The sequence below is a fragment of the Pezoporus wallicus genome, unplaced genomic scaffold (genome assembly GCF_028554395.1).
Source record: "Pezoporus wallicus isolate ANWC-B61680 ecotype Strahan unplaced genomic scaffold, APGP_CSIRO_Pwel_v1 contig_8542, whole genome shotgun sequence".
Classification (NCBI taxonomy): Eukaryota; Metazoa; Chordata; class Aves; order Psittaciformes; family Psittacidae; genus Pezoporus; species Pezoporus wallicus.
This window is the reverse complement of record NW_026640148.1, coordinates 1-505,553: the sequence shown is the minus strand read 5'-3', so window position 1 is coordinate 505,553 and position 505,553 is coordinate 1. Positions and strand designations below refer to the sequence as shown.

Below are 505,553 nucleotides of genomic sequence, written 5' to 3'. Positions count from 1 at the left end.
GTTCCAACCCCCCTGCCATGGGCAGGGATACCTCACACTAAACCATGTCACCCAAGGCTCTGTCCAACCTGGCCTTGAACACCACCAGGGATGGAGCATTCACAGCTTCCCTGGGCAGCCCATTCCAGTGCCTCACCACCCTCACTTCAGAAGTAAAGAACTTCTTCCTTATATCCAGTCTAAACTTCCCCTGTTTAAGTTTTAACCCATTACCCCTTGTCCTATCACTCCAGTCCCTAATGAAGAGTCCCTCCCCAGCATCCCTATAGGCCCCCTTCAGATACTGGAAGGCTGCTATGAGGTCTCCATGCAGCCTTCTCTTCTCCAGGCTGAACAGCCCCAACTTCCTCAGCCTCTCTTCATACGGGAGGTGCTCCAGTCCCCTGATCATCCTCGTGGCCTCCTCTGGACTTGTTCCAACAGTTCCATGTCCTTTTTATGTTGAGGACACCAGAACTGCACACAATACTCCAGGTGAGGTCTCACGAGAGCAGAGCAGAGGGGCAGGATCACCTTCGCCCTGCTGGTCACGCTCCTTTTGATGCAGCCCAGGGTACAGTTGGCTTTCTGGGCTGCGAGCGCACACAGAAGCCGGCTCATGTTCATTTTCTCATCAACAGCCCCAAGGGGGTCAGAGCCCCCTTAGTGCAGAGTGGAGGCTTCAGAGTCCCCTTTTCTTATATGTGCTGATATGAAGCAGGAATATATACAAGAGTTCAGAAGAACTGAACACGGTGGGAATTGCAGTCTCAGGAAGGAATTCCCAGAGGCTATATGGAAGCTCTCCCCACTCATCATGCTTAGCCCATTAAAGGTTTAGGGATTTTAAAAATCCAAACAAAAACCCCCTCAGCTAAACATGTGACACTTGAAAGACTCCTCAGTTGAAACTGGAGATGAATGCTCGGGAAGTTGTTTGGGTTTTTCTTCTTTCATCAGAAGACATTCACCCACGTCTTGAACAGCATCGAGATTCCTATACTGGGAGGTTGTAAACAGAGCATGGAAATATATGATGTAAGCAGCCAATTTGCCTTCAGCCTTTTCTTCTCTTCCACAGGGCCCAGTTGCATAACTGTTCCCTGCTGTCTGGCTCTGGCTTTTATGGGCTGGATGGTTATGTGAGAAACTCATCAGGACAGTTTCTACTTCTAAGGACTAAGAAGTTCTGGAGAAATCTGGAAGTTCTGCATATAGCATCCAGAGAAGCATGGGTTAATTGCCATAGGATTCCTTCCCAAGTGTTCTCCAAATAAATATCCTTTATAAGTTAGGAATGAACTTAATGTTTTGTGTTCTCTGAGCAGTGAGCTTGGGACAAGAGGCTTTGTGCTGTTGTAGGGAGTTGTGTGGGGTGGCTGCTAATCCTTGGTGTGTGTCGAAGAGCGGCACAAACAATCACTGCAGGTCATGCTGACCTCGGGCTGGGTGCCTTTTGTTTTTAGGTTGCTTATTAGTTACCCATCTAGCCCAACATCCTTTGTTTCAGACAGAAAGCCATTGCAGGAATGCAATAGCAAGGGCAGGAGGAATGCTTCATTCATAAATCTGAGAGCATTTACAAAGGAGGCTATAAATTATTATCTAATTTCTTTCATCTGCAGAAGAGCAAGCAGGGTATTGCAGTTAAACATTCTGCCCAAGACTGCATGCTGAGACCATGGAGAACTGCAAACAGGGGACGGTGCTGTCCTCTGTAAAGGGTCTCTTAAGTCCTAGAGCCCAGTAATGCAGGCTGGACCTTGAGAACGTGGATCATTGCTCCCACTGTTATACCAGTAGCATGGAGGAAGCTGGTATCTCCAATGCTGAAGGTATTGGGAGAGGAATTAAACTGAACCTACAGGATAAAATCTGATTTCCCTCCATACATAGTGCAAATGAAAGTGAGGAATGTTAGTGGGAAATGAGCTTCAGTTTTAAGATTTCTGTATGGATGTAATATTAAAAAGATGAAAATACATTTTTAAGTGTGAGTCTTACAAAGTAGCTATCCTGAATAACTCTGTCTCTTTCTCTTCAGAGGGCTGATAGTGGTTGATGATACTGCTGTAAAGTTCAGGTCCACAAAAGTTAACTTGAAAGATAGAATAGAATGCTAGGATTAGAAATGAGATGTGATCCCCAGATTTAGTCCATGATTTGGGAATGAGAAATTACAAATTTACTCTAGTCCTTTCTTATTCTCTTGCCACAGCTACATAACTTGGGTGCCATTAGCACAACTGATACCTATATAAGGGCTTTTGAGCTGGTAGCTCTGGACCTACACAAGGCAGTAAACTGACGCGATTGAAACTCTGGGCATGCAAACTCTTTGTCTCTGCATTTCACTCTGTTCCTAGCTATTTCACAGGTGTATTCAGGACTTGTCTGCAGTGTTGTTTATAGTAAGATACTATGTCTGTGTTAATTGTAATAACTTGCCACTGGCCAGCTGGGAAGGTAGCTTATGCTACCACATCTCATCATGAGAGAAGTCCTGTAGAGGAATTAGAGAGTTGCAACTGCATCTATTCAGACCTCATTTTTCTAGCACTCCTTGTTTGTTAACAGTGGGCCATATGATGTAAATTATCTCCTGTGAACATTCGTTTATGTGAAACTTTGTGTAACCTTATTCCTTGCTGTCTTGTTTTCAAACATCTTTATGACCATGTATTTCATTTCTGTGTGATTTTGGTTGTGTATCACTGGATTTTGGGAAGGTAGGAGGGAAATGCACTTGGTTTGTATTTTGTGAACTTGTAAATATGAGTATAGGAAATACACTACATGCAAATGCCGTTCACGAGGATGCCGCAAGCTGGTGGGTGAACGTGTGCACTGTTAACCACTAACTTCTGAGCAAGGAGCAGCCTTGTGGGGTGCTGCTTGCGTGCTTATGCTGGTTACATAAATTGCACCTAGGTCTCCTCCTCCTGAAATCCAAACTAAACCCCCCACCTCCCAAGTACATAAAGGTACAGCAAGCCAGGAGCCTCCCGGATTGTGGTGTGACAGTACAGCTCACAGAAGGTACAGGCCCTAGCATGTGATGTGTGTTAGGTCGGAGCAGGATGGAGCACTGCGTGTTGAGATCCTATAGTGTCTGTGGGCTGTACCTCGGGGTGCTGAAGATGAAAGCTTCAACAGTGTGAAGCTCTGCGTGGGCTGTGTTTGGCCCACAGGCTATGTTCACCATTCCTCATGTTCACTGGAATGTGGAACTTTCCAGCCTAATACAGATTGTGTTTGTTTTTTTAACTGGTTAACAAAATAGAACTTGTAATTATCCAACCCGAAGTGGGAGTCGCTTAAAATGCATTAGTCGAGGCCAAAGGAATTTCTGCTTCACCCGTGGCTCACACTAACTCTCATTCTCAGCAGTTCTATGGTGAGAAACAGCCAACTCGACTGCGGATAAACCATTTTTACTGGCATGGTGTTGCTGAGATTGATACCATGCATCTCGCTTTAGACTTGGGCTTTTACACAGTAACCCTGTATATCCCTTGGGTATGCTTTTACCCAAGTGTGAATTCCCCTCTTAGCTCTGTGCCCTCTTTGAGTCTTGAGGCTGAACTGATAAACCACAGCACCCCAGCTTGTCCTCTGTAGCTTTACCAAGGGGCACTTCAATATGTTCTGAATGAGTTTTAGAGAAAGGAGGCAAGCAGTTGGGAGGAGTCTTGCAGTTAGACAAGGTAACCCTGCTAAAATAAAGCAGAACTCACTGGTTCTATGGATTAGAGCACAGTGTCAAATGATTTTCAACAAGGGTTCAGACCATGAAGTTTGTCCCTGGTAGACTCCAGCTTATTCTGAATACAGTGGCTTCATCCTTCTCTCCTGCTCTTTGTAAAGAGTATATCTCTGTATTTGTTGAGTCCCTTTGAAGGTGGAGGGGAATTCAAAGTTGGTGTTTAATACTCAGTTTCTACTGTGTTTGGTAGAATACCTTGTCTCCGATGTAATGCTCCATTCACATCTACAGGCAACAGTGTACATCTTCAGTATACAGATGAAAGTAAGCATTTACCCATCCCCTTCTCTTGCAGACCAAGGGAAAGGAAGGAGGCTTTGTCAGAGGCCTTTGCAGAAAGCATCTACAAAGGTGATGAGGCATAAAGAGCAATCATAATGCAAAATATTCCACCTACAGGGTTATGTGACTGCCCAGCTGCAGCGGAGGAAGGAAAGGTGTGTGTGTGCAGCAGCTCTGCCTTGGCTGGCCTTGTGGCCTTAATGGCTTGATGATCTGGGGGAGAGGGGGGAGTATTTTTCCTGTTTTTCTCTTGGAACTTCTCCGATCAATAGACTTTCCAATAGTTACATGATGGAATGACAAAAAAGGTCCTGTTTCCTAAGAAATGTCCCTGGTGGCAAAGTTTTTAAAGGTCTGGGAGTTTCCCTATTGTATTTAATGGGGCCTTTGGCTCATAAACACGTTAAACAAAGAAACAATAGATCCCAAGGGGAATTTTAAAAGCTGAAGTGTAGGAACTTTAATAATATTATGAGGACCTAATATGTCTGATGTGGGAACTTCCATCGGAGGCAAGCATTCTGAAAGGAATGTTGGAAGTGAAGATTTAATTACATGATCTATTGTTAGTCGTTGATTATTATATTGACAGTGCCAGGGGCACTCCTGGTGCTTTACAGCTGATTGCAGAATAGCAATTCCCAGATCAAAGATCTTGATCACGCAGGGCTTTATTCGTGTAAGTATTCCCCGTGGTGCCTGATCTTATTCCATGGTAAAACTCAATAGTCCTCCCCAACGCAGCCCATCATAGGCAATTAAAAGGACTTCAGCAAGAGCGCACTGATTAATTATCCTCCCCAGAACACTGAATATTCTGGTGCCATATATTGTATGGATCAAAGATATCTATTGTGTTTTAGCAAACCTCACATTTTTCTGCAGCTTTAATTCTCAATTACAGTGTCAGCAAACATGATTTCCATGATAGAAGCAGCTTATTTCTGGAAGGAAAAAGTCCATTGACTTGCCCCCATATGTTTTAGACCCTGTTGATTTAATGCAGCCAATTTGCTTGTGTGTAATTGTTCCCTCAGTGACCACTATAGCAAGTTTCACCTTCAGACAGATGCTGAATGTGAAGTACTCCTGCGAGCTATGCAGATGCTGCAGTCTCTCTTTTGCAGAGGGTTTTGCCTTTCTTTGTCTCATCCTGTGGCACTTTGCTCTCCACTGGAAATGCCACCAATGAGCAATGCACTTTAGATGGTTTTCTCATTCATCAGCTGAGATGGCTGTTGTTTATCCTGTGGGTTGCTGTAGGCAGCCCCAGAGATGAACACAGCTTGTGCAGCCATCGTTTGGCTTCTGTCTTTGAGACAGAACAGCTCCGGTGGGAAGAGATTGAGGTGACCGTGCGCAGGAAGCTTTTTTTCTCCATCTGTTAGTGTTTTAACAGAGCTTTTTGCAGCATGTTTTGCCGTTGCTCTAAAAGCAGTGGCATGGGGCACAGAGGAAGGTGTTCTGGCTGGCACTGTGTGATGATCTCCATGCCTAAGATTCCAGTTATCAGATTTAGATCCCTATCTGAATATGAGGGTCTAGAGAGTGGATAGGGAGTATTGCTAAAGAAGGCAGTTTGGATGATACCCTGCTCTTGAAAACACTTTATTCCTTTCAAGGTTGTTGAGTCATTAGGATTTAAGTATTTTAAGGTGTCATAGAATTACTCAGGGTGTTAATGGAGCCTAGAACTTAGTGCAGGAGTGAGCCTTGCTCTGGCCAGTATGGATGGCACCGACCAAGTCTGTGTTTACAAGTGATAATAGGGAAGCACTTTTTCATGCAGCTCCTAATTACATTTAGAAACTTAATTCCACGAGATGATGTGGAGGTCACAAGTCTCTGTAGGTTCAAAATGGGACGAGGGTAATTTATGGAGGGTAGGTCCATTTGTGACTAAACACAATAGTTGTGGTGTGATCTCCCAGGCCTAACCTGTTGATTTCTGGAGAGCAGGAGGATGTCCCAGGGAAGAATTGTTTTATATATACACCCTGTTTCTTATATGCTTTATGCTACTGTTGATATCAATGCAGTGGGCTAAAGGGAGCTCTCAGCTACCTCAGCGTGGTTATTCTGCATTCTGAAGTGTTCCAGGTTCTTGGAACCTTCTGGTTTCAGACTTTAACAGTGTGGTTCATAGCGTTATTAATCCTCCTTCTATTGTATTCATAGCCACACAACCCTTCCTAAACTCCCTAACTCCTGTCTTGGCATGCCTAGGGCTGAATTCTCAAGAAGGGCTGGTCTGTAGTTGCTACTCATTCAACACATAAAATTCTGACTCCCTGAATCAATAACAAACCTTCAGAGGGTCATGGATCCCTTGGGATTGCTCAGATCCAGCAGCAAATGAGTGCTAAGTAACCTTCACAACTCCCTTCTAGCTTTCTCCTAGATGCTTTGGCAATAAGCAGTTTTGATGAGCAAAGTTGAAGTGTGGTTATGAAGTAATTTACTTAAGGTACAAGTGAAGGAACTGGGAACCAGAATTAGGATTATGTAGACACAGAATGTCAAGTTTCTGGCCAAATGATGTAATAGTGCTTTTGGAGGGCTTCTAAACTGTGTAATGCTATCTTAAGGATCAGCTTTACAGTCACAGGCAGGTTTGTCTGTCGTCAACAGAAGACATATCCTTGTGTTCCCCTCTGTCTTCCCCCTTTTGAGCTCTCACAGTTCCCAGTCTACCATATATTAGCAAAGACTGTGGGTCAGTTAATTTTAGTTTATGTGAATAAACCGAGCTATATTACATGGGAACTGAAGGCGACTACATATACCGTTCAGTTCTCCTCCTTGGGAGGCATACAAATGGTGTACACAGGTAGGAACAATAACTGCTTCAGCTCCCACAGCTGATCATAAACCAGAGTTTTTGGTGCACAATCATTTGGGAGTGGGACAGACTCACAGCATAGGTCAGATACAGTCTTTAGGCTGTCACTTTGATCTGGACACCCATGGTATTCAGGTCTATTCTTGTGCGTATTCTGGTAGTGCTTGAAAACCCAAACTGAGCTTGGGATGCTGTTGTTAGGTGCTGTGCTAACACACACATCGTGTTTCCGTTTTCTGTCTTGAGTTCAGCAAGGAGCATCAAAAAGAAAATGGGAATGGAAGGTATGGAACCGCTGATAGGAATTGTCATAGCTCCTCTGAAAACAGAGAACATTCTCGGGTTCAGCTTTTCCCAAAGATAGGTTTTCCTAGGGATTGAAACATTCTCTTTGCTTTTTGGAACAACTTCAGACATGTTCTCTGTGTAATACCTTATGTCAGTATAAAGCCTCACAATAGAGCCTAAAACTAGACAAGTGATCCTGACACAACCACAATAGTGAGTAGAAGGAGAACCGAGATTCACTTTATTCAGAGCTCTTTTCCGAGTTTATCGTAAATGGATGCTTAAGAAACAGGTGACCTCTGAAGACCTGAGGATTGAAAGAATAGCTCAGAAGTGTCCATACAGGTTAGTGTGACCCAGAAAATATCCATTACTCATTCCTCTTTAACTCTGAAACAGCGATGCCTTTGTTTCTCTCCTTTTCTTTAACTCGAAGGCAATAACAGGACCTGTGGCTTTGCTCTGTACATGTCACTGCCTGCCAAGAACAGCAGGCAAATGAGTAATACTATTCCTCCCTTGAAATTCTTTCCTTGAAGTGAAATTAATGAACATCTTCGCCATGAAAGAGAAGAATCCAGTTTAGTGGATTGAGAGGCAAAGGGGGGGATTTCGCCTTAGATTGGTTTACTCCATTTTCAATTGTTTTTGCAACACAAGGGTGGAAATTGCTAGGAAAACAATGAGAAAAGGAAAATAAGTATTCAAGTAGCAAAAAAAGAACCCTTATCTTGTGGCAGCTGGTTGATGAGAAGCCAGCAAAGCAAACTCAGACAGGACAGCATTGTGATCAAACTGGGAAATGCAGTCATCATAAAAACACCTCTCCAGTCTCTGATGCTGGAATAGTCATTGTTAACCTGTTTTTGCACCAAGAACCGGGAACTTCAGGACAGGACTTTGGAAAGGCCATCAGTTGAAAGAACAAAAACCAGCTCGCCACCAAGCAAGCTGCTGTGCTGATTCTTCAGGGGCAGGAGGTGAACATGAACAGTCTCTAGAGTAGCAGAGGAGATGAGTGGTAAAAGAGTTTGCTTTTTCCTTCCTTGTGTTTGAACAGTGTTCACTGGCTTTCGGTGGTGTTATCATCAGACAAGTATTCCCTTGTAAAACTGATACCTCCCAGTCCACTTCTTATTAGTAATGTAATAGGCGCGTTGAAGTCATGGTGGTCTAAGGATAGAATGGATGCTAGGCATTCAGAGAGAGATGAGATCTTTTATTAATATTTATATGTACATTCTGCCTTCCCTGTGAGACCTTAAAAGCATCTAGTAGGGCAATTTATAACAGGAATTGATGAATAAAAGGGATGCTTTCCCACCCTGAAACTTGTTCTCTCTGGGCATGGTGCAAGAAGGATAAGCAGAGTCATGTAAAGAAGCAGCTTTCTCAATATATGTGCTGTTTGCTTTGTGAATAAATAAAGGACTTCAATCTCCAGCACTGTTTTTGCTGTGATGAATGCACTGTAAATGCTGATGGATGGATGAGGGGAGGATAGAAAGATAAGTCTGACACATGTATGGCAGTTCATACATGGATTGAAAGTGATGTGTATTTACCACCCAGATCAAATTCTTTCAAGAGCCAGAGCTGTCTAGACCAAGAGCCGATATTTATTTTTAGGGTTGATCTTTGTGGGGTTTAGTAGCAATGCTCCTCCCCTGGGGTAAAAGCAGGGGAGGGGAGAACACAAAATCCTCTTGAGCTTCCATTGTTAAAACAGGCTTATGGGAGAAAGATTAATTCTGAGATCAAGCTGTATTGTTGTGATATTCCTCCTGAGACGTTCTCTGCTTTAAATTGGCTCAAGGAATCCGTGTAATGAAACTGGCTTTTGAAAACTAAATGATGTATTTAGAGAAAAAAATCACTTTGTAATTCAGATAAAGGGTATGATAGTGAACTTTCTGCTTCAGTTGATGCAATCCTGGGCAGTTAATTTTACCAGGAGTCAAAATGTGTAGATGGATGCTCCATCCCTGGCGGTGTTCAAGGCCAGGTTGGACAGAGCCTTGGGTGACATGGTTTAGTGTGAGGTGTTCCTGCTCATTGACAGGGAGGTTGGAACTGGATGATCCTAAGGTCCTTTCCAACCGTAACTATTCTATGAGGTTTGCAGGTTAGGGCAAATAGATATGGTTCTGTTCACTATAGCTACACTGAAGGAAGGAGTTTGACCTATTCTGCTAATAGTACCCCCTTTTTAGCAAATAGGTGAGCTATTGCTAGGCTCTGACATGCATTGCTTCTGTGGTTTGGTTTGCCCCCATGAAGCACCTGCACACAAATCAATCAATTCAAACATAGCAAGCACCAACTTCGATTAGAATCATAGAATCCTAGAATAGTTAGGGTTGGAAAGGACCTTAAGATTATCTAGTTCCAACGCCCCTGCCACTGACACTAAACCACGTCAAACTTATTCATTATGTTCCACTGGACTGGGGGAAATGAGCAATCTGAAGGTGGGTTATGAAGCTTTTCAAATGGGTTACTCAAATTGGAAGCCTGAAGAGATGGACCTTATAGAATCCCACACTGGTTTGGGTTGGAAGGTGTGGCAACGGAGGCACAGACACCGTTTCTGGTTACAAACTAAACCCTTTGTCCAGTGCGATTACAGGCTTTTATAGTGTTCTGAGTAGCGGTTAGTAGCGGATAGCTCCTGTGGCACTTTTCTATCACAACACGATGATGTGCTCTCTCAGCCAGTCACCTTACTGTCCACGCACCCTTGCTTAAGCAATTACTTCCAAACATAGTTCTGTTCTCACTGTCACTACTCGTTACATCCTATTTCACTTCCTCTTGACCCCACGGTCATTATCTTGTCTTGAGCATCCTTCTGTTCCCAATTTATAGTCCTCAGAGATTATCTTGTTCTTTCTTCAGTTCCACCTGATGTTCCATCTCCGGTTCCTCCCGACTTGTTCTGTTCACTTCTTCCAAGGTTTGTGGCTGATAAGAGTCCAGATGTCCGGGCTCTTGTCCAGGACCACTGGTGCAGCTTCTTGTGCAGCATTCCCCACAGGAAAGGACCTTAAAGCTCATCCAGTTCCAACCCCTGCCATGGGCAGGGACACCTTCCACTAGAGGAGCTTGCTCCAAGCCCCTGTGTCCAACCTGGCCTTGAACACTGCCAGGGATGGGGCAGCCACAGCTTCTCCACGCACCCTGTGCCAGTGCCTCAGCACCCTCACAGGGAAGAGCTTCTGCCTTAAGAGCTCATCTCAGTCTCCCCTCTGGCAGGTTAAAGCCATTCCCCCATGTTCTATTCCGTGTTAAAGGTTCCTCTCCAGATTCCTTGTTGGCTCTTTTAAGTGCTGGAAAGATTTGAACAACTTGGATGTATTGTTAAAACATGAGTCTTCTAGAGAACCTGCAGTGAGATCCTAGCAGCAGGATTTCACCACCAGCAAGTGGGTGCTCATATTCCTTTTTGCCATCCGGGGAGAAGACAGACCTGCTTAAGACTTTCAAGATGTTCTAAGGGCCTCCCATTGAACATCTCCATACAAAATGAGGTTTTGTTTCTGCAGCATTTTGTCTAAACAGGGCCTGGTAACTGCCTATTCACAATGTACTAACATCCAGGCACCAGAAAGCGTTTGTGTTTAAACACGTTCAATCCCAGACCTGTAGCAGTTGCTCTGAAGAGCCTCCCAGTTAAGGCAGAAGTAAACGTGTTTCTTTCTTTTTCCCTTTTCAAAACGGGTTTATGGGGAGGATGGGAATAAAAGCTGGTGAATAGGATGGAGTTCTTGTTTGATATTCATGACAGTTTGTAAGTGAGAAGCAGGACGATATTTAGTTAGAGGCCGGTGGCTGCCTTTCACCCCTCGCACCAGGTACTCGGCGCTAGCTCTGTGGCGCTGGAAGGGCACATCCCTGCTCTCCAGGCTGGCCTCCACTAGATGACGGTGTTGTACCAAGTCAAAAGGCCTGTGCCGGATCCCGCAGCAGCCCTGGGTGCTTTGCTCTTGACATTGAGGGCAAAAGCAGGAATTCTGCACTAAATAGGTGCTTTGTCTGATGGATTTGCTATATAACTGCATAGGGAGATGCTGAGAACAAAAAGACTCTCAGAAGTGTCAGCAAAAGTGTCAGCGGGTTCATCTGGGGTTACAGACGGGATTCAGCATTCCCACCTATCGATGGAAATGTCTGTGTGAAGAGGGCAGTTTCAGCTTTGCCATGATACCTGCGGTAGCAGCTCAGGGTGCAAGGCTGTGTAGCAGCCACGTTCTTTACATTCCTGGGCACGTATACAGTGCAATTATTACTTACAGGGGGCTCAAAGACCAGCATGAGCTGTCTGTAGCTGTGGAAACACAGTAAGTTTCCTCCTGAGAGCAGGAATTAGGTTTTAAGCAGATGTGGCATCTCGGGTATTAGAAAGCAGCATTGCCCCTGTTGCCCATGGGAAATGGCATTCAGTGGCCAGGATTAGAATACTGGCGTTTCTGGCTACCAGTTCAGTAAAGAAGAATATATATCAGAATTGATTTTGCTTTTTCCCCAGTTCTGTCAATACTCTTTTCTTCTGACTTGATGCTTCCATCATTTCAGATGGTGACAGATAGTGAGGTTTTTATGTGATAGTGAATAAAACAAGATGAGTGGATCAGGAGCTTCTCATCTGTATGCCAGGATTTAAGAACAGACATCCATATGATTTCCTGCCAGTTGACAAGTTCATATTGGATAGGAGCAAATGCTTTCAGTCATCATAAACCAAGATTCATTATTACACAGAGTAGAAGATGTTGCAGTTGATCTTTCTTTTCAAGACATTTGGGATAAATCACTGTATCAAAAAGACTTTTACGGATGCTTTCATAGAATCATGGAATGGTTTGGGTTGGGAGGGACCTTAAAGCTCATCTAGATCACCTACAATTTAATGGCAGGATTAGTGTCGCAACATATATGGAGGTCAAGATAATGAAATGGTCCATCAAAACACATTCCCAACTTAGGGAGAACGAATCACAGCAAAAACAGGGTGCCAGGACAGAGCCAAGTCTTGATTAGCCTTGAAATTTGAAGACATCTGGATCCAGATCAAAAGCTGTGGTCGACTTTCTTCTCTAATGCGAACTGAATGCAGACATCCTTGGACTTCGTGTTGAGCCAGTTCTGGAACCATCCCCCTTTCTAATCTTTATTGATCTGTGTCCTTTTTTGTGTGGAGCTAAATTAAGAGAATTTGGCTTTCTCACCAAGTGGCCGAGCCAAACACTTGGGAAATGCAAGAATTGAAGTTGTTGCTACAAATCCCCTTTGTGCCATATGCATTATGGTATTGCCTTTAATCACAGGCTCACATGCTATTAAATCTCCGCACTGTTTAAAGTGCGGGGTGGCTATTGCTCACTTACTGAGCAACTATTTCGTGTTTTACCTTCATTGTTCACTGTACACCCCATGGCTTGTTTACTGCACACTATTCAAAGCCTGCTCTGAATACAGAATTATTCATTTCCTTGGGAGCTTTCCTTCAGCAGTCATTGTATCTGTGAGCTCCACAGGCATGAAATGATCTCTCTCCTCAACGCCACAATGAAGCAAGGGGATGCTGCACCCTGACTCGGGCAGATGGCAAACAGATACGAAGATGAACTTAAAACATCACCAAAGGTTTTTGGTTGTCTGGGGCTTGATGGTTTTTGCCTTCCTAACTTCATGGCACTGCAAAATATGCCCTCTGTTCAAAGTGTAGTTCTTACCAATTCCAGGTCTAGCTGTGAATCCTCACCGGTTCTGCAGATCTGACTTGGGGCCTCCTGTTTGGTCCCAGATAGGATGACTGACAAGCCATGAAAATGAGGATTAACTGATTTGCTTAGCAACACATACAAACACTGTGGTGGAGGGTGGGATGGAGCAACATTTATCCATCTTTAGGAGAGACCTGGACTGATAAGCAGAAGAAAAGACTCAGTTTCCCTACTCCCAGATGAATCCCCAAACCCCTTCCTTCAGCTGAACCCTGGCAATGAAGCATTTCTTGCCTTTGCTTTTACAGAGTCTGATTTTTACCCTCTGGAAGCTTATTTCTCTGGTGAGAAAGTTTTCTCCAGGAGGCATTTCAGAGCAGGAGCTTAGTTTGGTCACCAGCAATCCAGGGGGGCAAGTGCTTTCCCCACTGATTATAGAAGGACCCAAAGGACCTCATCCTCACTAGTCTGAAGTTAGTGTAAATCTCTGCTAGCTGCTCTTAAACCCATTCAGTGCATCCCTAGTTCTTTCATAATAAACACCCTGCACTCAGTTTTTGCCCATCCTCTAGTCCTTGCCTCACCAAAGCGAGTTTCTTTCCCTTCCTGGTAATCTTGTACTTTTTGCCTTCCATGTCAATGCCCTTTTGCCATCAGTAGTACTGGTTTGGCAGCAAGGTGGTCATTTAAAGCACAGGAGTTTGAGTTTCACATGAACAGCAGGAGACACTTGGATGAGCAAAACTCTCTCTTCTCCATCAGGAATTTCTCTGAAGTAGAGAGAATTCCAGATTTTTAAAAAAACTTTGCCCCAAATGCTGTGTTTTTCTCCAGTTTCATTCTTGGAAAAGGCTGATTGTTTGGGCTAAAATTTCCCTTGAAATAAATCAGCTTAAGAGGGACACTCAGCATGGAAAATTTCAGCCAGGGTAGCTAAAGGTTGGCAATGTTTTCAGCAATTGAAAAGAGGGGATTTTCTAATGAATAGGAAGTGTCAAGCAACCTTTGTCACAATGCTACCAGCCCTTGCTTAGAAGAAGTCCAATTATCAAATGTTTCAGTGGAATCATCTCTGCCCCAGAAAGAAGTTCCATTTGAGTGCCAAATCCTTCGGGCTTAATACCTTTGTTACTAAAGGAAGCCTCCATTGCCAGCCTCGAAGTACTTAGAAAGGAATGTTCTACTTAATTCCCATTCATAGTTGTAATTCATGACTAGTCTGAACTTTGAGTGCACCTGTAAAGGCACTGTTTGTGTGTGTTGTGTTGCTGGCAACAGTGACTGTAGTAAAAGGCATCTCATAGATGCCTCGGTTAAAGCATTTTCCTTTGGATAATGGGAATATGAGTCAGTTACAGCAATCCAATGGAGATCAGAATCAGGGGAGAAGGTTGGGAGATGAGGTAAGTGGCACTGCTGTTATCTATGCAGTGTTTTCTGGAGGAACACAAAATATCCCTCTCCAGTCTTAAGCAACACTAATATGGAGGGGAGAATATTAGCAGTGACAACGAACGTGGTGTAGGGGTTATTGAAGGCTGAGCCCATCTTCACCCTGAGGGGGGGTGTATGTGTGTAGGCAGTGATGAGTTCTGAGATGGGCTTGCAGATATAATTCAGAGACCAGTGGCAGGGAAACCAAACTTAGAGCCAGGAGCTGCATTCACTTCAAGTGCAGCACTGACTTGTAGAGGGGGAACGTCAGCACGGGATCTTCCCACTCAACTCATTGCTGGGTTAGAGGCTTGGTAAAAGCAAACGCATTTATCTGCCTTGTGTCAAAGCTTTTAAAGAGGGAATTGGACAGAGTTTCTCCTTGAGGAGAGGTTCCACTGAGGTATCAATGGGGTTTATTTTGAAGGCATTGGAATTGTTTGACTGTCTCAAAACCTAGTTCGGCCTGTGGAATCTTTACAGGTACTAAGAACAAAAGGATCTAGGCAGAGTCCAAAAGCTGCACAGTTGATTTGCAGTGTGAATTAAAAGGTTGTTTGCCCAGCATTTGATGTTTTAATCTTGTTTTGGGAAAGAAGAAATTAAAACTGAAGGAACAACTTAGGAGACAATCTCTGCCTGCGGTACATCATTCAGAGGTGTGATGCAGACCACGTATCTTGACATTTCATCAGATCTTTAACTTAATTTCGTTTCTCTATCTTGTGGCAACATGCTGGAGTGCTTATGTACCATCAGCTTCCAGTACTGGGTATAGCAACCATTGAGGGAAAGACAGTTGGTAGGCTAAAGAAGGGCAAAACAGAGACACAACAGTAGAACAAAGTGGTAAATTAGGAGAAAAGGGTGGCAGCTATCTAAGACCTGGAAATCTGCCTTTTCTTCTACCAGTTTATTATGCTGACGTCCTCTTCAGTCAATTTGATTTGCCCAGGAATCAATTCTGCAGGCCACATAAGGCTTGTAGCATTAACAGCTCGGTTGGTACCCAGGAACTCTCTCTTTGAATTGGATTTGCTTAAGGAAATGACTGAAGGTTCTGATGAAGGAATGGCTGCATTTCCCTAAAGATGCTCTTCTCAGAACTAACAAATTACCAAGACCAACCTGAAGTAATATCCAACTACTTCCTAATGATTCCCAAATATGCCTCTTTTAGTGGATAACTTCATGACAGTCCCTGTAGGGATGGAACTTTTAGTTTATACAAGGCTATGATCAGCTTTGTTTTATGCCTTCATGTAGTACTTTCTTCTATCAATACTTTAACAAATGTACCTGTTGATTGAAGTTACCAGGACTCTTCTTTTCCTCAAAACAGATAATACAGATTTTACTTCAAGACTCTTATAAGTAACTGTAGATTCAAGTAAACCTTCAGATTTAAGGAAAATGAACACTCCTTTTGAAACTCAGATCTGAAACTTAGGACTCCCTAAAATTCCTCTTTGGAATCAATCAGACTTTAATCTGAGCAGCTCAGAATATGCAGAAATTTCAGGCATGGAAATGAATTTAGGAATTACCTTTCCGACTTAAATTGATGTTCAGATGGGAAAAATGCTCCTTCCCAGCTGCATGTGTGATTGATGTGAGATTTCATTGACAATGACTAACCAAAAGTAGAGCGGAATGCTCCTCGTTTTCCCTGTGAATAGCTGAGAGGTTTCTTCCCTCTTTTTTCCCCTGTTATTTAGATAGGAGCAGAGAACAACAGAGGCCTTGGGCAGGAGGATGATTTCAGGCACCAAGTGGAGAGTACTCCTAAATTACTGTCCTTTTCAATGCTGTTTGCCAGGAGTTGGCAGAGATATCGCATGTAAATACTGCTTTAAACTACATTAAGCTCGAGGAATGGTGCTTTGGATGCCTCTACCTACCAATTTCATGTGAGCTTAACAAAATACTGACTTCAAACGCAATCTTTGTCCCTGAGTTGTACTCCCCTGACATTCTGTCCATGACTCCTGCACTCGAAAGTGTAATTGGCTCAAAGCATTCGATACAGCTTCCTTTCATTGCGCAACAGTGATAAGGGTTTAATTCTAGGGCAGTACTAGTGAAAACCAAAATCACTGTAATTTTCAGTACTTCATAGGTTAAATAAGAGTCAAGAATGTCCCTCTGTAAAAGTATTTAAAACATGCCACTTGAGACAGGTATCATCATAGAGTGCTTTGGGTCAGAAGGGACCTTAAGGTTCATTCAGTTCCAACCCCCTGGCATGGGCAGGGACACCTTCCACTAGAGCAGCTTGCTCCAAGCTCCTGTGTCCAACCTGGCCTTGAACACTGCCAGGGATGGGGCAGCCACAGCTTCTCTGGGCACCCTGTGCCAGCGCCTCAGCACCCTCACAGTGAGGAATTTCTAGTCATGTCCCTGTTGAAAGGAAGATTTCTCTTATCTCACATAGATTTTACCTGGAATGACCACTTTTCACTCACTGATCTTCAGCCACTCCATAAAGGTGGGTAAGCTGGAGGACTTCCTGACCCTTCAGCTAATGCCTTTTCCATTTGACTGACACTTTGTCAATACAAAAGCCACATTTTGTGCTGGAGCAGATTACATTTCCTTTTCATTGGTGCAAAGCATTCAGTTCTGTTCTCCCAGAGCACAATGGTAGCACTCCCAATGAGGGGTAATCAGTCCTGGGAATCACTTGCTTCACCAAGTATCTGTTCAAATTGCTCTCTGATGTCTCCACATAGATCCCTCATTTTCATCAGTTTATATTGCCTCAGTACGCAGGCTTCTGAAGGGACAGTACCAGCTCCCTTCAGATGGACATAATCCTGTTGCAGCACTGTGTGAACTGTGCTAATGCTTTTCCCTCCTAGGTGGAGAAGATAGTATATGCTTTTGCTGGCTATATTTTGTAGCTACATCTGTAGGACCTCTCTGCCATCTTACCTATCTTCTTCCCTTGACTGTGTCCTGAAGCATCCAAGTGTTCTTAAATATATGTTCCATCTCCTGCATTGCTCTGTTTGACTGGCATAAGATACAGCATTGCAGCAGTGAGCTGCTGGTGGGTAGGATCCCATTTGCAATCCAATTTTGCTATCAGAAAATGCTAGCATTTAAACTGACCCATTTGTCCACAAGCAGGGGAAGGATCCACCTATTAATGAATCTCTTCACTCATTCATTTCTCTATTTTCCAGAAAGTTTATATGCTTGTTGTTAAAGATGGTCAGAAAACTCTTACTAAGGAAGAAGAGAAGCCTTTTCTCTGTGGTTGGTGGACTCAGCTCTTGAGTGGTGGGTGCTGCAGATGCTGCAGTTCAGTACATTTAGGGGCAATGCAAGGTGTGTATGCTCTTATTCTAAAGACAGACAAGCACCATCTTTTATCCTTCTAAGCTGATTCTCAATGCAACCTGTGTGACAGTTGTAATATTTCATTTTCTTCATGGCCATAAAGAACCTTGAAGCTGTGATTCATTTCCCACATATTACTTGTCATGCTGCTGCTTTCTGATACCCTCCCAAAGCCACCAAGTGCAGAATTTGGAGCTGAACACTGTGCGGTATTCATAGACTCATAGAATAGTTAGGGTTGGAAAGGACCTTAAGATCATCCAGTTCCAACCCCCCTGCCATGGCCAGGGACACCTCACACTAAACCATGGCACCCAAGGCTCTGTCCAGCCAGGCCTTGAACACTGCCAGGGATGGAGCATTCACAACCTCCCTGGGCAACCCATTCCAGTGCCTCACCACCCTTACAGTACAGAACTTCTTCCTTAGATCCAGTCTAAACTTCCCCTGTTTAAGTTTTAACCCATTACCCCTTGTCCTGTCACTACAGTCCCTAATGAAGAGTCCCTCCCCAGCATCCCTATAGGCCCCCTTCAGATACTGGAAGGCTGCTATGAGGTCTCCACACAGCCTTCTCTTCTCTAGGCTGAACAGCCCCTTGAACTGTGTGAGTGTGAGAGCTGACTCCTGTAGCTGCTAAGGGATGTGCATCACTCGCAGCTTACACTCGTGTACTTGGCCTGTCCACATTTAAGCTGCATCTCCACAGAAATGATCATTTTGATGACTCTCAGAGACTTATGGCAGAAACCCAGCCAGCCTCGAATGGTCTGAGACAGATGGAATAAAACAAAGACATCATCTACAGAACAGGGCTTTACAAAATCATTGTGAATAGCCCAGAGCGTTATCCCAGATTTATGGTCATTGTGCCCCCTGAAGCACTTACCAAGTTTATACACAGTTTGTGTGTGGTTTCTGAATGCTCGGCACAAAGTGACATTGAGAAGGGGTTTTTCACATGCTCTGCTTCTCCTGTTAATTCCAACTCCCTTGGGCTTCTCACAGAATCATTCCAAATTCTGTGAGCTAACATGTTCATCTGCATAATATCATCTCTAAGGTTTTCTCTCTGTTAGGAGTGCGATTGGTGTGAGGTTCTGGGGAGGTCATGATCTAAACTGGGATCCTAATGAGGAGGACTACACATATGTGCATCTGCTGCATTCAGCTCTGGGGCAACAACACAAGAGGGACATGGAGCTGTTGGAGCGAATCCAGAGAAGGGCCATAGAGATGCTGCGAGGGCTGGAGCACCTCTCCTATAAACACAGGCTGAAAGAGCTGGGCTGGGTCAGCCTGGAAGAGAAAGCTCCTGAAGGGGAGACCTTAGAGCAGCTCCAGTGCCTAAAGGGGCTCCAGGGAACCTGGAGAGGGGCTTTGGACCCGGACCTGCAGGGGCAGAACAAGGGGAATGGCTTTAACCTGACAGGGGAGACATCACCCTTAGACATTTACCCAGTAACAGGCTGATGGAGACCTTGTGTGAGATAGTTGTGCGGTTTCAGTGCTCACAGGACTTGTGCTTGATACAGGACAACCTGGAGTAGGAGCTGTACAGCTGCATTGTCAAGGGAGTTTTCTGTCTGAATGTACTCTAAGGGACATCATCATGCCCTAAGGGCATGGTAACTGGCAGCATCCTCTGACATGTGTTTTAATCAAGGTGTTTTGATCACCTAGACAGAAATGTGTTAATTCTAGAGAACAGGTTGTAGCTGACTTGTCACCCTCTGACACAGATTTCAGATTTCAACCTTAAACAAGCCCATTCTACTGCTTCTTGCTCTCCAGGAATCTGAGGCTGTTTTACTAGGACAGGATTAGTAAATCCAAGGTTTCATGGAACTGAAGACAAGAGACAGAGCCAGACCAATGCTTCCGTTGTCACTTCTCATCATGTCCTCAAGCTGCACTTTTCAAGGTATTTAATGCTGTTCTTCAAGCTGCAGCCCCTGAGGTTGTGATTTTAGACTTTCATAAAATAGACATTTCTGTACCCTAGTTTGCAGAGAAGAATCTAGGAATTAACTCTCGATGGTTCAGCCATTGAGAAGGCCATCAGCAAGTGTCTTTAGAATCACATTCCAGTAGAGAAATCAAAAACAGTGTAGAGAGAAAGGCTGAAAGTACCAGTTTCATACAGCACGGGAGAGAGAAGAATGAGGGCTCAAAGAATTCATAGTGAGGGAAAAGCTTTCAGGAAGCTGAAATATAGAATAGAGGCCCAATTTTAGCATCGTAGAAATGAGATCATTTGGAGTTAACAGCCTGACATTACTCTGCTATGGGCGAAGCTGCAGCTCCACTGTGTAAGCTACATCCCATATGAATGTTGTTTTGTAGTGATCAGTATTTTGTCCGTTTGGACTGGCCCTTCTAAATGGCACAAGCTTCTGAATGGCAATTTCTAATCATAGAGGTGTAAATTGCTTGCACCGTTCACGTAACACCAACAGCTCAAACGTCCTCTTTGCAATGTCACTGGAATGGGAAATGGATTGTAAATCCGGAGGGAATCAAAGTGATGCTGCTTGAATGTGAGAATTTAGGGGGGAACAACTTTGTGCTAGTCTAAGGTTATGGATTAGCATAGGAGGCACTTAAAATTAGCATTAGATTAGCATTAGAAGGCACCTAAAATGTGAAATTCTGTGGAAAGCTATTCCAAAGAGAATTGCTCTGTGGAGACCAACAGCGCTATAATATGTGAGATGTAACAGGAAAATGGTTTCAATGGAATTGTGCTGGGAGAAGCAACAATGTCACTTTACATGGAAAAATGATTTCAGTGCAAATCATAGAGAGCTGTGGCAATACTGTTTGGGTGTGAGATTCTATGGGCAGCGAATGTCAGGACCGCTCTGTTAGGCTGAATACGGTTGTTAGACTATGTTGAGAAAATGAGTTGATGGAAAGAAGGCTCAAACAATAGGATCAGAACAAATCACCATTAGTAAGCTTTCCTTTGAGGCAGCAATATACCCAACCTTTCCTGTTCCTTAAGCAGTGGAGGGAACTTGGGCTCCCAAAGGAATGTAGCAGGTTTTTAGGACTTGGTGATCCCATTGCGCCTCGGGGATGGCTAAGGAGCAGGTAGAGAACATTGCCTCCTCCTTCTCCTGCCCATTCCCCAGTCCTTGCCTCTATGATGGCAATGCATGGATCAGTTCAGAGCTCACACCTACTGCTCTGAATGGCAGCCACCCATCTGTTTTGCTCTGCAGAGCTCAGCACAAACCAGTCCAAACTGGGGGCACAGGGACAAGCATCATGGCAGGGAAATGGTTTTCTCTTACTCACTTCCTCTAGGTACAGTTGTAGCAGGCCCAGTGTGCTATGCTTGATCCAGATTTGTTTCAACAGCTCATGCTGTATTACACAAGTCTGTTACTCTCTCTGTGTCCAGATATAATCACAGTTTAGGGAAATCTGAGCTCAAGTCATCCTGGCTGTCTACAAACCTTGGGATTTCAACAGCTTATAATGTAATTGAAGTCTGCATTCAATTCTGAGTTTCACAGTTCCAGCCAAACTATCTCAGCATAAGAGTGCACCAAAACAAGATTCTCATTTGAAGAAGAACGATTTCCAGGCAAGTGATTCACCTTGAGTCCTGTAAGCACAAATTCTTGGAAGCTAGCATTAAGAAACATCTTTAGCTGATGAGGTTATGATGAGACAAACTGAACATCTCTTATGTGTTTCCTATGTATCATGTGTATAGAAATAGCTTTTAACTGCCAAGGCCATCAGCACCCAAGAAATACCATAGATAGGTGGGGACAGGAGGTGTGAATGAGTGGACTGATTCAGTTTTGTTTTGAGAACATGTTCTTAAAGCCACATTTTATATGATTTATAAGCAATGCTGCCCATAATACGACCATAAGAAGCTGTTAGTGGTGCTTGTTATATTGATATGAAGACAATAGGTACAATGGAACAATCACCTAAAGCATTAGTGACTTGCTAGTCAAACTACAACCTTTGCTGAAATGACAGCACTGGGTGGTCCTGCTGTATTCACTAAATCACGGTTGGTCTCTGACTGAAGCAATCTTCCTCATAGCAATCCATTTGTTCCCCAGTTCTCTCCCCAGACCTAAACTACCTCTCATTTGTCATGAATTTCTGCTTAAAATTAGCCATACTTTGAGCAAATGTAATGTCCTTTTTCGAAGTGCTCACAGTGAGAATAAAGAATTGCTGTGCAGAGAGGCCAGAAACAGCTACGTGTCTGAAAGGCAGAAATCAACATCTCTGAGGCAAATTGTCCCTCACTTTGTGTTTGTGTCACAACCTGTCTCTCACAATTCTCTTGTGGCTCTGGGAGCTGCACAGTATATTGGCAAGTCCAACTTTGGAAGGATGTAAGAATCAATCTGTGTCCATCTCTACTTCCCAATATATGTTGATGTGAAATGTGAGGAAGGCACTGCGCACTGTGTGGGCTTCTCTGTACCTAACTGCAGAAGCAGTAAATCATACCAAGAAGCATATAGTCATGGCAAATGACTCAGTTCTTTCTGCTAATAAAAGCAGAGGCTTCAGTTCCTGTCTTACCAGCTAACTGATTGATTTACAATATAACAGCTTCTCTTTCAGGCTTCCTCGTATTTGTGTGCAAATAGATTTGGAATGGGAGCTGATGAAACCTGCAGATAGGGACCAGATTGTGATCTTAATTGCCCCTGAGAAGGGATCTTTTCAGATTTTCCAGATTGCAAAAGGCGGAAAAGGCAATTTCTGAAATCTTGTAACAATTCAGTGGAAGTTTTTATCGTTGTTTGAATTAATCATCTGAGCGTCATTAATCCTGATCCCCTGGCACAAAGGGGCCTGTGTCCCATTAGCTGCCAGCAGAGCTCCCTGGGCTTGCAAACTTTCTCCTAAAAGGGCAAAGGAAATCTTATCTGGTGCATTTCATCACAGCCACGTTGGCAAAGGAGCTCTGGGACGTTCACAGCGTGGTTGGAAGCAACATGAAAGCAGAACCCCTTGTTATTATAGATGCCTTGGGTTTAGATGTATCCTCCCAAGGTCTTGGAGCAGCAGCAGCCTATTCTTGCTTTGATCGGCTTGAGCTGATTCTTGCTTCTTGTGCATGGGAAAGTGGCAGCAAATCTGATTTCCCTGGGGATGTGTTTGGTGGATGCTGCATGTGAGAACCCTTGGAGACTTTTCTCCCATGTTCTCTGAGCCATTGGGCCTCAGTTACACAAAGGGTCATTCTACACAGAGAAACTACACAGACTTCACAGAGTAATTCCCAGATCCCTACTGTAGATTGGTACCTCTCTGTTACATGGATGTGCTGACACTCATTTAGCTTAACTGAGTAACAGGCCAGCTGCAGTCGTTAGGTGCTCATTGAAGGAACAAAGCTTCATGAACAAATCCTCTCTGTGTTTTTGTGCATCAGTTGGGGCTGTAATTCAGATTCTCAGCCTGGCACATCTTCATCCCAAATGTCTCTGTAATGAATGGAGTCAATCCACATTTGCAGTCAAAGAAGGGCAGAAACAGAATTTAGGTCCTTAAGAGTTCCTGATTCTCTGCTGCTTGATTTTGCAGCCTTTGCGGTGCGTTTATTAATCTGTTATCTTAAACTGTTTATTGCTCTGTATTTTAATACCTAGTTAGCCTATCATGTTACATTATATTAGGAAAGAGCTTATGCAACCCTCTATTACTACTGAGAGAAGCAAATGAAGCATCAATTATATTTGCTAGCCAAGGAAGAGGGAACAGAAGTAAATCAGCTTAAGCTGCAGGAAGGTAATTTAAACATAAAGTAAAGCTTTATGTAGAGTACTTTAGCTGTGGATCAGGATGCTGAGGGGAGTTATGGAATCAGCATAACAGGAGATCAGAGTTTGACTGCACACCTGCATCTCAGCGGATATTGGGAGATAAAGAAATCAGTTGTGCTGTGCATGATGAAGTGCTCTGGACTAGAAGACAAGCTAGTATTTCATTTCAGCTTAAATGACTTTACATCCATCCCTCAGTGCTGGAAAGGTCCCATTTCTCTTTCCCCCAAAATGCACACATCAGAGCAGTGCGAGATCTACACTTTGATGTTAATTCACATCTATACAGTCTAGAGCACACACACAAATCCAGTAATCCTCTGTGCTTCTGAAGCACAGATTCCTCCTCATTTCCCAGCGGTAGAACAAAGAATCTTGATGGATGTCAGAGTCCCATCAGAACGGACCCTACAGACCAGAGCTCTGCTGTTCACTGGATACCACACGCAGGCCATCACACTGAGAGCACATGCAACCATTTCTTCCCTTTAAAAAGCCAGCATCATTTCATTATTTCAGAGTCTTACATAAGCGCGTGGTGAAAATGAGAGCACAGATCTCGGGCCACAAAACATTCCAGCAATTCTCATTGCAAAAGAAACATAAACTTCAGCATCCATCAAACAATTCTCCCTCCAAATGAATAGTGAACATACAAACCCACCAGCTCAGCTTGAGTTCCTTTGCAAAAGAAAGCCCTCTGGAGTTATTAAAAGTAATGATAAAGTAATGCAGGCTCCCAGCAGACAGCACTGGAACATCGTGTCGAGTTCCTATAACGTAGCGGAGCAACACCTCCTTTTCCTAATTTCCCTAAATCCCTGGCGGCTTCCCACTGCCACAAACGAAGCTTGAATTCCTTTCTGTCAACCTAGCGAGAATCCCAGGCCCAGTGTCCCCTGTGCACAGCTCTTTGAGGTCGGATGCTTTGGGTTGTCTGGTTGTTACCCACGCCTCCCGCTGCGAGGCCCAATATTTCCCTGCCCCATCATTTTCCTTCCACCCCCCCAGCCTGTTACAAATGACTGTTCCTCTGCAGGGTGTCCTGGAGAATGGCTGTGTGGGACAATGCGGGGTCAGTGACAGCACCAGGTGTGTGTTGAGTGATCTCATAGGGGGGGAACACTGTTCTGCTGAAGGCAGCAGTCTTCTGCCTTTCATTTTAATTGGATCTTCATTCTGATGGCTTGAGAAGCCCAGCCTGAGATGTGGGATGTGCCCAGTACAGATGTGGCCATCTGTGCTTGGTTTCTGTTTGCGCCCATAGTTCTCCCTCCTTTTAATCCCAGTGTTACCTTCCCTCTGTGCTCAGAGCTCCCTCTTTATTGTGGTGTTGCCATCTTCTCTGTTTATTCCTGATGAACTTCTTCCCATTCATTTCTTTTCATTGCAAAGCACCACGCTGCTTGGCATGGCTCAGCTCATAGAAACCCACCAACTGGTTCAATGTGCCCAAGGAAGTGGTGAATGCCCCATTCCTGGCAGTGTTCAAGGCCAGGTTGGACACAGGGGCTTGGAGCAAGCTGCTCTAGTGGAAGGGGTCCCTGCCTGTGGCAGGGATTGGATCTGGATGAGCTTTAAGGTCCCTTCAACCCAAACCAGTCTGGGATTCCATGAAAGCAGAGCAGCATGGCTAAAACATGGGGCTGTGTGTCATTTCTCACCTCCGAGAGCCACCAACTGCTCCTGAATGACCAGGAGCTCAGTCCTGAGAGCAGACAGGTTCTGAGGTGGCTTTTGGGGAGCACAAAGCAGCTTCTTAGTGGGAAGGTCTCTCCTCTGGGATGCTAGGGAGGACTAGAGGTCCGTCAGCCTCTCAGCTGTCCTAATTAAGGACCTCATGGTCTTTGATTAGGCCAACAGCCACAGTAGCGTTTGTACTCTTTATTTCAGTGACAGTAGAACCGTGGCAGTGTTGGGATTCTCTAAGGGAGCTTCACACTTTGGGGTCTGGGAGCATCCACCTTTGCAGCAGCTTGGGAGTAACACGCAGTGGTTAGAGCCAGAGACTGGCAGTGTTTGCCACGGGGTTCTGCTCCATTGTCTCTGCCAGTGTCTTCTGCAAGAGTTTTATCCCATTGAACTTCACTTTTTCCACATTTGTCTTCATAAAAATAGAGATAAATAGATTTGTCCCCGCTTGTGAAGCACTGTCATGGTATTGGGTGTCAGCATGAAGTGTTGTGGTCGTTACTGTTCATTCAGTGAGCACATTCAAGGGAAGGTTGTTTAAACTGTGCTGCTTTGCCTGATTAAACACCCAGCCATGAATGAAGCCACTCAGGCATGGATCTTCGGTCTGGTGCCACAGGTCACCAAAGCTCAGACCAAGGGGAAGTGGGCTTCCTCTTTCCCCATGCTAAGGTATGGCACGGCAGTAAATGCTCATCAGCATTAGCACTGCACTCATGGGCAAGTGGGAAATGTATGGAAGAAACCAGCTTCCAGAATAGTGGGGTTTGGTTTTTATCCCTGAGATCTTCTGAGATGTCTGGGAGAGCAATGGGCACTGCAGTCGTGGTGAGCCATTGGTGGAGTTGGGGCAGAGACAGAGCTGTGCACACAGGTAGGGCTGAGCCTTCCAGAAGGTGTTAGGAAAGCAGATGGATGCCTCCCCTGTGCTGAGAGGATTGGCCCAATGAGCACTTTATGTGCCAGCAATCCATGAGGGCAGTTTTGGAGAACGTGCCTGTGCCCAGGCTAGGTTAGAGGATGCATGGACGGTGCCAGTATCTGTGAGGACTTGGTGGGGTGAAGTAATCCCCGCAGCAGCTAGAACTTGCAGTGGGACCTGTCAACAAGAGAGGCTTCAAGATAAAGCCCTTTCTAGGTGTTGGGTGGCAGCCATCAGCCTTTGCCATCCCTCTGACCATCAGTGCTTAGAGCCTGCAGGCTCACTGTGGTCCCACCACACAAAGCTCTGCATTGTCAGCAGTAGCTCTCACTTCATCCTCCTGCTCCAAACCTCTGGGGTCTTAAACACAGCGATTCCACAGGTTCATTAGGAGCAAAGGGAGTCACTATGTCTCCTCCTCCCACCCCCTGCAGCCCTCTTGACACAGGGCAGGACATATATTCATCCTATAGCCCCAAAGCTGATTTGCCATGTGAAGCGGCTCCAGTTAGCTTGGTTTCTTGGACAGATTCCCTGGGCTGACTTAGGTGCCCGGGATGCGTGTCTTAGGCTCCACAGATCCCACCTAGGCAGTGATTTAACCTGACAGTTATTCACGGTGACATCCAGGCAGCCAGCAGCAGCACAGGTTGTTCAGGCAGGGCAGGGAGGAGGAGGAGGGATGAATGGTGACACCACCGTGCTCCAGGGCCCGGCTGAACTCCCTGTCCCTGCCTTTCCTTCTCTTTCCATTCAGCATCCAGGTCCTCCCAGGAGGAGTTGGAATACAGATACACACCCAATAGGCTTCTTCAAGCACAGTAAATCATGTGTTTGGAGCAAAAGGAGAGATAAAAAGAAGTGCAGAGCAGTGAGTGTGATGGCTGCTCTTCTGGGGATCACAAGTGTGCAATTAGCGTGGAGAACTAGGGCAGTTTTCTTGGCCATAAGACACCCAGTGCCACAAAAGTGGCTCCATGGCGAAGCGAATGGCTGCAGGGTGAGGGGATGGAGCTGTGGTTGGGATGTGCTGAGCTGGGAGACCTGGGAATCCTGCGCTCCTCCAAGTGCCAATGGAGCAGACAGCACACATGCCTGGAAATGGGGTTGTTGGTGCAGATGTCTGCAGCATCAACGTGCCTGTCTTTCTTTAGGTCTGTGTTTTCAACAAGAGTTTTGTGATACATAAAGGATATAGAGGATGTTCAGCCTGGAGAAGAGAAGGCTCCTTAAGGGGAGACCTTAGAGCAGCTCCAGTGCCTAAAGGGGCTACAGGAAACCTGGAGAGGGGCTTTGGCCAAGGGCCTGTAGGGACAGGCCAAGGGGAATGGCTTTAACCTGCCAGAGGGGAGACTGAGATGAGCTCTTAGGCAGAAGCTCTTCCCTGTGAGGGTGCTGAGGCGCTGGCACAGGGCTCTTCTATGTTATCTGTGGGTTTGTGCAAGGAGATTGGATGATCTTTGAGAGCTGGTGATCTTTGTGAGACATCTGAGGGCAGCTGGTTGTGATGTGGTATCAGAGCCGAGGCCACGTTCCTCTGAGGTTCTCTTTTCCAGGGAGATGGATATACCTTCCCAAGTGATCCCACCTTCAATCCCATTGCCTCCCCCCCATCTTTACCATGGTGTTTTAATGGCAGCCTCCTCCTTCTCAGTTCATCACATGAATTTAGAAGCTGGAGATCAGAAAAGCCATCAAATACATAGCTGAAAGCCTGATATTTGGCAAGGTCAGATTCTGCAGCTGTAACCTCCATCACTTTAAAAGGTGGGAAGGATCAAGATGCTTATAGAATCAGTCTCACAGGGGCACTTTCTTGAGTTTTGGGAGCTCTGGACCTGTTTTGAAGACTTGTGTAGAAATTTTCCCCACTCAGTCTGAATTCATGGAAACGGCATCGCTTTGCTAAGAACAATAAGAAGTTTGATAGAATACTTTTGGCTTAATAGCAGACTGATTTGGCAATGAAAGTAGGTCAGTTCCAGGCTTCTTGTTCTATCCTTTCTTTTCTGGGAGTTGGAAAGAAAATGTATTTTTGATATTGAAAACACAGAATTGTGCAATCTAGCTGTGCCGTAGGTCGGTTGCTCTTGGTCTTTAGTGAGCAGACAATCTGATTGCAGCTTCCAGAGTTCATTCTGAAACTGCCAGTTTAAACTTCACTCCCTTTATAAAGCGAGCAGCTAACAGTGTGGTTTATACTGGTGGAAATGACTTTTACCGGTCTTTAGGGAAGATGCCATCTCCATTACTAAGGTGCTATAAGGCCTGGTTAGATAGAGACCCCTGGAACTTTCCAGAAAGGACTCATTAGAAGGGAAAAAACAACCACCCACTAAAGCAGATGGTTCAGATGAGCTATTCTATTGAAGAAGACAAAGATTTCTCCTCTTTGTGTGTCAGCCAAGAGCAGGCGCTTGGAGACTGGGCTGTGTCGTGACTTGTTGATAGGTGGGAATTTCACTCTGCCTTCTCCTCAGTCAGTTTTCCATGCGAGAGGAGGCTGAATGCACAATAGGCAGTGCACACAGGATGTACATTTTAAACTGCTGCAGACGTGTATATAGATGTTCGGAACAAAGGCTCATCCCTCAGGAATCATTGGGGAAGGAGCCGATGAAGTGGTTCTGAGTTAACGTGTTTATGGTAGTCCTCTGAATGTCATCAGATGTGGCCATCATCCTCTTTTGGCACACTCCAGTTGAGTCCCATGCCCTGATTTGTGATGGCAGAAGGTGCTTTCCTCTCTTCTGCTTGGTATGGGATCAGGGAATATTTTCGGAGCCTATGTATTGGATGTCTGGTGCTAGTCCTCAAAGCAAGCTTGGCCCCATGAGATCATTGCTCTTTCCATCCTGACCCATAGCAGCTTTTAGTGGCTCTGTTTCAGCAGCGCAGCCCATGCTACCATTCTGCTTGTTCAGGAACCTGAGCTGCGTGCCCTTTAGAGCCAGACCTGCTCTTTGTTTCAGTTTGATTGTGTCTGAGCTGAGAGACACCAAGCTTTTCATCCTCCTGCTCCCACTTGGCCGCTTTACGTGGGTCACACTGGCTCCCCTCTCTCAGATTTGACTGCACAGGCTTGTACACACAGCAGAGACAGGCAGTGCAGAGCTCCTGAGTTGGCAGACTCTCCAGCTCATCACTACAGTGTGTGTAGGACTGGAAACAGGGGTTACCGAGCAAGTCCTGCACCATGGGAATGAGTCTGGGCTGCTACCAGTGCTGATCTGAGGCACGTCAGCTCATGGTGTTCCTCCATCATCCTGTTTTCCAAGCAGCAATGTCCTGTTGAGTAAAGTGCCTTTGTGGTGAAGACATGCTGCAAGAGAAGAGTTGTACCCAAACCCATCAGCCTGTATGATCATAGAATCATAGAATAGTTAAGGTTGGAAAGGACCTTAAGATCATCCAGTTCCAACCCCCTGCCATGGGCAGGGACGCCTCACACTAAACCATGTCACCCAAGGCTTCATCCAGCCTGGTCTTGAACACAGCCAGGATGGAGCATTCACAACTTCCCTGGGCAACCCATTCCAGTGCCTCACCACCCTTACAGTAAAGAACTTCTTCCTTATATCCAATCTAAACTTCCCCTGTTTAAGTTTTAACCCGTTACCCCTTGTCCTGTCACTACAGTCCCTAATGAAGAGTCCCTCCCCAGCATCCCTATGGCCCCTTCAGATACTGGAAGGCTGCTATAAGGTCTCCACACAGCCTTTGCTAGTTTGTGCTGAGCTTTTCCCAAGTGTGTTTTGGAGATGTCAGTCCACACGTGGTAGCAAACCACATCTGACACTGCGGATGGCTCACGTGTTGCTGCATGTGTTGCAGCCCAAATGCTTTGATATCCCGCGTGTCCACGTGAGCATTCCTGCTTGTCTGTGAGAAGAACCTGTGCCCATGGATTTGGCTGGAGATCTAGAGCAAAGGACATGTTGCCCTTTCAGCTCTGCTCCTGATTGCCACTTTGAAATAGGGAGGCATGTGGGTAGCCAGTAGCTGGCCAGGTAGTAAAATACATCCCTTTATTTGTTGTAAGAACAGACTTCCTGAGCAAGGCTAAAAACCTGTGGTGCTCTGTGTCCTGTCTGTAGCCCTAGCCAGTGGTGGAGAGTGAAGATGGGAAGTGCAGTCATCCTTTGCCTCGTATATCATCCAGCCTTCCAGCAGCCTGAGATTAGAGTCAGAAGTGGGTTTCCACCAGTAACCTGGGAATGCTGGCCCTTCCTAACTTAGGGGTTTCAGGAAGGCAGAATCCTTTTATTGGGGTGGATACTTTTGACAAGGCCCTGTAGGAACAGGCCAAGGGGAATGGCTTTAACCTGCCAGAGGGAAGACTGAGATGAGCTCTTAGGCAGAAGCTCTTCCCTGTGAGGGTGCTGAGGCGCTGGCACAGGGTGCCCAGAGAAGCTGTGGCTGCCCCATCCCTGGCAGTGTTCAAGGCCAGGTTGGACACAGGGGCTTGGAGCAAGCTGCTCTAGTGGAAGGGGTCCCTGGCCGTGGCAGGGGTTGGAGCTGGAGGAGCTTTAAGGTCCCTTCCAACATAAACCATTCCATGATTCTGTATGGCTCCAGACTCTACATCCAAAGGAGGACTTTGAGGGACAGCGCACTTGGGCAGCATGTGCTGCATCCCCTGGCAGCGATGACACCTACCCCTGTTTGCCGGTCAGCGATGTCTGAAGCCCGCTCTCAAGGAGCACCATCACTAGCAGCTGTACCAGTAGCTCTGTGCAGGGAGGGCTTGCCCAGAGCTCAGGATCCATCCCTCAGAACCCAGAGGTCCGGAGGTTAAAGCAGAGAGCACTGAAGCAGATGTCCAGATCCCGCGCCGTGCGTCACTCTCCCTTTGCCCTGCTGCTGCCCTGCACCAGCTGCTCAGGGCAGCTCAGGCAGTGCTGCTGCCCGCAACACACACATTTTGTGCCTTTAAGAGGTCTGGTTTATGCAGGCAGGGGCTCAGTGTGGCTGTGTGGGCTGACAAAGAGCGCTTGTGCCTTCCCCCATCTGTGCTCTGCCAGAGAATGAATCTGTGAGGCACCGGCTCCTGCCTCCAATCTGCTGCTGTGGGGGAGCCTGGAGCTCATGGGCACAGGCACACAGACACGTGTGAGCACACAGACAGGACCATCTGCAGGAGCTATGGCAATGTGCAGTCCCACGTGGACTGGGGCACTGCTGCCACAACAGGTCATAGAGCATCCCGACTGTGCTGAGTATGGGGTGGGATGCTCCAGGATGCTGCTTGTATCATGGGTTTGGGACTCATGGGTAGGTCCCATCCTGCAGAAACTCCTCAGGGACATCAGCTGGGAACACTGTGCTCACCCTGAGGGCAACTGGGGATCTTGGGTCACCTGGAGGCATAAGCAGCAGGGTTAAAGGTGGAGAGCCCAGCTAGGAAGGCAGGGTTGGGGAAGTGACCCTGGTATTCCTGAGCATGAGCCTCTGTCAGCGCAAGGACCACTGGAGTCCAGCACAGAGCTGCCTGCACTGTTACTACGCATGGGTGGTACTGGGAGGGCAACAGCGTGTTTCTGGTTTGTTCCCCTGGAACTGAATTAGTGCAAGTGAGCTGGAGCCAAATCTCAGAGTCTATCCTGTACACTTCCATAGTTGTTCCTGAGGTTGAAAGCTCATCAGCTTTCCCCTGGACCTTTGCTGATGCTATTGGTAAAGGCTATAGGACAGGGCCCACTGGTTAGTTTGACTCAGGGACAGGTACTCCCCCATCAACACAGTAAGCAATAGCACATACATTCAGGGCTTTTACTGAAGGTCTGTTTCAGGTCAGATGATTTAAGACTATATAAAATCAACTGCCACATAAGAGTTAATAACAGGAGACATGGAGGGGGGAGAGCTTGGGAAAGTCACCGGATCAGGTTTTCCTCTAAGGGGCTCTCAAATGCTTCTGGGCCCTGCCAGGAATCAAACATCTCCCCATGGACCTGAGGGTGTCTGTGTCTGACTCAGCTGCCAGAGTCACGCTGCAGAACCTGATCCTTCTCCTCTATTCTGCCCAGCCTCTGCCACCACTCTGCTGAGGGATCCTGAAGGACTTCAGCACCATGCAAGTGCAGCTCATCTCATGGGTCCCTGTGGTCCTGTGCTCACATCCGATCCAGTTTCAGGCTTCGTGCTATGCCCTGCTGTAACGCTAGATGTGCTGAACAGATGGGCAGGTCCGATGGCAGGGCTCAGCCTGACAGCTGCTTTGCAATTATAAGTCTGGAATGCGATTTGAGGGGTCTAAGAGACTTAGTGCTGAGGCCTTTAGTGCAGGAACATGGATCAAATAGGTCAGGCTCTGCCCCAGAGGAGTGCAGGGAGTAGCTGTTGTATGATGGGCAGCACTGGTGCTTCCCCAGTAGGTTTAGGTTTTGACATCGTTTGGATCACTGAGATTTTAACTCCTCACTTTTAGACCATTTATTGCTATGTTTTATTCATAGGTTTAATTTAGTATAAAGGCCAAATGCCTGTGGGATGGGACTGTGATTTCTTACTGATTTTACAGCTTTTGGCTATTGGTCTCTGCTGGGAGTGTAACAGGGTTTATCCATGTGCACTTTCTCTGCGGAAAGGGAGTGTTTATACCCAGGTTTCTTATGTGGGAAAACATATGTGGAGATGAACAGGTTTGTCCAAACTTTGGCCTCACCAGAGATTCACATAGAATTCAGCAAAGCATCCCTGTTCCACAGCATCCTCCTCCTCCCATGAACACCCAGGTTAGACTGACTTTAATTCATCTGAACCTGATTTTTCATTATGAGGGGCTCTCTTCTAAGGAGACTAATGGCATGTATGGGTAGCATCAAACTTAGCTCTACCCATGCTACCCCGTTGCAGGTACTTGGCCTGTCAGTTTTCAGCTTGCTGAGGAATCTCTGCACTATTCTCCATAGCATGGTGTAGATGAAGGACATGGCCATTGGCACGTTTGCATGTTGGGACCATGGGAACAGGACAGGATGGGTTTTGACTGGGGCGGGGGGAAAAACTTTGAGTTCTCAAAGCCAAAAAGCCATGCAAACCACGTAAATTTCCAACTCCAGCAAGTGAAAGCCATGAATTGGGAGGCCTGGATTGGCTTCCAGCTCCCACAGGCAGCCACGAGGGAGAGGGAATGATGTCCTGGAAGATCTTCTGATATAGGTTCATGGTTAAAGGTGCCTGAAAGGACAGCTTAGAAAACATTACCATCTGGATGTTACCTATCCACTCTCTGCCTTGGGCTGTGATAAACTTCCATTTCCAAAGTGTTGATAAAACAGAGATCCAAAGGATTTTTGTTGCCTTTCTTAAATGCAGAAGACTTGCAATGCCTGGAGCGGTTATGGCTGTAAAACCCAGTGTGGAGCAGAAGCTCATTCTGGAAACTACTGTGATTGTAATCCTCAAGTATTCCTTTTCCAAGATCTCTGAGAAAAGGGACATATTTGGATCATCTGGAAGTGGAAATGCTCATTCTTGGATGCTCGAATCACACCTAGGAATAATCCTATTTTCACTGGAGCAACGTCCTTTTGTCAAGCAGCTGTTTACCAAGTGTGGTTCCAATATTAATATCACTGCTCAATTTCTGCCTCTTTAACAAAGAGCAAAACCCCCAAATCTTGGGAATTTTTGCCTTTCCATGTAAATATTTTACCCCTTCAAATGATGGGAATCATGTAGAGCAGTGAGATTCCCTGAGTCAGTGAAGAGTCTCCATTCTCCCAGTATAAATCTTCAGGGGGATTGCGTGCTAGACCAGTGTGTTCTAACTTAAGGGGAGAAGCTGGCTCGTTGCCCTTCTCCTACATGAATAGATACTGCTGTCTCATAGTAATGGCATCTGGAGTATTACTAACCTCAAGTGTTTAAACCTTATATGTTGGGCCTTCACAAATGCAATGAACACAGAAATCACTGGTTTGTTTTTCAGAGCACACTTTGTTATTAGTCTTATGACAACTCAAGTTGAAGTTGCTTTTTCAGGCTTTCTTCCCAATCTTTTGAACTAGAAAATTGCTTAAAATGAAACAAAATAAAATTGAGATTCATAGATTCATATCTTTCGTATCTCACAGAACTGGAGCTAAGGAACTGGGAATGTTGGCAGCGCAGCAACTTGATTCCTGTGTTATCTCTGGCCACGCTTTGCTTGGCAGCAGTTCCAGCAGCAGGTGTGGAGGGTGCTCACCTTGGACCCTCAGCCCCATGTTCATGTGTAGGAGGGGATTCCTTCAGAAGCCTGAGGCTCAGGTCAACCTACTGATAAAACGATGGGATGAATCCCAGCTTTAGTGTGTCACGAGGTCCTGAATCAGAGCATTGAACTCTCATGTCGAGGTGGGCAGAAGAATTCTGTTTGTTTTGCAAGAGCCACCCAGGCTTTTGAAACCTGTATCCAAAACTTGTCGTGGCCAGAGGCAGCATGACCCAGCTCCAGCTCAGGGATGCTTAGCAGGGTCACCGTGCTATTAGCCCATGTGTTTAGTGTGATCAGCTCTGCTTTTCAAAGCGATTCTTTGCTTCATCTTCCACCTACATTGGTGTCTGCGCCCATGGCAGGGGGGTTGGAACTGGATGATCTTAAGGTCCTTTCCAACCCTAACTATTCTATGATTCTATACACAAGGGTCCATCTTATGATGTCGCTCTGTGATGGTGGCTGTGGTCCTCGAAGATGGGTGCTGAATCCTACCCAGTGCCCCTTGACACCAGGTCATGACAACCGCTTCTCAGTTCTGAAGCCAGCTCTGCAGGGTATTTTGCCATAAGGACAGCAGATGGTGCTAAACCTGCTCATAGGCTTCCAGTCTCTTGCTTGGGCGTGCAGGAGTCTCCACTCAGAAAAGCTGCATCGGTTTTGCCATGGGGATAACACCTTCTTTGAGTCCTGAACCTACCTGATCCAAAGAGGTTCCTTCCCTGGGTTGGTCAGCAGCAATCTAATCTGCACGGCTGGAAGCTTGGGAATTTGAGTGTTAATTCAGGAAGCGAAAAAACTGCAGATTAAAGTGTTTGAGGTCCAGCGGGATTAACAGAATATCCCCTGCCAGTGTGAAAGACTGAGCTGGCTAGGAGGATATTTCCAGCATCTTTGTGAACTGTATGAAACAGTAGCTGCTTACTCAGCTTTGCACACAGGATGGTTTGCTTTCCCTCTAGCATGCCATGCTCTTCCTCCCCAGTGCCAGCCTCCTCCTCTCACTGCACACAAAGCAGTGATGAGGAAGCTACAGGGTGATGGTTACCCTTCCTAGATAAGGTGCCTCTGTTTCACATCTTGCCTCCCACGTTTCTTCCATTTCCCTGGTCAGGAGCATTCCAGGTCCTTGTGGTGGTGTGGCAGACACTGGAGAAACCATTCACCTATTCAGTTCCTGTTCCATCAGGCATTCCCTTCAGGAAGATGCGACAGGGAGGCAACCTGGGGACCTGCTACCTGCTTCCTCACCTCTGTGAGACCCATCCCGCAAGGAGCAGCACAAACTGGTCCTGTCCACTTTCTGTTTGTAGATTCTTTGACTCCATTCTTCCCCATCCCTTGTTCTCACAGTGAAAGCATGAATCTGGTCTTGGCTCAGTACAAGGAGGAAGCACTGCTCTTGTTTGGGACCTCTAAGAACTTCTACTGATGTTGGTCAGAAGTAGATCTGAGAATGTCAGGTCACCATAGGTGAAGTCAAGTTCTCAGGTTTACTTTCTATACCTTTGTTGTAAGGCATTCTTCATCCTTTCTGCTCCCTTGTAATGGTCAAATGTGTTTTCAGTCACGCTTAAGAAATCATCACCTTCTTATGTCAAATCCAGAGGGACTGATTCTGCTCTGTATCCACTCTCCCCATGGAAACGTGGAGTAGCTCCACTGATTTCAATGAATTTGCTCATGATTTGCATTGATGTAAGTGAGGCAGATCTGGTCCAGCGGTCTGAAGTGCAGTTCCCATGGCAACAGGCAGCCTTTGGGAAGCAGAGAGCCCCAGGCAGGAGGTATGTTAAGCATGAAGAGTGGGGACTCCGGCATTCAGCTTTCAGCCATGGGATGAGAACATGGGCTATATTTGGAGCACGAATCCAGAGCTTGACTTTGGACTCTACCAATGAACCCTCGGGAAAATTGCCTCCCACTGCCTTAGTATTCCTTCCAGTAAAATGGGGATAGCATTACACAGGAGTGTTTTGAAAACCGATTCAGCCTCCTAAAATGCTTTGGGAAAGATCCTCGGATGAAAGGAGCACTAGATCACAAACTATTAATAATGTCAGTTTATGCCAGCATCAAAAAAGGGGGGATGCATTGGCAGTGACTAAGTTCTTACACAAGGGCAGGCATGCTGAGGGAGGGGAGATTGAGGTGAGCTCTTAGGCAGAAGCTCTTCCCTGGGAGGGTGCTGAGGTGCTGGCACAGGGTGCCCAGAGAAGCTGTGGCTGCCCCATCCCTGGCAGTGTTCAAGGCCAGGTTGGACACAGGGGCTTGGAGCAAGCTGCTCTAGTGGAAGGTGTCCCTGCCCGTGGCAGGGGTTGGAACTGGATGAGCTTTAAGGTCCCTTCAGCACAAACCAGTCTGGGGTTCTGTGATTTCCACAGGACACTGGGAATGTCGAGTGTTAAATGGGAGGCAGAGCAGGACTTTCATTCAGGTGAGCCAAAGCATCTTGGGTTATTTTGGTCTGTCCCAGTGGAAGGTTCTAGCACAGTTTAGTCCCATCTCAGGTTCAGCAACAGCCAATAAGCGATGTAATGAGCTCCAAATCCTCCTCTTAAATTGGATCGAGCTGTCAGTATTAACTGGGTCCTCTGAATCCTTGGCTAACACCAGGAAGGAAGCAGTAGGTTTGCAGAAGTATTAACAGCTGTTGACTTCAATTCATTCTGAGAACTAGTGCACTGAGGTGGGCTGGTCAAGTTCAGGTCATGCTCATGTGTGACCCTTGGTCTGAGTTGAAACAGAAAATAATTCAATCCAGGATCTTGATTTGTATATTCATGAGAAGCAAATAGCGTTTGTGAGACATAGGAAGAAAACCCAACAAATCCACCTTGCCTTGTGCTGGGTGTGTAGAACTGTGTCCATGGCCATAGGAAGGCACAGCTGGGACGTTTTCCGAGCTTGTGCTTTAGCTGTGTTTTAGTTACAGCAGAGATTTGTGGTAACAAAGGAGATCGAAGGCACTGCAAAAGGGGAAAAAGCAGCAGTCGTTTCCACTGAATGGAAGTAGCTTTTGGAGATCACGGAGTTCTGATATCAGAGGGGACCGTTCTGACCTCCTGCAGAGCTTTCACCAGAGAGCTCTGCTGCTGCTCTCCTTCCTCCAGTGCCAGAAACACGGCTTAAACCTTCCTTGAATGTGGTTAAGGTCTCTTTACCTGCAGTGCTCAAAGCTCCGTGGAAACCTGAAAGCTCACTCGTGCACTGCTGCTGCGATGGGCTGCATCACACTGACACTGCTCTGCGGCACAAAGAGAAGGGATGGACCCCAGGCTACAGGTGTTAAAGACATCAGAAGGTTTATGTTTTTTTCCATATTATTAGAAATTCTGAGTTTAAAAGAACTGCTTAATTTCATTCTGATGAGGAAAATCACACTCTCCTGCTCTTTTTATTTGTTCTCTTATCCAACATTAAGAGCAAGGCAGGTAATGGGGTACCTACTTTCCTTATTCACCACCATAGGGTTTCACAGGAGAAGCACCCTGCACCCCTCCCCCCCAATATCTTCCTGATTAAAATATAACTAAAAATTGGCTAATTTTCCTATTAAAGCCTCCGTTGGGAATGCTTACTGAAGCCAAGCACATTGAAAAATCACAAGTCCACTTTTCCAACATATTTCTGACCAGCCATCGCTAGATGACAAGTGCTGGTGCCAGACCATTTGCTCTAGGGTTCCCATTGTTAACACTGCTGGAGCTGTGCTGTAACAATGGAGCAAAATATGTAGTAAATTTTGCTAATGAGAAGGCGACATTCTCACACAGGCATTGCTGAACGTTTAAAAGCACATTCAAAAGCACAATATATAAAGCAAATTCCAATAAGATTTATCCTGGGAGAGAAGGCTGAAGCAGAGAAAAAGAAACCTCTTTCATTCCACCAATATTAATTCAGAGAGATGCATTTGGCACCAGGATTAAAGGTTCTGAATGTTGAAGGAGTGCAGCTTTTTTTCCCAAGAGAAGATACTGTCAGAGCAGCCCAGCTCATTGCTTTCCTGGCTTAGAGGGTGAAGATAGCGTGCTTAAAAGCAAAAAGGATTCTTTTGGATTGTCTCCCTGTATTTATATAGATACATATCTATATATAGTGCTCCAACCTGCAGTCCTGCATCCGGCTCTGGGGCTGACAGCACAAGAGGGATGTGGAGCTGTTGGAGTGAGCCCAGAGGAGGTCACAAAGATGCTGCAAGGGCTGGAGCAGCTCTGCTCTGGAACCAGGCTGAGAGCTGGGCTGGAGAAGAGAAGGCTCCTTAAGGGGAGACCTTAGAGCAGTGTTCAAGGCCAGGTTGGACACAGGGGCTTGGAGCAAGCTGCTCTAGTGGAAGGTGTCCCTGCCTGTGGCAGGGGTTGGAACTGGATGAGCTTTAAGGTCCCTTCCAACCCAAATCATTCCAGGATTTTGTAAGTTCCAAGCTGTAAAGCAGGGTGAAATGCTGTCCTCCGTCTCCCTGGGAGCACCCCATGCTGCAGAGGTGACTGGTCTCTGGGATTGAGGGTCATTGATGTTCAGACAGTGGGGAAGGTGAAGGGTTATGTGGTAGGAGCATCTTGTCCCACAGTGCAAGCTAAATAAAGTAAGCTTAATGAAGCTAAGTATACATGGCCTAGCTCCACAAGGTGATTAAAAGGTGACTTTAAAGCAATCTGCAAATGTTTGAAAGGAACCATCAGACCAGGAAGGGAAGGAGCTGTTGATACAAAGGAAAAGAGACCTCAGGGCTTGCTGCAGAGCAAAGGAAGGAATACACTGGGCAGTAATGCCTTGTTTTCCAGCCATAAATACAGTCTACCTAGCGAAAACCATAAATACTTATTATGAAACTTGGAACGCAAGAGTGAGGTCGGTCAGTTCTTCCTCTGGCACACACAGAGATCATGTAAATAAGAGCATGCAGCTGGGAAAAGCAGCACCATGGATGATCTTGAAGGCTTTTCCCCTCTGAAGTTCCAACAGTTCATTCAGACATAAAGGAATCCATCAGCCCAAAGATACATCTGTGAATACAGTGGCATTTGCAGTGTCTGGTGGACCATGAGTCTTTACCTTGGAGTTGCAGAGGCCATTGCACAATGTGGGAGACAGCCTGGGAATGGCTCAGATGCCGCATCTGGAATCTCCTGGCTGGGTACCAAGGAGATGAAGTGCATGCTGAGGTACCAGAGCATCAGTCAAACCCATCAGGCAGAGCAGTGCCTGTGCTGTATGGGCAAAGCTTCTGGGGATGTTCATACATCTCTGTACAGAACCAGCTCCGTTTTCTTCCCATTATTTGCTTAATATCAGAAGCACCCTTGATAGAATATGACTCCAAAAAGAAATAAGTCCTGAAGTGCTGCATTAGTGAGTTTCCTGCCCTTGCCTTGCATGTGTTATCCTATGAGGAAGATTAACCAGAGTCAGTGTAGCTCTCCCTGGCTGTCAAGTCCAATCATTTAATCCCACTTCCCTGTGGATTTGCAGAGGAAGAACTGCTCTGGTGAGTCCTGTAGTGCTTTCAGCTGGAATCTTTCTGCACATCAGCTTCACCCACAGACCCCAGGGTCTTGTTTTCCCTGGGAACAGCTCCCTGAAGCTTGTTTGGGAAGGTTCCCATAGTGGCACTTGCAGAATGCAGAGCAAGGGTACTGAGAGCAGCAACAGCAAGAAGCCCTTTCAGCATCAGGTGGTCTGTGGAAGCCTGGCTGCCCCAGCCACTCATTTTCTAATGACAAGTGCCATTTCTTTTTGGATGTTGAAAAAGCTGCAGTGCTTTCAAATCCTGAATCCATAGGTGCAAAAAGGCCTTCACATGTGATGGCACCAGCCTATGGAAGGGCAAGAAGCAAGGGCAAGGCAAGAGAGACCACCAGCACCCTGAGGTGTGCTCGCTGTGATTGGCATTGGAAAACCAGTCACAGCATCATCCAATGTGTCCATGCCTTGGATTGTGGTGGTATCCAGGAGCGGTACCCACCATCTGACAGCAGAAGGAGGCGCTCCTGGGGCTGGAGTTGTTTCCCCTGTGGAGTTCCCTTGGTCCCAGAATAATTAGTAGGGGCCAGTAGCATTTAAAAGCAAGCCCACATGACTGTGGCTCTGATAATGACACTGGAAAAGCAGCAGAATCTAATTATAATTAGAAACCAGCCCCGGCAGCGTCCCAGCACCACAACGACCATCCTGACTTTGCCACAACAAATGTAAAAATACATCAGCATATTTATAGCTTGGCATTTCTGTCCATCTGCAGCCCGGTGACGGGCCCCCTCTTGTCCTATGCTGTGTGCCTCACCAGCAGTAAATAGCAGTGACTGATGTGACTGATACTTACATGCTGTCTACCACCCAAAGGTCCTAATTTTATTACTCAGTCTACCTTTAGTCTGGCCTGCCTGAGCTGGGAGAACTGTGAACTGATGGATATTGTTAACACAGCAGCAAGCCAGTCTGAGAGTGACAGCAGAACTTGAAAGGTGCTTTGGGCTAAAACTTGCAGCTTTTTAAGATTCCTTTGTTACTCCTTACTTTGTGTTAGTAATTGTCCTGGGTTCAGCAGTAGCAGTCATTTTTCTCTTTAGTAGCTGGTGCAGTGCTGTGGTTTTGACTTTCAGCCTGAGAACAGCGCTGATAACATTGATGTTTTTAGTTACTGTTCAGATGTTTAGACTGGCCATGGGACTTTGTGAGCCTCATGCTCTGCCAGGGAGGAGGGGAAGCTGGGAGGAAGCAGAGACAGGACACCTGACCCGAACTAGCCAAAGAGGTATTCCATACCACAGCACGTCATGCGCGGGTTGTAAACTGAGAGTCACCCAGAAGGGCTAGTACACTGTGGGGTTGGACTATGTATCAGTCGGTACTCGGTTGGGTGGGGTGGGGTGAGTTATTGGTTAGCTGGTGGTAAGCGGCTGTATTCTCTTCCCTTGTTATTTCCCTTATCATTATTATTATTGGTGGTAGCAGCAGTGATTTGTGTTATACCTTAGTTACTGGACTGCTCTTATCTCAACCCATGGGAGTTGCATTCTTTCCATTCTCCTCCGCATCCCTCTGGGAGTGGGGAGAGACAGGGGGGAAGGAAAGAAAAAGAGGGGTAGTAGAAACTGTGTGGCTGACTGGGTTTAAACCATGACAGTAATATAATTAATTTCACAGATATATAGAATCCCAGACTGGTTTGGGTTGAAGGGACTGTAGTGATAGGACAAGTGGTAATGTGTTCAAACTTAAACAGGGGAAGTTTAGACTGGATATAAGGAAGAAGTTCTTTACTGTAAGGTTGATGAGGCACTGGAATGGGTTGCCCAGGGAAGCTGTGAATGCTCCATCCCTGGTGGTGTTCAAGGCCAGGTTGGTCAGAGCCTTGGGTGAGATGGTTTGGTGTGCAGTGTCCCTGGCCATGGCAGGGGGTTGGAACTGGGTGATCTTAAGGTCCTTTCCAACACTAATTATTCTATGATTCTGATTCTATGACCTTAAAGTTCCTCCAGCTCCAACCCCTGCCACGGGCAGGGACACCTTCCACTAGAGCAGCTTGCTCCAAGCCCCTGTCTCCTACCTGGCCTTGAACACTGCCAGGGATGGGGCAGCCACAGCTTCTCTGGGCACCCTGTGCCAGCGCCTCAGCACCCTCACAGGGAAGAGCTTCTGCCTAAGAGCTCATCTCAGTCTCCCCTCTGGCAGGTTAAAGCCATTCCCCTTGGCCTGTCCCTACAGGCCCTTGTCCAAAGCCCCTCTCCAGGTTTCCTGGAGCCTCTCCATGGCCTCCTCTGGACTCACTCCAGCAGGTCCATGTACCTCTTGTGCTGGCACATGATTTACCATCTTATGCAAGAAGAGGCAGAAATGGGTGGGTTTATGTAGTGCTTTACTTTGCTTGGTTCCGTCTCATTCAGACAATTCAGAATCATTCCTACTAGCCAGCTTGGAAGCAGCCTTCAGACGCAGCTCCCTGCACAGCCCTGGGGTGGGTTGCTGAAGAGGAGGAAGCAATATTGATGTGAGAGAATGCAAAAGCCAGGAATGTTTGCAATTTTAGTGCGTTCTGTATTTTCCATGCAAGACATTCCCCAGATTTTGAGGGTAGAGGTTATGGAAAGCTCAATAGTAAAAGCTCCTCATCTGAGCAATCAGGACCTGTGCCAAGCAGGAATGATTCTGGGAAACAACCCTTTTATCTTTGGTACCTAACTGTATTAAAGAAAAGCATAAAAGCCTTTTATTATGATGGATTTCTTGTGCTCAGGAAGTTTATGCAGCTGTCCTTGCTGTGGAGTGCTTGTCCCTTGGTCGTTCAGGTCCTCTGAAGTCCAGCAGCCAAAGACAAATGTTTTTCAAGCACAGCTCTTTTATTTCTCCTCTGGGTACCTTAACTCAGTGGCAGAATTAACTGAGGGAACTTACTGTGAGAAATACAGCATCCTGTAAAGGGATTTAGAGGGATTGGGGAGATTGAAAGATTTTTCATCATCATGATTTGGAATGATCGATTTATTTTTGTACATGTTTTCCCACGTTAAGCTCCTGAGGGATATGAAAATCCTATTAGGAGGGTGAAGCTGATATTTCTGTTCTTAGAGGGTGCAATGACCCACCTCCTGTAGGAGGGGGGTTTGAGGGCCCATTTCACTTCTCTTGCTTCACCCTTTCCACTGGAGTCACTGGGCTCCAGTTACATCCACCATCCCATCCCTTCCTGTGTCCCACTCAGGGCACAAAGCTTAGTCCAGCTTTGAACCCTGTGAGGAAGCTGTTGTAGCAGTGGTGAGTGTGGTGTGGGTTGTAAGTTGCCCTCAAGCCGTGCCTCTGTGCCCACACTGCAGGAGTCATTCCCTCTTTGTTTTAACCCCCTTCTCTTTACTGTGTGTGAAACAACCCATTTTATGTCTACTACTACTTTTTTGCTATCTCCTATTATATTTAGCACCTCTACCATTTGCTATTTACAATCTCTTTATTAATCTAAACGCCATTCAACTGGAAGGTGGAAGAACTCCTTCAGGTTGCAGGGCAGCACAACGTATCTCCAAGCAACCTGGATTTGAAATGGGAATTGCCAGCAGTGACTGCCTGTTTTCCCTGGACAGAATGCTGGAGCTCTAAGCTGAGTCTGCCTCAGTCTCCTTTCCTCATATGTGGAAGTTTCAAGAGAAACAGACTTAAATCCCAGGTGTAGATGTTGGAATTGTGTCCTGATGTTCTCCAGAGACAACCTCTGCTCTTTCTCACGGGGGAGAATATGGAAAACACACCATGAACCAAAACCTTGAAATAATAAAATCTGTCTAAACTTGGCATTGGTTTCTCCCATCAAGAGGCAGGTGGAGCTATGTGGAGCTATAGAGAACTCATGAGGAGGACTGGAGCAGAGTGCAGGAATGGGTAGGGAATCAAAGCCAGAGCCAAAAGTAGCTGGCAAAGTAAGCATGAAATGTAGAAGCTAGAAGGAAGGATCGAGTGACTTTGGTCAAGGCAAAAGGGCAAAGGAAGATATAACAGAGATGGAATTAAACCAGGTTAATCAGGTAATCTGTTATAGACTGTTTCTGTCCCAAAACGTCCCTGGGTTTGAGCCATTGAAAGATCCATGAGGCAAAACAGGGTTTATCTGTTCTCAAACCCTGCAGAGCTGGTGGTGATGAGCACAAGTGCCCAAGCAACATGCTTCTAGGAAGATCAGTCCCCACTCAGCAGCAAACAGTCCCCTTCACATTCCAGCTGTGTCCCTCTTCCAGCACTGAAAGGCTCCAGAGGATTTCTGGTTTTAGCATCCACAAATGCCACAGATTCTCTCTGTTACTTCAGGTCATGAAGAGACTGTGTTGGGATGAGGAGGTGAAAACACTTCCATGTGAGTGGCGCCCACAGGCTGAGCGTGGTGCTTTGGACTCCTTAAATGAAAGGTGTGCCACAAATAGTCCTTCAGGTCACCCCAACAGATGCTTTAGGAGAGGAATGTGTGTATCGGGGTGACAGAAAGGCAAAAACCATTTGAGGGAACCTGTTTATTTGAAGAACGTGCCTTGCTGCCCCAGTCGGAATTGTTTGTCTTCCTTGGAATGAAAGAATGTAGGACATGGAGGGGAGGCTTGCCAGAAAAGCCTTTTGGAATGGCAATGAAATGGCCGTGTTTGTGCTCCGAAGGGTCTCAGCCTTGTGCTCACATCTGCTTTAAGTTATCCCCGTGTTGGGTTTTTTATACTTTTGGATTTAATTGAGTGGAACACACTGAGAAACGCACAAAGCTCCCCGGGCGCGAGAGGAAAAACCTCCACAGCATCCCCTGACCCCGCCGCCATGTGCTTCCCAACAAACATTCCCAAACAAATGCTGGCGATGACAAACGGGCCTCGGAGCAACTTGGTGGCGGGCGCTTAATTGCACGCGCCGCAGTGCCCGGCGCCTCGGGAAGGCGAGGGAGGAGGCGGGTGATGAGGTTGGAGTCACTGGCTGTGGGCACCCAGCACCGTTGGCAGTTCTGGGCTGCACAGAGCAAGACAATTATCGCGTTTCACTGCATGATGGATGCTCAGCTGAGGCAGGCGGCTGCTGACCGGGACCAGAGGGAAGTTCTTCTTGAGGTCTTCGGTGCCGCTTCTTAGCAAAGGTGGCTCTGAGCAACTGCTGAAGAGCTCATCTCAGTGTCCCCCCTGGCAGGTTAAAGCCGTTCCCTCTGCTCCTGTCTCTACATCCCTTGTCCAGAGTCCTTGTCCAGGTTTCTTGCAGGCACTGATTGCTGCATGGAGACCTCAGAGCAGCTTCCAGTATCTGAAGGGTACAAGGATGCTGGAAAGGGGCTCTTCATCAGGGACTGCAGTGATAGGACAAAGGGTTCAAACCAAAACAGGGGACATTTAGGTTGGCGATAAGGCAGAAGCTCTTCCCTGTGAGGGTGCTGAGGCGCTGGCACAGGGTGCCCAGGGAAGCTGTGGCTGCCCCATCCCTGGCAGTGTTCAAGGCCAGGTAGGAGACAGGGGCTTGGAGCAAGCTGCTGTAGTGGAAGGCGTCCCCGCCCGTGGCAGGGGTTGAAGCTGGAGGAGCTTTAAGGTCCCTTCCAACCCAAACCATTCCATCATTCTATGATTCCGGAGCAGTGTGACTGTGCCTTTTCCTCCCTGCCTTGTGCATGCCCCGTTCCCAAGGGGCAAGCACTGAACCAGCCATGAACCGTTCAGGCAGCTCTGCTCTGGCCTAAAAATACCAGAGGTTTTCAGTGGGATGATTTCTACCCAGTTCAAAGAGGGAGATCACAAAAGGGTTTGGGTCCTGTGGGTGTTGGTTGGCCTGACAACAATTCAGCTGCCATGGGCTTGGTCTGCAGGCAGCAGCTTTCCCATGTAAGCCTAGAAGATGACAAGGGCAGTCATCATGCCCGGCTGTCCTGGGGGAATCTGAGCATCTCCACCCTTCCCTTTTGTACATGAATACCAATGAACTGAGGTTGAAGAGAGACCTGGCCTCTGGCCTGATGGACCAAGCGCTGGTGCTTATGGGTACACTCACCCTGGAAGAGCACGGGGAATGGGATGTGTTTTAATGTGCAAAGAGATGGTTGTTTGCATGCAAGAATGTACAGTGAGAGGGCAACTACATGACTGTATCCTGGACCCCAGGGGTCTGTAATCCTCACTGGAAGGCAAGTACAGTGCCGGCCCCTTCCAGCTGTGGGAAGCTGCTCCAAAGTTGCTGTGTTTTGAGGACAACTGGTTCCGAGTTCACTTGCCTTAAAGCAGTTTATCAGGTTGTAAACAGCAGAAGGGTTTCCCTAGGAGTTCAGCTATGGATGCCACAGGCACAGGGCAGAGAGCTGGAGGTGCCATGGGGTGTCCCTGCCAAGTCACCCATCCGGGTGTACAGGGGGATGTGGCTGCCCCCATGGCACCACAGTGTGTGTACGGCTCAAGGGCAGCTTTGCTGTGTGTGTGGCTGCTGTCGTGTGTGTGCTTGCAGGGAACATGGATAACTCTGAGTTATATCAGGCTGTGCAAAGAGCTCCTGGACAGGAACTGGCAGAGCTGTGCGTGCACCATGTGAGAGGACTTGCGTGAGCCTCCTCATGGGGTCCAACCTGCCCCTGAAGCTCCCTCCTGCCCCGTTATGTATGTTATTGGACTCACTGGGCTGTTCTCAGGTGCACTGAGTGTTTGCCAACGACAGAGCCTGTCCTGATGTGATGTCAAGCTGCCCAGCTTCAAATCTCCCTCAGCCCCGAGGGGGCAATCACAGCCCTTATCAATAAAACATTTTCCCTGCAGGAGGGTAAAGAAAACATGTGGTGGGTGATTGAGGGCTGTGGGAGAGAGGGGGAGCTCTGCCTTTCTGTCCTATGCACCCACATTCCGGGTGTCAACTGTTGCTTCCTGTACCTTGTTTGCTGGGTTATCTGTTGTTAATAGTTAGGTTTTAGGTAGCAAATCTCAGTCTGTGATGGTGTTTTGGTTTTGCTCCTGGGTGAGGTTGGCTTTCTCCTGGGGAGGGTTGCTCTTTACCACTGGCATCTGAAAGACAAGTTCAGCTTTAAAATAACCCAAAACAACCCCAAAAAAGCCCATTCAATCAGCAAATACAGCAGCATGTTATGTAAGAGGAATAACGTCAACGCAGGGCTCCCTCTCTGTAGGTGATTAAAGGTTTCAGCATTCCAGGGCCAGGGCTGGCATTGCATAAGCGCCTCTTTGCTTCGAAGCCTTTTCCCCTCTTTTAAACCTAAGGGACCATGTGGATTGATGCCCAGCCTGGCCTTTGGAAGCAGATGGCTGCGTTTGGTATCATTTTCTTTGAAGGATCATGATAACTCTGCAGCCTGAGAGGATTAATGCAAGGAGTGGAATAACCCCTGATTTCCAGCCGTGGTGTTTTCCCACACTCAAAGGGCAAAACAGGCAGCACCAAATCCTGCTATAGGATGTGTTAAAGGAAAACCAGGCTCCAGGCTCTTTTTCCTTTTATTCTTTATGGAGTGAAAAGAAGCCAGATTGGGGTTTTATTACTTTAAGGAATTTTTAACTACATACTAGCAGCTCATGTCCTGCCTTACCTTTTTCTTCATGAAAGACTGAGGACAGGTAGAGAACCTGTAGGTAGAGAAAACCACGAGCCCCAAAGGAGGAAGTGAGTTATATTCGGGTTGTGTTTTAAATGTGCATTAACATCACCCTTTGTTAAGCATCTGATGCACAGCTGAACAAAGCAATCTTTGCTTATCAAAGTATCCTGCAATCTGCCATTGTGAAAGGAAGGCGAGCTCTCACCGTCTCTATTGCTGTTTTACACATTGAGAATCTGCTGTCCTGAGCTCAGGATAATGAAATGGAAAACAAGTGCCTCCATAAGCACAAGAACTAACAGAGCCTGGGGAATTTGCACCGGTGGGTCAGTGTCAGTATGGATTCTCTCATGTCTAATACGGTTTGAATCCTGCCACAGCTTCCTCTCAGAGGGAGCTGTCTCTGTCCCTCACTGTCTGCATATTAGCACAAACTGGGTAAGGAATTCCATCTGCGAGACCTTCACAAGCCTGGCTTCTTTAGACTGGCAGGGTCAGGACCTGGAGTTCTCTCTTTTTGCTTTAGTCTTCATTTTGCCGTTATAATAGAATCACAGAATCCCAGACTGGTTTGAGTGGAAGGAACCTTAAAGCTCCTCCAGCTCCAACCCCTGCCATGGGCAGGGACCCCTTCCACTGGAGCAGCTTGCTCCAAGCCCCTGTGTCCAACCTGGCCTTGAACACTGCCAGGGATGGGGCAGCCACAGCTTCTCTGGGCACCCTGTGCCAGCACCTCAGCACCCTCACAGGGAAGAGCTTCTGCCTCAGAGCTCATCTCAGTCTCCCCTCTGGCAGGTTAAAGCCATTCCCCTTGTTCTGTCCCTACAGGCCCTTGTCCAAAGCCCCTCTCCAGGTTTCCTGCAGCCCCTTTAGGCACTGGAGCTGCTCTAAGGTCTCCCCTTCAGGAGCCTTCTCTTCTCCAGGCTGCCCCAGCCCAGCTCTCTCAGCCTGGCTCCAGAGCAGAGCTGCTCCAGCCCTCGCAGCATCTCCATGAAGCTCAGTCACGATGCGTTCAATTATTCCATCTTTTTTCTCCTACCATGTGGGAACAAAAGTAGAAGCAAGTGAAGATTTGTATTTATCACATCACTCTGATGGCAGGAGCTCTAGGAAAACCAGGACATTTTAGAGACTTGTGGCAAAATGGTGGCAGCTGCCAACACATTTCAACTTCTGGGGTCTCCAGCCAATTTTCTATCTGAGAAACGAGCAGATCAGCCATTGCCAGTGTTCTGGAGGGAGGCAGAAGAGCAAATGATGTTTTGGGGCTTTGTAATGAATGCTGGAGAAGCAAAAGTGAGGGAATGAGGTAAACCACAACCAGATTTCAAAGCATGGGTGCTGTGTTCTGCAGCACCATGGACTGCAGCCAGGTCAGCGTGCCCCAAGGGAGCCTTGGCAGAGGCAGAGGCTATTGAAGAGCTTTGTGGGCAGAGGTGGGAGAGGGCATCGGAGCTGAGTTTGAGCTTCATTGCTGAATGCTAGAGAGTGAATCATGGGTAGGATTTGCTGGGAATTCTCTGGGAAAATGTTTTCTTCATCCAAAGCAATGATTAACAGAAACCAACCAACCTCTCCTTTATCTCCATTAATAAATTCCCACTGAAATACAGGCTGAATTCCCCTGGATCAGTGCCTGGCTGCTGGTAGGGCCGGCAGAAAGCCTACAGGCACTGCAGCTCCTGAGGATCTGCCGTGCTGAACTGGGGGCTCCCAGAGCTGCCACGCTCCCAGCTGCACATCCAGGAGATCAAATGTGTCCCCCTGCTCACATCATGGGTTAGGGCTCCGACCTTCTTCCCTTCTGCAGTTCATAGATACCAAATACTGTGGTGCCCAGAAAGTCACTTGCAGTGTTTCCAAAGTGTTGGATCAGTGTGAAAGGCTTCCTGTATTATGGGTGTTGGATTGTTCCTTGTCCACACATTGGCCTTCAGCAGGGAGAGGTTGTCCGGTTGATTTGAGCCCTCCTTGCTGGGAAAAGCTTTTCCTTCACCAGGATATACGAGGCACAGGCACTGTACAAGGATGGACTTAACCCCTTGGATGGCTCCACTTCAGATGCAGAACATCTCCTTTAGAGAAGGAGCAGTCATGCTACTGGCAGCACGTAGGTAACCTGTTGTCACAGGCAGTACAAGTTCTTTGGAGGGCCATGAAGGTCCTGAGGCACTCCCATCACATTTTCTTTAGGATAATTCCAGAGAAGCCAAGCCTTCCCTGCTTAAGGATGTTCAACTCGGAGCCAGATCACTACAGGAGGAGGGCAGCACTGCTGATGCAATTGTTACCTGGAGAAAAGCCTCACAGTGAGCAAGAAGATGACCTCCTATTCTTGATCTTCTCTCTTGGACATACCTGAGGAGCAAACAGTAATCTAATGGTTTCCCTGTATGTTAACTAAAACCTAGCAGGAAAGCAGTGAAACTATAATGGAGTCCAAGGGGATGAGTTCCCTTGTTTTGGTGGAGACATGCTATTCAGTGGTTGCACAGAGCATGTTGATACAAACTGCTCTCCAGGAGCCAGCTTTGTTGGCTGAAGGGGATCTCAGCAGCATCACTTGGAAAGGGCTATTAAAGATGAGGTTTATCCTAAGATATTACGTAGGTTCTCATCCACTGGAAAGGCAAAGCTCTCCCATCGTATTTATACTCTTCCCAGTGTGGATTTTCATTTGCTGTTATAAGGTTGAAAGAAAATTTACAAGATTAGTTCTTCATTGCTGTTAAAATGCTCAGCATACTTAAACCCCTTTGAATTCCCATGCTGAAAGGTATTGTGAAAGCAGGGTTCCTATTTATTATTAGAATGAGGTTAACAAGCAGCTTGCCTGGAGAGACATCTGGCAACAAACCCATCTGAGCTGAGCACAGGCCACTTACTAAGCAGGCTTCTAAGTAGGGAAAGGGACAGGGTGTTCTCCAAGATCCTGTGGCTGGAATTAAAACAGGGAGATTGAGCCTTGTATGTCTCACTTTAGGACCTTTTCTGGATGTTATTACACATATAGATGGAATCAAATAGTCAATCACTTGTTTCAACCCATGGAACTGGGTTCATGACATATAGACAGGCCAGAGCTTTCTGGAAGGCTTTGCCAGCAGCCAGAATGTTTCTTTCCTTTCAGAATGGATGATCAGAATGAGTTTCTCTGGAGCTGCTCTATTCTCCTTGATATAAGCCGGTTTGGGTGAGCAGATTTGAGCCCACAGACAGCAAAGGAAGTTTGTTGGAGACACAAAGAGGTTTTTCACCCTTATTTTAAAGGCAGAGAGGAGGAAAATACAAGGGTGGCAGCTGAGGAGGAGAGGTGAATCCAAGATGTGCAGACGTTGTAATTACTTGGTGCAGAAAATGATGGATGTACCCCACCTATATTAAGTGGATGCCTGCCAAAATCTATGTGTGTATGAGGTGTGATGGGGTCACTAGAACTTAGAGTCAAGGCAGGACCCAACCTTGTAATAGATACGTAATGTAATAAAGCTACTGAACGTGGCAAAAATGCAGGGTGAACAATGGGAAGGAAAACGCAGGGTGCTTACCTGACCTGGGTGGGGAAACAAATAATCTTCACTCGAGTTTTAAGAGAGCTGGTATATGAAATTGTGAGTTTGATATATCTTAATTAATCCATAGAGTACTGTATGGTTAGAGACTAGAAACCGTAGTATCTGTACTTATGATGGAGGGAGGGTATGGTTAGAGACTAGAAACTGCAGTATCTGTACTTATGATGGAGGGAGGAAGCACTCTGGAACATTATAATCCTATCAGTCAAACCACAGTGTGGCTATCAGAACAATTTTAGAAGGAAACAATAACTGAAGACAAGGAAGTACTGGAAAAATGGGATCACAGACCAGTGTTTGCAAAGGATAAATCACGTCTGGTTAACCTCATGGTTTTCCTTGATAACTGATCTAGACAAAGGAGATGAGATAGATCACATCTGTCTGACTTCAATGAAACAATAAAGGTAGAAGGTCATCGTGGTAGATTGTCAGCAGAGCTGGAGAAGTTGGTAATTACCATAGGAATGAGAAAATGGAAAAGGAGCAGGCAGGAGGGGAGGAGATGGAGGGTAATGATACATAAGGATAGAGGAAGTTACCAGAACAATCCTTCAAAGCAAAGCTTGATGCCTATCTTAATAGCTTCATGAATAACATGTTTAAAAGCATCCCAATGAAATCTGGTGATAAAACAAAGCTGGAAATAATTGTCAATGCAGAGGAGAAACAGGAAATCAGATGGGAATGAAGTGGTCTCTTAGGCTATCATTTAAAATGTTAAAACTACCTTTTCTTATTATGCAGAAGAAGATGAGGCCGAGAGGGGATACGGTTGTTCTGCACATAGAACAAGGGTGTTAAAACCTATTTAAGCTGAAAATGAACATTGCCACAGAAATAAAAGGGTGACCAAGAACATTGTTATATTCTACTGAAAATACATGGTTAGCCCAGGAATTAAAGAAGTTCTGAGGCTTTCGGAAGAGAGCAGTTCTGGGGTAAATCACCTGTTTCTGAGATGCTCTTTGGTCACTTCATGAAAGGGTTTTCTCTGATGCATTTGCACTGCTGCTGTGCAGTTGTCCCTGGTGTCTGTCCTTGCCTCCTCTCCTAGGGAGACTAAGATTCTGAGGAACTTTAGGTCAAAGGGGTCTGCAAACATTCCTCCATTTACTGGGGTGTGTTGGTTCCCTTCTGACGTTGTGGATATGAGTCACACGCAGCGTGTCCAAGAGGAATGACAATCTGGTAAATAGAGCCCTGGGACACAGGGAATCTGGGTTTCATTCCCATCCTATTCCAGCTTGTTTGCACGCTCTAAGATAACCCACTAAGGAGCTAAATTGTACTGAATAGGAATAGGGATTGCAGTGAACTGAAAGCTCTCTTCTGAGCCCACTGCCCCCAGTGAGTGGTCACCTAACACAGGGCAGCACTTAACCCTTGCTCCCTCATTTGATTTGGAAGTACCTGAGATACCCAATGCTCTGCTGCCATCTGAGCATCTCGGTGCCCATTTTCCACCTCTGCCCAGCCACACATGGAGTGTTTGTGTTCCACTTGTTTGATGTTTTGGATTGGCACCAACTTCACCTGAGGTCCCCCAGGAGGTCCTGCTCCCTGCTATGAATAGAATCATAGAATAGTTAGGGTTGGAAAGGACCTTAAGATCATCCAGTTCCAAACCCCCTGCCATGGGCAGGGACACCTCACACTAAACCATGTCACCCAAGGCTCTGTCCAACCTGGCCTTCAACACCGCCAGGGATGGAGCATTCACAGCTTCCTTGGGCAACCCATTCCAGTGCCTCACCACCCTTACATAAAGAACTTCTTCCTTATATCCAATCTAAACTTCCCCTGTTTAAGTTTGAACCCGTTACCCCTTGTCCTGTCACTACAGTCCCTAATGAAGAGTCTCAGCATCCTTATAGGCCCCCTAAATAGCACATGTGAGGGCTGCCCCCCAACCCCGTGAGCAGAACAGGGGAAGCAGCTTGCTCTGGTCTGCGCTCAAGGGGCCGGGAGGCTGGAGGAAGCAGCTGCTGGAGCTGTGGTGTTTCATTTGCTCCCTGTGCTGAAACAGACCCTGATATCCTCTGAGTGCAGCCAAATGCTGGCTCAGAGCGACAAACCCTGCAGGGAGCAGCAAGTTCATGGCATGCTTTTGTAGCTGTCAGCTTTAACCCAGAGTAAATGAGCGAGGGAGTGCAACCTCTGCATCCTGGGGCTAAACAGAGCGCCCATAGTCCATAGAATCATGGAATCACAGGCTGGTTTGGGTTGGAAGGGACCTTCAAAGCTCATCTAGCCCAATCCCCCTGCAATGAGCAGGGGCATCTTCAATAAGATCAGGTTGCTCAGGACCACATCCAGTCTGGGAGACTTGTAATAAATAATTCATCTGCTTTGCAGAGCTCAGATCACACCATACATGCTTTTACCAGTTATCTGTAAGAGAAAAGGAGAAGTTGGAAGCAAACTTCTTTCCCCAGTTCACAAACAACCACGTGAATGTGCTTCCGAGATTATTTGCCTTTGTCTAAGAGTTTGATTTGCCAGGGTTACATGCAGGACATCACATCAGGATGATTCTGAAGCTGTATGTATAGAAATGTAGAGGAGAGAACAGAGGCAGCATTGCCTCTAGGTCCACACAGGGCACTTCTGGATCACTCTTTTGCTGAAACACCTTATGAAACCCCACTTTATTACTCTCTCTGCTTCTGTAACAAGGGAGTTCAATTACAGCTAAAGACTCCTACACTGCATCGATGGTTGTGAAGGCTCCTAAACGATGGTTTAGCAAAGAGGGCCCAACTGCTGGAGGCGTTGAGAGCATTGCCCATGTGGTATGTATTAAGAAAGGCAGAGAAAGAGATTCCTGTGTTGAACGTTCATTTGTGCAAGCCGAGCTGAAGACAGGCAAACCGACTGGGGCTGTGCACTGACCCACGAAAGCGCTGCGAGCCCTGGGCTGGTTCGTACCATGGAGGAGACAGGCTGGCTCTGCTCTCATACATGAAGGGATGTTCTGAGGGAGAGCACACATCACACACTCTCGTTAGTAAAATGACAGCAAATACTGTTATGGCTCGAGGCTGCAGCAGGGAACATTTAGTATAAATATGGGGGGGGGGAATCATGATTCCAAGAAGAGTTACAGCAATTGGAACAAACTACCAGGGGACACTGTGGAGTCTCTTCTAAGCTCCCAGCCGACGCTCTGGGAAGATTAAGTAAATCCCAGTCCGTGGCAGGAGTTGGGGTGGTCTGCATGATCCTCAGAGCTCCTTTCAGCCTCCAACAGCCCTCTGAATGGGAGGGATGGCTGGGCTGTGGAGCCCACAGCCTGGGTAATGCACTAAGGGCTCTTTCAATGACACACAGCTCTCCAGGGCAAGGGCCCATGTTTGTCTCTGCCTTTGGCAAGCACCCAGAACATATTAGGCAGTACCACAATATAAATAATAACAACCCACTGTCCCCATCTCAGCAGTGGAGCAGCTTTCCTCAGGTTCCCTCCTGCGCTGGGAGCAGACAGTAGCCTGCTCCAGCTGAGCCGTCAGTTCAGAGCCAGCTGAAGGGCAGAATCCCATGGCTGCTGCACGTGACTTGGTGTCAGTACAGCTCTGGTGACTCTCCATCCTCTTCCCATCTTCCAGAGCAGATAGCAGCTCCAAGGACTGACACTAGCCAGTGGACAATTCGTACCTGACCCTGGCCAGATGATGCGCAGGGTGGTCGCGGGTTATGACAGTCACTACCGTCGTAACACACCTGGTAGCGATGCTCAAGCTGGACCACAGTGGGTGGTGGAAGGGGCGCTGAGGGTGGCAGTGCTGGTTCGTGGAGCAGACAGGCGTAGGAGGAGCCACATGATAGTTCTTGGCATTATCCTAATTGTCACTGCGGAGCTATCACAGGTATTCCTGTCACTGCAATGGTGCCACCTGCTCCGCAAGAGCTGCCCTCCCCAGGGCAGCTCTTATTCAGTTGCACTGAATAAATTTGAGCTCCCCGTGCTAAAGCACCTCCCCTCCTGCCAGACTGCGGGGTTTTGGAAGGAGGCAGGAGAGCATCTGAAGCCAGAGATTCTCTCATTCACACCAAGAAGCAGCAGAGCAGCCAGCTGAAAACCTGGGAGGGGGCCAAGGGAGAGCATCCCCAGGGTCCCAGCTCTCTGCTGCGGTTGTGGCATAGAGGGGAAGGTGGCTCTTGCAGCACTGCAAAGTCCCCTTTGGCCACCTCAGCTTGGATTGATGTTCCTTGTTCTTTTATGCTCTGTAATGGGGCTGCTTTTCCTGCAGTCTTCCAGCATGCTGCTGCCCTCTTTGTACTACAAAGGAAAGTAAGACTGGTGGCTGCTTTGGCAGGGTAAGGAAGAAAGACTGAGAACACACAGACACCCCAGTGACTGCCAACTATATCTCTTCTGGATACAGATCCTAGGAATACTCATTTGCAGTATCTCCTCTTTATTGATCACTCCTTTGCTGTAACAGCTGAGCAGGAAAAATCATTTCACTTCACAGATGCTCCAGTTACTAAGTGGCTTTCTCAGGTGTTCAGGATGCCGTATCTGCCTAGCTGCATTGCTCCAGTGTGTATTGCCAAACTGGAAACAGCACAGAACTCTGCATTATTTTGGCACTAAGCTCCTGCTGCAGAGTGTCTGCAGATTTATAGAGCTATAGCAATAGTATTGGCCACTAAACAATATTGGCTACAGGACACACTTAGGATGATATCTAAATAAGAACAGCTTCAAGCCAGAGAGAACATTCCCAGGGATGTCAGTAGAATCTAATTTCCTAGTCGGAGGGTGTTGAATGTCTTATGGCTCCTGACTTTGGTGCCAGCATAAAATTCCTCAGAATGTGGGTTTATAAAGCACTGTGCACACATGGTTCCTCCTTCACCCTCTGCAGGGATGGGTAACTGAAGGCAGTGGCTTCATTTCCAGTATGGAGAAGATGAAGGTAATGGCTTCATTTCCAGTATGGAAAAGATGAAGGCAATAGCTTCATTTCCAGCATGGAGAAGATGATTCTCAAGAGGAGAAGGTGCAGAGACGTAAACTGATTTTCTCAGTGACAGTAAAATGATGCCTTAGCAGAACACGATGAAAAGCATAGGGATACTTCATCCCCAGCACTGTGCTTAGACCATAAGGTCTGAATTTCCTCCTGGATATTTCCCTAGGTCATAGACAGCAGGCTTCCCTTTAATAAAACTATGAAGGAGGAGCCACTTTTAATGCCAGACAACATCTGTGCCACATGCTAAAAACACACAGGTGCTAATACTAGGTAGAAAAAGACCAAGAACCATGGTTCAGCTGTGAATGAGGGATCACAGTTAAACCTGTGCCAGAGCATCACCACCCTCACAGAGAAGAACTTCTGCCTAAGAGCTCATCTCAGTCTCCCCTCTGGCAGGTTAAAGCCATTCCCCCTTGTCCTATCACTCCGTGCCCATGTCAGAAGTCTCTCCCTAGCTTTCTTGTCAGCCCTTTTAGGTCTTGGAAGACTGTTATAAGGCCTCCCCAGAGCCTTCTGCAGGCTGACTGGCCCCAGCCTGTCTCCATAGGGGAGCCCAGCTCATTAGCCCAGGAGACAAGCACCTGGGCAGCATCGTTAACTTGATGAGCTGCAGCTCTGAAAAGCTGTGCCCAAGGGAAGCTTCTGGTTCTCCTACCAAAGCAGTGAGTGTTTCATTGGTGGACTTGGCTTGGAAGCAGCTGCACCACTGAGCAATGGGAGCTGCTGTGCTGCGAAGGGTGAGTGATGTTGGGAATTTGCTATGGGGTTTTTAATCATCTTTCACTATAAAAGAGGCAATTACAAGCAGTGTGTTATAAGGAAAAGATGTCTCAGAGGGAGCAGAGCCTGGTCACTGACTCTATGTCACTAGTAATAATGGGCTAATTGCCTAGAAACTGGGGTCTTGTCGATGGTCATGGTGAGGCCTCTAAAAATTGATTCTTATTACTGCGCCCCACAGCAGCTTTTTTTATCCCTGAGATTCAAAGGTGTTGTGGTGGGATGGTTTGAATTCATTGCAGTGGTCTGATGGTCAGGGGTGAATTCACTGCAGTGATGGTCAGGTCTGATGTTTAGGTGTGAATTCACTGTAGTGATGGTCAGGTCTGATGGTCAGGGGTGAATTCACTGCAGTGATGGTCAGGTCTGATGGTCAGGTGTGAATTCACTGCAGTGATGGTCAGGTCTGATGGTCAGGTGTGAATTCACTGCAGTGATGGCCAGGTCTGATGTTTAGGTGTGAATTCATTGCAGGGATGGCCAGGTCTGATGGTCAGGTGTGAATTCACTGCAGTGATGGCCAGGTCTGATGTTCAGATGTAAATTCATTGCAGTGATGGTCAGGACTGCTGATCAGGTGTGAATTCATCGCTGTTTGTATTCTATTGCTTTTTATGGGATGTTAATGTGAGACCATAGTATTGCTGCATGTAATTGCTTTAGTGATAACTGAGACTTCAGATACTAAAAAGACCCCAAACTTCCAGTTGAAATCCCTGCAGGAAGAGAGGGAGCAAACTATATTTTGTGGTTATCAGGACAAGATTTGTGTTTCTGGGGGAAAGGTGTTGATGGGATTTCAAGGCCATGATATCCTTGGACAGACTGCTTGGAAGTGGGCAGAGCCTTCAGCATTCCAAGGCTTGAAGAGAACTGAAGAAGTGCTGATAAGGCAGGACAAAGGTAGAGCTCATCCTGTGGCATGGAAGTGATGAGCTGGGGCCTGGGCTTGGTTGGGTTCTTTGTGATTGCCTTTGGGCCTGGATTATTAAAGTAAGCGTTTCAAAAGTGCTTCTTGTTGATTTATACCTGTTTCCATTGATATCTGTCTATATCTCAGTCACTGGGAGCTGAGTTAAACTGATTTCGCAGATCTCAGCATTACTGGTCCCTTCATATGATGACTGTGATGCTGAAGCTTCTGGCCTGGGGTATCTTATTCCCTCTGGATCAAGGCAGTACTTCCCTGATCAGCCCATTAGTCCCCTTCCCGTCCCCTTCCCCTGTCAGTGCTTCTGAAGGATCCTTTGTGACAGATGTGAGTGTTCATCTTTTCCTTATTAACATTCCCATGCTATCCAGCCCCACGTTTCTACTGCTGCAGTGCTGCCTGACAGCTTACGCTCGCAGCATGTCGAGCCAAGATGTGTAGAAGTCCTGTCTGGCTTCATTCCTTCCTTACGGCCTGCTTCAGGGGGACGTTAGCTTGGCAGGGGGAAGAGAGAGGAATAATTATGCCAAGACACTGCATTTGGCAAGAGGTTTCTGTCTTCCTCCCATAACAGCCACATGAAGTGTTTGTAAGTTGTATTGTTTGTTCCCCTATTCAGGCATCTTCCTTTCTCTGGGTCATTTTCTGCAGCTGGGATCGCGCTGAGTGTGTTTTTCTGCCTCTCATCAGGAGCACCCGAGTTAAAGCTGGTGTTTCCAAAATTAGGTGGGTGTTTTGGAGGGGCAGGACGCTGGCTGGAGGAAACCTGACAGCACACAGCCAGCTGACTCAGAGAGTCACTCCATGCCAGGCAGGATAGAAATAGCTTCAAGGATCTGGATGTCTTTCAGAAGTGTCATCCTTCGGAGTGGCAGCTTGGAGCTGAGCTAGGTACAGGGAGCTGGAGGGGCAGGGAAGTCAGAGCACTGCTGGCTGTAGGAGGGGAGATGAACCAGAAAGAGAAGGCTCAGCTGGTGCAAGAGGTGAGCTGGGAAGGGGAGCAGAGGTGCAAATGAACCTTCCTCTTCACCCGCACGGGTGCTGAAGCTGTCCATCAGTGTAAAACTCGTCTCTGAGCCTCTCCCCCTGTGCTCAGGGCACCCAGCACTGGGAAGCTGGCGTGGGGCCATCAGAGCTAATTCTGGAGCAGTTCTCAGGTTTTCAGCCCTTGGCTTCCCAGGTCTGTCAGGAGAGGCACACAGGCACGGATTAACCCTGGGATAACCGCTGCTGGCTGGTCCCAGCTGTGCACCTCCAACTGCTGACCCTCTCCATTGAGGAGTGAATGGCCTGACAACATGAGCCCACCTCGGGTACCCAGAAAATCACTGCAGTTGGAGGCTATGCCTTGCACTGATTGGTTTGGCTTCCTGGACTCTCCTGGGCAGTGTTCTTTGTGGTAGGTGATGTTTCAGATGAGCCCCAAAGAGGAAGAAAGACCTTGAGGGCTGACTTCCTTCCAAGCTGACCTGTCTGTTCCAAGAAACAGAAACTTTCCATGTTGCATAAAGCAGCTGGCCCCCAACTTGTTTACAGGGGCTGTCATGTGTAACTCTGCATGTGGCATTTTACAGGACATAAATAAGACTCCACATAATAGGTTTTCATGTCCAAGCCCCAGCGCCGAGCTTTGTCCCAGCCACTGCTGTATCCACCTGCACAGGAAACACCTACTACATGTAGCAGAGGTGGTGAGAGGGAGAAGTAAAGGGAATAAATAGAGCAGAATTCATTGTGGTTTAAAGGGAAAGGTTATGAGGTGGTATTTTTTTTGGTGCAAATTTCAGTCTTAATGTGCTTTCAGAGCACTTCTTACTGAATCTGCATGTTGGATGGTGTCATCATCCTCCTTCATACATATCATATGTATGCATAGTGAAGAATGCGGATGGAAGGAGGAGGAGGAAGAAAAGATATGGAAATGGGAAGAGGAAAAGAGCTTGGAGATGAAAAGAGTTTGTTACTTAGGATGCTGTACCTTCAGTGCTTCAGTATCTACTTGAATTCTGCTTGGAGGCAAAATTGCTGCTGAACCCCATGATCTAAAAGGCATTTTATCACTGCCAAATGGCTGCAGATTGGTTTTGTTTCATTTATGAGTGTCATATTAAAATGCTGGTACCACCAGAAGGGATTTGCTGGGGCAGGCTGACACTCAAGAGGTGGAAAGCATTTAAACGCACAGTGGAGAGGGGGGATTTCTGCCAGACTCGAAGATGACTGATCTGTTTCGGAGGATCTCTGACATCTCTCTGAGGAACAACCAGTTCCTTCCTCACAGTATAAGGCAGGAGAGAAGACTGCCTGCCCTTGAGGCTTAGCTGGCTGGAAACTGGAGAGGTGTGTTTATCTTTGGCTGTAAAACCCTTTTGGCCATTGAACACTGGGGATTAGAGGGTTCCTCATTCTATCTGCCTGCGTGACTGCGGGTACCTAGAGCCTTTCACATTTTGTCACCAGCTCGGAATCCACATGGGCTGGGATGGGAGGAATTACAGGTCAAACCTCTTTGACAGCTGTTTAATGGCCTGTGGAAATAGAAGTGTTGGGCACAGGCCAGTTTCCGTGGGGTCATGTGTCAGCACATCACAACTGATGCTAATTGTCGCCTTTATTGGCAGCCTCAGCAGAATGGCTGGGGATGGGGGAAACCTTGGAGGCTAAAGTTCAGGTGTGCTGGCAGGATGGGGGCATAAGGTTAGAGCTGCTTCCTCTGCTGTGGTTATTTCTGTACAAAGAAGTGCTCAGGCTCCTGTGCTCCCTAAGGAGCATCTTGTTTGCTGGTCTATGAGATGTAGGTGGATGGCTTTGGTGGTGTCTTCTATATCAACTTCCTAGGGGGTGAAAAAGGCCAGGATGGATGGGGCTTGGAGCAACCTGCTCTAGTGGAAGGTGTCCCTGTCCGTGGCAGGGGGTTTGAACTGGATGAGCTTTAAGGTCCCTTCCAACCCAAACCCTTCTGTGATTCTATGATTCTGTGTAATAAGCATTACACTTATTTTGCCCCAGGTATTTTACTTCGGTACCCAGGTGTAGGTTGGGTCACCTTCTCTTATTCTGGGAAGTGGTGAGCTTTGTTATAGATATAAACCAGAGGTATGCTCAGATCAGTTTGTTAGAGATGGATGAATGGCGTTAAAGGTGGGAGAAGGACCCCCAGCAGGCTTCACAACTCATCATTGCCATCATGTTAGCTTTGTGAAACGCTCCTTTCTCTGCAGAGGATTTTAGTGCAGTTACATGTTACCAGGTCTTATGAGCAGGTGGGATAATGCAGTATGCACTCCTAATTGAATATAAAGTGTTCTGTAAGCTGGATGTAGCAGATGGTGGTCTGGTCTGTTTGATCCAGGGGGCTCTGCTAGAGAGATCTATGGTGTTTCTAACCATGAGGTTAGAAAGTTGTTGGTTTGGTCATTAATTGCAGTATTCCAAGAGAAAGGATGATGGATGGCCAAAACCTGGGGGTGTTTGCCTATGGAATGGCACCATTTTCAGTGTGAATAGATGCTTTCAAATAGTTGACATGTGAAAACTGTTTGGTTTCTGCTTTTATTTGCATGAAACTCCCGAGGAGAAGCCATCCTGCTTTGTCTTTCATCAGGAGGGGATTTATCTTTTTCAACAGGCATCTCAAATGACACCATGGCTGCAGTAATTATCTGGGAATCCTGTCCTGTGAGATGCTTGGTTGCCAATAATAATTAACCTGCAGACTGGATTCACATGTAGCTTGATTCTACAAGTCCTTCGGGTTCGGGTTTGTAAAGGTGTAACATGGACATATTCCGATGCTTCAGTGCTGAGCTTTTCAAGGGGGTTGTGGCAGTCTTCCAGGGAATAGGAAAGTCTCCGTTCGACTCTTCCATTCCCTGTGGCTGAAGTTCTCATGTTGTTGTTGTTGTTTGCGAATAGTTTCTGCTGGAAACGGCCATTATTTAAAGTCTGAATGTTCTGCTTCAGTGTTTTCAGAACAAAATATTCCAGAAATGCCAAAACATCTTGACACTTTTAGAATCCAGTGATGAGCTGAGGTTCAGAACAAAGAACAAACAGCTCCTCCTTCCTGCTCTTCCCCATCCCCCTAAAACATAACCCAAAAAGCTTTCCATGCGGTTAAAGAACCTGAAGAGACAGCTTCTGGAGGAGTCGGGGATATTACTGGCTTTAAGAAGTCATTAAACAATTGCTGTTGTTTCAAATGCAGCCTTTTGAGTCCATGTTTTTTTCCTGCATTTCTGTTTTCCACTGGACCGAAAACTTACCCGTTTGCCCAGTTGTGGTCATTTCTCAGGTGGAAGTGAAACACATCAGTAAAAAGCCTTTGCAAGATTGGCAACGTGACCCATGGAACTCTATTGAGTGACACCATGAAACCTGAGTGAGTTTTGTACTTTTAGGCAGGTGAGGGCAAGAGTTTATAGACTTGTTTGCAAAAGGCCTCAAATCTAATGTTTCATATCAATGTTTTGCTTGCATATAGAAACATGCAGGTTTAGATAGGAAACCAAGGTATTTGGAGCTTATCTGTTGGCTGGAATACAAGTGCCACACTGAAATAACTCTAGGCCTTAAAAGTGGATGGCTGGTGCTTGTATTCAAACCACTCTTAATGTGGCTTACTTCTGAACTTCCATGCTCTGCTAATGTTTTTACCTCCCTTCAAAACTATAACCCACCTCCTTTCTTAAAGCCAGGTACTTATGAGCAACCCTACAGTAATAAAGCCAAGTGCAGCAACTGCCAGTTAACAAACCCTGTGCGCCTTGGAATAGCTCCACAACGAAAAGCCAGCTCATCTGAGAAGTGGCAGTGCAGTGATGAAGTGCAAACGCTTAGGAAGGAGGCAAATATGCTGTTGGTTTTTGCCATAAAGAAACTATTAGAAGTAGTAATACCTTTTAAAGTGATTTTTAGTATGTCTTGGTGCTGCTTGAATGCCAAAAGAGCTTGAGGGGGTGCAGGGAAAACCCACTGAAATCCTCTTCTTCAGGGACTATTTTCCAGTCATCTCTGTCTTCCTTTGATGGTTGCCTAGCTCCTCAAATGCTCTGCGTGGTGCTTCATCACCTTTTCCTCTATGGTGCTGGCTTCAGTGACGCTCCTGAGCTTGCCATAGGACTGTAAGCCTGGTATATTTCATGTGGGTCTTCTCAGTCCCACCGCTGTGCACAGTGCAGTGGGTCTTGATGGACATACTGATGTGTGACAGCATCTACCGAAGCCCAAAATGCAATACGGAACAGTGTGGCCATGGCTCAAAATGATGGTCATGATTATTTTGTATTGGAAACTTCCCACACCACGCACTTCTCCTCCACAGCACAAAAAACATCTTGAAACTTAGCTCTAGGTTTTATTTTATGATGTCAACAGCTCTTAACCATAGAAGTGAGGGGATGCCAAAGTCTTGCACAGAAGATCCTGATGTTCCCATCCAATGTGGCACTTAAGCTCTAAATGCTGAACTTGTGGTGGTCTGCTTCAAGTAAAGAGCCGTGTTTCGTGCAATAGGGACCAGATGAGGAGGATGTGCTGTCTGTCACTGAAATGCTGTCAGATGCCTCCAGGCCCTCGGTGCAAGTTGATGTCAAAACACTAAATATTCCTGCCGGAGGGAGACATGGGCACAGGGAGAAGAATGGAGGGGGAGGGAAGAGCCTCCAGGTTTGGAGCAGGCTTGTTGGCTTCAACCTAGTTCAACAGGCAGTGCCTGCTTAGCAGAAGTCTTGACAGAAGCCTGTAGGAAGGTGTCCACAGCAACCTATGTGATATTGCCTGCAGTTGTGCTGGAGAACTAGATATAGCTTGTCACAGCTTTACCTCCTGCCTTGCCAGCACATGGAGCTGAGATTGCAACCACTGTTCCAGAGCGGGTTCAGCAGCAGCCAAGACCTTCAGCCTTGGGAAGCCCAGAATCCGATAGGGAATGAAGTCTCCTGTCAGGTCTTGCACTGGGTCATTAGGGCTGAGCTGTAGAGGAAGGTTGCAGGCTGTTGCTGGGAATGCTACGGTCATGTTCCTTGCAGGTAGCATGCTGTGTGTACTTTGTGCTCTCTGGGGTGCTGCTGATGCATAACAGTGGGCTTTGACAGAGTCATTTCAAGACTTGGAATTATGGAATGGTTTGTGTTGGAAAGGACCTTAAAGCTCATCCAGTTCCAACCCCTGCCACGGGCAGGGACCCCTTCCACTAGAGCAGCTTGCTCCGAGCCCCTGTGTCCAACCTGGCCTTGAACACTGCCAGGGATGGGGCAGCCACAGCTTCTCTGGGCACCCTGTGCCAGCGCCTCAGCACCCTCACAGGGAAGAGCTTCTGCCTAAGAGCTCATCTCAGTCTCCCCTATTTCAGCTTCCATCTTTAAGCAAAGTAATTTGAAAAGATCATTCTAACACCAATGAAAAGCAAAGAGAAATACCAGGGATGGGAGAAATGGCTGATCCCAGCTCAGGATGGCTGGTGTTCTGGGAAGGGTTTATAGATAGATGCAGTGGAGCCCCTTGTGCTAATACATGACTCGGGAAAGGTGCTTGTGGAGGAAAGGACAGAGCAGGGATGCTGCAGCACTGCCAGCTAGCTGGTGTTGTCAGCTCTTGCTGACAAAGCTGTGATCTGACAGGACCATGTGTGGGCCGCTCTCCTCCCTTCTTCCTGTGGTGCCACATAACAAGATATGCACTGCAGGAGTGTCCCAGGGATGGATAAACATGGCAGCAGCAGCCAGCTCCCTGGTCCTGCTGTGGGGCAGCCGCTTCCTGCGGGCTGGCCCTGGCTCCATGCAGGAGGTGGTGGCTGTGCTGCTGCCAAGGGGTTTATGATGAGGACTGACCCTGGCTCTCAGGGAAAGCCGCTGGTTTTCTTTCTGAGGTTTCTGTTTTAACCTGCTTACAGCAGGACTGGACCCAGGGCTGCAATTCCCACATCCACTGCTCTCCATTCAGTGTCGTGGTTAACTAAGGTCTGTCCAAATCAGTCTGTTCAGAGATGATGGGGAACGGCTGAGGGACCTGGGGGGTTTAGTCTGGAGAAGAGAAGGCTCAGGGGGGACCTGATCCCTCCCTACAACTGCCTGACAGGAGGATGGAGCCAGGAGGGACTGGGATCTGCTCCCAAGGAACAAGGGATGGGGCAAGAGGAAACGGCCTCAAGCTGCACCAGGGCAGGTTTAGATGGAGCTGAGGAACAATTCCTTCCCCAGAGGGTGCTCAGGCATTGGAACAGGCTTCCCAAGGAAGGGCTGGAGTCACCATCCCTGGAGGGGTTCAAAACCCACATAGATGAGGCCCTCAGTGCCATGGGATAGTGGTGGCCTTGGCAGCGCTGGGCAATGGTTGGACTTGATGCTCTTAAAGGTCTTTTCCAACCTAGCTGATCCTATGCTGGGTGGCTGGTCCAGCCTGCAGGCCCAGGCACACAAGCCCTGCACGGCAGAGCTGACTCCATGTATTTTCATGCTAAATTATAACCACGTTCCGTACCACACCGTTCTTGCTGAAATCAAGTCCAGTTTGAGTCTTGGAGCTGGAACGCAATGAATAGATCACATCTTTGGGCAGCGTGGGCCAGCCAATGGCTTCAGGAACAAAACCATAAAACCCCCACAACCCAAAACACAGCCAAAGGACTCTGAACCAACTCTGCTTCATGTCCAGAGACCGACACATAATTGGCAGTGACTGGCTCGAAATACCTTCCTGGTGTGGATAGCTAAAGCCATCGGGTATTTTGTTTACTTGTCTATAGAACATGTTTCTGTTGAGTTCTGGCACTGCTCGCTGCTGCTTGTTTAAACATGCCTGGGAGGGGAGCCAGTGTGAAAACACTCTTTAAATCAATAAAAATAGTTGTAAAAGGGAGTAAATACTCCAGATTGGAACAGTTCACGAGCTGCAGGACCAGGAGGGGGCATTTCTCTTGGTGAACTGCTGATCTCTGCACCCACTTTGGTGATCTGGATGATACACAGGGCTATGGAGGGAAAGCTGAGCTCTGGGAGAATCGAGGTCTAGGTGTGCGACTGGTGTCTTGGACCTGTTTTCATCCGATTTGGATGTTTGATGGAATAGTTAACTACAAAGTATTACTACTTTTGCTTGTTAAAAAGGGAAACTTAAGGCTCTTAAAGTGAATAATGTTAATTTTCAAAGCTTTTGAGGAAAGATGAAGTTTAAAGATTATTATTTTGGTAAAACCAGTTTGGAGGCTTAGAAAATAAACTGTTTTCTAAGGGATTAATTCTTAGAACATCTTGGAGTAAATGAATCTTGTGCCACTTTGACTGAAATGATCTTAATGAATACTTTGGATCTATTTATGTATATATAATCCCTACACATGGATAACAATTCTCATGTAAGCTGTGTAGGGTGATGCTTTGTTCAAAGGATTTCCCAGTGGTTTTTAAGGTGAACCTTCCAAACACCGAAGCATGGATAACCTCATGTGTTTTACCAGCTCTCAGTCAGGGAGGTCATGACAAGGATTCTGAAGCTCAGAAACATTCCAATGAAAAGGGTCACATTTTAGACACATTTGAAATAGTTTTTATTTTCTTTAGGAAATAAATAGTTCTGATTTTTGCACTCTCTGGGATGCTTTCAGTTAACTCTGAAACGCTGAGGTTTGCTTTGTGTTGTATTTGTGTTTTCCCCCATACTGAGCTTTGGATGTAAGAAAGAGGAATGCAAAGGAGAGGAAAACCAGAAGTGTGAAATCTCTGTAAACAAGACTTGGAAAGGGATTCCAAGGCTTTGGAGCTGCAGCATTGCTTCCAATTTGCTCCTACTGTGCTCTCAGGAAGGGGTTGAGTGCTGCAGGTTGTTGTGGGCAGAGGACAGGCCAGGTCTTTATGTGCAGCGTGAAGAATAACACCCTGTGAAATGAAACAAGAAGTAAATGAAGACAAGTCTTACTTATATCACTAGTAGTGAATGGGCATCAAAATGCAAAGTGAACCCAGGCAGCTTGATTTTCCCACAGCAATGCATTGGCTTTTGCTTAAATTAAGGAAAAACTATAAGTTCCCTGCCCATAAAGAGCACCTTATTCTACGAATGAGAACAGCTTGGTCATCTGACAGCTTGAGCTGGAAGGTGTCCAACCCAATTGGTGCATCTCCTGTCGAGTGTTGCACTGCTACAATACAGCGTGTTTGGGAAATAGCTCTTGATTAACAGTGTCCAGTGGAGTGGAAGCAAAAATAATTGGGAACTATGTTAAAGCTCCCTTTGAATGTAATCCACGGGCGGTGATTTTAAACAACCTGTCAGCTTCAGCACTCAGAGATGGCTTGTGCAAGGGTAAGTTCAAGGGTAGTGGTATCACTCCAGCACTTGGTACTGCTGTTAGCGGGAGGAGGCGATTGCCATGTGTTTAAACAAGCATGTGTGTTTTTCCTAGGAGCTGTAATTTGTCTCTTCAGTTTGTTGTAAATGAGCCTAAAGAGGCGCTTTAGATCCTTAGCGGTGGATAAAGAATCATATCTGTACTGATTCATCTCAGTTACAGACATGCTTAGCCCATGGCTTTGCAGAAGCGCTGACCTGATGCTAGTGGTGGTTCTGCATTGACTCAACAGGACCTGTCCTGTGGCAGTGCACAAGTGTGTGTGTGCACGCACATGTAGGTATTGATGTACAGATACACACGTGTGTATGTACACATCTCAAGTCTGAAGCCATGTTTTGGGAAAACCAAAGGCTTTGTCCCAGAGCCAGTCATCCAGGGTAGTCTACGCTGGTGTGTGTATACAGGGAGAAGGTGAGCAAGCCAAGAAAATACCCACGCAGTGATGGTTGTCAGCCATAAGATTTGGAGACGACAACCTCATCTTTCTGCATCCTAACTCTGCTTCTATGAGCAACTGATGACTCATTTATGGAGGTTAGATATAGAAGGCCCTCACTCGAAGTTGAAGTGCTGTGAAGCCTCATACTATGCATCAGAAGCAGGCTTTCCTCTCACACTTTTTACAGAGACTGGGTAGTTCTGGTTAATCCTCATTTGGTGAGTGCTGACTCAGTCCCCTTCCGAAAGAAACTGTGTGGGTGCAACTGTTAAAGTGGTGATGAGGGCCTGTGAGAGCTGGTGCTGCATGTTTGTGCTGCACAGATACATTTACACATGACCATGAATGTGCACAAGGAGAGATGCTCTTGTCCTGAAACAGCATCATGAGACAGGATGAGGGGGCACCTACTAATGATAATGGGATTGTATCACCAGTGTCCACTATGAGACCTGATCTTTGGAGATGCTGAGCTCTTGTGGGCAATCTCCATTTTCACTTAGTTTTATTTATACATCCTATTCCACATAATAAAGGTTTACTCTCCTGTGCTATTCCTGGGTGTTTGAAGTCATTCAATACTCATATTTTTACTTATCCCAGTAATTACTGCTTCTTAGACTGGTGTGGACTGGAGTATCCCTAAACCCACCAGGCTATACTTAATCCTGTGGGCATCCTGGTCTGTTGTGTTTGAGATCTCATATAGCTTGGTGTATGCATTGTATATTGTCAGGTGTATAGCAATATGTTATGGCAACTTTGGGGGCTATATGAGTTGGAGGAAGGGCTGAGAGAAATGGTTTACAGACATAGCCAAGAACTTGATGTTTGTAGCATCTAATTGCTACCTGGCCAGAGAGGGCTTTGAAACCAGAAATCCGGTCTTTAACCTAGTTTTTAGCAGCCTGGAGTGTGGGGATGCTTTCATGCATGCAGTTAAGCGTGATCAGTTACATGGTTATGTCTTTGCTGTGGGGACAGGTTGGGAAGGAACCACCAGCTGATGACTCTGTAAATGGTCCCAAACACACCTGAGATGCTCCTGTTATTAGTATCTGCCTCGCAATGAGGTGCCTGCATGCAGTGACCTATGACTTGTGCGTGCTACCATGGGTCTGCCTTTGGAGAGGTGTATTAGAGGCCACATCTAAAGGCTTCTGAGAGGACTTAAGTCACTGGAGTGCTCGAATGGATCCTCTTTGACATTTGTTCTGCTTCTTATCCAAGGCAGAAGGTAAGTTCCATTTACCCAAGCCTCTGACTTGTTCCCCTCTACCCGTTTCATTTCAGTGGAAAGTAATTAATAACTTCAGTAGCTCTGGCCAAGCAGCCTGAGGGGAAGTAGGTTACTGAGAACGCATCCTCAGGTTCCTCTCTGTGCCTGGCTCCTGCGTGTACAAATGCAAAGACTCTGTTAGAAGTGGCCTTTTACTAATAACTCTTCTGTAGTAATTGGCGGCTCTAAATGAGCTTCCATGCTCTTACCTCGCTCTTGAGATGGCTAGTCTCATTTCGCACCTTATCCAACAGGCTCTTTCTGTCCCGTCCCTGCTCTGCCTCTGTTGCCTAGGTAGGCTGGCAGCACTCATGGCACGGGTTGTCCACATGATGTGTTTGTGTAACACGCTGGCCTGTGGCTGCATGTCCACATCTGTGCCCTATCTGCTAAGGATATTGGTCTGTTATAGCTCCCAGCTGCCTGGCCTGGCTTCCAACTTCAAGCTGCAGAGCATCCTGCTCTTATTGCTCTGCTTGGTCCCTCGTTCAACCCTGGTAATTGCCAAGGTGGCATCTGCCACGTTTGTGCAGAGCAGGGCAAAACCTGCCCTGATGTCTGTAAGGAATGGCAATAACTGTAAGAGGAAAAACAGAAAGTGAAAAGCTGCCCTGTGGGGCTTGACTTTCCCTATAGGTCACTGATGAAGTGTGCATCACCTGCTCTGCCAAGTGGTATTTTTCCAGCATCCTTCACTACTTTTCTTTTCCCTTCCCCCCCTTATCAGCGTTACTGCATTTATAGGAATTCCCTCCCCTTCTCTCTAGTGCTTCCAGACATCGGCTCATCCCTGGCCCCTTCTGATAGGCAGCTCCTTTTATGTTTGCTCTGTCAGGCTCACCATTTCAGGCGAGAGGAATGCCGGTGTTGGTTTTCTCCCTGGGAGTGACTCAGAGAGGGGATTTATGCATGGCCAGGGGCCAGGGAAGAAAACACCCTGTCCGTGTACATCAGTGCTGTGCCAAGCCCTCCCTGGGCACAGTAACTTTCCTCTCAAGGCTGCTGCATGCCAGGAAGAGGAGACACACTGAATAGGGGAGGAGGAGGAGGCGAATGGGAGCAGCCTGTGCTGAAGGCTGACCTGGCAGGCTTAGCTCAGCTACGTGCCCTTCTGCTGGCACTTGGGAGGTACTTCTCCAGAAGACAAATAAAGGTCTCTAGTGTTGTCTTGGCAGTTGTTCATATCCCACCCGGTTAATGCTGTGCCTGCAGATTTCGTGGCAGATACCTTTATTCTCCTGCGCGTGTGCACTTGTAGGGTCCTGGAGGAGTACTTGAGGTAGAAGATAGGGTAAGTTCACCCAGATGAGAAGAAACGGCTATTGTATGCTGGAGTTAAGTCAGTTCAGTTCTGTGCTCCCATTGCACAGCCTTCAGGACTCCTGGATGGGTGGGAGCAGTATGAAGAGCAGGAAGGCTGGTGTTGCACAGAGGAGTGATCTGTGAGAAAAACAAGACATTTTGCCTTGTGTTAGTGGCAGGGTTTTATTCCTCCTGTCTTTAAGCACCATATTCAGAACACCCTGTTGGGATGTTAATTCTGGCCCTAGTGTTGTGCAGAGTGGTGACAATAAAGCTGGAGAGGGGCTTTGGACAAGGGCCTGTAGGGACAGGACACCAGGAATGGCTTTAACCTGCCAGAGGGGAGACTGAGATGAGCTCCTAGGCTGAAGCTCTTCCCTGTGAGGGTGCTGAGGCGCTGGCACAGGGTGCCCAGAGAAGCTGTGGCTGCCCCATCCCTGGCAGTGTTCAAGGCCAGGTTGGACACAGGGGCTTGGAGCAAGCTGCTCTAGTGGAAGGGGTCCCTGACCATGGCAGCGGTTGGAGCTGGATGAGCTTTAAGGTCGCTTCCAACCCAAACCATTCCACGATTCATTCGATGATTAGTGCTGTAGGCTCTGAGCTGCCAGTAGTGTCCATGTAGCTGAGATACCAGACTCGTCCTGCTCTCCTCAGCTGTAACTGTAAAGTCTTCAGGACCCTTCAGCAAGAGTGAATGGTAGGGATGTGGTTGCCTGCCAGCTTTGTATCTGGAGTAGGGGAAGTCCTATGAGTGAGACGTGGGCAGCCCTGCACAGAGTCAGCCATCTGGTGATGGGGACTGAGAGGACACAAGGAGCCATATGTAAGCACTCCAGATTCTTATAGACCAAGAAAAGCTTAATAACTGCAAATAGCAGCTTCTCAGTTGTTTGATGCAGCTGGGAACACTTGCCTCTGGAAGCAGCCATGCGATGAATGCGTGTGGGAGACGGTGGCTTTCCAAAGCCCTTCTCCAGCTCATGTGGAGGGGAAATACACAGTGTGGTTTAGAAGCTGGCTGAAGGAAATGTTCTCAACCTTTTCCTGCCTTTTCCCTTAGTGGCTTCTTTCCTTCACATCCCCGTCTTTAAGGAAAACTTGTGTTCTAATGTAACAAAAATATAGCTCCTCTCTATTTTTAGGAGCTACATAAGTAAATTGAATAACTGGAGAACGGTGGTGGTCAGAGAGCTCAAATTGGCTTTAGGTGTTGAGCAGAAATAGATGTGGATTAACCAACCAAAGATCCCATCAAGCACATTTCCTTCTTTCTCTTTTCCTGGAACTATTATGATTTCAGGATTTTGGGATCATGTATAAATAAATCTGGCCAGAAGACTTGGCCAGAGGCTTGGAAAGATCATTTCTTTCACTCTCTGTTTTTTTTTTTTTAAGGATGGCTAAAATTAAGCGTTAGGATACTGTAGTGATAACTGTGGAACATCACTGCGTGATTTTTCTGTTGAGTTTCCCAAATGCTAAGCTAAGGACCAGTAGCCATTGGGAAATGAAGTCCCAGTCTGAGGAGAAAAAAGAAAGCATTAAAAGATGTATATCCTTGATGAACAACTTGAACAAGAGCAGAAGGATGCTAAAAATGAAGCAAAAGCAGTATTTAAGATAGCTTTTGGCACAGTGTTTCCTAATTACCAACTTGTTGCTTTGTCTAAACTCCAGGAGCTTTAGTACTCGAGGCATTTAAAGCCAGACTGCACAGAGCATTGGAGAGCAGATGAACACTGTGCAGGGTTTAGAGGCAGGAAGCAATAGAGGTTCTTCCATTTCTAAGCTAGCATCACCCTTGAACCAACTCCTTGGTACAGCAGATCTCAATCTCAGCAGAATGCTGAGCTGAATGGGGTGGTCACCAACCAGGAGGTCTTTATCCTAGCTGATAAAATAAAGGTCATTTGAGTGCATTAGACTCCTGAATCCCTCTCAGATTGCAGGACTATAGATTCTACCTCAATAGGGATACTGATCTTTAGGAGCTGGTAAAGTGTGCACTAAATAAAGGGTCCTGTGTTGGCAGCCATAAGTAGACTAGACTAGGAAGCCAAGGAAGACACTTCGGTGTGGTCTGTGGGTTGGTACCAAAGGGCTGGGTTTATGGAACCCAGGCTGTGTTATGCCAAGTAGACACGCAGACATGGAAAGCTGGAATCGAGCCCTGGCCACAAACTGAGAAGCCCAGGGATGAATTCTGCTCTCCCACACCCTATAATATGCTTTTGGCCACAAAATTACTGGCTGAAATAGGAACCGCAGGCATGAGCTGTGCTCCCAGCTGGGGTTTTATGGCTGGCCCAACTCGGGATGTCTTCACGGGATCTGGTATGTGAGGATTTACAGGTGGAATATTCTAGCAAACACCTGCTTTTTGTGTTTAAAAGGAGTCTTGAAGGCTTTTTGATGAATCTGTGGTGTCAGGATATAAAGCATATGTGACAGCAGAAACTACCTAGAGCAGCTGAGAGGCAGAAGCAGAGACACTGGGTGTGGGTCTCTGTCTTGCACGTTTGTGTTGTCTCCATCAAACCACGTTGCTGGATCCTACATGGAGCCAAATGGAAGAGAGTGGAGAAGGCCTCTGTCCCCACTGAGGGTGTATATTGTGTACACCTGAGAATCCTGGAGGTAAGATTTAGTGGAAAGGAGGGATTGCAGCTGGGTGATTTCATGCTATTATTTCCCATGAGGAAGGCTGGGTGGGTGTGCACCTGCTAGCTACTTGTACATGAAGGAAGGAATATGCAATTATGTGATAGTTTGGGGCAGTTGAAGTGTATAATGATTGCTGATGAGAGCAATTGCATTTTCCTAGCAAATAAGTTAGTTCCAGATTGCTGGCTGAGTGTGCAAAGACAGTGCCTACTCTGAGTCTGAAGTCTCTGAATCTCTGTTGCTTCCTCTCCAAGCTTTCTTCTGTCTGCTTAAGGATGTGTTTTGAAGGAGCATTTGCAGTCCTGTCCATAGGAAAGGTAGCTCTGCAACCTGTTGGAGTGCTGCTGGAGCTAGCAAGGAGACTCCTTTCTCACTTCCAACCTCCCAACCCTTCCGCAGGGCCTGGCCAGCAAAGCATTTGGCCTCCATTCTCCTGCTAACAATGGCTGTGCTCTGTTAATTCTCTTTTGGGTGACAGCCATTCCCTAAAGAGAATGTTTTCGTGATTAAGGCCATCCTAATCTACTCAAAGTTTGCTGCTTTAAAACATGCAGGATGGATCCCTCGCATGGTATAAATTGACATGGTGGTATCCAAGTCACACTGCGGAGGTGGTCCATCTGTTCGAAGTGGTTGCCCCTTGGGTTTGTCTCCTTGATTTACAAGTCATCTCTGGATTTGCTCTTGACTTTCAGGATTTAGAGGGCTTTGATTTCACCATCATCCTACAATAGCAGCTGTTGTTTTTCCCAGAAAACTTGCTGCTCTATGAATCTATCAAGTTAACACCCTCCTAGGAGCATCTAACACTAACAGCTGTAAAAACCAGAGTCAGAAGGAGTCAGTCCCTCTGCCACAACCTCTAGATCACCTTTCCCACTCTTTCAGTTGTGGGATGCAAGGCTTTTCTGTGTCTTCAGGGTTTCATTTCTAGTTGGCCTTCTCTAGTGAGTATGGCCCGGAATAAATGAAGGTTATTTCATGGGGCCTTGGAGCAAGCCCTTGCTTGAGGACCAGATCCCATCTTCAAAAGCCAGGCTGTCTGTGGAAAGGGGTGTTGGACAATGGGGAGATGCTTGGCTCTAGAGTAGTACCTGGCACCGCTGCTGGGAAAGGCTTTTGAGTACTGAGGTGCCTGCCTGTGAGGAGACTGTAGAGTGGGTCTGGGTGATGCAGTGTGACTCCTGTGCCATAGGACAGGAATACTTGCCGAGTTCAGGTAAGTGGAAGAGCATCAGAACACACTGCTCTGTCCACAACAGAATCACACCGTTACTGGTGATGAACCTCCATTTCCTTTGGAGAAGCTTGCCTTTCCAAGCTATAACTTTGTGTGTCTGAGTTGTTTTTCTGTTTATATCCATCTTCTGTTGGGTGAAGGGGTAAAGGCAGAGTTAATCACCAAACTCCAACCCCCATCGAGCTGCTCTTTGCTTTTAAGGAAATGAAGTCATATTTCTGTGCAGAGGTAATCCAGAAATGTGAGCTCCTGCCAAGACATTTGTTGACGCAAAGCTTAAGGGAGGTGATGTTTGTGTGTGCCCAGAGCTTGAGCAACTACATCCTTACGTTAGAAGGAAGGTGGCAAACATTTCAGCTCCCATCCTATTGAGACAAAAGCTCATCACCCGCAAACCCAACGTTCCTGACTGTCCTGATGTGCCTGGGAGCACACAGGCTGGTCTGTGCTCACCCAGCCTTGGTGCTGCAAGTCATACTATGCATACAGCAGCCTTCTGTCCTGCTGTCCAGCTGATATGGAGAAGTGAGTTAAAAACACCTTTTGAACTGCTTCCCATCCCGTTCTGCCTCATTTGCTTGGTGTGACTGGTTGTGTTTGAAATCAAAACAAAGTGCTCTGTAGAAGTTGCATCAGAAGCATGAGCAGGGCTGTTGGCTTTCTGGCTCAGTCTGGTGTTTTATAAGCATGAGAGCGTTGTTACTTTTAACCACTGTTTCCCTTGATGTATGGCACCAATGAAATAGGAATTGATGCTTTGGGGCCTTTGGAAACGTATCTGTTAGAAGTGTTTTGCTTTATTTGGGTTATATTCTTAATTGGGGCAAAATGGGATCTGTACATGATTATGGGTTTTATTGCCTTTTTAGCATTTTATCATTGCCTTAATCAGGGCCCCAAAAACTGATGTGTTGTGACAGCATCTTTCTTGTATTGTTATTGCCTGTATCACTGTTTTCTTTCCCTGGTACTTCACAACTGGACTTAAGAAATCAGTGATGCTCTCCTTGTGTCTCCATTGGAACTAGACAGTTATAATGCAGCATCGAAGACCTAAGGGTTAATTTCTATGAGGTATCACTGACATGGACACCTGATTAACAATTTTATTTAACAAGTCCCATCAGTCTCAATGGAATCCACCCTATTCCTTAGTGAAGCTGCTAGAATTAAGGAATTCCTCAAAATGAGAAGGAATTTCTGGTTTGCTTTACCTGCTGCCTCTGTTCTTGGATAGCAGCCTATGGGCTTAAGCAGTGAATAACATCTAAGGTTGTGTGTGATTGGCTGTGATGCTGTGGTCATCACCTGCTCCAGAAGAAGCCAAGATTCAGCAGTGTGGTGAGGTAAAACACTGTCACTGTGGAGATGGTTTCCTCTGAACACCAGGGCTTGGAAGACAAATCACACAGCAGCTCTGAGGCCAAACCATAAACTTGGTTTCCTTGCTGACCTCAGCTTCTCAAAGCCAGCTCTCTGCATAAACAACTTCAGGAAAAGCCACTTGCCCAATGGGAGTCTGTGTTTAGTAAATCAGCATCTGCTCTTGCAGCCATTGCTTCCTTTTGGGTAGATTGAGGAACAAAGCACTCTGCAAAAGATACTTTGCTGGAAGCTGAGTTGCCTGGCAAAGGCAACGGGAGTTCATTCTGGATCTGGATACTTAATAAACATGACACATTAATTCCCAGCTCTTCCTCATGTCGGGATGGTTTTCCTACTTCATCCACACAACCTCAGCTCTGCAGATCCTGTAAAGGCAGAACCTGTCATTTAGGAAGTGGGTTTTGCTTCTGTAGAGGAAGTAAGGGGTGATTGTGTCACCCACTGTGGAGCGTGGTGGGCGCATGGGGAAGGCTGGAAAACATGAAGGCTGCTTTGCAAAACACAGCACAAGAGTGCTATTGCCAAAAGCTGTTGTTGCATCTTCAGAGCTTTTCCCTACTTCACCTTCTACCTTCACCCCGAAGGCTGAAAACAATACACATTTCCATATGAGCAGTATTTAATTGACTGCTATTCAGATGAAGAGATTTCAACTATGTATTGTAGACAGCTACATGAGAAAAGAATGGCATTGAGAGCAGGGGATGTTCAGCAAAGGGGTGTTGTAACCCATCAGAAGGCTTTAATAGTAGCGAAACCGGTTTCTGATCAGAAGAGGAAGTGAAAGTTGCCATTTTGAGCCATATAATAGAATATTATTCCGAGGAGCTTTTCAGATCAGAAGCCTCAACACCGTGTCAGCACAAGGAAGGTGCCCAATGTATCAACGGAACAGTTTTCATTTTGAATTGACATTTTGGAAATGAAAACCGCTTCCCATTGAGATGCTTCTTTTCCTCCAAAGCCCTCTCGATTGGGGAATTGAATCAAAATTGGTATTTTCCTTTGGAAGGATCTCAGTTCAGCCTCACCTTGCTCTCTGAGGGAATGTATCCCAAAACCTTCAACTAGTATTAGGTAGGATGTAGTAAACCACCTTTTCGGCTTGCTTTAGTGTGTGTGTAAATGCTTTTGACTTCCTACAGCATTCTGGTTCCCTTAGCGTTTGGGAATGATCTTGTTTCCAGAGTTACCCTGGTGCATTACAAAGGAGTTCTATTCAGGTGCTCTTCTGAAACATTCTTTTCCTTTCATTCTTCATAAACCAAATCAAACATTATCCTCAGCTAAACATCCCTGTGGTGCTGCTCTTAAAACGAGCTGTTATAAGGGGTTTTAAAAGGAAAAAGGGAACAGAATCTCCAGATGATAAATGCAAGTGGAAAAAGCCAAGGGGGGGGGGGGGAGAGAGGAAATGGCTGTGAAAACACTTTTTGAATAAATAGCTGCACTTTAACTTTGTATTGCGAGGTTGCCTGGATACACTAGAAGAAGAGGGATCCTTCTATATATATATTAGTTAGTTTAGTGTTTACTGCTGGAACTTGGAATGTAACTCCAGGCACTATTTACAAATGTTTGGGATGAAGTAGTTCCAGAAAACCAAACAAAGAGAGGAGGGAGCAAAATCATCCCCAAACTCCTCGTTTCTGTTTTCCCAATCATGTTGCTATGTATAACCTGAAATAGTAGGTAGGTAGTATCACTTATGTAAGCTGAGGTGGCGGAAAGAGGAAACCGATAGGAGCGATCATAGAGCTAGGCTAGATGTGCGTGGTGGGGTCCATGGTAGATGGACCTATATGCAGAGCAGAGGTGGAGCTGTGCAGCATCAGCTGGAATCAGGTAGGAAGGGCCCCAGTGTGGGTTTGTGATGGGTTCAAGGAAGCACATCCCACCCTGGACTAGGAGCTGGAAACCTCCTGTCTGGTGCTGCTTGGCCATTCCCTCTGCCCCAGGTACCACTGTAGCACTGGGCCTTGCAGTGATGTGACATGAGTGATGTTTGTCTCTCACATACCACCTGCTCTATCTTTGTGCTCCTTGCAGGGGTGGGTTGTCTGTGTCATGAAGCGTCCTGTCACTATAAGTGTTTCAATGTGTGTATTTCTATAATCCTCTGTTTATAGCTGGGAAAGTTATGGTTTGCATCAGCAAGCACAAGGTTTGTGACAGCCCTTAGGTTTGCCTTTGTTTGGCTGCCCCATCCCTGGCAGTGTTCAAGGCCAGGCTGGACACAGGGGTTGGAGCAAGCTGCTCTAGTGGAAGGTGTCCCTGACTGTGGCAGGGGTTGGAACTGGATGAGCTTTAAGGTTCCTTCCAATACAAACCAGTTTGGGATTCTGATTCCAGAGAGTGCGAGTGCTCTGCAGCTTTGGGAAAGGATATCCCAATTGATCAGGAATCTGGATTAAGAGTTGTTTTGAAGGCAGGAGGGAATAGGCCTTCCACAATTTAGATCTAAGGCGCTGTTGTCTTTTTTTGGATGAATGCTTTGAACGTTTCTCATTATGATCTGCTCTGTGATTGTATCTAACCATGGAGGGGTAGGGAGGTATTTCTGAGATGGGAAACTCTTTGATCTTGACCTCACTTCTCTTGAGCTCAGAAATCTTCCACTTAATGTTTTCTTTAATCTGATTTTATTGACTGATCCCCCTTGCTCTGAAGGGACCATGTTCTTCCATCTGGCTCTTAAATTCCCACTGGAATTGAGACTTTCTCAGTGCCGATACGCTCAAAATGGTTTAAAAAGTCAGGTCGTGTGTGAGCATCCCCATTGGAGTGTGCTGTGTGTCGCAGCCATGGGGGGTTTCACAGGGGACAGAGCTGTGTAGCAGATGAATTCCTCATGCTCTGAAGCCACAAATCCAAGCACCTCGGCCAGGATGAGTCACCGGGAGCCTTTTTCCTGCTGTGGTTGCTGACATGTGCTGAAAGGTTCTAATTCTGCCCAGTGTGGGCAACGCTGCAGCTTCACCAACTGCTGCAGTTCCTTGTAAGTCTCTGGGAAATGCTATTCCAGGAGCCCCAGAGAGCCAGAGCTTAAAGTTCCTTTGCAGGTCAACACATCTGATGGTCGTGTTTTAATCTTGACAGTCATTTCTACTATGCTGGGGCATATCTCATACCCTTCTGCCTTGAAGGGCTCACGAATGGTGTCACAAGCGTTCAGTGCAGACACAGCCCACTTCACCCATCACTGCTCAGATGTGTTATGCATTTAAGTCTGAATATTGTCCTCCTAATGAAGCCTACTTGATGCCAGCAGAAGGGGGGCAGAGTGAATCTGTGCATGGGGCACAAGTTTTAGCTGGTTTTTGGTCTTCTTGTGCTTGCTGAAAGAGGAGTTTGCTGTTTATATGGTTGTAATGACTGTGTATGGCTTAAGGGGTTTCTTCATGCCAGCCTGTTGGAATTAAACCCTTTAAAGTCCTGTCAAACCCCTGTGGCAGGGGGTTGGGACTACATGAGCTTTAAGGTCTCTTCCCACCCAAATCATTCCATGGTTGTATGTTTCACAGCTGGTATCTAGACTGAAGCTGCTCTGGTAATAGCATTTATTTTCATTCCCATGTGGATATTTGTCGTGTACCATCCCAGCACTAGAAAAGATGATCAAATTAAAGAGTAACGTCACAGAAAGCATTGCAGGGGGTTGATTCATAGGGGGACTGGAATGCTCTGGTTGGGTTTATTCCATAGCAACTCACTGTTTGGACAAAGGCATCTTGGGCACTGGCAACACAGGTTTGAAAGGCTACAGGCAGGTTAGGGAAATAAGCAAGGAAAAGATGAGCTGGTAGGAGATAGAGCAAATATCTCCTGTTTAATGCTTGGGGATTTAACTTTGGTTGTATTCTGCTCTTCAGATTGTTTGCGCTGATCAAACACCTCTTTACCCTTCACTGGTCCAACTGAAATGTCTGCCTGCCTCAAAGCTCCTATCACCTTGCAAGCAGCTTCACCTAAAGAAAACATCAGCCATGGCCAAGTCAGAAGGGAAAGAGAAAAGGGGAAGAAACAAAGAGAATAGAAGAGGAATGTGTTCGGGCAGCTCAGGAAAGTGTTCTGTGTGTTAGGCAGTGAATCTTAAACAACATTCACTTCTTAGCAACAATGATTCTGTTTTGTTTAACCAACAAAGGCTATTGTAAGCAGATACGTGCGCCTAGGGCAGATAAGGTTTGCACTGGACAGTTCTTTTATAGGCCTGGCATTTGATAATTTTCTCAGATTTAGCTATGGGATGAGAATTAAGCATGTTTGACTCTAACCCAGGCTGAGGTTAGACGTGAGGCTCCCAGTAATTTTCCAGTTTCTTGTTAAATTTAAATCTTAATAGAATGGGGCCCAGCCTGTCATCTTTATGTTTTCATGGCAATCCCAATGGAATGGGGAACCAAAGGGTAGAATTCAACTTGTCTCTTCTCTCAATAGAAGAGTAGCACTTTTGTGTTTGCATCTCTTTGCCATCCAAGATCTTAAAGCACGTGAATGTTCTCTTTATGTCCCTGGAAAACCAAAGCATGGGGCAATACAGTCACTATTCAGGCCGTGATGTCCAAGCAGCAAGCTGGTTCATTGCATTCCACATACTCAATTGCAGGAACGCATCCTCTGCATTTGAGTACTATAACACCCTATAAAGAAGAATAAACTGAGGGGGAAGGTGTTGAATGGTTGCTAGCCTGCAGGAGGCCAGTGGCAAGGCTGGGAGCAACCCTTGGGAATCCTGGATCCTATCCCCATATCAAATTGCTGGATGTGCCTCCCTTGCTTTGAGCAGTCACTGCCCTTGCTAAGGGAACTTAAAGTATTTGTCAGCTAAAAGTCAAGTATAGATCAGTTTTGGGGGGTTTATCTCAGTTGGCTGAGGACACCCTTGCTTCACTCCTAGCCAGGAGAGACTGGATTTCATAGGGTGGGAGGCTAAACTCCTTCTCTTGCCACTTTCCATCAGTCTCATATTCTTGCAGGAAAATAGGATAAATCTGGTCAGGTTCTTGTTGCCAATGAAAGCCTTTTCTATCAGAAAGGAACATACAAAAAGCCCCATTTCTCTGTGCTCACTGGCTTAAATAAGGAGTGGAATTTATTCCTTAGTAATCAGGGAAATTAAATAAAGCTGAGGAGATAGAACATGAGTGTGTAAATTTAGTTATGGAAGTGCTGTGTTAAATTCCTGCCTGGACACCAAGGAGGACATGCCTTTCATGGGAAAATGCCTTTTAGCTGGTCTTGGTGGTGAGAATCCACTAAATGGAGAACTCCTTTGGTGTCAGTGTCAGTGTGAATGCCATACACCCAGATGTGACTGAGTCACACCTGGAGCAGCCCTAGTATTTCTCAAGCTGAGCTGAAATGAGCCTTTTTCTTAGCTTCTCATCCCAATGCTTTAAAACTCTGTTCTTCCCATGGTCCCAACACAGATTTCCATGTAACTGTCGGTCCCAGCTTGTCTGACAGGGTTGGGCCATGCTTGAACCTTCAATATTGATATTGGCCATGTAACCTGCTGCCACCTAAGCTGGATGGACTGGAGGGCGTTAGGAGTATTTGAGGGAACTCCTTCAGTTCCTGAATGACAAAGCACACAGGCAGCCTCTGGACACCCACTGTTTGCTTCCATACATATAAATAGTTTATCTTAACCCATTTCACAAGGGGTTTATGAGGATTAGTTAATATTTGCAAGGCATTCATGGCCGTGCAGTGTATTAAGTACTGTGAGCGAGTTCCTTCCTGTTTAACTTGCATGACCTGATAAAGGGTGCTGGTTTTCCTCTCTAATCTGTATCTTATAACACAGCAACCTTCTCTTGTTTGGCTTCTCCTATCTTCAGCTGTTGGACAGGAACAGCAAAGCCTGAACTCTGTTATCCACAATGATTTAGCCTTTTAGAAGAAAGGGGAAGGGGAAGCCTGTGCAGAACAAAGTGTGTGGTGTTGTTTAGGGCTTGAAATGAGCAGAAAGTTGCTCTAGAAGAGAAAATGAATATAGGCCTTTCAGAAAGGTGGGTTTCTGAGCATAAGTGTACGCTCAGAGGAACTTCCATAGCCTCTGCTTAGTGTTAATGGCTTTTGCTTCAGAGTTGAAGGGCTCAGCTGAAAACCTGTTTGCTTTTCCAGATGGATCAATTGATCTGTTATCATTGCCTAGAAATCTGTTGGGTTTCTAGGGTCTTGTGGAATACCCATTTTGATAAGCTCATTGCAACTGGGTCAGTGAAGATACCTGGCAGGGAGAAATGGTTTTCAAGAGGCCTTTTTCTTTCCTCCTGTGTTGTAGGATGCAGATTCAAAGGGTGAATTTGCTCCCCAGTTTTAACTGCAGTCAGCTTCTGCCCTGTCAATCATGGCCATTCTGGGACCATGAATATTGTCTAGTTCAAAGCATCGGCTGTGAAAATGATCATGAAGAAGCCACATAATAACATCTTTAGTTCTCTAGCAAAATCCACCTTCCCTCCAACTTATCAGCTGTAATTAGAGGAGGCATTTATCCCTCTTTCACTATGGAGAGGTAAATGCCAGGGTAAGAAGAGAACCTTGTCGTGAAAGGAAGAGAGAGCATTTGAATTGGAAATATGTTAGATTTGGGGCATAAATTTAGGTTTGCTAACCCTCTGGTATGAGGTATGGAGGGGTCTTCTATGCAAGGAGAAGTGGGATCAAGCAACCAAGGTCACATCACAGTTTGCTTACATTAGCCATTAGATTTACTTCCCTGGGCAATATATTTCAGGCCAAGAAATACCTAGACTTTGCCATTTCCTGGTCAGTAACCCTGGACCCCCCTTTCTTTCTTTGCTTTCCAGCTGAGCCCCCTGAGCTTTGGCACATTCCTCTCTTCCATGGTAGCTTTCTCAGCAAGCTCTTGCCAGCCTTTCCTCCCGCATCCATCTGGCTGTGCCACTCACACTTGTTCCTCTGTGTCTGTCCTTATAAATCACTTCTGGTTTTCCTCTCACCCTTTGGATTTTATGGCTGCATCTTGGGAGTGAGTTGAAGAGAGAGATGTGTCCTGCCTCTGGTCAAGGAAACGTCCGGTTCCTTTAGCCATGTGTTGCTTTCATCAATTGCCATATTTTGCTCAAAGCTTTGATCTGATTTACTACCTACCGTCCATTTAACACTTGCATTTTGCAGTGATTCTGCTGTGAAGGTGTCTTTCATGTTATTTCCCTCCCCCCAAACATTTTGTAGAATCCCAGACTGGTTTGTGTTGGAAGGGACCTTAAAGTTCATCCAGCTCCAACCCCTGCCACGGGCAGGGACCCCTTCCACTAGAGCAGCTTGCTCCAAGCCCCTGTGTCCAACCTGGCCTTGAACGCTGCCAGGGATGGAGCAGCCACAGCTTCTCTGGGCACCCTGTGCCAGCACCTCAGCACCCTCACAGGGAAGAGCTTCTGCCTCAGAGCTCATCTCAGTCTCCCCTCTGGCAGGTTAAAGCCATTCCCCTTTATCCTGCCCCTACGTTTCTCTTTGCATTCTCACAGGTTTTTGTCCATTCAGTCCCAGGGTTTATAAACTCCTTTTGAACTGTGTTTTCCTGCCTTCCCTGGCGTTTGCAGCACCTCCTGATTTAGATTCAATATCTGAATTTAATTAGTATGCTCTCTCCTCTCATTCAGATCATTAAATCAGTCCACCAGGAGCAAAGTGGGAGGATGAGCCTGGAGCAATGTGTGCCTATGCGGAGGATCAGCCAAATGAATGGCAATAAGCATTAACAGAGAAATTGTTAATACCAATACACTCCTTTCCCAGGGAGAGAGTTGATGGGATCTAGAGCCAGGTGAAATGATACATAAACGTTAAGTCTCAGGTGGCATCTTCTGCAGTTAAATTTGGGTTAAGCTGCAATGAATTCATGGCTTTGCCTGTTTAAGCTGTCAGTAAAGAGTGTGAGGCGCCAAGATGTAACACAAGAGTGGATTAGCATCTCTCAGTCTCCCTGGGATAATGCAAACTCTAATCTAACTGCATTCCTAGGATAAAAGTAGCACATCCGAGTGATGGCATGCAGTTTGTCATCAGAGCATAAGCCTCAATTAAAGATAACCAGAGGTTCTGGAGCAGCGTAAGTGAATGTACTTAAAACTTCTCTGAATGAGAAGGACAGAAGAGATGGAACCTAAAAGGTTTTTAGCTGGGATTTAGTGTATATTTTGGTCATTTGGGTCCTGGCCTGGCTGCTGCCAGTGCTGAGAGATCAGTGTTTTGATCAATTCCATGACAATCAATAGATTGCAAGGGCATATTTTATATGTTTAGCAAATCAGCAGGTGCCGGTCAGAGATGGATTACTCTGGGCTTTCTCTCTACATGTGCTTGGCCTGCGTTCCATTATTTCTGTTCCCCCCAGATAGATCAATACATCTATTGAGCTACAGAACAGGCTCATTTTTTTTCTCCCTGTTGTCATAATAGGGAGGGAGCTGACTGATGAATCTTACTTTGTTTGCTGTGTTAAGCTTTTAACTTCATTAACTTCACCCAGGAGTTAAACCAGTGGCTAATCCAAGCTCATCTGGTTTTCATCTGGAAGTTTGGCCATGTGTTTTGTGAATGAAGACGCATACCCTGATAGATAACACTGCCTGCAGTCACTGGGAGGCACATGAGGTCATCTCACAAGCACTGCATAAAGGCTCAGATGGCAGTAGAATGTACAAATCCAGTGCACAATGCAATGATAAAATGGTTTGGGTTGGAAGGAACCTTAAACTCATCCAGTTCCAACCCCCGCCACGGGCAGGGACACCTTCCACTAGAGCAGCCTGCTTCAAGCCCTTTGAAAGACCATGAGGCTTGCTGAGGTAGCTGGTTAGGGACAGTACTCAAGGTAATATCAGATGTCTACAGTGTTGATACAAGGAAGTAACTGAAATCGGGCTGGTTTGTATGGTTGTCCAGTTGGAAAGACAGAGGACTTGCTTTCTGTGCTGCATCATAGAAGGCTGTAGTTAAGAAAGCCACTGTGGCTTGTTGGAGCCTCAAGTGAGGGAAGCAAAGGATTCTTTATTCTATGGTTGTTTGAAGGGAAGGATTTGGCAGCAGACAGGCATGCTAGAACATTGTAAAGTGATGGAGGCAAAGCTGTACTTGCAACATGGGTGAGCTGAAGGAAACTTCCTTTAGGCTCACTGAATAAAGAGATAAGCTTGACAGTTCTGACTCTGTTTGTTTCTTCTCTAGCATGAATTGCTTTTTCCTCCAGAGATTCTGCAAAGGATGCAGGCACGAGGAGCAGACACTTCAGTTGTCAACTTAGAGGTCGAGCTGTCTACTCTATGGTCCTTATTCTAGAATCGGCACCACAAAGTACCCATTTTCAGAGAAATGACAAGGTTTCAGCACATCTTGTTTCCAGACTTACCACTGCAGGAAACTCCCAGGCTGGGATTTCAGTTTGCAGCACATCTGAGGAGCAGAGTAAGAGCAGAAGGGGAAGGCACAATGTGTATAGGCAAGATAAAACAAGTCAAGGGCTCTCCACCTGCCTGCTGTTAGCTTATATGAGCAAAACCGAACCACCACCAGCATGGAGAGACTTGCATGCTGCAGCACTCCTTGTTTTGTCCTCCTTAGATTTTGGAGAGGCTGCACCTGACCTTTGTGTGCACTGGCTCTAGATGTGCACAGGAGCAAGCTAAGTGGGAATAATTCCTTTAATTAATGTAATTGGATTACACCAAAGTGTTTTGGGGGGCTTCTGTTCTGCTTGAGATACGTTGTTCAAACTGTCCTGGCTCTATGTCACTCCCAAGCCAACATGTTATGTAGGGGGTTAGGCAGGGAAAAGGGCTTTTCCCAGGAACATACTCCATTTACTTCAGGTTTGGTATTTAATAACATAAAGAACATAGTATAGAATCACAGAATGGCTTGGATTGGAATGGACCTTAAAATCATCTGGTTCCAACCCCCGAAGTATGGATTGCAGTAGGCTTTTACTAGGACAGCAAATTGGTTTTGTAAGCTGTCATCATGTGCACCTTGCCTTCATGGGAAGTCATGAGGTTATAGGTATTTTCTTAACCTTTCTTGCTTGTCATCAACAGCTGAAATCCTGCCTCCATCAGCTGCAGACAGAAAAAGCAAAGCTCCCACTGATGTGGGATCTTGCCTTTTAATGGGAACAGGTCATCAATCGGCTCTCCAAGCACTGAAGGCCCTCAGTCAGCATGAAGGATAGAGAGAAACAGGGCAGATAAGATTGAGGTGTGTCTGAAAACTTGGGTATCTTAGAAATAGTTGCATCTCAAAAGGTATTTGCCTACAACTGATTACATCTGCTTTCAATTAGCAGAGGAAATCACCAGCAAATCATCAGTGTTTATTTCCCTCCCCAGCAGTGTGGGAAGGCAGCCTTCCATAACCTTATGTACTTGACAGCATATTTTAGCACTAACACTTGGTACGGCTGTTTCTCCTCCTGTGAGGAGCTGTGATTCTCACTGAGGAAACTCGCAGAGTGCAATTAATCATTTACTGTAACATGGCCCATTACACTCCAACAGATCAGTGTTTGCTGCTTGTAGTTGGAGGCTGAGATCAGGCAGCATCAACTGTAAGCAAACCCAGTTGCACAATGTCAGTGTTGGTTTCATTCCTTGGCTTCTGTCCATGTGTTTTTCAAGTTGAGATTGAATTTGACTTTCATGTGCATTCGTTCCTGTAGATCCTGTAAATGAGGTTATCATGGATGATATAGCCAATACCTCCTGCCCTCAGTGAGATCATAGCAGGTTACTCAAACACTACCTCAGAGTTGGATTATGATGGCCATAGTAAATGGTTAGTGAAGATAAGTAACTGGATGATAAAACTAAATGCCCTTTGGTTATCCAGGGACAGTGAATAGGAAAAGCAGGCTGGGGGAAATCCTAGGAATAGTTTATTTGCACAGACATATGGTATCACATTAAACATGGTAAGTTTGGGGTATGCTAGAGCCTCTCTTTATTACATCCGTAACAGTGAAGCGAACATGATTTTAGAGGGGTGGAATGCTTCAAGCAAACATTGCTGACCTAGATTTTCAAAATGGGTGAGCTTGAGGACACCGTCTCCATTTTATGCCTTGTTCTCTTAGCCCATTCCTCAGAGTTTCCATGGAAACTGAATCCTCTTCCCTGGCAGACAAAAACTTCTGATGGCTCCGGTAAGAAGAAGGTAGCAGGAGGTACTAGAGCAGAGAATGTTACAGAGCACTAATGGAAGAAGGTCATGAATGAACTTTGAACGTAAACAAAGGAGTGAGAGTAGCTGAGCATAAATGTCAGTGCACTGTCAGCTAGGATGATTCAAAGTTACTAAGGGATGTCAAAGTACAAACTTAGCAGAGCATGGCCTTGTGCTGATAGTTAAGCTGCGCTCAGGATAGAATAACAGAGATCAGTCTGACTTGCTCATTAAGGATGAATAAGCAGGGCTCCAGCCCCAAATTGCCAATGTGATAGCGCTGAGAAAGTATTCAAAGACACCAAGCCTTACGCTGCTTGGGGCATAAGGCACCTATGGTGAGAACACACTTTTGCTGTGTGGCACCTGAAGTGTCTGTAGGCTGCACGATAAACAACACTGTCCCTGTCAGTCAAGGAGTAATGGTATGAAGCTCTCATTAATTAACATAACTACATGATTGTGTTACAGGTTGAACTATTCTTCTTGGCTGGTGTTTTAAATGAATTGCAGGCTGGTCTTTTTTAAGGACAGAAAATGCAGTCAGGGGTCATGGTGCACTGATGGTGCTCAGCTCGCAGCCCCTCTTTAAAAATCACAGCTATTGGAAGGCAGATTTTCCAGTAGTGCTTCCCAGAGGTTGCACATGGGATTTGCAGGCTTTGCCACTGATTTGTACAAGCCTGCTTGTCTCTGGCATTGGGTTCTTAGCTACAAATAGTGCCGTGTAAGCAAGAGGTGCAACACAGCATACTTCATCTGGTTCTTTATGGGTATGGGGTGAGGAGCAAAAGTCAGACTTGACTGATCCATTGTCAAGCTGAGTGTATCCTTACACTGAATACAGAGTGCATTTCTCTTTCTCATCCGTTCTTTACAGCCTCAGACTAAAGCATTTCCATTTTGCTTTGAGGAAACTTTGAATACGGATGGATTGCCTATAGTTTTACATCTTATTACTGTGATCTTACAGATTATAAATCAAAAGTGATACAAAGCATTTTAGATATTGAGAGCCAGATTGAAAAACAGTTGGGCATTAGTTAGAGAAGGGATTGTTGTAGGTGTGATTTTGGGCTCTGGATTAGGTCCAGTCCTATCACAGGATTATGGACAAGTTATCGGATACTTTCCTCCAGCCTGTGTTTTCCAATCTATAACGTAATATTTGGTATCTATATGTTTTATAAGTAGCTCTCTTAAGGCCTAAGTGTTGAAAGGTCTGTGTGTGTGCTGGGGGGGGATTTATAACTATTACTGGCCAAGCAATAGGACTAACTGCAAGTCAGAAGCCCTTGAGTGGTTGTTTAGAAGTAAATTTGCTCTATATCTCAAGTGCATTTTATTGCCTGTGTACAGAATTCATTGTAAACAGAGCTGAAATGGGCTCCTACAAGTGAGCCAGGGTGTCGGAGCTTGTCTTTCTCTGCCTTTTTACTTGCAGGTTTAACTTGTCGTGTAGCTGGTAAATGGGAGATACAGAATGGAGGTGTCTGACACAGCCGCCTGTTGAACACAGGCATCTATTCCAGGAGGCACAGTTGGTGTGAAGGCTCGGGGCTCATCAAGTTGAATGTAAAAAGCTGGAGTGTAAATCTGGAGAGCTTCAGACCAGCATCCTGGGGTTTAAAAATAGTGCCAGCCCTCTGCCTTGTCATTGCACTCTGCACAACCAGCAGAATGGGAGGGGAATTGTAGGGGGTTTTGATGGGATGCCGGTGAGGCTTTGGTGAAGCTCTCGGCTAGCATTGTGTGTGGATCATCCCCAGCTCCAGGGAGCCCACCATCCACCAGAACAGGAGACTAGAATGCAGCAGGTCAGCTTTGCTCCTTGGCCTTTACTTGGGAGATGGTGTTCACTGGGAGCATCCTTGTGCGCTCGATGCCCGCCTTTCCACAGAAAGTAAGAGAAGGTCATGGCAGAAGGTGGCCGGATCAATAACCCATTTACCCTGTTAATCTGACAGTGGCCAGACCTTGGTGCTTGTATTGGTGCATTCATTTATAAAGCTGTCTGGGGCTTAATGGAAGCATACAATAAGGGAACCAGGGCTAGTCTGCTGGAGCTGAAGTGTTGCATGAAGAGAGTAAGTAGGGATGAAGCTGCTTTGGGGAGAAATGGCCAGTTTGACTGACCTAACACTGCAGGGGTTTCTGCCTTGCCTGGTCTCTGATCTGGTGCAAACAGGTCATTTCAGGGGGCTCCTGTTTATCTTTGAGCATTTGTTTAACATTATGGAGCATGCAGTTACCTGGGCTGCACGGAGAGGCCTCTTTCAGTTCCTGTTTTCATGATGATGTGGGTACGGTTGTTTGTAAAAGCTCAGTTGCTGTTTGCAGACTTGAGGATCAAATGCTGCTCTCAACGCCATAAACTTAATTAAAATATAGTGACACTGATAGGTTAAAAATGTTCTTGAAGTGGATGGAGTACTGCAGCAGCGTGGTTAAATATACATACGAAGGCACGATAAAGGGGATTGCTAGGCCAGGAGGGTTACAAATGGCTTGACTGTAACAGTGCCCCTGTTGCCATGTGTTTTTCCTATGTTTTGAATCAATCTTTCCATAGGAATCACTGAGCTTGCCTCCTGCCTGAGCATCCTGCGTCTTATGGCACAAGACAGATGTTTCCAAGGAATATCCCATCTCCACAGGGATGGGAACTGCTGTTGCTGTGATTTCTCGGAAACTGGGCTTTTAGGTGCGCAAGGATTGTGAAAGAGAGGCTGGAACATGCTGTTTTACCAGCCCTCCTCCTGTGTCAGCTGTAACATCCATAGGCAGGAGGGCTCATGCAACCCATTCTCTCATAAGGTTGCTTGGGTGTGGGGAGCAGGGGGATCTTTCAAGAGCAGGAATTGGTTAGTCCCAGCTTCTCCACTTGGCCAGCGATGCAAATGTCTGTTACCCAAAGGCTATTTAGGAAGAAGCCCGTCATGATAATCAGTGAATATCAAAAACAACGTCTTATGACCAGATATTAGGAAATCAGCAGACCACAAAAAATAGCAGAAGTTGCTGGGGCAGATTCCTCCTTGGCTTTCATGTGACTGTTTGATCTACCCTGACCTGCCAAGTTATTTGAAAGGATGATATTGTCTGGGCTCAGGGCATAGATGCTGTGGAACCTCTCTGTATTTGCTGATGTGGGTACAGTGAGGAAAACATACAGCAGCAGGAGGCTGGTGCTGGTGATGCAGTTCTTTGTCAGGGCTCTTTAGAGTCAGAGCTCAGTGCAGTGGTTTTGTCTGAGTTTTGAGAAGATTAAATCTAGGAAACCTATAGAATGTGGATAGGGGTCTTTATTATTATTTGGTCTGAGAAACAAGTACCTGCTGTTCATGGGAGCTTCCTTCACATCTGAGACAGAAAGAAAGTACCTGACCTTGTCTGTAAGACACCTAAGGATAATCTGTGCCTTAATTATCCTCAATATTTGTCCTATAAAAGGTCCTGTGACAGTTACAGACATGCCCTGCCATGGGGAGCAGGGAGGAGTGCCTGGAGGCAATGTCCCTGGGGTGGCCCTGGGAGGCAGTGTGTGCCCAGGGCACAGACACACCATGGGGTCAGAATCCTTCCTCAGCTTCCCCCTTGTTTCTAGAGATTAGCAAACAGGTTGTTGAGCTTTACCACAAATAACCTGGAACCATCATTGCCTGACGCCTTGCTCCGGTCAAGAGCAGGGCAGAAGCCAAGTGTGCCCTTTGCTCTCGTGTGCCACAGGGGGAAGAGGGATGGCTCCTGGCCCAAGGTCCGAGGGGGGTGAATGGGGAGGGACTGCTCTATTTCCCCATGCTCCCCTGCCTGGGTGGAGAGTCCAGGTTACACCTGAGCAATCACAGCCAGCCCCAGACAGCTGACTCCATGAAGCTCTCTCAAAGTGCCATTAGTTACATGATAGGGATAGAAAATGGGTCAGAAGTGAGCAATAGCTTTGTGCAGGGGTTAACCATGTGTGTGTCCTGTGCATGGCCCAGTGCTGCTCCTGCAGACTTGCACCCTCCAAGACCCTATAGATACCAGGGTAAGACAGGGCCTCACCTAACTTGTGAGATCTCTAAACTTGATGTTTTATTTATCATAGAATAGTTAGGGTTGGAAAGGGCCTCCCTGGAAGTGCACTGTAACTTGCTTTTCTTTTGGAGGTTGTGGTGGGTTTAGACCAGAATTGGTTTCACCTTCCACCAGCAGCCATACTTGGTGCCTGACATGGCAGGTGGGGAGAGGCAACAAGAAGTGAATGTGTGACCATACTGCAATGAGCTGAAATCATCCGGGCGATGCCATTATATTGGTAGTTAACATTATGAAGATATGCAGGTTTGTTACCTTTCTCAGAAGGTATTTCCGTCATTAGAGTTTGGCTTGATGCATTTATTCCTATGAAGTAGTATTTCACTGATGGTAGAACTGCCCTGGCTAAGCATCTGCCTTCTCATACTGTTACAGATGTCTTGGGAGCGTCCTCTCCTGAGCCATCGTGAAAGCATCCTCCCTTTCATGTCTGGAATTCAGTCTTGTCCTGATTGAGCAGAAAGTCCCATTCTTCAGAGCCAAAGGGCAACAGTTTTATTATAAGTTTATGCAACTTGAAATACTTAAGGGCCCTAAAATTGGCAGTGTGGAAAACTTCACAACCTAATAAACCACCCAGGCTTCAGCACAGAGAACAATTCATCCTCGTCATGTAACTCCGCAGAGCCAGCAAACAATGCACAGCTCTGTCAGCCTTTCATGAGCTCCTTGGTCAATGTGATGAGTTTCTTAAGAAATAAAGAATCCCATCATCACTCAGGAAGAGGTATTTAGACCAGCTTGAAGACACAAACTTAGTTTACTGGGTTATCTCTTCAAGTAGAGTTGTATGGCAGGGAAATGGTTTCCTTACAGAGCACTTGCACCTCTCCAAGTTCAACTAAAGTCTGTACTGTCTTAAGATGTTGCAGTTGTCCTCTTCAGGCCTAGAAACCAAAATCCAGCTGTCAGCTTGCAGATGAAGTGTAAGTTTTCAAGGGCAGAGGGAATTCCTTTGTCTCTATAAAGCAATCACCATGTGCCCCGAAGCATGAGGTATTCTTACTGGGCTACTCCATCTTGATTAAGATCCAGTGAGTTAATTATAGCCATAATCCCCTTTTTTCTTTCAAAAGAGCTTATTGAACCATTTCCCCCCCCCCCCCCCCCAAATTTGCCTGTATCTCCTGAGCTCACTGGGTGATTTTAATCAAGTCCTCTCATTCTTACCAAGATGTGCCAAATTCAGTTTGCAGATCGACTCAGTGTGAAGGGTGTTGTGAAGTCCACCTCTGCCAGGCCAGCTGGAAATGGCCGTGGACTTCCATGTTTGGGACGAAAGTAGGAGGTATAGGGTGTCTTGAGGAAATGAGGAATGTGTTTATGCTTTCAGGTGCTCTGGGACAAACCGAGCTGAGGCTGGGATCAGGATCCCAGTCTTTTGGGTAGCCCCAACTTAAGTTCTGTAGGTGTCAATGTTATTTAGAGTAAATAAATTCTGTCTTATAAGTATATATGGGAGAGAGATGAAAGCAGAGGCTTCAGAAAGGTGTAAATTCTTCTCTTAAAAGTACATCTCCCACATCAGTGATCATTGCCTGTGAGAAGCCACCTCCTCAATGGCCCTTTGCACAGCTCCTCTTCCTCGGAAGCGAGGATCTACCTGTCCTTGTTCCTTCTGCTTCAAACTAAATTAATGCAAAGAAGAAAGTGAAGGTCCATGCGAGGAGTTACTTGGGAGCAGGGATGATGCTCTAAGTTCTTGTCTGCGTTAGCCAACTCTTGGGACAAACCCCCGAGCCCGTCCCTTCAGATCAGCTCGACGTGCGTGCGCTGGCAAAGCATCGTGGATGCTGAAGCAACTGTTATCAGATCTCTGTTTATAAATACACGATCTTGAGCTTGGCTTGAGTGCTTAAACTCACTAACAGGCAGGCTTCCCCCCAACAAAAGCACAATAACAACCACCACAAACAATCACTGCTTCACCTCTCCCACATTAGCTATTAATAATGTTAATTTACTTCCTTTGAGAGATGCCATATGTTCCCCTTCCTGATCCCTCTACAGGCATAAGAAAAAACTAAGGAAATTAGAGAGACTCCATAACACTGATGGCAGCATCCAATGTCTTATCAGGCTTCCTGTTGTTGGGAGTATTGTTTTCCTTTAAAGATTAATATTTACAATGGTTACTTAGTTATCTTAGTTCATTTGGTGACCATTAAAGATTCCAGCCCTGAATGCGATGAATGAACCTCCTTTTATTTGTCCTTGATGACTTATTTGTCTTGTGCCTCGTCTGGCTGAAAATCAAGGAAAATAATTATTGGGTTGGGCTTTTACTGCCATTTCAGATGAGGGCTCAAAGTGCATGTTTCTGTTTGTTTGGAATGGGAGCCCTCACCCGCTGTTTCCGCTGATGTATGCATATTTACGAATATATGTTTTGTGATTAGAAGCATAGTTAAAATAGGTATTTTCCTCTGTTTTTCTTAAGCTGCATGCCTGGTTTTAGTACTCCTTGGAGGGGAAAGCATTTCTCGTTTCATCCACAATTACAGCACCAGCCGTAGAAGCTGACCAAAGGGCTCTTTGTCGGGACAGAAGAGGCAGCGTGTGCCTGGAGGCTGTGCGTGACTAAAGAAGCCTGGTCCAAGGGCCCGTCCATAGCATTCCCCTGTGCATCAGTTCAAGTTCAGAGGGGTTTCTCAGCAAGGGCAGAAGACATAGTCATTTTTCTCTTGTATTTTCTATTAAAAACCTAAAGGCACAGCAGAAAGCAGTCACTCAGTGAGACACAGACGAGGGTCTCAATCCAGCCGCCTGCTGCTAGAGCTACCCAGGCATTCCTAGGCCTCTTCTAGGCATGAGGGATTTCAAAGTCACTTTGAATTCTCTCTGTCCCTTCTAAAGAGGAGCACAGAAGTGCCCTTGTACCCACAGGGGTATTAGACCCAGCGCTGGAGGACAACACCAGAGACTAACATGGCCCATATTACAAACCACTGTGTCCTAAATTTGTGCCAGGTTCAGTGTTGCAGCAGGGATGAGCATGGGGGTGTGGGCAGTTTTCAGCCTGTCCTGCTTTTGAGCATGGACTGAAGACATAGCTTGCCTTGTCTGGAAATGAAAGCTCCTGTCATCTCATAGTCAACTGCCCCTAAAATGGGTTCAGTTCCATCTCTGAGTGGAGCCCCTGCAAGTGCATTTCTGCTTGGGACCCCCACACTGACCACCTCCCCGCACATCCATCTCCACGCATCCTTTCCCCCTCAGCCCATTGACTCAAGTGAAGTCCTCCGAATCACAGTCGGGTCTGTCTGCAGCTCAGAGGACTTGGTGTGGAGTGATGTGATCATTTTGCAGCATGTCTGTCAGCATGTGAACCACCAGACCCTAGTGAGCAAGCCCATTCTCAGACACAGTTGGCTCCTAGAGAAGGGATAACTTATAATCATGGCATTTCCAAGGTTCCTCTCTCTCTTCCCCCCACCCCTTCCCAGTGCTTGTCCTTATCCCAACTAGTGAATATGGGACAGACCATCCCAGCTCTTATAAGTGTGTTCTGGTTTCTTTGCAGACTGCTGCCTCATCCTGAAACTGCACATTTGATGTGCTTTTATAATGAATTCATTCACACTGTGACAGATGTTTCTGCTATGATAAGAACCATGGCCCAGGGGCCAGCGGTGCTGGGGAGCCACTCGTGTCCCTCACCTGAATTGCAAATGAAATGCTGCTGTCTTATCTGTTAAACAACTTGAGCATCTGCTCATAGAAATAACACGTCACCAACTGCCAGCTGTTTGTGCCAGTGGTATCCTTATGAAAGGATAGTTCCCCCATCATCTGCTCTTTTCCCTCCTGCAGAAAATCTGGACCTCTTCTGCAAGTGCAGCACAGAGATTTTCCTCTCTTCAAGCTGCAGACAGAGCAGTTACTTTAAAATAACTATGTATGAGCAAAACCAGCCTCCATATTCATGGCACAGGTAGGACCTGATTTAGATTTAATTCCCTGTGCTCCTTCTTCATCTCTCTCTGGACATGAAAGTGTGAGCACTGCTTTCTGTTTCTGGAGGGGGACTTTAGAAGGGCCTGTAAGGACAGGCCAAGGGGAATGGCTTTAACCTGCCAGAGGGGAGACTGAGATGAGCTCTTAGGCAGAAGCTCTTCCCTGTGAGGGTGCTGAGGCGCTGGCACAGGGTGCCCAGAGAAGCTGTGGCTGCCCCATCCCTGGCAGTGTTCAAGACCAGGTTGGACACAGGGGCTTGGAGCAAGCTGCTCTAGTGGAAAGGGTCCCTGCCCGTGGCAGGGGTTGGAACTGGATGAGCTTTAAGGTCCCTTCCACTCAAACCAGTCTGGGATTCTATGATTCTAAATCACTTTTGTCCTAAGGTTTGTCAAAGGTTGGCTGTTTTAGATACCTTGTGTTTAGGTTGAAGGTAAAACCACCTCCAGAAGCCCAGACCCAGCAGCAAGCAGGCCTGCTCACTTGGTAAGCTTTCCTATTACATCTTAAAGTAAGCAGAACTTAACTGCCAGGTGGCCGATCTGCTCCATGGTTTGTTAAGGTAAAGCCAAGAAACCCTTCTCAGTGTTTTGCCAGCTCAGGCAGAGATGTGTTTCTGTCATAAATGACCTTCTGAGACAACTTGACTGCAGGGACATGATTCATTGGCAGCCCGCTGCTGACAGCCTTGTTTCTATTGTTCTAAAGCTCTGGTTTCACATTTCTCCTGTTAGATAAGCTGCGACCATTAACTACCCAGTGAGCTACAAATAAAGTGTGATGTAAGAATTAAGCTTATTATCTGATGGGCAGTGTGGGGCCACTCTTCCAGGTTAAGGGTTTGAGCAGATTTTATACTTTTTTAAAACAAAACTTTGCCTTTTATTACATTTCTGAAGGCATTGTCCACCCCAAAGAGAAAATATGCTTTTGGAAGCTGCAGTGTGTATATATAGTGTGAGCTATAAATAGCCCGGAGCTAGTTCTGCACAGTACCAATGCGCAGAGATACTGAAGCCCTGATCTTTGTGGCCACACTGGAGCTACTGAGAAACATTAGTTTAAAGCTTTTAAACTGAATTCAGTGTGTTCAGAGTCACACCGAGATCGGGATCTGGCTGGGGGACTTTAAATATGTGTTGAGGAATAAAGGAGTTTGGTGGCCTCGGCTTAATCTTGGTTTTAGTTGGAGGTGACATATCCGTTTCTGGACCTGTTATTTGGGACTAATACCAAAGCAAATGAATTCAGCCCTAAATGAGGGATGGTTTGATTATTGTGCTAGCTGAAAAATAGGTGTCTGTACTCCCACAGCTCAGCTGCTGTAAATGGATGTACATAAGGATTTAGAGCTGGTTGCTATTCAGCTCCTTCTGACGACGGTAAGACGACTTTCAGCGCTTGAATGATTTATGATGATGTTGATATTCACGCAGGCTATTCAGCTGCCAGCAGAAAGACCACAATGGCTGATCAGTGTCTTTTTCTTCAGGCATAAGCTGGTTATAGGCTGATGTGGGGAACAAGCTCTCATGCTGAAGCGTTATCTCCCCTGCTGCAGGGGGTGGGGGCCAGGGGGAGGTGTTATCAACCACCTCTTATCTCTTGTGCTGTAAAATCTTAACGGGACAAAGCATAGAGATATTAAGGGCATCTGAGGCAGGGTCAGTGCCAGGGTATTAACCTCCCTTAGCCAATTTGTGACAAATAGAATAGATCTCTTGCTCCTGCAAGGAATTTTACAGCAGTTGCTGGTCCTGCGTTAGAGCTCGCTGCCCCTCTGTTGCATCCTCTTGCGTTTAGGCAGCCAAGTGAAGGGCTGTTGGAACCATTTGCTTGTGCCCTTTAACTTCAGTTTTGAGGCCTAATTCTGGGTGTCTGAATCCTCTTTCAGGTCCATCAGGTCCATCTACCAAAGAGAATTAAGGCCTATTTACACTTGCCCTCTTCTGCTGTTCTGAGAGCTCTCGAAGGCTGTAGAAAGGGAACAGGAGAGGCAAGAACAACCCATTCTGTATACCCCTTCCAGCGTGGACACTGCAAATTTGCCCTGTTGACATGCACAGCAGTGCAGGGCCCACTGGGGAGCAGAGCACACCTTAGAGCAGTCTTCAAGGTACTCTAGTTCATACCAGGGAAAAGGAAGGGACCTGCAAGGATCCAGAAATCCCTTTGCCCCTCTAAATTGCTGTGGCCCCTTCTCTGTCCTTGCAACTAGGATAGCTGGGAATGGGGAACTGCTTTTCCATGGATGCACTGATGCTCTCAGACCAACAATGTGTATATCTGGAAGTGAAGAAAGTGTAAGATCTAAAAGCACACCAGTGCAGCTCACACCCCATTGCTGGTGCCACAGGGCACAGGCAGGCACCAGCCAGGGCTAAGGACAGTCCCTGGTGCTCTTCATAAGAGGCAACTGAGCCCAGCCAGTCTCTGCCACCCTCTTGGGCTTAGCTCTGTGTCTGCCCCTGTGTGCATGGTCAGTCTGCCTCCCCTGACCAGTCTCTGTTGCTTCTTCTGCAGGGATGCACTTCTTCAACTGGCCAAATACAATCCCAGCCTTCCTTTCCCATTCGGCACCCTCATGTGGTAAACATCTTGCATCAATCCATCAGCCATTTGTTTTGGCTCTTCTGCCTGTTGGCAACAGCCCTGGAGCTCAAACTTACAGGTGAGCACCTTTTGCTCCTCAGGCTTAGCTCTGGTGCTGTGGAAACATCTCCCCCTGTCTTCAATCTGTTCCAGGCAGTTTCTATTAGGCAGGGCTCCATTATTCATTTATCCAGGCAAATCTGGGTATTTTCCCACAGAATTTGTGGAATAGGCTCTGACTGATCAATGGCACAAACTTGTGACTCCAAGTCACTGGGCAGCAAGCTATTTAAAACATCCACTAAAAACAAGCCAGTCTGAAAGACTCTCTGGCATTAGAAAGCCCTTAATTTAGAGAAATGCCTGTCTCATGAGCGAGTGTCATGCCATAAGGCAATATTGCTGCGTTCCTCAAGGGCAGCACACAGAAATAGGTTCAGCTTCTGTGTGTGATATATAGATAATGCTACACTGAATATAAATGTTTAGATGCAGGTTCAAATACCCATGGCCTGGCGTCTCTTCTATTTTCATCTGTTTGGGGGCTTTTTTTCCCTGGCTGCTTGACCTCAGCATCACTGAGCTGCTCTGATTCACGCAGTCTTGTGTGCTGCTGGTTTCAGGTTCCCTGGGCTTCTTATGGCATTCGTGCCTTTCAACACCTCCAAAGAAAGTTGTCTTAATTTCATCGGCCTCCCAGTTTGAAGGATCATTGTCATTTCCCAGATATGGATTAAATGTTTCTATCTTTGGGGTTGAAGATTTTGCGTCTCAGACGTGATCTGTTATCGTAGAATAAAGTTAAGCTTCTTTGAGAGTTGGTGGAGTTGCACTCATGTTCCATGTCTCTTCCTTTTGGGAAATAACATGCCAATGAAGGGCAAGAATAAACGGTGGTGAATTATTCCTTTTGCATCCTTGTTATTTCAGAGTTCATCTCCTTTCGAGGACACATGGATTCTTCGGTTTCACAAGGAAGATCTTATTTTGCCCAGATCCTTTCCCTTTGACAGGATCAGGATCACATAGGAATTCTGACAGTTATTCTTACTCACAATTACAGACTTTTAGTATATCCCTTGCCATTCGGCAGGATTCTTCCACCAGCTGGTTTCCCCCTCTCTAGAGCTTACAGGGTTAATGGGCACCAATTCAGATGTATGAGTAAAATGGACAAACATGATTATCTTCCATGTAATAAATCGAGCATCCCTTAGCATCACCGTGTGTACAGCCCTTGGAATGGGAGCCAACTCTCATTCCTCAGAGAGGGCTGTCAGCGGCCAGCAGAGTTCACTTTAGACTTGCTCTTCATGCCTAGCTTTGCAGCTTGTATGCAAGGCTTCTCTTTCTTCAAAAGCACTTTCATCTTCTACCCACCTTCCCAACCTTCCTTGCTTCCCAAATTACTCTTGTTTAGGGAAGGCCTTTTGGTATCCTGATGTCTAAAACATATACATTGGGGATATCTGCTGAAGTCCTGTCTATGCAGTCGTAGGAGAGCCCTATGAACATGTAATGACATGAACCACTATGGTTATATATGTCTTTGAAAGCTGTGATGGAGATCTAGCTGAACTCCAGTCCCTTAGCCTTTGACATCCACTTCTTCTAAAACATATTTGCCAGTATCATATTCTACTGGATTAATAAAGCATCTGACCTTGCTACCAGAAAACCCCCTCAATGTCTTTGATAAGGTTGAATGTACCAACACTTCCACGTGCTGCTTGGTTTCTTTGCATCAGCCCAAACACACAAATGAAGGTTTGTAATCTGCAGGAGAAGAAGCTCTGTTCCAGCATGGGGGAGTCTCTTTTAAAAGGCCCCATTGTATTTTCTTGGATGTTTTACAAATGTTGCACCTGTACAGGAGAACTTTATCCAGATATGAAGCAGGCACTTCAAAGCGTGCTACATACACCATGGGAACAAGAGCCTGTGTGTTTGATAAATCAAAGGGGAGTCGAACCTGATAATGCAGACACTGTGTGGCTCTAATGGCTATGGTGCAATTAGTTTTTCAGCCATGAACCTTAGATAATGGGCATTTTCTTCAAAAAGAGGGTTTATCTTTGCTTGTTCACCTGCTTTTTCTTTTCTTACCAAGTTCCACCTAGTCTATGCAGAGGTGGGGACCACCAGTCCTGTAATGTGCATTACCAGGATGACACAATTATGTTGATTTTAGTGTCTCTTTTCCATTTAACAGTACAGTTTTTCCTTCCCATAGATCACTAGTCATGAAGGTGCATGTTCTGTAGCCATGAGGTTGGATTAGTGTCTGCAGATCTGGGATCTGTCCAGTGCTCCATCCTGTCTGGTAAAGCTTTTAATCCCATCTTAATTGAAACAAATCCAAATATATGTATTTAAGAAAAGAAGGCGAAAATCCACCAGGTAATGTCCCCCAAACCTGCAATCTCCCATCCATCTGATCCCCCTGCTTAAAACTGGAAAAGTCTCAGGCAGAGATTTCCCAGAGTGTGCTCTATTCTACACCAGCTTCTGGAGCTTGATGGCTTTGATGTCTCCACCAGTTTTCCATTTCATAACGGCCCAAGAGAAGGTGGAAAGCAAACCTGCCCTTGGTGCACTTTCAGAAGCACAGTGTGCTCAACAAAAGACAGGAAGAAAGAGAAACCCATCTATAATTCAGTGGGGATCAGCAGCCCTTCTCAGAGCTGTACAGTGGAAAACAAATGATGGTCTCATGCAAATCACTGCAGGCTCTAACAGGAGCTTCTCCTTGCTGATGACGTGCTCTGGCTCTCACCGTGCTCCATTCTAACAAAGCCTGACTTCGTTTTCCTCCTCTGCTGGCCTGCACTGCCAGGCCGTGGGGCTTTGCCCTCATATTTGAGGGCAAGAGAAGCCCTGATGTTGGCTTCAGTGGTTGCCTTTCATGCTGAAACCTTTTCAGCCTAATCTCTTTTATTGGCAACGACCAAAGTCAGGTGCTTAAACCTTGTGTGGAGCCTGAATAATTGCAAAAGGGCTTGTACCCCCCCTGCCTTGTGTGCTCGCATGTGCCCGAGTGATGCAAAGCCACAGACCCCAAAGGACTTTCTCCTCTCTGTCTCCTCTGTTAGCCTTCAGCACCTTGAACCCCCTCAGCTGCATGGATGGTGGTGGCTCCTATCATACCCTTAGACTCCACGTTTCTGTTCTGTTTTCCCAAGGCTGGCTGCTCCCAGGTGCTGCAGCTACTGCTAAGCTTCCACTTTGCATTCCCCAGATTCCAGCCTGGTGTGTCTAGGCAGATCTCTCTTGGCTGTTTAAATTGAAAACCAGTAACACTGAAATATACTGAGGTCAAAGGAAGTCAAACAACTGCTTTAGGCTTAGAGAGTACCAGGGGAGAGAGAGCCTGTGGGCAGCAAAGCTAATGGAACTGGTCTTCAATGCAGGAGCAGAATCATGACTACAGAGACACAAGAGCTGAGCAGGGATGTGCTGTGAAAACAGGAGAAGCAGGCAGCTAATGAAGTCCCAATTATTTTAATTCCAGGGAAATTCCAAAGCAGGACCAGCCGTAGCACATCCAAATTGCTGATGTTCTGGAAGTTTAGCACTTGTAGCAGTGGGTTTCCAAGATCTGTTCAAACCACTTTGCTGTTATTTTCCCTTTTATGACTGAGCAAAGATGGCAAAGCAGAGTTGAAATCTGAATGTTAGATTTCCACTAACCACGTGTTCTTAATGATCATAAGGAGAAAGACAAACTGATGTGCAGAACAGGGTTCATCCAATTGCACTTGTGTAGGAGGCAGCGAGGAGGGTATATGATGCTGTAGATAAAGCCGTGTTACTGTATAAGGATTGATTTGGGTTAATAACTTATATCTGAGTGATTGTGATGTGCAAGGAGAGATGGCAATGATGTTTCCAGACTCTGCAGAAAATCCCTGCTTCACCCAGGCACAGCTGAACTCTGCAGCCAAGTGCTTAATGCCATACCAGGTCAGTTGGGATATCAATGTCCTAACCAGAACAGTCAAAAGTGACGGAGTTCACTGTCTGCTGGCTGAGTGACACCCAGAAATTCTTTCCAGACTTACAAACAAGCAAAGAGACAAGTTTAAACCTGAACTTCAGGGTAATCACAGCATAAACAAACGTGGCACTGCCTGGAAAATCACTGTTGAGGCGTCACTTTTGACTGATCCAGATGAGAAGTTTCCAAAGTTGGGGTCACAACCCCTGAGGAGCACTGATGGAAGGGAGGTCATGAGCCTGGAAATGAGCTTGGGAACTGCTGATGTAGGCAGATGGATGGTCATGTCACAGGGGTCCCCTTGGAATACCCTTTTTCCCCTCTCCTGCCTCGGAAACAGTATCTCAAGTGGGGTTTAAAGCTGACAGGGCTGGCCTGTTTATAGCATGCTGCTGTGTTTTTAGAAGTAGCTCTCTGGAAAGGAGCCCAGGATGGTTAGGGAGATGGGAGCAAGGAAAGCTCCAGAGGGAAAGATATGGGGTGAGGAGAGGGAGGTCTGGCAAACAGGATCTGCCAAGCAAAACTAAGATTCAACACTGCCGGTGGGAAGAGATGGAGGCTTTTTAAGGTTGTAATGAAGTTTTAGAGCTGAAGTTGGAAGGTCAAAGTGCCTCTCCCAAGAGGTTAGGGGGACGTGCTTGGACTGCTCTATGAGAAGCCCCCGGTGCTGAGCTGGATACCATGATGTGGAAGCTAAGCTGGGTTTTGGTGGAATTAGTTTGTGGCCAAGGTAAGGTGTGTACAGCTCAAGTTTGTGGAAACCTATGGAACTCTCCTCTGGAAGTCACAGGAAAGAAAGAGAATCCTATTAAGTCAGGTGGGCTTTTACATTACCAAACTAGCATCAATCTAATAGGAGTGTCAGCACCATGAAATGGGTATCTTGAACAGTCCCAGGGCATGGAGGAGACAAGCAGTAGATTCTGGGCAATTAGAAGGGAGTACAGCAATAGCGCAGGTTCAATTTGGGGTGGGAAATGGGCCTGGAGGCTGGCAAGCCAACACAGCCCTTCATCAAAAAGCAAACATTAAGGTGCGTGTGGTGCAATACCTGGCTGTGGCTACGTGCTAGGTACAACGCAGAGGGAAAGTCAACACCATTGTGTGATATTTATTTAATAGCGTTATGTCGAGAGGTATTCACAGGCAGGGAGGATTTTTCAGCCAGTGGCTTTCCTAGGTGCTGTCTTTCAGGATCAAGGATGGAGGGACAGGTCCTGCTCCAGTGCTGAGCAAGGTGCCACAAGAGAGTAAGGCACAACCAAATTGTCTGTTTGCCCTAATTGCTGTTACAGAGGCTCTAATATTGACCCATAGATGGTAGAGAAGAGGGGAAGCCAGGGAATGGTGGTGTGAGTGAGAGCAAGAAGTAGGGTTTCGGGAGCCTTTAACCCACTGGTGAGGCAGACCTAGGGACTTGTGAGCAAGGAAACCCTCTGTTTCTGCTTGTTTCTAGCAAGACAAAGACTTTATGAACCTTTTTAAGACTAAATGAATCTATGCCAAGCCTTCACAGCTATTTGAAATAGCAGCTAATTGCTCAAGAAAGTGATGTCTAACCTTCAGGCTTCTGTATCAAGGGCCCTGAGAGCTTTGCTCTTGATGGCACCTAATTTTGCAGGATTAGACTGAATTTGTAGGTAAGACTCAGTTAAAGCTTTTAAGCGTGTATCTTAAGTACAAGCCATAGAGGTTGTTCACAGACGTGCTTCAGACATGACCAGATTGATGCAGAACCAGCCCGTATACCCAGTTCTAGCGATCCAGCGTGGACCAGTCTCCACAAGTTTCTTTTCAGGGTTTAAACCAAGGCTTTGGTTTGAGAAATTCATGGTTTTATTTTCATAATTACCTTTAGTTTTGGAGCTGCCCTTCAGGCTATTTGGAAGCCATTGGAACATGCTCAAGTCTAACTCGGAGGCTTCTGTATTCCGTGTCAAATGCACAGACATCAAGCCTGAGGTTTCTGCTCCGATCATGTGGAAGATGGTTTTGACTTCCAAAGCTATGTGTGTTTCCCTGTAAGAAACTGATAACTCTTGTTTAATGCTGAGCTCGGATATCTCATGTCAGACAGGCTGGTTTCTCCCATTAAAACATGTGACTTGACTTTCCCAAATGTTTTCCCCAAATACCCTTTTCCAGTGTGCAAAATAACCCATGGGAAAGAAAGTAGAGATCTCAGCATGATGCTTGAGATTATCACAGTTATCACATGTGCAAGGTAAAGAAAGGCTTTAGGGACATATTACAGGATATTCATGGCCAGCTTGGGTTATGACTCAAGTGACTGGTGGCTTTAGGACAGCACTAATGTAGCCCTGCGGCTGACCCAGTCTATCTCTTTAGGTACACTTAATCTCCAGTCTCTTTCTGTTATATTTGTTTGGGTTGTTATGTGATACTACCTGTAAACATCTCAAGGTGTACGGCATCCTCTTTGCAGGGCTCTTTTTCTAGAGGACTAGCAGGAATATTTGATGCCCTCATGGAGTCTAACTATTCCCATTCTCATTCTTCATTGTTCCTGTTACTGCTGATTATAGAGCTCATCTCTGTGATGGCACCCTTAAACTGTTACAGGTTTTTGCTATAGGTTATTACAGAGCAAAGCTGTAGAAACAGATCAATTCACTTAATGAAGTGCCTTTGGATCATGTTTTTGTTTGTAGAAAGACTTATTTTGTATTTCTATATTAACAGGGCATCTTCTAAGGAGCTGTGACCTCTAATCTCCTTTATGTATGGATTTGTGTATGTGGCTGTGACATGAGCTTGTTATCAAGACAGTATTTGAAGCAAACACCCCAGGGCCATAGCAGTGGCCAGGTGATGCTATTTTGGAGTCAGCACAAAACCTCATTTATATTTTTCCAACATTTTGGGCTGTAGAGGGAATGTCAGACACCTTTATCTGGCTGATGCCATCAGGTGCTTTTGATTAGTTTCCTAATGTATATCCTAGAGATAGCCGGACATGCACATGAGTCTGGATGTGAATGGCACTGGAATTAAGTGGGATTCATTTTAGTTTATCAGGAAGGACAGCAGGGTAAGGCCTTGACAAGGTCTTTCAAGCTTGATGTAATTTGCGTCATCTTACTTGTTGCTTTCCTCATCTCCCTTCTCCTCTTCCCTGTATATTGCCATCATTTCTTAGTTTATCCAAATACATACTGCTGCATAGAGATTGTTCTTCTGCAGCTGGATCAGTGCTGGAGCTGGGCAGTCCCATGGCAGATGCATGGGAGAAGCTGTTCCCTGTGAGGGTGCTGAGGCGCTGGCACAGGGTGCCCAGAGAAGCTGTGGCTGCCCCATCCCTGGCAGTGTTCAAGGGCAGGTTGGACACAGGGGCTTGGAGCACCCTGCTCTAGTGGAAGGGGTCCCTGCCCGTGGCAGGGTTGGGACTGGATGAGCTTTAAGGTCCCTTCCAACCCAAACCAGTCTGGATTCTATGGTAAACAATGACATGTATGAAATCTCATACCTTCATGCCAGCGAATCCAAGCTTCGTACAGGAAGGATACGGCCGCAGAGTGCAGTTGTAGAAGATTAGCAGGCGTTAAGGAAAACGATTTCATAACTGTAACTTGTTTGGAGGAGCAGAATTTACTGAGAAGTCCCCGACTTTCTGTTTCCAGCAACCAGAAAGTGGAATTGTGGCACGTGTTTACAAGCAGGGAAGCTGAACTGCAGGAAGCCACGTGATTGCCAGCCCATATATAGATCTCTAATGATGAAAGCAATGAAAACAACTTGCCATTACCAGCCTCCTGGAGCTGAGGTGTATTATCTCTGTGGAGCCATGCTCACGTATGTGTGGCCTAAGGCTCCTGCCCCCTTTATTCCAGGAATTTATATCACTAGATACTTCGGAGAAGTCACAGTCCCAAACTGAATGTGTGGGAGCTGATATGGGGGGGGGGGGGGGGGTGGACACTTTGCTTTGGAAGCTCATAGCAATTCCATCCAGTAGGAAGAAAAGCACAACCCCTTGTGTCGCTGAGTGCTAATAGCCAAGTAAATAAGCAAATCTCAGTTCAATAAGAGTGTAATGGATGGAACAAGTTTATCAGACAAGTAGAAAATAGGAAAGGAAGGGTCTGCTGCTATCTGGTGACTCTTAGGTGTGCATTTCCTCCCAGCTCTTCACCTCCTGCTATTCACAAATGACTACGAGCCTCGCTTCTTCAATCTTCCGTAAAGGATAGTATTGGTAAGAAGAAATACCCTGAAATAATGTGCTCTATGTTTATATATATAAATAATATAAAACAGGCGTTTGTTGTTGTGCTTAATCGTGCCCGCATTGGCTGAGGTGCTTGTTCAGCTCCAATGAAACAGGTTAATCCCTCAGGTCTGGGATGTTTCTGCTGCCTTGCCTGGCTTTTCTTAGGTATCTCCAAGTCAGATGCTGCATCCTGAGGTGTGTGTGCTCTTTCTCTCTGGATACCAGTGAATGCAGTGTGGAGAAGGTGTTTGTGCAGCTTAGTAGGGTGTCTGTCTCCGCTATGTGGGCTATAGTTAAAGGGGTGTTTGGAAACTGTGAATGGAATGGTTGTATCAGATATGGTCTGACTGAGCTGAGCTAAGTTGCACTAAAAGCAGTTGTGGGATTTTTGGAAGGGAATAGACAGCACAGGGAGAAGGCAATGTGCTGCAAGTGGGTAGATCCAGCCCATGGGTACCATATGTTTTGAAATCCTTGTGGTCTGGATAGTGACCAGCCAGTTCTTTTAGCCCGAGGCTCCCAGCTCCTCCCCACTGAGCGAGGAGTTCCTGCTGCTATAGAGCCCCCAGAGTGCCTCAGCACCCTGGAGCCCCGCTGTTGCTCATCAACAGACATACAAATAGAGCAAGGAGATGTTTGCAAAGAGAACTGGAGGTCACTGCTGCCCATACCCTGCTTTTCTGCAGGCTGCTGCTTTGATTTATGCATGATCAAACCTCACCAGAATCTGTTTGAAGTCCAGACAAACCCTGGGCTGATGAACTCTGTGCAGGAGGGAGCCTGGCCTGTGTAGACGTGTCAGCATTGCCAGCTGGATGCAGGATGAGATCTGAAACACAGGGGTCTGGAAGGCAGAAGCTTTGTGTTATGCAGCCTTTCTGTTCTTATAATGAAGGTATTAATAGGACCGAGCTCCTTTCATAATTCCACCCCTGTGGTACTACCAAAACTGCTCCTTCAGAGGTCTGCAGCCAGATACCCACATCATGAAGAAGGGCAGGGAGAGGGAGGGGGAGATTGCCCACAGCTAATACAAAACATGTGCCAGGGAGACAGCGACTATGCTCTGTGTTCATCTCTTAAAATGCAGTAAGAGCATCTCCTCAGAGCACAGGGATAACCTCAGGCACCAGGGAACTGTCAGCAGGTGTGACTCTGTCCTGGCTGTGACACAGCCAAAACTGTATGAGAAAACATGGGGTCAGTCCTCCATGGCCCAGATAATCCATTCACAGATAATGGAACACTATATCCAAGACATGATTTGACTGTTTTCTATGTTGAAGTATCTGTTGTCAGTCTGATGTAATGAAAACCCTGCCACTTACATTGATGTTCTTCCTTATTCTAATTAGTAATGGGATTTGTAGAGGATTTAAGATCAGCTGAGCTGATGTTATATATGTTTATATATAATGTTATATATAATTTAATATAATATATATTTTATATATATATGATGTAATATATAAGTATTTTACATAAAATACAAGGGTAATACTGGCCTTGAATAGGAAGTGGAGAGATTATACACAACTCTGCAGAGTGCACAGCAGTGCAGAAAACGGTCATCTTTTGAAGATGACTTGATTTCAGTGGAAAAGGTTCATCTTCCCATAAGCAGAGAGCTTCCTCTGCTGTGACATAATCTCACTTTGTACTTTCTGTCTCCTTTATTCTTTCTGGGGAAAATACAGTGAGAAAGATAAAATACCCTGTGGTGGCCCCTACATCTCGGGGTTCTCTCATGCTGTGTGTCTTTCATGCCAGGTAACTTTCTAACAGGTGTTGCTGGAGGAGTTTCATGGCTCTCATTAAAATGGGTTGTTTGCTTTAGGACTTTAAAGTGGAAGATGAAATCTCTCGCCATAGAGAAGATGCAGAACCTTCAAGAGGCACTTAGGGCCTTCAGGATCAGCCCCTTCCTGCCTGATCCAGCACTCTTGATGCCAGTGGCAGTTTTACCCTTGATTTCAAACCAAATCCAGCCTGAGGGCTGTGGTTCTTTCTTTCCATCATCCCTTTGGGCAGTTCAGATGCTCATCCTCACCTACAGCGTGCAGGGGCAGTGAGACGGGAGCTTCGCGCCATGCACAATGGGAGCTTTACCCCCAAGTGCTGACAATCCAAGTTTAGATTTGGCACCATGAGTGACAGTCATAAACAGGAGTTGGGAATAGGCCCGGTGGAGGTCAGGGCAGCGGGAGCAGGGGATGCTCTGGTCTGGGAGGTGGAAATCCTGAGGGCTGCACTGATTGCAGTGAATCACCGGCGGGAGGCTGAAGGGAAGAAGCAGGGCAGCAGAAGGATGTGGCTGTGGGGAGACCTGCTGAGCAGAGATTAGGAGGGACAGTTCATGCCCAGAGGACTAGAATAGCTTGTCCACTAGTTTCATTGTTTTAGGCATTTAAAACACACTGGGTAAATCACTAACAAAGATGCCCAAGGGAACAATGTTGTATCAGTTATCTTCCTGAGCATTTGACTGTTTTGGTTCTATTTATTCGAGACAAAAGAGCTTCTTTGTGATGTTTCATCTTTAGTCTGAATGTCTCTAATTTGGACATCCATTTAATTTGGAAGGTTTCCACAAGATGCCAGTAATTGTCTGATTAAAGTCATGACTTAGAACCAAATGTCTTTCTCACCCCATGTTGCTGACCGCAGCCTCGGTTATGAGTTGTGGAAGAATGCTACAATCCAGTGTGTGTGTTCTCTTTGCGGGCTCGGCTTAGTTTTATTTATAACATTGTGGCTGGACAATGATAAATGTCCATGATGCCGGTTGCGAGGCTTTAGGTACAAGTCTGCCTTTCAGCCATTGCATGGGAATGATTATTTGCTTCTAAAAACTGATGGCTGTGGAGTCTTAGTTCCTTTTTCTTAATAATCTCCGGGGAAAATAGGGCTTTACATAAAAGCCTTTTGTATGAAAGGTAAAACCAGGGCCCGCGTGGGATGATGGTATCTTTTCCATGTCTCTCTAACTTTTTCATGGAGAGACTGGAAGAAGCAGCATTGTTACTTCTGTTTCCCTTGAATTCCTTTCGTCAGTCCAGTGGCTCTGTGTGTCCCAATGACACATTTCTGGGTCACGTGTCCCAGAAAGAAGGGCTATATGGAGACACACGGCATGGAAAGTATTCTAGCTAGAGACTAGTTATGCTGTCAGGTTCCACACGTGCTGTAAATCTGTGTATTCCTCACATGCACTTTATTAATAGCACAAGACTGAGACAGGGAGACCAGACTCATTGCTCTTTATGTAAGTGAAATGACAGAAATATATTCTGTCTTGCTCCTTATCATGTTAAACCTGCCAATAGTTTATTATGGCCCATGAAATGCAGAGCAGCATGACTCAGAGCGCAGAGGCCTCCCCAAGCCAGACTGCATGCAAAGGCACAAGGACACAGCATGCAGCCTCCAGAACCAGTGGGGGCCTAGATGAGTGTTTCAAAAGCCAGTCTCAAGCATAACCAAACTGAGTGCTTGTTTAGGATTTGGTCCAGTGAAAGCCTTGCAATGGAAGGGTTAGTTTTCTTGCTTGGCTTTGCCATCAAAGGGATGCTGTTGCTCTTCCTGGTCATCTTTCTCCCATTCAATGGAATCTAGATTTCTCTGGTTAGGAGGTCAGAGGGAGAAAATGCTCTAACTGTAGGCTGTCTTTGTTCTGATTCTTCTCAGGTTCATCAGTCACTTCCACTGTAATTATTTCAGCTAGTAGTAGCAACAAACTGTTGTCTTGATCTGTGGATTAAGTGTAGCTGGAGGCACAAAGCAGAGCATTAGGAGATTACATGTCCAGTTCTCTGTGTTCCTACTAACAGGAAAAACCGAGAAATGTGACTCAATCCAAGTATTCATGGCCTCTTCCAGACACTGAATAAAAACAAGGAGTTGTATTAGCTGTGATCCTCCTGTATTAATTGCAGTCCATTAATTTACTCTTCAGCAACATGGAGAAGTACAGGAAGGCTTTCCCAGTTTGATGAGCATGAAGTGGACTCCAAATATTCAGAGCCTGAGTTGTGCTCTGAGCTCATCCTTATAGCTATAAAAAGGGGTGCTTCAGAATATGATGAATCTGGATGCAGACACAGATGCCAGGTAGCAAATAATAGTGTGAATTATATAGGAGAGCTGTATACGATACAGGAGGCTTGGATTTTGTCTACTAGTGTAATTACCCATAGCAGGTAATAACTTGTACATCTTCATTTGAAGAACAACTAGAAATTCTTATGGAAGGCTTCCACCTTAAGAAGCAAAGTTGTCTCCATTCAACACCTTTTGTTTGAATGAGGCATTCAGATAATCGGTTCCTAAATGTAGGCAAGGAAAGGAAGCAGTAGAGCAGAAGGCTGGGAATCTGAGTCAGGATTTCTCCCCGCAGCTCTGTACCTAACATGCATTTTGACCTTGGTGAGTCACTTTCTTTTTTCCAAGCCTCAGTTTAACCATGTTTTTAAGATGGATAAACCAATATGTTTCCTGTGAGGATACTGCAGAAGAGGGGTTTGGATGTGAAAGATGCTTGGTGTAGTGTTAAATGGGCTGCATTTCTTCTCAGAAAGAAACACATCGTATGTAAAACTCAAAGCATTCCTCTGCCCTTAGGTTCAAATGAAGGAAATAAATTAGGAAAATGGTATTTAGGTGCTAAGCAGGATATGGCAATAGAACTATTGCATTTACATTTGCACCGTGAGTGAAGAATTCATCATAAATGTGCCAGGCCGACTTGGTTTTCTATCACATTTGGGGATGATTTACCTCCTGTACGACCAAAATAAAGACACATTAGTGGCTAAGAATATTTACTAAGGCTTCCAAGCTGATATGGGTTAGCTGAAGGGAAGTAATTGATTTTTGAATTCTCCTGGTTCCTTTTCCTCTATGTCTCAATTTAACAATTGAACTCTGGAAATCTTTCTGATGCTACTTGTAAGGGGTGGGAGAAGTCAGGGTACCCTCGAAGTGGAGCACTCTTCTCTAAGGTATTTTGCATAGCTTAATTAGAGCAGTTATTTCTTTCCCTGTGCCTCCTCTAAGGGCTTTCTTTATGTCAGATGCTTGTAGTTATCAGGAATCAGAGCCAGAGGTCAACTGATGAGCCTCTGATTGCTTGAGCTAAATGTAACTTAAAGCAATAGTTTATATGAGCAGTTTGCAGATCTCTGGGGACTGTGTGTGCAGGGGTGCTCCAGAGTGCCTGTAAATGCAGGCTCTGCTCAATGCAGCATAGGACGTGCATTACAGGACCTGGTGTGGCTGAAAGTCATCACCATCGGGTGACTGCAGCCACCACTGACACTTTCATTCTACTGTAGCAAGTAAAGAAGCTTTTAAACTGTCAAAAATTAGCTTTTGGGGTTTTGTGGTGGTTTTTAACTCAACAGGGACCTTCCTTATGTCTTCAAATAACTCTGCTGTCTTGAATCCCCAACCCTTGGCTGTATAATTGCTGTAGATAGGCAAAGAACCAAATGGTCCTCCTTTCAAGGCCTGGAGGCAGTTCATTTCTCAGAACCACTGGTTGAATGATTTCCTATCCAAGGTAGCTGCCTAAGCAGAACTAGTTCTGACTCTGGCTAATGCTGTATCATTAATATGAGTCCTTCAAGATGAAAAATGAGACTTTGACCCCGAGATACTGAAATTCCAACTAGATTAAACTCAATGTCACATAGTCCAGGAGGTGATGCGATCTCTCACCAAACCCTTTCTGAGCGTAGCCATTATGTGAACGTCAGCTGTGGGAGTGCATTTCATACTGGGAATTTCCACTTGGCCTTTATTCTGTACCAATCTGATAATGGGATGGAAAGTGGACTCGGGGAATGCAGTTCAAAGGACTTGCTCTCTTGAACCCATGTTCCAAGCCTGGCTATGCAAGTCATAGTAATGACTTGACGATACCATAAAAATGAGGCAGCCCATGCAGGGCCATGAATCAGAAGATTTATAGCTCCTAGGTGGGACAGCTAAGGAGGAGGAGCAAGGGAAAAGGTGTTTATATAGTGGAAGGCAGCCAAAGGATGCTATAGGAAAGAACACTCATGGCAATACTGCTGTGGAAACAGCTTTCCTCCTCTGTCTCCCTGCAGTGGTCTTGCTAAGTTACAATTCTTGATGATCTCTGTTCCTGAAATGATTGTGGATGCTTTTTTAAAGTCCTGATGACCAAATTACCCCCAAATTCAGAAACATTGTAGGGGTAAGGAGTCACTCAAGCTTGCTGGATCTTGGTATATGAGAAAGGATGGGAATCTGTAGATGGTATGAGAGTTCTGATGCAGTGTAACATACACTGAAACTGGTCCCTCTGTACACGTTGCAGCTTCCCCAACATTACAGTGGGCTTAAATGCTCAGCTTGTGATGGAGAATGTTGGTGTAGGTGAAGGAACAGTGTGTGTAGAGTAGCAACCCACAAGGCTGGGATGTACTGTAGTATAGCAGGAGGGAAAAGCTGGATCTGGGATGCAGCGCAGCAGGTGGTGGAATCTCTTTGTTCCTATAGTGCTTCCTGAGATTGCAGATAGCGTGATCTGTAAAGATGTTCCTACTTTAGCTGTCCACATTTCACACTCTTGAGCTGCCTTCAGCAACGTTCAGTGCTTCTCTGCTGTCCTGAATTTGGGCATTTCAAAGGCCTTCCTAGCTCTAATGAAGGAGAGGGGTGTTGTGTGGCCTTTCCATATGGTTGAACTCTATGCAGAACAAGCAGAGGACAACTGGTCCCATTGCCTTCACTTTATATATTGACAAACTGAGGTTTAGACAAGGTAAGAGCTTTGACCTACTTTACTCAGAGATTGCTCTGGGTAACCTAGGAAGTAACCTAGAAACTACTCAGGGAGCTCTCCAAGTGCAATAAGACACTAAAGTTCAAATGCTGAGTCCTCATCCCATGTTACTGTCTGCAGGGCACCTCTGTTGGCTCTGCACAGAGCTGGATTTGTCACTTGGTGCTTCTCAGACAGAGCAGTGGTTTAAATAACCCCTCTTGGTGAGTCTGAGCAGGGGAAAGGCAGTTGTTGGTGGCCTGAGTGCATTGCTTTGGTTGGGCTCGGGGATGCTGGCGCGGTGCAGGACGTTACATGCTGCGAGCGGGTGAAGGGTGGGTGCGGCGGCTGCCAGCAGTGCCTGGGCTTGTTGGGAGGATTGTTGCCATTCCAACCTGCTCCTGTCTCTGTGGTCCTTCTGAAACAACACCAGCTATTCGCAATGCTGGCGTGATGTAATTTGTTCAGGAGGAAAACTCACTCATGAAGTGCATGGTCCTGTTCTGAGACAGTGCAAGAGAGGGGAGGTGAGCTGAGAACACCCTGGGACACCATCATCTGTCCTACACTTGGAGCTTCAACCAGATCCTATGCTGGAGGGTCCTGGGGATCATCTACTTGCAAAAGCCCAGACCCCATAGCAGGCGGCTGTGCCCTGAGCTGCCTGTGCATAGGCTGTGAAGGGCTGGCATGGTATGGGGTAGGAGCATCCCTGGATCCCAGCTCTACCTGCTGCCCCATTGCACCTCCTGAGGGCTGGAGGGGAGTGTGATAGGAGCTGGTGAAAGGCTTTTCCTCCCAAAAAACAAATAGCAAGAAAAGGGAATACTTATCTGCCAGGCCCTGCTATTGAAAAACGGATCTCAGTTCATATAAGCAGGAAAAAGACATTGAGGCTTATTTGTGTTTCTGCCCCTGAGCACAAAGGGGCTAGAAAGCAGGCGGATCCCACCGATTGTGTGTTCCTCCTGTTTGGAGATGTAATCGGCATCCACGTACTGTGCCACAGCCTTTCCTCATCTCTAGGGGCTGGGAATGATGTTTAGGGTAGAAGACCTCCAGGATGGGATGGTGAAGGTCTGGCCCCTGGCACAGCATCTCCCCCCCATCTTCTGCCACGTAGCACACGCCACTAACAGCAATATTTATGGGGGATGGAAGAAAATGCAGGGACACCCTGTTCACTCAATCCCGACTTGCCAACTGGAGAAACAGGCTCTGTATAAACAGTACAAACGAAACGGATGTTTCACTCCACTCCTGATAAGTTTATCAGCAAAGCCAATGTGCACAGAAATGTGTGAAAGAGAAGTGGAGGGTCCTCAGCTAACCCCCAGCTTACCACGCCCTGGGTATCAGTGTTTGTGCTGTAGCACATGTCAGTCATTGCTCCAGCCAGCGGGACTCCAAGGTTGGGATGTTGTCACATGTAACCACAAGCCCCAGTCTTACCCAGGCTCTAGCTGTCCTCAGTGCTATTGAATGGATGGGGAAGGACTGTTGTGAATGTGCTAGGGAAGATGAAAGCATGGCAAGGGCAGGCAAAGTGCGTGGTTGCTGATAGAGAGCGTTGTGGCAAGGCCAAGCTGGACCTTGGGTAAGAAGTGAGGCTGTGGCTGCTCCAACTGGTGTTCATAGAATCCCAGACTGGTTTCGGTTGGAAGGGATCTTAAAGCTCATCCAGCTCCAACCCCTGCCACGGGCAGGGACCCCTTCCACTAGAGCAGCTTGCTCCAAGCCCCTGTGTCCATCCTGGCCTTGAACACTGCCAGGGATGGGGCAGCCACAGCTTCTCTGGGCACCCTGTGCCAGCGCCTCAGCACCCTCATAGTATTATCTGTGAATAGACCATTGTCCTTGGTAAGGAAACAATGAGAAAACTCTCCTGCTTCCTTGCCTGGCACTGAACCAGCATTGCCTCATGAAGGGCTCGGCCTCCAGTCTGGAGGTCTCACAGCTCCAAAATGCTTCACTTACGTTGCCCCAAGTCCCTGCTCTGGCATCCTGTTACAGACGGACCATTTCAGCTGACTGGATTTTGTTCCCTGCAAGTGAGTGCCTGGGAAGGAGATGTGTTTCACTGAGCTTGGAATAGAAAACTTGCTTTGACCTCCATGACAGAGGGATTAACGCCATTCCAGAATGATATAGTGAGTGGGCTCTAAGGGTCCAAAGGCAATTCCTGTTTACAGAACAGGACTCGAAAAGCCTCGTAGCATTCAAGTGAGGGCAGCGGCTGTCAAGGATTCATTCCCCCTTGCTTTTTTTGGGGTGGGCTTTTGCCCTGCTGAGGGAGAACTTGAAACAACCCCCTTGGGTGAGCCAGGCTGTTGTGGTTGTCCAAAATCATGCTGCCTGTCTCTGAGGTGAGAGAATGAGGAAGTGCTTGCACCCATCCGTTCTCATCAGAGAAAACCACACCGGAGCTTCTTTAGGGTAATTCTGCCTGGTTTAGGATTTCCAAAGTTTCTTTCAGAAACTATTTGGCTCAGACACAATGAAAGCTTGCCAATCCTTATGAAAAACTTGTCATTGACAGTAAAGATCCATTTGCAATAACTTTGGACTTCCTTGAGTTATTCAGCCCTGCAGATGCAGTCTTAAATGCTTTGATGCATAGTGGTCTGGCCTGCTAATCCCAATCACATGCACATCCAGCACCTTTACATCTGCCACTACACGGGCACTGAGAGCTGGGCCTGTGGTTCTGCTCCAACCGTGGTCACTTTCCCAACATGGCAGGCTGCAAGCTCTCTGAACAAGGGAAGTACCCATCTGATAAGAGCATCAGCCCTTGTATTATCAGTCATCTTTCTGCCAAGCAGAACACACAAGATCTCCTTTCTGGTGAAGTATATTCTTGTGTATGTGAGGAGCTTGGTGCAGGTCAGCCTTGGTTGAGCCAGTCAGAAGTAGCACGAGACTCGGATTTCTTATGGCATTGTAGGCTGGCACTCAGTGACCCATATATCCCTCTTGGGATATATTTAGCTTGTTTTTATCCTTATAGAAGGATAGTCGTGTTCATACACTGGCAGGGAACAGCTAAGACTAGTCAGAGGCAGAGATTTTAGATGGTTTTGGAGACTTAAATTCAGATTTGTAGGTGCCAGCAGCACTGAAATGAGAAGATATGTGAACATGGAAATCAACCATCTGGCTATTAACAATACAGAGCTCTCCTTGAAGGAAAGCGCGAGGCACGCTTAGCACATGCAAATCTGCGTTATTGACTCCGGAAAGAGCATGCTGCAACGTGATGACACATCTTCCTTCCCCTCTCTACTTCTCATTTTGTCTGTAGTGAGGCTGTCTGATCTTGGAAACCATTTACATCTCCTCTGCAAACCACAACAGTTCTTTTTAATCCCTCGTGTTCTCTTTTGCACAATGCCTTTGGTGTATTTCATCCAATTGACTTCAGCCCTTTCCCACCAACGCACCCAATGGGTGAGGGTGCAAATCACTGCCGCCTCTGTTGGCACCAACCAGAGCCCCATCCAGCTGGTGTCTGCTGGCCTGGGATTTTCCAGGGGCTCCTGCGGCAGAGCAGGTTCCAGACCGATTGAGACATGTCTGGTGGTTCAGGCAGGTTTGCCACAAGGGGGGGTGAAGCACAGAAACCGGCTGTGGAAATTTACTGACTCTCTGAGCATCCCATGACTTCTTGCTACATCTGAGAAGTCCCAGTACAACAAGAACGATTGTTTCCATATCTCCTGTGCAGCCTTTCGTCAGTTGTATCAACGTGGTGCCTAATATGTTCCATCCCTGGCAGTGTTCAAGGCCAGGTTGGACACAGGGGCTTGGAGCAAGCTGCTCTAGTGGAAGGGGTCCCTGCCCATGGCAGGGGTTGGAGCTGGATGAGCTTTAAGGTCCCTTCCGACCCAAACCATCCTATGAACGTTGCATGGTCAGTGTAGTTTTTTTCCCAGCAATAGACAGCTGTCCATCATCTGCTGAAGGGTTGGAAGACAAGGAATTCATTGGTCAAGACACTGGTTTCTACTGCAAACAACTTCACTGCAGATGGTGAATTTAAGATCTATATGTATTCAACAAATTAGCACATATTGTGCCAACTCTTGGGAAATATGTGCACATTAAGAGTACGAGTGGGAGCAAACAAGGTTGTGAGGAATCTCTGCATCTTCTGTTTTCAAACAGTGATTTGCAACTAAGCCTTTTTCTTGTATATTTTTTAAGGTAACTGTGTATGAAGCTCTTTAAATCATCTGAAGTGCATGGTGGTTTATGACTAAGAGATAAGGAGGGATTTGTCTATCAAACCTCCTCTCTGTTTTTAGCAAAGGTTGGTATTTTCAGAAGTGGTGAAATGCCACCAAGTGCAATATGGAGGGCGTAGTGTGAACTGGAGTTCTGCCAGTGCACGGGCTGAGCAAAAACTGTTGAAATGCAAGATGCTTCCAGGCCCAGCTCCATGTCCCACACAAGGAAAACCTTCAGTGATGTCTCTAAATAAAGCTCTCAGCCTCAGATCAATGTAACACCTGCTATAAAGTCAATAGGAATTTTGCTGTTAGGGCAATTAATGTGCTTAGTCATCTTTAGACTGGACCGTATCATCTGCCCATCAGAATTAATGGTGTTTGGTTAAAAAACCGTGGAAGGGATTGAGGAAGAAGCCAGGAGAAACTAGGGAAAAATGCCCTGAGTTTGTGTTGTGCCTCTGGGCACAAAGTGAACCTGGAATAAGGTAATTTCAAAGCAAGCCATGGCTAGAAGTAGAAAGTTCACCAGTGGTAAGAGACCACTGGTGCAGTCAACTGCAGCACCATCCAAGGTGATGGCCGGCAGAGTTTATTCAATGCACAGTGCAAGTCCCTGGTAGTGCCAGCAAGGCTGTGCATGGTGGGTTTGCTCTCATGGTTTGATCTGGCTTTGTAAAGACAAGGAGCTGGCTCATGTACAGCTGTACTGAAGTCATGTAAAGGGAGATCTGCCCGCTTAGGGTTGCTTTTAGGACTCGGGTGAAGGAACAGGGGAAGAAGCTGTACATGTTCCATATGGTGTCCCCTATAGCAGGGTCCATTTCCTAAGCCATTGCTGGATCACTGCTGCGTTGAAATACTGATTCAAACACTAACAAAACTATGGCAGTTTCAGGCAGGAATGGGATATTTGCAGGTGGATAATTAGCTCACTAGATAATGATGATCCCCTGTTATACGCAGCCAAAACCTGGGTTCAGTACAACATTTAGGGCATGATACAACATATTGAGATTTGACTTACTGAAAATTACCCTTCCTGGAAAGATGCAGGGAAAGAAAATAATCCCAAAGACCCCAAGAAAGATCAGGAACTGAAACCCAGAGAGAAAAGCAGACATATTAAAGGCAGCAGGATTGCAGCCCCGTACGTCATATAAAATGAATGCAGTTCATCAGGCTGAATTGTTCATGCTCAGACCATATATGTTCAGTTCTTGACAAAGTAATCTCTTTACAAAGCTACATAATGCAGCAGAGTCAGCTAAGAAGGAGCTATAAACAAAGAAGCTATTCAGCTGTCAAAGCAATTTTCAGCTATATTAAAGCAGAAGAGGATGGAATGGATTCTGCTGAGCCTTCTGCTGCGTGCTGGCCCAGGGAGCTGTGGCATTGCATGTGTGTAACAGGCGTGGTGAGAGGAAGAGTGTGCACACACACGCTGACACGTGCACACACACACACTGACACATGTACACACGTGTGTGCGGTGGAAACACTCGTTGCCTTCCTCAGCTTATGTCAGAGATGGCAAAGTTAATATTTAAACTGTGTTTTCTGCCTGTGCTTGGGGATGTCACCAAGTTCTGTCCATCCCCGTGATGTGTGCTGTTTCCATAGAAACCGATGCACTTTGGAGAGGGGAAAAAGCAGGAAAATCAAGTGCAATAAGAGAAGTGTGCGGTGTGAATAGCTCATTTGGGCGGTGGGGCTTTTAACATAGTGAGTTACACCTTCAGGTGGTGAGATGCCTTATTTATTTGGGGTATGTCACTCCAGAATCATTCAAATCCATTCAAATATACCTCAGTTAAATGGAAGCAGCTTCCTATTTCTTCACGTACTCCATCCACCATCAGACAGGCTGTGTTTGCGCTGCAGAGGCTGCGTGCTTTCTGCTGACACATGGCTTCTGCTGTTTGCCCTGTCTCTGGTGTCATTAGCAGGTGTTTCCTCTCTTCATCCCAAACTGGGGAAGGAGGCAGGGCCTGGGAAGCTGCAGATTTCAACCCAGGTTCAATGAAATACCTGTCAAGCTTCCCATAAGAAAGCTGTGTATGACCCGTACCTCCCAAGGGGGAGGCAGGGCAGGGAGAGGCACACTGGAGCTGTTCTATGGGGTTTTTCCTTCTTAAACCAGCTGAGTTGCCATTGAATCATTTAATCACTAATTAAAAATCCTGAGTAAAACAAAGCCATCTACAGCTTTCTGGCAAACAGCCCACGGACTTCAGTGGGGCCAAGATTTCACCCTTTCCTTGACTGCAGAGCTTGTTTTTTGTCACTGCTTTTTCTTTAGCTGTTCTATGTGCTTTATGCCACATTTTTTTCTCTTGGATGCATGTTTTCTTTTCCTTTTCTCAAATATTATCTTACTTCAGCTCCAGAATATAAGTTTTTCATGTGATGGACCACAAGAGGTAGTTTGAGACCTGGTTAGTTGTGTTTCCTTTTCTGCTGTGACCTAGGAGACAATAAGAATGAGATGGGAAAGCAGCAGGAATTTCAGAAGCTAAATTCCACCTTCAGCACCTCTGTGAAGGCATCGACTCATCTTGCAAGTCCTTGTTGCCAACACTGTGTGGTGCTAGGGGGGGCCTTCAGCTCGTATCTGACCAGCTGGAAAAAGGATGGACCACTGTAACCCAGAGCATCCCGTTTCACCACCCAGGGCTGAATGCCAGGAGAAATAGGACCCTGCGTGTGTTCTATATATGTAAATGCTATTTGTAACAGAGCAATATTCCCATTCTGTCTGTGCATATTCTTTGGTGCGTTATTTCTCCTGCCTTTCCCTCTTTACCAGTCCTATCCTCTGTAATTTCACTTTCAGGTTCTGTGTTTGAAGAGACCTGTGCCAGTTTTGCCTGGAGGTAGCTCAGAGATGGACCCCCGCTGGCTGCTTGCTTGAAGGTAGGGATGTGCCAACAAACCCTGCTTCCCAGGGGCTTTTTGGCAGAGCACACTCAACTCTACTGCTGTGTTCCTCATGAGAAGCTACTCTTGGTCACACACAGCCCACGTGTGAGGGACATGAGCCAACAAAAATTACCAGGACTTACTGCATTCTTTAGGGCTTAGGGCACCAGAGTACGAATCGACAGCAAACACCCTAATCCCTTACCAACGCTTTGGGTGGCAAAACCCACAGCAGTTGCCTGTGGTGTTGACGTGATTCAAGCCCATACTGTTTAATTTATCTTTGTGCACCCAAAGCCATGATATCTATCAGTACTGACAGTTAAGAGTCTCATTTACTGGTTCATCGACAAGTTATAAGAATAAAAAGACACTGTGTGAATGGAGATAAGAGTTTTGTTGAGCAGCTCTGATCTTGGTTGTTTTCCTTGGCTTTCAACTTTGAATTTTACAAGTACTATGTGAAATGCTCTGCTTTACTTCTTTGTATCCAGGCAGAAAGAGATGGTTTGTAAATGATGTGCTGTGTGGGTAACGTAGAGGTTTTCGCCTCTGTGGCATCCATCAGTGAGGACGTTTACTATGTGTTTGAGATCCCTTGTAGATCTTTAAGCTGGGCTCTCAGAGTTTGTTCTGTTGGGATTTTTATTGCTAACATTTATTCTTCTTTTAATGGTTAGCTCTCAGAACACTGAATCTTTGAATTTATAGTGTATGGTTTTGAATATTGATGGATCTGTGTATACAAATGCAGATATATCAAGTGGTTGCTTTTTATGGAGGGTGATTTCTGTTACCAGGCAATAGAGTAGACCTGGCTACAGAAGTTGCATGTTTGTGATCAGTCCATCTGAGCGGCTGTACCAAGTGATCTGATAATAGAATTCATGCTGTGATGCACCACTTGAGGCTTGCCCTGTGTTCTGACTGGATGGTGGTGCCCCTATGTTATGCTGGTGAGATGTTTCCTTTCTCCTAAGAGGATGTGAGGTATAGTCACTGATTGGTTCTGTGAAATAGTTCTGGTTTTCCATGAGATCCGTAGTACTGGGTAGCTCCTTCAAAAACCTGGTGCCACCTCCCAAAGCATTCCCTCTGTAGTACCTGGCAGTTAGATTTAAAGCAGGTTACAGTAGAGCTTGTTTTGTAGGAACATTTATCCCATCCCTGGCAGTGTTCAAGGCCAGGTTGGATGGGGCTTGAAGGAACCTGCTCTATTGGAAGGTGTCCCTGCCCATGGCAGGGGTTGGGACTGGATGAGCTTTAAGCTCCCTTCCAACACAAACCAGTCTGGGATTTGTAAGTCTGCTGTTGAGAGAAGATTCCATGGACATACAAAGCCTGTGAGTTACACATTGTGCTTCATCAGGAGGTGGTTTTGGTGAAGAATTGCAGAGACAGTACAAAAATCATCTTGGTTGCAATGTAATCCTGATACAAAAATGCATCATTTCTTCTTGTGTGAAGTGAATGAAGTGTTGGTATCAGCAAGTGTTTACATTTACATTGGTTTTAAACTTCAGTATGCTGAAAGCCAGGCTGACATGTTTCCTAGATGGCCAAATGATTCTAAAGAAACGCTACATCACAGAGAGAAGTTCAGAAATGCTCTGTTTCAGAGGTTGCTACATGGTTAACACAATTACACTGGGGTTTTGTTGGGTGTCCAGAGCACATCTTTCATTGTCTTCACATAGGTTACACCTCAGTTTTATGTTTCATTTCAGTGTTCCAATTTTCTATTGTACCAGCAGCTGCATGAGCTCTACCTTTCCTTGTGCTCCTGCTTTGACATATTCCTATCCATCCATGTTCTTAAGAGAGCATCCACCCATGTTCTTGAGAGGGTTTTCTCTGTGCACAAGAACGAGTGACAGAAGTACCAGTTACTCTCTAACTCAGCTCAAATCACTAAGTAAATATCCACCATATTTATATGTCACACCTCTTCTTGACTGTATATATCTGCTGTACATCCACTTCTTCTGTGCTCCTGGTGCCTGAACGGGAAGAAATCCCAAAGCACCGAGGGAACGTTGGTGTATGTGGCAAACCTCGCACAGGCCTTGATTCCAGGAAGAGCACAGGCACATGCTGATAAACAGTTTCTTATCTAAGAAATACTTGAGAGAGCGTTTCTGCAATGAGAGTGCTGCTCTGAACCCCAGCAGTTGCTTGCTGCCTTGTTTGCGTCTTTCAGTGTTTCAACACCCCACTGATAGCGTTGTGAAATCCTCGCTGGGCCGCAGCCAGTGACCCCAATAAACTTTTACTTGCTTAATGATTTTATAACTCGTCAATGTGAGATAAACTTGCCATTTGCTCATTTAACTTCTCTCCTCTGTGTTGTGTGTGAATACTGTCTAATCTCATGGGGACTCTGAGGCTTTGAGGCTTAACTTCTTGCAGAGTTATCAAATAGAGCAATAGGAACATGTTGGGACACTTAGCAAAGTTCTCATAGTGTTCTTCACTGATATTTTTAGTATTAGAAAGGATAATTACTGTTGTATTATAAATACATTGAGCTCTTTCATATTCTGTGATGTAATTTTCCACTTTCATATTAACATTTATTAGTACACATTCCATGTCAAGTTGTCTTTCACTGCTCAAGGGTCATCCCATGAACTGTCTGCAGAATGGTCCTTCTTTTTAATTGTAGAATCATAGAATAGTTTTGGAAGGGACCTTCAAAGGTCATTTAGTCCAACCCCCCTGCAATGAGCAGGGACATCTTCAACCAGATCAGGTTGCCCAGAACCACATCCGGCTTGACCTTGAATGTCTCTAGGGACAGGGCGTCCACCTCCTCTTTGGCCAACCTGTGCCAGTGTTTTATCACCTTCATTGTAAAGAATTCTTCCCCCACCCAGCCTAAATCTCCCCTCTGGCAGGTTAAAGCCATTCCCCTTGTCCTGCCCCTACAGGCCCTTGTCCAAAGCCCCTCTCCAAGTTTCCTGCAGCCCCTTTAAGCACTGGAGCTGCTCTAAGGTCTCCCCTTCAGGAGCCTTCTCTTCTCCAGGCTGAACCAGCCCAGCTCTCTCAGCCTCTCCTCACAGCAGAGGTGCTCCATGCCTCTCGATGGTTCCCATCTCGTCTCACAAACACCCACAACCTCAAGGAATCAGCTCAGAATCACCAGGGCAGCCTCAGTGTTCAAACTGTTTCATGCAACCTGACCCAATGTATTTCTGCAGCAGAAGCTCTCGACCTGGATCTCTGATACCCTGAAACCCGCAGCTGAGGAAGGAGCACGAGCTGGGCTGTGCTGAGAGCTCTGCAGCTTCGTTACACAACCCACTGTGCTCAGATTGAGCCGAGCCCACTCAGCTGCCTTCACACCACCTATGCATGAAGCTGTTACTAATTCTCATTTATAGTCTTGATGCTGTCATTACCCATCACTCATATATGATCAGTGGGACATTATTCCAAATGGCCAACCAGCCCCTAAAATTCAAACAAAAGACTAAGACATGAAGTATAATCATGTCACTGAACACATCACATCACTGAGTGGGATTTCTTTAATTACCAAAGGATTGAAAAGGAACAAAAGACATTCCCTCCACGCTGCAGACTTTCTCCCTTTGTGCTTGTTGATATTATATTTCATGTTTCCAAGCATTCAAGTAATGGATCCGAAACTGGAAGCAGGAGAAGAGGTACAGAAATCATACCTGGAGGCGGTGAAAGAATCAGAGAGTTCTCATTCAGTACCAGTGAAATAAATTCCTGTCCAAAGGGCTTAGGCTTTGAGAGGAAAATAACTTATATGAAACCAAGGCTGTAGCAGCCTAATTTTGTTCTCTGGACCAAGGTAAATGTCCTCCTAACACAATAAATAAATACATAATATAAAGTGCAGTGCTATTTCCTGATTCATGATCTTGTTAGACTCCAAAGAAACGTAGATCATGCTGGAATTGTAGTAACACAGGCTTAGTACATAGAGGGGGAATTGCATCCAGCTACTCAATATGAAGAAAATGTATCAAGAGGGAATGATTTAGAGGAGAATGAAATTCTCCTTTAGACTCAGTTATAATTCAGCTGCGGTTTCCCCCGGAAGAGGATCTTTTTTATGTATGTATTTATATATGTATTTATATATTTCATATATCAAATGTATAAACAAATCTCAGGTATTTAGCTATAGACTATCCCTATGCTGTGAGCTCAAAAGCAACTTTAGAAAGCTCAGCAAAATAATTTAATATAAAATCCCTGCATGATAACATGTATCAATATTGGCTATCGATGTGTTTTAACCATATAAAGCTGTTTCCTCTTTGCAGTCTGTGTCACCTGAAACTGTTTCTTCAGGCTCAGAACCTGGAGGCTGTATTTGTCAAATATTGTAGGAATAGGAGAAGGAATAATAACAGCAATAACTGATTTAATTATTACTATAATTATCATTGCTGCTCTTATCATGCATCTCATTTGCTGTAACACCTGCGATGCGCTTGGCGATTTTCAGGCACTTCAGTGCTTTCACTTTGTTCTGCAAAGTTAATAATAATCCAAGGACAGAAGTGGGGGAAGAAAATACCAATAAGCAATTTATGGGGGACACATCCATAAATCAGGAAGCTCCCTTACAGCAACGGAAGTGTGCTCTTAGGGGGGCTTGTAGGGAAGGGACTGAGCGGATGAGCCCTGGGACAAGGCTTACGGCTTGGACTGTGGTGTGGTGCCATGAGGCAGGGGGCTGGAAGCCTCTCATGGTGAGCTGGTGATAGCAAAGAGAGGGCACCAGAGCTTTGAAGGCGAAAATTTGCTCCATGCAGGATGGGTGAGGAACTCGGAACGTCCATAGGGGAAGCTCTTCCTGAGCCTTTGTCAGCAGGGATATACTCCAGAATGACAGCAGTGGGGCTGCTGGTGTAAATCCATCTGGCCGTATAGATTTCAGTGCCTCATGGCTGAGGATTTTGCCAGCAGCTTACAAATCCTTGCTGTTCCACACGCTGGAGTACAAAACAACTGCTCTTGTGCAACAGTGAGTCATTGGCCTCTGCTTGAAGATGATCCAGCTACCTTGTCAAGGAGCTGGAACAGAGCTGTGCATCTCAGGTGACTTCGTTATACAGCATGGAAAACAAATTCCCTTTGCCAGCATTTCGCGGGCAGCCCCTTGCGCATCCCTAGGGAGGTGTTTGGTGTCATGGCCTGAGCTTCTCCCCTCAGAAAGGCCAGATCTATAAAACGGCTCCTTCCCCAGCCTGAAATCCTATTCCTATCATCAAAATAGCTTCAGGATTGTGCTGAAAGGGCAATTTTCACTCTTGATGGCTGAATCACTGCAACATCTGTGTTGGGTTATGGGGCAACCGAGGGAAGAGGATGAAGATATGACGTAAATGGTCAGTTCCTCTTTAAGAACACACAGAAACACATTAGTAACAAAGAAACACAGCAACTCAGGTAATCAAAACATTATTTTATGGATTTCATACAAACTTTACCATAGGGAGAGCACTGACACAGCTATTAGGGCTTTTTCCCTTTGCTACACAAAAAAAGTAGAGGAATCTGAACAGCTGTTTGGGTGATTTTATGCCTTTGGTAAGTAAAAATAAAGGCAACTGCCATGAATAAGCAATGTGAAACTGCCTGCAAAGATGCTGTAAAACCTCTCCAGAATAATTCCTGGACCTCATCCACAGCGAATAAAGATCTGTTTGCCATGGAAGGGCACATAGGGTATTACCACTCAGTCCCTGAGCAGGTGTAGCATCAGCTGTCCTGCATCTCTTCTTGTCATGAAGGAAAGACTCATTTAGATGGGGGCAAATTGGCAAACTGGGTTATACTGGAATCAGTTTTCCAGTGAAATCAGTGCATAGTAACCCTACTGACTTCACTGAAGTCACTTATAACAGCACCAGAGGGATGTGGAGCTGATGGAGAGAGCCCGGAGGTGGCCACGGAGATGCAGCAAGGGCTGGAGCAGCTCTGCTCTGGAGCCAGGCTGAGAGAGCTGGGCTGGGTCAGCCTGGAGAAGAGAAGGCTCCTGAAGGGGAGACCTTAGAGCAGCTCCAGTGCCTAAGGGAGCTACAGAAAACGTGGAGAGGGGCTTTGGACAAAGGCAGAAGGAGGTAGCTGAAGGGAATAAGGGAACAGAGCATGTAAGGATGCCTGGATCGGATCAGCATCATTTCCTAATGAAAAATGTCATTTTTTGCTCTTTCCAAAACCACATTACCAGGGTGGGGGTGTCTGTGCTGGCTCATGCTGCATCTCCCACCACGCAGCACACAGTGTCCCAGTAGGTTAGAAAAGCCCCCGGTTTCAGCGGGTGATGGAATGAAACAAACGGGAGGCGTTTGGCTCTCTGCTGCCCAGCGATTCCCACACCTCCAGCAGCAAACCCTCAAACCCTCTTCGTTGCCAAGACAACCCCGAAGAAAGACGAAAGCCCGAACAATACCCTGCGCCCGGGAAGCCTCGTATCCCGGCGTGCACGCCTTCCCTTCGAATGTCAGGAGAAACACTGCCCTCCGCGTCAACCCAGGTAAGCCCAGGCGAAGCCGTAGGTGATGTCTCTATAGAATGCCTTGCGTTTATAGACTGCCTTTTGTCCTGATGGCTGCCAAAGCTCGAGGGCTGGCACTGGGAGCCTGAGCGATGCTCTTCCTGCAGCACAGCGGTACCTATAGCTCAGGCAGCACCAGGAGGGGCTGTTGTGGAAGTACGTGAGGGATGGGGCTGTGAGTGCCCTCGCCAGCCTGTGCTGCATGGGAGGGTGTCTGCAGCGAGCAGGGAATGCCAGGCTGTGCTGATCTGCCTTTACAGTGGCTTCTAAAGCTTTTTCAGGCAGCTGAATGCAAGGTAGTGCAGCCATAAAGGTCCTCCCACTCAATAACTGGGATGGAGTGAGCCGTGCTCGGTCTTCAGGTCAAAGGAAATATAAATGTGAGTTAAGCCTCTTCAGTTCTTGGCTCCAAGCAGGACACTGGAATGTCTGGAGCTTTGCATTTGTTAATGCTTATTTATTTAACCTCAATGAATGTACACTAGACAAAGGTCCAGGAGGTCAGAATAAACCTCTTCAGAGACTTTTAGGGCATCCTCTTACAGGCATTAGCCTCAGGAGCTTCTGTTTCTCAGAGGTAAGGCTGTGCAGTTTGCAAATACAAGCTTTGCTTTTCCAAGGTCTCTCCAGATCATTCCCATTTTATTCCCAGTTGCAGGTAGTAAGGGGTATCTTTTTATGGAAAATGCTAGGAACGCTCTTTTTATCATGCTTCAAGTTGGCATTGACCCCTGTATTAGGAACGGCTGCACCCTGAGGAAGTAATCCAAGATTTCCATTTGGTTTAAGATGTCTGATAAATAAGGGAGCAGCACTTGGAACAGGGGACCCTGGATTCTGCACAGCCATGCATCCATTTTACTATGCACTCAGTGTAAGGACAAATCCATTTTAGCCTGCCTTGGATCATAGCAGCATCCTAAAAGTAAGCGGGAGAAATGCCATCATCTTCTGCATCCTTTCATTCTTTGGCTCTCTCCTCCCTCTGTTCTCTCCTCTTGTACCAGCTGCCTGTCAGGATGTTCCCAGCAGGAAACTTGGCAGCATTACGGGTGTATCCTGATGAACTTGCTCTTTCCATGGGCAGGGATCCGTGGGGGACCGTAGCCTTCTCTCTTCTTCTTCTTCATGGTACTCCTTTTGCAATTGCATGGTGGGATCCAACAACTCCAGGACTTTCAGCTCTAAAAGGCAAGTAACAAGCAGCAGTAGCAGATAGTGTGGTGCACAGGAGCACCAAACCAGCACAGCCAACCAGTTGGTGCTGAGGACTCTATGTCTATACTCTTGACACATGGAGTTTTTACCTCAGGCTAACTTAGTCCTGTAAACTGAGCTCTGAAACTGTGCCACAGTATGAACAGGGGTTCACTCCTGAAGCATGCACCTGATCCAGGCTAAGACAGAGATCATAGGATCCTAGAATGGTTTGGATTGGGAAGGACCTTAAAACTCATTTAGTTCTAACCCCCTCCCATGGGTAAGAACACCGTCCAGTAGACCAGGTTGCTCAAAAATGTAGATTTAGCATTTTAGGGGCAGAAGATCAAACAAACCAGTGCTGAAAGGTAAGTGTTGCGTATTTGAGCATCACAGCAAGGCACTCCAAAGCCAAGCTAGTTCTGCTTTGATGGCTCCATCAGCACATCCAGAATTGGCTTCTGTTTATGGGACAACCTGTCCCTGGCTCTGAGAGAAGGAGCCTTGTAAATGAGACATGGGGCTGTGCTTCAAGCAGCATCCCTAGAAGCAATAGTTCTGCATTGGGCCTCATTTGTGTCCCTAAAGAACAAATCCTACATCACACCTTCATCCTGTTACAAGTCACATCCTGTTAAGGGTTTCAGATGAAGCATCTCTGTGCTCAGGCCACTCTTTGCTCCTCTCTTAACACCTTAGAAACACATTGAAAACTGGCTGCTCAGGAACAAAGGAGATATGTGAAAGAACTGCAATTCCAGAAACGATGGAGAGTGGGAGTTGGAGCTATTATAGAACATCCCGTTCCAAAAGGAAACAAATGACAGGCTGATGCTGCCGGCGGGAGTGACGTACAGGGCTGCAGCGTGAGTCAGTCCGTGCGAGATTCAGATACGGATCAAGAGGGAAAACATTCGTGGCAGCGGGACCGATCACATGCTCCTGGATGGAATTACCTCAGCTCGTTTTCCAGGCGGGCGTGCAGGGGTTTGCTGCGCTTCTGAAGCGAAAGGCAAAGAGGAAAGGAGTCGCGTGTAGGAGCCGTTCTATCTGTGTCTTCTTGCAGGCTCCTGCTTCCCACCCACGCTCTGCACACCCAGTGATAATGTATCGCAAGCCTTGCGCTATCGCACCGTTTCGTTCAGGAAAATGGAATGTGCTGTTGTTGTTGTTATTTGGAATCCCAAAGCACATCCCATTCCAAAGGCATGGCTTCAGGAATGGGATAATTAAGTGGATTACTAAGAAAATATTTGGTTTATCACTGTAGTGGCGTCTTGCTTTAATAGTTTATAGCTTGGTTGGATGCTTGTATTCATTTAAAAATGAAAACTAAAGCCTGAGGATCCTTTTAAGGCCCTAAAGGAGTCAGTGGAGTTCATTCTCTGCTGGGGGGGGGGGGTGTGTGCAGTGATGTATAAATTGTGAACTGTTTATGGTGATGTTGTGGATAATGTCAATGTGAGATAAGAAGCCCTGCTCATGCTTGGAGAACAGGGATGCTTTAGTAGCAACAGTACCTTGAGCTGTTCCCATCCTACCCTTTTTTCTTCCTACCATTTTGCTTTATCGCAGCCCTGTCCAGGTTGTGCCCAAAGAGCATTCTGTGTGACTGCAGTGAGCCATATCAGGAGCTGATGGGGGCTAAAAGCCATGGACAAAACGCCCTGTGAAACAGGAAGGATTTTGTTGTCTTCATTCCCTTTCTGTTTTGACAATGTATTTCAACTCAATCAGGTCCCCATCAGCGTGGCCCCTGGGAACAACTGAAAGGCCCAAGTGTTGTGTGGCAGAGGGGGAAATGCTGGCAGCAGCTGATGGTGGGAACTCCGTGACAGCGTTGCCACCAGAATCTGCAGATCAGTAAAGCGTAGCCGGTGGTGAAACATTGCTTCATTCAGCAGCAAAGCACAACAGCTGCTGTGCCTCCAGATGGGAAAAGAAGGGGATGTTATTTGGCTACAGAGCTTGTAGTGAGGGATGGAGGATTTGGGTTCAGGGAACTGCAGTCTCCTGGTTGAGAAAGGCCTCAGAAAGTGATAGCAGCCATCAGGTGCTTCCCATCTCTTGTGCTGGAATCTCCTAAATGTAGGTGACCTTTCCATGGAGGTTCAGTCAAATCTAAAGCAGAACTGTGGGTTGGAGTCATAGTGTAACCCTCAGACAGGACCAAAATAGCGAGCTCGGAGCAATGACTCAGAGCAAAAGCAGAGCTCTCCATGCACTGGAATGGAGAAGTTTGGGTTGTGCCTCTCTATGTGCCTTATTGATGTTTAAAAGTGATGCTTGATTGAGGGAGCTCACCTAGCACCTTCCCCATTTGCTGGTGTAGCTTAATTCCATCAATGAGCAAACCCTCTGGGATGGCTTTGATGTCCAGCAACACTGGCAAACAGGGAGAAAAATGCTTCATTACACATCTTATTTATAGCAAAGCTCTGGCAAACCAACTGGCTGCTCCTGCCGTGGAGGGAAGGGGACCTGCTTGAAGCACATGGGGTGTCTATCTCTCCGAAACAACTAACCCAGACCTGGAGCAGTCTCCCCAAGCCATCATTATCTGCCACATCCCCTCCTCTGCCCTGGCATGGGCACCCTCCCCTCTTATCATGGAGGTGGCAGGGTTTTGTTTGCACAGCTGAGCACTCAAGAGCTGACTCCATGCATCCATGAAGGTCATGAAGTCATTCAATCCCTCCACCAGAATAGCCGGAGTAGCCTCTGGTCCGAGCTCCAGGAGCACACTGCTTGCAACCCCGGGGGGGATAACTTTCCCGTGGTGTTATAAAGCAGCTTTCCTGGAAAAGGGAAGGGTTTGCCAGGACTGCAGTGAGTTTAAGAGTGTGAAGAGCTTTTATTGCAGGCTTGCAGCAGGCTTGAGAACCGGCCGCACCCTCTCTGCCCTAGCCTTAGGTGAAGTGCCAACACCATCACACCAAGAGGTGTTACAGCCCATGCCTGTGTCCCGGTGTGACTGGTGCAGGTAGTGACATCCAACCAGACTTCAGCATGCCAGGAACGCCGGGAGAGGGTTTTCCCTGTGGACAACAGGGCAGCTGTATCTGCTCCTCGTCCTGCTCACCGCATGGCATTCCCCATGCCGCATCCCTTGCTGTCACTGTTGGCCTGTGCCGAGCCGCGTTCCCATCTCCTCACCCTTCCCAAGGAACGGTCCCAGCCGTTCCGCTGGGCACAAAGCCCCACACAAGGCATGCTCGGCTGATGTCACTGCCCTGAGAACAGAGAGCTCTTGATGGGATGCAGGAAAACACCAGCCGCGGGGGAGGGCATCGCTCCAGGAGGGAATGAGACAAAGGTGCTGGAATGACCCTGGGAGCTTTGGGGAGAGGAGAAGGGGGCCACACCTCGGCCCCCAGCACCGAGGGTTGGCAGGAGGTCACCTCCTATTTGGATTTCTTCCCTTGGGTTGTTTTGAACAATCTGCTCTTGTTTTAGGAAGGGATCGGGGCGGGGTGGGGGGGAAGAATAGTTTTATTTTAGAGGAATTCCTTGCAACTGGAGCTGCTTGAGTGAGTCAGGAGCAGGGGAGATGGAGCAGAGAAGGGTGGTGCATGTCCAGGGCATGGAGTTCTCCCACAGCATTAGTAATCCTATCCTTACGGTACCTTTGCAGGGGTGTCTCGCAGCCCCTTACCCAGTTGGCTGCTCCCTATCACAGTGCTGCTGATGGAGGTTTGCAGCATCAGGGCGGTAGTTTTAGCAAGGCTGAGGTGAAGCAAAATACAGGAGTAGCCCAAGGTGTGTGTGCAGAACTGATGCTGCTGCCTCCTGGGAAGGGGCTCACAGCACCGCTTCTCTCTCTGTCAAGCCATATTCCTAAGAGCGATGGCCCTTGTGATCGTGCTGACATGATTGGTGGTTTCTGAGCTCTTCCAAAAGCCTTTGAGATTGCCTAAAGAAAAGCATCAAGTAGTGATGATGATAGAGTGCATTATATCTAGTTATATGAACCCTGGAATCGGCTATTTCCCTTTTCTTCCGTCATTCTTGATATAATTGGAAGCAGGAAGACACTCACAAAAGCAATATTGTTTGTGAGCCACCCAATGCAACCCATGTTTGCAGCTTTTCCCTGCGGGTTCAGGACCAGCAGATTGAAATTATCCTCCAGACTTTATACACAGAGTCTAAACTGGCCACTGCATCTGATCTTTCTAAATGGTTCTTTTATGCCTGCAAGGAACCAAATGAAAGCTCCAGCATGAAACAGCATTGAGCTATATTGGGAATCCAGATTCAGCTGCACATCTGCTTCAGAGCCGGAAGTGAGGGTTTGTTATTGTGAGTGCACACGCTGGGAACCAGGATGAGTAAAAACCATGCAAATTCAGTATTTAATTACGAGGCACATGGAATCAGAAAAGCTCATTCCATCAATGGGGAGGCAGAGAGAAATCTATAGGTTTCCTATAGTTGTGAGGTGACGCGTGAATGAGTTGATATGGTGCAGGGGTTTATGGAAATGCTCACGAACTGCACTTTCAGGAATGTTCTCATGACCAGAGATTCACACCGTGTTTACTATTGGCTATTCACTGCCATCACCTTTCACTACTAGAGTCAGGAAAACAGCGTCAGGTGACGGGTACGATCCATCAGCATCCCTAATGAAGAGCTGGGATTGAATAGCTGGAGCAAAGGGATGAGGAATGCCTCAGAGTTTGAAAGTGATGGGCTATGGTGTTCTGTAGGTAACAGGGTTTGAAAGCCACCAGCTTGAGCTTTCCAGTGATTTGCTCTCTAAGATAGGGCCGTGGGCTAAATTTGCAATTAATATTATTTTAAAGAACAGATCAAACAGCTCAAGCAGATTTCCTCTAACTGACAAGTTCCATTAAACAAGAAAGCTCATTCTTAGTAGGAGATTTTAATATAACACTGAGAACAGGGAACAAAACAATGAATGGAAACATATCAGCAGTCAATTTCCTGAGTATTCAAGCCTGCATTATACTTTGTTCTTTGCTACAGCCACGGCTCTGTAATTATCAAGCGTATTCATGGGCCTTTTTCCTATTGACACTCAGCGTGAGCGTGGCTGGAGAGAGATTAAGCTTTTGTGGCAGGCATTTGAATTTGTCTATCTAAAAACAACCTGCAAGGCTGTGGGGAGCTCTGTATCTCGGGGGGGTTGTGATGGGCTGCAGAACCGATGGGTCACAGGTTCAGGTGTTGGTGGTGTGTAGGACTTGCAGCTCTGGAATGGTTATGAAGCGGTGACTGATGATGGGGCAGAGGCTTGAAGTTGTTCCTGTGGTGTGTGACTGAGAAACGGGTGTTGGACCACAAATAGGGATTGCTGAGTAAGCCATTGTCCGTGGGCTTTTCCATAGAAAAGGAGGTTTGTTATTCCAGGACTTTAACTGGTCTTTCCCACAGATGCTACAGCTTCTTCTCAACTGATACCTCAAGCTGACTCCTCGATCACACCAGGCCAGGTTATCTCCTACCCGTGCTACCAGTGGAGACTCATTTTGCTATTAACCATTGTCTTTGTGCTCCTTGGATTCTTAGATATTAGGACACAAGCTCTTCCCTGTGAGGGTGCTGAGGCGCTGGCACAGGGTGCCCAGAGGAGCTGTGGCTGCCCCATCCCTGGCAGTGTTCAAGGCCAGGTTGGACACAGGGGCTTGGAGCAAGCTGCTCTAGTGGAAGGGGTCCCTGCCCGTGGCAGGGGTTGGAGCTGGAGGAGCTTTAAGGTCCCTCCCAACCCAAACCAGTCCGCGATTATCACGCACCCCATGCATGTGGTTGGAAAGTCAGCTCCTGAGCTTGCAGCCCCGCTTCACTCCTCAGCCTTGAACACACACAGAGTCTTTTCACACAGCTCTGTTTCTGTGTAAACACCATTTTAGCCAGAGATGGAAACCCAAGTCCTGTTTAGGCTCCTTCACAGTGCCATGGAGCAGGAGCATTAGTGTTGGTGTCCTGGCTGTGCTCCAGAGCAGGCTGTGCATTCTGCCCTGCTCACACCCCCCATAGGTTCAATTAGAGCAATCGTTTTCCTTCTTCCCTGCCCTGTCAAGTATTAATACAGTTGCTGTTCAGCTGCTCGTGTGGTCCCTCGCTTAGGTGGTGCGTTTCCATGGCAAAGGCAGACATCCTCGTACGCATACCTGGGTCAGGATTTGGTCTGGATGCCAGGAAATGAGGCTTTCATTGGCAGAAACTGATGTAATTCCATAATGGAGCTGCAGTGGTTTGTGCCATGTGAAGATACGGCCTTCCTACGTGTTTCTCTCTAATCACAGTCTCTGGGTGAATGCCTACAAGCTGTTTAGGCAGCTAGGTTTGCAAATAACCTGAAGTTCAAGCAGTCATTTATACTTATGGTCACAGTGGTGGTATCCAGAGGATATAGGGTGTAATCTTTGAATGTGCTTTTTCCCAGCTATTCAGGAGTGGCTCTATTGAGATATCTGAGCTCTTTGGCTGTCGTCGGGCAGATGGAGTTCATAACGTGATGGTTGTGTTCTGAATTGCTGGAAAATGTGTTCTTTGGAAACAAATCTCTCCAAATTTGTAGGAAGAATTAAGAACATGGAAGGGTGCCTGAAAGCTACACAGCAACAGGAGATTACATGCTTGCAGCTTCAGCCACCTGGCATATTGAGCATTAATGTTCACAGCTGAGGGCCACAGCATTTACTGTGCTGTTTATGTGATCCGTAAGAGCCTTCCTTTCATCTGGTAGAGAACTTGGCTTGAAACAGCACGTGTCTGAGCTGGGGAGCTGTGTGCCACACAGCGGGGTGAGGTTTGCTGTCTGATCTCTAGTCCGTCATGTGGCCCAATCAGTTATCACTGTCACATGCATGTGCTTGAATGGATTGACATTTGGGTGCATGGACACTGGAGTAGATCACAGCTCAGGATGCTCAGCTGCTCAAGGCCATGGTCGCTCGACTCATGAAGACCTGTCTAGTGACCAGATGCAAACATCTGGTTGATTTGCATAGGAGGCAGTGGAGTTGCCTACCTATATTCACCTGGCTCTGTATAGACACTGTGATACACTGCAGCGCTTCCACGTGTCCTACATCAGCTCCATCTGTCCTTAAAATAGGATGTGGGTCTCCTGTAGGTCCTGGATTTTACCTGCCAGCCTCATGCTGGTGCCTTAAGTGATCGCAAGCTTTCACATATAGCTCTAGATGCCTCTATTCAGACACCTCGTGCTCACCCACTGAGAAGTGATTCAGCTCAACAAATACAGATAAAATTTGTCTTTAAAATGAGATGTTGGGAAATTAAAAGATCCTTTGTGCGATTAGTACCATTTTCAGTGCAGCTCAAAGCTAAGCCTGCGCCCTCAGCACCGGTGGGAGATGGGCTGGCACCTTCATGCAGCAGCTGAGTGGTCTGCTGGTTTGGGGAAATGTGGGAATGGGATGAATGGATACCTGTGACTGAAGGGTGTGTGTCAGCACTTCTCAGAATTGGCATCATTCTCAAAGCAGCTCTATTAATGTGCTGGCTTTAGACTTTTCTGCCCTGAAAGCTGTTCTCAGAGTGTTACAAGCTGCAGTAATCCTGAAGCCATTCCCACTTGCTCTCTTAAGGCAGCCAGACATCTGGTGCAGCATGACGTGGTGAGTGTATAAACGTGATGCAGCAGGTCACTATATACTTCCCAATCCCGTGACAAGTGCAGATCACCTCAAGGATCAGAGACCAACCTGTATCTCACTTATCTGAACTCTAAATTCCCATGGTTTCCAGTAAACCATCCTGACTGGGCCTGTTCTCTCACATTACTCTTTTGCCCCAGTAACATATTTGTATCCATATGGGGAAATGCTTCATGCCTCCAACAGCTTCCCCAAGCTTCTGAATTTCTAAAGTGAGGGTGACACTGTAGGGTTTAAAATGACAGCGTGACCCCACTGTCCCTTCCTTACGCAGGAGCTGTTTGCAGAGTCAGTGCAATTCTTTATATACAGGGGTTATTTTTACCCCAAAACAAAAGGTTTGGTTGTTTTCCCAAAGCAGCCTGTGTCAGCTGTCTCGTACTAACAAAAACCCCCAAACCACCAAACCAGCATGAGCTTTTATATCCATATCCATGAGTGGCAGGTCACAGATTCCCTGCAGGAGCAGTGGGGAAGGTAAACAGCTCGGAGCATGCCATGTTTGCCATGCCAGTCCACCCCACAGCAGAAGCTGCCCCAGCTTTTCTCCCTCTTGTGCAGCAGATCACATAGTGCTTTGGAAAGAGCACTTAATAAAAAGAAGCCAAATGGAACTCTAATTACAAGGCTCTTCCCTTGCATGAAGAGCCTGTAGGAATTTGGCCACCGTGAGCTAAATCAGGGAAGGTTTTAACTCCCAGGTTCACTGTAAAACTGGATCACGTATGAAGGAATACACCTTTCGTATGGTGCTCCTCAGAGAAAGAAAGTTCTAAGAAGACAAAAGCCCCAAACACCGGAAGGTTTTATTTGTGCTGGTCGTTATGAAGCCAGTTATTATCCTATCAATTGTTTGTGTAGCCACTGTTTACACAAGTGAGGGATGGCACATAAGAACACGTACCAGTTGTCTGCGTTTGCTGATGAGTTCTCAGCTTAAAGCTCCTCCAGTCCCAACCCCTGCCACGGGCAGGGACCCCTTCCACTAGAGCAGCTTGCTCCAAGCCCCTGTGTCCAACCTGCCCTTGAGCACTGCCAGGGATGGGGCAGCCACAGCTTCTCTGGGCACCCTGTGCCAGCGCTTCAGCACCCTCACAGGGAAGAGCTTCTGCCTAAGAGCTCAGCTCAGTCTCCCCTCTGGCAGGTTAAAGCCATTCCCCCCTGTGCTATTACTCCATGTCCTTGTAAAAAGCCTCCTCCAGATTTCTTGTTGGCTCCCTTAAGCTGTTGAAAGGCCACAATAAAGTCTCCCCGGAGCCTTCTCTTCCGTTTAGAAGAGGTTTAGGGATGTGCTGCAATTAGGTGCCGCCACTCTGGGGTCAGGCCGGCATCACCACTTCTCCCAAGCCCTGTCCAGAGGAGGACTGTGCCATATGCCTGCAGGCAGTTGATCGTGGAGGGGGGTCTTCAGGCTGCCTTTTGCTCCCAGTAAGAGCAGGAGAGCCCGTTGCTCCATTACACCTAACGTTTGGAAAGGGTGCAATTGCAGCATCCCACCTGGCTTTTGCACAGGCTTATGAGGAGACTGAGCAGGTGGAAGTGAGGTATAAACTACCCTCACCTCCTTGAAATCACTCCTCAGAGGATTAGTTACCAGGTAGCATGAGCCTGGGATGAGGTTGCTGATGGAGACCTGACCTCGGCTGTGCACAGAAGGACGGTTTTCAGATCAATGTGCTAACCAGTTGCCAAGGTAGAGGGTTTAACAGAATGGGTGGTGCTGTCCCTTCTTAACTCCAATCCTGCCAGCCACGTTCCACACCATCTGGAGTTCATGCCCAGCCTGCTTTGGGATGCCAGCCAATACAGAATTACCATGGTCTAATCTTGCCACGATGAAAGTGTGAATAACCACCTTGGAGTGTGACTGGAAAACTACCACAACCTCCCCGTGCACCTCAGATGGTGGCTGGGAGGGCATCTGACGACACAACAGGAAGCAGGGCTCTGGAGATCAACAGGAGTTGGCTCTTACCAGGCACTGAGCTGAAACCAGCCATATAACAAAGGGCAGAAGCAGAACATAAGTGCTGAGCCTGGGAGAGGGGACACCCCCCCATCCATGCTCATCCCTATGGACACAAAGGCACTCAGTGCTTTCTGGGAGGACCAGGGCTCTGTTTTTGCAGCAGAGCCACAGTCTTTTAAGCCTCTGCAGCAGTCTCTGCTGGAAACCTTTGGTTTCACACTTTGAATTGTTGCTCAGCTCGGATGAGAGCTGGGCTGGGCTTTGGTTTCCAGTGTTGTGGAGTTCCTAGTGGGGATTGTTTTCCTCCCACCCTGAAAAACGATTGCACATGGCTTTCCCTACATTGCTTCTGTGTGGCAAAATGGATGATTTCACTGTAATGGCCACTAAGAATGTTCAATGGCAGCTTTCACTGGTGCCTGGGACACAAGGCCTTTGCTTTAGTGATGGTCATGGCTTAGCATCACTCAGAAAGATTCCCAGGATTTGCCAACACGTGCATGTGCTTTGCCACCTCTTCATTCTCCGTGCACCACAATGTCTTTGCTTTGTCTTGTTCATCATAGATGCCTTCTGTTTCCATCATGTCTCCTCTTTCAGTCTGGCTGCTGTAGGGAGGGAGGGATAACTACAGCAACCTGTGTCAAACTGCCTGAATAAGAAACCTGCGCTTCACGCTGCTTACAGAAGAGATCTCCTCCTGTTTTCCAAAGGATGTTCTCAGAATAGAACCAATTTGAGGCAAAGCTCATGGACAAACAGGTGCCTTTATGCTGCACCACTGAAGAGCAGTGTTCTGCAGCCCTTTTGCACACACTCACAGGTAGAACAGCGGGAATAACTTACCCCCAGATTCCCTAAGCAAAAGCCTGGCTCCATCTCTAAACAAGTGGTTTCATTTTCCTTGTAATCCTCCTGCAGCCCATAGCAGGCACTGCTGCTGGACCTGTGTTGTGAAAGGTTCCAGAGCAGGCTTTGCTGTTCCCCTCTGTTGAGGTGAAGGGTTTTTCCCTGTTGTTACTGGCATTGAGCTTTGTGGTTGCTTCCAAGGCCGGCTGCTCCGTACACAAGGAGAAGGTACAAGGACGCTGATAGGATGAAATCCCTGACTTCAGTGATTTCAGCATTTATTTTGCACCTCTCCCATTTTTATTTCAAGCTCCCCAGCTCCTTATTTTCAGTTTCCTACAGCAGGGAGCTGACTTTTACCAACCTCATCATTTGTTTCAAGCCAGAACTAACTTCACTTTTCTAGTTCAGGTCAGTGGAGTTCCATCCCTAGATCATGGGGAATTAGGACTAGAACAGTGTCTGTAGCACATCCTTTCTGTAGTGCCTTGCACAAATATGAGAGTCATGAAGTAATTCAGGTAAAGTTCCCAGAGTGGTTATCATCAAATCATAGACTGATGGGCTAGTGGTTTAAATTCATTGTAAAGCATGGACTTCACGGGAGACAGCCCCAGCATCGCTGTCTGGGGCTCCTAAGGAACATCATTGCTTGATACCCAAAAGCCCACTGGCAAACTCCTTGTCTTCTTTATGCGAGTGTGCATAAAGAGCAAGCAGCCTCAGTTAAATCACCCGTCTTGAGTTGCTCAGTGCTTCAGAAAGGGGCGCTTTGCGTGCATCCCCCAGAGACAGAAGATGAGCCCTGATGTGCCATTCAAAACCGGTGCTCTGGCCTTTACGAATCCAGCTGTAGGCAAGGGCTGGGGTGAAACATGTCGTGGGAAGGCAGATAACACAAACATGAAAGCAGCACAAAACATGAGAGCCTATAAATAGCAGGAAATAAAGAACAATACTGTGATAAAATCCATAAGACAATAAAGACCAATGTGGCAGAGACTGTTTCCCCCCCACCCTTCTCCAGAGTTTCTCCTATTTCCCAAAGCTGCAGAGATCATCTGACTGCTGTGTGGTGAAGCCCAAGCAGTCAAGCACCAACTCAAGTGCTTGGAGCCTTACCCCAAGTATTTCAAAACCCTGTTCTTTTTTCTTTCTTGATGTCCTGCCATGGCTATTGTGGTATTTTAAACCATTCCCAACTCACCAGCTCATCAGAGCAAGGAGAAAAGATGGAAGAGGAAGGAGGGGGGGGGAAAGCCCTATGGAGATTTAGAGTCATTAACAGCCTTTATAGGGTTTCAGACATTTTTGTGGTAATTCTTTGGAAAGGACACATCCATGATGGGCTGGGGTTTATTTTGCCATTGGCATAAGAAATGAGACTGTTTCCAAGAAAATGTTTGCTGTTTACTAAGAGGAGGGCAAATGTAACTGGAACATGGCAATGGAGGTGAACGAGGAACCCTTTTAAACGTGGGGGAATTACCAGCTCCTTGAATTCTCTATGAGCTGGATCAAGAACCAAGCAAGTCTCTGGCAGCTCCTCCGTGGAGTTAATCTCTGGCTGGGCAGTGACAGTGAAAAGCTCCCTCCCTTCTCTAGTAGCAGTAGCTGAAGGTGGTTAATTATCCTGAGAGATACCCATCAAGTGATGGGTAAGCCTGGATCTCAGAGGAACATGTCCTGTCAGGAGGTAACCACTCTGTGGGCCTCAAATGTCATGAGAACAGCTCACAAGAACATGTTTTGCTGTCTGGGAGCGTGAACTTCTCCGGGGACCAGATTTTCCTGGGAATTTCTGCAGGACCTCGCTCCATGGTGCCCTAATTTCTGAACCAAATCTTCAGATGGGGTGACACTAACTTAGGTGAAAGGAGCTGATTTATGGCAGGGGAGGATTGAGGCCTTATTGTAGGGAACAAGAGGATGATATTGGCTCAGGGTTAATGTCAGAGCAGGGCCTGGAGCTCAGGAATTCCTGGGCAGGTCTCTCAGTTGCTTCTGTTAGTTTGTGCTGAGGGAAACCTCCAAGAATATCTGATTTAATGGCAAATGCACTGGTTTTTATTTTGCCATTACTGGTTCTAAGGTGCTTGCCTGTTAATGAACGGGGCTTTTTGTGCTCAAACAATGGACTTGATCCCTCCTGGCTTACCCAATCCTCTTACAGGATCCCAGCAGGGAGACACAAGGACAAGTTCAGAGGTGATGCCAAGAAGGGGGTGCATTATGCCAAAGGTGACTGTTGTGGTTCATGGGGACCAGAGGTGACACCAAGGTCTGAGAAGATCTAACTTAAAGGTTAACTGGCTACCACTAGTGCTACATCCTGAGGCATGGCTAATGAATGGGGGATTTATGTCCCTCCATAGCTGGAGGCTGGATTCTGCATGCATGGGAGCATAGGGATGCTGGGGATGGACTCTTCATTAGGGACTGTAGTGACAGGACAAGGGGTAATGGGTTCAAACTTAAACAGGGGAAGTTTAGATTGGATCTAAGGAAGAGGTTCTTTACTGTCAGGGTGGTGAGACGCTGGAGTGAGTTGCCGAGGGAAGCTGTGAATGCTCCATCCCTGGTGGTGTTCAAGGCCAGGTTGGACAGAGCCTTGGGTGTCATGGTTTAGTGTGAGGTGTCCCTGCCCATGGCAGGGGGGTTGGAACTGGATGATCTTAAGGTGCTTTCCAACCCTAACTGTTCTATGATTCTATGATTCTATGTCCCACCATATGCTCTTCAGCTGTGTCCCTTCATGCTGTGTTACAGAATCATAGACTCAGAATAGTTTGGGTTGGAAGGGACCTTCAAAGCTCATCTAGTCCAACCCCCCTGCAATGAGCAGGGACATCCTCAACTAGATCTGCTTGCTCTGAACCACATCCAGCCTGGCCTTGGATGTCTCCAGGGATACCACATCTACAGAGTTTTCAACTCTGTTTTGCGGAGGCAGAAAGCCTCAGAGGATCTCCCTTCGACTCCATGGGCTGCCGCTTCCATCTGAGGCGATATTTTGATCCTAACTAACGTTCACAGTTTCCTCCTGGAGGGCAGTGGGGCAGATATTCCTGTTCCACTTCTTCTTTCTGTGACAGATAAGAACATCTTGAGCAGGGAGGTGAAGCAAATCAGCCGGTTCCTATCTCCTGACTCCTACTCGGTGCTTTAACCCATGTCCACCATCTTTCCTGCTCTGCTGCAGTGCTTTGTAAGGGGTCCTGGTGGCTAGACATTTGACTTCATCTGGCTTATAAAGTTTGGCTTGTTCTGCCTTTCTTGAGCATTCGCCCACGAGGCAGCTTGTGTGCTTTTCTGTATCCAACGCTTCTTTCTGCCTGTTTCTTTTACATTTCCAGAAGGACTTGTTCCTTAGAACAGATGAAGCACGCACTGAGAAAATGAACAGGCCAGATTGCCTAGTGCTCAGCACCCACCGTTGAGGACAGATTTTCCGGAGAGCTCGGTTTCCAAGGAGGCGTCTATATAAGTGACAGATACTCAAAAGTGGAAATGTGCCCGCTTATTTTGGGGCTCGACTAGTGCTAGAGCTGCTTTGAGAAAGTTGCTCTGCTGCAGCTGTTCTCCACTTATGCTACAAGACTTCCAAATCTCTCTCTTTTGTATCCTATTTATCTCCCTCTGCCATGCTCCATCCCACAGGTCTCACCTGGCCTCCTCTTCCTTGTTGCCATCTCCTTCTGCATCTAAAAGGTCAGCATGTCCATACAATCATATTTCCTTCAAGGGGCCCATCAGGGCTAACGCCCCCAAATGCAGAACATATGTGCAACATAAATTAATTGTTAAGGCTAATGCTGATTGAAGTTTGGTAGCTCAGCCTGCAGGATATACCATATGTTTGAAGTGTATTGTCCAAGTTTAGATTCTAAACTCCCAAGGGCAGGGACCACTCCTTCCTCTGTGTTTACATAGCATCAATAAGACCAACAGTGCCTGGGTCTGAAATACATTAACCTTAGCCAATGCATTGTTATGTTTAATAATGACTAGTTAACATTAAAGCACAATGGGTAAAATATATAGACAAAGACATAATTTGGCAGAGATTTCTCTCATGTTTTTGATGCCAGATTCCTACTGTATGGTCACTGGTCATCTGAATCATTGGCATTGTTTTAGAAAACTCACCCTTCATGCTGCACCATCCTTGTTCAGCAATTGACACTGAGCCATGGAGCACGATTTAGGGTAACTTAGCCAGAGCTACCTAAGTCAAAAGTCTGAGATAGGAAGGCACCTAAATGAGATGCCAGACAATGAACTCTGGGACTCAGAGAGCCAGGGAGTAGAGGGGCAAAGGAAAATAATGCTTGTGAATGGAAGAACTTAACGTTGTTTCTTATTATTTAGCTCCTTACTTTGTAGTCGCCAGAAATGACTCTCAGAGGTTACTGTGCACAGGCCCTCCAGTGGGAGGATAAGAGAACTATAGGAATAAATCCAAGCCCTGTCTGAACTGACAGGCTGTTTTTCAGCAGGAGTTATGCAACATGTTAGTACCTCTAGGTATAGGACCAGTGGGATTTCAACTTGTACAGCAGATGGTCTGTGCATCATTGCTGGAATGCGCCTGCTGACCCTAGGGCAGAGCCTGAATGGACTTCAAAAGAGAGACTGAGCATGCTTCAAAGTGTTATTGTTTAAATGTTCCACTAAATGGGGACTCCGGAACAAAATATCTAGCTGAGGTCAGTCTGAAAAATGTCAACACACATAATGAGAAAACAGCATGTTGTGTGAGAAAGAATATTTCATAGGGGTATTCTGGCTAGTTTGAGTTGCAAAGAACACTTATCGTGTGTGTCAGCATGTTGTCATATTCTAAGTGTCTTTCCTCGTGAGCTGGAGCTTCATTTGCGTTTGTTGGAAAGATCAAGGTCTGTATGTGAAGGTCAAAAAAGCCTATGGAAAGCATGGTCTGTCCACAGGCAGGTACGCAAGGAGAACCGACACAAGGTATGGTAAAGATGCAATCCAGCATTGTCTTAGCCTTGACAGCCTCCTCCCACTTATTTCAGAGAAAAGCACGTAAGGACCCTGTGTTTGGTTTAAAAGCATGATCCTGTGATTTATAATCATGTATTCTGCTCTGTTCTGTTCCTCCCAAAGCCCATAATGCCTGCTCATAGCATATCCTTTCACCAGTGTAATCCACAAGTTTTTGGCTTCTCCTCACTCTGTTCAGGGGGAATTTCAGTAGGGAAAGGATTGAGTTAGTGCTCAAATCAATAGGATTAATACTGCTAAGGAAGATTTCTTAGGCAAGTCAAGCTTAACAAGATCAAGCCTTCAGTAAGAAATTCAAGGTTTGGCCTTTGATTTGCTTTGATGGCCGGGCTGCATCTTTGGTGTCGTGAATGCCAGTGGTCCAGCAGCTTTTGTTCAACAAAAGGTTTCTGTGTTGGCCACTGGCAGTTCAACATGGGTGGCTGAAAAACAGTTTCCTTTACTGGAAGCTGACAACAACAACCTGAACTCTCACAGCACCTTGTCCTGCTGGGGCATGCCTCTATCTTGATGGAGACACGTTCCAATAACACAACGGTTGAAAGCTAACCCTCCCTGCAGGCGTAATAAGGATTCAATGCCAGGAAGAGCAAATAAGACCCATGTTAAAGAAAGGGAAGGCTTGTCCCTTTCACATATCAATATTCAATGAGATCAGCCGACTTGGCACAATGGGGCGAAAAGAAAGCCACCCGGCAAGGTAAAAAGCTGAGGGGCTCTAGAGACCTATATGTGAGGTGTCATTAAACCAAGAAGATAACTCGGGCCTGCTTGTAGAGTTTCTGTGTCTGTGTAATGTGTTGTAACTGACACAAAACTTGAATAGCAATCAATTTAAGTGGGTCAAAAATAGCATCCACACCCTCCCCGGAGTCCTGGTTGTTACTCTCAGTATCACTCCTCAGCTGTTAGCTGCGGCCCACATTAAGCAAGAACTAAAATCCTACCTAAGAAGGGTATGAATTCAGCAAAGCTTTCAGGCTTATGCTTATCTTTGGTGTGTGCTTAACTTCAGCAAGCAGAGAAACTCTTTGTTAAATAAGACTTTTAGACCTGCAGAGAGCTGATACTCGGAGTGCCACCTCTTCTGTTCTGTTTGCCACGTGCTACAAATAGCTGATACTTGGTGTGTGGATTGTTGCTGAGTATTCAGTAGTCAAAATTCGGTGTGTCAGTACGTTAAAGGTGAGCGGTTATCTCAGTGTTCCCAAAGCAAAGGACTTACGACACGTTTCTTATTAACACAATGGGGTTTAGGAATCTTAGTTCCTTTGAAGTATCGTCACCGCAAGACCGTCGCACTCCGCAAACTCCAAACTTCAGCTTGCTGAACTGGTCAAGAGCCCAAGTCAAGACAAAGTGGATTTGTTTTAAAAGTCTGGGCAAAACTGTGCACAACAGGGAAATAAACTGCAGTAAACTGAAGGAAAAGATATTGCATCCATTACTCAGTTTGCATTTTTTACTCAAGTATAATGGGACTATAAACATTTTCTGTCAACAGCTTACAAAGAATCTTGTTCTCAAAGTGATGCATGGTGAGAACTTGCATCTAAATTGGGTACAACTAAATTAGACTCTGAATACAGAACATTCCCCAAGGTGGCTTTTGGCTACAGCTGGTAGAAAGGAGCACACAAATACTGAAAGGAAGAACAGCCCCAAACCTCCCATGAGTCCTCCCCCCTTACGTTCATTGTGCAGGAGTGTTTGGGGAACAGCATGTTCATTTGGGCTTGCACTTTGCGGGCAAGCGGTCCCCAGTTCTAGCAGAAAACATGTTCTTTGGTATTTTCCTCTTGGAGTGCAAAATGTGGCCAAGTGTTTTGCTGAGCAAGGAATGACTTACCAACGCTCCGGGTGAGGCCTTACAGCATTTCAGTTCTTGGCTTCAGTAGGTGGCAGAGATTCTTTACATTCTCTTGCTCATTTACATTAAGCAAACAAACAGAATTCCCGAACCACGAAGCCCACAAATTATGTATGTAGCGAGTCTGTGTAATCACAAGTTCCCTTTATGGTTACTTTTATCTTCTCTCTCTCTCAAGCTTTCCTCTGCCCGTATTGCTGCTGGTCTTTATTAAGCCCCACGTTCTACACACATTTATGTGCATGACTTACTTTATGCTTTTAAGCAGTTGCAGCAAGTTCAATAGGTGTTAAATAGATAATGAACTAGAGCACAATAGAACTGCGTAACTGCACAGGTCGGGCTGAACCAAGTTCCAGCTGCACAGAAAGTTCAGCCCATGGGTAAGAGTTTGCAGGGCCTTAGCCTGACGTTTGTGCCGCACCAAGGGACTCTGAATCTGACCAAGATCCCTAGATCCCAACATGCTGTAAGTAATGAACTGATTTAGTGAATAGGCACTAAAATTAGGCACCAAACAGCAAGTGCTCAAAGTTCATAACAACTCTAGCACAGGGCATTGCCAGTACATCTGCTGACGTTTGCATCTGCAGCTTGTTCATTCAAACGCTGCCTGTTTTGGGAATGCTACAAGATTCCCACCACCCATCAGCTGCTACCTGACCTCTTTAAAATAAACTCGCCTTAATGGGCATGTGCCTGGATCACCAAAGAGACTATCAAATTTGGCATAGCGCCGCAGTAGGAAAGCCAAGCCCGGGTGGCAGTGATTGCTCTACATTCTTCCTCTCCGATATCGTTAGGTCAAGGTTGTGGCACAGTGACATGGGACAACGAGCCCCCTGCCTGCACACTGCATGTCCGGTGGTTAAATCATCGTGATTCCAGACAGGAGTACTCTTAATATCAACTGAAGGAAAGGTGAATGACTTGTAAGCACCTTGTGCAGGTAGGGCAGGTTTTAGGGAGCTTTGTGAACACAGGCTGTGCAAACGTATTCAAAGGATGTTCTAGAGGCAAATTGGTTGGAGCTACATTTGCCCAGATGCTCTTGAAGCTGCTTATTAGAGCCCTTGGTTTGAAAATTAGCTGGAACTGATGAGTTGAATCGGTGCTGACTTCAGGGTCTTTGCATATTAAGAAAACCACAACCGGATTTAATGTGTGCGTATCTGCGTAGCATGGAAATTCAGCTCTCGGTGCTTCTCCTGCTGCTCCCAAGATGAGGGCTTCACAATGCTTTAGCTGTGGAGAGCTCCTGTAGGAGGCTGGGTAACTACTTTGCCTGGAGTTTTTCAGTTAACAAAAAGTGAATAGTTTTGTTTTCCATCACGGTGTTTGATTCTTGTGCCTGCATTCGTTTTGCCTGCGGAGGCACTCTCTGGCACTGAACTCACACCTTCCCTCTCCTGTTAAAAGTTCCATTACCAAAGGTGAATAATTAAGACAAATATGAAGCACGAGAGAAGTATGTAATTGCTTACTCAGATAATGAATGTGAAGGATGAAATCACCTCAATCCTGAATTAAAAACAACTACTTCAGGATCCCATTAGTGGTGGCAAAAGATACTGGGAGGAAGTGGGATGTGTTGTCTATAGCACTGGTACTTCTGCTTTCTTGGACTTGCTCCCCTTATAAAGGCAACTGATGAAAACTTTCTTTCACCTGAGTAGTATCATGGAATGGTTTGGGTTGGAAGGGACCTTAAAGCTCCTCAGCTCCAACCCCTGCCACGGGCAGGGACACCTTCCACTAGAGCAGCTTGCTCCGAGCCCTGGCCTTGAGCACTGCCAGGGATGGGGCAGCCACAGCTTCTCTGGGCACCCTGTGCCAGCGCCTCAGCACCCTCACAGGGAAGAATGTGGTCCCTTTAGGCACTGGAGCTGCTCTAAGGTCTCCCCTTCAGGAGCCTTCTCTTCTCCAGGCTGACCCAGCCCAGCTCTCTCAGCCTGGCTCCAGAGCAGAGCTGCTCCAGCCCTCGCAGCATCTCCTCATCCCTCTTGTGTTGTTGCCCCCAGAGCTGGACTCAAGACTGCAGGGGGGTCTCACCAGAGCAGAGGGGGATATACTTTATACTCTAAGAAGGAAAACTCTGTCTTGAGCAGTGGTTTATGCCACTATCTCCAAGCCAACTGGTGGAGTGTATCTGCTCGACCACAAGGCATTGTCACAGCTTGACTGTATCTCTATGGCCACATCTGCTATCAGTCACGAGCTCCATGGCAGTGGCTCTGCCATCTCCCTGCCTTGGCCACCCAATGCCAGACGTGAGCTTGCATCAGCCTTGCCAGTGTGGCAGCTACACTGTGGCTGACCCCTGCCTGGGTGTACAAAGGTGGGAAAAGGGTGGGCCGTTTCCTGCGCTTAAACAACTGAGCTCTGTTAGCTCAGGGACAATTGAGCCTCTGGTGTTTATACTGTCTTTGTCTGCATGAACTGTATGCATACAAGCCCAATGCAGTCACTAGGAGATTTTCATACTGATTTTCATGGTGCCAGCATTTCAGGCATTCCCATCCTGTATCAGTATCTCAAACCTCTTCAAACTGCATTGCGGTTATGCTTTGATTTATCTTTTAGCACTTGTCTTTTGCTGAGGAAACCAAAAGTGGGCACAGTTTTATAATGTATGGTCTTCTTGGTGCTCTATAGAAGGTAAAAGTCACCTCCCTGTGATTAAGTGATCTCTTTGCATAGTCTACTTAAGTAACCTCAAAGAATTCGACACCAAGGATGTCCCAAGGGATTGGCCTCCCAGTGCCACCTTGCAGGATTTGAGTGCTCAGCTCAATGTAAAGCTCAGAATATTGCTGAGGCAGGCAGAGATATTCAGTATCTTGCACTGCACAGAACTCGGATGAATTGTGCACACACCAGCTATAGTGTAAAGAATTCGGGTCAAATCAGAGAATTTCTCTTCTTTCAGCCTCCAGCTCTTCTAAGTGTGTTGCAGTGATTGGGCTCCAGCTGAGAGGAAATACAGAAAGCTTCTTATTTACTAAGTTTTCAGTAATCCTAAAGAAGCCAATTCCTCCCTCTTTGGAATGGCACAGCACGTGTTCCATCAGAAATGTCTTCCTAAATAACACCAGGCACTGAAAATACCTTTCAATCCCCATAGGGTGGGATAGGATTTATAGTATAGTTGCATTGACATCCATCAAGATGCTTACCATTTCCTTCTGGATCCTTCCTTGCCTTATTCTTGATGGTGTGTTAGATCTGCTAAGAGGGGAGAAGGTCCTGTACAGGTGAGCCCATCTTGTAACTCAAAAGTTGTTGGGAAATAAACCTCTTTGGGGTTATTTGCTTGCTTTGCATTCACTTTGGACATCGTCCTGGGTCTGCTTGCAATTTTTCAGCATGAAAAACATCTGGAAAAAATGCTTAGGGAAAACTACAGATTTCAAATCAGAACACCAATAAACCCTACCAAACAAACCAAGCCTTGTATTTGTCTCTAGAGCTTAGTGGCTAAAAGATGATGGCGTAGATGGTTCCTGTATTTATCCATCCTCAAACATCCTTTTCTTCCTCAATGGCAATTACACTCCTGAGAAACACTCGGAGCTGGTCAGATCCAGCCCTGGCATCTTTCAGTGGATTATTCCTAAAATAAAGAGGCTTTTCCAAGCCTGGTGGTTTCAGATGTTATGATCGATGTTTATTCATTTGTCCTGTCTTTCCATGGAACTGGCAATGGCTGCTATTCCTGTATCCAATACCACTGTTATGTCTGTTGCTCTAATCTGGCTACTTATATGGTCTCCACCAACATAATGTTTGAGCACATCCCAAGAATTGAATGAAAAAGAACCTTAGAACAATAACAAATTCCCTTTCTTCCTTCCCAGCCTGGTCTCAGTAAGAGTTTGGAGTTATTGTGCTTGTATATCTGTAAAGAACTTACCGAGGAAAAGCTGAATGGAGGAATAGGGTCCTGCATTCAGCTGTGAAAACAGAGTGCGAAGGGCTGGCATAGGAGAGGCCACAACAGTGAGCAGAGCTCCTCTAAGCCAGAAGTAGCTGTGCTTCCCTAGTTTTGCTGCTCCTTAGCCCCTGGCTCAGGAAGTAGTTTTCCATGATTCCTGGAATCTGACAAGTCCTAAAAGTTATGAGGGGCAGAGGGTAGATGTGGGTTTTCTTTTGACAAGGAAAACTCTTAATTTCTGCCTGGAGATGAGTTGCGCTGATAGCTCTCAGTGGAGTGTTGCTTATGTTTATTCTGACCATGTTTGGATGAAGATCAGCATTTCTGTGGGTCTTTCCCCTTGTCCTGTCCCTACAGGCCCTTGGCCAAAGCCTGTCTCCAGGTTACTTGTAGCCCCTTTAGGCACTGGAGCTGCTCTAAGGCTCTTTAAGGAGCCTTTTCTTCTCCAGGCTGACCCAGCCCAGCTCTCTCAGCCTGGCTCCATAGGAGAGGTAATAAGAACAAGCTGAAACTCTTGACATGTGCTTTGAATGCAAGAGCAGCAAATGGAAGAATTACCAATGTATAAAAATATAAGTAAACACATGCCAACATTAATTGGAGGAACATGTCCTTCTCAGTGACCTTAGCCCATGTGACTGTACCTCTGCTATAATGGACACAAGCCCTTGATTTCTCCTCTGTAACCAGTTGACAGAAACTTCATTTCCAGCTGAGATATTAAGCTGCACGTGAGGAAATGATTGAGTACATTCTTGACACACCTTTTTTGAGACCCGGATCAATGAAAAGAAGTCTCATTACATCTCATATTTGGGCTGGAAACTGAGCAATTTGCGTAGTTGCAGGAATGAGATGCAGTTGTCTCCAAAGTTTTTGTTGGCAATAGCACAGGCAGCTGTCAGCGCTTCAGTCTAGAAGTAGATGCAGCTCGTTAGGACAGTTGGATATCATCAGATTAGCTGGGCTTGGAGATAGGGTGAGACAGGAAAACATATGACAAGAACTGGCATCGCAAGCCCTCCCCCTTCAGAAATACTACCTCAAAACCAAGGAATGTTGTGGTCGATCGTAGCCAATATCAATAGAATATATCCTAATTTAAGGGCAGACTTGCCAAGTATTTCAGCATGGGTTCCAGTGCCCCTGGTACACATAAAAGTTATGGCATCAGTTCTGGATTAGTTGCTAGGACTCTGGTAATGATGTTCCTGGCATGGCGCTCCTTGCAAACACGTACTTTGGAGGAGTTCCCATCCATGTTTTTATTGTCCACTCGAGCTGTGGTGGCAAGCTGTGTGAAACCTCTCCAGAAAACTGGGAAAAATCAAATCCAAAGGGAAATGAAGCAGCCATACCCGACCAGAGATGGCAAAGCTGTTCTTGTGCAGACCTGAAACAAGGTCTGAAATCAAAAGGATACGGGTTGACTATGTAAGAGTCATGGAGGAGGGAGTTTTAGACTTTTTTTCGATGCCCTTAAAACACTGCCTGAAATACCCTGTTCTGGTACCAGAAAGATGCTTGAGGGCTGGAAACAATTCAGAGATGAACGGCAAACAAAAGCAACAGCAAAAACTACTGAGTGGCAGCAGGGACTAGTTCTGGAGAAAGCTTAAACAGCCTTGGATCAGTGACAGGCAAAGGTAGACAAGGTCCTTGACAATACTCCATGTGGATTTGGAAAACGTAAACAGCAGCAGGCAGATGAAGTGCTTGGCAGTGTGCATTGCCATGATTCGGGTTCTGTGTTCAAAACCTCTTTGTTCTAAGCACACTTCTGTTTTTCAGAGCTTAAACCTTAGCTTTGCAGCAGGGATACCTTGTGCTTCTTTAGGACTTTTCATCAGATGGTCCCTGACTCATCAAATCATAGAACAGTTTGGGTTGGAAGGGACCTTCAGAGGTCATCTCATAAGGGTGAGTTAAAGGACCTTCATGTTCAAAACCTTCTTTGAACGGTATTAGGCTTGATCATCATAACTGCTGCCTCCATTCTTAATAATTATAAGGGTGTACAGACAAGAGTCTGATGTTACTTCTCTGCTGAGCAGCACCTCTGCTTACTCGATACTGCTTTAAGGTTGTTAGAGCAGCACCAAAACCACTTCCTAGAGAGCATGGGTGTGCTCTGCAGACCTCCCAGGCCTACCCAGTTAGCAGAAGTTATGAAATTTCATGGAGGAAATACAGTGCAAAGAGGTGTGGAAACCTTAAATGGGGATGTAACCTCAACCGCTTCTTAGTCAATGCTAAGGGAAAACAGGAATGTGATGGGTTTATGTTTAAAACCTCTTTCTTTTGGGGCAACTTTCATTCTGTTCATAATCAAGAGGAGAATGCTTTATAAAGAAAAGAAACAGTTTGGTTTAAATTTGAACAAGTCCCTTAAAATGCTATTTCTGTGCACACTGAGCCTGTGTGACATTGCTTTAAGCCTTATACTTGTATTCACCATTCACTGGGCTTTCATTACTGACGAAATCCCAAATGCCGGCGGATGTGTAAAACCTGCTGGGTGATTTGCAGGATCTTCCAGTGTTGGAAATCTGTCTAATGATGAAATGCTTTATTAATTGCTTCTATTTTATCTGATTACTGGTTATTGCCACGTGAATCCTGAGGGCTTTGCAACAAGGAAGATCTCCTTAAATTATGATTTCTGGGATTACACTAAAATACTGTGTTAAAAACCAGTATTAATTATTATTCAGACACTTCTTAGTTTGAACCATATCTTCCGTAAGACTTTAGCTGAGATAAACCAAGGAATTACCATCTAAGCTGTTTACTATTGCTCGAGAATTCAATTTACTCTTTAATTGTATTGGTGTGATTCTGGGAAGGAAGGTTCAACCCTTTGGGTTGTAGAGGACCTTAAAGCTCCTCCAGCTCTTCCAACCCCTGCCACGGGCAGGGACCCCTTCCACTAGAGCAGCTTGCTCCAAGCCCCTGTGTCCAACCTGGCCTTGAACACTGCCAGGGATGGGGCAGCCACAGCTTCTCTGGGCACCCTGTGCCAGCGCCTCAGCACCCTCACAGGGAAGAGCTTCTGCCTAAGAGCTCATCTCAGTCTCCCCTCTGGCAGGTTAAAGCCATTCCCCTTGGCCTGTCCCTGCAGGCCCTTGTCCAAAGCCCCTCTCCAGGTTTCCTGTAGAATCCCTTTAGGTCTGCAGAGATCTCTGTGGGTCTTCATCTTCTTTTCCATCTCTGATTTCTGCCCTGCCACCATTTGAGTGCATTACTGTCCCATCATGTGGATTGTTTCATGGCCCAGAGGGGACAGCTGAATTCCTTCTACAAGCAACAATATTGTTTGTGATGCCAATGCCACGACCTTTATTCATGAAAAACAAAGTACAGATGGGGAAAGCAGGGTGGAGGCCTGTCAGAAATGTGATGTAAACAGCTACAATGACGTGGCTGTGCTCCTCCAAAGCCATTTCCCACCAGGTAAGAGTCAGCATCAGGCATTGCAAACACAGCAGAGATCCTATCTACTGTTTTGTTAAGCTAATTGCTTATACCTAAAAGCAAGGTCTATGGAAATTACCAAACTGAACTTTGGGTCCGATTAGACAGAAACATCAACATCAACAACAGCTTCCAAAGAATTTGTGGGAAGCAATTCCAGTTCCAGGTATCTGCTGACATTGAAAAGAGCCAGCCTCTTTTGTAGCGCTCGTGGAAGCAACATGAACCACTCAGCAGGAGGAAAGCTCCCGTTTTGTTGTGCAAACAGACTCACAGTACCCTTGAAAATTCATCCCAAGGCAAGTTTGACATAATTCATGCTTCTGCTCTTATAAGAATATCTGTCTGCCTGTTGGGAGCAAACAGCTGTGATGCTGATGGAGAACAGCAGAAACATGACCTGTATTCAAACCCGGCTCTTACTGGCACAACTGGGAGCTTAGGCTCTCAATGGGAAGGTGAAATTCAGACTGCAAAGCATGAATACAGCTTGAGGGGAAACTGTGTTTAAGCCCCGTGGAGTGGGCACGCGGCAATGTCTACTGGTCCAGCTGGAGATGGTGACTGCACTCTGAGGTCCAGCAAGACGGTGAATGTGCCTCCACATAAATGCCATGCCGCTTTCCACATGGCTACACAGGACCTACAGAGGAATTGGAGGTGCTGAGCCTGTTCTACCCCATCCCTTCTCTGCATCCTCCCATGTAGAAACAATGAAGTGGGATTGCTCTGGCTGCAACAGGCAGGTAGCAGCTGCTCTCTGCAAGGATGCAACCCCACAAACCTGAGCCCAAGGTAACTGGGAGGCCTGGGTAGCTTGAGGGAGACCTTAGAAGCTGATGTTGTGCATTGCTTTACATGAGTGCAGCTTTGTGATTACATGCTAGATGGGCATTTGAAAGAAACTGATAGCAAATGTTATTAATTGGATGCGAAGGGAAGATCAGAGATCTCTTATTTTTAAGGAACAGGTACTTCTAAAACCACTAAAGGCCAAACTTAAAGCGGTAGCTGCTCCTGAATCCTGGGTTGTATCCATCACTCCGGTCAACTCTCCTTTCTTCTGCCTGGGCTTACAGAAAGGAAAGACTTGATGAAGATATTCTGGGCCTTCAAAATGAAAGCTGGAAATGCCACATGTGTGTGCATTGGCCAGGCAATCCATGGAGTTTGGGGTATTTTGTCTCCTTAGCACTTGTGTTTGCTTGCTCCAGAGCCATGTAGGAGCTCTGTCCCTCACCCCAGCCCCTTCCACCACAGGCCCCACACCAAAGGCTTGACAGAGGTCAGGGAAGCAATCCCTCTTGATCCAGCTTCCATTCTCCCTAAATGGGACAGTCTTTGGGAGCGGGGAGGAAACACCTTGTAAAAATACCATCGTCAAGGCCACCTCTGAACAGTGCGGCACATCCCCATACCATCAGCATATAGGGACAGGCAAGAAAACACCCTAAAGTTCTGCCTTTCCTCCTAACACTGAGGAGCTCACTGCTCGGGAAGCACCCGGGTAACCTTTCCAAACCCTGCATCTGCCCAGGTTAGGAGGTAAGAGCCCAGTATCCTGAAGGAGAAGCGCAGGGATGCCGCAGGGAATATTGCTGGATTTATTTTAGGCAGTGGCGATTCTGGCTTAAAGATCACTTGAGAGCATGCCAAAGGCCCAGAAAAGGTAACTGCTGTGGGAGGCTCAAGGTCACCCAAGCCATGTGCTCAGTGACATTGCTGCCCTCCGGAGCGACGTGCTGCCGTGGAGGTGAAAACCGAGGCATCCTCCTCGGAGCACGCAGGCAATGCCTTAAGTGCTTGTGCCCAGGCTGTGCCAGGGGACAGCGGGCACGGACGTGCCTGGAGCCATCAGAACCATCCCAAGGGAGGGTACAGCAGATGCTGACACACTGCTTGGCTGGGTGAAAGCAAAGGTCCCAACGCCAGCTCTGCCTCCCCGGCCAGCAGATGCCAGGTGTTTGGTTTGCATTTGGATGGGTAGTCCGGAAAACCGAAGTGCTGTGGTTTCGAGTTTAGATTACATGTTTGCTTTCCAGTTTGGTTACTTAAAATCACCTAAAACTGGATGAGCAGTGTTTGGTTAGCTTGCAGGGTTTGTTTGGGATCTATTTCTTCCGGACACTCAAGCATTTGCAGCCCTTTCCCTCTCTGCTTGCAGTCCATTGATTCACCTAGGTAGAAATTCTCTCCGCCTGAACCAGTAAAAGCAGGCATTTGGGAATGGGTTTGTTTGTTACAGTATTTTGTCTTAGTGGTTGCCTACAGCTGCCAATGGAATTTGTCAGGATAAAGTAGGTACTTTAAAATCATCCTTATACACTAGTCATAAGAGTTTCATCATCACTTTGAGAGGGAAGGGTATAGAGGGACCCATAAGCAAATAAAAAGAAAGGTGAGTCTATATGAATTCACTGCTCTTCGATGAGTTTAACCCATTGGTTTGTCTGGATCACTCACATAAGCTGAGAGGTTCTCCATGGCATCAGTGAGCTCAGCACCATACGTTTCTGGACTGTTTTCCACTGTCATGCCTGGTATCACCTGGAGTAGTGCTAACAGAGGGCTTACTCCACAGAGGGATCGCCACTTAAACTGCTCAGATGTGAAGCTTTACTTTTCAGGACTGAAATGTCAGGTGTGAACATGTGCAAGCAGGGTTTACTCTGCTCTGCAGACAAAGCTCCAAGTAGCTCAGCCAAACACATACGTGCTGCTTTCATGCAGAAGTATCATAGAGTGGTTTGGGTTGGAAGGGACCTTAAAGCTCATCCAGCTCCAGCCCCTGCCACGGGCAGGGACCCCTTCCACTGGAGCAGCTTGCTCCAAGCCCCTGTGTCCAGCCTGGCCTTGAACACTGCCAGGGATGGGGCAGCCACAGCTTCTCTGGGCACCCTGTGCCAGTGCCTCAGCACCCTCACAGGGAAGAGCTTCTGCCTAAGAGCTCAGCTCAGTCTCCCCTGTGGCAGGTTAAAGCCATTCCCCTTGGCCTGTCCCTACAGACCCTTGTCCAAGGCCCCTCTCCAGCTTTCCTGCAGCCCCTTTAGGCACTGGAGCTGCTCTAAGGTCTCCCCTTCAGGAGCCTTCTCCAGGCTGACCCAGCCCAGCTCTCTCAGCCTGGCTCCAGAGCAGAGCTGCTCCAGCCCTTGCAGCATCTCCATGGCCTCCTCTGGACTTGCTCCAACAGCTTCACATCCCTCTGGTGCTGTTGCCCCAGAGCTGGACCAGGACTGCAGGGGGGGTCTCCGCAGAGCACAAGACAGGGGGAGAATCCCTTCCCTTGACCTGATGCTTATGCTCTGGGGGTGCAGCCCAGGACATGGTTGGTGATGATTACCTTAATTCAGCAGTGCTTCTCTATGCAAATCCCAAACTGTTCTGCACTGTGTCAAATAATGGCTCCAGATTTAGATCCAGCAAAATGACTTTATTTTCTTGCAGCAAGTACATTCAGGCTCCGCCTTTTCAGGGCTTTGTATCTTGGTTATTAATAGCCTTCGTTTACCTTCTTTTGGAAAACTGAATTCATGTGGTAAAGAGGAACTTTATGTATCAACTTCTGCTGCAGAAGTTGTGGTTTGAGTGCTTTTGTGAAATGCAGAAGTGGAAAATGCCGGTTATATGGTAGAAAATGAGGTTTTAGTTGAGTTCTTTTGCATACTATATATGATAATCTGATATATATATGAACCATATATATCAGATATATAGAGAGCATATATATCATATATATCCATATATATCATATATACATCATACGTATATATATCATATATACATATATATGTGTATGATATCTGATATATATATGAGCCAGCAAAGGACAATGCCAACATTAAAGAACCCCATTGCCTGTTGATTTTGTCCCATTCTGGGACAGGCATTGATAAGATTTGATAGGAGCTGTTATGTAATAGTTCAGGCTAAAAAATGGTTAAAAGAGAGAAGTTACCATACATCTAGTATGAGGTAAGCAGATTAAAACCAACTGGGAAGTGCAATAACTGGGTTTACTAATGCCACAGGAAAGAAAAAGATGAGCACCAGTTCGGATTGCTGCCCAGGGCAAGTGCTGCAGAATCTTCCTCAGGGCACAATCTATTGTGGCAAAGTGTGGTCAAAGCAAAGAAACAAATCTTTACTGTCTTTTAGTTGCTGTGATTCCGTTTCAAAGTTGGAAGCCATCAATCCCAGCATGTGGAATGCAGTTGTGAAAGAAGATGGGTTTCCTGAACTTGGGGTGATAGATGAAACTCCGCATGCATCCTGGTTCTTTTAATTTAAGGAAAAAAAAGGATTTTGTTTCTTTATCCCCTTACATAACAGTGGATCTATTCTCCCTTGAACACACAAGTGTGTTTATCATTAATCTTAAAGGGAAACAGTTGTCCTTCAAAATCTTCACTGAATTTTTATCTGTTTCGTGTAAGTTCAATCCCAAATGACTGGATATGGAAGGAAGATGAAAGCACGTTGCTTATTTTTTAATTAGATTACTTTAACCTCATTTATTCATGTTTTACTGTTCCTCCCAATAGCAACAGTGAAGAAAAAACCCATTGGTTTAGAAGTGACTTCACAAATGCAAACCATACAGTTCATACAGGAGACAGATACCTGTTGTTGGGCCTTAGCTCATTTTATGGCTTTCACTTTGGAGACATCCTTTAATAATACTTCTGGTTTTCATTCTGTAGTGCCTTCCTTTCAAGGACTTTAAATTGCTGAGGAGCTCCTGAAAATCCCACTGAAAACCTTTGGATATATGAGAGGGTTTTTATTTCCAGGTAGCTGATTGCCACTCAACTTGAGACACTTCTTCCAAAAGCCTGTGTGACCACTTTGCTTCCAGGCTCTTTGTGTCCTCTGGGTTTGCTCCTCACCTAAGGAACCAGTAAAGGAATAGGCATTTCTAAACTCACCTGGTGTTCAGAAAGGACCTGCTCCATCCTTTCAAATTGTGCCTCAAGTTAATACCTAATCAGCTTGATGTAAGGCAAAGACCGGTGGAGGCGATCTTGTCATGGATAGGCAGTCTCAAATATAAGCAAAATAGGCCACCCATAGCATTAAAATCAGAGAATTTAATGCCAATGGGCCTATTTTCAAGGAGACCTGTGGGTTTGGGTTGCCTTTGTGATTGACTTTTAAACTTGGTGTGGGGTTCTGTAAGTGGCAGCTTCACACGATAGGGAGGGTACCAAAACCACAGGTCATGTTTGGAGTTCTGGTTATATCTTATCTTTAACTCATATATCCTATATGAGTTAAATATATACTCCTATATGAGTTAAACTCATATCCTATATGAGTTAAATGGATAAACTAAGAAAAATTAACTGCCCGGGCCATAATTTCATGTAAAATAAACAGGGACTAAAGCCACAACAACTTAGTGGATTGCGTGGATTAGAGAGATATCCTGGTACGTAATAGCAAAAGCCAACAATTTTATTCCCCAATTTAGTAATGCTTAAAATCTGCAATCCAGGGTCACTGCATGACGTGCAAATCCCTTACAAAACCTGCCTCCATTTTTCAAGCCTGGGATCCTTTGCTCTATAGGGGAACCCTGAAGGTTGCTCCCATATAGCTTTGTATAGGAAGTCTGTGTTTGGAGCATCGTTCATGCGATGGACTCATTCAGACCATCTTTTTGCCATTCTTGCTTATACCCTTCTTCACAGGCAGTGCAGTCCACTTGTCCCCTCGATTTCTGCTGCACTTTGTGCCTGGATATGTTTTTCTTTTTTTATTTTAACATTTATGTGTAAAATCTTCCCAATTCCTGCAAAACCTCCTCCTTGGTCTTGAGTCCGTAAAACACCATAAACATGAGGTTTCAATCTTCAGCAGCATTGAAAAGAAACAAGTTTTTCTCCTGAAAATGATGAAGAAATATTAAATCCATTTCAATTTGAAAATGAATGAGGATTTGCTGGTGAACATAATTTAGATCCTGGTGTATATCCCTTCCTCCACCTCCTGTGACAGAAATCTGATCTAACTCTGCTATACCCTTTATGGGTACACATCCATCTGCGAAATGAGGCACTCGCATCCCTGCCCCTTGAGACCTCTTCTATAGGATGCACATCCAGTGAATCTCTGCTGACTTTTTGTGCCTTCCCAGTAGATTTCCACACCTTGTACCCAAGCTGGGGATTTGGCCCAGTGTCTTTTTTAAACCCTGTGACCCAGACGTGTGGATTAAGAAGAGGAGAGATGTTATTGGATTAAACGGAGACAAGAGGCACTCATTGTATCGGCACCCAGCACCTTACAGCTCCAGAAAGCAGCTCAGCATGGTAATGGCAAAAATAGTCTCTAAGAAAAAGGGAAAATGCTCAGGAAGGTGATTGCTACCCTGTGCCTTGGGCTGGGCAGCAAAAACCTGCTGCAAAGCAGCACAGGGAGACGATATTCTGCTTTTTATAGCATCTTGGAATCCCAGACTGGTTTTGGTTGGAAGGGACCTTAAAGCTCATCCAGTTCCAACCCCTGCCACGGGCAGGGACCCCTTCCACTAGAGCAGCTTGCTCTGAGCCCCTCTGTCCAGCCTGGCCTTGAACACTGCCAGGGATGGGGCAGCCACAGCTTCTCTGGGCACCCTGTGCCAGCGCCTCAGCACCCTCACAGGGAAGAATCTTAATGCTGGATACATGCAAGGTCTGGTATACCAGTCATTTGAACTATGCCTACCTGTAAGCAGAGTGATTTTGGCCTTAGTTCGGTTTGGGTTAATGCCTTCATGGTGGAGTTTTTAAGGGGTTAGGCTTGATTGCACTATGAATGGCACTAGTGCCCATTGAAATCAATACAATTGCAGAAGTAAAAATACTAATAGATCAAAGCCAGACCTACAGGAAAAGGATAGTCATTTTGGGCACCATTTATATGGTTACTATTACACACATGCTTGTGCTTTGTAATTTGGGCTCTAACTTGTGATTTGGGTTACATAAGGGAGCCAGAGGCACTAGTGCTGCCATACAGTGCTGCAGCTAAGGCGGCGTTCCTCCCAGTACTCATCAGGACACAAAAGGACTCATTATTATCATCATTATGATTATTCCACTTAGTTCCAGGTACTGTTTACATGCCTCTGACTTCAAACCAGCTTTGGCTGTTGGGTTTTTACCCCAAACATTTATTTTCTTTTCGACACAGACACAAACCATGTGCTTTGTGTGGCTGAATTTCCTTTTAATGAGTGAGGAGCAACAGAACAAGAGACAGCCAGAGACAGAAAATACAGGCTTTGATTCCTCTAGAGAACTTGAGCAAAATATTCCACTGCTGTCAGTGGTACAGCTGTGCTGGCAGCATCCTCAGCACAGATGAGGCTCCAGCCACTACTTACATTTCACCAATGTGACTGCTGGTTCTTCGTCTGCATCAAGGCATCCTCATGCTGAGCCAGTGAGAAATGCTTGGTTTCATTCCTTTGTGGGCCTACCAGAGCTTGTGGTCCTTCCTAAAAACCCCAACTGTTTATGGTCCCTTGTGGAGTCTCACAAGATGCCTTCAGCAAAGGATGCCCATAAATTGAAGGTGCAGTACAGAAACCTGAATCAGGAGACGTAGGTGGCAGCATGCACTACATCATGTTAGTTTACTAGAGATAAGTCATTGATTAGCTGCACATATCCTATACCTGGACCTATTTATCAGTGAAAAACCTATTCACTTGGCAAATCAGCTCAGATACTTGAAAAGCCCCGAGTGCACTGTTTGGCACCGGGCATTGCCAGTGAGGAGGGTGCTGAAGGGTGTAGCTTTGACCTCAACCAGCCAAAGAAACCAGGCTCTTCTAGAGCCCCCCCGGAGACTCCTGTGATGGAACTGAATCCATCAGCAGCCTATGCATAGATGCTGGGCTCCAAAGGTATGTTGCTCAGGGACTGCTGCCGTCGTTTGTGATGTATCTAGGAAAGCCTGCAAGAGCACGGCTGTGGGGGTCATTCACTCTTCTTCAGTCCATCTCCACTGTTCCCAGTGCAAGGGACTTCTGCCCAAAATCTCTTTTTCCCAGCTACGCTGCCCCCACGATCCAAGCGGTATTTTGCAGTACAGAGCATCTCACTAGATCTTCGTATATGAAAACGCCTAGAGAGTGTCCATGCTGCTGTATCCTTCCATTAACAGAGCTAGAGGAGATGCAGGTAGGAGAGCAAAGACGTATTTGAGGCAGATACACGTTCGTCTGCAGGAGAAAAGCACCGGCTTTCGGTGTGGTGAAACCCAAGGCAGGACAAAACGCTGCCCTGCTCGTTTCTCTCGCGGGCGGCCCCGGCCGTACTTGCTTCTCAGCCACGAGCAGGGCTGGAGGCAGGCAGAGCAGAGCAGGGAGATCCCGGTCTCCCAAGCACCTGCCAGGCCACGCTCCCAATGGGTTTCCTCCTCCAGCCGGGACGGCTGCCGAGGCCAACTGCCGGGGGAGCCCTGCGGAGCCACTCCGGGTCTGGAACCCGAGCTCCCACCGCCCCTCCGGAGGGGGAGAAGCGGCGGCGGAGGAGCAAAGCGCGGGGCCGGTGCCAGCCCGGGGGGATGCTTTGTGTGCGGGAAGGGCGCTCTTTGTGTGGAGATCAAAAATACCCCGGTTTTAAACGGGTAAAACCGAAAGAGCACGGCTGGCCGCGGCGGGCAGCCCGCTCCCCTTCCTTCCCTCCTTCCCTCCCTCCTTCCCTCGCTCCGGACCCCGGCCGGCAGCCGCGGGACGAGGCCGGGCTCCGCTCCCCGCAGGGGGACGTTGGTCGATTCTCCCCCCCCCACACACACACACCTCCCCGGCCGCTGCCCCTCCCCGCCGCCCCACGGCCGCCTGCCAGCCCGGGCTCCGCCGCCGTGTCTGCGGCATGGCCCCTCCTTCCCCACACCCCTTCCTTTAGGCTCCCCCCTCCCCAGCAAAGAAGAGGCCGTGCCGGTGTTTTTCCACTCAGCAGGATGGGTGATGCTCAAAGCTCCCTCATTAGACAACAGACACGAGAGGTCAGGAAGAAAGAGCTTATAAATTACCGTTTCCTCCTGCTCGACGCTGCTAGTCGCGCCGCACCGCTCCGCTCCGCAGGACGCGCCGCAGGGGCTTAGCGGCGCGCAGGAACCGCGGCCGGCGGACGCAGGTACCGGCGCCTCCCGGGCTGGGGCTGGGGCTGGGGCTGGGGCTGGGGCTGGTGCGGATCCGCATTTGGATCCGATCCGCGGCGAACAAAGAGCGGCGGCTCCGCGCCCGGATGAACCGAACCGAACCGGGCTCGGGCTGGAGGGTGGCAGCGGCGGCGGCGTGTCCTCCCCTTTGTCCGCGCCGGCTCGGGGTGCCCCTGCCGCGCTTTCCCTTCTGCCTCCGTGTATTTATTTATCCATTCTTCTCCCTTCACCCCCTCCCCGGCGGGCTCGTTGTCCCGAGGGGGTTTTCCACCCCGTTGCTTATTTCCACACCCCGCTTTGCGTTAACTTTGTCGGCCCCTCCAGCACATCTCCTCTCCCCGGCTCATTTTACCCTTCTCCTCTCGCCTTCCCACCCCTCCGCGCTTTATTTTCTCTGGCTGCCTTGCGCTAACCTCAAGGGAAGAGGCTGGTCCCGGCAATGTTCCATCTGATGCTCACGGGCCTACCTGGTGGGTAACACCGCTTCTTGTTCCTTTTTATTCCCTTCGTTTTCCTTTGATTTTGCTGGTTTTGGGGGCATGCTGAAATCAAAGTTGCGATTGGAGCTTGGAAATAAAACCCGCAGGGGCTGCACGGAGCAGGGGAACGAGCTCAGCACGGGGTGGTCATTCTGGGTTCGTCTTGGGGTAATTTGGATCCAAATTTCACCCACTGGCTTTTAGATAACGAGTGCCCATCTCTGCCTGATGCTGTAACAGGCGGCGGTTGTGGGAGGACTCGCAAGGCTTCCATATAAGAACATGGGAGAATTTATTTCACATAGGCTCAGCGTGTGTGTTATTTCAGAATCGGAAGGCAAGCTGGGCTCGCCCCAGAGTGGCAAAACTTTGTATTTAGGGGTTGTAAAAGCCGGTTTCTGCTGTTTAACAAGAGCCACGGTTAAAGGAAAGCCCCGGTGAGCAAAAAGTAGGAGGAGAGGATCCAGATAAACACAGCGAAATGCAACCTCGCAGCACGGCTGGTGCCGAGGTGTAAAGATGGAGTTTTTTGGTTAGTTCCCATTTTTGTAACCGTATTGGGAAAGGCATTAAGAAAATGTGCCCAGAGGAGCCGGTTACGTTCATGGGGCTATTTTGGTAACTGCTTTTTTTTTTTCTCTATTACTGCTTATATGTCGAAATGTTGTGAGGTTTGCACCAGCAAAACAGGGAGGGGAGCATGGCACCGGGGGCGTGATTCAGGGCTCGGTGACACTTGCTGCCAGTTCAGGTTTTATGGCTTTATGTTGGAGGGCAGCAGCCCGTTAAAACCTGCTCCTGCGAAATTCAGAGGGCAGAGTGTTTGCTGAGATCCCTGTTGGGTTTTGACAGCCGGGTGTTTGCCTCCAGGTCTGCATTGGGGCGAGCTGAGGAGGTGTTGCCTGTCTTTGAGTGTTACAGAGGGTCCCCTGAAGGTTGTTGGGGGGTTTAAAGGAAAACATGGGAGCAGTGGGGTAGCCAGTAGTGCGACGGTGGCCCTGGCCACGGGTAAGCCGAGCCTGAAGCATGAGTGTGGCAGGAGGATGTCTGTGCTGCCCTGGTTCAACTGACACTGGAAACTTTTATTTTTGGCACTTTCAGAGATAGCATCTTTGTGTTTCCTCTTCAACTGCTTCTTTTCTGCTTTGCATATTATGGTTTTCTCTCTTCTCTTCATTTGCCTGCATTTCACCTCTGTTCCATCCCACATTTCTCATGGTTTGGGTTGATTTGAGGAGGGCGATCAGCTCCTTGCCCTGCCTGGTGCTGTCCCATGGATGGGTTGGGACCCTGACCCCAGCCTGTGGACTGGCAGCAAAGCCAAGGCCACTTCTCCCTGTAATTTATTAACCTGCTGCTCCTCCCATACGGGGTTAGGGTTATTCCCTGCCACACTGTGCGGAAAGCAGGAGCTTGCAGATGGCACTGTGATACTGGGAGGTACTGAGAGGGTGGTGGCAGGTTGGGGGGTGCCAGGTCAAAATCTGAGGGGTGGGTGATGTGTGTGGTGGTGGGAAGGATTCTTTGTTTGTTCGTTTAAGTTTAAGGATCTTGTACTAGAATCCAGTAGGAATCTGGAATGCTTCAAATGCTGTCAATTGTTATTTTATTTCACTGAGCAAAACTTGTCACATTCCTCTCTGTTGGTAGATTTTGGGCTGCCGGGAGGTTTCTGAAGTGTCAGAGGGGAAATGCTGGGGCTGTGGCAGGAAGCTTCAGTCTGTGTGAAATGCTGTATCAAAAGAGTGGCAGCATCGCCCTGGGAGCATAGGAAGACCCTTTAGCTCGGCTCACTCTTGCTGCACAGTGCTTGGGAACCCTCCTCTGGTGCTTGAGCACAGTCCGGATTGTAAAGCCACAGTGTAGATCTCATCTTACAGCAGATCATTGGAAATACTTCAATGAGTTTTCCTTAAATCAATACTCTGCCTGACCAAAACTGAGCTACCTCTTAGTGGCTTCTAGCCAAGTGCTGTGGGCTGAGTGTTTTCCAAGGAGACTCTCAGCACAAGCCCTTCAGCAGGCTGATATTGTGTTTCCCAGGCAGTGATGCTCCCAGGATTTCCATCACTGCATCTCAGACTTAGCAGAACCCCTCTATTATTTTCCTTTTGCCCCTTCCAGGTTTTCCAATGCCCCATAGTTTTGCCTCAGCGGCAGTGTTGCCAGTTCCACCAGTAAGGGGAGTCCCTGCACTAGTGCCCTACCCAGGCTTTTAACCATGCTGGCAAATGACTCTGGAAAGATTATGCTGCTTTGTTTCTTTTAATGTTAACCGTATTACAACGCATAAAAATGGATGGGAAAGCCATGGTAGTTAAAGCCTTTTGCAAGTAATGCTTATGTGATTGGTCATACTAATAAATTGTAGATCATTTAAGAAGTGCAGCTTTGAATAGATTACCCAGCAGGATTAGTGCCTTCGAATTCTCGTCACTGACTCAATTTACGTGACCAGAATGGACCAGGGTTATGTTTTTTAAAGTAATTCTGAGTCCAGACCTCTTTAAGTGCTGCATACACGGAACTGAAGTTTATTCTCATGCCACTCTGGGGGTGCTGCTTGTGGGATTGGGTCCTTGGCCTTGGGAAGCAAAGCGTGAGGGTGAAAATGCAGTGATTTAATATCTGCTGAATTTCTTCCACACATGCATATTTACTTGAATCCTCAGCTGTTGTCATGCCATGGATTTAATTGATTTGTGCTAGCTGAATATCATCCCAAGGCATGTAAACTCTAGGCAATACCCTTTAAATTGCTTACAGAGTAGCTAATATTGGTATAAGATAATGTGGTAGAAATTAAGTGGAACTGCCACTCTTCATTGTCCTTTTGTTCTCCCAAACCTGCTATTGGAAGTGCTGCTGTGCTGCCAGTCTGACTCTGAAGCTGTGGCTGGTGTCCTGCAGCGTCTTCTGTATCTGTACCAGTCTCTGTCTTTTTTTATCAATGTATTCAAGGCCAGGTTGGATGGAGCTTGGAGCAAACGGCTCTAGTGAAAGGTGTCCCTGCCCATGGCAAGGGGTTGGAACTGGATGAGCTTTAAGGTCCCTTCTGACCCAAACCAGTCTGTTATTCTATGATAACACCAGCAAAAAGCCACTTGGTGCTGACCCTAAACCCTGCCCCAAGAGTATTCACCAAACCTACCAGCTTGGTTAGTGGAAGGGGAGCATGAATCTAATCCACGTCCTGCCAGGGAGCATTGGGTGGGAGGCAGCAGGACAAGCGGCTGTTAAAACCTACGGGCTGATAGGAAGACTCATGCACTTCAGGAGTTACTGGCTTTCCTGTTGTGGTTCTGTTGCCCAGAATGGTCACAGCCTCGAAGAGCACCTTCACATCCCTGACCTGGGTTTGAATTCGGTCAGTGCTTCAGCACTGCTGTGGAAATACAGTCACACTGTGCCAAAACACAGCTGGAGCACCCTGCCATAGGGTGTTGGTGTTGGTAGGCTGTCCACAGGTTGGAGAGCAACCCATGTATCAACCCATGAGGTTATCAGTGAACTGGAATGTAGTTAAAATTTCATCCTTTTTTTTTTCCTTCAGATCATAGAATCATCAAATGGTTTGGGTTGAAAGGGACCTTAAAGCTCATCCAGTTCCAACCCCCTGCCATGAGCAGGGATGCCTTCCATTAGACCAGGTTGCCCAAAGCAAAGAATGAATCACAGGGCATTTACATTTTCATTCACTGCTGGGGTATAATTTCCTTGCTCTTGAGATGGATGTAGTCAAATTTCCTGTGAAGTTTTGCATGGGATGGAGCAAGTGGGAAATGGTCTCTTGTTCTGACACTGGTGCTGCACTCTTGATGTTCTTCAAGTGAGAGTTCATACTGGTGAAATTCAGAAAACACTGTGCACGGTAACACTGGAACTTGTCTAATTTACCATGCTGGAACCATTATTTTTTTTCCTTTAAAATACATTTCTCCTTTTTCTCTCTTTCTTTTTCCCAAACAGGAAGAGAAAACCCATTCAGGAGAGACTCTTCTTCATGTAAGTGTTATTTATGCTTGCTTATGAAATTACAAAAGGGTCGTAAAGCTCATTAAAACATTCAAATACTGAATGTTTGCCATCTGTTGATAGAAACTAAGTATAGAGCGTATAAAAATAGGTTGTAGTTACACAGTAATAACGCTCAGCAACTGTTATCTTAAATCACTCTGTGCACTTCTTCTGTGCATATCACTGCAGGATTTAGAAACCATTTCAAAGCACTTTGCAGGCGTTTAAGCAGCATGCCCATAAAGTCGGTGTGTAAATCCTGGGGGGATAATGTTCAAGTGGCTTGCCCAAAGCAAAGGAGACCTGTAATTTAAAGCTGGTTTTAGCACCCCAGAGTCCTTGATTCCCAAACCCTGTGACAAGAGTCAGCTTCTCTGCCTTGGATCCTACAAAATCCAAGTCCTGCCTATAGAGCTATTTGCGTGCATGTGTAGTGTGTGCATGTGTGGGTAAGAGAGAGTGTGTATCTGCGTATTTGGCCTCAAATAGCCTATAGGTATTTCAGGCCTTTTCTACAACCTCTGGTGATGCCCCTTACAAGAAGAGTAGATGCCACCAGCCATTGGTGAATACTGTTGCAAGTGTTTTGTGGAAGCCTTTGGCTCCAGACTGACGGCCCGGTCTGGAGGAGCTGGTGCATTATTCTTCATGGGACCAAGAAAGCTCCATGTGAGAAAGATACAACAGGTTCATTTTTCCACAGCACCTAGTGACCTGGTTGGCTTGAGGTTCTCAGATCTGAAAACTCCTGAGGAGTTCAGGAAGCTCCGCTCTGGTATTTCTTCCTAGTAACTAAATCTGATTTAATGTTCTAAGGGGCTGCATAGATGAAGACTCTCATTGCCTTAATGCAAAATGAGCTTAGCAAGGAAAACGACTGCATTGTTCCCAATGCAGGCCCCGCTTTGCATAACTTCCAAGCATGTTCTACATCCAGTGGCATGGCCAGCCCACGAGCACTCACCTCAGGCTCATTGCCCATAAGTCAACATTTGATTTGATTCTGGTATAAATAACATCTCCCTCGGAATCGCAGCGCTCCATTCCGCTTGCGTAGCAACTGCTGGTTAATCTGTAGCAAAAACGCTGTGTGGTAACAAATGGTTTTTTGCTATTGTTGAGCTGGAATGTTAGTTCAGCTTCTAGATGAAAGTGGCTTGCGCAAGGCGTCCCCGGTAGACCATGATCTCTGTGGCTTCTATGGTAGTTCTGTAGGCAACCGTGTTCTGCTCTTCCTCTCCCCTGTGCTTCCCTTCATCTTCCACCTGAACGAGGGGTGGGCTTAGGGGAAGGCAGGGAACTTTGCATCCTCAAAAGAAAGCTTCAGTGTGGGGTTGATATTAAACCCGTTGCTAGTCAAGGATCTGTTGAAAACACTCTTTATTCTGGTTGTGTTGGTAGCAGAAATGTTGTAAGACACTTTATTTAAAATAGCTTTAAACCACTAAGTGTTCTTTGGCTGGTTTTATGGATATCACAACATAGTCTTTCCCTAAAGAAAGAAAAAGCCAGTAGTAGGTGAAGGATACCCCACAAAGGATTAAAGAATCCCCCTTCCCTGCAGCTGGAATTCTAGCTGAGACTAGGTTAAGAGTTTGTATCTTTGAGAAGGTACATCATCATTTTTAAAAGGTAATGGAGAAGGACAAAATCCAGAAGGTTTTTTTTGTTACGACCATTTAAAACAGTAGTAGCTCATTATTATTTCACTCTAGTGTAGGAAATTCAGACCTCTTGAAAAGCACATCCTTCCCAGAGATTTAAGTGGCAAAGAGTGCAACAAAACTACCTTTTAAGGGGAGAAGCTCCCAAATAGAGAAGAATCCAAAGAGGCGAACCCTACAGCACTGATTCTGTAGTGCCTGGAAACTGCAGACAAGAGTGCAGTGCAGATCTGAAGGGTTTTGTTTGGAGATTTCAGTACCACAAGTAATTGGGGGCTTCTTATGTCCAATACATACAGTTTGAAACGAATGAGCAATGAAAAGTTTGTGGTCCAGAGGCCATTTGTGGTGCAGCCTTCCATCACCTGCTGTGGCTTTTCAACAGCTAGTGGCAAGCTTTGAGCATCAGAGCCTCTCTCTTCTGGTTCTGTGCATGAAATATTATGACTTTGACTCAATAACTCTGTGCCTGTCTGTGCATTGGCTGCCCTTGGCTTCCTCAACTGTGTGAGCTTCCAAACGAGAGTGAAACCCAAGGGATGGGAATAGTAAGGATATAGTGAAGTGGTAGGATCGTGAAGCACCCAGGACAGGGAGTTCTCCAGGCCATGTTCAGAGGGGGTTGATTCACTCCTGTAGCGGTGAATGCTTGATGGGGATTAACCCCTCAGGGCTGTGATTTGGTCTGGTTACCACCACAGGAGCTGACCACATTGAGACAGGACTCCCTGTAACAGTAACCAGCCATATGTAGTTGTAATGATAAGAAAGGGACCGTCTTATTGTAGTCACTTTGCGACAAATACTACCACAATTCATTACTTTCCATCAGTGCCTCATCCTATGGAGGAATCACCACTGCCCATCCACATTGAGGAGGGGACTGAAGTCCCGACTGGTGAGTGCAGTTGGGATGGGATGTGTTTAAGGGGGGGTGTAACGGTACTTGGGTTTTATATTCCTCACGTTTGTCTATACCCATTTGTCATTGAAAACTGTAAGGCCTGTTGCAAATGTTCTGGGATTTTGGTTTTTATATTCTTAATGCAAGTGTATTTTAGAGCTCTTGAGGATGGTTAAATACTGCTAGTGTGGGTTTTCAGCGAATCATAAATCAAAGTACAGAAGTCATAAATCAAAGTACATAATTTATGTAGTGCCACTGAAAGCTTCCGCTCAGGATCTCTTAACACAAGGCTGGGGAAGACCATGAGTATCACAAGAGGTAGTTCCCACTTCAGCCTTTCACCTCCGTGTTGAGATGCTCGGCATAATCAGCCATCTGGGTCAGCAGTTTTTGTCTTGCTGACACTCTGCTGCCCAGCACCCAGCAGACTCACATTGCACACACCACTGGATACCCAGAAGAGAGTTAGAGAGCTTTGCCATTACCCTCGTTACACATTGGAGTGCTGCACACCCCTATTTCTGAGCTCTGGTGTGGAATGGGTTGTCACTACATGGATATGTAGTTTGGGGTGGTTTATTTTGTTTTAAATAGAGGAGCAATCTTCCAGATAACCCATAAAGAAAGAGACTCAAAGATCAGTAAGCTGGACTGTGGTGATCTCTTTGGACTGTAGAAAGTTGTGACTGCAGCATTTCCTAGATCCCCTTCCTTATCCAACCTGTTCTTGGTTGCATACAGTAAGTGCGCCTTGGCTATCACCTTGGGAGTCTGCCTTGTTGAGCAGATGTGTCTCTTCAAATAACTTTTTCTTATTCTATATCCTGAAATTTTCCATTCCAAAATTCAAGCGATTGCTTCTTGTCCTACTGTCTTTTGAGCTAGATGAATTACCTTCCTTACACACAGCACCTTGAGGGTATTTATAGCTGGATCTGAGCCCAGGAGTCTTCTCATTTATAGACCGTATTAATTTAGCTCTCTTATTCTTTCCTTAGATCATTTTTATTGTCCTTATTTGTATTTCCTTTAATTTTTCTATCTCCTTTCTAATCTGTGAAGACTTGAACAGCTCATAGTATATCCACTGTGGTTGTTTTGCCGTAGCATTATGCTTTAGATTTCCATATCATCCCTTCGTATGTATGCAACCAGAAATAGCTTAGCCTTTGACCCTTCTCCTGCATCACTCAGCAGCATCACATGGAGATAGTCTATTACATGGCTGGTCTTACCTGCCATCATCTTTAGGTCTTGGGTTCATGGCTGAGCATTTAGCTGCTCCTCAGGCAATGGCACTGCTCTCCTGAGATGTAGGGCTTTATGCTTCCTAGCACCAAATCCCACCCCATTGCATGCCACTTACTTATTTTCCCTACGGATGATTTAAGATAGTATTCCTTTGTATCTATTTTAATGCCCTGGGATTCTATCATTTACACAGAAGTTGTTACTGTTTTATCATGTATAGAGCAAAGTACTTACAATTTTATATTACAGCTGTCTTCTGCACGTTGCTCCAGTCTCCTTTCCCAGCTCCATCATTCCTGTTTGCATACCTTCCTGAGCTTTTCCTTCCTCTAGTTCTCAAAATTCATACTGTAAAAACTGGCAAGTTTAGCTTTCTCCTTGTCTTCAATTTGTACCTTTTCTCATTATACAATTAGAGTGTTGTTGCTGTGTCTCTTCTATGCATGGCCTGATGTGATCTTTCCCACAGCAGATCATCTTTTCTTCACCTCTCCTGGGGTTGTAGTCAGCTCAACATCTGCTCAACATCCATTCCCTCTTGTAGAACCATTCAGGCTGGGTTCTGCTATGGCCCCTGGTATTTCATCTTGCCTTTCCCATTGCACTGAGGAAACCCGGACTGCTGGGATGGTGGCATCAGTGCCAAGAAACATACTGTAATGCTGATGAATCACAAAACTGACCAAGCAAACAAACAAAACCAAACCCTATGTGTGAAAAGCTTTTTAGAGGATGTTTGCTCAGTGTTGTCGTGAAGCAGGTTTGTTGGAAATGCAGCAGGAGCTGTGAAATGGCCAAATCGGGTCAGGGAGGGCACCCTGTTTGCTTACTTTAAAGAAGTATCTGGACTGTCAATAGTGAGCTGTGATGGAGGAGAATGAGTGGAAAAAGTAGATGATGCAGAGATGAGAGCAAACCACAAGCTCCAAATTGGGTATTTGAATGCCTTACATAGGTCAGGGCTTTTTTAATAGTATAAATCCTCAAGTCAGCTGCAAAAAGCTGGTCTGGGTCTCAGTTTTGGACCTGTTTTCCATTGAGCTTACTAGCGTGATCCAGATCCAGGGTGCCCATTTGCACCTGGTGAGACCAGAATAGTTGAGATTGGAGCAAAGCAGCACACAGTGCAGTGGTTAAAACCACCCAGCACAACCACCATTTCTTTTTAAAGGGTTGTTTGGGGAACTTAGGTTATTTTCTCATCTGAAGCACATTTGGGACAGTATATGGAGCATGTGCTGTTCTGGCCCAAGGCTGGCTGGTGGTGGTAGGTCACTTTGTATAGCTTCTGTATTAAAAAAAAAAATAAAGAAATGAGTAGGGTTATTTCAGAGTCTAAATTTAGCAGTAATTATTTCAAGCAATTGAAAAAGGAACATAAATCTCACTTGTTTATTACAGCTGCTTCTTGAAAACAGCAGCTACAAATAATACCCTATAATGAAAATCTACTTAACACTGTCATGGGTTACCCAACAAGAGAACAAGTGTCTGGGAGCTGGACAAAGGCAGCGTTGCCTCCTCTGAGGGAGGGTCTGTGTTGAGGAGAAGGTGGTTATTACTTAACTTCTGGTTTTATCTCCTTGGGTGAAATGAATACTGTGACATTTCTGCATAGATGAGTACAGCTTTTGACTGGAAAAAGGTCTGAGCTCTACTTGCTTTTTATGTACTTCTGCACTCTCTCAGGTACGTTCCTAGAGGAGGATGGGTGAGATGCAGCAAGTAGGTTCATAAACCAGTGATGTTTCTGAGGAGATTTGTGTGTGCTAGCAAAGAATCCTACAGTAAGAATAAAATAGGGCAGGTCAGACCCTGGCAGTCTTGGTTCAGGCACAATTTCAGCATCTTCCACACCTGGCCTTGAACACTGCCAGGGATGGGGCAGCCACAGCTTCTCTGGGCACCCTGTGCCAGCGCCTCAGCACCCTCACAGGGAAGAGCTTCTGCCTAAGAGCTCATCTTAGTCTCCCTTTATTCACACTTCTATGTTACTGATCCACTTTTGCAATGAAAAGCACTGGCTTCATTGGACTTGTGTCAAATGTATACAGATGTTAGGGAAGCCTTGCCTGGAAAAGATTTTTTTCCCCCCATGAAATCACCTCTGTATGATGGATAGCTCCATTAGCACTCTGAAACCATATTCTCTAGGTGGTACTCACAAGTCATGGTGTATTCTATGCTCCTCTGAGTAATCTTGATGACTGGAGAAGAATTTTCTTATAATTGCACAGTTTCTTCCCTCCTTTTCAGTATCTCTCATGCCTTATTCAGGATGAAACCTGGATTTCCAGTCTGCTCATGCTCTTGGGCAGACTCAGTGAAAGGAAGGTGCTTTGTTGTCTCTTTGTCTTCTTCAATAAGAGTTAGAGCTGGTTTTTAAGGAGGATAACCATAAGAGGTGCACCTTTCCCAAGCAAGAAGAGTACTCAGCACCTTAGGGGGTGCTGGCTCTGTGTCTCTCTAGGAGGTTGTCTTCCCTCATAAGTGAAGAGAACCATTTCTGTCATATGCACTTCAGGGTTTGCTCTTTCATGGGGTCCTGGCACACGGAAAGCTTGATGTTTGCCAGCTACTGAGTGCCTTCTGCAAGGTACTGAGTGCCCTCCTATCCTTTGCAGCCAAAAAGGACTTGATTGCTCTTGGCATCAGGCAGATCTGGACCCAGAAGACCACAGGTAGTATTTACCAATTATTTCTGTGCTTTTGCATGCCAGAGGTTGTCTGAATGGATTTCCCCAGCATACAGGAGAGTTCAGGCATTAATGACACTTGCCTGCCACTAAACCCATCTCTTTTTTAAATAATAATAATAGAATAATAAGCATGACATTTATTTCATCGCCATGGGGAAATTACCACCGCACCCCCCCCCAGTTAACTACAGCCCAAGTAACTATTAGCTCTTTAGAGCTATTGCAAATGTGTGAGTTATATACCCTGAATGAGCACCATATGCCAATTTATTGTGTCACAGTGAGTCACAGGACATATTGTGGAAAGCAGTAATTGCTTGGCATGCGTTGTAACACTCAATAGGGCTTTTTGTTTGGTTTTCTGAAGGGAATATGTTTTTACTCTGACAATAAAATGAGTATTGTCTGATGTGCTGCCACCAGGGACTGTTGCTTATTTTATACTTAACCTGGAGCTTACCCATTTCCTACTCACTGCACCCACCCTCTCTATCTTTTTCTTTCCAACTGCTTGTATTGTATGAGTGCACTATCAGAATATGAACCTTGAGCCTTCCATTCGGTATTGTCTTGGTATTTTGTGTTAATCCTCCTCTCCCTTTTCCTCCTCATCTTCTTTCTTTGTCCAATAGGGAAATTGAGATTGGTTGCAAGGAAGAAATGTTCACCCTGAGTGAAGCAGTGGGATGGGTTGAGTGGAGGTTTCATGGTCCCCACTCTAGGAGGTTTTCAGAGTTTATCTACATAAGGACATCAGCAACCCAGTGTGATTTTGATGCTGGCCTTTCTTTGAGCAAGAGGTTGGGCTATGTTGACCTCCAAAAGTCCCTTCTAACCTATATTATTTTATGGTGCTATTTAATACCCCGTTCCCATTCTGATTCATCCCTGATGCTGTGCATGTCATTGAGTCCTCACTCCGCCTTGGAGTCACTCCCATTTGTACCAGCACAGAACCTGAGCGACCTCCTGAAGGTCAATGAAGTTACAGTGGGTTTGCTCACGTGGGATCGAAATCATGATGTAAATTGTAGCCTCAGATGAGATTAGGAGGTGAAATCTGGGTCTCTCTGAAACCAGTTGGAGTTTTTACCAGGATTTCACTCGAGATCTCCTCAAATCTTGATTAAGTGCTAGTTGACGTTACCAGGTAAAGAATGCGATGCGTAATTATACTGGGACAATAAGTATTTATAAAGTAAAGATTACCTTTTTCTGTTTCAGTTACAAATCCCATTCCCAAGCAGCCTGGAAGAGAGCTTTGGGGTATTTAGGATTTAGTGAGCCACCAACTGCCCTGGCTCAGCCGTTACGTGCGGGTTTCCTCATGTGGCTGTTACCACGTGAGGGAGTTAATGCTGCACAGAGCATCTGCTCCTCAGCTAAACACCCTCCCAGCCCTGCAGCTGCCTGCCAAAGAGCTTTGGACGTGCAGAGGGGCATCTGCGAGCTCTACAGGGTAGCAGATTCTCAGGGGTTAGCCAAAACCCACCCTTTGTCAGGACAATGCTATTTTAATTATGCTGAAAGAAAGCAAAACCACTCTCAGAATCTCCATCTCTGTCTGGGGAATTGTCAGCCATCATCTAGATATTATAGAAAATAAAATTAAGAAATATGGGAATAGTTCTATAGGGTTCCTCTTTCCATTCTGCGAAGATAAGATGAGTTTTCTCCATATCTCTCTTTTATCAGCAAGAAGTATATTGCTTATGCAAACACCTGATTTCCCATCAGGCCCTGTCAAAGGTAAACTTTACCAATGGGGTGACTGTAGTGGATTGAGGAATGACTAAATATGAGTAACTGAAAGCCTTTGTTGTCCCTTCTTATGCAAGGCAGGATTCTAAAATCAAGATATAACAAGACAGGCTTGCTTTCATATACTTTTTCTAGGGATTGCGGTCCTCCCTATTCTGTAACAACATCAATTGTCTCTCCTCGTATGGACCCTTCTTAAATGATGTAGAAGAGTGTTCCTCTTTCAAACATGAAAATGCTGTTGTGCCATGTAGAGGGAACATAGCAGTGGAAGACCCTGTTGCTTATAGGCTTGAAGGTCCCTTCTCCTCCACTCTTCCTGCAGTTCACAAGCTACAGATTCCAAGTCAAATTGAATAGCCAGATAATACGCACATGAGGAATTTCAAGCAATACATCTGACAGCTGAATCACCCAGGTTTCTCCTTCTGCAGAGCTATCTGCAGTTCATGTAGCTACTGCACACATGTGACTTCCTTACAATAACCCAGAAAAGTAAACCAAAGGAAACCTTTCTACCTTTAGTTTACATACGGAGTGTTTTTATGGCTCCCTCGGCTGTTTGCCATGTCCCCATCATTTATGGGAGAACTGCAAACAGTTTCCCACCTTTCTGTAATTAGCTTTTGCACACAAAGAAACTCCTGAAAAACAACTGCAGCTGTGGTGAAACCTGCTTTAGGTATTAAGAGTCAATGTGCACATTGGAATCTGGTGAAAGCCTGTTCACTTAGCTGAAGTTGCACCAAGATCCTCATCTCTTCTGCTCTACATCTCTGAATTGGGTCAACAGGAGTAGGTTAAGTTTACAGTGGTGAAGGTAGGACTATAAAAGCAGCCTGCAATGAAAACCATCAGCTGGTGTGTGTTTGACAAGCTAAGAGATGGAGAAAGAATGCTTAGGCTGTTCATATATTGTAGTGCTGTATTTGGGGATGCTCACCTACAAAAGCCAACAGAAAAGCCTGTGGGATTGACACTGGTATGAAGGTAGGGCTGCAGCTACTTGTTTCTTGTATTGGAGCCAGCCTTGCTCTTGCAAAATTCCCTTTGGAGGCAGCAGTTGCAGGGTGAATTCGATGGGGCTTTTGTCCAAGTAGTGTGTGGGATCAGGGTTTTGTTTGTGCTTGGTGTGTGCTCTGCACTTTGCAGGCCGTGGTATGCAAAAGTGGTTTACGCGTTAGTTTCCCTGGAGAAGTGAAGTATTTGTTCTGGTGCTGTTTGGTTTTCCTATCTCCTGACATAGAACCCAGCGCAGCTCTCCGTGCGTGAAAGCTCATGTCAGACGTCCCTGGTGAAAGTGAACTGAAAATACACCTCTGGTTGGGAATCAGCTTGAATTGTGTCATAATTTAAATCAGATTGGTTTAGTGGTCAATACCAAAGGTTTTACTTCCAACTCAGACCTCCAGAACAGATGCTGGGGAGCAGAAATCTGATTTTTGACCAACTCATGCCCATTGAGAGGCCTGTAAGTCATGGTGGTACTCCTCTGAAATGCCCTTCAGGAGCACATCGAGTGGCTCTGGCCAGCCGTGGGATCTCCAAGGACAGAGCTGGAACTGGAGATGGAGCCAGGGCTGTTCTGGGATTAAACAAAGCATACCAATGTCCAGCCGTGCCAGCCAGCACCTGGCACCAGCTGCATGAAAGCAAATAAACACCCCAGTGTCCACACAGCTTTGCTTTTCTTTGTCTGCGTGTGTGAAAGTCTGCAGTTCACCGACCTGCCCTGCAAAGTCGTGCTCTCTCTGAGCTTGGTTGTCAGCTTTGCCACTTCTTCTTTTAGCACATCCTTTGCAGACACCACACACACATGCACGCTGTGTTTTGCTCCGCTCGCATCAGTGGTTTCAGTATCATTTCCTGTGTGAAACTTCAGATGCTTGAAGCTCCTGTTCCATTTCTGAAGGAAAGAAAACAGCAGCAGTGAATTAAACCTCGGGGTGCTTAAGGAATCTCTGGTGGCTCAAGGTCTGTGAGCAGTGTGTGAGGTTTGGTGGCAAGGGTCATTGCTCCACCTTAGCTCCATATCTAAATAGTCTACAGCTCGCTTCTCTCAATGAATCATATTTTTGCCAATAATTACTGCCAGCATGGAGGAGAAGTCAAGACTAAAATCAAAAGCAGCTCATTTAATCATTAAGTATTGGAGCTCATGGCTCTGTCCTCAGGGCTCCGTGACCTTCTCAGGCTTTACAGCCCTGTAATGGGGCTAACGCTGCTGATCGCGTGCGTGTAATAGCTGTTTTCCTGGTACAAATGAGCTGGCTGGTTTCCACCCACGATGCCGTGTTGCACAACTCTGCCTTGCATTAATGTATGCTAGAACAGTCAGGCATTCTGCGCATGGGGCGCGGGGGCAAAGAAGAAGAAAGGATTGGTGTCCTCCACCAGTGGTGTTGTATGACATGTCAAGGGGGAATGGCTTTAACCTGCCAGAGGGGAGACTGAGATGAGCTCTTAGGCAGAAGCTCTTCCCTGTGAGGGTGCTGAGGCGCTGGCACAGGGTGCCCAGAGAAGCTGTGGCTGCCCCATCCCTGGCAGTGCTCAAGGCCAGGTTGGACACAGGGGCTTGGAGCAAGCTGCTCTAGTGGAAGGTGTCCCTGCCTGTGGCAGGGGTTGGAGCTGGAAGAGCTTTAAGGTCCCTTCCATCACAAACCAATCTGGGGTTCTATGATTCTGTGTTTAAACAGCTGCCACAGGTGGGATAGAAATCTGTCCTCATTTACTGTTTAAGTTAAGATGGATGGATAGACAATGAAACACAACTCTGTCTTTGTGTGCAGGTGGCGTAGGCAGGTATGGCACCAGCCTGGTTACAAAGCTCATGAAAGCCATTAATAGGCGTGGAAAACTCAGCTTGTTTTTCCAAAAGCATGTAATCTTGTGTCTGTCTTTTACTTAACTGGAAAACATACTAAAAAAGTACAGTAATCTTCAAGTATGGGAAACTTTGAACAACTTGGAATCAAATTTGCAACAACTCAGGATCTAATGCTGGGATTCAATTGCTGTAATCTTGTCTTTGTCATAGCTCATTGGATGGGGTTTTGGGCAACCTGGTCTAGTGGAAGGTGCCCCTGCCCATGGCAGGGGGTTGGAACTGAATGAGCTTTAAGGTCCCTTCCAACCCAAACATCCAAAGATTGTATGAAAGTCCTGAACACCTGCACTGGCAAACTCAGTAAATATAAAGCTAATTAGAATTAGTTAAAAAAGCAGAAAAGCCATGTGAGTGTGGAATAATTTATCCCCAAGAATAAATAGTTTGAAATATTGAAGCCATACATTATACTGCACATTTGCTTCATTAAATGGCTACTTCCTTGTTTCTCTTCTCTGCACTGGGGACAGCTTGGTTATTGTGGCATGGAGATTGCCGTCTGCCATTAACACGCCTCATAGAATCGATAGGTTATTAATCACATGCAGAAAAGTCAATAGGCACAGTGCATAACACTGACCAAGTTCATAAGCTTGGCAGGCCTTAAGGTTTTTGCCTTTATTATAGCAGGAGGAAGGCCATCCCTTACAGGTCTTGTTGGGGTTTATTTGTGGCAGTAGAACTAGTTTAATTGACAGCAAGATTTACTAGGGAATTGCAGTCCACTCCACAGCACACCTTCAGCATTGAATGCAAAATACAGGAATGCTTGTTTCTTTGGTCACAAGTTGTATAACTGCAGGACATGAGGTGGTTGAAGGGTTGAGGACGTGCACAGCTTGTTGAATCTTCTTCAACAATGTCCATCTCGCTTGGAAAGCTATCACCTTGCCAAACCACTTGGGTGTACTCCTGCGTTTTGTTATGGGCCCTGTCTTAAAGATGGGGGCCTGGAGAAGTGGAGCCACCCAGTGAATCAGTGTTTCTCACTTGTTTCTCACTTTCATGATCATAGAATCATAGAATCATAGAATAGTTAGGGTTGGGAAGGACCTTAAGATCATCCAGTTCCAACCCCCCTGCCATGGGCAGGGACACCTCACACTAAACCATGGCACCCAAGGCTCTGTCCAACCTGGTCTTGAACACTGCCAGGGATGGAGCATTCACAACCTCCCTGGGCAACCCATTCCAGTGCCTCACCACCCTTACAGTAAAGAACTTCTTCCTTATATCCAATCTAAACTTCCCCTGTTTAAGTTTGAACCCATTATCCCTTGTCCTGTCACTCCAGTCCCTAATGAAGAGTCCCTCTCCAGCATCCCTATAGGCCCCCTTCAGATACTGGAAGCTGCTATGAGGCCTCCACGCAGCTTCTCTTCTCCAGGCTGAACGGACCCAAGTTTCTCATCCTGTCTCCATACAGGAGGGGCTCCAGTCCCTGATCATCCTCGTGGCCTCCTCTGGACTTGTTCCAGCAGTTCCATGTCCTTTTTATGTTGAGGACACCAGAACTGCACACAATACTCCAGGTGAGGTCTCACAAGAGCAGAGTAAAGGGGCAGGATCACCTCCTTCGACCTGCTGGTCATGCTCCTTTTGATGCAGCCCAGGATACGGTTGGCTTTCTGGGGAGAGCTGGTACTGCACTGGTAGTACGCAGGGAGGGCAGCCGGGAGCTGGTGCTTCTTTCCAGCCTGTTCACAGGAGACTGTTAGCTGGCGCATCCAAGAGGCATTAAATTAGGTCAGCAGCTGGCTTCACATGAACAAAACCAAGTGTTAACTGGATGTTCTACTGCACCTAACTACCAGTATCAGTACAAGGGAAGAGCAGTTTCCCTGGTTCTGCCAACCCTTGCTTTCACACTCTCCTTCCCTATGGCCCTCTTTGTAAGAATCACATTTCTTTGCAGAGGGGACAGAGGAAGAAGTCCATGGCTTTCCAGTGCCAGATGCCTGGTTGCTCCCTAGGATGCAAAAGTCACTGCGTCCACAGAGGGTTTCAGTAGGATGGAGTCATAACCGGTGTGCCAGTCCTTTACTTCATTGAATTATAGAATGGTTTGTGCTGGAAGGGGACCTTAAAGCTCATCCAGTCCCAACCCCTGCCACGGGCAGGGACCCCTTCCACTAGAGCAGCTTGCTCCAAGCCCCTGTGTCCAACCTGCCCTTGAACACTGCCAGGGATGGGGCAGCCACAGCTTCTCTGGGCACCCTGTGCCAGCGCCTCAGCACCCTCACGGGGAAGAGCTTCTGCCTACATGCCATGCTCTTCCTCACTGACCACTGCAGGGGACAGGGCTGCCCTGGGCCATCTTGCTGGGGAATCAGGTTTGTCCCTCTGAAGCTGGGAAGCATCATCTTCACTTCAGCCCCTGTGTTTAGGATCAGGGTCATGTTCCCTCTGGAACCCATTAAAGTTTGTGAATATTGGTTCTTCTTTTTTCCACCCCACACAATGGGAAAGGAGTTTTTAATTTCCTTCTGTCCTGGGTTTAGTCGTAACTGCTCTGTTCTTTCACATAAATAAGTAGAACAAAATGAGCATCAGGAGTATTATATGGCTGCAGGATATCTGCTGCTGAAATCTGAGCAAAGATGCAGGGTTTTATGGCAGCTCTGTGCTGTGACACGGTACCTATTTGAAGCATTTGAAGAGCACTAACGGAATCACCAGCAAGAAAAAGCATGTGGGGGGAAAAAGATTCCTTTTGTCCAGACCACAGCTGATGATAAAGAAAGCGCATTAAGCCCTGGGCTTTCCTTTCGGAATAGACCAGCTTTATAAAGGGAGTGCACTTTGCTCCTAGGAAATTTTCAGTAGCAGATTTTCCAGTCAGTCTTAGGAGACTGGGAAAAGTCTCATAGTGAAAGAAAAGATGAAGAAGTGAGAAGGGAGATGGTGAAAGTTGGGGGGTAAACTGAGAAAGAAGAAAGGACAAATGAATAAGCTTTTAAATAACCCATAGCCGGGGAAATGTCATTGGAAAAAGAGGGGTCCATCGAAGACAAAGAAACAGTGAGATGTAGTGCATTTTTAGGAGGAGGAGAGGCAATGTGTGCAATAAAGGGGGTGGTATTATTTTCCACAAAATGTGGGTATCTTGTTCAATGAAGCAGAAAGAACTTGGATAAGAGCTCAGGCCGATAAATGAAGTCAGGTGCTCTTTGGATACTGGTGTGGCCTCGAGGGCTGCCAAACAGAAAGGCTTTTTCTTCTGCAGATCAGAAAGACTTGCACTAAAGCCATAAGTTTGATCAAGGGGCTGTTTATTTTAATCATGTATTGATTGGCTTAACCACACTGCTCCGGGAGGGAGGGAAAGCTGTCAACATCCAGAATTACAGCTTTCAAAGTTCCAAGTAATCCTAGGAAATGAGCCAAACATAATAAATGCAGTTTTATTCGGGACCTGATCCTACTACTGTTGAAATCAATAGCAGCTTTTCCATTGCTCTCAATGAGAGTGGAAGCTGTTTTATTTGAAGAGCAGCTCTGATGCAGCAATCAGGGCAACTAATTTTGAAAGATTCATGAATGTGAATACAAAATAATAATAATAATTAAAAAAAAAAAAAAAAAGAACGAACCAACCCGTAAATGGCAGATCTGGGAAAACTCAACTATTCCCAAGATGCCAAAGGGGAAAAAAAGGCAGAAAATAGGAGATACGATAATGTCTAAACCAGGGTTAGAAGAATTAACTATGTGATAAACAGATGTCCTTCAAAAGCCATTGAGACAGAAGAAGAGAGAGGACTGAGAAGCTCAACACATACAGTCTGCCCAGGCTAAACGTAGTAGAAAAGGGTCCTTGAAAAGCAAAAGTAGTGGTGGTACAAATCACACTGCAGACGTAGTCCATGACATCAATCGTAGTCATTCCCATGAAGGTCAAAGACACTTTGTGTATGTGCTTTGCTTTTAGTTTTCTGAGGCAAGAAGGAGCTAGAAAACAGCTGCCCGGTTAGGGTTCTAGTCACCAGTTCAGTCCGATGAATCCCTATTCAACGTTTATATGCGTTGACCAAAAGAGAAGCAGCTCCTTTGCTGTGGTTTCTGATCCTCAGACACAGGACAGGGCATGCATGAATATTTACAGGTACCTGTCTGTGTGTACAGGCAGACTTTGATTTTCGTGTTCCCATTCACATTTGGAAAGCCATTGTCTGGAAGACTTGATTTTTAGAGCTTATAAAGTGAAGTGGCATCCACAATGAATTTCTCCTCCTGGAAGGTGTTAACCTGTGTTAGTGGTCTGTCTCTGGCTGTAAGAAGCTTGGAGTGGATCATGACTGTAATCCCAAAGTAGACATTGGACAGTGTATTTTCAGATGTGTAACCCATGTCAAAGAAAGCCAGTGGCTCAGCAGTAATGTTGTGTCTGTGCTGACAACCAGCAGGTCCTCTCTGTGCTGGTGGCCTTCCCCTACCTGCATCTCATCGTCTGGTTCCTCTGCACAGTGCTTTCCCCTTCCCCTACCCCTCATTTTGTACACGTTATGAGGGATTGCATTTCAATGTCAGTATTTTGAAAGGGTATGGGTTATCTGAGGTGCAGCCTGGATGTGCAAAGATACGATGGCCATAGCACAGTAGATGGCCAGGCTGGGTTGGCTGTGAAAGCACTCTGCCGATGCCTGCTCTTTAGGTATTTTCAGCTATGCACCAAAGACTCTTCAGTCACGGAGGGCAGGAAGAGAACCTGGGTTATTGTAGGGGTATTTCACGTGGGAAGATTTATGCACCAGGGGCAAAGGACAGATGGGTGATTCTCCTGCAGAAGGAGAAGAGCCTTTGAGGTGCTTCTGGCTGCGCCAGGGAGTAGAAGCTCGAGAACAGCTAAGTGCCTGTGCTTCCTCTCTTGTTCTGTTTTTCAGTGTTTTACCAGCATCGATCTGACACTCAATAACTAAACTGAAAGAGAGGAGACTGAGATGAGCTCTTAGGCAGAAGCTCTTCCCTGTGAGGGTGCTGAGGCGCTGGCACAGGGTGCCCAGAGAAGCTGTGGCTGCCCCATCCCTGGCAGTGCTCAAGGGCAGGTTGGACACAGGGGCTTGGAGCAAGCTGCTCTAGTGGAAGGGGTCCCTGCCCGTGGCCGGGGTTGGAGCTGGAAGAGCTTTAAGGTCCCTTCCAACCCAAACCATTCCCTGATCTTTGGCTAACAGGGGTTTGTACCAGTGTACATGAGAGCACATCCTAGGCCTGACAGACTGGATCCTTTCTCTCCTTGCTTTTGGATCAGGCTCTTTGAGTTTGGCTGCACTCAGCCTGGTAGCAGGCTGTAAACAGCGGGCTTGACTGCTGCTTTTTATTTATCCTTATTAAGTTCATCAGATGAAGCCAGAGCATCCTGGGGCCATCCAAAGCTTCCTGGAGGGGGTACTCTCACAGGCAGATGTGGCTCCTGGAGAGGCAGATATGTGTCTCCGGGAGGCAGACTTGGATCACTCCTTTTGGACTATGTGGTTGTAAGAGCATTTTCTTACAATACATTTCCTTGGGGGAATCAGATGGACTTAGATCTCGGATACCATCCCCACTAAGTGATACAGTAAAAATAACCTATTATTCTCTGGTTCTGACCTGGGCGGTGACAACATATTGTTTCAGCATCTCTGTCAGACTATTTCCCTTAAGAGCCATTTTAACCTCACCCAGTGGGACATAACTAAAGGAAATGAAACTCCAACCCCATTAAGGAAAAAGACAATGCCTTTCACTAAACAAACTTTATTTTCTTGGCTTTTCTTCACCAAGGAGAATCGCCCGTACCCCCCACCCTTGCAGCCTTTGTAGACAGTTCCTGTAATTGGGAATGGCTGGGTGGACACCAATGGCTGGCAGCAAAGGGGGATAAATCCGACATCCCTTGAACGTGACATGGGCTGGGACCGCAGTCCCAGGTGGCCACTTAGCGACAATTCCTATGGTACTGGTGGACGGTACGTGCCTGCCAGCCACAGCGGCCGCTCCTTGGAGCACAGCTGGGACTTCAGCAAGACTAGATAAGGGACGCACAGGTGTCCTTGTGATGTTCTACAGGCCTTGGGTAGTTACTGTACTGTGCCCTGCCAGTGAGAGCTGCTGGCTTGCAGTGAAGTAGTGGTGGGCCATCTCCTGCCACCCGTGTGGTGAAACGGCCGCCCCAAAAGCAAGCACGACCTTGAGGGTTTGCAGTTTGTGGGCTAAAGGAAAGATCATGATTCAAGATAATAATTGACCTTGAACTTGTGGCTGCCCCATCCCTGGCAGTGCTCAAGGCCAGGTTGGACACAGGGGCTTGGAGCAAGCTGCTCTAGTGGAAGGTGTCCCTGCCCGTGGCAGGGGTTGGAGCTGGAGGAGCTTTAAGGTCCCTTCCAACCCAAACCAGTCTGGGATTGCGTGATCTTCACACTTCAGCTAAGGCAGAAAACAAATTTGCACTCGGTAATTAGGTTTTCAAGCATGGCCGTTAATTTGGGGGTGTCTTAAGGCAAATTAGAAATCCCTTTTTAACATGCAGCCCCACACAGTGATGGGGTAGGAGTCTGAAAAGGCACCGTTTCCCACTGTGCGTGCGGGTAATGAGGACAAACCCCAGGGTGATCACCCTGTCCCCTCGTTAGGGTTTACAGAACGCAATCCATCGGTCAGGCTTGCAGAGCCTGAGTAGAACTGAGTCACACTTGGGTCAGGGTAAATCCGCAGGCAAGAAGATTAGAGCTGGCAGGGAAAGAAAGAGCTCTGTGTCGCAGGATAAAAGCAGGTTGCACAAAGCTGCAATCCTGGAAGGGTTTTTAATCCTGGACGTGGCCAATGCCTTTAGGTCCCCTCGGGTTTCTGACACAAAGGTAGCCCGTGTGCCCCTTGCACTGGTTTGGGGTATTTCCAGTATCAGTCCCCATGGGGAGCAGTTAAGCCCCTATTTCCAACCCCAATCCTGCAGGGATCTATAAATCTATGTATTTCTGTGCCCTGTTAAGCAGGTTTATGGCTGTCCCAGCAGTTCACTGCAAAATCATCTGAAAACAAGAGCCCACCCTAAGCTGTAGGTGTGAGTTACTCTCTCCTTCGCACACTTTCTTCCTCTGTTGATAAGTGTTTCAATAACCCGTGTTGAGCAGCTTCCATGAGTGACAGTCTGAATGCCCTCCATACCTCAGCCCAGAATAGCCTGTTGCCTGATGGTTATGACATTCTCAGATATGGATTCGAGCAGCACAAATGGCAAAAGGAGGTGAAATTGGGCTTTCTCCATGCCTGGTTGTAGTGAGAGCAGAACATCAGCCACCTTGTAGGTACTCTTTGAAGAAAAGCAGTTGCACCTCCTTACTTTTTCTTCTCCCTCAAGAGATGACAGGGGATGATGCAGGGGCTTGGAGTGACATGTGGATGTCCCAGGGAGGTTTAATGCTACTGTGAATCCCTCTTGGATGCAACTCCATGCATCTCCATGCATGATGCTAGGAGCACAGGGTAGCTATTGTGAATTAATTCCCCAAAGCAACTGCGTGCTTGAAGGCTGCTACAGAGCTGGCCTGACCATATTTATTCAGTAATTATACTACTTCATCTCATACCATGACTAACAGCAACCAATAGGAAATACTTTAGGGGGTGGTGATGATCCATCACCCTTCGATTAACTTTCTCCTCCTATGAGCTCTCTCTGCTGTTGGCCAGGGGGTATTGCAGTTGCTCACATCCCCTCTGTGCAGCCAGCAGTGGCCTGTTTTATAGAGCAGAAAGTCATAATGATAAGCACAGTGAAGATTACGGTCCCGTTGTAGGTCATGGGCTGCTAGGTGACTGCGGTCTCAATACCTGCTTTGCAGGGGCCACCAGCATGTCAGTGGGATGAATCTGGAGGTGCTGTGGCTGGTAGAAATGTTCACTTTCTGGAGCTTTCTGCAGTGGATGGAAAGAGCTGTGGGTACAGTGATGCATATCTGTCCCAAAACCATGTTTGGGTTAAAAACTTCCTTCAGAGCTAATGTCCACTCTGGTTTCAGGTCACTGCCACAAGCTAAATCAGGTTAGAGAGCACACCCAGCAAGCAGGTACAAGAGGCTGGCAGCTATCAAAGGGGATAATCTGTAGCATGATGTTTTTATGGCTGTGCACCCATAGCAACACATACAAGTAGGAAATGATTGTGGTCTGGAATGAACTTGTTGGTTTGCTTGGTTCTGGTGAAAATTCCACTTGCTTTTCAGTAGCAAAACACTGTGCAAAAAATAACTGGTCAGATCCAGCTAAAGTCACTGGAGTTAAGTGGGGGAAGAACTGGCCTCATATGCCTGAGATCTGAGCTGATCTGAGCTAACATAAAAGCTACAAGTTGTTCCTGATTTGTTTTCATTAGGAAATCCTGGGTATAAAGGCACTTGTTAGAGCAGTTCTTGCAGTTCTTATTTTTCCACAGTCTGTGATTTTTGAACATCATAAACTATATATAAATTCTAAACCCAGCCTTGATTTACTATGCTTTGGGGTTTGCATCAGGTGACTCGTGCCAGCGACTTCTTAATTTAACTAAGGATCCATCATTCTTGGCAAACAGTTCAATCGCAGAGTGTGTAGAAGACAATAATTGAATATAAAGGTTTATTTTTGTCCCTTTATTGATGTCAAGGGAAAACAGTGCAGTTATGAAAATGGAATAAACTGAAAAGATTCCTTCAGTTCCTGCAGGTTGATTAGAACAAATGGCTTTCCATTCCAGTTTTTATGAATGTATAGTTTTCTGAAAGCTTTATAATACTTCAGGGAAAGGAAATTGCAGGCAATAAATGATACAGGATGGTTCAGGTTATTGGGAACTAGAGGAATGGGTTTTATCTGGAAAGGTGAGATTTACTGTTCTGCTGTATTTCACTTAAATGTTTGAGAAGGAATCAGATGCCATGATTTGTACCTTATGACGGGCATGGAAACAGCATGAGAGTGCTCAGTAGCACCAGTTGCCGATGCAGTGTGCAGCCTTTGTATACCTATTCTCTGCAGGCAGCAGGTAGGCAGTAGTGTCAAACCTTTGCTATCCCCTACACTGCACTGGCATCAAAGAGGTGACCACAGAGTCCAGGGGTGGTTTTTCTCTTCTTGGTCAGCAGAATGTCCTTTCATATCTCAGCTTGATAACCAGCACTGGTTGAACAGTTCTTGCAGTGCTAGAGCTTTACCAGTAAATGCTGTTTAACAAAACCAGGGTGTTTTTTATCTTCTTTTCTATGTAGAAAGCAGAAATATGGCAACAAAGGAAAAGCTTCAGTGCTTGAAAGACTTCCACAAGGATATCCTCAAACCCTCCCCTGGCAAGAGCCCGGGGACACGGCCTGAGGATGAGGCAGAAGGAAAGCCACCCCAGAGGGAGAAGTGGGCGAGCAAGATCGACTTCCTGCTGTCTGTGGCTGGGGGCTTCATTGGCTTAGGCAATGTCTGGCGGTTCCCGTATCTCTGCTACAAAAACGGCGGAGGTGAGTGTTCCTGGATTTCATTCTCATGAATCAATCCATCTGCCTTATCCTTAAACATTCCCACATCTGTTTCCTGCCTTTTTCGCCAGTCTTCAGGAGAGGCTGCACCAGGGCAGGTTTAGATGGAGCTGAGGAACAATTCCTTCCCAGAAGGGTGCTCAGGCATTGGACCAGGCTGCCCAGGGCAGGGCTGGAATCACTGTCCATGGAAGCATTCACAAACCCCATAGACGAGGCCCTCAGTGCCATGGGTTAGTGGTGGCCTTGGCAGTGCTGGGGAACGGTTGGACTGGATGATCTTAAAGGTCTTTTCCAACCCAGTTGATTCTGTGATTACTTACTAGTTTTTGTTAAAAACTAATTAGGGAAAACCAAAAGCAATCTCAAATGTTGTACTGCTGAGCCTTCTCCGCTCTGTTACTTCTGCTGCTACCGAGTCTGAGTTTTAACCTAAAGATAGGCTGTTGATACAGACCAGTAGGATTGCAGACCAGTGGCTATCAGAACAAGAGCATTCTGAGCCACATGAAACTGCCACGTGCCTAACCCCATCGTTACAGCAGATTTTCCCTTCACAAAGGTGAGAAAATGCCCTTTCCAGACATATACACCCATTCGTCTTGCAGAGAATGTGAACAAAATACCCCAGAATGAGATTCTTATATACTGATATTAAAGTATGAAATGTTCTTTTGTGTATATACCCCTGTTGCCAGTTTTTAGATGATCTTGTGTGCGTTCTCTTCCTTCATCTCAATTTTCTGTATTGTATTTTCTCAACAGGTGCATTTCTTATACCTTATTTCATTTTCCTGTTTGGGGGAGGTCTTCCCGTGTTTTTCCTGGAGGTGGTGCTAGGACAGTATACCTCTGAAGGTGGAATCACATGCTGGGAAAAGATCTGCCCTATTTTCACTGGTTAGTATATCCTGTTGTGCTTTCCTGCTTCAAGACACCTCTGTAAAACGTGTGCAGCAACGCTTTTCCCCTCACGTCCATTAGTTCAGCTATTTGCTGTAGTAACTGAGGGTATGATATTGGTTCCTGGAAAGGTAGAAGTCAGAGAGTCTGAAGGACAAAGTAAGGTATTGATTCTGATGTTATCATCTTGTTAACTGGCAGAACTGCTGATAAGCAAGAAAGAAATTGTATATTGTGCCTTAAAAAGGCAAATGCATGTTTTGTTCACACATATCAGAGAAAGTGTTGGTTTGGGAGGCTGGGTGGCATTCATGAAAGCATCTTCAAAGTATTATACTGGGCTAGAAATCAAAATCCCTCTGCCACGTGAAACCTTGCCATTGGCATCATCCTTCTGTTACTGATACAGCCAAAACCTGGGCAGCATTTTTTGATAGGATTGAGGAACAGGACTTTTGTCCTAACTGAGCATGGATAAAAAGGCATGTTGGTTGATGGTATTGAAGAACCTTTGCCAGTGAGTGAAGAACCACTGGCCACTCACAGGAATTATAGGAATGCTGCTCTGGAAGTTCACTAAGGTGAAAAAAAGAAGACAGGTTAGAAACATTACTGAAGATGCCTCTCTTGTGTATAGATTACCCTGCACAGCCGGACAGCACAGGCAGAGTCATTTGGAATAATTGCACTAAGCAGCGCTCCTCAAATCCCATTTGGAAAGAGTGGGCACTTCACACTGACGTGTCTCCTGCACTCCCACCACTGCTGTTCCAGGCATCTCTCCCCTCATGTCACCCCAAGCTGAAGTGAGGGCTTTCTCTGTGGCTCACACTCCCACCTAATGCTCAGAACGCTGCTGAAGTTGATGTAATGGTGCTGCTTTAGCTCCATTTTCTTCCTCCTCCTCCCACTTTATTTTTGAGGAGGAGGAAGGAATGTTCCTTGTTTAAATAGCAATCTCCTAGGCATCCGTGAAGAGAAGTTGCAGCTCTGATAACGTGACTAGCTATATATCCTGAATGAAATGAAGCTCTACAGAATAAATAGCACTTGCTCTGCTTACTTTTACCTGGCATAAAAATAATCTCCGGTGGTAAAATCCCTGCTGCAATAAGGTTTGAAACTGTAAAACATGAGGCAGGTGTCCCGGGTGCTGGGGTAGCCATCAGAGTGGTGGTAAAGGGAACTTCATGGGCTTTTCGTCCTCTTGTAAGAGACTGCTCTAAGATTTTTAAGGAAATCTGTTTTTTTCCCTGGTTATTCCTAAGTGGCAAACTTTGTAAGCAGAGTTAAACATTGATGTAATTAACCATAACAGCCACACATATCGTGCTTCCCTTGCACAAGTGAAATCGGGGCTGAAGCAGCAGCTTTCGCATTGATATCTTTGGAATTTTCCTTTTCAGCTCATTCAAGAACTGTCTTTTTTTGTTGTTTTCCTTTGCACATAGGCTGAGCTGAGCCAGTCCATAAGTGTGAGTGGTGCAGGGGCTGCCCAGCTGAGCTGCCTCCAAGGAAGCTGGCCTGGGAATCAGTGTGGTGAGAATGAGGTTGCCCACGTAGGTACCTAAGAAGTGAGATGATGTAGCTCCAAATAAGCAAAGTGTGATGCCTTGAATTTCTTCTACTAAGACTTGAAATAGTCTTAGTAGACTAATCCAGTCGTAGTGGGGTAGTGCTAAATTGGGTAGACACCCTGCAGACCTTCTCTCCAGTGTCAGCAAACCACAGCCAGAAACTCAGCCCTAGGTGCCAGTGCTCGTCAGAGATGGTGGCAGGTCTGTGCTTTTGTGTGATTGAGTTGAGTTGAGTTCAGTTTAGTTTAGGCGAGTTGTGTTGAGTTGAGCTGTGTTGAGTTTCCATCAGCAGTGTGGTAGAGCAGGATTCATCAAGTCGAAACAATGGGAATAGCACCAGCTCCACAAGATCACAAGGTGCCCTAGCAAGAAGTGGCTGTCACGTCTGCATGTATTTCTCTTCTCTCCTCCTCTCGCCAGGAATTGGTTATGCTTCCATAGTGATTGTGTCCCTTCTGAATGTGTACTACATCGTGATCCTGGCCTGGGGACTCTACTACCTGTTCCAGTCGTTCCAGAGCATCCTGCCATGGGCACACTGCCACCAGAAGTGGAACACACCAACCTGCGTGGAAGACACTCTCAGGAAGAACAAGACACTCTGGATATCACTGAATGCCACTAACTTCACCTCTCCTGTCACAGAGTTTTGGGAGTAAGTACCCTCTCTTCGTGGTGTCTTCTGAGTGCTTTGGTGGCATGCCAGAGGTCAGGCTTGAGATTGTATAGAAGCCCAGTGGGGAATGTTAGATAGGAAAAGAAAGTTGCTCTGGGTGTCAGTTTGACTGGTTCTCGCCCATCTTGAGATAGACTGGTAAGTCTGGGGGTTCTGGAGGAAGACATTAGATGTGTAACTGCATTCATCCTAGAGTGTAGAGGGAGCCCAAAAAGCCCGGTGCAACTCCTTGTTTGGAAGAAAATTTGTTTCCTTCTTAGTTGGGATTCTCTGAATGCAGCAGGAGAGCAGAAACAAGTCACTTCAGATGCCCTTAGAGCAGGGATTTACAGCAGAAACAGTGACAAATCACCCCTTTTGTGGTTGCCTCTCCCTTTTCCCCAGCTGTCAGCATTTGCAGTACACTTTGTGAATGTATAACACATCTCTTGTCAGTCTGACAATGGTGCAAGGCACTGACCTCGGCCATAAAAGTGACAGAGGTGGTGAGCGTTGTCCTGCCCTGTAGGTTTCTCAGGTCATCTTGGTTGCATCATTTCCCTCTGCAGTCTCTGAGGGAGCTGTTTTGCCAGATGCCTGGATTTCATCAGGCCTAAGCTTCTTATTCCCATTTCTCTCTAATTTTTCAAGTTTTAAATTATCTTGCATAACCTGATTTCTGAACGGGCATGACCTCAAATCTCTGCGTGTTAATATAAGAGACAAAATATAGCATCAGAGGAAGCTGATGACCTGTAGGGAAACTTAAATCCAAAGGATCTACAAATAGCTTAGGAAGAATTTTAGGGGGTTTTGGCTTGCTCAGATGGTCAGCTCAGAGTAGATTTAGTTGCTGCCCCAGCTTGGCTTTTTCAGCATGTTTAAAGTCCAGTTTGGGCCCTGTTCAACTTGCACCTACTTCTCTATTTATAAAGAGAGGCGTCAGCCACTAGCCCCAGCAGGAATGATGTTCATGCTGAAGGTATTTGGCACGCATTAGGCTTAGAAAAAAAAAAAGAATCTTATGAACTGTGGTAAAATTTGTTACACAAGAGCCAAAACACAAAGGGCAGATTGGATCTTGGGTGAGCAAAGGGCACTGGTGACCGGTGTGAGAGATGGGACGCAGGCTGTAAGAGCAGTTGTTTTTACCATGCCGTGAGCACTGTGTTTCCACGTCGAGCGACAGACGCTTTCCCAGGTCACTTCCTCCCTTGTAAATATGGAGGGAGCTGGAAGAAGCTTGTTAAATGGTTCCTTTGGATATTTTAGGGCAACTTAGAGACACGTTGCAGTAGAAGGAGAAGGAACTCTCACTCCTTTGTACTCTCCCGAAATAATTCTGGGACTGAGGGCCTTGAATCCAAATGAGTGGCTGGCATGGGAGCATGTTCAGAGGTCTCCTCAAGGCCTCCCTAAGAAGCAGAGTCCCACAGAGCTGCCCCTGAAATAGAGTTTCTGTCCCAGGACTTCAGAAGCACCATGTTCAATGTCAGTCCTGTGCAGTGATTTTGCTCACAGGTCCTCTTGCACCTGACAGCAGCCATGATCTTAGCAGCCTCCTGATATGGCCATGGGGTTGTTTTGCTGCCCCGGGAGCTTCTGCTCCTGTAATGCTCAGGTTTATGGGCCAGGTTGTCTCCTTGGGGCCCTAAGTGGCATGTCCACTTCAGGAGACTGAAGTAAATATGGTTGGGAGGTGGAAAAGAGGTTGCAAAAGAATGAGTGGGGCCTCCAGGACCTTGGAGGACACCAGAGCTTTCCATGGGTAATTACACAGTGAGGGGCTTTATGGCAGAGCAGCCATCATGGGTTGGGAGGACAATGTCCCCATAGGGACATGTTAGGGCTAGAGGACAAATCCTTTGTCCAGCACTAACCCTTCCCTTCATCCTGCCTCGATGTTCTGCAGCAGAGCCGGAGCAAAGGTTGCTCAGCCATGAGCGGTTGTGGAGGCTCTCCTGGCACTTTGAAGCCACTTTAACTTGTGTCCTCAAATAACAGCTTTAAACATCATGAACTGAACTCTTCCCTGGAGTCATGCTAGGGAGGGGTTTGGCTCCGTTATCCTACTCGTACAGATATACTGTCCATAGCTCTGTTTCATCATGAGCAAAACTGCCCTTAACAGAGCAAGTTGCCTTCGGGACTCGTGGCACTTACAGGAGTATTAAAAATAGCTGTTCTCTCTGCATAAACAACTACTGATGTCTTAAAATAAGGATAGAGCTCAAGCAGCACTGTTGTATTTGAAGTAGCATAGCTTTTACACAATGCAAGTGTTTGGTATCACCAGGTTTTCCCCAGACATATACTGTTTGTTATAGTTCTGAAATTAAAACTAATTTCAGGTACTTTGCTATCAAAGTACAACACCAGCTGCCAGCCAGCTACCTACATTGAGAGGCCAGGTCAATAGAGAGTCTTTACCTGAAGATACCCATCTGCTTCATGGCACAATTAATTGTGATTTAATTCAGAGGTTTGGGAGTATTTGGTTTCTGAAAGCCAATGCCATTTTTTATTGTGGGGCATTTATGCAGTGTCCTCATCAGGATTGCTTTGTAAAGCTAACGCTGCCCAGATATAATTGGCTGCATTGATGCATTAACCTCTTCGTGTTGGATAACACGTGTCCCCAGCCTGGCTGGACGTATGGTGCAGCCTGACATTTCGGTTCATTTGAATTAATGTTCTGTGCAAATCACATGCTTGCTTGAGCAGCAATAAAAGGGTGTTAAGCAAATCTGGCTTTGTATCAGGAGACCTACCTCTTGGTATCACATGCTGCAGGTCTTATTTCTGAAGATTTGATTTTAAAGTCCAAAACCCGAAGGGTTTATACCCATATTAATACATAAGGGATAAGTGTTATGGGGGAATTATGGTTGAACAAAACCTCTGATTGTCTGGTGCTGGACAAGTGTTTATAAATATTTAGTAATCAGCAGACTGCATTTGTCCAAATCCCAAGAAAGACCATCACATGCTGATGGCATGTAATCAGAGAGAGCAACCCGGAAAGTAAACAACATCTAGGGCGGCTGGCTCTGCTTTTGGGGGCAAACTTGAGGGTTTTACAAATCATATCATGTTGTCCTTGTGGTGGAATTGCTTCACTGTTAGTTATTCTTGCCCTTCCAACATGAAAGAGCGCTTTGGCTTTCCTGGTACTAAAGGTCCTGTCAGCATTCGCTTGATTAATGAGCTGGAATATCCTTCACGGATTGCATAACTCTCCTCATTTTATTTTTGTTTATCTAGAGCCAGTTACAGCTCTTATTACATCTCCATGTTGCACATCTCTGGAGCGTGCTAGTGTATGAACAAGGTTGAAGAACTCATGTTTACAACAAACTCGGCCCCAGCCTGTTGTCCCGTTGATCATATATGAGTGATGGGTAATGACAGCATCAAGACTATAAATGAGAATTAGTAACAGCTTCATGCATAGGTGGTGTGAAGGCAGCTGAGTGGGCTCGGCTCAATCTGAGCACAGTGGGTTGTGTAACGAAGCTGCAGAGCTCTCAGCACAGCCCAGCTCGTGCTCCTTCCTCAGCTGCGGGTTTCAGGGTATCAGAGATCCAGGTCGAGAGCTTCTGCTGCAGAAATACATTGGGTCAGGTTGCATGAAACAGTTTGAACACTGAGGCTGCCCTGGTGATTCTGAGCTGATTCCTTGAGGTTGTGGGTGTTTATGATATGAGATGGGAACCATCGAGAGGCATGGAGCACCTCTGCTGTGAGGAGAGGCTGAGAGAGCTGGGCTGGTTCAGCCTGGAGAAGAGAAGGCTCTGGTGAGACCTTCTTGTGGCCTTTCAGTTCTTAAAAGTGGCCTGTACGAAAGATGGGAGAGACTTTTAGCAGGGCCTGTTGTCATAGGACGAGGGGTGGTGGTTTTAAACTAAAAGAGAGATTCAGGCTGGACATGAGGAAGGAATTTTTTACAATGAGGTGGTAAAACAGTGGCACAGGCTGCCCAGAGAGGTGGTGGATGCCCCATCCCTGGGCACGTTCAAGGCCAGGCTGGATGTGGTTCTGGGCAACCTGATCTGGTGAAGGCGACCCTACTCATTGAAGGGGGGGTAAACTAGCTGAGCTTTGAAGGTCCCTTCCAACCCAACCCATTCTACAATAACCCAGGACAGAGAAAGCCAGCCCATCACTTTATGTGCTTGCTGCCTCATCGTAGTAGAGTAACATACCTGGCTCTAGAAACACACTGGGGTGCCCTCCAAAAAACCTTGAAGAGATTGTGGGCCACACTCTAGGTGAGATGACCACTTGCTTTTAGCTCCCTAATGAAAAACAAAGGCTTAGCTGAATGAATTAGTAGAGCTTCCTATTCCAAAACACATTCGCAGTTCATTATTCCTGGCTTCCTGAGAGCCAGCTCTATAGGCTGCCTTTTAATATGAACTGCCCCTTGGAAAACTGCCATTTAGTTTTTAAAAAAGCCACAGAAGGTTGGAGCTGAACTTTGTCAGCTTCTAAATGTATTTTCTTCTTTTGTATATGCTCAGCAGGTTTTTCCCTGCTTGCTTTAGGCTCAGGTGAACCAGGACTGCAGCTTTATGCCAAATATTCATTACTAAGGGGTTTCTTGTGGCTGTCAAATAGCTGTGCTATTAGGGCAGACTTAACCCTGGCTGGTGGCATTAGTCCTTTTCTATAACAAAATACACACATGCTCAGAGGGAATAAAGCATTCGGAGTGAGAACACATTCACGCAAGTAACCCAAGTGAATTTGGAAATGGGAGATGCAAAAACAGACGGGTGAGGGCTTGAGTCCCATTAAACTGGTCCATCCAGGGCTGGTTATTTTCCAAAACTAATTGCAGATATTCCAATGGTGACTTCATTTGCTGTGATCTCCACAGTAATAGCAAAAAAAAACCCTCAAAAAAGTTTAATTAATTCAGGGGGAAAACAAACCACAGTCATTTGTCTTGCATGGGATTCACATGCCACGTGTGAGCCTGACCCTGGTAGAGCAGCCCAGGATGCTGTGATCTCTGCTTTCCATGACTTAGGGGAAGAAAAGGAGCTGATTTTTTATAGCTGTCTGAAAACAAAGTTTAATGAACAATTTGTTAGGTAGCAACTTAAAATGAAAATGAAATTCTTTAAGAATAGTGAGGCCCTGGAGCAGGTTGCCCAAGGATGCTGTGGCTGCCCCATCCCTGGCAGTGTTCAAGGCCAGGTTGGACACAGGGGCTTGGAGCAGCCTACTCTAGTAGAAGGTGTCCCTGCCCGTGGCAGGGGTTGGAGCTGGAGGAGCTTTAAGGTCCCTTCTGAACCAAACCAGGCTGGGATTCTGTGATTTTATGAAATACTGTGCAATATATTGCACAAAAGAGTAGCACAGACCTAGGGAAGATGTAGGGCTGCAAAGCTCAGCTTTGCTCACGTAAGCCTTACTAACTGGTGACTTAGCAGGCAGCATTCAAAGGGCAGGGATCTCCCCCGCACCATCCTGCACTCTCAGCCATCACAACTAGATTCTGCATCAGCTGAGCTCCTCCATCTCTCTTGTTTTGTTTCCTTTCAATTATTCAGGCGCAATGTACTGAGCTTGTCCTCGGGAATTGAAGATATTGGTATTATCAAGTGGGATCTAGCCCTGTGTCTTCTCCTCGTCTGGGTGATATGTTTCTTCTGCATTTGGAAAGGAGTCAAATCCACTGGGAAAGTAAGTGCTCTCTTACCTTTTTGTAGTCATTGCAGTTAGATGTTAAGAATACCAAGTAATGCTGTTCTTAAAAATGTTCTCTGCTTCCTGGAAAACAAGATGTATTTTTGCACTGAATGAAAGGGATTCAGCTTCAGCTGACTTTCAAAAGTCCTTGCCAGTGCCCGACATGCCTGTGAGTCAAGTAGCCATTACTGGAGTGGCATCAAGAAGCAGGTACAAGCAGGGTTTGAGTACCACTTTGCCTCTCTTAGGCTGGTGATGTGTGGTGCACTGCACTCCCTGCCCGCGCTCCCACATGGCCAAGTTCATCCTCAGTGCAGCAGGGTGGATGTCAACACAGCTGTGGCGGGGATGTTTGAAGTCAGTGGAAAGTGGTGGATGCATAGCATTTTTGGAATGCCACTCACTCACAGAAGAGCTCTGTGTAGACACGGAAGACTAAACTTAGGTACTCATTTAGAAGCATTCTTCTTAACGGAGATCCTGCATAGTTTGTGGTTTTGGTCTCATCGTGTGCTCTTCAGAATGATGTTTTTCTCTGAAGGATGACAAATCATCCCTGAACCTCATCCTGCTCCAGTGCAGGAAGCAAATTACAGCAAATACTGGCCATCAACATGAAGCATGATATTACTGCCCCTTATACAGTAGTGATTTTAAACCCGTTTTAATGAGAAAAAGCATTAGAAGCCATTGCATATGCATGGCTCTTAGCTTTCAAACCTCTTGGTTGAGGCAGCATTTCAGATGAGTCTAACAGAGGTAGAGGGGTCTCAAGATACTAAATTCCCACGCGTTTCTTGTCAGCTGGGTGGAAGGGAGTGACCTCATTAGTGTCCTACCTGACAAAAGGGTCACAATGTAAACCCAGCTTTTATCAGCCCCCAGAGAAACCAGGAGGGTGAGCAATTGCCAAAGCCTCAACTGTGGAAAAAGCATAATTTAGCAGGTTTTACCTCGTTATACACTGCAGAATCAACCAGGAGACAAAACTCTGTAGGAAAGCAGGCCTCATTAGTCCCACTGTTGACTAAACTACTTGCTTTACTGTCGCTCCTGTCTTGCTTTCGGTGATTTTTATCACGGAGCCTCATTAAAATCATGCTGGTGCCTTACACTGGATTCCCACCAGCTTTGCCCCAAAGAACAGCTTCCACACCTAGAAATTGATAAAAGTATTTGCTTCTCTGCTCTCTCTGATTGATGGGACCCGATGAGGTGATGGTGGAAGTTTTATAGTAAAGGTGTACATAATAAATCTCATTTATGCAGTACCTTTGGCAAGCCTGGTGTCTGCTCGGTAATGGTAGCACTGAGAGATGTTTCCAAGCTCCCTATGGTACAGGGTTTCAAGGCATTGTGAAGGTTGAAAACAGGCCTGTTAAAATCTGTTATCTAAAACTTGGTGTCTTCTGGAAATCCAGCAAAATGGCCTCATGTCTAAGACAGGACAAGTAGGAACTCACCGCAGGGTCTGAGCTCGTGCAAGTGTGGAGCCAAAGCCCAACAAAGCCATTGGGAAGTCTCCGGCTGACTCCATTAACTTTGGGGTCAAACAAAAGTAAACTGCAAACTCTAATGGAAGACTTGAATTATTTGGGCAGTCTCGTTTACTTTAGTGGATGGTTGTTTATAGCTCTTCCCTGCTTCCCAGCGTATTAACGGCTCTTTGGAGAGCAGGGAGAAAAAGAAGATGACATAGTTTTAAATCCTGTAGTATCGTATTGGGCAAATAAACATGAAATCAGGAGTAATAAGTTGTGCTGTGCTTTGGATAATGTGCTTAAAAATTCCTCCAGTGTTCCAAGAGAATCCCAAAGGCTGCTTTCTGAGCATGGTTTACTCAGTTCTTGTAAGTATGTCAAGGCATATATGGTTTTTGTGAGAAAACTTGGATTTGAAAACAATGGGAAGCACAGAAATTCCCCTTTTGTCCTGATTTTGCTGAAACTGGGCAAATGTGTAATCTGTGTCATCTGTCAGTGGCAAATATACAGAAAATTGAAGGAATGAATGTATGAAAAGATTTCCTTTCTTTTCATGAAGCCAGTCCAGCTCTGTGAGTTATTCTGGCAATGCAGGCTTTGCGTTGTCTTCGTTATTCCCAGAGGACACACTTAAGAAGAAAAATGGAGCATCCCGGGAGCTCTGCTGTAGTTAAACAAATTCTGGGAAAGGAAAATACATTTTAACTCATGGCAGCCAACTGTAATTACCTGGGGGAATCATCTGACTCCATGAAAAATGCCCTTTCTTAGACAGCAGTGATTGCTGAGTGTAACACAGCAGTTAGGTAAGAAATGAGGGGAAGCACTGATGAGCAGAGAAAACAGAGGCTGGAAGGTGTGGGGCTCTAAAGATAGAACTATCCAAATGCAGGTTCAATTAAGCCTCCTCCTGGAGATTAAAGCAAAGGGGTCTTTCATCAAATGAATGAGAAGATAAGAAAAAGAGAAGAAGGAGGCTGTTATTCAAAAGAGTGGGAATAGAGGTTAAAGATAATGAAGACATATTCTCAAACTGGATGAATAGAGCCTTAGTTTCCAATAATGATGTTGCTGAATAGGCAGCAAAGGCAAGAATGAAGTTATGGGACTGGAAATTACCAATGTTGAGGCTAGTGCCAACCTGGAGGGCTTCATGTGTTCGAGGGGATGGGAAGGGAGACACAGGAGCACAGGCCAAGTTATCTTCGTCTCTGAATGAAGTGCCCTGTGAGGCTGCCTGTAGGAGCAGTAGGGAGGAGGCTGCACAGCCAGGTCAGAGGTAGCAGCAGAGCTTGCAAAACACTCCCAGTTTCTAAGTTCAAATAAAGAATGAGGTAATGGTCCATGCACCCTCAGTGAGGAAACCTCTGCAGCTTCCCTGGCAGAGGTGTGCTTGTCATGTGAGGAGGACAAAGAGGGCAAAGGCAGAATTTCTGATTAGAAGTCACGAGCTGGATGAAATCCTGCGTGTTCTGTGTGTGAGTGATGTGACCACTGCCTGGGGGCTCTGGAGGGTTTAATGAACCTGCATTGCCTCCAGGCCTAAAGCAATAAGGAGGTAAAGACCATTAAACTAGAAGCAGACACAGACTCGGGTCAGGTCCTTTTTAGCTATGAATTCCCATCCCTAAATCACTTTTGGTTCTGGAGGGGTAGTGTTAACTACACCATACTAAACATCCCTTTTACGGTTTTTATTTCTAGGTAGTGTACATCACTGCCACGTTCCCGTTCATCATGCTCCTTGTTCTACTCATCCGTGGTGTGACCTTGCCTGGAGCTGCAGAAGGCATCAAGTTTTATCTTTACCCTGATATCTCACGGTTAGCTGACCCACAGGTACAGAACTAGGACTGGGGAGTGGGACAGTTTCCTGTGCAAAGGGGGATGGTGGAGGGTGATGGTGGTGATGTGATGGCAATAGATCTTTTTGCCATGGTCTTTAGAGGTCCAAATGTAGCGTGAACATTAATGCTGGGTTATATTTTCCAGAGATCTGCTTGAGAAGGTCACTGTTACATGTGTTAATGCATCTTTCCATGTGTACGTATGTGTGTGTATGCGTGTGTATTCTTTTTTGTGTCGAAGGACTCTGAGGCTGTAGACTCTGTCCCGTTATACAATCTCAGCTTTCTTGTTGGTAAGGTAAGGGAGATGCATTTTTTAAATGAGGATAGTCTTTAGTTTCAAAGGAGACACACGTGAGCTTCACAGATGGAACAGCAAGCGAAACTGTGAGTACCAGTGGCCCTTATCTCCCACTGCTCAATAGGAGGAGTTTGGGAAAGAAGTGAATGAAATAATAACAGAATGAAAACCAGTCCAGAGGGGGAGAAAAACGCTTTTTGAGGTACAAGAACTGCCCTTCGCTTAGTCCTGCCTAGTGGGAGCTGGGCTTCCTCTTTCTGTATAGGCTGTGATTAGATCAATTCCTGTCTGTGCTCACAGGGTGCAAATATGACACTTGAGCAGACCAGCATCATTTCAACCAGTAGTCATCATGTGAGGAATGCAAAACCAAATATGCAGTACCCCCCTAAAACAAAGAAAACAAGGAATCCTTAAAGATAACTGTTGGTTGCAGTGAGAGGGAATAAAGTCTGCCTTTGCTGTTTCTTTCTAATGAGTGTTTGGTTAAAATAAAACTCCAGTGACAACTAAGTAACTGAGCTAGGAAAAGTGTAATTGAAAGAAACGTTGTGGAAGTGTGGTTCATTCTCTAGTCTTGCCCTCTTTACACCAAACACCCTCTTCACAGGAGGCATTATATTTGATGAATGAAGCTTCTTTTACGGGACTGTTATTTTTATGATCTACTATTAGACCTAAGCCCAGAGCACCAGTCAATATTGCATAAGGGATTCATGGGAGCTGTTCAGGCCTCCTCCTGTGGTCTAGCAAAAGCATCATCTCCAGTCAGCAAGGTGCTGGAAAGGGATGGTGGGAGGGAGGAGGTGATACTCTACAGCTTAATTCTCACTTCCTTGGACTCCTGGTGGTTCCTCCTGGTATTTGCAGACTTGCATTAGCAGGAAGAAGAGAACAGATGGGATTCGCTGCATGTATTCTGGTAGCTTGCTATGTATTTACTGAGAAGTTGATAGTGTCCTGTTATTTCACTCTGTAGATGTTTTCTTAATGTAATCAGGAGAAAGAGTCATGAGGCCAAGATGAGATACGTATCTTATAAAACACATTGTATTTTGCTTGTTTTCCCCCCACCCCTAAGGCTTTTTATCTTGCATTTGAACAGGTACAAAAACAACCAGAAAGCTAGAAAAATAAACCAACCCAATACACAAACCCATTTCTCAAGCTTTTCACATCCTCAGCTTAGTGACTGTGTCAGCTGGTTCTAACTGAAATGACTTACCATGGAAATGAGCAATGTTAGAAGTACTTTTGCATTTCCTATTGCACTGAAACACGTTCATTGTTGCGCCAACAGGAAGGATCAGCTGAATGACTTAAGAAACCCGAAATACTGAGCATCTCTGGGGAGGGGATAGAGGAACTGTTGTAGAGGTGATGTTCTTGTGGGCTCTGATGCTAACGATTTTCTTTTCCCTGTAAAAGCCAAACTTGTAAATGTGATGTTCTCTTTCCCTCTCTTCCTGATCCTTTAGCTATCACCCTCAATGGAAGCAATCATAGTGTTGATCTTTGCATAGTTTGAACTGTTTGTGTTGAGTGCTGCAATGCAACAATGCCGGTAATAACAGTCTTTCCATCTTTCCCTTTAGGTCTGGATAGATGCAGGGACACAAATCTTCTTCTCATATGCAATCTGCTTAGGAGCAATGACTTCCCTGGGGAGCTACAACAAATACAAATACAACTGCTATAGGCAAGTTTCCATCCAAGGGGGTTTAGTGTTTTAGCTAAATGATGTAAATAAAGTAGGGACAATGGGTTAATTTTTTTTTAATTAACTTGCTCCATGACATATGTGTGACTTAGGGACTGTTTGCTGCTGGGATGCCTGAACAGTGGTACCAGTTTTGTGTCTGGCTTCGCAATTTTTTCCGTCCTGGGCTTCATGGCACAAGAGCAAGGGGTGAACATTGCTGATGTGGCAGAGTCAGGTACGATGGTGTTGGTGGCAGTGGTGGTGGGCACTGCCGCCTAGCGTGTGAGCAAAGTCCTGCAGACTCAATCAGCTAACATCTAAGCAATAAAAAAACCACAACAGAAAAAGATTTCCCATAATCTCCAGAAGTAAAAGAAGCACATGGTTGATTTGGGCTTGGCTCTAGAGCAGTGAGGGTTAGCCGGGGTTGAATGCTTTACTCTGTCTTGATTTCCAGGGCAGAGACACATTCCCTAGAGTGTGCTCATCCATCTGAGTTGAGGTTAGAGTTAAGATAAGGACACCATTCTCTAGAGTGCAGAATGTCATTGATTCGACAATTTATTCCATCCTTCTTCTCAGACTACCTTTCTTTTCATTCAAATGCAAGTAGCAGGTATTTATGTGTTTTTTCACAGCTTAGTTTCGCTTGCTCACAGCACTGTGCTGCAGTGGGAATACTACCTTGGCCTTTTGAAGGGACATACATATATATATATACCCAGGTTTTACCGGAAAGCAGGAGAACTCCATCTCCTGGGTTCTGTAGACCCATTTAATCCACAGGAACTCTAGTTGTTACAATCCTGCCTTTGTCCTCTGTAGCTTCAGGGTGGGGTTGACAGAGAAGCCCATTTTGAAACTGGATGTACCCATAGGTTCCTCCCTTATCCAGAAGTGTTCATCCCATTAAAGTTCAGCTACATGCAGGCAGCTGAAGAAGGCTAAATCCTCTCAGACAAAACAGACAACACTTTTCCCTCTGTGCATGTCTTGTCCATGAGGGCAGGTGTAATCATGTGTTTTCATGTAGAACAGACAGATTAGATGGGAATTACCATTCAAAACTAATGAGTCAGGGCTCGAGAGCCAGGAGGCTTAAAGCTAATCAGGTTTAACAATATCACCTGAGTCCCCTTTTGGCATTTCTTTCTGACTGTTTTTAGAGCAATTTTCATTCACCTGCACAGTATTCAAAAGCTTTCCTCTGCAAACATGTCATTTAAAGGAAGAACTCAATCTGTCTTCTAATCTTATGGCTCTGGGAGTTAAGGCTTTAAGGAAAACATCTCACTTTACAAGGGCTAATGATAAACTGATGACACTGGTGGCACCGCAGGAGTCTTGGGGTGGCTGCAATTGGCATCCCTCTCACAAGTGCAATTAGTTAATGGCCTTGGCCATAATGCTTGTTTTGATCAGAGGTTGATTGCTGTGTTTGAAAGCAGGAAGCAAGGGCATAATCCTATTGAATGAATCATAAATAGCCCCCCTTTGTTTTTTTAATAGGTAGGTGGATCAGTTCCAGGAGCTGCATTTTTAGGTATCCCTACATTAGGTTTTTATCTGCTCAATATTTATTCTCATTTTTATTATTAAATCTCTGCTAAACAGGCAGCTGTATTCCTGTTGCTTGCCATTTTTAGAATTAAACAGTTCTGTAGTACCACTGGATTGTTAAGCAGTGCTTAAATACAAATTAACAGACTTAGTGTTCACATAGCACTTTTTAAACAGCTCAAAAAGCATTTTCTTAAAGCAGGGATTTTACAGTTTGTTATAGGGGCGAGGGCACTGATTAGCTTTCAAACTTGACTTTTGATATCTTGTATGTTTTGTTGTTGATTCCTTCAGGTTTTCTGCCTCATTTAAGTTCAGCCCTAGTCACTAATGGCCAGAGACTGCAACCGTCTCCCTGTTCGGTGGGTTGCCCATCGTCACAGGCTGGTCTTTGGCTGAGTCCCTAAGCATGTTTTTTACATGACAGTAAACATTACCAAAACTATCCAAATCTAAACCACTTCCCATGGGTTTCCTCACTGCCTTTCTCAGCAGAGGTCAAGCACAGAGCCCTTGGAGACCTCTTGGTCCCCCTGGGATGAGCATCCCAGGACCCGCTCAGGGCCGTGGTGAAAGCTCTCACTCCCACTACTTACTTCTCAGCACAGAAACATTCAGCAGGTGCTTGAGCCTCTTCTTTTGGCCTTGCCTTGTTTGGTTCCTTCCCATGCAAGGTCAGAATCACTGCCCCGGATCAGGAACAAGGTGAGCAGAGACACCGCCACTTGACCGTAGCACTTGCAGAGAGGGCATTGTCTAGGGAGCCAAGACCTCCTGCTCCCTCATCTGTGCCCAGCGAGTTAAATCCCTCCTGCCCTATGTGTGACACTGTTTGTTTCCTTGTTTACCCTCTTGCAAGCCAGGGCAACTTCCACAAATTTGCTGACAGCAGAATCCCATGGCCACAGTTTTACCTGGGCCAAATTCAGCCTCAGTGCCGTGTGCCCTGGACACAGTTGTCTTGCTTAAAGCCCTAGCAGCCGCTGGGCTTCCCTGGCTTTGATAGGTTTCATTTTGTTAAATTCGACCCCTCTGACTTCCCAATGAAAGCAGATTTTTTTAATAATTTTGTAATGATTTTTTAATAATTTTTCAAATTATTAATAGTTTTAAGTGGGTTTTTTTTCCAGAAATACTTTTAAAGGCAGAGGGGAAAGCAGGGGAGGCTCAGTAAAGCCATAGCGAGTCCTGTCTAATCTGTGCTGCGTCTCTTTGGCTGGAAGAAATCCTTTCCCACTCACACAATTTGTAGCAGTATTAAAACAGCACAAGATTTGCCTTTTTCCCTTTGTAAATTTTAAATCCCATTTGCAAACAAGCTCAGATGAAGCAGCTCTGACTGTTGGGTTTCCTAACGCCTGCCTGGTCCTGCCTCCAGCAGGAGCGGCTGGGCTGGGATATGGCAAATCCCAATGAGCTCTTAAGAGCAGCCACAAGGGCTTCACTTCTGCAAAACACAGCAGAGCTTCAAATTAAATGTGATTTTTGAGATTATTTATGTTCAGTCAAGGGGATGCCAGGAACATTTTCTTCCATGTGGACTTCTTATATTTCAGCACTTAGTTTCCAAGGAAAATCAAAGCCAGCACAGGGCTTAGGCCACTTGGTGTTAGATGGTGTCACAGTGCAAGGACAGTTTCAGTAGCCAGAGTATGCAGAATTGCAGCAAGGTTTGAGGAGGGCAGTTTTACATTGGTTTCATCACTCGCACAGATCAGCTGCACATGCCATCTGGTAGCAGTTCTCCATTGAATTAGGGGAAAAAAAAGGCAAAGCCCTCCCCAAATTTGAAACATTCACCAATTTTTTGGTATCTTCTGTCATATAAAATCTTAGTTGTGTTTCATTTGAAATAAAATTAGTTGCTCAATTGTTGGCTAATTTGTATTTATTTCTGTTCAAATCTTTTCAGTGACTTAAAGTTTTCTTTAGCTTGGAAAAAAAAGTCATCCTTTTTTTACCACTTGCTTCTTTTTCCATCTTTCTTGTTGGAAAGGAAAAGTGGGAGGTAGCAAGAGCAGCGTTAGAGATTTTTGTATACAGAGCAGAGATAAGATTTCCATCCCCACGCTACAGCAGTTCTGAAAGAATTCCTTTTCCCATTGAAAATTACTTGAATCCACTTAAAAACCTGGGAAAATGCCAGTTTTCAATGCTCCTTAACAGGCAGATGAGCCGGCATTCCTGGGTTTAATCTGAATTTAAATCTGCCCTTAGTTTTTTGTTGGCTTCACCAAATTTCCATGGCCATTCTGAGCACTTGCAGTAAATGCGGGATTGGCAGTGTTCCTGTCTCCCACTTGGAAAGGGCTCTTGCTCTCTTGACAAAAGCTCTCCTCACTGATAGGCGACTTCAGGTGGGAGCACTTTTGGAGGTCAGCACATGAGAGCACTGCACGTACACTGGGGCTGTGGGTATGAGTCAGGTGCTGTCTGGTCCACGGCGCAGATGAGACCCAAGCTAGTGATGAGCTCTCACACACAAGGCTTTGGTTTCCAGAGCACTTCGTCCCAGCCCCACTGGTCCTCCCTGACTGTTGCAATCCATCCTGCAGTTGGGGCTGATGTTGGTCATGCTCAGTGTCACCATGGCTGGCCAGACAGGGGCAGGGCAGATGATGGGGAAGTGATTTTACACAGAGTCATTTTACACACCAGCAATTCCTAACAGCAGGAAGCATTTTTTTCAGGGACCACAGCCAGTGTAACTAGGAGTAGCCTGGTCACTACAGTGCAGCAGTGGGGGTTTGCAGAAGTGAAGGAGCAGACTCCTGGAGCGCAAACCCATCTCTAGAACAGCTATGCTGGGTTTGGAGGTTGCATACAGAGGGAGGCAGTGGTTGCATTAGTGAAGATCCCAGAGTCCCCTTCCTTGCATGCAAAAGAGTTTCATCATCATCATCTTCATCGTGACCATGTGGGCTAGCAGTGGGATTCTGCCATTCCCCTGGGTCACCCCTTCTCCCCCTGGCCCCCAGTGCTGTCCTGTGTCTGGGGCAGATGTAGGACCACCTCCATTATTGGCATGTTTGAGGTAGATGTTAAAAGTGGTGATCGGTTAGCACTGGCCTTGGGGATTTGCCTGTGGTTTCTGCTGTAGTCATGCGTGCTTCGATTTCAGATAAAAGAGCCAAACTGTTTCACTTCTGGTATTTCCAGCCGCGTTTGGATTTATCTGAACGGAACCAGGCATTCCTGCATTTGAGTGTAGCTACCTTTGCCCAAGAGCTGGTACTTACTATTTCTCTTCCCTTCCCTTCCCCCTTTCCTATTTTCTCTTTCTCTAGGTCCAGGCCTGGCCTTCATTGCCTACCCAAAAGCTGTGTCCATGATGCCGCTGCCCACCTTTTGGGCAATCCTTTTTTTTATTATGCTTCTGTTGCTTGGACTGGATAGCCAGGTTAGTACCATGGGTAAGAGATGCTGGCTTATTGTATCATCGGCACTGCTGACTGAGAAGAGCTGGGTTTACAGGCATGAGTTAAGAAGGGAATACTCTGATGCTGCTTAAGGGGAACTCATCTGGGTTGTCTTTAGTGCAGATGAATCATAGGATCCCAGACTGGTTTGGATTGAAGGGACCTTAAAGCTCATCCAGTCCCAACCCCTGCCACGTGCCACGGGCAGGGACACTTTCCACTAGAGCAGCTTGCTCCAAGCCCCTGTGTCCAACCTGGCCTTGAACACTGCCAGGGATGGGGCAGCCACAGCTTCTCTGGGCACCCTGTGCCAGTGCCTCAGCACCCTCACAGGGAAGAGCTTCTGCCTAAGAAATCTCCTAATCTAAATCTCCCCTCAGCTATATATAAAGTGAATCCATGAACAGTCAGAGCACAAAGCCACAGCCTTTTTTGGTGGTGTTGGCTCAGAGGTGCTGAGCAATGTGGGATCCTGCTGACTTCCACATCAACAGCAGGCATTCCATACCTCCCAACAGGCCAGAAAGCATCTCAGGTTCCAGCTGTACTAATTATATAGCGCACGTTGCTCTTAATTAGTGAGTGTGAAGAAAGCAAAAAGTTCAGTTCAAGAAGTGAGATTATTCTTCCCAGTAGTTGCTTATAGGAACATTGGACTAAATCCTGCCAAAGAACCTGTAAATCATTTCTAGATGGTCCACTTACAAGGAAACATGGGTGAGCAGGGATTATGCAGTAACTACAGATTCAAAACTGCCCAAGTTTTCAGGGCAACAGGCAGCTTCCTGCACTCACATGGAGAGTCACTAAGATAAAAGGATGAAATGTTCATTTAGCCTAAATGCTGTCTTGGATGAGGTGAGATCTGTAAATGAACTTTTACCCAGTTGCTGTGTACTTCATCTCTTCCATTTTTTGTATTCCATTTGCCCTAAATTGCTCCTTAGGGCTTAATACTGGAACTCCAGCAAGCAACTTTCAATCACTCCACAGTAACTGTACAAGTGCCCGATGCCGTGGTTCACCCACCCTGTGCTCATGTAAATGGAAAGCTGGCTGCTAATTTTAAAGAGCTCCTCACTGCGTGGAATGATTAAAACTAATTGGAGCGCTTAATTTCCCTCCTCCACCCTGCTGGGGTTTTTGGAGTGCAGTCAAGCAGGTTTCTGAAATGCCGGAGCAGCTGAAGATTAAATCAGCTCAAAGGAAAGGGTTGCACTGAAAAAGAAAACCAGGTCTATAGCAGTCAAAGGAAGGAGACAGGAAGCAACAGAATGTGGTGGGGTTTTTTGCAGGACAGTCTGTCAAAGAGTGCTACAGGGCACTGTAAGAGCAGTCTAGATACTTGGTAGGAAAACAGCTTTCCTTGAAGTCATGCTATTTGATAGACTCCCCATGATAACCCCTTAGTTATAAGATGTATCCACTGAAAGGGAAGGTCATTCCTACAGAGGTATCCTCAGTTCTCCATGGTATCCTCATGTCTTTGGTGAACTTGGTACTTTTTGAAAGCACAGATCAGCTGCAGGATCCTTTCTTTGGATTTGTGTGGGGAGTTCAGGCGTCCCTTTTCTCCATGGGCGAAATGCATCTGGTTTTCAATTAACTTGAAACTCTCATTCAAATCCAGTTTGGGTTATTTGGTTAACTCAGGTTACACATCCGATGTGTAGCTTTCCAATGGCAAGTAAGTGCAAACACACTTTATATCGAAGCTAGGTAAAGCGAGATTTTTTTAGCTCATGTATTCAGAGGCTTCATTTTTGGTTCACATGTGCAAATAGGTCACTAGATTGATGTGTGAGGAGTGTATGAACAGCTCCATTATTGCTGCAGAAGTCCCCCAGAGCCTCAGTCAGAGGTACTCTGCTCACAGGTTCAGGAAAGACAAGTTCAGTCAAGAAGTGCTGCTATTTCACATCAAAGTTTGCTTTCCCTTAGCTGCATTTTCACTCACAAACCCAAGAGTAGAATTACATCCAATTGTGGAATTAACCTAAGTAGTACCTGTGAGGTTTTCTGGCACAGCAAAAGAAGCTGGGAGTTACTCTGCTAGCTTGGGCTTTTTGGAGTGTTTTCTCTCTGCCTGTTCTCTAGCATACATCTCGTGTTTATCTGGAACAGCTACAACATAAAAGCCACATAAATGCCTTCCTGTCATCAAATTAACTTCCTTTCTCCTTGTGGCTTGCATGTACAGAGCCCCTTTGGTAGTTCAGAAGGCTGCTAGGAAATGAAGAACAGTTCTGAAAGCTTGTTCCAACCTGAAAACTACCCCCACGCTTCAACCTCTGGGTTACAAAGGAATGGCTTCTGCTTTCTTTATTCAGAGCAGCTTTTTGCCCACCATGTGCAGTTAGGGTGTTGCTGTGGAGTCCTTGTTCAGGTATAAGCCCAGATAAACGCATGGTGGGTGATTTTGAAGTCACGTTTCTTTGTTGCTGTTTTCCCCCTTTAGTTTGTTGAAGTTGAAGGACAGATCACGTCATTAGTTGATCTGCACCCATCCTTCCTAAGGAAGGGTTACCGACGGGAAATCTTCATCGCTATAGTATGTTTCCTTAGCTATCTTCTGGGACTAACTATGGTGACTGAGGTAAGCAGCACTCCCTTCCTCTATAACCAGTTTTCTGACCAATTTTAGCTATAAATGAGACTGCACAGAATTAGCCCCTCAGAGGTGCTCTTTAGATGTACAGAGCACCTTTCATCCCTAGATCTGAAAGCCTTTTGAAAGGGAGCTATAGATACTCCCCTTTTCAGATAGAAGAGAGACATGAAATCTCATTCAATTCAATCTGATCTCAGGTCCTAATCAACACAAGTATGAATGTTAACATCTGGCTCTAAAGGATGAAACGCATTGAGAACCTTCCGCAGAGCAGAGTAAGAATCCATCCAGTGCATGCAGGGAAAGAGATTTTTATCTTAGGTACACAGCTTTGAATCAGTTAAATACCACTGGATTTATTCTAGTATAAACAAGATGGGAGCATGTTCCAATGGCTGCACTCTTGTGATGTTTATCTCCAAAATAAAACCCAAGCTAGCTTGGAAAAGCAACTGGAGAAGCACAGCTGTGGGATTTAAACCAGGACCTGTCGAGGTGCCTAACAGACAGGGTTTTTCCAAGTAAAAGTGTGTATATATATATGAATGATTCCCGTGAAGGAAGTCCTTCACTCAGTGAATAAATGCAGACCCTCCTGATGAATTGACTTCCAGTTTTAGTATTTTGGAGGCGTTAATGGTAGGAGGCGACCTATTAATTCCTGACATCATCTGCTTCTATAAATGCCCATCCAGAAATACTTTTAAGAAGGAAAGATTTAAGTGTCTCAGTAGATTAGTACTAAGTGGCTTAGTTCTGTTTAGTCGTCATCTTGTTTGGAATACTTCCTGTAGTAAACATGCCTATTCCCTGGGGAAGGTAATCCCAAATATTTACCTTACCTACTTGCTTGATATTTCTTCTTGTTAGACAGCAATCATTCAGACAGGTTGGTTGATGTTCCTGGGAGCTGGGCCTGGATTATTCATTTTTATTCCCTGTTGGATCCTAATTCACTGCGTCTCTCTTTTACAGGGTGGCATGTATGTTTTTCAACTCTTTGACTACTATGCAGCTAGTGGTGTATGCCTTTTGTGGGTTGCATTCTTTGAATGTATTGCTGTAGCCTGGGTTTATGGTAAGTGAGGATCCTTTCATCTGATACCTTTGGGTGAGTCAGGGACAGCTTTGCTAGCCAAACATTTAATCATCAGCCACCCCTGAATCTTCTTCCCAGCAACAGACACATGCCATTTATATAAACTTATGCTGACCTCTTGGAGGCAAATTTGCATCTGGGATGAAGCCAGCCTCCAGTGTTTTTCCACACAAAAATGGTGTATTTTTCCATTGCTAATTAATAAAGGCGCAATTAAGCATTTGCATGTGTTGAGAGATGAGAGTTGAAAGTGTGGCCAGCTGTGAAAATCTCTGTCTCTCAGAGAATTTCCTTTAGAGCTGCAAGGGGAAAGCCAACCACATAGAAAACACAGACAGAAAGGTGACAGAAACGTGTGTTCTGTCCCATTATTTTTAGGTGATGCTGAGAACCAGGGTACAGTAGCTTGTGTGTGACGGTAGCTGGGAAATGATCAGATGATATTTGCTGCTTAGGGCTGGTCATTTCCCTTATTCTTCATGTACTCATCTCCTTAGACCAGGAGAACAAACAAAGCCTTCCTTTTCAATCAGTCAGATCTCTGCAGAAGCAAGGTGTACTGTTTGCTGTCATCTCCTTCTCATGGTGATTCCTTTGGCAAGTTCAATGAGAGGCTGAGGAGAGGAATTCGGGGTGTGATGGGGGCAGGAGGGATTATCATTGCACTCCTGCATCAAATAATAGGGAGTGTAGGATGAGATAGCCCCCCAACCTTCTCAAGGAGAAAACCATCTTGAACTTCCCAGTCGTGGGAAGCATTTGAACAACAGATCTGACATCTGCATTCCCTTTAAACACACCTTGAGAGGAGTGTAGGAAAGCAGCTGTAATTCTGCAATCTTTACACGGATTTTCTGTGCTCAACTCTGATAAATGCGCTCACTACCCATTACAGGCGCTGATAATATTTATGATGCCATTGAGGACATGATTGGATACAGACCTGGTCCCTGGATGAAATGGAGCTGGATTGTGATCACACCAGTTCTTTGTGTGGTGAGTACTGACCGGTGCTCTTTCACACCTTCCTCGTGCCAGCTCTGAGCCACCTCCTACTGCTTCTCTTTCAAGTGAAGGCTGTTGCATTCAGAGACCAATTTGCAAAGAGAGGTGATGCTGGGTTCTCAGATGTTAGCTGTTAACGTGACAGCTCTCTCCTGTGCCTGCTCAAATTGCACTTGCCTACATTGAAGTGGGTTTTTCTTAGGATTGGCAAAGTATTACGTTCCTGACACAGAGAATTCACTCTCCAAAGAGCAGTCCCTACTTTAAGTGATAGGTCCTCAAGGCCGTTTTAACAAAAGGACTTGAGGAGTCTGAGGCAGACACTCAGCTTGAAGTATTTCATTGACTGGGAAGAACATCCTGGTAAGCTCCTTGCAATGTACAGCAAATATTTGAGCCCTGAAAATGAACAGGCAGTACTGCAGCTGTTCAGCACCATCGCTTCACACTCTGTTGTCAAGCAGCAGATGGTGTAAGCAGATGCAGATGCTCTTTCAATAATTCAAATGTAAGAGTAATTCCCCCACTGGTTTAAAACACATATGGTACCCGTCAGCTCTGCCTTTCACTGCCCCTCTTCTTTAGGGCCAGTGGTAGCACCAGAATCCTACTGCTTTCAGCATTTTTTGAGCCTCACTTCATTTTCCTTTCTCATCCACAGGGGTGCTTTATCTTTTCTTTGGCCAAGTACAAACCACTGACCTACAACAAGGTCTACACGTACCCAGACTGGGCAATTGGCCTGGGCTGGGTTCTTGCCCTTTCCTCCATGATCTGCATCCCTATGGTGATGGTCATCCGCATCATACAGTCAGACGGGTCGCTCATTGAGGTAAGAGGAGCCGGTTGTCTGTCCTGAGGAGAAAGGGAGCTTTAACTTGCTGTGTTGTATAGAAAATGAGCACAATGCTTGGAAAACTGCCACCTTGTCCAGGTAGGGCAAAGTTGGCTCTCTGCAGTGAGTGCAAATAAGACTGTTAAAGATCTCCTGTCCTTTGGGCACAGTAGAGACAGAACAAACATGAAGCCTTCTGTCCTCAGACAAACCCCCAGCGATGTTACTTGCGTCCTTCTGCCGTTTCCAGCTGGCAGATCATTGCCTCCACGTGCAGACAAGTGTTGGAGCACTGGGGTGTTTTCGAGTGCCAGCTCTCTTGTCTGCAGCCCTCAGGGACAAGGAAGCACCATCCTGAAAAACACTGAGAAAACAAGAGGCAGACCTGGGTCAAACCTGGCTGTGTAAGAGCTCATTGAATCCCAGGGAAATTCAGATCCCTCTGGTGACTGTGTGACTCTCAGGCATGGCCTTTGCTCTGGGGGGTCTGAATCAAAGTCAAACCCTCCTGCCAATGGGCTTCACTTTTGAGCCTTTTTAATTACTTATTTTGATTCCTGATGAATCAAATCAAACCACTGGATCCAGATTGCTCTGAGCTTTGGAAAACTTCATGTGGGATCCAGGCGTGACAGTGCAGATTCTCTGGGGTTTGGCTTTGCAGGCTATCATTTACCTGTGGCAGCAGAGCTCGGTATGGGTTCCCCCGGCTTGGTTTTCTGCCAGTGGAAAGTTTTTGTACGCTGCGCAAGCAGGAAGCGGAACAATTCTCTTTTAAGGTTTCAGATTAGTTTTGTTTTTGCCTAATGAGATGGTCTTAAATGCAGCCCAGGGTATTCTTGGAGGAGAAAGTGGGACACTTTGGGTTAGGGAAAAAGAACAGAATTGAAAACCCCCAACATTTCCCAGAGCACAAACACTTGCGTTTGTTTTCCTCCAAGTGTTAATAGTCTTTTTCAGCTCTGGCCAGAGCCTGAGTGTTTATTTTCCTGCCTACATTGTCACCATCTATTGAGAGACAAGTCTAAAAGTAGCCAAAACACTCCTCAAAGACTGTGTTAGGAAAAGAAAGTAAACACTGGTCAGATGCCATTTAGTTCTTCCTTTTTGAAGTGAGATGAAGGAGGGAAGTTGCCACTTGGCAACGAATGGCTGGGCTAAAAGGCAGAGCTGTTTCTAAATGAGGATGGAGAAAGCACCAGTGCATCTGAGCAGCAGCTGCAGCCCAGTGTGCAGGATGCTGAATAACGCTATGAATACCCTTTCTTGTCTCACTTGCCTGCCTCAAGTCAAGCTCTGCAGCTGACAAGTTGAATGCAGTGCTCCTTAGTGTGGGTCCCATGGTCCTTGTGGAGCCATGCAGTATATGGTCTGGACTAGATGAGCTCAAGCAGTCCCTTCCAACCCTAATGAACCATCCCCAGCCTTGGATTGCCACGTACTCCATCCTGCCCATGGAGACACAGGGGCCCCCTTCGGTCTTCTCACCTTGGCTTTTCTCCCTTTCTTGCAGAGGATAAAAGCGGTGGCAGCCCCCAAGGAGGTGAATCGGTGGTCCAAAGAAACAGAGAGTGCCACCCCATTCTGCCCCAATGGAACTTCGAATGGCGGATTGATCAAGCCAACTCATATCATTGTGGAAACCATGATGTGAGCTCTCTCTGTGAGAGGAGAAACCTGCTTTAACTGCCGTTTACTAACCATAGATTCTTATAGGACCAGGTTTACAGAGCTTTATATTTGCACTAGGATTTATTTTTATTTCTCACAGAGAAAGTTATTTTTTGTGTGTGGTTTTGTTTTTTTTTTTTTAAGGTTTTGTAAGGTAATCACAGCAGATGCCTCTCTGTAGAGGGAGAGCTTTCATATCAGACTAGACATATTACAGGAATTTACTAGTATTGGGTTTTTTTAAACATATATATCTTTATCTCAAAATACTATACACCTTACCACTTGAATCGATTGTCTTGCCAGCAATACATTCAAGTCTCAGAAAGCAATTTTAGGTGCTGGTATGGTTGGGAGCAGGGTAACCTACAGAACACGCAAAAGGAGCTCTGTTGAGAGATGTACTTAAACAAAACTAATGCTGTTTGTTTGAAGAGGATTTGTAAAGGTGTAGTATTGCCACCCTCTGGTTCAATTGTGGTAAACGACAGGCTTCAGGGGACACTAGGGAATGTTGCATTTAGCACAGTCCTTGAGTAAAGATAGAGCCGGGCAACTGGAGCAGAGAGTTTGCAAGGGAGGCAGAGAAGTTGGGGGTGAAAAGCCTTAGGGCTGTCCCTTCCCAAGCACGGCGTTGGGACCCTGTCACATAGATGAGAAGGGGACTTTAGGAAGGCGTTTGCAGGATTTAGCATGGTTCATTCTTTGATTTTTATCTTTATTTTGTTTAGGTTTGGGGGTTTTGATTTACTTAAGTGAAATGCCTGCAGTTTGTGCGAGAGCGGGGAGGTTGCTCCTGATGCTGTATGCTCCGAGGTATTTGCTCCTGAGTCTCTACCAAAGCATGTTTTTAGTGTGGTGGCACTGGTGTAAACCTGAATTCTGCAAACCAGGAGGGTTTGAAGCAGCTGCCCTCTGGGTGCTTCAGATGTTCCCTTGTGGACTTTGATTTTGGGCAGGAAAAGGAAAGAATCCCTTCTGGACTCTGACTGTCCAAAGGTGAACACAAACCAAGTCAAACCCAATAGGAGGAACAGAACCACTCACCTACACCGGGTGTAACCAGTGACAGAGTTGTTAATAATAATAGTAATGAAGATAATAATATCACTCAGCAAACAGGTGCTTTTCATCCATGTATCTCAAAAATGCTTTGCCAAGTGTGGGAACCAGGATTTGCTTTATTTATATGGGGTGGGTTGTTACTGTTGGGGGAACAGACAAAAGGACTAAAAGTCCCTTGTCCTATGTTACTAAATAGCAGCAGTGGACCTAGGGCCCCCCGAATCCTTGCCCATCATTGGGTTAAACCATGATTTGTATGATATTTTTGAGGGGTGGGGGTGGTAGACGTATTTATGAGGTTTATGAATCTTACCTGCTGAAGAAACAGGGCTTTCAGGGTTTTAAGTTTAAGCAAAGGGAACATGTAACACTGAAATATTTTGTCTTTGGTCAGAAGGAATTTTGTACTGTTCCAGGTTAGACTGTGGAGTGAAGAGAAACCACTACAAGGAGTGTAGGAATGGGGGTTCTACTTTGTGTGGGCCAGGTGGATGTTTCCATGGGGAATTACTCCATGAAGAATGGCCAAAGTGTGGGCGAAAGCCTTTTTGGGGTTAGTTTTTTTGGGGGATGGGGGTTTTTTCTCTTTAAACTTGATCAGGTTGTGCTGGGAACAGGTTCTCTGGCAAAACTCAGCCTTTTCTTGTGGGCATTCTCATAGAGGGAGAAGGGTTTTTTTCTTCTTATGATACCACAGTTAGGCTTTCCAAAGCTATTTAGTGGAACTGCTTGAGAAAAGCAGAGTTTGTGGCTGCTTATTCTGCTGCCAGCTTAGTCTGTGGGGGCAGAGTTTGTCATTTAAACTGAACATATCCAGTTCTTCACATTCCTACACAGCAGTTCATTCATTTCTTCTTGTCCCGTGGGCTAACCGGCCGCAGCAGCACAAACACTCCTCGGTGAGCTTGTTGGTTTTCTTTTCTCAGAAAAGGGGTGATTTAAAACTTAAGAGATGGACCAAAATAATGTAAAAACAAAAGTGGCTGCATCCGTACCTTTCAAAACCTTGCTAGTTTGAACTTGTACACGTTTTTCCGTCAGATAGCCGAGTTGCAGCAGCAAACCCAGCCGTGGCAGAATTGCTTTTGGTTTCTTTTTCTGGTTGTTGTATGGTGAGAGTTATAAATGAAACATTTCCATAGCTGGAGATGGCGAACATCTCATGGCACCTGATGGGCCAGTGGCAAGAGCCATCCAAAAGTCACTGGAGGAATTCTGTGAGGTAGTGGGTGTCACTTTGTGCCCAAAATAAAGCACACACTGTGCATAGAGGTAATTTGGGGTGTTTTCTAATAGCCTTAAACCATCAAAGCCAAGGAAATGTAATCAAACATAACTTTCTTAGTGGGCTTCAGCTTGGACCCTCATTTTTGAGTTACAGTTAGTGTCTGCAGTAAACAGGCACGCTTGCCTGGGTGAAAAGGGAGTACTGTGTTAAGGGGTTTTAACTTAATGGTTTCTGTGAGTGCAGATGAAACACTGATGCTTGATTTTTATTCTTACTTTATTTTATATATATGTTGTCATACAGCTGCGTTTGAGATACAGTTTGCACATCACTTTCATGCTATAGACCTAAGATGAGCTTTTAGTTTGGAAAAGAAAATGGTTTGGCTACATCCAAGAAATCTCCAGAGAGTGGAGGTGGTGTTTGGCCATCTCCACATTGTGGAGATGCTTGATGCATTGTGTCTTTGCTTGAGGAACCAGAGGGCTAATACTACACCTTTCAAAGTACAACTACCAGAACCCAGCCCCCTTTGGGTAGAAACTGTGCCATTCAAATCCGTCGCTTCCATGTACCAAGTGAAAACGTCTCGCACGGATGCAACAACCTCATTAAAGCATTCTCTGTGTCACCATCTCCAGCCCTGCTGTGCTCCTTAGGATGCAGAGGAGGGCTGGGACTCACAAAGAGCTAAGAAATGATGGTTTCTGGAAAACAGCTCCCCTCTCCCCTCTTCCCTCCGACAGTAATATAGTTAATTCTAATTGTTTTCTCTGGGGGTTGAGTTCCGATGAGCACACTCACATTTTTACAGTTTTGGTGGTTTTCCTAACACTTTGATCAGATTTCTGAGCTTTTCTTGGTGATAAATCTGCATTGCAACATGATCCACTGCCAAATTTATTAAAAAACACTTTTTTTACAAAGTCTGTGTTTTCTACCTATTTCTGACTGCAAACAACACTGATTTCCCCCTCCCCCCATTTTATTTGTTTAATCACTTGAGACCTATTTTACCTGTTTTCTGTAAATGAGGAACTCTATATTAAAACGTCATGACTAGTCACAGATGAACTGGTTTGGAGCCAGGGAGTTAATGCACCTTTAGCATGAGATCTTTAGAACCAGCTCCCTGAGTTTAAAACCAGACTGAACCAAGAGGAAAACCCCACACCTTTTCATAATGTACCTTTGTATTCATGGGTTCTTCTGGGCTTGAAAACAGCAGTTTCAGCAGTGTTTATTTCCAGCTGAACTAAAATCCAGAGACAGTAGAAATGTAAAGGGGAATGTCTATCCCACCGGATTCTCCAACCTGTTTCTTACTTTTCTCAATTCTCCAAATGTTTTCAGTTCACCTGTCACTAGTTATGATCTTACTGAATGAGCATCTATTGTAAGGGACTTTACCAGTAGTTTGTATTTCGGTATTTAAGCAGTATGGTTTCATAAGTAGAACTGGTTTTTATTGTTGCTACTGTTCTCATTTCCCTCCTCATCCATAGCTTTCCTTTTCATCTGGTCCAAACAGATCCACACACTTAGATAAGTCCTCTTTAAAGTGTGAGATAGTAGGTCCACAATGGATTTGTTCTTGTGCTCTAAATGAAAACACAAAAGCCTAGGAGCTGTATTGGCCATCTAGAACAATGCTGGCGGTCACCCTGCAGCAGCAGCGCAGCTCCTGGAGTGGAGGGATGTTGGGAATGGCCTGCTGAAGAGGCTCAGCAAAGCTGATTTTCGCTGCTGTTCTTGTGGAGAGGAGGTAAAGAGGAAAGGGGAAAATAAAAAGGACGCAGCCTTACAGTTGCTGTAACACAAAAAAAACCCCAACAACCACCAGCAGAGCCTTTAATGTCACCATCAGGATAGCATCTTCTGCAGTGATTTTCAGTCCTGCGTGCATCCTCCTTTCTCAACTGCAGATACTCCTGGTTCCTCTTCTCTGTCTCAGCATTCAGTAGATCTGAAGACACATGGACATTTCCATTCACTAGGCCTTTTACAAGTCTCCTCTTTCAGTCTGTTTTTATTTGCTCAGGAGACTTCATACAGTTTCGTTGAGGTCATGCTTGTTACACTTGGGTTCACAGCTCCCGCGTGTTGCATCAATGGCAAACCTCCATCCGTGGGAGAAGGATCGGAACGTTTTTGACTAACTGATGATTAGCTTCCACGTCTCGTGGTCCCTGCCGGATCACTCATGGAGGCTTAATGTATATAAAATGTTAAATAAGCTGTGCATTGAATGGAGTGGACAAGTTAGTTCAGCAGCTCGCGTACACTTGGAAGAAAGATGACCCTGGCATCGTTTCCAAGGAGATTCAATGGAAGTTGCTCACTTTCAGTAAAGAGAAAATAAATCTGTGGTTTAAGTAGATTAATAGATGAATTCTTCCACCCTCGTATGCATGCACACAAGTGGGGACACTGCTGCTATTTTTAGGCTATAGATTGTGTGTTTAAGTCTTGTGGAGCTGTTTAGGATGAGGATTGAGGTTTAGGCACCACTTGCCTGCAAAAAGCCAACCTGCCAGGGTGTCCAAACGGCCTTTCCTAAATTGGAGGTTGTGGAAGACGGAAAGTAGTGACTAAATCCTGGACTGTGCCCCTCCAAGGGAGCCTTAAGGTTGAATGTGAAAATGTTCCTGGCTCCTTGTAAGCGCCACATGGCTCCTGGTGTGGGAGGCTGGATGTGGTGTGGGATCAGGCAGCTGCCCTGGACTTGTTTTCTCCAAACTCAGCATCCAAAGCCTTGTGGTTAGGATTGACGTGTAGTTGTGTATTTGTGTATTTGCATGAGTAAAGGTCAGGACCTGTCAGACTCTCCAGTAGCTTGTTTTATTTCCTGTAGTCAAAGATAAGCTTAAGAAAGCAAGCATTCAGGTGATTTGGTAACACTTGACACCTTAAAAAACATCAACTAGTGCAAAAGAGGCCCCCTGAGCTCCATGCTTTGGTCACAAAGATTTGCTATTGGTATCAATGGTCAACTTGACTTTATAGGAAAGCTTGCTCAGGAAAGACTTGAGCATAACCAGCCCCAGTCCCAGCTGGAAAACTGTCCAATTCCAACCTTGCATCCCCACCGGATCATGGCTCTTTTCTGGCAGCCCAAAATAAACCTGTACATGGACAATGCTTCTCCACTTAAAAAAGAGAACTAATAATAATTAAAGATCTGAATTTCTGTTCAAAAACAGTAAAAAAATAACTTTTTGTGTTGCTTTTCCAGTTGGCAGTGTGAATTGGTGATTTCAGTTTACCCATGTCCTAAAACCAGAGCGGAAAAAGCTTAAGAGACCATTTGACCACAAAGAAAGAGGCAAGCTCAGCATTTTGCAGGTTGAAAACATTAATAAATCAGCCCGTTCCACCATCTCTATCCATCAGAGGTGGGAATCCTCAGTGATGGGGTCTGCAACTGGAAAAGAGCGTGACCCTGCAGGTATTGCTGGTATTGAAGGGCAGAGCCTTTTTGTACCACTGCTGTGGCTAATTGGAACCAATCAATTAGTGAAGTGTCAGAAATTAATCGCCAGGAGCTTCACAGCTTTAGGAGTAAAGTAAATTAGAGACAAGAGAGAAAGGGGCCATTTGTGGGAGGCTTCCTCCTCATGGGCTTCGAAGTGGGACTGTGGTGCTCACTTCCCCATTTACAGCACAGGGAAATCAGGGCTCAGCTTAAGAGTCACAAATAAGGGGGGGGGGGGGGGAACATAATTAAGTGAAATTTGATTGTGCTAAGAGTTTTGTGTGCGTGCATATGTGGGGAAGGCTTCGGTCTTGTAGCGTAGTACATGTTGGCACGATACGTATTGTTTCTGAATCTGCTTCTGCAGTTGAGATGTTTAAAGATTTCTTTTTTTTTCCAATATATAAGAGAAAAAAAAATAATAATAATAATTAAAAAAAAAAAGAGAACAGTGGCAAAATCCTGTTGAGAGACTGAAAATAAGACATAGAAACCTGAGGGGGCAAGTTGAGTGTGTCATCTGCTCCTGTCCTGGAAGCCAGTGATGGTCTCTCAGTGCCACAGCATCCCAGTACTGTTCTGAAGTGCTCGTTGTTCAATAGGCTGTTGTTTTTATCCCAGTGTAATGTTGTGATTGTTACCTGATGATATTGCCAGGGACTTCACATTGTAAGAGGTGGTCCATCATGTTTGATGTATTTGGCTACAATAAACCAGTGGCGTATTTCTTTCTTATTTCAATTCCTAGCAACTGTGACTACAGTAACGTGATGAGTAGCACATACAGCGAGAAGGCCACGGCAACAACGGCCTCCTCCAAAATGTAATTGAACTTTTTTTAATAAAAAAACCTTAAAAATATTTTTAAAACCTTTTAAAACCTTTTTTTTTTCCTTTTTTTCTGTGTGTGTTCCAAAATGGAATATTTGTATTTGAAAAAAAAACAAACCAAACCAATCCTGGAGTGTAATTTAATCCTAAACATCCCCCCCCCCAGCCTTTGTGTATATGGTAAATGTTTGTATTTTGCAGTTTCTGTTTTTGCTTTTTAGATAAATAAAATGTATATGGATATTTTTAAGTCATCTTTGCTTTTTTAGATGAGTTTGTAATCACCTTATAACTGAAAATAAAACTTTACTTTATAAACCTGCTACGCATTTGGATGCTTTTTTCCTGGTCTTTGAGTAGTTCATTTCTCCCATTAAACCTATTTTTTGCTGTGGGGTTGTTGGTTTGGGGTTTTCTTGTCCTTAAATATATATAGATATATATTTGGAGGGGGGGGGTGTATATATATATATACACAATATATACATATGTATACGTGTGTGTGTATGTGTGTGTATATATATATGTGTGTGTGTGTATATACATGTGTGTATATATATATGTGTGTGTGTGTGTATACACACACACATAAATATATATGTATGAGCTGCCTCATCTCAGCCCATCCCAAAGTCTGTAGCATCTTGGCTGCATGGCACAACTATGATGGGGCTTGAAACACATTAGTAAAACCCAATAGAAAGAAAGGCAAACCAAACCCCAGTTACTTTCCTGGTTGTTTCAGGCTCAGTGATGCCCTATCAGTCAAAGAGACGAAGGTTAAACCAGAGAGGCCTTTCCTTAAGCTCTGATTTAAGGTAGGCAAAGCCTGCAGCGCCTGGTCTGAGCAGCCTGATAGCAGCACAGACAACAACTGTTTAAACTGTTTTAACTCAGGTTAAAATACATTATTCAGAAAGTTAAGAATTCAGAATTAAATAATCAGAGTGAAAATAATTCAAGTTAAGAATTCAAAATTAAATAATTAGAGTGAAAATAATTCAAAAAGCCATAAATGCCACAAACTGCTGCCAAAGGGTTTCATCTACCTGCCTTGGGCGGCTGTCACCTACCCATGGCTGTACCCAGCTCCCTTGGTCCGTGGGCCCCAAGGTGACATGAGGAGGACAGGGCAGCGCATACCAGAGGAGCAGCACCGTGCTGACCTTGTACCTGGTGCACAGTCACGTTGCATGGGCGCCCGTTCAGCCTCGCTTGGCTCCGCACGCCTTTGGCAGGTGCCCGGTGCCAAGCGTGCGAAGGGCTTTGCTCTGAAGCCCGCGCCCCAGGAGGGCGGCCAGAGATGGGAGGATAAAGCTTGTTTACGTGGCAGTGATTCCACAGGTCTAACCAGGAGCGTTTCCATACCATGCTCAGGCATAACCCACTTGGCCATGAAGAGTGCACTCTTCCCTTGCCAGTGAGTGGATATTCCCTATGGCCTTATCCGGGCAGCATCCCAGCCTGCGCTGCCCGTGCTGGGACCATAGGGGTGTCCTAAAGCCCTTTGCAAGAGCAAAGGACATTCTCAGTGTAGGGACACAAGGAACTACGCTCACAGCAGTCAAACCTTTGGATGTCTGGTTTCAGAGGTGGGGTCATTTGAGCAACCTGGTCTAGTGGAAGGTGTCCCTGCTTGTTGCAGGGGGTTGGAAATGGATAAACTTCATGTCCCTGCCAGCCCTTCTGTGATTCTATGTTAATCTGGCTACAGCAAATCATCCTCCAGCTGAAAGAGAAAGCCCAAACCAAATGCATTTCATTTGCTTTTATTTAATTAAAAAAAAAGAAAAAGAAAAGAAAGTCAAAGTCATTGCAATCCCATTTAAATACAGAGATTTACAAAGAGGTCCAAAACAGGACTAAAATATTCTTTGAAATGCTGTACTTTTAAATATTGTGCTTTCATAGATACATAAGAAAAATCAGCATATAAAAATACTTTACAAGGAATACACTCTAATATATGGATAAAAATACACATTTAAGTAATGCAGTTCATCTTCATATCATTCAAAATGCATAGGAAGGGATACAAGGACCAAGTTTTTCTTCCTCTTTTTTTCTTTTCTTTTGTTTGTTTTTTTTTTTTTAAAGCCTTTAATAAAAGTCTTCATTAAAAACCTATGAGAGCTTCCACTGCTCAGAATATTGCATATAAAACCACTTTCGGCTGCACTGTCAATGCTCCACAGTATCAATTATGGCACATTATCTAGTAGTGGCAGCAATGGTATGGGATATTGCATACTCCAAGAGAAAATGGCTACAACGACAACTAGCTGGATGGGGCCGGGTACGTGTCTGGAAGAAACACCCTGATACGTTGCATCATAAAGTGCTAATATGTGAAAGGTGGCAGGCGGATGAGGACACCGATGCAGACATCGTGGCCCCTCTTCCCCATAGGGCTGGGGGCTCTTGGGAGGGAACAGGAGAGCGACCATGGGGCATCATGCTTGCAAAGCCACGGGAAGGCCAGCAACAGGCAAAGGGGGGTGGACCAGGGACGAGCAGTCAAATCCATGTGGGCACACAGACAGCCCAAGCCCACACAGGACACGCGATACAACCTCCATCTAGTGAAGGGCTTCTCATGCCACTGCCTGATAGGAGACAATGAGGTTATATTAACTCGAAACATCAGGGGCAGCCCTGGGAAGATCACTGTTCCTCAAGCTATTCACTTGTGGGCACAGGCCAGGTTTGCAAGCAAGAGAGAGCTCCATCAAGCCCAGAGAAATGAGGTGGATGGGGATTTGGGCAGGTAATTCAAGGCTTTTAGACTTGACTATGGCCTTCTGCTCTCTAGTAACTACTCCAAGCACAGGAAACCACATCACTCATGAGAACTGGTAGCAGTATGAGGTGCTTCATCCCACTGCAGGGTGAGCCAACCCTGGTGGGGAGCATGGACAAGGGGTGGCAAGAGGCAGCTGCAAATACTAAGTTTTGAACCAGAATTGCATCACCACTCTAAAGCACATTTTGAAATGTCTTTTCAACAGGGCTCTCCCTGGCCCTGCGCTGGGAGTGCAAGGGGATGCAGAAATCGATTTATCAATCAGGAGTGTTTAAAGGATGGAGCACAACAGAAAAGGCGTTTCAGTCTTGCTGTATGCGATTAACCAAGCAAACAAGAAAGAAAATAGCACCATGTGTGTTTATAGGATGGCCAAGGCCCTCCAAGCGAGGAGGATGTTGGAGGCAGGACCCCGCAGACCCTAGTGCCATGGGGCTGGCTGTGGATGCTCCTTCCTCCCACCAGCAGCTCTCCCTATCACTGCCTGTGGCCCGAGATACGCACCCAGTTCCGACCTTCCCAGCACTATTTGGTGGTCTGAAGACCCACCTCCCTACCTGCAGGTTATGGTACACACAGCATTTACAAATACCAGTGCAAAAAACAGGAAAAACACCCCAAATACCACACTGGCTCAGCGGAGGCCCTGGGCATCCTCTGCTCCTGCTGCTCAGAGGGTCTGGATGCTCGCCTTGACTTCGGTACCGTGGGCTACCTGTGTTGGCAGCTCTCTGGTCCCCTCCTGGGGAGTATTGGCAGCCAGTGCCAAGGGGTTCCGGCTAATCACCAGGTCCAGCTTATCTCCAGCCTCCGAAATCAGGGGAACAGCCAGACAGCAGTCAAAGTCTCTCGTTCGGATGCGGTTTACCTGCCGGGATGGGTTTAGGATGTGCCATGGGGAGGAACAACAGAAAGACCACGTTTGTTAGTCAGAAATGGCAAGGTTGGTGAAAACACACAGCCCTGATTCCAAGCTCAGAGCAAAGAGGGCCAGCCCTTCAGGCTGAGCACATCCTTCCTTAGCCGAGCAATGATGCAGTAACTGGTAGAAGGAAGGAGAAAATGAAGTCTGGATCAGGCATAAACCCTGACCCCAGTGTCTGGAGCAGTATGACCAGTATTAAACACTACAAGGCTCAAAACCAGTTCTCCAATACAAGCCTGTAGGAGAAAGGATGCCAATTTCCCTGTTTTGCCATCATGGCTTTTACTGCCCTTAACTCTGTGATGCAGGGTGCTCAGTGCCAAGAAAACTAACACAGCTCAGACCATGAGGCTTCTGCCAACCACTTCCCAGCTCAGCCAGCAGTAAATTGAGACTGTACTGAACAGGGCTCAGAAGGCGGCTGTAGACTCTCTCTGCAGGCTTCAGCAGTGAAAGCACTTCTACTACTGTCACTTGCAGACCTTCAGGCACATTTCTAGGCTGGGTCATCTGCAAGAGCCACCCCAGCTCTGTCACCTGCATCTGCCAGAGCACTTGGGCTTGGTGCCATGACAGCTCCTGGTTGGAGGGGGCTGGCAAACAACACAGGGAAGGGAAGCAGGGAAGGGAGAAAGGAATTTCCCACCCACCTTTGGAGTAAATGTAACCCCTGGGGCCACGCGTTGCTTCCTTCTCTGGGTAAGGGCTGAACGGGTCCATGCAACCCTTCAATCCAAAACCCTTTCCCAGCATTAGTGTATGCCAATGGAGCTGGGCTCTGTGATGGTAGCAGTGTCCCCCTGCCCTAACTGGTGTCCACACAGTTGACCTCAATAATGCTTCTTACAGCGTAGTAACTAAGGAGAAGTTCTAGACCACATACAGACAAGGACAGACAAGCCACCAGCGTGCTCTGCCTTTGGACTATGCCAGCCAAGCAGTTCCAGGGCAGAAATGCCATTAGTGCAATGCCGTGCTCCAGCTAATCCATCCATAGGGTTGTTAGAGCAGGGACGAGGCGTTTGACTGGCCTTCATGCACATCATCATGCCCATAATCAGCAGCCCCATGAAGCCTCCTCAGCAATGCCTCTCTGTACTTCTTGACGGCAGTCGCCTGAACCAGGTCTGCAAGCCCTCAATCACAACTCCACATGTCAACACGATGCCAATTGCCTTGTCTTCTTGTAGGTGTAAGCCGTGCAGCTCAGCATGTGGAAGGGGGGTGTTGAAAGTCTTCATGCTGCTCTGTTTAGGATTTCGGGCACACCTCCCAGAGCCCTTGGCACTCGTAAGAAAGCGACACATCCAACATTCAACAGAAAGGCAGCCCAGAGCCTAATTAGCTGCTTGTTCATTCTTGCACCATCTTTTATTTGAAGCCGAGAAGGAATAATTGTATAGCAGCCAACTGGCTAGAGACCATAACAAGCTTAAACAAGGTTCCCCGCAGCGCTGCGAGTCCTCCAGTTACCTGATGTACATAATTTATTGGCTCTAATCCTACTGCTGACAACCCCCACCTAGAAATCAGTAAAACTGAACATCTGAGTGTTCCCAAACATGGTCACAATATCTGCATTTCCCAATGGGGGAAGGTTTTCCACTTTCTCAGTTGCTGTTTGAGTTGCCCCAAAGCAAGAATAGTTGGTTTTCATCCATGTAAAGCTCCTCTCCAACCTCCAAAACTCACCATGCTCTTACTGTCCCTCCAGTAGTCTGATATGCTCCAGTCATATTTATTACAGACTGCTTGTGAGCAGAGCTTTTATTCTGGTTCTACATCAGCTGTTCCAGTTCAAGCATCTTTCAAAGGAAAATATCCACGAAAAACACTTTGCTTCCTAGAAAACTCTTTTAGCTGTCAAAGGCATGCACAGAACCTTATGAACACCACTTGGCTCCTCCACATGGGGCTTCACAGAAACACATTGGTCAATACAGCTTAGTTCATCCAAAAACCACCCTCTTACATGACAGTAAAAGGACCAAGGGTGAAGAGAGGAAGCATCACACCTTTTTGGCTGTTTTGAGCTCCTCAAGCTCAAAAAGGCCAGTGCCAGGACACGCAGTGTCCTGGAGGAGGTGTAACCTAGGGGTATCACCTAGTGATGTCTCATTATAAAACACAGGTCTCATTGAGTGCTTGGTGGCTAAGAGCTCACCTAGTTGGCTAACTGTTACCTTTCATTAAAGTTAGTGCTGCCATGGATGGGTCTCACTTCTCTCTTCCTCTCAGCCACTCATTCACTCCGTCCCAGCCTCCAGAACTGCATTTTGCATTTATTACCTGAAGCACTCTGTCATATGGCTTGAGGCCACACTGATCTGCTGGCCCATCCGGACGGACCATATTTACATAGACACCTTTTTCTAACAAGCCATCCGACACACTGAATCCAAAGTCTTCGCTCTCTGGGTCTTTGTGGAGTGTCATCTGGAGGGGCAGAAACAGAAAACACAAGTTTTAATGCACCAGAGGAAGGAGGAGGTAAAACAGATTGAGCCTTATTTACCAGACACCACCATCTTTGGTAGATCACATGGAGAAGTGCTTGGGTGACTGGCATAAAACCAGCCACACAGCAGTCCTTCTCCTTTGCATGTGGAAGGAAACACAGGCAGTGTAACACAGAGAGCTGCTGTATTTCATCCAAAGAGCAGCAAACCAAGTGTTATTAATAGAGCATCACCTTCCCTAGCCCAGGTTATGCTGTGCAACCTCCGTGTACGCCACAGGACATGAAAATCCAACATGTTAAGAGGGAATTTCAGTGTAGTGTGCCAAATGCAAAGACAGCTTGTTCTGAACACATCACTCAGCAGGAACATCTAAACTTCCCTGTTCTTTTCAGAAAATTCCTATCAATAAGTGCTGAAGTACTGAGGACAAGAAATGGGTAATCTCATCACCCTTCCCTTGAGCACGTCATGCTTTGGCCTTGTCTAGAGGAGCTGGAAGTGTATCTTGCTATAGCTAACACTGGCAGCCAAGAACAACTCATCCCCCAACACCACCAAAATCTCCCATTGCCTCCCATAAAGTAGAAGTGCAACTCTTCCATGGGGCTCTAACTCCATCACTGTGCTCTTGGCTGGATGAGCCTCATGGATGTGCAGTCCTTGGGAAGGACAGTGCCCAGGATGATGCACAGGAGCAGCCCTCCTGGCCTCAACCTCATCTGCAAAACCAGTCAACACAAGGTGCTCCAGCAGAAGGAAGAGTCACCCTATACCATGCCTAATTACACAGCTCCCTCCTTCAGGTACGAAGGAGTTTCATTTAAAGACACATTTGCCGTGCCCTGAAGGACAAGAGCAGATCAAACATCAAAAGCTGTTTTTTCCAGCTGCCATAACTGCAGGTTTCACTCTGAAGTCACACTAGGAAAGAAAAAGACAGGCAAATGTTTTGAAACCTCTCCAGCTTCCTCCCCTGCTTGCATTCTGCATCAGCAGCTTCTACACTTAATTCGTTTTCTGAATTACTGCTGCCTTGCACCATGCTTAAACTGGCTATGTTCAGCTGGGTACTGAATTCAAACAAGCATCCCGTTGCTGAAGAGCACGCCTTCAGGAAAGGCTGGAATGGAGCGGAAGGGAGGGGGGAAAAGTTATTTTTAAGTTATTTATTATATAAAACGTGCCCTACTGAACTGGAAAAAGGTTGATGGGTCTCCACAGGGCCATACTTTGAGCTTTCTTGCTTGTATCTGTAGTACCAATTAATGAACTCCAGAACACAAGGACCTGGAAATCTCATCTAATAAAGGGAAAGAGGAAAGCACAGATTTGAACCCTGCTGAAGCATGGCAGCTAAATCATAGAATCATAGAATAGTTAGGGTTGGAAAGGACCTTAAGATCATCTAGTTCCAACCCCCCTGCCGTTCTGAAGAGACCCCCTTCATCTTCAGACGACCCTCTGGAAACCTTTGCTGCAGACCTTGGTGGGGGCCAGCTTTAACAAGGAACATTTTCAGGGGGTTCTCCAAACAAAGGAAATCCTCTACAAGGTTCAAAGCTTCTACAGCCGTAACCGCCGAGGTACTGCAGTGCCACAGCAAGAGCAACCCTTGGCAACACAAACCTTGTGAAACTCGAGGGGGGTAGGGGACATGATTTCCTGCATCTCCTTCTCGATCTTCTTCACATCCAGGTTCCTCTCGTTCTTCTTGGCAGGGGAGCTGCTGCTCTCAGTCTGTCCATCCTCACAGCTGGCGTTTGCCTTCCTCAACGGGCTCAGTCCCGATGGGTTGACAGAGTCCAGGAGCAGCTTGCTGCTGTCCAAGCCCAGGTTGTGCACACTCCCTGTCATGATGGATGCCTGTAGGGTAAGGGCACAAAGTCACTCAGCTGAGCCAGCAGTGGGAAGAGATGGACCACGCGGCAACAAAAGCAGCAGAGACACCAACAGGGTGGCACCACTCCTCTCATGAATCAGAAATAAGTACCAACAAGCTCTTCCAGTTGGCTATAAAAGCCATTTCCAGACCTCAGGAGATGGCTGCCACGTCTATCACTGACCTACTGTTTGCTCGCCACAGAAACATGGAGCTTCATTTCAGAAGGAAGAATCTGTGAAGCGTCTCCTTATCTTCTGATGACCCCTTCTACACAAACAGGGCCAGATAGGCCTCATCTTGTACAGGAAACTTCTTGGTACTCAAGGATGAACGTCCCAGTCTCAGGGGTCTCCAGTGTTTGCTGGGCTCCTCTCCAGCCTACCCTGCAGGCTGCAGCTCACACAGGGCTGGCAATGGCCCAGAGGAAGCAATAGCTTGGACTCCACTGAGACCAATTCAGTAGAGAAATTAGGATTTTATCTGTCAGTAAATGGGAGCTGTCACTGAGGAAAACTGAGTTAAAAATATGAAATTAAGTAGTATTTAAGCCTGGTCATCCCTGATAACATCCATTAAAAGATGGCCCTAAGTAGATTCTACTCCATTTGGCAATGCTTTTCGCTAATGAGATTACATTGATCAAAGCTAACGCAGGAGTCAAGAATCCAGTCTGTGGAACCTCAACTGGCTCCAGGTCACAGAGTCCATTTAAACAGCGTAATGAAAACTGTCATTTTGGAGTTTAGGCTCCAAGGGTCTGCAGTCCCATTAAACCTCAAAAGGTAGAAGGGGAAAAAAAAGGAAAGGTAGGGAGCAGACAGCAGAATTCTGCAGTGTTAAACTTGACAAGTCAAAGAGCAACTGCTCCTGTGCATGGGGTAAACAGCATCCGACTAAATCTCTCATGAAGGCCCTCCAGCTCTTTGCTTCAAGCTGGAACAAAGGCAAACAAAGCAAACTGTGGTGGCAGGATGAAAATGCCACGACTCCCCACCCTATTCCCAAACACAACCTTTTAGCTTTGCACTTTTCAGGTCTTCACACAAAAATGACGTAACCAGTTTGAGTTTGGCCAAAACCCCAACACCTGCTACATGCTGGAAGGACGTGGACTTACCCCATATTGAGACACAGATTAACAAAACATCATCACGGCCAACCAGGGGCTGTTTGTTCAGTGACCTCAGGCAGCCTCAACACACCCCAGGGTGCTGTGCCATGCTGTACCAACACCAGCCCAGCAGAGCCAGTGAGGAGACAGAAAGGTCTTTGCACGTTGTGCTGCTGTCCTCCCTCACACCCTGTAGATGCCATAACCAGCCAGTACCCAGGAGCATTCACCTCCTTCCCTACCTTCAAGGTATTGAAATACTCCTTGCAGCATCATAAACAATTTGCTGGGTGCTTTGGCTTAAGGGCAAGCAGCAGAAAGGGCAATTGCAGGCTTCTCCAGCCTGTGCCTGCCCTGCATTGTTTTTCCCCATGTCTTGGTTGCCCTCAAAGCAAAGCAGGGACATGTGCTCCCCTAGACGTACTGGGAAAAGCCTGTTTCTACCCACACCCCACAGTCTCAAAGTGGATTGCTACTGTGTGTGAACCCATTTCCAGGCTATCTTGGGTCATCTTGAATGACTCTCATTGTTTTACTTTTTTAAAGCATTGCTGTAACTGTCACAGCTCCAAAGCCTTGAAACAGCATCTCTGCACTATGGATCCCTGGAAAATGAAAGGGATTGGGCACAAGGATATTTTCTCCAATCTGGCATTTCACAGTCCAACAAATCCCCTCTTTCACATTTAGGTGCCAGCCATTATGTAGAAGAGAAACAGCTATGCACCATTTCAGAGGGGTACCTTTTCCTTAAGCATTCAACAGCAGTTCAGCAAGGTTGAGAGCAGCTGAACTCATTTCTCCATACATTCAGGTCCAGGAAACAAGTGATTAGAGGAAGAAGTTACAGTTTGTGGGGTTTGTTGTGTTGGTTTGGTCTTTTTTCAAATCAGCACTTTCTTAAGCAGTTAAGATAATAAATACAGGGGTTTGTGTTTCAACACAATGAATTTACTTGAGATTTCCTCCCCCACTTACAGTTGCTAAGGATCAAGGAGGAAAGAACAATTAGCAAGTCCTTTGTCACCACGTAGACCAAAACAGGACTTCCCTTTTCCACCTCCACTTATTCAGAAATTGCCTTTTTCTCTCTGAAGCTTGAGAGATGCAACTGTGCATAACACAGCCCCACCGGGGGTGATGGAGGGCACGACCCAGCAAGCTCTCTCCGGTCCTTGGCACACAGAAGGCAAGGGGAGAGATAAGCTCATGGGGTCCTGCTCCTTCTTTTGGGCTGCAGGAGCTGAGTCAGGGAGGGGGCAGCACAGGTCCCATCCTGCTGGGCAGGTTTGCTTCCTGCTGCTCCACAGTCTTGAGGGAGGCCTTTATTTGCATCACACACCCTAGAAATCCAGGCTCCTTATCCTATAACCGGACACAATAACATGACCTCCGAAGCATTTTGGATAAAGAAAAGAGAAAGTGGCTTGTGAAGAGAGGAAACACCTTTATTTCTGCAGGAAGCAATTGCTTTCTCAGATTTTTCCATGGGGAAGCCCAGCTGAAAAGCTTCCAATTACCTATTTCACTGAAAGAGTTTCCGGCAGAGTGACAGCTGAATGCAAGATATATGTTGGGCCAGGCTACATTTGAAGTAAGCCAAGGCTTCAGTCCCAGCAGGGCTAAAGGGGGCTCCTTTTGCTTAGCCTTTAATTGCTTTGGACACACAACATCTTCCCAAGCAGAGGGTTTATTTACCGTCTGATAGGGAAGGTTTGCCAACAGTCATGTGAAGATTGTTGGCCGGCAATGGTTTGCAAAAGGAGCTTGGAGTTCCTGGTGGGTAAGTCATCGGCTCAGGGGGAAAGTGCGTGCAAGCAACTATCTAATGAGACATAGTTATCCATTAGCACAAACTGAGATTAACCTCAAACCCTTCTTCACACCACCGGCAGCACAGGGATGCCACGGGCAGTTAACAGATCTGGGGAAACAGTCTAACATTCAGGTGGAGAGCAAAGCAATGGGATCAGCAGCAAATTCAGAAAGGGATTTACCTCAATCTCCCTCAAAAGCTCAGACTGGCCGCATGTTTCCAAATCCTCCAAAGCTTCTCCAAAAACACGCCAAAAACTATCCTCGTGAGTGGTCTCAAGGCCATTTTGGCGGTTGGGGTATCTGTTGTAACGTAGGAACCAAACATTGTCAGCACTCTTCTGCAGTGGGGTGAAAGCCGCAAGGCTACAGCAAGTGTCTCACCAGTAAAAGCAGAGACTTGAGGAGTCTTCATATACAAAAGCAAACAATATGAACTTTTCAGACAAGAGTCCAAACACGAGACCTCCATGCATTTACTAACAAGAGTCCTTCAAAGGAAGAATTAAGTTGGTGTAGTAATGTCAAAGTTCAAAGGGTAAATTAAAAAGTGCCTGTAGGAAGATTTGTAGGTTTAGGAAGACGTTTTGGTGAAATAGAGAAGTGAAAGAAAAAAGGATGCGTTATGGGTAAACCAGGAGCCTCAGAGACTGTTAGTACAAAGGCTGATGGGATAGAGCTCAGATCTGAGACACAGAACACCTGAGAAGAGAGAGAAAAACACAGAGGGTAACAGACATGGTGAGAAAATGATAAATACATTAGGTCTCTATGAGAGTAAATAATGCAGAGATGTATATAAAAATGGTTGCCCTGGGCTGGACAAGCAAATGCACACATCAGCCAGCAATATCGACAGTGTCATGTATAACCCATACAAACCATGTTTCATTTGCTTTGGGTTGGCCAGGGAACTGAGCTGTTACCTTCAGAAAGTCTCTTTTTTTTTGGCTATATAACAGCCATGGCACATTTTGCCATGTAAAGTTTGCCACCATGTAAAGACTGCCACCAGTTCCATCTACAACTGAGGGTACGGATAAAGAGGACTCTCTCAATATATGTTAACGTGAACACCATGTGTACCTTGCTGGGGGTTCTGCAACTTCCCACCTTGGATGTTTCAGCACCTCTTATCTCTGACCACGAGCCAAGGTCAATTCTTGGACTGCTAAAGCAAATAGCAATTAAACATGCTGAAGCTCTCTGAAGAAGCCAGAAAAGTAGGCAACACTGCTTACTGAGCACCAGCTCTATGCAAAACTCTCAGTGCTCAGTTTAACAGGAGCCTCTTGAATCAAACTCTCTGCGGTGTTAAATCAAGGTCACAATAAAACCACTAATGTGTCATGGGGAGAGACCCAAAGGGACAGTGACATTAGAGCATCCCTAATGCATCTTCTACACATCTTATTAGGAGCTGCATGGGCAAGGCTCCACCTCTGCAACATCTGGCACCACTTGCATGGCTTAATGGTCATCATTAAGGAAGGGAGCTCATCCACCAGAGCCATTTAGCAGAGTCAGAACATTTAACTTGAGCACAAGTCAAACAGAGGATGGCCTCCATTAAATATATAATGACCCCTTGCACTATTAATAGAGCTTTTTCCAGATCTCTATTAACTGCAAAGTCTTTAGCACATGCTTTGCTTTTCATTTAAGGGTTTAAATGGAAGCCTGTAGGAGACATAAACTCACACACATGTGCTTTTCTCCTTCGGGGGTTACGGCCTGACTGGGGGGAGCAGTATCTGAAGTGGCTTATTGCACTTAAATACCCCCCCCTTCCTTTCATCAGCTTTTAAAGGCCAGTAGCCTTCACACCAGGCAGAAAGGTCAAAAACCCGCACAGCAAGACCTTAGAAAAACAAACCAAAATTTCCCCCCAAAAGGAATTTTCAATTCTTTCCCCTTACTCATTTCCTTCCGCTGCTCCCAGGTTCCCGAGGAGGCAAAAGTCCCTTCCAGTTACCAGTTTCTTGCCTCTCAGATCAGCAGCGTAACACACACACATCCAGGACACAGATGAATCAGAACGGGGGCTCTCACACCACTGGCTCAGCAGGTTTTTACAGGCTAAAGGCAGCCAGGGTTAGAGATAGTTTGTTTTCCTCCCTAATAAAAGCACTCAGCAGCATGAACCGTTTCACTTGCACTTTGACATCAGGGCTTGGAGCCCTCACTAGGGACGTGCAGAGCTTTCAGGGCTCAGATTTGCTAACTTCAGCTGGCTTCGCTGCAAGGGCCACCAGGGACAGTGACCTCTGCGAGCTGGCTCTCACTGAGATGCAAAACAAGAACAAAGTCTCCGCCACTGCCAGCCTTCCTGCCAGTGTGATCCTCTTTAAATAGGTGGAAATGGCCATGAGATGTTCTAAGGGTTTTGTTTGGACAAACAAAAGTTAAGGAACAAAATAAGGAGGAAACAAAAAGAACTGACATTAACAACACAACACACACAACTATGGGGACTCTGGAGGATGTCAAGGGGAGAGTTGTAAAGCAACGAGGCTTTTCCACCACGTGTGGCTCGGCAAGGGTCAAATCCAGCAGGATTTTGACCCAAAGCAAGGGGCAGCTGCAGCCTCCTCCATGGGCTCAGGAGGTGTTGCAGGATTTCTCCCACACCAGATAAACCCAGGGATTATCTTGAATATGCTCACTCAATGTGGCTTTATTTGTGGTGCTGGAAGGGCCCAAGTGTGATGGAGAGAGATGTTCCAGCCAGAGCTTTGGGAGATTGTAACTTGGACATGAAATCTCATACTGGTCCTCCAAAAGCTTTGGTTGGCCTGTTCTGTTTCATGGCTGGTTTGAGCGGTTGTGTCTGGCCAACACATGCGAGAAGAGCCCTGATCATATCTATTTATCACACCCAAACCATGAAAACACTGCAGCCTTTACATAGCAAGGCAGGAGAATGAGACGGGGTAAGAACCTGTGGTCCATGCAGTTGAGACTGCCCTAACTTCAGACACAAATGTCCCTTGGCCATGGTAGAGGTGCCACAGAGCTACACCCAGGGTACCCTGGCAATGTGGAGGGGGTTCACCACCCCAGCACCCCTCCCCATGGCTGCCTGATGCCAAGATGGGGACATTGCTGGCCAATCCATCACATTCCCATGCCCCATTGTCCCAGTATAGTGACTCCCACATCTGCAGACGTTCCTCCCTGCCTCCTCCCACCCCTCCGTACCTGCTGGGCTTGTCCCAGTCATCTTCACTGAAGCTTCCATCCATGTAGGGGTAGTTTTTCCTGGGGTCCCCCGGAGGGGTGCTGCTCTTTTGCCTGCTGTGTCTCCATTCATGTGGATGGAGGGCTATTGCTGCAGCCTGAGGTATGTACGTACCTAGGGAAGGCAAGAAGGGGTGGAGAGAGGGAGGGTAATACCTGCTCAGAAAGCCCAACTGGCATAAGTCATGCTGAGCCAGGAGAGCCTCCTTCCTAAAGTCTCAAACCTGAGGCCGTATAGATTGCATACTGCTTCCATCTCAGTCATCCAAAAGGGATTGTTCTTCCCATCTCTTCTTGCTTTAACCAAAGCAACTTCTCAGGATGTTGTTACAAGATGCTCCATTTCGCCTTTGCTCCCCCACTTCTGAATACTTGTGGGTCTGGGATCCACACACACGGGATTACGTATACCCACAGATGCAGATCCTACCCCCAGCCAGCTCCAACCTTGGTTAACAGCTGCCGTTTCCACACTGAACCCAACAGAAATTGTGCTGCTGATGCAGCCACCTTTAAATACAGTGAGGCCTTCAAAGGGTAAAAGAAGATGCTGCCAAGCTTTCTTCAGTGTTCCCAACCCCATTTTTTTGGAAGGATTTGAAGGCTCAATTTCTATTGGGGGAAAAAAAAAATATCTTCGTTTAGATTCTCAACTGCCTTTGGGACTTAAGGGACATCACAAAAAAGTAATAGGATATAGAAGGACAGCAGCGAAGAAACTGCATCCAGAGCATCCAGAAGCAACAGCTTCCCTTCAACAAGTGTAATAGCACTGAGGGTACCTGGTGGTGGTCACCAGCTTCACTGTGCTCCACAGTGCTAAAGGAGGAAGATCCAGCCCTGATCCTGAGAGCTGCCAGGGAATTCCTGCAGCCAGCAGAGCCCTCCCGTGCCTTTGGGATCAGCTGGTGCAGGTGCGGAAAACTGCTTTGGGGATGTGTGTGAAAAGCAAGGAACAGGAGTTAAAACTCTGCTGGCTTGAGAGAAGGTGAGGCTCTTCTGTACCATGTTTGATAAGAGATCAATACGGGCTGTTGGGATGAAATCAGACACAGTTCATTACTTCTGTCCCCATGAGCTTTCCTGTACTGCAGTGTCTTACTCCAGAGATGCGAATCCACCACTACCAAGTCACAAGATCCCCACGTAGCTGCCTGGAGAGAAACCTTCCAAACCAGAGCATTCCTCAGCAGCATCGGTGCCATCTGCAGTGGAAATAAGTCTCCCAAGTCCCCTGCCCACTGTGTTTCAGAGAAATCCCCACAGCCTTTCCAAGAAGCATCGTGCACTTCCATCACACGCTGTGCCAAACGAACAGGACGAGCTAACAGGAGAAACACATCATTAAGGGAGACTTGACCTCCCAAACAGCTCAGAGCACTGGAAATACCCAAAGACAACGCCAGCACTTCCTTTGAAAATGCCAGGATCTGTTATTTCACTTAGCTGAGTGTTTCCTCCGTGTGTTTTTAAAGGTTAGACTGCTCTGGACTGCAACAGGTCACAGCAGTCAGGAGCACTCACTGCCTGCCAGAGCAGAGCAAGGTCCCTGGATGCGGGTCCCTGTAGTAGGTGGACAGCAGCGTGTGCAGGGCTATGTGCGCAGAGCTGTCACTTGGCTGCCTCTGTTTCACCTCCTCCTTCCAGAGGGATAGGCTGGATCCCTGGAATTCAGAGCCACCTGGTGGCACGTTCCCACCAAGCCCAGCACAGCCCAAACCCTTCCTTGAGCAGTTTCCTAAAGCTGTGGATGAACCTAAAACCCACAAGGCTGTAGAGCCAAATCTATAGTTCTCCATTTGGGATGTAAACCCCAATCTCCAGGCAGGTCTCCCTGCATCCTGCCTTCCCTGCGTATCCCATGGGCAACCCCACATGTCCTTCTCCCTTCCCTCTTCCCAGCACCACCATGTAGCCAAATGCAGTTGCCAGGGAAGAGGAGAGAGCTTCCCGAAGCAGAGTTGCAGCCTGTGGATGCTGGGCAGCTTGGCACCGGCCCCACTCCCTGGGACTCTGGGCTCAATTACTCATTCTCAATTTACCAGTCTAAACCCAGTGTCCAACTTGTGTTAACGTCCTAATGGATGGAGAAGGACTGCAGCATGGTGAAGGCCAGGGGAATCCTCCTTAATGAAGCCTCCAGTCCCAGATGCTTTCCCAAATTAAGACCTCAGACCAATGGAGGCTGAAGGAAGACACGGGCATGGTGGAAAAGACACCCATGCACTGCACCCTACCTCAGAGTGCAGTGAGCACAGGCACGCACCTTACTCAGCACACACTGAAGGTGCGTTGCTCCTGCAGCATCCCTCCCTGTTTTCATATTCTGCTCTGGACAGCAGTCTTTTCACCAATTCCCTTTGCAGAGGTGGTTCAGGGTTTGGTTTCGTTTCAACATGGGCTAATACAAGCTTATGTCATTAAATCTGAACTGGAAGCACTATTTTCCAGTGTTTTTCTCTGAATAAAAAACCTATTCCCATGACTAGAGTATCCTTCATCCCAATTCCATGTGTCTGCCAGAAGCCACAGCTGAATAAACCTGGCCTCAAAGACGTGTGTTCATCTGATCACTCACTAGAGAGTTAGAAATACTTTCTTGTAGTATTACCTTAATTATTCTGTTAAGTGAGTGTTTCTAGTCACAAGACACTCCCGTGGACTTTAAAACATCCTGAAGAGGATTAATATGTCCTATGCAGCCTCTCTGGGGAATTAGAAGTGAGCTATGGACCAAATACTCTATAAGACATACGGCCAGTGAATACTTCCTCTGATTATGTGAATTATGAAGTGCTGTAATGGTTATGAAAACGCTGTGAACAGTGTGATGCCATATAAGTCAGAAAAAATGTGCCAATAAAAACCTAAAGCAGATACATCAGCTCAGAGCACCACAGGAGTGCACTTTAAAATCCATTTTGTTCCTCGCTGGAAGCAAGAAGTCATGTAAATATGGTCAGACCACAGGCTTCAGCTCATATTCAGTCTCCAGGCAGATTCAGGGGCTCTGTCTGTCTTCACCTTGAGGTGCCTAAGACAAGACAACCCTGGCTTACCTTGGCTTCCATACCCAGCATCAATGCCAGAACCATCCCAGGAATCCATCACATTGTCCATGCTAGGAATTGTGCTGGAGTATATCTCAGACAGCTTGCTAGTTTTCTGGGAGTCAGTCAGGTCATCTTCTGGGTCACTCACTTCATTTATACTCCCCGACTTCTTGGGATAGGATTCTGAAACCAGAACACACTTCTTTAGCAGGCAGGAAGACCTGCACTGACATAGGGCCAAGCCCAGGTACTGTGAGTCTTTTGAAGAACCTCTTTCGCTCTTGCAAAGTAGCTGAGACAGGCATGTGCAATGTGGTTGAAAGGATTTAACGCTGCATTCTTAACTCAAGCTGAATCAAGAAATACCCTTCTGAGTTTTTAGCACATGGAATACATGGGGATTTGAGAGAGTTGGCACCTAATCTCAGTTCTCAAGCACACCTTCTTGTGCCTTTCATAGAATCCCAGCCTGGTTTGTGTTGGAAGAGAACTTAAAGCACATCCAGTTCCAACCACTTGCCATGGGCAGGGACCCCTTCCACTAGAGCAGCTTGCTCCAAGCCCCTGTGTCCAACCTGGCCTTGGACACTGCCAGGGATGGGGCAGCCACAGCTTCTCTGGGCACCCTGTGCCAGCGCCTCAGCACCCTCACAGGGAAGATGTTTTCCTAATACCTAACCTAAATCTCCCCTCTTTCAGCTTGAAGCCATTCCCCCTTGTTCTGCCACTCTACGTAGTCACGGTGCTGGCTGCAAACTTTCTGTTTTAATGAGGTTCCAACAATGCAACCTGGTCCCAGACTGTCACAGCTGAAACTATAGCCCCCTTCCAAGAATGTACAACCTCACATCAGCTCAAGGCTAACCACCGCCTCTCCAGAGAGAGTTTCATGACAATGAGGAATTCCTGGGCCTGGTATTTTGGGGCTGAATTTCCCCCGATTAGTGATTGGAAAATGGAAAGTTGAATACAGGTGATGAAGCTCAGACCTTCCCTTTCATTATTTTAGTACTAATAGGCCCTTATTATCATTATATCAAATTCCATTTCAGGTACCAGCTATGTATGGAATGGTTTCTCAGCACAAGCATTTCTTTGTACTGAATAGTTTAGAGTCCTTGCTGATTAGATGTCCTGTTAGCCTGATCTCCAACTCACAGAAACCGGGATGAAAAGCCCTCTGAAAGTCTTCGTCTGTCAATGAGGACAGATTATTTTACCAAACAAAGCCCCGAAGGTCCCTGTTTTCCGAGCATTCAGAAGATTGCTCCCCATGATTAACTCAAGATTACCTTGAAACTTCAATTACACCTGCTTCATTCTCAGAATGATTAACGAGGCTGCAACTGGCACTTGCATGTCAATTACTCCAGCGAGTGGCTGTGACAATGCTAAGTGTCAGCAGGGGGAATAAGGGGCATTTCAGACCAAGGATTGAGGTGCTTTGGTTGCAGGGAACGAGAGTGTGGTTTCTTGGGAAGGAATGAGCTCCCCACATCTACCTCTGCTTCCTAAATCCCCATTCCCTGCCTCGATTACCTGATTTGTAAAGCAAGTGCATTGCCACACGTTTGCAAACTGCTCTGAGGTCTATAGAAGTTTAGGAGCAATGCTACTTCATCAGATGCAGGACAGGCATCCCATGGGCCGTGCTTGCTTGGAAGAGCTTGATCACTGTATTTCTTCCAATTCCCATGGCACCATGGGCTATTGGCCAGGTAGGTCCAACTAAATCTAGAGACTGCAGAAGCATGGTGCAAAAAGAGATGGAAAATATGGGATGTGGGGAGAGACAGAAATGCAGCCAGAATGGATGAGCTACTTTCTGAACTTCATGAAACAGCCTCTGTTTGGCTCTGAAGTTTGCATGTTCCCTGGTTTCACCAATCCCTCCTCTGTCCCCCCCAAAAGTGACCTGCCTGTATTAAGTATGCTCCTGTTCTTGGATACCCTGTCACAAAGAACAGCATCAAAGCCACAGGGAGCTTGGAATGGAAATAAGAAGGGGATCTCTAGAGTGAAGGTAGATGCTTGGAAAGATGCTCTGACGACCCCAAGCCAGGAGAAAAGGTGGTAAAGATTTATTGCTAATTGGTTTCAAAAAGTCAGATTAAAGATGAGGGTTTTTTCCGTGGATTTTACCAGCTCGGAGTCCCCTTGGCTCCTTTTTTTTGGGGGGGGACACCACAAAACCAACAAAACAACAACAAAACCCTGCACTTTTCTACTTGCAAAGGCAATTCTGCTTCACTCCTGGATGAAACACGCTCACGGACAGGCAATAGCAGCGACAGCACAAGGGGTCAATCTGGACAGAAAATGATTACCAGCACTAATCCTGCTGTCTACTCTCTTCCCAGTACCAGAGACAGTCCCTGCGTTGCCTTTGGTTTACATCAGAGTCAGAAAACACACACCTTCCCCCTCTGTGCCCAGCCATGCCCCTGACCGCTGCCCTCATCTCACCTCCCAGAGCACACAAAGGAAAACCCACAGCGTTACCCACTCCATCGCACGGGATCCCTTCACTTTCCCACCCCAAACCGTCCCAACTCACTCTCCATCTGCTTCTTGATCTTCAGCGTGACCGTCTCTCCCGCCATCTGCAGCAGGTGGATGGCCTCGCTCAATGGCTTGCCCTTGAGGCTCACGTTATTAATCGCTAATATCCGGTCACCGATGTGGATGGCTCTGGTTCTGGAGAGAAAAGGCACTGTTAGAACCTTCAGAGAAGCGTTCTGCCTCTGTGAAACAGGCTGTTATGTTGTTACGTGGAGCAATAGCATGTTAAGTCTCTGCACTTTCAAATATGCCTTGGTTTTCCCTTGGTATACCCATGATTTCCTCTTCATTGCCACTAGCAGGAATCTGGGTCCCTCCCCATCTTCCACTTGTGTATATACATACAAATATGCACAGGAAAGTCTTCTTTCCTCAGATCCCAGGCCCCTTGAGACCTGGGACTGCAGAGAAGCTTACGATCAAAACTTCTTAAGGCAAAGGGTCTACACATTAAAAGCACAAGCATTTCCAGTGTGTGACGTCCACCAGACTGAAGGGCAGCTTCACTCTGATGGAAATAAGCTATAAGAAAAACATAGAAACCCACTGAAAAACAAGACCAAAACGGCCCAACACACACAGACCATGTGTGCAAGCAGCAGCTGAACTGGTTGCAGATCAGTTCATGATGTGTTTAAAGCTCACCCCTACACAGCTACACCTCTGTGACTTTCTCCATCAGGACCAGCACTCTAAGGAGCAGTTACTGTGTTGTATTGCACAGCTACGTTCCAGCACTGGCTTCTGCTCTCAGCTAAATACATCCTCAGGCAACAGCCAGGAACAAACTTCTCCCCCTTCTCCTCCATCCTTCCCCTCTGTGTCTGCCCACAGACAGGGTTCACTGTCTGTTTGCTGCAGCTCCAGGCAGAGCAGGATGTGCTCAGAGCTGGCTGCAAGGCAGGAGCTCATGCTTGCTGCTGGCTGGACCGAGCTCACGACACTCACACTCCCTAACGCCAGCAAGAGCAGGAATCCTGTCCTCCTCCAGCACTGCTGTAAGGTTCAGCTACCAGGAAGCTGTGTGATCGAGCCAGGAGGAGATGCACATCTGAACTGCAGCATCATTTTCTCTATGGCAAAGTGCTGCTCTTAGGCACATCTCCAAATTCTCCAGCAGAACTGGGATTTAGTGTGCTGTCACAGGCAAAACAGCTGCTCATCTTTCCCCAAACGATGAAACTTTGGTAGACACACTGCTTTGTTTGGAAGCACCTGTTACATACACATCACATTGGGAAACGTAGGCAAACAGCAGGCTGGGCTGTTTGGTCTGCTGCTGCTGCAATACTTGGACATCGCATAACGGTCCCACCAGCCACTAGATGTCCGTCTCGGCCCATCCAAATCAGCCTGGAAAAGCCTTCAGGGAAAACTTGTGCATTCAAATAAATCACAGATCAAACTGGAACAGCAGCATTTGCCTTCAAAGTTTCATCTACATGGTCATAAAAAAGTCAAGCTTAACTGCTGGCAGTTTAGTGGTGATCCTTGGCTCACGGCAGGGGCTCAGCATCTGAGGGCATCCTGCTATAGCCCTGAACCCAGCATGGGACACATCCTGTACCCAAGGCAATAGCCCAACAGCCCGTGTCTGAGCAACACGACTGCTCTGCAGAAACTGTGAAAGTCCCTCAGCAGGGGAAAATAGAGGAACTATTAAAGAGAAAGGTCACGTTCAGCAAGGTGGTTTTCTCCAAGGGGGGGGGGAAGTAAATCAAGGTCCAGTCCTTTCATCTGCCCATCTCCCCGCACCCTTGTGCCGAGCAGGAGGGACAGAGAAAGCTGTTCCTAGCGAATGATCCTTGTGCCTCTCCATTATCACTAACAGCCCTTAATTCACCTCAAACACAAACCAGCCCAAGAGAACAGCAATAGAGGAGTTGCAAGGTGTAAAAGGGGCTGCAGACACACACTGGAGAAGGGGTGGCTGCACGCACATGGTAGGGATTTACATGGCACATGGGCAGAGCCACCACCCTTCCCTCCCTGCCAACGTGGGTTGGTGCTGAGCACTCCTGGACAAAACCCTGCAGCAACTCCATGTATTTGACCAGGCAGCACCAGAGGATGGGCAGGCACTTTAAAATGCCGGCAATAGCCCCAGATTGCTTTTGGAGAACCATTACACTGTGACCAGCATTGAACAACATTGTTCAGACATACTCCCTTTCCCAAGAAGAGAGAAAACAAGCTCCATGGCCTAAGCTAAAGCTACCTGCAGGCACTGAAGGAGGGGAAACTGAGACTACGCATGGGAGAAAGCCACTGCTCAACACCAACCAACAGCCTGAGCTGCCTCTTGTAGGTTTCTGTAAGACCAGACACGTACAAGGAGAAAAATGTTCCAAGGACAAGATAAACCCAAAATCATCCAGATCTGGAGCCTTTTCAGCTTAGACAGCATGTCACCCATTGTGACAAACGTGTGACAGATCATAGAGGACACCCTGCCTTCGCATCACCAAGCGAGCAGCCTGAGCCGCAGCACAGGCCAGTGCCTTTACATGAGCTGCCAGCACATTCCCTTTATCAGACAATCGGATCTGGTCCACCCTGTGCTAGCGCTGCTGAAATATGTCCTGTGCTCCATCACAGGATCCATGATCAGCCAGTCACAGATCTGGGTTGAAATCAGTGCCCTTCAAAAACCCTTACTTTCCTGCAGGCAGCCTTCATCCCAGTGCTCCTCACCCTCCCCACAGTGAGCCAAGGTTATCCGGAGAAATCCCCGCACTGCTCCATCCCCACACCACTCCTCTGCACTGTTATTTGTTAGTTAGGAACAGTGAACACGCTGAGTGGCTCCTCTGCTCTTCTCAAAAGGCTTTCCATCCCTTACTGCCTGCCAGCTCTTCCTCAAAATCCAGTGGTACTGCAGCACTAACCTGTTTCTCCATGGAGTAGTCATTGATGTGTATCTGAGTTCAAAGCAGGAACAGCCACAGCATTGCAAAGGGAATTGAGAGAAACAAGGGTACAAAGCTGTCTTCTGACACCTGACAGTGTTTGGGCTTTCTGCCTTTAACCTCTCTCAGGCCAGGCTGCAGTTACAGTGCAGAACTGCTATGCAGAAAAGCCTCAGATACTCTGGCTATTATTTTCTAGGGGAAAAGCCTGAATCCTATAGCGGCAAGCAGTGATATAAAATCCCCAAAGAGAAGAATCACTAATAAAGTCCATCCCTCTTTCTTACTTCTCGGGAGATGCTAATGTTCTGCTTTCTGTACCAAAGAGAAGCAATGGAAATGTGCAGCAGCATGCATGTAGAGAGCTCAAGGAACCCAGTGCAGAATGAGGCACTGGGCTTTTTACAGCCCAGCTAAGAGGGAGTGTGGCCTTGAAATAGAAAGAACCAAAAGGCCAGGTCTGCAGTCAAACCTGCCCAAGGTCTAGCACTTTGCACCTAATTGCTGCTGTTCTGCCATTTCTGGGCTGCTGAAATGATCTATTTACAAATCACAGCTACCATATAGACAGATTAATTATGATACAGTGTATGACGCAGTTCCACCTTATATCTCAGCATTGTCCTGATCCTTTAAATCCCACAGAGGCACACAGATTCAGACACAGGCACGCACACAGTCAACATTCCTCACTGCTGAAGGTAAATCTGCACCTACATGCATGCAGTATAAATGTCTGCTGCTTGAGGCACGTCAGCCCTGCACTGAGGTATCTCCACATGCACAGGCTAAACAATCAGCAAGAATGGGCCAGAAGACCCCTGAGATCTCTGGCTTCACCAGGACAGAGCACTGCCATGGCCATAAGCTGTAGTTTAGGAATAATGCAAGTCCCAGACAGAAGTGGTTTTATGGGCACTCTCCCCATGCAAGATATGGAAGCGAAATCACAGACCAGGAAAGCACCCCCATGGAAGAAGGGCAGATAAGTTCCTGGCTGCTGCATTCAACTGACTCACTGGATCTGACTTTTCCAGAGTGCCTTGCTTTAAGCCACTCTCATTGCCCTGACAGCACTGTCCCAACCACCCTGCTTCACAGTGCTTGGTACCATCACAGCACCTTTCCTTTTTAGCAGACTAAAACACTTAAGAAGAGGGAAGACTAGGCAAAGTTCAAGATCCCATCCCATGTCAAGTCAACCCTTCTGCCCCCAGACCTCACCTTTCTGCCAGCCCTCGTTTGGTCAAGCCCGAAATGACAATAGGATCGAAAGGTTCCTCTGTCCCAGAGATGGTTATTCCCAAGGGGCCACCGTAGCGCTTCAGTTCCACTGTGTAGATAATAGCACCAGTTGTCTCCTGCTCGTCTGAAAGAGAAAACAGGGATGGTGAATTTTGCACTGAAATAGGTCACAGGGAAGACTGTCAGCATTTAGAAGTGAAAGCCTGAGGTTGTCAGCCATGCTCAGACCAACCTGGATTTTAACCTTCCAGACTCCATTTAAGGGCAGAATAATAAAAATAGACTATAATCAATTGGAAAGTGGTGACCGGACAAGCAGAGCCCTTATCTTTGTTAGTTTGCACTACCTATTGGGAAATGTCATTACAGTGGACAGGCACCAGTTTGCATCAGGATTTCTGTACCAGAGTTATCTTCATCCTTCCGAATCTTCAATTTGACCAGGTCTTCACATTGCCTTAAAATCTGCACAGCATCCTCCATTGAGCAATTGTCGAGTCGGATGTTATCAATGGCTAACAGCTTGTCTCCGGGCTCCAAGGTGCCAGTTCTACGTGGAAAGGAAAAGAAAACTAGAAATACATTTGTATTTGCCTTTCAGGTCCCGTGACATATTCAGTCCTGCGGTGGCAATGACAATATTAACTTCTTGCTGGCCTTGATCTGAGAAACAACCATGAACAGGGTCTGGGATAACTGTAATTTAAAGAAAGGAAGCTTGTGCAGAGCATGCTTCAACACAGAACAAGGCAGGAAGATCAGATATACAGCCTGGGTAACCTACAGCACTAAAAAATGCCTGATGTTTAACTGGGAGATATGCTACCTCTTATGGAAACTCCTGTATGAGCACTCAAAAAAAGAACCGTGCAGCAGCACTGAATTCCTTTGAAAGCCTTGCTATGAAGTGCTGGGATCAGAGGTGAAGTCAATAAACCCTGAGTTATTTGCACAGTTCATCAGTGCTCATAATTCACTCACTCCGTTCACCTGAGCAGGAACTGAGACATGGCAAACTACCTGATGAGCCACAGCACCTTATGGGTTATATGAAGCCATTTACTACATGCTCTTAAATGCTAAACATCCACCTCTTACAGGGTCAGCAGACATCTGAACCAGTGGCTCAACTCTCTTCAATACAGTTTTCTTTGCAAACCCTACTCTGGTCTAAGAAAAACCTCTATGGTTGATATGTCCTTGATGCTGGCAAAAATCAGACCCATGTGCTAGTGCCTGGGCTTCATTCTACCTCTTATTACTGGGCTGAATGTTTTGCAGTGGGTCTGGCTGAGGGGGGATTCTGCACTCACCTGTGTGCTACGCTCCCCTTCTTGATGTCAGAGATGATCAAAGGTTCCCCAGGCTTTCTGCTTGCAGCTGCAAGAGAGACACATGGTACAAAGCTTGGCATTGGGTCTGTTATCTAGGATGGGGGTGGTTCATGGGGAGAAGGAGTCATAAGGAAAGGGAATTTATATTCCTTTGACAAAACAATGCTGTGAAGCCATACCAGGAATAAAAAGCAGTAAATCCCTGTAAAAGTTTGTTGGTTGCCCTTTGCCCACATTAACTAGCTGCTCCCTTCAGACTCCTCCTGAGGGGGAGAACATGTGGTATCCAGCAGCAAGAGGTGGGATTGCCTCATCCCAGCACTGTTAAAAACCAGCTCACCCACATTTCTGACCCTCCCAGCAAGTGAATCAATGGCTGTGGCAGTATCGGACATTAGCACGGGTGCCTAGGGAGTACCTCACTCAGTGCTGTGATTAATATGAGCATTTCTGTGCTCTTAAAGGAAAGTGGGCTGGGTAATCTTCCAAGTGGAAAATAACCCAGGAAAAACAAGATAAACCACTGTTCTCCAGCTGGATCAGCTCCTCAGATCACTTCAGCATACAAGCAGGTAAAGCAGGGCTGGTCTCAGTGCTGCAGCTGGAAAGGGGTAGTTTCCAGCTCTTCTCTCCTGACCCTGATAGCTTTTTCAGCCCACAAGAGATGTGAGTTCACATCTCTGAGAGCATTCACTTTTTCAGGTTTGCCTGCAAGACCTGCTGCTGTCTTGAGAAATCCAAGAGATTTATGATTCAAACCCCCTTGACCTCTCTGCCATCCGCACACCAACCATATGCCAAGAGCATCCTTCTCACGCCACATCATTCCCTCTCACCTTGCCACGGGAATTGCATCACCCCATTTAAAGCTGACAGATCTTCTCTCCCTGCGTAGGAAGGAAGAAACTTGCTGCATCTGAACAGATCAGGCGCAGGTCAGAGATTAAAACATCTGTGAAGCACATCATCATTGACTACACACAGATCCAGCTGCCTGAACAGCAGTTAGAGGGCACTCCACAGTGTCACACATAAAGGAATAAGCTCTTCCTCTTATCAACCTCCTTGCCCTAGATTTTTTCTGTTGTTTGCATTCATTTATGAGGTTTAAAAACATATGTGCTAGCCTGTCACCTGTAAGGATATCCTCTGCCAGGTTTACAGAAGTAAACCTTCTGTACTGCGGAGCAAAAAGACAGCCAATCTCAGCTGTGGCAGGGCTGAGTATAAAAGTTAGGTCAGGCAGTGAAGAGCAGAGTGTAACTGATTTTGTAATGGACACAACAATGTGATTGCTGAATGACACACAGCCTGGAAGAACCATCTTCCCCAGTGCTTTACTGGAGTGTAGTGCCAGGCAGTTTTGGTCTGGACATTCATGTTCAGATTGTGTCTGCATGTCAAAGAGAAGTGGATGAGTTATGGAGATTCACTGAGGGCTCATATTCAACCTGTCCACAGCATGAACCAGCCAGCAGATAGACAGACACACCCTGGGCAGAACTGAGCAGTGGGATGGAAGGATGGGATACAGCAGCTAAAATCAACGCAGAAATCCCCCCTCTGATTGAGAAGGCCACACACCATTGACTAACAGCACAGGGGACAGAGATGTATCACCCTGTGACTACTATTGCTGTTCTCTTGCTCAATATAGGAGATGTATTTGCTGCTGAGTGAGGTGTAGAATGCTATGGTCTAAGCAGCAGTGATGGGTGGCCCTGTTAGCACACCCTGAGCCCTGGGTCGGGCTGGCATCGCTGCATGTGTAATAGCTCCCTAGCCTGGTTCTGTCAAAACGAGCCAGGTTAGCAAAAAGACTTTTCACTGCAAGGGTTGTTTACTGGTTTCAAAGCAGAAGCAGTGTGACAGAAAGAGGTTAGGGAGGATCTCCACAGTCCTGGTGCTGGGATGGGGATGACCATCTCTAAACCTGACCCAGCCACAGCCACAACAGTATGTCCAAAGACTGTAGACACTCAAAAGAGCAAAGAGCGGGGAAAGCAAAAACAAAAGGCAAGTATAGACAATGATATTCCCCCAGCCCTGCAGAAATGGTGTTTATCCCAGTGTCTGCCTTACACGTGGTGGGATCCTGCCCGCAGGCAGTCTCTGAGCACAGTGAGACCTCATCCTTCTGCAGCTTTGCAATCGGTGTCAGCACTGAACACAGCACAAGCTTCTGTATCAGAAGCAAAAGTGACAAACCAAGAGCCAGGAGGAAACTAAGTAAGTTTCAGGAAAAATGAGTCTGGGTTTTGTTTGCAGGTTTTCCTGGAAGTTGTGCTTTCCAAATGGCTTTTCTTAAGGCTTCAGTTAAATGGAAGAGCCATGTATAGTTGCATACGACTGTTCCTGCCATCCGAGTACCCATATGGAAATAAACAGCAGCCCTCTGCCAGGCTGGATGGGGCTTCGAGCAACCGGGTCTAGTAGAAGGTGTCCCTGTCCATGGCAGGGGGTTGGAAATGGGTGAGCTTTAAAGGTCCCTTCCAACCCAAACCATTCTGGGATTCTATGATCTTATGATTCACTGAAGTGGTGGCTCAGTCTGGGGCTGCGTTAGATCTGCATTAGACCTGCATTAGATATGCAGATCTCTGGTGAGATTTTAGATAAACCGATTTGCCTACAATTAAAAAATAAATTAAATGACATTATCATTTTATTAGAGCTGTGGCCTTTGGAATTAAGATACTTGCACTGATGAATAAAGTCTTTTTATCCATTTATTTCTGCTGTCAGTGTGGTTATTTCTCTTCAAAGGACATTGCCTTGGTACCTCTGCTGCAGGAAGACATGGTTTGGGTACCAAGACTTGCCTTTGGGGTCTTGATTTCCTGTCTGTACGATGGAGACGGAAGCAAAAGGAGTCAGGGGGAGAGATGGATCGAGGCACAGAGACAGAAGCTGGTGAGCAGAAACCCATGACCATGCTCTCTTCTCAGCAGCGGTTCTGGTCATGGCCTCCATGTGCCAGGGCAAACCACTTCAGTTGGAAGAAGCAGCTCTTTTTCAGATCCATCTGTATTTTTTGGGGGGTTATCAGTACAAAACATAGCTCAAATCTGCTCCAGTGGCTCAGAGAAAGCTCTATAAATCAACAGCTGGTGAAGGCAGAAGCATGGAGTGGGGAAGAAACTCAGACTGAAACCACTGCTTGGCAGTGGTGACAGAGCAGTGATAAAAAGGTGAATTGATCAATACTGTTATTTACTTTTTATAAATTGCTTTCAGTCTCTCGCCACCTCTGCTGGGATTCTGGCTCACTTGGCATTTACTCTGTGATGGATGACAGGGCCAGAAACACATGTCCAGTTTGTGGTTTTAATAGAATGCATAATGACTCCGATTGGTAAATTATTCCCCTCCAAGGAGCACGAGCACATCTCACACGCATCAGCCTGTTACAAATGCCCTTCGTTATTGACCAAGCCAAAGCAGCTCCCTGCCAAGGTGTAATTAAAGAAACTATAACCTTGGGTGGCATGGTTTAGTGGGGGGTGTCCCTGCCCATGGTGGGGGGGTTGGAACTAGATAGTCTTAAGGTCCTTTCCAACCCTAACTATTCTATGATTCCATAATAATGCCATAAGAATACATTTAAGAAAGGAAGCATTTATACATAGGGAAAACCAAACAAAATTAGAAAGCAAATAAACTCAGGATAGCTAAGGAATAGGAATTAAAGCAAATCAGACTTGATTACCAAAAGTGAAAATCAAATCCCAGTGCCCAGCTTTTCCCACTATCATTCATTAGTTTTAGCAGCAGCAGCATAAATCACCAGTGCTACCAGCAGGATATTTACCCCTCTGCAGATCTATTTCCTCTCAAAATCTCCAGGTAGCAAAACCAGGACAGAACATCCCACTCTGGTAAAAGCACCAGAGTGAATCAGCCGCACATCTCAGTTGAAGCTGCAGTGATAGTGAGGGGGTCGGACAGGAGGCTGCTGGGCACATTGCTGGGCTGGTGGCAGGTCCCAGGCTAATCCAGCACCAGCAAAGCTAGATTTCCTCAGCTCAACAGATCCATCTCCTCACTAGGACAGTGATTACGCTGCTTAAGTGACTTAATCAAAGTCATCTATCTACCTAAAATCCGGTTTTATCGCCTGCAAGCAGATATACTGCTTACTCCTTATCTGCAGTACTTCATGCCAAGGGCACAGGAATTGATTTGTAAAGATATATAAAGGTAATTTGATAAACTATATAAAGCATTAATACGCATCTAAACCGAATGGCACTTCCAACACCTGTTTCAACAGCAACACCAACACACCTGTACCCTGCAGCAAATTTCACAGCTAGCCCTTGGAGAGGCTATTTGAGGCAGACCAAAAAAACCCAGCCAGACACAAAGAGCAATCTTTTGTGTAATCAACCACCATTTTGCAGAGGCTAATAACAAATCCATATCTTATTTTAAGAGGTTAGGTATTGAACATACAATAATACACAACTATTAGCTTCTCACTGCTGGAGATTTTAATTTGTGAGAGATTTACAGAAAACCTACAAAGGCATAAACTGTGCCATTAGAACTGAATGCAGCCAGCAAGATTAGAGCACTTAAGGCATGTGTTCTGCTAATGGAGATGAGTCTTTCAGGCTAACAAGAACTGACCGTTCACATCCCTGTGTCAAAAATCTCTGCATCCCCACCACTCAAAGGACCTCAGAGGTCCCTGCAAACAAGTGAACTCCACAGCCCACACAGCTCTGAACCACACGGAGCCGAAAGGACTTCACACTTTGCTCTGCAACCAAAGCAACTGGTTTACAACCAAACGGAGCCTTGGACAGAAACTGAGACAATGGAGTATGGAGAAAATGAGACCAATTTTGTTGGTTTCTTGCCCCTTCACCCCTGGATGAAGTGCACAGAAGCAGCGCAAACAGAGCAGCTTCAGTGGTTTGCTTTGCTACTTCTCATTTAGCAAATGTAGGAGACTGAAGTGAGGCTTGAGGGCACTGAGGTGCCACATTAATACAAAGCACAGTCAGTAAGAGACTCACCCCTTGGATTTCCTATTCATCCTTTGGGGAATGGAAGAGGAAATAATCGTATATGCATATATTTGCACAGTGCATCTTGATTTTATGCATCCTTTTGCCACGCTGTACTTAAGTAGGGGGAAGAAACCCATCTGTGTGCATAGATCACAACCAGGGGCTTACTCATCCCAAGCTTTCTCTTTATGGAAAACCCTGAGACCTTGGAGAAGACAAAATGCCCATAACAAACATCTGCCCCTCACCAAGAGCAAGCACAGAACCTCCCTGTATGTTCATCCAAGACAGAACCTCATACAGAAACCTCCTGGGTTTTCAGCCCTTTTATGAGGCTCTCCAGCAGATTTATAACTCCTCCTGCAGCCAGCTCCACTACAGGAATTCTTCCAATGCATCCATCAAGAACCCTGCTCTCCTCACTGCTTTACTTAGGCCCATCTTCCAATTAGCTCTGAGAGCCACAGCACAGCAAGAACTTGATCGCTTTTATTTCTGTAGTGCTCCTCTGATGAGGTCGTAACACTTTATGCCCATTGTAAGAAGGCAGCAGCAAACCTTCCCAGACACAGGAATTAACTACAGATGAGCCTTCTAACGCGAGATCTAAACCTCAACCAATGCAACTCATCTTTCATTTACAGTGTAGCTGGACCACAAAGGTTAGGAACAAACCCAATTCTGTGGCCACAACAGCATAGAGGGTCTTTCTACTGACCCCTCTCCAGCTTGTCATCTATTTAACATGCCCCTGTTTCAGAGAGTAGGGACCAGGGATCCAATGTGGGAGGCCAGTAAACCAAGTCCCCTACCTTAAAACAATACTGTGTCAGAAGGAAAGCTGTAAAAGCTGTTTCTAGATCTATACAAGCATTCAAATCTGCAGAACCAGGAGGAACTCAGCAAAACAGAGTTATTTTTACCTCTTTTCTTTTGCCACTTGCATGCACATCATGTCTCTGCAGGAGGTACTTACCTTAAGGCTGTTTGCTTTGGTTTTAATGTTTGAAACTGGTATATTTACCTGCCTGGTCAGAGGCAGAGTGACAAAATTAAGATCTAATTTGCTAAGGGTCATGTGGACATACGCTTATACAGACCAGTATATGAAAACACAATTAAGATTCAAGTAGCATTTCCTCCTTGCCACTGCACATTTTCTGGATGGCTGTCTTTTGCTCCGTTTGTAAATACAATTTTGGCTTTGACTCAGCAAAGGACTGAAATATACCTTAAGTTTATGCGCATGCGTTACTCAAACAATGTTCTGCAAACATGTTGAACAATCAGAGAGATCAGATCTATTTTAGTGTTTAAAAATCGCTCTGTAGTTGGCTAACGGGTACCCAACTATTTAAAACCCAGGGGTGAGTTTCTCTTTATGTAGCAGGGGTTTCTAAACAGTGTGCAAAATCGATTCTTTAAACAGATTTCAAATGAAAAACTTTTCAGCATATAACTACGTTTGAAGTGTAAATGCATATCTGAGACAGACCCCATTTAAGTGAGAATCCTCAAATTAAAACTCTTGCTGGCAACTCCTGGGGTCATTTTGCTCACCAGCCCCAGATACAAACTAAGCTTTGAAGCTTAAATGGGGTGAAACCCAGCCCATGCTCAAGCCAGAGGTTTTTTGCTACCAGATCCATCATCCTAGGTTGCTACCTGAGATCATAATGCCAGCGTAGGGAGCTGGGCAGTGGGCTGGGAACCCAGCATGGGTTGGGATGCTGTGCCGTGTCCAGCTCCCCCACCAGTGAAATGTCAGTACAGGTAACCCCCTTGCCCTCAGAAAGCACTTTGATGTCTTCAGACAGTAATTGCTACCAAGCCAAATGTTAAACACTGTGCTGTTATTTCTCAGGATTACCCTTGTGGCACGAATAGGGGAAGCTGGGAAGAGGGAGAAGAAATAACACAGGGCGCAAAGCCACCCTGCTGTCGATGTTCAAGTCACTCCTGAGAATAACCCCACTTAGACCAGAAGACCTGCAATTAACTCGCTAGCTAATGTTGTAAATGCCAAGAGGTAATTGCAAACAACTCATCTATTTTAATGAATTCTCCTTTTAAAGTGTCCCTAGCAACTCCATTCCCCAGACACAGCTGGGTCCATGCTTTGAGGGCTTAGACACAAGATCCCATCACTGCAAGATCCCATCACAAGCTGCTTTGTTTCAGCTCAGAGGTGGTGGCAGCCTCCAGGCATGGCAAATCTGAGATGATTCAACTCTGTTTACCCACCAGTGAAAGAGGGATCAGAAAGGAAAAGTTCACAGATGCAAGGCATAACAACAACCCCAAGTTAGCCAAAAATCTGGGACAGATCTGCCCATCTCGTCTCCTTACAGCATCCTCTACAAAGAGGCCAAAAGGCCTTTAAATTAAAGGAGGGAAAGATAATTAATGAAGAGTGAGGAGAGAAAGGGAAGAAGGTTTATGTCTCATTCTCTTAGTGCCCACCAAGTCCTGGCACACGGACCTCCTTCACCACAGCTGGGGTTAGTCAATGCAACAACTCCTGGCAAACCCTGCCCAGCACCCTCCTGAACCCTCAAGTGCCTTCTTCCCCCACCTCTTACGCCCTTTATTCTCCTCCTCCTCTTGGCAGTTTCCCTTCTGTACCCTTTAAGCTGCGGGTTCACCTCACACTTGCTCTCCTCCCTCCAGGTTGCCCTGCAAGAGTCCCACCAGACCCAGGCAATACCTCTTTAAAAGGCACATAATACAACTGTGAGCAAGGAAGTAAACATGATATTAAATATCAATATCATATAATATAACTATATAAGTCTGCAGCACAGACCAACTGATCGGTTGAGACACATCCTTTGCCCCAGCCCTTCATGCAGCTGCCCTACTCTGCAGTCACCAGCTTGTGGAGACAGGAGCCGCACATCTAATTCAGTTTGGGATAAATCACAAGCACTATGAGTGCAACCAGGAAACCCCACATCATCAAAGCTCTCTCCATTGGGACCCCTCTGATGTGCCAGAGTGGAAAGCAACAGTTCTTGTAACCGCTAGCACAAGTCTGAGCAATACTTACAGCTGATTGTAATTCCAAGCTCTACTCCTCTTTTCTTGGGCAATTTAACGTGAAAAGTACCGCTGCTGGGTATAACAGACTCTATAAACCCAAAAACAGACAAGAAAGAAAAGAGGAGAAAAAGACAGTTTTCAGTTGCATGAATGGTTTCTTCAGACCCAAGGAAAACAAGCCCATAAAGCTCAGCTTTACTGGTTCAAAGAAGGTCGTTATCTGAGGCCATGAAGAATTTAGGTTAAAATTTGGATTCTCATTAAAAATACATGTTCTGAACATCAAGTGAAGTGCTCACATCATGCTGCATTTCAAGACCGAGGCAGTCTATCAATGTTAAAGGAAAACAATGTCATTTCTTTTCTGGTTCAATATAAAGCTGCACTCTAGCCCCAGCCAGTACCTTGGGCTCCCTCCTTGTGTCAAGGCTATGAATTAACATAAATATTAGTCATATTAATGACCAAATATTTAAAGTGCAGGTGGCCTTTTTATCCACTCCTTGGCTTCTGTCAGCCAAATGAGCACAGGGCATTTATGAAAGGATCAGAAGTACCCTCCATCTCAGTGCACATTAGAGGACAACAAGAAATGGCAAAGGTCTCACAAGGTCTTCTTGCTCTTCCCTCCAAGCTGCAGGGAAAACCTCTTGTATTTATGAGAATAAAGTCCCTCCTATGGGTTAGCAAAGCCCCAGGCAGAGTTCTGCGGGTAGTGAGGAGCAGCAAGCCCTTTGGCAACATACCTGCAACATCAAATTCAATCTCGAGCACCACTTTGTTTGTGAGCGCAGCATCACGCAAGAGCTGATTCGCTTCCTCCATAGTCCCGTCCTCAGTCGCAATGCCATTGATAGAAAGGACTCTGTCTCCTACTTGTAGCAGCCCACACCTGCAGTCCACATTGGGGAAAAAGAGGGAAAGGGAAACAAGGAGGCAGGGAAAAAGGAAAGGAGAAAAAACAGCCCCACAGCCAGCCATGAGTTACTTTGCCCAACAAATCTGTTACAAGATACACAGAGTAGAGACAAATCCTGCAGAAGTGGCCCAAAGGGCAGATAACTCATTCTGCGATGCCCATCCCAATGCCAAGAGCCTCTGGAAGGTGACAAAGCAGCAAACCCTTGTGGTTTGCTTGTGTTCAGACATACTTTGCTCCTAAATAACCTTTTTAGGGCACATTTCCTGCAACTTCCAGAAAAAAAAAAAGGTAAATAAAATTAACTCTCCCTTTTCTAAAAGTCAACACTATGGCCAAGAGATGAGAGTGATAAATGCAAGGGCATGTGCCCTTTGACCCTATCCTACCCTATTTCCATGTGCCCGCACACTCTGAAACCCAATGGCACTGAAAATCACAGATTCCTCTGCTTAATATATGCCTAATACTGAAGCTACAATCCAATGAATGCACTGAAACGTCTCAGTAAATTGGATAATCATTTATCCCTTGCAATTCTGGAAGCCAAATGTACATTGATACCTTTTAACTGCCTCAAAAGACCAATATTACTCTGATGTGAAAGCTCACCACAGCTGGCCCTTTGGGGGTTTTGGTTTAGATCATCAGGGGAAGAAAATAACGATGGCAAGGCTACGTTGGAGAGATGCTGCTACACCATGGTTTGGCTATACATGGTTTGTCTCTTGGGATCCCTCTATTCATAGGCAAGGCTTTTTCACACATGAACCACTACATTCACTATCCACCCTCTCCTTTATTGATACATACACTGCAACATCATCAAGACAGGATCTCCCACAGTTAACCTGAGCTGGCCCATGGCTCTACAAAACCAAGTGCAGTGTTCCCTGTGGCTGGCCATGGGCAATTGCTCATCTTCCTTCTTCTCCATACTCTCCACCACTTGTTTGTTAGAACCACACCTTTTCTGCTCGTCGCCTGTCTACAAGGCTGCCACTTGAGCAGAGCTTAGGAAACCATTCTTCTTCCATCAACAGGAGCTACAGACTGGTCTCCAAAATAGGTTGAGGGTTATGGGAACAAATCTAGGGTTCACCTCAATATTTGGAGTTGGTTTACCACAAAGGTTTCCCAGAAGGCATCAGCTATCCTGTTTTGAGCCTTCTCCAGAGAACTTTTAGTCCCCTTCTTCTTAACGATCAAGCACATCCTTCATCCTCCCCTTTCTACATGTCAGCTTCCACTCATACTTCGTGGTAGACAGCTTGGTTTTTACTAAACCCTTCCAGTCACTATTCATCACTTACACCCAATTCAACTGTAAGAAAACATGGTACCACAGCTTCCAGGCACACAAAGACAACATCAAAGGCAATGGACACTGGCACGGTATGATTCACCTCCAAACAACAGGATGTTATGTAAAAGGCCAGGTTAAGAAGAGAAGAATCAAAAGCAAGAAAAATGCACAAGCACAACAGTTTTTGCTGGTGGCCCATCAAAAGCTGAGATATGAACAAGCTTGGAGAGAGCCTAAGGAGGTTATTTTGCTGGTAGGAAGGTATTAAACTTGCAGTATATTTACACTGCTGCCTGAGTCCATGTCATCCATGGAGAAACACTGGCTATTTTATGAGATGTCCATTCAGAATTGTTTGCCCAAGGAGACTTGGATTAGGACAGACAGCTCCATGGTGTATAAATGAATCCACCCTTATGAATAAATTATATCAAGTTTAATTACATTCCTTTACTGGACTTGTGGCTATGCAGCCACACAGACGCACTTGGAAATACCCGCTTATAGATCTGAAGATGGCAAGAAGCACGACAGAGATGCCTACCCCAGCACCAAGAGCTCTCTTGCTATGGCCACAATGCACCTTTCAGAGACACCGACAGCTGCCTCACACAGTCATCACTGTCATTTCAAGCTCACACAAGACACACTCCATTTTGGCACCATTGTTTCAGCTACGAGGGCTGGGAGATCACAGGATACTTTTACACAGCATCAAAGCAAACGTTTGCCACCTTTCCCACCTGAGCTGCCTCCTCACAAAAGACCCATTTCTTGTGTTTCTTCAGCCGTGGTGGATTTGCCTGGGTGTTTTACAGCCAATAGCTCTCATAGGTGAAAAGTATTTCTTCTGTTATTAGCCCCAGTCAATCACGGCTGTTGAAGCCCTGGTCTTGCAGGCTTATAAAAGTTTGTGGAGTGAAGCTACAACCTTCTGGCTCCCTCTCTGAGTGCAAAGAGACCCAGCGTGCCTTGTTAACCCTTCACAATAATTCCAGGGACACCAGTTTCCTCTTGACGTGTGCTCTTGTGGTGGAAGCAGGGCCTGCGGAGCCAAGGCTCCTGCAAACCTCTCCTTGGCTCTGCTGTAAGGTCCTATGCAAACCTTTTGGATGGCTTTTCCAAAGAGAGGGCATTTATCTTGGGGATGTGCAGTCTAAGATCAGAGCTCACAAAGCGCTTTGAGATCATGAGAAAAGTGCATTAAAATCAGAAAGAACAAGAGTACAGGCATCTCCTGGAGTGAAAGACAGCCTTATGGATGCATTGAAGTCCATGATGGAAAAGTCTCCCTGGGGCTGCAGAGATTTGCATTTTGTCATAACTCATTCCTCAGGCTCAAAGGCAGCAACAGAGCAGCCAGACGCAGAGCAGTGCATATTCAAGCCTTAGGCAGGATATGCACTGAAGATCTCACTCAGCATCATCAGGTTCTGCATGGTCCCTCCAGCCGTGGGGTGAGCGGCAGTAGCTGTGACCACAGCCACACATCACCAGCTGCAGAAACCCATCCATTGTGCCTTTACCTGTGTTGGAGTTGGCCTGCACAGGTCAGATGTGCACATCTGTGTGCGTATGTGTGCATGCTGGTGGGGGGGGGGGGGGTCCCAGCTCCAAAAGATCAAAGCTTTGCTGTCACCCAGCTGCTAAATCTTCCTTTCACAAAGTATTCATGCTTAAAAGCCAGAAGTACCATGATCAAACAACTGTGTCTGAGCAGAGCTAGAAAACATGTAACTCAGCAGCAAGCATTGATTTTGGATACCTGGATGGAGAAGCCAGATACTCTCCCACTGCCATCAATGACAGCAGGGGGAGGAAAGACACAAAAAGTGCATGTTCCAAGACAACAAAGAGGGGACATCAGCCATCTTCCTATTCCACCCAACCTGCTGATAACAGGGGCTGAATCACTGTCCCATTTAGAGCCCAAAGGCTTCATCTTGCACCCAGGAAACAAAACCACAGGTGGGGCAGGAAAGTTATTAGAGGCTATTGGCTCTAAACCAAATCACAAGTCAGGAACTCAAGAGCTTTTGCTACAAACTGCGTGCCATGAAGTAGTAATACATGAGAGGCAGCTCAGCCTCCCTGAAAGTAGGGTGATGCCATCCTCCTCCCTGGTAATACTACTCAGACTTGCTAGATACCCAAGAGGCAGCTCCTCCATGGCAAGCCAGGTATGAACAAAGCTATTGTGGATCATGCACTTGTACAACAGCACATTCAGACTGACAGGTCTTGCACAGGGGTGTGTGAACATGCAAGAGAAACCCTGGCAGCTAATCCTGATCCCTGTGCCCCCATTGCTCACCCTCTTCTGCAAAGAGCAACAACTGCAGCACAAGAGCATAGCCCAGCCTCAGCCGAGAGCCCTTGGTATGGGGGAGAAAAACAGCTCTAATGGGCTGTAGGTAGAGCAGAACCTCTCAAGGGCAGGGACTAAGGTATCTAGAAAGGATGGAGCAAACAAGAGCAGCAAGAAACAACAAGTGAAATGAAAACTGCCTTTTCCACCTTGCTGCAAGCCCACAGCACTCATCAAAGGTGGGGAGGAAAGGCTGCTTCCCTGCCAGCTCGGAAGAGCAGCATGGTCTAGGGGAGGACTAAATACACTGCAGTGATTTAATCCCCAAATCAAATGCAGGCTGTGAACACAGGGAAGATTGCTCCCTGGCACCAGAAAGCAGCCAAGAGAACACGAGTCCTGCTGGGTGGGCAGCCGAGAGGGAGAGCAGCCTGGGTGAAACATTAGAGCCAAGCAAGATTGCACTGCGAGTCTCTGCTTTTGCTCCAGGTTTGGCATGAGGATAAAGCAAAGCCAGGCGGATTTCAGCACATCTCCCTTGTCCCCTGGGACAGCAGGCTTTGTTTTTATAAAAGGAGTTTGGTGCTTTGCAAGGTGAGCCAAGTTCACCCTGGTAATTGAGGATAAAAACACCATCACCTTCATTTTTAAACAAACAAAAAGGCACTAAAGGCTTCTGAAATCTCCTTTAATCTGCATAGTCAGGACAAGTGTTTTTCTCTGCCAGCCCCTTGTCCCTCTCCTCCTACAAACAGCAGCCTCTGCTTCAGCCGCCTGGAGAAGCTGCTCTGCATAGCAAGGACCTGCATTTCCTTTTGCAGACACCTTCCCTTCTGTACAACTCCCCCATGTCTGTGTCCCCAGCCAGGGCTGGCTTAGGGACACAAAACATCACCCCCCTCTGATGGGGCCCTCCAAGACTTCCCTGGAGGAGTCATTGCTCCCAGTATCCCAGGGAGTGACACGCAGCAGTTAATGCTGCTCCTCCATTCTGCTCTTTTCCCAGCATTGTAAAGCTGAAAGCAAGAGTGCTTAAATGCAGCACCTACCTGCACCTCAGTCAGAGCCCTCCTCTGCACATCAAAACCTTGGCTTTAAGGACAACTTACATAGCCAGGCTCTACTACGATGAAACCAGGCAGAAAACGCTTTGCTGGACCCATTAGTTTAGATCTTTCCCCTTTCTGCACCAAGATAAAAGCTTTATCTTTCCAACAAGAAAGAACCCCAACAAGGAATGGGAATGGCACTCTCACACAGACACACGCTCCCTTCCTCCTCCTCCTCCTCCCAGAACAGCCGCAGCCTGGTGCCAAGACGTTCACCTGGGATGCGAGGGAGGCCGCGGTCAGCCGACGAGTGCAGAAATGGCAGTGACAGTAAACCATGCCCAGTGAAGAATGGGAGATATTACAAGGATGAGAGTAAATATCTAAATGAGCCTCTGAGGAGAGAAAACAAACCAAACCATGAAATGTTCAGCAGCAGCACCATCAGCATCCAAGGGCAAGGTCTCTAACCTCTCTGCCGGGCTGTCAGGCTCAATAAAACGGACGAGAGGTGGGGAAGACAGGGTTTCAGTAGCAAAGATGCCTCCCTGGAGCTGAAGTCCGAAGCCATTCAAAGGGTCTCCCCTGAGCACCACCTCTGTCGTCTCCGTGTGGACTATCTGCCCGCCAGGACCCACTGTGCTGGAGGCCAGTGACACTGAGAGGGGGAGAGAGGCAGAAGGTCAGGGTATGGTCAGTGCAGCAGATCTGGTCGCAGACCTTGGTGGGGCAGTGATGGAGACAGTGACTGACAGTGCTGAGATTGCGGTTACACCGTGGCTATGGTCAACGCTAAGGACAGCAAGGCAAGCGTGCACACCCCATCCAACCCAGCCCTCCATCATGCTTACGTGAGCTCTTGTGCTCCTTCTTCTTCTGCCTCCTCCTCAGCATGGTGGTGCGGGGGCTCATGGGGTGGGAGCTGCGAGGTAGCGTGTTCGAGTTCTGGCACGGGAAGCCCTGTGCGTTCATGGTGGGAGACGAGAAGTTGGCAGCCACCAGAGCTGGGGAAATACAGAGCGTGTTAAGGGCACGCACTACGAGGTGCAGCAGTGGGGTCACCTCACAGGGTTCATCAAACACCTATAGGGTTCAGACCACCTCTTCCTTCACAGCTCCAGGACTCAAGACAAGACCTTGTCGTAGGCTTGCAGCTCCAGGAGAGCTGTGAGGGTGGGCCCGGACCCCAAATGGACATTGCTTTTTGGTGTGCTGGGCTGCCTGTCACTGCAGCATTCAGGCCAACGGGTGAGAAATGCATCACAGATGCAGGGCAGCCAACAGGAGGTTGGCACGATGGCACTAATGAACCTTAAATACATACAAAGAGAAACCACAGCTTGAACTTGAGCTGCTGGGCCAGTGGGCTGCCCTGTTTGCTTCGGACACTGCAATGTTTCCTCCTCCCTATCTTATTGCCATAGTACAAGAAACCTGGGGCTGCACAGAGCCTGCATCCTGCAGGAGGTGGGTTTATAGATTTTGAAGCAGACAAAATCCTGTTGCTAACTTGTTGTGTGGCATCAGGGCTGAGCTGGGTGTGTTGTCATATCGCATTCCCACACAGCAGCAGAGATGCCTTCCTCGTCCCACTCATTTCTGCTATAAGAAACCAGGCACTGGGGTGTGGGGTTAGAGGATGGGAGCATGGGTCTGCCCAGCACCCTGCTCTGGTTGCAGTTACCAGGTCTGTGCTGGGCTGCAGATACTGATTTTGTACCTCAACACTGGACCTGTGGAAACAGACCCAGGTGACCAAGAAGGAAACAAGTGACAAGGCAGGCTATGGAGCTGGGTATTAAGGAAAAGGAGGGGCACAACATGAATGAACATATGCAGGGATGGGGGCAATGCCATGCACTGAGGTTACATTTGCAGTAATCCTGTCCAGCCGCCTGGTTCCAAGTGGGTGTCTTGCAGTGCCCAGGGTGGTGGGTGTGACAGTAGTTGACGCAGGGGTCCCAGCAGTGGTGGTGGTCACTCTTCTGCACCTTGACTGATGGCACCCAGGAGGGCAGAAATCGCCACAGACAGGAAGGAGAAATAAGAAAGAAAAGGTAAGAAGCATGAGCCAGGAGGTTGTAGGAAAGAGCCTCATCCTGGCTCTGAACACATCAGAGTGCGTCAAGCAGCAGCAACATCCTTATGTAACCTCATGACACTTGATGCAAAGTGGCAGAGATCCACCCCTTCCCCATAAAAACCTCTGCATCCTGCGCCCATGGCCTGACTGAGCCATGCTGAGAGCACACAGATGTCATTACCATTTGCAGTCTGCTGTGTGAGATGCAGAAGCTCCATCCAGCCACAGGCTTCCCATAGGGGCCCCATAAGTGTTACCTGACAGTACCAGGGAAACCTCCTTGTGCTGTTTCCCACCTTGCTGCCCTCCCTGGGACAGGGCTCAACACCTTTTACACATGCCAAGGAATGCTTTGCTTAGCATCAATGTTTGGTTGTTTAGCGGCTGCTCTTGGCTGGGAATGCACATATGGATGAAACAGAGGAGCAGCAGAGGGCTGCCTCCAGCTCACCAGAACAAAAGGGACTTGATCACTGCTGCTTAAGGCAGTTACAGAGGGCCACCGACACAGGAAAAGATGCCAAGAGTGTGGAATCTCTTAAATTAAACATGACGCCAACATGGCAGACTGTTCACGGGCACACAGCTGCTTTAACTTCAACCCTAACCCCAGCCCAGACACGTTGGCAGGAATCTGCTGCAGCCTGACAGCAATCATCTGGAAATCCCTTGTCCCAGGAACTGTGGCTTTGCAACACCAAGTCACGATGCCACAGGTCTCCTCTGAAGCGCCCCACAGTGGACCAGGTCCCTTGTCTGTTCTCACTGACGCTCCTTTAGCACAGCGTCAGTTTGGTCCTTCCTCACCCAACAGCGCAGGGGGTTCTCTCCTGAATCTCTAGCACCATGCTGTCTGGATCTGTTTTCTTCTGAGAGGAATCACTGGCTAATGAGCAAGACTGCGAGCATCTGTTTTTATTCAGCTAAGCATGAGCAGCATCTCACAGCGGAGCATCACTGCAGCCACGAGTTATCCCAGAGCTCTTAACCTTGCACCCACGTGCACTGACTGACAACACCCTCCCCAGGATGAGATCTCCTCCAGGCTCTGTGTTCTCCAAGCAGGCAGAAATGCCACCAGCGCTGGCACTTTCAGAGCTGCCTACAAGTGCAAACCTGGCACAGGGACTCAGATTATTGAGTGAGTCCACCCAGAGATCTCATCTAAAGGTCATCTGTAAGTGCCTTTAACAGTGGAAATCCATTCTGTGTGCGTGCATCATAAGCATCAAATCATTTAGGTCAGGTTTGCCAACCAATAGAGTGATTGTATTTAGCCTGCTAAACATTCAATGAGTTTAGCACTTAGTCTATCAAGCTCTTGAAAAATACACTTCCAGCTCTGAGGCTTTTATTTGTGGATTTAAAAGCAAATTCAGAGCCAGGCAGCTTTTAAAAACAAAAATCAAATTAATACATGTAGCTATAGCGAGACAAAAAGGAAAGTGCTTAACAAAATTAAACACTTTGAACATGAGGGACAGGGCTTACGGGCATATATACAAAATCATTTAATCCATTTATAGTAATTAAAGCCATTTGTCTATAAATTCTTAGCACATATCTGACAACAGAAAGAAAAGCACTTTTGAAACTCAGATGTCAGTGCATTTGGGAAGAGAAGAGATGTTGGACAATTCGGTGATAAAACCATCAGCCTTCCCTAAGCTTTCACACATCATCCCTGCCTGAGGAAACCCATCCATCCCAGCACCACTCCTGGGCACCATCTGCTCCTGTTGGTCTTGTGAGCAGGGCATAATCCTCTCCCAAACTCTCCAAATACCCCTAGAGCCATGGAACTGTTGGAACAAGTCCAGAGGAGGCCACGAGGATGATCAGGGGACTGGAGCACCTCCTGTATGAAGACAGGCTGAGGAAGTTGGGGCTGTTCAGCCTGGAGAAGAGAAGGCTGCATGGAGACCTCAGAGCAGCCTTCCAGTATCTGAAGGGGTCCTATAGGGATGCTGGGGAGGGACTCTTCATTATGGACTGTAGTGACAGGACAAGGGGTAATGGGTTCAACAGGTTAAACAGGGGAGGTTTAGACTGGATATAAGGAAGAAGTTCTTTCCTGTTAGGGTGGTGAGGCACTGGAATGGGTTGCCCAGGGAAGCTGTGAATGCTCCATCCCTGGCAGTGTTCAAGGCCAGGTTGGACAGAGCCTTGGGTGCCATGGTTTAGTGTGAGGTGTCCCTGCCCATGGCAGGGGGTTGGAACTGGATGATCTTAAGGTCCTTTCCAACCCTAACTATTCTATGATTCTAAATCCCTGCTTCAGCATCAGGCTGTATTCTTGCACGGCTGCTGCAGCTTCAGCTCCCTCTGCACCTCCTCAATAACCAGATTCTAACTGCATGAGAGGCTGCTATTGAAAAACATAGTACCAAGCCCCATACAGGCACACGCTGGAACGGCTGAACTGCACCGCAAGTGCTCAACAGGGTCTGCACAGTCTCCTCTCCTCATCTGCTACCCCCAGGTTTCACTCTCTTGGCAATCATGACAGTTTGCTTCTGCATGGCCCACTTTTCCTTACTGCCCCTGGTTGTTTCCCTAAACCCCAAGCAAGCAGCCTGTGGAGCTGGCATTTGGCACCACGAGCAGAAGGCAATGCCTATCCCAGGTCCAAACGCAGTTTTGGTCAGCCTTGGTGCAGTTCCTCTGCTGCTCACTATGGCCGGTTACACCACTGAGGAGCACTGCTCCTCCTGCCCAAAGTGCTCTCCTTCATGTTTCCACCACCCCCATCAGCACTGCTGAAGGCTCAAGCCCAAGCAGTGGTCTCCAACCACAGAGGTCTCTCTGCCTTCTAACAGCCACATGGATGAACAGCATCCTTCCCTGCGATCCCCAACCATCTAAAGTGAAAACAGTTGTTATACCCCTTATTTTCCCTATTCATGTGTTGCAGCTCTTGTCCCAAGTTTATGTTCTGCATTTCTATCACAGCAAACTGATCTGATGTATGGAGGTTTGGGTAAATAGGTCCTGAACACACCGAGCTGGCCTTTCATGGATCCTTCTTCTCCTGAGCTGCTGCTGAATTAATGTATTTTGAATGAAGATTAGGAGCAGGGCACTAATGGAAGGAGGAGAATAGCTCATTTTAACAGCCATTGAAAAAGGATTATAGCTTTCCATTTTTTCTTGGGCACAAAGGTCAAGTCATCCACCCCCCTTGTTAAACTGCTTCGATTCTGCACAAATCGGACTGGACATGCAAGAGATTTAATTCTAGACATGGAGATGTTATTAGATTTTATGTTTCACTGCATCATGTTAAAGAAGACAACACAGATACTTTCCTCCTCTCTCCAAACTGCCCAAGAAGTGAATGGAGAAAAGAGCTGTGCCCAGGGCTACTGTGCACAGTATCATTAAAGACACAAGTGACTGACAATGGTTGCAAAAGGGGCAGTTACAGATGCAACCACCCTGCCGATGGCTGATCAGACACAGCTGTCACTCAAAACAGGCTGGTCTGGAGGATGCTTACAGATTAGTTTCCTATGGAGGTCCAGCAGGACCCTGCCTAGCTACTGACAAAGCCATACTGGGCATCAGCAAATGAAATCTCAGCTTGGAAATACATTTGCTAGCACCAAGGTTGCTTTTTATCCCTCTCCATTAAAGTCTCTTATCTGAGGTACTAAGGAAGCAGTTTGCACAGCACTCAGCACTGCCAAACTGTGGGATTCCCAACTCCAATTTCCCCATTCAAGCACAGATGTTACCTTTTTTTCCCTATTCACATCCTTGAAGAACATCATCTAATCACATGCATTTCATCAAAACATCATTTTTTTTCCCCTCCACAGATGTCTCTGGAGTCTGTTGCCAGCATTCAAAAGCAGCAAGAACCCCAGTAGGGACCTCAAGTGAGTTTTGAGGGCGACCAACAGTGTTTGCAGAGAGGACTCACCTGTTTCAGGAGGTTTCAAAGGCAGCCTGCTTTGGTGAACAGGTAATATCTCCAACTTCACGTTTTCTGAAGTGGCAGCTAAAAGCTGAGTTGCCTCTAACAAGGAGCAGTGCTCTGTGCTCGTGCCATCAATGGAGAGAATATGGTCACCAACATGCAGCGCGCCACATCTGCAAAGGAAACAGCGAGAGAGGTAATTACACACATGGCCAAAATCCATGTCCTTACACTTGGGGGCAGACACATGCAAAATTCAACCGTGAATTATGGTATGAAAGAAAATCACAGGAATTCACATGTCTTTTCTTACTTCCAATTAGAAACTTAGGTTCGAGCACTGCCCAAAATACCAACTAAGATGGTTCATGCTTGAGTCAGTGCTGAGGGTGGCTTGGAAAAGATCTTTTAAGCATTTAATAGTGCCTACTCAGTTAGTGGGCTTATGCAGCAGTGTAGATAACTCCTACAAGCCAAGAGTTCAGCTTAGCAACATGACTAACCACAACTAGGGGTGCATAACGGTTTGTCATCCTGTATCCCCATGTGAAGGGTGACTAGCTGACTTGCCCATCAGGAAAAGGCTCTAGCCAGAAGTTTCCAGAATAGGTTTTTGCCATTGCACAGCTCCAGGGCAGTCAGAGCTGAGGTTTTTAAATCAGAGCTCAGCTTTCACATGCACTGAGTTACATTCCTGCCCACTGAGGAGTGTCTACTGCTGTTGGGTCACATATTTTTAGTGCTAAGAACATGTGGACATGGGCATTTCTAGGAGAGGCAGCAAAGAATGGTATATAAGTAACAAGGGAAGAAAAAAGCAGCAGAGAACGGAAAAGCAGAGCTAGGAGCAGCGCGTTCAGATCTGTACCTGTCCACCACACTGGCAGGCTTGATCTTGTCGATGACAATGACCTGTTTGTTCCGGTGCATGGTTGTTGTCAGTGTGATTCCTAGCGTAGACCCCGGACTCTTTGCTATTTCAACTAGTAAAGGACCTGAAGCATTTGCTACAGTGTCTGTAAAACAAGAGAGCATCTGAAGACACTTTTCATACAGCCTTTCCCATTCCTAAAAGCAAGGGGTTGGCCAATAGGGCTGACTTGTCATGTATACCATCAGCGAACCTGTAGTTTGGACATCCTGCAGTCTGTGTCATGTCATAACTTAACAAAGATGTAAGCTATTTAAGAAGTAAATTCAAGAAGCAGAACTGATTCTGCATAGAATATATATGCTAATGAAGACACAGTACAACAATTCACTCACGAAAACAACCCCCCTTGGGGTTAAATAGCAAGATCAAGGAAGAGATTGCTCAAAGGCAGCAGTCACATCAACAGCATTAAAAGCGCAAAAAAGGAAGATCAGAAGGACGTCACTGTTATGAGCTTCTTCCCAAGCAAGCAAGAAAGAAACAAGATCACACTCTCTGAAGTACTCAGAAGTCTTGTTTGCTGAAGACCAGCACACGAGTCAGTCAACTCCTCTGTGCTTCAGCACCAGCTTCAAAACATCACTGCACTGCTCATCCCAGCTCCTCCAGTGCGACAGTGGGAGCAGAGACACAGCACTGCCTACCCGCGTGCTTACAAAAGCCTCCTCTTCCCATCAGACAATACAGGGGTAACTCATCTTTAAAAGATGCACTTCTGCAAGAAGCTTAATAAGTGCTGAAAGGAAAACTATGAAACTCCTACCAAATTGCTCCTGTTAGCATAAGCCTACACAACACCTATTCATCTCCTCTGGGGAAGGGGGAGGAAAAAGAAAGCCTGTGTCTCTGGCTGATTAGACAGAAATTCCCTCCACCTCTGTTACACGTTTGCTTCCAGATTACCTAAAGCCATCATAAAGAGGATGGATTCACAAACGTGTCATCACCGCCAGACATCCCACAACCAGCACCCTATGCATAGTTTTGACCCCCTCACAAAACCATTTCATGAAAACCCAGCCATCCACTTCGAAGGAAAGCCAGCAGAGCCCTCTGAAAGCTTGATGCCTCCTCAGCCCTTAATTATTCATAGTAAAGCTTTTCCCTTCCAGAGCTATGCTCCACTAAAAATGCTGATGCTACTTGGCTCCAAAACTTGATGCATGGCTCTTTCTTGCTCTCTGAGAAACGGAAGCATTAATGCAGGTCTCAGAAGCCGAGCTGCAGTGAGGTCCTTCCTGAGACTTGTTGGAGATGCTGAGTCTATGGAGACAGAAAACACCTTTGGAAATTTCCCCCTGGGATAAGGCAGGGGATGTTCAGGCTCTGGTGTACTCACAGTGCCCTTTTTCCTAGCGGAGGAAGGAGGAAGAATGAGCAATGTTAAAGGTTATGTAGCCTTCAAATAAAACACTGTTTATTCTCTGTTGAAACAGACCACTGGAGAGGTCTGGAGGCCCTGGCAAAAAGCACAGCCCCAGTTCAATCAAAAAGATGCACAAAGCAGCCAGTTAAAGCCTGTAGAAGGTGCACTTCAGCCTTCGTTAGCAAAGCAAGCACCAAGAGATTGAGGATCTCTTCCAAGAGTAAACACCAACTATGCCTTGGTTTTGCAGCCTATGTGTGTCCAGCACATATCCTCTGAGGAGGCACACAGACTTGCATTCCTCCAGCTGAAGGAAAGGAATGAAAATAGAAGCTTGCTGGAGCAATAGACCTTCCTTTGCAAAGGAAATCCTTGCTCCTCTCAGTTTTACACAGCTTCCAAACTTATTGACTTTGCCAAGCGATTCCCAGGGGGGTCTCAGGACCATGGTGAGAAGAGTGAGCTCTGGGTTCATGCCAGAATGTAGGTTATCAATAAGACTGTAGGAAATCACTGTAGTCTTGCCTCCAGCCCAGTTCCTCCTCCCACCGCACAGAGCACAGACCACCCCTCTATCCCTTTTAATTCTCATCTCCAGTGGCATTGATAAGAATTGCTCCAAATCTATTTTATAGAGGCATTTGTTGAGGAAATACCAAGCCAAGCCTCTACTAATTATTCTAGGGAATGATTTGGCTCAAATCAAAGGTCAAGAGTCTGCAATTTAGCAGTATTTGTGAGGCGTGATTAACGTGGGGCTATTGCACCCAAGCTAATTTAAAAAGAAACACTGAGAGACCAGGGCAGGAATTGCAATAACCTTACTTAGGGATTCAATTGGCATTGCTGTTTTGGCACCATGAAGTGTTTCTGCACCATCACATGGCTGCAACTCACCCAGCAGCTGTGGAAAAGCCATCCCTGGCTCTCCTGTGTTTCACAGCAAATCTCACCCTACTCAAAGCAAATTCCCTTCTTGCAAGCCAAGAGAGCCTGAGAAGTTGTTCTGAAGGCTCAGGGTTCATGAGATACTCAACTCAGACTCTGCTCAGTGTGCAATGATGGCCAGAAATCACGCTGTTGCAGAACAAGCATCACTGAGGCCAATGACACCAAGTTCAATGTGGATACAGCTGCTTGCATCATTCCTCTGGGGTTTTGTTACCAAGGAACAGGAAAACCCCATGGGCCTATGCTGCCTTCCATGGCTGTGCAGGTTTCCATGTAAGGGTTTGAAAGTGGTTTGCAAGCAATGAACTGTGCTTCCCAGAGGAGGAGGGTACCATGTTACAGATTGGAAAACTGAGGCACAACTGTCAATACATACTGGTTTAGTGGGTAGTAAGACAGGGTCCAGAAGACCCCTTTCCACCATGCTACTTCCAGCACCGGCTCTTCCCTTCGCTCATCATTTTCCTGTGGCTGGTAAAGAGAATGTCTGGAGCAGTTGTGATTTGGGGATGATACGCTCATCTCCCATTGCAGTTATTAGCTGTTGCCTGGCAAAACTGTCTGCAGGGATTGTTTTCAGCTACACATTCTGCGTCATCTTACCTTAAAAGAAAGCAGGGCGAGTATATCTCCTTACAGGGTGAGAGAGAAGAACTCTCTTTGCAGAAATTATCTAGGAAAGGGACTGGTTTTGCATCTTGGGAAGTATCTGGTTCACTGTATAGCAACACAAGATGGAGAATCACTGCATAAACCCCTGCCATCCCTCTGTGTTCACTCAACCCTAACAGTTTTAGGTGGGAGAGTTACTCAGGAAGAAATACCAAGACACCTTCGTGGCTTTTTTTGCTCCGAGTCATGTTAAAAAACAATCAACTTTCTGCAACACAGGCACCAGGGGATCACACAAACAACAGAACCAAAAAAGCCTCCCATTTCCCACGCACTATTAATTATTTGCTGCTGTTCGGACTTGACATCTCTGTGCACAATCCCCCTTTAAACCTGCCTACTCCCTCCCCAGGCAGGGCTGCCAGCCTGCATGGAGAGCAACAGACATTCCTTACCAACCACTGCAGAGTTACCACAATCACCATCATATAGAAAGGGAGCCTGGAGAAGCGAAGGGTCCTGGGAGATACTAGAGCAACTTCCAGTGCCTAAAGGGACAAACAGGAAAGCTGGAGAGGGGCTTTGGACGAGGGCCTGCAGGGACAGGCCAAGGGCAATGGCTTTAACCTGCCAGAGGGGAGATTGAGATGAGCTCTTAGGCAGCAGCTCTTCCCTGTGAGGGTGCTGAGGCGCTGGCACAGGGTGCCCAGAGAAGCTGTGGCTGCCCCATCCCTGGCAGTGTTCAAGGGCAGGTTGGACACAGGGGCTTGGAGCAAGCTGCTCCAGTGGAAGGGGTCCCTGCCCGAGGCAGGGGTTGGGGCTGGAGGAGCTTTAAGGTCCCTTCCAACACAAATCTCAGCTGCAGATCCTTTTCATTTCCCTCCTCACTGACAAACAGAAAACAACCTGCTACCACAGACTCCTATCCCTCATTGGATCCTAGGCTTAGATATGCTGGTTTGTGAGATCTGCAGAAAAGACTCCAACCTAGCCTAGCTTGCAGCTTCAGTGGAAGCAGAAACCCCTCTGGAGACATATATGCAACATCAAATCTAATGCACAGTTCAATGAGCTTCCAGAACCAGCACAGCTTCAGACTCTGTGGTAACCTTAAACTCACTAATGACAGTCCCTGCAGCAACAGCTGTGTATCACAAAGCCAGCTCCAAATGACTTTACAGTAGCTAATAATAAACCCTTTCCCAGGGCTTAAAACTAAAAATCAAGTGAAGAAAAGACCCACCAACCCTCCAAACCCTCAAACTTCATATCTACAGTGTAGAACACGTTTCAGAAACACTCATCCTCTGCCCTCCAGTAAATTCTGCCTTATTTGAGGTCACTCAGTTGATCACCCCTCATATATTTCTGAAGCAGATCTGAACTAATGCTTCTAAGAAAGGGAATAACTCCAGAATTAAGCAGGGTTAAAATACAGAGCAAACTCCAGCCGCATCAAGTCTCTGCGTGCTTGCAGTTCACTCTGCTGCACTCATTTAATAGCGGTATTTGCAGTGCTGGCACAGCACTCCAGCCCCTTTTAACTCCAATTTCTCCTATTCCATCTTTGCCTACATTACAAAACCCCTCTTTTCCCCCTCCTCTAAAACCAGTCATCATTCCCATCAAGACACAAATGCATTCAACTAAGCCAGCTTTGAACTTTACCCCCTACACACCCATGTTGGCAGCGCATTGCTCAGCAATTTTTCCACTGAAACCGAGTATCCCGGTTACCGTGTCTAATCCCACATACTTCCCAGCAGTCAGAGCAAATGCCACCACACTCATCTTGGCCTTACCCATGATGGTCACATCGTACTCGATCTGGAAGAGAGCCTCCTGGCTGCACTGGCGCAGGATGTTGAGGGCATCAGCGTGGGTCATGCTGTGCAGAGGGATCCCATCCACACTCAGCAGCCTGTCCCCAATTTTCAAGGACCCTTCCCTGTAGAAAGCCATGAGAAAAAGACTTTTTTGTGTATATATATTTATTTGTATTTCATTTCTATACCTATACATAATATATATTTAATATTTTTTTTGTGTATATATATATGTGTGTGTATAGATACATACACACACACATATATAAAGTCAATTAGTCAATAGTTTGTGTTATTTATAGTACCAGCTCCATCACATTAAATTAGCAGCAGGAGAATAGATAGAAGCCTCCTGCTTTCCAACACAGCATCAGCTATTCATGTGTACAGGGTTAATTAAGAGGCTGCCTCTGGAAGAGGATTTTCTGCTTATAACTATAATCTCTACACATGGGTCAGCCTATGAGTACCAGATCCATCCTCCCTGCACACCACAGGTCCCACACCACCCACATCATTGCACACCACCAGCACGAGAAGCCTTGTAGAGGCAAGCAAGGAGGACAAGCAGGACACACATCCAAAAGCACATTGAGGGCTGCTGGTCTGTGTGGTCAAAGCAGATATTGGAGGTGCGACACGAGCATTACCTGTCTGCTGGACCACCCGGCCTCACATAGGTGAGCACCAGCGGTCTGGACTTGTGCCAGTCTTCATGGGCTCCCCCTGTAACGAAACCAGGGAAGCCATAAGTCACTGGAGGTTTGAAAGGCTGAATGAGAGTGCTGAGAAAGGAGAGACATTTATCACGTAACAGCTGACACAGCCTGAAAGCAAAAAGACTGCCCTGGATTCAGCAGCCACAGTCCCTGATGGCTGCGTGGGATGCTGCCCAGGACACACTTTTGCTTCTTAGCTGAGGTTTATGATATTCACCTTCCTACATTTCTGTTCCTGCTTCCCAAATCACCTCTGCCAGTGCTTGTCCCCTCTGTTTTTCACTGGGGAAACTACTAACCTCTCAGCACGAAGCCAAAGCTGTTGCCTTCCTTGTAGAGAGACACCTCGATGGTTTTGGGAATAATGCCAGCACTGCTCTCTGGCACTGAAGGAAAAGAAGAAGACCCAGTTACCCCCAGATAAACCTTTTTCATGCCACCCTGCAAAATAATACCATAATTCATCCAAACAGCATTGAAATTGAAGTCCAGCCCAATACCCATATTGTACCTTCCCTGTTTGGATGCAGAGAATGCCCGACCCAGAACTGTGAACCTCCATCAGAGCCAACCATTGTGTTCCAGGATGATTTTGCCAGCTCAGTGTTGCGCATCTCCCCTCAAATTTGTCTTGGTTATACTCTGACATTCAAGTAAAACCTTCTCGTTTATCAACTGGCTTTAATGCACTTGGCATTACTCAAAAGCCAGAAGCTTCTGCTGCAGATGGAAACTTGTTTAAAAGACCAGCAGCAGCGTAAAGAATCCAGTCACCAGCTGACCTTAAAGAAAATGAAAATCCTAAATCCTCAGTGCAAAAGGTTGGGTTTTGGTTTTTTTTCCCCTACTTCTTGTATTTTGACTTTAAAAAAAAAGATTAAGTGAATCTTTTAAACTGATCCTAGGGGCAATTCAGTAATTTTATGTTAAATACACAGTGCTATTTAAAGTTCAAAAGTAAAGAGAAAAAGAAAGAAACTGTTTCCATCCCTTGCCACCCCCTGCTATTTAATGATTTATTGAACTACTGCAGTGAACATGGGCCAATTTCCTCATCTTTCCCACCCAGAACTGCACGCAGCATTTCAGCATTGTCCCCTCCGAAAAGATCAATTCCTAATCTTCAAACCAAGTGCAGTGAATGGCCACAAGGATAACCATTAAAAAGCACAAAGAGCTTGACTGCAGGCTGGAGCTGAAGGATCCCTTAGGCACGTCCACACTAGCACTTCCCTTTGGCTCAGGAAGCAGTCCTGCACACTTGCCACCTGCACCCAAATTAGGGTTAAACTGACCCAAAAGACATCCAGGGGACACGTTACTTCCTTGCAGGCTTGCAGCCTTGGGAACCATAGGCAAGGCCAAATAAACCCCCAAAACACTGTCCCCCAGCTGCTGTCCACAGACTGCAGACAGTGACAGCCTAGAAATACTCCCGAAGGGAAAAGCTCAGGGCCCAGGAAGGTTCCCAGCTACAGGGCAATACTCACATACCAAGAAAAGGGTATAAAGCATCCACAATGAGTTCAGAAACCATCCAATTTCTGTCCTAAAGCATCCAAGCATGAAGTTCTGCAGCAGCCTTTCATAAGATTAGCGGCAAGCGTGGAAACCTAAGCTGGTGTCAGTGCAGGGCTTGGTTTATTTATGGAAGAGATGATATGACACAGTGGCCTGAAAACTAGGCATGGACTTGCAAAGTCTCTTCCAAAGCAGGAAATAACACAGTGGGGAGAAAAAAATCAAACACACAAGCACAAGCTATTGAATTGCACTGTATTTCTACTCTCTGCCCAGGGAAAGAGAGAAAGAGATGGGTGCACACAGCAGTAACAAACTCTCATTGCAGGTAAAAGCCCACAAGGCAATAATGGACACTTCCCTCTATTTTGCAGTGCTTCTTTGTATGGATTAGTCATAAACAGCATCAATAATCTCACGGGAGAGAAGTCACTCTTTCAGTGTGCTCTTCCTGCTCGCTCAGAGGTGGGGAGATTTTGCACCACTGCTATTGATTGAGCCACGCGGTATTGGCACTGCTCCTTAGCTCATAAGTACAGCTTATCAGGTTCCTGACAGTCAGGCTCACAGCTAAGAAGAAAGGTTAAGAGTTGCCATCTCTAGTGAGAATAAGACCATGGAAAACTTGAGTCACAGTTTGTTTTACCAGGGCTGTATGCAAAAGCTAAGAAACACAGCAGGAGAGAGGGGGTGATGGAGATTCAGCTAATTCAGATTATATTCTTTTCTTTACATGGTCACTTGTATATTCAATACTTTTAACATAAAGGCAGGAGTTATAGCAAAGATATGAAGTGTAACATAGCTTCTTCTCTGGGGCAAAATGCTTAGATTTCATCAGTTTTGGTTTTCCTGTCATCTCGTTTTTAGTTGTTCTATTTCTTCTGCCCAATCATCCTTTGATTGATCTGGGGAACTGAATGAGTAATAACTGGGGACGAGATCATTTTCACAATGGAAAGCCTGTGATGACAAATCGTCTCGAGGCACTTGCTTTAATCAGAACAAATGAGGGCAAGAACACATAGTCTCCCACATCAGGATGCAAGCCCTGTGAGCTGGGTTTGCCAGTTTCAGCTGGGGGTCCTAAACTGGAAAACAGATTGTTTCAGCTTCCTTTCTGAAAACACATCATTTCAAAGCATCTTGAGGAATAACAGCACTTGCCACTGCTCAGAAAAGAGGATCTGGCAATACATGCTTAAGAGTGAATAAACCTCCTGTAGCCACGCTCCAAAAGGGGAAAAGAAAAACAAGCTGAAGCAGCATCAGGAGGCAGATTGGCCTGTGCTACTGAGTCACTCCAAGGCAAGACAGACCTAATCAGCCATCTCCTGCCAGTGTGCATGAACAGGCACCCACTGTGCTGGAAAAAAGGCCCTGCTCTGACTGCACACAGCTCTGCAGCATCCAGCACAGTGCTGCGAGCGGATGAAGGCACAGCGTCAAAATGCCCCTGGATACTGCCTAGTCCATGCTGGTTAATGCACAAGCAAGTCCATCTGCACCCCAGGACAAAAAGCAGCCAGGAGAAGAGTAGTGTTATCAGAGAGGCACCCACCGGCTGGCGGAAGCTCATACTCTACTTCCAGCACTACCCTTTCCCCCACGTTCTTCAGTAGGCTGATGATCTCGTCGTGCCGCAGCTTGGTCAGGTTAATGCCATTCACTGACTTGATGTAATCCCCAACATTCAGCTGGTCACTTCTGCAAAGAAAGCAAAAGGAAAACAAAGGCAGTGGTAGCACAAAGTCTCTGCTACGCTCAGCCTGGATGCTCCTGGCAAACCTGTGGTACACGGAGGACTTTCTGACCAAGCCACCGGTGCTGGGCTCATCTCATCCGATTGCACGTGCTTGCTCTCAGAGGGAAGTGCTAAAATCGAAGGCATCTATCTTTCCTGTTGGCAAGTGCTCAGATCTGTACATAAAGCAACAATCGCAGTCTACGTCTTTACAACCTCTCTTTTTATTGCTCAGGTCCCATTCATGTAGGGCAATCAGTCAAAGAGCTGTCTGAACAAAAAATCCAGCAAGGGAAAAAGGAAACATTCCTTTTGCCTGTTTTCTGCAGAATTGTTCAATTACTCCTTCCCTTTCTTTTCTTCTTGGAGCCTTTCTTCTCCCATTCTTTTTTGAGCCAGGGTTACTTACCCACTCAGTATTCAGAACAGATACAATATTAAACCACTTAGCTTGATCAAGACGTATTGTACCACGCAGCCCTCCTGACAAGGCTGCCTAATTTCACAGAATCCCGAATACCCCTACACAAAATTTCAGACATAATAGCACAGAGCATGGGAAATAACTCAAAATAGAAGATGTTTGACTTGCTAAAGCAACAACTTTACATTCTGGGGCACTTGAAGAAAGGGACTTGGGTGCCAGCTACGTTAATTATAACTATATTCACTCCATAATTAGAACACGCAACTTTCCCACTCCAGTTTTACTGCGCTCCCTACATCCCATTTCCATTTCTCACCTTGCAGCCAGTCCTCCTGGCCTCAGGTTGGAGACTCTGGGCTTTCCATCTTTGTCTGTGCCACCTGAAATAGTCAACCCGAGGGTGCTTCCTTCCTTCTTTATCAGCTCCACGATGGTGACCCCTCTAAACTCCTCTGAAAGATCAGGAATACAGACAGACATCTCAGTGGAAGGCACGTTCCTCCCGATCCAAAAGACACTCTTTTCCTACAGGTGGTGGGAGAGCAGACCTGGGATGATTTGTACAATTAGCACAAAGAGAAAGCTTCAGACACACAGAAGCGTGTGCTGGTGGACCCACAGCAGTGGAGGGAGAGCATTTGCATGCAGGTCTGGTGAGCAGGACCAAGTGGGACAAAACAGAGGAGTGAAGGTTTGTGATAGAATAAAAACCTTGGCAGTGGTAGGACTCAAAACCGGGGTGATGGGATCTCAACAGTGGTTCAGGGACATCAGGGACTACGCTCTATATAGAGGGGGAAGGGTGATAGGAGGGCTACATGTCAGTCAGTCGCAGTTACCAGGTAGGAGGATGCTGTGGACCTGCAGTAGCTGCCTGGATGAACAGAACAGGGTGGGTCTTAAACACTGTGATTTAAAGAAATTCACAATACAGATGGGAGGTAAACATAATGCAGAGAGAGGTGGGATCCTACCATCAGCAGGGGAAGGAGGGGAAGCATGACCTTCACTCATTTACAGCAGTTTCCCTGCTCATTTATACCTGGTCGAAGTCAAGCTTCCTCCATATTGCCTCATCTAATTGAAAACACAATCACTTCTACAACATAACTGGTTCCACGTGCACTGCCAACCAGGATAGGTATGGCAGGGTCAGGATTAGGGGACGCCATGCCCACATCCACTGCACTGTTACTGCTTCCCTTTCTGATGCAGGCAGCATACATTTTACCTTCCTTCAGCCCAAGATGACACTTGTTTGTCCAGCACCTATATATAAGCCCAACGTGATGCCAGTGTTCATAGAATCATAGAATAGTTAGGGTTGGAAAGGACCTTAAGATCATCCAGTTCCAATCCCCCTGCCATGGGCAGGGACACCTCACACTAAACCATATCACCCAAGGCTTCGTCCAACCTGGTCTTGAACACTGCCAGGGATGGAGCATTCACAGCTTCCCTGGGCAACCCATTCCAGTGCCTCAGCACCCTAACAGGAAAGAATTTCCTCCTTAGATCCAATCTAAACTTCCCCTGTTTAAGTTTTAACCCGTTACCCCTTGTCCTGTCACTCCAGTCCCTAATGAAGAGTCCCTCCCGTTACGGCCATGTCTGGGTTTACAAAAACAAGGTCCCTAAACTAGTCTGACTTCTGAAGCAGGAGAGCCAGAACTAGCCCAGGGAAAGACAGAGAGCTCCGCAGGCTTGGCAAAAGGTAGCTCTGCATTAATCCAAACGATGGCACCCACACTCTTTGGTCGAAGGAGAACTAGCCCTGGGGCAAATCAGACGACTTTCATGCCTTGCCAGAGCCTCCTCTAAGAACCCTTTGCAGAATTCACCTACAACATGATCCATCCACCTCCGCTCTCTCTGCTGTTGAAAGCTCCCACAATTCTACAGGAGAAAACAGTCTCCCCTCGCACAGGGTGTCTTTCTCTGACGGAAGTGCAGAAGAAGGTGGTAATGGGCGTTGGAAGCCCATGGCAAACAGCAGACCCCCAGCTGTGGACTAAAACCCACACTGCAAGCAGACAAGGAGCTTGTTTGCACAGCAAAACCCACCAGGCTTAAATGAGATGCTCTGTTTAGAGAGGGAACATTTAAAAACTCTTGCACACTATGATTTCCAGAGCAAGGCAGGGTCTTCAAGAGACCCTATTTAAGATAGCACATTAATGCAGAAGATCCATCCTGGTGCATGTTTCCCCCCCTACATCCTCTTTCACTGGGAGAAAGTGCCATTTGGCACTGTGGTGCCTCATCACTAGCACTTTGCTCCTTGTCTAATGCCACCAGAACTCCTTACTTCACATCCTGCCCTGTACTACACCTATTTTGTATAACACTTCCAAGGCTAATCTGTACACTTGATTAATGTGAGTGGGGAATCTCTTTGCAATCCAGCGCCAGCCTGGAAAGCATTTAGGCACTGCTGGGCACCGATTTAACATGGCCCTGGCAGCTTGTTGTAAAACATCAGGTCCACGATGCTCCTGCTCTTTAAACTCAGTTTTGATCCCTTGCCAACTACAGTAACTCAGTTTTCAATTCACCAACCCGGGATCCCAGGGGCTGCCAGAAACTTTGTGGAGGCTCCCCGCTGGGCTGGAAGGAACACCATCCAGCTCTATCCTGCAAATTTCCCCTCAACTACAGACATGACTGATCAACACAGATGGTGCCACAAGGGGAGATTATTAGCTCTTCAATGGGGTTTAATTTTGAGCCTTGATAAGTGTTTAAAATGAGAGCTCCCAGAGTGCAATTACCCATTGTTACGGGTTCAAGGAGAAATCACTGCTCTGAAATAAGGAAAGTCCCCGAGAGCAATCTATTAAGGTAAGCAATAAGGGATTTTGACCAAAACCTCTATAAATCTACTGCTGCTATCACAGATGTAAAAGCCACCTGGTTAAGCAGGATATGGTCCTTCAAGAGACAGTCTTTAAGTTCTATATGCAAATACTCTTGGATTTCTTCTACTGGCATATATGCTTGGATTTTGCTGCTCAAAGCACCCCAAGGCAGGAAGAGCACACCTGACTTTTGCCCTCCCCATTGAGATGCTGGAGTTGCTGGACATACTGGCTCTTGTGAACAGTGAATCAGCCCTTCTTCATCAGGGTTGTGGGACAGTGACAACATATTGCAGAAGTCCCAAAGGATGCAGAATATCCCCTAGAAAAAATGCTGGATGAGGAAGCAATGGAAAAAGGCCCCTGTTTCCTCCCCATCCCTTACAACACATTAAACCAAACCTATGGCTGGGTCATTAATAGTCAGGAGTCAAAATGAATCCATGGGCTTTCTTAGGAAGAAGATGAGTTGTCCAGAGTAGCCCATCCAAACCTGCTGGCATGCTGCGGGCAGATAAAGCCCAGCACCAACAGAGGCAAATGTACCACTCTTTCTCCAGACCCTCTTCAGCCCCCAGAGGTGTTTCTGCATGAGAAGGTTCATCTCACACACAAGTCTGCTGTGACTGACTAGATATCAGAACAAACTTAGTCACACGTGGGAAATACACAGCTTGCCAGGCACTGCCAGTCTCCTGCCCTGCCTGGCGAGCTCAGATGTGGCAACGCTTCTTCCCCATCTCCCTTGCTGCTGTTTTCCTCTTTGTGGTGTTAGCCACACAGACATAAGTGTCTGCTTCTCCATAACCATCATCAACAGCTCCACACCAGACTCTGATTTTACCAGTAACATGCCACTCATTGAGATCAGTTGCTTCCATCTATTTCTGCCCTCTGGCAAAAACCTTGCTGATAGATGCACCAAATGAGTGGTTTGGGGGGTTTTACCCATTTTAGGGGTATCCAGGTGAAGTGTAATGGATGCCTTGAGCCAATCCCTCCTTTACCTGGGATGCTTTGCCTCCTGGAGACCAGGGCTGTGTCCATCCCACCAGAGTCTTTGCTCCCTTTTGAATAAGGGCCATCGTCTGTGAGCAGAACAAAAACAGAGGCTGAAATTAGTACCAAAAGCTACAAACAACAGAACCAAAGCACTTTAGAAAGTTGTCCTGGTGACACCAGAATTGGGATCACATCCGCATGGCAGACTGTAGGCAAGAAAACACATTACCAGCCCCAGCTCTGCACTGTGTCTTGTGGGCTATCTTACTTCTAAGAAAGGGAGGGAAAGAAATGAGGTGGCAGTAACATCTGATTTATTCCTCTTGGAGCTAATCTGTTAGGAGAGAACAAAATTCCCTTACTCTTGCAACTATGTGGAACAGCTGAGGACAGAGAAAGCTGTGGCATTAGTCTCACAAGTTTTAAGCCTGTCATTATGCTTGTGAGGAAACTTAGAGTCTTTGGAAATAGAGTTATACATCAGGACACTAACAGGGCACTAAATCACTATACCTGAAGGAAATGGCCTATTCTTATAGATCCCATTATTTCAAAGTCACATTTTCCTGCTGCTATTCCAGCCTCTGTACAACATAGAGAGCACCTTCTGTTAAGTAGTTTTACACACAAAAAAAAGTCAGAGGAAAGAAAAAATAGTATTATACATCATAAATGCATCATCCAGCATCAGCTGAAATTGAAACGTTGAGTAATTAAATACCTTTGTATTCTCCTATTGGAAGACTCCTATATGGCACAGAGATTATTTGTAGAGAAGGGAATGTGCTTCTACAGACTTAATTGCCATCCATCTAAAATGTGCATTTTAAAGGCATTTCCTAAAAAGCTGGTTCTTTGCCAGTCAATAATTTCCACTAACCATGTAGCACCAAATAACTCCCATTCTCAGTGACCACATTCCTGGATTGCCCTTCCCAATTCTTCAATAGCTGTAACGGCTTAGAAGTTGTCTATGATAGTATAAATACAGGTTACTGAAAACCTTATCCTCTTATTCCTGTCTACAGCCCTTAAGTAACTTAAACATAAGTTACACAGAAGTTTTTGCCTTGCTGCGTACAAAGGGAATGACTTTTGCTCAGCCTGTGGCTTGTTCAGAGAAATCAAAACTGATGCTTAGTTTGCTGGCAGCCCACTTTGCCCACAAAACAACGGCATAAATTCAATCATTGTGGGTTACACTTAACCACTTGGAAGGGAATTTTGCTCAACTGAGCATATTTTTAAGTAAAATGAAATAAGGTTCCAACTATAGCAATTTCCAAACAAGCAAAGATAACTGAGTTTTAACTCTTGCTGCCCAGCTGAAGTAACTTCACAAGTTGACAAAGCTTTGACTGAACCACATCTGCACTTTCAAGCATAAAAGGTTTTGGCTGAAAAATAAACACCATTTAGTTTTGAAGGCCATAGAGGGCCGATGTAGATATCCAAACCCTGGACTCCTGCATCACTGTGAGTGCTTTTCCATCACCACTGTACTGAAACAAGAGCTAGCACTTGGCACTAGACTGTTACCAAGCTATGCCAAGCCATTGCTGCCAAAATATATTGAACTTTGATACCTAAGCATGCAGGACCTCTGTGAATCAGGGGAGTGAAGCTCTGCCTTTGAGAACAGGTAGGATAAAACAGCACTGTCCTGACCATGGAGATCTTACAGCATCACTCAATGCTGACAGCAAAAGCAGCAGTCCTTGGCTGGAGAATCTCAGTCACTGGTTTCAGATGGGTGCTGGTACAGCCTGGCATCAACTCTAAGAGCAGAAGGCTTGAAAATGAAACTTGCATTTTTAATAGCAATGGTTCTTTGGGTGATGGGGAGACCAGTGTCAGGGTTAACCTGGGCTTAATGACTCTGGAAAGAAGTTTCATTCACTTGGGACTGTTCAGCTCCAGCATCCATTTTTATAAAAATATTAAAAAAAAAATTATATTAAAAAAAAAGCAAAGCCCCCATCCCGTCTCTTCTTCAGTGGCTGTTTGATAGTGGTAAAGATTCAGAGCTTTCAAACTCTGCCACTGTTGGCATCTTCATTTCTCTCTCCAGAAGGGTTTTCCTACTATGCTGCCTTACCTCCCTCTGTCATCCCACGCTTTGCAGAACTGCAGTCAGAAAACATGGATGGTTTGGGAGCACAAACAAGGGGGCATTTCCCAGGGGAGCAGGAGGACAATGCCCATCCAGCTACTCCCTGCTCATGCCTCTCAGCCCAGCAGCTACAACCGCCCTTTATTTCTTTCCCAAAGGCAGCAGCACACTGGAAGAGGAACCCCAAAACAGCATCTCAAGATACCCAGCATGAGGTTGTGTTATCAGCTCTGGAGATAAGTCTGCAAAAGGCACCCGCAAAATACCCTGAGATATCTGGGGCTGGAGCCTCTTAATGCCACTGGAGCATCAGTGTGCCTTTGGTCACACAGGACACTGCAGATGGCGGGGACCACCCCAGCATGCTCTGTGTGACAGCACTGCTGCCAGCTCTGACCCCAGGTAACATGCTTGAGGCGGTAAAGCTCTGCTGATGCTGCAGACGGGATCCCTGCCTTCCTGGGAAACCACGCAAGATGGTTCGAAGCCAGCTCCATAATCTGCTGGCAAAGTAAAGCAGCCAACCATCTGCTTCACATAAACACACAGCCCTGGACCAGACAGCCATCAGCACCCTTCTGTGCTTCATTTCCCCATTGCAACCCCGATCAATACATTGATATGGAACCCCAATTTGCTAACCGTTACCCTCCCTACCCCAATAGCTGCTGGCAAACGTGCCTTGGCTTCCATTTCGGCAATCAACCAGGTTGCCTGTGCATTAACAACAGCTCCCACCAGCAGCCAAGTGGCCAAGAAATGTTGGCAATTAGCAACATACCCCCCCCCCCCCCAGCATAGTCCCACACTGCTTCGATAACAGCCATATCAGCCGGCACGTAATTAGCACCACAGCTCCCCTTCCTCTATTGCTTCTCCCTTCCAAACTCAGTTGATTATGTGAAAAATGTTTGGTTTTTTTTCACTCATTATCTGGCTAAAATGTTTGAACAGGAAAGGAAGCTGCCACACGCCGCCTGCCGAAGTGTGAATTGGCATTTGCTTGCATTAGCATCCCTGCCGCGCGGCTCTTTGTTCATTTTCAGCTGATTTCCTTCTCTGCCACTCAAGCTGCTGTTAATGGAGTCACTTCTTTCTGAGCTTTTTTTTCTTTTGGACAGGGAAGGAAGAGATTTTGTTTTTTATAATAAGAAATTCCTTCTTTTTATGCTCTTAGCTCTCCTGCCTAGCACACCGTCGACAGAGGTGAGACTCGTAACGAGCCTGATTGCTCCATCGGCCCAAATCGCAGCACCCGCACTGAAAATTCATGAGTCTCTCTACTTCCCAAAATAGGGAAAATAATGCTTTTTAAAAGCCTGCATGGGTTCTTCTTTCAAGCAATCAGTGCTGCAGCCATTAGAGGTGTATTTTTCAAGCTTTTCTAAATCTTTCAGAAAAGCCCACGAAGTTCACAAGACCCTCAATAAAAATGACAACTCAACACTTCCCATCCATTGATCCCATGGGAAGCTGTGACAATATAAAAAACTTCCTTTAAGTTCTTTGACACTAGTTTTTGCCATTTCAAAGTCTTAGTAACTTCTTCTCTAAGGAAAGAAGAGCTCCTAAGTCCCTCCCCTACACATGGCCTTGGACTCTCCTCGCAGTAGTATGCGTCTCACCCAGTGACAAAAAGAGAAGAGAGAATCCCATCTCATTCCCTCAGAAACAAACTGGACAGATGAAGGAGTAGGAAAAATACCTCCCTGCTTCAGCAGAAGTACCAGGGGCAGGAAGAAGGGAAGTTGAGAGCAAACCACAGTATCCTGCCCTGCTGCCAGACCATCAATGGCAGCTCTAAGCAGGGCCTCTAGTCCATGGCACCTCCAGCCAGGGCACACTGATATGTTGTCCCTGAAGACAAGAAAGGAGAGGGAAAAATAACTGTAATCCAAAAAGGAAGAGAATAAAGCCAGTTAAGAGGAAGCACGGATCTGTGCAACAGCCTCCCTGTCTGCCATGCCCCAGGGTCGGTCCTGGTAGCAGCTTTTGCCTTAGGCTGGGTTTTGTTGGGTTTGTTGGTTTAAGATTGAGAACTGAGGCATTGATAGGAAAGACAAGTTGCTCCACAAGCAGCAGAATTTGGCTTCCTGATTTCTCATGGCTGTCTGAGATGTGGATTCTCTTAGGTCTAACAGGTTGAATATAGCTCCCTGACGTTAACCCTCTCAACCTCTCCAACGTTGACTTGCTGCCTTTCTGAGACACCCCATCAACCCCTCCATTTTCACAGAGCCAGTGGAGATTTCCTGGGCCAAATTCTCTCTCTGCAGCAATCAGCAGCAAAACCAATCTCAGTAACACCATGACTTAGTTAAATGCCCAATGGCTTGTGGGCACAGGCACCAGATCTCCTGGTGCTGGTTAAGTCTCAATCCAACCTCTGTTATAATGGAAAAAAAAAGCTTCCTCAGAAAGAGCACTGATTTGGGAGTTCATTATCCTTGCCTGTGGGGGAAAAATGAAGGGTACTTTCATTTAGGAGAGTTATTAGTCTATATTATTAACAGAGATCACCTTTTAATGAAAATAGCATTGGCTAAATAAGATTCTGTGACAATTAGAATTGCTGTCTGCAAGTTATTCAGATTCCTGGATCGCTTGAAGACAGTTCCTGCAGAGAAAGTGCATTAATCTTATGGGAAGACCAAGAGGTAAAACCTCCCATTTGTTTAATGGAAAAAAGACAGTTGGAGACAGTTATTTTGCTATAGGGTAATTGCACTCCTTGTTTAGAGAAATGAATACTAAAACAGCATTAAGAACCCAAAGCTGTTCACGCTAAGGCAAGCTGGTATTTTTTGCTAGAATAAAAGCACGAGGTTGGAAGCAGTAACCCAAATGACTAAAATTAAGTGTGATTTGATCCATTTTGAGAGAGTTATTTCTCTAAGTCAAGGGAGGCATTTATCTGTAGTGAAGCAAAGACCGGTTAAGGGTACATGAGAGTGGGTCAAGGCAGCTAGAGATGGTTCAAAGTGCAGCTGCCTGGAAGCCAGTCTTCAAGGCATGTGATATGAAAGATATCTGAGTGCCTGATGATGCAGACATGTACTTCAAAACCGGAATATAATCATCCATCTGTATCTTTAGGCACCTAATCATCTTTTAAAAGTTGTCATATTACTAGAAGGAAGGGAGGAAAAAAAGACACCTATCCATGCACAGCCATTCTGAATCTCAAATAAGTGTTTAGCTCCTAAATCACACAGCCTCCCCGACAACCCAGCCAGGAGCTCTACCATCATTAGAGTACAGTAACATAATGCTTCCCACCTCTTCCCAGGCTGACATTCAGCAATAGTTTTGGGTTTGACTGCAAGGCTGTACTCAACTAAACCTCCAGCACATCCCCCTAAGGGCAGATGGGTTATTTTAGGACCTCTGCAGCAGGTTGGAGATGGTTGTGTCAGCTCTGCATGAGAGCAGCACAGCAGTGGCCTCCTATCTTCAAAGCACTCAGCCTTTAATGGAAAAGACAAGCAGATCTGAAGAGGACAGGAGAACTAAAAGCCCCTTTTGAATACTGCTACAGACTGCATGATTTCATGAAACTACTTAATTATGGAGTCCACCATGGCCCAAAAGCTCCTCCTATGTCTCAGCTTCAGGCAAGAAACTGTTTGCACCTTCCCCAGCAAATGGCTTGAATTTTCTTCTGCTCAACTAAACCCAAAGCTCCTTAGGCCCTTGGAAAACTTGTACAGGAGTTCATCAAGCCAAATACACATGTTCAGCCCTTTCCCCATCTCCAGAAATGCATCAGAAGTAAATAAATAGAACCCAAACAAAGGGATAAAAAACATCTGCCAGTGATCTCCAGGCTGCTTTTCCTAGAACGCTGTAAAAGCTGAGCTAGAGCACGATCGTACCCTACATAGAAATAGCCCAACCATACAGCAACAGATACACAAAGTCCTTAGACAAAACAGCCCATGCTCCTGGCAAGTGCTCAAAAACCAGGAAAAAAAATGTCCCTTTCTGCTGTAGGATTCTGCAGCACAGTTTCATTCTCATGACACTGTTTTGCTCATTTCATCCCCCAAAAGCTGGCCACGGAGAACTTGTCCAGACTTTGAAGTTATTCCAAGAGGAAGTTGTACTTCTTAATTTCCTCTCCCTGGTAACTCATAGAAAGGAATTCATCCCCCCACGCCCTCATGTCCCCCCCTTCTTTTCTTCTAAAGCCTGTATTCACTTATCTACCAACCCTTTTCAGGCATGTGTAATTTCATAACCACCTGCTGCTTTATTCACAGGAAACAGATCTATAAAAGATACAATAGCTCATTGTTCAACAGAAAACTCCATGCTTTGTTCTTCTATTTTTTTTCCTTTTTAATAAGAAACCAAAATTACTTTTAAAGGAACAATTTGTTTTAAGCAACCATTTTCAACTGAAATGATGTAGATAGTTGTTTGCATAGCAGTGCCCTTTATGAGACCAAGATATGAGGCAGAACCATGCCCCTGTTATCAGCAGGTCAGCTTCCAAGGGATATCAGAACGCATTTCTCCCCCGTTGGCAAGCCCTCAGCAGATACACAACAGTGATGGAAGAAGACTCCTGCTTCCCATGGAGCAGTGAAAAGAGTCTCAGCATTTACTTAAACAAGTAGATGATGTTCTATTTTCTGTTCCTGTCTGTGCGCACAAAGCCCATTTAAGTCAGCTCTGCAGAAAAGCCAGGCTTTGGAAAGATTCAACTCACATCAACTTTCACAGGGTATTAAACACCTCCCAAGGACTGATCCAAGTCCCAGAATGAAGGCTGGACGCAGCTCAATGCCAAAATCTGGTACTCCTCATGCTTTTCTTATATACATGGTGTTCCATCGAAAACAAGACATAAAAGGGGAAGAAAAGAGAAAGACACGATTTAAGACTCTGCAGTCAACCTGCCATTACAGCCACGTCTTTTATATACTAGGGACATTCTCCAGTGCTTTGTCTGTCACCCATTATTGCTTTGGAAGCCAGTGCAGAGTAACTTTATCTAATCAGTGCATCTGAGGGAGTGTGCAATAGAGGACCTGGGAGCAGTTCATTTCCATTCGAGCTGTACTGAGAGATGGAAGAAAAACTAATCAAAAAAGTGACCAGAATTTTGTATTAAAAAATAGTGTGGGTTTTTTTGTTTTTTCTTTTTTTTTGCTTGGTTTTCTGTGAAAATTAACTTCCCAAGCTGTCTGTGCATCCATCTACTGTCCTCTTGCACCTCTGGAACCCAGTGGCCAAAATCCCCCAACCTGGAGGAAAAGGGAGCAGCCTGAAAGCGGATTATAGTCCTTATATATTAAGATTGTTTTGACTAGAAAAGACCCTTATTATTGCTCCCAGCAAAACAAAGAGCTACTGTGCAAACCAGCTCTAGACCAACTTCACAGCTCATTTTCTTCTGCGTGGTAGGGAAGAGAATAACGGATATGGGATGCAAAACTGTTAGAGATAAATGCTCTTTTGCTCTTCTGCTCACAGAGGAGCTCACGTTATTCTTCTGGAGCAGGCTGTGATTTCTTCCTTTAGTTTAAAAAGATCAGGGACAACTCTTTCCCCATTCTAGTGAGGATAAGCTTTTGTACATTAAGTAAGGCTTGATAAGAGTTTCTTGAAGCATAACATAGGCTGCGTCTTCAGCACAAACAGCTTTTCCCAAACACCTTCACTTTTATTTCCCTCTTCCAAAGCATCCTCCAAAACAAAGTCTGTACCAAAAAGGTCCCTTTTCACTCAGTGAGCCCTCTCCAGTGCTTTGCTTAAGCAAGATTTGAATTCATAATGTTAAAAAAACAAAGAGAAAGGGAGAGACAATTCCCTTCCTGCAACCTCTCCCACCTGCCCAAGCATTTTCAGACAGCTTCATCACTTTATATTTATGAAGAACCTGGCAGGATCAACCATGAAGCTTCTCACCCCCCTTGCAGGTCACATTTGCACACACACACATGCACTGTATGTGGTAATTTTGTGCATGAGGGACAAGAATAGTGTAGAAACCAACTCAAGGAGATTATTATTTCGCAATGATTCTAGTGCCTGAAATTATGTTATTAAAGTTAAATTTTCCAGTCAATCTGGCAATTTCTCTTATTAAGCAGCACAGACTGTACACGGGAGAGTCCAACAGTAAGCTGGAAAGATGAAATATTGCTGACATACTGCATTACTTGAAGAAAGCATCTTTCAAGAGTAAAGATTCAAGTGGAACAAGATGCATTTTCAGACTGATCATTCCTGAAAGTTATCCAAGTGAGCAATTGGAATATGGTAAGAAATGACCAACAACGTCTAACACTATTCCCAGGGAAGAATGCCTCTCCTCTTTATTAATCCATGCAGCAGGCAACAGTAAATCCTAGCTGGCAAGGGAATCCCCGCTATTAACTTCATATAAGCTTCCAAACTTTTTCTTGACTATGGAGGTGGATAAGGAACGCAGCCTGCTGAATCCAAACCCTGGGGCTTCCCTTCTTTCAAGCACCAAGTGCTGTGCTAAGTGACTATAGAGTGAGATAAAATAAAAAGGCAGCTCTATTATGGCTTTTCAATCAAATGAAATGAAATACTATCGGTCTATTAGACTTCAGTACACAAATCATTGGTGCCACCTAAACACAGCAGCCACTATTAACCTGCTTGCTTAAAAACCCTGAAATTAGTAAGCTTTTATTTTTGACATATCAATAGTTAAAGCAAAAAAAAGGTTTATCAATGTCCATATTACAAACTATTATTGCCTTGGGTTTGGGGTCTTTTCTATCTTGGGCTCCTCACAGAGGTCCAGGGAGGAGATAATCAAGACAGGAGTACCAAGAACTGAGCACCCTCGTGGATAGCCTAGGTGAGAATATGCAGCACAAATCAATAGGCCTGGGGACAACAGAACAGGCAGAAGTCAGGACTTTCACCCTTTGAAATGGAGATCAATTTGCTGCAGTGATAGTAAATTCTTTGACTTCTTTTCCCTTTTACAAGCTCCCTTTTGGTCCCTATGATTTATCTTTGCTTTAAAAATGGTACCTGTTGTCTTCCATCCTTCAAGATCTTATAAAAGAACTGTCAAATCAAGAGGTTGCTAACTTCCATGGGAGGGAAGGTGTTTAAGCAGCACAAGATAGTGCTGCACTGAAGAGAAGGCAATCTGATCTAGTGCAGGAGCATGGCAGGATAGCGCATAACCCTTTCCTGGAGAACTAGAGGGCCAGAATTTAGGAAGGATGCTGGAACATGTGCATGTCCTCCCTTTACACCAAATGAGACAAATTAACTTCCTCAAAGATGTGTTGCAGGATGCTTCTCCCAGTTCAGCAGGGAAATCACCAGGAGCAAATCTCTTGTGGCAGGCAGCAGACAGGGCAGAGGAAAACCCATTGGATTCAGCAGAGAGGAAAGATGAGATGGCAACAAGACACTATGCCAGCGTTCCACATGGTAATCCATTTTGAAGAGGGACTCACTGCACTTACAATACCTTTTTATCTGGTTTACTCCCATAGCACTTCTATGAGACCCCACATTACACGAGCAAATTACGTGCTCCCAAGAGCATACATAAAACTTTAGCATCTGTGTTAAACTCACAGCATGCAATGTGGAGAGCAACTAAGAGTGCTAATCCAATCTGAGGGAAACCTTCTAGAAAATAGAAGTCCTTGGATGAGAAGTTGGGGAAAACCTCTTCCTACATCGAATCACATCCTGCTTCCTTGCTGAGCAACACAGTTTGCGTGGGCAACCCCTGCACCAGCAAGGTCTATCAGAGGCTGGGAAAAGGCAGTCCAGCAGAGCTGCTGCAAGAAAGGTCACCCTGCCACTTGTCCAGGCTAGCACCCTCTCTCTGCTCCCAATTACAAGCCTGAACTTGCTCAGGAAAAAGGCACAGCAAACGAAATGCGGAATCAAATCTGGGACGTTTGCTGTGCCGGTTCAAGAGGTGGCTGAGATTTATGCAGGTTCCTGCGAGGTGCGAATCAATCTCGGTGCCAGCAGCAATAAGAAAATCCATGCAAACCACAAGAAAACAAAACCAACAAAACAAAAAAAGACCCCAGGCAAATCAGGCAACAGAAGAGGTGTTCTTCAGCACGGTAACATTTAATAAAAGCATGAGCCAGGGATCAAGGGGTGAAGGAAGGAAACAGATTTATACAAACCCTAAAGGATGCCATCAGCACCAGTATAAAAATGTCAAACTATGAAAAGTAGATACCAGAGCTGTCCATGACTTCACTTGCTACTGCACTGATCTGATCATCTCAACTAGACTATGGCTTCAAAAGGAGCAATGGAAAACCAGAGCTGTCCAGGACAACCCTGGTTAACTGTAGCCTGCAGCTGGACACGTACAAGACTTGGAGGCTTCATTGGTTGCACAGAGAGAATAAACCAGCCTGACCCAGCAGAAAGCAGACACAGAAAGGCCCCAGCTTGCTTTGAAGCAAGGAGGGGACTATATTTCCAACAGCTTTCTTCCATCATCCCATGGGCCAGCGCACCGAGGTACCTCCCATGGGATGTTGCAATGGGGCAATCCCCCAACTGGAGCCCTCAGTCCACAATGCAGCCCACAAGGTTGAAGCCCTTTTAGGAGGACTGGAAAGACTGCTGGAAAATAGCACCACATGAGAATACATTCAATGCAGTAGGTTGCAAATCAGGTGCTTTATCCTGCATCTGCACTGCATTCTGATGCAAAGCGCTCTAAAACCAGTGGGAGTTAAGACGTAAGGAAGAAGTTCCAGACAGCATTAACTATTTTAGAAGAAAGATTTCTGGCACCCCATTTAGACTTGTTTTCAGCTTATCCACGAAGCTCCACTAAACCTTACTAAGACTTAATTCCCATAAATGCGATTCTCCGCTCAGCGTTCAGCTAAGTAGCAATGTCTCAAGAAAAGTAAATACCAAATGGTGGGAGTTGGATTATTCATTCATGTGGTAAAAGCCATACTCTAGGAATACATACAGATGTTCTCGCTTCATGACTGATCTAAACAGATGTAGATTTTAGACTGACACACAAACCATCTATTATGCAATGGCCCGTGTACGTGGCCGGGATGCTTTTATTCTTGGCTGTGCCAGGAGGATTCGCAAGAGCTGTGTGAGAGATGGAATAAGCTTATAGTTAAAAGACTAAAGAAAGTTTAAGCAAGAGCCTTGCTTAAAGTGAAAGGAGGGAGGGAGAAGGAGAGGAATCAAAGAGCCAGGGAATATCAGATTTAGCAGGACAACAAGATGAAATAGGAAAGTTTCAAAGCCCAAAGTTATTTGATGTTGGAACTGGTGCAGTCTGACCCCATCAAAACAGCTGTTAAAAACTTGCCTGAATTGCCCATTAAATCTTGCTTCCAACAAGCCCTGCTCCTGATTTTGCCCTACTTCTTGCTTCCCATCAAGCCTTGCCTTGGCTGCGTGCTCTGCTGACATCCCAACCTCCAAAGAGGCTGGTGCCTAAAGTTCAGCACAGCATCACTACAATGAAAGCAAACATCTGTTAGTATGAAAGATGGGTAAGACCCCGCTCCAGCAGACCACTGGTCCATTAATGCACTCCATGTGCTTGATGTAGCTGCCTTCATGCACACCATTGTACTGGCTTCCAGTTGCTTTACATTGCATGGAAGATGCACAACCAGCACAAGAACTTCCAAAAGGCATGGAAACTCCTGGGAAAAATCAGAACAAATTGCTGCAAGCTGGGCTCTGCCACCCTCTGAAAGGCTCACAAGAGATGCTCGCTGTTGTGAGTACCAGTGAGCAAACATCTTGGGATTTCAGTGTAAACCCTGCTCTGTGCAGAGCTCAAGCCCCACCATTCTGTGGGTTAATTTTCCCTTTGGACTTTTCATATGTTTAAAACCCAAAATCATCCCAGCCAAAGGATTAACTGGGAGCAGGGTGCCAGCCACAGAAGCAACAGGCTGGGGAACAGGGACACTGGTTACAACAGCACTTGCAATTTGATGAGCGAGAGCCTGAGCTCTCCTGAGCATCACAAAGAGCCAGAGGGACTGGCTCATGGCAGACTCATGGCCAGGACTAGGAAAAAGTCATTTTTGCCTCATTCTAAGGGAATACTTGTTCCACTTCAGAAGAAGGAAAGGGTTGAATAAGGGCATCTGTCCCAAAAAGATGCAGCTGAGAGTTTTACAGCTTAGAGAGGATAGGAAGTAGCAAGGAACTCAGGGAAAACTCAGGTGTCGCTAAAGACTGCAGAGTCTTGGGAAGAGAGGAGATTCGTGTGATAGCCCTTCTTCATTCAGGAACACAGACCATTAAGTGCAATGCCTCATGTTATGCTTCCCAAATACCCACTTAATTTTGATTCAACAAGGCACAGTGCTAATAAAAATTAAAACCAGCAGGTTCTGTGGAGTGTGTAATAGAGGTGTGGAAGAGCAGCGTATGCAGGTATACCTAAAATTAACTATGAATACTAAAACTGGCTACTTCCCAAACCTCCGGAAATCTGGGGAATGCTGCAATCACTGGATGTACGGACTCAACAAGGTGCTGTGCAGCCTCCTGCCCAGCCCTTCACCACACCATGGTCCTCAGGGTTAGGGGGGAATATTCCCTTGCATGAGGCATCTCCCATTCCCACCATGCTAACCTCTAGCTGGGAGTCTGGATGTATCCAAGAGCAGATACTGCCAAGTACTTACCTCTTGTCACTGCCTGCCAGAACCAAAGGCAGCTGCCAAGTAAGACATTTCCACCAGTTCTGCACAAGTACGAATGTCTACGGGTTTATACTGGTGCAAGAGAGCTGAGTGTGTGCACCAGGAGACAGAAGAGAGGGGAGCAGCTCCATGAATGTTAGATACAGAAGATCCATTTAATGATTAAACACACATGATTGTTTGCTTATAAAACGCAGTGTCACATAAATCTGCTAGGAGCTAATTGCCTATTACAGCCCATAGTACTGCTCAAGTCAGCTGCTGAATGATAAAGGGACTTTGAGAAAGGAGAGAAAGGAGTTCCGCTTGCTTGCTTCCACTGCAGCCTCCAAAACATTTTATTTCCCAGTTCCTGCAAGGTGAATGCTTATTCGCCCTTTAAGCGATGGGGGGAACTCACTTGAGTGGGAAGATAGGGGGTAACTGAAACACAAGGGGAAAGGGGAGTTACTGTGATTCTAAGTTATTATTATTAATAACAAATTTCTCTGTTGTCTCGTGCCTCTTGCTCAGCTTTACAAATCACAGCAACTCTCTGGAGTGGGTGACATTCGCCACCACCCGAACAGATCCAGCTCTATATGTACCTGAGCATCTTCCCACTGATTTCCTCACATACACACACACTCGATGGCTTCGTTGTACACTGCAGAGGAGTCAGCTGAGAATGAAACTGCAGAGAATCTGCCTGGAGACATCATGTGTTGTCCCCCTCTGTGCCTGGGGGCTGTTGGGCTGCAGGTTCCAGGCACTCTTGCATGAGCAACAGAGCGCAACGTTTCAAGTCAGGAAGGAACACGATCTGTTTACACAGTTGGTTATATGGGAAACTCAGTACATTATTGAAAAGAAAGGGGGAACCTTTACCAGAACATGTACATTCATCTTATGCCAAAAGTTTAACCCTACCCAAACAGCACTGCATTCCACAAAGAAATTACCCTCTATAAATCACCAGGGCAGGCAGGAGCAGGCCATGTCCCCCACATTTCAGGCTGAACCATTCACTACAATAAAGAACATATATGATCAGCTATTGTGCTGACAGCAGGAAAGGAGGGGATCTCCACTGAGACCTCATAGAGAAGCAGGTTCATTACTGGGACAACTCCACCGAGGCTGGTGGTGCAACAGTAGGGACCTGTTAAAGGTTTGACTCAGAGCTTCATCATTTGTACGGTCATGCACATGGTTGCTCAAAGACAGAGAAGCAGATCCTTGAATTAGCTCGGCTATTTGGCTGGGGCAAGCAGCTGACTGGAGCTGGGCCATCCCACCATTGCTATAGTGAGAGCTCCTTCAGGGCAGGGGATGGGTGTGCTGGACCTGTGCGCTCCCTGGGCACCCAGAGAGCTCGAAGGATGGAGCAGAAGCTGGAAGAGAAGAGTCATTTGGGATATCAAGCAAGTCAGTTAGCTTAATGGCTGTAAATAACTTGGCATACAACATCCAAACCAGCAGCAGACACCCCATCAGGGATCTACCTCCCTCCTTTGGGAAAGAGAAGGATGCAATGAAGCAGAAAGATGCAGCGAATCCCATTTTCATCCATACGCCAGGGCAGCAGGGAGCCTGATCTTGCTCTCACCAGCACAAGTTCCTGCCTCCCAGGACAAAAGCATATTTATTCTCTTTGTAACCGCTCCACAGCCCTTCTCGCCAACACTGCTCTCCCCAGACCTGAGCCAGCTCCTAACTTACAGCTTCATTAAGATATACCACACAAGTATTAATTATACACTGAGATTGGAAGCCAGAGTACTGCTGGGAAGAAAACCACAACTCCTTCCACCTCTCTAACATGATTTCATGAACCTGCACAGTAAGAAACAGATCAGCTGTGAGGCATGATTAAGCGAGATCATCTCTTCATATCTCAGCTATACTAAATAATTTACAAGGCCATTTTGGGACTGACATGCAAAGCAGTTTAACAATGATTTAACAGGAGAGTATGGTATTCCATCCTTTCATGGTTTCCAGGTGTTGGGACCAATTTATTTCACAGCATTTTTCATTTCTGGGCCTTTTCTTTTTCCCTCCTCGCCACCTGCAGCTGCCAACTATGCTGGCATCTACAGCAGCTAGGAAACGAATTTCCCTGTGAAGCAAATACTTCCAGGATGACTTGAATGAAGGCAGAGCTCATAATTGCACATTAGTGAAAACACTTCTGAGGAAAAAACTGGCGAGATATTTTTACCCACATCTCCAGTTGAAAATTGCTCAGAAAGATGCTTTTGAAAAGCCATCGCCTCCAAGCGTGCAATTATCAGATCCTTGAACAAAAACACATGGTCAAAGGGAAAAAGAAAAAACACTTCCATTGAAATAAACTCGGGGATTGCAATTGTTGCGAATGGAAGGAGAGAAATTTCTTCATCCCCTGTGATTTTGCACGTCTCGAGTTGCCAGACTGATTTGTAAGCGCACAGATTCATAAATCTGGCAGCTGAGAATATCAAGCTTGGTTGGTGCTTTTTTGTTATGAGCAGAATAATAATAGTACTTAAAAAAACCCAAAGTCAGAAGCAGCCTGGCAGTCAGGCTGTCACCAACCCAGGATTCCTTAACTCCCACGTAAGCACGCTTGTCTTGAAACAGCATTCTGCCACCTTGAATAGACAGCCGTACAATGACCTGGGGGTCCTATCAAGGCTTAAGACCATGCCTACCCTGATGGGATTACTCACATGCTAAAAATTAGGCAGTAGCTGAACTGACAGCTGAAAAGAGCTTTAAACGCGCTTATGCCTGGTAGCGTTTAATAGTCAATTGATGGATGTTGCTAAATATTTATTTTTGCTCTACTTTCTCGCCTGCAGTTCTGTGCCAATACCTCTTTCTGATTATTATTACCTGTTAGCTTTAATTGCTTCTTTTGTTTGAAACACCTACGCATGCCTAAAGACAAAAGCACAGGCACCCTTTCCCTCCAAGCTGCACATGCCATATTCTGACCTTCTGCGTAGGATTTATATCCTTGAGTTAAGCAGATAATATCACAAGCAATAAACTTTGGCATCCATGTACAAATATCAATTCTAACACTCCATTTTCCAAATAAATTAAATCCTACATGCCCTAACATACGCAAACGCTTTGGCAGAAAGGTTATCCTTGGCTTATAGAGATTAACCAAACAGAACATTATAAAGAATAACAAACCTGGACATAAAACCAAAAGCAAAACTCAACACACCCCATGAAACTCAGTCCCCTGCTATGGGTCACTCAGAGAGCACCTCTTCCAGCAGCAAAGAGGTTTTCTTAAGAAGGTTGGCAGGAAGGTTAGTGTCTGGGCTGGAAACTGAACTCCAACAGTGTTGGAGAGAAGACCTAAAGAGCAGTTGTTCATTTGACACTATAGACTGACATTCTTACTAAACCTACCTGATTTGCATCAAAGAACAGCCTCCTACTAACAAATGTGCACTAATGAGACATGCATGAGCACAACCTTTAAGAGGAAAATCTCTGTAACCTCCATACAGGAGGGGAAAATTGAATAAAAAGATAATTCATTCCTGAAGGCCAAAAAAACCTGGGAAATTACTTGAGTATTTTTTCTTCTATGAAAAGGAATTTTGGTGGAATGGGTCATCTCTAGAAAAGAGCAAGAACTCCTTTATACTAATACAGAATCACAGAATCATAGAATAGTTAGGGTTGGAAAGGACCTTAAGATCATCCAGTTCCAACAAAACTTGAGAGACCTGGCCACCAAAGTCCTGAAGCCATCAGCAGGTATCCTTAAGACCTTATGAAGGACAGGTAAGAAGTCACAGCACCGTCGGAGAGCAAAATGCCATGTTCAACCTGAAACAAACCAAACCAGGGTGAAGGCGAGAGTATGAGAAATCCATCACCTTCTCTTTCAGTTCCTGGAACTGGCCATCTGTGTGTGGAAGCTGCTAAAAGAAGACAAGGATGACTGAAAGCAAATCTGGATCTCCCACAGATAAGTCATGCCCACTCAATTCCTATGACAGAGCAACATTTGTGGATAGACAGAAAATGCAAGTTGCTATATCTCAGTTTTAGAAACGCTTCTGCCACCCTTTCACGTGCTATTTTTACAAGTATGTTTGGGAAGCAGGAGATAGATGATTACGAAGTGTTTGCAAAACTGATTGGAAAACCACACACTGAGAAAACTCATCAGTTGTTCACAATCAGAAGGGACGGATGTATTAATCCAAGTGCTGTATGGGCCCATCCCCAGCCTGCTAAGACTCCAAGTTTTCATCAAATGACCCGGATGCTTGCAGAGAGATTGTTCCTATTAAGTTTGCTGACAGCCACCAGGTATGAGGGGCTGGAAAGAGGCTGGGAAGTGAATTTTGAATCCAGAATGATTCAGACATGTTGCAAAACCAAATATACAATTCAGTAGAGGTGCATACGAGCTACCAGACCTGGGCAGGAGCAATCAAATGAATAAAGGATGGGGAAGAAACTAACTGACAGCTGAAGAAGGACTCTTCAGATATCGTGGACTGCAAACCAAATGTAATTCCATAATGCCATGTCAGCTGCAACAAAAACTAACACCCTTTTACATAGAAGGGTGGTTATAGTCAGCAAGAGCTGTGAAATCATCCTTTTGTTTTACACAACATTGATAAAAGCCTCAGCTTGAATGCAGTGCCCAGGTCTGCGTACCACAGTTTAAGCAGGATGTGATATAGCTAGAGTTCATTCAGATTGAATCAGTGCAGCCTGGTCAGATATCTGGAAGATCACAACTTCTGGGACTGGGGGGAGAAATGAGCTGCCTATGATAAAGAGGAAAGAAAGTGTTATTGCTGTCGTCAGACATCCAGAAGAGTGATGCACAGAGGGAAGAAGTACTCTATCATCTGTGCTAGGACAGGAAGCGATGGCATCAAAAATGCAGATGCAGGAAGCTTTTCCTTAAGTCTAGTGAATGAATTTGAGCTAATGTGGTGTTTGCAGCATGGGTATATTCAAACGCAAGGTGGACAGAGAGTAACAAAACTACGGCCAATGCTAGCTCAGGCCCAGACAAACTCTCTCTGCCCAGTTTTGGCTTAAGGAAATGAAGATCACTGTGATTCAGCTCCAGACCCAGGGATGTCTTTCTTGATACGCACACCCCAGTTTCTTTTTCTTTTAATCTTCCATTTTGCTGCATCTGAGGCAAAGCTGACAAGTGATGCAAGCAGCTTGACGAGCAGGACTTATATTAAAGAGTACTATTGTGATAAATTCTTCAATAAGAAAGATAAAATCTTTCTTCCTAGGAGATTTATCTATGAAGATTTCCTCCTGTCTAATTCTAGCTCCTCGCATTAGTTTTCCATCCCTTTCAGACATTTTTTCCTCTATTTCTCCTGTCTCTTTGACAAGTGGGAAGGTCTGGGGCTGTAGCAGAGAACAGGACAGAACAGGGGAGCTGATTCCCTGGAAACCAGCAAGCAGGAAGGGGCAAAGATCTATTAATAAGGCTCTTTTCCTGGTCATTCCCACCCTGCAAATAAAGGGTACAGCTTTGCTGGAAAAAAACAACAAACCTGAACAGAAAAGCACCAAATGTCCTCATCTTCCTTTAGTCTTCCTTTGCCTTCTATACAAACCATATGTTAAAAAATAAAGAAGAATGAAGTCACCTATATGCATATATCTGAAATACAAAGGGACTTCTGAAGCGGTCTCTGCTGTAGGCAATCAACCATTTAACTCAGGCTGGTATGTGATGGGACCCTCAGCTGGTCACCTAGAGCAGCATGAAGGAGATCCCATGTGCTCTGTCGTTCTGCCCACTCCTGCAGTAAGGACTGACTGAACATGAGGTTTGCTACAGCAAAACAGAGGGAATCTTCCTGGGCTTCAGAAAGGCAATAAAGCACTTTAGGAAGTCTTCTATTGCAAGATGAAAGGTCTCTTTTGGAAACACACTGGTATCATTGTGATACACACAAGCTTACTCTGATCAGAAAGCAAACGATTCCATCACCTTCCCCAAAGCATCACTGCTAGCTTGCATTTTCTGGTCCTTCTGTTCTGAATGACGAAACAAAAGCTCAGTATTATTAAAATGTCTCATCAGAAAACTTTTAAGACTGGCTGGAGGAGAGAAATCACCAAAACCCTAATGGTGGTGCACTTCTGAAACACTTGGATCCTCTTAGAAACAATCCATGTGGTTTCTGGTTTTCCTATCACGTTTAAAATGCTAAAATGAGTGATATGGTAACAAGTCACTTTATTGCTTCCATCTTGGGTGGTTTCCAGATGAGATGAGTCTCATGAAAAAGCAGGTTATCAGGAGAAAAAACACATTAAGAACCCAGCCATGTGACTAAAAGAGAGCTCCCTTACACGCCAGCAAAGCCAAACCCAATGCACTGTAATCATCCCTCCTCAAAGCTTTATATCTGTGCACTAAACTAAGAAGGGATGGCAGACATGAAACAAGATGGTTGTCCACCCCTCTCTGTGTCTTTGCTGGTACTAAGGATGGTCTCATCTGCAGGATACTGAGGAAAACAGCACCATGTGATGAAAGCATGGCCTTGGTCCTCAGGAGCCCCACCAGCACAAGCTGTAAGGGTCTGATACCAGCACAAAGGTTTCCTTACCAGCTCAGTGACGGCACCATTCCCTTGTACATGCCAGAGCCATGCACAATATTGACCCAAGGTTCTCCAAGAATGGCTGGGGCTGAGAGCAGGAATATTCCTCATTCAAATACCCAACACCCTGACACCACCACCATTCGCAGCAACACAGTGATCGTTGAGAACCGCATGTGTGAAGCGCCAGATGATGTGTCAGAGAAAACTGGATGAATGATCCTGGTGGCCTCCAGGAGACTCCTCCAGCACAGTCAGTGTCAACCACCTCTGAGGTAGGGCCCCAGCTTATGGCTCAGCCCCAGGAGCGATGCGAGCTCCTGCCAAGTTGTCTTTTGATCTTTTCATGGAGCGGCTGCATTCCTGCCCTGTTAAATCACGCACCCATACTCCCTCTGCCTACCAGAACTCATCGCCACGTCTCAGCCAGCCTAAAATAAGCCCCATCACTCCTTGCTGTGCTGCTATAGTAAGCGGATGTTGCATCTAGTCACCATTTGTGGTAGCAGGCAACCAGTTCAGTTATGTTCATGCTTTAGGACATCTTGAGGCCAAGGAGAGGACAAAGTCAGTCCCACTACATCACTTCAGGCAATGTAAAATGATTCACAAACCATAAATTACCTCTGCAATTCCAACTCCCATGTCTTTGCTTTCAGAAGGAAAATGCTTGCATCAGAGCAAGCTCCATGCAGTATATTTAGCTGCAACAAGCAGAGAGCTACAGCATACAACAAACTACCTGAATACTGCACCCCATTTGAAGTACCAGAGCCTGTCCATCCTGGAAAGACGAGGGTCTGGATTTGGTGACTGTGCCCTTCATAAAGGTGCCCTTCTACACTCATCTAACACACCCACCCTCCTGCAGAAGTGAAATAGAATTCTTTATACCCCATGGCAGTAGTGAATTGCTCACCTCAGGTTTCTAAAACAGGGGTCAGCAGCTCACTGAAGTGACAGATTTCTAGCAGGAGCTGAAATATTTATTAGGCAAGGTAATAGTAGATTACAGCAGAGGTGGGGGTGATGGCAGCAATCCCATCATGTTCGGCAGAATCCTTTACCCACATTTCCCCCCCATTCAGTCCTCTGCTCACCATCCTGAATGCCCAGCCCATTTATTTACACACCGATCTTGAAAATTAAAGAACTACACTTAGAGTTGGGGGGGGTCCTTTTAAATAAAGCAAAACCGACTATAAAGGCTCCCAGATATCATGGGTGCCTTCAGAATAGCCCCTATGTCAAGCAGTCTTCCAGCTGGAGAAGGAGGGAAGCACCCCAAAGGGGACTCTCCAGTGGTCACAGGGAGAAATTCTTTCCGGAGAAGCAGAGATATATTTCATAAATCAAAGCTATTAAGTCACAGTTTGGATTTGTAAAACCCCTTTCAGTGCAGCCCATGAAATAGTTAATGACAGTGGTTAAAGGAAATAGAATAAACCCCCAAAAGTAAACTACTGGAGGAGGGAGGGGGGGAATACAGACAGGCTCACTCACCAAAGTCTGACTGCAAATCCTTTTTCAGTCCACAAAGCATGTCTGCTGTTATCTATCAAATCATTCAGTTAATTGCACCAGCCGCTCCTTTCCCTCTCCCTGCCTGCACTGGAATCACTTCCCGGCCAGCTCAGGCTCACTTTCAAGGCTGCCTCCCCCAGCCAAGCGGAGCTGCAGCGTACACGCTGCTCCTCGGGAAAACAGGGAAGGAATCGTCCTGGGCACTCCAGGCTGGGAGGACTCAGAAATGAAGCAATCCTTTAGGAAGAAGTGTCTTTACATGGCTGTTTAACGTGTGATCTGCCAGTCCGGGATAGAAATAGGAAAACAAAGGGTATAGGGTCCCAAAAATCCCGTGCTAGTTCTGCCGGCTCGGCTGGCCATCAGGCATGGCAACGGGAAAGTTGGAAGCGCGGTGATTAAAGGGAACAGCTGGTTGAAGGGGACGCAGCCACTGAACCCTGACTCGCCGGCAGATGCAGCAAATGTCGAGCGTGCGCTTCATTCCCAGCGGTATTCCACCTCGCGCCCCGCCGGTCAAGAGCGGACATCATCCCATTGAGATGTGCTGGCCCTTTGCTGCCCGAGACCTTCCGGGGGTCTCATGGGGGCTTCAGGCAGGGAAAAACATCAAGCTGAATAAGGAGGAGGAATAAAGGAAGGGCCCCGCTGCCTCTGTGCAGTGCTCGGAGCCAGCAGCAGAAGTTGGCTGGCAGCAAACCTCAAGTTGCAGCAGCAGCGGGGTTGAATGCAAGAAGAGGCTGGGACTGCAGTATTGCCTGACACACTTTCCTCTTCCCCCACCCCCTCTTGGCAAGTGCTTGCAGAGCCTCCAGCACCTTGCAAGGCAATGTCAAGCTGCTGTCAAAGCATTACACTGCCTCCTAAACACACACGCAGTGCTAGTAAAGGGAGTATGAAGCTGCAGTCTTATGTCCTGCCTACAGTGTTTTCTGTAAGCTCAGGTTAACCCTTTCTTAGGAAGGGCAGAGAAACCAGCACTGCCAAAACACAGGCAGGTCCTGGGCTAGGATTTGGATGAGCAACAGACTTCAGCAAGGGGAGGCTTTGGGGCAATGCTGGTCATGGGGAGTCCTGCCCTCCAGGACACGATGCTTCATGGCTTGCCCGAAACTGCTGGTCCTGCAGATATAGTTTTTGACCAGAAATAAATTGTAATAATAATAAACTAGTGTCTGCTTCCTTTGCTATTAAAATGAGAACCAAATTAACTTGTGTTGGAGATGCAGAGCGTGCAGGTGATGCTACTGTCCCAGGCATGGGAGGCAGCGAGGGTGTGCACAGGGCTTGCATTCCACCTGCAGCAGAACACAGGTCTCCGTTTCGATCAAGCTGTAAGACAAACTCTCTTGGTACCAACCAGCCCACAGCTTACAACCTAAAAGTAGTTTTCTCCATAGTTGCTCTATTACCTCAGGAACTGGTATCACCTGGATTATATGGCTGCCCCATCCCTGGCAGTGTTCAAGGCCAGGTTGGATGGGGCTCGGAGCAAGCTGCTCTAGTGGAAGGTGTCCCTGCACGTGGCAGGGGTTGAACTGGATGAGCTTTAAGGTCCCTTCCAACACAAACCAGTCTGGAATTCTATGATTCTAACAGTGAAGAGAGAGCAAGACAAGCATGTGTCAAGGCACAAAAGCCCTTCTGTGTGAGGGTCCAGTTATGTTTGAAACTTCTACTAGATTTGATTGAAAGTGGCCAAGAGGTTACAAATTCAGAAGGAAGCTCACAGAGAAGCTGCAAGGTGATGTCTTGTTTCCTTAGGAAACAAATCAGGATAAATCAAAGGGGCCTGAACACATTCAGATGTGCCAGCAGGAAATTTTGCAGACCTAGGGACCCTAACTCTGTGTGATCCGTGTGGAGGAGAACTGAGATTTGCTCTAATGCCAGAGCTCTTCCTTGGATTGAAATGCAGCAACATCTCTATTTTGTTTCAAACTCAGCTGTTTCATGCACAGACAACTAATACAAAAGCAGTAAAATTACTAAGTAAAAAAACCTACTTACAAAGAGATATTTTGGTCCATAATTTGTTTTTAAGAACTTGCTCAGTCTGACAATAGACTTAATTAGTAATTGAGCCAAAATTTATAATTGGAAAACTTTTCACACAGCTATTAATGCTTTTGCTGCAGAGAAATCTCATCTTAAAGGAAAAAGCACAAATACAACAATAAGTTGCTAATTTGGGAAGAGCCCATTGCTTTGGATGCCACGAAATGGATGTCTTCAGTATGATGCTTTAAAGAAAAGCTAAACCCGATTGTTCCTGTTTATGCCACCATAGAATTCTTCCCAGAATACTTGTTGCATTAAGAAAGGGTATGAGAGGGCAGGTCTACTACATAGTTGAAGCTGCTTGGTTTTGTGGGTGCGAACTGGATGGAGCTGCCCCATTCCTCTGCTGCCAGTAGAGAAATGAAAGACATCTTGGCATTTCAAACCCCGAATTCCTTGTGGCATTCACTGAGCTGGCTGGCAAGAGACCAACACACCAGGAGCCTGGAGAGGATGTTTACTCTATGGTTTCTGGCCAAAAGCAATAAAGGCAACACTTTCTTCATGTTTCAGGTGGCACTATACTACAACCGGTTGAAGCGAACAGCCTGAGTTTCTAATGGGGAAGGAATAGGGTCCACACCATACACACCAACAAAATTAGGCAGCCCCAAAAGATATGTTATGACGTTAAAATCTACAGGTGTCAAAAGAGTGGGCGGCATCAACCTCAACTTGAACAAACTCAAGGAGTGGTATGTAGAGCTTTGATTTTTCATGAACACGCTGTACTTCCTTCTGTACCTCTTGACCTAAGCTTAATGCTTGCCTGTTCAGAACTAGCAGCTCCCCAAAAATGTTCTGGCAATGTTAACTACACACAAGTCTCACCTAAGAATACCTGGTTTTTACCCACACACTGTGCCCATTGGAAAAAGAAGGGGCGCATGAGGGGATGGGGGAATGTTTAGAAAATCTTTCCACAGGAAAAAAGGAAAAAAAACTCAGTTCATCTTTCTTGGGATATCCTGATCTCCTATTACCACCCTACGGGGAAAGAGAGTGTAGGGAACCCTTTTTCTTGGACCCCCCTTCATTATAAAATACTGACCAGAATGACAGCATGGGCTTAGGACAGTCCATGGCTAGAACAGCTTCTGGGTTGTCCCTGCTGGAAACACTCATCCTGAAAGCTCTTGGCTCTCACCCACTCAACTAAAGAGGTGCTACCAGTCAATAGGCCACCAGTCAGGAGAAAAGGGTATTTACTCTTCTCAGGATCAGGCTGACCTTTAAGCAAAATTGGTTTGTTACAAATAAAGAGAAGCACACAAGCACGCATGTACGAGTGCTTGGTTTATCCTTCCTTGTACGCTGTCTTGCTTTTGAACTTCATAGATCTTTCCCTATAGCCAACTTACAAACCCTCCCAGAACAGTGGGAACGAAGCTGCAGACCTTACCCGGCTTTAATTAGTTGGGATGACATTTACAGGATACACTTTTATGCAGACAAGACGGGGAAGACAACAGAGGGAAGACCACGGGCTCTTCAGAATATCAACGATTTAGTCCACTGCTTGACGGGTTTTTGTTCCTGCAATTTAAACCATTACTTATTTAACCACATCCAAAAGCATCCTTGTCAGAAGACACAGGACTCCGAAACACTCCAGCAAGATCCCGAAATGGACCATTTATGCTGAACACGCTCTGAGCCTGGGAGAACATGGAGATCTTACATCACTCCGCATTAGGAAGTCTCAGGAGACTCTCTGAAGGCAGCTGAATGAACGTAACGAACAGTCAGCCACAGGAAAATGGTGAGGAAAAACACCCAACCACACTTATAGTGCACAGAGAAACACCGAGGTTCTAACCGCATGTAAAGTCATATTAATAGCAACAGAAATTGTTGTGGGCTAGGAAGGTGCAGAAGGGACTGACGCAGATGCTTCCTTTTAAATTTAAACCTTAAATTAAGATTTTACATCACCATCTCCTTCTCCCCATCCTATTTCTTCCATTTAAAAATACATACTAGCCCATCAGGGTCTGCCTAGGGCTGGGGACCCGTCTCTCTGCTCATCCACCCTGGCAAGGCTTGTTTCTGGCACAGCAAACCCAGTACTTCTATATGTCTTACTGGGAACTCCAACCCATCTCTCTGCACAAAATCAAGAGGCTTGGAGAGCCTACATCCCTCCTTCATTGACTTTTGGTTGCTGGAGACAAGGAGGAGGAGGAGGGACAAGAGGAAAGTCCATCACTCTCATGGTGGAAGAGACTTCACAGCTGATTACCCAGCTATCCGTTGGCTGCATGTTTGCTCCATTTCATCTGCTCCAGTTCTACATAGTTGTGCTTATTTAGAAACCCCAGACAACTGCATGCCAGCCTGAGGGATGCAGCAGGGCCCATCTCTGATCCAAGCAGATGCCCCTTTTCTCCCACACATCCCCCAAATGCCGCTACATATATATAAAGCACTGTTTTAATGATACGTTTTTATGGGAAAGTGGGAATGGACTTTAAAATGAATCTTTAAAGAAAAGGGTATTTAAACAGTTTAATAATGGAGCCAGAGGAAGAAGTCCTTGATTATTCTTTCCTTTAAGTGCAAATTTCATAAGCCAGTCCTAAACATTAACTTATTACACGTAATGAACACTGAAAGATAAATTGACTCATCCAGGAGGCAATTACAGCCCCTGCTGCACACACACACGCAGAGCACCGAGATGGAGAGCACTGCTAGAGGTAATTCCAGGACCCCCATCCATTCCCTCCACCACCGAAGCACAATAAAATGCTCACTATATTTGTCTGGGTAATCAGAGTAGGACACTACAGGGATGGGGACTCCAGTGCGGGTAAGAGAAATGGTGGAAGACAAATAGGCTGCAGCAAAGTACAAGATCCTTTATTCCCCAGCCAGCTCTAATGATACAAAAGAGTGCGTTCAGGGACCTTGTTAGCAGAGGTCATCCCAACAAAAGTGAATCTCAGCTTTCCGAGGATTTTTTTAAGGCAAATGGAGATGAGCTTAACAAGACACAGCAATAAGCAATGCAGCAGGAGGTTAATGATGCATTGGCAACCACCTGCCAATGCCAGGACAAGGTGGGAGTTTATGACCTGGTCCAAAAGGAGCAGAGCTCTGGAAGCTGCATGCACAGCATCTGAAAAAGAGCTCATCACTTTGAGCTACATAGTGCCTATTTCTCCCATTCTCTATCTTTGTGGCTGTATTGTACAGAAAAACACTTTTTCTGGGCAAAAGATACACCCCCATTTGACATGCTCTTAATTGGCTTTATTTTCCTCAAATTTTTCATATTAATGTAGCTAGCAGATATAAAACAACTTTGGGACACAAGTAAAATCATCTTGAACATGCACTGAACCAGCTCAAAGAACTACGTGTGAATAGAGGAACCCTGCAGAAACTGAGACCAAGAGCAGCACCACACAACTGAGGGAAACCAAAGTGCCTAAGAGCTCCCATCTTCTCAGCTCCTAGTGATCAATGCAACAGAATGATAGCAAGTTGTTCACAGATAAAAAGCTGGAGGGAAAAATAAGAGTCTAAGTTCTTCAGTGGTGGAACTGGCTCCCAGTTTTAAGGTCATTAAACCACTTCACTTTATACTGAATGTGTGGCAGCTGTACTTGGCACCTCAATATCAGCACCAGTACAGCCCTGGTAGAACCAGTCCATGGCCTCTCCTCTTCAGTAGAAATGCTGTTTCTTCTTTATATTTTATGAATATCACTAAAAATGAAAACAGTGATGGGTCTGCATTAGCACCCATCAGTATCCACCCTCCTTCCCCACTATGGGTAGGCAGTTTAGATGAAACAGTTCCATCGCATAAGACCACGTTAATCTAAAACACAAGAGAGGAAATATATCCTGCTGTGGACATTTGTATAGGACAGAAAATGAGGAGCTGGCACTTCAGCCCTCCAAAGATAGAACAGCAGACTCCAAGCCCAAATGACAACATGGAGATGCCCTGTGGGAGCAGAGGTGTGAATGCATTGATGGGGCTGCAAAGCACATCAGCATCTCTGAACCCCTTACTACATTACACTCAACAAGAGCTCAGGTTTTTCCAGTAGTAGGAACTGAAGATTTGTTCCTCGTGATCCTGAAAGCCCCCAGTCCGAAGCAAGTGTCCTAGTAGCAGGGATGTGGCCATGCCTCATCAGACTCCAAGAGAGAGGCAACGCTAAGCTTACGGCAGCCTAAAGGACAAGTCTTAACACTAAGTCAGTATCCAACTCCAGTCATCTCTGTGGAAACAAAAACCTCTGCATCTTCCCCCTTTAACAGATTTATCTTGGCACTGGTCTTTTCAGAGGCAATGCTGCCAACACAGATGGAAAAATAAGCAAGTGGGTCATCAGTCTTAGCAATTGTCACAGAGTTTCTTTTCAATGAGTAGCAGTGTAACAATGCATTAACAATAAATGAAATGCCATGTTAACACTAATTTACATAGTACAGAGCCACAGTGCTTTGTTTCCTCTATTCTCCTTCCAGACTCTCCTGACCTGCATATGAATCGAGATGAAATTTAATTGCTGGGGCATTCAGTAGAACCACTGAATTCCTGCTTAATGAGGCTTCATTTGTACTTCTGCATCAGACACCTTCTCTCCAAGGTGCTGCATTAACTAGTTCAGATGTAAAACATTTTCCAAGGCATATTTTCATATGCATTTCAACAAAGAAATGGCAGGAAAAGTGCTGACTGCAAAAAGACAGTATATCAGTAGCTTGATAAAGCCAGTGAGATCCCAAGAGCACCAAGCTGTATTCCTCAAACAAGAAAAGCTTTAATGGCTTTTATATCCACTCTTACACACTACCATGCAGTATCTACACTGCGCAACTCTTCTAGAGGAGACAAGGCAAAGCTAGGTGGGACCTGGCCAACATCCGCATGGGAGACAGCCAAGAACTAGGAGCAATACCAATAGTTTTCATGACTTGGAAAAAGCCCACGTTGCACCCAGGAGTCAGAGCTCTGCATGGTTTTCATTCAGATAGCTCACTGAGCTTGCCTCACTCAGAAGTCCTTGGCTGTGGCCAGAGGGCTAATTGCCATGTCAGGCACCTCAGCCTATATGGCCAAGCAGGTCCTTAAAAGATCAGCCTTTCTCTTTCTTTTGCTTAGATGCAGCCCAGCCACTACCAGCAGCATGGGCACAGCTGTGTTCCAGAGTCACACATAGTGACCAAAGAGCCACAAGACCCCCCTGAAACACAGCTGATCCCATTAACTTGTGGTAGCAGGGGATGCAAGGCTGCGCACATGGTGCAGACAGGGATACCCACTCGAGGGGGGGACACTGCAGTGGCCAGCACTGGATGAGGCCACAAGCTGGCTGTTGGCTCCAGCCTCAGCCTCTCCCCCATGCTGAGTGATGCCAGTGCTGCGCTCGTGCGGTAACTGCAGGGAACATGGGGAGCAATCACAGTAAGCAAGCAGAGATGGCTATCCAGCACGGGGTGAAACCAGGTCAGGCTCCCTTGCTGCCGCAGGAAGGCTCCCGGCTCTACCCAGACACCCTGAGGAGCAATGCAGCTCTTAGAAGTGCTGGAACACGCGGATGCCGTCGGATGGAGCCGCTCAGCCGTGTGTTTTGGGGTGAGGCATTCCCATCTGCCCACTTGGCTCCTGCTCCAGCATGTGAAGTTTTACCTCCCAAGCTGGGCCAAAGCAGAGCCACACACAGCTCCAGGTAAGCCCCAAGTGCTATATACCAGTGATATAGACAGAAGTATTTCGGCTTTAGGGCGTGCGCAGCTCCCCAAGGGACTGCAAATTACTTGTTATTGCAGGCTTGCAAGATGGGATCAGCCTCCCTCCTCCCATCCGGGCTCCCCGGGAACAGTTGCGGCACGTTCACAGCAGTGTGTAAAGGTTTGTCCTTTTACTCATGAGTTACAATAACCCATAAAAGTACAGCTTAGGGCTCATCCCCAACGTGGGTCCAAACGACAACAGTGGATTTGGGCTAGTTGCAACAGGCCAGGAGACGGACCACGAAGTCAGTTTGCCATTTGCATTATAAGGCGAAAGAGTGGGAAACAGGGTATGGTGCAAGGCAGTCCTAATTATCCCAGGGTAGCTAATTACAAAGGATGTAAATTGACAGAAATAAACCCACATGGTCAATAATAGTATACTTTAAAAGCTGGAAATTTTAGCCCATTATCTTTCCAGCTGAAATGCTTTAATTGAAAATGGCTAATCTTCCAGTGGGTTCAGGAAGGGTTTACAAGCTAATTGCTCTCTTTTCTTTAGGATTAGCACTGTTCTGTGAATAGGGGTGGGGGGCAGCAGATGTGCAGCCTTTACTCTCTTTAATTCAAATGCCCCTACGGCCACAAATGCTCCCAACGCTGTGTGGTGGCACAATGGAATCGCTTTCTCTCACACAAAGTGGTTGTTGTGAAATCAAATTACAGCTATCTATTAGGAAAGGAACAATAAATCTCCTTCAGCACACATCCCCATCAGGAAAGACATGGCATTAGCCTATAAAAATCCCTGATGGAAGTAAATCTCGCAGGAGAGAGAGCAGCTAACAAATGAATTTACCATTCTCCTTTCGCAACTGGTAGTTGGTGTCATTTGAACATGGGCAGGAAAATCATTACCCCATGGAAGTCAAAGCATGATCCCACAAACTTCAGGGTGGCCAGGACCTGGCTGCTAAGATCTAGGCTGGGGGAAGATTTAAAGGAGCCGGTGGAGAGAACAACTGCCTTCAATGTAAGCAGAGAGAAATGGCTTTTGCTTTGCTAACCACAACAGCAACTATAACCTATCGCTCTTACAAGCCACAAGTAAAGTTAGCTGGTAATCTTGACTACCTGGAGTAGATGGGTTTTGCGTTACATGAGAGAAAGGGGGTTAGCTTGATCGTGTGAACTCTCTGGGAGAGACGCACTTAAGAAGGGAGAGGGGGATCCATAATAGCAAAGGCAGAGTGACTCCTAATTCTCAGAAAGGGGAGGGGAAGAAAAAAACGTGTTGAAGTGCATCTGAAAATGAACAAAATCAGGTCATGGCCATTCAGCTCTTGCTGCTGCAGGGCAAGGAGGACTGAGTCCTCCTTAATGTGACATCTGCAGCCCTGCTGCTCAGAAAACCAGGCATCTGGCACCGCCTTGCAAGATCCTACCAGCCCAAAAAGAGTAACACACCCAGGAGCAAAGCATTCTTTCGCATTCCCATTATCAGATTGGGAAATGCCGCACCATTAGGAGCAACAGTGTGCCAAGCCACCCTGCCTAGACTGCAGCACAGAAAGCCAACAGAGCTCCTGCGCCTAGAAGGTATGGGGAGGAGGAGGAAGTATTTAGTGCTTGAATCAATAGGAAGGTAAAGCTAATGTTGTATTTCACAAAGTCAGCAGTGCTGTTCAGAGCAAGCCCAGCACCCTTCAGGAAGGCCCTAGGGAAGGGATCCATTTCCACCTATATGAGCTGTCTAACATGAGAGCATCACCAGGGCTTTCTCTAGGATGGCCAATGAGAAAGACATCTTGTCCTAGAGAACAGTTCATCTCAAATCCCTTAGATAAAGCTCCTAACTTTAGTAATCTGTAAACTTGAGAGAAGATTCATCTCTTCTGACAGAGCAGCAAATACAGCTCATTAACTGCTTCCCCTAATCCTCCTCCCTCTAAAACCTAAAATTTCCTGCTGAATCACTATAAAAGGGAACACACTAAAACCCAGCAAGGAAGCAGTGCAAACACCACCCATACAAGAGTGTCTCAGTCAAACCCATGGCAGGAGACACAAAAGAACAGGGAACAGGTACTAGACACAGAAACATGAAAAGCTCACCTAGCTGAATTTGTATCAAGTGCAGCTGAATATTACCTTTTCAAACCCATGTCTGGAACAGTCACTGAGCTGCTATCCTAAATCAAGCCTTTCACTAGCTAGAGAAATGGAATATTTAGTGGTCAAATGAAGACGGATTGTTGCCAGTCAAAGCATCCTATTGCATTCAGCAGTGATCTCTATCACACAGAGTATTTACTAAGGGAGAAAACCTTCAGAGCAAGCAGATGACAGACATGCACATCACAGGCATATGACAGCATTAAAATCTAGACGGATGCTGAGATATTAATGGCACGGGTTAGGAGGGGTTATTTTCAAAACTCTATTAACCCAGTGACCCAGTTTACAGCAAAGACACCTCCTCATTTGTACCTTTTGATTACACATGAGAAGAGGCAGCAAGTACACATTCTCTGCTACCTCAGCAGCCATTTGCATGCTGAAGCACAGTAGTTACAGGTGTGATACGGCATTGTAAGTATGAGATTTATCCATTTTTGCCATAATGTTCAGAGCTGTTCCCTCAGTACCTTATTTTCCTGGACATTGTTCCTGCTACTCATAGGCAAGGCAAATGCTGCTCAAGTCCACTCTCCAGAGCTACACCTCCTACTCCAAGAGTGTATTCCTGTGCAAGGGCCACTGGGAACAATACTGAAAGACTCATGACTGCAAACCTTATTACTCCACAAAGATGACCACACAGAATCCAGGCCAGAATCAACACTGGATGAATTATTGCCAAGAAACCCAAGTTTTGAAGCTGTGCACTTGGCAAAAAAAGATGTGTGGATGCCCCCTTTTTTTAAAGGTGAAAAAGGAAAAGCATAGAAAATGATTTTCTGAAAGCTCTAAGAGCTATAAAAACCTACGTTTGCTGTCTCCCACCTTCGTATTAGCTGACATCTCTGACACATAGTAATAACCAGACCTACTGCAAACAGGAACTAACATTAAAGGTTTAAGAGAGCTCCCTAGAAAAAGGTTCTCAGAAACATTCTGTACGGTGACTTATGGAATGGTAATTTAAGAATATTCTCTAAAATATATCGTCCTGTAAAACCCTTTTACTCAACTGTTAATTCGTTGCTAAGAAGCAGCGGAAGGCTTAAATGGATGTAGAGATTTGAGTGAAAGCTATGGGGTTGCTCTCTATAGAGCTGAGAAACGAGGCATGTATGGCTAGGGAGGACAACAGGAATATAGGTCTGGATCAGAAAGCAATGAAGCCTGCAGGTGCTCTGAGCCAACAAACACCTGAGGGACAGATCACCAAGGGAGCGTTAAAGCTTCCTTGCACAATTTCAGGTGCACCCCTGCAATAACCACATGCCAAGCAGATGGTGGCCCAGGCATAACTAACAATTACCTGCACTGCCTGTGATTTTTCCAATGTAATTAAGGACCAGATTCCTTTACAAAGAGCATCTGCCTCAAGTGGACTGGGGTGGTATTTAAGCAATACTTGTACCATTGCAAAGGATGTTTGGGATTTGAATTGCAGCCGCATTAAATGTGCTATTAAATATACAAAGCATCACATAGCCTTAGTTATCTCCAGAATGACACATTCCTGCTGTAAAGGGATTTAGCCAGAGAAGAAAGGTGGCAGAGGAGGAGGGTGCAAACGCTCTGCTCAAATCATCATAGATTCGCAGGTTAGTTTGGCTTGGAAGAGACCTTAAAGCTCCTCTAGTTCTAATCCCCCCTCTTCCACTAGAGCAGCTTGCTCCAAGCCCTGTCCAACCTGGCCTTCAACACTGCCAAGGATAGGGCAGCCACAGCTTCTCCTGTTCCAGCGTCACATCACAAGTCATGTGTGTAGACATCACACCAGTCCTCTCCCATCTTCTCTGGTGAAAGCCTCCAACCAGCCTCCTCTGGAAGCACTGTCCCTATGGACAAGCACAAAAATACCCCCCTGACTTGGGAAGCATCCGACAACGTAAGTGTTTACTGGGATCATGTGGGGTGAAGGGCTGGGAAGGTGGATGGCCGTGGCTATGCCTGCCCTGTGCTGTTAAAAAGGGAGATGGGCACACTCACACCAGCGGCCCCTATTTCTGCTCATCCCCCCAGGGCCGCACAGCTTGGCCTCTTGGCTGGATTTGCCTCTCTGCAGGGGGCAATCTGCACCAGCCTCCCTTGCTCTAAGAAGATAATATTTGGCAGGATTTGATGGTTGAGCATAATTCCAGATGAAACAGGCCAGATTGGAGGATTTCTGCATAATTAGGAGTATAATACTGTATTTGAGAGCCTCCTAAATACCCACAGTTAACAGAGGGCAGCATGCTCGGCAGAAGCCCATCTCATCACAAGGGACTAAAGCTGGCACTAAGCGGATGCAGATCTTCATTTTCTTTAATACCTCAGCAGCCCCAAAGCAGCAGCAGACAAAAGTGCTGCCCCAAATGAGCCAAGTCCACAGCAGACCTCAACCAGATGCCCCAGCTCGGAGGCACCTGATGTTCCCAGAGCAGCAGAGCGGCTGTGCAGGTACCCAGGCTCTGAGGGAGTTTCTACAGCAACAGGGTGCAAAGAGCATGTAGGTGTTTACATAGTGCAGCTGATTTACACCAGTGTGTTCATCATCGTGGCAGAAGAAAAAGCCTCTTCGTGCCCACAAGTTTTCAAGTCCCAGATTTTGGGTTCATGGGTCACTTTGCTGTTATCTCTGCCATGGAGCAATGCGGATGCTTTTTTTACACTCCAGCTGTTAAAGGTCTAAATTTCCAAGGTCTCAGTCAAGACCTAGTCCTGACAGTATTGCAAGACACACTCTTCTCCCCAAGCAGCAGATGAAAGTACAGTGATACAGGGTAGTAACACTTCTTATTGCAGTGGAGAAGAACAGGACAGTTGTACACACACATTTGATAAATACACATCCAGATTCTGTGCCAGGCTGCACCATCAGCTCCTCCTGCACAGGTACCGTGGTGCCAGGGGAGATGCAGGGTAACAGATGTCTCCACTGAGACCAGCACCATCCCAAGCAGCAGCTGTAAGCCAGGAGATCACAGATTTCAGGCTGGTGGGGACCTTTCCAAGTGTTTTCTTGCCAAGCAGCAGACCCCTGTCTGTGCTAAGATCATCCTCACTCCACTGTAAAGATACAATTTCTTTCCTTAGTGGAAACCCCAGGACAGACTTGCCAGCACTGCATCCTCAACAGGCCAATCTCAATGCTCACAGGTGAGACCTTCTTGTAACCCCAGTACTACACTACAACATCCACTCCTCCACATGCTCCTGCTCCCTCTACCCCTGTCCATCTGCTCCCTCAGGAGGGATGAGTGCGTACAAGTGTGCACTGAGAACACACGACACACCATCACAATGGAGGCAGCATCTATTCCAGGCTCTACTTTCACTGCTGTTTGCAGCCCTGCATGCCCTTTACATTACCGACAGCACCACATGTCCCTGAGCACTGGGGTGACAGAGCAGATTTATGGGCTAAGAAACGAGATGCACACCTTTACCATGGGATGGAGCAGCTGCAAAGTTCACCCTGCCATTAGGACAGCTATGATTTTTCCTAAGTCAATATCCTGCCCACTTGCTGTCACAGCTTCCCTCCCTACCCCTTCGCCTTCCTGCATAAAGGGGCTTCATTAAGAGCTAAACTTTGATTTTGGCAAATTGGGAATTTCACATGCTCTGGTTTTGAAGCAGCAGAAGTTTCGAAGCAAATGAGAGATGACCATTCATAGACCTTACAGATTAATGACCATTTATTCAGGCCTTACGGATTAAAAGCTCCTAAGGGACAGTGTCACAGAGCCTTTTTCTCCCTGCAAGTGCCACCTCCCTGGAAACACTTGCTGGAAGACAGGGAAAATAAAGGGGAAAAAAAAATCAAAGAATCAAGCAGTGTAAAGGACAGGCAAGGAAGGGGAAGCATGGGGATTGAGGAGACAGCAGATTAATAGCCTGGCATTTATGGCAGTTTAATAATAGAGCTGTCACAATAGGAGAGATTTACTAATTGCGGAGTCATTTGCTATGGATTCCCATCAAGCTGCCATTTAAATCGCTGTGCAGCTTTTAAGATGCCTTTTGAAAGTGGGGAAGGGGGGGAGAAGAGACAACATCCACAGTACTTATGCTGCTAAATTTAGGAAAACACCGTGTTTTCTTGGGGGTGACCAAGTGGATGAGGAAGCGAGGAAGAAGCCAGCGTTACCGTGAGCCCAAAGGAGTGAGGGGCAGGTACATCCGAGTCTTACATCTGGGGGCAAAGCTCTCACCTCAAACTAAGCCCTGTTGAGTTTTACACAGCTTTAACCAGTGACTGGGCTGTAGCTCCAACATGTCTTTTTGTAGAACTAAGCACCAGTTTTAGGGGCAGAAAGTCAAGTAAAGCCACAGAGATGAGAGTCAGGATCAATCAGGGCTGTCTGCAGGGAGGAGTAAGGTTGTTCTACTGACTTTAAAGTGAGCTCTAAGCTCCTAACTCATATGTTCTCACCACACAAAGCTTGCGTTATGCAGCATCTCAATCCAAAGCAAGCATTAGCTATGATTGCTGGGGAAGCCTGGTGGGCAGCTCGCTGCAGTGAAGGAGTGCCCTGCATCCCACCTCCATGACTCAGCTCCTCTCCATCAGGTCCCTGAGGCCACCAGTGCCAACCCAGGAGTGATTCACACAGTCCTCCTGGACTCATGGCGTCAGGGCTGTGAACAGACTGAGAAGTCCTCCGGGGAGGAGTTGTAATCTGGTGAAATGCCTCATTCCAGTTACATCCGATGTTCCTCTGCCTTGACCTGAAACCTTTCTGGCACAGCCTGAAGGGAATTAATACCAACCCACATGCAAGCAAGAGAGCTGGTGAATAAGGGAACCACAGGATGAAGACGACTGCTCTCAATTGAGCAACTTATCCTGGAGCTTTGCATCCTAGAAGAGGACCCTCACTCTCGTAGAAAAGAAAAGGGCATCTCTCAGCGCTAGCAGGAGCGGTTCTGCATCCAACAGTCTTCCTCTCCAGCATCAGCCAGGTGGCTGAACACCAGGCTCCACTTGGAGTGCAGCTGAGGCAGAGGAAGATGCTTTTGGGGCCCAGGGCAATGATGCCATCCTATCTCAGCCAGCAGCCCAAGGGAATACCATGGCCTCTACACCACACGTGCGCTCATGGCTCAGCTGAGAAGCCAGCAAAAGGGCCATTTTATTCCTTTTTTTTCTTTAGGGAAACAGGAATCTCGGAATTTCAGGCAGGGCTTTTGTCTTTGCACATCATCAACATTTAGCAGCCTACATGAGTGCACAGTTGGGCTTTCGAGGCATTTCAATTCTGCTGTCACTTAATAATCACCAGTGACTCAGAGGCTCCTTTTCTTCCCACGCTCTGTGGCCCAGAACTCCGGATCCTTTTCCATCCCTTTGAATCCACTGGTACAGAAGATAAAAATCTATTAAACGAGACTGCTTGAGCACTGCATCTGCAGCTAATCTGACACACCAAGAGCACGATTTGAGCAGGTATTACATTTGGGACTTTTCCCAAGACACTTATTCAAGTGCATTTGCAAACAGGATGCTGTATTAAGGCAAAATAAGGCTCTTTCGGTACCATCAAGGATAGGACAAAACAGTGCCAGCTATCATCCAGTCCCAGAATCTTAGTCTTGCTACAGCTGTTTCTAAGTGGGTTTGGTCTACCAGGAATACATTTAGACATAGATGAGAAGTGTAACATAGCGTTTTCTTCTCAGAGGCACAATCAATCCCCATTGTACACTTAGTAGAGATAAGAAGGCTGAGGCATAATTGATTTTATTTTATGGGATGCTCTACCACAAGCATCTTTAGAAAGAGTTCAGCTATAATGAACATACAGTACAAGATGAGTCTTCACTGAGGGAAATGTCAAACGCCTAGGGACAAGTTTAGATCTAAGCAACTTCAGATGCATTACTCTGCATCTTAGACGAGGCTCTTCAGTTATGTTAAGCCAAGTGTGCCAACACACATGTTCCCTATATATTCTCATCAAGACAAGGACGAAGTTTACCACCATCTCCCTTGCTAATGAAATACCTCCCGCTGTGCCTACTTCACTTTAGGAAGTCCTTTTCCATCTGTGTCTTCCTGTCACCTCATCTGTGGCACCTTGGGAAAGCTCTTTTCAGGCTTTGTAACAAAAGTTGGATAAGATGGGAGAAGTCGGCACCATTTCTTCTTGCTTCCACACAGCATCCTGAAGAGCCACCCCACCACTGCCCAGGGTTTGGGCTGCTTCTCACACTGCTCCTGCTTGGAGTCCATGGCTGACAGCCCCACTACCCGTCCCTTCTACATCACCATAAGCACCCATCAGCTCTGGAGGAAAGGGATTGCTTGTTCAGACAAGTTCACCCCATCACCCTTGGCCCTGGATGGTGCTGCTGGGGACTGGCTCTGCTCCAGGGCCTATTGAGACACATTTGCATGCCTGCACTAGCACAGCTACCCTAAGTACCACTTTTGTCTGCGACAAGACACCTCTGTATGGATTGCAACACCAAGGAGTTAGTCATCCAGTCAGCAGACAGAGAGCAAACACAACTAACCAGGGAAATAAGCTTTGTTCCGTGTGAAAATGCTGGGCTTGGGTAGGGCAGGAAGAGGATGAAAGCAGTGCTTGAATGAAACACGTGAGCGGTGGGGATGTGAATTTGGGAAGTCCCATTTCAAAGCAAGTGCAAGGATGGTAAGGGAAAAAATAGGGCGGAAGTCTAAAGACTGAGAAGATACAGAAAATGCCTGAGTGCAAACACACATAAAACCTGGGATGCTCTTGCAGTTTGCTTTTGCTTTGCTAGTTAGTTTTGGCCAAAAACCCCTACTCCTATGTCAAGGTTGTGCTTCAGCTTCGCTTTCCTCATGCATAGAGCAGGGGAATGAAGGAGGGAAGAGAGGATCTGCTGGCCAGCAGAGCCTATGACACTCTGACAACACTGCACTGAGTTTAGCCATCACATACTAATACAAGCTGTGTCTGATCAAAAACTGAGCAATTAGAGCAGCCTGAAAGGTTAATGGCATGCTCCACCTAACTGTCAATGCAATAGAGGAAGGTTCGTAATACGGACACCAGGATTGCACCCCATGATCACAGACTCACACTAGAGACGTGCGGGTAGGTGACAGAGCTAACTACAAACCCTACTGAAGTTGCATAGGAGAGCTGCTCTTCAATCCCATTCACAGCAGGGTGAGGGCCATGGGAGATGCCAACATGCTTTTGAAGACTGAGCCATGCCACCATCCATTTTAGATATCCACTTTTTCTTCCCAGGAAACTCAATTGCAGGAGGGGGCCAAAAATGCCATCCCCATTCCCCGACCCCAGGAGAAATGCCACAGAACGTAGAGCTGTCCATTCAAGATAACTTACTACTGGACTTGATGGCATCAATGAGACCCAGAAGGCTTTAGGGAACGTTACACATGGTCTTACCTAAAAATCACACAGGTCACACACACAAGTCATTCTAAAACTCCAATCTGTTTAAAAGCCTCAATATCCACATTCCTGCACTACCTGAAAGAACAACCACCAAGAGGTGACCAGGAGGCAGTCTCCCACTGTGATCATTCCAGCTCCTTCCAGGCAATGGCACAAAAGATACTCTCAAAACGTGCCGGTACGAGCAGCCTGCTGAGTACCTGCTAGGAAGATGTGTTCATTAGCAATGACACCTTTGCTATTTTACATGCAAACAGGACCTGTGACCTGCATTTGTGTAGTTTAGAGCAGACATTTCTTGGGAAGCCAAGCTCAATACATCATTACCAGCACTGCTTGAGCCACTCTTCAGCTGCTAATTAACAATCAATTTATGTTTTCAATTCTAACATCAATATTAATATGAAGCTTTTATTAATGCCATAGCAAGACGCCCATGAGCACACATGGGTACAGCTGACCTTTCAAAGCAACTAGAGAAGGGTCACAAGAGATATTCTTGTCTTATTTATCTATCCCCCCAGGTAACATTGGTGCTGAAGGGCACAGTCACACGATGGAGTCACATTTGTGCCGACAGCCCAGCAACTGTCACAGCTCCGGCTGCCACCAGTGCCAAGGGCAAGGGGAGCTCCCGCTGCCCCTCGGTGGGTCCATGAGCTGGGGATGCTCAGGAGCCATGAGCCAACTCTGCCCTCTTGTGATTACAGGCAGGCTTCCAACCTCTCCTCCATCCTCCCTGTGTGTTGGAAGAGGAGAGGGCTTTCTCCAAACAGGTACCTACTTCCATCAGACATAAGAAGGAACATTTATTTATTGAGATCTGTAAGAGGTGGAAGCAGCTGGTTGATAGTAGGATTTAGCAAGTTCCTCAGCAGAGTAGAAGGCACTCGGGGCAATACCTGCTCCTCTCTGGGAACAGCCCAAACCTCAGGTTTGCTCCATCTCTTGCAAGAATGATTTAGCCCCATGTTTGGCAGTGCCCAGCAGCAGACAGACGCTGCAGACATGGGGCTGCCTGCAGGGAGCACATTGGACATGCAGGTAAGCCTCTAATATCCTGAGCGTTTGGGTCTTCGGGCCAACTCAGCACAAAAAGAAAGGCTGGAGAAACCTCTCCCCACCACCACGTCCTCACCTTTCCTTACCCACCCACCCACCCTCCAAAGCCGAGCCGGCTCCACAAGCTATTCCCACATTTTCCATCCCAAGGCGGGTGCTGGCTGGAAATTAAAGACAGCAAACCCCTTGATTCCATTACCTGCAAAATCCCATTTTCCCTTCCTAAAAGGAGCATCACTTGTTTCAGAGGCTGCTAGACCAGATCCTTTATACACAGCAATCTTGGCCTCGCCTGCAATGCATGGTGCTCCACGAGGGAGCAGCATGTACTTTCAGTTGAGTTCTACAACTCCTTTTAAAATGGCTTATGGGGAGAACAGGGACAGAAATGGATACTATTGAATGCTTTTATTTTCACAAGCGCATACACAGGGTCGCAACATCACCCTGCAAGAAAGAAGGTGCTGCTGGGATGCACAGCTGATTATTCCTTGCTTTGAGGCTATATAAGCTGAGCTACCAGAGCGAAGAACTTCTGGAGGGTTAAAAGAATGAACGTAAAATAACACACAAGCAAACCAAGCCAATAAAAACCACCCCAAAACCAACCAAAAACCCTGAGAAACCCAACTGTAAGGGAGAATCAGGCTTTAAAGCTGATTTCAACCCTGTTACACCTAGCTCTTCAGGAGTTACAGGTCAGCTATTGAAGCCAAGAGGGCCTGACTTGACCATCATAATAATATGTTGATATTCCAAACAAGTCCAATAGAAACACCGGACACCCCTAACATTCTTTCTCAGCCTTTTGGTAGGATCTGCATCATGGTAATGGTTATGTTGAGGTTCAGATTACCCAGCTTAACTTCCAACTGATCCTCATATCCAGGACTGCTCAACCTACTGGATCACTGCCCATTCATTTGTCAAGATCCTATGATCAAGAATATTTAGTTGGTACATGCTGGACAATGAAAAATGACCACTAACTTGTTAAGGATCTTGGAACTCTGGCTGAGCATGGACAAGGGAACAGAGAAGAACACTGCCACATTCCTGCCTGTGAGCTCGGGAATAGCCCACAGAATCCTCACCATAGCTTGCTGCACCAGCAAGCGAATGTGGGAGAAACATGTAATGCATTTAAGTGCTAGTAAAATGTATAAACACATACATACCTACATCCACCTCTCCACAGAAGCTTGTTACATACATTTCCATCACATTATATAGCCACTGCATGTCACTGCCTAGACAATATGACCAAGAAAGAGTTGAGCACAGGTTTAAGAGTCTTGCCTGGGATAAGGAAAATGGGGGTGCCCTCATCAGTGTTGTGAGGGCAAAAAGCAAGGAAACAGAAAGATCAAGGGAAAAAAGTAATAATAATAAAAACCAGCACTTGCTGCTCACAACGTGACTACAGAAACTGCCTGAAAAACCCAATCCTGAGGAACATCACCCACTGCAGGGGTTACACAATGATTTCTTGCTGGGCTGTTTCACAAGGCTGATTTGCAGAACAACCACTCTGATGCCTGGACCAGAGTCCTGCGCGAGCATCTGGTCATTGGCCAAACACCTTTTTTCAGCTCTGCTATTCTGATAGCTCATGCATAGGTGTTATTTTTCCTGGGATATTCACTATTTTTGCTGAGGTTTGTAAAGTCTCTCTCCCCTATTTCCCCCCTGACTGGATATACTGGGGGGAGATGGAGCAAGAACTCAGCCTGACAGATGATTACTTGCTGGCTGCCCTAGCCCCTAAAGATGCTCACGCACACCCCACCACACAGAATAGTGCCATGAATTAGCATTCAATCTCAGATCTGTCAAACTCAATGAGTGCAGATTAATGTAGCCTTTTAATTAATGGATTTTGTCAGGGGAAAATAAAAGGGAAAACAACATTGCCCACACTACTGCAATAACTGATACAGGATGGGGAGTCAGTCCTCCACTCCCAGAGCCAGCCTCTTACAAAGCCTTTCCTCTACCTTTCCTGATTTCAACTACTGGAGTTAAACTCCAGTAAACCCAACCATGCCATCTCACTCCATCAAAAACTCTCTCTCACACAGACCTCAGTTGAAAGCCTGCCTGACACTTAAAGGAAAGCCTTTCAGATCAAAGCACACCACGACTGCTTAGACATGCCTACTTTGCAAACGACTTGTCTGTATATCTCCCGATTAGCTCCAAGTCCAACACAGGTCAACAGCAGATGAAAGGCAGGCATTTAGCAAACACCCCGAACTGCTATGAGTCTTCACTGCCCAGCTTCTTACCCACTCCTGTACCTGCAACTGTCTTGCTCCAAGCCTCTTTACTTACATCTCAGAAATCTGGATGTCAACAGGTCAAGGGCAATGGTGGTGTCTCTGGTTACAACTCCCCCACGTAGATATCTTACTTATTCCTACGGCACACAAGGTCAGCTAGCTGTACAAGGCACTCTAGGTCACTTGGAGAGACTATTATTATTTTACTTATTATTAGTATTATTACCAAATCAGTGGTTAACATCCTCAAGATGCTGGTCACCCCCCAGTCACTGAACACACACAGCAGCAGAGCCCCACAGTCAGGGGACCTCTCTGAGTGCCATGCACTGTACTGTATGTAGTTCCTCCATAGAGGGATGTTTCCCTCGTTAGAGGGATCACAGCCTCTCATGGCCCTTGGTAGCCATCAGAGTACATTCCTCTGGGGGCATCGCTCTCCTTGCAGGTAACATCACACCATATTATAACCCCTGCAAAGCAAAGATCACGTCCACAACCCAAAGATTCCTGACCTCCCCACTCAATCTGCACATGGAGTTGAAGCATTGAGTGACAAAGGTGCAAGAAGGGCAGCACTCGTTTACAATCTTGCAACCCCAGCATGAAGAACAAACCACAGGGAGGAAGCAAGCGCTACCGGCAGCGCATGGGAAGCTTGCTATAGGAGCATACAAAGGCATGGTTTTCCTACAACAGTGTTATTAAAGAGGTGTTTCGGAGATCTGAGGTCCATAGCAAAGCAATAAGTAGTAATTAGTTAGATAATGTTTACTACACGTAGCTTAAGAACAGAACAGCAAAGGATGAAGTGGTAATTGTCAGAAAATACAGGGGAAAAAAGAAAACAGAAGAAGGAAAGAAATCACTGCACTTTGGCCAGATACCTCAGGGAGTAAAAAAAGCTCTTAATTCCTACAGATTTCAAGATAAGTACAAAATTTGCTGTCATTAAGGGATCCAGATATGGATAGACTGGGTTTACTAAGGGCTATTTCTCTTGTGCCAGGGCTGCAAATTTGGATTCCTTGCCTTGTCCAGCATTCCAAATAATAGGCACGCAAAAGGCTTAGAAATCTACAAATAAATCTTCAGCTCAGGTTCAGCAGCGCCGTACCTGTTAGAATAGCCACCAAGACCCTGATCTCTGTGCAAATCCGAATTTCCCCTTACTCAGCAAGAAACATCTCCCCATCCCTGTGTCCTTGCCACCCATCCCAAAGGATGGAGATGACTGCAGTTCCCACAGTAACAGTCCTGTCGCCACTTTGCTATACTTAAGCCAGTTCCTCTGTCAGGAAGAGGATATGAACATGGAAAGCCGGTGTAATTTATGTGAGCAGTAAAACATCCAGATGAAAAGATTACTCAGTACATTAAAACATAATTATGGCCAGTTAGGAAGTTAAAGCACAAGGATAATCATTTCAGATGTCCAGAAGAGAGAGCGCTGCAGTCTGGCTTTTAGCACAGCATGTGGCTGCTTGTCCACGAGCACGACAGCAGACAGACCTTTATAAAAAGGACAGAGGAACATTCGGAGGTGTTTGGCAGAGGCAGCTCCCTCCAGTTGTTTTGTTAAAACCCACACAGTTCATGTCACCTGTAAAGTGCAATTCTTGAGGTTGTTTTTCTCAGCCTTAAGAACAGCAGGAGCCAAAAGCTTAAGAGAAAACAGAAAGCTCAACAGAAAGCAGCGCACATCACAGTGGAGCACTCACCCCTGCACTGACTCATGCAAGGATTAGATACCAGGAGCAGTCTGCAACCGCAGCCAAGCAGGACACAGGAGAACAAAAAACACAGTACAATAAACTCATGACTGCTTAGGGATGACTCAGGTCAAGCTCCCACCTCACCAATTCTTCCTTCACTTCAGAAGAAGCCAGTGTGTGTTCACAGCACACCATCCCCAAACCGCTCCACATCTGCCTAAGGAAACAGCTTCCCACAGCGTTTTCCCACCAAGTCCCAGCTTCTGCAGCATGCTGGATTTGACCATGCTGCTGCCTTCAAAGCATCTCATCAGCACCATCATACTTCAGATGCTCTTAACCAACAACGAATACAGGTTAAACCTATTGCTTTTAACAAGCAAGCCCCAGATCTGGTGATAGGAATAAGCCTCCAAAGGAAATCAGCCTTATTATTAAAAGCCCGTACGTAGTGGGGAGGACAGACACAACACCTCCTTTGCCCTTCCCAACTTAAAACCGCCAGCATAAGGCAGTCAGGGCATCATAGAAGTTTTTGTTCAGTTTAATGAAATAGCATCTGAAATACCTGCAGAGGAGCTTAAACCCAAACCTCAGACATGCAGCTCACAACCCGCCCTGCTCCCTCGTACAGAGGGAAAATGAAACCAAATGATGAGAGGTTAATTAAAGCCACAAAACAAACCAAGACTCCAGCCAGCAGTACAATTACCTCGGAGTGCCCTCCACCGGAGGAAGGTCTGCAAGAAGTGCATGCTCTTCTTCCTCAGTCCCGGAGGAGGTGGCAGCATTAGCAGGACCAGGTCTGCTCCACCACTCACTCACCAACACTCCAGCATTCCCAGCCTCCTTCCACCCCTTTGCACTACCTTGGTCCAGCCTTCTGAAGAGTACCTGGGTCTGCTCTGCTAATCACTGATGCAGAGTCTGGGGCTTCTCTCTCTCCTTCCCTCTCCCTCTCCAAATAAGCAATTAGCATGAATAATTACAGCTCTGATAATAATACCCAGCCACCTTTGAGCAAGAGGGAAAAGACTGTAATTAACTCTTTCTTAGGGATCAGAGGAGGTTGAAACAGCACAAGCCTAATTATCTTCTTCTGGGACGCCTCCTGGCTACCAAGAAGCCTTGGAAAGAGTGGGTAGCAGAGGTTAAGTAGTATCCTTTTAGGAACCTCTCCATCCAACCCAATTTTATGTGTCTCTACCCAAGTATTCATTAGATGTGCAAATTTACACAAGGGGGAAAAGAACCCACAATTTCCCCATTGTGTGCTTAATGGGCAGCAGGTATCCATGCACAGACCGCCTGCAGCATTATCCCATGATGAATGTTTGGCCACTGGGGACTTTGAAGCCATTCCCCATTCCTGTGCACAACACAGAGCCGCTCCCTGGTGGGTGGCTACCAACACCCGTGCCCAGGGCTCAGGAGACCTGACCCTGGGATGGAGAGGGAATTGATGCATAACCATAAACCGAGTGCACAGGCACTCCTACCCCAGCCCCCAGGTCACAAAGCTGGGGGGGGAATACACATAAATAATGCAAGAGGTGACTCAAGATCAGCTCAGGAGGGAAGCTGGCGGAGCACATTTAATAGTGCTTTTGCATTAAACCGGCTTGATCCCCTTCCCAAAGCCTCTCCTGGCAGGCAGGTGGGACAGGCACATGTGCACATCCTGCTCCCAGTTTTCTCTCAGAAGCAAAACACACAACATGCACCGCCCCACAAAGCACTTAAAATGAGTTCAGAGACTAAACCAACAGATGGTGTCCCTCTGCAATAACTGCCCCAAACCTCCCAAGGCACCGAAAGGTGATAGGGTTTATCCAGTTGCTATAACGTGCTCTCTTTATGTTACTGGGAAAGTGATTAATAGAGTTATTATACAATCTTGTCATGCTTTAATGCTATTGCAGTGTCTGGAGATGTTATTAGAGAGTGCCGCAGCGTAAGCGTTGCGTGTGTTGCCCTCCAAACACTCCAGTCTCTTATTAAGAGAGCACAGGTTTTGTTAACATCTCCTCTTGTACACTCCATTGACCTGCAATGTTTGAGAGGGGGGAAATCACTGTTTATGAAACCTCCTCACTAGTCTCAGAAAACCTGCTGAAACTTTTATAAGTCTCCAAGCATTTAAGCATTCATTTTCATACTGCAAAGGCTCTACGTAATAATTCTTTCATGTATGACATCAAGGTGGCTCAGGAGACTGCAGAATATAATAAACCACATTAAAATACAATAAAATATTTATTTAGATAGTAATTGGAAGATTTAATGATTTTGTCAGCAGAGCTTTACCAAGAAGTTCTATATAATGTGTATTTTACACTTCCTTACTTCATACACTCTTTTATTACAGAACTTTTGGGAGCGGAATGTCTTGAAAAATGGGAAGGTAAATATATTCTTAGAGACAATCTGAATCCCACAAGTTATTATGTGTGCTCCTTTCCCTGTAACATGAATAATTCCACAAGCCTTAAGTAGACTAAGCAATGGTGGAAGGTGAAGATTATATATTAAGACCCAGTCTTTGAAATCGTAACTATTATTAAATAATACGACCAATATGGCTTCATGGTTATGATATTGGGATCTTAAAAGGCTGTTTTATTGTGACGTAACTGTACCTGGTGTACCTGCACTTCTGGTGTGGCCCAATATGATTTGAAGACATGGTCGAGTCTGAAAAAGAAACGGGGCTTGAATTTCATTTTTACCATGATCTAACCAGCAAGGCAGCGAATCCAGCCTCTGCTCTGGATTCTTTCCAGCTTACATATTACCCTCAGCATCTCTGACCCAAGCAGGTTATTTATGTGCTATTAATGGACCCAGGAGGCACACGCTGTGATTCTCCAATCGCAAACAAGACGTCATTTCCATAAGCTGAATGTGGCCCCAGGGATGCGGAGGCCCTCAGACCCCATCACACTGCAGTGGGCAGCCCTTGCTCACAGGGATCCATTGTTGCCCACTTGGGAGGTGTTTGAGATCTTGGATCATGTTCAAAGCTTTATGATGCACAGACAATACTTTGAGAGAGTAAACTGGTTTACAGGCGGGGACCTGAGCATTAAAAACACAGACATGGGGATGCTCAGAGGATTGAAGCTTTGTGGCTCTGTCATCTGGCTCAAAGTCTTAAAGATGTGATTTGATTAACACCTTTAGGTTACTACTGAGCTTCCTAAACAGCGAGCGATGCAGCCTGTTGTACTCTGGTCTGTATACTCGGTACCAGCTGCCTTCAGGTGTTATTTCACTAAAACTTCTAGCACTTTCAATTAACATGTAGAAAAACCATCAGTCATTATGTCTTCCTGACAAATAATTGCTTTCCTTGGCTCCTTTCCTCATCACTGTAAGTTTCCATTTAATTTATGGACCCATATAAAACACAGAAACCCAGGCTAATGCTTCATCAGCTTCCTAAGCATAAAGTAATCAGCTTTCCCAACACCCTGGGTGGGGAGGAGGGAAGTTGGACAAGATGAAAGGGTGGCTCATCCAGCAGCAGACAGGGAGCTTGCAGCAGGGTGAAGGACAGGCTTGGACTCTCTAGGTCACATCTGCAGGGCTGGGACACGAGCAGTGGCTCCTAACCCTGCTGCAGTGGTATGTGCCTGCCTACCCCTTGGCAGAGCCTCCCACGGTCCCACACTGTGCAGGGCGCCTGCACCAGAGGCAAGAGATGAAAGGAGAAGGACGCAAGCATCAGAGGAATGGGGGAGACAGTGTCATAAAGAAAACACAGTTAATACCTTGCTAATTATTCAGACCTCAGGCCTGCCCGAGCCAACAGTTAGGGCTTCAAGCAGGAAGCACAGCTGAGGATGCTCAGGGAGAGAGGAAGGTGCCTTCCAGAGCTGGAAGGACCTACCAGTCCTCCCTGAGCCACTGGCTGCAGGTGGTCCATAGGTGCTGATGCCCTGGAGGACAGTGTTGCAAGCACTCAGCTCACCCAATTCAAACCACAACCCCAGTACAATCACCACTACATACAAATTCATCCTGCACCAGTCCTCTAGCACCTAACCAGAGCAGCAAGCTTAGCGGTCACCCCACATCTGCCTCACCATGGGCATAAGCCCCTGCTACGTGCAGGAGGGTGTCTGAGCACTGGGTGCAGAAAACTTCTTTGCACACATAGCTTCAGAGAATCCAGGTAAGAAGCAACACCCCCAAAGATTAAACAGCTGAAGAAGCTATGCCCAGGTGATCACAAAAACATGATGCTCTGTGCTTTGAGGTGGTGCAAAGGGCTTGCAGGGAAAAGCAAAGAACTGTGAGCCTCAGCAGAAATGGGGGTTGTGCTATTATACCCCAGTACCAGGGGAGAAGACTAAATAATTAATCACAAAAGCAATGGAGTGTTAACAAGCTGAGCAGGATCAAACCGCATGAAAGATGCAAAGCTTCCCCCCCCGCCCCAACCCTCTTTGGTGTGCTGATGAGCTTCATTTTAATAACTTGACTATCAAAGCCAAGAGGATATGCCACAAATAAACCAATGGATCCCAGCCCATCGTGACTTGGGTTTGTGCTGGGGATAAACTTGACATCTCCTTTGCCACCAAGCATGGGACCAGTTCAAAGCCGTGTTTTGAACATGGGAGAACTGGGAGAGCAAGGTGTCCTGGGCTTTAGGTGGTCACTTCAAGCCCAAGTATGCAGGCAGGGGGCTTCTGCATGTGTCACCCCACAAAAGCCACTATTTGTCACTTTAAGGGAAGGGGGATCATCCATATGGAATGGGAAAAGCAAATAAGTAATGCTGCTTCAGTGCCCTCCCTAAATAGCAGAGTCTGACTGTGCAGAATTGAGCAGCAGCATCCAGTAAACTGGAGCTGACAGGGATAACAGCCTGTGCACAAGATGGGAAAGGAAACACATGAACAGGGCTTTGAGAGGCTGAACTGATAGGCAGAGCTCTGCAATCCGTCACTGAGATGCTACAATCTGAAGGGAAATAAGGATCCTGTTTAATGGCCCAGAAGGATTTAGGGGTATTCACACACTCAGTGCAGGACACATGCACACACCACCTTCAGAGATCCTCTCCAGGAGTCTAATTTGGCTCTGGTGTCTTTATCCTGTAGAGTCTGAATAGGCTGATGCCTATGCAGCTAAGTAGGGAAAGATGATACAAGCCAATGAGATGGGCTCCTCTAAAGCATCTGTGTGATTGCAGAGCATGAGCCTCATGAAAAGATCCATGTGCTGAAGCCTGAAAATTCCTTGTAATAACACCCTTAGCCCTCTATCCTCTACCATGACATCAACACCACAAGCTTCAGTTAAATTAAGGAAAATCATAACCTAAAAATAACACTCACACGTATTGCATTTCCATCTCCAACAATTATTTCAGAATACTATGGGTACCAAAACACCCCCATATTATCTTTAATCCTGTGTATTTTATCAGAAAACCACACCAGACTGAGATTACCTCCTCTGCCTGCATCTCTTACTACCACTTGGAAAGAGCAAAGTGAATTTTGCAGGCTTCCCCTCAAGGCACAAAAGCCACAAGACACCAAAAGGGTGACAATTGACCTGGGACAAGAACCCTACAAACAATAGGATGCTGCAGGATGCGTCTGCAATTGCAGCTACCATAGCGCAGGTTGGGGCAGAGAGCTGAGACACAAGTCAGCAGTTCAGATTTACTCAGGCACTTGATGGCTGGGAGAGGTTTTGCTGCAACACTTTAATGATACATGGGCTGCATATTTTGCATTTCTGTGCTTAAAACCTCACTCTGTTGGAATGAGGCTGTATCCCTTGGCGGTACATCATTTACATCAAAATCTCCCCCACTTCTCAGCATGACTTTCATGTCCCCCCACCATTTAGATAGCAGAGGCATATATATGTGTGAGGATAGACAAAAGAAATAGCTTTTTCATACATTCATTGAGCTAGAAGCGTGGAAGATGCCAGCATACAAAGGGTTGAACTGATGTGGAAATGCAGCTCTTTGAAAAAAGGGAATTGAACACCAAAACTGGTTCAGTGCAGCTAAATCAGTCCCCTAAGGGCCAGTGGTAACAGAAACCTTCAGTCCAAATAAGAACGAGTGAAATATTCAGCAAACAGCATTTGATGCTTACATGCAGGGGAAAAAAGTAGTGTAGCTGTTGGAAAATGGAAATATCATGTTACCCCAAGCTACAGTAGAAGTGGCAGATGAAGGGGGGTTTTGGTAACTCCCAACATCTCCCAAGAACATGGCTAAAGCCAGTGATGGAGGTTCTTAAACTGGTCCATCACGCTGACCCGCTACTCAGACTGGTCATGCTGGGTTCCATCCAGGCACCATGGCTCTAATTCACATTCCTTGTGGTGAGGAGTCACTGAGCATGGACCTGAAATGGGCCTCAAAGGAGTAACCACAAAGAATTCAGGCTCTGACCCACACGAGTTGGTCAGACCTTCAGCTCCAACAGGATTTTACAGCTCCTTCTGGGGAAAAGACAGCACTAAGGGGACAACCTTAACTTAGACCTAGCTCAATACTTCAGGGCTTCAAAAGGCTCAAGACAGATTACAGGTGGCCAATCCAGGGTTTGTAAAGAAGCCCCTAAACAAAATAAGTCTTGGAGCAAATCCCAGGCCAATGAAGTCAGAGAATCCTTGAATCCATGGTCCTTGAACTGTGACACAAATTCACATCAGCTTTTAAAAGCTGCTGATATTCATGCTTGGGTTGAACCTCATCTGACACCTAGAAGTGGGAAAAGCACCAAGCTCTGTTTGCTATGTCCATATGGATTACAGCAAGAATGAGCCCAAGACTGCAGTCAATCCATCTGCATTTACCAGCAGCAACATGTATGTGCTGCAGGGTCAGGGGCTGTGCAGGGTTAAATTCACCCCAGAGGTTCCCCAAATTTAGGGGCACCTGGCCACTGAGGTTTTAACCATCAGCACATCTCCTATGCTGCTTGCAACCAGCCTACTCCACTGTGCCAGATGACACCACCGCAGCTAGACAGACACACAGACAAAGCCTGAATTTACACAACAAAAGCTCAGCTCTTGACTGTTTTCCAAGAAAAATCTATCAGAAACACTAAAATCATTTTAATTTACCCCATGAGGGATGTTAAAATTGCTTTTTGTTGCTCAAATCACTCTGTTTTATCCTCTCTATAGATTTCTTTGGAGTTTCTTCCCAGAAATGAATGTATAAACAGGATTAGTACAAAGGAATGTGGGTGCTCTAGGACCGAAATGTCTTGAATCATTTTAATATCTATTATTATGATCATTGCTTGAAGACAAAACTGTAAGCCATAGCTCTTGCCAGGGCAGGGAAGCAGCTCATCAGAAAACACAAGAATAGACTCAAAGAAAGAAAATGCATAAGAAATTAACTGCTCAGGGAAGCAATGCTTGCTCCACAGGAGGAATGCAGACAGTGTATTATTACTATTTAAATTCCTTGCTTTCTGAAAACTTCTCTTTTTTTTTATGTTCAGCTTCGTATCATAGAAATCAAAAGGAATTATTCCTGCTTTACCAATCTGGGATGATTTCGTCAGATAAAAGAGCTTGCTGGTATCTCTGGGATATAAGGCCATAGGTGTTGTTAATATATGAAGACAGTGACTGGTATCTGGCCATGACTTTATTTTCCAGCTGGGATCAATGAACAGGTATTGGATAAACCGATACTCAACCTTGGAGCCCTCACAGGCAGAGGAAGAATTACTTCAGGAAGAGAACCCTGTGTTCTTGGATTCATATCGCCATGCGCATCTCTTGTTGCACTGGCAGCAGATTTGAGTGGGGAAGGATTTTTTGTCGTGTAAAAACTGATTATTTTCCTTTGTGATGATACAGAGGCTGTACAAATCATAGCTGATAACCCGAGATGCCAGTTCCATCTCCAGAAGTAAACTGGGCACATCAGGGATCAGAGCTGGAATCTCTATGCTTACATGAATGTCCCAACCACCCAGTCACTGCCTATTGCTCAGGGAAATGTCTCTTTCTCTTTAACCCGACTGTGGTTATAAAGTTCATCTTCCATTCAGGAAAGAGCTTCTAATGGCAGGTACATCAAAACTAAAGATCCTGTAAATCACTGGGTTCTAATTCTCCCTTTAAACTAAAAAGCTCCCAACCACCTCCATTTCTTGGACCATTCACATGGGTTGCAATAGACCTGGGAAGAAATTAGATGGAGAGAAGACTCTGTCCTCCTCACTGCCAGATGTATCAGTTACATTCCCAATTTCCCAAAACTTTTAAAGATGTGCAAACATAATGTAAGTAAAACAAGAGACAAGCAAGTAGAGATGGGCAAAAAAATACCTCCAAGAATGATATGTAAAGCCTTTGAGTGAAAGAGAATTCTATTTCCTCTTTTGACACGCCAGTGAGCAAAGAAAAGACTATATATTCTCACTGACAGGATGAACCTCTGGTAATTTCATGTTCAGGCTAAGGGACCTTGTGAAAAGTATCCTCACACACGAGTACCTCAGCAAGTGTTGGGTTTTCATCACCTTCATTCTTTTATTTGGTGTTCTGCCCCAGTGCAATGGATGCTGATCTGAGGCAGCAGTCACAGCAACGGCATGAAGCAAACAACTTCAAGATTCTGGACAAATATCCAAAGCACTCGTTTTTCTTCTGGGGCATGTTTTCTCAGTGCAAAAAAAAAAGAGTGTTTCCTCCTCAGACATATTCTCATGACTGTTCCTTTACAGTCCAATGCACTCGGATGAGAAGGGGCGTGCTGGTTGTGAAGATAGACCATATCTTTGAAAAGGCAGTTAGTTTCCTTTTAGTTTTGTGTTTTCTGAAGCAGACTGAAAAAAGGAACTGCAGAAAGATGTCTTGGGGCTTGGTAAATGGTGATTGGGTAAAGAGCACAACCCTTCCCCTGCACCCTCCCACTATCAGTTAGCAAGCCCCACATTACATGCTGCTGTGATTTCCATGGCTTTGTGTGATGAATCCGGCTCTCCTCTGTAAAGTAAAAAGAGCAGGAGAGAGGAAAGGAAATGGCTCACATAAAACTAGGTTACAATAGCCCTCAGGAGCCGAGTGAAACCAAGAAGAGGAGAAAAGTTCAGCACGAGGCTGCCAGCCTGGGCAAGGACACAACCCCAACTCCAGCGCGTCGGCATCAATGAGCCTCAAATGTGCACTACAGCACGTTTACAGAAGAATTTTATACAGCCTTATTAAAGTAAGACAACGGAGAACTTGGAATCAAGCATGAGGTGCATGGTGCTATTTTCCTGCTCCTGAGTACGGCAGGATGTAACTAGCTCATACGAGAAACCAAGGTGAATGAAGAGATGCTGTCCACATCCTGTCCAGACACAGGGTGAGGGATTGCTTCTTCTAAATTAGCCAGCATAATGGATCAGGGAGGAAAAGCTAAAGCAGCGCTTCTTGTTATTAGTTAACAGTTATGTTAGGAGAGCAGCTGGTGACCACCAGATGTGTTGGAACTAACTGAAAAACGACCCTAATTTTAGCCTATAGCAAGTGCCAATGCTGCTTTGGCTGTTTGTACCTGTAACTCATAAAAACATCTCTTTTTGGCCAGATTACAAGAACATAAATTAAAACACAGACCTTTATACCTTGCTAATATGTACTCCTGTTATCATCTCAGGGCTCCAGTGCCAGATGCTGAAATCTCACTTCACATTATTTTTTGTGCTTTTATTCTTCTGCAGCGCACTGCTAAAACATTTTGTTATTTAATAAATCCATTTAATAATACCATTACATTCAAAGTAATTCCATCAAAGTAGGAAATAAAAACCTAGTTCCTTACCAGGTATTTACACTGAGACAGGATAGAAAGCCTAGATCTGCCAGCACGGATATAAAACATCCCACACTGGTAACATCAGCCTGTAGATAACTTGAGTTCCTGCCTTTCTAGCACCTCATTTTTTGGATTAGATGGCTGTAGCAGAAAAAGGGGGAAAAAAAAAAACATGTTGACTGATGCAGGGTTCTAACTTTGCCTCATTGCTTCAGATGCCACCCTGGGGGCACTGAACAGCCTGGTGGCAGCCCTGAGTTTTAAGGCTTTCACGAGGAGGGAGAACAGCATCACACAAAACCCACTGGTGGTGCCCATGGGGTGACGTGGTCATGGGCTGCCATGGGTTTTAGACTTCCAATTCTGTCAGATTTGGGTTGATTTTCCCCAGTTAAAGCATTTCCTGCCACACTGAGGGAGCAGAGCAACCGAGAAGCTAATAGAGCCAAAAACCCTTGGAATTTCCTCGCCATGGCCCTGGGACACAGGAGCAGACTGGCCTCTAGACAGACCTACTGCAGATCCCCAGTCAGTTCCACAAGAACTGAAGAAGTGTGATGTAGTGCATCCCCATGAGTAACGCAAAGTCAGACTCCCGTCGACAAGGGAAGAGATACTACAGATAAAAAGCTCTACAGGTGCAGGGGAATAGGAGATCAAGGTATTTCCTTGCCCGTTTGAAATGCTGGCTTCCAGGCTGCTTTGCATTATTCACTGACTTAGAAGAAGTAGGCAAAAATCTCACATAGCTTTATGTAAGAAATGGAACCAGGAGGAAAGTATCTCAAGCCCTTAACGGGGAAAACAACTTTCTGTGCTATAGTATTGCACTCAGCCTTAGGTTGCTGAGACCATGGGCTCAACCTCTGTGCCGTAGCTGAGTTTTGGGGAGAAGTCTGGCTTCTGTGTGCTGGTTGCCCATCTGCTAAATAAAAACTACTTTGTTTTACTGGCTGCTCCAGACCTGAAGGATAAATGCAGCAATGACGACTGCTGCCTCCTGCAGGAACAGATGTTACACAGGACTTTTCACTCCATCACTTCACTGCGGTGCCCTAGACTTGACACCACACCACTGGATGGATTAGGTACCTGCTTATCCAGTTTTTCCTCTTTTTTCCCTCGTTTTCCAAAACGTTCCTGGGTTTTCTGCATCAAGCAAATCTTTTGGTGACAGAAGCCCCCATGAAACAGCCAGGATACTTTACAGCTCAATACTGCTGTACAGCAAACAAGGCAATGTGGCACAAGAACTTGTTCCTGATTCCTTGGATGGATTTCTGTGACACTGCATACAACAAAAACATGGAAATAAAACCAAACATCAGGACATAGCAACTTCTGCCTAACGGACAAGTCAGGATGCCTACACACACAAATGTGCTATCTTTGAAAGTCTGGGTCTTGCTGTAAAAGCTGCTGTGCCAAAATTGGTCCTTTCATTGCAAGTTTCATCCTATTTGAGAGTGTTTCTGAACATATTCTTCTAGTTAGTTCTGGGGGGGGTTGGGTGTTTTTCCTCTGCTTACTTAGGTTCTCAGCTGCCATTCAAACAAGAGATGAACAAAATGTAAAAGGAATCATCTAGTCCTAAACCAAAAAATAGTCAACATCACTCAGTGAAGCTTAAAAGGTTGAAAAACACAGAGGTAAGGAGAAGGAAAGCAAAACATGCATTTTCTCTTACAAATCTTGATGCCTAGCATGTTCCAAGCGACAGCTTTTGACAAAGAAGCAGCAAAATGACTTCTATTGCTCTAACACCATCGCACCACACGATGGGAAGAATTAGAGTGGACAAAAATAAACATGTTTTCTGCATCTCAAAGCAAGTAACCATATTTTTGCTTCTGCTGTAGCAGTGGGTCCAAGCCCCTTAATATCTGTTGCTGGTGGCTCAGGCAACTCCTGGTGTCACCAGCTCTTACAGAGCATCCCCTCCCCTGGGGCCGCAGGTTTAGAAAGCAGAAGAAACAGTGAAAGCACCTTTAAATTGCCTTATTTGCTACTTTTCAGGCCGACACATGTACCTGGTTAATTATTTAGGCTCTCCATCCCCTCTGTTTACTTATTTATAAAATACAGCTGATTTGCTGCAGTAACTGGGGGTTAGCAGGGAAGCCAACCATCAACTACCACAGGTCCAGTTTGAGCTCAGCTGAACATCAGGCATGGCCATACAGAAATGGGATGCATGGCACTAACACAGGGGCAGCCACCCTTCAAACAGACATTTGTTATATGATATGTACAGCACATTGTTCAGTTTTTCCAATGGAAAACCCCTCTAATACTGAGGAAGTTTAATTATTGCATTGGACAAGTGACTATTTGTTCCCTGGGGTTTTTAACAGCACCTTCTGCAGAGGGTCAAGGGACTTTGAAGAGGAGTGAGGAGCCCTGCAGCTGTATAAACCCATGCTGGCAGGCAGGGAAGCACAGGCTGCCCCCAGCCAGCCAAATGAATGCCTGCTGGGTTAAGTGCGGATGCTCCCCATGCCAGGAAAAGCTCATGGGCTCCGCAAGAGAAGGAAAGCAGGAATCCAAGAGGACAAACAGCAAGAATTTCTCTCTGAAGTGAGGGGATTAGCTGGGGAAGGAAAAGAAAATACAGCAGAAAGCAGAGAGTTGTGGGAAAGCTTGCCTAAGAAGTGCCAGCCTGGGGGAAGGGGTCTGTTATGAAGCAGAGAGTAGCAAATGAGTACAGGGAAATTAATCTTTATTTCCATGAAGATGTTCAAACTTAAAACTACATAAAAGTAACAGCAGCACCATCGCTGAGACTTGAACACATCACCTTACAATGAAATTACAATCAGCTCTGAGCAGAAGGGTATCTCCCCTGACAAGCATGCAGCTGCAGGGCCAGGCAGAGCACATGGGTTTGGGATACAGGGTCACATAAATGTCTGGATCAGAGGACAGACAAGTTACTGGGCTGGGGTATCTGCCACTTCCACACATCCCTCTGCAGACTCCTTCACTGTGTCTTCCTTTCCCTCTTTGAAACAAAGTTAGGGGGGATTTTTAGTGCCCCAAAACAAATGCTTTTACCAGGCCTGACCATCCCCTCTGATGCAACACATAGCTAGTTACTTTTTGAGCATTTACAGATGGGAAATGCAGCAGAGTTCATTACTCACTAGCATAATTTATATTGGCTCCCATCCTTGGTTGCTGCCCAGTCATGATGGGCCCATTCTGGTAGCAACAGTGCCAAGGCGTCATTTATTATTACTCAGTCTTTTGGGGATGTACTTTAAAAATCAGCTGTTCCAAAACACAGAAGTGTTTGGAACATGAAATGAGCTGCTCTGGCTGCTCATTTCAAAGCTGTAGCCCCAAAAGCCAATTCCAGCTCAGTTTAATCCTTGATCAAAGCAGTACAATTTAGTGCTGGATTAGTGATTCTCTCATTTAAATCTGTCACTAAGAAATGCAGGTGATTTCAGTCAATTCTAAATATTTCAACCAAAGCCACCGAAACTTAATCAAGTAGTACAGGGATAACATTCTTTTAACCTCCGTTACAATCTCCAGCTGCATTTCCACAGTGTTTTGCAGGCATAAATGCGTTTACACCCCCTGTGTCAGAACAGTCACTGCTAAGTTCCCAGGAAAACTGCATAAGAAAAAAACCCTCATGTTACAACATCATTGCCAATTCCTTTAGGAAGCCTGAGCAAAAGAAAGATGCCAGGTAAAAAGAACTGGAAACACAGGGCACCAAATCTTCTGGTATCTCCCCACTATAAAGGGCCCCATGGCTGTGCTTGATCCAAGCACTTCCAGGTGTCACTCTAAAAAGTGGATATCCTGCCTGTGCCACCCTGTTTGACACAACATGAAACTACATCCTGGGCTGCATCAAAAGGAGCATGACCAGCAGGTCGAAGGAGGTGATCCTGCCCCTCTCTACTCTGCCCTTGTGAGACCTCACCTGGAGCATTGTGTGCAGTTCTGGTGTCCTCAACATAAAAAGGACATGGAACTGTTGGAACAAGTCCAGAGGAGGCCACGAGGATGATCAGGGGACTGGAGCACCTCCTGTATGAAGACAGGCTGAGAAAGTTGGGGCTGTTCAGCCTGGAGAAGAGAAGGCTGCGTGGAGACCTCATAGCAGCTTTCCAGTATCTGAAGGGGGCCTATAGGGATGCTGGAGAGGGACTCTTCATTAGGGACTGTAGTGATAGGACAAGGGGTAATGGGTTCAAACTTAAACAGGGGAAGTTTAGATTGGATATAAGGAGGAAATCCTTTCCTGTTAGGGTGGTGAGGCACTGGAATAGGTTGCCCAGGGAGGCTGTGAATGCTCCATCCCTGGCAGTGTTCAAGGCCAGGTTGGATGAGGCCTTGGGTGAGATGGTTTAGTGTGAGGTGTCCCTGCCCATGGCAGGGGGTTGGAACTGGATGATCTTAAGGTCCTTTCCAACCCTAACGATTCTATGATTCTATGAAACTTCTTCCAGTGCAGAGAGAATCCCATGAAGCCTCCAAACCAGGGAAGAGAAGAAACAAAGAGATGTCAGCAAAAACTGTCAAAGGCAACTGATGCCAAACACGTATTCTAACACCTGAAATAAAGCTGCCCTTGTGTGCAACAAAGGGCACAAGAGACCATCCTGGTAATGCCTCTGCATGTGCACTGACCACAGTAGCAGAAGCATGACAAGGCAATCATAACCCACATGCTGTCTTAGCACCCAATAACCGATATCAAGCATAGCAGCCCTCAGGCTCCTGCTCTGTGCTCAGGTATGTCCCGTTGAATTGCAACCCTGAGCTGAGCAAATACTTGTTACTTGCAAGGCAAGTCACACAGAGGAATTGAACTTAAGGTCTGGTCCACCTCAGACATACACATTTTGTTCAGGCCCTTCCCTTTGATACCTAAGTTTTGTACCTGCCAGTGTCCTGACAGAGCTCCTGAGCATCAACACATAGACCCTGCACTAGTAAGTCTCTCTCTCTCCCATTGAGTAAATCTGACAACTGAGTTTGTTCATTCAGTGAAGACTGGAATCAATAATAACTAAGTTATACAGGGCCCCTAAAAGACGTTTATCTTTAGAGGTCCCTGTAAAAACGCAGCTCATCTTCCTTTACACACAAGGGCTTTGATCTGCTGCAGGAGTGCCACCAGCAGGAAGAGCAGAGCTCCCAGCAAGGGCTTCAGGCCCCAGGCAAACACAAACCTGTCAGAAATCAAAGGCAACAGCAACAGGACTGAGCACCAGCAGCCACAGCACCTTCCACCATGGAAGTTCACAGACCACCTAACACACAACTAAACCAGGGGCCATAGACAGCGGGATCACAGCCCGGCACAGAAAACTCTTTACTTCTCATCACATGCAATGCTGCAGAACTCTGAGAACAGAAACTCCACCCTGTGTCCGATAACTTCCTCTGAGATACACTTAAAATAGTCCTCAGATCTTCTCACAGTTTGTTTTCTCCCTGTTATCCTCCCAGTTTTCTCATCCTTTCAACCAAACAACAGTCCCAACCAAACAGTCCCAACCAAACAGTCCCAACCAAACAGTCCCAACCAAACAGTCCCAACCAAACAGTCCCAACCAAACAGTCCCAACCAAACAGTCCCAACCAAACAGTCCCAACCAAACAGTCCCAACCAAACAGTCCCAACCAAACAGTCCCAACCAAACAGTCCCAACCAAACAGTCCCAACCAAACAGTCCCAACCAAACAGTCCCAACCAAACAGTCCCAACCAAACAGACCGGTGGCATCCAGCAAACACCCAAGTGCTTCTCCCTGCAAAGTTACAGCTCCCGCATGGGAGATGGGAATCCCTGTGATGCTCTGAGGCACCTTTAAATCTACTGCAATAATAACCGTGGCAGAAGGACAGAATAAAAATCCAGAGAATCAATGTGGGAAAGAAAATACAACTTCTGAAAAACGTGTGACATGCGAGAAAGTAAACCAGCCCTGCTCCCCCCCCACCTCGCCAATGTACATCAGGAGCGGTAATCAGTCACGGACCACGTAGGTGATTGCCTCCTGCCCCGCTAACAAAGGAGAAGCTGAAGCCCGTCCCCTCCGAGCCCCTCTCTCGCAGGCAGGAGCGAGCTGCGCGGCTCTCCCCGTACCTTTGCTCCTCCGTCTCACCACCCCGAGCCGGCACTTGAGCGAAACAGCGAACATCTTCTTCCCCGAGCGCCCGCAGGCTCCGGCGCTGCGCTCACACGGCTCCGTGCCGCTTCCCCCTCCGCACCCCTGCCTGCCTCTGCCAGGGGCTGCCCGCTCGGAGCTCATGTATGGCTAGAGTGGAATGGAGCCGTGGTTTATGTAGTGGCAGAGGGAGCGAGAGGGAAGGGTTTCTGTAGGGAGGGTGGCAAAGATAGGGCTAGAGGGGACACAGCCCCTTTCCAACACTTTGAGCACAGGGCTCTTGTTGTCTTGTCCAGATGACTATGATCACTCATCGGTGTTTATAAACCTATCGCCAGTCTCCAGCTGGGAATCTGATATCACGTTAACATATTAATTTGCCAAGTAACATTGCTCCTTAGCACATACGGGTTCATGCTTGCACTTCACCAGAAAGACAAAACCACAGCTTCCCAGAGCAAAGGAAATAAAACTCCTATGATTTTATGGGACCTGTTCACCAGAAACCCGGCACCGGTGCACATGCCATGGGGGTATGTGCTGCTAACAGCCCCAGCACCACAAGTCCTCCTAAATAACCTTTCTGCTAAAGAAATTATCTGCAAAAGAGCTTTTTGTGGCTGCAGAAACCATCAACAACATCCCACAGATCTGAGACTGAAGCCACCATTCCCGGGACACGTAAGCCACCTGTTGAACGTTAGCTCCCCAGACAATGGGCCTGAATGAAGCCCGAGTCCCACCTCCAACTTGCAGAGCGGGATGATGGATCCTCCTGGATATTTCTGCTGGGGATGGAGCAGCCTTGGAGCAGTTCGGGGCTGCACCTTCCTAACTGCTGGAGAGCTTTTGTCTTTATAAGCTGTTGTGTGCAGCAGAGGATAGCGGGCAGCCCCAGGCTGGTTCTCCACAGGGTTATTGACTAATAGAAGGCACCAAGCTTATTTTGGGCAGATTTACCAGGGAATTTAGGAAGGCCAAACGGATGCCTCGCTCTTGGCAGGACCACTCAGGGTCCCCACAAAAAGTCAGCCCCATACAAACCCTCGCCATCAACCTCCGATGCCTCACCTCTCTGTATCTGCGCTGAGTTACCAGGGTAATTACCAACTTTTTGGGCTGAAAGGACACATAACCAGTTTGGTACATTCAAACTCAAAGGTCTAAGTTTGGAACCACAAGAAGACATAACACAGACTGACCCAGACAGCTTTCCAGCAAGGAAAGGGCTAAAAGAGACCTGCTCTGAACATATGCTCGTGAACACTCTGGCAGTGTTCAAGGCCAGGTTGGACAGAGCCTTGGGTGCCATGGTTTAGTGTGAGATGTCCTTGCCCATGACAGGAGGGTTGGAACTGGATGATCTTAAGGTCCTTTCCAAGCCTAACTATTCTATGATTCTATGTGGCAGTGTTCACAGCACAGCACAAATGGCAATCCCAGAGCAGTAACACCAAATTATAGATTCAGGAATTCCAATTACAGACCCTCAAAACTCAATAAACCCTCAGTGCCTCCTTTAGAGATCAATCTTTATGTAACAGCACCTGAGATCCTCTGCTTGACTCTTTGTTGTTTTCTTTAAAACAGAGTTGAAAGCAGTGATGAGTGTGTACGTGTATATTACATACAGATGAACTTGCATGTAAACATGTATTTAAAGCCTCTTACAGAAGATAAAGCCTGAACGTGTTTGTACTACATGAGAAACATGCATGTGGGACTAGAGGAACCGTGCCATTGCATCCTCTCTTTAGGTTCACCACTGGGATTTAAGCATATTCAGACATAAACCTGAATATTAAGATCCAGTTTAGCCTCCTCTGAAAGGCTCAGAGAACTTCTTTAGCATGGGGAATTGCCTGCATGTCCCTAGAGAACTGGGTTTACCTCAGAGGAAATTCCAGTTGCAAGCAAAACACAGCTGCTCCTCTTTGATACTGGAACAACTGTGTTTTCAACTCTCCCACATATAAATCTAATCCTCATTTCAGCTAAGAAAATGACTGTGGGGACGCTGGTCATCACAAGCACACAATAGGAGGAGTGAGAAATGCAGCAATTAAACTAAGCGGATAAAAAAGCATTTGTGTAATGGGAAATCTATTACCATTTATCATCTTCAGTATTTGAAGTGGCTCTTCCAACCCATAGAATCCATGGCAAATAACACACGAGCATAATGAAAACAGAACTACACCAAGTTTCAGAAAGATAAAGTAAAACACGGTGTGATTAATGAATATGCAGTATTCAGAATATACGTGTGTACTGCTGCATTTGTCTGGCACTGATTACACCTTTTCTATAACAGCAAACTGTGGAGATGCATTAAGGAAGAAAACAGTCTTCTTTTCATGCAGGCATTTAAAAACACGTATTAGACCAAAATTAAAGGAGTAGAAACTATTCAAAGTAGAGCTCCCATTAAATTAGCTCATTTTTCCCTTGAAGATGCCATATAGCTTGTTTCCTTTCTCAGGAATAATAATGCAAAAGCCCATGTGCCTAATATATATCCTGAAAATTACACACTGCACTAAAACGTGTTTGAAAAGGCAATATTTCCTTACTAACAACTACAGTTATGGTTGAATGCATTAATGTTACAAATACTGATAACAGTGGCTCCGTGTATTTGTTCCGGTTATTTTCATTTTCTCTTCATTAGTTTAAAGGATGTTCCAACCTTACATCTGCTTCAATTTTGGATGACTATAGGTAGAGCCAGCAAGCAGACCCATAAAACGGGTTTCTAGGGAGAGAAATGCAGATTCCTATGGAATGGCAGCCTTTTTTTTTCCCTTCTCTTTTCATTTTATATTTGCACATTGTCTGCAAGAAGTAAAACCAGATTATTGCCAGACACTGGGTTAACGGGCTTTTTAGCATCACTATAGATCAGACCGCATTAAACTGGCTAACCAGTGTACAGCTTCCATTTAAAAAGAAAGCAAAACAAACAGAGTTCACTACAGATGGGTTTGCTCTATAAATAGACTATGAGTAACTTCTCATTGGAGTAATTTCAGGGATCACTAACAAAATCTATGGAAGATCCTGCCTTCTTACTACAGCACTTTATTAAAGTCTTGCTCTTGGTGAACAGATTTTCTTGGATAACTCTGTCCAGGACTGGCCAACAACAGAATGTAGGTATCCCAAAAATATTCCTGCCACAGTGCATGTTAAGATAAACCATTGCAATTAGCATACAACAGATTTCCCCCTAAGAGTTCAGGAGCTCTCCAAGAGCCACAGAAGCAAATAACATTGGCCAAATGTGGCATTAAAGCATCTGGAGACAAAAAGTCTCTCTTAGACAAGCAAGTCAGATCAATGCTGAAACAGCAAATGCAAAGCAGTAATGCCTTCAACCAAACTCAGAGTGAGCTGATCTATAAAAATGAGATATCCCATAGACTCCTGGGATGCTGTGTGTCAGTGATGAAGTACTCTCCTTCTTGATGAGTGAATTCCCACTGAAATGCCCATATCCCCTCATAAAGCAGAGCAGCACCAGGGTAGCCAGCAGGCAGAAAGGTGCTCACCCCCTCCTAAAGTGACCGAACAGACCCCAGGCTCCAAGTTTATTGCCTCTTGATGCCTATTAAATCCAATGCAATGCTGACAAATACTGTTAGGTCAGGGCAGGGGGTCAAACTGACAGCTTGGCAAAGGCAATCTGAACTTGTTTCTCCTCGTGTACTGACACTGTCGATAACAAAGGTTTGGGAGAAGATGCTCTGCCCACACTGACACACGTACTACTTAAACTGATTACCGTTAATAAATGATCCCGGTGACAGCGTGAACGATGAACCATTTCACTGAAGCCATGCTTGGTTAGTAGACAATTCCCAAAAGGATATGGTCTAAATTATGCTTTACAAGTACCTTCCTGGTCCTAATTAGCATGGCTGCAGCTTTCCCCTGTGTGGTGCCAAAGACTCCAACAGAGTAACATCAGGGGGAGAAGTTTGATGTGGCACTATTGGCTTTAATTACTCTGACAATAACTTACGAAGGTGACAGTCTGTCATGAAACTGTATTCAGCTAAGTAGATGAACAGGCTTCAGTCATTAACCTTCACCCTCAGCATTTTGAAAGCTCTTCTTATTTCTGCATCCGCTCTGATTTCTCTGACACATGCTCTGAACATGCTGGGTAATGTTTTACAAACCCACAGAAGGCCATGTTGTAAGAAATGCCATGTCTGATTTCTGACTATACGCAATTATTTCCCTGAATTAGAACTTCTCCAGACTCTCAACATTCCTTAGCATCAGCTGCAAGAAACCAGCAAGATGCTCTTTGGAGAAATATCCTGTTCTGAGATACCACAAATGCAGCAGTGTGCAAGCACCATGGTCCCACAGTTTCAAAAGTAACACTCATGGGGACTGCGCTTCCAAGCCAAACCACTGAGATCCTGATGATCTGTATTTAGACTAGACTGAGACTAGAACTCAAGGAAGATTTATCTAAAGATGAGTGAAGGCCAGGGGTGAAAGCTATGTACTGATGATGTCTCCCTACTTGTCCTCTCCATAATTCACACCCCAGATTGGCAGGAAGGCTGAATGTCTAGGATTTTATGGGCACTTTTCTGCAATTCAAGTAGGTGAATGGCATTTGGATTATGTCCCAAAGCTAAGGCAGCAGCTGATTTAAAAAGTCACATCTCTGTTCCTTTTTTGAGCTTCCAACTTGAGCCCTATCAGTATTACTTAAACACCTCCTCTTCCTAAAATTATTAGCTCAGAACATCTTGACAATTTGTGTGTAGAAGTAGTCTTATGTTCTTCCCTGGGAGTATTTCAGTGGTGATGCCACAGCCTTATGAGCATGCACAGCAAACCAAAAGCTCGGGTGCTTGATACTCAGCCCATCTTTTTTTTCCTACTTCTGCACAAGAGAGTGTAAGAGGAGCCAGGTCCCTACCTGGAAATGCTGCAGTGAAATAGCAGTAAAAAGAAGCTGTTTAACTGCAAGAAAATATTGCATACATCTGGAAACAGGGTTATGAGGGCTGCATTACTCTAAAGAGCAGTGACAAAAGTGGTACTGCCTGTTGCTTGTGGTACGAAGTGTGGTCTTGGAGGTGGAACACTGTTGTTGGGACTCAGCCTAAGGCCATGGTTTATTTTGCCAGGAAATGCTGAAGCTATTTGTTAATAATTAAATGGTTCGGTATGTTTGTTCAATCTGTGGATCCATGGACAGGGCATCAGTCTTCCCAAGGAGACAGCTGAGTCTCCTGAAGCAAGAAATTAAAACAGTCTTATCTCCATGTGCTGTATTGCTGCTCACTCTGACTGCCAATTTACTTAGAAGAAGGAAAGCCTCTTGCAAATACTGACTGCAGATGCTCATCTAGACAGGGGTCACACTATGCCTTCATGTATGTACTCCCAACAGCCTTCACACTGGATTTTACACCGATGTTGTGCTAATGAAGCAATTAGCTAGTAACAGCCTGAGACACATTAGTCTGCCAAAGGCCAAAAGTCATTTCCCTTTCAAGCAGGTTCTCCTTACCCAGTTTAAGTGCCAGCTTCAGCCTGTTACTGTGAGCACAGTGAAAAGATCGTTCACAAATCTAACTGTTACTTACAGTAACACCATCTTACTTAACACCATCTGTACTTACAGAGTACCATCGGTCTTCCCAGCACCAGAAAGGGTGATCGGAAAGCTGCAGTAACTGCAACATGCAGCTTAGCTTTGAAACCAAACAAGCCTCACTTTAGACGTGTTATACTGGGGAATGTAGAATAACCGTGCAGAATCAGTACTGCTCCTGCTAGGAAATATACGTGTCTTCTTAAGCAGCACGTTTGTTCTGGTAGATTTGCTGTTTAATGATATTTAGCCCCCAGTAAAAAAAAACCTACCTTGTTTTTTTAAGCAAAAGGCTGAAAGCTAGAAGCTACACAATTATTAATCAATAGCAGAGTGTTCAAGAGGTCTTAAGGACCTCTTGTGTTTCACCCACAGGAACAAATTACTGCAGGAAGGAGCATGTTATCTATGCTCTGGTCTCCTTAAATTAAAACCAGATGTCTGCTTCCAGAAAACCAACCAGAGGGTTTGCCATCTTGCCCAAGTTACTAGAGATACACGGATGAAGGTTTTGGCCTGTGTTTGTACAGGACATCAAGCTAAATTATCCTTGTCCACCATCAAACCTAATGACCACATCCCACCACCACATACAAGTGGCATTGCTTTCTTGTCTGCAAAACAGCCACACCAGTTTACTCTGGCAGAAAACCTGCTCATAGTGGCTTGCCCAGTATTGGACTGGGAGCAAACAGCAGAGCAGGGAACTGGGACCAGCCCCAATTAAATGCATAAAACCAGCTCAAAACTCATCATTATTTTATACTACCTTAAGCATTTTTTCATTCACACAGGCTTGATTTCCTTACCCTGTTTGACAGTAGGCAGAGATTTGCCAGCCCCTTTGGTTACCGGACCCAGAGCTGCACCGTCACAGAGGTGCCCCAACACTCACTCTTCCAAGAATTGACCGTGCCCATAATTCACTAGAGACCTGTTTGGGAAATGGCTAAATCACAGTAATTATCATTGAGATGGCTTAATTAAAAATGGATGAAGTCTCACTGTCAGGTGGTGTTTAGAAAAGCACTTACCAGCAATGTCATATTTCCCACTAAGGGAGATATTTACTTCTGTCATCCAAGAGAGATGTTAAGAACTGCAGCTCTCAAGTCTACCCTATTCAGACTTCATTTATTATCCCTACTTCTGAAGTACTTTCTGAAGTACTTTCCTACCCCAATACCCTGCATTTCCCTCCTCCAGAATTTGCCATGTCCATTTCTCTAATCAGAAAATACCAAACTCAGCTTTTCACAAAGGCTACAAATTCAGTCTATAGCTTCTACTTTATGCTGATGTCCAAAACCAACAAAGCTGCATGTTACAGTCAGGAAACCTGAAAGTCTCACTCTCTATCTGCATTTCCTTCATGGATTGGTCCCATCATCATGTGAATGAGCAGGAAAACACTCTGCTCCAAAGTCAGTGTTGATGCAGCGTACCAGCAGAGCTGCAGGTTGATCCAAGACAGTTCCTTGGAGTTCCCTAAAACGCCTATTCTGCCTGGCTTTGCTTGCTGATTTTCATTACACAACTGCAAAAGAGCTGCAAAAGCAAGTGCTGCAGAGTTAACTCAGCACATCTCTGCTTCCCTAGGAAATCAAGCCATTGGCCTCCAGGCTCGCCTCATCCATAGACTAATTCAGGATCCAGTTGCATAAAGGACTAAACCGCCCAGTTTCTGCACCTACTTGACAAGCAAGCAAAGTGTACATATCATCTTTAATCATATAAGCATTTATATACTTGCTCTTGAAGAAAAGGGCCATCTGTCCCATTACATTTTCACTCTTACCCCTTTCCTTGGCCCTTATTACAGGTGACACCAAGATTGAAGGGCTGTACTGAATCCGATCAGTCCTCTGAAAGCTGAAACCTGAAGCCTCTCTCCAGTACTTAACATGATATAAAAGGTGGGAAAGGCATGCAGAAATTCATTAAAAACTTAATAGTAAAGAAGTATATTTATTGGGGCAAGATTACAGAGATTTAAGGAACTCATCTACTTTTCTTTTTGCAAATATTAGCCTTCAGCAAAGACATGAAAACATTTGTCTTTATTCTAAAGAGGATATTATCAGCTAATTAATTTCTAGCACCAGTCTAGATGAAAAAGGGCTTAATTGCTGAAAATGTTGAAACAGAATATTTTCACAGTGAAATTTATGTTTGGTTACAATGGATTGATTCCGTTTGATCAGAGCTCTCTCTGTACAATTGTCTGTGCTGGAAGTTAGAGATCCCATAAACATTCATGAGCTTTCAGTCACCTTTGCACCTCCAGCATATGCCAGCAATCCCCTTTCTGCAGCCGCTGCAAGATGGGCAAGTGGGGTGCCCAGGAGGAGCTATAAATAATGCAGCTCCGTGACCCCAATAGCAAGGAGGGAGTTCGGAGATGCTGGGGCTTTGAAAGAGCACAGGGCTCCACTTAAGAAATACAGCTTTCTCCTTCTGCTGGTCACCACAAGGGAAATCACTTTGAAAGGCTGAAAAAGGGTGACTCTTTCTAACTCAACAGACCAATCTGTATCTTGCGGTATGCCCATAACTGCTAATAATGGCTCACTTAGAGTATGCTCACTACCATAGGGCAGTAGGGCAGAGAGAGGATTCTTATGGTCTCCAGCCTGTTCTCTTTCTCAGGGTCTTTTGTCTTTACCTACAGATATCCCTGCCCCAATGCTATTAACCCTGACTTCTTCAGAGCCACACATTAATTCCTGCTCTTCGGTTTTCCCTTTTCTATCAACAAGACTGCTCCCACTAGAACGCTTCCTGCCATGCCTCAGAGTTGTCCCAAGACCTGCAGCATGTTAAACCTCAGCTGCTTGACTGCTCCCTGTAGTACTCCATCACCATCCCCAGACCAGGACCAGGCACCGCAGCACACATACGCCCAGCCTGGACCAGTGCTATGCCAAAAGGATCTTTTTCTTGTCTCTCCACCTTCCCTGATACACAGCCTTGTCCAAATCACTTCATCTCCTGCATTCCCATATGAAAAAGCACTGATTTAGAGGTTCCTCACACTATTTTCGTTATCACTGTTCCCAAACGTGTTCACACACAGGGGTACACATTGCTCCCTGAACAGCCACATTTGAAGAAGAGAGACATAGGAATAAACACATCTCTTTTTCCAGCATCTGAATTTATGGCTGGAAACGAAACTAGCAGCTTTGCAATTATTTACTGCTGCACAGTGAGACCCATGGGATATAAACAGAGGAGACAACCCTGCAGGACAATCAATTGCCACAAACCAAACTGTCATCACTAAATGTATTAAAGCCATGTGAAAACAACCCTGTTGATGGGACACAGAGGGCCTCATGGCAGCTGCTCTTCTGCTATCATGAGGTATAAGCACCTCTTCAAAAGCAAGCAAGGGGGAAATGTCCATCCCTGACCTCCTCCACCACCACCTACAGCTCTTCCCATCTCCTTCCCTGCCCAGGGTCTGGGACACCCCACTGGCTTCTCATGGCCTTTGCTTCATGATATCAGAGCATCTGCCCCCAGATCCTGACAATGAGACATTTCTGAAAGGCTATGAAGCTTCACCTCAAGCACCCAAACCCCATTGGACAGCCTGACCATGCAGTTTTGAACTCGGGCACAGGCACCTATCTGAAGATGTTTATCTTCAACCCCATGGCTCAGATGGGACAGGACTGGCTCCAAGAGAAGCCCATCAGCAATAACGGCAGCTCCTGATCTTCATCTGCCAGAGCCGAGTCTCTGTGGGTCCTTGTGTCCCTCCCAACCCCAGCACTCATGAACTTCAAAGCCACAAGAAATGCAGGACCGATTCTAGTGAGCTCAGCCAGTGGCTTTACAAGGATGGCTTGGTTTTAATTATGTGCCATGGGGATTTCTTGTGGGAGGATGAAGCAACGAGGTCTGGCATCATTTAGCAATGAAAGGGTAGGAGCTTAACACAGATGATCTGAAAGGCTGAGCAACATCCCTTTGAATGGATTTATTTAACCCAGAAATTGAGTAGGGTTGTTTTTTCTAAGGTAGCCAATACTGGGCGGAAAAATCAGAATAATAAATAGACCTTAGATTTCAGAAGGATCAGAGGGAAAAATATAAATCTCCAGTATAAATCTTAATTCCCCAAAACATCACATGACTGGGATGTGGGTTTATCGTCAGAGCCCTAGCCCAGTGCAAAGAGAGCTACGATAGATGGCACGCACGCCTAGGTCACTGACAGTCCCCCTTCCCATGCCCAATTTCTCCCTCTGCTGAGGATAACATGAGATTTTTCCCAAACAGACCCTTTGCTGCATCTGCCTTTCTGCTTGGAGACCACGAAGCCAGGCAACTCAGCACTGCTTTGAAACGGGGGGGGAGGACACACAACAAAGAAAGCCAGAGAGACTGTCTGCAGGGAAATCCAAGGAGCTACGAGAAGATAAAATGAGAGGCAAAGAGGAATCCTTATGAAAATGCATGAGACGTGGAAAACTGACAGGCCAATTAAACATGCCTAAATACAGTCAGAGATTATCCCAGTGCCACTGTGTCCTATTGTTCTCCACCCTCCCTTTTGTTCCCCCTTCTCCAGCCTCGGGAGAAGCAGCTCACTGGCATCTCCCAATCCCTCCTCCTCATCCCGCCGACCGGCACAACCACACACGTTACAAGCCCATCGCTCCTTGCTTTGTGCCTGCACAAACTGCTTTTTTCCCTAGCCCTTGGCCAGCTGATGGCATTTCTGCTGCCTGTGCACTGCTCCTGAAGAAGGCACAGGAATGCCAAGAGCCTGCAGGGAGCAGGGGCTGGCTGATGCTTCTGTAAACACCACGCTAATCCGTTTAAGATATTAGGCACCCGTATATGTGTTTTTAATAATAAAAGCAACATTTAGATGCTGCCAAGGCATCAGAGAAGCAGTAGCAGACACAGAAGAGCCACCTCCACCATATAAACAATGGAAAATGCTCTCTTATCTTTTCATGCCACTAGGCCTCCGGGCTGCAGAATAAATGATTGCATTCATTTACATTTTATTGTGGAGATACAAGTGGCTGGAATAACTGCCAGCAGAGAACCCGACCACAGGAATGCACTATTTTTTTCCCCATTTGCCTGAACAGATGCTTTTTCTCCCTGGCAATCCATCTCTGTCACTGCTGTCTAGATGGCAGAAGGGGCATTAACCCACTACCTATCTTGCATTGAGCAATGGGTTCAGCTTTTTACAAAGGCTAAGGCTAACAATAGAGACTCTGAAAGAGGGGCTTTTCACCTATAACATATCCAGGCAGTAGAGCCAAAACTTTCTTGGATGGTCATATATTCACATCACAAAGCCATACAAGCCCAGGAGAGAGATCTTCATCTTAGCCAGTCACATGTACTTCCCTTTATACTCAGCAGAGAGGAGTACACTCTATGGACAATTTATCCCACGCATTTAAAATGTTGATTTTAGGTTGAGAAGCACCAATTCTTCTCCTTTCCCTGCTAATCAACCTGGACACACAGTTCAGAGGGAGAGGCCCATTCTGTACATCCAGCTGAGAGAGACCCATGCCACCTAACTAGCATTACCCATACAGGTTGGCATCAATTAAAGGTTCAAAAGACAGATGGCAAGACACACTAGGGTATGACCTCCTGGCTTGCCATGGTGTGATTAAAGAAGACATTACACACAAAAGCACTAAGGGATGGTCTGATCTGTGCACACCACCCTCACCCCAGTATTTTCTGGCTTTCTACCACTCACCCGCTTGATCTGAACAACCTTTGCAACACAGGTTTTTAGCAGAAAGCATTTTTTATGCAGAAGCTGAAGGTGAGAGCGATAGGCACCAGAATTCCTTATCATAGCACAGGCTTGGGTCTCAAGCTCAGTGTTCAGCCTTGCCCCAATCTGTGTAACCCCGGGCAAGCCCTGTGTCCCTGGCCTCCAACTGGAAATGAAGCTGTCCAAGCACCCAGATTCCTATAAAAATGGGGCCATCAGATGCTCCAGGACAGGGTCAGAAAAGCAGTGGGCGAGAAGAGAAAGAGCAAGCCTGTGAAATGCTCAAAAGCTATAACAATACCATTGCAAACAAACTACCAAATGTGACAGTGAAAAGAACAGTGACCTACATTAGACATGAGCATAGCTTCATCTTAAATGTAGCTTCATAAGCGCTTCATATCCCCTGGACTCTGGCAATGCAGAATGAAGGAAGCTGAGCCCAACGACCAAGCGCACAGCCCTTCACATTTTAACTCTGCTGCGTCACAGCTGCTGGCAGAGAGTTCAAACGTGCTGAGGACATGTCAGTGAATGCTGTAAATGCCCTTTTTTCCACATTCTGAGCTTTTCTCATTTGGCTTTTTTTATAGACAGACTAAAACAGAATCATTTTCAGTGATGTTACAGCCACGGCATAGCTTGCTCAGAAGAGAGGAATGGATGTAACGAACCTGGGTCCAGACCAGCTTTGGCTGTAGCACGCTTTTACAGACAAAACCATTCCTCAGATGAATAAACAAACCAAATTTGTCCTTTTCCCATTGCTTTTTTGCTGCCCAAATATACATAATACACATCCGAGCTTCAGTATCTCAAAAGCACACATACACCAAACAAAAATCTCAGTGAGCTACACGCTCTCACCACGCTTTCAGGAACACCATCCCACTGGAAAGGAGACTCCCTGCTGCTCCCACTCCACAACTGTACAAAATGCCACCCTTGCTGTCAAAGGAAGGTTCATAAAGGAGACCTGGGAGTCCCACCAATGTTTTTCAGCCCTTGACAAGCACAACAGCAGTGGCTGGCTCTAGGAAGCTTTCCTGTCAAGTAAAGCAAAGGGTATCAAAGAGGCATGTTATCTCCAGGCAAGCAGAGCATCCCTGTTTCCTTACCACCAGTACAGAGGTGCAGGCGGCACAAACCACCCATGTCACAGAGTGCCCGGCTCTCCCCTTCCTCCTCCACCTTCAGCTCCTCTCTCCATCTCTTCCTCCTCCTCCTCGAGGACTTGGTAAGGATCTTCAAAACCCTGTTCACTTTGTTCATTTGGTCTCACGGCCGCAGAGAGGGGATGGGATCTCCCCAACTCCTGCTCCTCAGCAGCTCCAGCTCCCTGGTCACTGGGAAGCACGGAAGCTCTTGTGTGTGTATGCATGCGTGTGGCTGTGTCAAAAGCTTCTTTCCACCCAAAGAGAGAATTTTGGGTGGCGGCGGGAGGGGGGAAGGAGAGAGAAGGATTTCTTTTGCCTCTGTCCATCCACAGCTCTTGCAGACAATGAGAGCAGGCATTTCTTCTCCCTGATGACTTGGGAAAGCTCACAACTCACAGGGGCAGCAGATCCTGTATAGGGTTTTCAGTCCCTGGTTTTGACAATACATTCATTCTGGCAGATTTCAAATGCTCCTCGGGCGAAAAAAGCCAGCATCAGCTCAGAAAAAGCAGTGACTTCAAGAACTCTGGCTTCATTTCAAAGATTAGAAATAGCTAATGCAGACAGCAAATAATATCTGCATCTATGAGAAAAGCTAAGTAACAGTGTGGTCTGAAAGAACCTTGACTCTCCTGGACTTGCATAATCACTCACATTTACCCAGCACCTTTCAGCAAGCCCTTTCTCACCAGCATCTTTAGAAAAAGGCAAGTAATTTCCCTAGTTTCCTGCAGACACCAAGGCACTACAAGGTGAAGTGACTAGTCAAGGCATTTTTAGTGCAACCACTGAATACACCCGTGCAAATAGCTTCTCTCCCTATTTCTAAAGTAATTTAGAGCCTCTGAATGGTTTTAAATGACCCTCTGGTACTTTCAAACAGACAACAGCATGCAGCTGCAATGCCCACCCAGGGCCATGGCTGCTCTCAGACACCAGCCAAACCACTGGGAAGGATGCAACAACCCTATGCAGGAAGCTCTGACAGGACCTGCTATCCCAGAAGATGGGGACCTCAGAGGCCCTTGCACTACTGCCATCCTGGCATTGCAAACCAAGGCATGGGTGGGGAGTAAAAGCAGTGCTCCAATCATTTTGTTTGGTAAATGAGCTTCAGAGTCAGGAAGCTAAGTGGAAAATAACCCTATGGGCTTGGGAAAGGCCACCTGGGAGACAGGCAGATAACAAACACACGCCTCTACTGCTGGCTTCTCAACTGTAAACCAGACCATGAGACATGATTTAAGGTAGATGTTTATTAACCCTCTTATACCCATGAGAACCAATGGCATAGGCAGATTATCAGTTCACTAATAATCAGGTCAACCCTGGGACAGGCTACAAAAGGTATTTGGGAGCCCAGTTCCTATTTGAAAGACAAGCTTCTCCTGGAAAACTCTGGGGCTACAGGTCCCACAGGACCCCTTTTGCTCTTGGACCCTGCAAAGAGTCCCATTTCCCCACACTGATGTCAAGGAAATATACATTGTGACCATCTCCTGGCCATTTCAGGGAGGAAAGGTGATCTGGGGTCAATGTCTGTCAAGCTGGAAGGAGCCCTCTCCAACCGGGGCAGTGGAGTTAGTGGAACAGAGAGGTCCTTCTCCAAGCAACCATGTGTGGGATGGATACAGCTGTGCCTGGCAGCAAAACCGAGAGCCCATTAATATGCCTGAAACTCCATTTAGAGCGATATAATTAAGAACAAACCCTGCAGTAGATAGTATTAATGGATGTACAAATTAAATTATCACGCACTTCAGTTTGAGGCATTAAAAATAGAGCCATTACTCTCACCACTGAGCAGGATGCTACCCACATCCACCACCCCGCAGAGACCAGCGCAGGGCAGAGCATGGTCCACAGTGACAGCCACCTCCAGCCTCAGTTAACCCCTCCAGGCCTGACCTCTTACACCCAGATGTGGCCACGTCAGCACTGCCACAGAGCAGATCTCAATGGCAAGCTTGAGCGGATGCAGGCTTCTCGGCTCATTAAGGCCCAGATTTTAATGAGATATGGCCCCAGACAAGCAGTGCTGTGCAAATTGCACCACCTCAGGTAACTGTGCCCTTCCCACGCGTCCCTCTGAGGTGTAATTCTTCTTCCATCTTCCCTTGGGCAGGAGGTAATGTGCACTGCCTTGTCTCAGCCATTTACCGTGGTCAAAGCTGGCTCAGCTTCCCAGGAGCAAAGGCAGCTCTTCTGCTGAGCAAGGATCTCCCTGCCTCCCCTCCAGGGCAGGATAGATGCGCCTGCTTCCCCTTCCTCCTGACCACAGGCAGCACCCAAATCAGAGCCTGCTCCTGGCAAGTGCTCGACCCAGTTTCCTTTGGACTCTGCTATTTATGATCCCCATAAAGCTTTCAAACACCCTGGGAGATGGACAGGGTGCTTGTCCCAGCCTCACACAGCAAAGAAAACCTTTGCAGTGGCTCCCAGATTAGATGCCAAGCTGGCAGCAGAATCCCAAGGGGAACAGGGAGGCACTATGCATGCAGCAGAGCTTAAAGGTGATACAGTACATAAATCCTGTTAACATGCAGGAGAACCCAACCTTCTCCACCTCAGCCAGGGGCAGACCTTATCCCTAACTCCTGCTTCCCTTTTCTCAGGATCCTTCTTTGCACAATCTTCAGTATATTGGCATCCTTCCTCAAACTCTCCCCTGCGTCCGTCTCCCTCCTACCCTAGACTCACTCCATTTCCTCTCCTTTCCTATGGAAAATGGCTGTAATCCTTCACTTATTCCTCATTGGCGAGATTTATGAGCACAATTCTGTTTTATTTTGATGGTTAATTCTAGCACTAATGCTGCTGTCATGTCTACATAATTAATAATGAAACTAATAATGCCAAACCAATCCAAGAGTCACTTTATTGGTCTTCAATGTCATTAGTTAGAGCTGACATAACCAATTCAAGTTGTCATCTATACTGAGTCACCATTCCCACTTCTACGGAGAAAACCAACACAGATTTGGGGCTGTACTGCAGCCCAGGCTCTCAATGCAGCAAGTAACGCTATAGAAGATCATCTGAGGGAGATCCCCTTCTCATCTAATTAATATTTTAGAGAGCTGCAGCAACACAGAGAGCAGAAGGAAGCGAGGCAGCGTGGAGCAATGTAAAGCATTTTGCTGGGATGAGCTCTCAGGGACCAAAGATACAACCTGCATGTCCCCCAGGACTGCAGATGCAACTTGCACTCGGTCCGTTCTGCATTTTCCCACCTGCCACAGCATCATACACACAGATACGGAAAACCAGGCTTTGATGCATTGTCACTGTCTGCCTTAGCATACAAATGCCTGTAAAGCTGCTGGTGTCTGCAGCAGGGAGGTTGGTGGCACATTCTCTAAGCAGGGTCTGGCTGGGCGCTATAAAAGGTGACAGGCCACCATGAACTGCTCAGGTCTTGCAGGCTACTTTTTCCATGATTAAATAATCAAGAGATCTCTCAACCTGTTTGGAAAAGATTTCTGCTTTATGGCTGTTCATTCTGTAAAGTGCATTCACACTGCTTTCAAAAGCTCTTGGGCAGCAGAGCAAGTTGCTCTACTCATTTGAAGGCCAAAATCACTGCCTCAAAGCCCTCGCAATTTCAGGGGCGAAAAATCCTTCAAAGCAACTCACTAACTACTGTGAGCGCTGGGAACACTTTGTTTTCCACTCAGGTAATCACACACTCTTATGCCCTATTCCCACTTAGCTTCACCTACCACTTCTCCCAAATTATCTGAAGCTGTTTGATTTGAGCCAAGTTTCGGGCAGAATTTAGGAAAGTCCAATAAAAACAGTTTGGTATTGCTCAATTAATCCAAACTATTTACTTCTCCCTCCTTTTCCAATCACAGTCCTAAAGTATAGCAGCTATTAAGTGTTTTCCAAAGCAAACCACACATGTTTCCAATTGGTCTCAATTTAGCAGTTTTATTTTTGTGTTAAATGACAGGGAACAGCATTAGCACAAGGGTCATTACGTGAGTCAGCAGCATGCGGCGCCTGCCTCCTGCCCAACAAGACTGAGAGCAGCCTCCTGCTCTGCTTCAGCCCTGGAAATCCTCCTGTCCTTCATGCTCCTGTTTAATTCTACCTGACACCAGAGAAATCCCACCCCCCATGGAAGAGGCTGCTCCCAAAGCAGCAGTATTGTTGGGTATTTCTCAGCATTGGAGCATCGAAGGTGGTGGATTTCCTGTTTGAAATCAATGTTATTGCCACTAAGTTTTATAAAACGTAGGTGCAGCACATCTGCAGCAAACAGTTTTACAGCAGGAAGACCCTAAGGAGTCATGAATGCAGAAACATAGCCCTGTCTGCCTATGCCTGGCCACCCGAGTCACAGCTGATAGATTTAAGCATACCCAAACCTCCAGCCTGATTTCTGGCAGGCAAAACTGAGGGCATCATTCTCCAGAGGTAGCGCTTGGAAATAAGCTCCCAAAGCCAACAGATCGACCCATGCATCACTGACTGCTGCAGTAACCACATGGTTCTGCTGTCGCGTACAGACACCGCATCCTCATTCAATACTGAGCAAATGCCTCCAGATCAAGGGGATGCGTCCTACCACAAGCACTATTTCACTGGTAAGCCCTTGCCTGATCCTTCTCTACTGCCGTATGTTTTGCTTGTTGCACAGATCCGAGTTTCTGCTAGGCTTAGTGAGGCTAGAGATGGCACCAAACACCATCTCCCTTGCTGCAGTTATTAATCACGCCATGCAGCACTGCTGTCAGGCTTCATATCATGAAGCCTTCAATCGTTTTAACACCCACCTGCAGCACTGACCCCCTCTGCAAGTTCCTGCTGATGCCCTGCCATTTAACTCCCTTCCCTTAGACATTTCCCTGCTGTTTCAAAGACCATGGGCAGCTTTGGAGTAAGCAACCATACGGTGTCTTGCAACTGCTGCATTCCAAGCGTATTAGCTTGGGCTTTTGCCTTTATTGCAAAACAATAAACATGACAATAAATCAAGGCAGCAGAGGAAGAGGGTGATTTTGGAGGTTTGCCACTCATGGGCAGCATCTTACTAGCTTGACTGCAGCTACAGAAATTAAAGATGGGGATCTCAAAGTCTTCAAGCAATAGTGCTTGGCAGAGCATTAAGGATTTGCTCAGCCATTTCAAAGCACTTCTTCTAAGTTCATGCTTATTTCAAGGGAATATGGTTTCAGAATTAAAATCACCCCATCCCCTTGGCAGGGAAGTCGATGGCTTAACACCAGGAGAGGTGAATGGCACCACTTCTGGACTTGTGCAAGGTAATGGGCCATGCCACACGGTGCCAAGCCAACCCTCTGGAATCTGCAGGACTTCTGCCTCAACCACCCAGCTAAAAACAGGGATAACAGCACATTCCAGCATCAAAATGCTCCTGAACACAAATACATACAAGCCCTCAAAGTGCTCGGATGGCACAGCAGTAACGGCTGCAATACAGGGATCTAGGCTTATTTAGGAGGAAAAGCAATTTCATTTGCCCCTTCAAATTAAGGATTCCTGTGGCCAGGGTTCAGCTGATGAGGGATACAAGAGGAAAGCTGTTCCCAAGTTTCTCACTGCCTTCCGTCTCTTCCCATAGCTTCCACCCAGGATCTCAGCTTGTGTGCTAGAACTTCCCAGCTAGCTCATCACTCCCTATTGCATAGAGTCTCTCCTGACCCCTGAAGTTGCCATCCCCAGCGAGAAGCAGCCAGCTCACTGCTCCTAAACCCCATCACCTTCTTAATGCTCTCAAGAGACAGCATTTAGAAGTGAAGTTAGGGGCTTATTACAGCTGTTCAGAGCTCTCCTGATCAGTACCAAGGGAACTGAAACAAAACACTCTGAAAAGATGGCTCTGCAAAGCAAAACACAGCAGTGCTTCCGGTACAAGGAGCTGAGTTACCTCACCAGCATCTTTGACAGAAGGAATATCATTTCTGGACCAAATTTCCCTCCTTCATTTCCTTCTTTCTCCAGTGCCTACCTCAGGTCAAACCCAAACTTCAGTGTGATTTCCACTTGATCTCTGCCATCAATTTGCCTTAGCTTCCAAGTTGAAGTCATTCATGAGCAGGGTGGTTAAGGAAGGACATTTCCACACCAGGCACTGTCGGTACAGATTATTTCACTCGCTTAAGCTCCTTGGGGGTGTAATTAGCAGGAAGCCCAAATAAAGCAGATATCTAAACCCCAGGCTTGTGGAGGTAGGTATTACTGAAGCCTGTCACCAATGGTGGTGAAGTTTAGCATATTCTCCCCAGACATTTAGGTTCAGCCCTGTAATCACTGCACATACATCGAGGTGAAGTTGAAGCTCTTACTAAAAATACAACCACAGCAGCTCCAAACAAACAACAGCTCTTGCTAAAGAACTTCATGACAGTAAAAGCTCCCTGGATTTCATCAGGACCAGGTTTTAGCTCTGCGGCTTCCTCTCTGCCCCCAGAGAAGCATTCACATTTCCATGCTGTTTCATGGCCTTGCATTCTCCCAAAACATGCACACTCGGGATGCTTGTGAGGAGCTGACAGCCCAGTACCAGCACTGGGTACCAAAACTTCAGCATGCAAGTAAAGGAACAGGCAAAGAGAAGAGTGGGAATGGGAATGAGGAGATGGATGAGTAGAGAGGAGTAAAGGAAGTTCCTGATTAAATATATGTTTTTCCAAAGGACTGGCAGGTTCTAAGAAAACCTGTGATAGAAGCAGCTCTATTTTCATGGGCATCCATGGGGGTCTTGCCTCTTCCTGGCTCTGCTGGAGTTCTCCAAGGTTTCCAAGTCCACGTAGCCACAACATAGACAATACTCAGAAACAGACTGGTTTAGGGGTCTCTGTCAGGGGCCCAAAAAGAGAGGGGGGACAGAGTCAGCTGTCTCAAAGCTGAGGCTGTGCAGGGAGTCTGGATCAGATCAGTATTGGAGGCTGAAGACTGTGCAGTTCTGTTTTCGCTTCATACACTACAAGCGTGTGTCACCGTGGCCAAACTAATTGTGGGGCTAAAGAGCCGGCTCAGCCCTGTCTGACACTTGCAAGTTTATTCCTGGCCTGGAAGCACAGGGATCCATGGAGCCACAGAGGCTGCAAGCCCCAGCAGCTGCAAATTAGACTTGACATGAATTTTCTCAGCCTTTTACTGCCTCAAGCTGAGGAGCTCGGAGGAAGCTGACAAGAACAACACCAAGTTCAGACCAAGTCCCATGGAGATGCCAGTCAGCAATGCCTCCCCTACATGAAATCTCCACACAGTGTTTTCATGAGGAACACTGTGACATCTCAACTTCGGGGGGAAATTAAGCTTCTGTGTGTTCTGATTCAGGGTTCATTTTTGTCCCACAGACCTCAGAGAACATTATGGAAATCAACTTCTCAGTGAGCTTTAATGTAAAATAACCTTATCTCCAAACACCTCTTAAGATCTCAAGGATTTCCTTCACAAATATTCACAGCAGCAACCCCTGCAGAAGAACAGAAGATGCCACATCCATTTCCAGAGACTCTGAAGAATGCCCTTGTCCTGATGAAGGAGAAAGCTCTAAACTTTTGAAGGAGAGAATTAAGCCTGTGGCAGTCAAGATTCATTATCAAACAGCCCCAAACGGTGTGTTTCAACGTTTCTGGCTGACCTGGCTGTCAAGACCTGCCATTCAAATCACTGCTTTTAAGAGCATTTACACTCAAGTAGGGTTTCATCATCCAACAAAATGGTCCTGCTCCTGGTAATTAAACAGAACCACCAGTATTTAAGGAAGGATGTGCTGTGGGAGTCAGCCCTATACATGGAAATACTGTTTCTAAAAACTTCATCCATCAGATATTCTTATGGAAAAGGATGAGGAGGAGAAAGGGGACAAAGAAATAATCATAAGTCTGGGTTTAATCCAAAGTTAGTTTAACAGCTGGGGAATTCTAAGGGAGAAATGGAAAAAGCAAAAGTAATTGTATTCAAAATTACTATTTTCTTTTTTTACAGGGTTTGGAGGAGAAATGCAGCATAATGATTATAATGATTCACCTGAGAGTGGTGGGTTTTTTCTCCTGTTCTGGAGGACATATTTGGAGCTCCTGCATGGCCAAAACCCTTATTTAAGCAGTGTAAAACCTACAAAACTTCATCTGTCACAGGAGGAGGAGGATGCTCTTGCATCTCCCCATTACACAAGACACCAATACAAGCCAGGAAATAAGAGAGGGCTCCTATTTCCTTGTGGCTGGAATAGCAAAGCCAGCTCCAGTTGCCAAGCAAGCTTGCTTTGACTTGGACACAACACCTCCATTTGCTATACCCCTCCAAAGCAGATGTGCGGTGTGGAGCGGCCTATTCAAGCCATGTTTATTAAACACTAGTCAAAGACTTTAAAATAGCTCAGTTATCCTCAGCTGAGAATTAACCTCTAGGTTTCTGGGAATGGCTGTGATCCCTGATAACCACTGATGGAGAGAGGCCTGGAAAGCACCATCAGAAGAAATGTGTGAGCCCAGCACCCCATTACATGGTGGCATGACAGCCCCATGCCCCTTTCCTGTGCTACCAGCAGGGCATTAATTCCTGGTGGAACAACAAGCCCATCAAGAAATCATGACAGAAAGCATTAATGACCTTGCCTTTCCTCATGCCAAGGCATTCTTAATGCATATAAGCACTGCAAGTGATCGACACAGCTATAAACACAAGCAAGAAAACCCCAGTCAAGTGAATATCACTCTCTTATTCCAGAACTTCTGACAGCATCCCATTATGTCAGATTGCATTGGGTAAGGTCATATAATCCATCACAACTTGACTTAATGAGGCAATTAAAACCAAATGCATTTCATGGACAAACTGCTTGCTATATAGCCCTTCCCTGATTCCACTTGGCTTCACATTTTCTTAGGGGTGACAAGTCCAAGACAAACTGAAAGGAGTAAAGGAATTATTTAACTTCCTTTCAAGTACATGAAGCATAGAAGTGATGCTCTCTTTCAGACATCAGGTAAATAGCTATGTACCCAAGGGAGGGCGATAGCAGAAAGGTTTGTTCCCTCAGGGCTGAACAGATTAAAAACACACAACAAAAGACATTTTAACACAAACACCCCCTTTTGTTTTAAGCAACCTAAGAGCAGGGTGACAGCCAGGCTTTGCAGAAGGACTGAAATAAAACAACACATTCCAAGAGCATCACCGCAGACCCACACTGCTCTCTGTCACCACATTGGGACCAATCCAACCTGAAGCCACATCTGGAAACACAGGGCTTTGTTTTTTTCCAAGGAAGGATAGTACACAAGGCTCTCCTCAGTCCAAAGGCTCCTCCTACACCTGTACAGACCAAGCTCCAGGCTAGAAGCAGTTTGGCTACTTGGAAATGGAGAACCTCTCCCCTCACATAACACCCCTATGTGCCAGTACATCATCAGGCAATCTAGTCAGTGCAAGAGACAAGGCTTCAAGCTGGTTGTACTGACCACCTGGGATTCACTGTGCTCTCTCAATCACTTGGAGAAGCACAGGCAGCAGTTGAACTTATCCAAAACACCACAAGTTCCGTTTCAGGCAATTACCAAGGGAAGATTTGTCATTGAGGAGTGTGCAGCCCCTGGGTTCATCTGTCACTTCAGCCGAGCACACCAGCAGAGGAGCACCCAAGGGCACACGTACCTCTTGCAGCTTTGTTGCCCATTTCTTTGCAGCTGTGTAATCGCTGGTGAGGACTCCTGGCTCTCTCAGTCTAATTTTCCTTGGTCATTTACTGGTATCAGAGGTGACACTAATGCACTGCTCTCGCTGGTGAAACTTGAGAGCAAAACTCATTGGCGAGATCCCCAGTTCCTTCCTCATCCTGAACAGCTTGAAAGGAGCAAACCTGGCACTTCCAGCAGCCAAAGCAACACAGATACAGACTCCAAAGAGACCCCAGGGCACACACAGCATTCATACGTACATATGGACAAGTTCACACAAACAGGGTCTATACATAGCCATAACTAATATGCAAACCATGAATCAGACAATTCTGGGCTGATACAGACCAGGAACAAACTGTTTTGCCAATTTGAAGCTATGGCAACTTCTAATGTTTACTTCTAGCACTGGGCATCTATCTTTCTGACTGAGGCCAGCCAGACAATAGTTGACCAAACCTAGATTTAACACAAAGGGTTCCGTTGGCCAAAAATGGCCAGGGATGTACACGCTGCTTCAGTGCAAATAAAGGACACTTAGTGGGGGAAGCAGTGGATCTGTTCATCCAGCACTTCGTAATGATTCAAACACCTAAGTTTTGTTCCCTAAGCTTGAGGAGATGGAAGAGAAGAAATGGAAACCTCACTCCACTCTTACAGCTCCACTAAGCCTGTCTTCCCATTATAAACTATGAGGGACAAGGAGGGTGGAAGGTCATATTCCCATTTCCTAGCAAAGCAAGTTACTGCATTTATTTTGCCCCCAAAACCAGAAAACTTCAAATGAGCAAGAATCCCTGAGTCCTCAAATATCTTCATAGCTGTTGAATTGGGTGACCTGAAAAGCACCACTCACTCAACAGAGAAAAGGGATTCTTAATAAATACGTGTAACAGCAAATGAATATTTCATGTTTTCTGTATATAGCCGCGTTCGGGGCTTGCAATACTTAAGCAATAAGACTTGTCAAAAATGTAGTAGCCATGAGATAATTGCATCTCCGGGGTATTGTGATGCACAAAGGGCAGACAAGTGCTTGTATTGTCTCAAGATTGTGATTGTGTCATCATTACAGCATCATATAGAAATAGGTTATTGCTAGCAAAAAGAAATCGCTACACAATGACCACTCCACAGCTTTCTTGGCTCATAAAGACAGTGTGTTCTTCCATTATCAAAAATACTAATTACACACTGTACCAGCAATGTTGCCATTGCAACTGACACAATATTTTCATCAGAAGCTGTGATCTGCAGTTAGATACAACATTTAACATCAGAAATATTCAGCCCAACACATTTTCTCCTCTTTGCCCCTGAATTTAGAGCCAGTTTTACTTCTAGTCAGAAGGAAGCCATTTCACAAGTGTTCCTTTTAGCCCTTTCTGCTCTTTCTGAATAAGAATAAATGTCTCCCGTCAGCAAAATGCTAACACATGGGCTTTAGGAAGAATTCAGCCACAGTGAAGTGCTTTGATGAATCAGGACCTAAGACATTTTTTAGGTACCGTAAGCCTAATTCTGCCCTCCTTTTATGCCGGTGTCAATCTAGACTAACCTCATTCCCTTCAGCGCAGCTATATCCCGACTGACATCAGCACAGTCAGACCCAGCCTCCTCCTGCTCTTTCAAAGGCTTTCTCACTGCAAAACCCAAAGAGAATCTGTTGCTAGGGCAAACATGTCCCTTGAAACCCCTGGTGTGGCAAAGCCCTACCTCGCAGGTCCAAGACCTGACCAGGGTGAAAAAACATCAGAAGGCATCACCCATGCACAGGTTTGGCAGTGCTGTGGGCTATTAAAAATACATGGCTTATAGGACTGCCATCGAGCTGAGCCATGGGGGATGCTTATTTTCATGCAAAGGGAAAGCACCAAGGCCAGTACTGATGTCAAAGCTTTACCAAGCCCCATTTCACAGCAGATCTAAGAGGAAACAATCTGCATAAGGGGCGGTGATGTATCTGCAGCTCCTCCTTTTGCTAGCCCAGGTCTTCACAAGCACACAATCCACACCAGAGGAGAGCAATACAATCAACACCACTGCAATGGGGATGACTGTTAAGAACAGAGCTGTGATTTCCAGCAGTGTTTCTCCCTGCCCTTATAAATAAATGACTTACTGGCTGCTTGACCAGCAAATTGGCACTTCCCATCCCTTTCAGGGTGATTTTCACCAGCCCTCTGATGGGTCATAAGTCACACCATGAGCAGGAGAGGAAAGATTTACAGGAGCTGCATAGGAAAAAGCAAACAAACCATTTACACCTTCCTATAGCAGCATAACTGATGGCAAGCAGCAAAAGAGACAGCCAGAGTGTCACCCCTGAGATGGCTTGGCACATCATGGTGTTGTTTTTCAAAACCAAGAAGCTGGGACAAGTCATCCTAGAAGACCAGGCTGTAATCAAAATGGGTTTCCACCCAGGTAAATAAAGCTAATACAAGGGCCCAGGAAATTCTGCAGCTGGACTAAAGAGCTTACTGCTTTGTCCCTCTCAGTTCTGCCCTGATCCTTTGCCTTTGATTCACACCCAATTCCCCAGAGTATCTTGACCAGAGAAGAATAACTTTTAAAGTGCCAAAACAATAAGAAGGAATGGCAGCAACACTTTTTTTCTTTTTTCCCTACGAGAAAGCACCACAAAAAAAATTATCAATGTTACTGCAGAAAAATGTTCTCTTTCAAAGCTATTTTGTATGGGGAAAGGAGAAGATAACCCGGTTGCACAAAAGATATATAAAGAAAAAGGTAAAACTCCCTTATTTCCTGCCCATTCGCAGTAAAATTGAGCAAGCGAGTTAGGGGCTAAACCTGCAAGATGCTGAGCAGCACACCAAGACCTCACACCCCTAATTAATGATTTAGGCCAGTAAAGTGCTCTGCCCTCTCCAATGGGCTGAAGAGAGCGCAGCTGAGATTCAGCTGCACAGCTGATACCCTCAACTTGCTGGAAGAACATACCCTGCACCGAGCAGGCTCAGATCGGGATTGAGCACCACTGTGCCAGGACACAGGGAACCTCATTGCTGGCAGACAGGCTGGCCCCGAGCTGCTCTGCGGCTGCCAGCTACACCTCCTCTGTGCTCATGTGCTGACACTGTCACTGCCTGTACCCTGTCCCTGACCACTCCAGACACACTGCATGTAAAAACCACACAGGAAAACAGAAGCGAGTGCAAGAATATTAAAAGCTATAAACTGTATGATGAAAGCCTTATGAAGTGCACATTTAAGGGTGGGTTTATTATCTTAATTCTGTCTCTGTATGCATAAATATGGTTTTAATTATAAGATATGTACTATTTTTAACCAAGGGTCTTCTTTGTCTTCTCACAGGCTAGGAAAATAGGGGCTGTTCAGCCTGGAGAAGAGAAGCTGCACAAAGACCTAGGAGCAGCTTCCAGTATTTGAAGGGGGACTACAAGGATGCTGGAGAGGGACTCTTCATTAGGGATTGTAGTGACAGGACAAGGGGTGATGTGTTCAAACTGAAATGGGAGATTCAGGTTGTATATAAGGAGGAAGTTCTTCCCTGTGCAGGTGCTGAGGCACTGGAACAGGCTGCCCAAGTAAATGTGAATGCTCTATCCCTGGCAGTGTTCAAGGCCAGGTTGGACACAGGGGCTTGGAGCACCCTGCTCTAGTGGAAGGTGTCCCTGCCTGTAGCAGGGGGGTGGAACTGGATGAGCTTTAAGGTCCCTTCCAACCCAAATCATTCTATAATTCAGTGGTTTAATGTTGATAACCAAACAGGCAGCTCTTCCACACACTGATGAAACCACAAAGCAAGGAAGGGGCTTCTCAACACTCTGCTTCAGCAACACAGGGACCATGCAGCCTAAGAAATCTTAGCTCTGTATGTGCAACTAAACAAGATTTTTCCTGTGATGAAATATAGGCCAACACATTCCCTTCGCTCTCTTCCCCAGGAGACACAAAACATTAATTCAGTCATTCCATTAATTCAGATTTTACACATCAAAGTGAATTGCTCCGGGTTTGTTTCTAGATGGGACTGAAGATGCTCTAAACAGCAGAGCCCAGCGGGAAAGGACATCTGAGCCCCAGTGCGAGTCCATGTGGGCAAGGAATGCTTGAAGATGGCAAAGGTGCAGGTGAGGGATCCCGAGTAGGGGGGTACATTAAGGCAACTGCCCTTTAAAAGGGGAGGAAATTCATTTCATCATGTTCTTTTTATGGTTCACTTCCTGATAGTGTCATGCTACAGGCTGCTTGCGCCCTGCCGCACAGCTCCCGGGTCCTGTAGATGTCCAACATGCTGCTTAGTTTCCCACCTCTGTAGAAACACTACAATAACTGCACAAACTACTATCCCTTCCCCTGCTCCCTAAGTGCTGGGAGATCCTGCATAACGAAAAGCTCTACTGCTGCTGGGCTGGCCCCGTGGAACAGGGGAGACCCAAGAAATCATAATATACGGCAAAGACACACGGATAGATGTGGAAAGCAGTGAATTCCAAGCACAGGAAACTCACTTGTCACAGAAAGGGTTTCAAATAGGAAAAAAAATGCGACTCATTCATCTCACTTCTGTAGCATCAACAGGCTCCTTGCACACACGATACATCTCTGTGCTCTGCAGTGACCACACTGCTCAGCGTCAGATGAGACAAGGAACAGGAAAGAGTAAAAGTACCTGGAAACAGCGTAGCTGCTTAGATAGAGAAAACATCATTTTCCCCAGACACTCCCGAACTCATCATTTCCTTGTCTGCATGAGGGAAACACCACAGCCACATTGCCTGTGTGGTGGGAAGGTCTCTGCTAATGCTGGTGCCGGCCCAACACTGGGGTTGTAAAACACTGAAGCTGCGTTGCAGGCACAGCAGTTGCCCTGCTCATAAGGAACAGGACTGTGAGGGCTGTTTTCAGCACCCTCAGGACTCCTTGCTTTGCCAAAAGCCCTCTTGGCTTCCATAGCTCTCCTTCCTCTGCTTCCCAGCATTAGGATATGCAAAGCTTCTGCTGGCAATGCAGCGCTCAACTTATCTGTGTATAAAGCTCTCCAATAGCTAAAAGAGAGTTCCTGAAAACAGCACCAGCCTAGAACTGTGTGTTCAGCTCAAAACTGCGTATTCAAGTCCTCACTGCTGTCCTGGTTACACAGCCAACTCCATCCTGCAAGATTATGAGTGCATAAAGGTGTGCTTGTCCCACCTAGGGACAAAATCCATCTGGACTAACAGCAGGAAGCAGTGGGGAGAAAACAGAGGACCTCCCAGAATAGCCTCATGGCCAGTGCACTCGCCATGGCTGTGGAAAGCAAGTTGTAAGCCTGAGAACAGAACAGCTTTAGTACAGTGAATTGAGCCTGGATTTCACACACATGATACACAGTTCCTATGACAAGTTTTGGAGCCTTTCAGAGTCCCATCATCTCACTTTAACCAGTAATTCTCACCAGGTTTTATCCCATCACCACCATGCACTCCACAACTCATTCTCATGGAATACAGCAAGTGGTAAAAATACAGGTAAAAAACCACGGTGGAAAAACACACTGAGAGGAATAGCCTAGGAAGAAGAAAAACCTCAAAACCCCAAAATGATGCTGTAGAAGAAAGGTGACCCTGAACCAGCATAAAAATGAACTGCAAAAAGACTGTATTGAAAAGCTCTTGCTGCTCTAAGCTCCCTTGTCCAAAGAGCAAGGAGCCTGAGCCTGCAAAGCTGAAGTTGAAACAGAAAAAGGACATTTCTCCATGTAAGAGGGGGATTTCCAAAGACCAGAGGAAGGAAGGGGAAAAAAGTAGGTTTGGGACAAGTAATTAAGCATTTTCCATCAAACTTGACATTTGGCATCTGCTCAGGTGTCTGCTGAGATTTGCTTTGTTTCCAGTTAATGTGTACGACATAATGTGATTTAGCCTTTAGCTAAATAACTCAAGAGCCCAAATTCAGGGAGACAGGCAGGTTTAGGGGAGGGAAGGAGATGGACAGCATCTTATTTACTTTGATTTTAAAAGCATAGCACCGTGTGTCATACAGACATAGCAGAGAAGGAGTACAGCCACATCTAAAATGGGTTAGGCCCTGGCTAAATAGCATGGCCCCAAGTGAGTCCAACACGGATGAGAACATGCATCATACAAGACTCAGAAAGCTTTGCTGTTACTGGGGATGTTTGTGATTCTGTGACACAGTTGAAATAAATGAAAAAATTGATCCTACAGCTGATTATATACATCTATGTTTAAACTCACAGTCCTCTTTGACATGGAATGCCCAATCACAGAACAGTTCGGGTTGGAAAGGACCTTGAGATCACCCAGTTCCAACCCCCCTGCCATGGGCAGGGACACCTCACACTAAACCATGGCACCCGAGGCTCTGTCCAACCTGGCCTTCAACACCACCAGGGATGGAGCATTCACAGCTTCCCTGGGCAACCCATTCCAGTGCCTCACCACCCTCACAGTAAAGAATTTCTTCCTTGTGTCCAATCTAAACTTCCCCTATTTATTTTCCAGCTTCTAGTACTGAGCTTAGCAAACGCAAGGAAATAGAAATTAAAGACTCTTCCAGACCTGTGGTGGAAGGGAAGCAAGCCAGCCACTTCCAAAGTCAACCAGTAAAGCACACGTTTTGTCTCCTCCTGTAACTTACAACCTTCCTTGTGTTCTCCATTCTGCAGGCAGACCTGACCCCGCTGCACCAGCAGCCAGCACTGCCTGTTTGCTGCAGTGGTCCCAAACCTCTCCCAGCTACAGCCCAGCAGGTACCTCTTGCAGAGGCCATGGCTTCCCAACAGGAAGATGAATGGGTGAGTTTGAGTGCAAAAGAGCAACGCAGTCACGACCTCATGAGGTACCCAGATGAAGAATAACTACCAGTCAAGAAGACTGTAATGAAAGCTCTTGGCATGAGGAATAGCGGTAAGCCCTTGGAAGTCACCTTCCTCAGTGATTCAGAGAAGACAGGTCCAGAGCAGAGCTTGGTGGATCCAGGCTTTTTGAGCTGATGTGTAAATCAGCTGCCAATCTCTGCGCTCCTGATTTGTGTGATGAAGATGTGGGACCACGCAGCCCTTTTCAACCTCAGCCATACTTGCAGCCCCTGCTTCCATTCACTGCATCTGCTGCCTGGGCCATTGGCTTGATGTTCCTCATCAGCTACGTGCTGGCAGCAGGGAGGTAACTTTCCAGGCTGGCAACTCACAGGGCACAGGTCCCCCAGCACACAGACAGCTAATTAAAGCAGTGGTCCTTAATCTTCACCTCCCTCCCTACTCATGCCAACAAATTGTGTCATCCGTATTTATGGCTACAGTTTATCCACAAATACTGGGGCTCCAGGAATGACACAAAAGCATACTTTTCTATGGCCCATAAATAAAAAATAATTAAAATAATAAAAAATAATAAAAATAAAAATAAATAAAAGCAGCCAGCCACAGACCCAAAGTAGATGTAAGGCATGAGTGCCCAAAACAAAGATGTATCTCACAACAACAGTATTCACCAGTGCCCGAGTGTGAAGGGCAAAGGAATAAACCACAATGAAAGGGAGAAGTGCAGGATTTGCTCAGAGGTGCTTGCTGCAGGCTGACATCTGCCTCCAGCCTTCCTGAAAGGGTCTTTCATCTGGTTTTCTGTTAACTGCGTGATGCTATTTACATACATCCAACTAATTCAATCAAAACCAAACTCTAAATTGGTCCTCAAGGGAATCCTCAAAACCACTTTTTTTATCTTCATGCAGAAACAAAGATCAGAAGGAAAACCGGGTTGGAGAACTGCCTCCCAGCAGCTCAGAAACTGCACACAGCAAAACCCACCTTGGCTTTGGGCAGACACAGAGCTGAGTACACAGAGCACTAGGGAGGACAGGGGCTTCGAGATTATGGTGACAAGCAGTAATGGCCATCTTCTTTACCAGGCAGCTGCTGCTCCAGAGGGGCCCAGGCATGACACCTCTTCCTTGCTTTCAAGATAACTTTTCTGTTGCCTAGCAGAGCGCTTCACGACAAAGGATTTGAAAGACCACAAGTACTGAAAAAGGAGAGCAACCAGTGTATTAAGTCCTATTTCTTCCTTTCACTAGGTTTTGTTCTTCCTAAGCACTGTTAAAATCCCCCTGCTCTTCTCAAAGCCAAAGTGCAGAGGGCAGCATCTTCCCTTCATCCATAGCATGCTAAATTACACAAGAACCATCTGCCCTTGACTGCTCTTTTTCTTCGTTTTAGTACTTAACTTCAGCATGCAACAACTCTACTGGGCTGGCAACATGGAGGGATAAACTCCATCCTATGGCACATGTGGCAGAGGCAGCAGGAAGACAAAACCTTGGTGCTTCACTTGCCATAGCCAACACCGGTCTGTAGCACCAAAATCCTGCTCTCAGTCCTTTGCCTCTCCCACCAGCATGTCCAGTTATCACACATGGATCTGCCCATAAGTGAATGAACAGAGACCACCAAGTCTAGTGACCTAGAGTGAAAAGGCATCAATCCAGCAAAATCCCTTGAAACAGTGATTATGGTACTCAGTTATATCAATGTCTTAGAACATTACAATTTATGATGCAGGTTTCCCAGCCTTGTGTAGACACATCCTTCGCATTTCTATTTGCCTTCACAAAGGTCAACCTTTAGCGCGGTTTTGTACAGCAACAGCAGCATTTCCAATGAAGAGAATACAAAGGTATTAATGCTAGAAAGACCTCAGTTGAAAAGAGGCTGCTGTGCTAAGCAGTGCTGTATTTGGGCCAGCTGGAAAACATTACAGAAAGAAAACTTTAACAGAAAGGAAAAACAATACTGGATGAACAGAATTCATATGGGGAAAAACACATCTGCTTTGTTTCAGACGGGCTTAGTGTAGGTTTTTCTCTCCAAGGTGCTGATGAAATCTGCTATTGACTGACACAAATTCTCCTTTTTCCCAGTTCTTCCTATGAACAGCCATAAAATACAAGACCTGACAGCTAAACAATGGCTTTACGCTAACCTTAATCCTCTACTGAGTAATTCAGCAATTCTCCAATACTTAGAGATTAACTGAACTTTACCATTGCCTCTGACCATCGGAAGAAGCATGCCCGCTGCAGGAAGCTGGCTGAGGTGAAGGGACATTGCTGTTCAATGGCAAGAGTAAAAAAATCACAAACTTAAAAAAAATAATCAAGAAATCCTAAATTCAGTCACCAATTAATAAAAAATTCTCCTGCTTCCCAGTAGCCAACAAAGGTGATGCAGCATCAGCTGCACTGACCCCAAGGCTCCATCTAGCTTAGGGCACTGCCTTTAGCAGTGGGCACAAGGACATCCAAGACCAAGAACAGGGCAGGTGTATATTACACCTCAAAGTCTCCCAGGCTTCAGATATCTGGATTCTTCCGAGCCTGAGCTTGATCAACACATGTTGATCTACCTGGCACTTCTCCTAGGTGTAGGGAGAGGAGAGGGGAGAGGAGGTCTATACAAACCTCCTGGCACTTAAATCAGCTTTTGGAAAGGAATTCTACCAGGTTACTGTAAACCACCTCCTTTTGTGTGTAGAATTTCACCCATTACCATCACAAAGCATGCATGGGTTGAGATGGGATATTCCAAAATGGCCTTAAGCAGCAAGAGTGACTATGAAACAGAGTCCAGTCAAATATTCAATGCTGAAATTCTAAAGGAAAGACAAATGCATTTAATGAAGTACAACTGTTTTACCATTAAATGGTTATTTCATTTATTTGGAAGTTAGACTGACACAAAGCAGCTGACTACTGCAGAAAAAAGTATCATATAGCGGAATTTTGGGACTGAAACCTTATAATGCACAATTTCTGGTCGTTAGCTAAATAGAAGCATATTGAATTGTTTAATTGCTAAGAATAAGTGCAATAAAGACCACAAATTGCAGCAGATCTTCATCAGTTGGATCCAAACAAAATACAATAAAGCAAACAAAATACAATAAACCAAACCCAGTAAGTCTGAAGTGGCAGCTGCTATGAGGATCTAAAATAATACTAGAATGGCAAAAGGCTTGGAGCCACAGATCATGCCAAGAACTTCCACTGCCCTTAACAGGCATAAAAACTACTAAAAACTATTAATTTATTAACTATTAAAATTAACAACTAAAAAGTGTATTCTCAGAACTTCCTTACATCATCTCGACCCTAATCTTACACACATACTTGCTACCAAGTACTCCAGATAGAGCAACCACAGTCTGCTTACTCCTGTCCACAGGAACCTAAATCTTCTTGGTAAAACACCCCACTGCTGTATGGCCAAGGCTGAAACACCCCCAAAACCCTCAGTTTCTCAGAACAGTAACTCTTCAATTGTTTTCAACTCAGATTTGGAACAATTACTTTTTTCCCCTCAAAAAGCCTTTGCCCATCATTGACAATTACTCTTTTTAACAATACAAGAGCTTCTAGAGGAAGGTCCAAACCTGAGAACGAGATTAGGATGTCCACATCACCAATTGAGGAAAAGGACCCCTGAAAGTCCTCTGTTAGCTCTTGCAACAGATGTGTCCTCAAGTCTGCCTTATTTCTGCAGCTACTGAGCTGTTTAGGACCCTGATTAGGATTAAACACAACCAGATCGTGCAACCAATATATAAGCACTTTGTGTCATTCCAGAAACCTTGGTTCCAACCAATATAAACTGTGATTATGGGGCCTGTCAGACATTGCTACTCATGTCTGATACCATCTGGTAAATATGTCTATCCATTAAATCGGCTGGGAGATCACACAGAGCTCTCACCACAGTGATCTTTGAATGCAGCAGAGCAGAACATTAGTCTTGCAGCTGGCCTGAAGGAAATGGGTGAATAATGTAGCTGACATCCCTCCGTGCTCAGCATCGCTTCCCTCCCCTCCTCGCCTTTTTGATGGCATTTCCTTCTACCTGTAGGGCTTCTTGCTACCCATGCCCAACCCACCAGCATGCTGCCCCATTGCTTTTCAGTCACTTTGAATCAGGAAAGGCTTCCAGGTTGAACTTTAAAAAAGGGGGATAATGCACTGCTAATGAGACATCCTCCCAAAGAAGCTTTCTTCGGGGAATAGCACACCTGCTTCTTCCCGTAAGTGGAAGGCTTCAGGCAGAAAATCTACCTCTTTTATCTCATTTGGTCGTTGCGCTTTGTGCCTGTATCCCTGCACCCTGTAGGGATTTAATACTGAGCCTCAAGGGTTTCCTAATCATCTATCTTGCAGAGTAAAGGATATTCTTGGTACATTAAAGTGGTGAGACACTTCAGCTCACCTCTATAATGGAGATTATTCTTAGATTTCCAATGACCCCGTCAAAAGACAGACTGCTCCCTTGGACAACTACCAGTCTGTTCCAGGCAGAACTTCCTACAGAGCTGTCTTTGCACCAAGGACAAAGGAACAACAATCATTATGTATTTATACTACAGTTCCAAAGAGATAAAGGAATTTATTTTGCTCCTTGTTTCTAAAATTCAGAACTGATCAGAACAACTTCCCAGAAATAAGCCAGGTGATGTGTCAGCCTCGGAAACGCTGTGCCCTGGACCTGGTGGAGTTTCAGTGCTCATCCTCACCACAGCTCCCCAGGTATTTAGTTCTCGGGTTTGATAATCAACACCTTCCAAACATCTAACAAAAAGATTAACTAAAAAACATTCCAAAGCCCAATTTCTTGTCTTAAACAATACATAGCTCAGCACTGCATGGAAGATTTAAACCGATTCTATTTTAAAACTAAGTCATTCCCCTTCCACTCCCATTTCAAACGCATATGAAATATATAAAACCCATGCGAAGGTCTAGAGAACACAGCATTCATTTTACTCAATCCAATTTCCCACTGAATACAGCACCAGTCTCAATATAACATTGTAGGCAAGGGGAAAGAGCTGCTTCTGCTCTCTCTTCAGAAGGGTTTGTTGCTGTAGAGCTGTATACAAATACAGGGTAACTGGCAATGATTTTTGTTGTTGCTTTGATTTTTAAGAGGCACAGGAATAAAAAGCCATCTGTATTTAAAGGGTCAAATAGACCAAATAAAAACAGAACAAATTGAGGCATTATTTTTGACAGTTCCCTTTTCTGTTTGCTGTTTGTCACCACACAAATTGCTGCCTTTAAGACTTTGTTCTCCTCTCCCCCCCACCCTTTCTGGCACAAGTTACTAACCCTGTATTCAGCACATGCAGTACAATGCTGCTACTCTGCAGCCAGATGGGCCCATCACCGTTTCATGTGTTTGGAAACCTTTTCTCTTTGAGAATGCCTCCTTTCACATTAAAACTGCATTCTGAAATATGTTAAAACGCATTCGCAGGGAAGCAAGCAGAAACCAAATCCCCTGCACTCCTCAATCCATCATCTTCCCATGCTAAAACACAGCTCCCCCATCCACAGGGCTTCCTGGGAACAGACCCGCTCCACACTTAACTGCCCATCCTTCAAGTCCCAGTTCCTTAAAGTTTCCAGTTCAAAGGCTGCTCTGGCCACATGCAGATGACCTCCTGTTACTGGGAGAGATATATCACAGCTATTACTCTCTGATCTACCCTCTCCCATCGCTGCAGTTAGACTGCAATTGTTATTCAGACAGTTGTATTCCTCTCCTTTGAGTAATGCTATCCTACTGCTATCATATCAATATTGAGACCCCCTGACTTATACTGTGGCTATTATTTGTATGTTTATGCTTTCCTGTGGGTACAGTTACCTGATACTATTATCTGTGTAGTTAGTTATATCTTCCTAAGGGTGTACTTACTTTCACCGGCTGTATTTAAATTGTCTTCCACAGCTATAGTTACATTGTCAGAGTCATATAAATAGTGTGGTTATGCCATACAGTCAGCAGGCAACGCTTTCAATGCTGCAATTATTTATACAGCACTAGGATCCCACTGGTATAAATATCTCACTCAGAGGCTGAGTTACATTGTTCCCTGTATAAATAATTGGTGAGAAGGTGGCTCCTGATCGCATCGCTCCTCCATCAGAGCAAAGCATAGACAGGAGATAGGAGAAAACCAGACCCTGGGCATGCACATCCACAAGGGATGTGTTGGCCTTAGGCCTCCAAATCCCTAAAAATTTCCTTTTCCAGACACAAAATTCCTTGCTTGTTCAGTATCACAATTTTCCAAGTAAACTGCTGGACCTGCCCGAAGGACTTGTACTATTTCCATCGCCACAGTACCACCGGAACACAGGCCTAACTAGGACCAACAAGGTTTGGTGTGACAGCCAGCCAATACCATACACAGAGAAAACCAATTATTTGCTCCTACAGGATGTGGACTTCCATTGTTCCTGTGCTACCAATTTATCAACAGAAATGGTTATGTTGATGGAGCAGGTCGATAAACAGGAGGTCAGATCCGATGTTCGCCTAGCTCATCATACCTTCCTAAACAGCAATCAGGCATCACTGCATGACAAAAAAGATGAAAATTGGAAAAGCCTATGCAGAAGTTATTCCTCTCCATCTCTGCCTTCAGTCCTGGTCACTCTTCCTGGCATATATTCATATATCTGCCTCTATCAAAATCTGCTCTGCAAGGCTGCAAGAGGGAGCTGTACTTGTATAGATGTCTGGGACAGGAGGACAGCACTAGACTGCACCAGCAACCGCTACCTCATTTCCTACAGGCAGCACTTGACTTTCATAGGGAAAATTATATTAAGCAACACCTGCTGCTCTGTCAGAAGCAGTTTCCACTAATACAAATCACTGTCCTTTCTGACAATGTTCAGATCCACGTGTATCCCAAGAATTGGCAGAAGGGATTACTACAGCAAGCAAAGCCAGTATCTCTGCAGTGATTTGATAGCTTGACAGGGAAGTTCCTCAAGGGAGCATCTCAGTGAAAAAGACACAGGAGTTCAATGTGATGGGTCTCGGGAGAGAGAAAAAGACACTTCAATGTTCCACCTTAAAATTAAAGTGAAACAGTTTGGAGGTGGCACCCTCCAAAAGTGGCAAGAGCCCCTCTACAAGCCTACAAAAGGGCTCACCTCCACCATAGTGATGCCACCGGTAGGGTACTTAGCATCAGAGAGGAGTATTTGCAACTCTCCTGTGCAAGGCAAAAATTAAGAGTCCTTCTTCAAATACATGGGAGAAAACCAACCAATCATCACTTTCATGCAAGTGTAAAATTCAGGCACAGGTATCTAATACTCTTCTAGTTTCACTGCATCTTTCCATTGAAACATCCCCAAGGGCAGATACCATCTGCTATGACAGATAAGATTGTTGCACCATGCAAAGGATTGCCCCTTCGTGATGCTTTCTGCCTATATGAGTTTTCTATTAGAGGCTCTCAAAGCAAAGCAACTAATAATATTAAATAAAATTGCAAGATTAAGTCTTTCGAAAACAGGGGACCTCAAGAAAGTGTCATCAAAGTAGTAATAAATTATGATATACTTTTCTTATTACAAGGGAGACATCAGCATAAGTGATTAGTCCAGGCTCCAAGTTTAATTCCCAGCTCAGATCAGCTCTGGCTCCAGTATTTAATTTTAAGCACTAAACAATAGATATTAGCGTGTTACTGGCAGAAAAGATATGTTTAACTATTAAGGAACAGTTGAAGCATTCCTCCTCACCTGGCACAGGGTACCCCCAGAATCTAACTAAGCAATTAGAGATAAAAAGAAGGAAAAGCTGAATGGAAATGTTACGTGTGAAAAAGTCACCCCCTCTTCAGAGCTAACTTAGACCTGTACTTCCAGCCCATGCAGAAGCCCTGGAAGCATTACAAGAAAATGCCTTCCACACCACCATGTACCAAGTCCTCAATTGCTTCAATTCATAACCGCTAAGGCCAGGAGGCACCATTTCATAACTGTGACAACTCTCTTCTAACATAGACCATTACTTTTTGCCCTTACACTGAGCTCAGCAGCACATAATTTCCTGAGAAACATCTTTCAGAAAGGCATTCGGTCATGATCCAAAGGTGTTGAGAAATGGTGACTCCACTCTATTCTTCACCTCCTTAATCTCAATGATTATTTAAAATTACTCTTTAATTCATCACCCTTCTGCTGTAGATTCATCTGGCTCATCTCTGAGCCATTAGCTCCTGTTATGTCTTTCTCCACTAGATTCAAGAGTGGTTTAATATCCAGTATTTTCCTACAGTAGAAATACTTACTTACATCCTGTAAAAAGCCACTGCAAAATCATTTTGATAAGCAAACTAAAAGGACTCAAACACTCGAAGGTGTACCCAAGCATCTAGATGCTTTCCTGCCTTCGGTAGAACAGTTTGAAACTCAAACATTACAGGCAGGAGAAAAGAAGAAAAGGTCTTTCCTTGTACATCTGCTGCAAACTAAACTACAGGCTAAGAAAACCCATCTAAAATCTGGTCGCATGCTAAACTCTCAACTCAAACACACCACACGCCAAAGCTACTATTACACACTTAGCACAGCCACTGCCACCTCTGATAGTACACGACAGCATGAGAAACATCATGTCACATGCGATGAAGGCAGCAGATGCTGACAAATAACCTAATATCAGGCAACTGAAAGCAAACAAGCAGAGGGGAAACTATCAACAGCCTCTGTAGTTAGGTCCTGCCTATTGAAACCTTTGACTGAATCTAGTTTTCTAGATGAGGGGAAAAAACAAACTGATTTTACAAAGCCACCGAGAAGGCATCTTTATTTGATTTTTGTTCAATGCCAAGGAAAAGGGCTCCTGATCATGAACACAAACACTCTTTACATAAGGAACACAGGGGGAGCAGGCAAAACTGACATCTGTGCTGCAGTGATGCCCAAAGGGATTCTGACATTGACTAAGATGGAACCACACTTGCCCCCAGAAGCAAAAACTGCTGCAAGGACCAACTTCTCTATATTCAGACCGCACAGGCAAGCTCTGAGGCCAATTGCTGCTTCCCACCTCGGCTTGGTTTCTGTCTCTGTTGCTACTGGACACGCTTTTCCCATGTGAGCACTTGTATTTGCAGGCTCAGTTTTGGAAAACAAAATTCCCTACAAGCCTCTTAAAATTCATCCCTGTTGGATGGAATGCGCCATCCCCTGTTGGATGGCACTCAAAGCCTGTCAGCGCTTAACCTGTCAAATTAAAAGGCTGAGGGTATCCCCAGAGTGGCCAAACCTTCAGGTTTTACTGAGAGTTTCACAGCATTTGGTGTTTCTTTTAAATCTGCAATTCCTCAAGGCAAATAATGATGAGAGAATCTGTTTTCATTTCTGAAACTTCACAATTACCAAGGAAAAAAGCTCGGAAAACAAACTGAATGTAGCTTAAAGCAAAGGAATCATGCTTCACATCAAGGACTAAAATGTATTATTTATACAGAAAATAATAATTCAATATCTAAACTCATATTCTGAGGCATTGGGGACAGCAAGTGTGGCTGAAGAGTATTAATTCAGGGAAATATTTCAGTACCAGAAAATGAAAGGTGGAAGGAGAGTCAGAGATAATTCATGTGAGCAAACAGCCTCAAAAGCATAATTCAGAGTATTTCCCTAGCATTAAAGGCAATAATAAACAGAGACGCATGAGGCAATGCAGAACATGAGAGAGGGAGAAGACAGTGAGACATAACATATGCCACCCATAAGGCTGGCTGTTCCAGGCAAAGGCAAACATGAAAGAGATGTTTGTGAAGCATTTGTGCATCAACACTAGAGCAACCAGAGCCAGAAAAAGCTACTTGGGGGCTTCAGCAACTGCATGTCCACAATATTGATAGGAGCTAATTCATTATTTATTACTTTGGTGGTCTTGCAAGCAAGGGACTAATTAGCACAACTGAGGACGAGGTGCTATCTCACTTCTGAGTGCTTCATCACTGCCCCTCCAACAGCTCCACCTCCACTCCTTGGTTGGCATTGCTGTTGCACACCACCCCCTTGCACGGACACCTCCACCCTCTGACAGGTCTACAGAGCAAGAAAGCCTTCCAAGAGCCACCCCTGACATCCAGAAGTCCTCATCCCTTTCATTGTTCCTGGCAAGATCTTTACGTACGCTTTTCACGTATACCCAGAGGATAGAACATGTCACAGCCTCTTAAGTAACTTTGGTGCCTGCAGCCCTTTGCCGCTGTGCTACCTAGGCTCAGAAATCACCAATGCAAACATTGCCTTTAAATCAAGATTTGTGGTGAGGTTGCAAACACAGCACAACCCTTAAACCCTTAAACCCATCCATTCCTTCACCACCTCCTGCAGCCACCCGTGGGAGAGACATCAAGGCACTCACCTCATGGATAGTGCCAATCCCAAATCAGCAAGAAGCTGCTCTTGAAGTGTCCAACCTCTTCTGACAGCACAAGGAGGGTATTTCCAGCTTTAAGTGATGCTATTGCGAGCATAGGCTACCACCTTGTCAGCTTGAAAAGAGCTCCTGAAGTAATGAATAACTCCTGTTGTTCCTACCAAAACAGGGTATCATTCATCCTGACAGCATAATATATGTGTTCCCCACAGCTATGCAATGCATGGAGGCACCCGTGCAGTTCAGAACCATTTTACAGAGGGATGCTAACTTTATGTAGTTAAGCAAATTCTCTATTTCTTTATTGTTCATTCAACACACAAACATTTAGCCATTACCCAAGTCAAAAAAAACCAATGAGGTTTAGCCTCCTGGGCTCCCTTCTCCCCTGAAGAATTTGAAATGCACACAGAGCAGTAGAAAGAAAGGTGCTTCATTAGGTAATTTTCAAGGTAAGAAGTTAAGGCAAAATGAAGTTACCAAGTCTCATTCAGATCTGATGCCCCACCACACTTGACTCAGCTGTAATAATGAGGGTTCGTACCTGTAGGCCCCCATTTCACACTGTGAGCATGCATGGAGCCAGAGATGGCTACACCTACAGCACACTCAGTGCACATCAGTTTTCCTAGGACCCAAAATCCCAGGATTTTCCATAAACTCCAGGCGCAGCTTTCCAAGAACAGTACTTAGGATACAGGGTAACGGGTTCAAACTGAAACAGGGGAAGTTTAGATTGGATATAAGGAAGAAGTTCTTTACTGTAAGGGTGCTGAGGCACTGGAATGGGTTGCCCAGGGAAGTTGTGAATGCTCCATCCCTGGCAGTGTTCAAGGCCAGGTTGGACAGAGCCATGGGTGACATGGTTTAGTGTGAGGTGTCCCTGCCCATGGCAGGGGGGTTGAAACTGGATGATCTTAAGGTCCTTTCCAACCCTAACTATTCTGTGATTCTACTTACAGTCAAAATATTACAGAGTTAGTTGCCAACAGTGAATAAATTAATTAATTAATAAAAGATTCCCTCTACAACAGGGTAAGAGCAATGACTGAGAGCACGGACACCATCTCCTGAGCTGCCAAAACTTGCCCAGAGAGATGGGCTGCCCCTGAGTGGGTATTCTGTCAAGCCTCATTAGTGTCCTTGGCCAGCCATTGACCCTGCTAGCTGGAATAACAGCAGCAACAAGGTGAGAGAGCATGGAGGCGTGAAAAATCCCACTGAAACCCAGCTAATTGTGTTGCTTTATCTTCTTCTTCACTTTCTCTATTGCTCCTGATTGCCCTTCAGCAAACACTGTGACTGACGGAGACACTTCAGCTTTTCTGCTGCCCTATCCAGGACCATGAAATCACGGAGAAGTTGCAAAGAGAATGAAGAAATAAATACCTTTCCATGTGATCTACCACAGCTCTCACATGGCAGCTGCTGCTTCAAAGGCTCCTCTTTGTCCTTCTGGAAGCAAACATTAAAGAAACATCCTGGAAAATCAAGGCAGCTGAGGGAGACTTTGCACAGCTGGTAAGGAGCCCAGGGCAAACACAATCCCAAGGAAAGCAGACAGCAATGCTAACACGAAATCCCAGCTGGCAGAAGAGCCCCATGGCCAACTGAGCCCTATGATCCCATTGCTTTGGTCCTTCAGCATCCACACTACTACCAGCACAGAACAGGGCTGTCCACCATATCCCTTTCATGAGCAGAACCAATCCCCTGAGAGCAACTGTTAATCAAAGAAATTAAGATCCATGTAATTTGCCATTACTGTTCTGTTTATAGCACATTCACAACATCAGGCCCTTGTGTTTATTCAGCAACATACGATTATGTCACTGCTCTGACAGGAGCTGAAGCATGGGGGAGAGAGCAAGGAGGTGGAATTGCATTTCTTCTCACAACGCCTCTTGGACAGAAACTCATTAAAGTTTAACTTGCATCCTTCCAAGCAATTGTAAGACATAAACATTATCCAATATATTGTGAAAAGGAGGTTTTAGGGGAAAATAGCCTGGACTTAGGCCAAAGAAGGTGGCACTGTGCCCATGGTTCCCATGCACCTCTTCTGTACACCCAGTGCTGCTCCACACCTCACTCTGCTCAGAAGCTGCAAGATCAGAGCCTTGTAGAAGCCCAGCCTGGTTTGTGTTGGAAGGGACCTTAAAGCTCCCCCAGCTCCAACCCCTGCCACGGCCAGGGACCCCTTCCACTGGAGCAGCTTGCTCCAAGCCCCTGTGTCCAACCTGCCCTTGAACACTGCCAGGGATGGGGCAGCCACAGCTTCTCTGGGCACCCTGTGTCAGTGCCTCAGCACCCTCACAGGGAAGAGCTTCTGCCTAAGAGCTCATCTCAGTCTCCCCTCTGGCAGGTTAAAGCCATTCCCCTTGGCCTGTCCCTACAGGCCCTTGTCCAAAGCCCCTCTCCAACTTTCCTGTAGTCCCTTTAGGCACTGGAGCTGCTCTAAGGTCTCCCCTTAAGGAGCCTTCTGTTCTCCAGGCTGACCCAGCCCAGCTCTCTCAGCCTGGCTCCAGAGCAGAGCTGCTCCAGTCCTCACAGCATCTCTGTGGCCTCCTCTGGAAAACACTGGTTTGATTTTCCCCTTGGTCATTTTACATGGGCTGAGCAGACAGATGAGCCCTCCACATTTCACAGAAAAAAAGCCTTTGCTGAGCAAAGCCTTGCTGCAGTCAGGGTGCAGGAGGAAAGGGAGACCAAGACAAAGCTGCAATGCTGGTACCTGCATTGCTCACTTGATCAGCAGCAAAACCTATCCCTGAAACTGCTCTAGTTTATGTGTAAAACCAGCTGCAACCAAAGTTTGCCCCAGGCTCAGCAAGACATTAACGTGTCAGAGGATGGAGGCAGAAGGGGCATCCACACCTGGATGTTCTTAGTTATTACACAGAGAAAGGACATAAGGAAAAGAGCAGCCACAGGGAGCCTTGCCTGCCAAGATAAAGTTTGGGCTTCACAGTCAAAAACAACAATCCCAGAAGTGCTGTTCTACTTTCTTCTGACCTTAGAAAAGGCTGAGGACACCTTCATTTTTAACATGAAGGGGAACAGGCACAGAACTTGGGTGCTTTAGGGCTACACACAGCGTTTTCCCCAACCCTCACTGCTAAAACTAGGGAAGGCAAAGCAAAACCTCAGCAAACCTGACCCACAGACCTGGGGTTGGACCCCCTAAACTGCACAGGTAAGTGAAAACTAGATGGAAATGAGAGGACTTGGGATCCCAGTCCTGCTGCCAGCATTTAAACACACCTTTGCTAGAATTGCTGTGCCAGAGGGTGTAACAACAGGGCAAAGCCCATCCTCATCACAGCACCCTGGTTCCTTCATTCTAGGAGGGAACAAATGGGGTGAATCCTCAGAGACACTGGGATCAAACTCTTGATTCCTTTAATTGCATTCACCTTAAACCCATTGGGAAATTTTTGTCCTCCTACTGAAGTTGGGGGGCGGGGGGGGGGGTTAAATTGTATTTGCTCCTCTCTATTATTAAACAGCTCATAAATCCAAGTCTTGGAGGGCACAATTTTAGTTAGCCCTTAGCTATGCCTATGTAAAAAGGGACCTCTCAGAAGCTGGCAGGGACAGTTGCTTGGCCATGTGCACACTGAATAAGTGATGCTGGAAACTGCCACATGTTTCTTCTCCTCCCTCTCTAGCCTCAGGCCATGCGGGGCACTTTGAGGAGCAAATCTGCTGGGGATGTGGGGACACCTTCTTAACCAGGAACACCAGGAATAAAGATCTGTCCCCTTTGCCTGTCCTGCTGGAGGTTGGATGCACAGCCATTTGTGAACCTGCCCTGGCTGCCACAGGGGCAAAGAAACCAGCTACCTCTACTGACAAAGCTTTGGCTTTTATCCTAACCCTAGACCTCCTTCCTAACCTTCACCTCCCCAGCTGCTATTTTAAGCCTGTTCCTTCTCCGTCTACTCACTATGGACATGGGGGATGCCCAAAGCTTCTTTTGCCATCTGCAAACTAGACCTGACGTGTCTGAAAGATTATACATCTACAAACTGGAGGCGACTTCCAAATTTAACTGCAAATTTTCATTTTCGATGTGCTTATAACAGCAGTGCTCCACTCTAGGAATGCATAAAAAGGCAGACATCACCTACTGAATACAGATGTTTTTCCCTAGTAATGGATAAGACATCAGAGAGTACATAGAGAAAAGCAAACAATCTATTTGCTCCCTTTAAACATTAATGAGCACTCTTTCCTGGGTGGAGAGCACGCCTGCCATGGCCATGCCAGCAAGCAGTAACATCACCAGGGGAACATTCCTAGAACTGCACCTTCACAAAAAGGCCTTGTTCATTAACACAGGACAGAATAAAACATTAGGAGCCTTTCATTTAAACCTTATTTATGGATGTAAAAGTCTGGATCTTGTAGTACTCACATGGTTCATTCCCAAAGGCATTTCCCAAGCAGGCAGTGGAGGTCCAGCAGCCCTTGGGAAAACACAGCCTTAACTGCTCATCGTTCTGCTCAGCTTCACATACCATTCCCTCTTAAATCTCCCCCAGTTTCTGGCTGGTGACACTTAGTGTTTCTTCAACACTGTCTTTAAAGCATTTCAGCTTGTTGGTGGGGCCAGAAAACAGAGAAAGCAATTGCATTCAAGTTATAAAGAAAACAAAGAATTCAACTACCCCCGTGCAAAAGCACTTACTGGGCTACGCATAAATCATGGTGATGGTTCAGCCTGGATTTTCCTCTTTCTATTCCAGATCTTTCATTTCAGACAGCTGAACGTGAATACCTCGGTCTCAAGCTCCTTGCAGCAGCACACTGGCCCCCTGCACAGCTAATAATCTCTTTTCTCCTTTTCCTTCTCACCTTGCAGCAGAAAGCATCTGTCATTATCAGCAATCAGCAGCACTGAAAAGAATAAGCAGCCTTTCAAGTCAAGCAGTGCGCTGATACTTGTGTCCTTCCATGAACTCAGCCTACTTTCACCTCTTTAATTGCCTGCAAAGATTGAAACACGTTAACTGTGTGCTGACTCCGCAAACTACACGCTGAAATGGGAATGCTTTGGAATAGATTATACTGAAAACTAACAGGTAGGCAAAAGAATTCAAGTAACAGCTCAGGAGCATGTGAACCAACAGGTCAGTTATGCCAGGATGCTGCAGCCTGTAATTTAAAGCTGCACGATGGTGCTTGAGCATCCCAGCACTGGGCTGTGCCTCTCAATTATTTGCAAGGCAGGAGTTGCTTTCTCCCTGCCAAGAGCCACGTACAATACCCACAGATAGTAAGTGTTGGACCTGCTGCACTCAGGAGACAGATGCCATGGGAGGATAAAAGCAGGAATACTGTAATCAGTTCATTGGCAGTAAGAAAACAAATCAGCATTGTCCTATTCCCCTCCACATGAAATGTGTTATTTTCAGTTCCCCCAGTCCGTGCCTCACAATCTCTGCTTCGTTCCCCGCAAGCAACAATTACTTAAACATCAGTCCATCAGTTGAATCACAGCTTTTAGGAAACTCAAGAGCCAAGCAGAGAGCACAGGGCCCAGATCTTTCAACTTATTTCTCTTACCACTGCACTAACGAACAGATGACAACAAAAAAGCAGAGCCAGTCAGCTCCTCAAGCCCAGCTGGTGACCAGGGCTCTTTTACCCAAAGATGACCCAAAGAACATCTGTTAGTGAAAGAATTGTGCTGGGGTTGATTTGTAGTCAGCTACTGAACAGGAGCCGTTTTCCTGACTCCCAGTCCAGCTCTGAATTACCTGGACAGAAGGAAAAATCCGCTCCCACAAACACTTCGCAGATGGCTTTTGATTCTTCCCAGGTGTTAAGCACACACAGTTCCCATTAAAGTCTGCTCAAAGCGCAGAAGTGCGGCGCTAGACCATCAATTCTACCTCCCCATCCAGCTCAGTTACGCTGCAGCTTATTTTGTTGCAATATTGACCTTAAAGCAATAATTGAAAAGATAAATCAGTGTGCCTCAGCCGTGCGCTCGGGCTCATTCCTGCTCCGTGCTCAGCCCAAGCCAGACGCCACTGAGCTCTGCTTCATGGGAACACTTGAACTGCAATGTTTCATTAGATGATCTTGAAAAAGAACTATCAAGAAGAGTTCTCACAAACCTCCCGTCCTTCTGCCACAGCAGGGTTGCCTTTTGCTCTGCAAAGGTGTGGTGCTGCTCCTTTCAACGAGAGGAACCTCAAACACCAGAGTTAGCCCAAGTGTGGTGGAAGCCTTAAGATGGTCTAAGAAAACCAAGAGCAAAGGAGGTGGGAGAGACACGGGAAGGAGGGACAAGGGAAGTTGTATACAGCTTGTAAAGAGTCTTCTCTGTATGGGAGTAGAGGATAAAACAACCAAGAACAGAACCAATTACTAGTGTTGGATCCAAAACCAGACTCCTGTAGATACAGGACCTAACCTGCAGCACCAGGGAAAAATCCCTCTGAGGAATTCTGTAGCTAGGAGCACCAGCCACCTCCCACCAAACCACATGGCAGATTAAACCCCTCTTGAAGTCGTGTCTGCTGTACAAACAAGGGGCACATTGCACTACATCTGTTTGCATGAGGCTCGAGTTCTTGCCTCCCCATATATTGATCTAAAAAACAAGAGTACATTTGTACAGGCACATAACACGGACATAACTGCAGCCGCTGCAGATGTGCAGGCAAATGGGTTCTGCTCATCTCAGTTGCTATCTGCAGCTATGGAAACCCATTCATGAGATGCATTCATCTGCCATTAACATGCACAGGGAGAAGTCCACAGGCAATTTAACACAGCAGTGAAATGCCACAAGATGTAGAACAGGAAGCAAAACACCACCTGGAAGTATTAAATAATAGAAAGTATTTGTTGCAATAACAAAAATCATTACAATACTCAGAGCATGCCTGGAAAACTGCATTTGCATTGTACTTACACATGTAACACAGCTGAAGGGTTTAATCACAGTCAAACATCCGCCAAATGATTGCCACTTCCAGAAACACACCAGATCTGAAGACCTCACTTGTCCTCATCACTGCAGGACCCACCATCCGGACACCCTCCACCCACAGCTGTCCTGACCTCCCATGATTATCCTGAAAGCCAGAGAGAAAAAGGGGGAGGAGAGGGAGAAGCCCAACCCATAACTGGTGGAGACACCACCATTTACCACCACCAGAAGCTACCAGTGTGGAATGCACGATGCCAACACTCGGCTAAGTAGCAGTAAGAAATTAGCCCCAAATGGGAGCATTCAGCTTCACCCATGCCCTTTCTCCCTCATTACCCACTTACTTCAGGAGTTTTTGCTTGCTATGTTACGGAACAAAGCAGTAACAATGCCCCAGATTCTCACAATTTTCTGACGAATAAACGGGGGAAAGAGCAATATTTCTTTGAAGCATTTAATTTCCATTCTAGTTTTCAAAAATAACATTATTAAACAATGACCTCCTAAATACTAAGGAATTCCACTCTAAAAAATCCTGATATTATCTTTCCCAAAACACTAATATCTATCAGAATGGTACTAATTGTTTTTATCAAATCAGTGCCTGAGGCACAAAAGTAACTGTCATCCCCAAGCAAACGTTTCTCTATGAAGAATACCACTAAATTCATGCTAATAGTTAAAAAGCCAACTCACGTGAAGACTTATCCATGCCAGGATCACTGACGTGAAAGGGAAAGCACACAGCAGTATTGCCATCTGCAGTTTCAGTGCCTCCAATAGCTATGTGCAAGTTCACTTGCATCCACGTTTTCCTGGATGGAAATGAACATCCCTCTCCTCTAGGGTTTAACCAGACCTGCTGCAGCCTGCTCCATACACAAAAGGCTTGGACCACAAGAGATGCAAACACGAGTCCTTTGAGGCAACACCGCAATTTGGGTCTGCAGAAATGATGAGTATTTGGGGCCCTTAATAACCCTCCAGGACATGCTCCTGTAGCACACACACACACACACACACACAGAGTCAGGCTGTGGCAAGTGTGACCCAGCTTGACCCTTCACAACCATTTTCTGGAGCTTGCCCAAGTCCATAAACATCTGTCCTCTGCAACCTGAAACCAAGATTGGTTTTCAGGAGGTTGACTCAAATCAAATCAAACTCATTTTCAAGACAGTTTGCAGCAGAGGGAAGCAATCAGCTTTTGATTTCCAGCAAGGAGAAAAGTGCATTCCTCAGCCCATGCCTCCCGTGCCATTAGCTGTGACTGTAGGTACTCTGCCAAATGCAGACTCGGAGCAGCTACTCATTCGGATACACCAGGTGCTTGCTTTGCAATTCCCTACCTGCTGCTTCTTTGTCTCCTAGGGCTCTAAAGAGATTTCTCAAAAGCAACCAGCTACTCCAGGAATACAGGGTGCACAAGGAATCAATGGCACATGTTGCCTAACCCTCTTCAATGCTTTCAAAATGTCACCCAGACTGTGTAAAATTAGATCTGAACAAGCAATTAGTATGACGTCCTCTAATAATAGCCTGCACAATAAAGCGAGACATAAATCAAGACTGGGCTTTGGCGTTAAACACAGCACTTCTGAGATGCTCAAGCATCCCTGAGTAGGATTTATCTTAAAATGTGGATACAGTCTTCTAAAGCAACCCCATCATCTTAAAGAGTGCAAGTCAGACAGGGGACTCTTTGGAACGTCCTCTCACATCCCTGTACCCAAAACAAGAACTGATATGGGGAGAAATAAGAGCTGTTCAGCATGGTCTAAAATGAATGGGATAAATGCCCACTCAATGCATCTCATCTACTTTTGCGTGGTTGCTGCTGAAAACAGCAGTCACACCATTTACCTCCGTGCTCAAAGAGGTTTCTACCAACTGGAGCGTGAAAGCGGACATCAACCAAGACCAAACTCCCCTTTAACATCATCTCCTAACATGATTTACATGGAAATAGAGACATCTTTGTTCTACTTTTCTGGCCTCCATTAAACATTGGCAAAGACCACCTACAGGTGCCTTTGATTGCTGTTGCTTTCTAAATAGTAAGTGACTGGCAATCCCAGAGCAAAGTTCACCCTAATTCACTAATCACACTGTATTTATTGAAAGGCTTATAATCCCATGAGCAAAGACATTCAAGAGGCTTAAGGAAGGGAAAAGCTGCTGACAGGAGGGCATGCAAGGAGTCACTCATAATGGCATCTTAAGAGGGCCTGTAATCAACAAGATACACATGGCACAGAGCGTCAGATTAAGCAGAGCCGTCTTGTAAAATGATTTGAGCTGTGATGTGGCCATGAAAATAAGGCAGGCAAATAAAAGCCTGTAAAAAGGGGGAATCAAAGAGGGAGACAGGTCTGCATTATGATATTATTCAGGTCACCAATGAACGTTTCAAGTCTGAGAGTGAAGCTTGCGGTTTCCCAAAGGTTCCTCGGATGCTTTGACTAAATGGGATTTTTCTTGTCATTTGTTAACATTTGGAGCTGACTCACTCTTATTCCTCTTCCCCTCATATGCCCTGTGCACACTTCCATGTGGATATGGCATGTGCACGGGTGTGTGGCTCAGCACATATTCACACAAATGCATCCATGTATTCTTGTCATACTCTGGTTATTCTAAGCAGAGAAAAGAGCATTTTGGCCACAAAGCAGCTGCAGACTCTGCCCCAGCAATGTAATCTCTTCCCTCTGTCCTATCAAGGTGCCTTACATTTGATATCCTGAAATCACAAGCCATCACTGCCTCTAGAGCTGTCAAGAGAGCAGTCTTCACAGTCCATTCCACCTCTCTATTCAAATGGCAAATGGATTTTTTTTGTGATGCAGACATCTGTCCCAGAAGGGACTAAACCAACACTTCCCAAATTATTCTTCCCAGATTACAGAGGAGCCATCAGATGGTAAAGAGTTCTCTCCCTGTGACTCAAGCTTTGAGTCACTGCTAGAAAGATGAAAGTCTTCCCACTTCAAGAGACAAAAAGGAGAGAAATCATCTCCTTGTGACGAGCAGAGCACACAAAACATCTCTGCTGCTTCCCAGGACACAGGCAACATCTGTGAAGAGGCAGGGAGCTGAAGTGCTGCTCAGGCACTCCTGCATCACTCCTGAGGTGACTCCTCCCAGCATCCCAAAGCTCTGGGCCCATCAGGGTGTTAAAGTCCTATGGGAGGTTTGTTCGGGTTTGCAGAGGTCAGCATAGAGCAGAATTTTACCCTTGCTGCACCCAGAGGGTGAAAACTGAAGGCAAGATTTTATCCTGAAGGTTTCTGGATCACCCCTACCTTGCACACATCACAGTTCAGAGAGGAAGGGGCACACTGCCTCTTGCCCACTGGCTGAAGGAGCTCACTTCCTACACGGTAATGAATGCTCTGTTGTAGCCAACACAAAAGCAATCAAGTTTCCCTTACAGAAGCTTTCCCAGGGCTTTTTACTCCTCAGAGATCCTGGTTACTTAAAGCCAAACCTCAGAATAACCCACACCAAGAACAGGAAGGCACCCGTTAAATGCATGAAACGGTCTCCGGACCCTGTAACCCTATGCAGCACATAGCCAGGATGGCCAGAAAGTCAGCCTGACCCGCAACCTCTTCTTCCACCACCTTAAAGCTGGGGGAGCCCTGAGCCTTGCAGCACACACTGATTGCAGTAAAATCTCCTATCCTCACAAGCACAGGCTCAGCCACATTTAACTGTTTGCCCTCTGCAAAGAGTCCAGATTTATCTCAACTCTTGTTCTTAAAGCAAAGCAGCAGTTACGTATTGCAATAACAGGATTTGCCCAGACCCAGTACTTAACACAATCAGAAGGAACTTTGTGGCACCTTAATTACTTAAACCACCAAGCGCTCCCCAAAGAGAAGCTGGGTCAGTCTCACTGTAGACAGGAGGCTAAGGCATAAATTCATGCCACAGTAGAGAAGAGACCAGCAGTCCTTTAGTAGACACTGCTGAGAGCAGAGCACTATCATGGTCCATGACTCTGTGATTTTAAAGCACCCCACAACGCCATGCAAAGCACACCCATTGAGGTAAGGCATCTAGACTTGGTCCAGGTGGAAAGGGAAAGCTATTCCAACAGACTGGCTGCATTTACATCCTTGGCACTCTTGATTAGGATTTTTAAGTTACAAAAGGAAGGGTGTGAAGGAGAAAAAGTTCCTGGAGCTTGCACACAAGAGGAGATGAGATGTGCTCCCAGCCCCACTCACAACAGCAGCCTGCATGGTGCCAATTGCTCACCCAGTGCTGAAAGCATCTCCACCACTTTCCTGCCTCAGAATCTGAAATTACCACTGAGTCACTCCATGTGCAGTGACTGAAGGAGATAATTCTGCAGTTATGAGCAAGAGGGAGCTGGTCTGTCTGCTCGCACAGCACAGGAAACAATCTACAAGCAAATGTCTGCCTCAATACGTGTCCCAAATTTTTAACCTGTGTCTTAATTCATTCCTCCAGCTCACCCCTATTAACTCCATTCTCGGCAGCATCACCTCTCTCCGCTCACCATCTTAAATACATCCACACAGCATTCCCAAAGGAGCACTCGAAGCTGCCATCCTTATGTTGCAGACGGGTAATTGAAGCGCAGAGGCTAAGACCTAGATTCAGCCCCACAGGTTCCCACATCTTGCTTTCCTGTGGGCTGTACGATCTAGACCCAGCCAAGAACCACCTCTAGATGCAAAATCTCAAATGGGCTGAGGCTTCCTTTGGTCATTTATCCAAGGACAAAAGGAAGTTGTGAAAAAGGACAGAATTAAACCAACATCCCTCAAAACCCAGCCAAGCAACCACCCTGCTAGATCTGTCATCTTATTATATTTCATACAGCTAGTGCTTCTTTAATGTAACAGTGACCACTAGTGTACTCGTGTCTCCTGACAGCACAGGATGCACTAACCAAGACTGGGCTCAGCTTGATCTTCCATTACCACTCATAAATCAAACACCTTCTGGTGACAAATTCACCACTGCACACAGCCGTGCTGGGACTGGAACCTCCTAGAAATCACAGGTTTCATTCCCAAGAGGAAATACCTGAGTTAGCACCATGCCCCTTGAACAACCGTCTGTCATTTGTCACCCAGCATATGCCACTTTGCAGGGCTGCTACTTCTACATCCCACCCTCCCTCACCCCCCAGATTTAGGCTTTTTAATAATGTTAGTACCAGCTCATATAGCTTGAGAAAACACTTGGGAACAGGACTGGTTTGATAGCCAGAGAACAATTACAAGTAAGAGCTAAAATGTGTCCTTTCAGCCTCTAAAAGTGATCAGGCTGTCATTAGGACACATAACCAAGACTTCCACATATCACAGACTCAGTCAAATGTCAAAGGTCTTGGTCAGAAGAGATAATGGCAGTAATCCAATCTGCTCTGAAAAAGCAACACGTCCCCCCAGAAGCTTACTCTGACTTAACTCTCCCATAACTTAAAGCATCTCAAAGAGAGGTGGTCTTGGAAGACTGAAGTGCCTGTTTTAAGCTGAAAGCAGGGACACAGGATTTGCTGAAGCAGTCTGCAAAAAGGGTATCACTTGCTCTTTTTTTGCTGCAGTTTCCCATTATACGTACTAGAAGGAAAAATATAGATTTAAGGACAGAAATTACACTGATGTTTTCGACACTGTACATCAAACACTTCCCTCCAGTGGAGCGATTCAGGATTGCTCTTTTTCTGTCACGTACCCTCTCTGACTATTTCAGCTCATACAACACACGCTTGTTTTGCTGGAGAAGACAATCTCACTTGTGCTGTAAGAAGGAGCTACAAAATGATTAAAGAGCCTGATTACTGAAAGGGCAAAGTGGTCGTGGGTTTACTTCACAAACCCTAAAATGCTACAATAAAAAGCCAGCTAAAATCCAAGAACTCTGTTACATCTTCACAGTAGCAAATATAGGGACTTCAATCAGTGCCCTTCAATCTGTGCCAAGGAGTGAGCCATTTGCCCGCTCTCAGGTTGAAAATAGAGCGCATCCATCCAAAAGGCTCAGAAATTCATTCAGAAATTGGTTTTGCTTTTCTATTACCCAATGCAAAGGGAGTGCATCCTTCTTAAATCTCTTTTCATGTTCATGTCCAAGAAAACAGCCAAGTCAGAAACCACAAGCACCCAGTCCTCATGCTCAAGCTCCAAAGAGCTGGAATGTTAAAACGGGGAAGAAATTAAATGAGAACTAGTGTTAGCATGGTGTTTTCCTGGAACTATTGCTGGTTTCAAGCAAAACTGTGAGAACCTTTGAGGAAGGTGTCAACACTGCCTCATCGATGTTCAAAATGGGTCAGACCTTAAGCGGAGTCTGTGGAGATTAGATTCTGGCTGATGTTAAACGCATAAGCTCCTCCGGGGTTCCACCACTATAAATGTATGGTGGTGGAATAAAGGCATCAATCCTAAATGTGGTCTAGGAAATGGGGATCTAAACTTACACACAGGTATTAATCTATCACTTCCAGAGAAGTCTGCAGGCAGAGAAACCATGTTCTCTCACCATTGCTATTTAACTCCAAAGGTCACCAAGGGCCCCTACACTGCATCATCAGCTCGACAGCTTCCCCTATCAATTACTCCATAGGGGTTCCTATGTAAATAGTCACCAGTACAAAGGCAGTCACAGGCTCTTCCTCTGCTGCTTATTCTTCTTGATAAGGCTGTCAGTAGCACCCTAATTATTGTCAGAGCAACTGGGATGTCAACAGAGGATTTATTGTGGCTTCAGGTGGGAATAAAAGAACATTAACGGTTACTTGGGACATGCTTTTCCTACAGTGTGACTAAATCCAGCCTGGCAACCTGGAAAGCAAAAACTCTCTCATTACTCGTGCCTTCAAGTTCACAAGGCCCACAGCTCCTCAGTAAAATAATGAGCCTTTTAGTTTAGTTTAAATCAGTATTAAGCACATTTTGAAGTTTTACACTTTCCCTGTGTGGTGACCAGATTTGGCTAAGCACAAAACCAGACTAGTGCTACCTGAGCAAAGATAGGGTTAAACTTGAAAGCTCAAAGGGGTTTCCACAAGCTCAAGGCAGTGACCATCACAAAGGCTCTTCTGGGGTCAGGCATCCTTACAAATTAAGAGCATAACGGTATCAATTCCCACTAAAACATGGTTCCTTACCAGTTACCATCGTCCCCAAAGGCCCCTGGAGCAATGAGGTTGTTTCCTCAAAGGGCTATTGCTGTGTTGGCAGCCTTTTTCTCCGTCACCTCCATGGACATCGTGTGATAGGGCAGATCCCTCAGGGGGGAGATAAAGGCATTATCACAGGAGGCTGAACACCCAGCCACTGAAAGAAACCAGCTCTGTCAAGGAGATACCTGCTGCAGCAGCAGCTCTGGACTTCTTACCCACGATAGGTCTATACCACAGCCTCGCCATCATTTCATTGTGGATTTTACTTCCCGCGTAGCCTTTAAGCAAAGGTGCTCTGTGCATTCTGCCCTTTGCTTGTACAAACTAACAGAGCATTTGTGTGCTTGACATTTCACATGGCATTACCACCCTATTCCCCATCCCCAGCAACAATGCGAAAGAGCAATCAATACAGGCAAGGAGTAGGAAGCACTGTTCCAATAAGGCCTTTCAGCTACCAAAACGTGCTTTGCTGAGTAAAGTGACAGTGAATTAAACCAAGTTAATGAACTGATATCTCTGACATCTACATCCTTCTGAAGAAAACAAGCCTCCCAGACTCAAAATTCATGATCCCTCTGAAAAAACGGAGAGCATTCTGGACCGTGAGCTGCAACTCAAAGTCAGCAGGAGTTCCTCTGCTGATTTCTGTGGGCTTTCAATCGAGCACTGAATGAAGGTTCAGCTCAGTTAGATGTGTGATCTTCATGAAAAACTAAAACTCTGAACACCTCTTAAACTTTAATGGCCAAACAGTGAGAAGTGGGGCTGGGACAGGAGCCCCATTAATTTCTATGGCTTATGATCTAATAGCACATAAAGATTTGACCTACTTGGATTGGTGGCATCTCACATACTGCCAACCACACTGTGCTCCTGAGAGCCACCATCTCAGCTGAGCACCAGCTTTCTGTATACTCCTAATCACAGCAGCATGACGGCTACAGGAAGACTGAAACCATTGCTAGCCATGGTGTCTCCTGTGTCAAGCATTTAACTGATCCCCAGGACTTCTTCCAGGCACCCTGTTTCTAGATGCTTCAGTTCTGAGTGAGCTTTGCCTGTTGGGTCCTTGCTACTCAGAGGTTGCTTTTCTCTTGGACAATAATGGAGCTCTCGAGACCGGTTTGAGATCCAACTACTCCTAAATCAGTTCAGGAGGAACTGGGAGACAGAACACTGCCAGCAAATGGTCTTAACCCTATAGTTGGCTCCCTCTGACTTTTCAGGCTAAGGAGAAAAGTCTACTTACTCCTGCAATCAATAGTCCAGTCCCACCTTATACTCACATCAGCATCACTACAGTTGCCACCTCCAGATCCTATAGCATTTCCTGTCCAGTATTGACCATGTCTGACAAGACATCACCACTGTGCAACTCCAAAACCAAACTCAAATAGCTTTCACATTCCTTATTTCTTTCCCTCCTAATGATTCTCTCATTCTGTTTGCTCCATTTAAAGTCTCAACATGATTTTTCCTGAGCTGACAGCATGCAAAAAAGCTAAAGCTGGTTATCAGAGCAGAGGGGAAGAAGGCGAAAAATCAAACAGCTTCCTTTCTGCTTCATGCATCATTGCAAAAATGTTACATTTAAAAAAAATCAGAACTACACTGGCTTTAGCATTAATGATATAGACAGCAAAAAGAAGCCAACCCGCTCTTCCACAGCTCCAAAACAGCAGCCCCATGGCACTGAGGAGCTTGGATAACAAAGCCTGTAATTTTGCCTTAAACACTAGCTGGATGCTTCTTTGAAGTTCAAAACTAGCTTAAGACCATTGGTTTCCTTGTTGATGTTTGTGCTCCCTGGGACTATCTAGGAAGGAAAATGCAGATGCAGAGTGTGCAGTCTCCCTGGCTAATCCTTCACTGCTCATCAGGGTTTGGTTTTCCCCTCCACTTTTTCCTCCCTGGCTGCCAAGACTCAAAGCCAACCACCCATACAAAGACAGCTCTGCCACGCATGTCACTGCAGGGCTGTTCGGAGATCAGCAACAAGAGATGTTCCACAGCTATAGGGTGAATGCCACACACAAAAATCAGTAATATTGAACTGATCAAATCCTCCCAGCAGAGCCAAAAATAACAGATTGGAGCTCACATACTTCACCCATCTTCAAAGAACACAGTGGTTATTAGAACAAAGCCATCTTTTCCTCCTATCTGAAAGGGAGGAGACACTCAGAGAAGGGACAAGGAGATGCAAGGTCCCTCACCCCTGGAACAGGCTACTGTTAAAAGCCAACACAATCTAAGAGAGAACAGTAGTGACTGCTCATAAATCACAGCAGGCTGTGAGACAGTATGTCATAGGCCCACAGGACACGTTATCTTAGCTCCTCGGGGGAACATCTCTGTGCCATAGAAGCTACTGGCACATATGACTGGTGGCCACACAAAAACTTGGGATCTGAGCTACTTCAGTACTCAAGGGGCAAGGGCTGGATTTAACCCTCCAGGTCAGCTCTAGCAATATGGTTTCAGCTTTATTTTCCATCCAAAGAGACCTTTCTCTTGAGGCTTAGACTCATATTTTAGGGCTTTTCAACTCAGGAGTGCTGGATGTTGCAGAGGGACAGCTAAACCCAGGAAACTCCTGCTTTAGACTGAAGTGTGAAAGACGTGTGCAGTATTTTGGCGTCACCGATCACAAAACCTAACAAAACTGCCCAACACCCTCCCCTGCAAGAAGGGAATAATAGGGAATAATTATGACCTTTTAGGCAGATGGACTTGGAAGATGGATCAGAGCAGCTCAAGGACTGGGAGGGCTACTCCAAAGCCTGCCCAATGAAGTGGTCTGAAAGGACAGCCCTTAGTGGAGGAGGGAAAGGGGGAAACTGATTGAGCACAGCAGATTCCAGCCTGCAGCAATGCAATGACAGTGACAAAGCTCTTAACAAGCTCTCTCCCCTGGCATGGAATCAAATGCATCACCAGCACCACCCCCATCTGGACCAAGGGGTATAAAATAATGTAGAAACTGAGGAACAAGTAGCTAAAACTCCTTTCCTTTCTTTGGGAAGTCTGTGCTGGCAGCTGCAGGCTATGGAAATACAAACTGGCTGTTAAGCAAGAGTCAGTAATGGCAAGATGACAATTTACTACAGTTTCCAAAGCCTTCAGGGGTGATGTTTTCTGTTAGGTGATGCACAGGAGAAAGGAGACAACGACAGAGGCAGAAAAAATATCATCTGTCTCTTCAGCTATCCTAAAGCTCCAGTGCAAGAGTCAAAGCAATTACTTCCGCAGCTTCACAAACCTTTGCACCTCTCTGTTAATGTGCCAGACCTTGTTACATTAATTCTACCTTAGTTTGCCCTGGGAAGGAAAAAAAATAACATATGCAGTGATTTGTTTAGAGAATGAACAAGAATGCACTTCCATTTCCCTCTTTTATTCTTCATCTTTCTGTTCTACTGCTTGTTTTATTCTTTGACCAAACATGCTCCTGCAATGACATCTCCTACTCAATATACCCTCTTCCCTCCAGAGACACCACAGTGCCAGGTCAATATTTATTATCATCGCAAATGACTTGTAATATTACGGTAGATGATGCCAAAGCACGTCCTAAGAAGAGGATCAACTCATGTTGTATCCATGATGGAAAAACCGAGGCAAGGATGGTTAACAGACCGTCCAAGGATGCTCAAGAGACCAGGGGCATCCCCTGTTTTCACCACACAGCAGCACAGACATCCCAGTTAGCACAAAAGCACCCTTACAAATAGGATGGAAATCATCACTGATGAGTGGATAAGTGCCAGAGATTCAACTCTGTGGCTTGATGAAACTTAAAATGTATCAGTCCTTGAGGCCTTTCCAGCCTTTACCTTCCATCTTCTGCTTCCCAGCCCTGCACTACTGGAGCGGCTAAAACCAAGCTGTTCCCACAGCACTCATCTACTCCAGACAGCGGTTTTGTTCCTTGCTAAAATATGATGTGTGTGACTTAAAGCAATAGAGTCACCACAATTTAGAGCTGCCACAGTTTTCTACAGCTCTGCTGATATCATGCACCTTCTTCAACCACCACAAACAGAGGCAAAACCACCTCCTGGTGTGAGTAGTCAGAGAGAGCCCAGCCAGCCCAGCTGCAGGAACATCACACCTCTCCACCATCCATATCCCCTAAGGACCCCATGGGCTCAGCCATTTCCTTCTGCTCCATCAGTCACTGATCAGGCTGAAATCCATTCTCCTCTTCCTATGCATCTTTATTTCCTCCACAAACTCATAGAACCCCAGACTGGTTTGGGTTGGAAGGGACCTTAAAGCTCATCCAGCTCCAACCCCTACCATGGGCAGGGACCCCTTCCACTAGAGCAGCTTGCTCCAAGCCCCTGTGTCCAACCTGCCCTTGAACACTGCCAGGGATGGGGCAGCCACAGCATCTCTGGGCACCCTGTGCCAGCACCTCAGCACCCTCACAGGGAAGGATTGGTTTCCCCCTCACTCTTCCCCTCTTGCATTCAAGCACAGCAATGCTGTCAGCACTGCGTGCCCCCAAGGACTAATCTGAGCCATCCTCTTCCTCCTCCCCATCTTTCTTCAAACTGAAGTCTTCCTCACAGCACCACCTCTTAATGCTTGGGCTTTACAGGTCAGGCAAACCCAAGTTTTATACCCAGCCACTCAAATATTTGCAGGCAGCACATTTCCAGCCATCTGCAAACATTATGTGCAAGCACGCTGTCCCACATTCACGCTGCTGTGGTCACATATCAGGAAGCGCAGCATCGCCAGCTGATGTATGCGGTGAATAGCCACAACACGAATCACAAACAGCTTGAAGGAGTTGTTCAATTAACTTCAGGCCAACAAGTACAGACCAACAAAACTGTGTTATTAAATGTGAGCACTGAATATGCATGCAGATTTTGGTATTTCTTTGCATAGAAAAAAAAAAAGGAAAAGCTTAGAATAAATTCTGAGTTATAATTTTCCTCTTTCTCCCTCCCACATCTTCTCTCCTGTCCCCTGTTGAAATACATAATTTGTGGGTTTGGTCCCTTCACCCTTCCCGAGTTCTCTCAAACTCCTGAAATTAGTTTCTTGCTGAATGTCTACAACACAATTTCATTTGGAGGATGTCACAGAGATTGAACTGAGCCATCTGCTTCCTAGGACAAAAAGAAAATGATTGCTTTTATGCTTCTGCCTATGGTTTGCGGGTCGCCAAATCGAGATTATTCAGGCACAAAAGCTTTTAAGGATTTATTATTTTTAGAAGAACAAACACAGATTTCTTTTTTAGCATAATTAACAAGCTCATATTAAAACAAACAAACGAAAGGAGCAACCAAAGTTCAGCTGCAAACCTCAGTGCAGATGGAGATGTTCCTCCAAGAGGGGCTGTCCATGCTCTGAAATCCTGGTGATGCTGCTCATCCAGAAGGAGAGGCAGGAGATGCTGTATCCACATTATGGGTGCAGTGTGGGAATGACCGTGCTCACTGCCTGCAGCAAGCTGAGCTTGGAGCATCACCAGACACAGGAAAACCTGCACTGCTCCTGCTAACTGCATTCTCCTGCTTCTCTGCTAAAGGATAGGAACATAGGAGCAACGCAACCACATAAAATGTGTATCATGCATCTAGGAGCCCTAGTCCTAGACAGGATCATGCAGGCAACAAATGATCTAAAATGGACTAGAAAAGGACAGTCCAGTCACTGTCCAAGTTGCAATCTAAACAGCACTCCTGCCCTTCACAGGGGAAGAGGACGAGCCTATCCAAAGTATTTGCAAGGAATAAAGCAGGGTGAGGGAGAGAAAAGCTCATGGATTTGGGGCTCTCTTTTGGTACAGTGAGGGGTTTTCATCCAATTCTTTACTTCTCCATTTGGAATGCAAGAAAATCTCCAGTGTCCATCTCTCCTGCTCTGCCCCTATTACCTTTGCATTCCCCAGCAACAGTTTTGGGTGTCTCCTTGCCCAGTTATAACAAGACCAGGCCTTTAAAAGCCAGGACCACTGTTCAAAACCAGGACAAGCAGCCAGCATCCTTTGGCTCAATAGGAGCAGGGAGACAGGCTGGGGAGACACTGCATGACCAGCACAGAGAGATGAAGAGCCACTGCTGAGCATCTCACACAGGACCCACACTTTCCTTGAGGGCACCCACGAGTGGCTGCCCCACAGCAGCCCTCAGAATAGAGCAAAGACTTGCCTGAACACAGCTGGGAGATGGAGCTTTCTGTTCATGTTTCCCAAAAGGATATTTAATGTGTTGGAAAGCTTCATCCTTCGCAACGGAGCCAGAAATGAGAGCAGAGGACTGAGACGTGCTCCTGCTCAGATCCTGGATGCAGCCACAGCTGTCAAATAGCATCAGAGCAGGAGGGCATTGAGGCCAGGGGCATCACACAACATGGTCCTTCACCCAAGGAGCACAGCCCTGGCAGGCAAGCCTGTGGGTCCACTACGCTTCAAGATGCACTGCCACATATCCAGTGCCCAGAAAGTCACTCTCACAAGCAAGGAGAAATCCCAGTTCAGCATCCCAATAATGGAAAGGAGGGAAAGAGACAGACACAGAAGAGGAAAAGGCAGCTGTAGAGAAGAAAGCAGAGCAGTGATGAGTGCTAGTGCATAATTCCCTCAAAGAACGAGGACAAGTAGCGAACCGTAAATAAACAGGAAGACATGCCTACAGTGACAGTTCATCATGAAGAGACAGATGCTGGCACACAAGAACACGTGCACACAGCAACAGCTGGGGACAGAACCCAACCTCAGCTCTCAGTTAATATAAGGTATGTTTGCAAATAAAGAGAGGCGAGAATAAACCCAGAATAGGGCCCAGCAAGGACATGGTACTCGACTGAACACAAAAAGGGGAGGTTTTGGATAGAGATAGGCATGTTCTAGCCACTGAAAAAGATTATCACCCAAAACAGTACTTCAAACACCAGGAGGAGTCTCCAGCAAGTTTCTAGAGCTCTGCTGAAAAGGACTACCAGGAACCTTCCTGCAACGTCATAGCTGGAAAGCCTTAAAGATCAAGGATGGAAAAGATATTTAATAGAATTCAAAATGCTCTACGGGTACTTTGAAAAGCAGTGACTTTCTTGCAGCCATATGAGAACACTCACGGCTAGTCAAGCTCAAACACTTCAATTAGCACTTTGTTCACTCCCTAATGACTAATAAATAATAATTAATGAGTTCCACTCCATGTATTACCTCCTTCCTCTCTCATTGTTATTATTTGTACGTTATGCCCATTAAAACCAGCTAACTAAGCACTCCTAAAACACATTCCTTCCTCAGATGATAGGTGGAAAGAAGTATAAATATGTATTAGCACCCTAATCAAAACAGAGATGATAGCAGTGCTCACAGCCAGGAAAGGCTGTTTCAGAGGGGTTACCCAGCAGCTATACAAGCTGGCTGTTGTGTGCATGTATAGCATCCTGCACAAAGGAACTGCACATGACCCTGTGTCTTCTCCTTACACATCTTGCCTGGGGCAGGCTCTGTGCTGCAGGCAAGAGGCTGAATCGAGTCTGCAGTGAGGCACAGCAGTGTCTTGATGCTTGTGGGTATTGCCTCCAAGCCCCTGTCCTGACAGCCCTCCATGTGCTCTAGTGCATCCATCCCCATCTCCTTCCAAGCTGAGCCAACGTGCATTGAAATGGAACCAAGATGTTAGCAGGTTTTCAGGAGCAAAACTGAGCTAAATCTGCTCCTTGTCAGCACCTGCTCACAGCTCAGTGTTTGGTACCAGCCTGGAGGTGTTAATTCAGTAATACCGGTGATGCTCTTGGGCACAGACATCCAGGGCTGCCTGGCAGAAACAGACTTCCCAAACAGCACAGTGGTGGATAAAAAGACATCTCCTGAGAGATGGGAATTCAACCTTGCAGTCTGCACTAGCTCAGCTCACAGGCAGGCGTTCCCAGGGATCAGGAAGGATGGTACCCAACAGGAAGCAGCAAACTTAACTTTGCACAGCACCGTCCCCTGCTTCCTGAGGTCCAGCTCACTGCCTTAACCTCAAAACCACCCTGCATCCGTACAAGAAACAGCCACCAGCATAGGAAGGCAAGAGGCCTGGGATTTATCCTTGGGCCTGCAAACCCACTGCTCACGTTTGCTGCCTCAGTTTCCCAATGGCACAAACCGTGAAACCCATACAGAACCATTTCCATTAGAGGAGATCATCCCCTGGCTTTGGTGCCACCAATTTCACACTATTCATGTCAAAAAGTTATGCTGAATGTTTGCAAAATGCAAATCCACAAAACTTTGATATAAGGCACAAGTGAGAAAAAGGTATCTGACATGTTTGCAAGGTGCTTTAACAGCATCTGAAACACATGAGCATTCACACCCTGCTAATGAAAAATGAGCAGCAAAATCCCAGCTGTTAAGGAATAGATTCAAATGATACAAATTTGGACACATGCACTCTCTCCCACATGCACACAGCAGGTACAGACATACACCGTGACCTGCCCAGAGATCAGAGCACACTGTCCTGTCCACTCCCAAAGGGAATTTCTAATCACAGCTGCTATGACAATATCCATAATCTGGCACCTTTCACAAGCAATAAATTCATATGCAAATTGCATAATGGAGCAAGATTAAATAAAAGGAGAAGGAGAAGAAGAGGATTCAATGAGACACAAGTTCAGTGGTTCAAGCTTTCAGAAGATCCTGATCAATAATGATCTCATAGCTTCTTTAACATCACCCCGACAGCAAAACGCTTCTGGTTCACCGAGACATCCCTACCAGTGCGTACCCGAGTTCTCTTTAGCTTCCCTGGCCAAAGACAAGGCCCCTGGGATGGACAATCCATTAGACCAAGTACAACCCAAAGTAAAACCCTGCTTTACTTGAGCAGGGCCAGAAGAAGCAGCCCAAGAGGATGTCTTCGGTTCTGCAAAGCTGGAAAGCCATGTTCAGGTGGGAATGCCTCCTCAAGGCTCTCAGGATCACAACAAAACCAAACGCACTGGAGCAGGGCATGGTACAAATATGATTCAACACTTGACCAATGACTCAAAACCTCTATGAGGGTCTTTCTCCAAAAGCCCCCTTGAGAAGAGCTCAGATGGGTCCCATCTCCAACATCAACACGTCCCCTATTACTCTCCCATTTACCTCCTCCAATTTGTACTCCTTTTGAGCACAGCTCCAGAGTCCCAAAGCCAGGCAAGGCATAAACCATATATTCAGATTTGATACTATTAACAGTGGCAGTGTCAAAGCCTTCAAGCCATTAAACCCTCCCTGCCGATCTCTATCATTTCATACTCTACAGCCATGCTAACAGGATGGCAAAGTCATGTTTTCTGGGTAATCTGTGTTTCTCCTCAATATAAAAGCCTGCAGGAAGAAGGTGATGGGATGCTCTGCCCAAAATAACACCAATACAACAGGATTTCTACATCTGTAAGTGCACAATACAAAAGAGCAAAGAGGCTGGGAAGCTTTATGGCTTAAACCACAGACAAGAAAAACACAGGATAAACAATCAAGAAGTGCAACAGGACCTTATGTGGCTTTTCTGTGGCAATAAGCTTGAGGAGAAGAGTCCTCATGTCTCATTCTCTCAGCTCAGTGCAAGGAGGGGGCTCTGCCAGGTCCCTGTGCAGGGAAGCCCACCATGAACATCAATAGGAGCAAGCCTGGAGCCCAGATGTGGGGCTCAGAGCTTGCCAGCTTGAGCATCACACTGGGTCAGGCTGGCAGAAGCAATCCAAAGGCAGTGCTCCTAAAAACAAATCCACCCTTTCATTCTTGGGAGAAAGGCCATTTCTTTCTTTTACTTCTTGATTTTCCCCCATTTGAAGTGTGGCCAAAATTCAAGCACCCCCTTACTCCATTCAGGGAGTGGATCTGCACCATCGGCTCCTCTGTGCCCAGCTCCCTGCCTTGCAAGAAGGCATTTGGAAGCAAGACAGGTAGGACATGTCCTCTAAGAGTGTCATTTCCCTACCCCCTAATAGTGATAACCAAGCCCCTGGTGCACGGGGTAAGGCTGTCATCTAGTGGCAAGCAAGAAGCCTGCAATTAAATCTCATTAAGCAAAAGACGGCAAAGGCAGGCGTGGGATATGTCATAAAACCATGCAAGCTCTTTGCCATCCTCACCTCTTCCTTCTCCCTGGTGACCTGTGCAATGGAAACCCTGACCCTTCTTGTAGTTATTTCTGCAAAGAAATCTTTTAGTACTGTCTGGACTTGAAAACGTAGGCTCACCTCCAAGGTTGTCGATGCCCTTAAAACTAAGCGGCTTTCTTCTTAGGCTGGGGACCAGCAGAGGTATTATCCTGCAGGTCTCTCCTAGGAGAAGACCAGTTGCCACACAGAGCTTCAAGTTGTTCTGAACGGTCCTGAGGAGGAGGTGGAAAGTCCCACATCCACCCAGGAGCACATTAGCTCAGTTATTTACAAAACACCCTTCAATGCAGAGTCATTTCTTCTCAGCATGCCTTAACTTCCAAAACAAGGAGACAAAGGAAAAGAGACAAACACAGGGACCACAGCCTCTGCAAAGGGTGACCCTGAGGCACCAGAGCCACCACAAAAGGTGATGCCATCAAATGAAGCAGCAACTACAGGTAGCAGAAGCCTCTTTACTTCCCCCTCTCTCAGAGGGCAGCACAGAAAAGCTACTTGTGTTAAGGAAACCACCCTCTTTTACTGAAAAGCTTTCAGAGTTTATTTTGCTGGTAAGACAGACTGAGGCCAGCTTTTGGTTGGGCCTTTTCAAATACTTTTATTAAAAAAAAACATAATAAAATTGTAAAGTCCATTGGCTTTTTCTCCCTTCAGAGCAATGGGCAGTGCCATAAGTCTCACCACTTCATTACTTCAATGCAGAGTACAGGACAGCAATCTCTATGTGACCCAAAGCCCTCAGCCATTTGTGTTCCCATTGCTCAGCCACTCTTCCTCTGGCACCAACAGCCCCACAACCACAACCTTCAGCACCCCTAGGGAATGCCCTCATTCTCCAAGAGACGTGATGGACTCAGAGCACCTCAGATGGCTTTCCTTTAGGTGTTTCTGCAAGCTGAGTATAGCTGAGAATGTGACCGACTGGCACATCTCCCCAGGCACACACCAGAGAAGGGGTTAATAGTCACCGAAGGCAGAACAGAAACGGGTTGTTAATGAGAACCGCTGCAATCTTCATAGCAATAAATCCCAGTGAAACGGAGGGGCAGGCAGAGAAATGGAATGATCTTCCCGCTGTCAGGAACCAATTCCTCCCTGCAGTCTGAACGCATTTTGCTTCTCTGACCCCACCACCCCTTTTCCCCCCCTCATCACCGAGGGTTTTCTCACATCATCCCATCTGGAGGCAACTCAACAGCTCTGGGGTCAAGTGCCACCTTCACTTTGCTTTACAGAAACAATAACACAACACACATGAGCTCCATCACCACCTCCCCATGCAGATCCCCTTGCATTGGGGTTTAGTGGTTTACAGCAGCAGAGTCAGCTGTTATGTCCAAACCTCTCCATGCTGGATGAATGAAGCCTGCTGCTCTGAGGCATACACAGTCAAGAGCCACTGCACTTAGCACAGGCACAGCTTAACTTAAAAGTTAAGCCTTTTAAGGCTGGTCAATGTTTTTCCAGCAGCATCTTTTTCTCCCCTCCTAAATAAAGGAATTCCTACCCCCATCATAAAAGAAATGAATAAAAGTGGACCGCTTCTGTGGAAAACACTGCCAAAGCTGCATCTTCCCCCACCTTCTACTGTCATTTTTTGTTGGGAGGGAATTTCCATCCAGCTCTAGATATTTTGTCCCTGTCAGGTCAGATTGGATCAGTTCAATGAGCACGGTTTTCATTTGCGGTCACGTTTGGAACGGATAAATCAGGCCAGACCTTAATGGAAAAATCTCAATCAAGTGAGAGTCTAAGAAGAAAAGCACGTGTTATTGCAGGGCAGCAGCATTGGAACATATTAGCACGTTTCCTGCTTCTTATGAAGGACAGTAGATGTACCTTTACTGAACTGGGAGCAGCGAGGCATCCTATTAGCCTCAGGAGGGAGGGATGTTCAGCTCTCCACCATGGGAATGATGAGCAGCAATGACTGCCCCACTGCTGGGCATTACTCAGCAAGTCATCACATCTTCACAAAGGAACTCATCTTACTTAGCCCTGCTCTCATACCACTTGGGACAATTCTGTACCTTACAGGACACCCGAGAGCACACAACCCATGACCAGAGCAAGAATCTGCATGGCTCCTACCATCCTGGCAAAACCAACATTTGTAACAGCTACTGGATGCTTCTCTTCAGAGCCAGGAACAATCCCAAGGGGCAATCAGGACAAAACAGATACTTGACTTCAGACATCTCCAACAACTGCAGTACCTTGTCCACCACCACACCTGAGCAATCCCTGCAGCTACTTCATCACAGGCACAGATATAGCGGGCTAAAGCAACCCCTGAGAGATTGCATCACTCTATGGAAATCAACTGCTCATTATGGAGTGAGGTCCCTGTGGCTCTGTGTGCAAGGGATGATGAGAAGAATGAGAACTGGTTCCACTTGATGACTGTGGGTTTCCTATCATAGGATAGTTAGGGTTGGAAAGGACCTTAAGATCATCCAGTTCCAACCCCCCTGCCATGGGCAGGGACACCTCACACTAAACCATGGCACCCAAGGCTCTGTCCAACCAGGCCTTGAGCACCACCAGGGATGGAGCATTCACAGCTTCCCTGGGCAACCCATTCCAGTGCCTCACCACCCTAACAGGAAAGAATTTCCTCCTTATATGCAATCTAAACTTCCCCTATTTCAGTTTTAACCCATTACCCCTTGTCCTATCACTACAGTCTCTAATGAAGAGTCCCTCCCCAGCATCCTTATACCCCCCTTCAGATACTGGAAGGCTGCTATGAGGTCTCCACGCAGCCTTTTCTTCTCCAGGCTGAACAACCCCAACTTTCTCAGCCTGTCTTCATATGGGAGGTGCTCCAGCAAATACACAGTGAAGCAAATAGCCTCTTGTCATTCTGTCCTCGATCAAATAAAGAGACAATGGACTAAGCCATACAACAACAACATTTTTCTGGTGAACACAATACAGATTCCAGCTGTGGAGCTCAACAGTGTCCAACACAGAGGGGAAAGCTTAGTAGCTTCTTTCAAAAAATCTCATTGTCTCAAATAGTTTTTGATCTGATTTCTGACTCCTGGGGCAGAAAAAAAAAAATCACAGGCTTTCAGTGCTTGGGCTGCAGAGCATGGAGGTCATTGGCTAGGATGAGGCTCACATTCCTTCTGCCATATGTAAAACTTAAGCTTCTTAAGACCTCTGCAATTCCATAAAGAAACAGTCTTCAAGATCTTCCAGATCTACCTGGCCATCTAGATCATGAGTCCACAATGTTCTCGTATATCATCTCCTATGTGCGTTCCCAGCATTAAACACACACACATTCCCTAATCCAATGTGACTTCGGAGGGCTGAACTATATGCTATTTCTGGAAACATGCCTTGAGCAACACTTTCATTAACGTACAGCTGTTTGAGCAAATTATTAAGGCTACAAAGCTAGAGATCTTTCCCCTTCAAATCAGGCATAACTGTAAGTGAATATTTATTGTGGGTTTGGAAGTCTGCTCCCGGAGCAGGAAATGGGCAACAGCCACTCCAAGTACAATTTATGGCTGGATTTTAAACATAAGTAAACACTGTAGACACCCTATGTACAACATAACTGGAGCATCAGCCTTAGACACTCAGCAGATCACCTTCCCTGTACTTTTGCACTTACAACGCCCTCCATAAAGCACTGAAGTCTAAATCTCATCAGGCTCACATCCAAAGTCTTCCTTTGTATCAAATGTGCTGATCATATCCGTAAGATGATGCACTGACAAGTCCAACAACCATTCTACTTAGGGTCTGGTTTATGCCACACTTGGTTTTTCTTTTCCAGGCACAGCAGAAAGTGTCTCCTCAGGGCAAAACTTATCTCTCATTACATTTTAACGTGGCACTTGACAGAATAGAGATTCCTTCACAGTGCCAGCAGGTTCTCCGTGAAGCCAATCCAGGAACCCACCCCAAAGCAGAAAGCCTCTAATGTCTCAGTTAAAGGCAACAACCAGTTCCTGGAGATTAAGAGCACCCCAATGTCCTACAGTTCACCCTAACCCTAAGCATCCTGCGTCACCCAAATCTTGAGAGCTGAGCATCCTGCATCACCCGAATCTTAAGAGCTGAACATCAAAAGCCTTGTTCTGGTAAGTCCTATACAACCTGCTTCAGAGAGCTGGAAGGACAAGAACCTCCAGGAGTCCAAGGTCTGGAAGTGACAACAGCTCCATCCTGTAGATCCTCCAGTCGTTGTACCTCTGCTGCAGCCTCACCTGTTACCCACACCATTCAAGTCTTGTTGCCTTATACCATCCCTGTTTCACTCATCCTTCCACCTGTATCACACCCCTCCCATCCTAATCCTCCTTTCTTTTCCTGCTTCACACTCAATTCTTGCCTGCCTGGAGTGACTTTAATCTCTCCCACGCAATGTCACACACAGGCAGTAATCCTTGTTCTCCCGTGTCAAATGCTGTGGGTGTAATCCTCCTTTCCATGCATATAAGGAACTGCAGTCTTCCTTCTGCACTCTCGCCTTTCCCACCCCTCCCAGTCATGAATGCTCATGTTGAAGGGCTCAGAGGCTGGTACACCACTCGGAAGGGCATGTGGGATGTCTACCTTTTCCAGCACACTTGCTGCCTGTAAGCCCGTAGGTATGTTCAGCTCATGCTAAATTCACCGTCAATCATTCCCCCAAAAAAGCTGAGACTCCTTGTGAACTGCATTTACTAATAAAAGCATATATGAACAGATCTTCATTTTAAAAGGCACCATTAACCATTTCCTTATGGTCCCAGATTGACTGCTGGGTGCTGTGGCCACTGCTCTGCAGAAGCTTCCCTTTGCCATCAGAAATGCCTGGGAGCAACATGACATCAACAGGATTTCCGAGGGGATGGATTTGCCTTCTCATCTCTTTAAATTCTTCTTGTCCCTTGCTACTTGTGCGGTGAGAAGTTTTTCCTTGCTACATCATTGGAGTTCAGCAAGCTGCTCAGCATCTCAGAACACTGATCAATACAGCTGCACAGTTCTACAGCACCCCTCACACAGACTGGAGACATGGCGAGACACCCACTGAGGGCTGAACTTTGAGGATGTGGATACAACTCTCTCCCTGCTCTTTTGCAAGCCCAGTTGACTAATGAAGGATATTACAGTCTCCAGCAAGTGCTTTGTGCTTTGTTTCCTATCTGATCCAACTGCTTGCTGCTTAATGAACTGGATTAAAAATATGCCAATGGAGACCTTGATCCAAGCTTCACTGAATTTAGTGAAGTCATATCAGCAGAGATATTAGCCAACAGCTTACAAATATCCTAATAGTTGAGAAAAACAAGGTATTTGTTTTGATTCCAGCTATGCTGCTTAAATCCGGATTGTTTCCACTGGATTAATTCTTTAAGGTGGAGGGGGAAAATGCTTTTAAAGTGTTTTCTACAGCCAGTTTCAATCAAGCGAGGGAGAACATATGTCCCGTCTCACAGAGGATGGTATTCTCATTACCTTACTAACTCTTCAAGCTCCCCAATGTCACTTAGTTATGGTCCCTAAGCCTTGCATGCTGCCAGTGGGAGAATGGTCCATCACCACCATTGCTCTGATCATCTCATGTACCACTGAACAGGGCCACCAGGGTGCAAATATAAAGGGCAGGGTTGAAAATAAGACACCTAACATTAACAAAAGCTATTGCCTTGTGCAGGTTCAAGAACCTCTTTCACGCTTTACCCTTTTTGACTAACAAAATGCATGAGGCCAAGGGGACCCCATATAACTTCTGTTGTCATTACCACCCCCCCTTGCCTGGGCTCATTTTCCCAGCCAGACTCCCAGTCCTACAGTACAAAGGATTTAAGGTTTCTGGTAACATCTCACATTGCTCATCTCTCTCCCTCCTGTTTGAGGGACCTGCTTGTCTCAAGAGCTACTCGGCAAACCACCAATACAGGCCGGCATTGGTATCCCATTAAATTAGTTCCAGCTCCTTCAGATGAGGCTTTTGTTGCTATGCTACCATGACGTGTGAGCACAGAGACAAGGTTGATGGGATCGAGCCAAGATCTCAGCCAAGTTCAAGAGTCTTGACACTTATTTTCCCTCTAGATAACCACAGACAAAGGCCAGACATCTTCAGAGGCACCTTGCTGAAAAAGCAGCTTTCTCAACAAATGGTCCTTTCACACTTGATTAAGAACATTGTACAGCACCTGGATGCTCAGAATTAGGAAAACAAGCAGCAATTAGATGTTAATGAAACCCTTTAAGATGACAGGGAATGAAGATGCAAGCAGAATTCCCTCATACATACCACACAACAGGCAATCACGTATACAACTTACTTAGATAGAATGCCTCTTTCTGTTAATTCTCCCTCCCCACTTGCTGGCTGCTGGTGTTGGGAAAAATGGCTACAAGATTCTTCTATAGCCCAGGTAGAGCTCAGATTTGTCATTATCCTGAATCTTCACCCCTGAGCCCTTTAGCATTGCAAACGAGAGCCACAATATTCACAGCTGAGGATTCATTCACTGCTGTCTATCTTTAAGACTCAAAAATGACTAGAAGGATTATTAGCAAGGCCAACTTGTGCCACCTGGGTCTGAACTGATCCATCCTGAGGAACGAAAATCCAACCCTGGGACCCTGACTTCCACTTTAATTGTCCTCCTTTTCCTCCACCTGCCATTCCCTCTCACTGGACCGATGGGCACATGAAACATACAGCAAAAAGCAAGATTAAAATTCCAAGTAATTTCCCAGTCCCAGCATTAATTCCTTCACTGCAAGGTCCAAGGTATAAAACTGCAGCCTGCTCTTTCTCTCCATGATTTTACATGCTACATCCAATGCAACTCCTATCCCCCTCCACATTGGTGACTCTGCTGTCCTTCCATCAGAACCCCCTCACAACCACCTAACTAGTATTGAAAAGCAAGACTCCACATCATAGAATCGTTAGGGTTGGAAAGGACCTTAAGAGCATCCAGTTCCAACCCCCCTGCCATGGGCAGGGACACCTCACACTAAACCATGGCACCCAAGGCTCTGTCCAACCTGGCCTTGAACATTGCCAGGGACGGAGCATTCACAGCCTCCCTGGGCAACCCATTCCAGTGCCTCACCACCCTTACAGTAAAGAACTTTTTTCCTTATATCCAACCTAAACTTCCCCTGTTTCAGTTTTAACCCATTACCCCTTGTCCTGTCACTACAGTCCCTAATGAAGAGTCCCTCCCCAGCATCCCTATAGGCCCCCTTCAGATACTGGAAGGCTGCTATGAGGTCTCCACACAGCCTTCTCTTCTCCAGGCTGAACAGCCCCAACTTTCTCAGCCTGTCTTCATACAGGAGGTGCTCCAGTCCCTGATCATCCTCGTGGCCTCCTCTGGACTTGTTCCAACAGTTCCATGTCCTTTTTATGTTGAGGACACCAGAAATGCACACAATACTCCAGGTGAGGTCTCACGAGAGCAGAGTAGGGGGGCAGGATCACCTCCTTTGCCCTGCTGGTCACGCTCCTCTTGATGCAGCCCAGGATATGGTTGGTACCACATCCGTGGTACCAGATGTGTCTTTCAGCTTGCTCCCCAAGCAGACCACCTCCAAACACATCCCCTTCCTGCAATGTGGGCCATTAATAAATCAAGCAGGATTAACAGTCCTGCACTGGCTCCCAGGCTTGTCTGAACGCTTGGTCCCTCTCAGGATTGCTCTGCTCCAACCCTTAGTCACTGCTGCCTAGAGACTCCTTCCTTCCTGCTGAGGAAAGAGGGTTTAAGACTGCACTTTCTTCAGTGAAGCTGAAAACACCATTCACATCTTTTCTGGTATGATTAGCATCTGCTAATGGGGCACCCTTGTTGCCGACAAGTTCTGCCACACTCTTGGAAGTGTTATTTTGATCCTTCCTGAGCCCATACACACAGCTCTAAACTTCCATACATGCCTAAACAGAACTCTGATTCATCTACCTCAAAAAGACAAGGGGTTGCCTGTCTTCTTCAGTCCATTGGCTTTTCCAAACCTTGTTTCTCGTTCTGCTGGACACCATGAGCAGTACCACAAGCCCACACAGATACCTCAAGGCTGTCTATTTCCTGTATCTTTTTTTCAGAGCCCATGAAAGAGGTTGAGAAGTCCTGATCTGAGCATAGAAACTCACGTACACACCCTACAGAAAACAGCTCAAACATCTGCCAGTCTCTCTGGCCGCAGCCTGGTATATTATAGTTGTTCCTCTACAACATGGGCCAGGAACAGTTCTCCCTCTGTCAGAGGGGATTGATGGCTCTCCCTCCAATGCACCTGGAGGTGCAGTTTTGGGCAGAAGCTGCAGCACCCAGGACAAAGCATCTCCCTGCTAGTTTAAGCCCTCTTGATCCCCTAAGTTATTGTTTTCACCTACATAGCACCTTACAGACTCCCAAGCAATTCACCACTTACGGACTACTGATGACTAAAATCCTACTTGGTAGCCAGCAGCAAACACTGGTGGCTTCTGTACCACAAAAAGCTACTGCTTATGGCCACACACATGGCTCTCTATTATAGCTTCAATATCTTGCTGTGTTCGAAGAGCACATTGAAACCCGACTGTCACAATTCAGAAGAAGCCATCAAAAGCCAGCCAGGAAGAAGAGCAGAGAGGTTCTGCTTGCTTAATTAAAACTGGCTTCATAATAGAAATTATCATTGTTCATATCAAATGGCAATTAAGAAAGCAGGATGTGACTGCTGGCTTTGCTCAAAACATGAGCTGAGCTTTTTCTGGATGCCAGCAAATCCAAATAATGATGACTTAGCCCAGTATGGAGCTGCAAACTCAGTGTTGTCAGTCTAATTTTATCCCAAGTCTCACCATACTTACATTTTCTCTGTGGTCCTATATTTGCATATATACACAAAATAGCCTCTAGTTTTACAAAGAAAATGACAAAAATCTTGAAAACATGACCCAAGGCATAGAAAAGTTTCAAAACCACTAGAAAATAAGAAGAGAAACTGGTTCTTTTTCTTTAAATCCCTTCCTTTTTAATCCCTTCTCTATGTTTTAATGCTCTAGCCATGAGTTTTGAACTGGCAGCCCAGGGGATGATAATGGACAGACTGAGAAGGGCAGAAGCCTGGCACTGCCCATTAACTCCATCAGCAAGGGCTTCAGCCTAAGCCAAGGTAATAGCTAAAGCCACTCTGAAGCCCCCAGAACTAAGCTGATTTACACCAGGTAAAATCCAGCCATGGGTGCTTATATACCTGTCAACACAATTACACATCCCTCTGCTCAGTCTCTCTGAAAGGACCAAGTGGTAATACTCATAACCTGGAAATGGTGCCCTCCGTGATACATTTAGCACAGCCCAGCACATGATCTGTTCAATATGGGATCCATTCATTCCTCTCAAGTCACTGGCTCTGTAAGCTGTGCTGGGAGCACTCCATTTTCCATTGTAAGACTGTCTTTTGTTGCTTAAATCTCCCCCAAATTCAAATGGATTGGGATGACATATTTCATGTCAAGTGTTTGCCTCAGGATATACATACACTCACATATATATCTGTGTATAGATATAATTTGGGAGAAAGGGTGAGATTTGACATGAAGTAGTTCAGCTGTTCCTGAGGCTAACGGTGGGAGAGTTGAGTCCAACCACGTCCTACACACGTCCTTCCCACCCCAAACAGCTCCAGCCTCCTCAACACATTCCCAGCTTCACTTCTGAACTAATCTACTTTGCTCTCCAACCATCACATATTGCAGCACAGCGTTTTAGACACAGATTACACAGAGCATTCTCCCTATCCCAAGAACTAGTTGGCTGGCCATCATTTTGGGGTGCAATCGAGATCTTAATTTCCATCAGCAGCTGAAAGCAGAGAAAGCTCTGCATCTACATGTCATTCCACATGAGCCAGCTGAAACGTGAAAGTGTTATGGTTGGGGAATGATACTGGTGACAGACCAGAGATGCTTGTAAAGAATGGGAAGGATAGACAGCACAGGAGCGTGTAAAACCCTTTGATGAACATCATCTGGGCCTCCATGGGTGAGGGTAGTCTCTCAAAGGAGATGAAATAACCAATAGTTTCACACTCTCCTATGGAGAGTGAGACTATGGCTTATAAGGGAGCCAAATTCTGCTTCCTTTCAGCACAACCAGCCACACGCCTTCATCAACAGCACCATCAGCACCTCTCCACCACTACAGGAACACTGTTCATTGCTGCTCAACAGCAAGAAATTACTGTCATTTAAGAAGAAATGGCTAGTGGGATTGAGAAGGGGTGTGTGGAGAGGCAGAAATAATGGAAAAATGTGAAAACTCAATAGCGAGAAATCTTAAACACATTAGATATAAATCGCTTCCAAAAAATTATCATTGTAATGGATGGAATCAAAGTAATTCTCTCCCACAGTATCAGACATTGACGCGAGGTGCACATTCATTTATCTATCTGGTCTTTCTTCGGGCTGGGGAGAGGAAAGCAATAACTTCCACAGCCAGCTCTCACAAGTCACAGGAGGATCCCCACCGGGAGCCTGATCACATTCACAATCTTTCAGGAAAGGGTCCAATTTGCCATGTAATTATACCTGAAAGGGTAAAGGCATTCTACTAATGACGTTCTCATCCCAAAGACTTTGCATCTTACACTGAGAGATACACACTAGAGAAGCTAAGAATCAAAGTACCACTGCTGCTAACTCAATCAACTCTGTAAAGTTTAAACGAGGATTTAAAATCTTTTCCAGGGCATCACCGCTCCTTCTCACCTTCCTTTCACGCAGTCCCCAGGTAACTGGAGGTGGCAGCACCTCCCTGACTCTGAGACTTTCATTACATTAAACCACAGCCCTAATAAAAAAGTATTTGTTCCCACTTTGCTTCTCTCTGCTGCCATTGGGACCAACCTTGTTCCCATACACAAACACACAGAATGGAGCAGACTTCAGACACGGATATTGAAAAGAGATAAGATAAACTGCATAAAGAATTAGAAAAAGCAGGCGATAGTTTGTGATGTGATTAGACTGGAAATCGAAGTCTTGGGCTTTGAAACCGGAGATTTGACCTGGAGAAGGCTCAGGGCAGACTTACAGCAACCTTCCAATATCTAAAAGGGACCTGCAAGAAACATGGACAAGAACTTTTTACAAAGGCCTGTAGAGAGGAATGGCTTTAACCTGCCAGAGGGGAGACTGAGATGAGCTCTTAGGCAGAAGCTCTTCCCTGTGAGGGTGCTGAGGCGCTGGCACAGGGTGCCCAGAGAAGCTGTGGCTGCTCCATCCCTGGCAGTGTTCAAGGCCAGGTTGGACACAGGGGCTTGGAGCAAGCTGCTCTAGTGGAAGGGGTCCCTGCCCATGGCAGCGGTTGGAACTGGATGAGCTTTAAGGTCCCTCCCAACATAAACCACTCTAAGACACATCCTGGGTACAGAAGCAGTTGCTCACACAGGACAGGCAGGAGCTGGACCAGCTACAAGGACACAGCCACTGCTATAGCTATACGGTGCTTGGCAATCTCCTCCAGCCTTACAGTCCTGTGCTTCTGGAAGTATTTGCTGGTACCCACTGTTCCCTCCCAAGCACACAGCACCCGCTTGCACTAGAGGCACACACACACTAGCTGCATGCAGCATGGCGCCTACACAGCGCCAAGGTGATTAATGAAGTTCATTACAGAGTCTTGGTGTCTTGATTTCAGGAGCCACACTAACAGACAAAAGCAGCCATAAAAAGATACCAAGCGTGAGCGTACACTACATGAGGAAAAGATCCAGCAGTCAGAAAATAACCAATATAAAACATCCAGGAAATGAGAGATGCAAACGGTGAGCAGAAAAGGCAACTTCATGCAAACTGAAGCAAAGACTCCATATGGACTGCAAAAGGCAATGAAAGAAATTAAAAGGTGACTCAGGCTGGCTTTGAACCTCATTTTCTTTTTTTTGAGCTGCTTTCCATCCCCCAAATTTCAATCAAATATTCAACTACACGCACAAAAGACACTGACTTCAGCATTCAGTGCGAGTAATCAACAGGCAAAGTAAGAAGCATGGCCATGTGCCACAACTCTATTAGAGTTCATATAAAGCTTCAGCATTTCAAAACCTATTAAATTCCTGGGAATTGTTCAGACTTGCCAGTCTCAGGACATCATGTCTCAGGATATCGTAGTGTAAGGAAATACATCCCAGTTAATAGAAGCAGAGAAAACACATGTTCTGACTGCAGCCTCTGATACGCTGGTGGAAAGAAGTTTGAGAGAAGGGAAGGATTTCTACCCAGCAGAGAACAGAACTGTGTTTCTGCTCTTCTTTGGGTTTATTTTACTTTGTTAGTCTATCTCAGTGGCATTCCATGCAGTCAGATGAGAAAAACCGCATTGCTTAAAGACTGTACCTCACCGCACCTTCAATCGAGTGTTGCGAGATTGGACTGAAATAGCTAATAATTGCTTAGGTAAAGTCAAAGAAGGTTGGATGTGTCACTTGATACTTGTCAGGTCAACCAAAACACACAGCAAAGTGAAAGGGAAGGCTCGAATAATGAGTCTTGACTTAACAAGGAAAAGAAGAAGTGGATCTGCACATACCCCTGCCATTCCATGTACATCCTCCTACCTTCCTATCAAGGGGTAACAACTGTACCAGTTGGACATGTGCCTCCCACATGTGCTTTACTCAGCACCCCTCTCCCAGGTCCATGCTTCCAGGTCTTTATTCCATTTCTATCAGAAATACTAATTATTAACCACATCAGGCAGAAGCCTAGCAAATTTAAAGGAAGGCACCTCGCATTCATCTTCCCTTATGTCAGAAATATAAAGTGGGGAATGGAAGCAATCCTGTCACATGTGTCAGACCCTTCAAAACCCACATGGGAAGCTCATCCATCATTCACTTTCAACGACCAAAGCAAAGCAGTTTGAAACAAAGCAGCACAGGGGAGTCCTGGCAGCTCTCTCCCCAGTGCCAAAGCCCAGCAGTTTGCAGATGGCACCATCGGAGATGCCAGACACCTTCATTAAGGTATTGTCAAGTTCTGTCACAAACCTCTCCTCCACTCCCTCTGAATATGTTAAAGAGGGTCGTAGTTTACCATTAATTATGCTGAGCCTGAAGCGATGCTCACAAGGCTTCGCCTCCCGCACACTCTGCTGCACTCAAGCAGCCCGAGCACAGAGCCCTTTGATCAGAAGGCAGTAGCAGAGCTGGAAACTGTGACTGCACTTCCACAGGCGCTCCTCTTAATGCCTGTCACCTACATCTTAAAAGCAGACTGTCCTCAGAGTACATTTATATGTAAGTGTCAGGCTTGGATTTTCAGTTCACACTCTGGCCGCTGGCTCCAACAAGTTTATCCAAGGTCTATTGAAGCTTTGCTGCTCTCAGTGCAAGGTTAAGTAAGTGATTTGCCCCTATCATCTCTCCGCTTCGGAATATATGGGAGATAATCTTTTTTCTATGTATCTATACCCTATTCCACTTGCTTAACTTCTCCCCATGAAAAGGCTCCATGAGAGGTTGTACAGGGATAACCAACACAAGGGACCAGAGACATCAAGCGTGTTGCAGAAGGTCATGTTTCAGCTCTTCCATTAAATTATATGTGGAAATAAATCAGTGCAATAGCCCCCAGACAGACATAACATCTCCAGCCACAGAGAAGGAAGACTGCAGCAGGGTTGCTACAGCATAAAAGAGGAGAAAGAGTTAAAAATCAGCAAACCCCCATACTGAAAGGCAGTGGCAGGACTTCCCAGCACTCCCTTCAGCTATAGGCAGATCTAAAAATATATTTCCATAAGTATTAGACACACAAAAGCCCAAAAAAAAAAAAAAAAATCAAAACACTGGTAAAAGGAGATCACTGATTCAGCATCATACTGATGACAGCTCCCCCAGCCATCCTCCACCCCAGCAGCAAACCTATGCACAACCAATGGAAGACCCTATTTTAGGAGAAAAAAAGCCTTTGTTGCTGATATATTTTGAATATTATCACCATTAAAAGTAACACACAATAACCTTCCAGAAGAACAGCAGCACTAAAGGAATCTCCCACCACTAGCTGCATTATCCCCAAGGTAATTTCATAATAAAGGTTTTTATGGGGTGGTTTTTTTTTAGTCATTATTTTCCTTTTGGAAGGATTAATTTTTCAACTCAACGCTATTTCTATGGAAAAAAAATAATTGCATCGTTATTATTTCCACTTAAATACATTCTTGCAGAGCTTCAGGGCAGCTTTAGCGTTCTTCGCTGTCTTCTTCTTTGAGGATAGAGCAACCTCACAGGTAGGACCCGTGGTGTTGTACATTGCACTGAGGCACTTCCCCTCTCATTTTGCTTTTCCAGCAGAGCTGCCTATGAAAGCACACATTTATTTCTGCTAGGTCATACAGAGAGACTTTCTCTGTGCGCTGATAAGGAACAACACATTCGACAACAAAACTCAGAGTCTTGAATGCTTGACATTTTCCACAGATTTGGTGAAAAAAAGGAATGAGCAACAAATGCATCTTGCAGTAGAATATGAAAGACTGAAATAGCAGGAACGCTCAGTAATGTTTTGCTTCCTTGGAAAAGCCATTGCTCATAGAAAAAGAATCTTGATGAAAACATTTTAACTAGACAAATGGCCTTTCCTTGAGATAGCAGCCATGTGGTACAACAAAGGAGACCGACTCCTGGCTTTCTCACTGGGGCTTTCTGCAATTTTCTTCTGCTTTCATTTCAAAGGTCAGCATATAGAGGAAAACATTGGAACTGCTCTCTGCATGTGGGAAAATGAAAGAGGAGGGAAAACGTGTAACAACTGTCAAGGTTCTGGCGGCATTAAATGAATTAAACACTTCTCTGTGTCTGACAAGCGCCTACCAGTCCTGGTCTACAATCTGTGCTCCTGTGGGATAGCCACCGAGATATTCAGCAAGTAATAACATCCCTGACAGTCCAAATCCTTCATTTCTGAATCTCTCTTGCAGATCAATTGTCACCAGTGCAAAGAGTCAACTGCTCCCAACAAACACACTGTGCTTGCCACCAGGATGTCCCATGCTGAACATGCCCAAGCCCAGAAGCACCAGGTAGCATTGGCCGAAGCAACCTCTTTTCTTGGCTGCCAGAGAGGGGCACAGGCAATTAAACATCGCTGGAGGAACTAGGAGATCTCAGTCAGCTCAATATCCTCCTCTTCACCCTGCCTCTATGAGGATGCACTGCATTCGTGTTCAAAGCAACATGCCACTGAGCAGCACGGGGAGGGCTTGAAAGGGGTTGCATTTTGAGCAACAGGCAGACACATTCGATTTGCCCTCAGTCAACTAAAGCTTTAATATGAAACTGCAACACCCCAGAATGAGAACATCAGCAGACTCAGCAATCCAGCCCCAACAAGCTGGCTTGAGCTGTCACTGGGCAGATCATTACCTGTGCCTCTTTAACAAACAGAGAAGCAAAGAGTTGAGGTGTTGAGGTCTGGAAGACTGAGACATGCCTCTGACATCAGCTCAGCTTTAGACTAAATCCAATAATTAATTTCCACCCTGCAAACAGAGCTCTTTCCAATTCCACCCCGCATTAACTCAATACCACTTTCCATTCAATCTCCTCCATGCCCAGGATGTCCCTCACTCTCTTCACCCTGCAGTTAATGACTGTAACACATCCCTCAGTTCTGCAGGCTTGATTTATTTTTACCACAACAAATCATAGCAAGGGCAATGCAAGCAGCTCCCCCAGGGCCAGTTCTCGACCACCAGCTTTTGAGATATGGCAAAAACCCTCTGAGAAAAGGCCCCAGTCACTGTTCTGAGGTTTCTACCCAAAACCCCTCCTGCTTGCTACAAAGAACCTGCAGCTCCTCCATTACTGGTTTACTCCAGAGTCCCAAATTCCCTGGCAGGCAAAGCACAGGCAAGAGGCAGGCACAGCTGGGAGCATGGGATGCACATGTGGCAAGGGCTAGATGAGGAGCCCATTGATTTCCTATCACAGGCAGGAGGCACAGTCAAGTCACAATGATTTTTCCTCCTTTTAGCACCCACATTGACAAGAACAAAAGGACATGAGCACTCCAACCAGCCCCTGACCTCAATGCAGCACATCTATGATAGTAACCCCCATAACCCCTCTAGCCCAGAGGGCCAACATGTCTTGCATTGGACTTAGCACGCTGGTGTGTTGAATGCACGTAAGGAAATGCACAGCTCAACCTGGTACACCCACAAGCTACACAAGAGAACAGCCAAGTCCATCCTCTTCTCACACCAAAACGAACCTGGGGTAAGTCAACCAGTGCCAAAAAGGCTGATTTCTCCCCTGCCCCCAGTTTCTTATACTGGCTTGGCATGCACACGAGTTCACCAAGTTCAGCAGTTATATCAGCACAAAGAAAAGCAGAAGGAAAGAGGAGAAACCCCAAAACTCTATTGTAAAACAGGCAAAACCCCAAAACTCTATTGTAAAACAGGCATGGGTCAGACTTTAAATTTCATCCAAGCCACCCATATGCCTCAGCTTCTCAGCCACAGATATAGGGACCTGGCACTTTAGCACTTCTGCATGAAATCAAGGTGAGCCCACAGGAGCCAGACAGGGAGAAGACTGCTCTGCCCCACCAGCTCCAGAGCATTTCAGCACTATCCCCACAACACTTGAAGCTAGCATATGGTTTAAAACATAATCCATCAACTTTAAGGATTAAATGTCCAGAACTTAATTAAACTCAATGCCAAGCAGCAAGGAATAATACCCAGGGAGCAAAGAACAGGAACATAGAACATCTCGAGTTGGAAGGGACCCATGAGGATCGATCCAACTCCCTGCTCCTCACAGGACAGCATCTGTCTCTTCTTTGTTATGCTGAGGAAAAAGGAACCTGTAATTTATTATTCTTGCGCCAAAATTCCTGCAAAGGCATGGAGATATATATATAAAAACATAAAAGCAACTGATGCCTTTGCAGGAATGCAGAACTTATTCTACAGCTGAGCTGATATTCATTAAGCAATTCTTCTGTGGTTTTGGTACAGCATAGGTAAAAGCTTTTTGTGTGCACTTTGAAACTGTTTCCCTCATGGGGAACTGGGGCAGCGCATATATGCGAGCAGATAGCAGCAATGCCCACTAAGGCAGGCGATGCTCCTGGCACACAGCAGTGACCCAGCAGCGCAGGGAGAGATTTCTGCACAGCACAGCTGCCTGTCTCAGCTCCAGTGTGGCATTAACAACTGCTGGCTGTGTCAGGTAATTCCTGGGAGTCTCCATGGCACTGTCCTCCCATCGTACCTGGGATTCCCTTTGCAGTGGTGCTTATGGAGAGAGGAACAACTCGCTCCCAGGCAGGGCCTCAGCTGGCATCTCTGCCCCAGCTGCAGCCTGGCAGCACAGCAAAGACCCAGCAAACCCTCCTGATGCAGATTTCAGTTGCCACAGATGCACTCGGTAGCTGTAAGGGAGAGGATGGTTCATCAGGGGAATGGGTTTACTCAGCCACAAAGAGATGCAAACCTGCACAGCAAGAACAGGCAGTAAATACATTGCCCCAGCAGAGCACAAACTCCTCACCTTCTCCTTCCAAGGCAGTCTCCAGGACAGAACTATGCTGCACCTAGATATAAGATCAATTAAAACAGATGGTTAAGCTGGCAAATTAGCCACCAGAGGGAGTTACGGCAATACAACAAACAGCCCACCTAATTGACAAGGCAGAAAACAAAGTGCTGTAGATACCGACACAAGAACTCGAGCAAAGCATCTTCCCGTTTCCTCTGCACCAATCCTTTCAAGCCTGTAGATAACAGCAGGACAGATGTCCTGACCCACCACCGATAGCCTGCAGAGACAAGGTAGCTGTGCAGCCGTGGATGGATGCATTGCCACAAACATGACGGTCTGAAAATAAAGCCCTGCAAGTGCAAGTCAGGATGCCCACATCACATTAAACCCTGGGGAAAGAGCTCTTTAAAGATCTCTACTAAAAGGATCACTATCACAAACACACCAAAGAAGCTGCTGATGCCACCAGGAACACGCCGTAGTGGTTCCTCGCTCTGGTACCATGCGCTTTATCTGCTTGACCCTTCATCCTCATTTGCAGACACAGCCACTTTCTTCTCCCTCATACTCCCGATTTCACATCCCAAAGGGATTCTCTGAACCATGCTCAACACAGTGGAAACCTGATCAGAGGTCTCCGGACACTGCTGTGAGAGGGCTGATAAATAACTGCTGTAGGGAACAGAAGACAAAACAGAGGAAACATGAATTTCCCATGACCATAGCTATGAAACAACACTCAATAATCCATGTACTGTGCTGGTCTATAACATCTACGTCATGATCTACCCTAGAACAGATGCTGGTTTGGAGAACAAACACAAGGTCAGACATTACATGCAAATGGAAAAAGCTGGGCTGAGTTTGAAGGGGCAGCGAATGGGTCTGCAGGACTACTCTAGGTCTCAAATAGCAAAAAGCATAGAAAAAAAACCATATAGATGACATTTTGGTTGCTTATCTGCATTCCTAAGGGAAAAGCAAACGTACTCCAACAGTACTTCAAGAAATACATTTTTCATGTATTTATTTATTTCAGTTTCATTAATGAAAATGACACAAATCCCAGACTGGAAGCAGGCCATGGGTCACCCTTCTCAGGAAGCACCAGCTCTGCTGAACAACTAAAACCAAAGAAATCCTGCTTGAGGCAGGGTGATGGGGACATACACAGACCCCTTCCAGCCACCCTGAACAGGTATGGGCAGCAGGAAAGGAAGGGGGACGGACATGAGAGCAGCTCCTGGAGAACATGAACAGCCTCAGGAGGGATCTGGCCACTCCAAGGCTGAGCTCAGGATTGAGGTCAGCCCCAGGGACTCAAGGAGTGCTCCTTGCTCAGGGCTGGACTCATTAAAATCACCATCAACGTCCTCACAGAGCAAAGCACGGCTGCAAAACACCACCCAGCAACGCGCACTGGAGCTGCCGATTCACATTGAGCTGATGGGCTTTGATTCGCTGGCAGGACATTGTCCCAGGTCAAGAGACTCATTGAAATAATTGAGTGCCTCCAAGTCAACGGGCTGGAGATGGGGAATAACCAGGGTCAGGTCCTCTCCGTGCCTGGCCTGGAGCTGGTGGGAGAGAGACAGCACAAGGGATGCTCCAAGCCCAGCTCCCATGCCCCCCATAACGCTTCTCTTCTCTGTCCTGTCTTAGATGTTAAAGTCCTAAGATGCTGTGAAGGACTGTAATGAACAGTCCTAAACCTTCCCCCTCCTTGAAGGAAATTCTCTTTTCAAGCCACAAATAAAAACCCCAACATTTACTTTCAGGTCCTTCCCAGGAAGGACACTCAGAACCTCTTGGGTTTAGCAGCAGCCCAAATTGCCTTTTTACATTCATTTTGCAGGAACAATGCCGAGAAGAGGTAAAGGGAGATATAGGAAGGCAGGAAGGGAAGGGGAAAGCGTAACCATGCATGTAGTGGCACTGCACCAAACCTTTGCCCAGCACAGAGGCATTTTGCAATTACTTAGCATAACAAATCAAAAGCACACAACAACACACCCTCTGGCTAAAATCTACAGCAAGCATACACATCTCCAAATGTCATCAGCTGAAAGTATTTGCATTTACATCCATATTCTGTATCTTTATCTGCAAAAGGACCTTAAACCAGCTCCTTGCTCCTAGTGTAGACATCTGAATCGAGTCAAGCCAAGCTCACTCAGGGTCAGCAATAACCAATGTCTTGCACTGGCGTGTCTCTGTGGTCCAGCAGCATCTCCTACGGCAGCACACCTCAGAGGCAAGGAAACTGCCTGTCCTGCCCACAGCTTAGACTAGACATTAGGAAAAGATTCTTCCCTGTGAGGGTGCTGAGGCGCTGGCACAGGGTGCCCAGAGAAGCTGTGGCTGCCCCATCCCTGGCAGTGCTCAAGGCCAGCTTGGACACAAGGGCTTGGAGCAAGCTGCTCTAGTGGAAGGTGCCCCTGCCCGTGGCAGGGGTTGGAGCTGGAGGAGCTTTAAGGGCTCTTCCAGCCCAAACCATTCTGTGATTTTCCCTGGCCACACTGCCTGACCATCGTTAGCCGTATCCATCTCTGCTAGCCATTTACCATGCCCAGCCTGCCGTCCTTGGGCAGAAGGTGCCCAGCTTGACCCGCATTAGCCCCACATGTCTGACAGTGCTCCCCTCATAATCCTCACACCTCCAAACAAACAAGGACACTTAAATCACCTTCAGGCCCCTGCCACAGGGGAGCGATGCAGTAGTAACACAGCAGAGAGAACTCTTCTACCCAGCAGAGCCATCGAAACCAGCACAAGGTGTTCCCCAAAAGCTGTGAGCCACCCCTTTTCCTCAAGGACCCAGCCTGTCTCTGGGGATTTGCAGAGGAGAGGCTTCTGCATACCTTATGTTCCCAAAGTCTAGCACAGAGATGAGGCTGTTCATCACTAACCCCTCTTGACACCAGAGGGTTGTAACTAATTTAAAGCAATCTGGTAGCTTGTGCTCTGCCATCCGAATTACAGCACTGCCTTCCAGGCAGCAGACACCTCTCCCATACTGTCTGCTGCAGACCCACTACTCATCTCAGTAACCAACATGATTTACTAGTAGCCTGGGACCAGCTTTACTGCCCTGTAATAACTAACCTCTTACTTGCAATCTACTAGTAACCTTCAAAGCCCCTTGACGTAAGCCCCGGAGGTGCTCGATAGCAGTAGCTGTCCTTGGTAAATCAAGTGGTCTTGAGACTTTTCCAGGCAACAATTTTTAGCAGATGCTTTCATTCTGGATTTGCTGGGAGGCTGGAGCTGTGTCACATGGCTGTTCAACCAGGCATCTTCAGGCCATTTTGGGATATTTGTGTTCAAAGTACAAAACAGCTCTGATTAGCACGGTAATTGTTGGATACAAGGAAGAGGGAGTTGGACTCAATGATCCTTAGGAGTCCCTTCCAACTTGAGATATTCTATGATCCTGGTATCTCAAGCACATCAGCTGCTCCCAAAGTGACAGAGAGAAGCAGGAAAGCAATTCCATCTTTGGAAGAGACTGCTTCAGAGTGAGCAATCCATGCATTTACAACACTGTCCATAGAGGAATTCAGCTCAGAGATAAAGAATCATGCAACAAAAAGAATTCGGGTTTAAATACCTCCCCAACATTTATCATCCCCACTGGCCTTTATCTGCAAATGAAGAAACAACTCTTTCCATCCATGAAAGCTGCACATGGCAGGACATTAACCAGCTTTAAAGGTCAGAGCAGACAGTGATGGAGGCCATCAGGCAGATGGACAGATAGACCAATGGTTTGATTGCTCTGGGGAAGAAGAACCAGGCACCACTTTCCCCCATAAGAATGGCTTAAGCAATGAGCACTCGGATGCACTACATCATTGCCAGAAACCTGTGTATATGGCAAATCTGGGGGACCTTTCCAGATCAATCCAGCTTGTAAAGGATGGCAGCTTCACCAGGAAGCTTTCCACAAGTGCTGGTCCCCATTTTTGCTCTGACCAGATGAGCGCTCTGTCTTCTTTCATTGCCTATGCAGACAAACAGCGTAAGTGGATGCACCTCGGGAAAACGCAGCTGAAGATTCCACAACACCCATGTTCTCAGTTTAACCCCCACAAGCATCCACACCCTAAATCTGGCCACAGCATAGGAAAATAAAGATAAAATTGGATGCCAATCATGTCACCTTTCACAGTTTAGATCTTAGGATCATGAAGTCACTGAGAAAGTAAGACTGTATTAACTAACGGGATTAACCCTGAATGCAGTCTCTTTAAGCAGAAGTAAGTGGGGAGAAGAATAACCAAGAGATTACTGGCTAAAAGCTAGCAAACCCCATTTGCAACAGACAATTCTACCTATCAAAAGCATGTATAAATCAATGAACTGTTGATCCCTCACGTTAGTTTTCACAATTACTTCTTACAATGCATTCAGTTCTTGCTTCAAAGCACCCTCGGAGCTGGAGCTCCCACTCCGAGTTCCCCAGAGATCATCTTCTGTTGCAAAGCAATCAGATTTGTAGACATCTTGGAGTCTGTCCGCTTGGTTTTTAATGATGTACATCACTGTTCAGACAGATTATAACCCAGTTCCACCATTATCAATCATAACAGTGAGTTATTCGGCCCAGCAATGAAACATCAGATTCTTTTGTTCAGTTTTGCTACACTTGAGAACACTTCAGTGGCTTTTTCCTTCAAGAAGCACTAGACAGAGGGAGGGATAAATTAAACTGTAAATAGAAATGGAAATGTGAGAGCAGTCATCAGTCATACAGAAGTTTGTAAGTCAGCCCCAAGCTGGGAGAAGCCAGGGGCTGAATCAGAAGACTGTTTCAGCTAACAGCAAAGGATTTGTGTAGGGGAACAAGGCACCACACGGAACTAAAGCAAGGAATACTTACATAAGGAGAAACCAAACCAGCAAAAGACAGACACCCCAATTGGAACTGCACTGCACAAGGCTCCCAGGGTAGCTGGTTGTCACTGGATTTCTGCCATGGCATCCTAGAGTGGTAGGGGAAACCATTCAGCTCCACAGCACAAACCCTGCCTGGGAGATTAAGGCTCCTATGAGCACCAGTGTTCATTGTCTCACTACCACGTTAGGAAAGGAAGTATTTCAACAGGGCAACAAAAACATCCTTTCCTTGCTGCCAGCAGCTCACCCCAGCACTACGGCCCTTTGATGCTGCTGTGATGCTCACCCAGTCCCTGTGCAATTCAAAAGCCTTCTTAGACCATCACAGGGAGGTAACCCCCCAGACCTCAGCTAGCAAGGCGTAAAACATATCTCTGCTATCCATTTATTGCTTATATCAGGTCAGCAAACAACGGCTCTGTATCCCACCTTTGCCCTAACCCATGCCATCCATTCCCTGCTCACTCGGGGTCTGTCAAGTGTTTGGGAATAGCCAGCAGTGAATCATGTTATATTTATGATAGTATTACAGAGCTTAGAAGATAATCTCTGTGTCAGCTTCCTGAGTTACAGAATCAGGTTGGGTTTTAAATGCGACTCATGGCAGTATACAGCCTGAGCTCACTTCTAAGCTTTAATATGTGCTCCCTGGAAGGCCAAAGCACTGGTAACTGTGAGGTACAGTACAGGGCAAAAATAAAGAGAGGAAACGCCATGAAATACAGCTGCCCTGGAGCTCAATTAGTTCTGACTCATCCTCCCAAACGAGTTCTTTGCCTCCATAAATCAGAGGGAACAGAAACACTCACACTGCTGAGAGAGGGTAATTATTCTTGAACAGTGTGAGGGGAAAAAACACACATGCTAATAGTGCCAGCTCATGAGACTCTGGTGATGACAGACAGAAAACCATGCTGTCACAAACCAGAGGGACCCACTGCAGCCTGGGTGACAGCATTCAGTCATGGGAGCCCCCCCAGTCTGCAATTCAGGAGCCATTCTGACAAGGTAACACTTGCCCTGAGCAAAGGAAACAATCCCAGCTCAGTTCAACGGCCAAGATCTTCAAGGCATCTGTCCAGTTCAAAAGTGAAATTCATGTGAAGATTGTTCCCCCTTTCCAGAGCTTCCTTTGACCTTTGTGTTTTCATTAACAGAAATAAAACCCAGATACGCTTCTAAGAACAGGAACTCGCCAGCTTTGCTGCTTCAGTGCCAGCGTGCCATGACATAGGTGGCTATGAGAAGCAAAGCCAGTGGAGTTCAATCTTTCCCAGCCCTGCTCTGAACAGGTCTCAACAAGGTTAACAGGGACAGAACTCGGCATCACATGTGCTACCACAGGAAAGCAGGTCTGTGAGACACCCAGGTGCACCAGGGCATGTTCCTCCCAGGACCTCATTGCTCCATTGGGCTGAAGTCGCATCCATAGGACCAGTTTGCACCTATGCCAAGACAGCAGGATGCCCAGGGACTGAATGGTGGCATTGCCATTTCAGCAGCCATCAGCTTAGGAACAGCATATACCATCCTACAGTGATATACAGAGATCAAATCAATTTGTCTCCTCTCATGCACTCACCCCTTCCTCCCAGGACACATCTCTGCCAATCCACCATCCAATTAACCTTACATTAAAGGCTTCCCAGACACTTACAAAAAGGCCACAACACCCATGATTAGCACCTTATTTCACATGCATTACCTGATCGACACTCCCCTTTGGAAGCAAAACTCTGACTTTAACCCTGCTCTGAGCTTCTTTCCAGGTCTCCTGGTTTGTTCCAGAGCCAGAAGACAGCAGCAGGCAGCGCAACCATTTTTTTCCCCCCTAGAGTCATATAGAAGCACAAACCTAAGCTCTATTCCAGAACAGCTTGCAAGAGAACACTCAACTATGCTGTACACAGCAGGGACAAAATCTTTCCAGAAGTGTTTATAATGCAGGGCAGGCACCTCTGTGTTAAGAGCATAGAAAGCCGACAAAGTGGAAGCACACTTCTGTAGCGTGAACACAGAACGAAAGATGTGTCGTTAGGTGGCTTCAGGCTGAGAATAGGGCAGCAGCCCTTAGATATATCTATACATCAAAGGTATACCACACACATCCTCAAAGTTGCATCCAAGCACCCAGACTACACGCGGTTGGGCCCTATGAGTAATGTTATTGTGCTGTGTTCAAAGAGCGACTCAAAACCAAGGACTTCAGAGAGGGCTCCAAACATGGGCTGTGCTGTTGTCAAAGGGCTATGGGAGACCTCATCAGACATGCCCCTTGAGGACGACTGGGTGCTCCCAGAATTGCTGCACCTTCAAACAAGTGGTAACTCAACTCTTCCCATGTCCAACACCACATGCCTCAAGCAGAAAGCATCTCGACATCCAACTTGTCAATGAGAATTGACCAATGGCAGTACTGTCACATGCTTTATGGCATTACCTTCCATGACCTTCTGGGACCACCAATGGTCTGTAGATTGTGATTGGGTAATTACTGGTCTGTGGGAAGCTGTTGCAGCAAGTAAACACGAGGCTTGCATAATATCACCCTTTATTGCCTCCCTCAGGGGTGATAATGCAGGGGAGGAAATGAGGCTTCCAGTATTGACAGGTTTCTTTACTAAACTTCTATCTTTGACAATTTCCCACTCGTTATGCTGCCATAAATGCAATATTGACTAATCAGTGCTCCCCCTGCTTCTCTCCTTCCCTCTTCAGCTAAGCACATCAACTCCAAAAGCAAACACAAAATCTGTGGGTTTAACAAAGCTGTCCTAAACATGTCCTTCGGACATTGCTCTCACCAAAGGATGATTATAATTTGTACATCCACGTTCAGTACGCGCAGCCCTGCATTTCCAAACGCTCTGCTGTGCTGGATGCCTCACAACCACCACCACTGCACCACGAGGATGGCAGAAACCTTCAAGCAGAGCAAAACCTGCATGTGTACATCAATGAATTTAGAGTCTCAGACTTCACCCACACACACATTGCGAAGGGGAAGCAAAGGATCTCACCAGCCTCTCATCTGAGTATATTCTTTGAAATTCATTTCTGATGTGTGACCTTTAGCGTGGAAAACATTTCCTACACACCTCCCCTTTTATTTTTAATATGACTTTCAGGAAGCGGATGCATTTCATGTGCTCTCATCAGAAACAACCAAAAAAATCCACAAGGGAAATAATGAAAAAATACAGATTCCATAATGCCGACATTTGATGTTGGTATTTAGCTGTAATGTCACCTTTGCCAACTTCACAGTTCATCAGCAATGATCAGATACTGGGATCTTTCTACACTAGGAAGAAATAACATGATTTCAAGAAGGTTTAAAAGTGTCTGAATATACACGGCCCTCCAAGACTGAGAGGAGGGGGGATCTTACCTTGTACCAGTGTCTGCAAGCTTTGAGATCAGAATGGGTAAGAGGAATGCAAAGGGTGGTAATCAAGTCAAAGATAAGGGCTGTAAAGACCTCACTGACACAGCTTCAGCAACCACTGCTACATCCTTCATCAGGATGAAGAGCGCATGAGCTCCGTATCAAGGGTAAAAAGTACCTGAACTTCCTTCCCCAAAGTGACAATTCCAGCACTTCCCACCAGAAGTGATGCTTCCCAGGCTGCAAACGTAGATTACAGTCAATGGAGCTGATGGCAATTGAGAGAAAGAAGGGCAGTTCATCTCCCGGCCCATGAAATTGCAGACTGCCATCAGAAGCTATTTCCTTCAATTCAGAATATTCCCTCCCTTTTTCCCCCCTTTAACAATGGGCCCAGAAAAAGCCAGAGACATCTGTCAAGCCCAGATGGCTCACTTGGAAAATGACTGCGCGTCTGTTTATAAGGAAAGTGATAGAGTCAACAGAGAAGGGTTGGATATTTATGTACATTGCAAGCCGCTCATCTCTGCAGGGACAACTTCAAGTCTCCCATCTCTACTGCAGGAGGGACCAGATTGCTCCTCCTCCACTGAGGGACCCCATTTGCAATGGGCCACACCTGGGGAAGGTGAGACCCTGTGGTTAAACTGCTCCTCCCTCCATCACCAAGGTCTCACAACCCTCTAGCCAGGAAATGCCCTTTGGGAAAAGGGTACCCAGAGGATTATCCAGTGACTCCGTGTGAGGAAGCGGCAGACTCCAGGTCCTAGGCTCAGCTGTAAATAAAATGGAATTCTGCCCTTTAAAAGCAAAGGGTGGCAGGGAAGAGAGGGGAGATAAAAAGGAAACATAACTCCATACTGAAAAGAGTAATTTCCAGGGGATTAAGCTATTGTGCTATTTGCTTTTGTCTATTTTAGCTGCTGCTCAAGATGTTAACCTCACTACTCCCAGTGAAGCAATGAAAACAATTATTGTGCTGGCAATGGGATTTACAGCTGAGAAGAAATGCCTGTTATGGAAGGAGTGAGGAGTGCCACTATGAATAACCACTTCCAGTCCCAGTAGTGCCCTGTAACCAGCAAAGAATATATTGTTCCTTATGTCACTTCAGGCTGGGTGGGCAGGGGGACACACACAGGGACAATACATCTGCCAAACCACAATCCACCCCCAGGGCAGAGCCTAGATGTCACAGCAAGGAGAGCCTTAAATAAGTTTGGCATGAAGACACATGCCTTTGCTCCAAGACCTTCATTTTTACCAGCAGACACTACCAAAAGCAATGCTGTGACAGCAAAACCATGCAGAGGAGAAGCTCAAAGCCCCTAGAGTGTCCCTGCACAACCTGCAGTTACTTTTCTTCTAACCAAAACCCAGTCAGTTTGCTGGAAGATGGGGAAGAGAATCAAATGCTTCACCTGATCCTGGGGGACTCCAATCACAACAGTGCGTAGATGCCCACATTGCACACTGGCTGCAGGCACCATGTAGTCAGGAAAAGTGCCTGGTGCTCAAGAAGGCAAATGAAGGGGATCCAAGTTGAACGCAGCACGCAGCCCTAATGGCCTTTCAAAAGCCCTCATGCTGTCAGCCAGCGATGTCAAGTAACTGCGCTCACAAAGCCATCACAAATTAAGTTAATTTAGTACTTGCAGAGGTACCACGCTGACATGATAAACTCAAAAAGGGAAGCAGCTTGCTTAAGAGACAAAGAAATACAACAAATAACTTCTTTCTTCTTCTTCTCCATCCAACCCCACCACCACCATCTGCCTCCCTGGCCTTCTGCTGACAACAGGGTACCAGGACACAAACCTTATCCTACTCAACACTTACTCTTTAAATAGGCAGCTTTTGCAGTTGCACAAAGAGCCAGCAATGTCCCTCCACCAGCACACGGCAAACAGCAGTAACACACTACAGACCCTCACTCAGCACAGCCAGCCCCTGCAGGTATGAATACCCTCCCATCCCCAACTGAACCTCAAGCCTCTGCATCTTCCAATAGCACACACCGTCACCAAACCAGTGACAGGCAGGCAGGAACCTTTTGTTGCATCTCGCCTGTTTCCTTGCTGACCACAAAAGGGGTCACAGCAAGAAGACACAGCAACTTTGCTGAGCCCTGCACAGCTTTGCAACGCACCATCAAGCTTTGAAGGCTGCTCTGATGCCCTCTGTCACTGCTATTTTTGATGCCTATGCTGGGGACTACCAAGGGACCATGCAAAACACTGCCTCTGTAAGAAAAGGGATGTTCTACAACATCCTTTCCCCCTTATCTCACTAAAGACACAGGTCCTACTATATTGCCAGAAATTTGCCTACTTTGGAACGAGAGCATCAATTCCTTCATCCTTCCTCAATACCAGGACAATGGATGGAGTTGCTAATAGCACAAGACAAACATTTCAGGGCATGCTGACACAGTCTTCTGGCTGCTTTGGCTCTGCACTGGAGTGCAGTAGCTGTGGTATAGGTGCTTTGCATTTCTATCCCAGCTGCAGTCACCTAGGGCAGGAGGAATCCACCATGAAAACCCCCTGGGACCACCCCATGGCTACCAAGGAAGAGCACTGCAGAGCCTCCTCTTCTCTCCCAGCTCAAGGTCTCCAAAAGCCACCAACAATCTGAGCCCACAGAGCTCAGATCCTGGACATTAACTTGTCCAAGGAGCTCAGGCCTGCAAAGCTAGGTCAAGTCCAACTCAAAGAAGCATTTATTTCCTAGGTAAACTAAACATTCACGGTTCAGAATTACATTAAACTGAGAAGATGAGAATTCCATTAGCTAATCTAATTTAACCTCATCCGTTTGAATTTCATTAGAGGGGGCTGCACTGGAGACTCAGTAATGAGACTCCAGGACATTGGGATCCTGACTGCTTCTAACTCCATCTCCCAGGCTGATGTGGACAGCTGTAATTGTGCTAATTAGCTGCAGAACCTGTGATGTACTTCACATGAGCTCAGGCTGAATTAAAACAAAGCCAAACGAATGAGAAAGCACCAGTAGTTGTACACAACGTACAGGAGGGGAATAGCACACCCTGCACACACAGATGCCTTGACTCAGACAGGGGAGAGCGTTGCACAGGAACAAAGCGTCCCCGGGTAGGATCAGTTAATTAGGTTGATAAATTAAAGGCTGAAACTGGAGCTAAAAAAGAGCTTTCTTATTTAAATAACCCCTCTACAAGTTCTCTCAGCCATCGGAAGCTGCACACTAAAGCTATTCTGGAAAACAATTGGAGCATTGTTATTTCTGCAACCCACTTGGTTGGTTTACATACAGGGAAATCATCAAGCTTAGATTTGTCAGCACTCCCACAGAGATCAAGAGGATGCTGGTTTGAATAAGCAGCGAGACAGCCTGGATGGCAGTGTTTGGTCCTGAGCCCTGCCCAAGTCATATAAAGGGCCCATGCTGCTCTTTGCTTACACTGCAGACACAGATCGGGCTCGAGCTCTTGATCAGCACATGCATCATTTTAGGTTTTTATGTCAAAAAGAACCTGTGAACTTCAATGCCATAAAGAGAGTCTGCAAAACAAGTGATGCTTATTGTTGTGTCCATGAATGAAGTTGTACTGGAACAGGAGAAGCACAGGCAAACCATGGGAGCATTCAAGCTGCCAGCTCTAACACTGTGATGTCTAAGGAGGGATGCTCCAAAGCCACAGCACATCTGGCCTGTTTCAGGAAGCAGTGGGGTCCCTCCAGCCAACAAGACAAAAAACAAGTGAAAGCAGCAACACCAAGACTCATCTTTGGATCTGACCTTGGGGTTTTTTTGCCAAGCTACAGCAGTTTGGGAAGAGGATTGAATGCTGTGAAATTGGCTTGATTCTGCCAAATGAGACATTCCAAGGCCAGAATCAGGCCATTTCCCCACTGATGTACATACATTTGCAGGACACATGCAGCAGCCCTTCATCCTCTGCACCTTGGCTGCCTTGCCAGGTCTCTGCCTTTCCTGGGGGAAGCCCAACAGCACTGCCCCCAATCTGAATTCCATGTTTTCTGTGGCACGGTGACACCTGCAGCACAAACAGACATCTCCAAAGGACTCAACCATCTCAGCCAGCCTCTTCCCTCTCTGCAGGGGGTATGGAGCAATTACAGCAGTTTTAACGACCTGAGACAAAGCCAGGGCACTTCAAAGCTTTTCCATCATAAGCCCTTGTAGTTCACCTTCACTACAGCCCCCAGCAAGCCCAGGAGGAGCCCATTGCAATGAGTTCATCAGGAAGACACTGAGGTACAAATCACCCCAGCATGCTCCTGCCTCAATTAATGCCTTCTTTGGAGCCTGCAGCAATGGGGACCTTAAAAAGCTTGGAAAGCCTTGCAAGAGCATGATTCACTGTAAAAGAACAGGATTCAGGCAGGGAGAAGGTTTGCAACCTCCTCTTGGCCTCTTCCACAGCCCCACTGGTACCTGGAGCAGCCTGTGGGGACACAGAGAAGACCTGAGAACAACCTCATGCAATTCAAACACTAAATACATCCAGTGTGGGGGAGATCTCAGTTATAAACTGCAGGGGAAATGGCCAGAATTGATCCAGATCTCTCGTGGAATAGCGGCTCTCACAACTGTTTGTGGCTGAACCTACTCCAGGCTCTCCCACTGCATGCAACCACGTTGATATTGATTTCAGAATTGCTTTCAAATTACAAGTGAGAGCAATAAAATTAACTGCATGAATTCTGGGCATTACACTTCTCTTGTGATTTCAATTATCGATTAAGTACCACGGCAGAAGCATTAAGCCTCAAAACGTTAACAGTGATTAGTACTTTGTTACTGCAGGACTGGGGGGGGAAGGACGACACGACACAGGGGGGGTTTATTGGTATTTTCTTCTTTCCTTTTCTAATTTCAGGAGCAACGTTTGTGCTGGATACTGTGGGAACTGTAATTCCAATGCCACATTCCATGTAAAGTGCCTAAAAAGATAGAAACCGTTCCCAAATCATGGAAATACATCGAGTTCCGATAGCAAACAGTGGCTATAAACCACTGTGTTTCACTGGCCTGGCTGGAAAAGCTTTTTAATTCACAATGGATGGCCTCACTGGTTTTAGTATCCTTGTGGATCAGCTGGTATTTATTGGAAGAAGCTGCACATAATCCTCCAGAGGTTATGGGCAAATGAGGTGTCAGGGGTTTATGCAGAGAAGCAAACAGGTTTTACAGTCAGCCTCCTGTGCCAAATACATTGCTGGCATAGCTCTGTTGGCTGCCCTGGGTGTTTTCCTCGAGGAGAGTGGCCTGGGTTTTTAAACATAAAAGGAGCAGCTTCATCATCAGTGATACTGCTGAACACCTGCATATTTCACAAGCTGCACTGACAGAGCAATGGGAAAGGGTAACAGGCATGTCCCATGAAACAAGGCAGTCCTGTAAGTGGAGAACTGGTCAAAATGGGCATGATATTCCCTTTATAGGGACGCTTTGGCTGCTTGCACCCACCTCCTGATGCTGCCATTGTAAATGCCCAGCAGCTTTCAGCCTACATCTCTCCAACACAGCAGAAACAGAACCTGGATGAGGAGCAATCACAGCAGTGCTTTATTCACCCTCCCCGTTTATCTTTCTGGAGCGGGTTTGGAGCTACCTCAAGTGGGAAAGCTGAGATATGGATGTGCTTACCAAGAGGGTGCGTGTATGTGCCCAAAGACACACGCACACACCTGTGCAAGAGGATGGATGTGGTCAGCAGAGGGTTATGCATTTGCTTATCTGCAGCAAACTACTTAAAGTTGGAGCCAAAAGGATTTGCATGGTCTTGCTCCACTGCGCACCAAGTGCTGTAAAGCTCTGCTTGGCAGCTGCCTTCTCTAGGCAAGCTGGTCTCTGAAGGCTGGCCTCCATCACTCCTCTGATTTCTTGTTCCTCCTAACTAAGCTAAGCTGATAAGCTGTGCCGAGCGTCACTCCTCAAATCACTCAGCAGAATCTCGAAGCGAGGCAGTTTCCAAGTTATCTCAGTGACTTACATCTCCCTCTTCACTTCCCTTATGCTGTTTCATTGAAAACATCATTTGCACAAAGATCAAGAGCCCATTTCTCCACATTCGTGCACAGTGCAAGTCTAACTCGAACACCAGCCTGACTGCAAAAGCTACCACATATACACAACAGCAGCAGGGAAGAAGAGCCACACATGTAGAACTGTATCGTGTCCTTAAGGGCATACAAGCACTATAGCCCCAGCACAACAAACCAGCACCTCTCCAGAGTCCAACAACGCCTTTCTTACTGTGTGTGTAGGTTAAGAGGTAAATGCACATTACGGCTCTAATGGGCTGTGCATTGTAAAAATACACAGGGGAACTGGAGCAGATTAAAAGAATATCCCATCTGAGGTTAAATTACAGCCTTTGACCACGAAACCCCACTGGAGGACTCCGGACAGCAAACCCTAAGCTAATGACCGGGATGTTTCACCAGCTAGACCTGCAGTCAGTGTGCCAAGAGATGCTGCAGCTGCTAACAAGACCAGAAAGCTTTGCCTTCCTTACAGTGAGATACCACATCCCAGGAGAAGGCCATTTACCTGCAAGGAGATGGGCAACAACCCTGCAGCATGGATAAGAGGCTGTGCCCAGCCTCAGGTACAGGAGGGGACCTGGGCTCCTTCATTGGCTCCTGCTTCACGCTTGCTCAAAATGGGAGAAAACACAGCCTGTGCCAGAACCCCCCTTTCTGCACTCTCTCTCAGTATGGATGGTTTGACTCTAATCCACAAAACCTCAGCTGTTCTTTAGTGATAAAGCCTGTTTGCACTTCAGAAGTCAGGCTTGGAGGGTAAGCAGTAAATCTCCAAAGGGCAGCAGCACGCATCACGTATACGCACAGGCACATAGCATGTAAAACAAGCTGCAAGCGTTCATTCAGAGGTTTCATGTTGGATCACAAGTCAGCTCTGAACCTACATTCCCCTTTGCCTCCTTGGGTTGCACATTTTGCCTTCTTCACAGCCCGATCATTCATGCCCCAGCACTGCAATCATTTCCCTTCTCCTTGAGCAGTCTGAAGCAAGTTGCGTAGAAGCAACTTGTTAGTCTGAAGCTCAATAGCCTCAGAAAGGGAGGGCGATGTGAAGGAGTCTTACAACTATAAACAGACAAGTTTTGTATTTGGAGGGGTCATCACCATCTCTGCTGGCCACACACAACCCAGATCCAACCCAGCCCATGTCACAGCTCTGATGAGCAAGTGTCTTCCGCAGAAGATCCAAGCATGGACTGGGAATCGAGAGCCCACAGAACTGACTGGCTGATGAGGAATGTTTAAAGGAACACCTCCTGTGTGAAGGATTTCAGAGCTACCTCTTATTTCCCTGCAGAGCTGTAGGATACTGCAGCCCCGTGAGATCCTACACACTTGTACATTACAGGCTCCCTTGGTTTTAGCAGCACAGGGACTGACAGGAGAAACCACACAAATCACAGCTCCATAGAAGACCAGCTGGGAGCCATGCAGCCAGGGGGGCTTCATTCACACAGGAATCTCTTTGGTGAGCACATCAAAACTCCTTTGCTTGTGATCCTTCAAACAGTGCTCGGTCACAAGCAGTCAGGATTAGAGCAGGGCCAGACACAACAGGAAAGCAGGCTTGAGCCCTGCGTTTTGTCATGTCCTCTCTCATTTCAGCTCCCAGAGGAGCAGAGGAAAATGGAAAGAAAGCACATTGGAAAACTTGTTTTAATTTCATTTCTAATCTGAGGCCCAAGTGAGCACCTGCTTTACCAAACAGCTATTAGGTTCCCTCACAGCTAATTCCCATGCTTCACTTTGTTTCAGCCTCTTGATTTATATGAAATCCTAAGTGTTTGGAGGGGGTGGAAAAGTAGAAGATAAATGTACATTCCTCAAATAGTTATTAAAACCAAGGACTTAAAAGGTGTCCCAAAACCACCCCACAAACCAAATGCAACAGCCTCTGAAGTGACTGGGTGGTTTTGGTTTCTCCATGGATAGAGAGAAAAGCTCAGGGAGAGCAGTGCCTTGGGTTCATTTCTATTACCAGCATGTAAACATAAAACCCACAGTGCCTTCATTTCCCCAGTGCAGGTATGGCACCAGGGTCACCACAAAGCACAATGCTCTGGATTTGGTGAAATCCTATTGCTATAGCAGTAGTGCTGCAAGAAAACTAGCTTTCTCCCAGAGAGATGCTGCAGACATTGGCCACGTTGAGCTAGTTTCCCTCTTGAACTGCATAATCTGGGAGGGTGTCACAGTTTAAGTCCAGCCATAAATCAGAACCACATAGCTGCTCTCACTGCCACCCCTTCCTCCCCCCCCCACTCCCAGAGGGATGGAGAGGAGAACTGAAAGAATGTAACTCGCACGGGTTGAGATAAGAGCAGCCCAGTAACTAAGGTATAACACAAATCACTGCTGCTACCACCAATAGTAATAATGAGAAGAGAAATAACAAGGGAAGAGAATACAACCGCTCACCATCCGCCAACCGATACCCAGCCCGACCGAGCAGTGATCTCGCCCTTCCAGGTAACTGCCCCCAGTTTATATACTGGGCATGACGTGCTGTGGTATGGAATACCCCTTTGGCTAGTTCGGGTCAGGTGTCCTGTCTCTGCTTCCTCCTGGCTTCCCCTCCTCCCTGGTAGAGCATGAGACTCACAAAGTCCTTGGTCAGAGTAAACAGGAGTGAGCAGCAACTAAAACCATCGGTGTTAACAGCGCTGTTCCCAGGCTGAAAGTCAAAACCACAGCACTGCACCAGCTACTAAGAAGGAGAAAAATGACTGCTACTGCTGAACCCAGGACAGAGGGGAATTTTGGACATCTTTGCAAAGCAAACCTTGTCCCTAATAAGGCTGTATCAGTGGGCTGCATTAATCAGACCTGCTCTGCCAAACACCCTAGTGTAGCATTAGGTGCAAAATATGGGTCCCCTGCGTGATGGAAGGTCCCCCAGCTTGGAAATCTAGAAGAAAAGCTAGCTAAAACACAGTGTAACCTGAAGGAAGACAGCTTTAAAGAGTTGGCTCTGTGCATGGAGCAGATAGGACTTCCACAGCTCTAGGAGGACTCAGGGTGAAGACAGTAACAAGCCTTCTTGTACTTACACCTTTACTCTAAGTTCAGCCCTTGCAGTGGAGATCACACAAACCACTGGCAGTCACACAGTGCCTGTGCCTCAGATTCTACAGTTCTCAGTCTGCACCAAATCCAGCAGCACCCTGCAGCCAGCATTCCTGGGAGGAGCAGGATCTTCCCTGTAAAGACACTGCATAAGTCTGCCTTGCCTTTTTAGTTTTAAAGCCAGTCTTACGGATGTTAGGAGAATAGAGAGAGAAAAGAAATCACTGCCCGGGACAGAGTTGTGCTGGGAATACGTATTTGCTCCTGTTCCACAGGGAATTATGAAGTCCAGGTAAAAAATATGAATTATTAGTAGGAAATCAGAGGGATTCTGTGATCAGGGACAGCACACAGCATCTAAGTCCATTTCATAGTCTACCAGCCAGCACATCAGGACACCACACAGGCTCTGCATGGCTCAGGAAGGTATTCAGGAAAACACTGAAGTGTAATAGAACAAAACAACATTTCAGAACCCACACAGTTGCTCTTGCATGGGTACGTGTGCACCCATACACAAGGCTTGTGTTCCATCTCCTGCACTCTTTGGGACTCCTCCATGGTGTTCTGCAGATCCCTGAGCAAGACAGTCATTCCCACTCAGCATTTCCTGTCTCTAGCACAAGAGGCTGGGCCTCACTGCTCTCAGGACCCATCTCCAGACTATCAGGAACCAATGCTACCCCCAAACCAACCTGACTCAAAAAGCATGCAAACACATGTCACCAGCCACATCTGCTGAAGCTGTGCTCAAACACTGTATCGAGCCTCTGAAAAAGCATCCCAGGGGACAACTTTTCCCAATAAGCTCATGTTCATGCTCAATATTTGTTACCAGGCAGCAGATGAGGGGTTCGCATGCAGCCAAAGGCATTTCTTTATGAAATCTAGAGATACCAGCTACATTAGCATCAGCATTCAGAGCTCGCATCCTAGCCTCTCTCCTCAAAATCATTCCAGCATCAGAGAATTCCTGCTGCGAGATACAATAGAATAAGAAAAATCAATAACTGAAATCCCATCCACTGGCATGCCAGGAGTGTTACCTTTAGTCCTTATTTTTTCCCCTTTATTTCTCTTTTTCCATAGTCTTCCCCCCCCCCCCCCCCATTCTTTGCTGCCTCCTGCTCCACATCTCCACAGCTAAAATAAGAAATACCTATTGAGTGTGCTCCTTATAAAACTGATTTCCATGATCTTTTCCTCCACAGGATGGGGTTGTGTTGTCCAGATAAAGATGCACTCACAGTGACAGGAGAGGGCTGGGGGTGGTTTGTAAAGCTAAAAACCCCCAAACCATCTCCTTCTAATGCAAGGCAATAGTTTTTCAGCATAAAATTCCTTTCCCGTGCCACTAACTGGAACATCTTGACCAAACACTCCAAGGAAGCTGGTTTGGGCTTTTTTTCCCCTGTGGCAAAGTGATGCTATTGGTTTTCATGGGGATTTTTGGCTAGAAACAAAATAAATCAAACACATTGAGGGAGAAAGAGCTTCAAAACAAAGGAAAATTCAATTAGAAGAGTTTGAGAGAACACCCAAATGCTTCATGCTATCACCCAGTGGGCTCTGCAGCATGGTGTTAATCCCCTTCCCTCCCATTTTTATTCCATGCTGAACCTACTACAGGGGGTTTTGCCCTAAATGCCCAGACTATCTCATGGCACATCCTTCCACCATTGCTTTTCCCATGTTTATAGCATCTCATCTTTCATCATCTAACTACACTCTTGACTTGTCATGTAGGTACCACATACACATCACACACTCATAGAACGGGGCAGAGCACCCCACGGCACCTCTGCCAACAGCTTCCTTTGCCCTGATGTTGCTTAACAAGGCAGTTGTGATCCTGCTGCACAGAAAGCACTACCTGATACTAGAGAGGGCTGAGAAACACAATAAACCTCCTTACTTCTCTTCTTCATTAAACTTCTCTGCAATTGTGTGTCTCTCAACTACATCAAAAAGAATCAAAAATCACTTTCCAAGTTTTTTCCTGCTCATTAAAAAAAAAATCTAAATTCATTTTTATGGGCAAACAGAGCACACCAGAGAAAGATTTTGAACAAATGAACTAAACAGAGTTTTGAACTCATTCTTTGAGAGAGGGTTTCCAAAAAAGAAAGTCTATTTTTAAGGGCAAATGGGTTGATCTGCTGTCTAACACCCAGATGAATGTTTTGGCTGTCTCTTCTTCAAGGCTTTTTTCCACCCATAAACTTTCATAGACTGAGGAAAAAAACTACATCATGTTCATTTGTGTGCCTTCCAGAGCTCTGGTCCTGCCTCCATCACCAGGGCTTCCAGCAGCCCTGTGCCAGCGGGTGCAGAGCTTCACCTCTTCCTTACTCAGCTTTCCTCTTGCTGTTCTGCAAGAGGTCAGCTTCACCTCAGCCACTCATCCTGGCCCATGTCCAGTGCTGTCTTGGAGTATGTCTGCCAAAGGCTGTCCTATCTCTTCTGACACTGCTCCGAGATCTAGGAGCCACCAGCCTTGGATTTCACAACCAGCTGTTCCAAGATGACCAAGTTTCCAGCAGTAACTCCATCCTAGAAAGACCATTTCTGGTACATCCCCCACTCCCCTCTATGAATAACCATGGTAAGAAGCCATTTGCTTCTTTTTTAAAGCCAGTCATTTCCCTTTCTATCCACAAATCCCCTCCTTATATGATGCTCTTCAAGATCTGCTGCCTCCCACCTCACCTCCCAATCAGAGGAGCCTGTATTCCTTAGCCATGGAAGCCACTTAGCACTCCTGCAGTGCCTTCTTGACTGCTTTCACCTTTCATTTCCTATTAGGGGCCTTGTCTTGAACCAGAGACCTTGCTCAGCTCCTGAGCCTAAGCACTACTCTCACAGACATGGCACAGCTATAAAGAGAGGCAGTAAGAGGCTGGAAAAAGAGCTGGGTAAGAGGGGAAAAGAGAGCCAAGAAGCCCTTAGGGACAAGGGACCCCATGGAGGGCTGATGCCTCTGGAAATAAAAAGCTCCATTTGAACACCCAGCAGCAGAGGCAACACAAGAGCCCCATCGCCCAACACTGATCTCTGAAGACCCTGAGAAGCAGCAGTCTTGAGACCCCGGGTGTGAAGAGCCCCAACAAACCCCTGTGTCTTTCTTCATGGAGCTGTCCCTCAGTGGCACATCCACAATGGCCTCTCTGCTCATGGAGGGAGCACTCCCACAGATGCCAGTGGGTCTCATTAGGAGGGATGCAAACAGAGCACAGAACTATCATCAGAGGCCATTAATGTTTTCTTAATGTGTGAACTGAGCTGGAAGCAGCAGGAGAAGGCAAATTAAAAGCTTGCACTGACATTGATGGTGCCTCTGCCGCTACCCAAGGTTTCGGTGACATTAGCAGCAAGAGGTGGGAAAAGAGGGATACTCCTTGGCTTTCCCTTTGCTGCTATCACTGCAGAGTCTCCGTGGGGAAAAGAGAGCAGGATGCTACAGGCTGCTCTGGCTGCTTTCCCATCTCGCCCTCTCTTATCACTCGCAGCCACAGAAATTCACGTTAACACAGGATCTTTGCTCCCTTGAATAGCAAAGCTCCTTGCTGGAGATCAAAAGCAGCCTTTGGGGTATGGGATCTGGCTGTTGTAGGGAAGATTAAAATCATTACAGACCACTGCCTCCAGTCTGAGGCTGAGAACAAGGAAGAGTAACACACTTCAAAGCAACAGCCCATATTCACAATGACTGACCCCATAAGAAACAAGAAGTTTTCAACACCTGGAAATAAGTAACATGACAGCAAAACCCTCCCTCAGTGAGCCTGTATAAGCTCATGCTGAACACGAGCATCCTTCATAAGGTACCTTGCTAATGCTCTACACATCCCACATCCCTACAGACGCTTTTCATGGGATGACTCTGGATGCCACGGGCAGCAGGGAACCTTTTTTCCTGTGGGCTTGTCTTTCATTTGGCAGGTTCTTATTCATCCAGGGCAGTGAGAACCCAGCACCAGTCCCATGGGGCTGTTGGCACAAGGCCACACAAGCACAGCAGTGGAAGGGAGCCATGGGGCTGTGCCACAAGGGAAGGACTTTACTGTAAATGCAGAGCATGGCCCAACACAAAGCCCTGCTCTGGGACAAGGATCAGAGGCAGAGATTGTAAACTGTGAGCAAACTCCTTTTAGGGGCTAATGGGAACACGAGATGGGATTTCCTGAACACCCTCAGGGCTTGTCTTCCTATAAGAGCTGCTTGTGTTTAATTACAATCAGTTACATTAGCTACATCAGTCGATTTAATTAAATTGCAAGGACACTCATAAGTTGATTTAACTCCGTCTCAAATGGATTTAGCAAAAAAAAAAGTTGCCAAGAAACTAAATCAACATCAACCAAGATTAAATCAACTCGAGAGCATCCACACAGGGTTTTGCAGCAATTTAGCAAAAAACAATTTGAAGACCCGTTTTAAATGAAGCAGAGGAACTCGGGCACAGGCAAAGAGGAACTTTGGGGATGGAAGCAAAATGTCCAGCATTTTGGGAGCCTTAAGCAGACTTGAGCTGTGAGAAAAGCTCCCTCCTTCTCCATATCCTAGAGTTGGCACAATTATTTTTGTTTGGAGTGACCACCACCTACTGGTCCATATGAGATGCCCAGCAAGATTACCCAATGGCATAACAAGATCGGCCATTCCACACATCACCCATGGTGAGATGTCACTCTTCACACCCCAAAAGCCTGATCTGGTAAAGTCAATCTCTCAGGAAATGCTGGCAAGAGGAGCAGACTGCTGCAATTAACAGCAATTTCCCTCCTACAGCATCACCCTGGGGTCACGCTCACCAAAGCGTCCTGAGAGAGCAATGGGGGCAGCCAGCCCAGGACCCAGGCAGCACCAGTATCCTTTCTCCATGGGCCTTACACATGGCATTTCCCCAAGAAGCTCGATTTCTCCATGCTCTCCTTGTGCAGTCAAGCATCAAATATCAGTGGCCATCCTACCTCTTTCCCAAGGGGCTCATTTCATTGTTTAAGCGATCCTCCAGCACACGATGTAAGGAGTTGTCAGCAGCACAGCTAATACAGTCATCACCCGAGAGCCAACAGCCCTGCTCTACACAGCTATTTATAGGTTAAATAATCTCCGACAGGATGCAGAGGTGGTGAGGGGCTGAGATCTGCACACAAACAACATACACCCAAGATCCCGAGATGAGGAAAATGAATGATTAACAGTGACACAACCCACAAGGGAGGCAAGGAAGGGTTTGCTCCAGTCTCCAGCAGGACACACCAAGCAGAAATGGAAGATTGCTCCCTGTACAGCTAGGCCATGGTGAGGTTGGGAAGCACCAGGCATGACTTCCCCTGCAAAGCTGCTGCCCCTTCAGCAGGCTCTGTTACTGGTAGAGTTTCCCTGGAACACTTGGCTTGCACTTCCCTCAGCAGCTGACACTGGCTGTAAGTGAATGCTCTGGGGATGCATTCTCTTCCAGTCCTGCTTCCTCCAAGCCCAATGAGGTTTTTGCTGTTGGCTCAGAGCAACAGTAAAACCCAACTGCAAGCCCAAAGGCATCCCTTCCCCTGTCCCCCCAGTGCCCATTAATGCCTTGAGGAGGGCTTCTGCAGCAAGGGACTAGAGGACAAGAAACACATAGAGCCACAGAATGGTTTGAGTTGAAAGGGACCTTAAATATCGTTCTGACTTATAAATGATGATGATTTTACAAGCTTATTACAGATTTACTAGAAAACCAAAACAACTCCTGAAAATTCATCTTGATTTGCTTTTTCCATATGTTTTATTTCTGGACATGCTAGAGGACACCTTCCATTAGACCAAGTTGCTCAAAGTCCATTCAACCTGGCCTTGACATCATTAAAAGCCAGGATCAACCCATTGCACCAAGCACAGAGAAGAGCAAGCCAGCCCACCCCAGGGCTGTGTGCAGGTACTGGCACTGCACATGCTGAACCCAGGCTCTGGCCACTGCCCCATGGCATTACCTACCCCTCACACCAAGCTGGACACATCCACCAGTGAGCCACATGCTGTGAAACACCATAGCCCAGTCCTTTTGGAACTCCACAGGATTTAGGAGCAGGGCTAAATTAGACAACACAGCTCCAGAGCACCTGGCACTCTGATGATGGCATCTCTCTACATGAGGACACTGTGAGCTTTGTTAGATGAAGCAAACATCATGGCCCTCCTGCCACCAACACACCTGACCTGCTCGATTCCTACTGAGCACACAGGAGCAGCTGGGTACAACAGCATTTGTTTCTCCTCATCAATAGGTCCATTTGCAGATAGATTCCATGAAGAGATCCTAACATGAACAAATCTACTATCCTTAGAGACTCAGAGTACAACCAAGAGAACAAGAAAGGTCCCATCTGCCTTCCAGCAAATCCCATGCAATGAGCTCCTGAACCCTCTAACCTCCTCTTTTCACACAGACTTCACTGGGGCGTAAAGACCACAGAAATGTATTCATTCTTCATTTCAAAGTGGATTAAAGCTATGGGTTACAAACTAAAAATGAAAACCCCCCACACAAAACACACCACAGCACACCCTGCTTAGTGCTCAAACACAGATTTACAACATGAAGGAGATCACACCATTACTGCACACCCTGGTATCGGGTCAGGCCCTGGCACAGCCCCAACTCAGCCAAGCACTGCCTGGGATGAGCATCCCGGTAAACTGCTCTTGCAAAGCCAGGGCTGCCAGAGCAAAGGGAAGAGGCTCTGTAGGCACAGCAGGCTCAGCAAGGTGGATGCACAACATCGGAAACACTGGCCTGTGGTTACCTGGCTAAATACCAAGCAATTTGGACTTGAAAACCCTCCCTGCTATCTCGTTCCCCTAATCAGCTTTTATTACAAAGGAAAAGCCAATCTCAGCTTTCACGAGGGAACAGAGGTGACAAAGAAGAGGAATAAGTGACACAGAGGTGGTTGCTTACCAGGCATCACTTCTGACCTCCTGCTGACGAGATCAGCTATACAGCAGCATTTAATCCCATATAGGAGCACAGAGGGACACTCCAGCTTGGTTTGGGGGCATGTTTCTTGCTTAGGCAAGGTCCTCGCCTCATCACACCTTGCCTGCCCTTCTCATTTAAAAGCAGAGAGTCACATTTAGCAACGGGGGAGCTCAGTAAAGCACATGGGCTTTTGTGAATGAAGAACAATAGGAAATGATGACAAGCACTGGAGCCACCAGCACACAGACTGCTTTCTCCACTGTGCCAATAGACTTGGATCAATTCATTTACTGCCACAAACAAACTAAATACAATACTGGAATGAGCTAAAGCAAAACTCAGTGCAATGGCATCCTGCCTGCATCCACTAGTGCGGGAGGTACATTTGCCTGGGGAAAATGTACACTGCATAACATTGACACATGCCAGACCTGTACAGCCAGAGTGTCATTTACAGCTTCCACTAGGTGCTAAACACTGGGACTTCCACAGCTGAGACTTGTGAGCATGAACATAAGGGAAGTTCTTAGAGGAAAAAAAGGTTATAACACAAGATAGAGCCAAGAGAAACAACCTTTGATCCCCCAGTCTCCTTGAGACGCTGCCACCCAGCTGCCCTTGGAGAGGGCTGGCTCATCTTCCGTCCAGGAGGTGCAGATCAATGCACAGGAATAGCTCTGATCAATTGCCAAGAGGAATGTAAGGGGGCAATGGCTGCTCAACAGCTGCACACACATCACTTGCAGCTGCTGCCAAACCTCTGAAAGACCCACGAGGGACGGCACTAATCAATTTTTACTTCTAATTAAACTGATGCCTGCAGTCTGCTGGAGGAAACATGGGCAGGAGGGACTGCCCTAAACGAAGATCTTTATTTACACCATAGAGTTGGTCACTTGAGTAGAACAACAAACATGAGGCAATCTCTCAGTTATCACCCCAACTTGGGACACCCAATCTCCTCCTCATTCATTTCTTCCTGCTCTCAGCCACCTTCACAGGCTTTGTGCTCTGACAGTGAGGACTCGATAAGCAAGGTTAGGATTTAACGGAGTGACTGATCACAGTGATCCACTGAAGAACAGCTCAACCTTCACTTCATTGAACCTCCAGTTCCATTCCCTCCTGCCTCAAAGTCAGCAAAGTTGCTTCCTGTGCAGGGACAGTCACCTTCTCTGGATGTCTTCACCTGCCTCATTAGAACACCCCTAAGTCTTAAGGGAGGGTTTGGGCCCATTTATTACACCCATTGCTTACTACCAGAGCTGGAGTCTGTAGTGTTGGTGTCTCCACCTCAAGTAGTCACCCCAGCCCCTCTTTACAGCCAAAGGGAGAAGGAGACAGGCATCGCATGGCTGCGCCAGGTATCTGGAGTGGGGCAAAAGGAGATAAACCACCGATTTACCTTCTGCAGTGATGAAGGGGGGCAGACAGACAAAGCTCGGCAAACAAAGCCCATCCTACAGCATCTTCATTTGGTGCTTGCCAACAGGGAGAGCCTCCAACCATCTGCTTAAAATGAAGTGTTGGGGAAAGAAGTAAAAAACGGAGCTTGAGAAGTAAATGTTGCTGATAGTGAATGAAAACTGCCAGTGCTGTAGCTACATGTGTCTGATAAGCTGAAGTTTTCTGGGGTGTGTGATGCCTCAAAGCCTTGCACAAGAAAGCCAAAGATGGGAAGTGTTATCAGAGGACTGGAGCCCAGCAGACAAGCTCAGGCTGTCCAATGCTGCCCAACAGTCAGATACAAGGACAACAACAAGGGTACATGAGAGCAAGGCCAAGGCAGTCCTGAGCAATGAAGAAATGCCACAGCTGGGTAGCACCACGTGAGGGGGTCAACAATCCTCACACATTCCCATCTCCTTGTCTCCGACCTGAACTATAGCTGTATTTCTCAACTCTGGCTTCAGAATTTTACATCTAGGCGAGGAAGCAGGAATTCGTGGTCCATTTTGGAGGACAGAATAAGCATCACCACTTTCACAAAGCTAAACTTCATCAAGCTGTAACACAGATTTCCAGAAGGTACTCTACCATCTTTCCAACCCAAACCAGCAGCTTGTATCTAAACTCTTGTGTACCTTCCTGCATTCCTCACAGCTGTTGCCTCTTCAACTCAAAGCCTTCATGCTCTTGAGGAAGCTAGATGGCCTCTTCTTTCTGGTCTTAGTGTCCCATCAGGGTTTTGGGACACTGATGAAGACAACATAAGGGCTTAGCAGACAAGAAGCCATAACAATGAGCAAACTGCCCTGAAGAGGCCCATGACAACGTTGAGAATCATGTGAGTTAAGACACTTCAGCATCCCCAGCATCAAGAGCAGAAGCCAGGTAAGCTCTCAGGTCTATTATGGGCTGCATAAGTGCACAGCGAGATAATCTGGCTGACAGATTGCTCAAGTTGCAGTGCCATGGACAGGCAAAGACCTGACCCATGCAGCGGGGGCTGCTTTGTAACAACAGCTTCTCCAATGCTCACCACAGAGAGATGACAAATGCTACTACAATGGGCTAGATAAGGAGATTCTGTGGACAGGGAGGATTGAAACAAGTTAGACCAAGGTGGCATCTTGGATCCCAAGATCCATTTGAAACTCCAAGTCAAGAGAGACACTGCAGTGCTCAGTCTCGTAAGCCAATTCAAAACAGCCTCAAACTGTCATTCCCTCTCTCTACACCCACGTTACTACCAGACATACGCAGTTTGCTGCAGATAAACTCTCACACTGGGGAAAGACTACTTCAAAGTTTTTTTAGTGCTCAAACCTTGTTCCATTCCTCCCCCCAAACCAGTGCCGAGAGCTACACGAGCTGTTAGCTGCTTGCAAGGGTTTATTTTGAGTTTTGCAGTTTATTTCAGTACTCAGGTGCAGGCTGCTCCATTTGCCATGCAGTGATTTGTGCTGCTGGAAGCTGTATCCGCTGCAGAGGCAGCACTTGGGAGTAGTTTGGAGGTGCTTTACTATTCTGTTTCTTCTTGTTTAAGGAGGGATTTCTGGTGCTTTGCTTGATACAGCCTACACATATAAAGTAAAATGACTATTTCAAAAGGCTCCCTGCTGTAGGGGTTCAGGGTGGACTTGGGGCCCACAGAACAAATGCAGCTACCTGACCTCACATCCCTTCACTGGGTTCAGCTTCAAGTTCCTCTTAGCTGAAGAGTAATGCACTTGCAAGAGCTCTCAGCTCTCACCAGCGATCTTTCTCCTCCAGATGCCATGGGTTTGCCATCTCAATTCACTGACAATGGCATTTTGCCTTATGCAACCTTTGGTCCTTGGCAAGAGGATCAGCACCATCTCTTCTGCTCATCTCCTTCCCTGTGGCCTCTTCCCCTTCTCCAGCACTGGTGTTTATCCCTCTCATATAAAGTTTACAACACTCAGGCAAGCGCCCTCATTCCCATAGGAATCCCACTGTGAGGTTTCCAGTAACAACTCCTCCTGCAGGCTGGGAAAACACAGGACATCTCATAGCCCAACATGCAGCTGCAGTTTGAGCAGCATTTGTATGCAGAGAAATATGTAAGAGCAAAGGCATTTCAGTGTGTGCAGTGTGTTAAAACAGAGATAGGTTTATGTTTGCTATATCCCTTGGGATAAAGACTGAGATGACATCCCACACACAGGCATTGCAGTGACCACACCAGCACTGCACCATTGCAATAAAGCTGGCAGAACACCTATGCTACTTCCAGAAGAGCTTTAATGTGAGCAGTTTATACCCCACTATCAGTTATGGAGAGACAGAAAAGCAGCAGCCAGGGATGAAGGGACAGACCTGCTCAGCTCTGCATCTCATTTGCAAGATTACAGCCTGAATAACACTTACATCTAGAATACTTATGCCAGAAGACAAAACTAGAAGTTCCTTGTTCCATGTCACAGAGCTTTGTATTCCATGGGATTTACAAAAGGAGAAACTCAATGTCCATAGGATGCTGGGCAAGCCCTCGTCTTGCCCTCCCAGGATCACCATTTCCCCTGCCCTGCTTCAGCTCCACACACAACCACAAGCTCTCAAAGCTAATTTGAGAGCCTGTAACATTCAGGCAGATGAAATTCGAGAGAAAAGGGGGGTTTCCAACATTGGGAACAGCTGATGAAGCAGACAGGCTCTCCTAGCTGGAGCTGCTTCTTGCAGAAGCTGGAATACTGCTGCATAATGGGTGTTAGGGGTGAAATGAGGGAGAAATTGGAGAGGCATTAGCAGAAATACCCAGGAAGCTTTAAACACCGAGAAGGTCAAGCCTTGTATATCTGGACACGCATCTCTCAGAGCAGCTTTATAGGGAACTGGGGAGGAGAAATAGATGCTCACTGCCAATCATGATGAACATGATAGAATCATCGAATAGTTAGGGCTGGAAAGGACCTTAAGATCATCCAGTTCCAACCCCCATGCCATGGGCAGGGACACCTCACACTAAACCATGGCACCCAAGGCTCTGTCCAACCTGGCCTTGAACACCACCAGGGATGGAGCATTCACAACTTCCCTGGGCAACCCATTCCAGTGCCTCACCACCCTTACAGTAAAGAACTTCTTCCTCATATCCAGTCTAAACTTCCCCTGTTTCAGTTTGAACCTGTTACTCTTTGTCCTATCACTACATTCCCTAATGAAGAATCCCTGTCCAGCATCCCTATAGGCCCCCTATGATGGCAGAGCACCCTCTGCTCTCCTGCTCCTCTTGCCACAGGGATGGCAATGCAACAAAGAGCAAGGTACACTGCACTGTTTTTACTATTCCACTGCTCTTCATCTAATCACAGTGCAGCCAATAAGTTTGCCCCTGGTGACAGTAAGACTACCCATACATCAGGCACCGCAGACAAGGAGACAATCTTTCATTCAAGTGAATGAAAACCCTTTCTCCTAGTGCTGGTGTCTGCAGGCAAGGTTTTAACACAAGCATCCACACATAGGGAGGGAAGAAGCCACAAAACACCATTCATCCCCACAAACACACACCACTCTTTCCTACTTCCAACCATGGAATGTTTAGAGGCTTCAGAAAACCCATCCTCATGGACTTGAATTACTGTTAAGGTAAGCATTTCTTCAGTGCATCTGGTTTTGTACCAACCACATGCAGCAGTGACTGCATCCTCCTGGGAAGGACCTTCTTCATCTTAGTAAAAAGCCACACGCAAAAGAATCTTTGCTTTCTTTTGGTGATTTAGAAAGATGCTGAAAACCAAGTTCCTCACACAGAAATGCATTTAAAGGCACTGTTTGACACTGTCACGCAGCAGAACCATACACAGTAGCAAGATTCAAGATTAAGTTTTTTCCTGACGAGGCAAATTGATTTAAGGGACCCATTTGCCCTCTTCCCCCATCACCCCAGATAGGGCTATGGAACTAGTAAAGCCTTGTATGACAGTTCCACTTTGAAAACAGCAGCAAGAGAAACAACAGCCAAGCCAAGAGGAAAAACACCAAGTTGCTCCCCCAAACTGTTCAACTTCCAGGTTCTGGTAACTCCTTGGCTCCTGTGGGACTGGAAACACTGGAAAGACACTCAGAAGGGATGCCACAAGAGGGAAGATAACTCAAGTCTAAACTAAAACCTTTAAAAGAGAAATTCAGTTTCAAGACAAATCACTGGAGAAATACAACCTCAAGAAGTCTCTTCACTCGATGGGTGCATTGCCAAGCAGCACAAAAGTGCTTTCTCCCTTCACCTTCCTTTCTTCTAAGTGAACACCAGGGAGAAGGCAACAAGCCCTAATCCATACAAAGACCTTCAAGCTGTTTGACCAACAACAGATCATGACACAAGGAAGCCCAAGTACAGTTGTGTATTACTGTCCATCTTCCCATAGCTCCTCTTCCCTAATGGTTCAAAAGAGGTTAAAGAAATTACCATTAGAACAAGCTCATGCTGAGGAAGAACATTTCTGGTTATTTATAATCCCAGTTTTGCTCCTAGTGATTGGCCAGCATTGAATATACCCGTTATCTGAGCACCTCCACAGCAGAGCTTCATAAAAACACTGAAAGATAACAATCGTAAAGGTCCAAAAACATGAATTACAGACCCATAACGGGAGGATTAAGCCTCCAATTCACCTGCAAAAGAAAAGCTATAAATTAGAAGAAATACAAGCTCTAGAAGAAAACCTCTGCACTGGATTGCACTTCATACACCCTGAATAAATTTCCATTTTAGACAGCAGCAGACCCGTTTACTTACTTCCCTGAAAAATAGATGCCACAGCATTGCTCTGTCTAGGGCCTGCTACGTTATCTCTTTGCATACCTTGCTGGACGACAAGAAAAATGTAATTAAAACCAACTCCCAAGGCCAGGGTATAAACTAGGATTCACCCCACAGGCTTTTTGCTAAGAGCACAGGTAGCCACTTTGCAGGATATGGTGGCAAACAAACACAAGGATCCAGATTCCTTGGGATCATTTAGCTGAACCCTATTTAAAATCCCCTTCTCGCTCTGCACATGAACTTTGAAAGCCAAAGGCTACAAAACTCCATGGCTCGTGGAGCAAATCGGTTGCCTTGAAACGCAGATCATTTTGAAGCAACTCAGCAGTTCAAACTGCCGGGGTACGGGGAGAAAAAGTCATTATTTCATAGTGATCAGAGGTGTCTGAGGTGCTTCAGAGAGCACAGAGACGGGAACAATCCCTGGAGACCTTACAATCCAGTTAACTTAATTAACCATGTTATTTCCCTAGTTCCTGGTAGCTCCTTAAATCAATGAACTAAGACTTAATAGCAAAGTACATAACCGGGACTTTCATTGATCAGATGAGCACACGCCACCAACTGAACTCCCCCAAAGTCACAGCTTGGCATAAAACCTGTAAGAGATACTTCAGGAGCAGATTCCCACTTCATTATCCCAAAGCCTCGTGTGGGTACCAGAGACAGGAAAGAAGCGATCAAGAGGCAGGGGCTGAAATCTTAATAACAAGGGAGCAAATAAGCATGGGCTCCACATTAATTTATGTTACAAGAAGCAAAAAAATCATTATGGTTTTACCCAGTTTTAAAGCCAGAGTTTTAGGTTTGTTCCTCACTTCCCACAGGGAAGGATCCCAGGGTATCTCACACATCAATAAGGGAGCCAGACCTGCAGTCATTCATTTCTCCACATCCTCTCTACACCTTTTGCAGCTACCCTAAAGCCCAGAACAAGCAAGCAGCTCCTCAGTCCAGGCAAGGAGGAGCAGAGAGGGCATGTACAAGGTCCACCAAGAAGAAAAGCTGCAGGGCATTTGCCTGCAAGGTAATTCAGATGCACGGCCATAAGCTCTGCATCAAGTTTGCATGGCCTCAGTGCTGAGGCTCACCAAGCTTGCTCTGAGCCTTCCTTGAGCTGCTCTCCTTGTTTTACTTGATTCAGCTGCAGCAGCAACTTCTCCAACTGACCAGGTCCAGCGGTGGGACCGGTGAGGCGCTGGCACAGGGTGCCCAGAGAAGCTGTGGCTGCCCCATCCCTGTCAGTGTTCAAGGCCAGGTTGGACACAGGGGCTTGGAGCAAGCTGCTCTAGTGGAAGGGGTCCATTCAGGGGTTGGAACTGGATGAGCTTTAAGGTCCCTTCCAACCCAAACCGCTCCATGATTCTGTGATCTCTGTATAGTACAGTCATAATTTTAGATGGGAATTTGTAATGAGCAGCTGCTCTACAAAGAGCGAGATATTTATGACCAACACAACACCAACAGTGCAGAGAAACACTGCCCTTGAGAAGCAGAGGCACAGGATGTGACAGAGGGGAGCACCAGCACAGGATAGCAAACAATGAAACACAGATCTGACACTGAAGACCCCACAGGTCCAAACTTACCCATGATCAGTTACAGAAATCCACACACAGAGCTGGACTAAACCAGTAACATGCCCATATAACAATTATAACTGTGTTACTATAGCCGGGCTAATAAAGATCAGACTCTTAGAGTTTCCATTCCACTCACAAGAAATTGTTGGCTTTTTATATATAACATGTACTGCTTCTTCACCCGTGAACAAAACACACAGCGAGTGCAACAGCAGTGGCTCACAATACAGAGCAACAGCAGGAACGAGGAAAACCCCTTATTCCCTTTCACCAGCTCTTGTCCAGGATGATCTATTACCAGCTCCTGACGACCCCGAGGAGGTTGTTTATTTTTGAATAGGTCAGTGGCTCATCACTTTAACTCACTTCCCTCCGCTGAAAATCAATGAGCTCCTGAAACAGTATTAGCTGGGATGACTGGTGGTTTAATGTCTCACTTACAGGGAAAGTAGACCCCAGAGGTCCCTTCCAAGGCCAGGTCACCACAACCAGCCAGGAAGATGGACTTATTGGTTGGAAGCAACCACTCGTGGGAAGAGAACACCTTTCCACAAAGGAGTTCTTGGCTATTGGGCAGATCCGTGTCTATCTTCTCCTGCAGTGAAAGGGGAACATCAGACACTAGAAGAGAGCTGCACTACTAAGTCCACCCAAGCAAGGCATGATCCAACAAGCCACCTCCATTCTCTTGCTTACTTGGCTGCATAAACAAGTTTTCATATTCCCCCTACCTATCCCCAAACTGTTTTTTCTGCTCTACTTCAAGATCCTATGGGTGAAAAATGGGAAATACCTCCAAAAAAAAAAACAAGAGAAATCTCTTCAAAGAACTCTGCCCTTTTTGTCACATAAACATTCCCCAAAATGCCATCAGCAATGCTCCCCTCTCACAGCACAGATCAAAGCTTTTGTGTGGTAAGGTCTGTTTCACCTCCAGCTTGCAACCCTGACTAATGTGCTGTGTCAAAGCTGTTTAAGAGTTTAATAGCTTGCCAGTGGCTAACCAAGCCAGGTTAGAGACAGGCTGAGGAGGTGACAGGTAGGTGGGAAACGGGACTCTCACACCAACCGTCACATCAGCTCAGAGCAGGGGTCCAGCACAGGAAATCTGCCAGGCTCCAGCAGGAAACTCTGTGCAAGGAAAACCACAGATGGGGAAGGACCTCCCAATCAGCTGCAGTCCTGGGACAACAGTTGGACTCGATGATCTTGATGGTCTTCTCCAACCTCGTGGGTTCTGGGATTCTATGCAGTAGGTTCTGCAGTGGGGCACAGATGAGTTTGCAAAGCTGGGGGCTGTCACAACTCCAGGCTGTTTTCTTGGCTTTCACTTACTTGGTGTTGAGGTACAACAGGTCAAACGCTGGATTACCTCACCGCATGGGACACAGCTAATAATGGTGCTACACAATTGTACTCAAGGGCGATGGAAAGCCTCTCCAGCCAATTCATCCCAGCATTGAATTCAGGTTAAAAACATGCACATATTCATGTACAGAGGGAATTCCTCAGCTGTTCTGAAACACTGCAGAGGCAGCCACCACCATCTGCCCCTCGAATGCAAGGGCTGCTTTGTCAGTGATTTTCCTTGACACCCCACTTAAAGGATCTCCCACAAAGAGTGTTGACAACATGCCCATTACACCAAGACCCGAGCCCAAGGGAACTCCCTGGAGCATAACTCAACCCTGCTTTCCCTGCATTTCTCTAAGGAGCTCCCAGCTGCAGAGGGAGTGAACAGTGAAACAAGCCCCCTTGCTCCACACTCCTCCTGCTCCCATCCCTTGCTCCAATCTCTGCGCTGAAACCAAGCGCCAAGTTTGCAGCTCACAATTAAACACCATGGCGTGATTTTGCAGGAGAGAAAAGCAGCACGGAGGAATGGCACCCTGAGGACTTTAAGCTCACTAGATAAGGCAATGAAGGGTAGTTGAGAATCTGTGTCTCATTGCCCTGCTGGGAAGCCCTGGAGAGGAGCAGCTGCTTCAAGCAAGTCAGAGAAGCAGATGGGTGACAGAGAATGGTGCACCCTGGCCAAAAGCTACATTCCCTCTTAATTATTAAGAGACAGAAATTGGAGTGCATTCATTGCAGCACTGCCTGTCACTGAATTACCCCCGGGCAGCACAGGACCCTTGGCAAGGGGCAGCCCCAGAGGGCAGGGGTAGTGCTGGCTGCCAGAACAGCACGGGGTTCATCATGAAGCAAGCCTGGCTCTATGAGCTGGAGGCACAACCCATCCCTGGGCAAGGACACATCCCAGCCAGCAAGCCCTAGAGACGCTGAGCATCACAGCCTGGTTTGCAAGTCTTTTGCTTTCTGATCCCCAGTATGCTTACCAACAAGCCCCTGTGTAAGCACAGTGAAGGAATCATGTTAAAGTAGGACCGGATATGCCAAAAAAGCCAATTACAATGGCGATTCCAAGAGAGCCCAACCCAAAAGCTATCCCTATATATGGCCAAACGCCCCGGCAGGCTGTGCGTGGAGGAAAAGCAGAATAAATACAATTAGAGCAGCAAGACAGCTCAGCTTTGTGTTCTGTTGGAGATGCAGTCTCCAGAGGCTGAGGAAGCAGCATGACTGACTAGGGCAAACTGAGGTTCCTCAAAGGCAGGTTGCCTGGCTGAGCAGCCAGACCCGGGCTGACCAGAACGCTGCTAACAGCACCTCATTTGTTAGAGGATTATCACTTGATGTAAGGGATGGAAACTAGATTAGATAGCTGCTAAACTCGAAACACATTACTGGAGAAGGACATCTTTACCCACTTAAGATTTTGGCTCTTCCAGCTGTGTGCTGCAATGGATGCACAATCCTGCACCAAAAGGGCATTTTCTACTACATTTTGGTCACTTTTCCAAGTATTTGGCACAATTCTGAGTGCGAAGGTGTTAAGCAGAGAAAGAAAGGCACGAAGTTACACTCAGTAACTGCACTTTCAGATCTATTTTGATCTGAACATCAAAACCTTTTAAAGCTCATTCGTTATCCATGTTCTGCAGATGCGAAGACCGGGACACACACAGAGGTTTGCAGACTGATGTTCTGAGCTCAGAACTCCTCAGTGCCATTCATTTCAACCCAGAAAATGCCCCACCACTGAGAAACTAAATGATGATTTATTCTGCTCAAAGCCTTGCACTTGGTCAGGAACAGAGCCCGGCACAGGACCACAATGCCTGTGGTTTAATCCCCAGTACTCACTAATTCAGCACCAGCCACACTGGAATTGCTGTCATTACCCCGGACTACAACCTGACCTGCTGGCGAACACAGCAGTTGTTTGATGCCATGAGATACTACTACACAAGATGCTCAGATGGGATGTAAAGGACAAAGCCAATGAAACCTGCTGGAGTAGCAAAATATGACCAGTAAATGAGAGCACACCCACTGATGGAGCATGAGGATCTCATCTGAACACATGACATGGGATTTGCAGCATTCTTGAACTTGGCTTTCGTTTGAAACCACCTAGAGGTAGCATTCCAGCCTCCAGCCCCATGCAAGCACCCTACCTGCAGCTACCTCCCATCCCACTGAGAAGGGACCTCCACAACTTGGGGCTTCTGTGTTAAAGACCAATTTAAGCCAGTTCTCCAAAAGCTGTTTGCAAATGTTATTTATAAAAAGGCAAGAACACCAAGTTACTTCTTTAATCCTCATTCTCTCTCCGGCAATTGTATTGATCTCTGCAGTGCACAGTTAAAGCAACTCCTGTCTTTCGTCTCCTGCAATGCTGCACTTTTCCTGGGACTGAGCATTAGCTTTAAGCTTTGTTTCTCCACTCCCCATTCCCTCTTATTGGTCTAGAAAAACTTCCTTATTTAAGGAAATAACCTCATGCAATTTAAGCAGCCTCAGCCATTGACAGGAATAAGGAGACAAACGAGAGCTTTGACAGCTGCAGTGACAGTGATCGTGACCACATCACCTCTGGGTATTGAGGTACAGAAGAAGCAAGGAGCTGTTCATTATGTCCAGATCCTACACAGGACGTGTGCAGGTCAACCACATACCAGCTCTGGGCAGCAGTGTCCTTCACTAAGCACGCACCCGAGCTGCTCTTCTCCTGGGACCCAAAGGGATGCATCCCACAGATCTACCTGGCCTCCCATCACAACAGAGAGGTTCATGAGAAGTTTGTTTTGTGGACATGACAGCACATAAAATAAGGAGATTGACTGCTCCTCAGTCCAAGATGAAAGTCAGCAAAAGAACATTTAATCTAGAAACAAAATAGTCATTCCCAATAGCGGCCTCTGTTCAGGATTAACACATAGCCCCAAGACAAGCTGCTATGAATATTTACTAACTCATCTCTGAGCTCTTTGCTAAATTCATCCCATTGACAGCCCCAGGGAACTTCCCAGCTTCCAGTAGCCAAAAGCAATGGATCTGGGCCAGATAGCTGTAATGAGGGAGCCCCCATTCCTGGAATCATCATTTCCTGGAGCACACATGGAAGAGGCTGAACCTGCATCAGGAAAGCACATGGGTACCACGTAAGAAAAGAGCGAGTTGGCATCATTGATTTCTGCAAACCTGTCACACTCCCTGACCATTTGCCTTAGTCCTCATTTCTTCCTCATTTGTTTGCATCTTATTTGTTGCTAAATCTTCAAGGCTTCTGCTGGAAAGGGATGCAAATGAAGACAAGCCCTCTGCCCCCACAACATCAAGTCTACACACTGCTCCTGAGCAACTGCTCTTATCAAACTGGGACCAAAGACAAGACAGGGGCCCTCTGTGCCCAGACAATGTAGGATCACCAGAACTTTGCCCAAAGAACAGAGACAAAAAGGCTTCACTGTTATTACTACTACTTTTAAATGGAAGCATGAGATGAAAAATAGAGGCCAATCTCAGCTCCATCCCCCAGGACTCAAGTGAGACCTCTCAAGCTTGATACAATACTTGACTCTAGTAGCAGCTCCCCTCTTGGGTTGCAGGAGGCAATACTGCAATGTGAGCCAGGACCTTTATTTCTCTGCACAGATGAATGAAGTGTCACCAAGCTGATGAGCAGCATCACATGTGCAAGAAAAGGTGACAACATCTATAAGCTGAATAAATACTCAGAATAGGCTCCGACTCCAGCAACAAAGCAGCAACCAAGGCTAATGTAACTGCTAAAACAGAAGCTCGGTAATGCCTTGTTCACAGTGAGAAATAAAATTGTTCAGTGAAAAAGTGTGTTACTTCATAGAAAACTCAAAGAATGTAGAACTGAATTTATCCTGCAGCCTCAGCAAGAGGTTTCTACTCATCAAGACACAGCAGTTTAGCTGGCAGGGTCACCAACACCTCTGCTTAGAGCCACAGGTAAGATACAGATCTAACCACCTCGTAACACAGAGCATTTCCTTGACCTCAAACAGCACATGGGAGCCGCCTTCTCCTTAGATGCAGAACAGTTTTAATGCAAAATATCTGAAGCTGTCATAGGAAAATACATTGAATTGAAGTGATTTCCCAGCGGAAAGCAGCTCTCCCAATGCTATCAGTGGAATCAGCAAATTTTGCTGGAGCCAGAAATCAGTTCTGGCTCCAAACCGAAAGCCAGTACTTACTAGATGCCAAGTTCATCTGACATTAATGAGGGGAAGTCACTAACAGGAAAAAACACCCCAATTGTAAAATATATTTGATTGAGTTATCTGAATTCCTTCATCTTCCAAAGATGAAAAGAGGGGGGGGACAAAGTGGAGAACTGGAAGTGGCAATTTTAACCACAACTTCATATAGAGGACATGCCCGGGTGCAGAGCCCCCCTTTGGCTATCCACCCAGGAAGGGTCCAGCTGTGGGTACCACTGAGCAGCTCCCCCGCGCTTGTGTCTGCTTAGAAGAGACAAACAGCAACTCATCCACCTCTAAACTTAAAGACCTCAGTTTACCCTGAGCAATCTTCATCTCAGTGCAAGCCAGAGAACCAACAGGCCTCTGGGTCAGCAGCTGCCATCACAGCTCAAGACTGGAACACTTTCAAAGACCACATCCATTGCCTGGGAATTACCCATGTGCTTTTCCACTATGCTTGGCATGAGCCAATGGCAGCACCAACAGGTTTGGAGAACAACAAGCATGGCCTGAATCCAGCCAGATCTGGCAACTGCTACTCTGGAATTCTCCTGGCTATGACAATTCATGGCTTCCATCAAGGCCTTCTGCTTCCTGAAAGGTTCCCACCACACCTCCCAGCCTTGGCACCCCCAAAGGGAGGACATGCCAAACCACCGCAGCTGATGCATTTGCTCCACACCGAGCATCATCACACAATGCTGCTAATAAAAACCCCTTTGCAAAAAGCCCTACAGAGTGCTTGAATGAGAGAAAGCGGAACTCCATGATGTCCGTACAGTTCATACGGCCAAATTCTGTGAACACAGGATCACGTTCAGGTTGTACCATCTGGCAGACCACTTCAAAAACCAAACCAAGGCTCAAACTCTGTCTTTAATCAAATTCCGGTGAGGCTTCACAATCATTTCACTGTGGCTCCATCATCCCCAAGTTGTGCAGGACTTCTCAATCAGAGCTAAGGTTCAGGATTGCCAGATTCGGGATCAAAAGCAGCAGCCCAAACCCAGCACAGCATGACAGGCAGCGAGGAGAGGAGCAGGCAAGCAGAGTGCTCAGTGCCGCTATTACTCCCTCACTCAATGGGTACCAAATCCACATCAGCATATTAATGAACGAAAAAGACCCCATCAAAGTCTAGCAGGATTTGCTCTGGCTGTCCCATCAGTTTGATGAACGAACATTATCCCTTAAGCATTACCACCACAGCCTTCAAGCAGTCCTAATTCCCCGGCACACTTCAGTGGAGGGTCAGAACCTCTATCTTTACATTTTGTTTAAAAGCAGTGGCCTGGATAATGAATATTACCAACAAACAGCAGCCCATAAATTCCTCGGAGCCACGGGTGCAAGTCTTCACCCCAACAAAGCTTGGATGCAACATAAAGTCAGAGTCGCAACAAGCAGGCATATATTAATACACTGCATTCAGCAGACAGACATAACAGCCCTTCAACACAGAGCAGTTCAATTGCACACTACTTAGCTGACAGCTATCCAGTCGAATTTCCTTACTGAAAATTAAGTGCCAGTACAATAGATCATGTCACTGTAGGTTTGGACAAAAGGACTCCAAGACAACATCTTAAAACTGAATAGACTCAACCTGGCACTGAAAGATGGTCCTGGGATGACTCGATAAATACAAAAGCCTATTTTCAGCCCTTTCCGAGGAACTGAATGATGTCTGATGTGGCCATCGCAAGAGCAAACACTTCATTTTAAGCAGCAGAATGGTTCAACTGATTAAGATACGCACACCACATGGCTTGCAAGGTCAAAATATTTATGGGAAATGAACAAAAGATAATTTGCATCCTTTTTAACAGTTACTGCATTTTGGTTATTCCACCGTCATAAACATGGAACTCGCCAAAGGACGTTCCGTATTTCTGCTAATCACACAAACCCAGCACATATTCCATCTTACTGGGATGTTTCTCCTCGATGTGCGTGATTAAGTAAAGAAGAATCCCATTGCCACCCATAATCATAGTTTCACAGCGATGGAGCATAACGCCCTGGTTCACTGTTGTGAGGCCAGAATAAAGAGCTGATGTTTATAGCCCAGCTGTCACAAACCCTCTCAAGACAAACTGCGGCCATATTTTTACTTCCCCATCCTAAAGGATTCCAATAGCTCCACCAAACCCATGAAAAACCTCCCCCTGTAAAGCCCCCCCAGTGTGCCACCCCTGGCAAATGGCACCAGCACCAAGACAAGGGAGATCTTGCAACGGGTTTCACTTTGCTGCCCTCATCCTGCACCAGGAAGGATTTTCTCATCTCCACACACCACAGGACACCTCTGCCCACAGCTGCACAGCAGCGAAATGCCCCTATAATGCTCCTACAGCTGTTTCCAAGGTAACCAGCACGGAGCCATATACAGGGGAAGGAAGCAAACAGCAGCAATGCAACGCTGCAATACTGTCACTTTTTGGAGCAGGTCTGAGTTCCCCCTTTCCATCCACCCCATGACTCATGCAAGGGGCGAGTAACTCTCCTCATATTTTGTAATCCCATCAGTCTTTCTTCAGATTTGGGGTTGTTTGGGGCTTTTTTTAATAAAGCATCATATTGGAGTTTTAAGGCAAGAGTCATTTTCTGGTTTGACTGAAGGAAAATCATGTGGGGGAGGAGTGGGAATTATATCAACTACCTAAATTTACACTCAAACTCTGTATTCCCTCCCAGGAGAAGCAGGAAAACATCTCAGGTTTAGCAAAGGCTGTCTGCCCACTGCTGTGACCCATGTTATACAAGTCATCTGCATCTATATTTCCCCTACTCAGTCTGCAGATAGAGTTCATCCTTTCTGGGCATCCAGTTTCTACATCCACTCAGCTGTGCCAAAATCCCCAGAGACTTTCCCACTTGCCCACGTACATTCGTGCTCCCAAAGCAGAAATGAGTCTTTGCTTCTTTGGCTATCAAAAGCCTCAGCAGTCATACTTGAGCACAGTTCATGTGTATCTTGCATTTCCCCCTGTGACTTACCATTGCTGACCTTTTGAATACCATCTGTGATTAATAAAGCTCCCAATCCAGCACTGAATGGCTGCAGATTACAAGAGATGCTCATCACATTAATATTCAGTAACCAAAATACACCACTCTTCCAATCACAACTGTGTTCCTGCTGAACACCAGCATTTTCCCTTTGGAAACAGAGTGGTCCTCAGAGGAAGTTAAAGTGCTGATGGGCCACAGCACACCTCAGGGAGAAGCTGCACAGATAGATACCTGAAACAAAGCCTACCACATCTGCAGAGCCATGGAGATGCCAACAAGGGAGACGTAACTTGTTTTGAACACGGAAACCCAGGAGTCAGTATTTCTCCATAGACTGGTTGGAGATTGGTCTGCAAAATCAAGATCTGATCAGAACCCTGCAGAGATTTCCTGATGGTGTTATACACAACACAATGTGAAGCATCTAACATCCAGTTAAGCCCTGTACTCTACCTGTTAACACTGCAGTGCTACAAAAACCTCAGCAAACACCTCCTCTGCTACCCCTGCAGAGTTCTATGCTGTAATACAGCCATCAAACCAGTTGCCTTGGGGAAAGGGGAAAGAAGTTACCTACAAACTCAGCACATTCTTTAGCAGGTATATACCTCCTCCTCTACACAGCACAGCAGCTCAAGCCTGCAAGGTTTATTCCTCCAGATAAACCACCCTGTGATTAACGGTAACTTCCAAAGACCAACTACTCTTGAGCCACCCATGGCAATAAATGCTATGTCACCAGCATAAACGCACTTGAAGAGATGCACACCAGTCAGAGGCTCACTGCAGTGCTGGGACTGAAGTCAGAGGGAGGGAAGATACGGAGGAAAGGCATTACGTAGACCTAAGAGACAAGAGGCAGTACGTACATATGAAGTCACAGATAAAGCAACCGGGCAAGCACACCACCCCAGCACAGCTGCACATCAAGTCCTTGCTGCTCTAAGTGTTTTATAATGCCTCCAAAGCCATCCCTGGTCCAGCAGTGCATGTGCATCCCTGTCAGCTGCAGCGTTACAGAGCACTGCACCACAAAAAAACGACAGGTCTACTCTGTCGGACAGGGGACTGATTTACTCTTCTACAGTACAACAGCTCTATCTCAGGTGGCTGGAGTGGATGCCATGGTCCCCCAGGGGTCCAACATCAGAAATACACAGTGGGAGCAAGGAACCAGCGTCAGATTCAGCAGCTTAACGACTGTCCTGCCACCCAACAGCACTATTTCTCTCCGTGCCCATTAACCAGCAGGACCAGAACCCCCCCCCCCCGGTTTTTGCATTACTCACACCAAATAACGGCACACCGTGCGGAACGTCTATTAGCAGCACATAGTCTAGAGGCAGCCAGGGGAAGGGAGACATAAGAAACACCTGTGTTAACCACTTGCACCACAGCAGCTGAGGTTAATTAAGACTCACATTCCTGATTATTTCTGCTCACCCCAAATCATCTCCTTCACCTGCGCCTTAGGAGAGCACATGAGAACTGCGCTTTGTTTCGGAGACAAACTTTCCCCCCCTTCGCCTATAGACCAGAGCCGGAGCGCAGGGTTCAAGCCTCCCTTAAGCTGCGCCACCTCGTGGCTGCCTTCTCCCGACTTCCCCGAGCTGCAGGTCCAGCGTTTATTTAACATCACACTCCTGAGCATGTAAACAAAATCATTCACAGCAGAAACGGCACAATGGGAATCGGATTACGGCGAGGCGACAAATCCTCCGGGAAATTCACAAACCCTTTAATGCCGAATTGGAGTTGGGGAAAAATGACCAGGTGAGAACAGCAGCAGCCTCCCAAAGTTAGAGCCAAGATGCTGGAAGCCCCTCTTGGTAGGACCTCGCAGCCACCCCTCGGGTTGGTCCCCACTACTTGGGGGGGGAATAGATAAAGGGGAAAAATAAAAGGAAAACAATAAATGAAAAGGAAAAGCAAAGACCAAGCCAACCAGGGGGGTGGAAGGACAGATTTGCTGCAGCAAAGTTTACCAGCACGAAGAGCATCCCCTCATTCACCCCCTTCATCCGCGGAGCTCCAGGCTAGCGGATTGCCCCCTTCCCCCCCCCAAAAAAAAAAGAAGGCGAGGTCGGGGTAAGGAGGGCAAACCGAGCACCCCCAGCCCTGCTCCAACCCTCATCATCACCATCGGGAGCATCCTCCTCATCCTCCCCCCGGCCGTGCTCACCGTCCTCCTGCATCCGCTGCAGGCACAGGGCGAGGCTCTTCCTCCAGCCCGGCATCGCGGCGGGGGCAGCTCCTGCTGCTGCTGCCGCCCCCCGCCCGCCCGCCCGGGGCAGCGACGCGGCTCCAGCGGCCCGGGGGGCCCGGCGGGAGCGGCGGTGCCGAGCGCGGCCGGGCTCCCGCCTCTTTATTGCCGGGCGGGGCCGGGAGGGGGGAGCGGCGCTGCCCAACCCCGCCTGCGCACGGCCCGGGGGCAGCGCCCGCCCCGCCGGCCGAGGGGGGGGAACATAGACCTATATATATATATATACATATAGCTATATGTTGCATATTCTCCCCAATGGGGTCTGCTCACACACACCCGCACCGCGGGTCCCAGATCTACAGCTGCTGATGGGCAAACGCACACCCGGGAAAGGTGCGGAAACCACGCTATTCCCAACCTACATCCCCCTGCCCGGTCCAGCCTGGCGCCTCAGCCCAGCGCCGAGCGCAGGTGTGCTCACTGAGCAGCGCAATCAGCCTCAAGTTGGGCTAAATAAAGTTGCACAACAGCCGGGTTGAGCTGTTCCGTCTCTCTCACGACCACCTGCAAGCGGCTGAAGTATGGAAGCGGACACGACTTAAAAGCATCTTTGTCATTTCTTAGTATTCCAGAGGTTTCCGTGCTTTCACGCAGACACAAAGGAGATGTTTATTGCAGACGCTGGGGTATTCATGGTTTTAATTTCCTGGGGGCAACATATCTCTGCAATGACTAGCAGCTTGCTTTTTGTTCTTCATTAGGCCTTTTATTAGCTGGCTGCAGCTCTGCTTCCCTTTATGAGTGATAATATTATGTGCAACATCTGCTATCATCTAAAATATTATGGACCAAGCTCTCCTTGGTGCAGCATGAACTAATTCCAGTTTCAGAAGGCCACCCAGGCTGGACAGATAGAAAAGCAAAGGAATAGATGCAGCCATATGGATGCATCAATTTTCAGACCAGCTTTTCTGTCCTTACCTGAATCAAAAGCAATTGGAAGGGATGAGGATCCTGAGGCAATTGAGTTAAAGATACACAGTTAAATTAGTCACAAACATTTTACATACATACCCCCTTCACAGGCTCAGTCAAGAGCCACGCAGGAGCTGGGCTGGATCAGATGCTCTACAGTTACTATCAGGAGTTTATTTTCCTGGTGAGTTAAGCTAGGATGACCACAAACCATGAGAACAACCCTCTTCATTTAAACATAAGAGCTTGCAACACTGCAGAGGATGGAGTGCCATGTAATGCCTAAGAACTGCAAGAGAGGTTCTTATCACAGCAAAGAGCAGCTCTGTACAGGCTGACTTCCTTTCATGCTTCTACTCAGGGAGCCACCCATCAGTTTAAAGGGCAGTGATTGGAGTGATGGCACCTGAAGGCTTATTCCACCCAGCTGGAACAATCATTTCTGAGGACTATCAGCAGCAGGACCACGGCCACAGCTCAGACCTGCCTATCCCCCATTAGCAGCACAGAAAAATTCACAGGACAAAAACATACTTAGAGTAGAAGCATAGGTAGGGATTGACTCCCACCCAGTTACAACTGAATCACTCCATACAATCCAGGGAAGCTGTGGCTGCCCCATCCCTGGCAGTTTTCTAGGCCAGGCTGGATGGGGCTTGGAGCAACCTGCTCTAGTGGAAGGTGTCCCTGCCCGTGGCAGGGGGATGGAACTGGATGAGCTTTAAGGTCCCTTCCAATACAAACCACTCTGGGATTCCTAAAGATCTCCCTTCTTGACAATAAAGGAGTTTGTGATGCGCACCAAATATTCTAGCTGACAGCAAAACTCAGAAGCTTTTTAGAGAAGGACTAACCTGAAGCCAGCACATATCCTGTGGAAGGAGATTATACTTGTTGTGGTAGTTAAAACCCAGCACACGGAGACGAGTGCTGTTGAGTTAGAGTGACTCAACCCTTCACGCAGGCACATCACCTGCCCTTTCTGTACCTTAGTATCCTCAGCTGCTCGATGATGTTCAGGTTCTAGACATTAGAAAAGGATTCCCAGAAAAGGGGCTGTTATTAATCTAACACTGCTCTCAGGAAAAGCGATGAGAGTCTGAGGAAAACATGACACAGGCAAGAGCCTTTTCAAAGTAAGGTCAAATCAACACTTTTTGCACCTGAAAGCTCATCTGCTTTTGCTATTTACACTGGCTGATCTCATAAAAGACTTTCCCTTAAATCTCTTCAGACCATCATGGCTACAATAGCACTACTTTTAAAGGACATCGGTGCCACAGAAACAATTACACATGAAAATAGCAAGCACGTTACCAGCTGAAAAGGTAGCTCAGGGCTTTTAACAATTGAATTTGACACATACATTACTGTAGGAAGAGCCAGCGCTGGTGCAGTGGGTGAGATTTTCTCAAGCACTGCACGTTAGCCTAACTTCAGCACTCACATGGGAACCTGTCAGAGAAAACAAAGCACAGCTAAGAATACCGGCAGCGAATTCATAAGCAGAACCAATGTAAGACAGATGCTGTGGTACCAGTGACCCAGCAGCACACAAGATGGTGTTGGGAGGACTCCAGCATAGCAAGACAAAGCCAGGGAAACTTTGTACCTTCCTCACTGCTTGCCCCAAACCATCACTGTTTAAGGAAGACTTAGAGGTCCGTGTCCCACTAACAGCATGGTTTAGGGCTGTGCAGTGCCCGGAGCTCCACTGCAGCTCCTGCCCATCAATTTCCAGGCTAAGGCATGTGTCAGGAATTCAATACCGAGGTGACCATGTATGTTATGTATCATTGTGCGTACCCTCCAAATCCAAGCAGTCAGCATGCAGCCTGAAGCACAAGCAGCTGATAGAGTCGCCTAACAGTGTTGGTATTTGCTTACAGCTGTACAACATAAGGGACAATGCCATTTGGTCCCACCCTGTGTAAAATCCTCCTCAGGACTGCCAGCTCACAGTGTTAACAGCTATGGGTTATGAAGAAGCTGTGTGATCTGGACTGTTATTTAGGAAGACAGGGGGTTTAAAAACAAGCCTGAACATACTCAATCACAGCAATACAAGAGGCGCTTTTCTAACCAGTGATTGAAACTGCTGTTGCTGGAAATATGTTCTTTCCTTTTCAAGGCAGCTTTCAGGACTCCCTCCTTTCCTTTTTCACTTCTGCTAATTTCTCCCTTAGACACTATAAAACATCACCCATTTGCACCACGTCTGAGCATTCACCTTCATGGAGTCACATAATCCTCTCAAGCAAGCACAGTGCTTATCACCATTTATCCTCAGTGAAGATCCCCATGCCATCCCACTGCTATATGGAGGTTTTCATTCCAGGCACTCACTCAGCAGCAAGATTTGCCTCTGGCTACTTAAGGTTTCATCTCTGCTCCTCATTGCAGAGGTGCCTCAGGGAAGTTTTACAAATCACTTAAGTGACTTATCAGGTACGGGACAGCTCTGCACTATGGAGAACTCGAGGTATCAGATGGATCTCAGCCTGAGAAAGTTTCCAATTAGGACATGTTCTCTACTTGGCTTTGATTTCCTGATTGACAAGCTTTTCTATATAGGGAAAGATCTCTAAGCTGTCCCTACACTCCCAAACTGCATCTTTCTTGGTTACCAGCTGTGCAAGAAAAGTTGCTCACCTGGGATTTGTCATTCCTCTCGGGAATAGCTCAGTGTCCTTTAACAGCCGTGGGAGAAACACGTAGCAGAAGTACTTCTGTGCCAGCTATTAACATGACAGCAGTACCTGCCATGCCCAGAACTCCACTTACACCTACATTGGAAGGGAAGGGAGGACAAGACGAGCCATCCTGGGTGACAGCCAGGCCCAGGGCAGCAGTTGGCAGGTTTGATTCGGATTTGTTTGGGTCTTCTGATCTTAATTCATCCAGATCCTGAAAACTGGGAGCTGTGCTGAAGTAGTTAGTGAGGTGAGGTTCAGTTGTGCACCAGTAGCAGATGGCTCAGGACATGAAGACAAGCTTGGACCCACCCTTCATTCATGCCACAAACCCAGGCTCCCTCCTGAGCTTCCCTTAAGCCAGAGCTGGCCTTAAGCACTCATCTATTCCACTAGAAACCACTTGCAACTATTGCACTTGATAGTGAGTAGAGAAACGCCACCCATCTGTCTCTCAGAAAGGAACATCAGCATTTGCATGTCATCAAGACTACTTTCAATATTGCAACTAGAGAAAATTCAGGGTTTTCCTTTTTTTCTGCTTTGTGAACAAAAGCAGTTCAAGAAATGAGCAGCAAGAAGCAACACTACAGCTCTGTCAACATATGTTACAAGTCATTACTATGACTGTCTTGCTTCCTCATCCTTCCCATTGTGACCCAGCTCCAGCTGTCAGTAACACATTAATGATGACAGTCTACTGCAAATCACTGGTATTGACTGTTGGTCTCAATGGAAACGCTCTGTATTTTTGTATGTACATTCAAAAGAGATGGAAAAAAAAACCAAGAATTGCCATTTTGGTGCTCTAATCGCTCCCAAATTAGCTGGCAAGAAACAAGAGCTGGGAGCAAGAGTTAAACAATGTAAAGCACCCTCCACTTCCATATAGTGCAGGCTCTCGGTGTTTCATAAAACACTGGAATTTACATCTTGTACAGCTCGTGGGTATAGCTGAAGAGTTGTTTGGCACTCATCAAGGCTTTAATAAAGCAATCATTGGACTTTTGCCTGATGTAGTTATTCATTTTGAAGTATTATTCTAGTTCTCATTTCACTTGTCTATATTTGACTAATGGCAGCAGTGCCACACACACTTCCAAGCTCTCTATGTGCAGAGACTCAATATTTCTTTTCTCAAGTCATTCTAAAATAACATCTATAATCACTGTAAGCTTTCTTTTGTGATCCATATAGCAACACTTTGGTGCATTCTGGGCTTTTCTTTTCAATAACTTTGGTATCAGGAGGCCTGTCCTGGGGGCTGGAGCCCTGTTCAACAACAGGACAGGGATTACTCAAGCAAAGGAAATCAGGATTTCCTTAGGGTGTGTGTTTGGGTGATCCTGCAAAGCTAGCAGCCCTTTTGAAGAATTCCTTACTTATTTAATCTTTAGTCTTACCCCTAGCAAAACCATTGTCAGCTGTGAGTGTGAAAGGGTGGCCGCTGCTACGTTCATGCAACTTAACATATAAGCGCTTGTCCAACTTGTATTTCAGAGAGCTGGCCAAAGCAGAAACCAAAACTTGCATCCCACAAATGCACACAGAATTTGAACTGGCAGCCTGAAACCCAGGGTCAACTCTTCCTGCAGTTCTGGGTTCTGCACTTGTCTTATTTCTCACCTAACTTTACATGTACGAGACTGGAGGAATGGGGAGAAGAAACAAATTTATCATAGAGCCATAGAATCCCAGACTGGTTTGTGTTGAAGGCACTTTAAAGCTTATCCAGCTCCAATCCCCTGCCACGGGCAGGGACCCCTTCCACTAGAGCAGCTTGCTCCAAGCCCCTGTGTCCAACCTGGCCTTGAGCACTGCCAGGGATGGGGCAGCCACAGCTTCTCTGGGCACCCTGTGCCAGCGCCTCAGCACCCTCACAGGGAAGAGCTTCTGCCTAAGAGCTCATCTCAGTCTCCCCTCTGGCAGGTTAAAGCCATTTATTCCTCAAATGCTGGAGAGAGGACAGAAAACTGCGGGGGGGCGATGCTCATTTATGTAAGGAAACCTCTGCTAAATGCTCCCAGTACCGCTGAGATCTGAGCTACGGGGCTGCATCAACAGTCTCGTAGTGCCATCTACCGCGTTGCGGTCTTGTTACTAGCAGAGTGACACTTCTGTGACATTGCTGCAGAGGGAAGCTCTGCATCAACAGCTATCCCTTTCTTCCATAGACTCTGCTCTCTCTTTTCCTGGGGAAGATTGTGCTCTACAGCCCTTCGAGCATCTCCTCCAACATGCACAATGCCCAATTACTTTGCCTAGAAAGACAACTTATCTCCTCCACTGCATTGATAGGATGATGGATAGTAAAAGAACACTTTATTGCAGATAAACCTAACTTGAAAATAAAGAGGAATTCAAACTGGAATGGATTGAGGCTTTGAGCTACAGTGAGAGGAAAAAAATGTCTCTTGGTTCTGAAACATCAAACAGCAGCTTTTCACTATCAGAGAAGGAATATATACAGGATAGATTTGTTCATAGTTTTGTTCTCTTGATATATTAATCATAGCTGCTACTTAGACATCTATGCTGGCATATGGTAAATGACTGCTAGGTAACCAATGCCCAGATGGTAGAGAAACTCAATACCCAATTATGCTGATTTAAATCTCCCTGGTGCTTCAAGGTAAAAATGATCATATGCCAGAGAGATGTCCTGCCCTAGTATGTAGATTTAATCATTCCAATGTATCAGGAAATCACATGCAGAGCCATAATTTGCTCAATTATGCTAGTCCATCTTCTGCTCAGCCTCAAGAGCTAGACCCTCCATAGAGAGAAAGTGTGCAGAAGGGATGTCACCGTGTCTGTGTCTCAAAGTACAGTTAAAGGACCATTGATAACCAACAGAACAAGGGTTTATACATATATACTTATTCTCAAAGAGACACGTGCTTTGGCATTTCTAGCCTGAGGAGACAGTGAGAAACCTCAGGTTAGTTTTCTGTGGTTCTAAGGAATAAAACAAGCTGCTTTATGCTGACCTGAAGCCCCACTCAGTTCACACTTTAATGACACCATCCCATATATGTTTAAAAAGCACCACCAGCAATGCAATGATATTGCGCTAGAACAAGTAAATATAAATCATCCCTCTCCCTCCTCCTAGGTAGTCCAGCAACGTGCTATGGGACCCAGATTCCTGTCACTATGTCAGAAAACATGGATTTGCTGCCACAAGCCTGCTGGTCTAAAAAATTCAGCTCCAACAGTGGGATATAAACAGAATCATTTCACAAGCAGTGAAGGTGATATAAATATGGCTCACATCATCACCCTGACACTAACTGAACATAAATAACAGGGTTTAAACTCAAAGCTGGAAAGTGTTCTCTTCAGAAAGTTACAGCCACAATGAGCACATCTCTGTCTACCTGACACAATCAATTGCCCAGCATTTTCTTTAAAAGAAGTAAAACAGAGCATGAAGTAGGTACGTGAGCTTCACAGTTCCCAACTGTTATGCTCTGGTAGATGCTTTTAAATAGACACAACTTTGCCACTGTAAAAGCTGTATCTGCTAGGCCAGGCTCAGATTAAAGACAAAGCTGCAAGCAAAGCAGGCATCCATTCACTAACAACATCCTCATGGAGATCTGGACCTGGACTTGGGAAGAGCAGCAGATTTCAAGTTAAAAATATGCTTCTTAATGGGAAAGCTACAATTGTGGGTTTATTTTTTAAATAAAAAGTCATAAGTTTTGGAGTATTCAGCAATGCCAATGAGTAGTAAAAGAAGCACTGAACCCAACCCCTTTTCATGAGCATCCCCTCGATTACAGCCTCACCTTCCACATATTCCCTTGCTGCCTTACCTCTGTCATGCATTCTCCGCAGACAAAAACCAAGGCTTTTCCTCCAGCCTGGCATCCCAGACTTAGAGACAAAGAAACCCAAGTCTGTAGTGTCCTGAAGCAGCTTGCAGATGTGCAGCTGGAATACAAAACCCAGCTTCCTTATAGGGCTACACCTTGATGGGGAGACAAGTCCATCCGCGCTTGCAAAGAGAGGAAAGCTCTGCTTCCTGCAAAATCCTGATTGTGAACCATCCAGGCTGCATTTTGCTGCAGGGATGGAGCAACTTCACATGTTCACAGCAAAAGAAACAGATGGCGAGAGAAGGGTGGACAGATGAATGGGTAAATCTCAAGGAGTTGAGCAATTCCTTAAAGGGCATGTTTGTCTTTTATGCCAGCCACACAGCAACCACAGACAACAATATATTCACAATACAGTGTAATACAATAGCTTTGGGTTCCTGTTTAGAGGATGAAAATATCCATAGCCACCCCCACCACCACCCCCCCAGTGTAATTCATAAACCAGTTTTCAATGGAACTTGCTTGCTTCTTACATCTCCAGTTTAGCAAATATATGTATTTATAACCCTTAGTACAGGAAAATAGTGAGAAACCTCTTCTTTAGAACTGGTACTCATTTTTTCTTATGGCTATCAGAACATGCTCCCCAAAGGAGGAAGGCTTGTTATGCCCATTTTCATCAAGGCTTGCTAAAAAGCCTACTAAAAAAATCATGGCTCTCAATAACAGTTTTCTAAGCTAATTCCAGTTGCAATAACTATCTCCCTCCCACAGGTTCTGTTTTAAGATGACATTAAACCTATTTCTGATCTAAGTTGATGGATGCTCTTAGGGAATCCCTCTTTTCTAGCTGTATTTGAGAGGAATTACAATTTCTACACAAGTAGCACGTAACAGCACTCAATTCTCACGCCACAAAGAGAGAAGAGAGGACAATATTGTTGACACAAGACACTATTTCAAGTGCTTTATAAAACTGTACGTAAAATACAGGTTCCCACAGAACAAGGCTACTTTAGATCTCTTCTCAATTTAGCATTAAGCCACCACCAGATTTGTCTCCTGTGCCTCTTTTGTAGGTTGCAAGCAAAAATAAGCTAGCACAAAAGCAGTCTGGCATTGCAGCTTGTGACCCAAGAGGCAAAACCAGAGTAAGCCTCATGCATGCCAGAAAGAGGTTAAACACTATTATTATGCACCACTTCTGGTTTCTGTTTCCTGCCTAAGATCGTGCAAAACCCTTCTTATCAAAGAAATAGTTTTCTCCTAACGTGCACACCTGCTAATAACATACCCAGAGGATTTTAAGTTCTGGTCTTCCTGCTAAAAGCAATCATTTATAAAGTCCATCTAGGACCTGTACCAAAGGGCTTTTGGTTTCTTGTTTTGCTGCAGCAATTTGACACTTCTGAAAAGGCAATGCTAAAATACAAAAACCTGGGGTATTCTTCAGGTGCCTATAGGAAAATAAAGGGAAGTAGGTTAAAAAAAGGTATGCTGGGACTTGGGAAGAGATGGAATCTCTGCTAGGGGGCAAAGAAACACTCCAGGATTTCTCACGTTACAAGAATTAGTAGTTTGCAAACGATTTTGCTTGTTCCCCAGTTGGTTTTAGCCTCATACACACCAACACAAACAAATTCAATGAACTAATATTCTAGTATATGTACATATGCAAACCACGGAAAGCAAAAAAAACCCTGCTTGGTTTTTAAAAAGGCAGCCCCAATTCTTTCATATGATAACTTCTGAGATGAAGAGCCTGGAAAAAGAAAACCAGAAGGAATTTCTCCATTCCTTAGAGAAACACGGATAAGTTGCCTTATGTCAAGTGTCTACGAAGCTGTGTGAGGACACAGCGCCCTAGCACTAAGGCTTATCTCACAAAACATTCAGCTGTTATTTGTCCACAGTTTTATTTCATCTTAAAGCCAAGATGTAGAAAGTAAGATAGAACATCAGAGCCTTAGGGGAGGATGAAACCTTCGCGTCTGTGATAAGAGAATCAGTTTCAGAACAGCAAATCTCCCAAACATCAATATAATTTGATGTGGGGCTCCTGTAAGTCTAGTTTGGGTAGAAATCCACACTGAAGCTTTACAACTGATTAATTCCATGTTTGTGCAGCATCTCCCACCAATCTCACAAGACACTGACACGCCACTGATTCATCCAAAATCCCCTCAGATCCCCCATTTTCCCCCAAAATAACAAACAAGCTTTTTGTGTTGTGCAGCTTTGTGGAAGTAAACACAATTAGGCCTCATGCTAAATGAGCAGCATACTAATTAGAAATGTTGAATCAATTATTCCCCAGGAATTCCGGGCTATCGGCTAAGATTAGACATGGTAGTTTATAGAGTTTTCACAGGTTCCCAGTAGGAAATAAGCACAGCTACACTTCAGTCTGTGCTATACACACAGAGATTCCTCCCCTTCTCCACCTCATTCCTTTAGGTCAAGCTGATTTAGTTTCACAACTTGGAAGTGTTCTTATTCCAGCTCCCCCTCCCTCACTGGCATTTTATGAATGCCTGTGGGCTGGATTAGAAACAAATGTGCACCACAGCCTTCCACTGGTTAGAGTCGATATCGAGCCTTTTGGAGGGAACCAGATGTGGGAAAGCTTGTCAGTTCTCAGACCGTAAATACAAAACTACAGAACCAACACGTACAGAGTGCTCTGAAAGCCACCTCTCTGGATGTGTGCTTCAGTGCAGAATCCCATACCCCTTACAGAGCAACACCACTGCTCCGGCAAGCATGAGGCTCCCCTCTGTCCAGGTCTGCTTTTGTCACTGCCTGCTAGTGATGCTGATGCTAACTGAGAGGGGACACGAGCTAAATCTGTTTCTTGCAAGCGCAGAAGTTCCATCTCTGTGGTCCTCGCTCACAGCAACAACACGAGCTAGCTTGCAATGTCTAAGATTCATTCCTTTTTCCACATCCTGTGACACAGTCACTCGGTAGCACGGCTTTTCCTTACAACCCTGGTCATGCACCTCACCCTCAACCAGAAAGGAGCATTTTAAGAGAGATGCTGACACCTCCAGGGCCTCATTCCATCTTCACACATCCCCTAAGACTATCCAAGGACACAGAGGGCTGCTGGGATGATACTGAGCTATTTTATGCAACACCCAAAACAAAGAGTGCTGTTCCAGCACAGTTCAGGCCGGTAAATACAAAAGTGGAGAGTGCAGGAAGGAGAGAACAAACAGAACAAAACCAAACCAAAGCAAACAAAACCCCAGATTTGTACATGTGGAAAAACAGAATTTGCTTCTAACATCACAAGAGAATGTCAGTTTGCTTGTAAAGATGAAAAGTGCTACTAGGAAGTGAATTCGGGATGGTGCCGAAAGCAGTTTGCTAAGAGTGAGATGGGCAGGCCATAGCATGAAAATTCAACAGGAAGGACATAATGCAGTAAGGAGCTGCAAACAGTCTTACGGGGGCTTAGTGCCAAGGAGTAAGGAATCCTGCAAGCAAAGGTCTGGATTCAGGCATCTGAAGGGGAGGGATGACAGGATAAAACATGTAGCCCAAATAGACTCGGCATTTGCATCCTTCTACATTCAAGTCAGAAAGCCTAAGCAGCACTGAAGTCCCCAAGCAGCTCTCTAGTGTTACATTACACGAAGGGTTTCTACCCCAGAGCCTCAGACATTGAGCTTAGCCAGTGAACATCATATTCTGCAGGCCAAGTTTTCAGAAGACTGAGATTTCTTGACGTGTTTTTGCACCTGCAGTTATAAAGAGGTACACAGGACTGGGGCTGACTGACAGCTCTTCAGGAACACTTCATGTCGTGGGAGTCTCAAGATAAAGCTACTCCTGAGCTCCTGAAAGTGCTGGAAACCTGTGGCAATGGGGGAACAAGCGAGTCCTATGGCTGTAATGTAGGATGGGAGCAATGTGGAGAAGAATCAATGCACTCTGGGGGGGGGAAATGTGCCCTTGCACAGGCCATGTCTCCAAAGGAAGGGTAGGAATTGGTCAGAGCCAACCCTGGGCTGGGGTTGGGCTGGATTTCCTTCTCAGTGTTGTTGCTGAGGTTTGAACAGGCACCAATGGGGGATTTGTTGAAGTGAGATTTAATTAGAGCAGCGCAGATGTTTTCATTCCTTCGTCCTATTTTTCAGTAATGCTCAGTTCCCTTCTCCCATCGCAGATGAAAGCAGCAAACTTCAGGGCTCTGACACGACCTGCACTTTTCCGTGTCTGTTGTCTCCCACCTCTTCCCATTTAAAAAGTCCAAAGCAAGACAGCTTCAGTAGGGCCAGAAACTGCTCCTGCTGAACGGCACACTTCATGCTCCCCGGAGTACAGCTGTAGCTTACTTAGCAGCTGAGTGTCTCTGTCAGCCCTGCAGTTCTGCATCCACAAACTGTTTAAATAGGAGCCTGACCCAGCTCCCAAACACAACAGCAATAAACTTCACAAACCAAAGCAGCTGTATCAGGCGCTTCCATCAGCTGTCACATTGCTGAGCAACAACATCGCAGCACCTTATATATTTCCACTTTATCAAAGACAAGTGAAAGGCAGCTTCCTCTTGCGACTCCAGATAATGATGATCTTCAGAATCACTGTGAATTAAAACCTATCACAGCCCTTTTTCTTCATGGGGATGATAACAGATACAATGACCTACCCTGGGGAAGTGAAACACTCATTCCCTAACAGTCACCTGTGCTCACCTCTGAGGTTACAGGGCTGGGTTCAGCACGTGTGAGTTTTGGCTATTATAGATACAGATGGCTTTGTATTTTGTTATTATGGATAGAATTGGGTTTGTATTTGGTTACTATGCATACAGGTGGGTTTATATTTGGTCATTATTGATAGAGGCGGGTTTGTATTTAGCTATTATGGACGACACTTACAGTGTTAATGAGCTGTGGTTTATTAATCCCACCTCCCTCAGCTGGGCTCCATGCAGGCAGCAGGCTCGAGGCAGCAGAACAGCCACAGCCCTTCATCCCAAGCGTATGCCTTAAACAAAGTAGCCCTGAGAGCAGCAGCCATAGGGCTAACCCCAGCCTGGCGCTGAAGGACACGGCTGTCTCCAGCACCAGGCAGCGCTCCAGATTCTCCCGCAGGCCGCCCTGCGGTCACGACAAGAGGCCCTGGAGAAGGAAGGGTCTGTCACCGCCGCACACAGGCGGCCCGAAGCCACGATGAGGTGCGATAGTGCCGGTAGGACCGCACTAATGCGGAGCCCCTCTGACCTCCCCAACATGGCGGCAGGAAAGGGCCCGCCTTCCCTCACAAGCACTGTCGCAACAGGGCCTGGCTTCCGCTACGCTTTACGGTAAGGCCGTAAAGCTCGGAAGAAGGCGGCCGGCAGCGCCATGGACCGGAGGAAGAAGCCGCTGGAGGTGGCCGCCTCATCGGTGAGTGGGGCAGGAAACCGGGGGGGGGCAGGAAACGAAACCTCCCCGTCCCACCGGGGAGGCCTGTCCGGTGTGGGGGGGGCCAGCCCTGCCCCGCTCCGGCGGTCGGGCTCGGCCGGTGCAGGCCGCTCCCGGAGAAGCCAGCCCAAGAAAACACGGGGCCTGCTTTCTGCGCCCCGCTGAGCTGCGAGGTCGGTGCGGCAGGCGCTGATGGAGAGCGTGGTGTCTGCACTCCCGTCTTGGGGTGTGAGGGGCTGGCGCTGCGGGTTTGGCTCTTTTGCCTTCCTCACCAAGCGTAGGCACCGCGCTCTTCATCTGAGGGTGCCAGGGCTGGATTTGCCCCTCTTCCTGGTGTGATAAAATTGAGGCACGGCAGTGAAGTTGGAGTTGATTCCAGGGAGAGCTTAGAGCAGCTCCAGTGCGTAAAGGGGCTACAAGAAAACTCGAGAGGGGCTTTTGATAAGGGGTATAGTGAGGAGACAAGGAGGAATGGCTTTAACCTGCCAGAGGGGAGACTGAGATGAGCTCTTAGGCAGAAGCTCTTCCCTGTGAGGGTGCTGAGGCGCTGGCACAGGGTGCCCAGAGAAGCTGTGGTTGCCCCATCCCTGGCAGTGTTCAAGGCCAGGTTGGACACAGGGGCTTGGAGCAAGCTGCTCTAGTGGAAGGGGTCCCTGCCCATGGCAGGGGTTGGAGCTGGAGGAGCTTTAAGGTCCTTCCCAACCCAAACTAGGGTGGGTTTCTATGATTTCCTCTTTTTCCTAAGGTACAGGGGGTCTATATCTTGCCAAATCAACCTCAGACCCTTGAGGACAGCTCTCCAGTGCTGTGCCTCACTGCTCCCCAGCAGTCTGTTAATAAGGGACTTTGTTGAAACACTTTATTTTTCCGAGTAAGCAGTTAGTGTAAACGGTGAGTTGTTGTATATGAAATATTTAACACTGAGGTTTTGGATGATCACTTTTAAGCAGTGAGGAGAAAGGGTTAATTTACAACACTGTGCATCGTTGTTACAAGGACCTGAAAAGCAAATGCTTTAGTATTCCAGACACTATTAATACCAAAGTCTTCCGCTTTCCTGATTTAATGTACATCTGTGAGATTTATGTTATATAGGGCTTGCAGGGAAAGGGGCACAACATTCTCTTTCAGATGTGGTTTATTAATGTAATATCAAGATAATACCCAGGCTGGTGATGTTTCCTAATAACAGAGGAGATGGACACTGGTCAAAATGGCAATTCTACTTCTGTATTTATTAGAGGGGAAAAGAAGAAAGAACCATCTATATAAATGGTATATAAACCAGCGGGAAAGTGTATGTATTTTATGAGAGCAGACTTTTATCAGTTGTTTTCTGAGACAGGATTCTTATCTAATGGCTGAAGTTTCCTTTTCAAATTCAGCAGCATAATTTCATTAGTCCTCCTCTATTTGTTTGCCACTGGGAGGCCGGTAGAATCTGTATGGAATTATGTGTCTCATTTCCATTATGTACCGAAGGATATCTTTCGGGTTTTATTAAATCCTTAATAATAATCTGTCTTGTGGGGTTTGTGTATTATTTGCTGTAAATTTAGAGTGATCTTTGGTAGCATCAGTGCTTCAAAGCTCCACATAAAAATGCAGTCAGATGCTCATGTAAGTGTAAATGCCAGATTGTTTAACTAGAAATACAGTTAGTTATTACAGTAACTGATGTATAAAAAGTGTGTGAAGTATCTTGGTTATTTATTGGTTTATTTTGCTATTGCTGTAGTTGGTAGATCTCAAAGCAGAACTCTTCCGAAAGCAAGAGGAATTCAAGAAAGAAAAGCTCCTGAAAGATGCTGGCGTCTTCCCAAAGCCCAGGACTTCTAATAAGGTAGAAATTTTTTTCCATTGTTTTGTTTCTTCTTTCCCTTTAAAATAAGGAAGTTCCTAATCAAATCTAAATCAGTAAATACTCAGAGCTGTGTTACTCCTCAGATGTAAAATCTACACAGTGAGGGTGGTCTTTAAATTTCACACTCAGGTGAAGTTCTTGTGCATAGCAGGGAACTTGTATCAGGCTTATGTCCACCTGAATTGCCTCTTAACCTTCATTCCCCAGGAGCCACAGCTTTTTCACTACAAAAAACGATGCTGCTTTTCTTTTCTCCAAGGTTTTGTACTGTTCCCTGAAGGATGGGAGGATGAAAGACTCTTCCAGAGTCACTGAACTTTCTTGATGAATGCTCGGCTCTCAGTTCTTTTATATCACAATTCATAATATGCACAGTTCTCTCATATTTTACTCTTTACTGCACATTTGGTTTTATTCGCTTCCCAATAGTAGGATTCAGTATTGCTGCTGTATTTGAAGAACAAGCAGTATTTACAGTGTTCAGCTGCAAATGGGCAAACTGATTGTATTTTGTATCTAAAATGAAGGTAATAGAGAACAGAAAAAATTCATAGCTTTGTTGTTACTTTAATAAGAACAATCGTGCTGATTACTGTTTTTGTTTTTACCTTAACATCTTTATCAGAATAGATTTTGTTTGATTTCTAAGTACCTTTTCTTTGCTTCTCAGCCTGTCCTTAACTGTTAGATTGTACTGCAGTCTAATTTTAGGACATACCTGCTCTGTCGTACAACTCAGCAGGGGGTAGTCTCAAGTCAGTCATGGTTGTTACTTACGAAGTCTTTCATGATTGATTTGCAGAGTTTGCATTGTGGAGTTGAAATATTTTTTAATCATTAGCCATTTCAGCATTATTATTTACTTATATCTTTATTATTTGTTATAAAATTGTACCCACAGAAACCAAGTATCTGGAACAAACAAAACACAGGAGTTGCAAATCGAGCTGAGAAAGATGCTGAGCAGAAGAAGGAAGAGGAGCAGATACTGGATACATCAAGGTAGCTCTCAGGCTCTGTAAGGAAGGAATGCTTTCTAGAATTTGCTTTCCAGTGTTTAGAAAAGCACATAAAGTAAGTTCCATGTGTTTTGGACCAGCAGTTCTCATTAGACCAACGAGTAAGACCAGCATTGATCTCGTGTTTTTCATCAGTAACGTGCAAACTGGATCCCAGCACTCTCGTACTCTGGGGCTGCCCTCACATTATCAGAGCTCTCTCTGTCTGTCAGGTTACTGGTTTTTGAAAGTCATCTTCAAAATTAAAAGCCAGGGCAGCAGTACATTAGAATTCTACAGCAAAGTGTTTCTTGGACAGAAAACAGCTCATTTTATTTCAAGATTTAGCTAATCTTCTAAGAGTGTGAGTTATACAATAAGATGTGTGTTAAAAATGTGAATTATAAACAATTTGCTGTTTTTCTGTAAGCAGGTCCTTGCTTTTCAAACTTGTCTTTTACCATTCCATGAAACAGCTCAGGTTTTCTCTTCAGTTTCTAAGCTTCAGTGTAACTCCATGATCTTTCTTTTTTTTCCTTCCCCTTCCCTGTAAAAGAGTATTTCAGTATCTCATACCTGCAAATAGCTTCCAGTACTGAATAACTGTCAGTACTTCCAGTACTACTAATTGTAGTAGTTAGAGGTGGAATACTTGCTACATCATGTTCCCACATACTTGACTTACAATTAAGATCAATTCTGTAACTTCACTAAAATGCTTTTCATTATGAACTCAGAAACTGGATCTGGGTCCTTTGAAACGTCAGTTAAGCTTCAAAACCAGGCACCACTCAGCTTCTAGTAAACATTTCAAGTGCTCCTGGTACTTTGCTGTTCCATTTCTCCAAGGCTACACTGGTTATTTTAACTGTGTTTGGAATTGGAGGGATTGCAATGTTTGGTTTGGTTTGCTTTTCTTTTTCAGGAAGAAACTAGAAGAGAAAGCAAAGCTCTATGAGAAAATGAGCAAAGGCAACTTTCCAGGTGAAAAGAAAACTAGTCTAAATGAGTATTTTTATATATATATGTACACACATATATAAAACTTGGTTTTAAAGTGTTCCCTGGAAGTTGGTATTTCTGACTCTGGTGACACACAGCAGCAACACTATGAATTTGGTGCTTGTCCTTGTACATGGGAATTATTTTTTGAGTTACTGTGTGAAGTGATTGACATGGGTTATTCTGCTTTGAAAGGGTGAAAAAGTATAGATACTAGAGAAAATGAAATGACTTTCTGAAGGACAGCCTGTCCTAGTAAAGCACAATGGGCTGTTTCACTCAGTAAGTGGGTGGAATATATTCTGTTTTTTTCAGTATAGAATCTTAGAAAACCAAAATGAATTTACTGCTCATTATGCAGTCTTTGTATTGCATTGCTGATGTTGTGTCCTGCATCTTAATTCTTGGACCTTTATGAAGAGGTGTCCATGTATAAGTGCCAGTTGTGCAGTTCATAGTGTTAAGGAATTCTGATCTGTCCCTCTCTTCTTTCACATTCAGTCCCCTGCAAGAAGCAAGAATCCAAATCTGTGTGGCTCATCTCCCGTGTTTTCTTTACTAGTGTCCATCTTTGTCCTTGGGACCCCACCACTTTTCTGTACTTTTCTAAGAAGTGCTCCAGGGGCAGCTTTACTCCTGCTGACTTACCAAGTGTTAAGCATCAAGGAAGTATTTCAGCTGTTCCACAGCAAACCCTGTGCTGCTGAACTGGTTAATGGGCAGAGAATGTTTTAGTGCAAATACTCAACTTGTTCTGTACTGTACACAAAAGATGAATTGCTTTAAAATACCTCAGAACCTCTATTCAGAAATAGAAGTTACTGCTATGGAGCTGATTTGCAGCTCCAAGTTTGTTTGGCACTGAATGAGATTTAAGTATTCCCTAATAGCGTAGTCAAGGGTGTTGCTGACAGCTGAAAAGCTGATTGTAGCTGTTTTGTATTGATTTTGTGCTCAGTTCTGTTCTTTTCATGGCTGTTCTCTTAAGAATTGATTTTCTGCCTTAGATGAAGAAACAGAGGATTTGTACCTAGTGGATTTCACTCAGAAGATCATAGACAAACAGCACGAGGTGCAGGAGATGTATCAGAGCGAAGCTGCTGGAAAGACTTTGGAAAAAGACACAGATGAGGAGGATGCTCAACCTGAAATGGAAATACCACCACCTGAGGACCCAGATGAGGAATGGTTGGTACCAGGGATTGGGCTTGGCTGTCCTGACTTTTCCTTCCCCTGTGGGTAACACTGCAGTAGAATCTACATCTGAGATTTAGAGAAATAGCAACTGGGGAGTTGTACTGTAAGTGAGATGTCATAACGTCCTCTCATTCTCTTGCATGGTTTTTGGCAGTTCTGACTGCAATATTGATACAATTATATACTTTGAAGCCTTGACATGTACTTCAGGAAAACGTGGGGGTATTATTGTATCAGCCTTCTCTATTTGTGTGTGACTTATGAAATGAGCAGTCATTTTCACTGTGTGACCTCCTCTTAAAGGAGAGAAACACTGACAGGGAAAACATGATTTTTCCAGCATTACTTCCACTGTTTACCTGCAGCACAGCCAATAGCCTGTGACAATTGTCTGTGACATTCCAAGGAGACACTAGTTTTTCATCCAAGACATTTGGGATGGTTATGAAATGGATCTGACTAAACATTTTCCTTTCCCATTTGTTCAAAATGTTTATGGAACAGATTTTATTTCTCATGATCAGTTTAAAAGAGCGTTAACAGATAAGAAACGGAGCCCCCTCCCCCTTTATTGGTTTATTGGGCCAAGATCAGATTTGCAGTATTTCAGAATGAACTGGAAGAGTGAATCCAGCAGGTTGGAAGGCAGATACACCCACTCCCAGCATCCTGCTGAAATTCAGGATGGAACTACTAGCAGTGGGCTCAAATTGATTTGTGCTCTCATTGCCTTAAGGTATCACAAATTACCATTCACATGGTGCTTTTTCATCACTGCCTACATCTCACTTCAGTGACATGTGTTGTTATTAATAGACGCTCCATCTCAGTGAGGCCAGACCCTAATGAGGATATTTGCGTACTGGCGTAGTTAATGCTGATTATTCTGCAGCTGTAGTTACATCTTTACTATAGAGAATGTAGATGTTTTCCTACTAATGTCACATTATAATAAACCCCAAAGAGCACATGCTGAGCTGTAGATATCCTTAGAAATTATGTAAAAGCAGATCTTTACAAGTTTGGGTTTTGGGAACCAGATTGCCAGTCATACTTTTTCAGGTGTAGTATTAATTCTTTAGACAGGATAATTGAAGTAGCTTGATGATCAAGAACTTCCTGGCATTACAGCTCTTAACAGCCTTTCAACAACTGTGAATTAAGTGTTCAGTGCTATAAATAATAAGCAGCACAATATGTGCTTCAAAGGAACATTTCACTTGCATTTTAGTCAGCCTTTGTTATGGCAGTTGAATGAATGCTATCAGCCTACTCTAAATGAGCTTTAGACTGATAATTGAAGTGTATTGCAGCAATTTCATATCTGTAAGAAGTCAATGCCTTGTCATTATTTTCACCATGGGAAGCAAGTACCAGGGTCAGTTTTATTCTGGTGTGAAAACTACACAACGTTGTAACTTTTATTTTTTTTAATGCTACTTTATTGCCAAGGCAAATGCTGGCTCAGAGAGAGGGGGTTGAAATGTCTGTGATGAAACTGTCCTATGCCCTATTCAGAATGTAGCCCCTTGGCCTGTGAGTCTGTTGGAGAGACTGAGAGGTGATGAATTCTCTTTGGAAAGTGCCACTGCTTCTATTTTCTGGTTAAAGAGTTCTGCAAATGGAAGATCTGATTCAGATTTCCTTTGCTTTCATTACAGGGTTGATTATGTTGATTTCTTGGGCCGATCTAGACGCTGTATGAAGAAGGATTTGCCAGGTCTACTTAAAATGGATCAGGAACTGCAGGGGAAAAGGTGTGGTTTCTCTGATGGAAGTGCATGCTCCTTGCATTGTTTAACATGCATTTTTTTAATGAGAAGAAAATGAGGCTGTGCTTTGTTATCCCATTCTCAATACTGAATTACTGATGCTACTACTTCCTCTTGATTTACTTTAGACAGGCTTCTGGTTACAACATTATACCTTAAAAATAGCATAGCTACAGAGAAATTGTGCATGAGTGATTTGATCAGAACTTCTTACTATAATCCATATATTATTCCTAGGCTTCTGTTTTGTTTCACCTTGGCAGCTGACCATTTGAAATATATGGCTGGTGTATTGGTTTGGAATAGCAACAGGATGGAGACCATGGTTCTCAAATAAAAGCCCAAAGGAAGTTATTAATAATCTGCTAAGAGACACTTTTCAATGTAAATGCTGACTGAATGTAAAACATCACTTATGGAGCATAGTTTTGTTTGTCTTCACCATGTACTATAGTCATCGATGTGGCATCACTAAATGGTGCCTGCAGTGATATGTGTTTTGTAACAACTGCAGGAGTGGATCAGACCCAGTCACACTTTCACTGTTTGCTACTGTAAAACTTCTCTGTAATCCATACCTTTTATTTTTAATTAGACTAGTTCCTGATGGGAATACTCTGTTATCTGAAGACATGAAAAGAGAACTTCAGAGGCAGCAGTGGGAAAAAGAAGAAGAAGAAGCCCTCAGAAAACCCATGGGACCCATACATTATGAGGACATTCGAGAAAATGGTATACTTCCAAACTTCATTATCACTTCTCTTTATGTCCCCAAAGAGATTGGATTTAGAGAAAGCAAGGGAAAGTTACTTCTTGTGCCTACATGGCAAAGTGTAGGTGTTAAGCCACATGTGTAAAACCCATTCAAATTACCACTACATCAATCTAGATTTATTTTTCCTCAAGTGTATCTTTCAAATGTCATTCCCTGCTCCTGTGTTCTCCTTCAGGAAGCTTCACTTCATGCATCATCTAAACCAAGCCCTTTTTAGCCACCTAAAACTTAATGCTGTGTATGTTGTGGGGGGTAATTCTATGCCGAAAAGCAGGGTGCATAGTGCTTGGAGTTACTGTCAATTATAAATGGAGTGAAACTTAAATTTATTTATGCTCTTTGCAGAGGCCAGGCAGCTGGGTGTTGGGTACTTTGCCTTTTCTCGTGACAAAGAACTTAGGCATAAACAACGAGCAACGCTGGATATGCTCAGAGAGCAGGTATGAGCATAAAGAGCAAACTCTGCTATGAGGGTATCCTGATTTCAGTGGTCACTCTTTTTGATCTGTTGTGTAAGTCTTATCTTAGATGGCGCTTACAGTTGACTCAAAAAGTATTTGGTCTCTTTCCCTGTTGAAGCATGGTACCTGATAAGGATTGCTTTTAGTTGTTTACTGAAGGAGGATGTAATTGATTATAATAACAAAGGAATATTAATTCATATTTTTCTTTGCTGTTAAGACACTAGATCAGAGAACTAAACGTGAACAGCTGAAGGAGAAAAGGAAGGCAGCTCTGGATGCAAGGCTGTCTAAACTGCGAGCACGGAAGATTAAAAAGTTAAGGGAAGCTGGATTAGAGGAAGAGGCATTGAAACTGGAGAATGGAGGTATGATCTGTCTGCCTCTTTGAGTTAAACACTTGCTATTTCAGCTTGTACTTGATGGACAGGCGTATTCTAATTGATTTAAGTTTGGACATTCAGTATATTGGTATGATGTGTTCTGTATAGTATAACCATTAAGATAGAGTTCAGGTAATTGTGTGTAGATTTAAAATCATGCCAGAAATAGCTTAATAATGAAGGTAGAAATACCATATGTAGACTGTAGGCTTTTTTTGATGCACACCTGACCGCAGGAATTACATGGGTTAATTCTGCAGGTTGAGGATAGAGCTGCTGAAATCCTCCTGGCTCTTTCTTAAGAGGAAGTAGAATAAAAAGCAGTGACAAGTTAATTTTGATATATCCAGTCCTACAGTTTTAGTGCAGTCTGTAAATTGGACACGCAGCTGAATTTAGAATCTAGGATGATGAATTGGAGTTCTAATCCCATCGCTGCTCTGTCTCCCTTATGACACTGCTGCTGAACCTGTACTGTCTGTCTCACACTGTAAAATGTTGCTAATATTTCACTGTGTCAGAATTCTGTGCAAGTGATTAACTGGGAAGTGTTCTGGAAATGAAGAACAGTCCTGTGCCACTGCTGTTTCTGTTCTTCAGAAGAAGAACAACACAAACCATTTTCTCCAGTAAATGAAATGGAGATAACACACTAATATTCTTATTTTTTACCTAAGTTTTTTGGTTCCAATATAACACTTGGCACTTTGCTTTAGGGGTTATTAGGCAGTTGATTTTCAGCAGTCTTTTTGATACAAGTAGAAAGCTAATGAAGTGTCTCCTGGTGGATATGTTTTCTGGTATCTGCCTCTTGCCCATTATCTTTGCTGAATTAATATGCTGTAATTAGGGGGAAAAAAAATCACCTCCCTACTCAGATGCATTTCATTATTAGAATTAAATTAGATAACTGGTATGAGCTCTATAAATGCAAATAACTCTTGCTTCCTATTTCTCCTGTGAGGTTCATGTAGATTTTTATCTTGCTGTTCACAAACACTACTCTCTTTCTCTGTAACATAGAGGTGAAAGGTGCTACTGATGAACCAGAAGCTCCAAGAGTTCCTGCAGCAAGTAGAAAGGTAGAGGTTGTGATCCAGGAGAGAAGAGATACAAAGCCTGGTGTGCCTCATGTCCGAGAGTGGGATAAAGGCAAAGGTAAGGAGGTGTAGATGCAGAAACACTGCACACTGCTGCTTTCATGTCCATTTTGTATGGTGAGACTGAGAAGCAATGAAGTAAGTTTTTGGAGTAGGCTTTGGGGTTATCATTTTGAGTGTAGTGACCTTGAGTTGTCACTCCATTGCAGTACTTCAGAACTGGTTGTAATCAGAAATCAGCAGCTGTTACAGTAACCAGAATATCTACCACTCTTGTTGAACTAAGGAAGCTACTGGTTTATGGCTGTGTCCACTAGAGAGAATCTCATCTTCATCTTCTAATAACTAAGCTCTTAATGCTTTGGTTTCTATTTTCTATTTAGTTAGACTCATCTAGCTGATCAGCTGTTTTTTGTAACCAATGACCACATTGTTAAAGTACCTTACAGTGACCAGGATGAGTTATGTAGAGGATGGCTTATCTTTAAATACTCAGTGCTTTCATTCCCACTCTGTAAAGAAAGCGAACTGTCAGCTCCACCAGCAATCCAGTCCTAGGTGGAAAAGTAACTTCAAATGGTTTTACACAGCTGCATCTTCTGTTTGCTGATTTGTTTTCCTTCCTTTCTGACTGATCCCCAGACTCTGAAATCTATATTCAATCTACCATTTTTCTTTTTTCTACCAGAATTGATGTTTGGACAGTCAATATTCAAATCTATATCCAATCTACCATTGTGAAATCTATATTCAATCTACCACTTTTCTTTTTTTCTACCAGAATTGATGTTTGGACAGTGGTTGAAGAAACAGGAAGAACTCAGAGATGAGCGAGACCCAGAATTTGCACCACCTTCTGCATACTTCCTGGGACAAAAGAAAGGTGGTGATTACAGAAGACAGAATTCGGAACCAAATGACGCCTCCCCTGAAAAACTGGAACCAGAAACAGCACAAAACCCGAGGATGCCATCAGTGCAGGCCAACGGCAGCAGCACTGGAGAAGGGGCACCATCCGTGCAGGCTTACAACAGCAGTGTTCGAGACGAGTCAGCATCAGCAGAGCCCTGTGGCAGTAACGCTCGAGCTGTGCCATCATCGGAAGATGACAGCAGTGATGATGAGGATATGCCACCATCAGCACAGGCTTATGGTTACGGTGCTCAACGTGTGCCACCGCCAATGCAGGCTTATGGCTATGGTGCTCCACATATGCTGTCATCAGTGCAGCCTTATGGCTATGGCAGTCATGATGTGCCATTTCCAATGCAGCATTACGGCTATGGCACTCCAGGTACGCTTCCACCAATGTCGGCTTATGGCTATGGCGCTCACAACGTGCCACTCCCAATGCAGGCCTATGGCTACGGCCCCCAGGAGGCACCTCCAGGAATGCAGCCCTGTGGTTGCAGCACCCAGGATGCACCTCCAGGGGTGCACCCCTACGGTTGCAGTGCCCAAGGTGCGCCTCCAGGAATGCAGCCCTGTGGTTACATTAACCAGGATGTACCTCCAGGGGTGCAGCCCTGTGGTTACAGCGGCCAGGATGCACCTCCAGGGGTGCAGCCCTGTGGTTACAGCGGCCAGGATGCACCTCCAGGGGTGCAGCCCTGTGGTTACATTAACCAGGATGCAGCTCCAGGGGTGCAGCCCTGTGGTTACAGTGACCAGGATGTACCTCCAGGGGTGCAGCCCTGTGGTTACAGTGACCAGGATGTACCTCCAGGGGTGCAGCCCTGTGGCCACAGTGACCAGGATGCAGCTCCAGGGGTGCAGCCCTGTGGCCACAGTGACCAGGATGCAGCTCCAGGGGTGCAGCCCTGTGGCCACAGTGACCAGGATGCAGCTCCAGGGGTGCAGTCCTGTGGCCACAGTGACCAGGATGCAGCTCCAGGGGTGCATCCCTGTGGCCACAGTGACCAGGATGCAGCTCCAGGGGTGCAGCCCTGTGGCCACAGTGACCAGGGTGCAGCTCCAGGGGTGCAGCCCTGCGGCCACAGTGACCAGGGTGCAGCTCCAGGGGTGCAGCCCTGCAGCTACAGTGACCAGGATGCAGCTCCAGGGGTGCAGCCCTGCAGCCACAGTGACCAGGATGCAGCTCCAGGGGTGCAGCCCTGTGGCCACAGTGACCAGAATGCGTCACCTTCACCGCAGCCCAAAAGCAGTGGTGCTCAAAATCAGGAGACACTTTACCAAAGTCTAGATGCTATGCTGTCATATTACAGACAAGTGACTCGAACTGAGCAAAACACTAAGCAAGAGGTGTGAGGTAAAGAACTGAAAGAGAATTTATTACCTTCTGGGCAAGAATACCATTTTCCTGCATCTGGGAGAGTTTCTGTAAGCAGATCAAAATAAACCTGGAGCGCAAAGCTAGTTTACATCACAAGTGAACTTCTGCCCTGATGGTTGTTCTTCTTCTTATTAAAATTACATGAGGTTTTGTGCAGTAATTAGTTGAGTACATTTTTAACTCTTTGCCATTTACACAGTAACTTTGCAGTATATTAATGGCTTTCTTTCAGAAGACTAACTCTTCTTTTACTCTGTTGCTCCCCAGCTAGCTTCTGCTCTGGAGGTACTATGTGTTCAGTTCCGTGTGTAGAAATGGTATTTAAAAGGCAGGTTCTCTGCTGCTAAATAGAGGATGGTTTTAAGAAATCTGTTACCTACTGAATCTCCTGCCTTTAGGAAATGCAGAATCTTACCTCGTAAACAGCGGTGTTTCATACATCCCTAATGGTTTTTGCATTCCTGAGATCTGTAACTCGTCATTCAGTGGAGGGAAGTGGAGTGGAGAGAGGCAATGCAGAGATCAATAACTAATGGCAGTTAGACTCAAATAAATGCTTCACAAAAGCAGCAGTTTTGACACCTGAAATTACTGGCTCGCTGTTTCAGAAAATGCTCTCTTTTGTCATCTGTTATATTTATGGCTTTATTTAATCCTTTCTTTTTTCCTAAAACTTGCACTACTGGAGTCATTATATATAAAAGCAGACTAACCATAAAGCTTTTATTTCAGACTGGAGAATAATACCTATTTATCATGTCGAATACTCTCATTTCTGAAAGTAAGTGAGACACCATTTGTGTTGTAAAAGCTCACACAAGGATAAGGTCTAGAAAAGCAGGTTAAAATGGGCAGTGTTACAACTGTGTATATTCTGTTCTCTATTTCCACCTGCAGTACTGTGTCCAGCTGTGAGGGTAACAACACAAGAGGGATGTGGAGTCCAGAGGAGGCCACAGAGATGCTGCGAGGACTGGAGCAGCTCTGCTCTGGAGCCAGGCTGAGAGAGCTGGGCTGGGTCAGCCTGGAGAAGAGAAGGCTCCTGAAGGGGAGACCTTGGAGCAGCTCCAGTGCCTAAAGGGGCTCCAGAAAATGTGGAGAGGAGCTTGGGACAAGGGCCTGTAGGGACAGAACAAGGGGAATGGCTTTAACCTGCCAGAGAGGAGACTGAGATGAGCTCTTAGGCAGAAGCTCTTCCCTGTGAGGGTGCTGAGGCGCTGGCACAGGGTGCCCAGAGAAGCTGTGGCTGCCCCATCCCTGGCAGTGCTCAAGGCCAGGTTGGACACAGGGGCTTGGAGCAAGCTGCTCCAGTGGAAGGTGTACCTGCCCGTGGCAGGGGTTGGAGCTGGAGGAGCTTTAAGGTCCCTTCCACTGCAACCCAGTCTGGGATTCTGTGAAGCTTTTCCCTTTGGGGACCCAGGTTCTCTAACGCTGAGGCACAGACCCAGTCTCTTACCACAGCGGACCTGCCCTCACCTCTGCGCACGGCTCGGCTCCCACAGGAGACACGCGCATGCGTACTGTGTTCCGCGCGTTCCCTCCGGGCTGCTCAGCCCGGCCCCGCCGCCAGCGAGCATGCGCCAGCGCCGTTCGTGACCACGGGGGGGCGGCAGAGCCCGGCCCTTGAGGGCGGCCCCGGTGGAGCGGGGCTGCTGCCCCGTGCGCTCCTGTCCTGCCGAAACGGGGCCTCCTGTTGGCAGGAGAATGATCCGTGCCCTGAGGAACAGCCCCCCGCGGAGGGCAACACCCTCAGCCCTCCAGAAATAGCTTTATAACAAGGCAGATCCTCTTGGTAGCACCCTGTGCGCTGACACCCGGCACCCGCAGCCTCTTCCCGCTGAGCCCGGAATGTCGCTTCGCACCCACCAGGCAGCTGAAGTGCCTCACTGCTTACGGAAGCAATTCCCCTGTTGCAGGCGCTTTTCCTGTCAGAGGGAGCACGCAGTACCCCCCCATTACCATTCACTGAGGTAAGAAGCGGTGTTAACTCTTTCCCGCTTAACTGCTCCCTTGGGAACATCACGTTCCTGCCTTGACGTTTCCATACCCAGTGTACTGCTGTTCATTTCAAAAACTAAGTTATAATCCCATAAGCATTGTTACCATCCCTTCTCCCACCCAAAGTCACTGCTGTGGGTGTAAAGGAGCTGTGATGATGTCCGTATGTGGAAGTTCAAGGAAAACAAAGCAAAGGGCAAAGGTAAGTGTATGTGCAGCAACCACTGGGATTATAGGGCACTGCACCACAGGATACTTAAGTAGTAATATGAAAAGGAGTATTGTTTTGAATAGGGTTGACCCTAAGGTAATGACTTGGCCAGTGATGGAAGTATATCCCAACCTTTTGTTTAGAGAAAACTTCCAGCTCTTACAGGAGCAGCTGCTGGTACAGCCACATCTTGGACAACTGCAGCTCAACCTAAACCCCCAGGTTAAAACACTGCAGGGTTTAACACTCAGGCCCTGAATCCCATTGTCAAAAGAAAGCAGAAGTTGAAATGGATCCTCACAAATGACCACCAAACCAGCAGATGCACTCAAGCTGCCTAAGGTCACACGTGGTCTTCAGTAATACTTTCCAGTACAACACGGTAATGCCATTTTGAGAACAAAACATACAGGTAAAAAGAAAATATCACATCTTAACAAAAAAGGTTTATTCCAACTACACAAAATGTACAATGTTTCCCAAATGACAGTGAGTTTTCATGACTCTCTGAAGCTGCAGATCCATTGAATAACTCAACGGCTTCTCACCCTGCAGTTTGGTCAAACTACTTTTTGCCAGACTTCTTTATTCCACCACTGGCTGCCAAAAGAAACAACACAACTGGTTAGACAACTGTTGTAGAGCTTAGCTACAGATTCAGTACCTCTTAAAGACAAAGCCCCATTAGACTGCCTGTACAGCTCAGATCCCCACTGATGAATTGTTTCTGCATGTGTTACTCTTCTGGGTTTGTGATCTCACACACTTTACTCTGAATAAGTAACTTACGCAACATTAGAAACCAAGTTTCTCCCAGAACCAAATATGGCCCATAAATCTACAACAGAACTAAGTATTTCAACAATTCTTTTGTTCCTCCATTGTTTGGTTCTTGTGCAGCAGGACTATAGTCTGCTTAAATCAAATTTGAGGCTAAGGGAGTAAAAGCATCACTATCCCTGCAGCAACCAGAACCCCCAGCTGGGATCAAAGCTCTATGAAAGCAGGTACTGGAATTATTCCAGTTCTCTGGAATTAGCTGTCCTCTGCAGTCTCTATTACTGAAGAGGCTAAAGCAGGGTGACAGAACACAACATAGTAACACAGCTAAGCTGTTTTTTTACAGCATGTGTCATGTGTGACCAGTGGAAAGGGAAAAAGAACAGCAAGCCTGCTGCAAGGACTGGTGGTCAACAACAGACTTCACACTGCAGCATGATGCTAACACGCAATGCTGAGGCTCTTGGGAACACTCTACCCCTCCTACAGTAACATAACAATCACTGTCTGCCTTGACAAGGAGCAGGTGACTGAAATTCAGTCTAGAAAAAAAGGCAGAGTAACAACGGCAAGAAAGATCTATGAAGAAATCTGTAAGCCGAGGCACCCTATGCAGTACAAGTTTGGGATGGTAAGGACACAGAGGGGAGGCTCAGTGAATTGTTTTCCACTGGTCTGTAACACCAAAGGCATCCCAGGTCCCACACCCTGCACATCTTTTGTGTGCTGATAAATCAGAGGAGGTAGATCCATTTGAGATAAATAAACAAGAAATATCCCGAGTCAGTGGGACTGGTGGCACTCCCTCCAAGAGCACTGACAAGCACTGAAACTGCAGAACTGCTGGCTGAGACTTGAAACTTATCATTACAGCCACCATGTCAGAGGGCTCAGACGGCCAGCACAGCTCCCACATACACAGAGAGTTCCTAAAGAACTGGGGAACTACAGACCAGCGAGTCTGACCTTGATCTCTGAAACAGAGTCTGTAGCACAGCAAATGGATAAACACAGCCCTGTGAAAGGTAACAGGACTCCTGGAAAGAGTAAATCCTTCCTCACTGACCTGCTGGAACTCTGAGGTTATCTCTAAGTGTATGGATAAAGTGAATCCAGGGGACTTCTTATTTTCAAACAGTGCCTGATGAGATTCCATCACAAAGGTTGTTAGTGGAATGGAGTTGCTACGGGATTGCTGGAAGGGCTTTCAAGACTGAAAGCTTGCTAAGGAATAGGAAAGTGTAAAGTTTAATGGTCTTCACAGAATGGAAAAGTGATTAGGTACATTAATGGACCACAGGTTAAAACCTCCTAGAGGGAATAGGCAGGGAGCACCCTAAACAGCCCTAATCCTATCACTGCAGATACTGGAGGAGTTCAAAATAAATGCAGATTCACACTAACACTACTTCCTCCTCTCACTACCTGAGAGAAAGACTAGTCTCAAGGCACCATCAGGATGCACCCTGCAAGCTTTCTTGCCACGCTAATTTCCAGTCATGTGGGTTTTTCTGCCAGGAATCAAGTGCTCTGTAGGCAAAGCTTACATGTTATGTATCTGAACAGAAAAGGATGGTATGCTGAAAGAAGAGTAGAAATGTCTCTGCACCACCCCACTGGAGGAGGTTAGCATGCCAGACACAGTTACACCTGTTAAACCAGGCCCTGCACCAGTCTTTGGGGGATAAAACTGCACAGCAAAAGAAATAAAATAAATTAGCATCTATTTGTTACTCATCATCTGCACCTGCCATCAACCTGCTGGTGGGTGTTAAATAACCCAGAGGCACGGGCCTTGTTATGTTTGTCACGCAAAACCATTACATTTGAAGCCAGCAAGCTCTCTGCTTTTCCTGTCGCATGGCACCTCACTTACCGAGAGGACCCTTTCCAGCAGCCTTTGCTTTCATCTCCTCAAGTTTCTTTTGTTCCTCCTTCTGCTTTTGTTTAAATGCCAGATCTGTCTAAAGAAAAGAACAGTGGTGTTCAGTACCATTTCTTCCCCCAAAGAAAGATTCAAAACCAGCTCACAAGCAATGAGAAACAAACATAATGTTCTAACAGCTACAAAAACCTGACTGAATCGATACAAGATGGCTCAATACTAAATAAGCAAAACCTTGCTGAACCATGACATCTTTTTGCTGTACTAAACTTTGTCTGTTTGATCGTTCAGAAATTAAACCTGCTTCACGTCCTGTGGCATCTTCTCACTCTGCCCTCTGAAAAATAGATGTTTGAGCTAAAAGCATTCATGAATATGCCATCAGTGGTACTGGGAGCCTGGTGCACAGTGCTGGCTAACAATAAAATTTGGATTATGTGGGATGCAAGCAAATAAGGTTGCTTTTACCCCCCAAAAAAAATAAATTAATAAAGATCCTTTCATGCACGTGTCACTGTTTTTCCTGGGTTTAACACATTTGTATCAGTTCCAAGAAATCTAATGAAACCATTGGCAAATTGTAGGCAGAGCAGCTGCTGAGCATCCCTGCTGGAACAGCCTCTGGAACTCACAAGAGCTCAGCCATACTCTATCCCGTAGATACATATTCTTCACAGATACCAGGGCTGCAAAGTACCATGGTCCTTTCTCTTGGTGCTCAGCATTTTGAGGTAACTAAATCTGAGGACCTTGACAACAGATTTTTACAGAATCCTCACCAATCCAGCTCATGGCTCCACTACCTTTATATAGCTGGAAAGCCTTCCTCATTTTAAGTTAAAGCTTCCTTTGCTGCAATCTAACCCTGCTACTTCCCCTGTCACATAGAGCAGAATATTGTTTCTCTCTCCAGATTTCCCACTGGTTTCTTTTCATAGAGCCAATCACAGAACCCCAGCCTGGTTTGTGTTGGAAGGGACCTTAAAGCTCATCCAGTCCCAACTCCTGCCACGGGCAGGGACCCCTTCCACTAGAGCAGGTTGCTCCAAGCCCCTGTGTCCAACCTGGCCTTGAATGCTGCCAGGGATGGGGCAGCCACAGCTCCTCTGGGCACCCTGTGCCAGCACCTCAGCACCCTCACAAGATAAAAAATAAGCTGTGTTGTCTGTCAGTAACCCAAGGCACTAACCAAAGCATTACTTAGACTCCAACTGATCACAAAATCCTGCAAAACCCCACTCAATGCATCCCTGCAGTCTGACACAGGCTCATTAGTAACTACATTGAGAGTGTGGCACCGCAGCAAGCACGATGCTCACCTTCCATCATCTTCCAGTGCCCGGATCCTGCCTCATGTTTGATCTCATTACACGAACTAGCACCAAGAACCTCCTGTCTGCTCTGTGTGCTCCTCACACACAGAGCACTGCCCTGCTACACAAAAGAATTTCCTTCATTTGCTGCAGTTTTACTAAAATCCATCCTGGCTATTAATGTTTACATTCTTAGAACTTGGATCCTGCAAGCACAGAGTTGGTTCTATCATTTCTCTAACAAAGCTAACCTAGAAAGCTATGATTTCTCTCTTCCCTTTTTAAAGTAATGCCATATTTGGTTTTTTTTCCAGCCACTGGTGCCTCATCCATCCTCCATAACCCTCAGAAATAACAGCTTATACCTGTAATCTGATCCCTTACGTTTAAGTATCTCTACCATGAGGTTCACTAGTACCTTATTTACTTAAACCACTTTAGAATCCCTAAGCTTTCTATCCTCGCTCAGGCTCTTTGTGATCACCCCAAACTGTGAGACCCCATATCACAGCCCAGGGACACTCCAGCCTTCACCATGGCACCGGGCTCCTCCGTTAGCCAGCACTGCTGCGTCCACCGTGAACACAGACAGGGTGTCAGCAGGAAACAACGGAAACCGGCGGCCGCGGAAGGCAGCGCATCACTCCCCGGTCTCCTTGCGTGAGTTTTACCGTCAGAAGGACGCTTCATAGAACGTGTACTGCCACGGAAGGCTGAGCCGAGAGGCAACGTGAAGGTCTAAACAGCCTCAACACACGCGGGGCTCCGGCCGGTGCCACAGGCCCGGTACCGCGGCCACCCCTCGGGGCTCACCCACCGCCCTACCTCATCTAGGTCCTTCGACTGCTTCTTCGGCTGCTTCAGCGGCTTCTTCTTGCCGCCTGCAAAGAGAGATGAGACAGTGAGGAAAGGGGAGGGAGTGAAGGACAGGCGGTGCCGGGAGCCCCGGGCCCAGCCTTACCTTCTCGGCCCGACATGGTGCCCGCTCCTCTCCGCCGCACCGCCCCCTGCCCGAGCGCTTCCGCCTGGCTCCGCTCGGCCCCCGTAGCGCTTCCGCTGCCGCTTCCGCCTCAGACGCCGGGCCGGGCCGGGCCGCGGGCAGGTAGGAGGTGCTGCCGGGGCCGGGGCGTGCGGCGGGGCTGGCAGCGCTTCGGGCTCTTCGGGGGCGGCTGCCTGGGGGGCAGGCTTGGCCCAGCCCGGCCGCCGCTGCTCACAGAGCTCCGGGTCGCCTCTGGCGCTGGAGGGCGCGGCCTAGGCGGGGGCAGGCGCTGGAGCCCCCCGCGGCGGAGCGCTCCCTCCTGCGGGCCGTCTGCTGTGGCGGAGGCGAGACGGGCGTCGCTGCCCGGGCCTGTGCGTGGCGATTAGAGGCGGTGGAGCTCTCCCCGTGCTGCTGTGGGGTGCCGGGGTCGCTCTGTTGTGAGATGGAAGGGCCCCTCCGGCACGGAAACGGGTTGGTCATGTGGAGAAACCAAGCTTTTCACCCCTCCGGAGCATGAGGAGTGGTTGTGAGTCTGTGCATCGGAAATTCTGGCTCTGTGTTTTGCCGTGGCAAAAGAGACTGCTGCGAAGTAAGGCAGGATAAACTAGTCTTACTCGCCAGCGGTGTGTAGTAACTGGGGTGTAAACCTTTAGAAAGGCTGTTTGTCAATAGTGGGCAGAAGAAACTGTTTTCCTTACAAGGGAAGCAAGAGAGAGAGAAGGGATGTTGTGTCTGAGCATTCATGGCTCTTAGGTCCTTATTAGCTCAGGCTGAGACTGCTTCTTTCAGTCTGTTAGAAACTGTCTACATAACCATTCTTCTAAACCTGTCAGCTTTCTCTTTCTTTTTGCTATACTGGCTTTAAGAACCTGAATATTTGGTAAAACATCTCGTGTAGTAGTGCAGTTAAAAGAGTGAAGTCTTCAGTCTAGAAAGGGCAAAGTTGAGTTGGGGTTTCAGTACGTGGCCTGCAATGTAAAGTAAGTTGTAAGAGTAAGATGAATGAGTGATGCTGGAGGAGAGAGAACTTAATTCATTTCCATGTTCTTGTGGTTTTGAGCTACCATATTATTATGTATATAAAACAACTGAGAAGATTTTTTATAATGCTACTTGGTGGTATTATTATTTGTTAGAAACACTGAAAAGGAATGAAGCAGTGGTGTTCAGAATCAGTAGCCAGCTAACAGCTGATTAAAACTGTTCTCCAGTAGGAAGAATCCTTTCCTATGGAGGTGCTTGTATTGGCACATATATGATGTCATTAGCCACCTAAAATTAACATGGAAAACTGTTTAAAATAACAAAAACCCCTCTGCAGCAGCTGTCAAGCTTTCTCAATAACCCATGGTTTTCTATGATGTTAGTCAAAACCTAATATAGTCAAGAAGTTTATACACAGGCTTCATATAAAATCTGCTTTGAAAGCTTTTCTGTTTCTAGTTCTTAGAGGAGTGCACTCAGTAGAAAGTCAATATCTTATTTACAAGCTGATAGACAATAAACCATAACTGGCAGTCTGGCTTTGCAGCATAAGCACGAATTTAAGCTCATTTTAAAATGCAGCCCCAGCTGTGTGCTATTTGCCTGATCTTGTGACTCTTCCTTCTATTTTACTTTTCTAGGCTGTCTCGTGAGAACACTCACTGTGTTTAGTTCAGCACTTCTCTGTTTGTCCCTGTCCTCGATGTTTTTGTCTTTGCATTCCTCAACACCTTGTGTATCTATAGAATGTAAGATAAAGGGAATGGTCAAGCCCCACTTCTTTTCTTATGAAGATTTTTTTTCCCCTTCTCTGCCTTTTTTCCTCTTCTGTTCTTTTGCAGGATTGTCAGTACCTGTGACAGGACACACCAAACTCAGGTGTGAAAGCACAAGGCAGGATTTCATACAGCAATCGCTTCTGTGCTGAAGCATTAAATTACTCTGAAGCTACTCCAGCTAGTAGTGGATCTGTACACGATCACTGTTCACTCAGTGAGTGAATTAGTAATGAAGAAGCATGGTGGGAGTACTTTACTAACAGCAGAAAAGCAGGAATCTGTGGCAGAATTGCCCTTTGTTGAAAACTGTGAAGAGTTCTCTAGGTAAGTAAAGGTGTAAAACTGGGACTGTTTTGGCCATTCTTGGATTATAGTGGGTTTGGTGCACATGTAGTTTGAAGAGGTATGAACCAGCCATACTTCAATAGCCATTCTTTTTTCTTCTTCATCCTTGTAGCTCTTTTACTCAGTGATTAAATTCAAGACATGGGGCCAATGAAATATAAGTCCGGGGTGTCCTCAGTGTCCTGTGGTCTGCAGTACCACCACTCGTTGATAAAGTGGAGTCCAAAAATGAATGTCCACATAGTGCGGACTTACTGCTCATCAGCGCCCAAGAGGCCTGAGGCCAAGTCTGCACTAGAAGTGGCCTCAGCTCTTCTGAATCGACTGACAGAGGCTGGGGCTGTGATGGCAAAAAACTCCCTTCAGAAGATGTCTGCGACCTGCAAGAGCTGGTGGGACAGATACGAAGAGTTTGTTGGAATTAATGAGGTTCGAGAGGCTCAGGGAAAAGTGACAGAGGTAAATGTGGAGACAATGTGGACACTTTCAACTTACGTGTAAGCAATATGAAGTATAAATACTGGCTGTGAGGCAAAAAAGATCCTCCAAGGAGAATCATGTCTATTTTTTGTTCTGACTGTATGCACATACTAAGAATGTGTTCTCCTCTGTGCATGTTTGTAAATGCAGTTTATGCCTTAGATTGAAATAGAGCATGGTTTGTTTTGTTGGGGGTTGGTTTTTTAGTCCCTCCAGAATTGATATATTGATTTAGATGTGTCTGGTAATAAGTCTCTAAAAGGAATACTCTTTCTTCTCAGGCTGAAAATGTCTTTATGATAGCTCGAGGGATAGTACGAGAGGCCCGTGAAAATGTAGAAGCCCAACAGATTAAACTGAAGGAAATTCGGGACCGCTTAGACAGGGTCTCACGGGATGACACCCAGTATTTAGAACTGGCCACTCTGGAACACAGGTTGCTGCAGGTAATTTGCAATTTGTTGGTACTTTAGCAGTGGCAAATACAATGAAAATCTGTGCTTTGTTTCCATCACTAGTGGTTGTTTTTGTCGACGCAGTTCAGTTCTGAAGGACAGTGATCTCAATTATGATACTAGTTTTAAATTGATGGTTTGATCTGTGCTAATTTTATATATGTGAAAATGGTATAGCCAATTTGGAGAAGAAAGCTGCAGATAGTGAGCCAAGAAAATGAATCATATGTGAGTAGTGAACAAAAAGCTGGGATTCAATTAATTAACCTTCCATGTGATGAGAGAAGCTCCTTTCTGGTGGTTGATCCATGAAGACTCTCAGCTGCTTTCTGTGTGGCTGTGACACCCAGGCAATTCAGGAGAGCTTTTGTCAGAGAGCAGCAAGAACAAGGCTGCTCCGTGAGAGGGGGCAAGCAGGAAGATTGAGGTGGGCGCAGCTGAGATGCTGCTGTAGGGCAGGCAGTCCTATAGGAGCACCTCAGCTGATGAGCCAGGCAGAGCTGGTGAAAGGAACATGTTTGTTAACAGTTTGTTGATCAGAGCTAAAGACAAGGTGGCAGTAAAGTAAATCCAGGAAATCCAGATGAACCCACAGGAGCAGCAGGGAAGAGGCTGGAAGCAGGTACACCTATAGCAAAGCTCAGGCAAGGTGTGGGTACCAGTGTCTGAGCTTAAACTGAGCTTCTGGATAGTGGGTAGAACACCAGGAAGGAGCTAGGGAGCTATAGTTGTCTAAATAAGGGATCAGGTTTGTGCGGGTGAGATAAAGAAGACTGGATGTATGACTGAAGAAGGGTAGAACTCAAGTCACTGCTGTCCATAAGGTGGTCTTATGGAAGAAATATACATTTGGAAAAAGAATATTTCTGGGAGATGCAGGGAGAAAGAGAAGACATTTGTCTGCAAACAGGGTAAGAAAGACAATGGAGAGGAATAAGAAGCATGTATGTTGATGAGATGAACCTACCTGAAACATCCTTCCCAGTGCTGCTTTCAATTCCCATTTAAGGGATTTAGAACTGAGAGGGAGAAGTGTGGTAAAGGTGGTGTTTGAAGAAGCAAGCAGGGCTGAAAGAGCATATGTGGGGAGAGCTCTTGCTCCCTCGTACCTCTTTTCTATCATTAGCATGTGGCAGATTCTTGTGTTGTGTATCTTCTCCTGCTGACCTTTCCCATTTCTCAGTTTTGACTTAAAATGAGGTCTTGTTGACTTAAGTAGGATTAATTAAAAAAATCCCACATTAAAAGGGAAATTCCTGAAACAGAACTATTGGATGTTCACAATTTCCATTCCTTTATCTGTGCGGGGGCTTTGGGTTTGGTTGTGGAGTTTTTTTTTACTGTAGACTTTATAGGTTCATATTATACCTTCTCCTTCAAATCACTGTATTTCTTGCAGGAAGAGAAGAGGTACCGAGCTGCATATTTAAATGCAGAAGAATCTGAGAGAGAAAAATTCTCACTCTTCTCTGCAGCTGTAAGGGAAAGCCACGAGAAAGAGCGAACAAGAGCTGAAAAAACCAAGAACTGGTCTATTATTGGTTCTGTACTGGGAGCCATTATAGGTGTTCTTGGTTCCACCTACGTTAATCGAGTGAGGCTGCAAGAATTGAAAGTCTTGGTGCTTGAAGCACAGAAAGGCCCAGTGAATTTGCAAGAAGCCATTAGAGAACAGGCCTCCAGCCACAGCTTACAGCAGAAGGATCTCAGCGACATCATAGCAGACCTGAAAAGTGTGCTGCAAACAAGGACCTCACAGGAAATGAAAGAAGGTGCTTTGTTAACTAGACAAGACAAAGGTGACTCCATAAATATAGATGCTCTTTTAATTCCTTTAAACGAACAGCTCAACTACACTAAGCAAGTCAGTTCATGTCTAGGGAGTTTAGAACAGCAGTTTCGTAGTCTGCAGGAAAGTGTAGCACAAATGGTGTCTGAGCTGCAGAGTGTTAAACTTGCTGTTCATGCTAGAACAAAGGAAAGAACCATGCCAAGGTCTTCAGCAGAAGGTAAGGGCCAGGCTTCTGCTGTGAGAGATGTGATTTTAGAGCTGTGTGATACCGAGCGGAGACTGGAAGCACAGATCAAGAGGAATTCTATTTACAGCACTGCACTGACATGTGCTGTCTTTGCTATTACCCTGCCAGTACTCTACATTATACTCAAGGGGAACTGATCTCTAATTTATTTCATTAATAAAATTAAACTTGCACTCTAAGTACTCAGAGTACAAGGCCAAATGAAGTGTTAGCATTTCTCATTATGCTTTCTCCAGTGTATCTGGAAAACTTGTAAAGACTTAGTGCAGCCACCACTGCAGGGTCCATGTTAACAGCCCTTGTCATGTGTTGCGGGTTTTAACTGCAAACAAGGGAAATGTCACAGTTTCATCTCCTGATTTCATTCACTGCTTTGCTCTTTCACTGTCTATTCTGGTATATCATGGCCAGTCAGTGGCTTTCAATCCGGAGCTGTATTTGTGATGTTTTGCTCAAATGATTCTTTTAATCTGTCATTGATCTGAGTGCTTCCTGTGTAACGCTTTCTGATTTTGCTTCTGATTTCCTCAGAGTTTTGCAGTTTGTCCACACACAAACCATTAGGAGTCATTTTAACAAATGGGTAGAAATATTGGCCTTGAATTCTTTGGTTTGTTTCTTTTGTATATAATAAAGTCTAGATAGAATGCAGTCACAATGTGACAAACAGTAGGGGCCATGGAAATGAGAATTAGATTATAATGATACAATGTGGCTCTACGGCCAGGTGATGCATTTAAAATACATTTCAGTTACACGTACTAACATTTTCCATGGAGGGGTTATCATGAAATACCCAAAAGCATTTCTGGAGCTTCAGCTACTTGTTGCTGCTAGAACTGGCTTGCAGGGAAAGACAAAAACGGGTCAGGTACAGGGATGTATTAAGTATGATGACGTTAATTCTGCCAGTGCAAGCCAATTATCCTTTCTCTACAGCCTCCTTAACCCATCATTCCCCAGGTATTTTCTGGGTTTAGTAATCATCTATGGAGCAATCGCTTTCTTATCTCTAAAAGTATCTTAATGGAATTTGCTTTGGTATTTAGTCTTTCAATTTTGTCCTCTCTGGCAGTTGCTGTAGGAGGTGCTTGTAAGCCAGCATGTTAATGGCAATAGCATTATGCAAACTGCTATTCCAAATTAATATTTGGAATAAAATGAAAGCTGCCCATTTTTTCCTGGAAGGATGAGGAAAGGCTGACTGAGGAGCAACACTCGTCTAAACAGCTAAACATCAGTATCTGTGTGTGGCCTGACACACAGTTGTTGGTATCACTGTGATAAGAGAGAGTTCTCTCCCAGCAGATAAGCAAATCAGATGTGGAACTCCTGCTCTGTGAGCACTTGTGTGGAAGCTTTGGAGGCAGAGGAGCAGTAAGCTTGCTTCATGATGTGCTCCCTTTGGGGGAGCATTTCAGAATGATTAAATTGTGTTTAGCATCCAGTCTGCTGTGGCTGTATCAGCTCTTTCTGCCTAGTAACCATGATAAAAGAGTTTGAGGTTTTGATTATAAGCTGCTAAGACTGAAAGATCTTTGGGATGGCGACATTTGCTTTATGATACTTCATTTGGTGTCATTAGGTGCTGTTATAATATGACCAAATAAACAAACAGTATTAGGAAAGATCTGTGCTGATTCACTACCTGTGAGGGAGATGAAGTGTGCAGAAGGTGGTTTGGGGAAGGACCACTGCTGCTTTATATACTGATTGTTCAGAGTGTAAAGTGAATAACACGTGTTTGCCAGGGAAGTAGTTTGATCTGATGGCTTGAGAACTGGGATAAGAATTCCCATACACTCAGCCATGTCAAGAAGTATGCAGATCGATCAGAACCAGTTTTCAAGTCTATCCTATTTGATCTTCTAATTTCACAGATTCTTTTACAGGTTATACTTCTTGCAGGAGCTTGATGAAAATCAGAGACAAGTGTGTGATTAAAGGGGAAGGGCTGGTGCAGTCCTTCCAGCTGTCATTTGCCAGCACTAGACACTGAGAATTTTGTTCTATTTTATTTCTTTTCAGTTTAACTATGTGGTTGGGCTCCCTTTTTTATAAACTGGCTGAATTTTAGATATTCAGCATCACTGAAAAGCATGGGTTAGATGTATGAGCATGGTTTCAAATGCTGAATGTCAGCCTCACTGAATTGTACTTGGTGGCATAAAAAATGAATAGAGGTCTGAGGCTGAACTTGTACACAATAAATAAGAGAGTACAAACCCAAGGGTTGTTTATCGGTGTAAAGAGATACGCTTTTTACCTTAAAGAAGGTAAAGATAGTACCTTCTTCTTAAGATAGTTACCTTAAAGATAGTAGGTAGCTTTAACATTACACAGAGTTATAGGAAGAGTAAGTCAGTCAATGAGAACAGTAGCAAAGAGATCAGTTTGCTATCATGATACATGGTTGTTTGAAATACACAAGCTGCAGTTTGAAAGGAGCTGGAAGGTACGTTTCCAGAAAATAACTGGATCTCATCCCTCACAGGGAGTTTTGAAGATCCAGGAATAGGTTCTGTGTGCTGTGTTGTACAGCTGGCAGAATTCATTGTTACAAGCCATTATGGGGTTCTTTTTTTTCTGCCCTTCCTTGCAAAATCCTGATGTGAAGTGACAGCGGAGTAATTTCAATTAGGATAAAAACCTTGTAATTAGCTGTGCCTATATAATAATTAGGAGGGCAGCTTTGTATATTCCCTCAATCCTGGATTAATCATCACCCCATTGTGGCAGTGTTTTCAGGCAGAGCTTGGTGCTGCTGTATGCTTAGCCCACAGCCAGAAGGTGTGGCTGCAGCAGTAAGAGCGGTACCTGAGCCAGCTGAAGGCACTATGCAGGAAGATGCTATAACACAGTCTATACACGCAATCTGTTCAGTGCTTTATGCTAAATCTCTTGTCATGGTAACACAAGCTGCAGATAGACAAGTTAGAACAAACGGGCACAGCTGTACAGATGTGTTTGAGCACTCAGGCAGTTCAGGTGCCTTTGCAGTACCAGCAGTGATTTGCACAGTGCACAGTTGACAACTCGGTGCATGTTTCCTGGTGATTTAGCTATGGCTCTATGAATAGTTTGTTGCTTCTGCTCTTCTGGGCTATTTTAGGGTAAGAAAAAGTGTTCTGTAATCCATACCTATGGATTACTAGCAAAGTTTATAAGAAGTGAGTTCCACTTTTGGAATGAGGTCTGTCAGATGAAGCTTTCCTCAACAAGAAAGTTCTGCTTGGGAAGACCTTTTGAGAGTTATATTCTTGCTCCTTCTGTGAGCAGAGGCCTCGCTGGCAGCATGGCTCATCCACCCCTGTGTCCCAACACTCATCAGCCAGTGGTGATGGAGGCTGCAAGAGTTTGTACAGGTCTAATGAGGCCGGGAACTGATTTGTGCATCACATATAGGTCAGAGAAAGCCAGTGCTGACTCAGGTTAATTCCACTGGCAGTCAAGTCACAGAATATAAGTTAAGGAGGGAACCCAGCAAGAACAACAGGAAGCCCTTTGATAGATGTGAACTACAGAAAAACGGGTGGCAGTGGCCTGAGCTTGGCCCATGCTAAGCTATTTTGAGTTTTTACTGCTCTATGAGAAACCACTAGTAACTCAAAAGCAAACAGGGTAGTGGCCATGGAAATAACTTCTAATGAGGTCACTGCAGGCTTCTAACACTGGGTGCATTCTGAGGAAAGTTGCCATTCCTTCCACTCAGGAAAGGAAAGGCAAATGTTGCTTGTGAATACAGGACAGAAACGATTAAATGTAGTGTCACCATCAGGTTATGTGGGTATATGTATTTATTAATGCTTGAGTTCTGAATGCTCAAACATTCTAAGCCTGGTCAGAAGCTGGAGGTGCTCCAGTTGATTTCATTGTAACTACCTGTTTGAAAATGACAGTTTCTTTGACAAAATACTTTTTAAAAACAAATACTTCCTTGTTGTCTGTTCAAAAGCAGATCCTTAAACATCAGCAGACTGCTGCTGGCAAAACTGTAAGTGCCCCAATGAGAGTGACGAAGCCCTTAATCTTTCTAAATGCTCTGACAAACTGAAAACTTGAAAGGAACAGAGTCAAAGTGGGGTGGATGCAGCCAACCTCATGTCCCTGAATTACTGCCCTCAATGTAGTTTATTCCCAGAAGCTATAGACAGGAGTCAGATATCCCTCATGACTTTTTTCACCCTTCTCATCCCCTGCTTGGAGGGGAGGAAGATTGAGAAGGAAATCAAAAGCAGCATAAGCAGCTGCTAACCTTGTGATTATCATAATAATTACGTAAGAAACTTAGCAAACCTGCTTAGAACCAGACATGAACAAGGGCTTTTATAGAGAAGGTTCCTTTATGGATTTAAATGTATTTTAAAAAGCTTATAACAAATGGAAATCAAAAACTGTTTCAATTTGTTCAATATGTTTGTTCTTTGTGTGATGTTGTTTTCAGCTCTGTAATGTTTCAGAACTAGGTTTTTTCTAGTTTATTTTTAAGAACTGTGAAAGATTTTTGTGCAGCTGTATCAGAACTCCTCCCTGAAGAGTGATCTGTGATACCTGAATGTGATACACCTGAATGTGGTAGCCTGTGGTGGTTTTACAATATCCTTGTCACTCCAGAGGGTTGTAAGTGCAGTAAGAAGAGGGGCACTGTAATGTGACCAGAAGCTCTTCCTGCCCAGCTGCCAAGGCAGACTCTGCAGCCAGCCCCCTGTGCCCACCCTGCTGTGGGGCAGAAGGAAAATCCACTCTTTTCCAGCATGCTCTCATGGGGCTTTTTACTGCTTTTTAAGTGAAGCTTGCTGGTGGTTTTTGCCAGGCAGAAGGGGCTGCAGGTTGGGACTGGTTCTGGAGGAAAGGCATGAAGGGGATTAGTGTTTTGAGTCAAGAGTGGGTTGGAGCAAAGAAAAATTGGGGGATTTTTTAATGCTCTTAGTCACCAAAACTGGATTTTGGTAGAAGCAATCAGAGTGCAGTTAAAATGTCTCTCACCAGTGAGATGATAATACTGTGTTCAGTGAACTTGAACCTGAAGGGCAATTCAGATGGTAGGGTGTGGTAATAGGATGGGGTTTTTTGTGTGTAGAGAGGAGCAAGTAAGAGATTGTCTCCTCATGAGAGTCCTTTTGGGCTCTGTATACAGTGAACCCCAAGGAGCATAACGTTGTTCCAAGGAGCAAAGTTCCAGAGGGGCAGCTGGTAGCTGCCTCCAAAATAATCCTTCCTTTGGGGAGCTGTGACTGTGCTGCCAGATCCTGGGGACTGTTCACCATCTCCATTTTTCCTTCATAAAGTAGTCACTTTTGGGGCTGGGGGTGGGAGTGTGAGAGGCTGATGGATTGTGACAAAGAGAATAGGTGTTTAATGGTACTTATGGACATGGGACTTGAACCAACTATGTTCCTCTGAAATGTCAGAAATGCAAGTGGGAGGGAAAGCCTCGTTCAAGCTTTCAGAGCAGCTTTGTGTCTTGAATGGGGAGCTGTAGCTTTGTCTAGCCAAAGAGGAAAAGTGATGGGCATGCCTGGCACACAGCAAATTGTTCTCTGCGCAATCCAGGCCAGTGCCTGCTTCCTCTTCCTCAGGGCTTGCTTTACCCTACAGCTCCTGTATTGCTTCTGCATATCCATCATGCATCCTCTTTTTCCACAAAGAATTTGCCACTGGGTGCTAAAGGCATAACTTCATCTTTTGTCTGGGATTTCCAAACATGGAATCACACAATGGTTTGTGTTGGAAGGGACCTTAGAGCTCATCCAGCTCCAACCCCTGCCACGGGCAGGGACCCCTTCCACTAGAGCAGCTTGCTCCAAGCCCCTGTGTCCAACCTGGCCTTGAACACTGCCAGGGATGGGGCAGCCACAGCTCCTCTGGGCACCCTGTGCCAGTGCCTCAGCACCCTCACAGGGAAGAATTTTTTCCTAATGTGTAATCTAAATCTCCCCTCTGTCAGGTTAAAGTCATTCCCCCTTGACATGTCACTACATGCCCTTGTAAAAAGTCCGTCTCCAGCTTCCTTGTAGGCAATGGGCCGTAGGGCTGTGTAACTGTGTTCAGCACACACAGTTGATCACTGCATGTACAGCAGGTCACTTGTTAGACTAACTGCACATTCGCTGATCAACTACACAACAGAGAGCAGCACATCTGGGGAAGACAAAAGTCACAGTGTGAGCGAGAAAAATGGGGGCATTAATTCTGTCCCTCTGCAGGGCTGTTACTGACAGAACTTACCCTTGATTCAGGGCGAGGATTGTGCAGTCAGTTCTCCGGGGGGGGGGGAGAAATGCCTCTGTCTCTTGCACAGCTTCTGCCCTTCTCATGACTGGAGTTCCAGCTTCAAAGGAATAAAACTCACCACACCAGCGCTCAGTTTACATTACACACGTCACTTCAGGCACTTCTGCCTGAGGATGCTTTTGTCTACACCGACTTTCAGCTGGAATGGTATGTTCTTCCCTGCGCTGGAAACACAGATAACTACTCCTCTTTTGTCACATTCTTGAATCTCCCTCATGTCCTGGTTCCCACATGCTCTGCAAATGGGAGCTGTGCAGGATCTCACTGTGTTTGTACAGGATGAGTCCTAAGTAAATACAAACTGGTTTTGGTGTCAGATTCTGCTCCCCGAGCACCGCTCCTGCTGCATGGCCGTCGATTCACACTCGCACCTCTCGGCGCGAAGGTTGTCAAACCGCACACCAGAGTCACGTTGTTGCGGAATACGGACAGAAACGCTACCATTTCTCCAGGACTATGTCATTTTAAGCCCAGTTTTCCACACACAGAGGCTGCAAACTCTTCTGGAGCAGCAGCGGTTTTGGCGGCGGCGTCCATGACGTCTGCCACAGCCGGGCCTTGCACGGCTACAGCTTGGGGGTGACTCGTTAAGTGCGGGGGCTCGTTGTGTCGAGGCGATGGAAGCCCTTTGTCCCTCGGCCCCCTTTGGCCCGGCAGAGCGAAGGCAGGGCCCGGTACTGGCTCCCGCCACGGCGGCTGAGGGGAGGCGGTGGCCGCGCTGAGGGGACGGCAAGCCACGCCCCTCCGCGTCGACAGCCAATG

The 505,553-nt window shown here is 46.0% G+C and overlaps 4 protein-coding genes and 1 long non-coding RNA gene across 21 annotated transcripts; 3 read left to right on the top strand and 2 right to left on the bottom strand.

Moving 5' to 3' along the window:
- The first annotated feature begins 105,047 nt into the window (after window positions 1-105,047).
- SLC6A6 (solute carrier family 6 member 6) lies at window positions 105,048-215,171 on the top strand. 11 transcript variants are annotated; one of them, XM_057417681.1, is made up of 18 exons: window positions 105,048-105,299; window positions 119,170-119,249; window positions 165,374-165,409; window positions 167,918-167,983; window positions 171,868-171,924; window positions 185,812-186,051; window positions 186,835-186,969; window positions 188,970-189,204; window positions 194,766-194,898; window positions 198,093-198,227; window positions 200,132-200,235; window positions 200,349-200,473; window positions 205,086-205,198; window positions 207,676-207,813; window positions 208,804-208,906; window positions 209,823-209,923; window positions 210,594-210,764; window positions 212,281-215,171. In XM_057417681.1, exons 4-18 carry the CDS (start codon window positions 167,929-167,931, stop codon window positions 212,419-212,421), a joined length of 1,986 nt encoding a protein of 661 aa, XP_057273664.1. In that variant the 5' UTR covers window positions 105,048-105,299; window positions 119,170-119,249; window positions 165,374-165,409; window positions 167,918-167,928; the 3' UTR covers window positions 212,422-215,171. The 11 variants fall into 11 exon arrangements, with proteins under 11 accessions (XP_057273664.1, XP_057273665.1, XP_057273672.1 ...); XM_057417682.1 differs by lacking the exon at window positions 119,170-119,249; XM_057417689.1 differs by lacking the exon at window positions 167,918-167,983.
- A 6,935-nt stretch (window positions 215,172-222,106) lies between these two features.
- GRIP2 (glutamate receptor interacting protein 2) lies at window positions 222,107-461,526 on the bottom strand. Of its 7 annotated transcripts, none has more exons than XM_057417663.1 (24): window positions 461,472-461,526; window positions 277,991-278,071; window positions 274,442-274,577; window positions 273,516-273,661; window positions 270,733-270,819; window positions 270,365-270,440; window positions 269,691-269,836; window positions 264,894-265,041; window positions 264,029-264,198; window positions 259,891-260,016; window positions 258,872-259,024; window positions 258,492-258,678; window positions 253,185-253,330; window positions 252,446-252,526; window positions 244,358-244,424; window positions 243,449-243,594; window positions 243,024-243,168; window positions 238,886-239,025; window positions 236,335-236,511; window positions 233,237-233,390; window positions 230,218-230,338; window positions 226,854-227,090; window positions 225,055-225,201; window positions 222,107-222,708 (listed from the first exon to the last, which is right to left on the bottom strand). In XM_057417663.1, exons 1-24 carry the CDS (start codon window positions 461,524-461,526, stop codon window positions 222,511-222,513), a joined length of 3,270 nt encoding a protein of 1,089 aa, XP_057273646.1. In that variant the 3' UTR covers window positions 222,107-222,510. The 7 variants fall into 7 exon arrangements, with proteins under 7 accessions (XP_057273646.1, XP_057273647.1, XP_057273649.1 ...); XM_057417664.1 differs by lacking the exon at window positions 461,472-461,526 and adding an exon at window positions 337,234-337,373; XM_057417666.1 differs by lacking the exon at window positions 461,472-461,526 and adding an exon at window positions 322,017-322,031.
- A 12,771-nt stretch (window positions 461,527-474,297) lies between these two features.
- CCDC174 (coiled-coil domain containing 174) lies at window positions 474,298-486,282 on the top strand. Its single transcript, XM_057417704.1, has 11 exons — window positions 474,298-474,386; window positions 476,143-476,247; window positions 477,170-477,270; window positions 478,192-478,250; window positions 479,276-479,456; window positions 481,127-481,222; window positions 481,833-481,969; window positions 482,358-482,452; window positions 482,694-482,841; window positions 483,880-484,014; window positions 484,738-486,282. The coding sequence occupies exons 1-11, from the start codon at window positions 474,345-474,347 to the stop codon at window positions 486,222-486,224; spliced, it is 2,586 nt and encodes an 861-aa protein (XP_057273687.1). The 5' UTR covers window positions 474,298-474,344; the 3' UTR covers window positions 486,225-486,282.
- Window positions 486,283-488,884: 2,602 nt separating this feature from the next.
- LOC130603717 (uncharacterized) lies at window positions 488,885-493,530 on the bottom strand. Its single transcript, XR_008973252.1, has 4 exons — window positions 493,398-493,530; window positions 493,262-493,317; window positions 491,115-491,202; window positions 488,885-489,058 (listed from the first exon to the last, which is right to left on the bottom strand). It is a non-coding gene; the product is annotated as an uncharacterized LOC130603717 (long non-coding RNA).
- Window positions 493,431-498,977, top strand: CCDC51 (coiled-coil domain containing 51). Its single transcript, XM_057417698.1, has 5 exons — window positions 493,431-493,538; window positions 495,242-495,502; window positions 495,636-495,982; window positions 496,285-496,449; window positions 497,858-498,977. Exons 3-5 carry the CDS (start codon window positions 495,665-495,667, stop codon window positions 498,632-498,634), a joined length of 1,260 nt encoding a protein of 419 aa, XP_057273681.1. The 5' UTR covers window positions 493,431-493,538; window positions 495,242-495,502; window positions 495,636-495,664; the 3' UTR covers window positions 498,635-498,977.
- The last annotated feature ends 6,576 nt before the right edge of the window (window positions 498,978-505,553 follow it).

Bases quoted from the DNA above. Each gene is read 5' to 3' on its own strand.
- SLC6A6 (XM_057417682.1), top strand. From the start codon at position 167,929: ATGGAGGAATCACCACTGCCCATCCACATTGAGGAGGGGACTGAAGTC. The intron at 167,984-171,867 runs GTGAGTGCAGTT...TATCCTTTGCAG, and splicing joins GGGGACTGAAGTCCCGACTG to CCAAAAAGGACTTGATTGCT. The intron at 189,205-194,765 runs GTAAGTACCCTC...TCAATTATTCAG, and splicing joins CCTGTCACAGAGTTTTGGGA to GCGCAATGTACTGAGCTTGT.
- CCDC174 (XM_057417704.1), top strand. From the start codon at position 474,345: ATGGACCGGAGGAAGAAGCCGCTGGAGGTGGCCGCCTCATCG. The intron at 476,248-477,169 runs GTAGAAATTTTT...TTGTACCCACAG, and splicing joins AGCCCAGGACTTCTAATAAG to AAACCAAGTATCTGGAACAA. The intron at 482,453-482,693 runs GTATGAGCATAA...TTTGCTGTTAAG, and splicing joins TGGATATGCTCAGAGAGCAG to ACACTAGATCAGAGAACTAA.
- GRIP2 (XM_057417663.1), bottom strand. From the start codon at position 461,526: ATGCCGGGCTGGAGGAAGAGCCTCGCCCTGTGCCTGCAGCGGATGCAG. The intron at 265,042-269,690 runs GTAAGGCCAAGA...CTTGTTTTACAG, and splicing joins GTACGATGTGACCATCATGG to ACACTGTAGCAAATGCTTCA. The intron at 230,339-233,236 runs GTACGGAGGGGT...ACGTTACAACAG, and splicing joins GACTGGGACAAGCCCAGCAG to ATACCCCAACCGCCAAAATG.
- CCDC51 (XM_057417698.1), top strand. From the start codon at position 495,665: ATGGGGCCAATGAAATATAAGTCCGGGGTGTCCTCAGTGTCCTGTGGT. The intron at 495,983-496,284 runs GTAAATGTGGAG...CTTTCTTCTCAG, and splicing joins CTCAGGGAAAAGTGACAGAG to GCTGAAAATGTCTTTATGAT. The intron at 496,450-497,857 runs GTAATTTGCAAT...TATTTCTTGCAG, and splicing joins TGGAACACAGGTTGCTGCAG to GAAGAGAAGAGGTACCGAGC.